Consider the following 533,101-nt stretch of genomic DNA (forward strand, 5'->3'; position numbering starts at 1 on the left):
GAATTCACCTAGAATCTCACTGACAATTTAATTTTAGGAACCAGCAAAGAAAGTAAAATGTATTGTAAAAGTAACTCTTTTAATGCATATACATAATAAATCTTTTTTTTTTTTGAGTAAATGTTTATGTAGCAACTTGTCTGTTATCTATAAACTATTTTAAAATCTTCAAAACATGATGTAGAACAGAAAGCAGTGTTCTGTCTTTTATTACTTGGATTGTAGGAGCATGCAGAGCTGATCAAGGCTAAGGCTGCTTGAGCAAGTGTCATAAGCATGCAGAAACACAATACTAATTCAAAAAGTCTGCAGACTTGGATCTTTTTATATTAGGCAGAACTGTCATATGGAGATCACTGCGGCATTAGGATGCTTAGGTCATGCTCTGCAAAATCTTATGCATGTTGAATAACTTCGTTCATGTGCACAGTTTGATTAAATCTGTAAACCATTTCTTACCATATTCTTAGGGCAGAGTATGCTACCATTTAGAGAAGCTGGAAAAACCAGTTCCTCTGAGAATCAGTTTAATTTTTTTATGTAAATTGCAATATTTCTTAAACTTACTTTCAGTTAAGATCAGCAGTGAAATGTGCAGCAGTAAGACCGAAAATGGTAGATGTGGTATTCACTAAAATATACATGTGATCAACTCAAATTCATTAATGAGTTGTATGTGAATAGTTTAGCTGGAAATATTTTCTTGGGTGGAGGGGCTAGAATCACCAATGGCAATGATGTTTTCTCCCCTTCTGCCCAGAAGTGAGATTGGATTGGAGTTGGGTTCATTTTCCTGCTTTGAGGAGATTTTAACCCTGGAACTCAACTGTCCTTCATGTACCAGATCGTCCCAAACAAGAAGTTAACAGCATCTTCTTGCTCCCAGTATTTAAGTATATCATACACAGTGGGATGGTCCTACCAGAGAGACAGAAGTAGGCGGCTCTCTGAGAAACCTGTGTGCTGGAGTAGAAGGCAAAGCAGCATGCGACACAGTTCTCATGGGAAATCCCAGTTCAGATCCTAGTTTCGAATTGAGCACAGAGAGGGTTTGACGAGTTTTCAAAGCTAAAGTATAAAACTGGTCCTGGTGGTTCCAGTCTGTCTCATGTGTATTTACTCAGAATTTATCAGTATTTATCAGCCTTGTGCTCTGCTGAAGGTGCATTCAAGGTGAGTGTCCTAAGCACAAGGCAATCAGACTGCAACATGGATGACAGGCAGAGACTAAAATTAGAACTTCTTCCTTTCCTTTTCTTCCTGTTGTTTTAAGAGCCCTGAAACCATGTTGCATTTTTGTCACTGCATATCAGAAAAAACATGTTCTTCTATCACCTCTGTGCTTTTGAAGTCCCTCCCACAGCTTGTGAAGTCTATAAATCCCAGCCTGCTCCATTCTAATCACTTTAACTTCAAAGACGGCAGATCAAGTTCAATTTTTTTGAGATTATTTCCAGTTCTGTGTTTATTCCAAGCTTTACGTTCCTTCTGTAAAACTCTTTCAGACATTCTTGTTTTGGCTAATCTGCATAGTACATATGTGCAGCATTTTGGAAAACCTGCCTGTGTGTCTGACGGAAGCTTACAGCTTCCCAGCAAGTGGAGGGGACTTCTGGATGGATCTGTTCAGAGAAGATGGCACCCTCAGAGCTGGCAAGAGTTGCATTTGCTTTGGTTCAACCCCATGCCCCTAGCCAAAACCACCTGTAAACTACAGAGCTATCACAACAGTTGCAGGCACTTAAACCCCCAAGATTTAGGAAGTATTTCTCTTACATGCCTCTCACATTTGTTTTATGTTTAAACTTTGATTACATTAGGAAAAATGCAGTTCTCTTTGTTCTTAATGGTATACAATTAACATGCTAAAGGCTTTGTTCTTAATGGTATACAATTAACATGCTAAAGGCTATAATTAGAGATTTTAGCTTAGCCTATGTTTTAGGTGAAACCATAGTTACTTTTTAAAATACATTAGAATACATTTGCTTAAACATTGCTTGAGATAAGGCCTCAAACTTACAAACACTCCAGGAATTTCCAGGGAAATTTACAATACACCATAGAAGTAACTAAGGCTCAGTTCTAAGTATCTTGTCATGTGTGTAATTTTACTGAGGGTGATAGAAGTTTCCATGGTAAGGATTTTAGGTGGCCTTGTCAATATATAGAACACCTTGGGGAGAAGTTAGCACAAAATAGTTCAAAATAATTCATAGAGGATTTTCCTGTATCCCAGTTGGAGCAGAATGAAAATTAATAAAATGACAAAAGAAAATCTGTCAAAGTTCTTTCTTTCTCTGAATTTCTTGTCATTCAAATGTATGGATGTGTAGTGACCCTAAACACTAAACACTAAACATCAGAGAACGCAGGAAATAAAAGGGTGTCAGCATGGCAGATACATACCGAGTGTATGTATGATACTTGAGAGACACTTGAGATGCTCTTCATACGTGAGAGATGAAATAGGAATAAAATGAAACTAAGTTGGGACACAGTCATGGAATTAAAATCATTAATTTTTAGTAACTTCAAGGCTTAACTAAGTTGCCAAGCATTGGAGAGAGTCATGGGGCTCCCGTATAGGATCTAAGATTCCCTCTCATGGTTTGAAATGGGGTTCAAATCATAAAAACTGGGTAAGTGCAGCTCCCGGGGGTCATCATCATTACCTGCGGTTGACCCTGTGGAGGTGGTTTAATTTTGCAGAAAGGTGGGCAGGGAAAAATTAAGCTTTAGAAGTTTGCTGGGTGTAAGCGTGTTACATTGCAGGTATGCTTATATATAGCAGTTACTCTGTTACCAGGAGGATTGTAATGACCCTGTGTGGCCATAGAAAGGAAAATAAAGACATGATAGTTTGCTTAGTTCAAATGTTTGGTGTATTTGTTAGAATTATTTTTGTGTGTAACGAAGTACAAAGCTGAGATGTAACAGTAGCAGAACCATGAAAATTTCAGTGATGATGAAATTACTTTGATGAAAATTATTTATGTAGCCAATAAAAGTATATCCTAATGTAGTAATTAATGTTAAGAAATGCTCAGAAAAAATGTATGCAATGTACATAAAACAAGAGTCAAAAGGCATGTTTAGAAAGGTGATTCTCCAGAGTTATTCCTCAATTTATTTCTTAAGAAAATTTCTTTTTTTTTTTTCATATGCCTTTGGTGCTTCCAGGCAGGTTTTGAGCAAACATCTAGTTTTGTTTTTAATAATAATGAATTGGATTTCTCCCTCTTCATTTCCACTTAAGTGTAAACTAATACAGTATCTGTAATACTGTAATAACAATTGATCAAAAATGAACCTGGAAAAACTTACAGTTGTCTACAACAGACTTCATTGTGGTTGTAGTTTTTAATGTGGAAAATAACTACAAGGGAAACATCAGGAACTAAGGGGGTTTATTTTGAAAACTTGACCTTTTATTTTTCTTCTATTCCTGAATCAGAACCACAATTCTAGTGATGTAACTAAAGACCGTGTTGTTGCATATCAATCTAAAAGTCTGATTTAAGGTTGTTTTTTTTAAGATGTTGACCAAGTCATTTATAAAATGCAAGAATACTACACAAAGTAGGCCAAGAGTAGTATGCTAACAGAAAATTCTCCAGTATAAATGAAAGACAGTCAGTCATAAGGCTGGTGGTAGGGGAAACAAATCAAGTGGGGAAAAGAGAAAAGGTATATTTTAAAATGAGAATGCTAAATGAGATAGCTAATTGATGTCTGCCTCATAAGCATAGATCTGTTTATTATAGAGAGCATTGATGTCAGATTGCTCAAAGATGAGGCTGTAAATGCAGTGTAACAGGTGATGAGATTTGTGGGAGATCTTGGGTAAGCCATGCAAGGGTAATGGAAATGAAAAGCACTTTTAAATTGGTTGTGATATGAGTGGGGAGCCAGTGGAATTGGTTGAAAGTGAGAGCAGTATGGTGACTTTCTCCTCAAACATGGGAACAAAAGCAGTGATGTTCGCTCCCAGCTGCAGTACAGAAAGTGATCATTTCATGAGAGCTTGGAGAAGAGTTCAAGACCAGATGTACAGAGAATTGCATAGTGTTACTTGTGCTGATCATAGGTGGGGAATATTGTTTATTTTGGTACCATTATCTGGGAAGCTTCCTAAAATTGCTGAAAGCAGCAGACTTCATTTGCCTTCCAGTAAGCAAAAATGCAGCTTACACATGCACGCTGGACTGCTAGATGTCTGCTAAACTAGATGTCTTCCTGAAGATTTTATCACGTTGCTGGTGCTAGCAAATTTGCACATAAGCTCATATGAAAAGAAAACTTGGGATTAAGTGTTTTTCTAAAGTCACAGAAGGAGGGAATTTGTCAAGGAGGGAAATCCTTTTCTTTAAGGAAAGGTAAATGAATGAGAGTGGATTCACAGTATATTTTACTGAGAAGACTAAAGCTATTGCAGCACTAACAACACATGAACAAACAAATGCACAAATGTAATCAGGACTGGTTTAAGATGAGTATCAAGTATAGAAAAGAGCATTGCTAGAATCAAAATGTTGGTACCATTCTACTGTTTTCAGCACTGAAATACATGTTAAGAAATGAGGTGAACACAAACGTGATACCTTGTATTAAAGCTTTTTTTTGCTGGATTTGAGTGGAGTTGTAAATTGCAAATCAATTCTTTTATGAACCGCAAATCCTCCTTTTTCTTTACTTCATACGCTTGTGAACAGCCTCACATATTACCTGATAGGTCTCTATTTTAGTATTATTTCATAATATAGTCAATTTAAAATACTAAGGAAACTTTGAAATAAATCATTATGCATATCTTTACATTCAGTAGGCACCTTCAGTTGGGTATTAACTGGCACAATATGAGACAGATCAGGTAAGGGCATTGACATGTTGAAGTTATATTTTATATTTATATGATTTTGCTGAGCTATGCAGGAAAGAAAGATTTATTTCTTCATCTGAACGTTTGCACTTCTAATAAACAACTTACCTGACTTGTATGTTCATGAAAACAGCAGATCTTTGGAGATTATCGGATGATATTTTTTCAAGGGCAAGGTTTCAGCATGAAACTAAAAACTTAACTTTGAGTGTCGCATTCATTCAGAGAATGGAAATAGGCTTTGTGATTGACATGCCGAAGCAAGGCCAAACAAAGCAGCTCTGATTTTGAATATTGGATAGTTTCTAGTGTTACCAGTAAGGAGAGGAGACTCTATGGAATGTGCTCTTATACAGCTACAGGATGTTTCATACAGGGGAGCTGAACTCTGACCAGTATCTGGAAAGGATGAGGTTTGTGGCACGGCCCTAAGGTAGCACACTGGCCAGCCTTCAGAGTGCGTGGGAATCCCTGTAATGGCGGTGGAGGTTGTCTTCCTTCTTTAAGATGCCACAGGTAAAATGTGATCTGTATTTTTGTAACTGTAATCAGTAAGACATTGGCAATTCCAAGACAACTGCCATCCCTGCCCTTTTTCTTTTCTTTCTTCCACCTTCTTCATCTTTCTCTTGCCTGCCTTCCCTTTCCCTCTGAGCTTTCTTTTCCATAGTGGACTTAATGAAGAAACTGGCAACGCAGAATTAGTATTTGAAGTTGATGGAAAACTCAAGAACATAAGATAGGACTGATTTCATCGTATTTGGTGAGCTATTTCTGCAGAGGAGCTCCTTAGATGAACCTTACTGAAGATGAAGATTATTTGAAGGAAAAGTAGTTAACATCTGGACATCAGTACCCCTAAAATTTTGGAGGCAGGTAGGTAGATTTGTTGTTTTTCTGCTGCTTTTGTTCTTTCTCTAGCTTTTGCATTTTTAAAGAAAATATTTCAATACCATTTATTCTTAAGTCATTGGAAGTTCCATTTTTTCCCTACTTTTAAAGAAATAAAGGTTTTTATGGTTATATTGTGGATGAACGATGTCTGTAACCAGTAGAAATGCTTCAAAGCAGGTTGAAAGTAGTACTCCAGGCTTTCTGAAATGCTCTCTGATTGAATACAAGATATGGGAGCATCCAACTTGTTTTAACAATGAAAACTCTTTTTTTTTTTTTCGCTGTGTAAAAATAGATCACACTGCAGTGACCCCAGAGGGAGAGAAAGAATGAAAAAGATGCGTGTTTCTCTGAAACTCCTGACTATATTGTTACAATCTGTGTCAAAGGATGACAAATCCGAATTGTACTGTTTCCTGTGTTCTTTGAATTAGAGCTTGGTGTGTGCTACACTATTTTGACCTCTTCAAAATTTTGTAATTTAATTAGCATATTTCTTTTTCCCTATCCAGCCCATTTTGAAAGGGAAAAAAGAATAGACATATACCACTGTGATAACACTTCATTCTTTTCCGAGTCTAACTGCATATTTTGAATCCAATTTGTATGCATTCTTGTATAGATTTAAATCAGAAGAATATAAAAACAATAAGCAGTATTAACCAACAGAGATTAAAGACTACCTGAACTGGCTAGAAAAAAATTATTCCCCAGTCACTAATTTACAGACTTGGTGCTTGCCAGGGTATTTGCCCAGCTGCATCTGCCTTATCAACCTGTTCAAATGTGAATTAGTTAGCACAAAAAGTTGGCAGAGGAATAGGGAATTTTTCACCTCAAGGTCAGAATCAAGGCAGGCTGATACTGATTTAATGCTGTTATGGTCTGATAGTTCAGCATGAATGTGTCTGTATATTGCCATCAGTTGACACGTGTCTACATTTGAAGAAACACTCTTTTCTAACTTACATTGTTTTTACAGGAACACTAAGTAGGAGGCACCGGCCTTAGCTGGCTAAGAGTTAGGTGTCCTGGCTAAGCTAGCTGTCGAGGCTTCCTCTGTAAGCTGTGGGGAGAGGGATTTTCAGAGTGATTCATCCTGTTCTAAGATACACGTCTAAAATAGATGAGATGACTCATCCTCTGGAAGTACCTGCCACTCTACTGATGACAGAGGGAGACCTAGATGACTAACTTACCCTAGATAGCTAAATTCTGGACTGGTAAGTAGTATGAGAGTGAGCTCAATACCAATGTCTCTTCATTAAAAAGAGGCTCAAGTATGCAGTCATGAAAAAGTCTTTAAGACCATTGGTCATGCAGTATATGCTGAAAAAGAGATGGGCCTGCATTGCTGTCCTGCTATATGTTTCATAAATATGTTGATTTTATTTTTTGCTAAATTAATCTCTGTCAAGGTGAGGAAAAGAAGATGTTTCTTCACCTTAAAAATCCCACTGAAAAGGGATAAGTGGGCATGATACTTATTCTGCATCAGTTTCCGTTCTTGAAATTGCTTTGTATTGAAATTGCTTTGTATTTATACCAGTGGAAGTGGATGTAAAAGCCATTACGCTTGGTGTTCGTATACTAAGAGGTTGTTAGCACGTATCTGCTTATGTACAGGATGGACTTTGAAGATCTGCAGTCTGCAGGGGAATGTACATGACATTAACTTCACTGTCCACTGGTTACTGCTTCAGATGCACTTTTTTGCAGAACTTAAAAAAAGTAAGCTTTAGACTCATTAATATTCAATTAAACCCTATCACTTGGACAATGTGAAAATTATGGGGTCTCAGTGAATATTCAGGAAGTATTCACAACATCTGATTTTAGATACTGAATTAGGCTTCTAAACAAGGAGTCTAGGCACCTTCTGTAAATCAGCTGGCAGCTCCAGGGAACAATTGGGAGCAGCTAAGGTAAGCAGGAAGTTAGAGCTCTGGTTGCCCTCCGGAGGACTTACGCTGCTGCCAGATTTGAATCTTCTGAAATCATCTCTGAGATACTTACCCCTCGATATTTACTGTGGAGGAAGCCTAGCCTGGCTTTGTAGGCTGTTAGAGTGGGCAATGTGAATACTTCTCTTACTGTTTCCTATCATTATTTTTAGGTCAGTAATTAGTTGTAAACTCAGAGCAGAATATTTTTCTGAATGCATTTAGAATATATTTCTGAATGTCAGGCTTAGCTTGCGTTAAAAGTGGCTGCTGCATGGTCAATGTATGTAGTATGCTCAGTAATGTTCATGGAGTAGTATGTAATGTAATGTAGTATGTACTGTAATGTATGTAGTATGCTCAGTTTTAAACTTTTTTTCTCTTGTAACTTAATTGACTGAGCACCCCCCACATGCCTGAGATACTCGGCAAAATCCATTTGGTTTTCTCAGAAAGTTTGCCTTCATTGTGTTTGCTCTCTGGTTGAATCATAAACAGTTCGAATCTCTCCTGTGTCTGCAAGGCCTTGAGTGCCGAGCTGCTGGCTGGCACAGACACCGTCAGCTCTCTTCATTTACCATTGCATTCAGTGTTAGAATGCAATGCTTTGGGTCAAACACCCGATTAATTTTTATATTCTTCTATTGGTCAACAGCTGCTTTACCTAAAGCATTACACTCCTGCTATATCTTTGAAAGTACAACAACTGGTTATATATATATATATTGCTTTATGCAGATTGTGCAGAGCTTAGAAATTCAGGGAGTTGAACCAATTTGCTGCGGTTTGAAAAATCTTCTGCAGAGTTTAGGAACATATTGATATGGTAAGTTGAGATCCATGGACTTTCCTTTCCTCTAATATGGAAGTCCAAGTTTATAGGCAAAGCACAAAATCAGGGAAGGGTGAAGAGAAGTCACAGAACAAAGACCAGCCTTGATCAATCTTCGTTGCACACAGAGAGGAAACGGCACGATACAGGATATTACATTATCGCCTGGGGGAGGAGGAGTTTCCAGACTCTCAGGGAGAAAAGGAGGCAAGTCACAAAAGACAAACGACACCTCTAAGTGCCGTACACCTGGCGTTGTCTTACAGTGAAGGCGTTTAGAATACAAAATTACTTTAATAGGGTAACCATAAGAAATTGTGAATGCATTCACCAAAGACAATAAACAGCCTTGTATCTGATGGATAAGTTCAAATTCTACTCTTTGGTAATTCTTGTTTTAAAGACGAAGGAAGGTAAAATTGCAAAGGACACAAGGGTGTATCCAGGGGAACAAGAACATCATTTATAGTCACCAGAGTTGTTTGATGAGGCTCACTTGCTAGATACGTGATAACAAGGAGGACCAATCTGTCACTGTATGGTTCCATAAAGAAGATTTGTCTATAATAGGGAGCATTAAACAGGGTAATGGAAATTACTTGAGCAGCTACTGAATTAATTTTCATTTTAAACGTACTCTTATTTAAAGATAACAACTGGCTAGACAGCATGGCAAGTTTTGTATCCGAGTGCATCTGTTACAAAAGGACTGTGAGAAGTTTGCTGGTTTTGAATATAAACGAATCAGTGCTGTCAGCTAACATCTCCCTTACCTGGGGCAAAACTTCAGGTGATGCATAATACAGGTAGGACTCTGATGTAGACTCCTGAAATCATTACCTCATACAAACTGCTGTTATTTAATAGAGAAATGTAATTGTTTCTCCAGAGGGTGATGAATGTGATTCATTATATTTGATCTTTTTTTTGTACCAGAAGTATACTGGTGTTGCTAGCTCAGAAGACTTTTTGGCAAATCAAAAGGAGACGGCTAGTTTGGAGCATTTCTCTGTCAGTTTGAAATCCCCAAGCTATAGCTTCGAGCTCGGCAGTGAGTGCTCTGCAGTAGTACCAAGAGAGCTGAAATAATCAACAATAGAAACCTTTTATCTCATGTCTGAAATCCATAGATAGAGAGAGAATGTATATATAAATATTTCTCTTTAATATTTTACATTGTGCTTCCACTTAAGAAGTTTAAAGTTCTTTCACCGAGAGTGGACATAAGCCAAACCAAGCCACAGGATTAATCATAAATAATTTACATGAAATCCCTCTACTGAGATATCCCGCAATTTCATAAAGAATGAACACATGTTCTGAGAATCCATAAGGATTGCTAAAATTAGCTTGCTTTAACACGCCTGGGAACAACACATGAAGCTGCTGTTGCAGTTTTTCTGACATAGCTGATCATGTTGCTCGCTGTTCACAATTATTAAATGCTCTTTTTCTGGGTTTTTTTTTCTTTCTTTTTCTTGGAACCGCTTCCAGATTAAGAAAAAAAAATCTGCTAAAAATTCTGAACAATGTTGCCTGGTAAAGGCTGTAGAACAACTATTGCTGCAATAAACAGGATTAGTTTTGGATTACTTTCTCTACAAAGACTCTGCAGCAGTGCCTTAGTCCTCCTTGCTGAGAAACGTCAACCCTTTCAGGTCTCCATGGTTATCTCACAGAATGAAAAGTAAAAGCATTCTGGGATGATTATATAAAAACTTGTAAAGGGTAAGTGCAAACTGAAACCCAGTGTTTGAGGACTAAACAGCACATTTTCAGATGGCTGAGTCTGTATGTGTGTGTATGGTTGGAGAGATGAATAGAAGCCGTAAACTGTGTGGCATGGGATGGACTTTGCTTTGGGGAAGATACAGAACAGGCCCTAGTGATTTATTACTGTATCTTTTGGATGTATACCTACCAATTTGAGTAAAGCAACAAGAAATGATAATTAGCTGGATTGTATTTGGAAACTACTGCCACTGGCTTAATTATTAAACATCAGTAAATTACAAAATATTCAATATTCCTAAAACACCTATACAGAAGAGATTTAAGAACGTAGTTAGGACTAGGCTTGCATATGGATGCGCATACCATTAAAGCTGGGGAAGTGTGGATTTCTGCCATGTTCTGTAAATGTAAGATACATAAATTAGAATTGCTTAGGGATAGCGTTGCTTACATGAATCGCTTACATGAATTCTCCACTGTTTTTCACTTATGAATAGCTGTGCTTGGTGTGACTACTCTTGTCTCACAGTCATCTCAAACAGCAGAAAATACCCTGTGTGTAACGGCTTGCAGATATATAATATCCACAAGCTATGTTTCTCGGTATTGATTACAGGTATTTTATGTTTACAGACAATTCAAAGCCGGGAGGACTGAAATACACCCAAAAGAGGTTTAATATTTATGTGGAGAAATAGTCTGAAAAAATCGGGATGCAGTTCAGGGACAAATTCAAAGTACTGCTCTTTTTAGATAGTATTTCTTATCTAAAATGTAATATGAGGAATGGATAGTGGTACTTAGGTTAAGCATGAGTCAACAGTGTTGTGTTACTATAAAAAAGTAAACATGCTGGGGAGATATGACGAATATCAAATATTTAAAAGACTTAAAAGTAGAAAGAGAATAACCTGTCCTGTGGGCTAATGGGAGTAGGAAAATATAAAATGGGCTTAAATCATAGGAAAATTTCAGGCTAAATATTACTGCTACATTATTTTTGCTAGGCATATTGCAAGCACTGGGATTGCGGAGGCTTCTCTGCCTGCTTGTTTATGAGCTGGTCAGACAAATATCTGTCAGATATAATACATACTGCCTCGGGACTAGATACATCTTTTGGTTCCTAACACCTCTGGACTCTATTATTCAATATGATGATAAAACTTCCCAAGTAGTTTCATGCAAATATGCATAAAGATACAATTCAAAGGGAGTATAAAGCCTTCGACACTAAAGGCTGCATGAGATGCAATTTTCCTCCAACATAAAATCTACTTCTGTTTTCAGCGAAGTAAATAGTCAAGCTTCTAATTTAGCTTTGATTTCATATTGTCATCTCAATGTCACTCCTTCTTCACGATATCTCATCCATCCCACAGATCCCTGTATCAGAATAATACCTTTGCCACCTTCCTCCTCCTTGGTAGGTTGGGACAACACAGAAAAGGAAACAGAAACCACCGTGGACAGCAAACTCAATTCAGGTTGACAATATGATGCTGCTGTTGAAAAGGCAAGGCTTATTCTGTGGTGTATTAAGTAAACATCATATGTAAAGCACTGGAGGTAGTTGATCTACCCTACTCGGCATCAGCTAGGCTACTACAGGGCAACACACCATTAGAGAGAATCCAGAGGACAACAACAAATACAAACATTTTAGAAAATATGACCTGTAAGAGACAGCAGAATGCAGTGTAGAAATGGGGAATGGGGAACTCTCCCTCCCATTTAGGTGTTTGACTCACACTTTAGCTGTATGTGTTTAGTGAAGAGTATTTAGTGTTTAATGAGATGTATATATCTATGTATATAAAGAACGCTCTTAAGGGAAGCACATTAACTCTTCCAGTCTGTAAAAGGCTGTTACAAAGGCAGGAGCTGTCACTTGAGCAAGAAGATAGCAATTTCATTCTTTATCAAAACCTATATTCAAGAAGAGTTTCTGTCTAAAGCGAGACAAGCTCTATTATGTTGCTGCTTCTTTAACATTTCTGTGTGAAAATTTTAGAAATAGGTTACCCAAACATTTTTCAGGGCTGGTCTTGATATGGCAAATTTTGTTCTCAACAGGTCCATCCCCATTTTAGGACATTTCCAAACTTAAATTTCTGCAATTTCTATTATTTAATAGGGTTTGCTTTTGGTAAGCAAACCCCCACCCCCAATTTTCATTCTGTCACTGTGTGCAGAAAATTTAAGGCAGTGGAAGAGAAGCCTCCAGAAGGTCAGTGCTAACACTGCTATGTAGTGCTCTTCTACTTGATTGCTATCAGCAAACGTAGCAGAGTACCACACAGACAGGTTTTGTGGAAGAGTTTTCCTGACAGAACACCATATGCTGGTATGATTAGGTCTGGTTGGACACAGGCAGCATTTTCTTCATGTGGGACTTGGTGAAGGGTGGTTACCCCCACTATGCACAAACCAGGAGGTTTCATAAGGCAGTTCATACTTTGCATTCTTTCATTTATGGCCCCAATGTGCCTATGATTCGACTGCAAAATGAGAGTAGGCATAAAATATGTACTTTTACGCTAGCTTACTGATCCAAAATACTTTTACTAATCCACAGTCTAGATGAAAAAGAACCTGAGAGACAATTTAAAGAGAGATTGTTTAAGGAAGATCAAATGTGTTTTATTTTATATTGCTGAATCTTTGATCAGGATAGGCTGCATTTTGCTGGACGTCATACAAGCATGTAAGTCGTAATTTCCACCTCAAAGTGCTTGAGTTTGTCTGAGTCCAGGCTCTACTTATCCGATGATAATGCTGTTTGCTAAAATGAAAGACACTGAGAAATACCTAGTTGATGTGATACACCTACTGAAATACAGAGGTGTCGCAGTGTAGAAGATGTCTCTAAGCAAAAAGGAACAGAACTGATTTCATGTGAAGGCTCTCAGATGCAATGTTTTCAGATACCTCACACCACTAACACTACCTTAATTCACTGGGTAAAGATCTTTCCAGACTGAAATGACTCAGGATTTTGCACAGCTATTCAGTGCAATCAAAGGACTTTTGAGAGCATTGAAAACCACTGCAGAAAGGAAGTTTTAGGTAATTAGCATTATATAGTTTGGGGAGCATCTTTTGAGGCTTGCTTTTTGTGTGTTTTTTCCCTGATAAATAAGCCATATTTCCTAACACCTACTATTTCTTTTTTGAAGTTCATTTTGCCAGCATATATGTTATATAGGCTATTAAGAGGGTTGAAAATTTATTTGAATGTTATTAAGAAAGGATTTTGACTTGCAAACTGTTACCATTTAAGTGACCCCTGTCTATTTTAAGCAGTGCAGAGATTGTTTCTGTTTGCACAGCAGTATTCCAAGTAGCTCTTTCGTACAAGGAATAAATATTTGAATTAAAGGATGAAGTATGTGCAGTCAGTAATGTCTGTGAAACAGTATTGGAAACCTGTCATTAGTAAAAAGTTTTCAAATTTGAGAAATTTAATTGCTTTTCTCAATTTCCTGTGAGACAAAAAGAAAAATCTAAGAGATTTTTCCCATTACATGTAAGTGACAGCAGACTCATCTGTTAAAATAATCATCAATTTCCTCATTGGAAGTTCTTACCTGGATTTTTATAGAATTCTGCTAAAATATCGTTTATCTTCTGTTGAACAGTAGATTCCTCAAAATAATTACATTCTGCTAGAACACATTTGCATCTTCCTTACCTAATCTATCAAGAAGCATCTTTCCATTCTTCTTCTCACTCTCAATTTCATCTGGCTTTTAATTTCAGAATTAAGTAAAAAAAATCACTCTTTTTGTTAACTTTAAGTAACTGTTGTCTCATATCTGATGGTACAACAAAACATCTGCAGATAAATTTGTAAATCTGGTTTCTGGAGCTTATTCCTTTTTATTTTATGGTCCATCAATGGCTGTGTTTCAAAGAACATAAAGAGCATAAATGTGTCAAATATCTATTACAGTCCATTACCTTAATTCAAATTTTAAAATTAACTGGAAAGCTTAGTATGATTAACTATAGGCAAAAGAACATCATGCAATCTCACTAGGATCTGGTTTAAAGCAACTTATTTTGTACAGAATGCTTGTTAGTACTTGAGAGACCAAGTAAGGGAAACTGTAGAGGATCTAGTGATAATCTGTGATTTGTAAACTGTGAAGAAATTAAGCTTTGATTGTGCATAGCTTTATAAACCTCTATTCCAGATGCTTTCCCAAGGAAAATGAGATTTATGTTTTCCCTGTGTCCTCCTTTCTTTTTCTGTTTTCTGCCTCATGCCTACTCCTTCATAAACTTTTGAATCTAGTGCCCCCTTTCCACCAAATTTGAGAAGGGAGAAAACTTTGAAGCATTTTTCTACAAGTTTCATGAATTAAGATGTTCAAGGAGGGGAGATGCCATGAGCAGCTTTGAAGGAAGGGCTGTGTGTGAGAGCATTCTTTATTGAAAACCCATCAGAGAAGCCATATTGGAGCTCAGACCCGAGAGTCATATGTGTAGGATACTGGACTTCATGGATTCCAATAAATTTCATGGTGTGGTTATTTATTTCAGTGGAATTATTCAAATGTTTGAAAGTCAAAACTCCAAATAATATACAAGTGAGAACAGTATAAAATAGTATGAAATGATGGCAATGTCTCTAACAAAGGTCGTGTTGCAACTTGTAAGTCCTCTATCATTTAGGTATTATATTGAACTAGTTTACTAATACTAAAAGGACGGTAGAAATAAATAGGGATAACGCTATCAGTGGCTTACAGAGGTGGAAATTTAATGGAAATGTGAAGTGCTGAGTCATAGTTAAAATTTGTAGAGGTGGAATATGAGATCCTATCATTCTCTCAAATTTTAAGTGGATCTGGTGAGTTTTGAAAGGTATTATAATATTCTCATTAATTCATTTAATAGATAGGAAAAAATATGACAATTATTCTAAATGTGTTCATCTGCAGAGCACTTTTAAATGCCAGATTTTAGGAGTTCCTTATCCATGGCCTGGAGCCACAAACTTTAATGTAAGTATTTTTGCTCTTGGTTTATGAGGATGGGAGTATTGATCCAAAATGGAAATCCTTGGGACATACAGCCAAATTCAGTGAAAGTTGTTGCAGGGACCTGGAAATTACCTGATTTGTATGAGGAAACAACACAGAGCAGCAGAAGAGTTCCATAGGATTGGTGATATAACTGTACCTGTGTGTTTAGGTCTGGGCAGTGTCTTGAAGGCCTTGCCAAGTTGGAGAGTACCCAACAAGTGTAATAAAAATGGCTTAGAAGTGGAAGAGAGAAAGTTGAAGACTGAACTTGTACAGCTTGGCTACATGACAGCCAAAACTCTACAAAGGCATGATAACAATTTATAAATACTTAAATGGTGTGCAGAAAAAGAGGAGAATTACATAGTTCAATGAATGATGAGAATTATGTACGACAATGAAGGATGAAATGAAGAAAAATTAAATTGATCAGTTCTAGGACTCAGTTCCTGTGATGTTAAATTTCCTTCCTGCAACAGTCCCCCTCAAGAGAAGGAAGCCTCCTTTTATGGAAAAACACCAGTAAATAGCCATTAGTGAACAATCCAATACAGATGTAAGGTGTAACTCATAATGAATTCCAAGTTTAACAACATATAACCCTGAAGGAACTAGTATGACCATATTGTTTGAGCTACTCTGTAGTGGATGGGACATTCCTGAAGCAATTCCTGATTGGATTAGATTTCCTTCTTGTCCATTACATATAGTTGCACCCTTGGTGTCCAGGTGATTATGCAATTTCTTTTTTCCAGTTCTTCACCTGAAATATTCTTTAAGCAGTGAACCAAAGCTAGAAGATAGGCAGTTTGAGAGCATGGATGTGAGCCCTGTACTTGTGAGGCAGTGAAGGGAGAGGGAGCAGAAGAATTTAGAAAATGATGTGTTCAGCATATCTTTTCTTTCTGCTTGTTTGCTCTCTCTGTACGGTTTGTTTTGCTGCTGAACACATCATATAAGAAAAATCTATATGTGTTTGTATCTTAGGACTAGTGGAAGATGGGTATTCTCTCACTACTGGAGAGAAAGAGTTTAAAGGAATCCCATACATCTTGATGTATACGTTTTCAGAATGAAAAATTAAAATTAAGGAAAGATTTCTAATTTCCATGTAGTCAAAGGAAAAAAAGGAATTTAATGAGAATTCCCTGTTGATAAATGCTTAGCCCAATAAGTCAAGCAAGTGAATTCCCTAGTAGAATTACCTAGAAAGTGCAATAAGCATTCTGTCCATGTGGTCCTGGGGCACCCAGCTAATGCTAGCAGGTGGTGGGGATGGAGCACTGAATGGTAAGCTGCCTCCTTCCAGTCAGCCTGTTTCTGGTAAACATTTGAAGAATACATGAGTCTCACAGTCTGGCAAATATGAGGTGCAGGACTGTCCCTTCTGTAGGATTATTAGACCATTGCTTGGTATGGAGAAGAGATGCGTTCATAGTCAAGAACATTCCCCTATCCTCTCTGATGGCCTTATCCCACAGAACTGGCCATGGCAGCAGCTGAGTGAGAAGCAAAAGCAGAGTAGACCCTATATGATGTAAAAATCAAATTTCTTCTATGATGTGAATTTTTGGTTAAGTGTGAACTCACAAACAGATTAGTATGTTGTTTTCTCCCCAAATATATTCTCTTCTTCCTCATTGTAATTCACTTTTGTGTCTCAGTAGACCTAATCTGGAGCTGCACCTTGGTGCTCGATTCCATGTATTTGTGATAAGTACATTTTCTTGAACCCAGCCTGTATCTTTCTCTCCTTTCTCTCTGAAGAACATTGCTATAGTACCTATGAAAAATTATCCAAGTGATAACAGCTAACTTGTGTAACAATAGATGCACCTTTTTAAAAACGTCTCAAGCTGTTCACAAACTGTCCACTTGATATACATATATCTTTTTAGCCATTTTCACCCCATGTCAATTTATTGATCACACATACCTGTGGCTCCTGTTTCAAACTAGGCTCCATCATTGAATTTTACACGCATGAAGATGCAGAGCCCTGCAGTAATGCTTACACATAGACTGTGTGAATGCTGAGGCCTGACTGAGAGGCTCTCTGAAGTCCCAGGAGAAATTTGCAAAAAGAGATTTCAGGATTGAAAATAGAGATAATAAATTATTTGAAGCAAAGTCTCCAAGCACCACATATTTGTGGAGCATCCGGCACGATATCGCCTTGATTATGCCCAGAGCTGTTGAGTCCTGTTTCTGTATGTGACAACCCCAGGTTGTATTATTTTATTTATAAACTATAACATTTTCCCCCTTTTTCCTTTCTTGCCTTGAACATTTTTTATCTTCCCTCAACCTAGCTAAAGTTTTTTCTCCCTTTTATGAATATTTATCTTCTTATCTAGCATATATTAATTTGGAAAAGAAAAAAGATAATTTTAAAGAGTTAAATAAACAATAGGCCCTCATTGTAAACCGACAAAAGCCATAATACTCAGTATTCCAGGGCTGAACCCAACAATTCATCCTCTGAGGCTCCCAGGACTTATACCAGCTCTGAAATAAATGGGCACAGTCCCAAATACTGAGGCTGACTTGTTATCTCTATATGTACTTTTCAGATAACAGTCATTAAATAATTCACTATACAAAGTCTTATTTCAATTAAAATGGTAAAACTGATAAAGAAGTTTTCTTTACTTTTGGGAACAGATCTCTGGCTTGTAATTGCATTAATTACAAATACACACAGTTGAAAAGTTATTCAAATGCAAATTTTCTTAATGAGAAGAAAGCAACTGGGAGTATAATTTTTAGTTGTTGCAGTTAATGAAAGTATTTGATTTTGTTTTAATTGTACTTTTAATAAAATAAAGTGCTCTCAGAGTGATGAGGTTTCACTAATACAACATCATCTAACAGCAGTGCTAGAACTTCCAAAGGATGCTGATGGTGGATAGATCAGCCAGCGCTGGGCCCTCAGTGGAGATAAATGAGGCAAACAACACTCCCTCCTGGGCAGAGCTGCACGTGGTGAGGTGCTGGTCTCTGGCTAACAGCAGTGGACTAAAGGATGTCACCAAAGTAAAGCACTGGGCAGACAATTTGTGCCTTAAAAGTCACAAGGGGAGGAGTAAATAAAGTGATGTCTGGGCCCCACTGTTTTCGTAACTTCGAATCATGGGGAAGGGATTTGTGAGAGACATTTGGAGAACATCTGGTCCAGTGTGTCTCTACCACTTTCAGTGCAAGAATTACTAATCATTAGGAAAATACCCACACACGATTCTGTAAGTATACCCAAGTTTTAATTTAAAACCAAATAAAAATGAAGTTTAAATTGGAAAAAAAAATTACCTCATTTTGTTTGCTTGCTTGCTTTGAAATATGTTTGTGCACTGCAAGAAAGTAATTTCACAAAAAGTGGTGTGCTCTCTTATGAGCCAGCTGGTGTTTACAGATCATATATTGAAGAATAGTGACCTCGTCTATCCCTCTGCCCATGAGACAGGGTCAGCTATACATAAGCCATTCCTTACAGAAGTTTGTTCCACCTTATCTTTAGAAACCTTTGGTGATGGTGGCTTTCCAAGCATGGACTGAAGCTCAGTGCACTCTCATTCTCAGTGAAGTTACCAGGATGCAAGAAGCAAGGAAAATGAATGCCTTCTAAAACTCTGTTAAACCTTATGGAAAGAGTTTGCATCTCCTAGGCTATGTTAACCAAAGCTAGGGACTTTTAAATACTCTTTTTTCTTGGAAAAATGTTGGGTTTAATTTTTGTAACCTTCCAATAGTTGATATTCCAAAAGGGTTTGGACTTCCCTAAAGCTTCCCTAATATTTTCTCAAACACTGGTAAGGAATTACACTAATTTCTCTTCAAAAGAATTGATGTTAAAATGGATTTACTTCCTTCCCCAAACTTCCTTCCCTCAATTTGCTTTGTATTCTAAATTATTCTTAAAAACAATGAAATACGTAATAAATATTAGTGGATTACACTTACACATTTCAATTTTATATGTTAGATGGTATGCCTGAGGGAGAGCAATCACCTGGGAAAACAGGAAGCAACAGCCTGGTGGCTCAGAGACAGCGTCCTGCCCCTCTTCACCCTTCAGTCTGGGAAGGTCGAAGGAAAAGAAGTGGTTTGGGTTTGGCAAATCCCATCACTGGAAGAGCCTCCTGGTACCCATGAGGAGCTGTATCTAAACCCCAGTGGGTTACATTTCCTCACCTGTGAATTCAGAATGCCAAGCTTTCAAACTGGCCTACTGTTAAACAGGAGAGGTGAATTAGTTACCAACGATGCTGAAAAGGCAGATTTTCTCAACACTTTCTTCACCTCTCTCTTTGCCAGCACTGTTGGGCCCCCGTCCTTGGGAACAAAAATCCAGGTCAATGCAAACATGGATCCACTGTCAGTGAAGGAAGAATTGGTATGTGAACTATTACAGGAGCTTGACCCTTACAAATCAATGGTCCCTGATAATATCCACCTGACAGTGTTGAGAGAGCTGGCTGACATCGTTGTGAGGCTGCTCTCCATAATCATGGAGATCGAGGGATGTCCCAGAAGACTGGAAGAAGGCCAATGTTACCCCCTTCTGCAAGAAGCACTTAAAGGAGGATCCAGGAAATCAGGCCCATCTGTCTTACTTCAGTCCCTGGGAAAGTTATGGAATGAATTGTCCTGGGGGCTATCATAAGTCAAATGAAGCACATGATTGGGAAAAGCCAGCATGGATTCACCAAGGGCAAATCGTGCTTGCCAAACCTGATTGCCTCCTACAATAAACTAACCAGCTCGGTTGATGTGGGGCGAGCAGTGGACATTGTCTACCTGGAATTCTGCAAGGCTTTCGATATGGTTCTCCACAGCGTCCTCCAAGAGAAACTGATGCGTTATGGTCTAGACAAGTGGTCCATCTGGTGGGTGGGGATCTGGCTGACAGACCACACCCAGAGGGTGGTGGTAAATAGCTCTTTTTCAATCTAGCAACCTGTCACCGGTGGGGTCTTCCAGGGATCAATATTGGGTCCAACACCATTTAATATCTTCATAAGTGATCTGGATGATGGGATCAAGTGCACCCTGATGAAGTTTGTGGATGATACCAAACTGAGTAGGGAAGCAGACACTTCGTAAGGGAGAGCCACCCTGCAGGAAGACCTCGATAGGCTGGTAGAGTGGGCTAACAAGAATCTTATGAATTTCAACAAGGACAAGTGTAAGGTCTTGTACGTGGGAAAACATAACCCAGGAGTGCAGCATGGACTAGGGTCTATGTGACTGGAGAGTAGCTCTGTGAAAAGGGACCTAGGAGTCCTGGTGGACAACAAGCTCAGTATGAGTGAACAGTGTGCTACAGTGGCAAAGCAAGCCAACAGGATGCTGGGTTGCATCAACAAGGGCATCACCAGCAGAGATAAAGAAGTCATTATCCCACTCTGCTCAGCGCTTGTCAGGCCACACCTGGAATACTGTGTTCAGTTTTGGTCCCCACTATACAAAAGAGATGTGGAGAGGGTCCAGAGAAGGGCCACCAGGATGATCGAAGGACTGGGAAGCCTGCCATATGAGGAAGGGCTGAAAGAATTGGGTTTGTTGAGCCTTGAGAAAAGAAGGCTTAAGGGAGACCTCATCACCATGTTCCACTACTTAAAGGGTGGCTACAAAGATGGAGACTCCCTTTTTACAAGGACTCACATGAAAACAATGAAGGGTAACAGGTGCAAGTTACTCCTGGGGAGATTCTGACTGGACTCTAGAGGAAAATTTTTCATAACAAGAACAATCAGCCATTGGAATAATCTCCCCAGGGAAGTGGTGGATTCCCCAACATTGGAAGGTTTTAAGATTTGGCTGGACTGGGTGCTGGGACATCTTATCTAGACATCAAGATGATCCTTGACTTCCCTTCCAACCTGGTATGCTATGATTCTATGAAATTTGTTTTGCATTTTAAAGCAAGAGTGAGTTCCAGAAAGGCTTGGTGTATTTGCAGACAATTTAGGAACAGCAAAAAGGTAAAATGAATCAAATAAATAGAAATGTTTTCATTTAACTCTAATTATAATTAACATGGCTGAAGGTGTGATAAAATGTTCCCATAATAAATCATCTCAGCTGTTTGCACCATATATAATGAAGAAATATAGTTATTTTTAGCATTTTAACAGAATATAATTTGGTATAGAAACAGAGTGTTAATTTTAGGGGTTTTTTTCAAAGCAGCAAGTATTTCAGAGGTACATACATGGCAAATTAATTTTTCATAGATATTATGCATAAATGAAATTTAGAGAAAAAAATATGTGTATCTTAAATTGAATAGATTCACCATAGAATCCTGATAAGCTTTCACCTGCTGTTAATTTTCCTCTGAGATGAAAACACTACCAAGCAACAAAAACAGATGTCTAATCACGTTTTCTCAGGGTGGAAAAGAGGGTTTTAAGATTAAAACTTCTAAAAGATTTTGATGCCAAGCAACAGCCTATAGAAGCACATGGAGATCTCTCAGATAAATTTAACAGAATCCAATATATAAGGCCACTCACATGACAATCTCCATGTTATACAATGGAAAGGTAAGGATTATGAGAGGGAAGTAAAGGGTGAGGTGAGAGCAGGAAGGAAAGGACATAATCCTGGGAAAGGAAAGGCAGTATAGTGAAGTTCAGATCAGAGAGGAATGAAAGGATAGAGCACGAAGAGGGATAGGGGACAGTCGGTGTCAAGTCTGTCTCGGTTTTCTATTTTCTTCCCATGTGTGTGAATAAGGGCTGTCTCCCAGACAACTCTAAGCATTTCAACTTTGTCCCACAGAAGCTCATGGAAAGGGGCTATCTGTGATCTCCTCCACCCACCCTGGGGGACATGGCCAGAGTTGCTTTTTTTCAGGTTGTTTCTGCTCCTGGAGTACCTACACTCATTTGACAGCATTTGGATGAATGACACAGAGAACCTTTTCATGTGCAAAGGATAGCAGGTTTAAGTGCTTTAAAATCTGCATGTTTATACAATTTTGAGTGCACTGTAGTGATGGAGGTCCAGAGATATACTTTGAGGAATTTGTGACCTGAGGTTCTCTAGAGGTAGCCTTTGGACAAGCAAGAGTAAGCTTTTCTTACAACTGTTTTGAATCTTTTTTACCTCTTAAGTACTATTGCTGTAGTGGGAGAAAAAAAGAAACAGGATCTAGATGGCCAGGATGGTGGGAGTAGCTTGTACACTGTGAAATGGGGAAGGAGATAATGACAGAGGGAGACACCAATTTGCTTTTAATTGCTTACTGTTACTGTAACATGTTACTGTTACTGTAACATCATCTTGTCATGAAAGGTCTTTGACATCTTGAGCTATAGAGCCAAGTTTCTTTTCTCTTTTCAAATGCAGTATTTCAGACACAACCATAATCTCTGTTGTGCTATAACAAAGCAGAAGCTTAGGGATGGGAACTGGGCACTTCTAGCAACCTTCCAGCTAGTGGATAGAAGAGTGATGTGGGATCCCTAGAGCCTTGCGGGGACACTTGTGACCATGCCTGTGAGCTGACCCTTTTCCTCCTCTGTACAATATCGACAGTGGTGTTTCCCCCTCCAGTAAGTGCCAGGGAAAAACATTGTCTGGTTTTGCACATCTGAATTGCATCACTATAGCCACATCTTAAATGGATATCTGCAACTGCTTAAACATCCACTCACATGTACAGAAACAAAATGTAAATGCAGTCTCTTCAAGAAAGTAATTCACTGCTGAAAAACTCTGCTAAGGCAGTAAATGCATCCCAGCCTTATCTTGTGCCCTTTCAGAATGGGAAAGTCAACAAATATTAGGCTTCTAGAAAACCATGAAATGAAGAGCTATTTTAAGTTCTCAAATAACCTTAATTCTGCCTTATTTGAACAATGACCCAATAAACGCACAACTTCTCTCTTTCTGTCTTGAAAACTGTACTGAAAGAAAAGCTTCTTATGTTTTCTCTGTGCTCAGACTTGCCCTAGTCCAAAAAAGTACACCCCACTTGCTAAATTTCACAGCTACCTCACCCCTCTCTTCCCACCCCTTTATCCTGATGCACGTGTAATGTAACACTTTTAAAAAATTATTTTTCCATTAGTCTCTACACAAATTGTATTACTCTCTAGCTTCAGTGCTGACAAGCTTTACAACAAAAAGACCCGTAAGGTGTCTATAACCACCTTTCTCCATGAAAGTGCTAAAATGTAGTATAGTGTATCTCCTAAGGCACCAGCACATTTCCCACAGAACATCCCTTGATGCCTCCTCTTATACCCACAGCACACCCTCAGTGTTTTTATCATGTGCTGCAGTTACTCTTGAAAGCAGGACACTGGGACTTTTCCCAGCCTTCCCAAGGCTACTGTCCCCAAGGGGAGAGGAGACAGCATAGAATTCGACTTGTCTGCATTTCCTAAGCTTCCTTCCACATTTGGGTTCTGCTGAATTTTAAATTATACAAAGGTGCTGTCAGGTGGCCATAATTACTTTCAGTAATTTTTTGAGTAAACATGTATTAAATTACTTGTCAGCATACACAAAGTGACTCAGTGGCAGAAGAAGGAATAAAACCTCAGTTTCAGTCTTTTGTACTGTTCATCTAAATATCTCACTTGCATAGCTCAAGTGACTGTTGGTTGTTCATCTTACAGTCTGTAGTAAGTTTGGCTTTACAACACCCTTAGTGGTATCAGGTGGCAGAGGTCCAGGTCTCCCGCAGTGTGAAATTCCAGCTGTAATCAGTGGAAGCGAATTGCCTCAAATGTTGGGGCCAAATCTATGACCCTGAAATGTAAGGGGTAGGAGATACCTCCAGTGATCACACAGTCCATTTTTCTGTTAGGAGGCAAGACTAAATATACGTAGGCCATCATAGCCCATGGCATCAGCAAAAAGGCTCAGTACAGCTGAGTGATCCCATCCAGCCCAGTATCTACTGCTGTCACCTTGCGTGTAAAGGTGAGCAAGGAAAACAGCCATTCCTGGCCACATGTGAAGGTCTGGAGTGACTGGGAAGGATCCTGGCCATCTCCATATGCCCATGCATACGTTCCTGCAATCTGCTGATCTGTTTTCTGGGGAGGAGGGCTCTGATCTCCTGTGACTGTGGGGAGAGGAGCGTTGTATTTCTGTATGAGACCTACACAGCTACCCCAGACTATAATTCAAGCCAAAGACTTGAACAAAAGACGCCATGCTGGCACAGCCAGTCACTGAGGGGTATGTACATGCTTAATATGGTCTTGCACTGGGATGGTGGGGTTTCCACCACCTCCCTGGCTAACCTCTTTTAAGGCTTATAATTAGAAGGCAAACTGTTGATAAACATTCCCTTGAGCATGACTGAAAAAATCATGCTTACTGAAAAGTAATTGTATAGTATTTTCATCTTTTCAATAGAAAGGAGTAATCTTGCCTAAGGGTAAATATCTGAAAGTTGGCTGTCGATGTCTAGACTCATCAACCTAGATTCCCTTTATAGCCAGCTGAAAGAAACAGGCACCTCCAGGGCGTGATTCATCTGTCTGTCTTAGAAGAGATGTTAAGTGGAGAAGGATTGCTTTCTGAAATATATGCCACAAAAATGATTAGACTTGTACAGGAAATAGTATTCGTATTCTGTGGGAAATGGATTTTAAAACTGTGTTTTCTTCAATACTAGAATGAAGAAAAAAATCTTTCAGAATTTCAAGAAAATTACATAATTAAAAATTCCCTCTCATTCAGTAAATTTTTTTCTGATATGTTCTTTTTATTCTATGTTTTATTGTTCATAATGGAAAAAAATACATTTGGAGGTGAAAAGAAGTTTTAATAAGAAAAAATGAAACGTGATGAGGTCAAACTGGAATATTTTGATCTGAGATGCTTTAACTTGGATTGGTTTTGCCTCATGAAATTGGCCCATTCCTACAGAAGGTTTTGATTTCCACGGAATGGCATTTTTATAGAAAAATGTGACAACAGAATTTTTTCAGCCAGCTGTAGAGGTTATGTATGAGTGGACAGATTTTTTAATCTCAAGACCCTCTTTATAAAAACATTTTGCTTTCAATTAACAAAGTTATTTTAACTTTCCTTACGCTAACAAGTAGCTCTCACTTAAGGAAGGGCTAACTGTGGCATAGTTTTGAGATATGTCTTAGAAAGGCAAGCTTCTAATAAAACTAAAATAATTAGGCATATAAGCTTACTTTGTGCTAATTTGTTGTCACAATTTTCTTCAAGGACATGACCAAAAGACTGAAGTATCATATAGTGCCTACTTTCATGTGACTAAGTGTGAACAAAGAAAATAAACAGACTGATGCTGTAATAAGGAAAATTTTTATTGGTCTCCCCTCAAAAAATTAGCCAGGGGTTTGAATTTTGTGTTATAAGTGAATGATGGATATCAAGCTATCTGAGGCTGTGAAGCTAATAGATTGGCCTACAGTATGACAATAATGAGCTGTGACAGTCTAACTGAGTAAGGGAAAGTTTCACAGAACCGGGTGTCTGGAAGGAAGACATCAAAGTTGAGAAATGTCTTCTAGCTAACTTGCTTCCTTCTCCAAGGCATGTTCTAGTGATGCTGACGGACAGCTGTTAAATGGAGCTAGACAGAACTGAACACACTTCAGTAAATATGTTGCTGATAGAATGATTTACACACCAGGAAGAGAGAAGAATTTTTAGGAAAATCTGAACAATATCCTAGACTTTGTTCAGATGTACAACGTGGGATTCACCTCACTTAACGGTGAACTGTCTACTACTCAGCATTTGCACTGGACAGTAGCAAGCACACTTTATAGTCAATGGAGAGAAGTAAATATTTTTAGGGCACATTTTAGATACATGCTTTAGGATGAACACACCTAAGAAGCATTTATTTGTCTTGTCAGATTAAAAAGGAAGTCTAGGGTAACTTAGATGCCATTCCTTACAAAATCTTCAGTGCAGTCTCAGGTTTTGCTAAACTAAACCACTGCTACAGAATATTTTATAATTAATTTTCCATTTTTATCATATTGGGGTTTTTTTTGATCAGCCACTTGGATTTAATTCAGTGCCAGATGTTTTCTATAGACTAATTAGCTAACTGTTTGAGGGAGTAATGAAAGCTGGAATATATACATGATATTCTAGTTAAGAATCTGCCTGCTATGCCTAGACCAATCAGAAGAGGCAACAAATGTTACCTGCTTGTAAGCTCTATTAAATTTTTGCCATGTTAAAACAAATTGAGTTAACAAGAACATACTAATTAAATAAAAAATATTTCGGCTTATAGTTCCTAGCATAATACCATATTATTCTTCCCCTATGGCATCTGCATTCCCATGTATAATACTGCGATATTCAGCGGATAGGAGGTTAACTCAACGCCTGCATTGATCTGTAGGTCCAGGGCCCTGAGTGAACCAACAGGCCTGAGCCTCCCACCTGGCCTCCTGGGGCCTCCCCCAGCCCTGCCCTGGGGCCCAGCACTCCCATTTCAGCCCATCTCGGGGCCACCAGTCCCTGCGCCAGCCATGTTACAGGGGTGTATGTCTCCAGTCCTGTCTCTGGCCCTGTCTACTTTAGCTCCTGAGTGGATCCCCTGAGTGGACCCTGGACCGGGTGCACTGCTTGCTATGCCGGGGGCTGTTGGTGGACACTGCTGCCAGCCCCGGCTCTGTCCGATGCGCTCAGCCCCTGCGGGTGACGGCACAACCTGCGCTGTGGTCACCCTCCCTCAGCTCCATCCCTGAGGGAGCAGCCAGCCCCTCACTGCTCCCCAACGTGTCGTCTTTTTCAGTGTCCTCCAAGAGGCTAAAACATAGAATAGAATCATAGAATCATAGAATGATAGAATGGTTTGGGTTGGAAGGCACATCAACGATCATCTAGTTCCAACCCCCCTGCCATGGGCAGGGACACCCTCCACTAGACCAGGTTGCCCAAAGCCCCATCCAACCTGGTCCAAGTGTACATTGCTGGGTCATGTTGAGCTTCTCATCAATCAGTACCCCCAAGTCCTTCTCCTCAGGGCTGCTTTCAATCCATTCCTCACCGAGCCTGTAGCTGTGCTTGGGATTGTGGCGACCCATGTGCAGGACCTTGCACTTGGCCTTATTGAACTTCATGCGGTTTGCACGGGCCCACCTCTCCAGCCTGTTAAGGTCCCTCTGGATCGCATCCCTTCCCTCCAGTGTGTCAACCAGACCACACAGCTTGGTGTCATCAGCAAACTTGCTGAGGGTGCACTCGATCCCACTGTCCATGTCGCCAACAAAGATGTTAAACAGTGCAGCTCCCAGTACCAACCCCTGAGGAAAGCCACTCGTCACCGTTCTCCACTTGGACATTGAGCCGTTGACCACAACCCTTTGAGTGCGACCATCCAGCCAATTCCTTATCCACCACGTGGTCCGTCCATCGAATCCATGTCTCTCCAATTTAGAGACAAGGATGTCACGTGGGACAGTGCCAAATGCCTTGCACAAGTCCAGGTAGATTACATCAGTTGCCCTTCCCTTATCCACCAACGCTGTCACCCCATCACAGAAGGCCACCAAGTTTGTCAGGCACGATTTGCCCTTAGTGAAGCCGTGTTGGCTGTCACCGGTCACCTTCTTATCTTCTATATGCCTGAGCATAGTCTCCAGGAGGGTCTGCTCCATGATCTTGCCAGACATGGAGGTGAGACTGACCGGCCTGTAGTTCCCTGGGTCTTCCTTTTTACCCTTCTTCAAAACCGGGGTTATGATGTTCCCCCTCTTCCAGTCAGTGGGAACTTCGCTGGACTGCTAATCACTGCTCACTACTGATATATTTTGGCTGTTTGTACAAGTGAGGGCTGGACTTCTTATTTGGAACAAGTAAACAGACTGGTTATTTTCACCTGAAATGGGAAAAGAAGAGCTGTCACAAGTCCAGGCTAGGGCACGCTCTCATCTTCCTCAGATATTCAAAAAAGCTTTTTGCTGAAATGACACTGGAGATGCCGAAAAGTGTGGATGAAGTGATTAGATGAGCAGTGGGTGCTAATACGTACATGAGTTTGGGAAGAGCGGTATGCCAGTAGGCAGCAGCTAGGTCCTGGCCTTAGCCATACCCCCTTGGCTTCCAGAAGGGGACAGAGCTTCAGGCACACTGCCACGCTCTCCATGCTCGGTGTGAATCGGTCACACCAGGTACCACTGAGATTTCAGAGAGGTGTGACTTCCAGCAGGTGTAGATTGTACAGTGAAGATAATAAAGACCTTTGTATATTTTGAAAAAGCTGGGGAATTCATGTTTTGGCAACTGTAATGCAAAAGCAGAGAGGGGGCAACGCTACAGAAACCTCTGTGGCATAACTGCTAGAAACAGCAGTGTTAATGAGCAAGTAACTCAAACGGAAACTACTGAATCAACACCAAAAATGCTGAATAGCTGACATAGAGGACCAGGTGGGACAAGAAATTAATCTGATGGAGTAAGCAAAAAAAAGATATTAGAAAGAACTGTACAAACTGGATTATGTTCTTCAAGATCTGTGACTAGAAGGTTTAAATGATGACAACATATGGTAGCATGCCAATGAGAACTAAGTTTCTCAATTGAGGAGGAAGTACTTAGACTAAAAGAACATAAAAATAGGCATAGTATGACTGACCAAAGCTCACCCTGGCTACATTTCATGTATCCAACATTGGCCATAAGCAAATAGAGAAAAATATAAGAACAAAGCAAATACTTACCCCTGATACTCTACCAGCCTCTAACCATCTTCATCTTGGGGGCTTCCTATGCTCCATTTGTTTTCTGCTTATTGTAACCTTCAGAGGATTTATCTTCAATTAACTTGTATAGGGCCCCTTTGAATTAGTGGAAACATTCAGACCCTTTTGGCAAAGCGTTCCCTACCTGGGGCTGTCTTGCACCAGCCCTCCCCCCTCTCCCTCCCCTCTTGTTTTGAACCAGGTTCTTACTGTCTTCAGCTAAAGTTCTATTCTTGCCTTGGAAGATATATTGAACAGTCCATCAAAGATGAAATGAATGGCTGTAGACATGTTTGATTGTTTAATGAGATAAGCTTGCTTTCTGAACAGTATTCACTGAAAAGCCAACTTTGTAAGCAGTTTAGATATAGCAAGTTTTAAATGTTTGGCCATTTCCATGCTTTGAATGTCAGTCATTGTTGGTCTGCTTTGAAATTACCTCATTACTCAGTGTTTCAGAAAGAGGACACAGTTTTTAGCACACCTTACTCCAGCCTGCATAAATCCTAAGCATCTATGGCAAAAGTTTTCTCAATCACTTCCAGGTTATTTTACCTATTTTTTTTTTCTTTTCCCCTTCGTCTTTTTCTTTCTTTTTAAAGAGAGTCTGGCTTAGACAAACAAAGTAATTCTTTCTGAGGTAACACTGTTATTAAGCAGCACCATTTGGAGTTCAAGCAATGCATTAATTGATTGACATTGCAGAATGGCCAGACACCTCAGATGTCACCCCTAATATTTTCCATCAGTGAACTGGACAGTGCCAAGGAGAAACTAAAGCTGCATTTCCCCTTTCTATGTGCTTTATCTAAAAGACAACATAGTCAGTTTTGAACAGCAGTCCAAGAACATCTAAATTCTTCTTTCCATATATGATGGTAAAATAAATCTAATAATCTAAAAAGTAAACTTGTTTGAATACATCCAACAAGAAAATAATATGAAAATCATGAAAATGAAGTCATATTTGTTTACACAAAGTGTTTTAATATTTATCCTTTCTTACTTTTATATTTAGTGACAAGTTAAAAGCATGAGGTAAAGCAGTCTTTATCACAAAGTTGTCTAAAGAGAACTTGACAACAGACCTCCTCTGTTTAGCATAACTGAAACAAGTAAATGTGCATCTTTTCTTTTGTTGGGCCCAAAATACCCTTCACCAAAGCAACACTTCCAGTTTTGTTTCCATGACAATATGTGTGATTTTTATGAAAGCTGTGGATCTTTTGCCTAAGAGATGTGGCTAAACCAGTAACATTTCATTTGCCTGTAAGTTTGCTTTTTTTTCCTCAGTCATGAGAAGACTTTATTCAATATATTTATTTCCAAGAAGTTCTTAAAGTCTTAAACTTCAGTAATTACAAATATTCCATCTTTTCTTTCTCTTTTACCTAATTCTCAGCATCCTTCCTGTAAGAATGTCCTCTTCATTAATTTTTTCTATTTCTATTTCTGTAGTATTTCCTCTAATCCAGCTCTGTTTTTTTAATCTTAACACTATATACTTTTCCTGCCTTTAGCGAGACTAATTTTCTTCCATTTCAACTCCTTTAGTGCTTCATTGCCTTAATACCATCTACATTGACAATTCCCTTCTCTTCTTATCTGAATTACATAAACATTATAGGAGCTGTTTCTTAACACAGTCTTTTGATACTTGTCTTCACTCTCTGTATTATCATTCTCTAATTAGCCTGTTCTTGATCAGGTAACAAAATTCTTCCTTAATACAGGGTATATCTTCAAGGGTTTTTTTTCATACATAATGTTATTACTTTCATCCCCATCTGCTTTCTTGAGTAATAATTTTGAAAAATATTTACTCTTCCTATAACTTAATATCAAATTTCCATATAAATAGATGTTTGGTCACATGAAGACCAAAGTCACCAAAATGATAATTTCTTTACAAATTATTTTAAGACAATTTATTTTTCTTCTCTTTAGCTTCCTTTCCTTTTCTTTTCTTGTTCCGTGCTTTCCATTCTTCCTTTATTCTATCAATAAAATGTTCTTATTGCTTCAGCAAAACATCTTACCAAAGTCTGTGAAATTATAACTGGTTACAATTTGATATTTGTTAGGGATGACTAGAAGGGGAACCCATTAATGCACTTTCAGATATACATAATTAGCCCACAGAAGTTACTGCTTCAAAACAATGGCTTCAAAATCTCACCAGAATTCAAAAACTCTTGACAACTGAACAGAAATAATTAGACTATGAAGTCTAGAAATCTTCACATTCCAGTGAGAAAACTATCTGACTGCTGTTAAGAAGAAATCCCAAGGGAAGCAGATGGGGTTTTTTTCTTTATATTTGGCTGTCCTAGGAACTTTTTCATCAGCCTCTGAAGCTTTGCCTGTTACTAGTGACTTGTTAGGCCACTGTTCTGACCCAGCAAGGTGAATTTATCTTTGCATTTTTTGCAACTGAATCAAATGACTCCAAAGCTGAGAGGGGAATATTTATATCATAGCTCTTTAAAATGTACGGCCATCACCCATTTTAAACTGAAGACTATAAAATAGGCTAAATTTTGTGTCATTTGGTGCATACTATTTATTTCCGCTTATCTAATTCATCCTTGCATTTTTGAAAAATTAATTAAAATGCATTTTGCATGGCATAAATGAGGTACATATACTTAGGTATTTCTGTATCATTTATGCATTGATTTTTGTATTGCTGCCTGCTCTGTCTCAAAAGGCTAACTTCTTAGAGAGGCATGTACTGGAAAGGATGGAATAAGCATAAAATGGATTGGATGTGGTTCAAGTAGAAATGTCAGCTGTGATATAAATGGTGTATCATGAATCAGCAGCAAGTAACTAGAGCTACTGTGGTGATACAGTGGAGACCAAGAACTGGACCCTTACCTTTTAAAATGATTGACAGACATGAAAATATTTAATCTAGATGTCCCACTATCCTTTCCCACACCTTCTGACGCTGAACACCACGGATGTTCTTCTACAGATGTGTTGATTTGTAGAGATAGGTCTTGTACTGTGAAGGCACTTACAGCCTTCCTCCTTTCCAACAGCCTTTGCAGTGTCTGGCAAAAATATCATCATCGTCTATTAACAGGCAGATGTGATGCCAGGGATTTCAGTTCAAAGTATTTCAGTAAAATAAGGGGAAGTTAATTTTCTTTTTGTGCCATATCCTGCTCCTAACTACTAAGTTTTAGAGTCTTCTGATGCATGTCATGGCCATGGAGTTGGCTTGCTTTAGACTCGGCATTTTCTCCTGTCACAAACATTCAAGTGTTTGACCACCTCAGCATTGGAATTTCTGCAAAGGGGAGCTCTTTTCTCATGGTTAATCAAATCTCTATTCCACACACAAGAAAATAAGTTTTATTTAGCTGCCATTATTATCCTTCATTATTTGCATTTAGTACACACAGTGCAATATCAAAAACCCCTGAGGAGGGCACCAGCAGCAATCACTTGGGATCCAAAGTATATGTAATTGGATGCATTTATAACTTCTGATCTGGCCAATGTGTACTGGACATCATCTGTAACAGCCCCATTTCGTTTTGAAAGCAGGTGTGGCTATTGTATGTATCCTAGATAAAAAGAATATATCCTTCTTGTCTACGTCTTTGGAAAAAATGTCTACCAAATTTGCTTTCTCTGATCTGCAAATATTAATGCAAGTTTAGAATAGTTTGGTGAGTTTTCATGCAGGAAACCATATGCATGAAAAGGTGATCTCAAGCTGGAAAGCATTTTTGAAATGGTTAACAGGACAATTAGGGGAATGGAGAGCCTATGGGATATTGGCTCTCAGTATACTAAATCAAGAGTTGGAAGGAGATATGATCACTGCCCATAAATATAAAGATCAATGTAGGAGGAGAGCTTTTTAAACTAAGGGGCAGCAGTACAGCATAGGTGAAGAGAATTTGGCAGGAATTAATTCTAGGCTTGAAATTCAAAGAAGGGATTTTGTACTCAAAACTTTCAGTTTCTGGAATAATCTAGCAGTAACAAAGCAAAAAGGTGATAGCTTGGTGCTTGATCGAATTATGAAACAGATTGTGTTATATGATTGCTTGAAGCAGTTGCAGTTGGATTTGTTACTTAGGAAGTTCTTTTCAGTTTTATTTCCTGTGTTTCTGGTATGGTATAGGATCTATCGAACCAGGCCTCCCTTAACAGATTCAAAGTGTGAGAAAGCAGCACCCATGACAGCTATGTGACTGCAACATGAACAAAACCATTAATAGGAGGGAGTGTTTATAAGATTCTTGTTCTCCTCCGGGAGAATAAACCAATCCATGGCCTGTTGTACAGTAATAGAAAGACATCACAGACGTGTAATTTGTTTTCTTGGCCAGTACAAAAAGGGATGCTCTTAAACCAAACAAGGAAACAAATTCAAGTCAGTATTTCCAAACACTAAATCTGTGTTGAGTCATAGGTAACATCTCACTTTGAAAAGAGGTTGCTGCTTCACTGCAAACATTCACTGAGCATATAGCTGTCAAGCCGTCAGGTCTCCAAAGGACAATCAATCTCACTTGGTCCTGCTGGAGTCCCAGCAAGTGTAAGAGATGTCAGCTAGCAGAGTTGAAGCATTCTTCTGTGAAGAAAGGTGGGTCTAATCATCTCATCTAACTTCAGAGGTCTGGAGTACAGGCATTTACCACTGGGCTAATCACCCTGAGCTCCCTCTTCATCAGTAGAGAGGAAATAAATATTTATTATATATAAGCCAAAAAAAAAAAAAAAAAAAGCATCAAGGCACAGTACACCCTCTAACTCTGTGGCCTTTATTTTCAAATGGCACTATTCCAAGCATCAGAAATTGGAAAGCACCTTAACTGAGTGGTTTAGAATTCCTTTTTAGTTAGATTATTTTTCAACCTGCTTGAAGCAATGGAGTAGACAGGAAGAGATAAAAGAACTAGTAATGTTATTGCCACTAAGAAACAAATAAGACAATTAAGATACATACCCATGCAGAGTTGCTGTGCTTTATGTGGACAGCATTCTGGAAAGTTTTGCTTCTCTAAAGGTATTTACCAAGGAAATTTCTTGTAAAGCCCTGAGATTTTAGAATTGGAAATTGTGGTTGCCAAGTTCTCAAAGGTGATTTCAACCTGTAAAAAAGAAGCAAGATGATCTGAAAATAACTACCACTGAGAGCCAAATAAACCACTTATTTTCTTTTTAAGTTTGAGCTTTTCTTAGGCATGCAAAGCTAAAACCATCCATGTTATTTTCACATCATGAGATGCCAGTGCAGTGAAGTATTGTTTTAAAGTCAGTTAAGCTAATAATACAGGATGAAGTCTTGTCCCTTTTCTCTGCAGGTCAGAAAAGGTGCTGGTCTACAGCAGAACACCTGCATAGCTTGTTTCTACAGGAATTCTTACCTCTTGTATTTTGGCAGTCTCCGATGGATTTTTATAACTTAGTTTCTCTACTAGAAGAGATAAGGGGCAGAGCAAAAACAAGGATTTTGAACAGGGGGAGAAGGAAGGCTGTTTGCAAACAGAGAGATTTTGATAGCAGAACTGTTGGGCAAAGGACGTCTTAAATCTTGGACGTGTGGCCTTCTGGACTTGCCTATGAAGATCAACAAATGTATAAGACAATGTCTACTGATGAACTGAGAAAAACACCACCACCACCATTAAAAAAAACCCCAACAAACCAAAACAAACCAACACCCCCCCCCCCCCAAAAAAAAACCCCAAAACACAAAAACCAAACAGTACTTATTATGCCATTTTCTCCACTAACTAACCAGACAAGATACCTGCCAGAAGTGTCACTTGTGGTACAAATATTTATGATTCTTTTGGACAGTGAGCATCATGCTGTATACATTTCTATCCCGATCCTGTTCCGTTTGACATCTGTGGAAAACCAGCAGTAACTTCAGAGAGTCCAAGAACATAGAAACCCACCAAATGGAGAGATTCTTGACTGGCATACTGGCTCCTGAGAGAATAGTTTCACATCCTCATGGACCTTCTACCCGATTCCTTCAGTAATATGGTAGACATGGTTGAGATATTGGTGGGCACTGATTAACCAATGAAAGAGAAGGATGAGGAGAGGAATTCTAGGCAACGTAGTGTAACTAGTATGTAGTACATGCAAGACTATTATTACCAGCCTGTGTTTTATGTACATGGCCACAGCACATGATGAAGTGGAGTCACACAACTGTGCAACCACAGTTAACATGCCATAACTTTTGTGAGGGACTTGTGGTCCCCAGAAAAGACTTTATGAAATTCTCCTGATAAATTTTAAGGATGATAAGAATTATTCTAAGAATATCTGCAATCAGCAATGAAGCTCACTTGGAAAAAAAAAAAAAAAGTGTCTCCTTAAAATCCGAGTGCACCCTGACTTTGACATACAGTTTCCACAAAGTCACAGCCGTATGCTTTTCAAAGAATTGAATGCAAAGATACCTTAAAAAAAATACACTTTTTGCCCATTTATATAACTAGTTAGTAGGGGGTTTGCAATGTTTGTCCTTTGATAATGAAAATTTATGTTAAATACCTGGCAGATTTCAAGAATCTGTCTCAGGCTCAATTTTCTAATGAACAAAAAAGCAACCTTATCCAGAGAAGTATTGCATTCAATATGCTTATTAATGTAAAAAAGTTGGTGTGGCACTGTATGAGTAAGCCAGACTGCAGTAGCTGTGTTTGTATACAGTATTGTCTAACTAAATTGCAAAGATAGTAGACAGAGAGGTGTGGTGAGGAACATCTTAAATCAAACAAGTGTCAGCTGGGCCTCATTTCCTGATTTAAACAATTACATAGCTGAATAACCTATACTTAAAAACACAAAACCTAATGAATAAGCAATAAGACTACTTGACCTATATTCAAAGCAATTGCTAGCTTCCATTCTCAGTATTTACGCTGAGGTCTGTCTCATTCAGTATTAGCAGAGGAGGGTGCTTTCTGAAGCAGCCTGCTCTGCTCACAGAGTTGTCTCTCTGTGATAACCCCATTGAGCGGCAGGGGACAGAACATCACCCGTGCTTGCCATTTCTGTTCTGCTAGTTTTGGGGGGATGCATTTAGTAAAAAATTTCCTCTAACTTTGAAAAAATTAAGTAATTTTTTTGCAGCAAAATAATATAAAAAATGCTGTTTGCCTTCTCTATCTCCTGAGGCCTCCTGACTGGGACAGGTTTTGTCCTAAACATGTATGCTGGACCTCCTTTCAACATGGCCAGTGCCCGAGGGAGAAGGAAAACAGACATTCAGATGTGAAATACTTGTTTGCTACAATTTTTCCTTCTCTCCTTTCTATATTTTTTTCCTTCTAAGTGTCATCACCTTGAAACAATAGGCCCATCAGCTGTACAGTACTTTTGGGCAGAATCACAAAAAGGTTGATATAGAATGCAGTCAGCAAGGAATTAAATGAAGGTGTTTAATTAATGCCAATCAGCATGGCTTTGTTGAATGTCTTATCAAACAAATCTGATATTGTTTATAGTTGGATTAAAAGCATAGTTAATACAAGTAATGGGTCTAATATATTTAGATTCATGACATTCTCATCAAAATTAAGAATACACAAATCAATACAACCTACTTCAAGCAAATTAAAAACTAGCCAAGTAATAGATTGCAAAATGTAATTGTATAAGGAAATTGCAAATCATCTATTGGGGTGTTTTTAGCAGGTCTTGCAGAGATCTGCTCTTTGCCTAATGTTGTTCAATGTCTTTATTAAACTGGGAGAAAATATAGTATCAGTCAGTAGGGTGGACTCCATCCCTACAAGACTGAGGGACTGGAGGGATTGAAGGAACCTAAATCTTAAAATATCCCACTAAGTGGAAGACTGTTCAAATAAGTAGGCTATTACAGGTTGGGGGCCATCTTGGTTACAGTGACCATGAGATTGTGGAGTTTAAAATCCTGAGAGAAGTGAGGAAGACAAATAGTAGAATCATAACCCTGGACTTTTGGAGAACAGATTTTTGCTTATTCTGGGATCTTCTTGGCAGAATTCAATGAGAAGCTGCCATGGAGGACATCAGGGCTAAGGAGAGCTGGTTGAACTTCCTCAGAGAATAAAATCAGTCCATTCTGATCTGTGTGAAGGTGAGCAAGTGTGGCAGAAGGTCAGCATGGATGAACAGGGAACTCCTGAGAGAGCTCAAACACCAAGAAGAAATACATGAAATGAGGAAGGAGGAATGGACTTCCCAGGAGGAACACAGAGACAATGCTCAAGCATGCAGGGATGGAGCTGAGAAAGCCAAAGCTCACCTGGAGCTCAGACCAGCAGGGGACATGAAGGGCAAAGTGAAGTGCTTCTCTAAGTACATCAGCAGCAAAATGAAGGCAGAGGAAAATTATTTGTGTGGGGTTTAAGTACATAAATCCCAGCACTGGCGATTTTTAGATGGATCTGGTGATTTTTAGGTGGATCTGGCCCATTTGTTATTATAAATGTTACAGTAATTATAAAGATACAGTTTATGGATATGTTGAGTACTGGAATATTTCTGTCTGTCTTTGGACAAATAAAGAGATCAACAGAAAGTAGACAGTCCTGGTAGCGATTCCTAGGGTACCCAAATATATGGATGAAATCTGCCTACTGATACGTACTTTACATACTTTGAAGCTATACAGTGCTCCATCCCTCAGCAGCGTAACTCACAGGGCCAAACCTAAATTTTTCAGGCATCTTATTCCTCTTGTTATTGATAAAGCCCAACAAACAACCAGAAAACCACAAGTGATTCCACTACGGATAGCAGAATAACTGCAGTCCTCCTCCACCCTCCACATTTTGTAGACACAAATACAAAGCAGTGAAACAAATATCAAACTTTAATAGTAGGATGGATTATATAGAAGAAGTAATAAGAGTTATTAAAACTGTAATAGATTTTGGCAGGAATCTTTTCAGATTTTTTTTTTTTTTAATAAACTAAAAATAAGGAACAATGAACCTTCCAAGTTGCTAGGTCTGGCACAAAAATATTGAAATGCAGTAGCTCCCTCCAAGAGGTTACTGGCAGAGTTTCAGGAAAGAAGATAGGAAAGCCCAAGAAAACAATGAGATGATTTGTCAGGGGTCGCATACTGCCTAGCTATTACTGAATTTCTCTGTAGGCAATCTAACAGGAAACGGGGTTTTGTGGTACTATAATTCGTGCTATCTTCTTTGATTCTTTTTCTACCCTCCTTTCTCCAGAGCTGACAGGAATCCATAGGAGTCAAGCAGTATCCTGTTCAGCTGAAAATTAGGCAAAGAAATACAGATTTAAGCATACAGTATTAGATACCCAACTTAGAAATTTTGACTAAACTTTCCCTTTATGAGATCTAAGGGGTGGTTATTATTATGGGTCAAAATCAGCTAACAGCTAAAATTAGACGATGAGCAAGTAAAAGGCCTGGTTCTAGGGAAGAACAGACTTTTCCTATTTTGGTGGAAATCAGCATGAGAAATTTCTATCCATTGTCCTTTTTCAGTCAGAGCTCTGCTCCTTCAGGAGCAGCAATGGTGAAGAGTGTTCCCTTCCTGCTAGCTCCATGGAGAGTGAAGAGAAGAAATTTCTCTTCCTCTCCCAACAGAAAATATCCCATGAGTGAAGAAGTAAATGTGTGAGTAATAGACCAAAGCAGTTTCAGTGAGATAGAAAAAACAGAAGATTTGAGAAAGGACACAATGGAGGGGGATGGGAGTGGTGAAACTTTTTTTTTTTTTTTTTTTTTTGCAGTACAGAGAAGCTTGTACCAAATTCTGCATTCTAATAATCAATAACATTTCATGGGAACTTGTGAGACAAAACTGAGTGAACAGGAAAGTGCTCAGGGTATCTGGTTTTAGATTGGACCTCTATGCGTGCTGTGCACATGGGACAGCTGGGAGAACATGGTTAGTGATAGTGCATGTGGTTTTGAGTAATGCTTGTTTTTTTATAAAACTTAACTTGCTTATGCTAATTCATAGAAAAATGTCAGAGGAATCTATTTTTCCAGTTCCAGACTTTAAAATTCTCTAAAACGCTAGACGTTACATCAGAAATTTTTCAACATTCTGGAATTTGTAATTTTACTTTGGGGTTTTTTTTTCATTGGCTCAAGTTTATCCTTTTCAGGCGAATGGAAATAATAATCTCTGTGTACCCATTTTGTTTACTCTGCTACCCACAGCACCTTTTATTGTGCATACACCAAGATACCTGCTAACCTGACAAGGGCTTGGTAAGGACAGGTGCTCTTTGTGGAGACCTCCTCTAGACTCTCTTCACTCCTGCTGTTCATATTTCTTTCCGTTTGCTTACAACATGATAATAAAGCAATGTTAAGAGAAATGGCGTAGGTGAGAAACAGAGTAGGTATAAATCTGCTATCTTAATTTTAGACATAGATTAGGATTCAGACCCCAAAAAAATCTATTGAGGCTGTAATGAGCCTTTCTACACTGGGCAGGTCAAGAACTTCAAAGTTTTATTTAATTAGCTTCCAGCTGCCAGTTTCCCACCCTTCATTATTATTGTGTCCCTTCAGTTTGATGCTGTGGTTGAAGCTACTTCATGTCAGTTTTACTGAAAGACTTCAACAGGGGGTGGTGTGAAACCCCATAAGGAATACCATGTAAGGCCCAGAGTGAGAACAGAGGCCTTGCATTTCTGCATATCGTCAAAGTGGCAGGAAAGAGAAAATGAAGACTTCTTTGCTAAAGGGTGAACCTCTTGCTGGAGAAGGAAGCACAGACAATTTTTTAGGACTATGCTATTTGAAGACCTATGATATCTGAAAAGCCCCACCAGTATAAGAATGCAGACTTGGCTATCACAAGATTCAGCTTATTGACTGAAATTGAGGAAATCCAAAGCCTTGTTTTGACAAGTGTCAAAACAACAAAAAGTCAAGAAATATTTTTTATACAATCCAGTTACTTCCTGTATTAGGTACCTAATTTAAGCACAGTTTCATTTAAAATGTAGGCACTTGGAGTGAATGGGCACTCAAATAGGCGCTTTGAGTGAAAGAGAAGGTGATGTCTGCTTAACTGTTTCTATTACTGAAACAGTTAGTAGAGATTTGAACACCTCAGCTAGGAACTCTAGTCATGAACTAGGATTACCGTAAAATAAGTTACTAAAATAATAAAAGCATTATTTTTTTTTTTTTTTTTTTTTTTGCCAAAGCCTTCATTTTCTAAAGAAACAATGGACTGCCTTTGAATGAACCCTTTGACTCTTGAATAGAGGTATGTTTCCACAAGAGCTATGCCAATCATCAAAATTTCCTTGCTATGTCTCTGTCTTTATTGACAATTTAACTATTCGCTCATTAAAATCATGACAGGAAAATCAAAGTTTTGGTAGTCCATTTTAAAATATTTATTTAATATTTTTATTTTTTAATATTTTTTTTTAGAATGAGAAAGGAGAATGAAAGTGGAGCTGAGGGATGAGAGAAGACTAGAAATGTAACTTCATCATTTTCAGGGATGCTACCAGTGTATTTTTATACTTGAACATTTGAAGAACCTGGGCTAAGTTTGCTTTCTCACAGCCTATTCATATCTTGTCTCTTAGAGGGAACACTGAGAAACACTGAAACCTGCATATTTTTGAAAAGCTGCTCCAGAGCAGCTGTTAATGGATGTACTCAATGTTCTGCCATTATTATTATTTTTTTCTCAGCATGTCCACTCCCCAACATTCTTTGCACTAAAACAAATTGCTACTATGAAAATAAGAAAAAAACAATTGCACTCTATAGGAATGTCTGGCAGATGAGTCTTTAGGCACAGATGACTTGTTACATGCTTATTCCTTGTACTCTGCATGGAAAAAGTAACAGAAATTGCTGTTATATAAAGCATTTGGTCCTATTAAGATTTAGTTCTCCTGGTTTGGGCTCAACAGAATCACCCAGAGATAAAGATGTTTAAAAGTGTTTGTTAATGGCAGTAGTGATGGAAATGTGGTGACAATGCCTGATGAAGACATGCCATGTGATTTGACTCCTGCATCTTCTGTGTAGTGGCCAAATTCCATGCAATCTCAAACTTATAACAGAGCCTATAGCTATCTCCATATAACATGTAATATGGCTTTGGTAGAATAAAGCCAGTCTATAATGATGGATTCTACTGTTGTAATGACATATTAGTTTGGTCTCTTTATGACACAAATTCTATTTATGAATACTAAAATGATAGTTAATTACTGTTTAATTCAGCCACTGCAGACTAAAAAACCCCATTAAAATCATAAAATCCACCAGAAGCAGAATTTTTAGAAGAGAGTTGCACTTTTTTTTTTTTTTCCTTCCCCTGTGTCAAAGACACAAGAAACATTGAGGCTCTTTAGTTTGCTTGATGTGATTTCATTTTGTCTGTGAAAAAATAATAGCTGGATATTGATAAGTTATTTTCATTAGTCTGCTTGTTTGGAAGGAAGTTGATTGACTTGTTAGTAGACTATTGTCCATGGATATAATGAAGAATATATGGATGTCATTATAAATATGGCTCTGACATTTATGTTAGTATAAGTCTGGATTTATGCCTCTGAAATTAATGGAGCTGCACTGATATCAGTCCCAGGCAAATTAGGTCAAAGGAATCCAAAATGGTAAACAGTTGCACCAAGCCAGTCTGTGATACATGAAAAGAGTCTAAAAAATGCATAGAATTATAGATGTGGCATTTGCAACTGTGCCAATGCTAGCTTAAGCTAGCCAGCACAAGTAGTAACAGTGAAGATACAGTGGCATGGTCTTCCATGCACTCTACTACCTACAACACAAACTCCCTCCAGATCTTGGGTGCACATTTGAAAGTTTGTGGTGCTGCATGTTCCTTGCAAAAGTTAGTTAGATCGATCTAACAGAGATTTGTTGCCACATGCTGTACTCACATCTGTTATCAAGAATACTCCTTAAGAGGTCTACCTTATCAGTAGTGAAAAAGACCTCATTTCCAAATGCTTTGAGTCTTTATAGTTTTTTATAGGTTTGAAAATTAGTGAAGTAGCACACCACATTATTTTCTTCGCACATCTGCAAGTAATTACCCAATGTACAAAGCAGGGGCAATTCAATCAAAGAGAACAACAAATGAAATTTAGCCCCATTCTCCTTTAACTTCGGGTGCTTTAAATCTGGAATGAGTCCAAGAGGACTGGTGGACCAAAGGCAAATAAAAAGAATGGATTTGGTTTGGTCTCAGACACAGTGAGCCAAATACTCCTTTCTCTAGTCTTTACTGGGCATTTCCTGCCATCTAAAAAGACTACTGAGCCTGTGCCCAATGTATTGATCTCTTCCCAAGCTAGTTTCTTTAGCTCAGATATGACATTATGTGTAGGGTATAAATGGTAAGGTTTTGGTAGTGGGGGGCCTGCAGGGGTGGCCTCTGGTGGAGGAGGTCAGGGACTGCCTTGTGCTAGACATAGCTGGTTCAAGCCAACTCAACAATTGATCCACTGCATACCAAAGCTAAGAAAATCAGAGGAATTTACAGTGCCTCTGTGAGGACATGTTTAAAAAAAGGCAGAAAACACCAATGGGGCAATGGAACAAGTGAACAACAGAGGGAACAACAAGGCCACAGCAGTAGGAGGCACTCCACGGTGGAGCTGGTTACACCCCTGAAGGAATTGTGGTCTATGGATGACCCACACTGGAGCAGGTATTTCCATGAAGGAACTGCAGTTCATGGATAAGTGTGTACTGCAGCAAGTACCCACCCTGTAGGGACTGTGGCCCACAGAGGAGCCCACACTGAAACAGAGGAAAGAGTAAGAAGGAAGGGGCAGTGGAGGAAAAAAGGAACAAAGCAGCAGAAAGAAATAGCTGTGCACTGACCCCAACCTCCTGCACCATCTGTTGCCTCACTGATGGGACTGAGTGTAACTTGCAGTGATAGGATGGGGAGTGGAGATTGGGAAGCTGGCAGGAGAGGTGTCTGGAATGAAGTTGAACCTGGCAGTGGTAGAGAAAAGGTGTCTTCCCTAAGTGATTAAATGTTTATCATATTTTTTCCCAATACCCAAACCAGTAATTAATTTTTTAAATGAAATTCCCCAAGTTGGGTTTGTTTTGCCCACTACAGTAACTGGGGAGTGATTTTCCTGTCTTTGTTTTGATCCACGAGTTGTCTCATTCTTGTTCTTCCTATTTGCTTCCCATTCCCACTGCAGGAGGGGAAGGAAGGGAACAGTGAGCAAATTGCTCTGTGGGTGCTTGGCTGCTAGCTGGGGCCATCCCACCACACATTATACTTGGTAATGCATCCTGTCAGTGGTGGTTACCAGCAGAACAAGGTTTTCACTCGCACCTTGTTTGCAGTTTGATTGCATTTACTGTGCATCTATGCATCTTTAATAACTTCAAAAAACACTTTTCCCATGATTATTCTGAGTTCTCTACAGAAGATAACAAAAAAAATCCACTAAATCTTGCAAATGAAAGTTTTTCGTTCTAACAAGTGTAAGACCTGTAGAAGGTTTGGGATGGAGAACCCAAGCAGGCCAAGAAGCCGAGGAGAAGGCGGGTGCTGGCCGTGGTGCTGAACTGATTCCACGGGTAGCGTGGTCTTGTAGAATGGGGAACAACTTCGATGGGAATAACCAGTAGTTGGAAAAAACAAACAGTTCCCATAAAACTTTAAAAATGTGCCATATACTTAGATGAACAGTGGTGCAAGAACTCTTTTTTTATCATCTATGAATAAATACAATTTTTTTCACTATTTGTACTCAACAATCCATATTAATGCCATTACACATGCATATCAGCATCTGCCCACTCAGCTCAGGGTAATGTAAATATAAACAATTTACACTTAATATTTGCAGATTTTCTATATTAGCTAATTTTTTCCGTTTGACACTGCCACTGTTTTTTTGGAAAGAAATGGGATTAGCACTTACCACAATTAAATCTATTTGTGGAACAACCAAATGGAGCTGGGAGAAAACAAATTCATCTATGTATCATAGATTCATGGTGTTTAGGATCAGAAAGGGTGCTAGATTACTCAGCCTGACACTCTGCCTTTCATAAATCATCACATTTCACCCACTTACCCCTGTCTTGAACTCAGACATTTGTGTGGTTAAAACTTCCTTCTGAAAGGAACATAGGCCTGTATTAAAGAAAACAATTTTTTTTTTTGCCTTCCCCCAGTATTATTGCTTTCTCAATTAGAGAGGAAAACTTGGTATTTTCTTTCTGCAAAACAACATATCCAAGTAATTTCTTAATGCCCTCCTTGCTAAAAATAAGCACTGAGCTCTTTAAGTCTTTCACGATACATTTGCAGTTCTTTCCTGCCCTTTCCTCTAATTTTTCAGCACCAGTTTTAAGATGCATGTACTGCACCTGGAGGTGCCAAAAACAGGTGTCACCAATGCACATGTAGAATAAAAAACATTTCCCTGTTTCTATTCGTTACTTCTGTTTGTATATTCACAGTTTGTGCTACCTGTTTGCGCCATAGCATCACAATGAGAACTCGGATTCTTGTCCACTGTGACTCCACAATTTTTTTTTAAAGTGACTATTTTTCAGTTTAGAATTCAGTATTCTGTAGGGATAGCTGTATCTTGCTGTATTAAATTACAGTTTGTTTCAATAGACAAGTCTACCAGCTGACCCAAATCACACTGACTTATCTATATTCACTGTTAGTTACCACTCTGCCAACCCTCATGTCATCTGCAGCTTTTATTAATGCTGATTTTGTATTTACTTTTAGGTCACTGAGGAGAATGTTGAATACTGTAAAATTTTGTCATAAGGAAATCCATCAGAGACACACTACCCAGGGATGATTCCATATTGACAGATGATGTTGCAGACTATAATTTCTGAGTTGACTTACTATGTGCTTCACAGGTATTGTGTGGTCCTAATTGTTTAATAGAATGACATGAGGTGCTAAGTCATACTCTTTACTAAAGTGTACATTAAATCATCTCAGTTCCTTTAGCAAAGGAATTCTTATGTCAAAGAAGTAAAAGGACCTACTTTTGCCTTAACTGAAATTTGTATCTTCCTGCCTGTTAATTCCCATTAAAGACAGTATATCAAAGAATTCATTGCAAATGTTCTGCTCTCAAACTAAATTGCCATTGTAAAATACTCTTTCAGTCTTATTTTCAGTATATATTCCCATGTTTTAACTTTTCCTTTAAGCAAATATCCTACAATATCCTTTTTATTGTGATGAGCTATCTTCTACATCGTATTATTCAGAGCAGCCAAAGCTGACTCACAAAAGATTCATTATTTGTTGTCTCATAACTGCTGCTATTTACATACATTTCCTATGGGATGTTTCCACTCTTCAAACCACAGAGAACTCACAGAGTGTGTATGTAAACTGGATACTAAAAGATAAGAGGTGAAATGAGGACTGTAGTGCTACAAGTATGAAGAAAGTCACAACTAGAGATGTGTACTGGTAGGGAGTAAAGTAGGAAAAAGATTTAGGCAAGGAGGTTAATAATGCTTAGACTGCAATATCAGAATATAAACCTTTCTTCATAGCTCTTGAGTGTCAAGGAGTTGCTTGTTTTTGTCTGGTAGAAATGAAGCTTGGTATTTCGGGCCAAAATTACACATGCTGTAGCATTTTAAAACTGAGCATGAATATTTACAGTTTAAAAGTTCTAATTTAGATGTAAAACAGTAAATCAAGGACATTTTAAGAAAAAGCAGCCAGTCAATCTTGAATAAGCCCCTGAACCACCAGCGACTTTTGTCAGCACATATGGTTGTCTAACAGGGCGCCTCAGAACAGTGGGTGATATGTGCCATATGTGCTGCTATACCAAAGAATGATTTGGTTTCTGGTAATACTATAAGCAAAGACTAAATTCTAAAATTACCTAGATCTTCTTAATCGATATCAGCATCTTATTATTTCATCTATATTTAATTGCATTCTTAGTGGGCTAAAAGAATGCTTTTTAGCTGTCAGGAGAAAATATGAGGAGTAATGGTTTAACTAAATAAAACAAAACTTTCGAAGTGGATTATTAGCTTGCTATTCATTTGACTATCTGAAACTCATTAGGACAACAATTATACTTTACTGGAACAAAAATATAAAAAGAGTGACTAATAAAGCAAACAACGTGCAGGCTCTGATATTTTGTCTCATAAAATTCATAGAAAGGCATAGAACTTATCTGCAATACCCATAAAGGTGTGATAATATGGTAAGGAATATGTTCCTGACCAGAACTAATTTAATATCTTATACTTAGAAATTCACACATTCATAAAGTTCCACATTCCATCAGATCTCTAAATAATCCTTTGCAACAATGAACTTCATTTCTTGTGATGCACTACATATTTAAAACTTGGCCTAAAGTTTCAGGAAGTCCTTTGCTTTGTGTGCTTAACTCAGAATAACTTCTGGAATATGATTTTCAAATAGCCAGTTTTCATTCACTGTGAAATTTAAACATGTTTGAGGCATCTCAGTTAGAATAGTTCATGGTTGTCCTGGTTTGGGCTGGGATAGAGTTAATTTTCTCCCTAGTAGCTGCTCTAATGCTGTGTTTCGGATTTCGTATTAAAATAATGTTGATAACACACTGATGTTTTAGTAATTACTAAGCAGTCGAGAACTTCTCAGCTTCTCATACTGGCTTCCCAACCAAGAGGCTGGGGGTGCACAAGAAGCTGGGAGGGGACACAGTCAGGACAGCCGACCCAAAATGGCCAAAGGCATACTCCATACCATATGACATCATGCTCAGTATATAAACTGGGGGGAGCTGGCCAGGGGGCACTGCAGCTTGGGAACTAGCTGGGCATCAGTGGTCAGCAAGTGGTGAGCAATTGTGCTGTGCATCACTTGTTTTGTAGATTATTATTATCATCATCTTCATCATCTTCCTTTTCTGTCCTATTAAACTGTCTTTATCTCAACCCAGGAGTTTTACCTTTTTTTTCCCCCGATTCTCTCCCCCTTCCCACGGGGGAAGTGAATGGCTGCGTGGTTGTTTTAGCTGCCAGCCAGGTTAAACCACAACAATGGTGAAATACCTACATCAACAGTCACTTTTGATAATTTAGGTGAGGAAGTCTTTAAAGACTAGACCTAGTACTTCTTAACCCAATACTTGCTATTGCAGGTCTCTTCACTGTAAGCAATTTCAGTTATTTTCACTTATAAAGAAGCATTTGCCCCCGTAGTAATTTTCATTACCTCTCTGTAAATTTCTATTTTTAGGAACTCTCCAGGCAGGTGTGAACTTTAGCTGTCAGAAGCAGACAAAATTCTACTGGAAGCCATAGTTCAGCTAAAGATTTGGCTCTACAGCCAAATAAAGAAATCAATGATATTTCCTGGACTGGGTGCAATTTTCAAAGTAAACACATTAATGTGAGCGTGCCATCATATCTGCACTCTCTCTCCAACCTTTGCTTTAAAAAATAAAATATTCTGTACACAAATGTGCTTTACAGACTAAGCTCTGAGGAGAAGTGGGAAGTCATATAAAAGATTTGAAAATGTAACAAAAGGCTAGCTGTAGCTAGAGAGGTGTTGATAACACACCAGTGTTTTGGCTGTTGCTGAGCAGCATCAAGACTCTCTCCAACATTCCCCCACCACCAGTAGGCTGGGAGTGGGCAAGAGCTTGGGAGGGGACACAGCCAGGACAGCTGACTCCAACTGACCAAATATTCTATAACAAATGACGTCTGCTCAGCAATAAAAGCTAAGACAGAGAAGGAGGAAGGGGAGGCTTTCATTATTTACGACATTTGTCTTCTGGTGCAACCGCAACGTACACTGAAGCCCTGCTTCCCGGGAAGTGGCCGGACATCACCTGGTGATGGGAAGTAGAGAATAAATCTTTTGTTTTCCTTTACCTCAGCATGTTACCTTTGCTTTTGCTTTATTAAACTGCCTTTATCTTGACCCATGAGGTTTTTTCCATGTTATTTTTCTCCCCTCCCTGCCCTGCTGAGGAGGGGAGTGGTAGAGTGGCTTGGTGGGCACCTGGTGCCCAACCAAGGTCAACCCACCACACAACCTCACCCCTTTCAGCTGGCACATCAGAAGACCAAAAGAAGAGCAGTCTGGATGAAGTGGTCTCACGTGAGGAGATAAAATGCTACATTGTCCCTGACTCTCACTCTCTGACAGGTTCTGTCAGATTAGCCTTTCTTTTTTCTAATTCCCATCAGTGGCGGTGTTCGGTTATTCAAATGCACTTATTCAAATCCAGCACAAGTTACAATCACAAGCAAGATAACCTACATCTCTTGCTTTTCTAAAATACCTCATTGCAATGTGCAGGCACTGTCACAGAATTGTCCAACACCAAGGTTAGACAATTTTGTCGTCAGGTAAGATCTCTTTCAGGAGCCACCACCATTCATAGGTTTCCTCTATTGTTTTTCCCGATGCATATTAACTTTCAGGATGTGCTTTTAGTCTGGGAGGTGACCTTGTCAAAAGATTTGTTTTGCTGCTACTTCTGTTGTAAGAAGGATGTTATAACTATAGCATCACATTAATTAAAATTGCAAATAATTACAAAAACATATTAAGGAAGCTCTTGAAACCTTGTAAAAACAAAGTAGTCCATACATTTAATGAAAAACTGTGTCACCTTAAGAAAAGTAACAATAGCAACACTTAAGATTCCTCCTGATAGACATTAGGAACAGAAAATACAGTGTACAGTGCATATGACCTGAGCACACCAATTAGCTTTGATTGCCCTGAGAACATCTGGGACCTTCACCTATATATCCTCCACCTCTGGCCCACTAGCTCCATTTAAGCTCAGGCCCAAGCCCTAGTCCTTGCCTGAGCTAAACTGTAGGTGCCTGTGTTCAGCTCTGTTCCTTGATGATCCTGACTTGCTGACTGGACTTCCTGGATTGACCTCAAACCTAACATGTCACTTTGCATATGTCTGATCACTGGACTGTTGGCTGAGCCTGTTACTGTCATCAACCCTGCTCTGTCTTGCTTGGATACTGTAGGACTGTGTCCTTGTCAGTGTAGTCATTGCTCCTACCTACCTGCATTGCAGTCAGCTCCTCATCTTCTTTCACAAAGTGGCCTCATTCTTGTTGCTTGTTGCCATAGTATATAGTTTACTAACTAAAGCAGAGACCTGGGAATCAAGATTTTTAGTCCATTCACAAGTTTGCCATTGGGTCCCAGTTTTCAAGGCAATCACTTGTGTCTCAGCTTTCTAGTCTCCGGCTGTATAAACAGGTGTTGTAGTTAGCTACTGACATCTTTAACTTCTTTTCAAGGGATGCTGCAGTTTAGGAAGCCTTAACCCATTTTCTTTCTGGATTAGATATCTAAACCACCAAAATATCTTCATCCAACCTTTAACTGATTGAGGTTTAATTCTTCAGTATGATGTAGCATACTCTCAAAATGACTCAGCATTCACACTGGAAAAAAGATACTGGTACTCTTCTGTCGAATCCTATCCACAAGTCAGTTGTTTCCCACCTGAAATGCCAAAGCAAGACACTGCACAAAGCAGGTTGCACTCCTTTTTCAGGTCCCCTTTGGTGAACATTCAATGTGTTGTCCAAATTGAAGAGCAGGCACAATAGCTGTATCTCTAGGTGCTGAAGGCTAATTTAAGACTGGGTAGAGGAGGAATCTGAGTCTTAATTCTGCTCTCACGTCTTGCTTTCACAGTGAAAACTATGAAACCTGGAAACATGGAAGGTCTTTCTAAGCCAGGACATATCATCCAGCAGAGAAAGAAATAGTGCCATTTCAAGACTGGAAAAACCTCTTAAGCCTTGTCAGATCAGACTGGCTTCTGCAGTTAGGAGCTGTGCATTGAGAAGACAAGATGTCACAAGGGTCTCTTTAGCTATTCTTACTCCGTCATGATAGGCTATACAGAAAGACGTTCTGCGTTGGGACTCTGAGGCCAGCCAGAGCAGTTTGGCCCAGTCCATACTTTTAAAACACTTTTAGCCTCCAAAACAGTATGGGATTATTTAAGTTCTTCTTAGGAACTGGCTGGCTGGTGCTGTCTTGAACCAAGAGAGGATTTGGCAGAGCCAATAGCTGGTGTGGGAGAAAACCTTGCTACAAACTAAAAAGTAGAGATGACTGACCTCCAATATCTATGTCCATTCTATGGTACTCTAACTTATTGGTACAGACAAAGCTGTATGCTGGTCAGATACACTTCACGCTTAATTACACTCTTTGGATCTTTCAGTTTAGTGGGTCAGAATGAGCAAAAATATGTCGGGCTAAACAAACAGGTGTTCTCTTCTGGTTACTTCTCTTGCAATACCAAACTGAGGTGCCAACCTTGAGCTTGTGCTGTGACTAGTAATGTGAACTTCCATCTTCTATCTTTCAAAAGCAGTGGAAAGGTCTGTTTTGCCCATAATGGTAATTGGTGAATGATCTCTCCCTGTCCTTATCTCGACCCATGAGCATTTTGTTGTATTTTCTCTCCCCTGTCCAGCTGAGGAGGGGAGTGATCGAGTGGCTTTGGCAGGCACCTGGTGTCCAGCCTGGGTCAACCAACCACATCAATCCGTTCTAATTGGATTAGCACTGTTGATCATCTAAAATAATTCTTATGATATAAACGGGACTGCTCACACCTCTCAGATCTATGTTCTCGGATCTCTGCAAGCAACTCCAAGTATTATCTGGTGTAAGTCTTCTTGTTTATCAACAGCCTATTTCAGGACACTGATAGATGCTTAATACAAACTATTCATTGGCTGGAACAGATAAATTCTTAAAACACAAGATCACCTAAGTAGTTTTGGATAATTATTTTTTGTCACAACTATTGTAATTGAATGTATTCTGCTTGGTCACTAACAGCATGTTTATGTATAAATACTACTGAACAATTTCAGTGATAATGGCTATCTTTATACTTTCATTTAATATTGAAGCATGAATGACAGTAGTTTTACTCACTCAAGACAATGTCAAGCACAGCAAAATCTTGCCAATCTGTGCAAGTTAAAACTGGTATAAAATCAGGCATGCAATCTCCCCTGACAGCAGTTTGTTGTAATGCAGGGGTTTAGTATTAATTTTTCTTATATGTTAGGTCTTCCTGGGTTTGTTGTTTTGTTTTGCTTCCAAATAAGATATTACTAGGAACTGCTTAATGTTTAGAGGACTCCACAGCAGCAAGTTACAGAGGTATTTGACATATAATGTCAAATGCAGTTCCTAACACATAACAGTTAGTGGTTATTGGCTGAGCTGTAGAATTCTACAGCAACTGTATATATGTTTGAAGATCTGGGATTCATAGGCCGATGGGAGGTTAATTCCATTGAAATCACTGACTAAGCTCTTTGGGGCCCAGGCTAGCAATTTCAAAAGCATTTCCATTTAGTTTGATTATTCTTCCCTGCAAACTAAAAGATGTGTTACCCCACATTCGCTGAAGGTTAAAACTGTGCATATTGGTAGTACCTGTTAAGGAGAAATGCTTGAATCATGGCAACTCCACTGTGAGCTACAGACCTACAGACTACAGGCCTTTGAACTGGACTGAGATACTGCTGTGTTAAGTTCCTTTATTTGCAACAGTTAAGATCAGGCTTTTAAAGACATAGACAAGAAGTGATAACAGCACGGTAACTAAAAAGACAGATGCTATTTTGCAAGATATTTGCTAGCAGATTAGAAAAATCAGTCATTAAAATATAATTAACACTATTAAAACCAGATATTTTTTCATCTTTTTTCATTGTTACTGTTCATCCTTGCTAATTGACACTATTCATTAATTTCCACTGGGTCCACCACTTTTGAGTAAGGTAAACTGAGTTTATTTGCTTACATTTAAAGATATTTTTGGATTCACATGCATCACCTTTCTAATTAAGTTTTAAAGTACTGCTTAGGGGATACCAAGTCAAACAGCTCCAGCACTGACCTTGTCATGCTGTTTTGTCTTTGTCCAGTGGGAATGCTGTCACTGCTGTAGAGATCACTAGAAATGGGGCAGGATGTTTCACACATCCGTTCCAAAGAAAGTCTCCTTTGATACAGGTACTAAAAAAAATATTAAATCCCTGATCCCCAACCTGATCAGCTTTTGCTTCCCAACCTCTGTTTCCATGGCATTCTCAGCTGGTAGAGAGAGCTAGTACAGTAAAAGAGGCAGACCAGCTTGTGCAGTACTTTCCTAGCAACACCTACAGCCTGTAGGATCCTGTTGCGTTAACTTTAACAAGAATAGAAACAGAATCTCTTTCTACCTTTTTTCTTTTCCCCTTTCAAGGGTATAAATGGAAGAGAGAGACTGAATAGCCCAGCAATTGCTGACCCTTGCATTTATAGTGCTACAGCACAGCAGTAACCTTCAGCAGCAAGACAGGCTCCTGGTCTAATAAGCTGCATTTGTAATCATAATAAGAAATAAATATCTCATCAGAATGCTAGTCTTTCCTAGTTCTGAGTGAAATTTCGTAACTATCTAGTTTTTGCTTATGTGTTACTCTAAGGTGTGATTCTACCACTTGTTTTTTAAATAATTCCTTTTTTTATGTTTACGAAATTATTTATGCATTATTTTTGTCAGTAACAGTTATAACAGTAAGTTATAGCAATTTTTTTATAATAGTAATCTTGTAACGTTATACTTAAATGATACTTAATTCAGTAGAGCTACTTCAGTTGTAAATCATCACACCAAAAGACTCTGAAATGGACCATACAGATAAATTGTTGCATCTCCATGAGATCCTATGAGATTCATCTTAGTTCCACCCATACAGATCAGACTGTAATACAAAGGACCTAAAATCACAATCTTATCCCACTTCTCAAAATCAAAGTATACTTAAATGCCATCAGGATATTAGGATGCTGAAGCTATGTTCTAAGAACATAGGATGCTGAAGCTATGCTCTATGCGGAGAAACTGGACAGGTATAGTTGTTGTGGGCTGTTTCATTTGCCTATGACTTTCGTGTTCCTTTCAGATGATTCTAAAGAATTGTGTAGCCACTTCCCTCATGATAGCATTAAGAATAAAATTTACGCAGTTTTAGAAAGTAAAGAAGAAAGGAGTCAAGAAAGCTGTTTTCATTCCAAAAGTTTTGTTGTTGTTTGGAAGTCAGAAATTGCCTGGATGGGAACACTGCAGAAGAGAATCCTGAGAAAAGATGTGATAGCAATCTTCAGATCCATTAAAGGCTGCTGCAAAGGGGATGAGAATGTCCCCTGTGTACAAAACAGGAAACAATGGGCTAAAATTGCAGCAGACTTAGTTTTGACATTAGGAGTAGCTTTCTAAGAGAAAAGATAGCTAGTCTCTGGAACAGTTTAGCTCTCCTGAGGAAGAGGGTAGGCAAATGTCTACCAGCAACGATGATTGATCATAAATGAATAATTGATGCTACTTTGGGTGGAAGGATTGACCAAGTGACCTCCTGAAGCCTCTTCTCACCTTTTTTCTGTGATTCTACATACTTAAGATACTGAAGGGACTGATATTTATCACACTTAACACTTGTCATAATCACTTAAAATAGGCAAGACAGAAAACCTATGAGAAATTGTGACATGTTAATTACTCTCTTTAGGTATTTTGTTCCATCCCTACCTCATTTTCATCCTTCTCATCCTTCAGTCACATTTGACACTTTGTCCCCTATAATGAGTTACCATCTTTTCTCCTCTTCTCATACTCTTGCAAGTCCAATACTTCAAGAGAAGACAAGAGGCTTGGCAAAGGAACTTCTGCTTCTCCTCACTGAGTATCAGATTTGACTTGCACCTCCTCTGAGATCTCAGAGGATGACTGACAGACTGTGTGAGTGCAATTCTGATCTTTTGCATGCATCCCAATCCAGAGATTTTCTCTCTCCTCCACTCTTATTCTACCCAATCTCCAGGTGAGTGTAAGTCTACAAAACCAAAAGAGCAACACTTCTGCATTTTGAGCATTTTATAACATAGGAGCTGTGTTTTGAAAACATGGAGGCTGATTATTCAAATAGTTTAAAATATCCAGACTGATTAAGTACTTCATCTTTACCTCAATTTGTTTACTCACAGTTTGGAAGACATCTATGTTTAAGAACATCTAAGGAACAGATTCACATATATGTACTCAAACAAGCCCTACTTATGTCTCATTACTAATAGATACATTCGGAAGGGAGGACATCTTTGCATTAGGTCATTCAGTTCACTGATCATAGGCCCTGTGAATGACTTCTGATAGAATAAGGGTTAAAAGAAAGCTCTGAGGCTTCTTAGCTGCTGGCTGCAAGAGTAGCTTGTAGCCAAAGGTGTGCTGTCTTCACAGCTTGTCTTACGGAAACTTTCACATATAGGAAGATTTACTGGGAAACAAAATAATGCAAATTGATCCTTCTAATATTTTGGGGCATAACAATAATGTTTCATTTCACTTGGTCTTCCATCAAAAGGTACCAGGCTATGTCTTCCAAATAGCAGTGTTAGGACTCAGCTTTTCATTTTTTCTATCCAATCAATTTGCCAGTTTCCACTTTTTATCTATTAAACTAAAAAAAAGAAAACAAACCAAAACACCACCTTTGGTCTCTCTTCTCTCCTACCCTTCACACCAAGGGAAAATTCTGCAAATAGCCACAAAGCTACCTCATTAACTCCTTTTAACTATCTCCTTACACTCTCCTTTGCCACATTGGCAGCAGCCCTTGGCTGGGACTGTCACCTCTCATGCTGGCAGATACTGAACACTGTTTCTTGATATGCCCCCTCTCCCGGTACCCAGCTGTTCCCTCTGGCTTCATGCCTGAAGGAAGGAATTAACTTCTGAATGGTTCATGGGAGATGTGGCAGTAGCCTTGGTTCAATGGCAACGCTCCGTGCTGAAAGTTGGTGTTAAGCTTCAGGTAAAGTAAGCTTCCAAGGTCTGAAAAGATGGACATGAGACAGAAGTAAGGGTCTAAACAAAATCATAGGATCTCTGAGCCTGATGGGATGCATACCAGGGGTATTTCAATTCAAAGAGTGACAACAGAGAAGAGTCAGAATGAAGCATGTTTCTGACCTCTGAGGAAAAAGCACTAGGAAGTCTAGACAGAGATCTTTATAATAGCTTAGTATAGCAATATAATATTCATCCTTTCTTTGGCTTGTAAGTGCAGCTGTTGCTAAACTCTCCAGGGGTTGTGCCACTATCCCTAACAAAGCAGCCCTATCTAGGCCAAGAATGACTTGGCCCACCAGCTGCAAGCCAGTGCATCAGCTGGAGACAGAGTGCCCAGAAAGCAGTGCTACCATGACTGCCTGCCAGCTGCTTCTTCTTAGGGTGGCTTGAAGGGGTTCTGTCCCTGCAATTCCAGCACCATGGCTCTGAGGAAACTATGAGTGCTGCCAGAAATCCACCAAGCTACCGATCAGGAAATTGCCACTTGCACCTCCTGGAGTAAGAGCTCTCACAGAACTTCAGGTTAAATCTGTGCTTCCAGGATTGGCTATCTACAAGAGGTCAGAAGACTTAGCAGTGTGCTCTGAGGACACAAGACAGTGCAAGAACAATGTGAGCTGAATCACTACTAGGCCTGAAGACATTCAGCTGGTGTGCTGCATCTCTGGGGATGCTCCTTTCAGCAGCAGCACCTCTGTAGGAGCTGTTGCCTTTACAGAAACACCTATGCAGAGAACTCCCCTTGCTAGGATGTAGTACTATAGAATGAAAAACCTGTTTCAAAGAAACCCTTATGGTTAAACTGACAGAGTTGCAGCAGTTGCAATTCCTGCCCTTCCCTGAAAGGCAAATACATTGCAGTAATGTGAATTATAACCTAAGCCAGTATGGTGTATGTAAGACTGTAAGCTACAGTGCGCCATGCCCACACATTACATCTCTTCTACAGGTTTGCTCCAGAACAGCTACATAAATTAAGCTACTGTGGTGGGTAGTTATTAATACTGAGACAGCTTCAGTATAATCTCTATGATTTCCTTGGGCATCTCTCCATTATCACCAACACTTTTCTGTTTTGTGATGCGTCTGAGTCTCGGAAGAATTCTCTGAGGACAGCTGATCCTGTCAACTCTCACAACACAAGTGGATATACCTTTGCTTTGACAACTATCTCTGGCCCTCAGAAAGAAGTTATTTTATTTTGAAGTCTAATAGCTTTGACTTCTGGTTTCTTGATTTTTCCTTTGTGGTACAGCCACTAGATTGAAAGCAATGTGGGTTTTTAAATCAAAGTGGAAAAAATATAGATTCCTTAACAGAAGGTGAGAAGGCCGGCAATCATCCTTTCCAAAGAACTGAAATTTGTATTTGCTGTCTCCTTGCTGACCAAAGCTTTTCTCTAATAGAAGTCTCTCATCAGCCTACCTATGTGCTGTAGTACCACCAGTTAAAGGACAAAGATCTATATATGCCTTTTAACCATCTCCCACTGCAAAGTAGAAGGAGCTATTTAGTCTGACATTCATTTTGTTAGTTTCTACCAGCAGCAGCTGGTAGATTTCTCTGGGGTTTTCTTCAGAGCATCTGGCTTGGGTCAGGTCACTATAAAAAATTTAACAAACATCCTTTACAGGACTGGCTTGAGCTTTTTTAAATAAGGAAATCTCATATATCTCCAATCTAACAAAGGTTTTGTTTCTGTTCTGTCAATGCAGAAGACATATTAACCATTGCATTTAATGAGATATTGAACATCACTTTGTTCCTAGTGTATACAGGAGCAGGCTGTGCTTAGAAAACACATCTTTTGGTTTTGTTTTACTCTGTGGTTGGAGTAAAAGTTGGTTTGTTGTGATAAAATATGTATTTCTTCATTTTGGACAGCAATAAAATGGGCTAGACTCTAGGCTGTATCTCAGCTAATATTGGCTGGGCAACTGCGTAGCCCCTAAAATGTGGGGCTAATTTTGAGAACGATTATTTTAAAAAAAAAAAAAAAAAGAAAGAAAAAGAAAAAGGCCAAGTAGTAAGAACATAAGAACTGCCATACTGATTCAAAACAAAGGTCCCTCTAGCCAATGTTCTGTCTCTAACAGTGATCATAAGTTGACATTTAGGGAAGAATAAGAACCGTGTAAGTATAGATGGTTGTTCCCCCTAATGCTCTTCCAGCTTCTTACTGTTTTAAGCTTAGAGGATTTCTCAAGTCTTTTATAGGTTCTTTATTCAGCAGCTCCTCATGAATCATTCTTCCAACTACTTCTCCTTCTGAACTTATATAAACTTCTTCCATTCACAGTGTCTTTTGCAAGGATATTTCCACAGGTCTGGTACCTGATGTGTGAGGAACCACCATCACAAACTTTGATGACTCCTACCCTGGAAGGGACAGTAAATAGTTGATCTCTATCCACTTCTGTCATGCTACTTATGATTTTGTAGATCTCTATTATATCCCTACAAATCACTCTTTTTTTTTTTTTTCAGAATCCCAGCCCACCAAATCATTCATTGTCCAGAAGTCATTCTGTACTATTTGATCATCAAATGTGTCCTTCTCTGAACCTCTTTTAAGCTCTAATGTATCCTTTCTTTAATGAGGAGGCCAGAACTGCAGATAGTATTCAAAGTATAAGAAACATGCATTTATCCAGAGATATAACTGTGTGTTTTGTTTTGTTCTTTACTCCTTTCCTGATAGTTCCTAGCATTTGATTTATTTTTTGACTGCTGCTGAGCAGTGAGATGGTGCTTTCTTGGAACTATTTATCTTAACCCCAAAGTCTCTCTCACTTCTAATAGTCAGGTCACAGTCCACTATTTGATGTATGAAGCTAAGATTGTTTTTCACCACAGCATTTCACAGAACATTTTATTGCTCTGTCATGAAGCCTCAAAAGATCTTTCAGCATTTGTACACTCAACCCTTGTCCTTAGTACGCTGATAACTGTATCATCAGAAAACTGAAATCTCACTGCTCATTCCCTTTTCCAGGTCATTTGTGGCTATGCTAAAGCGTGTGGGTCCCAGCACAGAATTCTGTTAAACTCCTCTTCCTTTACTGAGAATTTTGACTACTAGTTCCTATTGTGTTTTACTTCTAGCTGTGTTTGTTCAGCTTGAAGAGAAGGCTAAAGGAAAATCCAATTGCTTTGTTTGGCTTCTAGAGATTATAGAGAACACAGAGGTAGACTCTCTCATAGGTGCACAATGAAAGAAGAGGCAATGGACATGAGTTGCTGCAAGGGAAATTCTGATTAGAAATAAGAACGACTTTCTTCACACTGCACCAAGACACCCAAAGAGCTTGTGGGATTTCTATCCTTCAGGATATTCAAAGCTTGACTGTTCATGACCCCAAGCCACCTTATCTAAGGTGTAAACTGGCATTACTTTGAGGAAGAGGTTGGACTCTATGACCTCGAGAAGTCCATTCAAACCTAAATTATTAGATGATTCTATGTATTTAAGACAGGATTTTCCTTCTTCTCCCATGGTTGTTCAGTATCCTTTCTTGAGGGATATTGTCAGGTTCTTTTGGAAATCCCAGTAAACTATATCAACGGGATCACACAGAACCACATACTTGTTGACCACTTTAGAGAACTCCAAGAGGTTTACAAGGCAGAACCACGTTTTCTTTTGTCAAGATCATAGTCATCATCAGGTGTGAATACACATTGTCATTAGTAATTCACCTATTTCCTCTTTAAGTTTTAAGGCTTGGCTGTGGTGATTTGTATTTGCTACTTTTCATTCTATTTCCTTGAATCGTAATCCCTTCCAAAGTTGCTTCAATTTTCAGACAGATGGTTCACTGAGTTCCCCTTAAAAAATTATGCTTGTATTGTAATCTCCCATCTTTTCTATATTGAACCTGGATGCCAATAATCTGTTTAGCTTCTCTGCCATGGTCTTGTCCTCTCTGACTGCTCCTTTTCTACTCCAGTTGGGGAAGTGCTACAAAATGCTTGCCAGATATTTTACTCCTGATGTCCAAGAGAAGAATTTAGTACTAATTTTAGTTCCTTTAGAAAGCTACTCCTCCAATTCTTTTTTGGTCTGTTTGATTATATTTTGACATTTCATCTACCCAAATTTATGATACTTTTCATTTTGTTTGAATACAACTTCAGATGTTTAAATGATGCTTTCTTAATTCTAACAACCTGGCTTAGCCATTCCATCTTCCTTTTGCCAGTTTCCAAGCCTCTCCTAATACACAGTACACAATGTTGTTGTGCTTCCACTCTGGTGTCCTTTGGCCTCTACACCATCTGTTACTTACTTCTCTGTCACCCAATTGATGGCACAACTGTGGTGAAATTTTTGGCCTTTTGCTTTTTTTTGTGTCATGGATGCTGGATCTGAGTAACGATTATTGTTACAGAGTTGTGCTTCCAGAAGAAATTTTGAAACGGATCTTTGTCATTAGCTTGTCAAGGGCTGCATTTCCTCTGGTGGGGTTGCTAGCCAGCTGATCCATGAAAGAATCATTGACAATTTCATCGACAGTTTATGACCCTGAGTGAAGTTTCCCTCTTCTACACGGAGGTAATTGAAGTGACCCAATACCTTCCGTCCTTACCAACTCTCTGACTTCTCACACCTTAACTCAGCCTGTCTCAGCCTCTGGTTGTGAGGCTGGTAGCGTTGACCCCATTCCATAGTCTTCCTCTTTGAGTCTGGCATTTCAGTCCAGCTTCTGTACTACTTTTTAAGGTGGTTAATTTGTTAATTCAATTTGATCCCAAGCTCTAACTAAACATGTAATGCTATTGTAGCAGTAACATGGTATATTCTTCTCATCTGTTTATATTTTGTACACTAGTATTACAGCATCTCACTGGCTATCTTTCTTCCAGGAAGAAGAAGAAAGGAGGAAGAAAACCAGCTGTAATTAATAGTTGTTCAATCACATCATCAGTAGTTTTTGATCCAATTCCTTTGCTTTCAGGACTGCAGCAGATCTTATGCTGTTGTGTTTTGACCCTAAAGCCTGCTACTCTGACTCTACTAATATCAACATCTGAGCTCCATCTTCTGTTTCTGTACTACTCTGCTGAGCCCAAATGCTTTCACCTTCATTGCAAATTCATTAATTCTACTCCATTTTCCTCAACCTGAAAATCTTCTATTCTGGCACTTTGATTTTGTCTTTAGCCTAGAGGGCAACAATGTTGACTGTAACCGAAGACATTCTTATACTTGTAAAAATCTTCTCCTCTCTAATTATGCCTTGATCATAAAAAGTGTTCAACAGATATAATTCTGATTCTATTTTTAACACAAAACTACACTTACATAGATACCCCTTTCCAAGTTGAATCTCGGGTACTGACCTGAGACCACAGACCTCTCCTTTAGAAGTACAGTACATAATATCTCATACGCCCTGGCAAGGGGAAAAAAACCTAGGTAGAATTTAATCTTTTCTTTCAGCATTTCAGCTTTTAAAGGTGACTTGCAAAATAATCTGAGAATATAATTTGTTGGCAACAAATTGACTATTGGAGACCACTGGGAAGTAATTTTAGGAACATAATCTCCAAGCATCAGTTAATTATTTACTTCAAACTTCTTCATAAGTTTTTCATTTAGGAAATATGAAACTTTATATAGACTATTATATTGTAGTGTGTTGTATTGTTAGAACATTGAAACAAGATTATTCAGGGCAAAGCTTTTGACTGGAACACACCTATTTAGGTGACACTACTCTGAATTTTCTCCCTCTTTACAGTTTGGTACTTCTTGTCCTGGTTTCGGCTGGGATAGAGTTAATTTTCTTCCTAGTAATGGGTATAGTGCTGTGGTTTGGATTTAGGATGAGAATAATGTTGATAACACGCTGATATTTTGGTTGTTGCTAGGCAATGTTTACACTAAATCAAGGACTTTTCAGCCTCTCATACTGCCCCACCAGTGAGGAGGCTGATGGTGTACAAGAAGCTGGGAGGGGACATGGCCAGGACAGCTGACCCCAACTGGCCAAATGGATACTCCATACCATACGATGTCATGCTCAGTATATAACTTGAGGGAAGCTGGCCAGGAGTGCGACCATGGCTGGGAACTAGATAGGCATTGGTGGTCAGCGGGTGGTGAGCAATTGTGCTGTGCACCACTTGTTTTGTGTATTTGGGGTTGTTGTTGTTATTATTATTATTATTATCCTTTTCTGTCATATTAAACTGTCTTTATCTCAAGCCACGAGTCTTACCTTTTTTTCTGATTCCCCATCTCACTGTGGGGAAGGGAGTGAGCAAACAGCTGTGTGGTTCTTTTAACTGCCAGCTGGGTTAAATGACAACATTTCCTTATGCATAAAAAAGTATGGATGTACCTAAGGACTCAGAACAAATAGAAAGGATTGTATATATAAAAAAGAGAAATTTAACACAAAAATAAGAATATTATGTTGCATCTTTTTTGGTATCAGAAATAACATTTTGAAAGAGAAAAGGAAAGAGCTGGTTTCTGGGTCCATATTGAAACAAGTACTTCAAATCACCTGTTTGAGGTCACCTGTTTTACTCTGTATTGCAGTGGACTACAAGCACTCAGTCTTTATTGTGACTCAGAACACAGCAACTAAGGGAAGACTAAGGGAAGTAACTACTTAGATTATTCATCTGGATTGTAAAAGCACCCTAAGATGTGGGAAGCAGATGAGCAGTTAGACCACATGAGCTGGATGTGACCCTTTACTATTTCCCCCTAATTTCCAGGGACTCACTTGGTGACTTGGGTAATGTCACTTATTGAACCTATGCCCCAGCTTCCCAACATCAACTTGTGCCTCAGCTTCCCCCAATTATAAAGATGATGCAGCTGGTTGAGAACAGGGTTCTCTCTGATGTGTTGTTTGTTTGGTTTTTTTTTCATTTTTTCAGGGTCCTAAATTTGAACAGCAAGAATCCAAATAATTTGCAAAACAAATATTCCCGAAAATGTTGTTTGGGGATTACACAACTTTGTTTTTCATGCTTTCTTTAATAGAGTTGTGCCTCTTATAATGAAGTATTTAACTTCTTAAATGCAATATATATGTCACATTTTTTCATCAGCAGTTGCTCTTTCAAGAATTTGGTATAGTATAAAGTTCAAACAAGATGAATCAAAACAACATTACAAAAATGAAGAGATTCTATACCACAGAAAGAAAACATTTTTTTCTCCTGTTAAACAATGCAGTAGATGCTGACACATGTCTGATGAATGCTTTCATTTTGATGAAACTACATTTCGTTTAAAGTCATTAACTCAGTACACATATTGGTTTTCTGACATCTGGTTGTTCTTGTGTCTCATCTGACATCTTCCTCTTTCACAGGTAATAATTATCTTTCTGTCTATTTCATAGAATCTTCATTATAAAATGGTTTGGGTTGAAAGGGCCCTTGAAGATCATCTAGTTCCAACCCCCCTGCCACGGGCAGGGACACTCTCCACCAGACCAGGTTGCCCAAAGCCCCATCCAACCTGGCCTTGAACACTTCCAGGGAGGGGACATCCACAACTTCTCTGGGCAACCTGTTCCAGTGCCTCACCACTGTAACAGTAAAGAATTTTTTCCTAATATCTAATCTAAATTGACCCTCCTTCAGCTTTCCTTCTATTTCCTTCTCTATTCCACAAATGCATCACTCCTCTTACAAATATCCTCTGCATTCCACATATTTCAAGCACTCTTTTCTCTCAGGTTGTCTAGCTGATTAAAATAATAAAGTTCAAAGCAACTGTTCCCAGGCTGTGCTTAGCTTGAATTTTGCTGTTTCTTTTTGAACCTAAAAGGGCTTGTGTGCCTTCAAGTTTGTTCATCTTTTCTGATTCTATCCATTGGGTAATTAAAGGTATTTTCTCCTACAAACTTTGCCTCACTACTTCTTAAGGCAAACTGTTCCATCAAAACTCTTGTGCCTGCTTTAGTAATAATACTGACTTTTAAAGTATCTTGCAATTTATGAACAGAGATGCATGAGATTGTGATGAGGTTGCAATAGATTTTAAGACAGAACTTGCCATAGCACATCCTCCGCTGTAGGAACAGCTCTGGAGAATGACACCATCCTCCCTGCAGTCCTTTTACCTGCTGCTTCCTTACAGCCTGTCTGGGGAATCAGGTGTTTACTGCCAATTAGGCTTTATAGAACAGGAGGAGGTTTTTTTGCATTCTCTTGACAAGAGTATTTCTGGGCTGCTGGCAGCTCTTGGAGGGCTTCTGGCTACATGGACAACTTTAGACCTCAGTGGACTAAGCACTTTGTTCATTTGGTGATTTAAAAGATTTAGATCTTACCCTTACTGCACTCTCTGCTGCAGTCATAGTGTAAAATATTCAAGAATTTATTGAAGATTTTCTTTTGGAGCAAAAATAATGGTAAGATATTATCATTAGCAGCAAACAGATTTTAAAAACTTTATGTATTATAATGCAAAGTACATATTCATTATATCTATAGGCTACTTTACTAATTATATTAGAACTGCTCAGCAAAACCACTGGAGCAACAATAAAATTCTTATTCCAAAAAATATATGGTCCGTAATTATAGAAAATGTTGTGTTACTTCAATGCTTGAACTGAATCATTGCTTTTCCAACTGCCAGATTGCTGACTAAGAGTATTGGGCTTCAGTTTCTTCTGTCTGAGCCATAACACTTCTCAGCCTCTCTGACAGATGTAAAAAGATATTACAAACTTAGGGTCTGTCTGTGCAACAGCCTTACACAGGGTTCCCCTGAACTGAATGGGGTTGAATCTGCCTGCACTATCAGCTTTAGTTGATAAGTCCAGAGATAAAGAAAAAGTAGACGATGACTTTTTGAGGTGGAGGGTGGTGACAGATCCATCATTTTTACACTTTTTTCTAGTTAAAGGAGAAAAAATGGAAACTGATCTCAGTGCTTTGGAAAATGATGTTGCATTTAAAACCTTGTTAGTATTTCTGGGTTAAAAGATAATTAATAACACATTTAGAAAGTAGTCAGACTGAAATAAGAATCAGCTCATAACAGATTCAAATCAGATAGGAGTTTGCAAATGCACTCTTGCACCTAAAATGGTGTTTGATTTGGAGCTGCACATACAGAAGCATCATGTCCTGGAGGAGGAAGGTGACAGTTCCTGTTTATGCATTTTTGGCAAGTTGCACCTGAAGGATGGGATGATTTTCTGGAAACTGCCATGCCAGAAATACACAGCTAAACAGGAGGGAACTGAGAAGAGCAAAGGGAATAATTAGAGACCTATGGGGGTGGGACAAGGTTTCTAGTCTATTTTTTTGAGGAAACCAAGCTATGCAATCGCACTGTTTTTCTGTCAGTACTCCAGCAATAACATTTGAAACTCTTGACCAATTTCAAAGAAGCCTGACAAAAATGGAGAGGTCTAAAGCCACTGAGCTACTGCAGGTTTTATGAAAATCAGCAGCCAGAAAGAGGAGACTCAGATTTGTGCACCCACTAAAGAACAGGTGTAAGTGTGAACTCAGCTGCATCATTTGACACGAGAATCCAAAGCTGTCATCCAAAACCACGCTCCATAAAGTTTGCTGCTGATGAAACTGCTAGTTTGTTGTTTAGAGGGTTTTTTCCTGTTTTTTTTTTTTTTTTTTTTTTAAACAAAATATATTTAAAAGAAGACCAAGGCTTCTGCCTGACAGCATTTTTTAAGACACTAATCACTGCAGGACGTAGGCACTCATTATAAAATTATGCATAATAACAGATCTTGTCCAGAACAGGCCCTGAAATACCTACCTGAAATGAACTCCCTTTGTGCCGGTTTTTTGACTGCCTTGAAAAGGACTGTTTCCATTTCTTCTCATGCTAGAGCTAGCTGTGACCTTCTTCCCTCTCTTAAAATTCTGCAGTACCACCAAACTTTTTAAAAAATAAAAAAATCATGAGTCAGACGCCAAAACAAAAACTGTTCTTGAAAATAATGATATGTTAATTAAAGATACTTTACTGTGAATTTGGTCTGTCTGGAATTTTTCTTAATTCCTTCAACTTCTTTTTTGAGTGAGAGAGAAGTCACAGTGTCCCACTTTTACTAACGTATTGTGAGAAATTACTTTGAGTCCTTGATGCTACAGGATATTTCATCCTTCATGACTGTCCCTCAAACAGCAAACCACCTCAAACTGAAAAATCCTCCACAGCTTTCACTATTCCTAGTCTCCCATGAGTCTGAGAAAGAGCACCACTCTTCTAGGGAAGGAACCTACAGGAAAACCCTCTGAATTGTTTTGTTTCCAGTTTCTTCCTTCAGTTTGCCTCAAGCAAGGAAACAGGCAATCATGATTGCTCACAGCTAGACTAATGAAAAGAGCTTGAAAAGGACCTATTAGTGGAACTGAGAAATTTAAAATGAGCCTTTGGACAATCTGAAAGGAAGATATGGGGGGAGAAGGAAAGTTCCTAAGATTGAGGGAAGGTCTAGAATCATAAAGAAATATACATCTGTCATCTATGGGGCATATGTGGACACTTGTCATTCTGATCTGAGAAGAAAAGATCACAGATTCCATTACAATGATTGGCTTCTCAAGTTTAAGAAAGTAGTTTTCCTGATATGTTACAATAGCTATATTAATAATTCCATTTCTAGATTTCACAGCGATCTTCCCTAGATAGGACTTCAGAGAAAAGGAGGTAATAGGATGCCTGTCAGTGACAAGACTTTGAATGTCACTAAGCAGGGGGTATTCTTACTAACCAGGCAATGAAATTCTCTTCAATGCTTTCATGTATCATTCCAGCTTCAGGATATAATGTAATGAACTAGACAGGGCTTTCCAAGTATTGTTGGTTGGACGACAGTGTCAGATATTTCATCTTCACAAAGCAAATGTGGGCAAATCAGAAAATGACCACTAAAGGTTTGAAGTACTGACAATAAGAGCTGAGTTTCTTCATGTAGCCCTACGAAAAATGAGATTACTTTTATGGTTTCTTCTATATGTCTCTCTAGTAAATTCTGCTGTCTTTGTGCAAAAAGAATGTAAAATCATTTGTTGTGCCTAAGACTTCATAGGCGTTAGGAAAAGCATTGCCAGAAAGTTGAGAGAGGTGAACCTTCCCACCTACTCGACACTGGTGAAGCCACAACCGGAGTGCTAAGTCTAGTTCATGGCTCCCCAGTACAAGTAAGACATGGACATACTGGAGCAGGTCAAGTGAAGGGCAATGAAGATAGTGAAGGGATTGGAGCACGTCGTATGAGGAAAGGCTGAGAGATGGGACTGTTTAGCCTAGAGAAGAGAAGGCTCAGAGGGATCTTATCAATGTGAGTAAATATCTGATGAAGGGTGTAAGCAAAATGGAGTCAGGCTCTTTTCAGTACTGCCCAGTGATATGGAAAGAGATGATGGGCACAAACTAAAACACAGGAGGTCTTGTCTGAACATGAGGAATCACTTTTACTGTGACGGTGACAGAGCACTGGCACAGGTTGCCCAGAGAGGCTTTGGGGTCTCCATCCTTGGAGATACTCAAAAGCCATCTGGTCCTGGGCAACCTGCTCTAGCTGACCCTGTCTCACCAGGAAGGCTGGACCAGATGGCATCCAGAGGTCCCTTCTAACCTAAATGATTCTGTGCTTTTCAGTAACAGTTTTATTCACAATATCAGCTTGGTGCAAGTCCACACTTCAACTTCCATATTTTTTTAAGCTCTCTGCAAGAGCTTTCAGCTTTCTCTTTTAAGTTATAAGAAACTATATATCAAATCCCCTCATACTCTTTGTAGTCATATAGTATTTCACACAGAGCAGTAAGAATTCATGTGCTTGACCTAGGTTACAGCAATAATACGACAGACATATACATGACTCTGTCAGTAATTAGCAGAAAGGTGAGTAGGAAAACTTAACCTTATGAAATATTTTCTTCATAAAATTGTCTTGGAGACACTTGGGTCTTATGGTCTTAGACCTTTAATATTGTGTTTAGGTTTGGCTTAAAGCAGTGACTCTTCAACACTAGGGCCACTGCTCTAGTGAGTTAGTTCTTGCAGTTACTTGAGCTACATCTTTTCCGTGGCATGTGCAGGCCTAAATTATCTGAAGGAGTGTGGAATACCTATGCATACCTATAACAACATAATCATGGTGTCTAGTATTGCCATTCCAGTCATGTCATGGTTTAGTTGTTTCTGATACTAAACATACGGTGGTACCTCACCTTCTTATCATCATGTTATTCTTTTCAGTCTTGCTTCCTTCAGTTTTGAGGTGGCTGCCATACTTTTGCCTGTTGGTAATGAATGGATAAATTCTTTAGCATCAGTCTGTAACATGAAGGCTATCTTCCCTGCTGGTCGCAGATGGCAGGAAGTGATTTTATTGATTTGTTAGTACTTAGCTAGAAGGATTACATCTAGCAGTAATAACGTGGCCAGGCCCTGGGACAAATCACCACGCCAGTTAGCAGAGGGTCTGTGTCTTTAACTGAGTGTGACATTATGATATTTACCAGCCCTTCATAGTGCTTTGCTTATTAACACCACTTTAATCTCTTCTGAGCCATCTGTCGGTCATTCAAGTTTCAGTTTCCTTCATGTGCTGGAAGAGTTGGGAAACTTCACTTTCTGTGCTGAACTTGGACATTACCACTCAAAAGTTCTGATGGTCACAGTAGTGCTTATTATGTTTTTTTCTTTTTAATTTGTGTTATCAAATTATGTCCTGCAGAAAATCTCTTGGGGGGATACAAGCAGATGGCCACAGTAATTCCTCTCAAATTCAAAGGGTCACGAAGGTTCATGGTGCTCAGAATTTGCGTGAGAGGTATTAGTGTGGCTGACTGAAAGCTGGTCCCTCTCCCTATTCCAAACCTGGCAAGTTTGGCAGCAAGAAGCATTGAACACTGCCAGCATAGATTTTTTTCCTTTGGTTCGTGCCCATCAGACGATCTCTCTAGAAACCAGAGCTGTTTCCATGCTGTGACCTCGGCAGAAGCGTGACTGAGGTCTTAAGTGGCAGCATGTGTTAGTGGCAGTTCACATTTTATTTGAAAGTACAGTTTTGTCTTTATATCAGGTTTGCATTTCTAAGTAGCCTGAACAATTTCATTCACCAACAGGCAAGCATTTGAGCAAGGGACCCTTCAGAGCTATAGGCATGAGTTTCTGGCCAGTGGATTACACGCAGATGACCTCCTGTAGAGGAGGGCTGTTGTGTTCATTACCAGCTCCCCAAAATCAAGTTGCTCAGAGCTGGTAGATCAGAAATTGATAGGGAATCTATCTCCGTCTGGAAGTGATGTTTTGTTTCACTGTGCGCTACCCCCTCAGTTGAACAGTCAGCACTGTGGTGTGTGTCATGGTCAGTTTTGGTGGGTCACAGCAGTGAAAAAAATGGGTCTGATAGATGAGGAGGGCTAAGAGCACTCGCCACCCCCATGGGACATATGGGGGGACGATGACATGGGTGCCACTGACTGGGTGTAAGAAGCATATGAGGAAAGTGCTGAAGCATGAGACCCCAAGGAAGGAACGCTCGAACGGTGACAGTGCTGGCTCAAGGCTGCAGCTAGAGCCCCAGGAGCCGAGGGGTGAGCACGGCTCAGGCCCGAGGGAGCGACGACAGCACCGGGAGCCCAGGGTTTCCCCGGCGCCTCAGGCCAGCCCGCAGGAAGCCCGCAGCGCTGCTCGCCAGCCGCTGTCCCCTTCCCACGGGTGGCCCCTGCCTAGGGCGAGACGGCAGCCCCGGCGGGGGACTCCTGCGGTGCGGAAACCTCGAGGAGGACGTGAGGAGGACGGCAGCGCCGGGGCCACCGCCGTGACCGTGCGGCCGCGGGACGAGCGAGAGGGGCGGCGGGGAGAGGCGCGGCCGGCCCGGATCCCCGGCATGGGCAGAGACGGGGACAGGGGCTGGCAGCGCTGCCGCCCGTGAGGCAGCGGCGGCGCGCCTCGGACTCCGCCTCACCGGCACCGAACTCCCCCTCCCTCCTCCCAGCGCCAGGCTCGCAGCGGCGGAGCATTTCGGCGGCGGCGGCGGCGGCAGCACCCTCCCTTCCCGGCCGGCCCGCGACGCGCACCGCCCCCCCCGCACGCAGCCCGCCAGCGGCGAGCCGGAGCCCTCCGCGCCACGGCACCCCCGCCCCGCACGCCCACCGCCGGGAGGATGGGCTGCGGGCGGCGGCACGGCAGCCCCCGAGCTCCCTGAAGCCGCGGAAACAAAGGGAGCAAGCAGCAGCAGCAGCAGCCGGGCCGGGGTGGATGCAAGCAACCATGAAAGGCTGGGTCTCCGCCTCCTCCGCTGCTACCAGAGAGCTGCCGGCTGCTGCTGCTCGGAGGACTACACTGTGAAGGGGGCGGAGGAGAGGCTGGCTTGGTTTGCCGTGCAAAGGTAGAAGGTGTAAAGGAGAGGCGGAAAGAAAATGTCTTCTTCGGTGGGGCCCCGCGGCCCTCGCCCGCCCACGGTGCCCCCCCCGATGCAGGAGCTGCCCGACCTGAGCCACCTGACAGAGGAGGAGAGGAACATTATCATGGCAGTGATGGACCGGCAGAAAGAAGAGGAAGAGAAAGAAGAGGCCATGCTCAAGTAAGCAGACACCAGTCATTCATTCATTCGGGCACTCATTCATGCGCCGATCGCCGGCGGGCGGGAGCGGGCGCTGCCACAGCGGGAGCCGACCGGTGCCCGGGGCCGGCCGGCTTCGCCCTGCTCGGCGGGCCGCCCCGCAGGGACCCCTCACTGGGGCTGGCGCTGCGGAGCCCCGGTCCCGCTCCGCTCTCGACCCACAACTTCCACCTCCCCGGCCGTCCTCCCCCACCCCAAGCAGCTCCTCCCGAGGCAGAGCTGCCGGGGGAGCCCGGCGCGGCGGGACGGAGCGGGACGGCGGCCCTCCCCGCCCCGAGGGAGCCAGCGGCGGAGGGCGGGCGAAGGGGCGGGCGGAAACCCCGACATGGGGGAGAGGGGCGAGGTGGGATTCCTTTGGGGTCCCCAAAACCCCGCCTCTGCCAGGAGGGGCCGCTGGGTGGGGTTTCCCTGCGTGCGGGAGCCTCCGCCGCTGCCGTGCTGCCCCCGCCTGGCTCGGCCTCCGCTACCGCCCGCCGCGGGGCTGAGGCGGCTGACCCCCACCGCCGCCCTGTCACCCCCCTCCGTCCTCCCTCCTCCCGCCGCCGCCCCGACCCTCCAGCCGCCGTCTCCGGCCCGCCCGTCCCCTGCTCCCCGGAGGGCAGCGGCTGGGAGGCAGCTCGCAGGGCGTTCGTAATTAGGAAATAAATGCGATTAGTCGCACTGCTCGTTATGGAGGGGAAGCGTGCGTGCGTGGTGGCGGGACGGAGGGGGAGTGGGTTTATGCCGCTGCCGGCGGCACAGGGAGGGGTACGGGGAGCACGGGGTGTGGGTAGGTGCCATGTTTGGAAACCAGGTCCCCACAGCCTCTTTTGAACCTTTTCTCTCTCACCCCCCCCCCCCTTGCCCAACAGCGCATGTGACCACATTTTCTAGCCTCCTCCGTCAATAGGAGGCTTCAAACGTAACGTTAACAAATTGCCTGCTGCGAGTGATGAGAATAAACAGATTGAAGCTGTGGCCTGTGGAGGAGAATCAGGGTTTCTCCTTTTCTGACTACCCGTCAGGCCTGTTTGCTCTTGGGGGGGGAAACGGTAGGAGAGGTGACTGGAATAGTGCAAAGCTCTGACGTTACCCAGAGCCTCCCTGCCACGGGAGGTGTATCCTTACCTCACTGTATTCTGGTTGTATACACCTGTGCTTGGAAGGGATGCTCTGAAGGTGTGACGTGATCTGGGTATTTCTTTTGGCAGCATCGGCAATACCCACCTGAGCGATGGGGGTGCCAGCTCTTCCCTGTGGCTTTTCTCTGACTGATGGAGAGACCAAACCCTTGCAGGCTCCTGACGTCGGCCCTGTGCGCTGCGCGTGGTGAAGCTGGGACAGCTTTTCAGTACATTGCTGGCTCTGTCCCTTCCCATCCGTGCTTGGCTCTGAATTTTTACAGGGGCTGCTAGAGGTGATTGCAACGGTGGGTACTGAGGCCCAGCTGCTCGCGTTGCGTATTGCCGAGGAGCCGACCGGGAGCGGGGTGTTTGGATCTCAGTCCAAGACCAAGAGTTCAGTTTGCTGTTGCTGTTCATTGCGCTTGGGGTGTGGCCAGTCTCAGAGGTGGGGTAGTTGAAAGGAGAAATGTGTTGTGAAAATGCATTATATTAGTCCATGTGGGGAAACGTCAGTGAAAGATCCCTCCTCAGTTTGTATTTATCAGAAGAAAATTAAATAAAGGAGTAGCTCAAAGGCTCTAAACTACATTTATCCTTCTCCCATTCCTTGTCCTCCAGCACAGCTACTTCCCTATAAATATTTAGCTTTTATTCTGTGAAGAAGATTCCTGGTTCTGTGATGATGGTGTAGAGCAATACTATAAATCTTACAGTCACTGCAAGAATGAACTTTTGTTGGTAGAGATGGTAATTTCTCAGCTCTGTTTTTGTTAACATGGGGTAGAGGATAAATTTTCCTCCTTCCCCCCCCCCCATTTTTTTTCTTCTGCTCTTCTTTTGTATTGGCATTTCTGAATTGTGGACTGATACTTCCTTTTCTGTGAGATTGTAGGACTCTTCAGCAGTTTTACTAAATGAAGTTAGGACACTTCAAATACAATTTTTAGAAGAGGTCAAAATTGTGCTTTGTGAATTCAACTTGAAATTACTTTATATTACCTTCAAAGGTTTGTGATACCCAAAGTTAAAAGTTTGTTTCCTTACAATAATTCTTTCAAATCATAAGAATAACAGCCTAGGCTCTCAATTGCTCTGAGAAATTGTGATTTTAAATAGATTTTTTTTTTAAACAAAGAGCCAGAAATTAACAGATAATACAGTGTGAAACTTACAAACCTGTATACTCACTTTAGCTATATTGTTGGTTTTCAAAAATCAGGTCACAGCAAATAGTTTTCATATCGATTATGATTTGACTCTTACAGAGTGCCACTAGGTTTTCTGAGATTGTTTGGCTTTTCTGTATACCAAGCACTTCCTTCCTTTTTGGGACAAAAGTTAGACACATCTTTCCAGAGAGTAACCCTTATAAGTTTGGATTTTGAGACAAGAATTTACTTGCATAATTTTGTAGAGGTTTGTTACAAATATACAATGGTGCTACCCAGATGACACAGCTATATTAGAGAAGTCACATATTGCCACCATCCCTTCCTATTATCTTCAATAAAAGTTTTTCTGATTATCCAAATGTCTCAGCAAAATAGCCACCAGTTTTCACTTAAACGCACCTGGCAGAGAAATGTTTCCGTCTGTGACACCCACATGGGAATCTGTAATGTGAAGCTGATCTGTGTTGCAAACTAGGCTGCCTTCAATTCTGGACTGATCGGCGGCCGGATACATGCTGTCTCATGAATCATAAGGGCTAAAAAGAGTGCAGCATTTCTCTCCTGCTCTGGATGTCTTGATAGTTAGCAATAAAAGTTTCTAAAACAGTACTTGTAATTTTCCTTTCTCCTCATGGCAGAAAACTGTAGGAAGATTTATTGCTTAAACTACTATATTCTTCACATGATGATCATAAAATTGTGGATCCAAGGGAATTTGAGGTGTTTCTGTGGGCAGACAATGGATTTCAGGAGAAGTGAAAGAGATTAGGGTCATCGGTAAAGAGACTGTGTACCTCTCCTCTGGGTCTGTGTCCCTTTCCTCTGGGTCTGTACCTCTCCGTCTAAGTGCTGCTTCTGACTCTGAGCTAAGAGCCTTCTTGTAAACCCTCTCTGCCAGTTCATGCTGACATCAGCACGCACTGCAGCGTGCCAGCCTGGGAGCAGGGCGCTGTTACCGGGAGCAGGACCATGGACAATCCACTGCTTTCCCCGCTTGCACTGCAGAACGCCAGAAATGCATGCTTCGGTTTGAAACCACCTGCTTGTCTCTTCCCAGGAACTTGCCCTATCTGTCAGTTTGTAGCCCGCTGACTTTCCTTCAGCAGTCGGGAGCTAACGGAGCTTGTCACACCCTTAGGATAAAGGCATGCAACTTGTACTGGCTAGTGTGACTTTCTTTTTCTAGGTATACCTGGTCAGTGGCAGAGACCTCATCTTCCCCTTACCCTTCCAGTATCAAACTGCTGCATGTGGTGTTTGTGGAAGGGGAACATTCTGCTGTGCTATGACCTGTTGAATACCTTGAAGCAATGTGTTGAGGAGTTAGGGCTTTTTTAAAGGTTCCTCCTTTTTTTATGAACAGGTGTACCTTGGCATGAGGAACACTTTAATGTTAGCCAGTTGCCTTGAAATTGCCTTTACATCAAAGACGGGTTTTGCATTCCTGCTGTAATAGGGGCAGTGTCACTAGGTACTCCTGAGATCACATCCATGCCTTCGTGCAGTGAAGTGTGGTCCCTATCTGGCATATGGCACTGAAGACCCAAATCCACATAAGCACTTCAGTGCTTACCTGGCACTAAGTACAAACTGAGGCACCTTGAGTGCAGTCCATGAGATCTTTCTGTAATGGTGCCCTTGAGAAGCTGCATGTTCCTGTGTGTCCAGGGCATATAGCACCAGAGCACGTGAGTGCCTTAGCTGCTGAATTGCTTGCTGTCTTACACCTAAGCCTGTTTGGGAGTCACAAATTACATGGTCATATGCTTAAGCCCCTGAAAGACCTGACGCTAATGCAGTACCTTTGTAATGCATACTGATAGTGCTGAACTCAAAGTGCTGCTGCCACAGCGATGGCTGCTTTCCTAATGTGTAGGGGACAGGCAGTGTTACTGCTTCCAGCTACCTTAGGTGTAATAGCCTGGTAGTTAGGAAGTAGTTACCTAGCCCAGTACACTTGTCAGCCTGAAGAAAGTGTGTCCTAGACAAGTGCCACTACATTATAATTTAATGGAAATAATTTGGCTCCCCATACAGGAAGAATGCAAAGTTTATGGGCCCAGGAGCCTAACTCAATGTCACGCCCAATAGGAAGAGATCTCCTTGCAGAGAAGCTGTCTTGCTCTCATCCTGCATGCTTCTGGTTACCCAGGGCTGTTAATGGAGCCTCTTTAAAAAGAGTCAGAGAAGTTTAAAATATCGAGAGGTCTGGGAGTAGGAAGCAGGTCCTCCTCCCTCCCAGCTGAATGATCTCATCTTGGGGCTTTAGAGCTTTGCCTTTTTGTTCCTCTGTGGCTGGGAGAGCTTCACCTTCACCTTTGACAGCAGCATGGAGAGCAGTCTATTGAGTAGGTGGGGCTTTACCATGGTAGACTCAACTCATCCGCTCTTGTTTCCCTGTTTCACAACGACTGTGCCAGATTTTGTGGGTATCTCTGAAGACTGGAGTCTCTAGCAACTCTTTTAATTGGAGCTTGGCCTTGCAGACCTAAACTTCTGCGGCTCCTGGATGAATAAATGTTTGCATAGGACAGTGGTAGAATATGCTATGGCTTCCTCTGCAGACTAACTCACATTGGAGGCATTTCTTCCTGCTTTACATGGTAGATACTGTAGCTGAAAGGGACGAGGTTTGTGTTGAGTGGCTGATGTGTCTAGCTTGAGGTCCAGCTGTTGCCCTACAGGTGACTGATGTGACTAACATTGTGAGGAAGCATGAGGGGGAAAGTTTTCAATGAGGCTGAACAGAGAAACAAACCATCATTTGTAAAAATGGGAGGGGGGAACATTTTAAAGGAAAAATAGTTTAAAAGTTTCGAGTGTACATTCAAACACTAGATAGCCTGAGAGAACTGTATTGTTAGTGGCTATAAGGTGCCTTGAAGTGAAAAAACCCCAGTTAATATACGGCAAATTTCAGTCATAGACAAATCACAGAACTATATATATTTATATGTACGTACTTAAGCTGAAGTTTGCTTATATGCATTTGTGTGCCTGATCTCATTGGGTTAGTTAAGTACTAAGTGCAAACCATGGCAGATGTGAACACAGCCAGTTGAGTTCCAGTTCTGTTCTCCTGAGGACTCTCAGAGCCCAACAGGACCATACACTGGGACAGCCAAAGCACTCTTCTCCATCCCTGGTGGAACAGTAGCTTATCAAAAGGGGAACAGCTATAAATCAACCTTAGACTAGGTTCCTAGTAACCATGGCAGTCATTTTCTGGAGCAAATTTAAGAGGGGACAAAAGCTCTTACTACCCTTCTGGTGGTATTTAACAAGACTGTGAAAGAGATTTTGCCAAGGTAGTGGCAATAGTAGGAAACTTAACTCAGAGACATGGTAGGTTCTTTGTAGTTTTGTAACTCTAGTTGAGTAGCTTCAGTAGAGAAGCTAGCAGGTACTTGAAACCCTCCCAGATCTTAAGAGAGTTATTTCAAGATTTGCCATGGGAGTGGCAGTTAATAATTAGGGAGAAGTTGATCCTAACACCCTGTTTTAACCATCATCTAGTGTGGTATTCAAAATTGATTTTAGTGGAATTCAGGTCTCTAGAATCAACAGGGATATTGGAGCTGCTCACTTTTCAGGGCTGCCACATCCTGAAGTCCCTTGCTGTTGGTGAGAATCTCTGTTTCAGAGATCATGAGCCATGATGAGGAAATCTGTCTTTATCCTATCTTTAGGATAAAGGATCTAAAACCTATCTTGAAAAGACAAAGGAGGAATCGAGAGTTCTGGGAACTGGTTGTACTTTTGGCATAAAGGAATTAAAGGACAAAATACATAAACAATACCAAGACTCCCTCCTCTGAGTCAGACTCCCTCTTCCTTATTCTTTCCATGGTACCATGAATCTCACTTTCTGTGCAGTGGAGCAGGAGGAATGGAGGATGCCCTCACCTCTACTGCTTGAAAGCCTTTATTTCTTCCTTTGTACTTAAAGGGGTTTGGAACCACCATGGAGCAGGGAGCAGAGTGCAGGTTGCTTACTGTGTCCTTGGGTGGTTTAAGCCCCTAGAATCACCCAGACTGACTATTCAAATATTGACTTGCAGCTCTACACTCAGGCAGTGCCAACTCTGATCTTGACAAATGAGTGTACAAATCCGTGGTGAAACAATTTTACTCTTGGAGGACTGCAGGAGTCTGGAGATTGTCTAGTCCAACCCCCTACTCAGAGCAGGGCCACCTACAGCCGGTAGCCCAGGACCTTGTGCAGGTGGCTTTTGAATATCTCCAAGCATAGAGACTCCACAACCTCTCTGGACAACCTTTTCCAGTGTTCAGCCACCCTCACAGTAAAAAGTGTTCCCTGATGTTCAGATGGCACCCCTCATGTTTCAGTTTGTGTCTGCTGCCTCTGGTCCTGTCACTGGGCACCACTGAAAAGAGTTTGGCTCTGTCCTCTTTACTCCTCCCCACATTGCTAAGATCTCCCTGAGCCTTCTCTTCTCCAGACTGAACAGTCCCCACTCTTTCAGCCTTTCCTTATGTGATGTGCTCCAGTCCCTTAATCGTTTTTATGGCTCTTTGCTGTAGTCACTCCAGTACGTCCATGTCTTTCTTGTACTGAGGAGCCCAGAACTAGACTTAGCATCCAGATGTGGCTTCACCAGTGCTGAGGCAGAGAGGAAAGATCATCTCTCTCGATCTGCTGGCAATGCTTTTTCAATGCAGCCCGGGATGGTGTTGGCCGCCTTTGGTGCAAGGGCACATTGCTGGCTCATGCTCCACTTAGTGTTGACCAGGAATCCTTAGCTGCTTCTCTGCAGAACTTCTTCCCAGCTGGTTGGCCCCCAGCATGTACTGGTGCATGGGATTATTCCTCTCCTTGTGCGGGACTGGGCATGTCCCTTTACTGAATGTTTTAAAGTTTAAGAGGGAGACCGGTATCTAATGTGTTCTCAAATCAGTCTGAGTCATTCAGGGGAGGATTGCTTGTGGTCACTGCTTCCAGCCCCTCTCTCGTTACTGTCCAAGGCCCTCACTCAGAGAGGGAGAGAGAGAATTGAACAGTGCAGAAACTATTATTGCCTTTTGACCAATGGAAACATTGAAAGAATTTAACAGCATTTGAGGTTTCAAGTTTTCACCACTCTGAGGGGGAAGGTGTGTCCAGAAAAACGTCCTAATCAAAGGAGACAACTGTGGTGACCTCAGAATTGCAAGGAGGATTTTCATGACTTTCAGGGAATTTCAGAGAATTGATAGTGATTTTTAAGCAGGAAGGTGGACTGAGTAGTCCAAGACGACTACTACATACAGTCAAAATGTATTCACAACTGCACACAGTCATGTGGTAAGGCAATTATGACACAGTCATTGGCTATTCTACAGGGGGGCATCTCACCACCATTGCAGGAGCAGGAGACTGTCAGCAGATTCATAGGAATCAGAGACAATAGCAGATTCATAGGAATTTCCTCAAAAGCTATAGAAGAGCAGGAAGTGATAGGGGATGACAGGCAGTAGTAAACATCCCTACCATGTTCTAGACATGGGCTTCAGATCAGCATATGATGAAATTTTGGAAGGTCTGAAGTGCAAGATTTTGTCCAGAGCTCTTTTCTGTCCCCAGTTTCAGTGGTTTCTGAACCACTATTCTATTCTATTCTGTGCATGTGTCTTCCCACATGATTCTCCACTTGATACAAGAAGCCTCCAAAGCTTCATGCCTGGCTTTGTCTGACATTGCACTAATACTTTCTGACTGAGAAGTCTGTGAGTCTATGAATTCATGAGCATTATCTGTGCCCTGCAGAAGGATGAAGACAAAGACTAGGTGAAAGAACGTGATCTCTGGGAAGGAACTTGTCAAAGTATAGAGTTGTTATAAACCCAGATCTTAAAAGGAATTATGCAGAAGAGACTTTTTCTCTAGAGGGGGAGGGTACCCTCCCATTGGTTGTTTTTCTGGAAAATAGCAGAGGGAGAACAACATTAAGAGAGATTTGAAATTTTCAGTCTTGTCAATGCCCTTTTATTTCTAAAGACTCATGTGAAGAATTTTTTGCATCCTTGGATACAGGAAAGCAACTAACAAAGATGTAGCATGCTTCCTTCATCAGATGGTTACTAAGCATTTTAAGACTTAATACCTTAAGAAAAGGCTATTTAAAAATACTGCTGCCCTTGTATCCAGGCTTGTTGGGATGCAGGCGTTATTGAAGGTGGAAAATGACAAAATTGAAATTTTATTTTTGCTTGCCAATAGTTAGAGCCAGTTATAATTTCTAGGCAATTTTACCTTCTCCTTCACTCTACCCACTGGTGCCTGCTGCATTTGTCTTCTCCTTCCCTGGGTCTACCGGTTTTAATTAATAGACGCTTGCGTGCAATTATGTTTTGGGGGAAAAACCTTGAGTGCCTACAGTTTGATTCTAATTCCCAGTGGTGATAAAACATATAAGAAAATCTTATGTAATCAGTTACAAACCAGAGTGGTTTCATTCTGCTTTTTGGAAATATTTGCATGTAATTTACAATTACTGGAATGATTTACTCCTGATCATGGCTGAGTGATTTACCCCCGTCAGATCCATATATTGGATCTGTAAGGATGTGGATAGCGTATCAGATCTCTGCATCTGTCAAGAATTTCAATTCTTTTAGCCCTGCTTTTATATTTCACAGATATGGTAAAATATTATGCAATGTTGATGGTGTTGCCCAGTTTTGGAAACTAGGCAGTAAATGTTAGTCAGAGTTATTTTTGGTTTTCACAACAAACAGCAGAAAAGAATACCACTATCAGTTTGCTTTAATAGTTACTTGGGTAAGACAATTTTCACAATGCGATAGGATAGAATTGTAATTCTTTGTTCTTAAAACTGAAGTAATCATCCTCAAAATTTGATTGCATATCAGATACTTACGTCCAGAGAGAGTTTTAAACAAGAAAGCCGTGTTCCAAATATATTTTCTGGCACTGTTACAAAGGCAAGAAAAGCTAGTTGCAATTTTCAGAATAATGACACACACAAAACCATTCATATTCTTGCCACTTCAGAGGCATGAAGAGACACGGCACGATGAATAGCTGTTTCCAGACAGTTCTAGATTGAATTAGGACATCTATTTTGGCACTCATTTCTGAGTTTGTTCACATCAGGTGTGTCTTATTTTCAGTGTCAGGACTTTGTGCACTTTGCTTATGATACGCATTGTTAATACTACTGAAGAGAGGGGATCGTGTCTGCCTGTGTATGTTATTTTCAGATATCTGTAATAAAAATGGGTAGAAATCACCTAATTTTTGAAATCACCTAATTTTTTGGTTGGGCTTTCCTATATTAAGCCCTCTTGGAATCACTGAAGATCAGTGTATGCCCTGAGAATTGCTTTTTGCTCCGGGGTGAACCTAGCACATGGAGCTACACTTTTTAATGATGACAGCGGTGGATCTAGCAAGTTAACTGTTAAATTGTAAGGATCTGTGGTGTAACCAAAGAATATTTTTTTCTGTATTTTGGGCTTTAGATAAACACTAAATTCTAGTTAAAAATGGTGGTTTAAAATGCCTTGCATCAAAATACAGTTATTTACTTTAAGGTCCTTAATTGAGAGTTATTTTTTTTAAACTTCATTATGTAAAATTTATTAGGACATTACTCATGAATTCAACACAGCCCAACCATGCTATTTAAGTGTAAGTAAGTAGCATTGTATTGCAGAGAAAAAAGTCTACTACTCTTCCAGCAAGAAACAGAGCTCTCTGTTTGTTCTAAGAATTGCTAATGGAAGTCTTCCCATGCTTGAATGACCTAAGCGTGAAGTGTCTTCTCAAGTGTTTCTCTTGACTACCAATACTGCATACTCTGAATTGATCAAACAAAGAAATTACATACCCAAAAGTCTGTCTACGTCTTATATGAGTAGGTCTAATGAAACATACTACATATTTTTACAGACTTAATTTGGCCTATGAGCTTAGCAAGCATTACAAGTTTCATAGCCACTACTCATGAAGATTTTGTCTACATTTTTGTAAAATATATATTAATTCTAAAGTCTTTGAATATACTGTAAAGGCTTCAAAATCATATCAGTAAACTAGGATTTTGTAATATTTATATTGATATGTCATTCTCTTTCCAGACATTTAGCAAGCCTACAGTTGTATACTACACAAACAATCCAAAGATTAAACTATGGGCTATTTGCATCAGTATGTATTAATCATGTGGAAGTATTCTACAGATCAAATGATTAGTAATAGGACTTTTGAGAGAAATGACAATGAAGCAGTTTATGTAACAAAAGGCCATTTTGGAACTGGATATTTGAATATGTTTAGTTGTGTTTTGAGCCGTGATTTGTTAGTATAACTGTTTTCTTTTGACGGTTCCACTGGTTTTGGAAAAAGCATCAAGACCTGTGCAAAATTAGACATAGTAGCTGTCTGAGCTTTCTAATCTTTTTTTTTACACAATTTTTTCAGCACTTGCATGTACTAAGAAAGCAGTCAGGTTAATTTTTCATTTATATTCATTATTCTCTAGGTTTTTAATTAGCCTTCATATGAAGTTATGTTCAAAATAAAGTCATTGCACTTTTGCATATTTACAGTATTAACGTTAGAATCATTTTGACATTTGACATCAGGAGACTAAATTTTGTACTGATTAAATGAAATTTCACAGATGGAGATGAAAACATAATGTGAAAGCTTTGATGGTAAAAGGACAGGAACAATCTATGAGTATTTAAGTTACTTTAGGTCATCAGTCTCCTTGGTACTGTTATTTATTGCAAAGATTTTGACATTGCATGACAAACTTCAGCTATACAGTTTAATGTTCTGCTGGCTATGTGTTTTAGCTGTAGATGTAGAATAGGAAGGCAGCTGGCTGATGGAGTGCATGGTGCATGAGGCTAGGCAGTTGAGAAGAAAGAACAGAATTTATGAGTACTCTAGATCATCCCAGTTTAACTCTATCGATTTTGGCTCTGGATGCCACCTGCAAAGTATCAGGGTAATGGTTTTGCACTTTATGGGTGAGAATTAGAAGAGATTTTGTGCTTGTGCCTAAGAATATGGAACCAGACTGTACGGAAATATGTACAAGTTGTTTTGTGGACTTTAATTGCAACATTATGTTGCTTAGCATCGCTTAAAATATGCAGAGTGCATTGGTGAAATTTGATCAGGAGCTGAAAATTGGGAACAATTTTGCCTGCAGTCATATTATGGGGACAGGTGACACAGTTGAACAAGTTGCTGCCATGGACCAGCAGAATGTTGTACTGCTGTAGTCCTGTGCCTCTGCTGAGTTTGATTAACATCGGTGAATCTCTGCCTTGGAACAAGTGCCACTGGAAGAACATCTGTTAACTGGAGTAAGACTCAAGTGCTGTTGAGCCTGTTTAGATGGGATATGTACTTGTAAGTCTTGTATTTTGCAGAAGGAAGTACAGTTTTCTCAAATGCATTCAGTAACTGTTCAGTTACCCCCCAAGATTTATGTAGAATTACTTTCACTTTTCTGAAGTTTACTACTTCAGAAAAGTAAAACCAAGGCATGGCTACCTACATTTCTGCAAAAAACCCCAAATGATTTATCACTGATCAAAAGTGTGTCTGTATTATTTTAAATTACTTTGTGCTCTGTATACCCCTAATTTCCTGCAGTCTTAATTGCGTATTTTGTTTTCCTTTGTTTTCTCCAAAAAGCTGTTTTTCAATATACTCATAGAAAGGAACTGTATTCACTCAGAGGTGGAGATTGCAGAGTTATATGAATTGATTCTGACAGTGTATATGTAAAAAGTGTGTAAATTCCTTTGAGATTAAATGCACAGTACATTTATCTTATATTTCAGAGCAAAATTAGATATTGATTTTTTAATGAGAAATCTATTCTCAGAATATAGAACCTCACTAACATATTATGATTCTTGTATTTTGTGTTTTTAGATGATTTGATATTGATTGTAGTTTTTAAATTTTAAAAGCTCTCGCATTTATAAGCAAAATCTCTTCATAATTTATTTTGCCTTTTTTAAAAAACAAAACAAAACACTACATTACTTAAAGCAAAACGTCCTCCCTTAAAAAAGTCTTTGTCAAACAATTATAGCACTCACCGTAAAATAACTTTCGGCAGGAACTGTTTGGACTGGACTGACCAGTATGGGGAATCGGCAGTGAATTTATAGGTTTGTTCATCTGTAACATCCCTTTTTCTGGTGGGGATGTTTCAAGTTCTAAGCTTGACCCTGTCTGAACAGGTTTAAATGGTCCATGTGGAAAAGGAGCTGGGGAGTTCTAGTTGCGTGGCAGATGAGACAGTGCTCTCTCTTTCATCCAGCCAAGGTGGTCTGATTCTTTCTTTCCTGGTATTTGTCCTGTGTGGGATCAAAAATAAATAAAAAAGCTCAGGTTTCCTTGAGGTAAAATAAAATTAATTGAAGTTAACAACATGAGGAAAGAATCTTGAGGAGAACAGCAGCAACATTAGTGTTTCCTATCATGGAGGGGGTTTGTCCTCTTATTTTTACGGGGTTTGCAGTTTGGCAATGTTTTCAGCTCTCCCCTTGCAGAATTTATGGTCAACTATGCTTTTTTTCTGTCTGCAATTAAGTGTTTGGCATATTTCTCTGAAATCAAGTCCTTGTCAGAGTGATTCATGGTTTCTGTCACCTTCCATTGGATTACTGCAACATACTGTACATGGGATTACCCTTGAAAACCGTCCTGTTGATCTCATACTGTGCCTTTTCACTTTTCCCTCTGTTTCCTATTGCATGTGTTTCAGCTTAAAGCAGAACTTTCCTTCCTGTGTACTGGCAGATGAATGGAGGTCAACTGAGACCGCAGAGGAAAGCATTCTTGAAATAGAGAAGACAGGGAACTTCCTCATACAGCTTTAATGGAGGGGCCCTAAATTTGAGAGCTTTCTATGAAAGCCAAAGTTTGATGCGAGGGCAACTGGCTCATTATGTGAAAGCTGCAGAGGTGGAAAGGAGCTAATCTTCCTGGCAATTTACTTAACGGTGTAAAATACCAGGTGTTAAATTTTGAAGACAGGCCCTTGCATGTCTGGCATTCATAAATAAACCAAGAAAATCAATAAGTGACTTCGGCAACTGCCACCCTTTTGACTCCCTTGTCAGAGGCCGAGAACTGAATGAACAAGAAAATTAAAAGTGTTTTCCCTGAAGGAAAAGGAAAAGTAGTTTTTCCTCCAGGCTAAAGCTGAGGCCACTGAGAGTACGGGAAAGCTTTTTTTGCTGTGTTACCATAGTTTGTCTGAATCTAGCAGTCTGCAGTATTTAAACTGTGAAGTTGTACCCTTCTTATTTGATAATCAAGATGTTTGTCTCTCAGAGAGCTGCACCCCAGGACTGTCACCCTCCTATTTTTTATTAGTTCCCAAAATATTTTTTGTTACATTTTTAAACCTGAAAAGTACTACTACTGTCTGTTCACTAAAAGACAGTACAAATTATGCCCCGTAATACTGTAGTGCTTCCCAGTTGAATTCTAAACCAATTTTGGGTGTGTGCGTCTTTATCTCATAATATATTTTTCACTAAGGCTTTCAATTTTACTTACCTTCCAGATGTTTAAATCATATATATTACTTATATATCTTACCTATTTTACACAATATATCCAGTACATCAGAATTAGTTCTGTAATATTTTAGGAACACGTGAGTTGGTTTTTTCCTCATTCCAGGCATTATAATCTTGCTTGATAAAAGAAAATCCTAACGAAATCAAGTTGACTTGAAGAGCCATTCTAAATGTATTAAATTGCATTTCTGTTTAAGGTGACGTTCCTGCAAAACTGTAAGGAAACGGCAGTTTTCAGTGCAAATGTCATGCTCAGTTCATAAAATGTGGATGAGAGGATGAACTGTGCTCGGCGTTCAGAGACACAAAACACCGTCCAGCTCTGCCTGTGCTGTCCCTGGGGCTATGGTGACAGCACGGAAGCCGTGCTTATGTCTCCTGGGGGGTGTGGGGGTTCATTGCCTAAACACAGGTGTCTGGTACTATTTGAGATGTCCAGTGGTACGCCTCCTTGTCTTCAGGACGCAGGAAAGGGTGGGAAGCTGGGTGCTGTGTTAAATCAGGTTTTGCAGCAGTGGGCAGCAGGGGACGAAGGGAGCTGGGGAGCAGGCTGTGGTTCCTGTAGCTGACTGGCACGGAGCTCCCTCGGGCACATCATGGATGGGTATTTCCTCAGCTGGAAGCAGTCCCTGGGCCATCCAGGTTTCATTGCTGGACATAGACAGCAATGGCAAAAGCTTCAGCTCAGTCGACGGGTCTGATTGTGTTTTTCAGACCTGTGCCTGCCACTTTCTCTAGATCCCTCCTGTGGGATTTCTGAGATCACTATTTTTCCTTCGGGGATCTCTCATTTCTCAAAATAGTATTATGGCTATTGAGGTAAAAGCATGTTTCCCTCCACCTGAGAAGCAGTACCTTTTGAATGCGAATTATCATTAAAATGCCATCAATGAAAATGAGATACTTTGATAAAATCCTTATTCTATCTTACTGTGTTAATCCTGTGTCTCGTGCTAGCTAAGGTGTTCTAAAAGTCCTCACAAGGTAACAACCAGATTAATGAGAAAAGACTACAAAACGGTCGGCATTTTGCATTGTGCTAGCAGGGCTATTCACCAGAAAAACTATGGTTGCTTAGTTGCCATGTGAGAGGAAAAATGAGGGGAGGAGCAGATGAGAGTGAGGGCTATAGCCTTGTGAGGGACAGCAGGAAAGGGGAAAGTACACGGCAAGTGAGCGGGAAACCATAAAAAAGTGCACATCCCTTAAGGCACAAAAAGTTCGACTCAGGGCATACAGGCGGGTCTGTGGGGATCAGACAGAGGAGGAATATATGATAGGGGAGAGATGTGAGGGAAGGCTGGAATTAGTGGGTATGGGAGCCTGGAAGTAGGCTGTGAGTGATGCAGCTGCCTATTTGTCTACTGCAGAACAAGTGTAAAATAGCACTTCTGCACACTGGGAACTGGGTAATGAAAAGTGATGGATCCTTTGGTAGCAGACCTGGGACTTGTGTATTTATGTGTCTGTTTCACTTTGGGTTTGAACTGGAGATGGTTAAGCACACAAATCAGGAGGAGGTGAACATTTATTTTCCGTGTGAAAATAAATATATTAGAAAGAAAGTAGGAAATACAAAGGTTCAGAAATGCTCAGAGTGTGAGCCAGCCTCATGACTGTGGAGAGAGGGGTCTGAGTCATTAGGTTCAGATGCTTGGGGCTTGGCAGAGGTGCTTTCCCGGATCTCGGCAGGCTCGGATGGTGCAGCGAGAGCATCTGGAAACACAGGGTAGCTTGACCGAAGAAGGAACTGGACACCTCAGTGCATTTGAATTCAATGTTCCCAGAAAATCAGCATTTTATAGTGTGACCTAACTACTCTTGGGCTGCCTCTAAGATTCTCTTTGAAAGGTAGGTCCATGTAAGAGATATGGTCTGATTTAACAAGAAGGAGGGTGGTTAGATCTCCTCCTTGTTTGTAGCAGAGGACTTGGAAACCCATCTCAGCCACATCTTAGAGTTCCTAAACCTGACAGTAGTAATGCAAATTATTATTTTTCAAAACAATTTGCTGTGTTAATTCAGTCTCAGAATTTTTGAGGCCTTTGAATATTTGGAATTTGCTTTAATCTTATTACTTACAAGAAGAGTGCTTCTTCTGGTTAGGATAGAGTCCCTGCTGTCACGGGAGCTGTATGACAGAGGGTTGTGGAAGGACCCCACACCAGTTTGCCTTCCTAACAGAGTAAGCAGTCAAAAGGGAGATGAGCTATAAAGTGCACAAGTAGATGAGCTGTAAGGCAGCACTAAATGTTGTGTTAGTCTCAGGGTTTATAGGCAAGAGTGCCATGTCCCCTGCATCTGTCCAGCCTTGTCTACCTCCAGCCTGACATATTGGAGGTTGTGTGCATGTACATATTAATCTGTGCAGGCTCGGTGCCTGAGGGAATGGTGTGTGTTTGTGTGGTTTTGTTTTTAATTAAAGGTGGCATCTCTGCTTTTTGGGTGGGTGAAGCATGGAGCAAAAAGGAATCAGCTGAACGGAAAGAAAAAGGAATAAAGGATGTTGAAGTTTGAGGTGAGGGTGCGAGTACAGCTGAAAGACTGAACAACTGAGAAGAAAGGAGAACAACTGGGGCAAAGAGATCACTGTCCAGCAGAGACCTTAATCAAAACCATAGAAAGTGCTCTGAATGTGTAAAGGTCTCTGCTTTGCTGAATCAGCAGCTGCTCTTAGCTGGGAAATCTTGCTGGTACTTTTCTCTAGTTTTTCCCCAGTACCACACTCTGGTGTGTAGGGATAGCTCTTCGGTCCCCAGGCAGTGTGTGGAGATCGCTGTGGAGACCTCTGTGGTATGTACGTGTGTGCGTCTGTACACGTGCATATTATATATAGTGGTATTGGAGACAGCATTAGAAAACTTTGCCTCAGTATTTAAGATAAGCCTCATAGGCTGCATAGTGTCAATTGGAATGAGCACACATGGTGGTAGGCAGTTTTATTTTACTCCCTGTGCTCTTTGGTGTTGGGAGCCTGCTTGGCCACTTGTAGCACTGATCCCACCACCTGGAACATCTGGCTGTTCCTCTCTGCATTTCCCCCAGTGGCACAATGGAAGGGGAGGGGAGAGAGGAAACAGCATCTAAATCCTATAGAGGTGGCATAGAAGTCTCTGCCTTGATCCTGCACCATCTGATCCTACATCCTCTGAAACAGCTGGAAAGGGGAAGAGGAGCATTTCCAGCTCTTTATTGCCCTTTTTTTCTCACTGTAGAAGACCTTTTTTGGCTACAGTATGAACCTTATTTTCACATTTAAAGACTGTCACACAGTAATACCTTGGTTAACACCGAAGTAAACCTTGACTCTCCTGGGCTGGTGTAGCTCTTTCTTTTCTAGATGGAGGAAGTAATGAGTTTAGATAAGCAGTAGTGTCATCTTGTGTCTTGGCAGCCAGAAGATGGATATAACAGAGGCAAAGAAGTGTATTAGTGCTACATTTGGGAGGGGTAACTGCAGCAGACAGTCTTTGCACTAAACTTAAGTTTTGGCTGTTTTGGATTGCCTTAAGGATAGAAGGATGTGGACTTCAATATGGAACAGGTGTCTGCCCCAGTGTGCTTGGTGAGGGATGCACAATGAAATCTCAAACTGCAACACATGTAATCATGTCTTCGCAGCTACACAAGCAAACGTTATTGTTCACAGGCTGCTGCTGACCACAAGTGTGCACACAAAGAGGCAGCACCCTCCCCCCACCCCCGAAACCTAAGCTCTTGAATGTGTGATATTCATTAGCCAAAAAAAAAAAAAAAAAAAAAAAAAGAAAAGAAAAAAAGAGAAGGTGGGGGAGATGGGGGAGAGAGAAACAAGTAAGCAGATTTGCCAGGGAAGCAGACTGGGTGAGCTAGGATGTCCTGGGGGTTGTACTGAGGAAAGAGATAGGTATTTCAAATCTGAGATATGTTGTAGCTTGGGACTGACAGTTTTATATTTCTTCCCCAAATTACAGAATAAGCATTCTGATAGAAACAAAATTTTGACATCACCTACTTGGTTTATCAGTGATATCTTGCTTCTGTACCCACATGTGTCTGCTAATTTTGAAATTCAGAGTTTCAAGAAGCCAGGATATGGGAGTGATGCTGTGATACAGTGGTCATCCATTGCAAGAGCAGGGTGATGAATGATACTATTATTCTGAAAACATCAATTTTCCCCTTTCTTTTAAATTAATGTGGAATACCTGAAAGGTTACAGTACTTGATATTGAGTTGTCTAACCACAACTGATAGGCAATACCCAGAGCGTGTGCCGGGATCCAGCAGTTCTGGAGGGGTCACTTTAAGAGGATTTATTTCCCACGTCTTCAGTTCTTTTGGTTGAACTTTCAGGGTAGAGATTTGCCAGAAGTGCTAACTGTGATGGAAGTTTGCTAATTCAGCTGTGTGTTTGCCAGAAATTACAATCAAGAGTATCTGATTTTTTTCAAAGGTGCACTGCGCTGCTGTGATGCTGAGTATAACTGTAGCTGGAAGACTTCTGGCAGCCTGTAACAAATGTCAGGAGCAATTATCAATCATTGTCATCCAGAAAATTTGTCATTGTTCTGCTAGTGCTACTCTGAGATTCCTACTTCTTGATTTCACTTTAAGAAAGAATCAGTCTGGATGTGAAGTTATTGGACGGAGACTTGGGATACAATTAACCTTTATGTGCTGCCACTCTCGAGAAGCTGGAGTCCACCTGTACCTCAGGTCTGCATTCATTAAATTGAGATAATGCTTTTCTCTTCTCTTCAGTTGTCCATCTTCTTTCTTCACATCATTTCTCATCTTGGTGACGCTCCTTTTCTGTATGTTTGGATAGTCTCCAGGCTTTGCTCCCAAGAATCCATGGTCTCAGCAGAGGTCTCAGGACGCAGTGCTGCAAGGCAAAGCAATAATAATAAATCCAAATAACTTGCTTTGTTGATATCTGCAGCTGGGTCTGACTTCACTTTCTGTACCAAAATTGGAACTGTGTTTGTGGTTCTTCTATAAGGACTGCTGCCTCCCGGATAGTGAAGCCTCATCCTTTGTTCAAGGTGATAATTTACTAAGAATCAGACATGAATACAAATAATTTTGGCAAAGGAAGATATAAATCTATTGTATAGGATACACAATACAAGGAATTACTCTTACAATGGTAGTTTAACAGCAGGTCCAACACTTTGTGCTCATGAGAAAGGTTTGTGTCTGCTGCTTTTAAACTCAGATATTTCATGTAGTTAACTCAGCTAGGTAACACATCTTCTACATAGGCACAACTTTGTCATTTGCCACAATGTATTGCTGAGAATACCCTTGAATCTCTCCACTTACTTTTTCTGTCCAAAGTTGGCCATGCAGCTCAGTGATGTACCCAAATACTGTTTTAATAAAGAGGCACAGATCATGTTTTGTGGTTTTGATATGTGTACTCCTTGCACGTTGTGAAGTTATTTGTGACTGCATACAGATTTGAAACACTTAATGACCAGCATTTCTTCGTGTGTTGAAATTTCATGCTTGGTGTTTGATGACAGGGATTTTATTCACTGCATGAACAGGGAGTGATTTAACAAAAGTCTATTTGTATAAAAATGTACTCCATGAGAACATCATAGAATCACAGAATCATTTAGGTTGGACAAGACCTTTAAGATCATCAAGTCCAACCATTAACCTAGCACTGCCAAGTCCACCACTAAACCATGTCCCTAAGCACCACATCTACATGTCTTTTAAATACCTCCGGGGATGGTGACTCAATCCCTTCCCTGGGCAGCCTGTTCCAGTGCTTGATAACCCTTTTGGTGAAGAAATTTTTCCTAAGTTTTCCAATCTAAACATCCCCTGGAATGACTTGAGGCCGTTTCCTCTTGTCCTTTCGCTAGTTACTTGGGAGAAGAGACCAACACCCACCTGGCTACAACCTCCTTTCAGGTTGTTGTAGAGAGTGATAAAGTCTCCCCTCAGCCTACTTTTCTCCACCCAGGTCCCTCAGCTGCTCCTCGTAGGACTTGTGCTCTAGACCCTTTCACCAGCTTTGTTGCCCTTCTTTGGACACGCTCCAGCAGCTCAATGTTTTTCTCGTAGTGAGGGGCTCAAAACTGAACACAGTACTCGAGGTGCGGCCTCACCAGAGCCGAGTACAGGGAAACGATCACTTCCCTCATCCTGCTGGCCACACTAGGTCTGATAGAAAAGCCAGGATGCTGTTGGCCTTCTTGGCCACCTGGGCACACTGCTGGCTCATATTCATCTGGCTGTTGACCAGCACCCCCGGGTCCTTTTCCTCTGGGCAGCTTTCCAGCCACTCTTCCCCAAGCCTGTAGTGTTGCATGGTGTTGTTGTGACCCAAGTGCAGGACCCAGCACTGAGCCTTGTTGAATATCATACAGTTGGCTTTGGCCCATGGATCCAGCCTGTCCAGATCCCTCTGTAAAGCCTTCTTGTCCTCAAGTGGATCAACAGTCCTTCCAAACTTGGTGTTGTCTGCAAACTTACTGAGGGTGTACTTGATCCCCTCATCCAGATCATCGATAACGATACTAAGATGAAAGTGGATAATATGTTCAAAAATCACCTGGTTTTATTTCATTACAAAAGATGGAGGCAAACAATGACCTAGTATCAGAGCTGTTAACCCATGTATTGCTCTTTGGCCATCTTTGCATTGTTTAAACAAGGCAGATTCACACTATATATTGCTGTAAAGGTAAATTTTTATTTCTTACATAACTATACAAGCTTAGTACTCTATGCTATGATGTTTTATTTTCCTCTAAGTCATATTTATAATGTCACTCAAGGCCTAATTGTTAAGAAAAAGTGGAAATACCCGCTGTTTTTTTGAATGGAAATCCCTCTTGCGCTGGTTGAATGATCATGAATTTGCCTTTGGGGGTTCTGCCTTCAGAAAAAACACATCAGAAAAGCTGTTTTCCATGCTGGTCAAGGTGGCCATTCTCTAATAAACAGCTGCTAACCTCAGTGAAAAAAAAGATAAAAACCCCCTACAGCTAGGAAAATGTATTGAGGACCTTAAAGCACATAGGGAAATTAATATTAAAGTAGAGTTTACCTACACATAGCAGCCCACGCTAGCAATACATAGTATAGTTCTTCTGATATAGGAGTCCTTTATTCTAGTCTCCTTTCCAAAATCCTCTCTCTAAGCATGTGTTTTTATATTTTTTGGACATAATTTAATTTTTAAAGTATTTAAAAAAATGCTGAAGGGAGATATTACAAACCCTTTTCGTCAGACCTATATAAACAAATGTAACCAATATACATTAAAGAGCTGATTTTAATATCTTTTTTTTTACCCAGAATAGGATCTGCAGATAACACTAAGAACAAAAGAGATTTTAAAAATCCTATTTACTTCTGTTAATTTTCTCTATTGTTTTAGTTCATTGAAAGCTTGAAACCAAGGCCACACTTCTTCATGAGGCATTTAATATGAAAATCTTTTTTGTCTGCTTATAAAGGAAAACTAAAATAGTTCTTCAAAGGGATCTTCTGATTTTTTTAATATTCTTCTTCTGTGGGCCTTGCTACTTAATGTAAAGCTGTATTCAAATCATATTCTTGCTAATGTAGAATTCAAATTATATTAGAATGAAAAGTTTTACTACTTTCTAGACCTTATTTGGCCCTTAATTAGACACCATAAACCTTGGTTTAGTGTATAATAAATGTGAACTCCAAAATATAATTTTCTTTCCAAGTGCAGCAGTGCCAATCTTCTCTGCCCTGAAGTACAGGATGCTACTGGAAAATTAGTGTCTGTTTTAGAGGCCACAGGTCCTAACTATTAATATGCTTTCAGTAGTTTAACAACTGGCTCCTGCAAAAATTCTTTCCTCTTAGCTAGTCATAATCTTAATATACCATGTGCATGTTCTGCACATACCAAGGGATTTTCTTCACTTATTTTCCTATTTAACCTGAGCGGGGAGGGCATGCTACTGATTAACAAATTTACATTAAGTTGCACTCTGCTGAGAATGTGTGTGTTTGTGTATGTATATATATATATATACCACACTGATGGTATTTTGACGATAATGGCAGCTTGTGGCAAACCATCTCATTCTAAAGGTTAAAAAACTTGAGTTCCTCAGAGCTCCTGTAATATGCCCTGGAACCATGTCAGCTTTTGGAAAGGGTTATTTGGCAATGTCCAGAGAAATTAATGCCCAGAAGAACAGAAAAATGCATGAAAGAGTAATAGAAGTGTTTCTTAGGTGAAATATTTCAGCTGTGAGAAAGATACCAGTTTGTGATTTGGGTAATGGACTTTTACAGGTCTCGGTGAGTTCTCATTGCCTTTAGTCCTTCATTATTGCCTCCAGTGTCGATTTATGCTGCTCACACTTTCCTTTTGCCTCTTGTTTTATTCTGCAGTGAAAATGAAGCATTGGGTATATGTTGATGTGTTGATGGCTTCGTAAGTGGAAAGATTTCAGTAGAAATATAATACCTGGCACATTAGATAATACTAGAAATTTATTTCATTTTATTTATTTCTTTTAAAGCACAGTGTGGTGATAGAGCAGAACCTTATGATTGTAATTATTGATCTCTTAGTCTTGAATGGTGTATATGGTGGTGTATATTTGTGTGTGTTTAGAGGTGCAAGTTTGTCTTTTAAAATACAATTTGTAGCAGCTAACACGTGGGATTTCCTGCGGTGAGTAAGATAGCATAGGTGGGTGTTTTGGTGTATTGGAAATTTGTACTAGGAGCAGGAAAATTGGATTTTGTAATCTCCTAGTCACTTGTTCCATTACTGTTTGCATACATTTTTACAAGCGTAAGAGGCAGAGATAAGGCAGGTTGATGTGGTAGTGAGGGGATGAAGAACGTTATGGAAATGGGAACACTTTGGCCCTTTTAATAGTTCCTTTCCAGATTTTTTCTTCTTACATAGGGCTATTTTAAATTTAAGATTTATATAAAAATACAGCATTTGAAGAAGTGCTAGATGGAGTCTTCTGAAAGTCCTTCACAATTTGCGCTATATTTTAGTGTGCTGTTCAGAAATTCCGCCTGCCTTCTAATTCAGCACCAAATTTTCCTTTAGACAAGCATACCAAATATGCATAGGAGTGTCCAGTTTCTTTAAGTCTGGAAGGCACAGCAAGGAGAGAGCTTGCTGCTGCCGATTTCAAGTGAACATGCTGAGGTGGAAGCTTGCTTCAGTCACATATCTTGGTAATGTGGCTGAGGGAAGAGAGGGATGGGGAAAACTTTATCTATGTATTGTTTAAATGTCTTATAAAGCATTTTTCTGAGTGTATTTGTGTGTATATATAATATATCATATATAAAATATACATATATATTATTTTATAGCCAGAAACATTGTATTCTTAGTGGTTTCTGGGACAGATAAAAGCCATGCTGTACGCCTGCTTCCCATCTGTTGTCTAACCTCATCTTGCATTCCATGTCCACTGTGCGCTCTTGTTCTTCCCCATTCACTTCACTTCCAACTTCATGTCTTCTCTTCTTCAAGACCTCAGCATGCCTCAGGTCCTGACAATTTCTGCTTTTTGTTTGTATGGTCCCAGCTCCTCTGAGGAACTGTCCATTAAAGACTGAGAAAGCTGTTGTGTGTGAGACTCCCACCCTTATTCCATTCACACGCCACCTTTGGCTGAGGCAAGTAGCTGCTCATGTAGCACCATACACATTTTAATAGCATGGCTATTTCTGTTTTAACTGCGTGCAAATGAAACAGCTGTGTCTTTGCATTCCTCAAAAAAGCCCCTTTCCAAAGACACTGAAAAGTATTTTGTTTCTAGTGAAACAAATATGGAATTTGTAGGCCAATCTTTCATGAAGACAAAAACCAAAAAACTTAGAAATAGTTTTGAAAAGTCATGTCAGGGTAACGTGAGATCTATTTAGATCAGATTTTTATGTTTGGCCAAGCTGTGCTCAGAACAGGACCCAAAATGTTGTGGGTTTTTTTTTCCCTGGGGAATGTTAGAGTAACCTGTGGCTCATGACAGACCCATGAACTTTTTCACTGCTGGGGAATCGACAGTTAAAATTCAATGGCTGCAGTTTCTCTCAATCACTTTATGTTACTTGCTATATAGGAGAGGTTGGATATAACTGAATATTTCCATTCTGTAGGACAGTCTGAGCTTTTTAAAGTCTGCTCTTATAACTTTGAAGTTGGATTGGTTTTTTTAATTCCTGAATTTTACACAAAACGAATAATGAATAATGTATTTTTAAATAATTTAGTGGAATTAATCCCAACAATGTCTGTTTGACAGAAGAAAATTGAGAGGGGAAGTAGATGAAGAGTATCCAATACACAGTTCTAGAAATAATCTTGTGTATTTATGTAGACCTTACATGCAATGATCAATTAGACATGACCTGGGGAGGAGAGATGTCCTTGAAGTCTCTCAGTACACAGTCCCAGACGTGGTCATCAGAAGTGACTGCATTTAATTCCCAGACATACCTCCCAAGGAACATAGTTAAGATAGTACGAATTATGTCTTTCAAGATGCTGATTGCACTGAAGACATGTAATGACATGTTGCTGCGAACTCCTATGCTATTGCTCTAGCATCCAGAATACATGTTGGAGTTCTGGGGAGGACTAAATACATAGACAAATATCTGCATAGGTGCATATAAGCTAGTTAGAAGTTACAAAGAAAACAAAATCTGTTTTAAAGGGTATATTTTTTTATCTTCTCAACTATAACCCTTTCTTTTTTACTTTTTACTTTTTGTTTTTAGTTTAAACTGAAGACTGTGTCTTATGTTAAGGCAGAATGGGAACCCTTGGTAAAAATTGTCCATGTAGGGAATACTCCTTCTCCAAAGCTAGTAAGTCAATATAACATAACCCAGGAGTGCAGCCCAGACTGGGATCCACCTGGCTGGAGAGCAGCTCTGTGGAAAGGGACCTAGGAGTCCTGGTGGACAACAAGCTCAATATGAGTGAACAGTGTGCTGCAGTGGCAAAGCAAGCCAACAGGATGCTGGGTTGCATCAACAAGGGCATCACCAGCAGAGATAAAGAAGTCATTATCCCACTCTGCTCAGCACTTGTCAGGCCACACCTGGAATACTGTGTTCAGTTTTGATCCCCACTATACAAAAGAGATGTGGACAGACTGGAGAGGGTCCAGAGAAGGGCCACCAGGATGATCAAAGGACGGGGAAGCCTGCCATATGAGGAAAGGCTGAAAGAATTGGGTTTGTTGAGCCTTGAGAAAAGAAGGCTTAAGGGAGACCTCATCACCATGTTCCACTACTTAAAGGGTGGCTACAAAGATGGAGACTCCCTTTTTACAAGGATTCACATGGAAACAATGAAAGCTAATGTGTGCAAGTTACTCCTGGGGAGATTCTGACTGGACTCTAGAGGAAAATTTTTCATAATGAGAACAATCAGCCATTGGAATAATCTCCTCAGGGAAGCACTGAATCCCCCAACACTGGATAGTTTTAGTATCTGGCTGGACGGGGTGCTGGGCCATCTTGTCTAGACAGTGCTTTTGTCTAGATGAAGCTTTGGCCAAGAGAAGTTGGACCAGATGATCTGTGAGTTCCCTTCCAACCTGGTATTCTATGATTCTGTGATAATAGTAGGGAATGCAGGCTTATTTAGAATAAGGTGAAAGAATTAGGGAGTAACCACTGCAAAAGTATTGCATGAGGAAGGAATTTGAGGAGGCAAATTTTGAGGAGGGAATTGTTGTAGTGCATTGATGAGTGCTTTGCTTACAAGATGGAAACAGTGATGTCCTCATGTTCCTTGGGTACAAGTGTGAGTCATTGGAATAATGTAGGCACATATGTTTTCTGTAGAATCATTCATTTAAGATTTGGTTCATTGGGACCTAGCTCTCTTTCCCTAGGAAGGAAGCTGTTTTCTTCACAAGTAAAGATGATAAAAATAATATTGATTTAAGCTGTCTCTGAAATACTTGTATGCTGTAGTCTACATTTAATGACATATTGGCATGTTAGTAACTGCTAAGAAATAGTTTTATTATGCACTGTGTATTCAACCAAGCAACCATTCAATCCTATACAATACTACAGGCATGGGGAAGAGTGCCTAGAAAGCTGCCTGGCAGAAAAGGACTTGAATATGAGCCAGCAGTGTGCCCAGGTGGCCAAGAAGGCCAACAGCATCCTGGCTTGTATCAGGAGTAGTGTGGCCAGCAGGACTAGGAAAGTGATCGTCCCCCTGGTGAGGGGGACGATCACCTCCCACTGGTGAGGCCGCACCTCGAGTACTGTGTTCAGTTTTGAGCCCCTCACTACAAGAAGGACATTGAGCTGCTGGAGCTTGTCCAAAGAAGGGCAACAAAGCTGGTGAAAGGGTCTAGAGCACAAGTCCTATGAGGAGCAGCTGAGGGACCTGGGTGGAGAAAAGTAGGCTGAGGGGAGACTTTATCACTCTCTACAACAACCTGAAAGGAGGTTGTAGCCAGGTGGGTGTTGGTCTCTTCTCCCAAGTAACTAGCGAAAGGACAAGAGGAAACGGCCTCAAGTCATTCCAGGGGATGTTTAGATTGGAAAACTTAGGAAAAATTTCTTCACCAAAAGGGTTATCAAGCACTGGAACAGGCTGCCCAGGGAAGGGATTGAGTCACCATCCCCGGAGGTATTTAAAAGACATGTAGATGTGGTGCTTAGGGACATGGTTTAGTGGTGGACTTGGCAGTGCTAGGTTAATGGTTGGACTTGATGATCTTAAAGGTCTTGTCCAACCTAAATGATTCTGTGATTCTAAGAGAAGAGTTTCAAAGCTTTTCACTAAAATTTTCCAAAGAAATCCACTCAAACATTTTGAGTGGTCAACTGTATTAGTGTAACTATGGGAATTCACAAATGACTAAAAATACATACAATTAAATGTCAGTTAGTTTCAAATCAAGGTATTTCATAGAGTTTTATCTTAAAATATCACTGTACTACAGCAAAGTTTTTGATGATTTAGGAATGGATTGCAGACAGAGCTGAAAAGTTAAGTTTATCCTTCTGATATACTTATCAACATATATGGAGATCCTTGAGTCTTCCACTCTAATGAAAATTGGTGGAGACTGAAATGAATCAAGAGCTCATGGAACATAGTGTTGTGGAAGGAAAGAAAGTTTAATAAGACCTCAAATTACTAACAGGTGATATTTGTTTAGGCTTGTTTCTGTTGGATTTCAGTTATTAACTGTATTTTCTGTCTCTGAAAAATCTAATCCTGAATAAATGGTGGAAGTTTACCTTGTAATATATCACAACAAATATGACAAGTGTGGTGTGTTTAGTGTGATACTCTCTATAGAGTCTGATGGTGAAGTCCTTGCCCCACTGAAATAAATAGGCATTGTCCCTGTTGACTTCGGTGCAGATGTGATGTTTGTGAAAGAGAGCTGAAATGCTGAATATATTGAATGCCTCTGCTGCTACTGGTATGGTGATACGGTATCTAACCACTTACTTTAGTTTTGATGCATCTATCATCATGCTGAGTTGCAGGTGAGAGCTAAAGCATAGAGGCTGCTGTGCTTTGCAAACACATAGGTATGGCTATCTTTTCTTGTCTTCACTTTTTCCAGAACTTAGTGCCAATGCTCATCCAGCAACTCTTGTGAAATCAGGAGATTTTTGTTGAAAAAAACAACAAAAGATTGTGCCTGAAAGATTGCTGAATACTTCTGAATGTTTGCCCTACTGTGTTATATAGTCCATGTGGACTAAAAGGAGTAGGAGACACTCTGGTCAGTACTGCTGTGCATATGCTGAGTACTATTTTTTGGAACATAGCCTCAAAGTGGAAAGAAAAAAAAATTGGGTTAGACAGTGACCAAAAATGCTATCTTTTAAAATTGTGCTTAACTAGAAAATTCTCCCTCCTTTTCCTCTCTGGGAAGTGAAACCCCACAACCAAAGTCAAAGAACAAAACCCCAAAATTATTCTGTGTATTTAAAAATTTTCATTGGATTAGGGAGTGGATCTTACCCAGTCAGATTCCTAAGCATATGTCTAAACTAGTAGCTGGGAAGGCAGTTTGGTAATTTCAAATACACTGAGTTAGGAAATAGTTCAGTATTTTTATATCAGCTGCATCAGCTGTGGGAGAGAATATATCCAAATACTGTGGATCCTGATGGCTAAGACTCTTTCATGAAGAACGGAAATTTGAATCCTAAAAAAGGTTTTTGAAGCAAGATGTATCACATCTCAGGTGAGGTTCTTGACTACTCCTTACTGACAATTTATGCAGTCTTTCTGTGGTGTGTTTAAATGAGTTTTATATAATGTGTGTATATGTATATGTATTTGTGTGAGTACACTCTGGTGTATTTGTTCTAAACCAGTTCAGAAATGTGCATGAAATTAGGTCATCGGATGAGATTCTGTGATCCACAGAAGACAATTTGCATATAAAAGGGAAGGGAATTAGTAAAGCTTTACATCAACATTGTACCTGTGCGGTTCTGGGCTACTGCAGACATTGCAAGTCAACCCCACAGAAGTGGCACGGACAGTCAGAACTACAGAGATTTGTCCTCAGCTGCCACCATCCTGAGTCTTCTGCAGTGCCATGCCCTGAGGATTTCACCTCTTACCAAGGGAGCTGTGTGTTGGAAATGAAATACCGGTAGTTAAAAGTGTGCAAAATAAAATCCTCTGCCCGCAGTTCCCTGCCTTCGCTTCTTGGAGGAGTAATACTTCTCTTCATGGGACTATGGCTTTAAATTTCTGAAGCCCCATCTGTCACACGGTGGTGGAGACTGCTGTTTTGATTCCCTAGTGGGCATACCATCTTAGCAAATGTGCTTTGTCTTTCTTATATATTTATTTTCTTAATTTTGAATTATATCTTCTTGCAGTATACTGTGGAAGGGAAAGAACAAAATTCTTTACAGGAAATGAGAAGGGATAGAGTATTCCAAAGATGTGTGTTTCCGGATGAGGGAAGTGTAATGGGTGGTGTATCTGCCTTTTCCAAAAGAGTCATCTCAAATGCAGCCATCTGCAGAGAGTGTGCTCTCTGCTTTTCCTGTCAAGTGCCGTAAGACCTATGCAAGCATACCTAGAGACGTGGTGATGGGAACGCCCTGCTTGTACACTTTGGGTCTGGTGTGCCTCCAAGTGCACCTTCCAGCTATGCATGAACCTGTGCCTGCAGCTGTGCTCTTTTCAGACTTTCAGACTTCTGTTGTGAATGCAGCCTTGGACTGGATCTCAAAAGGCCTCGCAGATACCTTCAGTGAACGGCAGACACAAATCTGTGTAAGTGGTAACCTCTGAGCAGACAAAGTTGGGATTCATCTTTAGAAGATTTTGGCCTCTGAATGCTCTGAGATCCTTGGATGAAAGATGCTAAGGCAATGTGAAGTATTGCAACCAGGGATCAGATAATGGTTTACTCGCGTGCAATTTTGTTAATTCCTTTGTTTCATGCAAGGAAAATTCCTCCATGTGTCATCAAGCAATCTTAATTTAATGCGGTAATGACTTTGAGTGATAGAAGAACTCATCAACTCCAGCCGCCACTTCTCATCCTCTAGCTTAAGAATGATGAGCCTGTAGGTGCCTTTCTCCCCATCCCTCCTCGCACCACAGCTCCCAGGAACATGGACCCTCAAAACATAATCACAATGCTTGTATTCACACATCCAAAGGCCTCAGGTAGAGGTAGGAAACAGTGTAGTATTTGGGGTTTTTTTTTAATTCATGCAGGAAGGAATGAATCAGAGCAGGTTGTTTAGTAAGAAATACAACAAGCTCCAGATGTTTTTGTTTGGGTTAGGGCTTGAGTGACATTAACCCATAACAGCAAAACTTGGAAAGGATCTAGAAAAGTTGAATGATCTGACCTTTCCAAGCAGAGATCTCAAGAACTTAGGAATTACATCTGTGTAAGTTATTTTGTTCCCAAACATAAGCTTGTTTTATCCATTAGCATTAATATGTACCTACTTACACATCTTCCCACTCTGCCACATGCATGCATTCACACACACAAGCATGTCTTTCATACTTACATCTGCTTAAACTTTTTATATGGTCATTTGAGTATGTTAGAGTTTCTTTCAAAAAACTTGTCTCAGTCAGATGAGCAACAGTTTTATTTCAAGCCATCCTATGTTTTGGGGTTTTTTTAATCTTGAGAATCTTTTCATGTCTTCTTGGCATAGAAGAAAACGAAATGCATACTTGCAAATTCCATCACTGCTTACTGAGCATTTAGGAGCTACATTTCTGTAATTTATCCCCTGATGTAGTTAATGACAAAAGAATAGAAATTTGAAATACAAGCATGGAAGGCCTAAATAGCTTTTTCTGAGCAAAAGAAAACCAAACTGTGGCAAAATTTGCGTAAAATTGGCTGTGTGCATCCAAGTCAAAATTGAAAATCTCCTATCTGTGTTTTATATTTCTTCAATGATGTATGCTACAGTTTTTAAAAAGAAAAAAATACGTGGGGGGGAATTTTTTTATTTAACTGAATTAGTTGATTAAATGAGATTTTAGGAATACTGTCCAAAAGTTTCAATTCTGGTCTCAAATTTTAAATATATCCTAGCTGATATGAAGTGTATATATAGCTAAAAATGTAAAACTCCTGTATGTTTATTCTATGTGATCTTAAAGGTCTTTTTCAACCTAAATGATTCTTTGATTCTATGTGACCTATCCTGTGTCTACATTAGACCTGTCCTGTACAGTGATTACTACACATAAACCAGTGTAATTTTTTTTTTTTTTTTTTTTTTACTTGTTATACACTTTCTGAGAGTCTTTGTTATCTTCTTTTGCATTTGTTAAAGAGACAGAGGAACATGAGATGAATGTATGCTTTAACGAGAGACAGCAGTGTTAGCCCATAACAAAGATCTGCTGGTAAGTATATGGTTAGCAGCAGGCAAGGCGTTTTACACCACAGAGTTTGGAGGCTTTCACAGCAAATGAGTTGGATATTTTAATTTGCTGGCATATTCTCTCCTTGCCCCTCCAAGCTCTGTCAGTGGCTCAGGTCACTGTGAACAGTGGAAATACCAAAGCTGATGTGCTGGGTTCTGATGTGCCCTCACCAGTGCAGCCTACTGGAGGATGAGATGTTCTGATCACGGTGGCAATTCGACAATCTCTGAATATTATTTTTTGACAAATATTATAAGTGTTATAGAAATATTTTCATGCAATATTAACATTATTGTAACACCAGTATAGAAGCATAAATTACCAGATGAGTCAGAATTATGGCCCTTTTCCTGCTGTGTGTGGGCAGACCCCTGCATCTGTGCTCATTACAGGTTTGTGACCTAAATGCATTAGATGCGTACTGGAAGAAAATGAGTCTGCAAAGTATTTTAATCAAAGAAATACGTTGCTCTTGGTTGTGAAGAAAGTAAATCCTTTAAAGATGGAAATTTCCTCGTGCTTCACTTTTAAAAGACAAGTATGTTAACATGGAAATGTCTCTGGAAATTCTTGTAAGATTAATGACAAAACTTAAAAAAAAAAAAAAGTAAAGCAGCTCAAATCAATGTCTTGAAAGAAAAGAGAAGGTGTATTATCTTCAGCAGATTCCAGAAAGGATTTGTGTAAGTGAACTGTAGTGGTGGCCCAGTACTTCTGTAAAGTATCTTTATGGGCAATGTACTAATATCTAATACAGTGTTGTAATATTATTAACTCTTTGTGACAGCAGTTCTCCCAAAGTCATAAACTGTAATTTCATTGTCTGCCTCTTCTCAGGGGACTACTTAAAATACTCACTAACAGGGATCTCTCCTTTCATCTGACACCTTTCCTCAAACAGAAGCTTGCAGGTTGTTGTGGAAGACATCCCGTTGCTTGGGATCCTGAGATTCATCTTTGTTTTTAAGCACTTCAAAGATTTCTGTGTGCAGCACTGCTTTATTTGGATTTTCTGCCTCTGTGAAAGTAGTATGTTCAGTGTCCATCATCTGGGTTGACTTTGTACACTAGACTGAGCAACAACAGTACATATTTTAGAAAAGCAAGTAGTTGTGCTTTTGCTCAGAAAAGTGGAAATTACAAGAGAAAAGCATCAAAGTCAGAAGAGGCAAATGAGGGAGTAGGAGGGAAATTTCATTTCTTGTAGCTGAAGGTGCTCAAGTGGACCCTGCCTGTACTTCTAGAGTGACCACTTTCTGGGTAGCAGGATTAGAAATTTCTTTTCCCCACTATAAATAAAAATCTGACGATTCCCAAGTTCCACTGAATTGCCTCATGCTCTTTCTTTTCCTCACACAATCACCTCGTGCTATTTCTTCTGCCCATCTCTGGGTCTCTCTGGGTGAAGGGAAGAGTGGCTCCTCTGTTTCTTCCCCCTTCGCTGCTGCCTCCACGGAAGATTAAAAAATCCCACCTGTTGCTTTCCAAAACCACTGAAAATTCAGCCTTACTAATCCTGAGGGTCATCTGGACACTACAGTTTTCAAATTAATATTCAGAGCAGTTACAGGGACCCCTGCTTCTTCCTTTGTTTTTAGTAATCAATTTAGGAAAAATTGGTTAGCTGTGGTTGGTTGTGAGAATACAAATCAACTCCCTTTTTCTTTTCAGATTGCTTGAATCTAGGTTGTCCTCTGAGATGCCCAGACCTTGTGACATACTGATTTCATTCCCTTGAACCAATTTTCATCTAGTCAATTGAATTATTGTTTCATCTAACTCATTCCTTCCCTGAAAGTGTGATATTCATTGTGAGCTTTTTCTTGGCTTTGTAATAACTTTCAACTTGAGTAACAGAAAAAAGTAGTACTTGGAAAATATTTTGATAGTCTTACAATTCAAGGTATGTTGTCAGATCTCTCTAGCGACCACACACAATATAAGAGCAACATATATAATTAACTTGGCACAGGTGAGGGGAGGGATTGGGAAATTGTCTCCATTACCTCCCTTCTTCAGCTTTGAAATCTCATGCTCTTGCATGATATGCTCGGGAAATTACAGACTGTGAGTAGGATTCATATGGCAAAATGTAGACGTCTACATCTGAGTTAGTCACCCAAGGCTCCCTGTGTGGGGAATGGAGAGATGAAACAGGACAGATGAATCACACCCTTGAAGAACCTATTTTTTTTTACCTTTATGCTAAGATGAAATGACTCATAGCCTGAAAGTGCCCATTTGGCTAGTAAGGGAGGCTGGGGTAACAACTGTGATGCGATGGCTGCATTCTGCACCCCAAAAACTAGATGAGATGAACATGGTGCTTTGTGGCTCCGGTGCGTGCCTGTGTGCTTGCGTGTATGTGTTTATTTGTTGTACTGTGCGAGCGTTGAGTTCCTAGGAAAATAAAATCGATGTTTTCCACATAGAAATTCCTTGAAAAACTAAAGACAACTTTAGGTTTCCATGTGTGATAACTCAGAAATTAAGAAATACATAAGCTCAATTAGCATGTTTCTCCTGCATGTGTGTTTCTCAATATGTGTCAGCAAATTAAAACAAATCCCTAATATGTAAGTTTTCAAAACTTGGGAGTCATGTGAATTTAGTAGCTGAGAGGTAGCTTAAATGATGCCGCTTTTTGTTTAGTCACCTTTGGAAACTGTATGTCCTCTGCAGTTAGGGAGACATGCAGGTGCTCTCCAGATAGCGTAGGGAGCTGCGAGCTCTTTGTGCTACACCAGAGGTAGTCTCTTCTCTCTGTGTGTAAAACACATAATATGTCTCCCTCAAATTCTGCAGTAAGTGAATATATGAAGACCTTGCATCACTACTTGCATAAAGGGAATCTGTCTTCCCGTGTTTGCTTCTTCAGTACGTCGTCGGCAAGAGCGTGCGGGGCGTGAGCCAGGGTGGGCTCGTAGGAGCAAGTTGTATCCACAGTGGTGCTAGTGCCACTAAACATCTGTGTGGGGTCCCCTCAGCTGAAAACGCCAGTGAGATACATACCATCTTCCCACAAAGAAGTGAACAGTATTAAAATAGAGGTGGCCAGTGAATCAAGACAAATAACAGTAGCCCTGTAACATTGCATATCCAGTTTCTTTTAATCTTCTCTTTTGTCTATGCCCTGGCATGCAGGGTTTATTGAAAGAAATTAAACTAAGGAACTTCTATTTGAGCTTAAAAAGGAGGAATAAAGTTGTTTGGCTTAGACCTGTAGTTAGAGTATGTCCACAAAGATGGCTTTTGGTAGAAACTGAGCTTATGCAGCCCATAACTCTAGGCACCTGGCCTGAGGAGCATGATCCAGCAAGTAGATTGCAGCTCACCAGTTTCCTATGTCATGAGTGTACGTAGACACCCTGAAAGGGGTAACATGATATGAGGGTCAAAGCTCCTTCTGCTTTGGAGCTCAGAGCTGCAAACTAGAACCTACTCAAGATCCAGACCCTGAAGATATATTCTGGGTAGCTGTGTAAATCACAGCTGATTTTTATGCATGAATGAAGCCATGGTGTAACAGAAGCAAGACATCTGGATTTTTCTCTGTCAGATTCACAGATCACAGATCCTAATTCCCTGAAAGTCTTTCCCTGCCAGGTCACACTAGGTTTAGGAGGCACGTTGCCTTGTTGGTCCTTTTGAAACCAGGAAGTTTTGAAGCCATATGTGCAAGATTCAAGTCAGTGCAAAATAAGTAGGATATGGCTTGACTGTAGGCTGACAGTGACACACAACGTTGGACACCCACTGGATTCAACACCCTCCAGACAAAACCAACATTCCTGTCCTCTCCCTGGCAAAAAAGAAGAAGAAGAAAGAAGCCCACAGAAAAGAGCAATGGCTGTGTCATGAAACCATTATGAAATGTAAGTTTGAGGTACCCAATGTACCTTTCCGAATCGAGCAACAGAGTTCAGTTAAAGTGATGCCTCCACTGGCTTTTGATCTGCCTAGAGCACTTCAAAACTATGCTGTAGGTTGAATTAGTGAAACAGTGGAGGTAGCAGAGGGCTGCCTACAGTGCTGAATTTCTCCCAACTGGTAGTGTTTTGTCAGCACTGGTCAATGCTTTGTGCGCAAAGTGATTTCAGCAGAATCATCACCAGTGGGCAAGCACGCTCTTTTTTGCTTTTTACCTTACCTTTCAGCCAAAGGCAGGCAGATCTACAACAGCAGCTTTACGTGGAAGCTGCCTTGGAGAGGCGTGTGCTGGCTTGCAGAGTCAAATGTCTCAAGCTGATGAGTCGACATCTGCCTATGAGAGCATTTCACCTGTAAAGCCAGTGTACCTCTTCCAGGTGAGAACCGGTATGCTAAATGTCAAGTGGTCAGTGTGGATGCTGCCTGCTTCTGTCTGTGCTAGTTTGAGGAAAGACTTTTTTGTATGCTGTACTGACAATGGTCTTCCTAGATTAGCTGCCACTGTGTAGCAGTTGGATTACTTGCTGGTCCATCAAATCTGTATTTGAAGGAAAACCATATGTATGTGTATACATGCACATATACACAAATAAATTTAATTTTTGTTATGAAAGATACTTGTCAAATAATGATTCCTGGATAAAATTCTTACTTTTATATATTAGTGGGTCATAATTTGGATTATAGCTACTTCAGAATACTGTTTTTATGGGATAAAATGGCTCTTAGTAGCAACTTCCCTTATAATTCAGGTGTCATGATGGTACTAAATAATTCAGATAACTGATAAAAATATCTCCTCATGATTTTATGTGTGTTTGCACTTCAAAGGACCAGCAATGAAAAGATGATCGTACATCTGAATCAGAAGGATGATATTTGTATCTAAATTGAGTAACCATGTAATTTTACCATGTTTCCCATGCTCTGTCTGCCTTCCTCCTCTTGCATGCTATGCCCTGATTCAGATCTTCTGTGCAGTGTTTATTACCTGACCTGAAAAGCTCAATCTAAATATTTGGTGAGTTCAGTGATGTACCCAGTGTACTTATGGCTGCACATGTACTTATGGATGAGTAAAATATAAGAGGCTGGCCATTCAATAGCTCTGTAACTTTGATTTTTGATATTCACAGGATGCTTTTAGAAACTGGTTAAAAATTACATTTTCCAGTATTCAGCTGCAGAGGAGGACTTGGTATTTTCAGATGTGTTAGGAGAAGTGATGCTTTTTGTATGCATACATGTAGCTATTCAAATCTCTGCAAAAGGGTTCCTCAGTCACAAGGCCTCCAGATGCCAGCTAGAAGAAGTCAATCCTCAGATCTAGCTGATAATTAGATATTATAAATTCCAGGCTGAATTTATTTCCTAACCAATGTATATGCATTGCCTACTGTTCAGCTCTTTTCCTCTGTACTTCTTACACTGAAATAGCTAAAGATAGTGTTACGTTCTTGTAAGGTTGTTTGGATGACGCAGTGAAATCTTTGCTCAGGCAGGCTCCATTCCCAGGTCATCCTGGTGGCCTTTTTCTCCAGCAGAGTATTCCAGGATGTTTTTCTCTCTCCCCTCTTCCTACAAACAGAGAGAGAGGAAGGCTGGCCAGAGCCATAATTTCTTCTTAAAATTAAAGAATTTTCAGTGGGCAGCTGAGCTAGACTGAAATAGTTGCTGCAGTTGAGGAGGGTCTCTGGGAGGTAGGAAAGTTCATTCCTCTTACACTTTTCTTCTGGTCATTCCAGTGGTGCCTTTCATTTCTCTTCATTCCAGATTTATATTTTTCCCTTTACACATTTACCTGATATAATTTTAATACATTACATTTTTAAGTCCATAAATCCTTGCATTCTTAAGGACTGACCAAAAGTAATTGTTGCTAATTACTAATTGTTACTCGTTATTGGCATGTGGAACCTAACAAAGTGAGGGGAACCTTCCTGTACCACTTTTACAGTAAAACATCGCAGGCACTGTTTCCCACTCTCTCATTAATTAATTTCTTGTCTTTGTTTAATATACCTTGCATTAATGAGGGTTTAGAAGGCCTTTAGGTGGAACTTTAATATGTACGTAATTAAAATACATACAGCATATGAATTAAGGTATACAACAATATATACATTACAATATATATTATATAAGGTATACAATATATGCAACGTTGCCAAAATGCTTTAACAAGAGGTCCAATATAGTTTTGTAGGGTGTCGTGGTTTGACCCCAGCCGGCAACTAAGCCCCATACAGCTGCTTGGTCACTCTCCCCTGGTGGGATGGGGGAGAGAATCAGAAGGGTAAAAGTGAGAAAGCTCATGGGTTGAGATGAAGACAGTTTCACAGGTAAAGCAAAAGCCAAATGCACAAGTAAAGCAAGACAAGGGATTCATTCACCACTTCGCATGGGCAGGCAGGTGTTCAGCCATCTCCAGGAATGCAGGGATCCATCATGCGTAACCGTTACTTGGGAAGACTAATGCCATTACTCTGAATGTCCTCCCCTTCCCTCTTCTTCCCCCATCTTTATATGCTGAGCATGATGTCATATGGTGTGGGATATCCCTTTGGTCAGTTGGGGTCAGCTGTCCCGGCTGTGTCCCCTCCCAGCTCCTTGTGCACCCCCAGCCTCCTCGCTGGTGGGGTGGGGTGAGAAGCATCAAAGGCCTTGGCTCTGTGTAAGCACTGCTCAGCAGTAACGAAAACATCCCTGTGTTATCAACACTGTTTTCAGCACAAATCCAAAACACAGCCCCATACTAGCTACTTTGAAGAAAATTAACTCTATCCCAGCCAAAACCAGCAGATGGGCTATCCTTGGCTGCCTGTTTCTATAACAGTGTTAGAAAAAATGCACATTTTAAGCTGGGTATATCATGAGGCTTTCACTGGGCTGTCCACAGCTTTTCTCATAAAGTTAAGAAATACACTATATTTACCATATTTTGGGATTGTAGTTCTTGTTCACAGCCATGTTGTGATGAACGAGCAGACTTGGGCCAGTTGGTCTCTTTCCTCACTTGTTTCCAGGTAATGAACTTGTAGCTTTTAATAGATGTTATCAATCTGTAGCTGCCTGACATTACATTTTGTACTACTGAGTGTAATCTTATTGTGTTAGTCAAGATCATTTGACTTTGTGTACAATTCAATCTTTCTCTTAATTGACCTTGCCTCCTGAATTTGTATCGCAAGAAAAATTCTTCATCACAATTACACTTCTTGTGCAAAGACAGTTGAGATAAATGATAAATACTGGCAATCCTAATCCCAGTTCTGTGAAACTTGATTAGTCATCCTCCTTTTGACTGGTAGTACCCCTCTCAGATAAATGTTTTCCTGCCTTTTCTTCAGCTTGGCTGCTGAAGAAACCTTCTCCAGTTTAACCCGTGATTTCCCATTTGACTCTATATCAAATGCTTTTTTGAGATTTAGATCAACTATGGCTCCCTCTGTTTAGAAAGAACATTCAACTCATCAAAGAAGGCTCTTGCCACTGGTTTGGTGTGGCCCGTATTTTCTTAAATTCTTTTTTCTTCTCAATTTTCTTAAATTTACCTCTGTCTTTGATAGTCATTTCCTTCAAAAGCATACTTCCGAGGTCTGGCTGAAGCCATGTGTACTGTGTAGATCAGAGTAAAACATTGCATGCCCAGGCTAATGAGTGCTTTAATCACCCCTCTGAAAATGGTTACGAGTTTTGCTCTTCCTTGTTATGCGACTGTCCCCCGGTGGGCCTGCAGTTATACCTGGGACTTTATATGCCAGCTCTTTTGACACACGGACCAATATTGAGTCATTCTTTCCTTCTGCTCTCCCATCTGTCGGTGTCTGTGTGTTGTGGCGTGCCCTGAACTTGGATAATCAGCTGTCAGGGGCTGTGCTTTTGTGACTGCACAAGACCTAGAGCACCCAGCATCCGGGGCATCCACAGCTCTGGCTAAAGTGGTATGGTCAATAAGATTTGTCACATTTTGACTTTCTTGGTTTTTTGGCTTCTGGTTGGAGAGCTATTACTTCCTTTAGTAGCTCCTTCTAAAGCTGGCAGAAGTTTGTCTTGTGTGTTTGATGTCATCTATCTGTCTTAGGAGATGAATGTATGGAGTTGTGCTCTTTCTCCTTTCAAGCACTCATTGTCTTTGAGCTCCACAAACAGAGGAAGGGGATAACCTTCAATATCCAGAAGCTTCATGGTCTTCCCTTGAGTAAGTTTGTTCTGGATGAAAGAAAAAACACTTATTCCAGGGGTGGTAACAAAAGGTACATCAGCGCGAATAAACTGTACTGAAGAAGTTTTTTCCCATGTTCCCTGAAACACACATTCTCTGCACAACAAATGAGACTCGTACAAAATCTGAATGCTTTTGAAAGTGCAGAGTCAGCAAGGAGGTCTGTCCCATAGTCATACAGATTCACTAGCCAGGAAGTTCCCTTAATCATTTTGTAAACCTGTATTTGAGAATGTGCCAGTCTCTGCCAACTGCGACTTTTTTAGATGGTGGTTTTTGCTGAATTCTGCGCAGCCAATAGCACTCATCTCAGTATAGAAAATCTGGTAAGTGGGAGTTAGGTGTAAGGACAAAATGTGTGTTTACTTAAAATTAGAAGACGCATAGTGTTAAAAAGTTTTGTAATGTCTTAACCTAACTGTGCATCTCTTTATCAGCTCAGTGTTTGAAACTCCTGTGCCATACTAGTATGTCATTAATCAGTGAGTTGAAAACCACTGGTTTAGAATTTAAAATAAGTTAAAGCAGGACGTAAGTTAGGATGAATCATCTTTGCTCATCTTTTTAAGTGTAACTGTCATTTACCTACTGTAAATGCAATTCAGTATCATGGTTACATTGTATGTTACCTGATTTTCCTGTTTACCATTAGCTGTTTTAAATATGATGTTACTGTGTTTGTTCTCAGTCAAAACATGCCTCGGTTTTTAGCATGATAGGTTTAATCTTCATGTGGTTAATTTCACCACATACTTGCAACATCTATTCAAGATAATTGGTTTTAATGTTTCTTCACATTCCTTTAGAACTTTCCAGACGAGAATATCATAGTTGTTCATCAGTATTGAAAAAATTGTGCCTATTAAGTGTGGTGGTCTTGATTTTAAAAACCGCCATTGAAATATAACAGTTGTTAGATGAAACACCTTAGAGGATTTTCAAGGTGGGCACTGTTTGGAAACCTGTTCCTTTTTAAAAGACTGTAATTGAGTACCCCGATTCCTTAGTTACATTAAAAGAAAAAATTATAAATAAGCCTATCCATTTTGCTTCACTACTGGGAAATAGGATTAAATAGATAATAATTTTGGCCTGTGATTCAAATAACAATAAAATCCAAATATTTACTAACACTGAAATGACAAATCTACTGTTACTTTACCTGCTAGTTAGTATGCACTTATGGAGTCTGAAGTATAGCTGGGGAGTTCTTTTTAAGTGGTTGGGAAGCACCTATTTAATTTACCTTTCTGCATTAAAAAAATTATTAGGGTTTTTTTTTCATAATCAGGTAAGGAGGGAAAAATCGGTCTGCCTTTCTGTTTTGCTTTTGTTTTTACAACAGCATACCCCATCCATTAAATCACGTAAGCCCTGCAAGCCAACCTCAACCGCATGTAGACTGGCATCTCAGCTTGTCATGCATGCTGGTCCTGACTGCCATCAGTAATCCTGAGTTTCAAAACTCTGGAGTTGTGAAGTGACTTACAGGAGTGAATATTAAAGAAAGAATCAGCTCAATTACATTAAACTCCTGCTGCTTCCCTGTTCGCTTTTCGGTCCTCTGTTCTTCATTTCAGTGTCCCGTGCAAAGGATGGTGCTGTACCTGAGGCCTTCTTTGCTGTGTAAGAAGCATAAGCAAAGTGCTTCTGGTGAGCTTCATGGTTGTGATGTTGCTCTGGGTGCAGGTCCAAAGCCTTGAACAAACTGTCTGAAGACAGAGCTTTGGGTTTCCTCTCAGTAACAACCATTGAACTGCTTGGTAAGGGCCAGTTTCTGTGCACTGACCTGTGCTTGGCAAGTGTTAAGAGCCAGTGACTGCCATGACATTTCACCCTTTGTTTTCACCTGCAGTGCTGAGGCAACATGCTTTTGGCTTCCTGACTAATGAATAGAAAACCCTGTGGCAACCAGGTTATTTACAAATAAGTAATGTAAATATGTGTTAAAATTTAGTAACTTAATTCTTCAGTGAACCTCCTTGCTTTGCCCTCACTTTATTTCAGTCCAATTAAAAAAGAAAACAAACTCCCTAAAATAGTAAACTTATTGACTCTGTTAGCAACAATAAAATATATAATTGCATTGACATATCTTTTCCTGGCTGCATATTTTATACAACATCTGAAATCATGATCTGCAGAGACTTTGTAAGATGATAGACTAATGGCTATGAGTTTAAGCCCACTCAGGAGAGGAGTATGTTGGTACCCTCAGGAGAAAAAGGGGAGTATGAGCTTAGTTTATGTGGTAATGAATAACATTGAATTCAAAATTATTTCTAAATAATATTTTCAAAGAACTTTCATGTATTCATTTGAAGAATCTATTTCTACAGAACATTGAGTTAAATGAAAAGATTGAGAGTGTTATTCATTACCAATGCAGTTAGTATGGATGGGTTATGATACAGGTCACTGAATCAAACCAGTAAATTACTTATGTATTTCTAATCAGTCTAGAAAAAACAAATTGATACTGTTTTCTGTAGATTTTTCTCCACTTTTTCTCCACAGTTGCAGTTGTGTTAAATTGAACAAAAGAGTATTAAAACCTCAAGTACACGTTACATGATCTGTCCTACTTGCCACGTCTACCAAAAGATCCAGCTGATTTCAGTGGAATTTGGATCACAAATTGAAGACAGAGCCTCCCTCAAATTTGATACACTACCTAAATCTCTTTAAGTTTCAGCTCTTACTTGAGGGTAATTTGTCTGCAACAGAGACTGTTGTTCACAAAAGTGCTCACTGCAGAACTGCATGTAAAATTACTTGGTAGAAAGTCACTTGACATTTGGACAACAAATGCAAAAACACCCCACCAAGCCAATCATAGCGTCAAATATAACTTTTTACGAATAGTCGCCTTTAAGAAAATATTTCAGTGTGATTGTTCATGCCTAATTAATCTCATTAATTGCTACTGGTTTTGAAAATACTTTCTTCTATTAGTGCTTTAAAGCTAGATATCTTCTTGTTATTTTTCAGTGATATAAACAATATAATTCAGTGATATAAACAATAAAACCAAAACACACATAGACTATTATAATGCAATTTACATTAGCCAGTTTTTTAAGAAAGCAGTTGAAAAGTTAAAAGCATGTCAGGAGACTGATCAGATTAATGCACTCAGTTTTGATGTACTGTAGTTATCACAGAAATATTAATGACTTAACTCTAATGAAAGGAAATAAGGTTTTACCTACCACTGTGTCTGAAATTATTAGGTTTCAGACACAGTTGGACAGTTCTGAAGTAAGTTTTTATGGTATACTATAATTGGGAATTTAAAATTTAGTTATACTCTGCTATTGCCATCTAGTCCATAGGATGCAAAACTGAATTTCTTGACCAGTTGTGGTCAAATTGTGGTCTTCTGGCATTTTTTGCAAGTGCACAAAGTTATAGCCAAAAAGGAACTTGAAGTCATTGTTCAAATCACTTAAATTTTGATGTGGGCACAGTATTGCCCACAGAATGCTGCCTGTGTTCCAAATGCAGAATCTTATGGTTGCTTTTGACTTTTAAGGTAAATATTCCTTTAAAGTCAGTGTTAGCATCTGTAGGTACAGAATGCAGGAATTTACAGAAGAAGGAATATCTATGTAGCTCATAACCCTTTTGCAGTTTTCCACTTGGAATACCGAAAAAGTGTTACATTCCTTCCTATTTCAAATGCATTTCTGAATGGTTGCTGAATGCCCTGAGACCTAGAAAAAGAGAGAAACATCTTCAGCACACTTTCATTGTCATTTAAAACCAAATTAAATTTTCATTGTATTTATAAACATTTTATTTTTGCTTTCCATGCACCTTTACTTACAGGATTCTTTGGGCAGACCTCATATTTAAAGAAATACCTACAAATATTTGATACAAAGATTTAATGTGAATTTATCACAATTGTTCACACTGCAGCCCTGCCTTACAGATTTACAATCATTCAGTGAGGGAGCAGAAGTATATCATGCATGCTAATCATCCACATAACTCAGATTTAAGATAATTAGTATTTTGAAAGCTTTGTTTGAAGTGAAAATTACTTGCAGATCTTTCAATGTGAATAATTTTTAATAACAAAAGGTTTTAAAAGAGAGTTTTGATATTTTGGTGAGAGTTTGCGAAGAGCAAAAATAGAGGAATGTATTCAAGCAGTTCTATACAGAGTTCTTCAGGTGTGTCAAATATAATCTTTGCTTTTTAGCATTACCAAGTACTAGTTCTTATAACTTGTCTTATGATTCTTCAGTAGTGCTTTGAATGATTGGTTAATACTTTTTAGGTTTGAGGTAATTTTAAAAGGATCTTTCCGTTATGTGAGTAAGTCCACACAAATAACAAATCTGCTGTTAAAGCAGTGGCAGGGTTCAGTTACTTCTGCAGCTGTAGGTTGGTATTATATTCAGTTTTAAACCACCCACATTACCGCAGCATCCACTCAGTCATGCATTAAGTGGCACGATTAACATCTGTCGTGTGCACTTCATCGTCAGCCTTAGAAAGCTGGGTACGTTGGATAGTAATTTATTTTACTAGAGTTCATTTTAAGTGTATTTCTGTATGCTTGTATTAGAAAAGGCAGATCTGAAAATGGGTACTTGAAATAGAAGGCAGTGATGTTGTATATATCTTGAGAGACTTAAAGTCTTTATTTCAGCTGGTCTATGAGAAAGCTAGCTCTTGCCAAGTGAGGTTTTCCTTTTGAAGTGGAAGATTCCTCGTGATCTCCAGAAAGCTCCATGGTTGGAAACTGTGGCCAGCAATCAAGGGTGGTTGTTGGCTACCATTTTCAACCATGGAGCTTTCTGAAGGTCCTGGACCTGGTTGTTGACAACCATTTTGAATCATGGAACTTTCTGGAGATCTTGGACCTTTAAAGACCTAGGAGATGAGGTGTGGGTGAGAGGATGACACAGGTGATGACTGGATAGGTGCTTCATTAGGTTCAGTTTCCCGCCTGAATTGGGACTCTGTACTTACAAAATGTCTGATGCTGGCATCTCTACATTTCAATTCCAAGTCATGGGAAATTCACAAGATCAGTTGTTTTTCTCAAATGTTGCCATCTTGGCCTGAACTCAAAATGACAGCAGCTGTTCTCATGAGATTTCAATTGCAGCCAACTGAAAAAACAGCCTTTTCCTTTTCAGATGTAACCAGCTAGTGACAGTGGCAGTGCCTTCAGTTCACAACATTAGGAATCCATGTATCCCCTCCCTCATGCTATGTACTCATGAAGAATAAAATGGAACTGGATGCCAGTGTGCTATGTATTTATTGTTTTCACTGAATGGAGTTGTGTATTTTGTATGTGGAAAACATGGTATAGTCCTCCAGTGTCCAGCATTTATGTTTAGTATGCGATGTATTCACTAAGGATTTACATGTAAAGATCTTTAAAAGGAGAAACTTTCCTCTAGGGAAGAGCTGACTGGGAATGACTTCTATCTTCAGCCACATGCGATGGCACTGAAATACCAACTACTCCTGCTTGATCTCTGCCAGCATTCGCTTGCCCTTCTTCCTCTCCAGCTTTCAGCAGCATATGGAGCATCAACAGACTTGTGGGCAGCTTGGCTTGACCTGAAAAAATCAGAAAGCAGTACTGATTTTAAAAATAGGGTGCGGAAGCTAAATGCAACTTGGTGCCTCTGTCTCACAGGAACAGGAGAAGTGGTGGAGGTCAAAGAGGACTCGGGGTGTGTGTTGAGAGGGTTAGGAGGAAGTAAGCAGGGCAGAAAATACAGTTGTAGTTCTCCTCTCCTCTCTTACACATGGGTGTGTTCCCCGAGTGAGGTACGGGACCGTATCCTCCACGGTCCCTGCCGGAAGGGAAAGGCGCTGCTTTCCCCTGGGGTGCCAGCACTGCTTCCACACTGTCTTGGTGTTTCTAACCAGTGGGCTTTCAGTTCCTGGTGTCTGTGCTGGGGTACCCTGGTAACAGGCACCTTTTTCCTCACCTTCATCCAGGGTGGACAGCCTGTGAGCCTGATGACTGGGGAGACATGACAAGTATGTGTCTTCACTGCCTCAAAGCAGAAGATGCTGGTTTGGAAAAATGCAGATTTGGTTTGCTTTAGGCAGTATGAAAGGGAGAAACCACTGAGCACCTGCAATACCAGTGAATAACCACTTAAGTGAGAGGTTTTGTTTTTCTCAGTCTTTCTTCCATCTGAATCCATAGCAGAACTACTGATGGAGCTGTTTCTTCATCAGGCTTCCTCTCAGTGTTGGAGGAAAGGTCTACAACTTTGTGTCTAAGAGATTATTTAATCCAGGGATATGTAATTCCCAACCAAATTGAGAGAAGGTTCAAATCCTGATTGGGGGCTGTAAAAGCCGAGTGACTTGAAACTTGATCCTGGATGTGAAGTGTGAAAAGGAGACTCTTTCAGGCTGGCACAGCGCTGGTTGTCTTTATTAAGCCTCATGGTGCTGAGAGGAGTAGCTGATCACTGTTACCATATGCAATGTTAAAGATCAAGCTCTCTGGTGTGTATACAGCATTCCCCTGGCTGTTCAGACACCATAGAAGAAGCAAATCTGGCCGCAAATATTTCAGGTATCTTATCTGTGCCAGATCCAAATCCAAATCTGTGCTAGTATGTGCTCGCTTAAAAACCATCGATGGGATTCAGCTTAACAAATCTAAGTGTATATCTGTATCTGAAATCTTCATAGCAACTAGTCATCCTGAATTCTCCTTGATAATCATTGGAGAAGAATGAGTACTTGTGGGGTGCTGTTCAGCTCATCCTAAGGTCCCTGTTTCTCTACACTGAAAGGAGCCTAGAGTGAGTAGCTCAGACAGAGATACAGGGTTTTTTTTGTAGATGTGTGAAGATAGGAAAGGTGAATCCCACTCCTTGTGTCAGTGGTGCAACATGGAGCTGCTCGGCAGCAGTTGTGTGTCAGAGCAGTCTCCTTTCTCAGGATCAAGAAGCTGGAAGCAGTTCCTGGAAGCCTGTCCTGTGCAACACAGAGCTATAGCACAGGAGATCTTGCTCCAAAATCTGTGTTAACAAACACTTGAAGAAAATATAAAAATAACCCTCGGGAACTTTCGCATTTTCAGTCAGGTCAGTGGATACAGACCTGGCAAAGACTGCCTAGAGTTGGATGTGCTGTTACAATGAAGAGAAACGTAACTGTCAGTAAATGCTCAAAGTAACCAGTGCCTCCTACTAATGGGTTGGTGACTGGGAATACTCTCCAGTATCTTACTGGGTGACCTAGAAAATGTTTTTCTTCTCTCTACAGCTCTAGTTCCCAGTAAGTGTAGCATGGACAAAACATTGATTTCTTGCAAAGCTCTTTGTAAGGCTGAATGATGAAGTGTTGTGTAAGAGCTGAAGTGTTTTTTCCAGTAACTGGAGTATTTTGGAGCTCCAAAAAGTACTGTAGAGATGCCATTTAATTTTAATTAAGACAGCATTAGTAATATTATAAAAATAGATGCAGCAACTTAACCAAATACAAGTAAAAAGGGTATAGGTAGTGTGTGTCTCACATGACTTTAATTGTGCCTTCAGGAGATGTGGTGACTTGACGTAGTAATAAATAATGCATGCTTTCAATATGCAGAAGTCCAAAAGCAACCATGATCACAAACAGGAAATAGACATGCTCATCTTTCATAGGACAAGATGATTTTATAAAATTAACATATATCTTGATCCAGATAAAAATAAATACAATGTAGTGATAATGATACACAAGTGCTTTCTAAAGAAGGTAGTTTTATGTTAGTGATAAAATAATTAAAAAACCACATGCCTTTGGAACTGAATCTGTGTTCCTGCTCAGGTTCTTACCTGGCAGAACCCAAGAAACCTTCCCTGATTTTAAGTAATTATGGTAAGATTTCTTCTATTTGCCATCTATGAATTCTCTTTAAAACATTAAACTTGAGTTTTTAATTTAAACGCTTGTTCTTCTACATTTTATGTTTTCCCATTTTTTGTTTTTTTAATCTCCAGAAGAACATCATGCATTCTGTATCAGTGTCACGGATGAATTCTCCAGGTCTAAGCTATACTGAAATAGTGTTTTCTCCACTCTGTTGCTGTGACCACAGTGTTGCAGGGTGTACAAGGTGTTTTCAGGACACCGGATTGCATTGCCTTGCCAATGAGATAGAGGGACGGATGTCTACTGTGGAATCCTGCTAAAGCTTGGGAGCAGAGGAGCACTGGTAGGACCTGCGTATTGCAGTCATTTCCCATGTTAACTGATCTAAAGCAGCACTGGTGATTTTTTCATTGAGAGAGTCTAGGAGCAGTCATGGTATCCACAATGATGTTTGGAGGCAGAAATGAATACAGTTAGAAGATGGTGAAGTAAACTGCTGTGATGAGGTCTGCAAAAAAAGTATGTTGTGTCTGCAGTCTCAGTCAAGGCAAGTGAATTATCTAAGACAGTCTTGAGCAGAATGACTGTAAGGAGCAGGACTTGTTTCTTTACTGAGTCCAACTGACATGGGTTGTTACAAAATTGGCAAGAACACCAGTTAAGTTCACCATAGCTGCCTTGAATTTAATTGCATTTTTTGACTTTTGAAACATTCAGTTGTAAATGGTTTTCAACAAATCAGATGGAACATGCAGAAAAAAAATAGTTCAATAGTTCAATAATAAGTTTTTTTAGCATATGCTTTTCTCAAAGTGGTTTTATTTTTATTGTCAGACTGATTTTAGTTCTTTTTCAGTAACAACAATGAAAAGAAACTTTAAGTTTTGGGTTTTTTTATTCATATAACACTTTTTTGCCATTCTAATATTAAATATAATTTATGTGCAGTATAATTACTCAAAGGATTTGTGCCTAATTTATATATTAACAATACTTTGGATTTTCATTGCATTTTTGAAAATATGTGCTAACTTGGGTGTCTAGCCACACAGCTACAGCAATTTACCCTTCATCAAGCTTACAAGGATGTAAGTCCACACACAGAGTATTTGTTACACAAATTTACTTTATATTTCTCCTTTATGAAATCCAATACCTGTAGCTGGCCTAGTTTAAAACATTACTTCTCACTAGCTGTTCACTACCAGCAGGTCACAGTTGGCCGCTGAGCTGCCATAGTAGATCGTGGTTCCACTTGTCTGCTTCATTACAAAGTCAGCTGGGTTAGCTTGTACCTTGGCTGTCGGTACGTGCGGTTGTACAGTCTCTCATGCAGAACAGCTGTAGGAACTTGCTCGTAAACTGTTCTAGCTGTTTCCAAACTCTGGCCAACTCTGCAGGGCTCTGGTACAACGTTGTGTACAGACAAGGGCTTTTAAATGTTGAAAGAATAGCAAGCCGTCTTAACAACAGTGAGGAATCTTTTAGAACCATTTTTGTCCAAATTTTATGTTAGGAAGAGAGGCATTTCCTTGCAAAAACAGGGCCTTGTATTAGTGAATTTATAAGAATAAAACTTGTAAAGTGTATTTGACAGTATTTAGCAGCTGCAGAATCCCGTCATTTGTTCTATGATTTCATGCTGTCAAATTTGACAACATGAACTAGTGCCAGTCTTCACTTTGGAAGACAATTTCCTTTTTATAAAAATTCTAATTATTAAAGCTAAATTTGGATTTCATTAAAAGGAAGTTGTTAGTCTTTTTTATTTGTCAAATAGCTTTCAAAAACTAAGTTGGTTCTACCTTTGACAATTTGTCACAATGATATTTACTGAGAACCATAAATTATATGTTGTTTCCGCCTTCTGCTACCAATGGATGAAGCTGGTGTCAGCGGCAAGGAAGACACTGGTATTTTTGATAGACCTAAACCCATGATTTATCAGTTGTGTAGAAGCCTGGATTTATTGCCCATTTTCAGACACGCTTAGCTGGGCACACTTAGACCTTCTTCAGCTTGAGATCCTGTTGAGCACCCACTACATGCAGAGGAGATGGTGTTCAGTGGGACTCATCACTGTGGAGTTATCTCAGATAGATTGCCATAGTTTGCATCCTAACAATACACAGCCCTTTTGTCTTTAAAATGATGGTGCTTTTAACTCCCTCTTGATTGAATTTTCAGGTAGTATAGGGAAAAGTTTGAATTAATGCAGTTTAGCAACTGCTGCCATAATGAATGCTCCGGATGCAGGTAGCTCAGCTCAGATGCTACTGGCCTTCTGAACTGTTCTCTGCTTTCTCCAGTTTTTCTGCCACTACCCAAAAAGCACAGTCCAGTTATCCCACCATTTACCAGAAAATAATATACAGGACAGTTTATTGTTTGGATGCCACATGCACATTCATCAACCACAGCAGCAAGCTAGTCTCCTGACCTGTTCCCCTGGGATACACCAAGCTCCTGGATGCAGAACTGGTGTAAATGTGCAATTAGCTGGTAATGAGGGATTTGATCCCTTTTCCCTCCTTCCCCCCCCCAGGAGCTGAGTGTAGAGGCAATGACAAGCATTACAGTAAGTACATTGCCAAACGAGGAGGAAACTTTGATGGTGGTATTCTGGGGCTTCCTGGCTATGTTTTCATAAGTATAAGCAATTGAGACATAACCACTGAAGAAGTACTAGTGAAACATGAATTTTCTTCACCATCTGAAGGTACAGCCATGTTCAGCTTCTGTAACAGTTTTCCTGAATGAACACAGTTTGGAACTTATTGTGCTGTCCTGCTATAGTTCTGGCTTGATTCTGTAAGTGAAAATGGGGCATATACATTAAAAATAAAAAGAAAAATCTTAGTGTGGTGCAAACTATTGTGGAATGGATACTTACAAGGCACCACGGTGCCCACAAACTCACAGAATAGTTAAGATTGGAAGGAACCTCCGGAGATCATCTAGTCCAGCAGGATCGGTTAAAGCAGGTTGCTCCAGGGCCATGTTCAGTCAGGTTTTGAGTATGTCCAAGGACGGAGACTCCACAACCTCTGTGGGGAACTTGTGTTTGATCAGCCTCACAATAAAAAAAAAAGCTTTTTATTATGTTTAAAAGGAATTTCCTGTGTTTCAGTTTGTGACAATTTGCTCTTGCCCATTCACTGAATACCACAGAGAAGAGCCTGGCTCTATCTTCTTTGCACCCCCCCATCAGGTATTTATACACATTGATGAGATCCCTCCTGAGCCTTCTCTTCTCCAGGCTGAACAGTCCCAGCTCTCTTGGCCTCCCCTTGTATGACAGACATTCCAGACCCTCAGTTGTCTTTGTGGTCCTTCGCTGAACCCGCTCCAGTATGTCCATGTCTCTCTCATACTGGAGAGCCCAGAACTGGACCCAGCACTCCAGGTGTGTCTCACCAGTGCTGAGCAGAGGGGAAGGATCGCCTTCCTTGACCTGCTGGCAGTGCCCGCACCTCATGCAGGTCAGGATGGTGTTGGCCTTCTTTGTGAAGCTTATATGGTCCAGTATAGCATGGCAGGTTTTGCTAGAGAGAAATTAAATTTTAGGAGAAGTCAACTAGCTTGAATTAAATTTTCAAGTGGCAAAATATGGCCTCAGTGAAGTGAGCAATGTATGCTAGTAAACTATGAGACAGATACTGGCATTCTGGGAATGAGACAACTACCTGCAGAGGCTGCAAACATCAATGAAAGCAACCTAACGAGCCAGCAGAATAGGGTGTATTTACTGGGAAATCTCTTGGCCTGGGAATAAGCCTTGGGTTGGCACTGGGCAAGGGGCTGGGGCATCTGATAGGCTAGAAAGCTACCAAATAATACCCTGCAGTCTGCTCCATTTCTATGTAATTATCTTCTTTTTAGAGTTAGGTTCGGTTACATATCTAAAACGCCCCTGCTGCTGACTTTGCATAAAGCCAGCTGTAAGGAATACTTAGGGGTGAGCCTTTGTGTTTCCACCCTCCATGGCTCCCAGTTAATCAGTCATGAGAATATGATCGGGAATTGTTTTGATGTTTTTTCCCCCATGCTGGGTGATTAAGGACCTGAGTGCTCACGACCCACTTTCCCTTTCCTTAAGCATCATTTTCTCTTCCACCCAATCTGCAATATGGTCTTTAGGCCCTGCTGGAGCTCATAAAACATTTATACCCATGGTTACGCGGTACAAATATTACATTTTGTAGCACTTGTACCCTGGTATTACTGTGTCTGTAGCCACCATATCTGACATGCTGTTAACATGAATGATGGACCTAAATGTTTTGCTTGAAGACTTGCATGAGAACAAGTTTTCCTCTGCTTCCTTCCTCACCCAGCATCATACCTGTTCATAACCATATGTCGTCAGAAGTTTGTGTCTGGCCTTAGTTAATGGCCTTTCGTTTCATGGTGGTCTTATTTCTTGTCCCAGACCTTCAGTACTGGTTCTGCACCTGGAGGCACATTCTAATCTGCTAAAAGCAAAGAAATGAGTATCCATAAACATTGTGGAACTGGACAGAATGGCTGCTCCAATTTTGTTCTTCTTCAATTATATTGCAGTCTGATTTTGGTTCTAAATTGAAATATTGCTGATAAAATGAAAAGGAAACCCTGTAATGTTTGTAAAATCTCTCAGATGAGGAGTCTTGTCAGCTAGTTTAAAAAAAAGTTCTGCTTGAAATGTGTTGTCTGTGAGCCCCAGTTCCTCCATGGCTGCCGCTGCTGTGAAGGAGCTGTTCCTTGTGCAGCACCTGACCGAAAATTGCTTCAGGTTCTCATCCATGTGCTCCAGGAGAGTAAGAGTGGTTAAAAAGGTATTTACTTTTTGATTGTGCTGAAATTTTCAGTCTTGGAGAATGCTGAAAAACATCTCTCAAGTTCTCAGGTTAGCTGGATTAATTTTCAAACTGTTTTGTGAAACATCGTATCTGAAGGAGGTTTTTGCATCTCGGTGGGTAGGGACAGCCCAGGGAAGCAGTCCAGTGGTAGGAGAGCCCCTGTGGAAGGACCCAGCTTGTGTTAGCCTCAGGGGCAGCAGGGATTTACAGCTCCTCCTCATTGCTGGGAAGAAGGATGGTCCAGTGAGTTTTCTCTGTTTCTAAGGAGGATTTTAGCCCCCAGTCCATGACTGATGGCTTCCCGTGAGTTGGCTAGGAGCCTCAGCCTGGGCACCCATCACTGGGAGGCAGTGGTGGCATGCAGGAACTCGGGTGGCTGGAGGCATTTGGGCAGGATGGTGATCCCGCAGAGGGGAGGGCAGAGGAGGTGGGGAGCTTTGGGAGGTGCCTCAAGTGAAGGGACCTGGTGGTGCAGGGACCAGGAGAGCATTCCCTGGGAGTGTGCCGGTGCCTCTGCCAGGCCTCTGTCTGCTCATCAAGCGGCCCTTGGGGACCACAGCTGGGCATGTGCCAGGGTCCCTGCTCCAGCTGCTACTCGTGGATGGCATTTGGAGTTTGTGGTTTGGTTTCTGGATGTTTGGGGACTTTTTATGGCATCATCAGATCCAGGCTGCTGCTGGGAAAGGTCAACCCCTCGTTAGGGTGGATCAAGCGCATGTTCAGGTAGTGCTGGGGATACAGCTGTGTAGCTGCCAGAGTGCGGGTAGCAGGGTGCACTTCCTAAAAGCTAGAGATGAGCAGGCTACATGGTATCAGGGAAGTCAGACAGTTGTGATACAAGTGGAGGCTCCTCTAATGGGGAAGGCTGGAGGCTTATGACTTCTGTCAACAGATGTCCTTGAAGAGCTGCTGTCTGTCATGTTGAAAAGGTCCGGAGATCAGGTGAGTTCTTTCTTGACTGGGGAAAGGCAAATATTGTATCCACTTGCAAAAAGGCCTAAGTGTAAATCTGGGGAACTACAAGCCAGTCAGCCTTACTTCAGTCCCTGGGAAAATCAGGGAGTGAGTACTTTTGGACTGTGTTTCTGGGCAAACTGGTGATTTATTGAGGGTAAATCATGCCCAACCAACCCAGTTGCCAGCTATGATGAATTGACTAGCTTTGTGGATGAGAGTGCAGTGTGTCATTGATCTTGGCTTTAACAGGAATTTCTACACAGTCTCCCACAATATTCTCATGTCCAAATTAGGACCTTACTGTCTGGACAGGTTAACAACAAAATAGGTGTAAACCTGGTTGGCTATTTAGGCTCAGAGGGTAGTGGTTAATGGTTCATACTTTGCCTGGGTACCATTGGCAAGTGCAGTGCCACAGGTGTCTCTACCATTTAGTGACTTGGAGAAGGCATCAGAATGCATTGTGGTCAAGTTTGCAGATGATGCCATGCTGGGGGGACCAGTAGATAGGCTCGAGGAGAGGGCTGCCATCCAGAGTGACCTTGCTAGACTGGAGGAATGAGCTGACAGGAACCCGATGAAATTCACTAGGGCAGGTGAAAACTCCTGCATCTGGGAAGAAATAACTCCTTGTCACAGTGTGAGCTGGGAATGGACTGACTGGCGCAGTTCAGCAGAAGAGGACTTGGGGGTCCTAATAGACAGCAAGTTGAATATAAGCCAGCAGCATGCTGTGTCAGGAAAGAAGGTCAACAGCACCCAGCTGCCAGGAGATCAAGTGGAGGGATTATCCTCCTCTACTCAGCACTCATTAGGCATCATCTAGAATATTGCATCTGGGTTTGGACCCCACAGTACAGGAAAGATATTGATGAACTGGAGCAAGTTCAGCAGAGACCACCAGCGTGGTCAGTGATCTGGAGCGCTTGCCCTGGAAGAGGCTGAGGGACCTGGGCTTGTTCAGCATGGAGAAGAGATGGCTTTGGGGGGGACCTGTTAGTGGCCTTCTAGTACCTATGAGGACTATATTCAGAAGATGGACCCAGGCTATTCCAAGCATTGTGTTGTAAGGACGATGAGAGATACTGGACATAAACTGAAATGAGAGATTCAAAGTGGATATAAGGAAAAGCTTTTTTACCATAAGGACAGTCAAGCAGTGAGCAGTTGCTCGGAGAGGTTGTGCAGTCTCCATCCTTGGAGGTTTCAAGACTGACTGAATACAGCTCTGAGCAACCTGATCTGATGTCAGAGCTGACTCATCTTTGAGCAGTGGGTTGGACCAGACCATCCATTCCAACCTCAAACATCCTGTGATCCTGTGTGTGTAGGAGTGTGCAAGTATGGATTAAGTACAGAATGAGTTCTGTGGAGATCATATATGGAATGTGTCTTCACAGAGGATATAGAGGCCACAAAAGTGGTTCACTATTGACAAGTAATATATAGGGTTTTTTTTAACAAGGAACACTTGGATTTCAATGGAGGAAAAGAAAAAAAACCAAATCCACTGTATCTGCTTTTCTCCGCCTCCCCAGTGCTTCACAGATCTTATTTTAGTCCAGAACTAGCAAGGTCTGAAATGCTGTCACCATAGTTATGCACGTATCCCTTGCCTGGATTCATGTTAAATGCATCTCTCTCACGGATTTAGTAAGTGGCTTCCATTTACATCATTTATGTAGAGAAGAGGGCATGAGAAGTGGAAAAAACAGCTTTCAAAATACCAGTGTAGCTGTCGTATTTGGAGACAACCTTTCAAATAGCTGAATTATTACATGTCTATTACAGTGAAGACATGGAGTAAGGGTGATACATATATTCTAGGTAAACATAACGCTGGTATCTGACAGTTTGCAAATAATTAATTCATACAATAAATGTCCCCTACTGAAGTCTAAACGCATCTCTCAGCTATTTCCAGCTGGGCAGCATAGATGTAATCAAGAATAATTGAAGAGCTGATTTTGTGCTATCTGAACATAATTGTCTGTCTTCCTGAGTATGTTACGATGCCTAACATGTTGGCTTTCTCCATGATGATATAACAAAAGTTGTTTCAATTGGATGTGAAAGAATGGTTAGTACTGTTTAGTCATGATCTGTCATAAGAATCTTAAATAGCTTAGAAAAAAATCCATAATTATGTCCCTAAGACTGATGGTATTTCAGATCTTGCAGTGATAAAAGTTTTTTGGTCTTGCCTCAGAATTACTTTCAGACAAAGACATATGCTCTCAGCCTAATCATGTCAGCATCGGAACACCTGCAAAAATAGATCAAAAGAAAAAGTAGAATTACTGAAATTTTCTTGCTATGAATAGCATTAGTGTGAATGTATTAAGCAATCATGTTGACTGTCTTGAAAATGCAAAATATCCAGGGGAACAACTACAAATGTAAACACATTTGGGGACATTGGCTGTTTCAGATAGCAGCTTTGGTTGGTGTAATCCCCTGCCCTTTTGTTTGCTCCCTTCTGTGGGGTAGTGAGTGAAAAACCTGGGCCAACTGAGGATCATCAGACTTGCCTCAAGCTGGAGGATGGCCATGAGAGGTGCAAATCTAAGTAATGCAGTTCTTGTGTTGAAAAGGTTTGTTGGGTTTTGTTGTATCGGAAGCAAAAATGATGGTAGAATACACATAATGAAAATCATATTGGACTACTAGAATCTTAATGGTTGACTGTCTCCCTTGGGTACTTGGCCTAGAAACCAGCCAGTACAAACTGATTAGCTCTCTCAAAAACTGCACGTGGCAAACATCTAGGTGGAGGACATGCTTTGCTTACAGATGGACATCAGTGTAGTGGGATGGAAAAGGTAGCAAGCTGTAACAGGGTTAGAGAGGTTCAAAGGCTGTGTCAGCCACTGTCACCTTCTGCTTTTCTAATGGTAGTTTTGTGGTACCTTGTGATGGTGTAAGGATATAAGTAAGCAAGGCAAAATTCATAGTAAGAGATGATTATCTTTTATAAGACTATCTAATACTGCTGGAGATGGAAAGCAAGCTAATTGCATATGAATGAGCTCATCTTCAAGCCTCCTTAACTGCATCTTCCTTAACTGCATCTTCAAGCAGTTTTTGAGAGAGCTAATCAGTTTGTACTGGCTGGTTTCTAGGCCAAGTACCCAAGGGAGACAGTCAACCATTAAGATTCTAGTAGTCCAATATGATTTTCATTATGTGTATTCTACCATCATTTTTGCTTCCGATACAACAAAACCCAACAAACCTTTTCAACACAAGAACTGCATTACTTAGATTTGCACCTCTCATGGCCATCCTCCATTCCTTTGTAGCCATTTGACCTTCCTTAAGTAGAGAGACAATTATTCTCTTTCTTTGTCCTTGCATTTTTGTTTTGCAAGAAGGCTTAAAAACTAAAACCCCTCAAAAAACCAAAACCACAACAAAATAAATTGCTGCTAAGTGTTTGTTTTAATACTGTTTCTAAAGACGAAAAGGAAATGTTGGCCTATCATCCATTTCACACCACTTAAAGTGTCCTGTGTGTATCAGTATTTGCTGGGAATTGGAGAAGAGGAAACAGTCTGCTTCAGGCCATAACACCTGAGGAGGAGTTCGCTAAAACTTTTTGATATATTTTGTGATGATTTCATGGGTCTCAGCTGAAGTCAAGCCCTTGACATGAAGATAAAGATGTTGAAATACTTCTGTCACTATATACATTAATACTTGTATTTTGTTCCTCATGCTCAGATGAGCAGAGCATGAATAGAAGCTTCATTTAGCCCGGTTCAACTAGAAAAAGTGTATAGAGAATGGGATTTGCAACCCGTGTACTATTGTCTGGTTATCAATGCATTTACATTAAAAATACTTAGTGCATTAAATGACTTAAATTTGCTGATATTTTAAAGACACTGACAAGGTCCCTTTAGGTCCTGTGTTGTGTCGCGTGTCGTGTGTCGTGTCCCCTCCCCCCCAACTTTTACCTGTGTTATTCATGATCATTATTTAGCCATAATTGTGCTGAAACATAGTGTATAAGTTTCCAATGTGTTATATTAATTCTTCAAGTCTATTCTTGAAACTTGTTAGGCATTAGGACATGAGATTAAACTTCAGTATCAACTGCTTCTGAAAGTATCTCATTTTCCATTTTTTACATACACTCAAAATGATGACTTGTATTCTAGGTGGTAATTTATTGCGCTCAGATCTCTTCAATCCCTCATTGTTTTATAGAATTATAGAATCATAGAATCGTTTAGGTTGAAAAAGACCTTTAAGATCATCAAGTCCAACCGTTGACCTAGCACTGCCAAGTCCACCACTAAACCATGTCCCTAAGCACCACATCTACACATCTTTTAAATACCTCCAGGGATGGTGACTCAACCACTTCCCTGGGCAGCCTGTTCCAGTGCTTGATAACACTTTTGGTAAAGCAATTTTTCTTAACATCCAATCTAAACCTCCCCTCACACAACTTGAGGCGATTTCCTCTTGTCCTTTCACTAGTTACTTGAGAGAAGAGACCAACATCTACCTGGCTACAACCACCTTTCAGGTAGTGGTAGAGAGTGATAAGGTCTCTCCTCAGCCTACTTTTCTCCCTCCCCACTCCGTTGCCCTTCTTTGGACACGCTGCAGCAGCTCAATGTTTTTCTCGTAGTGAGGGCCCAAAACTGAACACAGTACTCGAGGTGTGGCCTCATCAGAGCCGAGTACAGGGGGACGATCACTTCCCTCATCCTGCTGGCCACACTAGGTCTGATAGAAAAGCCAGGATGCTGTTGGCCTTCTTGGCCACCTGGGCACACTGCTGGCTCATATTCATCTGGCTGTTGATCAGCACCCCCGGGTCCTTTTCCTCTGGGCAGCTTTCCAGCCACTCTTCCCCAAGCCTGTAGTGTTGCATGGGGTTGTTGTGACCCAAGTGCAGGACCCAGCACTGAGCCTTGTTGAATATCATACAGTTGGCCTTGGCCCATGGATCCAGCCTGTCCAGATCCCTCTGTAGAGCCTTCGTGCCCTCAAGCGGATCAACAGTCCTTCCAAACTTGGTGTTGTCTGCAAACTTACTGAGGGTGCACTTGATCCCCTCGTCCAGATTATCGATAAAGACATTAAACACAACTAGTCCCAGTACTGAGCTCTGGGGAACACCACTTGTGACCGGCTGCCAACTGGGTTTAACTCCATTCACCACAGCTTTTTGGGCCCAGTCATCCAGTTTTTTACCCAGTGAAGTGTACACCCATCCAAGCCATGAGCAGCCAGTTTCTCCAGGAGAATGCTGTGGGAAACAGTGTCAAAGGCTTTCTAAAGCCCAGGTAGACAACATCCACAGCCTTTCCCCAATCCACTAAACAGGTCATTGTCATAGAAGGAGATCAGGTTAGTCAAGCAGGACCTGCCTTTCGTAAACCCATGCTGACTGGGCCTGATCACCTGGTTGTCCTGTATGTGCTGTGTGGTAGCACTCAAGAGGATCTGCTCCATAACCTTCCCAGCGTCGAGGTCAGACTGACAGGCCTGTAGTTCCTCAGATCCTCCTTCTGATCCTTTTTGTAGATGGGCGTCACATTTGCTAAGGCATACAAAAGACATATAACACTGCCTTTTTTGATAACTTTTTCTATGTTTCTGTTCTAGATCCTTTGTATTTTTTCTGACTGAATCATGCTCAGTGAAGGCACTCCTGCATCTGTGCTGGTTTCATATCTCTGAACGTGCTAACTGCAGGTTGTTCAGGTTCACTCTTCGCACGTCCCAAACACCTCCCTTTTTCTTTCTAGATAGCAGGAGATGCAAAGCTTTGTTAATTGCTGTTACAGCTAAACCAAGTGAAACAAAGCTGAAGACAGGCCAAGGGAAGTTCAGACAAAGCAGGGCTGACAACCCTCCATCCTGAGCCCTTGCAAACTCATTGCAAAGCCTGTGGCTTGTTCCTAGCAGTAGCAATACTGGGCTGTGGGGTTGCAAGAACTGAAAACGCATCTTAAACAGTAAGAGAGCATACCTTGCTTTTTATTTCATTTTCTATAATAACAGAGTAATATCAGAGCATGCAGTGAGCTACTTCTTCATTTCCATTTGGCCTTAGTAACTAATCTGTAGTACAAATGTTTCTCCTATGTGGGTTTTTTACCCTCTGCTTAAAGTCACAAATTTAGATTGATGGCTCTATGATGGTAACTACTGTGGCATTTAACGTTCTTTATAGGCCATTCTCATTGTAATAAACAAGCAAAATTGTACTGATTGTTTTCATGTATCCATTAAATTAAGAAATTAGTGGTATAGAAGTAACTGCCTTCTGGATAGAAAGTATCTTTTATGTTGAAACATTATCAATATAGTATTGCAAAATAACTGACAGATCTTATGTTTTGGTTCCAGATAAATCTCAGTTTGCTGGAGGTAGGTGAGGGCTCTTTAATTCCAGTTTTCCTGTTTGTTGCTGAAGCAGTGAAGCATTCAGAAAAAGACAATTTCACTTTGATTAAATGCCTAAAAAGTTATCTGGTTGGAAAAAAAAAAAAAAGAAGAAAGAAAAAGGATGTTGCATAAGCTTTTAATATTTAATTTCTATACTCTAAGTATCCGGAAGAACATTTAGTTCCTGTTTTGAAAGATGAATGCCATACATTGGAAAGTGTACTGAAGGCTCATTTGCAGTCGCGGAGCTTGTTCGCTTCTCTAGTATGTACGTGCAGGGAAGAGTAGAAAGGGTTGAGTGGGCAGTTGGCAGTCATTCATTGTCAGTGATTGCTAGTCATTCATAAAAACTGCAGAGCTGAGAGGTGGAGCCAGCAGCAGCAGCCGCCTTTCAGGCTCTTGCAGAAGACACGTTTGTGCAATCACCAGTGATTCGAGAAGCTGCTCAAATACGGCGTGATGAATGTAATGAGGAGATGTGTGCTAAATGCATCTAATTAAAGGGAGTTGCTTAGAATAAAGTCAAATGTTTTAATTCTTTTCTCCTCAAGCCCACCGCAGTTTGTGAACGTGGAGATCTAAGGGTTCTGTGTTCAGCTAAAGGCAATAAATTACTTTCAAGGAGTGCCCTCTAGTTTGTGATACCATCTGGAGTATGTCTTTAGCCTTTAAAATAAGTAGTTTTAGAAAATTAATGGGTCTCAATCCACTGATAAAAGGGAAATTTTGAGGTGAGTAGGGAATATATTCTTGGACTGCATATTTTTAAGGCATAAATGACAGTGGAAGTTTAATTTCAAGAAGAGAAAGTGTCAGAAGCAGCAAACCATTCTGTATGTTCTTGCTTTTAAAATTGCTGCACCTATATTTTTTCCCCTCATTGCAATGACTGCCAATCTAATAGATGGTCTTGACAAGATTTTACTTCATCTTTGTGTCCAAAGTGGGGAAGTTACATTGGGTCGATAGACTTCCATTTTTAATTTATAAATCTGATTTATTTGAAAGTGTGTGTGAGTAAATGCTATTGTATCAGCTCTTCCATCTCTTGTAGTTTGGCCCATGCAGTTCGGTCATTCTCAGAGAGCTACAGAGCTGTCACTGCAGGCTGATCTAGTGCTGGCTGGGACACAGTATTTAAGGCCAGGTTTATGTGCAGGCTGCCACTGCATTTAAATTGAAGGACAAATGGCAGGTTCTTTGTTGTAAGTCAGAGCTTAGGATGTTAAATTACAAAATACTGTCCCCTTACAGAACCAGAACTGTCCATTGAGAAGTGGAATAATCGATCTTGACTTCCCTGTATTTGACCTGTTTGCAGGTGGACTCCTGGGTCTGATCCTGCCCTAAGCACAGTCTGGAAGAACGTAATGCTGGGCTAGAAGATTTCATTTTAAATGAAGATCTGGAGCACTGTCTGTGTATGATTTACATAGCACCTCGGACTGAATGTGCTTGTTCCTTATCAGATGGCAGAATTTCAAAGTGACCCTGGTCTCTCTCTAACAAATAGCTAATTAAATTGTACACTGTAGGCTCTTTGAAGCTTTTTCTGAAGCTCTGATTAAAATATATATAAGCCAAACTTCACTCTGGCAATGTTCCAATGAAAGTGCATGTATGCTTCATCTCCTTTTCAGGAGGTTTTGTGTTGTAGCTCAGGCAGCTCAAACTATGGCAGTCCCTGCTTTCACTAGGAGTGAGCGCATACCCCTTGGGGCCTTGGTTTCCCTTTGTTCTCAAGAGTTTCTCAGTGGTCTCATTAGTACTAACAAGTGTAATATACGTACATCAGAGGAAAATACACACTTAAAGAGAGAAAACTATACGTGACCTGCTGAGAGATTGGTGCATGCGAGATTGGTCTGGAGGTACGACTTTCCCAGATGTGTTGCTTTTTCTCCTGGAGCTGGACCAGCAGAGTCTTATGTACCAATAGATATCCCTTCCCACAGCAGACTGATTTCTCTTTTGAGATGGACAAGTGACCAGGTGCTCGAGTCCAGCAGCATGCACAGGATTTGAAGCCTGTTTTATCCATATGTAAATTTGCAGTTAGTTGACAGTATGCAAGGGAGGTGATTTGCAGGTGCCTAGAAAATATCTGTTCATAAGTTATGTGAATGTTGAATGAGTGGACTTGGTTCCTTGCATTTTGAAGAATGAAGTGCTGTACAAATACAATTTTTAAAACCAGCTCTCTTCCTTTTGAAGGCACATTTCACAGCAGAAGGAAGAAATCAGATGTATTGAACTTGCTTTCCACCGTAGTGATATTTCATCTTTCTGATGTTTCAGGTAATGTGTTGTCTGTTTATTTTAAGGCCATTCAGGTGGGTCATTTTTGGAGGCTGGGTAGAAGTCCTCGTCTACTACTGGAGAGCAGCTGATTTTAGAGATGAGTGGTATGATTTATTGGGTTACGCTGTATATATATCTGTCTATATACAGCTCTAAACATAATATAGGGGAATATGATGCCCTGAAAACAGACTCAAACCCATGCAGACCAGTCCCGCCTTAGTAACTCTGAGCATCCATGAAGAACAGCTGTCAAAGATACCTTTTTAGGTTTCTAACCATCCCTTTTACTACCACAGTCAGAAACTAGAAAAGCACCAGCAGCAGCAGATTCATCACAGTGCTTTCTGCTGACCTACTACTGATGAGAACATGTATTGCAATATACTGGGTTGCTTTTAATTTCTGTCCACAGTCAGCACTGCAGGTTTTTGGTGTTCTGAAATAGGTAACATTTTACAATGCTAGTTTTTTTTTAAGGGATTCATCCTTTTAAATAAAATATAAAATGGATAAAAGCCAGCCCATCAGTGAAATGCATCTCACAGCTGTAATCAGAATGGCAGTTTCTATTTTTAACTTGGCAACTTCCCCATGTAACGGGCTACAGCTTTCAGTGACATTTCAGATATAGCTGATATCCTCTCAATTTTTTTGGGGAGCCCATCTTACTTTGCATCCCCCAAACAACAGCAGTGGATGCTTGTGGAGGATGAGGGGAAAGGGCTACACAAAGTGGTCTAGCTCATGTGTCTCCCTACCTCATGTGCCTCTTCTACCATCTTTTAGTGGAGCCAAAATACAGCACTGGATGGACCATTGATCTGACCCAGATGGATGAGTGACATACCCGCAGAAACATTTCTCCACGTTTTATTGGCAATTGTTTCTTCTCCCTCCTCTGGTTTTCTGCTTGCTTCTGTGTCAGCAAAAGAAAACGGGAAAGTATTGGCTAACTGACTAGTACTCAGCTGCTATCCAGACAACTAAAATAGGATGCATCAGGCTACATGTAAACATCTGCAGCATCACTGGCTTCTTCTATTTATTTCTTGTCTTTGCTTGTAGCCTAGATGCAAGGACAAAAGGCTGGACATTGTTTAACAACTTAAAAATGCAGGTAGACTGTTTACTGAAATCTCCCAGATGCCTAATGAGACTTTATCAGCCCACTCAAAAATCTCCTCTCAAGCCTGAACATTTTGGAAAATCGTTCCCAAAGGACGTGTTTCAGTGTGAAGACAGGACGTATTTAAGCACGCTTCTCATTGTAGTTCTGTCTTGTATAAGTGAAATGGAGACTTCCAGGAAAAATGTGTCTGTCTGCCTTCAGGAGACCCTAAGGAAACCTTCCATATTACGGGTTCTTAGCATTAGTCTGTTGGAACTGCCATGCAGTCTGGTTCAGGATCATTTCTTCCTGGGAAACTGACCCTTTCTTCTTGTGTAGGGCAGGTGGAATTTGAGGCAGCTAGTATCTCCCTGTGTGGTTTTATGAAGGGTATTGGACCTTTTTGCAGTAAGCTAACTAGTTGCTTCTTTTTGATTTGGAGAGTCTTCATCTCGTTGACCCTAGAAGATGCTGCAGAATTGTCATATTTCCACGTTTTGAAGACTTAATTCAAGCACAGAGGTTGTAAGAGCTCCTGGTCTCAGCAGAACTGGGAATGGGTAGGAATTTCTGACACAGAGGCAGGAGACCACCTGAATTTGCTGGGAGAGAGCAGCACCGCATGTGCTACCGCAGAGTTCTCTAGCCTGCTTCTAGCACTCAGCCCTCTCTGATGGTGCAGAGGAAGGAAAGTGAAGATGTTGCCCTCTGTGAGATTCAGAACTTAAAGCCTGACACTATATGCACCCTATAAGCACCTTCCCCATTTTGAGTTCATGTGAAGTAGTGTCAGACAGAATAAATCTTGCATTTTTTGGAAGTTCCTTCTGTTTATATTTACTATTATAATAAGTTCTGACAAGTGTAGAGCTTTTAGTAGTGTGTGGGTTTTGGGAAACCTGTATCTGCTTTTCTGCAAATGTACAGGGCTGGAGAGTGACAGCCTGGCTTTCTTCTTAGTGCGAGTGACATAAGCATAAGCCACAGTCCTGTCAGGTGATGGAGGGGAAGATGATAATACTGTCTGATCCAAGAGAACTTTGATAAACATCAAGTGCAAAAAATGTCTATTCTGTTCATGTACTCCTCTAAGTCAATGTTGAAGACTAGGCTTGTTGTAGCAAGTATTGCAGTCTCCATAGTTCTTCACTACAGAAAAATAAAAAAAAAAAAGCAAAATAAAAGCTGATTTAGATGCACAAAAAATGTATTTGCTGCATCGTAAAGAATAATTTTGAAGGCCCGGGGGGCATATGAGAAAATTGAAAGAGGATGTAAAGGAAAGGGAGTAGGAAGAATGAAGGCATATTCTGTGCGAATGGAAGTATGTGTGTTTTTTAACTCCCTGAACCATAGGAAACATGGAACTAGTGTTCTTGATTAGGAAGTGTGAATCTAGCAATCCGTGAAAAATCTGCAAAAATAATGTTCAACTCAGTGTTGTGATTAGAAATGGCTACCTTTTAATTCTACATTGTGTGTGTGTTAGGGAAGGGGAAAGGTGTAATCAATACAAATGCATTTATTATATAATTTTCCTATCAATTTATAGATCAAATATTTTCAAGTTTTGGAGAAAATCATGTTTACTTTAGACTCCTAGCAGCATAAATCATGTATAAATATGGGACCTTGTGCTTCTGAAAATACTGTTTTGTAATCCTTCTGTCTACTGGGAGTAAAGTGAATTTGCTTGAACTTACCAGTTTAGTAACCAAGACTGAGCCAATGGGTTCCTGAACCGATGGGTTCACCTGTAAGTGAAGGCTCTGTGCATCTGTAGCCCAATAATTTAGAGATATATTTTATTGTCATTATACTGTGATTCAGGGTCTAAAGCTTGTTGTGGTAGGGGTTATACTAAGGCTTAGACTCTTCCAGACCTGAACAATTTTAAATGTAACCTGTGGGTTTAAATCCTGCATTACCAGATGTTTCCTTATGGCAGCTATGGGCTTTGTTGGGACAACTCCCTTTGATGTGAAAGGGTTTAAAAGACAAAACAAAACAAAACACCTTTTTCCTCCTAGTTGTACCCTTCCTAGTAAACAGAAACCATCATTTTTTTTCAGTCGATTGCTTAGGTGTAATATTACAAAGCTTCATCCAGGTTGAGGTTTAGATGGGGAAGGAAGGAATTGGCAGTTTTCCCAAGGATGTCTGTGGGACTTTGCTCTTCTTGCTGGACTGCTGGATGCTTTGGTATGCTTCTGTTAGACACCTGGAAATCCCAGAAAAATAACCACTATCATCTGTTAGTATTCAGCCAGATGTCCACTTAGACTGTAGGGACATCTCATACTTCCAGTGAAGTCAGTGGAGAGCCTGCAGCAGAGTGCGCATGTGTGCACCATACGTATGCAATGAAGTCATCTGATGCGACTTGCCATGCGTGCTCTGGCCATCTGAGGCACATGGACTTGGTGGTCATATTTCACATGTTGTTTGAGGCACACATCTTTATTTCTACATGGATTTCGTAGATAGAAAAATGAAGCCGTTGCTCCTCCTCAGGGAGATGAGGAGGGGAAGACCTCTGCTGTAGTTATAGGTAAGGTTGCCCAAAGAATATCTGGCTGTCATCACTGAGACCAAAAACACCGAAGTAAAAGAACACTGGATTTGCTGTATTTAGCATCAAAAATCTTGCTTCAGTGATGTCTGCATTGGAAAACTGCAGCTGCTGGGTAAAAACCTAGTGTAGCTTTGATCCCAGCCTCTGGGACACAAAATATCATTTTGTTTATGTGTGCATGTGTGTATATGTATATTTTTGTATAAAATATAGTACATATAAAATAATAATAAAAAATAATAAGAAAGAGTAGTTAATGTCTCTTTGGTCCCTGTGATTGTTTGTTTAATGAGTTAAACGAAAGTAAAGTGATTGCAGTATCCTCTTATTTTTGATAGCTCTTCAATTTTGGAGATATCAGTCACCAATTCATGCAACAAATCCTCTTAGAAGAGCCCATATCCTAGAGCCTTTTATTTCTAATGGCTTGTGACAAAATGAACCTGAGTATACTGAGATGTAAAACTTAAGGCTAGGATAAATTTAGAGCAGTTGAGTTCAGATAAAACGTGGTACCTTGCAACCTAAGTAATTTTTCTGAACAGCCAGTTACTGACCCACTCAGAATTGGGTAGCATGTTAGCACATTTTTAAAACAAGGCTTTTGTTCTAGTTCTTTCATAGAACAATAAGAGCATCTGCCATCCAGACAGATTTCTAAATGTGTCTCTTCTAAATGCACCAAAATACAGTATTTCAATCAATGGTAGTTTTCTCTTGCTTTTAAATTACTAAGTTTATCCATGGAGTCTATGCCCAAAACACTTCTTCTCCTGTCACATTTATCTCCATCTCACTGTGTGTATGGTGAAGGAGGTGGTGGGAGAGATCTGTTTTTTAGTTCTTCTATATAATACACTTTAATTTTTTTTTCCTGATTTAAGGTAAGTCTTTGGAATATGCAAGACCTTGAGGAAAAACACTCCTCACTTTATCCTGCATACCTGTTCAATCCAGTTCAAGGTTTGAGGGTATCCCCATTTCTGTACCTTGTTGTTTTCCTCTTTTCTTTGACTTCACATTTTTTCTAGAATAAATTTATTCAGTATTAAGTTATTAGTACAAAGAAATTAAAAGGAAGAGTATTAAATTACTAATACAAGCAACAACAAAAGAAGGAAGAATAAAGTCTCAAAAAGGACAAATAATAGTGAATTAATACTCCACAGTTAAGGTTGGTGGGAATCAGGCTTCTACATCGTTCCTGTTGGGATATCAGCTGCTGGTTTTCCCATGGTCTGGCAACCATTTCAATCACTCGTGCTTCAATCCTCCGTGCTTCGGTTTTTGTTCTTTTTGCTCGTGGCTCTAGCACTCAAGACCTATCCCAAAGGCCTCTTTATAGAAAGCAGTCCAAAGCCTAGCCTTGCATGTTGCATCAGCTGGTGGGAAATGAGCAGATGACCTAAGAAGTCATCCAGGCACACAAAGGGAGGGCACTGTCAGCGATACACTTAGGGCTCTCGGGCCCGTCAGGAGCTGGAGTTGATAGACGATTCTGAGGTGGAGGAGCCCAGGGTGCTGCACGGGCTGCTGCTCTGCCAGACCAAAACAGAGATGTGGATGGGAAGATTGTATTCCACCAAAATGACTGGGAAAATGCCCTCAACTGCTCTTTATTCTTCCCAGTTTCCATCTCTGTTAATTCTGGCTGGTGGTGAAACACTGGAACAGGTGGCCCAGAAAAGCTGTGGATGCCCCCTCCCTGTTCAAGGTCAGGTTGGATGGGTCTTTGGGCAACCTAGTCTAGTGGAGGGCGTGCCTGCCCATGGCAGGGGGGTTGGAACTAGATGATTTTTAAGTCCCTTCTGACCCAAACCATTCTATGATTCTGTGATTCTATAATTTTTCAATCAGGCCAGGGTAGGAGTGGTTTGGGTTCCTCTTTTTGCCCCTGTAACGTTGTCTGAAGAATAGACTAGGTCATGCTTTGGTGGGGGCCTCAAGAGGAATGCTCCCGGCCATGCCTCACTGGATGGTAACTTCTGACTTCCTTCGTGGTAGCTAATGCACTCTTTGAGTCTGGGTTGTGTGGAGACGGTGGTGTGTGAAGGTTTTGACTACGGCACTGGAAGGTGGAAAGAACAGTCAAGCATCTCTGAACTATGCAAACATAGGTTTGCCTTTTCTCTTGTCTACAGACAGCTGTACTCTTTAGAAGGTTGCATGTGTCCAACTGGCCTAGAGAACAGACTAGAGACCAGTCTGGACACACAGGGTGTGTCTGGGATGTGCTGATCCACACATGGCATTACTCTTCTGTACTAAGTAGATATATCTGTTGATTTCCAGGATACCAAAAAGCCCAAAGAAAGACCCTACTGCAAATCTACCAAATTTTTTGGGAACTGTACAGTTGAATACAGTAATTGTGAGGAACGTAGACAGGAGAATGGAAAGGTGCTTACAAGTTTTCTGGAGAGCTTCCTCCTGTGTTCAGGATGAAGGACCATAATTCTGAGGAGGCCTTTCTGTGGACTTCCCTACAGGGATTTCCTATTTTCCATCCCTGATCTGGATGGATCTACAGTGTGATGTAGGGGCAGCTGGCTTCTCATTTACATCCTTCATGCACTAGAAAGCTCCCTCTTAAAAGAGTTTGTTTGTCTTTTACAGTAGATTTTTGTGAAGTTCTGTAGACATTGTTTACCGTGGAAGTGCTTCTGCATCTCCTAAATTCTGAAAATAATTCATTTCCTGGAGTAATTTTTTTGGTCATATGAGGCTGGTAAAAGATAGTTTATGTTGATGATTAGCAACAAAAATAAGCCATGCCACATGGTTCTCCAGGACATAGTTGTCTGATTAAAAGTTTGTCATGTTGAAAGAAAATCAAATAGGAACAATACTAACCTTATGCTCTGGTCTAAAAGATGTACTGGCTTATAAGCAATTTATTTTTCTCTTGTTTTTTCAGCTTGGATACCTGTGGAATTAGTGACCCTTCTAGACATGATTTCAATACCACTTCAAAGGAGAAAACTGCTTTCAGTTGGTCAGACGGTTCTGTCTTAAAACAATGGTGATATGTTAAAATGTCTTGTTATTGGGTTTTAAATTATTTTGCTTTTTAAGTCTTTGAAACTTTGCTGCAGATGACGATGATGATAACTTGCTTTTTAAATATATACAAGTTGTCCATCTACATGAAGCAGACCTTTAAGGCCAGGGGTCAGCAGCACTAAATATGTGCACAGAAAATCTCCATCCATCAGTTAGAGTAGCTGGGGAGGCACAAATGAGAGAAAATATTTCACATAAAATATTCATGCTATTGTGAATATTTTTAAGTCTTAGTACACTAGCACCCAAAACTACATTTCTGTTAGTATTTAAAGTGTAGGAATTTGCTGATTTAGAAGATCAATGAAACGAAAAGATAAGCTGCAGTGAAGTGACAGGCTTGGAACAGTCTGCCAACACTTGTTCACAGAAAGGGAAAACAACTTAAAATACAAAATTTCACCAAAAGAAATAGTTAACGCCAGAAGGTTTGGAAATGTATCTTTTTTTTTAAATTGTAGGAGTATTCAAATGAAGTTTTGTGGTATTTGAGCTGTGATGCATAGAGGACTTCTAAATCTTTTAATTTCAGTAGCAACCACGTTTTCATTTCACGCGTGTCTTCAGACAGAACACATTTGAATTTTGAACGAGAAAGCACTTTAAAATGTACCTTGAGTCTAAGAGTAGACTCTCTTGTGTGAAAGCATCTTGCCAATGATGAGGTCTGTTACTGTGAAGGTTTTAGGGCTGATGGATGAGGAACAGCCTTCAGATACCATAGGGATCTGTACAAAGTAAGGACCTAAACAGATAAGCACACCATTTGTTTGGGGTTATCTGGAATTGAAGCTGTGTTGGGATATGCTGTGTTGTTCTGTAATTTTCCTTCTGTGTGCTTACAAGGCACTTATCATCATGGCATTTTGCTTAGATTTAAAAATAGAAACAGTGATAGCAATTTGTGGGGCTTTTTTATTATTATCATTGGGAGAAACAGGTTGCTTAGTTCATAGGGGTGGTTATATACAAGAGAGACAGAGGAAAAAAAAGTGTGCTGTATAGGGTTACTCTCAAATATTTCCTTAGTTTGGTTTTTTTTTTTTTTTTGAAAGAATTTTTGATTTTTCAGCCAAGCAAATCTGTTAATGAATACCATCTGATATTCAGGGATTTTTAAAATTATTTATTTTTAAGTTCAGCCAAAGGAGGTATGGAATGCCCACAAACCAAACTATTTTAGAAGTCAGGCAGAAGAAATGACTGAGGTTGGCTATGATGTCTTAGACCACATTTTGGTTTTGCATTTGTGTACGTGGAGTCCTTGATGAAGTAAGCTCTATAGGCAGATACATCTGACAGGACTTATCACGGCCAAGGAGTACATGTCCACGGTGTACCAGCCCCCTTTAGAAAGGTGATGTTGGAAAACATTATTTGGTAACAGAACTTGTGCTCAGAGGAAGGCCATGCTCCCACTACATGTACGTCCATCAGGAAGGCTGTTCGAGAAGGTTCCTCCATGAATCTTTCCTGTGGGAGGAGGTGGTGCCTTCAGTGAATGAACAGAGGCAGCCTGGCTTGATGGAGTGATTTGTAGTACAGAAAAATCCTCTCAAGTGTGACTTTACTACTTCTCCAGCAGAGGAATAATGACCTCTCCTTCTTAATTTCCAGGGCAGTAAAGTAGATTAGAAGGTGTTCTGTGTGTTTGATACTGTCTGCATCTGATAATGTTTTCTAGGACCACAATATTTTCTTCCTATTATCTGAGAAAGCCAGGAGATCTGTCTAGGTAGCAGAATGGGAGAGAATGCTTCAGTAATTGCTCTACTTCTTAGTGTCTAGGGGATTTTTTTAGGTTGCCTTTATCACCACCTTTCTGCCATGTCTTGATGTAATTTGATATTTTTAAATTGTTTTTTTAACTTGAACCTTGTGATTTCAGAGTGATATTTCAGTGAGTTTGCCATGTTGTGATAGAAGCCAGGAGAGATGCTTTTTTTTAAAAAAAAAAAATCCAGTTATTTTTTTTCTCAGACTACAAATACGATAAATGACTTTTAATCACATGATTGTCACCTATTGTCTTCAGTGGGCAGAGTTAATGCTATTCTGGGTGCCCTGACAGTGCATTTCAGTCCATAACATGTAATGAGTTATTTTTAAATTAACCATTATGTCATTGTTTTTTCATGCTAGGAACAGTTAAAGGGAGGCCTGCAATGTCACTGAAATGTATTTTTTATTATATAATTGAAATGTGCTTCATTCTGAACTGTTTTAACATAATTTTTGTAGCGGAATTTACACAGCATGTAATTTTATCCTTATACTGCATTATCTATATTCTAGCTACTCACCCAATTAAGAAAAGCAGGAAAGAATACTGAGTCAATTAAATGAGCAAATTGACCATTCTGGGAGCCTATTTAACAAGCTATTTTACATCAAAACCTACAGATATTAATCTGACGGAGAATTTCTTTGGTTCTGATAAAAATGACAGCCTGTTACACATCTGTGCCGGAAACATACATTGCTTCATCAAAATACTGTTGCTGTCAATCAACTAAATATTCCAGTCCTCTATCAACAAAAGAGCTAAGATATGTACAAAAATATCTTTATAAGCCACAATTATCTCTTTGGAATGCAAGATAACTATTATTTGATTTGAAGGTTTACAGTATTTGGGGGAGAGAGCAGTTCAAAAGTGTTAAACCACTTTACCACCACCCTGTGGTAAAGAAAGCAGCCGGTGTATAAGAAAAAAAAATAAAATCTGTAGAAGATTAGCATTTGTATTGCATTAAAAACATTAGGCAATATTTTATCAGTGTGTGACCAGTATCACAGAAACGACTCGTTGATTAACTCTGTTCTGGGTAAGTAAGCACACTTAAAAATTTTGCATCTCAGTGTTAAATGCACATACAACTTTAAAATATGATTGTAGTTTAGACCCCTGCCTCCATATTACTAGCATTTAAACAAAAAAACCTAATTAATAATTCAAGTTCATTTACAGACGGTTTAATCGGATTCAGTCACAAAAAGATAAGTGATTTATCATCTGTCATAAATATAAAGCATTGGAAGGGCAAATAATCATTTAAACAATTATGTCTATTTTTACCCCATTGGTTGTGTAACTTGATATGCCTTTTATGAACATCCTGAGTAAACAGTAGGTGGGTGAGAAATTAATTTCCTAAAATTCTGTCTTTTCTCATGGAGGTACTAGGAAGTCAATATTTTAAACAGGCAAAGGTTCATAGGTAAGTGTGTACTGTTGCATGGAGGACATTAAAATAATTCCAAAGTGGCAGTGTAAATAGTTATTATAAATATATTTATTAAAGTAAACTTCAGAAAAGTCAGACAGGAAGAATGAAGTCTGTAATAGGCTGTCACTTTGCATCGCATGATAAAATAAAGCAAAAGTGAAACTGAATCAGTAAAATACATCAGTGAAACTAAATATGCCCATTAATGTATAAATACATTTTTGCAAACAAGATCTGAATCTATGCTTTAAATTATAAGTAAACTCAGCCTTCATATAGGAAAGGGAAATGCTCTGTAATGTAGTGATAATTTAATAAATTTCATTAGAAATTAAATAAAATTTTGTGCTTTCAAAGTTTTTCCTATTAGTGTGTTCCACATACTTGTGTAGTACAAGCACAGAACTCGTGCAGAAGCAAGAGGGCAGATCTGGAAAAGAAGTAAGATGAAGGAGGTGTTCGCTATATAAGGCTTGCAAATGTCAGTAATTTTGCTTCCAACATGTCTTTGCAATATGTCTTCCTGCATTTCTGTTTTGTTATTTAGAAATCTCTTAAAATCATTGTACAAGCAAAAAGCTCAAGCTACGTTGAGTTCAGCTTGCTTTATTGAATTGGAGTATTCAATTCACCAACCAGACACATCATAAAACATGGCTGGAGAAAAAATCCTGCATCATTCCTGCATCCATTTTAGAAAAAGGATGATAATTAAGTTGTTCAGAACAGCTGAAAGGCAAGAATCAAAATATTGCTTGACTACCTCTTGAGGATGAATGATTACATTACATTACATATTGTGATTTAAAGTGGGAGATTGCTACTTTCCCTTCATATGGAAGTTTTCGGTTTGGATTCTGGAGGTTTTGTGCTGGCATGTCTCTGATTTTTTCTACTTTGGTAATCCTGGATTGATTCCTGTCTTCCAGCTACGAGGAACCAGGTGGGACTCCTGTCCGCATTTGCCTTCGTTACCATAAGCTAGTAGAGAAGGGTGATAGGTTAAATATCGACAGTCCTTTCCTTTTTCAAGTGCTGTTTCCTAGCTATAGGCTGCAATTCAAAGTGTATGTGAGTGTGCTGTTCATCTCTTTGATTTGGGAACCTGCTGTTCTGGAGTTGAGGGGAAGCAGTCATTTTGTCACCCTTTTCCTTATACTGATGTTTCTTGACAGGATTTGCTAGAATTAACTCTGCAGCTGCTTTGGGACTTCTGCCCAGACGGGGAATGTGCAGGAATGGCATCCAGCGTGTGTGGGACTGGCTAAAAAATGTAGAGAACAGTGTCCTCCTTAGAGATTACAGAGTAAGAAATTACACCATCCATTTTTCTTTGAGAGAGGTAACCTATGTACTCATCATCAAACCAATCCGAGATATCAACCAGCAGATTTTAGTGCTAGCCTAGAGAGTGGGGTTCCATAGGCACTCTAAGGCAAGAAGCAAGATTTTCCTTTATTTTACTCTGTTGTACTCTGATTATGTAAACTTTGTATTTTCATGATTGCTTCTTCATTAGATGAAAAACCCTGCTACACAGAAGAACAAAATAGTTTCTGTTGGTTCTGAATTTAGCATAGCCTTAAGCCAAAGCTGTTTCCTATCATACGTTGTTAAAAAGTATACCTTTTGAGCTGTTAATTAATATATTTTGTTTGAGACCGTCAGTATTTGGAATAAATGCTTTGAGAATTTCTGGCTTTTGCCTGTTATAATTTCAAGAATGTTTTAAAAATGTCAGCTGCAGTAGCAACCTATTGATATGTACCTCACTCTTTTGCTTATGCTCTTCAGAGTGGTATACTGTAATAGACATATTTCATAATACCATACCATATAAATATTCAGAAAAGTAAAATATTTAAAATTGCATAATTAAAATTTAATCTGAAAGTAATATTCTTTTAAGTCATTGGCATAGTTTTTTGCAAGAAGTGGAGAGTGTTTCAGCAGCTAAAACCAGCAACCTACCCCAAGCCATTTATTTTATCTGCCAGTTTATGAGGTCATGTTGCATTCAACATCAGTTCAGCTCTTTGGCTACCAATGCCATAGGAGGTTTAAACTAATTGTCCTGTTCTTCAGAAAGCCACACAACTTCACATTACTGTGCTGTACATGTGATCTGATTTCATGCTGTGCTTGCTTTTGTCTGCTGTGGTCTTCCAGTGAAGCAAGCAGCAGCATCTCAGATGAGAGGAAGAGAACTCCCATCAATGGTGTCTGTGCGTAGAGCACTCTTCCCATTTCCTGATGTGTTAACTGGTTTTTGGATAACATTGCTCTTCATTTTTCGATTGGCCACCCGCACACACTGAGTTATTTTTACTCCTGTGGACTGTAGCACCCTTATCAAAAAAATGGAGATCATTCTACTTTTTTTTAAATTTAAATAAAACATATTGAAGTCTGTTGACTGAAATAAGAGCTATTTGCAATAGTGAATAGCAATACAAATGCAATAGCAATGACTTTGAATAGTCCATCCTTCCTTCTTTCCTTCCTTCCTTCCTTCCTTCCTTCCTTCCTTCCTTCCTTCCTTCCTTCCATCTATCCTTTCTTTGGGATTTCTCAGTATGTTAAATTATCTATAATTATCTTGTAGTATATGGTCTATGTGAGTCTTTGTCTTGCCTTTGAGCACCTTGATAAATCTTGAAAGGAGTAATTTAAACTCTTTACAGCTGCTGAATTTTTTAATAAGATTACTTGATCTGATAATATACTTCTCTCTCCCATTAGAATATATATTTCAGGTAAATTTAATTGCCTTTTTAAGCTATGTGCATCTTGATAAATTATCTTAAAATAATTTGGATTTATTTTGCACTGCCATAAGTCAAATGATTTTTTTTTTTTAAGCCTTAAGCATAGCATGTGGAAGCACAAACTACAAGCTTTGGTGGTAGCTTTTTTTTTTTTTTTTTTTGGTGTAGGTAGTTTTGAACCTCATGGACTGATTCTGATGGCAAAAATTGTGGTTAGAGCAGGATATTTTTGTTGCTGTTTAAGTTAAAAACATGAAGATGCTGAACACAAAAACTATTTTCAATGAAGCAATAATGGCAAAATAGAAAAGCAGTAAAAGATACTTTTTTTTTTCCCCTGGATCACTTTCCCACCTTCCTGTCTGTGCAAAGTGAGGACTTGCCAGCCTTCCAGCTCACTGTGGGCTCTTTAGTGCTGAGCAGCGTTTCTCTCCCATGTTGGTAACTGCATGGTGTATGGTGCATGTTTTTTTGAGGACAGCTGGTTGTCTCAGCTACCAAAGAATGAAAAAGTCTCTCAGATAAATACAGCCCATCAGACCAAATGCCTGTTAAGTTCATGCCACATGAAGTTCATGGAGTGTCCATCCACGGAGGTATTCAAGATCTGACCGGACATGGTCCCAGGCAACCTGCTGTAGCTGACCCAGCTTGAGCAGGGTGGTATTGGACTGGGGACCACAAGTTGTTCTTCTGAAGGTCAATAATGCCATGAGTCTATAAAATTAAATTCAGCAGAAAAATGAAATCCAAATCAGGGCATGCTGGTATGTGTTATATTTCATAGGTCTCTGTCCTCTTAAATGAGGAATTCATCATGAAATTGTCAAAATAATTCCTGGATTTTTATTTTTATTGAGCTTTTATATCATCAGGATAACAATATTTAAGTTGTTATAGTTCTGTGTAGATGTTTTGACATCCTCATAATTGTAATGCTTCAGTATAATGTATAATGAATGCTTTGTTTCTTGGGAACTTCCATTAGTATCTCTTACAACCATGTTAAATAAGTATTATACTTTGAATTCCATAATGCATAATCATTTTACTCAACCAGCTTCACACTCAGCCAGAAGTTCATAAACTACTTCACTGTTGACTGAACGTTACAGTCAACAGTGGCAAAAATGACAGACACCACCATTAGCAGCCGTGTTGACGGCAAGTTATACTGTTGGCATGGGACGCGATCATCTCTGTGTCGGGCTGCTTGCCAGTTTGAAGTCATTAGTGGTACTTGTACTCAGAGCGGCTACTCTAATGGCCTTTTCTTAGGGTCTGCATTATGGTAAGTCCTATTGCTGTAATTCCAGGCCTCCTACCAGACCTCCTGACTGGCAGAACTTGGAACATAGTACAAAGATAAGTTTTGGCTTCAAATGTTAGTTTCTTTTTAAGATAAATGCTTTAATAATGCAAAACATTTTTACTTTCATTATTACTGTCATAGTTTTTATTAGATGAACCAAGCATATTTTAGGGGGACCTTAACTGCCCTTAGGAGCTTTCATCTTTTTGAAGTTACAGCAAATAAAGCACTTTTACCACTTTTGAAACCACATGTACAGCTAGATCTCTGTTTCTTCTTCTAGTATAACATGACAGGCAATGCAAGGAAAGCTCAGTGTCTGAGAACCCTTAACTCTGCAGGTGGTTGGGGGTGAGGTTTTACTCATCTATTTTTCCTTGTCATCTGAACTTTTTACTTGTTAGTGCTGTCAAAAAGTACTTTCAGAGGGTGCGTATGCTGAGGAAAACATCTGTAATAAGTTGAATGGTAATCCTTTGTATCTTCTTTTTTTCACCATTAACTGTGAAGTTGGGAGACTGTAGGTCACTAGTTCCTTCTCTTTAGAAAACAAAATTATTTCAGAAGAATTTAATCACAATTTGTCCCCCAAACCACAGGGCTTTAAGAGACTTACTCCTGCATTGATAGCTCATGTATTTATGTAGCTCGTTCACTTGCTTCTTTATCGCTTATCTCAAGAGCTATTGAAATATCATTAGAAGTAAAGAATCTCCACCAATGGACTCAACTCAGAGTTGTGCCTCGTTGTCTCAGTCGGAGTTGAATCAGGGGATGGAGGATCTCCACTTCTTTCTTCAAGCTGCACAAACCAGGTGATAGCAGAAACCTCCCAGTAGCTGAATTTGTGTCTTACTAGAGCACACTCTGATAATCTAAAACAAATAGCTGTTTAACTAGGGGAAATTCTGGTCTGCTAGGTGAATCTCATCATTTGAGTCTCTTGAAAAGGAGACATTGGTCCAACTCCAGAGTTTTCCCAAGTCATGCAAACTCCATGCAGTTCCCTCTGGTCTCCAGAATGGTGCTTTTCCTTGCCGTCCGTCAGTGGTTTGCTTTGAAAGTCTCCCTGGCAGCTTTTCAAGTCTAAGTTTCTTCAGTACCCCCCCTTTCTGCTGGTTCATGGTGGGAGCTCACGTGCCAAGGAGCTCTGAGGAGCTCAGCAGGCTTTCCTCCTGCCCCAGGGAAGTTACCAAGGCACTGCAATGGGGTGACCTTCCTCCTGTTCTTCACTTGCGTCCGTTCTGGGTTAAACATATATATAAGGTAGGTAATGCAGTAAACTAAAAACAAACTAAATAATTCTACCATCTGTTATGAGCCATCAAAACAGAAGTAGGATAAAATAAGAATTCATAATAGCTTTAAAAATGTAGTTCAATTTGGAGAGAAAGCAGGTGAATGTTTATGTAACACATCTTACCATGGAAAAAACTAAATTGTACATTTTTGATGTGTTAGTGATTTTAAAGCTTCTTAAATATAATTGGTAAAATTTATCCAGATACCATATCAAAGAGTCACTGTCACCATAAAACTAGGTAGAGCTCTGTGGGTGCCTTCCTTCCTGAATAGATGGACAAATACAACTTACATAATTTGCAGCATATAGTTATTGCTGCCCTCTTGTCTTTCATAAATTAGTGGGTTTAATTAATCTTTTTGTTTATGGTTGAGTTGCTTCTCTTTTGGCTGACTTCACCTCCTGTAGGAGCCATTCTGTCCAGTGGTGCAGAAAACCATGTCTATGATAAAGAGCTTGATAAATCACGAACAGGCATAATATATACAGAGGATTGTTCTTGTATTATACAGTATATGCAAATAAAATGGCCATGGACAAGAATTTTTGTAATGGGACATAGTACAGACTCACCTATGAGATGGGGATCAAACGTGATGTACAGTGGTGATGGAATACCTCTTGGGTTTTCAGTTAAGTGCTTAGTTATGATAGGCTTGTTTATCTTTTAGAAGGCTTCAAAGAAACTAAACATATTTATGAGCAATGTAGTAACCAAAGAGCTGGCTATTCACCAAACTCTTCTACATTCCTTTTTTTTTAATAGAACAATGTGGGGTTTTTTTGGTTTGGTGGGGTTTGTGTGTGTGTGTGTGTGTGTGTGTGTGTAAAGGCATATTACAGAACTCTGAGGTTCTTTGAATTGCTTCTGAACAAAACACAAATTTTAGGAAAGGACAACTTCTAGAAGCTTTCCTTAGCAAAAGTGTTTTAGATAAATAGCGTTGATCCAGAGAGCATGACAAAAAAACGTGTTCTTCAGGAGTGAAAGCTGTTCTTCACAACACAGAAGTTTTCTGTGAGCTTCAGCTTTCAAGTGTGAGATTTTTCTGGAATTCAGGCCATGGTTTCACAGTAGGCAAGAACAGGATGAGGAGAATTCTTGATCTTAAGGCATTGCATTAATACAAATTAATGTGGAAATTGGTTCCTTTGTATTGCGGCATAACTTCAAAATCAGTAGCTTATGGAATGTACTTACTAAATCATGTCTGTCTAGTTGAATAGATTTAATTGTGCTTCACTGAGGAGGATGTAACACCCTTTGAGGATTTCTTTCTTATCAATAACATTTGTATTTAGAAATATATATATGTGCTAAAAAATGTAAAGTAATATCCCAAACTACTACCCTAAAATTAAGAGTACAAATGTGGAAAAAATTATTCATACAGTACATCAGATGGGCTATTTATTTCATTGTGATAATGAAGCACATATTTTTAATGAATTAAAAAACCATTTTGAGAAAAACAGGTGGTGCTAAAGTTGGGACTGAGTCAAGAGGCATCATACTTGCAAATGAGGCAAGTGGTGATAAGTAACACAATGTGCTGTTGGTAAAAATTGTTGACCCAATCTGCTCTGTGCTTTTCAAATCATCCGCCAGATCTTCAAACAATGGCACATGTCTCTTATAAAGCATAAACTGTTTCTTGCTTGTTAAATCTCCAGTAATAAAGAATTAAGAATTTCATTGACAGCAAAGTGATCAAAAAAAAAAAAAACCCAACCAAACTACATCCGAATTATGCCCTTTCTCATGATTTCAAGGAGAGCCTTTTTTAGTCCACCCAAACTGAAGGAATTTCTTTCTTGTTCTGGATAGAGTTGGTTTGTGCTGCATCGGTGGCTTGTTCTGGATAGAGGTGGTTACAGATGTGCCAAAGTTGGCCTTCAGTGTTACCAATTTCAGCAGTCAACAGGAAAGACGAACACAAAATTTATGCACTAAGGAAGATATGGCAGGAACATAGCGTTTTAGCTGTGCGTGGCCCTCCTTTGGTTTTTGTTGCACATCAGTGTACTTCCTGCTGCAGCATAGGGCAGAGTTCAGTCTTTTGAGCTGTTTTACAAAGAAAATGCCAGCCTATTATGCAGTTGCATTACAAAGTGCAGTATGGAAAACTGTCAGTGTTAATAAGTGTTGCCTCTCAGCCTCAGCAGTCCTGTACTGTCAATTTTCTAGTAAACAGGTGCTCAATGTGAATGATATTTAGATTATTTTTTGATAACTTACTCAGCAAAGCTAGTGAGCACTTAACCTCATGGTATTTTTCCAAAAAGTCCCTCCCAGGGACTTGTTGCATGTATCATAGAATCGCAGAAGGGTTTGGGTTGGAAGGGACCTCAAAGACCATCTAGTTCCAACCCCCCTGCCATGGGCAGGGACACCCTCCACTAGACCACGTTGCCCAAAGCCCCATCCAACCTGGCCTTCAGGAACACTTCCAGGGATGGGGCCTCCACAATCTCTCTGGGCAACCTGTTCCAGTGTCTCACCACTCTCACAGTAAAGAATTTCTTTCTAACATCTGATCTAAATCTACCCTCCTTCAGGTTAAAGCCATTACCCCTTGTCCTGTCACTACATGCCCTTGTAAACAGTCCCTCTCCAGCTTTCTTTGTGTTCAGTGCTGCCTTTCAGTGCACCAGAATGAACTTCATGCTGTGATGCACATTTAACCAGCTATGTAGTTGCTGCATGAGTCTTTCATGTGTATGTATGCTCTATGAATTCTTCAGAGTTGGAGGTGAATAGTACCATCTCATTTCCTTTCTGGATGCTTCCAATTCTCCTTAACCAACACATTCAAAGATCATGTCAGGAGGAATTTTAGTGTTGAAATAACTTAAAAAACAAAATAAAAAACTCCAAATAAACATATTTCTCAGATCGGGACATAAATTAAGTCTCCCAATTGCCGAGGGAGCTGGCTGATGTCATTGCAAGACTACTCTCAATTTTCTTTCAAAGAAAGCAAATGCCACTCTTGTATTTGAGAATGGCAAGAAGGAAGATCCAGGGAACTACAGGCCAGTCATTTTATCCTCCAACCCTGCAAAGTTATGGAGCAATTAATCCTGGAAACAATTTCCAAACAAATGAAGGAAAAGAAGGTGATCATGAGTAGTCACCAGGCATTTACAAATGCTTAACCAACCTTATAGCATTCTACAATGGAGTGACTTGCTTGGTGGGTAAGGGGAGAGCAGTGGGTGTTGTTTACCTTGACTTCAGTAAGGCTTTTCAAGCTGTCTTCCATAACATCCTCATAGACAAGCTGACAAGGTACAGGTTAGATAAGTAGACAGTGAGGTGGATTAAAAACAAGCTGAATGATGGGGTGCAGAAGGTGGTGGTCAGTGGCACAAAGTCCAGTCGGAGGCAAGTCACTAGTGGTGTACCTCAGGGATCAATACTGGGTCCAGTACTATTTAACCTCTTCATTAAGGTTACAGTTACAGATGACAGAAAACTGGGAGGAGTGGCTCATGCAGCAGGTAGGTGTGCTGCCATTCAGAAGGACCTGGAATGCTAGAGAACTGGACAGAGAGGAATCTGATGAAGTTCAACAAAGGGATATGTGAAGTCCTGCATCTGGGAAGGGATAACCACAGGCATGAGTACAGGCTAGAGACGGAGCATCTGGAAAGCAAATTTGTTGAAAGGGACCTCAGGGTCCTGGTGGACAACAAGCTGACCAGCAATGCACTCTCAAGGCAAAGAAGGCCAACAACATCCTGGAGCATTAGAATGGAGCATAAGGAGGACTCTTGCTAGCAGGTTGAGGGAGGTGATCCTTTGCCTCTATTCAGCACTGGAATGCTGTGTCTAGTTTCTGGGCCCCTCGCTACAAGAGAGATACAAATACACTGGAGAGAGTCCAGTGAAAGACCATAAAGATGATGAAGGGACTGGGCATCTGTAATGAAAAGAGACTGAGAGAGCTGGGACTTTTCAGCCTGGAGAAGTGAAGGCTCAGGGGGCATTTCATCAATGTGTATAAATACCTGATGGCAGGGAATGAAGACGATGGAATCAAACTCTTCTCAGTGGTGACCAGTGACAGGACAAGAGGCAACAGGCACAAATTAAGAACAATGAAACTCCATCTGAAGACAAGAAAACACTTTTTTTTTTTTTTTTTTTACTGTGTGAGAGTAGTCGAACACTGAAACAGATTGCTCAGGGAGATGGTGGAGTCTTGATGCTTGGAGATACTTCAAACCTGAGTGAACATGGTCCTGGGAAACCTGCTGTAGCTGACCCTGCTTGAGCAGCAAGGTTGGACAAGATTATCTCCAGAGGTTCCTACAAACCTAGATGATTCTGTCATTCTGTGAACCAGACTTACTACTCATCTTGCATCTGTACCTTCAATAGATAGGGGAATGACAGAGAATGAAAAAGAAGCATTTGGGATTTTATCTCCATAAGCATTTAAGATTTCCCATTTTGTAAAATGGAAGCTTTGAAGCTGACTTTCTTTCCTCCCACCCACTTGTGAAGTCTTCTACCTGTTCTTGCTTGTATTTTCTCTGTTCTGGGTTTTCTTGCAACTGCCGGTGCAGCTGCCCTTTCTCTGGACCTAAGCATTAACTTTTCTTTGGCAGACAGTTTCTTCTCTTCTTATGAAATCAGACTTACTTGGCTTTTGGATTTTGACTGGAGTTTCTAGATATTATTTATTTATTACATGCTTTTTGGTTCTAAACAGCCAAAGTTACTGTAATAATCTGGAAGGGGCAGTTGCGACTCTCTCCTGCCCTTCTTATTCAATGCTTTTTTCTTTCCTGGTCTTGACTCTTTTCCCACTCTGTGGTGGGGGGCCTGGCAGGATAGAAGGAAGATATCTCTGGGGTGGTGGAGGGAAGAGCGAAGAAACTGAGACTGGGACACAGTGACTTGAAAAACAAATGGACTTAGAAGAAGGGGAAATGAAATGTTAGCAGAATACAGAAGAGAGAGGAAGACATGTTAGTCTAGTCAGTAGGCTTAGGGGAGATATAGCAAGGTAGAACTGTGGGACATTTGTATTTGCATAAGTTTTCTCTCAGACTTTGCAATGCTTTTCTAAAAGTGGGTGCATCCTGCAGCCCTACTAAGAATAAGCAGGGAATCTTAAGAAGATAATGGTTTAAAAAAAAATAAGTGGGAAGGAAAGTGGAAAAATTAAATAGAAAGTGGAAAAGCGTAGCAGAAGAAGTGATAGGGAAGAAATAGCACAACTGAAAATCAAAGGGATAATTAACGGAGGAAGAAGATGGCAGTAGTTGTATAAAATGTGGGAAAGAACTAGAAACATGCATCTGCCGTCTCTGTCTGTGAGGGAATCATGTTGAAAACTGCTCAACTGTGTGCCAGTTATGATTGCTGTTCCTCAGTGGAGACACTTTCTGGAGACAATTTGCCACTCCAAACGTTTTAGAAAGTGTTATGGAAGGCTGTTATGTTTTGAAAAAAGAATTTAAAAAATAGTGGCAAAGTTTCCTGATTTATCTCAGTTGGCAAAGATTAGTCAGCTTTGAATGTGTGATCTAGGTGTACTTAATACCTGCAAAAATAATACAGTCATTCACAACAAGTTCTTTTTAGACATTTATTTGCACAAATAAAGTTCTTTCCCACTTGGGTGCTGGAACATGCTGATTTTCCCTGGGGGGAGACTGCCCCAATGAGGTGAGAAATTGGCCTTTTATATTAAAAAAGAAAAGAAAAGAATTTAAGTCTGTAAGCCTGTCTCTTTTAACAGTTTTCTGTTTGTAACAATCTCAATAGCAAGAAGCTGGTGTTTAACCCTTTAATACATGAAGTTACCTGGATAAAGAGTAATATTGCTTTTCCCAGAGAAACCACATTTAAGTTCAGTGCACTTTTTCTTTAAAAATACTCTTAATAATTGATCATGCATATGCTGATCAATGTGAAGAGCAGTGTGTTGATGTTAACCTCAAATGAGATTTTTCCGTTTATTTTTCTTGCTTTTAGATATGACAAATTGCCAAACTGTGTTATCATGAGTGTATTGATGTAATGAATATTTTTCTAGGTTCCATAGGGTTTTGGTGGTGAGCTGATGTAGATCTTTGTTTACAGGAAAACATTTAAATCCTTGAGGACAGTTTAGTCTCTTAAAACAACCATCTAAGTTTAGTGTGACCTAGTGCCACTGTTGGTATCCACTTGTATTTTCTCGTCATCAGTTTATCTCATCATCATGTATTTTCTCATCATTGATACAGTTGATGCACTGTGTGACCTGTAGTAGGGCGCTAAATTCTTCTGTGGAGAGTTGAGAAAAGTGAAAAATGAGTGGAACACTTGCGCTTTTGGCTGGTATTATTGCTGAAAATATTTTGATGCCTTCAGAGAGAAGATGCTCGAGAAAAGCAGAACATAAGTGGTGTAATATTTATTTCCACTAGCATCACTTTTATTTTTGGAAGCACTGCAGGTCTCATGGAACTCATTTTACAGGGGAAAAACATAAATTAGTTACCCACTTCTGGTCACTGCTTCTTTGTCATTTTTTCATCTCTTCCCATCCTGCTTTTAAAATTAGACTTCTAAGAAGTCTTTTAAAAAGCAACCACTGTGGGACGTGTTCATTAGATCTGCTCTTCTTGCTCATTGAGCCTTAAGTTAGAGTATTGAAGTTGGGACAGCAGTTGCAAGCAATTGAATTGATGACTTGGAAGAAAAGCTAGCAGATGAATTCAGCAGGGTGTCCTTTTTACTATGTAGTTCCTTGATTACCAAGAAAAGAGTGCATCGCATTTCCGCAGATCGTTGATCCAGGTAGTAACACGATCTCCATCTCTAGCTCATCAACAAATAATAAATCTAGAGCTGCAAGTGGATGGGGAGTGGAAATGGGTGGATGATGCTGTGCTCCTCAGGAATGTGGTTTACAAGCTAGGAAGGTGATAAGGAGGTGATGTTGGTAGTTTGATGATGTCTATGGTATCAGCTATTCAGTCAGTAGTCTTCAGAAAATTATCAATTGTGTAATACTTGGAAAATAAAATCCAAAAGAACCTGTTGTCTTCCAGCCTGCTTTTTGACCCATCATCCCACATAAATAATTCTGGATAGAATTAATAATGTAGATGTTTGGTGTTTGAAAGCAGGAGATGTATGCTATGAATTAAAAAATCTTAAGGTAGTTTTATCAAAATAAGATGTTCATACAAGGGAAATTTTTGATTCTTTTCAGACAAAAGAGGATTTATTTGTGTTTTATAAATAATAAAAGGTTCTGCTTGCTAGAAATAGTCGTATGTAAGTAGGCATAGCTATTCTGTGTATAGAATCAGATATATTTTTTTCTTTTTAGTTTCACCATTATTAGCAAATGTGACTTCATGTCTTTCCAGTACAGTTTGTTTAGTGTTATAACATAAGACTCTAGGCATTTCTATTTATGTATTTTTGCTCTGTGTATACTTTTGTAGATCCAATTCTGTTTACACACGCAGTGAAATGAAGAAGCGATGGATGTATACAAGTAGCATCAGGGCTGTGATGAAGTGCTCTTAAAATAAATATGCACAAGTAGAAGTGTCTGGAGATATAAAATATTCAAGGGGTTGAATTAATGACCGGGAAAGATGGTTTGATGTTTTGAAAGTTTCTTTTTAAAAAATTAATCAATTGCGGATTAATATAAAGCTGTTTGATGAGCTGGCGGCAGCGGGTGTTGTCTCTGCGACGGTAAGGGAGTCGGCCGTACGACCTACGGGCAGCACGGCTGGGCCAGCTTAGCTCGGGGCTGGGGCACGCAGCCTACATCTCCTTGCGGGGGCCAGTCGGTCGGAGGAGTAAGGAGAGCATCTCCTGCTGCACTGCAGCCCCGGGGGCTCTCCTGGGAACGGGGCGCAGGCAGCCCTGACGTGGCCGCTGCTGGGATTTCTTTGGGCTGACTGCAAGGAGGTACTTTCCTGTTAGCCTAACGCTAGCGAAGCCGCTCGCTGCTCCTCCGCAGTGACTTCTGAAATGCGCTGCGCGCCTAAAGACAGAGTTGCGTGTTGTGATTTGGAAGTGGCTTCTATTAGGTAGAATTTTTAAAAATAGATTTTGGAGAAAGTAAAAGTCATTACCTATAAAAAATTATCTGTAATATAAGATGTTCTGATATTCATTTCGTAATGCTTTTTAAGGACTCCTCCTGCAACTTCATGTGAAACCCTAGCTCTCCCCAAGTTGACTGCATAATACTTCCTTAGCCGAAAGAAAGATTCCATGTGTTTCTCTGCGTGTGTGTGTATATATAGCTAGTTAATGGGCTATATAAATAAGGATTGTGCTTCTTGTCTAAATGATCCTTTTTGCTGATACTGCTGTGGAGCGTATCCATTGTTATCAGAACTGAGCTCTGCAGGCTGGATGCTCATTTTGGTGAAATCTCAGCTGCTGCTTTTTTTTTTTAAAATTTTATTTTTTTTTCTCCTTGTGGCAGAACTCAAATCACACTTATGGTTTCAGTCAAAAAATAACAAAGTCAGTGTTAATGTGGGTTTCTCACACATGGATCTGAAAATGGTTTCCCTTTTCTTTGGTTTCTGTGTTTAAGACCAGTCCCAGAGAATGTTCTAAATATAAGACTAAGGATCACAGAGCTCTGCATTAGCAGTGTCACTTGAAGCACCTCTCAAGTTCTGATCTTTCTAGGATGTACATGTAAAATTAAAGCGTGAATTTTCTGGATAAGGTTTTTTAAAACTGGAAAGGGGTTGTTTCTTTAATTTTAATTCTCTCCACAGGAGCTGCCATTTTATTGATGCTATTTAGCAGAGGGCCCAGTTTACAGCAGAGTGCTGAGAAGTTGTTTGTTAGAGAACATTGGAAGTCAGAACATTTCCAAGTTGTGAAACATCCTGCTAAGTTTATGTTCTAATTAAATGTTTAAAGGTTTCTGTATTAACCAAAATAGATATAAAGTTTATATCACAGGTTTTCAGTCTTTCAGCTTTTTAATAAAACTGTACACATGCCAGTATACAGAGATTGTTCAAAGTTAGCAGGATAGTTTTGACCAACCACCACTTCAAATCAGTGTTTTTTGGCACTGGCTTTTATATGACATGATAGTATCAGTGAATAATCTGAAGAAATATCTTTGGAGTATATCTGGTATCTACTTCTTTTATTTGCATAGCAGCTACTCAGCCTAGTGAAAAAACACAGGGTTTAGGGCTTACCTTTCTTTTCTCTAACACGTATCATGGCATTTCTGTGTTAGCTTGGTTTTTTTACTACTGCTGTCCCACAGACGGTGCAAGCACTGCCCAGATGCTTCTCCAGTTTTTTCACCATTAGGTTAAATTTTTCACCATTTTTCATTAAGCAGATGAAATACATTGAAATGTGTTTAGTATTCTGTAGTGGCTACGTATTGTCCTGCTGACCTTAAGCTATCCTTCAGAAGTGTGGTCTTGACGTCAAGAGCCAAGTACATAAAATTCAGGACAGAACTGCTCTCTTCAATGTGTTGGAGGAAAATGGGGAAAATGGTGTGTGCTGTAAAGACTGGTTGCAGATGGATATTTGCAAGTCCTTCCTAAAAGTGAGGGAAGATACAGAGTCATACCTTGAGGTTTTCCAGCAGTACTGGTTACTTCTTTCTTGGTTCAACCCATTTTCCATGCTTTCTTCTTCCCTTTCCCCTCAAATTTATAATCAAATCAGATGTTTTCAGCAGTCCCAACTTAAAAGCTTTTGGCTCTTTGATTGATACATACCAGCCTGGCATTTCTTTTTAGTTGAACATCTGCATCTGCCAGACATCCAAGGGTACTCAGTTTGTGTTTTCCCAGAACAACTCAGGGAAAGATGCTTTCCTTGAAATTCTGGCATGCTGTAGTGAAGAGGAAATGTCACTCTAAACATGCCCCTTAGGTGTGTCTCAGCAACTGTCAAAAGACAATAAAGAATCAATTCCACTTAGTTGTTAGGGCAGTTATGAATCTGAGTTTTAAGCTAAATAAAAGTAATATGATTATCAAATAATGTATATAATTATATGTTAGATTGAATTTGTAAAAATTAGGTAGTATGATTTATTTCTTTGCTAAATGTCAATGACGGTAGTGGATAGGGAAAAAAAAAGATGCCTTGTGTAATAATCACGTGCATGTTACCTGAGCTATGTTTTGGTTAAATTCTGTAAAAACATGAGTAGCTGCTGAGAGGAAAAGTAAGTGGGAACCTTAGCACAGAACAAGAATATTGTATGCTTCTTGGTTATTCATTTTCAAGATTCAGTCCACAGTTCTGATTCAGGAGGGAGATGTGGGGAAAAATGGGGAGTAGGGAAATGACAAAAATTTTAGTGGTATCTTCAGGAAATGGACTGTGGGAAGCAATCTAATGATTATTCTCTGAGCTTTTTGATCATTTTTGATTTCTTAAAATTGACATTATAGGGTGTATAATGCTTTTAGTCAGTCTAGTAAAAATATTTCTCAGTTTGGGAAAGAGAAAGCTCTCTTCAAGTATTGTGTTTCTTTGGCTCGTTTCCTAGCTGCTAAATGCTTCCTCTCATGATACAACCTTTCAAAGATCAGCAAAGGAAGTACTAATAAGCCGTGAGACTGTTGCTGCCAGTCTAATGTAATTCCCTTTGTAGTGAAGGTAGAGCAGAAGCAGAAAACTGCAGCCAGTTCCCCATGGGATGGAGAGAATGCCTATATGCTAGCTGCAGTAAAATGGAAAAAAATTATGGCAGAGAAAGGAATTAACTGATTATCTGACAAAAGTACCATATCTTACTGAAATTCCATTATGTGAACGTAGACAGAAACTTGATCACAGTGGAGAAACCAGACATGGAACATTTCTCATGAATACACAAAAGATGTTCATTGCAAGTGGATAAGTAAGCCAGAAAGTGCATGTATGGGTGAAGAGCATTCTGCACACACAGACATGGATTAACCACAGCTGAGCCACTAGAAGATGACTTTCTGCTACGTGGTAATAGAAAACATCTTTAAAGCCAGCTGAACCGACTTCGCGTGGATAGCTTTGGCATTGGGGAAAACTTGTTTGCCAACAAATATCGTTTATCAAACTGAAAGAGATCTTGTTTAGATGAGGGGAAGAATCCTTTTCCTGGCTCCAAGTGGGCTTTTCAAATGCTGTTCGTAGATCAAATATTAATCTATATGCTAGTTTTATCAATAGTATTTTAAAGACTAAGGATATGTGAAGATGTCAGTTGCTGGAGCCCAAGTCAGATACAGTATGTGCAAAATGGGCTTGATCTGAAATTTTGTTAGATATAGAACATATTTTAGAAAGCATCTAAGGAAATTCTTGCAGTGGTTCCTACAAATCTTGGTAGAGATGCATCTAAGGTTGTGGAGGAATCCTGCAGATGTAACAAGACTGCTTTTGACCATTGTTGAAAGGTCATGGCAAGCAGGAGAGATCCCTGATGACTGGAAAAATGCAAATGTTGCATCCATCTTGAAGAATAGCTACACTTGCTGGGTTGTTGGCCTTTCCACAGCACCTGGGAAGATTCTGGAGCAAATCCTTCTGGAATCCATTCCTGAGGCAAGAAGGTGATTGAGAACAGCTAGCATGGCATTACTAATGACAAATCATGCCTGACCAACCTAATTGCCTTCTACAAATGAGTGGCTCTGTAAACAAGAGAAGTGTGGTGAATGTTGCTTGAAATGAACTTCAACAACTTCTCCAAAAAAATTCTTTCATAGTATCCTAGTAGACAAATTAGGGATTGATGAGTTGGTGGAAAGCTGGTTCAATTGACACATTCCAAGGCTGATGATCAGCATCCAAAATGCAACTGGCAGCTGGCTGCTAGTGGTGTCTCTCTGGAACTGGTGGTGGGGGACGGTGCTGTTTGATGGGATTTCATTACTACAGACTTGCCTGGCAGTCACTGGACTTTTGGCAGATCTTGGCTACCATCACTGTACCCCTTCTGCTCTCCATGTTTGGTACTCTGGGACTGACTGGCTTGTCAGTGAGGCTGCTGACTCTGCCTGCCTGGTTACCATGCTCCCATTGCTTTGCAAGAGGTGCTCTCGCTGCTCCCAGACAGCAGTGCATCTTCGAAAACCATGCTGCTCTGAGCAGTCCGTTGCACTAGATGAAGTCCAGAGATCCCTTCCAGCCTTCATAGTTTTGTTACTCTGTGAAACGTGGCTGTGCTCCAGCTCACCGTGCTTACAGCGCTCATGGAGCTTTAAATCATATTGATTGCCTTGTGAGCCCTTAGTTGTTGGTATTTGGTTATTTTTGGTAAAATAGATATGGAATCTCAGGCAGCCATTTGTTGAGATAAATGTGATAATGGTGAACTTCATTCCACTTTCTCTCATCATGAGATGTAGACAAAGAGTGGGGGCAGAGGCTGAGGCTCTTCAGCAGATTTCAAGGGAATTGCCTCAAGAGGACTGCAGAAGGGACAGCTTCCCACTCTTCCAGAGCTGCAAGGACAAAAGTCTGCAAACTATGCTAAACTGGTATCTCTATCATGATCTCAGCTTGTCTCAGTACAGCTTCGTTTCCACACCACCTGTCTTCTGGTGTGGCAGAGGAACAAGTGAGGTTTGCTCTATGTGGTCTTCCACCTTGTGATGTGGTGGTGGTTGCAGGCTGGCTGCGGCTGTCCTGAGGGACTAACTACGAACAGGGGGAGTCTCAGTGTGTTTCTGTTCGGCTGTTGGCTGTGCTCACAGTGGGAGGGTGTGAGGCAGAGGGTGTGCTGCCTAACCTGCTTCCAACAGCTTGAACTCCATTCCAGGAGCTCAGAGAAAAGGTGCCTGCAGCCAGTTAGGTGTTTCCCCTAATGTCAAATCCATATGTTATTTGTGCACCGTGCAGCAGGTCTGCTGTTGCTCCTGGAAGTCCGTACTGCTAGGCATGCTCATACCCGGCGTGGAAGTGACCGTGCCACCTTTGCACCCTGTGGCGGTGGGACTAAGGTGACACTGTCTACTTTCTCCTCCTGGAGCCGCTTCCACTGGCTTGTGCTGGAAATGAAAGCACACGTGGCAAAGAGAAAATAAGCAGACACTATTAGCTATTTTACTGCTGGCACTAGCCGTGCCAGGCAGGATAGAATTGTTCTGCATTTTGCTATGTTACCTTAACTCTGCTCCTACACAGCGCTAATTATAATCCTGATATGATCTAATTAAAAACCACTCTCAATACTGCCTGATTGATTCTATAGTCATGGAACAGTGAAAGCTGGGCAAGCTTAGCAACTCAGGAGTGTCCCTGCCACAAACTCGGACTCATACTTCATGAATGCTGGGGGGATAATGTCTATGAGTAAATGGGGCTGGTAATTATGGGTATTATCAGTAAAATCTCAAGATTAAAAAATAGGCTTCCCAGATAACATGTCTGAATAAGTAGCTGTTGTGCATGTGGCGGTCTGTACACAAATAAGCAGCTGTAGGTAGTTTTGAGGGAAGACGACTGTGCAGCCATTTTTGTATTTGAAACTGTTCTGAGTGAGGAATCGCTCCATTTGTACTACAATTTCTAATTCCGACTCTGCCGCTAAAACCCAGTGTGATTTTAATGGTTTTTAATCTACATTTGGATATTGCATGCTTATTTGTTTTCACCAGAGATTTGCTATTGATTGAATTCTTAAATGGTGTCCCTGCTGGCAGAATTGCTTCCTACCAGTTAGCATCTGTCTGCTGGATCGGGGGCTCTGGGTTCATATCCTTGCTTTCACTGACACAAATAGGATGGCTTAGCACATCTTTCTTTTTTTGTCTCTCCCTTTTTATTTGTAGTTCTCCACCTCCGTAAATCCTTCTGTCTTTTCTCTTTCTTCTTTTCCACTTAACTTCTCACATAGTGAAGCTAACAGAGGAGGGTGTGTGGGATGAGGAGTAGAAAAGGGGGGAGAAAGTGAGAGGGAGACAAAAGGGAGAATGTAAGAGGTGAGGAGGAGGTGGTAATGAAGGTGGAAAATAGAACAAAGAAGGAGGGGGAGCGGGTGAGTGGAAGGGGGGATTAAATAAGGAGGGCATGAGAGGGGGAGAGACTCTGCTCCTAGACTTGCAACTGGAGATAGGGCAGTCATTTTTTTCCAGCTCACAGGAGGAATAATTAGAGCAAATGTTGGTCCTGAACCTCTTCTGCCAGGCTGTTAATTTTCCAAAGCCATGAATGCATCAGCTTTATTTTATTCTTAACTGTAGATGTATGAATAACCTGTAGTTATTAAATGTGTCAAGTAAGTCTGCCTGCTGGTCAGTGTGGGAAAGTATCTCCAGGGACTTTTACTTTTTCTGTTGATGTATGGGCAACTTTTTGGATATGACGATCCAGTTCTGGCAAAATGAACCTAAAATGAAAAAAGGAAAAAAAAAAAAAAAGGAATCTGTTTGTGTTGTATTTACCTGACTATGTATCTGCTCTTATTAGGTGGGATTTTACTTCTGGAGACTTTCTAAATCATTGCCTGCTGGAAGCAAGCCTTGTGGCAGACGCAGAATAAATGAGAACATGACTTCCCTGCCTCTCCACAGTCTCATGTAGTCCACCTTCTCCTTCTCTTTGTGTCTCCCACACTATCCCTTTCTCTAGTATGGAAAAGTTGAAGAAAATCAGTGTTTCTCCCACTGATAGACTACAGCTTTTGGGTGGCTGTTCACAGACTGTCCTTCCTCTGTTTCAGACCATACCTTTTTGGCCTTTTAGGAAGGCTTAGCACTGATAAGTGTGGTTGTGCAAAAGGATAGAGATGGCAGGCTCTATGGGGATGGGGAATGGCTCTGCCCATCACTGCTGAGCCATCTTCCGTGCATTTTCCTTTCTTTGTTCTGTGTTGTGCAGCAACAGGGATATCCAGCTCATCATTTACTGCTGTTATTCTGTCCTTTAATACAGACTGTTGATTTAATCTGCGTATTGTCAGGATTTCTTTGAATACGTGCACCAACCAGTTATTCACCAACCCTCCTGAAGCAACTTTATGGTGCTGAGCAATTACAAATTAAAATGGAAAGTGTGCTTTGGTGCTTCGCTTTTCTGTAGTTGAAGTGATGTCTGGGGAAATACTGCAACGGAGAAATTCTGTGTTGAGGTAATTCTAGAAATCATGTTCACATTAGAAATCCCCAACCTGTACTTTATTTAAAAATGTTTTAATGAGCTGCCATATTCAGTGCATTAATCTGTCAAAGAGAAGTGCATGGGAGTACATTTCAAATCCCAGAGAGGAATTGAGGGACCGTGTTAGAGGTGACATGCTGTTTTCATGGTGGAAGGTATGGGGTTGTGCCCTCATACCTTTCCCAATATTAACTCATGGTGGGAAGCCATTGCAGACTCTCTTGTGGTATAATAAGAATGAAAGAAAATCCTATTTAGGATTAGGGAGTAATTGTGATATTCTTTAGTAATCATAGAAACGTCTTTATTTTATACTTTTTTGGAAGATACTGCTGCAAAAGAGACTTGTGGACAACTTCTGGTATTTTCCCTTCATGAACAGAAGAACAGAACTGGGAAACTGAGATTTCCTGGTGAGTTGTGCTTGGCTGAAGATTATATTTTCCTTTGTGAGAAATGTCTGTGAGAACATTTCTGTTGTTACTGTCACTTGGATTGCTCTAGCATGTAGGAGCCGTAGACCTGGGGTGGCATCCTCGTTGGAGCTGTACACAAAGAATGCCACAGAAAAGACATTGTCTGAAAGAGTTTGTAGTCAGACAGACAGTAACATGTAAGGAAAGAGGTGAATATCCTGCTTAGCATAATAGATGCTGATCTCAAAATTTACACTATAACCATTGTCAGATCATTGTGGTGTACAGGCATCGTGGCACAACAATTTAAAAAAAGGATTTGAATAAAATGCGTGTCCCTCATTTAGCCTGTTGTTATGTCTTCAAGCCAACCTAGTCTCATCCTCCTTCCTTTTAATGTTCTTATCCTCTTCCTCAGAGACACTTGTCACAGTGATTTTCTGTACTGTAGTAAATCATAAGTTATCAACTCTAGGTTCTCTCAGGGTATGGACTTTGTGAGGGTGATGACATCTTCTTGGTTTCTGATCTTATATTCCTTGGTAGTAGCTTGTAACATTGCAATCCTGTGGTGTGTTCAGAACTGAATTTCAGTTGCTTTCAAAATACTACACGCTAGATACTACACAATGATGAATAGGTGAAAAAGTAATCTCTGAATATTTGCAATGAAGAGGAGCAAGAAAAAGGATCAAAGATCTGTTTTGAAGTTACAATTTTAGGCAATAATATTAAGGAGAGCTAAATTAAGGAAGAATACGGTAAAAGCACTGTTAGAAAATGATTGAGCGAAATCCAAATGTTGCTCTTTTAAACTTTGGTTAATTTTAAGTTCCATATTAAAAGGAGTTAGGGAATGGCAGTTTGGGTGAGGCAGGTGATTTGCCTGGTTTCTATGATTCTGGGCAGTATGAAGATGAGAAATAAATGACCAAGGAAAACAGCAAGACCCCCCAAAAAGAGAGAATGAATGCATATGTAAGAAACATGCAATCAGGAGAAACAGAAATGGAATTTAGGGTGTTCAGGTTCCTTAGTTCAGCTTTTACTAAGTAGGCACTGCTTCACCAAAATTTTCTTGGAATTCCACCTATATCCATATATGTGATATATCCAGGTAAATTCCTCATATAATGAATGGAGAAGAGAATTTCAGAAGATGATCCAGTCTTTTAATTAACTATTAACTTTTTTTAATTAACTCTAAAGGAAGGTAGGCATTTCTAGGTTTGTATATTCTTGTATGGTAGAAGAAATGAAATCCTGTCATATTTAGCTGAAACAAATCTGAGGCAAGTCTATGCATTGTCAGTCTCCCAGTAGAAAGAAGTAACACGTTACCTAAAAAATCAAAATAAAATTAGTGACTTCATAGAAATGACATATAGAATTATATTTAATTGATTAATGCAGCATAAAAAAAAGAAAGGATAGCTAAGTAGGAAACCCTGAAGATTATTTTGATTTTGATTTTAGATTTTTTTACACATTTTTGCTAGTATGGGTATGAACTCTATGTAGTCTGATATACAATTATCTAAAATAATCATGTAGATTGTGGCAATAGTGACATGTAGTTGGAAGAAAAAAACCTTTCAAAGACTGTTACAAATGTTGCTTTGTTAAACAGCGAAGAAGTTATGTGGCTTTTCTTTTCTGTGAGACGTTAATACCACATGTAATACTGGAGACAAGAAAAGCAATTTCTATACCAATGTCTTCCCCCTCCTCGCCTATATTTCTAAGTTTTGGCACCTTGCCCATTGCATAACTGATCCACTCTGCTGCAGGAGTTACCTCCTTTTCAACTCCATCCAGGCCATCACGTGCAGCTTTTTGCCTCATCCTAGAAGAGTCTCCTACATACATTTGTATTTGGGGCAGTCTTTTTGGCTTTGAAATTATTTAAACATTTTCACTGCAAAGTAAGTTTTAGTGAATAAAACCTCACTCATTAACTCTCCTGTGTCCACCTTTTGCCCTCCTCCTCTATCCAGTGCAACAGTCTTGTAGGTACTTTTTGTTCTTCTTGTACCTCCAAGACACAACTTGTATTATGTGTGACTCAGCAGCAAGCTAAAAACCTGCTATTCTTACCATCCTCCCCTTGACTGTGAACAGACCTGCCACCTCTTCACCTCCAGCTTTTAATATGCTCAGCTGTATTGTTAAGAACAAATATGGCTGTGGATTCCTTGATCTAGTTGTGCCAGAGAAATAGTTAAGAGTGGTGGTAAAGCCCATCCTTTCTCAAGTGCTATTCTTGATCTTGGCTCTAGTTCCTTTATGAACATGAGGAAACTACTGTAATTTTAAATCTTCAGCATGTGCTACCATAGTGAAAATGCATAGGACAAAAGATCTTGAAGAACAAAACACCTGGGTTTTGTAGTTCAAGAGTTAGTGAGAACCCTGTCTTCCTTCTCATCTGAATCAGGTATCTTGTTAGTTTTTATGTCTTGACTTACTGTTACTTTTCTGGTATCCCAAAAAGACAATTTGTTCATCTGCAAAGCATTTCTGTTATTGAGGATGTACATGTATGTAAGACCTTAAATGAGGGAACAGTAAAGCATTTACACTGGGAGGGGACTGTGTAATTGGCTGGTTCGTACAAGAATAGCCATATCTGATCAGAATGTTTTTACTCATGTATATGATTAAGTGCTTGAAATGTGTTGAAACTGTTACTATAGTTCTGTACATAAGTTGCATGAAATTTTCGCATACAACATCCTAAAAGACAGTGTAAGCACATGGAATTTATAAAGTTGAAAGCAGTAGAAATCTTTTCATTAACTCAATGTACTAAACATATTAGACTGAAGAATTATTTCAACATGGATAAAGGACACTCCTTTATTATTAAAAGTTACTATCAAAAGGTTTATTTCTTTCAATTTGAATGATTGCATGATATATGATTGTTATTAAAGCATAACCAGAAAGATCATATTTAGATTGAATGTGGTTTTGTGGCTTATAAATGTGAATTCAAATTATTTCAGAAAAATAGCACAAATTTGATAACAGAAACTGTGATTAGGTTACAGTTGCACAAATGTTATTACTGTTCTTTTTTTCTGAAGAGTAGAAAAGATTTTTTAAAAAGTGCTGACACAATTTAAGTGTCTAAACATCCTGCCGTGCTCTTCCCTTTCAAAAGAGGAGATCTCTCCCTGAAGGCACTTCCATAATATTGTCCATCAGGACTGGAACTGGAGACTTTTATCTGTTGCTATGCTCACCCTTCCAGTGTTTCCCAGGGTCCTACTTGTGGCAGCTTTGTGTTTTCCTGAGCAGAATGGGTGCAGGGAGGTTATGATAAACTGTCAGCACCTTGAGGTCTTCACTAGGAGCAGCTGATGCTCATGAGGGGGACTTCTTACCCCTGTTTGCTGGGAGGAAGCATGCTGCTGATGCTCTCTCATCCTAGGTGTTTTGGTTAGCATGGATTAATTTTTGTATGTTTGTTTTTTTTTTTTTAACTCAGTCTTGCTCACTGGTTTTTTTATTGGTCCTCAATTACTCTGTTTTTCCATCCTCTTTGTTATCTTTATTGCTGTTTTTTCCTGAATCATGAGATTGCACTCCTGCGGTGGCCACTGATTGACCACTGTCACTCCTGTGTACAGTCTGTGACCTTTGGTATCATCCTGTGTCTGCACTCTCCCACACCACATACATAGGCAGTTTAATCCATACAGGATAGCTACTTAGTACTACTATAAACTAACGCGGAACAAAACAACCTTAAGCAATAGTTATTTTGACTGCTAGACAATTGCTTTCAGAGCTAAAACTAAATCAGCTCAGGCAGGGCCAAGACAAACACAAGTGCAAATTAGTAAATTAAATATTTAAACATTATCACATCTGCAGAGCATTCTTTTTAGCTAAATATGTAGCTTTTTTAAAAAAAAAGGACATTGAAGTAATTGGAATCTTGACTGCTTTCATTCCACATCAAAAAGGCTAAATACACATGTACTGGACTTTCATTTATATGCAACTGACATGTAGAATGAACTATTCTATACCTGTCCGGATTTTATATGGAGTCATGGTTTACTTTTAATATAGTATAGTATTTTTTCTAGCTTACAAAAGCAAGTTTTAGTAAATTAACCTTTTCATCTTAGTATTTTCCAAAGTGAGAATGGGAATTCTGCTATTAACACAGAGAGTTGAGCACTTTATCTGTGGCTTTGAGCTATGGAATTTGGGTTTCTTGAAAACATCAACATTTATTTCATTCTCCACATCCTGTCATGTAAATTCAACAAGAGAAGATCAACAGTGTTATTGCCTAGACTCTTATTTTCATTTTCAGAAGAGAAGTAAGTTCACATTGGGTAGGACTTTCCTTAATGTGTTTAAAATAGGTTTCTAAGTTTGGGATACTAACCCAAAGAAGTTGCTTTGTCAGTGGAGTCCAGTTAAGGTTATTACTGAAATAAGTTCTGGAAATCTATCTCAGTTCTAGTGAGACAATTTTCTACTCCAATATTATAAAAGCTTATCTTTTATATTGCAATCAAGCAGACCCCCTCAGTTTCTTCCCCTTTATGTGATGCTACGTTGAGGCTATTAAACATATGGTGTGATTGAGCCAACTTTTGGAGCATCTCTTCTTCTAGCCTTACAAACTCTTCAGCCACCTGTGCATGCTCTGAAGTTCAAAGGAACCCAACAAAGCACCGGTCTGAAGTGGGAGCAGAAGAGATGAGGACAGAGATCATGTTGGATTAGAGATAGGCATCTGAGCTCGCTCGTAGACCCTGTTGTGGTTTAACCTGGCAGGCAGCTAAAACAACCACACAGCCGTTCACTCACTCACCCCCAGTGGGATGGGGGAGAGAATTGAAAAGCAAAAGGTAAAACTTGTGGGTGGAGATAAAGACAGTTTAATAGGACAGAAAAGAAAGACAATAATGATAATAATAATAATGGTAATAGTAATAATAGTGATAATAATAATGGTAATAATAATAATAAATGTATAAAACAAGTGATGTACAGCATAATTGCTCACCACCCAGAACTGATGCTCAGCTAGTTCCTGAGTTGTGCTGCCTCCTGGCCAACCCCTAGTTACATACTGAGCATGACACCATATGGTACAGAATATCCCTTTGGCCAGTTTGGGTCAGCTGTCCTGGCCGTGTCCCCTCCCAGCTTCTTGTGCACACCCAACCTTCTCATTGGCAGGGCAGCGTGAGAAGCTGAGAAGTCCTTGACTGCTTGGCAACAACTAAAACATCAGTGTGTTATCAACATTATTCTCATCCTAAATACAAAACAGAGCACTATGCCAGCTGCTAGGAAGAATATTTAACTCTATCCCAGCTGAAACCAGGACAGACCTTTCATTAGAATTTTCTAACTTGTGTCATTCTACTGAATAGTATTAAAAATTTAGTCATGTATTTATGTTTTAAATATTCTAGTGAAACTATCAACAGATATGGTCCTACTCCTGCTCTGCAAGTGAAAATGAGAGTCCATGCAATTCAAAAGCTGAACATTATGCTGCCCTTTTAAAATGATATGCCATTAAGGAAGAAGTACTACTTTACAGTTGTCTGGGAGCCAAACCTCCATTAGGTGAGACCACCAATGAAATAGTACCACCTGTTTCTTTTTGAGTCAGTAGCAAAAATTTCCATTGACTTCAGCTGAAAGATAACTGGGCCCAAAAGTCTAATTACTAGAAGTGGGTTAATGTGTTAAGGCACTCTTTAAAAAAAAATTAATTCTAGAGAAATTAGATTAGATTAGAAATCTGATTACCAAATGAATTAAGATTTTGTTATAATTTTTCAAATATATTTACAGAATGAACAACTGTTTATTATCTCAAAATAAAAAATAAAGAAGGAAATGTAGACCAAACAGGGAGCTATTCAGGCAATAAAAAGCAGATTTCTACTTTAGTATGAGGTGATCACACTGTAGACTCCATTGACTGTATCTAGGGCCAGGATTCAGTTGCCTGACTGTGGGCATCTAGTGCATCTATTTGAGATGCTCTTTGGGACTTCTTATTTGAGAACATCTCTGTGTATGGGGCTCACAGTTTTAAGATGCAGACTTAAGCAGGTATTATTTTGTTTGTTTATACGGTTCCTAATCTCAAAAAACAAATTTTAAATGACTGTGTCTCTGAAGGATCTAATACATTATAGACTTTGCTGCACTGTGCAATCTAGAAACAGAAAATTTCTTACTTATTAATCCTCTTGACTTAATCATTTCAGCTAATGAATAAGGAAGGAAGTAAACTAAATAGAGCAATATTGGCTTGCCGTAGTGGAAGCCTGCTAATGCATTTAATATTTTCCAAATAGAGAAGAAGAAGATTAAACAGTAAAGCAGTATATTTGCAACATTCTGAAAGTGCTAAAAATGAATATGTGACAAAAGTTGTCTGACACTGTACTTTAATTTTTTTTGCTTTTTTCCTAGAGCAGCATTTGTATTGTCATCTCCTATTCCCTTTTTGTTTTCAGCACCTGCAAAGATTTAAGCTGGAAATTTTATCTTTTGTCTCTCAACTCTTGTCACTCCAAATGTCTCTTGTTGTGCGACTCCATCTTTGCTGTCCTTACAAATAAAATGCAAATCGTGTCCTTGCCAGAGCTAAACACTTATCTAAGTGAAATCAGAATAAATACTTGAAGGTTAAAACTGAGATTCACTTTCTATTTGAGAAAATCACAGAATGCTATGTTACTTTTTGGCTCTAAAAATGTATATTAAAATGTCAGAATTTCAGCTCAAAGAAATATCCTTTTTCTGAATTGGGCTTTTTAGATGTTTTTAGTAGCGGTCATTTCAGGTCACAGAGGGTGACGAGAATAATTGAACAGCAGATAACTCAGGATTTTTTTTTTTTTATGGTAACATGTTGCAATTTGTAGGAGTTGAGTATTTGTGATTTAAGATGAAGGCTCTAAACTGGTGGAGAACATCCACAGAGGCAGGGTGAGCTCTGCGAGGCGTGTGGAAAGTTTGCCAGTGATGCCAGTCGTGATAGCAGAGTTGACAAGAGGACGCGATGCCTTGCCGCTGCTGAAGAGCACGCACAAGGAGAAGCAGGAGAGCTATTCATAGTGTCGGCAGCGATGACACCATGAGCAATAAACAAGAGTGTTCCACTTCAGTCAAGAATTCAAAAGCCTTTTCATGAATTTAATTAAGAAACTTTTCTGACAGCAGGGACATCCTAATTGTCTGTTGCATCCTCGAAGAAGGAAATCAAAGGAGTGCTGCTGAAATTCAGGATTTGCAAGCAATCAACTTTCCTACCTGCCAACATATGAAAGCTAAAAATAGGAAGCAGAATGAAGATGGGATTTCAGAATTGTTTCTAAGGAATTTCCCCTGACTAAAGACTTTGGGATTTAGCTAAGGGACATTAGTAGGAGAAAATAAGGGTACGACACTCAGAAGCATTTTGCTGCAATTAATGGATTTTTTTTTTGTTTGTTTGGTGAAAGTATGATAAGGCTTAGTATTTTAAATTCTATTATGATTCACGTTCAGGAAGGGTGGAGAAAATGGCATTGTGTTAGAATAGTGAGAACATTCTTTCATAAGGAGAGATAGCTGACTTATTTTTCATGACAAGAAGCTATTTTCTATGAATTTGAAAAGTTTTCAGTAGTACAAATCATCAAGGGAAAAACATACACCTGAATGGCCAAGAGAATTTTTTTTTCCTTAGAAACTGATTGCCATTTTTCATTCTGATTAATCCTAAATGCTTATGTAGGACTCTTCATCTGTAAATCCTGGGTGTCGTAAAAATGCAAGTTCATTTTTTTACTTTTAAAAATTCCAAATGTACTTACCAAAACTGCTAGAAAGATTTTAAGTAATTCTGTGTAGACACTACAAAGAAGAAAATAGGGCAATATTTTTAGTATTTTTCAGAGATAAAAACCCTAATGTAATACTTTGAAACTTTCATTTGCCTACATTCAACAGTAGCCTGTCAAGTTTAATATGGAGTATCTTCCGGGGAAGGTGATACTTTACATGGCTAATCTACCTGAATAATGTGATGATGCAGCTCCAGTTTCCTTTACTCATCAGTATTGATTCATTATAAACACAGATAGAAAGTTTGGAATGACAAGCTATGAAGTACAGAGAATTGGTAAGGGATGCTAGAGAAATGAGGAAAAAATCCAGAGCTGCAGGGAGTAAGAGGTTGTTCAGGAAGTGTATTTTAGACAGAAGATACCCTAAGGAAGATACTGTCCCATTTTCAGTGGACAGACTAGCACTGCTAATATGTACAAAAGGTGAGAACATTAGATAAATATGCCTGTTTGTACATGGAAAATGGAGAAGTATATTTACATCCTATGAGGACAAAGTAGTTGTTTCCCACTTTGACAGTAACCAAAGAAAACTCGAGACAACACCTACTTTGGGTAAATAATTAAAAATAAGTAGGCCTTAGCTCCTTGTGCAAAAGAAGACCGAAAGAATTGGCTGCAGAAGCCTCTTGTCGACTGATATTCTTTTTTTCTTTGTTAAATTTGGGAGCATTAGGAACTTATATTATAGTGAATTTATATGACTTCTGACATAAAGCTGGTATCAAAAGGGGCACTCATATGGCCAAAGAGGCTGTTGGGCCATTAAGCCTGACATTCATCCTCGGCATTTCATAGAATTAGAGAATCAGAATGCATTAAGTTGGAAGGGACCCATAAGGATCATCGAGTTCAACTCCCTATTTGTAATACAGCATTTGGAAAACAAAAACAAATAAAGGAAGGATACAATTCTTAGGGTGTTATGCTTTTAAAGCTTGTTGAAAGGTCACAAAAGGTTCGTTTAAGAGGTACAATAATGTTTCAGGTGCTGGAGAAACTACTTTGCAGTGGAGGATTTAGAAATCTCAATCTGTTTAGTTTATCAGATAGGAGATCAAGAGGTGACTTGATTATAAAATATAAACACTTCCATACACACACAGTGTCCACCACTAAAAGCTTTTTAATCTAGCTGTGAGAGGTAGAACAAGCACTGCGGGACGGGAGTTGAAGTGACTGTCCTTGGAAGCAGGGCATGCATTTTTAATGGTGAGGGTGATTCACCTAGGAGGTGCTGATCTTCTCTCAGTATTCTCAGAACAAGACTTGCTTCTTGTCTTAAAGTTAATGCATTACACAGCTTCAGATCCCATCAACACAATGTTACATACTTCCTGAACTTCAGGACTTAGATAATTTGGTTTTTCTTTTATTTTTCTTGTCTTTTTTTACTTCCCCCCCCCAATGAGAGACAGAAGAGTTTGGGGCCATTTTCAAATCTGTTTACTAGAGTTAGAACTGAAAATTTTGATGTCAACATGTTGCAAGGATGTTAATGGGCTCATAGTGTACAAATCTTCCTCAGTGAGGAGCGGGTTTCCCAAAGGAACTAATTGACATGCTTTATGGTGCAGTAAAGACAACTTACCTAGAATTACTGCTTTAATATATTTCATTGTACATGCTGATAATATTTCCAATAAAATGGTTGCAACCAGTCTGCTGCTTCTCACTCATCAATTGCACATACCACCAATCATAATTCCCTGGTAATCAACTAGGTACTGATACAAAGTATGTAAAGCCATGCTTCCACACTCCTCCAGGCTAAAATAGTAATCTTTCCAGTCTCCAAACAGTGTAACGGTTTGGCTGAAGAATCTATATGAAACATCAAATTATCCCCCAGCTGACATACAAAATGACATACAATAGGATACATAGTAGATTTCAGGTCAGACTTCCTATCTAGGGACACTGTCATTTGAGTTCCTAACACTCTGCTGCCTTCCAGTCTTCCTCACATCTATTTTTGGTCTTCTAATGACCTGCGATATAATTAAATTACAGTAGCAATGGCAGTGAGCACAGGCAGATAATTCAGGACAAACAAAAATCTCCTACATCTCAGCCCTCATCACTGAAGAGAAAAAATTTCTGTTTGTCCTGCAGTGTACCATATCCGAAGTCAAGCCCTCCAAAAGTGTAAGAGACAGTGTTTTACACTAGCGTAATCTTAGCAAGATGTTTTCTCTCTCCTGTTTTTTTGAATATACACATAATATTGCACATACCAGGATTTTATTTTGATAATCTTGGCAATTTATTGAGAGGAAGAAAAGGTGAGAGTTCCTGCCACCCAGAGATACTTACTCCTTGTCTGTTTTCAGTTAGGAAAAGTACTACCTTTCATCAAGCAAGCCAGATTTGTTGTGCACCATCATTCAACATGACAAATTTGTCTGGCAAATTGTACCTAACTTCCTGCTTTTTAGGAAGCTGGCAGATATGAGGCCACATCAGTGACATGGTTGGATGATGTCAGTGTTCTGGGCCCGGCTCACCTCTTTGCTGTTCTGGCTTTAGACCAAGGCGTGGTGCAACACACGGATGCCTTGGTAGGTGATTTTCTTTGAAGCATAGAAAGTCTCGGTATTTGTGCTGTTGGCCAGCTCCAGGAATTTTCTAGAAGCCTCCAGATTTTCAGTTCTACTTCAGAAATGGTGGCTGTTTGGATTATAGCTGACGGAAAGAAATTTTTAGTTGTTGAACTGGTAAGAAATCATCATCTTCTGTTTTTTAGGATCTCACTCTAGGTAGCCATACAGCTTCACTCTTTGTTCTTCTGTTCAGCTTTTAGAGAATATCGTACAATGTGCTGGATAAATATGTCACTTAAACACTCTTGACATGCAGCTTTGTGTTTTACATCATGTACCCCAAGGAAAGGGAGTGAGTGCCTTTTAAAAAACATGGCACAGAACAAGACTACAAAATAGCAGTCCCATTCTACGACTGTTCCGTGTGGTTGTGAAAAATCTGTGAATTTGGCAGAAGGACAAGTCAGTGATCATCAAAACCACAAGAACTCTGCTTAGATTAGCAGAGGCTGCTGGCTCAAGCAATAAGAAATCCTGATGTAAAAGAATGATATTCTTCCTTTACATCTAGCTCCATCTGGAAATCCATTTTTACGTTAAGAAAATACTGAGCTATGACAGGAGCTAAATCCTTACAGCTTTTGGCTCTCTAAAGGTCTAGCCAAGACAAATGAAATACCTTTTTTCTGCTAGAGAATAGGTAGGAGACTAATGCTATGGTTAGATCCAAGTATTCTGGAACAAATACTGACTTGGTCACTTGAAAAATTATCAGTGCTTTTTCTGTGGAGAGACCTACACTGGAGTACTGCGTCCAGCTCTGGGGGCCCCAGTACAGGAGAGACATGGAACTGTTGGAGCGAGTCCAGAGGAGGGCCACGAAGCTGATCAGAGGGCTGGAGCACCTCTCCTGTGAGGACAGGCTGAGAGAGTTGGGGTTGTTCAGCCTGGAGAAAAGGCAGCTCCGGGGAGATCTAATTGCGGCTTACCAGTACCTGAAGGGGCCTACAAGAAAGATGGTGAGGGACTGTTTATCAGGGAGTGTAGTGACAGGACAAGGGGTAATGGGTTTAAGCTGAAGGAGGGTCGATTTAGATTAGATGTTAGAAAGAAATTCTTTACTGTGAGAGTGGTGAGATACTGGAACAGGTTGCCCAGAGAAGTTTCTGGATGCCCCCTCCCTGGAAGTGTTTAAGGCCAGGTTGGATGAGGCTTTGGGCAATGTGGTCTAGTGGAGGGTGTCCCTGCCCATGGCAGGGGGGTTGGAACTAGATGATCTTTGAGGTCCTTTCCAACCCAAACCATTCTATGATTCTATGATCGTACCTGGAGCCTTTTGTGGCACTGGACCAAATTTTCTGGAGGGTTGACCTTATTGCACGTGGTGGCTCACCAACCTGTGGATCCCTATGGTGGTCAAAAATGATCAGGGAGCCTGACGCTCTGTGAATGCACCTTGCTTAATGGGCTGTTGTGAGAACCACTGTAGAATAGAAGAAAAATATTAACCAAGGAAAACCTTTGAGGGAAATGTCTCTCTGCCAAATTTGTGGGTATTTCAGAGTAGCAGGCAGAATCATAAAACAGGTTAGTAGACTTTGTGCAGTGTTTCCCAAAGGACACTCACTTCTGTTATTTAAGACATTATTGGTTTAAAATCGGCCCTAGGGGTTTTCTGTCAGGACTTAAATGGGAAGTGGGTTGGCAGAAGCTTTCCTCCTCTAAAAATCATACCTATGACTAGTATGGCTCCTCAGGAGAGAACCCCAGTGGTTCTACTAGATGTGATTAATGAGCACGTGGTTACTGAAGCATCCCTCTTGGTGTCCTTCAGCTGTGTGTCCGTATGACAATTTTCCAATATGTGTTATTACAGGAATAAAATCAATATTTTGATATATTAGCAGTACTGAACTGTGTGGACTAAATTTCTTTATGGTAATGTCTTTTCAGAAGAGTTTGGGCATAAATAGTAAGCTTGGGAATTAATCAAACTGTTGATAGAAAACAGGAAGGAAAGGAGAAGAAAACCTGAAATTGCATGTCATGGTTTTCTATAGGCCTTATGGTAAAGGTTTAGATCAAAGGAAAAATACTAATTTGGGGCTCTTACTTTCTACTCAACAACTTCATCAGATAAGAGAGTTTTGCAGAAAAAATCTTTGTTAACACTGATTTAATTTTTAGCTTGTATAGTCTCAGTGAGCATCAGGAAGCAAGGATGCTTACCACAAAAGAGACTCCATTTTTCTACTGAGAATAATTTCAAGCTCAGGACAATTTTCTTAAAACAGTTATGAACAGTGATATTTTGGGGAAAAAATTAGGTAATAAAAATGTGGAGAGCACACTATGGGTTTTCTTTCACAAATAATATTCATGAGAACATTTAACTTCAGTAGAGAGTACATTAAAAGAAGGAATTAAAATAAATCACAAATATAAAAAGCCTTGAAATTTTTAATTTTACCATGTGCCATGCTTAAATCATAAAATAAAACCAGTTAACGTTCTCCTTTTCTAATTTTCTAATTCACTAAAATGCCATATGCTTTTAATTTGTGTTTACTTTGGCATCCAGAAGAATGAAGAGAATTAAATAATGCTGGAGACAAGCATAATCATTATCTTGTGTTCAAGCACTTTGATGGTATATTTAAAATAGATGTGTGAGCCTTTTTTCTTCCTTGTAATATGGATATCATAAAGGAAGGTGAACAGGATGATAAATTAGAGATGCTCTCAGCGAGGCTGTTAAATTATTTTTAGGTAGAAGACATACTGTACACACTGAGCCTCAGCTGAATGTAATTAATTTGAAATGTTATCACTGTTGTGCTTGCAGTCCTATTGTAATTTTTTTTTCAGTTCTGCATCTTGCTGGCTCCTATCACACCCCTCACTGTGAGATCTTTTCCTGTTTTGCACGTGTCCTGTTTTTTACCACCATATGGTAGTTAGAATTTCAGTAGCTTTGCTCTGTTTACAGACCACTGTGCTTTGTCATATTTTTGCTGCTCACCCTGTATTGCCATCTGATACCTATCATCTGTTTAACACATTGGATGCCAAAAATACGCAGGTTTGTTTTTTTTTTTTTTTCAAATGCATGTGTGAGAAAGACTGTTTCAGAAAGCTGTTTTAATAAACATTGCTCCAAAGTAATTTCCTGTTATGTTGAACCAGTACCCACACCTCTCAACTTTCCAAACTTTTTAACAGGTGCCAGATGACTGAAGTGATATACTGCAGCAGTGGGGATTTTTTTTTTTTTCCCCGCTCGTATGCATTGCACTGTTAGTAGCAGACCATAATGTGTTTAAGCATCTTTTCCCACTGCGTGATTATAACAAAACCGATATTCTCAGAGTATAGCAGGGTCTATTCTTAACCTGGTTGCTAATTGCAACTTTATTAGGGTTGCACTAAGTAACTCTTTTTGAAACTGGTTTGACAGATAAAATACATACAAGTGTTGGCATTAGTGATGGCTGATGCCATTTTAATCCAGCATTTCAATCTCTTGTGATATTGACACCAAAAAAATCACTTCACCAACTGTCACGACGTAATTAAATTTTGGGGGCGGGGGAACAGATAGTACGAAAAATGATTGTATCACTGAATTAGAGTTAGAGAAACCTGTGGCAGCACTTGGGGTATTAGACATGATGAATTTTTCATTCAGTTGTATTTTAAGATGCAATAATCTTGACTTGCTGGGTGTTCATAAGCTTAAATTTTAGAAGAGGTGCTCATAAGCCTCTGTTTCCTGTGGCTTCTTGATGGGGACAAAGAACAACAGCAGTTCACAGTTATGGACCCATAGCGAAGCCATGTAATTCTGTGGTCATCTTCTGCTAGCTTCCCTGGGTATCACTGTGCGTGGGGTTTTCCAGACTGACTCAACAGCTTAGGAGTGCAAGTCCATACGTGACCAACTGCCTATGAATGGTAGCTGATCTCTGAAGACTTTGGGTGGTCCCATCTGATGGGCAGTTGTTCTGCTCTCCACTGACTTGGACTGTCTCTGTTGTAGGTAGCTTGGTTGATCAGAACAAATTCTGCCTGGGTTATGTGATTCATCCAGCTGAACTTAGCGATGCTACTAATTAATACTGTTCGGTTAGATAAATCAACTTCTTTTTTATTTTCGCTCTCTCTCATGCACTGCTTCATTAATATGTCTAGTGGTTAGTAGCTCTGTATTCAGAGTAAAAGTGAGCTAAGTACTGGTACCTGTGTTTGTGATTTTGTGTAAGTGCAAATTTGTGCCTTACTTTTAAAACCTCTTCCTTAAGATTTTAATTAATCTTCCCCCCCCCCCTTCAATCCTTAAATTGAACTTTTCTACTGTAAACACCCCCCATCCCCTTTCAGGCTTTTTGCACTTTGTTTTATGTGACTTTCAGTCATTCGCCATTTTATGGCTGGTTGGTTATGATGTGATGACCATCATTTGGAAAAAACATACCCACAGTAGCATATTACATGATTCAATAAATTAATTCAATAAATGGAAGAGAACACCATTTAATTCTCTTTTCCTTCACTCTGAAACAGATTAGGTTTTGTTTGTTCACAAAAATATGATTTTGGTGAAGTTTAGCTTCAATAAATGATATTTGTATTCCATAATAAAATGAAGCTGATGTTTTTGAAGAGACAATAAGTCAAGTTATTCTTTACTTACTGATTTAATGTATTTTAAGGGACATGTGCTGGCAGAGCCACTTCACGCAACAGTATTTTACTGGAGAAATTTCCTATGGGACTCAGAGACTACTGCTCCAAGGATCGTTTTGTGCTTCTTTCAGTGAAGTAGTGGCATTAAAGCAGCGTTATGCCATCACGAGCTGACACAGGTTAGCTCATTCAGGAGACACACTTTGCGTGTCTTTTATACTACATGTGGAAGAGAATGTGGTGCTGGGTTAGATTCAGTAATATTTAGGCAAATGAGGAAAATGAAGACATCGCTTAGGCAGTTGATAAGGAAAACTATGATCCAGTACCTGAAATATTCCACTTTTTACAGCCTGTTATAAAACTTCTTGCTTATTAGCCAGCAAAAGAGCAATAAAGAAAAAAGCTAAAACCCATCCAGGATTAGGTAGCACAGTTTTTATACCTGTTTTTAAACTGGTTATATTCTATTGGTACTTCCAGTTATTCTTTCCCCACTTTTTTACAGTTGTTGGTTGAGTGGGACTCAGTATCAGTGACAAAACATTCATGGAGTGATTTGGTACTCATTCTCTACGTTAGAGGTCTTCAGCTGCTAATCAGTGTTGTTGATTCTCGGGCATGTTGAAGCACACTTATTTTACGAATGGTGGTGTTTCATGTTGCTCCGAGAAAATCCAGAGCTGTTGATTTGGCTGGGGAAGATGGTTATTAGTTTCCCTCGGCATCTTGATGAAACTTTCTTTAAGGAACTTTCCAGTAGCCCTTTTTAGGTTTTATAAGAGAAGCTTGTGTCTAACATATTTAAGGCTTGGTTTTTTTTATAAGCAACCGTGTATGAAAATGACTTGTATCTGCAAATGCAGTAATGTAAGAGGACATGCCCTATAATCTTGCAAATGGCACTAGCATGGCTAGGTGTCTTTGGGATCTTTGATTTCTGCCATACACCTGTACTAAAACAGTTCATCTGTTGCGCTATATAAAGAAAGCAGAGAAAATGAAAATACTTCAGTGAAAGAAAAAGGCAAATTAACCTCAGTTAATTGCCTTCAATATTTTTGTAATTCTTCTCTAGGTGTCAGAGTAAGCCCTGATTTCATATATTTAAGTAAGCCTTGCATAAAGCTTATTTAAATACTTTTTAATAATATGTATGAATAGATGTTTCTCTCTGAAATAACTGGGGAAAGAAGAGACGACTCTTATCTTCACAGTTTTTTTTAAACTTCCCTGTTTAGCAGGGACTATATTGTAAGGGTGTTGGGAATTGCAGAGATGCTGGAAGATGGTCTCCCTGTTGTGGTTTGATAATGCGAGTGGGCAGCAGGTAGGAGAAAAATTCTCAGGTCTCTTTTTACAGTGGATCTTATGGAAATTGTTGGTCTGACAAATTTTAGAGAACTGAAATTCACTTTTAAAACAAGCTCTGTGGCAAATCTTGTTATTTTGATTTTCAGTCAGAAAAGCCTTTTATCCAAGAGGCACATATCTCAGTTAAAGTCACATACAAACAATATTAAATTTGCACCTTGAAAAATGCTAGGACTTTATCTGTTACAATGGTTGGTTTTGACAGTGCAGTTTCAAGAGCAGCTCAAGCTAGCATTTCTGCTGGAGTAAATGGCTTTACCACCTTCTTCCTCAGCTTCTGATTCTGCTGCTTTTTTTTTCCCCCCTCTAATCCATAAGCATTAATGCAACTGTGTGGGCTCAGATTTTTTTTCCCCCTTCATTCATGTCTAACCCCATTCAGGTTCCTGGACTCGTTCACTGTGTTTGCGTAAGTGTTGCTGTCCCTTGGTTATTATGGCTGGTTTTCCTGCAACAGGTAGTGTGTGAATGCTGCAAGTAAAATAATATATTAATTTACTTGTGCAGTCTTGATACATACGTGGTTAGAGCAACTTTTAAAAAGATGAATATCTATATAGGTCCTGTGTTTATTAGGTAGATAATGCTTGGCCCTGAATGCTTGTTTTAACAATTCAGTAAGAGAGGGACTGTAACACAGGGACATTTCCATGATTTAAGTGGTTGCAGGGTAAACTTCAGGCTGCTAACAGCATCACAGGTATGAACTTAGGAAACTTTTTGAACTCTGTCACTTGGAGCTGGTAGCAACTCTTCAGAGCAAACCAGCTGCTCTCCTGCTGCACCGTCTGTGTTAGGAGACCTGGGTGGTGAAGAAACTAAATGAGAAACTGCAGCAGAGCTGTGATGGTTCCATGAGGTGACTGATATTGGTGAGGTTGTCCATGGCAGTAAGAGGTGTATAAAAATGCCTGTATTGGTTAAGACCAAAGGACAAGGCATCGACACACTGTGGGGTGTTCTCACCACTCTTCTGGCTCTGGCCAAACTGTCTGTGTACAGCACTGGGAAGAGGAAGCCTGACAGAGAGGATCCTGGTGACTTTGGGGCCTCCAACATCCTACCGTGTCTCTGGACAGAATACTATTTGAGTAGCCTGCCGACTCTGTGGAGGTCTTTGCGATGCTGTGCTCAGCGTTCCCTGCAATTAACTATTTTTACAGTTGAGGCTTTTTCTCTTACCCCGCTATATCTGGTGGAGTTTTTTTGTGTTTGTTTTTCTTTTTAATTCTTTGAGTCCCACGACTGTTTTCCCAGTTTCGTAATGATGGTGACAGTGTTTAGCTCCATCCCCCTTCCTTAGGTCATGTTAGGGGTGTAGAACCAAAAGTGACCTATTGGGGCTGCCCACCGAAGCATAAAAGTATAACGCAAGTGAGTGGAGATATGTCTCCTCTCTGGATGATACCACTTCATGTACCTTTATATATCTGTTACGTGTTGTTCTAGCAAAGCGCTGAGTTGACTGTATTAGGACACAGGAGTCTGCTTGCCTGGGAAGCTGGCAGTGGTGGGATGAGAGAGGTGTCTCACCCGTGGGACTGATGATGAGTAAGTGAAGTTCAAACAATAGCTGGAAGGGCAGATGCTATAGTTAAAATAGGATGGTAAAAGAAGTAGAAGGTTGAACATTTAGCAAATACAGCGTGGTTTCTGCAGTGCAGTAGCAAGTCAGTTGCTGCCCTAAGGTACAGAGGGTCTGCATGTTAGAGTTGTGCTGGACTCTGTTCCAGGACACCAAAGATAATGTGTGTTGCACCACAACTTGTCATTTCCTTGTTTCCAAATAAGGAAGTTTGTTGAATTTGATGTTCAGATGTGAGTGAAGAAACCATTGAGGATGATGGTTGTTGCTAGCAGTTTTTAAAACAGCTGTTTCCAATGGGCTTATGGATAAATGTTTATGAATATTATTTTGGTGCAGAACTATGTGCAAGCTCACTCACCTGATGAGATCATATTATATTAAGCCTTGTGTCAGCAAATTTGGGCAGTGTAATGGTCAGTGTAATTACACATTTTACTTGGATAATACTAAAAAATTGTTAGATTAGTGGAGCTATATCCTTTTCCTGTCCATGGAAGACAGGGGAGTGGGTAGCTCCTTGCCACCATTTCCCATTTGCCATCCTATTTCTATTATTTTAACTCAGTAACATTTTCAAAGTCACTAATATTAACTCCTTTGCTTGTACTTACATCACAACCTTACTTGAGGTGCTTTATGTGAAACCTGGTCTCATGGCTGGTCTAAAATGTTGGACTTCTGTTGCCATGACCTCTTCTGACAAGGCTCTTGTTCTCTGAGACAGTCAGCTGGAGCCTCTCCTACCCTGGTGTAATCTCCATCACTTACAGTTCCCTCTCCACGTCAGAGGGATGGATCATATCTTTCATCTGTTTTTCTTGTATTCTGGATTTGTGTTGCCCTTTCAGTGTTTTCCATGCTCGTGCTGTGACCTAGAGGTCTTCCTCCTTGTTTTTGTGCGAGCCAGCACATGAATAAGGCATGTCCTGCCCTAGGAGAATGCGTTTCCACATCCCAGCTCATAACAGCAATTGGGTGGAAGGGCTTATACCTCCTTAAAAAGGCCAAGGAAGAGGGCACAGTGGTTCCCAAAAGTGTAAGGGCTCTAGGTTCTGAGATGTAGTTGGGACAGAGCAGTACTGGGTGGAAAGGTGCTGTCTCCCTCCTCAGTCTTGTTTCCATTTTTTTTGCCTGTTAAAACATTCAAATTCCAAGTAATTCTTCACTGTTGAAACATAACAATTTTCACTCCAAAAAACCCCTGAAGCCCCTCCTAATGCTACTGAAACACTTTTAATGAAAAATAAGAGTTTACATTCTGGAACATAAGCTTTTCTGCACACAGTTACCATAAAGCATAGGAGCTGTATTCTTACTTGAGGTAGCGGAAATAGTCATGTGAGGAGAATGGAATACGTCTTTAGCAATGGTATTGGTTTCCATATTTTTATGAACTTGGAATAAAAACAAATAATGAAAAAAACAGTTGAATTAAATTTAAACAGTTGATTTAAACATTTTTCATAAAAGCCATGACATAAGAATGTATGTTTTTAAACAAAGAAGGGATAATTATTAATTATTTTTTCCACAGACGGCATTGATTCCTTCAATACTAAATATATCTCAGTGTATAAGTGCTTTTTAATATGACATAGACAGTTTCTTTCTGAATTCCTCAGCTAGGCCTTTTATAGCACTGTTATGTGTTGTTTGCTTAGTTATCCGGTTTCTCTTTTATACCTCAGAAAGGGTAACGGTCATTTGGGAGGAACTGTGGGAAGCTGGAAAGTAAATTCCTTATTGTAGATATGGCACATTTCTGACTCACAGTTCTTAAGCTGTGTAAGGAGGAGGAAGCCTGCTTGTGGGCTGCGGTTATTTTAAAAAAAAACAAATAGAAGTATACGAAAATAAAGTTTTCCAGTAACCTACATTAGGAAACTTCCAGGAAACTGAAAAACGACATTTTATGCAGGTTATTTAATGAGCTCGTTTATATGCTTGCAGAAAACCTGCCCTTAGTAAAATGTTAGCTTGCAAAGGACTGTTACCACTGGTGAAAAAGAACCAGATAAGTGCCCCGTGAATACAGCCGCGGTCCACGCCGCTTTGCTGGTGTGCCTCTGCTCCCATGTGATGAGGAGGGGGGGCTTTCTCACCAAGGTGAGGGACTTTTTTGCCTCAGCCTGTACAGTGTTGTTAGGATGCTGACAGGTAGTATGCACTTGATAAGAGATGATATAAGGGGATTGGAATTAAGATAACTTGTATAGGGGGCATACGTATCTGTTACATGTGAACAACTTTTAATTCCAGTGGTGGTGGCCGAGTCTAAACTCCTGTATGAGATCTGTAAATGAAAATATTCATCTTGGCCAAGTCTAAACTTTATCATGAGTCTCATCATGAAATGCTTTATGGTTGTGGTGCTCCTCGTTCCTAGCATCATGGGCGTATAGGAAAATACCAACATTCATTAAAAATACTTTGTCCCTCATGGACATGGGAAAAAAGGATGAGCATATTGCCTGAGGGTCAGAAACCAGAAAGTAAATTACTAGAATCATAAATGATTAAAAAATTTAAAAAGTATCAAATTATTAAAAAGAAATTAAACAAGTAACTACATGAATTTCTGAATAATGTTGAGAGTTTTGTATTACCATATTGCCTGGAAGCACTTGTCATGGACTATAACCCTTCCGAGTGAGGGTTTTTACAGACATAGAAAAGAGGCAGTCTTTGCCACAGGGACAGCCTGCATTGTAAATACTAAGCAAATAATAAAATAATGGGAGTAGACAGGGGAGTCTGTATTGTCTGGCCTGATAAGTAAAAGTTTTAGCATGCCAGTAACCTAATTTTTGTCTAGATCTTTGTAGGCATCAAGGCAAAGGAGAGTTTGAAGGAGGATAATGGGATGGTGGTGTTACTGATACTCCCATGTTAGGGGCAACAAGGGGAAAATCACAAAGGCTTTTGCTTGAAAGTTTAACTCGAGCAGAAGCATCTCAGTACTGAATGAGAAATGATAAGTAAGGTGGAAACAGGCTGTGGAAGTCTTTGAAGGTGAAGATAAGCCAGTTATGTTTTATGCAGTAGAAAAGGGGGCTCATCAGAGGAATACAAAGAGAAAGGTAAAATAAATGAAATTATATTTGTTGCAGGCGTCTGATTAGACTATCAGCAGGACAGGCTTGCACTGGCGAGAAAAGGAATCGAGGGATGAGCTGATGATAGCTGAATGTTTTAAGCTGGACGGATATGAAATTAGCTAAGCTTTGGTGTGGTTTTTTAAATTTGCAAAATTAATGTCAAAGGTTTAAAGAACATTTTGAGGTGAAGATCTAAATAGGTCTGAGTCCAGTGTAACAACATTTATCGATCCTGAGTGGCAGGCAGAGCGGCGGTGGTGGTTAAGGTTTGCTGGGGGTATGCAGAGATCTCTAGTTCTGTTTATGGAGTTTGATGTACAGGTCACCCATGATGGGAGTCGGAAATCTATGTCAAACACTTTGGTTGGGACAGAAGGAGACAAATGTGAGGTAGAGAAACAGACCTATGAGTTACAAGCAAATTTGTGTTTGCACCAATAAAACAGGCAGGAAGAAGAGGCCTTGGCATGTGGAGGAGAAAGGGCTGGTGCCCAGCAGGATCCAGGTGGTGAATCCTGCACTGGTGAGGTGTTGGCAAGGTGAAAAATGTCACAGGCGGCAGGTGAAGACCAAGTTGAAAGAATAATAGAGTTGAACCATAATGGTGTGTTGAATGAACGGGGAGCACGAAGAAACCTTCTGGACAGGTAAAATCTGAGATTTTGAGGAAAACGGAATATTTGTTGTTATAGGATACAGAACATGCTATAATGTATGTAGTATATAATTATTATTGTGATATATTTATTTAAAAAATGTGTGGGAGGGAGAGACAAGACCTACAGGAAATGTGAATAGGGAAAGGTCAGATGGGCGGTAGGGTAAAGTGGGAAGACAGCAGGTAACAGCAAAGGGGCTAGAAGTAACCAGTTAATGGAGGGGAAAACCCAACACCTTCAAGATATGGAAGCCTTTAACTCTTCAATTTGCAGCCCTTTGATAAATGCTTGTATTACTTTTACACAAACATGGCTTTTTTTGCTCTAAAGATTAGTTGATTAAATGGGTTCCTACCTGTTTCACAATTTGGCAAGTGTTTTTTACAGTCAAATTCTATACTCTGCTCTTAAAATGGCAGTTCACACTAACTAAAAAAATTACAGCAATAGCCATAATAAAGGAATATTAACACAACATCCAAATTCACTCAGAAGTACAATATTTTGCAATATGAGTACCTTCAGCAGTTATTTGATCTTCGCAAAACAACCAAACCAGGATATCATTGTGCTAAAAAGCAGCACACCCCAAACATTCCAAAATACCCGGGAATTCAAATATGCTAATGCATTAACATTGCTATGTCAAGCACTCGGGAGCTAGAAGACTTTGATATGTTTATTTACTATTTAACCTTAATTTGTCCTACTTGTGCAGAGGGTATAAATTTTAATAACAGATTTATATGTGACGTGAGGATGCATAAAGTAACCAGTACATCTAGACTTCTTCACTGAACTTCAGCTCTTCTAGTCAACACGTGCTAGATTCCTACTAAGCTCCCTATTTCTTTTTACACAGACAAAACTATCCATAGCATCTTGCTTGTCTTGGCTTTGTTGTTTAAAGCGTGTATTCCCCAAACCCATCACAAGTTGACAGCTTTTCCTGGCTAAGATGCTAGCGGGGCTGAGGCAAAAGCTAAGTGCCGCACTGCTCCCTCTGGGAAGATCTGCATGAGATGAGTACCCACAGCTCTGGCAGAGCAGCGAGGAACCCGGTGAGACTGAGGTATTCCAGCTTTACGGAGCTGCTGAACAGTGGGTTTCAGATCACAGCTTCCACATAGCCTCTTAAAGTTTGTCTACAGGTTTTTAGATGTAGCCGTTGCCTTCATGGGCACATTAAATATCCAGAAGTCCTAGAAGTCTTGCTGTTTTGTCCAAATATGTTACCCTACCAACATGTTAATGAAATGTTAGCCTTTTGTACATCTCCTCCAGCAGAAGAAAATGTGTGGAAACAAATCTGAGTTTGCATTCTTGAACTATTTTTTTTGTTTGTTTTATTTGCCATAAAGAAGAATGCTAAGAACAGAAATTGGTTAAAGTCCCACTGATTTTATGAAAAAAACCCCATAACCCAAACGAAACAAGTCTACGCTCTGTGTGATTATGTGTTTGCGTGGCATGGGTGAAAAGGGGAAAGTACTGCATTTTGCTTAGAGCTTTTTTCATAGATGCGATAGCCGCTGGTGGATAGTTACGTAAGGCTATGTCACTTAGAAGGTGGCACTTTTTCTACCAGCTTGAACTCATGATGGGGCGTAATATTTTTATAATGTTAAATCAGGTATTAAAGATTGCGAGCTTGAATAATTTGAGTTGAACTGGCAGAGTGAAAATGCAATCTGTAGTGCCATCTGCTGGATTTTTAAGTAAGTAAAAAAAATATAGTCTCCTACTACATTTAAAAATAATTTAAAATGTAACTGTGCATAAAGGTGACCCAAATCTTTGGCATTTTTAGAAAATCTGTGCAGACAGAGCATACATAGGCAAGTGCATCATTTTGTCACTTTTTAATCTTCAGTGTATATGTGCAAATATTTCAGATAAGTATACACTATAGGAATTTAAACCAGCAAAGAAGTGATAACATAGTCAAATGTTAATAAAAAATTACATTTTTGGATCATAATTGTAATATCTGCTTAATGGAGATAATTGCATCAGTATAAATATACATCTTGGGCCAGCTCAAAAAAAACCCAACAGCATAAATGATAATTTCTGTGCAGTTTGATACACCACTTTCTGATCAGTCAATATTACAGATTACCTCAATGTCCATTGCCTCTCCTACTAATTATATCAGTGAGCTGTCTGAAATGTTTGAGGTGTGTAAGATGTTTATGACATGAGTGTTCTCCAAGGCTTACAGTTTTTAGTAAGTACATGAAGGCACGAGTAAAGCTTTGCAGAATAGACCACCAGTAATTTTTTTACTAGTTTACACTGTCAAAGTAAAATATTGCATAAATTCAAATGCAAATGTGGTACATGTATGACACACAGCTGAAGTATTTTTTTGTGAAATGCCTTTGAAGAAGAAGGGTAGAGGAACCCACCATGTTTTCTTGGGAAAAAAACACCTAGAAACCTCAGTATATGTTGTACTGTCCTACTGAAAAAGTGAATGGGTTAAGTCTTTCAGTGTATGCATGAAAATTGTGGATTGGTTCGTGTCTTGCGCTGCCAGTGACGGTGCCAACCTCTCATGTACATGTGGTACAGCACTGAGGCTGATGCTTAAGTCCAGAAATGGAGCCGTAGGTGTGATGCTATGACGTTCCTCTCCAAGCGGCTCAGTCTCTTCCAGAATTTTAACAACAGAAGATTTTTTTTTTTTTAGTCTTATGAGATCTGATGAGCCCAGAGATTCACCCATTTTATGATCTTTTTTTCATCACACACATACGTGCTGCCTGTGTGAATATGAAATACCAGGCACCCCCACCAGCAGAGCGAGCTTATGCAGATGCTGTTTTACTGAGTGGTGTGAGGTCTGCGCAAGTGAAGTATGCCAGTAACATTGTTGGAGGGAGCTTATCTTTCAAGTTTCTTGACTTCTCTGTGCTATGTTCTCAAATGTATTGTTGCATTTGTAGAAATTTTTCCTATTGTTTCTCCATGAAGGGAGGAATGTTTTTAATCCTATGTGTGGAAATATATTTTCACATATAAGTGGAAATTATATGTAAGTTTAAAAGTTTACTACATAATAAAAGGTGGAGCAGTACTGAAGTCTTGGGCTTCAGCAATATTAAAATGTAAATAGGTAAATACTAAAAAAATTAACAATACATTATTAAATATGTAAATACGTAAACTTAGGAGAATTTTAATGTTTTCTTACATCTACACGTGGAGGGAAGTTTTTCTAATGAATTCAAATTGTATTTGTCCCTAATAGTTCTTACTTAGTGTCTTAGGCAACACCTGCTGATAGATTTTGTGGATTAAAGGATCGAATCTTAAGGAATAGATAAATAAATACATTTTCTTTCAGGTGGGATCAAAGATTTGCAGGTTCAAGTCAAGTCAAATGACATTTAAACTGAGTAACAACAATGGTCATCAACTTCTATGTCCTTTCTGCTAAAGTCACCTCTGCAAACACTCCCCCTAAACAACCAACCAACCACCAACAAAAAGCTTTTACAAAATAGTATTATTGGATGATATTTTTTTGCACTTCAGGAATTCTTTTTCTATTGTAAAATATATGTTCAATGAAATCTGTTGAAGATACCAATTTCAAACATAAAGACTAATTTTTAATAAGAAGAACATTTGGTAGATTTTTTTTCTGGTCAACATTTTAAAACTAAATATAAAATTTTACTGTATTTGTTACTGTATTGTTACAGAACACATCCGGAAGGTGATGTTAACAATTATTTATTAATAGGTAGTAGAAAATCTGAATGAATTAGATTTCATACTTGTTTCCTGATGCCCATGGAGACTGTAAGAAAAGGACACGGGTAGTGTGTTGCTCCCTCTGGCCATCGTCTGCCTCCTGTATTTCTCACTTTTGAAGGAAAATTTCTATCAAACTTCTTCAGTCTGACTTATATATGTCCAGTGTTGAGTCCTGGAATAGTTTCCTCTGTTTTTTTGTTCTAATTTTTTTTTTTTCTTTTTTTTTTTTTTCCTTTCAGCTGTGGAGGCTGTGTGGGTGAGGAAACTTCCCATTTTTGGCTATGCCATTGACCTCAGTAGTAGAACTAGCTGAATGTTGGGGTGCGTGATGAAAAATGGTGTGGACATATGCATATATTCCTCTTACGTAGTAGCCTGGCTACTCTCTCTGTCGGAGGGGATTGAACTGATACTTGCCTCAAGGGTCCCCCAAGCTGTTATATCGTATGCTGTTATTAAGTCTTTAACCTAACCTTTAGCTGCTTATCTACATTATGGAATATTTAATAGACTTAAATTTTCCTTGCAGCTGATGAAAATGTGCTCTATAGCCAGGAAGTTAAGGAGCAAACCTGAAAAATATCCATCTCTCTTTTAGTTCTTGATGCAGAGAATACTTAATATACTTTTGTATAAGGCAAATAATACTTCTGTATAAGGCAAAACTGTTGAGAGGGATTTGCTGCTGCTGTTAGAGAATAGCCAGAGATACAGAGATCCTGTCATTCCTCAAAAAAGTGGGAACGGTGGTTCAAACCTTGCAAAAGAACTAATTGAACCAGACTGCAATGGGCTGGGTAAGATTCTTTCTGCTCTGTGAATTCTGCAACCGTTTTCTTCAATTCCATTCCTGCTGTAGATAAAATGTGAGGATTTCTCCAGTAATGTGGAGTACAACATGCAAGATAAGCACTTGGTTTTGAACCCCTCGTGGTAAAAGGCCAGTCTTACACTGATGCAGAAAATAAAAAAATCTATAAATAAGTGCAACATATTTATAAATATATTAAATCTTCTCTCACTTAAGTTTTGCTTAGTTGCTAGTACGTTCATCTACCTTTTGGTGCACACAGAAGGGCAAAACATCCTTGTATTCATATACTTTGTAAGCTTCATATCTGATCAAAAAAATTCAGATGTAAACTTTCTAATTGGAAAAGAACAGTAAGAGGTGCAGTGCTTGCTGTTATCTTCCCTTTCCACATTAGTAAAGATCCAGAGCTTTAAGTCTTGCTGTAGTGAAGGAGAATTGAATTTAGTTTCCATGGTTCCATTTTTTAATAGAATATTTGATGTAATAAGAAATTTACCTACAGACCTCTCCATTATTTAATTGCATTATTTAAGCTGGTTATTATAGAAATTCCTAAATGTCTTCAGTTGTTTCTATGCATTATACGTGAGGAGCTGTGTAAGATAAGTTAAATCATACACGTAATCTAATATTGTGGCCAAAAGTATTATGTTTCCCCAGTACTTTGCCTAATTCCTTTGACCCACTTTTCTCATCCACAAAGTTTTTTTAAGTAGGTTAGTAAAAAATAAAAATAAAAATAAACAACCCCCCCCCCATTTGCTACTTCTGCCAAGTTTTTCATTAGGATAAAGCATTAAGTATTATGCATCATGTTTGTAGTCAGGGAGAATAGATTATTTGGCTTCTTAGCTTTTGCTCTTGCTGCATCCTCACTAGAATTTTCCTGTATGAAGTCACTGTTTTTAGTGTGGGAGTTGGTTGATTTATAAAGTTACAAGCAGTGATATTTCTGTCCAAATAGAATATGTGTATTATTTTACCATGATTCCTGTTAGTCAAGTTGAATTATCATTTTATAGGCTTGAATATCATCTGAAAGTAAAAATATCCACTTCACTAAAACAGTATTTCATACAAATAACACTGATTACTTATATCTTAAAAGTCAAAACAAGTTCACCACACACACACAAAATCTCACAGAAATACAGAATTGTCTCACTAGAAATGCTTTGGTTAAATGGTGTGAGTCTCAATGCTAATCAAACAATTAGGTAGCTCAAAGCAGGTGGAGATGAAGGATATCATGAAGATCTCTACAGAAAACACACCTACTGTTATAATTTATTGAACTCAGGATTCCCTGTTTCCATTAATAATCTATTTATCTGTTCATGATTTTTTTAATGTTATCTATGGAGATGTAGATTTGAAGCAACATCTGAAAATGTGGGTGAAGAGCCTGTAGGTCCCACACAGCATGGTGAAAAGACTGAGTTGTCAAATGTGCCCTACTGGGCTCTCCCACTTAGATTGTCGGGTCTTTGCTCAAGCTCATGAAAATGCAGGTCAGAAGTTGCAGTGCTGTCCTGGTGCACCTACAGAAATTTTTCTTTCTTGTATGATGTGATGAATAGTAAGATAGTTAAAACAGAGCTGAAATATGATCCTTTTAATTAAGCTTTGGAGTGGGGTTTCACATGACAGCTGAGCTGGTTACTTGTTGCTGCAAAAAGGGTGATCCTGCTGTTCAGTGGTCCTTCTGATTTCTGGCTTCAGGAGATCGTGTCCTACCTTCCTCACAGGCCAGTGCCCTGCTCAGAGCAGAGTGATTCAGAGAGCAAAATGATGGGAAAACTTTTATTTTTTTTTTTTTTAATGTAGGAGAATTAATTTTCTGTTGGTTGAGGTCCATGGGGTAGCTCACTGAGCAGGAGTTGGTGAATGTCAAAATCAGTGTCTAAGGAGCAGTAACAGCTTGCAGCCAGGAGCAGGAGAAAAGAAAAATTGCCCCTTTTAGAAGTGCCTGGACCTTTAGCTGGTTCCCCTCTGAAATGTTGTTCTTGCCAACAAAATCTCATACAAACCAACAGGAGAACATCTTTTTCCTCAGAGATAATATCAAAATAGTAAGAAAGATTTATCACTAAATATTTAATTTTTATTATTGCTCACTTATAGAAGGGGAAGTGAAGGCTAGAGGGCTGAGTGCTCTTCCCTGAGCTCGTGATTAGAAGCTGGGTCTTTTGAGTAGCAGGGTGCTTAGCAGCTGGTGGGCATAGTGTCAGGCTGTTTGCTATCATCTGAGGCACTTGGAGGAGAAGTGCTACTTCTCTGAACACCAGTCTTCACCTTAGGAATCTATATACCTGCTAATACTCCTATATACTCCTACAGCTACGTTGGAAGAAACGTCTGTAATGAGGGACAGCAAACCTTACATAGTCTCTCGTACTTAGCAAGAGGGAATACTACAGATTGTTAATATATAGATTTGACATAGAAAATTGTTCTCAGATAGTTGGACGGCCAGTGTGATTGTGGAGTGCTTGTTGAAATCTTTAAGTTATATGTTGCAGTAATTTAGATTTTGAAAACAAATGTGACATTGTAACTGGATTGATTTATAATTTTTTATATTACACCTGCTGTATAAATAACGTTGAGTAAAAAGCAATGAAAATTTGCTCAAGCAATTATATTTCTGCTTTTATTCTGTATATGGTAGATACTTCTGTTTAAGACTATGCATTTTTTTGCCATTTTTTTATATTTGGATCAATTTCTGGTCAAGTGAAATGGTTCACTCATGAGCTTTGAAGTAAACCTAATAGGAATACATATGTCTGTTATTTTTTCCTTTAGATTGTCCTATACAGTCTTCCATGTGCAGTGTGTATTTGATATGAGGTCCATTTATTATTGTGAACATGCCAAGAATATTAGGTAGAGTTATAAACTGAAAGAAAGAAATACACAGTAGTAGTATTTCCTCCTATTCTTGCTATATAAACTTTTTTCTCATCTATGCAGGAGGTTGCATCAACAATTTGAAAGCTATAAAGAGCAAGTAAGAAAGATAGGGGAAGAAGCCCGCCGTTACCAGGGAGAGCACAAGGATGATGCTCCAACATGTGGAATCTGTCATAAAACAAAGTTTGCAGATGGTTGTGGCCATTTATGCTCTTATTGCCGGACCAAGTTTTGTGCTCGATGTGGAGGTCGTGTCTCTCTGCGATCAAACAATGTAAGTTTTCTGATGCGTACTCTTAAGAAAAAGCATCCTTGACATTGTCACACTGCAGATCGTTTACCTTAAGTTTGGCATTTCATGCTTCATTTTACTTAAGTGTTTCATTCATCACTTCGTTATGAGGTGTGTATAAAGTAGAATAATGTATTTAATGATTGTGGAGATACTAAGTTTTCACAGAGTTAATTTAAAAAAATAAAAGAATTCATAGTTTATAGTTCTGCTGAGTGATGGATTGAAGAAAACATACTTGTTTTTCATTGAATGAAAGAAGAAACCCTTGTGCTCAGGTACAACTCTACGTTGATAAATTTTTATTGAACTAAATGATCTCATTTTAGATTTCTTTTTTACAGAGCTTTTCTTATACATTTATAGATCTCTCTTACATAAAATCAGTCAATTTTTTTGGTTAGAAAAAAAACCCCACCCACTTCTCACCACAGGGAGAGTGCTATGTCAATGATGTAATGTATTTTAAATTTGTTTAAAAAGTATAACCTAATCTAGATTAGGTATCTTACTTTCAGGCGGGTGAGATAAATCTTTCTCCCTCTGATCCGCATACAGTTAGCTGCAGTGGCTCTCCACAAAACCGAAGGGTGCCCAAGAATACCCTCTGTTCAGTCAGTCCCTCACAAGGAACTGGCTACTCACTTGTACACGAGTGGTAGGATCTATATTTGGAAGACCATTATCTGGTGATTATTTTTGGCTGATCATCTAGTTCTATGATGTGTTATAAAATGTTTTACAAATATCCTTTTACTGCCTGAATAGTTTTGTTATCTATCATGAGATAACAACTTTCTCACATGGCTTTAAGGTTTCAGTCTTTTGTAGGGTAAATCTTTCAATGGTCTTTGTATCAATATAGATTCAGTTAAAAGTGTTCACAGATTTTATGGCAGATAATCATGTTCACAACGGAACTAGTTTATGGCCTTTTCACTGTCTTTTAGCTAAATGTCAACTGAATAGGGCTTCTGAAATTTCATATAAAACAAACAAACAAAATCCTCAGAAAAACACCCATTTCATCTTTATTTTGGAAGTTTTCCGTAGCCCTGATGTACTTGTAAGTCCATTAAATTAAATTCACATTCTGAAAAAAAAATGTAGGTGTATTGGACAAAAATTCTCATATATTCATATTTTAATATAAATAGATGCATTACATTGCATCACCTGCAGGTGGTGTCATTACAGCAAGTCTATGAAAATATACTTTGATATGTTATACTATTGATTAGCGTGCATATAATACAGCTTATCTTTACTCAGAAAAAAAGGAATATATTTTAATTATTTTTCACCTATTGTTTTAAGTCACAGAAATGGAAAAGTGTCCATTCATTCGTAACTTGCCTTTTGTTCATTATATTGTTTATGCTTCTGTGGGTTAGGGTGGGAAAATATGTTTTCTACATATGCAGTAATGTAATCTTTTTATTTAAAGCTCTTTTTTCCTTTGGAAATTTTATGCTTTTATCTCTTTGTAGAGAGTAATTAGAATTGCATTTCTTTGAAATCTGTCTATTAATACTTGCCTATTTTATTCTTTTTCTCTTCTTTTTTTCTTTTCTCTTTTTATTCTGCTTCCTTGGATGCTTTCCCAAAGGAGGACAAAGTGGTTAGAATCCATGCTTTTTATCATTTATTATTATAATGTTGTTAGTTAACTGGGAAACATATTAATGTCAAAAACGGAAATGAAATTTTGAAGTCATCCAAAGGGGAGGGGGGGCAAACAGGAATCCTAACACCCAGGCCCTGCCCATCCCCTAGCTGAACGTACAATTCCAGGATAGCCCAGCAAGGAAAGCCAAGACTGTTGTCAAAATTAGGACAATAAAATAAATTAATTAAGAACTGAGAATTGTTAATAGGCTAAAAAGTAGAGGAGGTTATAAAGTTCATTTCATAAAAATGTCTTACATTAAGAATTGGACTTTTTGCATGCAAAGTCCTTCCATCAGCTTCAGGAATTCTAATTTAGTATTTTAATTGTGATTTTACATTGATTTATATGGTTTGCTGTGTTTCACTTCTGGCTGCAGCAGAAATTCAGGGAATTCTTGTGAAATCAGCTTTTTGATTTTTACATTTGAAATAATTTGCATAGGCTAAAGATAACCTCTTAAAACTGGACCTAAGTATAGCGAGCAAGATGGAGTGAGTCCTTTGTGAAGGCATAGTTACCATTTCAAAAATCTGCAAAATTTTTAGGATCAAGTATTGGCAATATTCACAACTAATGCCTATGCCTCATCTCAAATTAGGTGAGGGTAGTTCCCTGTTCATCTCTGCGCCCTGCACACAGAGGAAGGGGTGGCAGTACTTGAGCAGAACGGTGCGTGTCCACTTCCAGCCTATGCTCAGGGAGGTCTGTGAAAGCTGGTATTCCAGACTCTAACCTGGAGATTTAGGGAGCAGGAATTAGCCAGCTTCACTGGCACTTCAGCCTAAATGACTGTAAAGTCATTACAATCCAATGTAGGTTTTGATGTGTGAATGATGGTGCTATGCTTGTAGTATGAAGTGGTGGTACACCCCAACTTATATCATCGCACACCTGTAACCAGTAATTTAGTACTGTGCCACACCCAGAGAAAATTATTTCTATCACACCTGCATATTGTAGTAGGTTTTTTCTAAGGCAGTTGTGTTGTGAGAGCATGGTTGTTTTTCTAATGGCTATGACATATAACTTGCTACAGCTTCATTCCACTGTTTTCTGTGTGGTACTCTGAAGAAAGCGCTGGAATAATCCAGGACTTCCAAATTGTTTCCATTCTATTAATCTAAACCTCTTAGGATAGCGTGAGAGAAGTTTCAGCCTGATATTGATTTGTTACTAAAGCAGTGCATCACTGATGCACCCACTGGGGTGTATTCAAAGGCTAACATGCTTGCAACAGATTCTTCTTGAGGGCCAGGGACAGCAATGCTCTTAAGTGCTGAAAGTGCCGTGTAGGTACAATTTAGCCAGGTTTTGGAGAGCAATCCAGGTGAACTTCACCTGCTGATATGCTTAAGGCATCCCTTACACTTCAGTTGGGAACTAAATAGCATCCACACGCAGTAGAGATGGTGTCTTTGATGAGGTGACAGCTTAAGTGTTCATCTTTGAATAATGTCTTATGGGATCCAGAAAATAGACTCCACTGCACTAAATTCCTCTGAAGACACATGTGCTGAAGACATACCTGACTCATTTGGATTGTCCTAAGTTCCACTGAATATATCCTTGTCGTTTCCACTTGCCTTGGCTTAGGTTTTGTTGTGTTGAACTCCAAGCTTCCACATGCCAAGGAAATGCCCTAATAACATACGTGAAAATACCCTTTTTACCATGTGGTGAAGCTGAGCTACATCTCTGTAACAGCTGAAAAGTTATGGGAGTCAGAGGGAGAGTATCCAGTACTTAGTCCTGACTGCATGAGGAACACATGGAATTTTTTATAAAGTACAATTGCTTTCACAGTGCCTGTCTCTGAAAGCTAATGGAATATATAGAATGAATTAATTCCAAAATATGACTACATACCTAGCAAATAACATCTTTTATAAGCAGAACAAGTGGTATAATTTATATAAAGCAACACTGGAAAATGTTGTTAATTATTTTCAGTGTGTCAACATTCCTGACTAATTTTTACATAGGGAGAAACCCTTCTTTATCTGGTGAATTTAATATTAGTATGTTCAGATGAGCCTTGTTCTCTCCACATGAATTTTTACAACAATAAATTATATTAATATTAAAGCCCATGCACCCAGTTCCTACGAGCTAGGGGCGCATCAGTTGGAAAAGATAGCAAAGTGTGAATTACCAAAGTGCCAAGCCCAGGAAAAGTCAAGCATGATCCTAGATTCAAGATATTTCCTGTAGAGTTGGAAAATTTAATGATCATTGGTAGTATTAATGAGACCTCACCTGGGATGTTGTGTACTGTGTGTTACCCACCTTTGATAAATTCAAGCTGTGACAGGCACAAAGTCATACAGAGGATGATAACAAATTGAGAGCTCATCACAGAAGACTAGAGAGAGTAGAGGGACAAAAGCTGGAGAAATTATAATTGATACTTAGAAATAGAGTAAGTTTAAACAATAAGAATAGCCTTTAAACTAGAGAACAGTGAATATAAGACTGAACAGAATAAGAAGATGGTGAATAAGACTGAATGGGTATAACTTGGCTATATATGCTCTTGGCTTGGAAAAAGATTTTTGCAATCGGTACAGTAAAGCTTTTGGAAATTTTTTCATGTGACTTATTGGAAGGAAAAATAACCCAATAAAAATTTAAAGGTTAAATTTGATAATTTTAAGAAAGGATTTGTGATGTAGTTGCTTGTGGCTGTAGAGGAATGTATCAGGTCCTTACTAGGACTATGTAATAATGCGGGCAAAGCCTTTGAAGCTGTTCTTGACCTTTTCAAGTAAGTACCAAATATATTTTAAGGACTGTTTCAAAAATATATAGCAGAATTTAATATATTCTCTCATTGTTTAAAATAAAAAAGGACATCCCAAAACATTAATTCCTTGTAATGGGAGTTAGGAAGCGTCCTAGGTTTATCATGAGAATTCTCCAGTGCACTTAAAAAAATACTTGGCAGTAACTGGTACATCCATTAAAAGGCACATACTTTTTAATTATTTTTATTCTAATATGTCAAAATGCATACCTAAATATATATCTTAAGTTCTTCCATGTTCTGTGAGTCTTGGATAGCTCTTCATACTTCTCACCTGAGCCTGCTCTCCTTTCATATGGTTGCAGGGAGATTGCATTTAATGGGAGCGTTGTCAGATAAGAGGACTGTTAGCTAGTTCGGTTATTCAAACCAGGCTTAAATGTAGTTGTGCAGTGAGAGTATTCACTGCATTAATAATGTTGGTAATAATACCAGCAATGGCTGGGTTTGAAAACCATTGGCTGTTGTATGGCATACAGAAAAAGTACAAGTGTTTTCTCTTCTTTCATATTTCCTTAGTATTCAGAAACAATGTTATGTGACTGTGGCAACCTGTCCACTGTGAGCACTGAGCATTTGCCTATACTTTTAGAGAAGGAAGAACATTATTAGTACAGGATTTTAAGTGAGATGGCATTTTAGAAGGAAGTCATGTAGGTGCTTAGAGAAAAGCTGGCAGGAGTGACCACTTGCTTTTAATTTCGCACAATGTTTCCTAGATGTCAGTTCTGTATAGAGTGTCTACACGTTTGCTCTGGATCCTTCTAGTTCTGCTCCGTGCACCAGCGTTTTAATTGCCAAAGTGGTAATGGGTTTAAGTTACTTCTCTCCATTCCATTCACTCTCCCCTCTGATGTGAACTATGGGGGTGGTTAGGGCAGTGGGGAAGCCAGCAAAACGTCTGGCTAGTGCTTCTCCATGGTTTGGCAAGGAGTGGGCAAAGCCCTGGCTCAGTCCTCCCGATGGCCTGGCTGCCACTGCTTGCTCTGTTCTTACTCCAGTGGTACCATGGCCTTGTAGAGCAAAAAATACCCAAACCCACGATTTTTTTCCTTGCATCATTCCTGTAAAACTTTTTCCTAACATTTGGTTAGGTAGTGCAAAAAGATGCATTTCTTTTGTAAACACCTGATATACGAAGTCATACAGCTCTGTTTCTTTCTCCTTATAGAAAAGGAGATACATTTTAGTGTACAAAAGTAGTCTTGAATGAGTGAATGCAGTTTCTTTCAATCAAAATTATTTTGTGAGATGCTGTGGGTGTATTAAACTATTTCTCCCTAGCGATCAGTCTAGCATTCTATAGATTTCATTAGGGTAACAATTTTTGATCAAATTTAAAGTGAAAAGGATTGGAGAAAATTATGAAAAACAGTTTTGCCACCATTTCCCCGTGTTTTTTAGAAATGTTAGTTGTGCAGAATAGAGCAGTTTGCTTACCCATTTTTCTGCTTACATACATAAAGGATGACTGGGAGGAAATCAGGATGGAAAATACTTTGTACATAAATAAGAATTGATTTAACTGAACTTAGTAGTATGGGATTGTGGAAGGTAATGATGTTGATTATCAGTGCTGAAATACTAGAGATTCACATTTCTGATCTGGGTTTCACTGAAATTATTTTCATTTAGTATAATGTCAGTGGTTTATACTTGGAAAGAAAGACAACTTGGAAACATTTCCCTAATTGTATGTCAGGTGTTTTTACCGAGTGTTTGTCATTTAGTTCTTTTAAATTATGCTTAAAATTTGCTTACATAATGTCTTGCTAATTTAAGCCTTAACAACTTCAGCGCATATGCCGTGCAATTCAGCTGTGTACTAATGGTTTTAACAGAAGTTGTTAATATTGTCAGAACAAAATGTCTGGATTGTCAGGAGTGTTTTTACATGCCTTTCACAGAACTCTTATGTCAAATTGTCCATTAAAAGACTAATTTATGTAAGTTATGACTAATACAGCTGTAGAATGAAAAAAAATCATCAGAAGGAGGTAAAATTACATAGCAAATTGTAAAGTGATAGCAGATAAATTCTCTCTCTGTAGCATTCAGCATAATTTGTTTCCTAAAAGATTTGGGGTTTGTATGCACCAGGGAAGAAGCACCGCTTTTCGGTAATCGCTTCCTCATACTGCTGCTTCCAGCAGATAAAAGAGGAAAAAGAAAAAAAAAAAAAAAAAGGTCAGCAGGAAACTGAGGAATTCCAGCTCAAGTAAGATGTAGAGCATTTTCCTCTGCTTTCTGGGAAGTTAGTTCACTGTCAAAGAAATCTAAGTGTTAATTTTTTTTAATTAAAAAATAAGCTTGCTCTTCACCTGTTGCTGAAGCAACATGTTTGACTTTAACACTTATTTTTCAGTGTCCAGCTAGCAAAAATGATTGGTTACTTCTTGTACACACACACAAAAAAAAGCTGATGCTTATGGACTGAAGTTATCCAGATTAGAGCTTCTTCATTTAATGGCTGGACCGTAGAAGAGTCACTAGATAGCTGGGGGTTTTTTAGGTTTGGTTTTTTTTTTTCCCCCTACAGCTTTAGATCAGCATTAAATCAGTAACCACTCACTTCTGCTCCTTGGTTTATCCAGGTTTAGTTTCCCTGTTAGCCAAACACTTGAACTGTCTACTTCTCATGTTACTCTACAGTTGATGACCAAGAAAATATATTGCTACTGCAGCCTTCTTTCTTAGCCCGTGATAAAGGGCTCCTGAACCCTTCATGGCTGCTTTTGCTGTTAGCATGCAAGCTGCATAACAGTGTTTTGCAGAGACTCTACGTAAACAATATTGGAAACTCCATGTAGTATAATGGAGCCTAAATAAAAAAAAAACCACAAACTTTTCATCCCCTGCAGTGTTACTACTGGACACATTATCCTATTTTTAGACTTGTATTTTCAGTACTTTTGTTTAAATTTAACTGATTCAAGATAAAGAATATGGAAATTATTTAGATTTCTTTTTAGTTAAGAAAATTTCAGCAATATCTTTGAGTGTAATAATTCATTCCCTTGCAAAAACTTCTGTTAAAAAAATTAAATATTGGTAAGATCTCAAAGCACAATAAGGCTTTTCAAAAAGAGCTTTATTCCTCCTCCTCTTGCCTAATCTCATGTACTGGAGATATATATATATATGTATGGTATGTGTATATGTAAGCATATATTGCATAGATTTTTTGTAAGTGAATATACATGCATATTATATACATGCATCCTACTTAGAGTCTAATACAGGAAGCACGGGGCAGAGTAAAGCTTTTATGAACCACCTTTTTGACCTTTGAAATCTATAAATTATTCAAGGTATTTAAATCAGTTGAGGAATTATTATTTATATGCCCATTTATCTTGACAAAAAATATGGTACGCCATAGCGGTCACAGAATCCCAGAATGGTTGCGGTTGGAGGGAGCCTCTGGAGGTCATCTGACCCAACTCCTCTGCTCAAGTAGGGCCACCAAGAGGAACTTGCTCCTCAGAGCTTGGCATAACCATGTGTCTTATGACTTACATGGTGAATAGAGTCAAGGATCTTTCATGCCATTTTTGTTACTTGTTTCTGCATTGTAACTGCATACATTATAAGCTTACACAAAATCTCCTTAAGTTCTGCTAGGGAATAATTCTGTGACTTACAACTTTGGACAAATGAATTCCAGAATTTCACAAAATCTTTTGGAAAGAGCACTAACAAGTACTATGCTTTTTTTTTTTTCCCCCCAGCACAGTGTTCAAAAAGAGAGAATAAAAAAAAAAAAAAAAGCTACCAGATTAACTTTAAGCTTTTTGTTTCCTTCAGTATAGTATTTCTATCATTTCTATCACAGCCTCACATACTGTTTGGTCCAGTGAAGTTGGTGGTATAAAGCCGAAGAGCAGGAACAGGAGAACCTTAGAGTCATTCTCCCAGCAATGCTATGTATCCTACTGGCTCAGATATTGTCTGAGGTGTGAGAGATCAGTGTTGAACTCCATGGTGATTAAAGCTTGCTTTCCCAGATGGGAATACAGTGCTGTAAGGACTGAAGAGGAACATCTTCCTACCTGACTTGGATCAGTCTCGCTAAAAAGTTAGAATGGAAAATGTTGAAATCTTTTTGTCCAAAAGTACACATTGAGTTAGTATTTAGATTTGCCTTTGCTGGAAAGGTTTTTATTGCATTTTTCTGATAAAAGTGACTGTTTTGCTTTTAAAGGTGTGCCTTCACAGTAGAAGCAAATTTAGTTCTGACATTTCACCTTATAAGCTAGATCTGCTTAAATGGATGTTTTAAAAATAATGGGAAAGAACTAATTTTTTTCCAGTCAGTGAAGGCCGTGTGATTTTTTTCATTGTTATTTAAAACAAAATCACATATGCTGAATACATAAGAAAAGTTCAGTCGGTTAAAAGAAAAAAAATCCGGCACAAAACCAGCTATCGACTTCTTCATTGCATTAAACTGAACTGCTACAGATACCTGATCACAGTGGCTGCTCCACTGTGTTGCATGATAGTTGTCTTATGATTATGTTCTGTAGGAACTTGTTCTACAATGTTAACATTATCTCCTATGTTTCCTGGGAGAAGACTTTCAGTTCTTTTAATTATTCAATGTCTGTTTTATAAGGTGTTTTCAGTTGAACAAGTGAACACCTGTTCCCAGGCCGATGTTATTTTCCCCAGGTATGTGTTATTTCATAGTAATAAAGTGTTAAAGGAATGCTTTCAAAAAAGTATTCTTAAGTATTACATTAAAAAAGTATCCTGCGATAGTATGCACTTCTGTTTTTTGAATACTTTCCCTGAAGAATTTTTTGATTCCTCATCCTGGAATTAAAATAAGATTTGTAGCTTCTTGATTTTTTTAAACTTCTCGTTGCTTGTATGTCAGCAGGTCTTGCCCTTTTTTTCCTTTTTTTATGTTATTAAGTAATAAACAGTGTTGACTTGGGTCTTAGATCTGTTGATCTATGAAAATTTGAAAGTTCTAGGGACACATGATATTAGGGATTTGAGAAATAATTCTGGTGTCAGAAAATGCAACAATATAGAAATATATTTTTTGACTTTTCTGTCAAAAATATATTCATCTGTGCCCTAAATTTCTGTAAGTAAGGAAGTGGCATAAGAGTCTTGTGTAAAGGAAAGTATTTTTAGTTAATTAGTTTCAACTGCATATACATATCGAAAAGAAGAGTAAAGAAAATAAGTTCTAACAATTGAAATCTGAGATTTCTTGTATGCATTGCACCTTAAGATGAAAGAGGATAATAAAGAAAGAAAATACTAGCAGCGCAACACAATATTAAGAAGCCATGAGAAGGATCTGTTTTCTGTTTGATGTGTTCATATACCTTAATATAGTCAACATGATCCTATAAACTCTAACTTTATAGTAGATTCTGATCCCTGTCTATTCAGTGCACTACAGTTTGCAAATGAACAAGTATGACCTTATAGATTTCATATGATAATGTATGCATATCTAGTGTAAGGTAAAACGAAACAACATGAACAGCTTGAATCAGACACAATTTTGATCATTCCTGAGTAGTCAAAATATGTATATAATTTTATAAAATTAGGAGAAAAGCATCAGCCAATTAAAAAAAATTGCTGAAATATGTTCATATGCATGAAATAAAATTTTCTTTCTACATTTGATCGCTTATACTTATTAATTATGATAGATTGGAAATACATTAATAGTATTTGATCAGCCTTTTGCTTGTGATTGTGCCATTAAAAAGATCTGTAGATAGCTATAATAATAGTGATACATATAATTAAAATCCTAATTTTAAATAGAGCATTTCTTTAATGAAGGTTTTCTCCTATAACAGAAAACTTTTAGAAAAAAATAAATGAAAAATGCTGACTCATATAGAAAAATGCTGACTCATTATTAACACTCTTGGTAAATACTAAGGCTTATACCTAGAATAAATATTTAAGGCTTATAAGTAAATACTTCAGGCTTATATCTCTTCCAGATGTATTTGGCTGTAGGGCTGGTTAGTTACTGGTAAGATACCTATGTAGATCGGTCTGTACAGTGAGTCTGATCACTGGAAATTAATTAATGTTGTGCAATGCTTTGAAAATAGAAATTAAGTAAAAGTGTCATTACTACTGTTGACACACATGTAATGTGTATACTTGTGTTGCGTCAGATGGCTAATATACTTATCCAGCTATTGCTCATGTCAGAGGTAGCCTATCAATCAAGGAGACATCTGGCAGCCAGAATCCTAGATATTTGTCATTTTGAGCTATTTCTTAAGTGCTTCACATAAATGTATCCCAAACTCACACATGTATTTCTGAATGGAGCGCCACCTAAGCAACGTGCCATCTGTTGGCAAACCAAGGGAGGTTGTTTTGTGTTCTGTCATCCACAGCTTCAGTCGGGGTGAAAAAACCCTAATCTCTCAGTGTAAATTGAAGGGGAGACTGAGTCCACCCAGGCAGGGGCTGTCCAGGAGCATGCGGTGGAACTGGCAGGATTCCTCAGGGAAGCCTCAGCGTAATTAGGAAGTGAGGAGGTACAGCCAAGCCACAGCTTGGGGGACTCTGCAGAAGTGTTTTCATGGAAGCCATGGCTGAAGGGAAAGAATTACTTTACAAAGATATACTGGGCAGGCAAACATTTCAAACCATCTGAACTTTCATCTAATTCACCCAGAAGACACAAACCTTGATATCTCTTCTGGTTAATATTCTAATGAAAGCTTAGCCCTAAAGACTGGAGACACTTTTAGTCCTTCTTTTTTTTTTTTCTTTTTTTCTTCCCCCTCCCTCAACAAAGTGAATAGCAAATGTGCAGGAGACCTCCAGGGAAATGCCTGGCCTTTCCTCAGGCTCAGGAGGCTTGAGGGGATTATGGTATATTCCATATATCATCAGTGGGATGCCTGAGAGGATATGGTATATACACGCAGAGCTGACTGCTGATGTCCAAACAAAGAGCTCAATCAGAGCTATTGGGCCTGTGGCAGTGCAGGATAGAAGTGATTTTTATATGAGCAATGCACCTTCAGTTTTTCCAGCAGTGGTCTGTGTTCTAGATATACTTGGTTTTTATTGCTATGCAACAATCTAGCCTGTCCCTTAGTTCAAATTGTGCCCAGCTGTGGTATCTGTGAACAGTTCTCCTTTAAAAGTATTCACTAAAGTGAAGATTTCTTCTGGTCACGCACCATCCTTCTGTAAAAGACTTTAGGTTTTGGTAACTGAACGGAATCCCCTAGTTCAGCCTCTGGCTACCTCTGTTCTTGAATCATTATGGCCCTCATTCATGTAAGATCCTTTCATGTGACGGGATTTTTAATGTGATATGCAGGGTTGTGGACTAAATATGACTTTTGATATTCATTTAAAATGTCCATAGTTAAGTATACTGCTGAGGCACAATTCTTCGTTTTTAGTAGTTACAAAATAATGTGGAGATGCTAAATAGAACTAAATTTAGAAAACTGAATTCTGGGGCTATTTTGTCACCCCCAAAACAGAGAGATTTTAACTAAAAGGAGTTCTTGCTGCAAAAAGAGATTCAATGAGATTTATGACCTATTAAGAATTATGAGAAACTGACAAGTAGCAGAAAAAATATCTAGAGAACAAAGTAATTATGAAGACTAGATGTAATCTGTGCTCTCTCTCTCGCTCTCTTTTTCTCTTTTTATTATAAATAACCTTAATCCTCATCCAGGATTAAAATTCAATGTATTTTTAGCAATGCAATGTCCTAGATAAAAGATACTTCCCTATGTTTTTATATCTTTTGCATTCTGGAGCATTTTGTGATTTTACTTAACAGTAAAACATTTATATATCTCCAGTGCCTCAATTAGTGAAGGTTTAGGATAGGTTGTCATAGATGGACCTGAGGTACATGATTTTGTTAAATATAATATGTGAGTTTGAGGATAGAACAGTGTATGTCAAGCAAGCAAATCTATAGACAAAGTTTCTGTAATGATTTGTGGGGGTTTTTTTGATTCTATTAAGATAGGGACCCAATTGCAACTCAGCCTTCCTATGGAGATAAATTAACCCCATCCCCAAAACTGTGATTATAAAATGGTATAAAATATGGTTGTTTAATGACTGGTAAGAGATTAAGTGAAAATCTGCACAAAATGTAATCTGCATTTCCTTAAGGAGCAGATAAAACCTAATAATTTTTTAAATCTAGATTGAGATTTCCAAAGACCTGCAAGTTATTTAGGCTGAAGTTTAATCACTTAGTGTGCATTTTCAGTATTCCAGCTAAAACAGCTCTCAACTAACTTACATGCAACAGGTTTACAGAAAATTTGGAATTAAATGTTATCTTCTTAATGATCTATTAGGTTTGTAATTAACTTGCCCATAAAAAGCAGACTCCCATAGCAAAACCTTTGTATTGGTGACTTTCGTGAAAACGATCAAGGATATTACATTGTAAAAAGTTGACTATTACTGAGAAATACAGATTAATCGTAGAGATGAGCAGATTTTCCTGGGACACTCTATGAATAGATGAGCATGCACATAATGGGTGTGGTGTCATGACTGGAGGATATTTTTGTATGTTAGTGAGATGTTATTAATGGTAGTGTAACTTGCATCTCTGCAACATGTGGTAAGGGAGCAAAACTCATGTATTCTATTACTGATGTATGCATGCATCGGCAATGTTAATTTTTCTCTGGCCAAATAGCTTCTACAAATGAGGACAGGGCAGTTGAAGGTCCATCCAGCAAACTGCTTTCAAGACCTTTGTCAGCCTGACGGCTTTACCCTTTAGGATTATTTGGATTGGTCCTTTCAGTTGTAGAGAAACCTGCTTTCCTAGCCTATTTCAGGGACTGATCTGACTACCTATGTGGGCGGGTTAAAGAGCCCACAGAGACAACTTCTTGCCCATGTAAGTGCAATGCAGCAGGAAAAGCAGTAAGGTGGAGTAGGGAATTAAATGGAGGAAGATTTCATCTGCTTGCTTTTCCTGTATTATTCTGGTTTTTACCCCTATGCGTTCAGCATAGGGGTAACCTTACTCTTGTGTAGCTGTGAATATCCTATGTGCAGGTTATACCCTTTTGCTGTGTACACCTAAGTTTATGTTTTCCTCATCAACCAGCAAGTGAGTGTTTAATGTTGTTCATGTTAGAGGAGCTGCCCTCTTGGTCACTTCTATAGACTATTAAAGAGGAAGCTGGTGAGATGTCCAAAAGAGACATTTACCTATCAGACTGAGTAGGAATGAGTTCCAGATGAGAACCCCTACATTATATGTGAGCTGTGTTTATGCTTTCGTGATAATTAACTGGAGGAGATCAGTGTGCCTCAGAATGGTTCAGCTTGCTCTGAACTAAACTAAATCTGCTCTGAATCTTTCTCAACTGTAGTGCCTGTTTAGGGAAGCAGAGCTCCTAGTCATCTAGTGTCATATAAGGTACTGCAGAGTTTTACTGTAGCTTCCAGCAGCTACCCCAGATGAGAGTGGCTCGCAGGTAATTCCCATGTCATATCTAACAGCTCTTCACTTGTATTTTGGAAATGTTAGGGCATTGCAAGTAGAACTGAATGCCAGTGTTGAGGCGGTTGAATCCTGTTATAGATTTTCATTAGTTACAGACAGCAGTGATGGGCTGTAGACACATTTAGAAACCTATATTTAGTCTTATCTCAAATGAAATTCTACACACTTGGTCTGAATCTTCTGTACAAACCTACGCCTACTCCCCCCTACAGGCAACCTGACAATTCATACAGCAGCAGATATTTTTTTTAGCCTTTTGTCTCCTACATAAACTGACCCTCTTCAAAGAGGGTATCTATGGTCTAATGCAGTCGGTGATGTGTGGAAAGTCGTGAATATATTTCACTATAGAGTTCAATTTGGTTCTTTTCCCACGTTAAAGACAAACACTGACAAGAAATGTTGTGTGTTACTGAAAATTGTACTAACCCACAGTTCAATTTGCAATATTTTATTTAGGATATAAATTATTAGTGTTAGAAAATTATTTTTCCATTTCTTGAGTATAATTCATAGACCTTGTGAAAAACAAAATCTGTTTTTAACTCTATGGCCATGCAATTAGACACTCAAAAACTCTTGCTGAAAATTTGCTATACACAATCTTCTGGTAATGAGAATGGAATAGTTCAACTGACTGTGAGTATTCAGCTTCAAAAGGATCAGTAGTCAGCTAAGGTAAGAGTTTACTTAAATAGATTAATCTAAGCTAAAATGTTTTAGCCTTCTTGAGGTAATTGGAGAAAACCCAAAGTGGTCTGGTTGATTGAGAAGAAACCGCTTGTTTTTGTAAAAAGCTGACTGACATTTGGGATACAAAAGAGAGGTGCTGTAAGCCATGCAGTCTGTTTCTCCCAAGTCAAAACTAAGGAGTAAGCTTAATGCTTCAAGCTACAGAAGATTCAGCCAGGTTTAGCTAATATATGATGTGTTGCTCAGAAACTGAACTCTTTCTGTAATGCCAGAGATACACACTATCAAAAGTTACTGTAGGAAAAGCTTTATGGAGTGTCAACATCTGTTGCAAACTGTTATGTACAGTTTTCTCCAGACTCCCCGCCTAAATTCCCAAGTTATCCATTGGGAAGAGAGCTGAAAGCTTGACGGATCTGGGGCTCTGTTAGTGAGACCCAATGATAAATAGAAATGAATATTTAGTGACTGTAATTACATGAAAATTGACTTGTTTAAATCCCTTGATATGGAAGTTCATGACTGAGCTAAGTTTGATTAAGGAGGCTGTTAGATCCCTCCAAGCTGCACCTGAAATGCATGCAGATATTTTTTTTCTCCCATTGAAGACTATGGGGAGGGACTGTTAAGACTCCAAAGACCATAGATGGGTGTCCAGTCATTTGTAAAACTGTTACGCAGTTGGTTTCACAAAGACAAGACTTAAGCCAGTCAGCTGTATTTCTTAATTTTGAAGGTCTTGTTAGAGAAATGTCTGTGGTGGGTTGACCTTGGCTGGCTGCTAGATGCCTCAGTATGGCAGGGGGAGAAAATAAGATCGAAAAGGTCATGGGTTGACATAAAAACAGGAAGTTGGTTCACCAGTTACCATCATGGGCAAAACAGACTCAACTTGGGGAAGATTAATTTAATTTATTGCCAACTAAAATAGAGGTGGATGGTAAGAAACAAAATCGAAACCTGAACCACCTCCCCCCTCCTCCCTTCTTCCCAGGCTCAACTTCGCTCCTCCATTCCCAACTCATCTGCTTCATCCTGCTGAGGGCACAGGGGGATGGGGAATGGAGGTTGAGGTCAGCCCCTAACAGGTCCTCTCTGCTGCTCCTTCCTCCTCACACTGCTTCCCTGCTCCAGCTTGGCTTCCTCCTTCAGGAAAAAGTTCTGCTCCTGTGTGGATTCTCCAGGGGCTGCAGTTCATGTCAGGAAAACCTGCTCCAGCATGGTCTTCTCCACAGGCTGAAGGGGAATCTCTGCTCGGGAGCATCTCATTCCATCCTTCTTCTCTTGCCTTGGTGCTTGCAGTGCTATTTCTCACACTTTTTTCCTCACTCCTCACTGCCTGTGTCATGTTTTTGTCCTTTCTCATACAAACAATTTTCCTGAGGCACCCCCACCTTGGCTGCGGGCTTTGGCTGTGCCCTGTAGTGGGTGGGTCGGCGCCGGCTGGAACCGGCTGTGTCCAGCACGGGGCAGCCCTGGCCTCTCCTCACAGGGGCTGCCCTGCAGCCCCGCTGCCAGCGCCTGGGAGGGAGACTGGCCTGTATGGTCTGTCCGTTTTAGTCCTCATAGTATTTTCTCTTTCTTTCTCAGCCACTTTTTGTCACTCCGACTGTCATGGGATCAGCTCACTATGTTCTGCTTAATTACTTTGTTTTCTTTGGCCATAGATATCTGTAGTTACTGCTCTCTTCAGTGAACTGACTGGATTTAATCCTTTGATTAGATGTATGAAACAATAGCTTGTTTTCAGTGCAAAGCATGTAGATTTTTGAAACTTTACTTTGGAAGGGTTTCCTTTTTTCTCTCCTTTGTAAAAGGTAGAAGATCATTTTTACAGTCAGTGGCACACAGGTTTTCAACATAGTTATTAGGTTGCTTTCATTTTTCATTTTGTTCTCAATTTTTGATTATTTTTCTGATTACCTGCAAATTTTGAAACTATATCATGGCAAGTTTTGAGGCAGTGCTTCTTACAGACTTTATTTCTATTAGAAGCTAATTTATAATTAAATAATAACAATTTAATAAATAATAATATTGCACTTAGCATCCCACTGTTACATTATACATTGTGTAATAAATTAGAATCATACAAAAACAACTTTGTGTACACCAAGTGGATGATGACGAGTTAAATGATGATCACAGAGCTAATTCTAAACTACCATCAATATGAAATGTCTGTCTTCCTATTTTGGCCCCAGAAGGATCAGATTTGGGGTTTAACTGTTTTAATATTTGTTTTGAAAAGCCGCTCTTTTGGAAGTGCTAAATTATAGCAAGAAGAGCATCCTGATGTACAACTCTTTATATTGCTTGTAAGTTGGCTGTTTTCTCAAAACCGATCTCACATACTGTGCTGTCTACCCTTTCACTTGGTTAAGGCCTTCAATTTATTTGATAGCAATCTGCATTTCAGTGTTTTATTTTAAAGCTGTTCATAGGCGACTAAGAACTCTATTTTTTGGCCATATCTATGTTATAAATTTAACTACTACAATGTTTATGGGCTGACAAATTACCTTTTCCTCCTTGCATCTATTCTTGGCTTTATTTTTCTGTCCTTTTAAGTACATAACCTACCAAGCATATATTTTAACCGTAATAAATATTTCTTAGCAATTTATCTTACTGAATAGCTGAAAGGTATGTACTCTCTTAATCTTTTTTCCTTCTTTATGTCCAACAGCTTTCTGGATGGCTTGCTTTAGCTGCCCAGTAATTTCCTTTTCCAATTTAAATGTCACACAGTATTGTATTAAACAAGTGCAAAGAACATGATTCCTGTGCTTCAAACAGCAGGGAAAGAGAGCAGTGTTCAAGATTAATGTAGTATACAGCAACTTTCAGGCTTCTGCCTTGTAAATTCTTTGGGTGACTAAGTATAGCAAATACCATACATGTTTCAAAAAGAAAAGTTTCTTGTGCTTGCACACCAAGTGTCATGGCATAGTCTCAGCCACTCTTTCAAACAAAATTCTTGAATCCCTATGTATAGTAATATTTATTATGGAAGATAAGTAAATGTATGTAGATTTAGAAACTAAAGAGTCCCTTCTGCTTTGATTTAATTTGAAAGACAGCCATTTAGATCATACAAAAAACTTGGTACTGTAGTCTGACTTATGTAGACTGTGACATTCGGTATGGATCCTAAACCTTTCAGCTCTGTCATATTCTGCAAGCAGCAAATGTTTATAAGGCTAACAATACTCTTATCACCAGTGCTTAGGGAAAAATAAAAAAGTTTATTCTAGTGATTGAATGTTAAACTTCAGAATAGTTCTTGTTTCTTTAAAATAGGCAGTACAAAAAAAAAAAGTGAAGGATTTGCAAATAAAAGATTGCAATGTCACATGATTATTACAAAAGCGGCTGGACGTACTTTATTTCCATTTAGAGCTTTAGTTTCTCATGTTCAATCTGCCACTGTTTTCTGCTGTGTACTAAGAATCCCAGTAATCTCATTTGTTAGGTGGTTTGTCATAGTGCACATGAGTGTATGTAGGCTTGTTAATGTCTTATGCTGATTTAGCCTGAAAAGATGTAAAGCTTGCAGAAAGCATTTTTCTTAAAAGAGAAAGATAACCCTGAATCCCCAAATGCCTTCTTTCTTTTCTGAAGAAAATCCCCCAAATCTGAAGAAAAAATCCCAAATCCAAAGAAAACAAAACAAAACAAAACAAAAACCCAAGGAAAAGAAGTAGAGTTTCCTCTGAAGTAAGTTTTATTTGTGCATCATCTCTGTTCCAAATGGAATAACCTTTGATATGTAACAACAAGACAGCCCAATTTTGTTGCTTTTCCAGCACATTTGTTTTGTCTTGATTCCTGATATTTGTCCTACTTTCTCCCTATTGCCTCTCTCTGAAATTTTCTCCTCCACTTGTTGTTGCCTCTTTAACTTTTCTTTTCACCCTACCTTGAACCTTTCTACCTGTTTGTCCATGTCCTCTTGGACATACTTTCTTCTTGGCCACCTCATCCCACAAGCCTTCCCTCTTACCCTGTATTCTTTTGTCTAGAGACAATAGAGAGCTGAAATGGTAAAGAGAAAGTTATTAAAGACAACAGGGCCAGAAGAGTCGACCTCCAGTAAACCAGTCGTATTTAAGCTAGTATAAACCGCTGGTTTTAGTATAATCACCTAAAACTTACAGAGACAACCAGAGTAGAACAGTGCTAACCTTATTAATATGTAGTCTACTCACCCGATTAAAGTATTTCAGTACAGGGTTAAAATTAATTATAAACTAGGGAGAAATACAAATGAATGTTTAAACTCACGTTCTAGAAGCAACAGGTATTACTGGAATAAAATCTTCTAGAAAACCTTTCATGAAACTCTGTGGGTATGGATGAGGGTGGAATTGTCTGATTTGTCTATTATGTCTGGTTTGGATTTAAATAACCAAAGTTTATTTGTTTGGCTGGGATGATTCTGGTGGCTAATATTACATGATCTGAACTTAAAAAAAAAAGTTCAAGGGTGTATTCTTGAGAACATGCAGGGATCAAATCAAAACTGAGAGGAACGGTAATGTGCACAGAAATATTATCAGATGGGCTGGTCAAAATAATCTTTTCAGTTCAAAAGCTGGTCAAGCTTTTTGACCCAGAAAAAAGCTGATATATCTGAAAGTTATCTTTTTTTCCAGAGGTACCACGTGATCAGAAATACTCCTGCTTCCTGCAAACTTTGTGGTTGTGTTTAGTGTTCATCCACTTCAAATATGGCTGAAACATTAAATACAACTAACATCTCTATGCAGGAAAGGTGATCCAAGTTTAGGCAACAGTAGACGGACCCCACAGGCTCTGGAAGCTGTTGCTATGGGAAGGCTACCTTCTACCAAGCAGGGAATAAAGAAGTTCTCTCCTTAGTTGCCGACATGATTCTCTTTCCTCTATCTAAAGTGCAAGTGCCCGGGGAGCTAGCGTTTAAGAGGGATCTAGCTGGCCATTACATTTCTTCTAGCTCCTGATAACACACAGAAACCTGCGACATACAAATCAGTTACCTGACTAAAAAGATTGCTTGCTTCTGTTGAACAGACTGTATATGTGAGCACAAAACTCTTCACCAATGTATAAATGTGGGCTGAGGGCTCATAGTCCCTATATTTGTACCGCCATGGAGTATGCAACCCTCTATTTCTGATAATAAAGAGGCAGGATATCCTTAACTGTTGCCTCTTCCCCTCATACCCTTAAGTCGTCTATGCGCTATATGCCTTTTATTTGTTTAGGAAATACAAAGCCTCATTAGATATCTGTGAATATACAGGTAAGTCCAGAAGATCAGAATGATTGTGTCATCATCTAGCAAAGTTCTGATCTCAATTTTTGAACCTGTTTTTGTACCGGTAGCTTCATCGGATAATGAAATATCATTACTGTTTGAATTTCCCAACTGTAATGTTCCACACTGCTTTACATCTTCTTTCCTTATTGAAACTCTCCTCTTTCCCTGTGTGGTCTGCCAGTAGTATTGTAAATTCAGGACAGTAAACTTCTGAAATTGATACCGGGGATGGTCTGTGAATCAGCTGTCAACAGCACGCTGTTTAGATCAGTTAAAAAATTTATAATTTTCTTACGCTGGCACAAAACTCCTACTGCATTTTCCTGCCCTATTGTCCTTTTCCTTATCTTTTAAATCTTCCATATTCAAAACCACAGTTGTTTATCCCTTTCTCAGTTACCCTGTAGTCTTTACTCTCCTAAAAATCTACACTTTTCCTTACCAAAAATACATTGTTATCCCCAGTTTTGGTTTTTCTTTTAAATCTTAGATATCCACTCAAATTTGTTGTAGAACACTGATATTCTCTCTTCCCCTTCCTCAAATCTTCCATCCCAGATTTACTGAGATACCTTTGTGCTCGAGCTTGATAGCACAGATAGCACAGACTTAACCAACTTAGCCTCAGACTCTGCACCTGGAGCAAGAGGTGGGAGAATTAAGAGAAAGGACCATGGACATCTCAGAAGGTAGGATCAACAAAGGTGAAATGTAAAAAAAACAAAAAGCCAAAAAACTTTGTCATCCTTTCGGTAAGGGAGTAACTGCACAAAAGATGTTGAGCCAACTCATATGGTATGTTGTGGTTTCTCAGGATAGTCCGGTAGCTTTTTCAGAAGAGGAGGTCAGGTTGCTGATCTGTGTAAGGCCGAATGTTGTACAATGAAAGTATATGTTTGTATTAAAAATAGCTGTTATAATCATTTAGGAAGTTGCAGTGATGATATCCAAGTGGGAAGAATATGCCTTCTGTAATTATAAGCATTCCATGCATTTACATGCATAACAAAAAATCAAGCTTAAGTATTTTTAATTATGTGAAGAAAGCTACAAACTTAAGGGTGCATCTGGAATAGATTGTGAATCATGAATATGTATAACATGTATAGGGCGTAGTCCTACTTGGTGCTTTGTCAAAACCCTTACTGAGCAATACTAACTGTTGCAAAATACAAATTTATAAGTAGGCACCATATGATACCTAACATCCCCCAAGTGTGAAAAGTTCTGTCTAGCTATATCTCCACCATGGTTTTTTTTTTTTAAATTCTGAAAACTAAATATTAATAATATGAAAATAATGTGCAATCATATAATACGAATTTTACTCTTTCACTGAGAATGTTTGCTCTTGCTTGCTTAGGAAAAGTTAGAACATTAAGGATCGAACTGATAGAGGTTTGTCATAATTTCATTTATTTAAGCTTACATTTCCAGGTTTATCCAGATTGTGTTTAGTATTGTATCTGTATGTGCTATAATAAAAGTATCTGTAACAGATCAATCAGAGACCATTTCCCATCTTTGCTCTCAGCCTCAGAAGGATGGTGGCAAGGGCACTGGCCGTCCCTGGAAGTGGTGGTGAGCCTGGGCTGTGTACAGGGCTGTCCAGGTGTGGGAGGAAGCATACCTTTTGTGCCACACTCTCTCTTACTGACTCACTTGCAAATTAGATGCTTAATTTCACAGTCTGGTTATAAGGCTCTGACAGCCTTATTCTATCGAGGCTTTGTGTGGACTTGAGGGCATGGGAGATCCAAGCAAAACTCAGCAGCCAGAACTTCCCAGCATAGGAGTTGGCGGGGAACAGAGGGAAATTCTGGGTAAGCAGAGCTGATAGTCATCCAGTGTCATTCTTTGCGAGTGGAGAGGTGATCAAAGTGGTCGAGAGGCCTCTGTCAAGCTGCACAGCAGAGATCACTGCAGTGAGATTATCCTGCAATATGTCAAAAATATGCTTTCTCTCCTCTCAACCAGAGTGGTTTTGGGCATTTGTTTGAACTGACAGATCCTAATGTGCTGCACAATGCTCCCTTATGTTCCCTGAGCAGGTAGCTGTGTCATCCATAAAAATCTTTGTCATAACATGATTGTCACTCTGCTGCATATTCAGCTCATTCCCACTGGGAATACTGGTGAAGTGGCAGCCATCCTCAGTTGCCTTCTATCCCTGTTTACACAGCCAGTAATTATCCTCTTCTTCCTCACAGCCCCTGGAGGAAGTGTCTGCAGAGCGCTCTGTTAGTCTCAGCTCCACTGTCTCTTCCAATAGATCCAAGCAGTCTCTAAGCTTTGCTTATCTCCTGTGTCCATTGTTCTTTCCCCTGAATTGTCCCTGCACAGAAGCACCCAGAACAGATCTCCTGGTCATCCCATGCTCCTAGTGGCTGTCAAGGCCAGTATGTTCTCCTGAGTAATTCAACAGTGACATGTATTTCACAGGTTGGGAACCCCAAATGCATGTTTTAGGCAGACAATCACTTTCAAATCTGGAGAGAATGCCATCAGCTGCTAAGACCTTACTTAAACACAAGATAGACAGACTTAATCTCTCAAATGTCTGGATATGCATATATATATATATATGATAAATATAAGACAATTTGGTTCTAACTCACTCATATTGGAAGCTTTCAAGCACGCAGTTTAAGATTGGTAATCTTAAGCTCTCAGGTAGCAGAGGGAAGTGGCTATGTTTATAGACTATTGTATGCTCCTGAAAGAAAGCAGGTCAATAGGCTGTGGTCTTTGCATAGTCCCTTGTGTGAGGACAGTGCCTCTCCAACTCAGAACTTTTCATTTTTTATGTACTGTTTGCTTTAGAGCAGAAACCTATGCAGAGGCAGACCTTCTAGCAGTAACATATTGCAAGCATCGTAATGCTTAACGTAGCTGAAGAACCGTTGGGCCAAGATATTTAAATTTCTCAGTGCTTTATTCCATATAGAATCACAGAATGGTTGAGGTTTGAAGGGGCCTCTGGAGATCCTCTAGTCTGAATCCCTACTCAAAACAGAACCAAGTATATCAGGTTGCCAGGGCCGTGTCCTGTTGGGTTTTGAATGTCTCCAAGGATGGAGAGTCCATAACATTATTTTTAATGTTTTTTGTGTTTGAGAATACAAAATTAGAAGTAGTTCATGCCCATCAAGTCCCCTATGACCTCCATCAGTTGACCCACTCAGTTTTCCTTCCATGAGGTTTTTTTTTACTTCAAGAATTCAACTTTGCAGTTTAACTGTTTCATTTTGACTAATCTTCTTTACGATTTCTCTACAGCTACACATTTCCAATTTCTTTTGTCATAAATTATTTTCCATTCTATAACAAAAAAAATCTCTTGCCTCTTTACTACATTTGTTTTGATACAGTTTATGTAGAAGAATATTTATATAAAACAATAGTATAGAAATGTAAATAATAGTTTTGTAGTGCAAGCTCCCGCAGAGATGATGTACTCACTCATACACTATAAAAGACAGTCTTGTTCTGAGTGTTTGTATGTTTTTACTACAGTTTGTAAATATATAAGTGGATAAATGGAGTGAAAAATCTTCTGGTGAGTTGTCTCTGGTTTTTGAATGATAACTAAAATTTTATATCAGTCCTGACTGTAAGCTGTTTCATGCCATTTACCTTATTTTGTTAGACTTCTGTCATTTTTTAAAAATTATTTCTATGTTCCATGTATATCTGTAACTATGGAAACCATGAAGTGATTAAAAGAAGTACATTTGATGCTTCTGTCGCTCATCAAGACAGCCAAATGTTCAAATAGTTAGACAAAACTTTTTGTTGTTTTTAAGAAGCTTAGAAGAATATACAAAAATGATCTGTGAGATAACGATTTCTAGTGTAGCTTAATGGTCTATGAAAAATGGAGATTGATGTTACAGAAAATGTGACTAGCAATTCATGGTTACTACATTACCAGAAATATATTAAGAAATTGAAGGAAATTCAGGCAAGAGAAATAAAGTTGAAAAAGAAACTGATCTATGAGGAAAGAGTGAGAACAAAGCAAAGATTTCTGAAGCTGTGATTGTTGCTGAGGCTTAGAATTCTCCCACTGCTGAGGAAGTAAAAATACTGAGGGTGAAACTGGATAGTGTGAACAAGATGAGTGAGGAGAGAGCGTGCGTAGCAATATGAAAAATGGCTTTAAATAGGGTAAGCTTAAATACAGGGCCTGTTGAGGAATCAAACCATTGGGATATATGGGATTGCTCAGTTTAAAAAAAAGTGGTCTATGCCTCATGATGACCTGTGAATAAATAAAGCCTGTACTGTCTGATGATCCATAAACTTTTTATGAGGGTTTGTTTTATTTTTCCAAAAATGAAATTCTCAAGCCCAGACAAATCAGCCCAAACAATTTATGGAATCATGGAATTGTTTAGGTTGGAAAAGACCTTTAATATCATCAAGTCCAACTGTTAATTAATACTTGCTGTGTCTCTTTGATTTTTTAAACCCTCTTTTCTCTTGATACAATTGTCTCTTCTGTCTCCCTCCAAATTGTAAGTTTGTGAATTTTGATCATTTTACTTAGAAGTAGACCTAAAACCAGAGCTACAAGCAAGTTCAGGTGCAAGGTTTCACAGATTTATCCAAGCTATAGTCCTGCTTTAGGAGGCCACAACTGTAACTGCGACAAGCAATACAATTTTTTTTAGTGTGTTTTTAGTGATGTGTATTAATTAATTTACTTGTGTGGTAAATTTAGGAAAAAAACCCAAACTTACAGGGGGAGAATATTTCAAATTACTGTATTTAAATATGCCGGTGTGAATTTTTACACAAAACCGAAGACTTCTCCACTAGCAATTTTGGTTTCTTCCTTGGACTCCAAAGGCATTCTCAGAGAAGTACATTGTGATAGTGACTGGAACCTGGCTGTGTGCTGGTTTAGAGATATTATTTCATATAATAACCTTATAGTTGCCTGAATGTATCACTTCCAACACTCAGTTTGCTGCAGGATTATTCTAGAGAGTCTTTCATTTTTGTGGAAGTTGTCAGGAGCTTTCAGAATGATTGGCAGCTGTAGCTGAGAGATTTTGGCAGAAGGGCTTGTGAAGAAAGTCAGTGGTTTTTTGTTTTATTTTTATCTTAAAATGACTAGTAAAGCTGTTGCTAGCAGCAGTGTCAACAAAACTGGCATTAAAATCCCTTTTGATGTTAACTCTTGAAACATTGCTCCACTGCACCTTTTCTTCATTTTTCTATTGGCAGTTTGTAATTGTGGCTTTAAAAACTTAGGCCAGGAATAAGATTAGGATCAAACTGTGAACTGTGTGTTCAGTTGCCTAAAAGTGGGCATCTGATGCCATTTTTTTATGCCTTACAGTATGTAAGACACATAGCAGATGTGACGTATCTCCTGTGACAGTCTTGTACCCTCTTAAGTGGCACGTGGCAGCCAGGGGGGATATGCTGACTTATCTCTAATGGCACTCACCTAACATTGGGCACAGGATTTGATTTAATTTTATTTTGTTGTGTCTACTTGAGAGTGAATGGCTTCTCTTTGGATGGAAACTTAAATACTTGCCATGCCCGTCGGCATTTCTGTGAGGACAGAAAAAACTTAAGCATCTTACTCTGATCCTTATTCGTACACTTAGGATCTGATCTGGAAAGTTAACATCTCAAGGCAAGCAGGAAGAGTATGAAGTGCAGCCTCTAGTGCAAATGGAAACTTCTGATAAGGTGGACTTTTGAACATCCCTCCTGGATGCTCTTAGTCAAACATGTAAATGGCACCGCAGACTTTAAGGTGACATGTAGTTCTGTGAGCAGCAGGGCCTCGTTCCCTATGAACATGTCTTGCGGTTGAATTGATATGTAGACTGTGATGCCAATAACAGATTGCACTAAGGAAATATTTATAGGGCTTTTCTAGAACTGCCTTTTTCATGAAACTCTTGAGAATATAATCCCTTGAAAACTTCCATGCCTGTGCAAAATTTTATTACATTTGTCCAGTGGGTTAAAACATTATTGGAGTGTGTGGGGAGAAAACGGGAAGAAACCAATCATCTGTCAGCATAAACCTCTTTTTCTTGCCAAACTGGGATAAAAATATGAAGGTGAAAACCTAAGTTACAAAGAAAATCTGCTCTGCACAGGAATGGAAGAACAGAGAGTGCTAAAATTACTTTATATCACAGTCCTGAAATGGCTGAACCCTGTATGTCTGATGAACATCAGTGTGGGCAAAGCAGTCCTCTCCGTGCTTGGAGGGGAGAATGGTAGAGAATGAATTGTACTCTCCTTTTAAACCCTTTAATCTAGCGGAGAGGCTTCAGCAAAAAAAAAAGCAGAACTTAGACTCCTAGGCTACTTCTTTACTAACAAATGAAACCTGGTCTGGGACTGTTCCTAGGCATTAGAGTATCTTTAGTAAACCAACAGAAGGCTGCTTTGCACGGTCTTGGTCTTCTGCCCACCAGCACTTTCTTGTCAATTTTTCCTGGTGGTTTGGGAGTTTGGGTTGCTCCAAGGCTTATCTCCAGGAGGCAGTTTGTATGCAGCCATCCTAGAGATCCTAGTAGAGATGCAAGTTACTTCATGTCATTTGGCACGGGTGCTCAAAATTATTTCTGTGCAAGTTTAATGTACTAGTATGGGTGTCATTTCAAGATGTAGTTTAACAGAAGATGGCGACCCACTGCCATAGAGAAAACATCCTCTTCACCCCTCTCTTTCTGGCCACATGATTTCACTACTCATCATACCCCTCCATGAGAAATATAGATGTGACAAAAAATCAAGCCAATTTAACAATACAGATAAATTTCTACTTTTTTTTAAATGCAAGTGGCTCCTGGGAGGACCTGACAGTCAAGAGTGAGCGTACAAGGGAGCATGCAGTATGGTGAAGCTGGGAACGAAGGGAGAGGACAAAGCTGGATAGGGAGAAAAAAGCAAGAGAGGAGGGAGGTGGGGAGAAGACCTTCCCTTTTGATGACCAGGAGCCATTGGATGAACTCAGCTGTCTGTACAGTTTTGAAAAATATGTGAAATAAAAGCTTGGATTCACAAGCACATTTTCATTAGAAAGGTAGAGTTGTTTACTTATTTAGATTTTGGACTAATGTAAGGATTCAAGTAGATTTTCAGCTTAATTTATTTATATTTTAATGGAGTGAAGCCGTCATGACACTTAAACTAGGATTTTAATACAGAATTCATTTTGATATAGCAAAAGAGATTAATGCAATACTGTATACTAATTTCATGGTTTGCTGCATGTTTTATGTTATCCCAGAAACATTAAGTGATACACAGTCTAACTTAATTCTGTGAATGAATAGTTTCATAATAGCAAATTGATACCATTTCTTCCCTCTGACTTTCACGAGATGACTTGTAGGATGGTGGCAGAGCTCTGCTGAAGTTAATGGTGCCTCAGGCAGAGGAGAGGGTCTGCCTAATTAGATCTGTCTGAAATAACGAGTGTCTTCTAGAAATGCATAGAAGAAGGTGGCTGAAGGAACATTAACAAAAGGAATAAACTGAAAAGATGTTGTGTATACACCCTTCAGAAGGGAAATAGTTAAGGTAGCATGAAGGTTCATTAAGGAATAGCTTGTGGTCTGTTATTTTAGCACACTTGCTACCTATTTTGTTGTACGGAGATGAAGCAGGATGCATACAAGTCAGTGTAACTGTGGGCTTGCCATTTCTAAACTCATGAAGCATGAAGGAACATGCTCCTTATGGAGTCTCCTCAGAATCCGGGCTTGGGTGAAGGATTTGGGGACCTTCCTCTGATATTAGCCTGAGTTTTGCCTGCATGTGTCACACAAATGTTGTATAAAGTTTGTGTACCCCCTAATGTGTCTTTAGGCTCCCAGTGCATGTTTGGAAGTCTCCAAATCTGAATTCGAAAAAAGTCTTTTTCTGCATTCTAAAATGCAGTTTTGAAATACGTAATCATGAAGAAGTTTTTTAACGGAAAATGCTCTTTTTCTTTGTGTGTATAGTTGTATATATTGTTTACTATGGGCTCTTTCAAGTTGGAATTTCATGTTGTGTTAGTACAGGAATACTGTTCCTACTCATTGTGGATCACATTCAGCAGTACCCGTAAGAGTAAGTTTGAGGAATATTTTTTCTGTGAATGAAATACCCCATATTCCACGTGAAGGCAAGCATGGGATCCTTCTAGCATGTTTTCACGCAGCCTGTAAAGTTTCCACGTGAATCTGTGTGGGAACTGTTGACCCACCTCTGCTGAGTCCTGTATGTGCCACTTTGGTTTTGTTATGTAGCAGTAAAGCCCAGAACCCTTTGCTATGCTGTGAAAATGCACATTTTTCCAGAGCCATGTGTATGAACCCTTTGAATGAGGAGCACCCCTTTACTGGTTCTCTTTAACAGCTTCATGTGTGGACATGCATTGACCTGTGCAACTATGCAATAAACCAGAACCAAACCCAACAACAAACACCAGACTCTGAATGTCTTGAATGACTTACTGTAGCACTGCATCAGAGCTCACCATCCAGAAAAGAGTAAACAGAAACTATTTTTGAAGTGACAGGCCAGAGTAAAATTGTCTAACACTCTTCATTTTACTGATGCATCGCGTGGAGGTCCAGAAGCCACATTAGAGAACTGTAATCCTTCATCAGAGCATTTGTTTGGTTGCCTAACATCTGTGGATTGTTAAGATAAGTTATTACACAGACCTGCTTTAGTTTAGATTAGTTTGGACCACATCCCAGTATATTCAATCAGGATATAATTCCTGCATGCTGCTAAATCGCTTGCTCCACATACTTCTCTAAAAATGTTTTTCAGTATACAGTTTTGTCACTGAAACTGTTCTGTCACCTCAAGTTTTGTTTGGTTTGGTTTTTTTGTTTTTTTCTTCTTAAAGAAAAACTTTTATTATTTTTCCTTTTGGACTGAATATATCTCAAGGCAAACATAGCATTTACTAAGTCCTGAAGAGATTCCTAAACAGAGATGGTAGTGTAGCTTCTATGTGAGTATAATGCAGCTTTCCTACATGTGTAATCTGTGGTGATTGGTATGTATTGTGTCCAAACTGCAGTGTTTAAAGACAGCTGTAAGAAAACGGGTTTGTATTTACATGTCTAGTATTTCTTCTTTCTGTATTCTGTGTTTATTTGTGCATTAGCTATTACTATTTGTTTGGATCTCATAATATTTTGGATAAAATAAATTATAACATCAAAGGTAATTATGTAAATTAATGGTAATTTATGGAAGTTTATTACCTACTTTAGACATATTTTAAATAATCAAATACATTAAATAGTAAATGAAGTCTGTTACTATCTTTACACATTTAAATGTGCTTGCATACATACACACATATGTAATTTAATTAGAATATTTAGATTTTACTTTAGTATTCCTTCCTTTAAACAAACTCTAGTTGATTTATTTTTTTATTAACACTTTTTTCAACCTTCCCTGTAAACTGATAAAATACAGGCAATGACATATTTTTCATTAATTACTTTAGTTTGTAGCACTGATATAGATTTTATACACATGTGTATGCACACTCTTGCTGTCTAATGAGCTAACAGTTGTGTCATTAAAGCCATTTAAAAATCTGGGGTTTTTTTCCTGTTAGTCTTGCTGGTTTTTTTAAATACTTGTAGTAATAATAATACTAGATAGACTAAAAATTTATTCTACAAGAGATAATCTGATAAGATGAATCTCTGTTTTGTGAGGTGTACTAGATGAAGGAAATAAGACATTTTGGAATCAAGGGGTTTTTTTTGTTAAAGGACTAGCATTTATTTTGTTGAAGTTGCTATTCCTATTATCCTACTGAGGGGTATCTGTTTTTATCATAATACGTGTTTGTGCTGCTCTTGGAATAACTGTAGCTTTTGATTAACGGGGTTTTTTTAACTAAATCAAGTTTTAGTAGGTATTTTATTATCCTTCTGAAATAGAAGAAATGTAAGAGTGATCTTTTGATAAAGGCACAATCCAGATACAGGGAAAAGAGTCTCAGTGTGGTTTGGTCAAACAGTGGAGAAATGGTATTGGAAGTTCTCATGTAATCTTCAGACCTAAACTTATAGTCTATTTTATGGTGTTTTAAATAAATCTTAATTACGATAAATATGTAAAATGCCTGACATTTTCATCATGCCATGTAAGCCATGCACTTCCTCCCCAGGCCAGAGAGTAAGAGAGCTCAGTACCAGAGATCCTGTTGCAATTTCTTCGCTGAAGTGATTGTTTTATCTGTTCCTTTTAATTTTAAGTGTTGTATAATTTTGTGACTGTTGCATCATTCCTGTTTTTACACAAAATAATTTAAGCATATTTTTCATTCCAATTTTTATGATCCTTCTTACCCTCTTTACAATTTTACCCTTTCTTTTACTTCTTCCTGAAACTGAAAGATTTTCTTTACTGTTTTCCTTATTAGCTGTCAGCTTTGTTTCCTCTCATCTCTTTTTTTTATTTCTGACAAAATTCCTACCTCTTGTGTATTCTTCGTGCCTTTTGCCTTTTTTCTTCTTCTGCCTCAAAACTCCTTTTGTCTTTGTCTCAATTTTTTTTCTTAAATATTCACACACTTTAGAGTCCTGATTAACCTTTTATTTTTCTCTAGTGATTTACTCCTTTACATAAGACTGTCTTGTATTGTATATAGACTTGAAACATAGGGTCTTGTTTTACGGTGTGCTCCTGTTTATCTGTGTATGTGGAATTTAAAAAAAAAAAAAAAAAAGTCCTAAGAAGCTCCGTTTATGTACACAGCTTGGTTTTGATTGCCAGGGACACATATTTAATTTAATTTGTTTATTATTTACAGCTATAACTCAAAGAGATGGTAAATGATCATTTTCAAGTAGTACAAAATGTGGTACTTTTGCATTCTTTTCATCGGTGCGTTTAGTTCTCTATTAGTAGGTTTCTTTAGGTCTTACCTTACATCACTGGTAAGTAGTTATTGTGGATGTAGCTAAAACCATGCACAGTAAATGCTGAATTTATTTGCAGGATAATGTTGAGTTATGTTATGTGAGAAAAATTAAAGGGAAATACTGTGCCAATTTTCTGTGATGGCGGAGGTTGGGAGTTAGCTGGGTAGGACTCTTCCACTTGAGGTGCAAGTCCCATTTACAGTCTGGTAGGCTTGTCCTGACAGCCATCCACACCAATGAAACCAACCCAACAACCCATCCCCACAACTGCATTAACACCAGCAACAAGTGTTGGCTGTGTTGGTGGTGTTTATTCAGAAGCAAGCTAGGGCTGGGCTGAGGGGGGGATTGCTACAGGTAGGACTGACGTATATTGACAGCACATTTTGGAGAAGCTCGCGTAGCATGTGCCTGTAGGATGCTTGGCTCTAGCCAGTGTAGTCAGTGCTTGGAGAAGCATGTTCTGGCTCCTGTCATGAGCACCAACCTCACCGGTTTAGCGGACAGTGAGAGATCGTACCTGCTCTGTGATAGTGAGCATGTATTTCAGGGTCTGAGGGGTAGCTGCACTGACTTTTCTTGTTGTCTTCAACTAGGTTATGTGGGTATGCAATTTATGTCGAAAGCAACAAGAAATCCTAACGAAATCTGGAGCCTGGTTTTTTGGAAGTGGACCACAGCCCTCACCCAGCCAGGACGGAGCATTGAGTGATACAGCGACTGGTGGAAGCTCGGATGCACCGAGAGAAAAGAAAGCAAGACTTCAAGAGCGATCAAGATCACAGACTCCCTTAAGTACAGCAACTGCCTCATCACAGGAAATCTCTTCTTCCAGTGTGCAGTCTGACCGTAGGAAAGGAGCAGAAGTATCACAGCCGGCTATGGGCCCGGACCAAAAGCAAGTTTCATCAAGGTCTAGAAGTGAACCTCCAAGAGAGAGGTAATGCTTTCTGTCTTGATAGAACCTCACAATTACAAATGCTACATCTGTAATATTACACAAGGCTGTCAGCTGGCTTTGTGTGTGTTTAGAACTGTGTAAAAACAAAGAATAAATTGATTTACCAACAGGGGAAGAATACGTGTTCATTGGCAAATACATTGTCCAATTTGGACTTTGCAACAGAAATGAGGGAAAAAAGTAATAGTTATTTTTAGGGATATTCCCATGTACTTCAGTGCATTTTGGTGTACACTTTTAATACAGAATTGTAGGTTACTTTTCAATTTTAAATTTTGTAGGTATTTTAAAGTTATTAAACAAAGAGCAAGCCTTTAACTTAATGAATTAATGTACTAGAATTAAAAAAAACAACACCCAAACAACACCCCCCAAAAAAACCCCAAACAAACAAAAGCCCACTCTGTGGAGTTCTGTCAGATATCCGTATGTGTTATCTTTTTATCAATGATTGTATTATTTTTAATAATAAGCCAGGAACTATTAAAAGAGCTCATTTACACCTGCAAATAAATATTCATGAAGAACAGTAGTAGTACCATCTTGAATTCAGAGCAAGTTGTATGCAAGAATAAAGCCAACTGGAAGCAAGCTATTATATTTAAAGTGAGTAAATGAGTAAATTCCTGAGCTGCAGTCAGTGTAATGAACGGGTTGAGGACTAGCAAATCAAGAGAGGATAATGTGATGAAGCAGTTGATGTTCTTTTGGCTGCTGCCTGGCAGATGGTAGAGCAGTTGAGGAGGGAGCCTGTGGCAGCAAAACAAGTCTTCCATAGAAGATTCTCCCTTGGCCAGAATGGTTGATGAAAATGGATGAGAAACAGTGGCTGGTAACTTACTGTGTGAGTGAGGTCTGTCTGGGTTTAACTGTACCAAAACTCAGGTTAGTGTTACGTATATGTAAGATGTAAATGAACACATGGTGCTCTCCCCTGATTCTGTTGACATTTTTCCCCCCAGCACTTGGAAGACCCCCAGAGCAGTTATCACTCAGCTGAAGGACAATTTTAGGGCAGCAAAATGCTTTCTATTTCTGCGTTGCTGTCCAAAAGTGAGATGGTTATATCAATTACACAGTAGTAATGTTCTGAATGGAGCGCATCTATGGTATCTCAGGTCCCATTTATCACCAAAAACTCAGGAGGAGCAGGAGATGGAGAAAGAGGAGAGAGGAGCTTAACTTGGAACTTGCTTGTCCTGTCGGATGCATCTGTAAAAATCTGTGATATGTAATGTGAAGATGTATCAGTTGTGGAAGGGAAGATTAAGTGCCACAAAACAAAGTCCTGGTGACTTTGTCCTGGTGCAGGTTCATCTAAAACAGAGTGTATCGCTGTCTTCAGCCTTCTTCAAAATGGATGGATTCATATGTGAACTGGTAAACAAAAGGAGAATTGGAATGATGAGAGAAATAAAAATACCCAGTGTAAGGGGATTTTATGATTCTTCAGCTTGCTTATTCTCCCAAAGCAGAAGATGAGAGAGGAGAGACCAGAATTTTCAGGCAGCTTCATTATTCATTGTTTTGTACTTTGGCTGTATAGAGAAATAAATTACATTTTTCATTTTCTTTTATTAACAGAGAAAGGAATGCCATTAATTTATCTGAAGGGGTCAATTTGCTTTTCTTTATATGCTTATGAAATGGGCACTTCTTTTTAGACTTTTAGTAAGATAAAGCAAACAAGGTCAAATATTATTGTTTCTGGAAATACTCTTTTGCTTTTTTTTTATAGTCATATTAATTCTTTCTGTAATGTCATTGTGGGAAATACTCCATTTGGTGGTGTTTATATTTATACTGTCAGAGTGTTTGAAGTGAATTGTGTATATGTGGTTAGTCTGTAACCCTCATGACTGCTGCCAGAAAAATGGAGAACATACACCAATACTCTGTCATAGGGCTGCAGTTACTACCAAGATGATTTTGAGTCTTCCTACTTACGTGGGTAAAATATTTTTATCTGCATTTATCCACGTTAATATTCTTTGTGATTTTACTCTTTAATTGGACCATCTGTAATTTATGTTTTTGTGGACTCTGGAAGTTGTTTGCTATTGGAAAATAAAAGTACTGCTGGAAGGATTAATAGATTTAAGTCATGTTAATGGATCCAGTACCTTTCTATATGTTTTGCCATAGCTTATCCTGGTTTATAATCTATTTACCATAACAGTGTAGACAAGTATTTTTACTTTGCATTCAACTCCTCAAATTATTATACTCCTTTTCATTGTAGGAAGAAGACAATACTGGTTTCAGACCAGAATGGCAAAGGTTTAAAGGGTGAGCGTAAGCGCGTGCCAAAATCCTCACTTCAAAAAGAAGGACCAGCAGAGCGTAAAGAACGGCACGAAGGTAGAAGGCTGGAGAAAGGCAAGTCACAGGACTACCCAGACTTGCAAGAGAAACTCGAGGAAGGCAAAGTGCCTGATGATGAAAAACAAAGGAAGGAAGATGAATATCATACCCGTTACAGGAGTGACCCCAATCTGGCAAGATATCCTGTAAAACCACATCCTGAAGAACAGCAGATGCGCATGCATGCAAAAGTTTCTAAAGCACGGCATGAGAGAAGACACAGTGATGTAGCTTTGCCACATACAGAAATGGAGGAAGCGGAGGTACCTGAGAATAAATTAGGAAAACGCTCACAATTACAGGGAACTCAGGACAGAAAATCTCTTGTGGAAACTCAGAGGTCGTACTCTATAGACAGAACAGGTGATGTAAGAATTTCTGTTTCTAAACAATTAACTAATCATAGCCCACCAACTCCCAGGCATAGTCCAGTTCCTATAGAACACGTAGAGTACAAGAACCACGATTCCTTTAAAAAACAGAGCCGCCTTGATCCTAGCTCTGCTATTCTCATGCGAAAAGCAAAGCGGGAGAAAATGGAGACCATGCTAAGGAATGATTCCCTTAGCTCTGACCAGTCGGAATCAGTGCGGCCATCCCCTCCAAAGCCTCATAGAGCAAAAAGAGGCGGAAAGAAAAGGCAGATGTCAGTTAGTAGCTCAGAGGAAGAAGGGGCATCAACACCAGAATATACTAGCTGTGAAGATGTGGAGATAGAAAGTGAAAGTGTCAGTGAAAAAGGTAAGGACCTTTATGTATATTATGCACATGGCCATGGTTTGGGGAAAAAAATATCTGTATTTTTCTCTCTCTTTTGCCTCTTTTTTTTAAACATACACCTTTGTTTTTCCCCTTACCTTTCTTTTTTTTTTTTCCAGTTGAGAAGTATCTTATACCTGTTTACATTTGGTTTGTAATGTTTCCTTTTGCATTCTTAGATGAGGTGGTTACAGGTAGCATCAGCTGATGAGTTTCTTTCTCATTCTCTTTCCTCTTTCACCTAGAACTGACAGAATTTAAGGGTTCTAGTTTATTCTCTCAGTAGTATCTGTACTCCTTTGGTCATTGCTTCATCCTTTTGTCTGTATGCAGTATAATTTTCTGTGAATTGATTGAAATGGAAAGTGAGTTTTGTAACAATTTGAGAAGACCATTGTAAAGCATCATAATATTACTGACACCTCAGCCTTAAGATATGCAAAATTTTACTACATTTAATAAAATATCAAGGATCTGCCAAAGTTCATTGTTAACAAGGGCATGACATGGGGCAAGGGAAGTGTTACATTGTAAAGAAATGAGAATTGCCTAACATGTTTTCTAGATGAATTTGCTCTCAAGCTTACAAGTATGTTTAAAATCTGTTATTTCAGTTTGCCTTCATCTGTTGATGGTAACATTCAGCAGTGAGGAATAAGTGTAGTACACTGTGTGCTTTTAAACAAAGTCTTTCTTCTGGCTGAAGAAGTTAATCAAATTCATGAATGGTGAACAGATAAAATAAGCATCATCAGAAAAGACTGTGGTAGAACCTACCAACTGTCTTATAACCCTAATTTGTCTTTAAGTGACACTACAGTGAGCTGAAGGCTTTTTGTATCTTTGGAAGTAGCTTTTAGCTCTTTAGTTTAATTATCTGCGTTTGTAACTTGAAAGTTTTCTGCTGGTATTCATACTCAAAATGTCAACGGCTTGTCTGCATTGCCTTTTAGTTCCTGGCACTGTTTCCTGACATGTTTTGATTCATATATGCTAACCTGTCTGTCTGTATCTGATGTTGTGGTCTCCTGACATGCCCTAAAGCTCCAGGTATATATATAAAAAAAGACAACATTTCTCTCCTATCCCATTTGAATAGCTGCTTGTTTTAGCTTCCTGAGCACAAACTTTGCTATTCAAAATATGGAAGCTTGCTTTTCTGCTCATTTCTAAGGACGAATGATGATCATGCCTCTGAAATCTTAATCCAAATTCCACTTAGACATAAAACCCCCTCACTTTTCTGACTGGGGGGGTTGTCAAACACTAGAACATACGGCACAGAGATGTTGTACAGTCTCCATCCTTGGAGATGCTAAAAACCCAAATGGAGAAGGCTCTGAGCAATCTGCTCTAGCTGACCCTGCTTTTGAGCAAGGGGGTTTGAACTAGGGACCTACACAGGTCCCTTCCAGTCTCAGCTATTCTGTCTTTCTAAGAGAACACATCTCTTTCCCTTATTTTGTGGCAATGTTTTAGGCTGACATTTGGATTTGTGTAATTTTCCTTGACATCCTCTGTTGGTAGTAGCAGTCTAATACAGCATTTCCTTTCCGTCTTTGTTTTTTGCTTTAATTTATTTGCATCAATTTGAGGTTGCTTATGAAGTAGAAAGGTTTTTTCCATATTCAGAGAAGGGTGTCATTATAAACTGGAAGGACAGTGATGTGGAAGTCAAGTCCAGGCTGAAAGTCATTGATATTGATATCACTATGTTGATATAGTTTGCTCTATAATGGTCCTTTGTAAATAAAACCTTTTGATGGTTGCTTTCAGGCTCATGACACTGATCTCAGCTTTTGACCAATTTCCTAGTGTATTGTTAAACCATTAAGGGTTGGACTTTTTTCTTCGGTGTTAGGAATCCTAGAGGATTTCAAATGTCACCTAATGCTTATGTTCTCAATCACTGAATCAAGTTCTTGGTTACCTCCAAGGCAGATATTTAGGCTTCCCTTTTAGACAGTGGAGGCTTTAGTCTGTATCATATCAAAGTGCTACCTCACTGTGTTTGAAATAAAAATTGTATGTTAGGGACCTGTCCAACCAGTGCCAACTCAATACTTGGTTAACATTGCTGAGCATTCTTTGAGACCTTATCTCTACTTGTCAGTAAGCTAGCACCGTTATTAGTCAGAATATATATATACGCACACACATATATATGTGTGTATATATATGTTTGTATGTGAGTATGCAATACATTCATTACAGAAATTTATTTATTAATATAATAGCTGTGAGATGTAGCTGTTAATGGGGTTTTTTTTGCCTGATCTTGATATGACTTTTACAATCCTTGTCATGGGAAAAGAAGTGGAAAGCCTTTGAAGCGAGGGGTATAGTACAGAAAAAGAGCTAGGAAATTGTGAATAAAAATGAGAAAGCAGAAGCATTTTTGGTAGTAAAATATCCAAATTTTTTAGAATTAAATTTTCATCGGTACTTGAAAAAATCTGCAGTATTTTGTGAGAATAGATGGAAAGGCAGGAAATTTTATTACTTAAGAAAATATTTTAGAAATCCTTCGATATTTTAAAAGAAAAAATCCACAGTAAAAGGGTGTAGTGTTAAAACAGTTATACTAATAATTAAAAAATGCCCCTATTGTAACTGAGGTCAGAATCCCATTCTTTGCAATTTAGCAGCATCATTACAAAAAGGATTTCACCCATCATTCCTTCAGAGCTTTGCTTGTAATTTGGGAGAGATACTGCACAGGTCTGTAGTTGTAGCACTTTAGTTTATAAGCCCAGGAGGTCTGGAATCCATCCTCTCTTATCTAAATATCAGCTCAGTCAGAAATCTGGTTTCAAAGTAATAAAAATGGAGCTAGAAAGATAGAATTATTACAAATAAAATTTTTAACTTTGAACAGCCTTACCAGGAAAAACCAAGATCTTAAAATTAATGTTCACATTTGATGAGTGCCAATATAAAGCAATCAGAAACAGTAATAAATATTCAGTTCTATATTGAACAACTAAAACAGAAGTTTTCTGTGGAAAACTGCTTACAGAGATGTTTAAAAGAAAATGATGCCCCATAGAAATATAAGGTATTAGTAGAGTGGATAAGACTGTATTGAAAATAAATAGCCAAAAATTACATATAAAGTAGATACTATGCAAAAGTTATTTCTTCACATTTGCATTTCCTAGACACACTGTCTTCTGAGCACAAAAAAACCCCCTTCTAAAAGTGATATTCTTAAATACAAAGCAAGCTAACTTAGCTAGTGCATCCCCTGCTATTTACTGTAACCATTTAATATGTATTTCTTCAAAATTATTAACAAAATAATTCACAAGCACTGGAGATGATACTTTCCAAAAAATAAATGTCTTTTGCAATCCACTGGGATTGCAGAGGATCCAAAGATTGATATCCAGTTGTTTCCATGCTGGAGTAAATCTAGAGAAAGAACTGTTTAGCGATGTCCAAAAAGGTAATCTCAAATTTCTTTTTAAAAACATCTGCAGTATTAATGATTGCTGATAATTGTTTTCATCCTGTTATTAATGCAAGCTGTAGGACTCCTTATTCTGAAATTCATAATAGTTGAACATTATGTGAACTGAGTTTCCGCTGACAACACTGTCCTTGCAAGGCAAAAGGAGTCCTCTTAGAAGGCATAAATTGCATTCATACTCGCTTCAAAGACTTGCTAGAATAACGTAAACCAGACTATTACAAATGAAATCCAGACCTCATTTTAAAACTGACAACAGCTTCTGCCTACTGCCATCCAATGAAGAATGCAGATTAATTTGGAGTAAGTTTGAGAAAAAATATTTTCTTTAAAGTTTAAAACCAAGAATTTGCATAGAAGTAGTAGATTTTTGTCCAGATGAGGTTGTATGTAACTTCTTTTATCCCGTGATAGATACAAGAGATATTTTAGGCTTCTGTCCTGCAGTCTTTGAAACTGGAAGATAAAATAGTGTTGGAAATTGGAACAATGTGAGGAGGTACTGAAAGCTGCTCATGTACTTTTATGTAAATAGATGTGCTAAGGGTTTTACATTTTGCATACTCATTGTTCATATTTGCCTAAATGTGTATGTTGTTCACATCGTTTAGGCTTGGAAATATGCCTAATATGTGCATATTGTCAGCAAAATGGTAAAAAGCTAAAAGTAAAACTCACTTTGTATACTTGCTAATGGATTTAATTGTGAGTAAGGAGAGCGTGATAGACTTCGAGTCTTGTTTGGAAAAAATCCTCCTGTGATGACATTGCAGTAACTTTCAGTGAAGATGTGATTGTTTCATTCACACTGCCTTTCTTATGGTACCGGGAGGAACAGAGCGACCTGGTTTCCATTTGTTCTTATGACATTACCCTTCTGATTAGAAAGTGTCAGGGGCAGGATCTTACTGAGATCTTGTGTATGCACAGGTGTGAAGCAGGGAGGTTGTGACCAGGAGGAGTGGACCTGAAGGTCAGAAGGAGAAAGGGATGCTGTGGTTTGCAGATGAATGAGTCAGTGCTGGCTCAGCTCCAGGAGGAGAGGATCTGACCCCTTCCTCCATCCTCCTCTGGTGTTTTGAATGTTGGTTTGGGTGCTCATGCTTGGGGGTGCTCCTGCAGGAAGGACAGCATAAGTTAAATCCCTGCCCTAGTGATTTATTCCAAGTGCTGTAGCACTGTTGGCAAGGAAGGTGGCTTGTGGGCTAAGAGAGAAACCACACACATGCGGCAGGGTGTATAAATGGACTTTAAGAAAACATCAGGAAAAGGCTATAGAGAAGAGGAGGCTTGTTTTAGATGTTTTTAGCTAAGCTTTTTCACTGAGGTATTTTAAATCTGGAGTGTAGGCAAGTCAAGTTGTACTGTAACATCTGTTAGCATATTTTAACATCTGTTCGCGTGGAGAGTTGGGCATGGAATTTTAAAAAGTGCTGAATTTGTTTAAAAATGTGACTGAGCTTTAGCTTAGAGTAAAATAAAATACCTTTGATAGGAAGATTTTTAGTTCTTAGAAATTAGTTCCGATTTATCTTCTAGTCCTTTTGCAATAATTTAGATCTACATCTGATTCAGATTTTAATGAAAATATAATCTAAAATGGCTCTAGTTTTGGAATTTTGGTCAGTGCTAACATTCAATGCTGTCAATATTCAATGCTTTTGAGTAGCTGAAATTATTTACAGTGCTTATGGAGTTGTAAATAAATGCTTGTTAAATTAGTGTTGGGCAGTAAGAAATCTGTTTTGTGTATATAGAACTATGTAAAGTACATACATGCATATGCAAATGAAATAAGCTGAGCATGAGTGGGAAAAAAGTCATACTGTTGCCAAGAAATCCAACACGTCACTGAGATACATAACAATATAAATAGGCACGTCACAGAAAATATGTAGCGGAGTTCTCCTTTAAAATCCTAATAACGCCCTTTCTCCAGTTTACCTTAAGTAGGTTGTGAACATGCTGGAGGGAGTTTGCAGAAGAGCAGCAAGATTGACTGAGGTCTATGAAACATGATATGTAAGGAAAGGTGGGATGGATTGGGGTTGAATAGTCTAGGAGAGGGAGGAAGGAAGGAAGTGGTAGGAAGGAAGGAAGTGGTAGGAAGGAAGGACTGGTCTTAAATGGGAAAGAAGAAGCTGAAGTGCTTCTCTCTTCCCCTGAAGGGTTAAGTTACAGCTAGGGAGATTGAAGCTTAGTGCCAGAAACTGTGTCAACTCTGAGGACGGATAAGCAAAGTTAAGGATAACTGTAATCATAATTTCTTATTCGGTTGAAACAGAGGATTCCTGGAAATAAAAATCAATTTCTTCTAGCCTGCACTGAAACTGCTCTATGTTAGAAATACTGCTGTTGTTCCTGTGGCAGGCTCTGGGCGAAGGTCGGGAAATCTGGGGCTAAATCCACAGTACTCCTGACTGCAGCTTATCCTCTTTTGTCACCCTTTAAGTAAAGATATTTGATAGCCCTTTCCAGTAGAAATTTATGTAATAACAATCTGATTTTTGAAAAAGAAAAAAGAAATGTCCATTTTGACTTTTGGCAGGCAGCTAAAACAACCACACAGCCGTTTGCTAACCACCACCACCCCCCCGCCCCACCGCAGTGGGATGGGGGAGAAAATTGAAAAGGAAAAAAAAGGTAAAACTCATGGCTTGAGATAAAGACAGTTTAATAGGACAGAAAAGGAAGAAGATGATGATGATAATAATAATATATACAAAACAAGTGATACATAGCACAATTGCTCAGCACCCGAAGTCAAGCCAATGCTTAGCTAGTTCCTGAGCCGTGACGCCTCCCAGCCAGTCTCTAGTTATATACAGAACATGACGTCATATGGTGTGGAATATCCCTTTGGCTGACCCTAGTTTGGGTCAGCTGTCCTGGCTGGGTCCCCTCCCAGCTTGTGCACCCCCACTTTCTCGTTGGCTGGCCAGTATGAGAACCTGAAAAGTCCTTGATTGCCTGGCAACAACTAAAACCATCAGTGTGTTATCATCAACATTATTCTCATCCTCAATCCAAAATAGAGCGCTGTACTAGCTGCTAGGAAGAAAATTAACTCTATCCCTGCCAAAACCAGGACAACTTATCAAGAGACATGGAAGAAAATGATGTCATAAACTGTTAAATCCTGAGTTCTTTCTTAATCTCTGGCAGTTGGCAAAGCATTATGTTTCATTACTATTAACGTGCTCCATCTTCTGCATTGCTTGTTTTTTTGTTTGTTCTTTGTCGTTTACCTTTCTCCCGCACATCTAATTCATAAAATGGCAATGAATTTGTCCTAATAATAATTTATCCAGTAGTAAGACGAGTGTTCTAATTACAAAAAGAAGGATAATAAAGCTTGGAGGAATTAGGATCATATGTTCAAAGAGACTTAACACCTGACAAGCAGGGTAGCTTTCATTTCAGGAGTTGTGAGAGTGTTTGGACCTGTAGAGAAACCCAGGACTTCTCTAGGTTTTTCTATGAAAGACCAGTTCTCAAGAACATTCAGCAGTTTTCTTCCATACAGAAACCACTGGAGGTAGCAGGTGCAAGAAGAGCAGTGGGAGCTGCGGGTCATGGAGTACTTTTTAAGGGTCTAAGAAGGAGCTGAGAGATTTTGAAAAACTTGCCCTAATTTTAGCTGCTGAGCACTTTTTAAAGTGCAGCTCTGCAGTGAACTGGAGTTAAAACTCAGCCAGTCTGAAACATGGCATGGTGTTATACCCAGAGGATGATCCTTTCCCCCACTCTGTCTACTACTGACTATTTTTTATATGCATATATTTTTTGTATACCATAACTTTTATGTGAACTGCTACTCAGGATTTGCTATTATTCTTTTGATCTGAGAGCTTAGAGGAAAAGGTGAACTGTGAAGGATGAACCAAACTATGCTTGGTAAAGCTGCGTAACTGTGGGTGGTCTGTGCAGCATATTGAAGGACGAGTTTAGGTCTTGGGACTGAAATCCAAACCTTTTGCTTTTTTCCACCTGTATGGGGAAGCTGCCTCTCTTTGGGTGAAAAATGAAAGTCTGTGAAAGAAAAAGGTAAATAATTTTTGGCTTATTTTAGAATAATACATAGACTTTTATTAATTTCAGAGTTAATTTTAGTTAATGATAGATTTAACTAGGAACAATCAATCATCTGATTCTGTTATTTTCTGACAAAGTTAATTCTGTTTCCTCCTCTTAGTTAGAAGGATTCAGTGTATTCATTCTGATCATGGTAAATCAGATTGAGTCCAAACACAGGGGTTATAACGTATGATACTGAGTATTATTAGAATTTTGTGTTAATATTTCTCTGATACCTTTGATATATTTTTTTGCTTATAATAATGCACTTAATTACTGTAATACACAGGAACTATTCCAGTTTCTTTCTTTCATTACAACTTTGAGTAGATAGACTGAAAAACTTGATTGTGTCAGAAAGGTTAATAATTATGAAATGTCTGTGTTTCCTTTGACTAAATAGGCATGGTTTCATCCTGTTCCTTTCCATTCTGAATGTCTGCCTGAAAACTGTTTTCCCATCTTTGCTCATGTTTTTGCATTGCTCTAACCCTTCTTTCCTTCTTTCTCCTTCTGTACAATATATGAATTTCACAATCAGGGACTCCCCACCTGCACTTTGGAACCACTTAAGTTGATTCTTTTCTCCATTTTACCCATGATACCAAGCACAGGAATTGTATTTTCAAATGTGCACATCTCATAGTGTCTCATTGGCTATATTTACTGTACTAGTAAATGAAAGAGCCATTCTTTGACATCTTTGGCCAAGTAATGAAACATGGTGCATTATGATGAAATTCTTACATTCCTCAAGAGAAAGGGTACATGGGAGCTGTCTATTAGGATTTATTCTTGGCCTGTCTCCTGCCTAGAAATAAATGAGAAAGTGCTAACTGACCCAGAGCACAACTGTTCCAGGGGTTACTCTAATGATAGAGCAAGACAGACAATCTACTTGGCACTAATACACCGATATAAATGTAGTCACTGCTTCTTAATTGTTCATCTGCCTGTTTTCTTGTCTTGCATTTAAATTGCAAGTTCAGTGGAGTCTGGGGTTACATTTTGTGTTTGTACAGAGCCTAACTTGGTGAGATTTCAGTCTGTGAGTGAGACTGCAACTTGCCTTGATGATAATAAAATATTATGCTTATTTAATGCAAGGACATATTATTACTAGGTACCTTTTTCTTCCATTTATCAGCATCCAGCAGAATTTCAGATTACTGTCAAGCGTCCTCTGTCACGCTTGCATTCTCTTGTGGCTAACCGCAGGTTGCCTACCACAAGGGATTCAACTGAGCCTAGATTCCTGTTCTCACTACCTATTAATATGCTGTTAATCAGTTAAATTACCATTTTGTTTGCCTGCTTGCTTTTCCTATCAGGTAACAAAGTGATTCGTGTATGTATACTGTTACTGCTTATAAAGACATTGTGGAGCTATTTCTTTCACATAAAACCCCCTAGATTTCCATACCTTACAGCCTTTTTCAGCTGTTGGGTTGGGCTTTTTTCAGTTTGTTTTTTTTAATGTTTTTTGTTTGTTTCTTTTGACTGATGGAGTCACCACTAAAGGATATGACAGCTTGATGGTTGTGTGCATGGGACCTTGCTGCTCTAATCATTTTTCATTAGTTACTGCCCCCCCTCCCCCCCAAGTTTTTAACACCTTAATATAATGGTTCTGATATAACTGATCATGTTGCTTTTCTGATCCAGGTAGAGGACTCTTCCAAGGTTTTAGTTCAAAGAGAGACAGGGGTTTTGTTTTGGCTTGCCCTCAGCTTGAAGATATGTAAGGACAGGGCAGTTTTATAGTTTCATGTTCAGTTTGATAGTTGTTTTTGGTTTTTTTGCATAAGTTCACTGTGAGAATAGAAAGTCTGCAAGCAGGGTACACAAAATGTAGGGCAACAGTGATTATTTGTTGGCTAATGCATGTAGTAGACAGCTAGGACCTGCATGCTGCTAGCTTAACTGTTAATAAGTTCACCGCCTCCTTCTGCAGATATTTAGATTGCTCTAAATATTAAGAGAGTTGAATTAGTTACTTTTTGAGGTGCTCCAACACTTGCAATCTCTGCATTTGTACATGTTTAGCTTCTTAAAAATATCTCTCTCTCATGCATGAGTCTCTTAGCTCATTCCCTTGACTGACTGTAAAAGTAGTGTATGAAGAGCTTTCTAATTGTTAAACACGTTCAACCTTTGAAGTATTTTGTCTCAGAAATGCTGTAATGCCATGCAGTAAATGCATACCTACAGCAATACTTTTTTAGACCCTCAGTATTAAATATTTTCTTACACTTTTCAGCCATGAAGCACCTTCTAATAGTACATTTTATTTAGAATATTTTCTTTTCACATCTGCTTCCTGTCTGTAAACATAACCTTTTCTATTTTAGAAAAGCAAATATCAGCATTCTTTACTTTGTGACCTGTGGCTTTGGTGTACCTTATATGCAAATTGGACCAAGTCTAATTTGGTCTGTTGATCAAGTTGAGAAATGTGCAGGGTCAGCATGGCTCATCTAAACTTCCCAAATCCAAATAATGCCTTTGAAGGGAAGGTGGGCTGGTATTGGAACATTAGACTGAAAAGGGTCTTTGACTTAATGTATATTGTACATCTCACTTGGGCTGCAGCTAGCATGGGATTATTTTGCAATTCTAAAAGCAGGTCTGTAAGGAATTTAAGAATATGTTTAACTTTCATTACATAGAGGTTTTGATTGCACATAGGGTCCAAACTTAATATCTCTTTGGCGTTAGTTGTGGGAGCTATGCGTGAGAAATAAGGAAAATGGTTATATTCCTTGGGTACCTCTCAGCTGTATGTGTAATTTAAGACAAAATGTTTTCAGACATGTAGCAAGGAGAAATGAAGCACATCACATGTTTATCTGATTTTAATTTGCATGTATTTTATGATTTAATTGTATACATTAATTTCTAGAATTTAAAGTTTCATTTTTTGAAACCTAGTCCTGAATTTGGTAATTCTTTCCTCTGCAATATGAGCTTCAATTCTAAGTAGTTATCCTCAAAATGATTGTTGGAAAAATGTTCTGTTTAAAGCAACTTGGTCATGTTATTATACCAGTTTTATAAAGAATCTGAGTTCTCGGTATATTTTAAAATTGCCATGGAATAGCCTTGAGGGCACTTCTCTTTCCCTCTAAAAATCAATGGTGCTCTAGATTTGTTTAGGAGTTGTCCTTCACGGAGTAGAAGTGGCTTTCTGAATCAGACCTGAGCCTCAAAATTTACTTCTTATAGGTAAGAGTATGTTTTAGTGGTTGGCTTTTTATTAATTTGATTTTTTTAACTAAAAATGTAAGATATCTTTTCACTGGGAATGTAAACTCAAATATGAATGTAACTTCAACTGTAAATTCAAGTCAAATAAGCTATTTCTAAAACTTTACTGTTCTTATTAAAGTTTATTAACTAAATAGAATAAATAATAATTAAAAATGTAAAAATATTTGTCTACTTTTAGAGACCTAACTGTATTAAACTTTCATGAAATTTTGTTTTTCAGAGATTATTTTTATGTTATGCTATTAAAAGAGCTTAGTACTATGAATTTGTTTTATCGTGTTGCTCAGAGAAGAAGCAAGCACCACACGTGGCTCTTTTTAACCCATTAGGCCACATATTCTTAACCATTAAAGTTATGCTTAATGAGCCGCTAGATGGAGCAGTCAAATCTAATTTGTACCTATCACACTCTGTTTATGCAAGACAGTTTCTCCGTTAGCAAAGAGAGAGTCTGGAAATGCTGGCACGCCTTCCTACTCGAACTGGTAATTTAAAAGCCTTTTTCAGATCTTATCTCCATGTGCATTTTTCCATAGGCAGATTTACTTTGTCCCGTAGGTTCGGTGTCGGAAGACAGTGTATGGAATGTATTCTGGGTATGGAAATTACACCGATAAGTATAGCTCTACAGAAGCAGTTAGTCATTACATGCGTCCTATCCTCAGAAAAAATAAACATAGCAAGAAAAAGGTACTCTGTTTTGAGGATCATGAGCCAGATTTTCAAGAATTTTGGGAAGCTTAGAGATACACATTTACAGAGAACTCTGTATGTTTGTGCTCAGGAACTCTTGCTGATACTTCTGGTGAAGCTACATATTTTCTTCCTACTTACCCAAAGCACATTTCCTTCCAATGTAATTTTTTCTGTGACTTAATGCATAAGAAACACCTGTTTAATGAGAGCACACTGTGTTATCTGCTTCAGGAACACTGCAGTAAAGTAGGTTCAGGAGCAGAAAGAAATGATACAATAATGTATGTGAATGCTTTCATATTCTTTGTTTTGTTGTAATTTCATAAGATTAGTAAGACGAGATATTTTTGCGGGGCACACATGCATGTGAGTATATACATAGATATTTATATGAATTAGAATGTGTGCGTGCTATTAGAAGGCACGTGTGCATTCCAGTACATCTGTTCCATTTAAATACCTCAGGTGTCATAATGTGTGCTTTTAGGGCACTGATCCAGAGTGGTGTAAGAGGTGGTGCATGAACATAAAATGTCTGTGGATTTTTCTTTTATTCTTTGACTTTGTAAAGTATTTGAAAGTCAGACTGTTATGCATTAAAGATTATCAGCAGGTGCCACAAGAGAAGAAATGCTGTTCTGAAGCAGCTGGATACAGTCTTTGGAGTGCGTCAGCCCCGCTCCCACATCTCAGGTGGGAACTGCAAATCCTGGCACCAGGTTCCTGTGAGTTCTGGGTAGGAGTGACAGATAGCTTTGCAGAGCGGGGAGCTCATGCTGTGCAAAGACACACTCCCCAGCTGACTTCCTTTAACTCATGTGCAATTTATTCATACAGTTCTCACCTGAATTGTGAGATGAGCAAAAACCTCTGCTCAGGCGGTGAATGCTAATCAGTGCCATAAGCTGAGGGCTACTGAACAGCCAGGTTTTTTTCCAGCTCTCCAAAATCTTGGGTCACTCAGACATACAATGCTGGTTCTTGCCTGTTGTGCTCCAGAGCTCTACCACAGCAAGTTGGTGTAAGTTTACATCAAAACACATGGAATGTCAGGTGATTTGGTATTCTGTACAGGCTCAGATTTTACTTAAAATATAGTATAAAAGTGACTTGCACTTACAGATAAAACTGAATCTCACAAAAGCAACTCACAAATACAATTTTAAATGGAGGTAGATTCTCAAAATTTTCTGGTGTTTGCTGTTTCTGCCAAATTTTATGTAACACACTGAACCTTGTCAGCCTTCCCAGGTAGGTTCAATTATCTCCCATGGGGCAGGTGTTACGGATTTGCCACTAGTGGAGTCATCATTCTCTTTAAGCAGAGATTGTCTGTGGGAGGGCAAAACAGCTCCTGGGAATGGGAATTGAACTGAACGTTTAGGAATAAATCCAGTTGTGCTGCTGTGGGATCTTTTCCACTGACAAATTGCTCTGAAATCAGTTATACAAAAAGTTGATTAATCTGTTCCTGTTACCTAGTTTTAAATCTCACTGCCAAGGAAGTCTTAGGGAATGGCTACAAGCCACTGAAACACTTAGGAAGACATCAATTTTTGCCAGTGAGCAGGGATTTTTTTAACAAACAAATGTACCATTTATGGTTTGACTTCTCTTCATGTGTTTCCTTTAAAATTCTAATCTATTGGGATCCTTTTCCTTTAAAAAAAAAGCCACGAGAGCAATTAATGTTATCTTAAGGCACGTTGTCTGACATCAGTTATCTGTGCTATGGTGGACCTAATCTTACTTTGACCTAGAAAATTATTAAAAGGATTAGGAAAGAATTTTCTGGCAATGCTTAAAAAAACAACATGGTTACCGTTAAACCCTGCATTTGGATGCGTGGTGGGTTTTTTTTTTTTTTGATGCGTGGATGGCATTTTAACATTTTTAAAGAAATAGAAATGCTATTTAATAGAGGTTGACCTTTTGAAATGGTCAGTACGTATGGTATTGCTGCTCTAATTTCTAGGTTTAAATCTGAAATTTTTAGAATTAAAGAATCTGGGAGCAATCTGACTTGTAGGAGGAACTGGAAATTAAACCATGTCTATGCAGACTTAAGGCGGTAAGGAAAAGCAAAGGAGGGGATGTGAATTAAGTTGTCAAAAGTGTCCTGAAATAGAGAAATAGAATGAACCAGTGACAAGTAGATATCTATCACCCTTGGCTGTCTAACCTTTCAACCACAGCCTGTATGTGAATCAGTTCAGGACATGCATTGTCTTTTGTTTTCTTATGTTTTGTAATGGGGAAGAAAAAGAGTTTTGGAAGGAAAAAAAAGAATTATTTTAAGGAATTTTGGTATGGTGATGTGGCTGAATTAAATAACAAGCTGTAATGACATTGTCACTCTAGGTTGAATCTCCTAGTTTTGCTGTAGGCCAGGTTTGAGATGACACTTGTTGCTTGGCTTCTCTTTTAGCATGAAAATTCAGGTTCTGGTTAGATGCCTGCAGTCTCTTCCTACAGGTAGTAACATTGAATTGATTCAAGCAATTTAGGTCTGTGAGTTCCAGCCTGTAGCACGGCTATCAAAGGTAGTGCTGCCATACCACCACTTCATCCCAGCTTACCCTGCATCAAGCAGGGAAGAGACTTTGAATATGGGTATTCACCACATCCACCATGCTGTAGGGTATAAGAGTTGGGAGAAATCTGTCTTTATGGAGACAGTAGCACAACAACTAGAAATAATAGTTAAAGTTGGGAACAAAAAGGATATTTTGATACTATTGGTCAGTAAATTGAAAAGTCAGTATGTGTATTTCAATCACCATTTCACTGAAAGCATCTGGCTTTGGTTAGCAATTGAATGGCTGAGCAAATTGTTTGAATTAGGGTTTGGTTAAGACCAAAAAAGGTCTGAAAAAGGTCTAAAAAGGCTATCCAGCAGATCTTTTATAGGTATAGTAAGTTAATTTGTTAAGTACTGCCCTTGTCACAAAGAAAAGTACTCCACAAAATCTCTTTTCATACAGAGTCAGTTCATCATCCTGTGATGTCATATGAAGTCCAGAAATCATCTGTAAATCTGACAGTGCAGCACTGATGGTCTCTGTCTTGATGCCAGTAGCTCCTCCCTGGTCAAGGCCAGTTATCAAAATGATCATCCTGAGGAGATGTTCTCTTTTTTAATAGATGAAGTAATTAAGATAAACGCATTGCAAAATTACTGGATCATGAAGGTGGGATAGCAAAGATCTCGGCCACTGCGTCTATGGGACGGTAGATTTTCTAGTGTGAGCGTTCTTGTGTCTTTCCAATTTCGCTGTCATTATCATCTTCCTCAGATGAGTCAAGAACAGTCAAGTCAGTCAGGAGTGGAGGATGGAGAAATGGAATATTGGTGGCAGCACAGTACTAAACAATTGGCAATGGAACTTGGAAACAATAGGTACAGGAGCAATAGATAACAGGGTTTTCTTTACTGGCTCTCACATACCTGTGTGCTTGAAGGGGTTCCTGTCATTTGGTTGTGCAGCAATGCCCTTCCATCTTCCAGCAGTCTTCCAGCCTGCTGCAAAATGATGTGTGATGTTCTGTAAAACTCCCCTTAAGGACCTTTAGGAACAACGTGGAAAGCCACTTGTCTGGGATGTAAGTGGGAGGCACGCTGTAGCCTGCTCTGATATGTGCATTTACATTGTGTTTTTCAGACAGATGCCAAGTTACTTCCACTTTGAAATGGTTGGCTCAGATTGAGGTTTAGACCAAAAGCTGTGGAGTAATGACAGCATGACATTGATTTAGGCCAAGCTAAATGAAAGGCCAAACTCATTAGCTCCAGCATGTCCCCCTGTTGATGTGACTACATCATTTCTGCTTTGGTGCTTTTGGTTTTTGCCAGCTGGCCAAGAATATAAAAAGAATATGCTTATGCCTGAATGGAAAGGAACATTGATGAGCTCTAACAAGTTTGATTGGTGTTTGAGTGCAGACATTCCTTTTAGGAGCTATGTATCTTTTTCACCACAGTCATCTCAGTTCTTAACCTCTGATTTTTCTCAGTAATTATAAGAAATGTCAGGCCGAGCTATGTCAATCTGTTGAAAAGAAAACCACTTCTGTATGTATGGATATATGTATTTGTATATTTATATATAAAAGTATTTCTCTTGTAAATGATAAATGGTCAACAATTGTCTTTCTTTGCAAAATCATAACTAGTTTGGCAAAGAATCTGAAAAATACTCAGTCCTCTTCACTGGGCAATACTTTATGGACGAGAAGATGCACTTATGTTGCACAAGTGCACAGGGAACAGAAGTGTTTTAATTAGCCCGGTGTCAGCCAAACTCTGCACTTAAGCCTATCAGAAGCAAGTATGTTTTCTCTACTGAGTTTAATTCTGGGTGCATAGTCAAAGGCTGCATCCAAGTTTTCTATGATCCCAAGAGAGTGTTTTGTGGTCTGAAGTGCTGCTAGCTGAGCAAAGGAAAGCCTTGATGCATCCCCATAAATCTTTGTTCTGATACCTTTTTTATATAGGTAACATTTCTCCACCACTTGAACTTCAGTCCTTTGACTACTGCTTGAGTCAAGTGGTTATGTCATTTTTCCACCCACCTTGTAGTTTACCAGTCAATCCATAGATGTCTAATTTGACTACAAGGATATTGTGGGAGACTTGGTTGAAAGCCAGGGCTGCAGTATAAAATGTCACATACAATACCTAATGTTGTATCTAAGGCTCCTGCAATTGTATTAGAATCTTTTCTCCATTGTAACTTGCCTTTGAGGTCTGGAGATCATAACATGGATCTTTTCTGTTGTTTCTCTCATTTCCTAAGGTAAATTCCAACTTAAAGCATACGTTTTTTCCTTGAATTGCTCTTTCTGTGCTTAATGCTTGGAACTATTCTCTGGCTTTCTTCTTTCAAAAAAAGGGTTGTAAAACTTCTAGTTTAGGGGAAAGCTGCATTTTCATCCAGGCATGAAACAGAATAGTACATTTAATGCTTGGAATTTGACCTCTTAAAACTTGACAACTGGTAGGGTTGGATTTCTGTGTGAGATTGTTCAATCTCATTCTTTTCTAATGATCTTAGAAAGTTTTATAAATGCAGGAGTCTCATACATAGATTAAGATCTAGAGCAATTATTAGCAGGAAGATTATGAAGAAGCTAAAATATGATGGTCAAAATCGAAGTATCAGATGCACAGCGTAGTGTGCCTCAGAGGATAGTGGCAGTAAAATAATTTGCGAGGGTAAAAATCTTCAGAGATTACATAGGCAATGTTATCCAAAGCAAAGGTTGAAAGTGTGCTATAACTTACGTATTTTTTCTAGGACAGCGGAATGGTAACCAGATTTTGTTACTTTCCAGCAGCCTTGCTGCTATTAATGGATGTAAAAGTAAATAAAACAACTATCAGTGTTTGATTCTCAAGCTGTCAGTTGGCCCCTTAGGGCAGCCAGAAAGGCTCTATTTGACTAGAGCTGGGAGGAATGAAAAACACCCTTGGGGATGTGCAGTGCACACTGGGGTTGATGGCACTGTCCTTTTCTGCAAAATGCCCTTTCTGACCTCAGAACACTCTTCTGTTGCTCCTCTCTGCCATTACTTTTCAGCGAATACTGGCAAACACCTCTGCCATCTAAAGCTGAAGCTTTTAGACGGGGCTGCTTAGGCAGGGCTTGAGCAGATCTCATGGCTAGAGCGAGCTGTGGGTAAAACTGGTGTTGAGAACTGCCTGATGCAGGAACGGAGGAGCAGGAGGAGGTTGTGTGTGTCTGGCTCATAGGGCAATGGGAGGCAGTGGGGAGCTTCAACAACACTGTGGGGCACAACCAACCTTTCTAAATACATTTGGGAGAACAGGGGTTTGTTTGGTTTTGTTGGTTTTTTTTTTTTTTTTCCCACAAACATACGCATGCTATGGGAATGACAGGAATATTTAAAAAAAGTCAGAAAACAACCCCCGTACAGTGTAGTCTCATTTAGAAGTGCTGAGGTTGTAGGGAGCAAATATATTTCGTTGTTGGGTTGTGGGAAAATCCCCTGCCTTGTTTAGTAGTGCTGCAAGGGGAGGAGAGCATTTAGGATCCAGGTGAGATATGTTCTGAAAATGAAGCAACGCCCTAAACAGCAGCCCTGGCAGAACAGGAGGAGGTCCTTCAAGGAGAAGTGCAGAAGTGGGAGAGCAGATGTGCTCTGAAAGCACTGGGCACTTGGCATAGTCTATCTTTTGTTCCTTTTGCAAGAAATGTTGTCCAGCTTTAGGAGAAAGCTGTGTGTATGTTCCCTGGTCAGTAGATGTCCAGATGATCACTATCTTTTGGAGTATATGATGCCTGAACACTGTCCTCCCCCAAAGAATCATCTCCTAAGGAGGACATGTCAGTGAAAAAAACAGATGTAGAAAGTTGTGTTGTCTTTCTGCTAATACTGTGTTACTGGGGACACTGAAAGTTAGCAGTGACCTGGTATGTCAGCCATGGCTTTTGCTGTTGACTGACAGGCGAGATAGATAGATAGTGTATGAAAGGCAGCATTCAGTACCTTGGTTTTGATCATGTGATGCAGAATTACAGGGAAACAACTTGATTAAAAGTGTATTTTCATTATTACTAATAGGTCTATATATTATTAAAGATGAAAGAACTGTAAGCTCTCATTAGCTTAATTATTTACATTTTAGCCCTTATAAGCTTCTCTTTGAATGGAAATTTAAATAGGTAGTTCATCACTCTTTCTTTTCTCACATTTTAATTTCTGAACAGGAAGGGTTTTTTGTATTCTGAAGTCCTGCAGTATCTAGATATGCTGCAGAGAAACATATTTTTACAGAGGATGATTGTCTCTGCCAAAGAAGTAGTTTTATTGTTGTATGGTTTAGATATGATTAAATTAGATTAAATTCTTTAGAAAATTTTATTAGCTGTAATTTTCTAATCATCTGGCTTTCCCAAATATGCTGGTGTACAGGTTCTGCTTTTCTCTTTAATATATAGTTTGGAATACAAAATATTTCCTCCAGTTTTTTATTTAGAATATATTTTTCTTATGTAAAATTACATTTCCATGCACACATCTATTATGTAAGAGAAGTATTAAAATATGTCATTAATTTAAAAAAAAGGGTAAATTTTTTCAAGGGCCATGGTGTTTTCAGTGTGCTAAAAGTAATTCTACAGCTTGGGAAGTTTTACATAACTTCAGCCACATATGCTTTACAGGATTGCTTCATTTACGCAGTTCATTAAAACTTGTTCAGCGCACCACTGCTGAATATAAATAATAACTGCAGCAGTAGTATTGATCACTTGGGTACCCGAGCTTGTGTCTACTGTTGGCTTTAAAGCACTAGGAAACTTCTTTCCTGTTCTATCCGGAGAGGAAGGAGCTTTTTTTCTCCCCCCTTCCCATCTTGTTTCCTGAGGATTGTTAATTCTGGATTTCTAAAATCATTAACCCCTTCTAGAGACTGAAACTCCTTGTCATTGCAGCAAGCGTGTATGAACTAATGCAGTAATCGATGCTTGCACTACACTGCAGAGATTTGTTTTGATGACAAGAGCTCTTGTAGCCCTGTTTGGTGTCACCGATGTTGAATGTTTGATGCTGCAGAATAATTTGGCTTAGAATCAGGACGCAAGGACCTTAGGGACTTCTTTTATATCGTCTCCTTCACACTGAAGTGGATTTTTGCTTGCATTACGGTTTTGCTACAGTTGCAGGCTGGAATTCAGCAACCTACTAGATGCCAGTTGTGCTTTTTTAACCATTCTTTTGCTGATGCTGCTATGTTTGCTGGGTTTCTTCAGTTTCTGCTCCATACGTTGCATTCAGGGACAGGTAAACAAGTGGCTATACAGTGCTGAGGTTTTAGATGTATTTTTATACTTTAGATTTTAAAAATATATATCTTTTTATAAACAGATTTCTTTAACTGTATGGTTTGAGTGGAGATGCTGTGTCCTCTGAATGTAAAGTATTAATTGTAGCAAATATTCAGTTTAAGCAGGGAATGAGGAACCATTTTGCTTGTAAGTCTGTTGAAGTTATGTTTATACTTTGAAAGCTCATGTGTCAAATATAATTTGACATTAGTGATGTTATGTGGCATGAGTTTTTAAACAAAGATCGGTATTTTGAAAGCACACATCAAAATGTAAATGTGTTTCTGAAAAGTAATAAAAATATTCTGATTGCATTATGACTATTTTGCATTTTGGAGAAGTCATGGATAAAGAATTTAGCAATTTACTTCAGGAAACAAATAATCATTCCTGTGTATTAGTTCTCTTTGGCGGAAGACAATTGATGTGTCCTCAGTCTCCTGAATTGTGCTATTGCCCATAGCTTTAACAAGTTCAGAATGGAATAAGATTCTGTTTTATTTTTGCATATTATTTTGGGGGAAAAAATCATTAAATCCATGTACATAGAACAAGGATATGTTTGTTTAGCATAATATGCAGTTATGGTTATAATAATAATAATATATGGGTTATAATAAATATACAGTTGTGATTATTTTGTATGTTGTCTCTGCATCATCATATTGATGCATTGCACTCTCTGAATCGGGGAAGGACATCAGCCCTCTCCTTAGGAGGGGAAAAAAATCTGTATTTGGAATAAGGTCCTCAGCTAAATCACTAAAGGATCGCAGGGGAAAGTGAGAGGAAGGATTGGCAATTGCAAGTTCCTTGGGGGTTATGCAGTGTGTTGAGAATAGCAAAGATCTTTAAAATCTTCTATATAAGCAGTTGATAATACTGTCTCTAGAAGTCAATTTTGAAAAACAGGGGGTTTTACTAGAAAAATTAATCCTAAGGATTATATGATAGAATAAGTCATGAAAGAGGTTTTATCCTGTCAAATATTACAGCTGTTTAGTTAACATATTTTAAGAAATCCATGTGTGAAACTAACTCCTTTTAGCAGAGTTTAGAGGAGAATAAAAGTATACTGAGGGCAGAATCTGAAGAGATGTGATGCAGAAAATGGGGTTGAGCAGCAATAAGAACAGAGATAGAATTGAAAGAGCAGCAGAAATATCAGGAAAACAAGATGCTGCTAAGATTGGGAAGAGACAATGGTTAGCCTTAGCTGTGCGTGGAGTTTAAAGCAAAAGACTGGAGAAAACCTTTGGTTAAGGTCAGAGTCTTGCACTTTCTCTCACACTTAAGTTGTTTATAGCTACGTAAAGAAGGTAAAGCCCTGTTTCTTCTTCAGGATACTCATTGTGGTAGACAGTCATAAACTGCCTTCCAGAGACCTCTTGCACAGTTGGGGTTGTTCAGCCTGGAGAAGAGAAGGCTCTGGGAGACCTTATTGCAGCCTTCCAGTACCTGAAGGGGGCCTACAGGAAAGCTCGAGAGGGACATTGTACAAGGGCATGTAGTGACAGGACCGAGGGGTAGTGGCTTTAAGCTGAAGGAGGGTAGATTTAGATTAGATGTTAGAAAGGAATTCTTTACTGTGAGAGTGGTGAGGCATTGGAACAGGTTGCCCAGAGAGGTTGTAGATGCCCCATCCCTGGAAGTGTTCAAGGCCAGGTTGGACGGGGCTTTGGGCAACCTGGTCTAGTGGAGGGTGTCCCTGCCCGTGGCAGGGGGGTTGGAACTAGATGATCTTCAAGGGCCCTTTCAACCCAAACCATTCTATGATTCTATCATCTTGGCATAAGTAGATGAAGAAGGTGAAGTAGGGTTGAGAAGTACAAAGGTGTGACACCTTGCGGAGATTCCAGGCTCTGCTGTGGGCAATGGCATGCAGCAAATCATCTCCAGTCTTTCGACTAGCATGGAATTGGGACAAATAAAAGATATTTTAAAATCAGACTAGCCCCATATCCCCCGATCCAATATTGGTCTCTCTTGAGAGCGTTTGACTTTTTTGTGTAGTAGACTGTAGAATTATAAAGGACTATTAAACCAGACCATCTATATCTCTCTGGCCATTAAATTTAACTCATCTTTCCCCCATAACTACACTTCAGTTAAGCTAAATAATCTACTCTGAAAATTAAGCTGTGTGCTGTAAAGAGACAACCTGAGAGACTGACCTGTCATCAAGGTCACTGTCATCTTAGGGTGTTGGTTAGGTGCCAAGGTGCCCAGAAGACAAACCATGTTACAGAGTAAAGTAAAACCAAAAAACAACAACAAAACCTTGAGTTCTTCACCAGTTTGACCTGTGGAGGTATTTGGTATTTGGTGGCAAGTAGTATGCAAGGCACCTGAGCAGCCCTGTTAACTCCTGAAGTGCAAGGATAATGGTTTCCAGACAGCAGCCAGACAGCAAGCCAGAGGATTGTATGCCATCCTCTCCTGTTACCACTATGATAGATTATATCCACCACGTTGTTTTCTGCACAGCTAGTCCTTAACTGGTTGACTTCCTTTCCCTGTTTCTACATGTTTATCCTGGTCTGAGTGTGGAGCTATTTCCTTGTCCACTCTGAACTGGGTCCTCTTTTTTCCAGGTCATTTTACTAGTTTGTCAGGATAGCTTTGAAGTCCAGTCCTGGTCTCCTATAACTAGCCATTCCTTTCTCCTTGTGGTTAAGTCACCTCCAAATCTAGAATGTTTGTTGTATTATCTAGAACAGTAGTGTCAGTGTTGACTATTACTATATCCCAGACAAACACGACAGACTCTGCGTAATGAATACTTCTGGGTTTTTGTTAGCACTTTTAGCTGTTTAGAATATGCTTTTCTGAATCACTTTTCACCTTATGCTAGTTTTATTTAGACACTTTTTCTGGTGTGACTCTTAACATGGCAGGCTCACAAACAAAACTCCTGCTCAACTGAAGATATTTGACATCTGCTGATTGTTACCTATCTTACTACTGTGGTACGAAATGAAATTGGGTTAATTTATTATTGACCCCTTATTTTTTAGGTCTCATATGTTCTCTTTCTATCTTGAAAGTGATTTGTGTTAGCATTTTTTCAAGAATTGATACTAACCTGACTGGTCTATCATTTCTAGCCCCTCTTCCCCTCCCCTATTCTTTAAAAATATGTGCTGTGTTTGCCCTTTCCCAGTTTTGTGGAACTTCATCCATACTTTACTAATTCTCAAGAAATAATTATTTCTGGCAATGAAATAGCTGGAGACAGATTTATAAGTACTTCCTGCTTTGGCATAACATCTAATTTTTGTGCTACAGACATTGTTAACTTGTTGCTATGAGTTTTTCTTGAGTTGTTGGTTGGGGGTTTTGGGGTTTTTTTGAGGAGAACTTATTTTTAATAACAAACTTAGCCACCTTGGTATCATTTGCTGGTAGAGCCAAATGGTAGCAGACTCGTTCTATAGTGTTCTAGAATGGCAAGTACTTGGTACTAGATACTAAGTACTAGGGACTAAATATTTGCAGAATGATCTCAATTGTTTTTGCATACTTTGCTGTTTGCATTAAATTTTGTGTGTTTCTAGTTTTGTCTTGTATGCTTCCTGGTACTCTGTCACTCTAAGTTACTCACTTATAGGCAACTTTCCATAGATTGCTCACCTTCTAGAAAATGAAACATTTATGACTTAGCTGGTCAGTACCTTTGCATTTCTCCTTCCTCTATATCGGGCTGGTTCTGCTTCTGATGTTGGCATTATTTCTTCAAATGCTTCCATGACTGCTGGACTCCTTTTGCTCTCATGGCTGCTTCCTTATGTTCTCTAATGTTGATGTATTTTGGTTTTGTTTTGGTTTTTGGTGGTTAGGTGGGTTTTTGGGGATTTTTTCTGAGGTGGTGTTTTTGTATAAAAGTTTTGGATTTTTCTTCTGCTCAGCTTCCTTTCCTTTCTTTCTTCCTTCACTTTCACATATTTGACTATTTCCTCTCTACTGGTGGGATGCAAAGCTCCAAAGGCATTTGATGGTTGGTTTCCTAGTGTCAGTGATCTCTCACTGTTTGCTTCAAGGATTCTTCCTGCAGTATTCCCCTCTGAACTGGAGAAATGAAAGCCTTTAAAACCTCTCATTATCTTCAAATGCAGCATAGTGGAGGATTCTGATGAATGCTTATCAAAAAAAAAAAAAAAGAAAAAACAAAAAACCTCACCAGGCTCATCTTCCTAATTTAGTGCTCTGGAGTAAGTCCCCATCGTGGTACTGCTAAAGTCCTTTTCTCTTTAATCATGATCCAGAGAATTTCATCTGCTGTATTTCCATATACAGTCCTGAAGCTCAGGACAACCAAGAGCTTTTTTTTCCTCCTCAGACTTTCCTTTTCACTGTAATATTTGAGATTGTCTCCCTCAGTTTTAATGAAAATTAAATCATAACTTTGATTATGCAATATAATCTTACTGTTATTTCTCAAGTGACTTGTGCAGGTCTGCATGATTGACACTGTGCGTATGCTGGACAAGCAACAGAAAGGCTTGCTACCTTTCTCGCTTCCCGTTCTTGTGGTCCTGTGGATAATGAGAAACCCTGCTCCCACTTGCTGTTGTTTCTGTCAGCATGTTTATAAACACTGTGTCTTACCTTCTATATCTGAGCAGAAATGCTTTTCTTCTTTCCCCACAATAGGAGGGGAAATAGTATGTTTAAACAAGCCTCTCTGAGCATAGCTCATTTTGGTCACCTTATTTGCAGCAGTTGCTACCAGGGCACTGATACCTCACTGTATCCGTGGGACTTCTAAGGCATGGGCTGCTGTTTCACTGCCTTACTTTTTTTTCTGGTATGCTTATCCTTGTGAAAATGCCTGTCTACTGGCAGTGTACAAACACTCTAGGGTCTGAGAATTTATTTTGAGCTTTGATTTCAAATTATGATTTGTTCATAAATCAGTCTTTAACAAATACTGAGATAAAATATATTCAACTGAATCTTTTTTTTAGAATTGTCAGGGGGAAAATACCAAAAGAGACAAAAATCAAAATAGTACCTTCTTTTGCAATTAACACCTACTCAATTGGTTTAAATGTTCACAGGAAAAAAAACCCCAACCACAATCAATCAAACAAAAAACCCAACACACACAACAGCTGAAAGGTATTTTGCTTATGTGGGCTTTTTAAAATACCTTCTCCCACCTCTCCGTAAAAGGCAATCAAACCAAACAAAAAAAAAAAACCAACAAAAAACAAACCACCACAGAAAAGAAAAAATGTGTTAGGCTGGAGAGCAGCATGGCATACTTGAAGTGCTGGGAATTCCTTCAGAACAGCACAAAGGTTATTAAGATCTGGTCCGGCTTTTAGTGTATAGGATAGCTTTGTATGCATATCTCCAAAATTATGAGCCCATGTGACTTTTTGAGATAACTTGTTATACATTTTTCAAATATCATTTGCTGAACAAAAATATTGTCAAGAGATCATGCCAAAAATAAAAGTGTTAATTATAAGAAATAGGAACTCAAATAAAACTGTTAAAACAAATTAATGTCACTATAGAATTGGAATTAAATAACAATAATAAATATATTTAAAGAAGGTCTAAATTTCAAAAAGGAGATCTCCATCCATCCATCCATCTATGGAATTAGCTTTCACTCGAGAGGGTAATCAAAATCAGCAAAATCAGCACTTGGAGCTAGCCCTGAGGTGACAACATTTTTCTTAAATCTTTAGATACCATAGTATCAAAAATCAATTAAAATGTTTGCCTGCTAATTTGAAGTTCTTGCTAGTGCTAACTACTTTTTCTGGTGTCCTCAAAAAATATTTTTAATAAGGCTTTTAAAGGAACTTTTCAAATTAATGCAGATTCATGCATCTTACTTAGTATTTTACATCTGTAAGTCTCTCCAGGTTCTTTAGCACTCAAAAAACACTTTCTGAAGACCTTACAGAACATGTTTCTGAGGGCCATCCCTTTGTGAGCTTTGTGGATCATATATATTCTGGGACTCACATGCTTACAGTAAGACTTGCGCATCCTCAGAATAGCATTTTAGACAGTTTCTGAGATAAAAATAAGCATCTAGATGGAAAGGGTTGATGAACTCTTCAACACTCAGTGTTTGAGTGAAGGAGCTAATAATGTTGGCTTAGGAAGTCTCGTGAGCAGACTCCCTAGAGATTCAGGAAACTTAGAACAGCTTCCTTGTTACATTCCCTGCGTTCCTATTAAAAGTTTTTAGAAACATTCACAAATCCTGAGTTTGTAACTTGACTGGATAGGGTGTGATTATTGGCTTCAAGCTTCCATTGGCAAGATTAGTAATCTTTGCTTTCAGTAGTTTATAAAGCCTTCTAACAACACGGAGATAATTCAGGTAGGAAGTCCACCTTGTGAACATACAAATGGGCACAGTTGTTTTTGTGTTGGAAGGTCTTTTGCAAGTATACCTTATGAGAAACCTTCCTGAGCCATCAATGAACACAAGTGCAGTACTTTCTTATAAAAGACTGTATGCGTAAACTATTTTGTACTCCTCATTAACAAAAAATATTCACAATCCATAAAATAAGTCTTTGCTAAATAAATATCTGGATAAGAAACTTATGTTATATTTCAAACAGTCCACAGAAAATTCACCTTGTACCCAGATAAAAAGAATATATTGAAAGAATTTTTAGTAATCAGCCACTGACAAATCATTCCTTTGCAAAAATCAAAAATAATTGTGAATTTGCAAACACTTGTAAGGAAACAACTTTGCAATAGTAACCAAGGGAGAAGTCAAATGGATTTTCCTTTTCTCTAGATTTAGTTTAATATTAGTATCCTTAACAATCAAAATAGTATTTCATGAGTTAACTACTTCCTTGCCTAATTATTTCTGGATTTCTGGTTTGCAAATATTAATTAGCATTTCAACCTGCGCTATGCTCACAATGTAACTACCATTTTAAAAAAGATTTTTAAACTAATTTTATTTCACAATAAAATGCCAAAGTGTTCATTTTGTGTGAGAAAGAGTATGGAATGTCTTTATCTTCTAAACACAAAAGTAATGAATAAACATTTATTTTCACTGTGTGCTGGATAAGCCCAGGTTGTCAGTTATCTAGATCTGAAAGCCTAATGCTTGGTAAAGCTCCATAGACCCTTTTCCAATGATTTTTTTATTACTCAGAAATTTAATAAAGATGTAGAAAAGCAATTTTGTATCTCATCATTACGTTAAAATGCCTAAATAAATATTGAATTGAGGGAACAATTTAGGAGGCTGGCTCTGGCTTTGGGAGCTATAGGGGTCACAGGCATGTGTGCCAAGTCTGTACTCCAAATATTATGTATTATACGTATGTATTACATATACATATGATATATACGTAAATTGTCACTTGTATGGAATACTAGTCTTTATTTGAACTTTGGAGTCTTACAGTATGTTTGCATGCAGTGTTTAGGACATGTGCCAGCAGGGAACTCAAATCCAATGCAATTATATATTTTCTGTACAAAATAAAACCTAAACTTCACAGTCATGTGATGCATTCTTCCCACATACTGCATGAGCCAGCCTGTCCTTGAACTGCGTAAATGGTAAAACACAGACGTCGTTCTGCAAGGATTTAAGTTCTTAACTGTAGGCATCTGAAGTGGGTTAATTCGAGAGCAAGGAGATAATGAGCATTTTTGTGAAGGTTCCTGTATAAATAGGCAATAGGTAGCTTTTGAATTCTCTGCTTGCCACTTAGATGTGAGGGCTGTCTGTCAAGCCAGGGTGCTCATGTGTTTTCTCTTTATGTGGTTAGTTAGCAGCTTGACTATAATGATTTAATCATACATCGTTTATCTGACATGATAAAATGATTAGCATCTTTTTTTTTTTTCTTCTTGGGCATAGGAGTACTTTCTTGCTTGACAGTATGACCTATCACATCTGTTACAGTAGCCAGATGTTTTCGATGGCAGTAACAGCGTGCTGAGGACATTTACCAATAGCATGTAGAGTGGTCTTCTAACTCATGAAAACTCAGGCTATGAAGGAGGATGGCAATCAAGTTGATACATGGAGTTTCTGTACATTTGTTGTAACTTTCTGTAGGTTGATATAAGGCTTCTATTGATTTTTACTTTGGGAAACGATTGATCATTTCCATGAGATACTGATCCCAATCCATGGGAACTGTGGAAGACAGAGCATGTTCCAGATCTTTGATAAGCTTTATTGTCTGTTTAATGCAGGTTATATTTCACCCTAAATATTAACAAAGGTAAATACATAAATGGCTGTTGCATGTGTTAATTAGAGACATCTAGTCTGACTGTACAGGAAGCTGGTTTGCACCTTCATTTTAGATTCAGCCTCTGAAAATAATTGTCTAAGTTTCCTAGTTACGTGATAAAACTGCTTTATTAATTAGCAGTTACATGTTAGGCTCAATTAAGTGCCAAACATGGCTGACTGACTCTTATCATTAGACTGTCTGTTTCTTGTCTTAAGTAACTGCTGCAAATCTAGTGCATCTGGATTTGAGCAAAACACCAGAAGCGTGTTCTCTGCTGAGTATCAGTAGTCTCCAAATACAGTCTGGATGGATTTGGGGAAACATCTTGGGGTATTTTATCTCCGGTATTCACGACTCTTTGGAAATCAGCATGACTGGTCATACACGATAACGGACTTTCTCATATTTTGTGCTTGTTTTGGCTTTGCAAGAGGGACAAGACTGTCATTTCCAGCACTTCCCAGCTTTGCAGGATTTCACTTGAATCGCAGTATCCCAGCAGTAGCTTTCGGTATGGGTAGTGCTGCTGAAGATGAAGTATTTTAGAGAAATGTTTTTTTTTGTGGTGTGAATTTTGCTTTCCCTTTATTTTGAAGGCACGCATCTTATGGATAAAAACAACGGCAATTTTTTAGAGTTTTACTCCCCATCTTAAAATTTGATTGAAGACTGCAAAAGACTTCTCACGGAAAAAAAGCCTCACACATGTGTGTCTTGTAAAGTAGATTTATTATTATATCCATCTTGTGTGTCCAGGAGTAAAGTAACTGAACAGCAGCATGTTAATAGCAAAAATATTTCATTGCTGGCAGGATTCAACTTTTGAATTATTACCTCAGGAAAAAAAGGTTTTATAAATATATACTTGTTTCATTCCATTGGTCTTAAGTAAATCATGCATTAACACTGCAAATGTATTCTTAATATGCTTTAAGCTGAAATACAATTTTTATGTTTTAGAAATATATAAGTAAAGTACAAAAATAATGGTACAGTATATGTATATTTTCATAGGGACTTATTATTTTTAAGTTTTTCACATTTTTAAATTTAAAGTATTGTTTAAAAAGTGTTTAAAAGCAGTTTAACCCTGTAAGTCAATTATTTACTCCTTAGAAAAGTTGTTTCTTCCTCTCCATAATGTCTTAAATTTGTCTTATTTTACTAGTTACTTTTAAAGACTTTTACCAGTGGAGAGAGTACTCTGTGTACAGTATTTTTTGTTTTGAGTTTTGGTGGGCCTTTTTTGGAGAAAATCTGGAATTCTGAAACTATGCTTTTAGACTGTAAGGTTTTGCATGTTATTCCTGAATCTCTCTAATACTAGTTCACTGAAATTATTTTATGTAATTAATTAAACAAATAGTTCTGAGGTGTGGCAGTGCAAGAATGGCATAAAGAGATATCAAGTAAAGCAGCAGCAATAACATAGGATGATCAAGGAGAAATTGTTTTTAAAAGCATAGCTGTAACGGAGTACTTAACTGCAGATGTCATGACCATAGTGTCAGTATGGCTGGCATAAAATACTTCTTAAGCTCATTTGGGGATTTTGTTCCTTTATGTTTTAATCTATATGTTCTATTCTATGAGTGTTTATGAATGTGGATTAACTGGCACTTTCCATTATAAAACCCTTTTCACAGTTGTAGATTCAACCAAAAGTTTGCATGCCAGTGGTCTATTTCATACTGAATTTTAATGGGAATATAAAATTCAGTCATTTTTGAAGAACGTGGCCTTTTTTCTTTTTTCTCCCCAATTCGCACATTTTTGCAGCTTTTAAAAAATTCACCAAATTGTAGACCTATCACTTTCAGTCAAGAATTTTGATTTGAAAGCTACCTTTATGCATTCCTGGCATATCGTCTATGCTCCAGCTCAGTACAGCTGCATTTGCAGTGCAGTTCCTGCTCAGCTCCTGAGAGCAGAGGACAAAAGGACCATGGTTGTGGCCAGCTGAGGTGGACATAGCTGGTGGCTTGGAACTTACTGAAGCGCAGAACAGACAGGAAGGGTGAAAGGGACAGAAAGCTAAAGATTTCAGTGTGGGGAGGAGAGGGTTGTGAGGATGTAGCTTAGTATCAAGGAGTGTGAGAGGAAGGAGGGATTAAAATAACAACCTACAGAGAAGATACGAAAGCCAGAAGCAGAAGAAGACAGAAGATCACAGAATCGCAGAATCACGGAATGGTAGGGGTTGGAAGGGACCTCTGGAGATCACCTAGTCCAACCCCCCTGCTAAAGCAGGATCGCCTAGAGCGGGTTGCACAGGATCACATCCAGGTGAGTTCTGAATATCTCCAGAGAAGGAGACTCCACAACCTCTCTGGGCAGCCTGTTCCAGTGCCCTGTGACCCTCAAGTTCTTCCTCATGTGATGGATGATGGCAACAAAATGGATAGGGAAGAAAGGCAGCAAAGGCTAGGTAGTTGATGGGGAGGGAAGATTAGCAGGTAGGAGGCAAGGCAGAAGCTGTATGAGAGGATCTTGCTACAGCAGGAACTTGGTGGGGATGCATCAATCAGGTGGGCCCGGGTATGCAATAACCAGGAGGAAGAGCAGCAAAAAACCTTGGACCCAGAAGCTGAGACAGGGGAAGAAAGAAAGAAAAAGAGAGCAGGGAGCAATGGGGACAAGAGCAGAAAAGTCTTTGAGTGCTTGGACACACACCTCTGCGTGCTGGAGCTGACACTTATTCCTGCCTAAACGTTTCTCTATTGCTGAGCAAATAGCTGTGAAACATGGCGGCAAAGTGTGTTTTGTTTTGCCTGGGGCAGGCCAGCTCACACAGGAGAGAGTTGCTTTTTGGTGTTGCTGTTGAGTTCATTACTGAAAACGGAAGAGCTCTGTGCCACAAGTTGCAGCTTACTGCCAGCATTTGGGGTGGCAGTCAAGTTCGTGAATTTGTTGTTGTTTTTGTTGCAATTTTGAAGTCTGTAAAGGTGCAGGGAACGATGCTAAAAATAAAACTGAAACATCTTTAATGTGAAGTTAAGCTCTCCAAAATTGCAGACCTGCAGTAGCTAATGCAACCACAAACTGCCTCATATTATGATAATAATAAGCTGATTAAAAATAAGCTTGTGCATCTGATTATGTAGATGGTAAGCTTTTAAAGATTTTATGAATTATAGAGTGGCACAACTTGTATTTCATAATCAGCGTCTAAATATTTGGAGAAAGAGTGTAAAAAATAATAAACTGTTCATGTAAATGTATATTTTTTTTCCTTGCTAGAAGCCTGCTTTGTTTGGGGTTCTATTGGATGCCTGTGTGTTAATAAGAGTAGTGATCTAACAGTAGTATTGGAGAGATGCATTTTCCAAAATAAGATAGTGAAGATGTATTGCCTAAAGTGTACATAATAAATAAAATACGTTTTCTGAAGACATAAAGCGTATCAAGAGTGCAGAGGCTATCAGCAATAAATATCTGACTTTAATGATAAAGTTGGTTTTTTACTAGATGGCTTTTAAATGATCAGTAAAGAGTTTGTAGGAATGTTGTCAGGAAAGCCTGTGAAGAATTGTTCCATAACAAAACCTAACTCTTGCACATAATAATTTAAACACTTGAAAGACAAATCATTTGTAAATACAAAAAGCAGTATAATTAAACTGTTCCACTAACATATTTTAAATGACCAAGACTCTCTGCCAAAGTGAGGGTGAAAAATGCCTGGAGTGCAGGTATGGATATAAACCTCAGTGAGAGGTGACTGTATTTCCTTCAGGGTCTAAAACTAACCTCTGAAGTGATAGTTTAGATTTTTGTTTGGTGGGGATTTTGTTTGTTCGTTTATTTAAAGGCATTTTAAGCTAAATGGCAGAATCAATAAGATGAGCATAACAGCTTCTCAGATAAAATTCAAAAAATCTCATGGTTATTTCAGATTAAGCTTTTATTTACTACTATTATTGCAAGAGAGCATTAGAAATAATTGTTGTTCTCATTTCTAATTACACTATTGCATTTTTGTTAATACACTGTGGCAATGCCCAAAGGGATGAAATAACACCGAGGTTCAGAGCTCACAGGTATATTCTGTTTAAAAATAGCGCTGGCACAGAAACAGTTCAGACTTTTTCCTGCTGTATCAGTCTCACATTTACCCTTTTGTTAGATCTATTCTAGTCTGCATGATTCTCCTATGTCCTTCCCAATATCACCTGCACCCTTCTTCTTTGTAAAGAAAATTGCGCTCTGAGTTGCACTGTCCAATGTTCTTCCTCTTGCAATTCCTGCCTTGTCCCTTTCCTTCTTGGAGTGCATGGTTACATCAGTCCTCTATCACAGACAACTGCCAGTGAAGTTGGTAGGTTTTTTGCTACCAACTCAGCCTTCTGCCGCTGTAATATATTAAGTCAAATTGTGGTTTCCTTAGCTTTCCATAAATTCGTATATACTCTCCGTGGTGTTATGCTCTGCTGCCTTTTCTCCCACACCCTACCCACAGTTCCCATCCTTGGCCCGATGGGCTCATGGCTTCCAGACCACTGTAATTCATGGGTTTATTCTTGATGTACATAGTATATAAGTTTGTCCCAAGCGAAATGAAAGACTGCAACCTCCTATCTGTTGTTGGCACTATTGGCTCTGTTTGTCTGGCTGTTTTGCCTGGTCCTCTATTACCCTACCAGCTCCTGTACCTCTCCGTCTGTGCAGTACTGTTTGTCACAGTATTGATCAACTACTTTGCAGATTCTTGAGTGTGGTTGACTGTTCTGTCCTTAACTATAGCTAAGTGCCTATTTTGTGGAGTATACTCTCTCGTATCATCATTAGCTGTAGTGCTGTGTGTTTGTTATGGAGACGGGGGGGAGAAGAAGGAGGACAGTGAATGCGATGCATTGGAATCTGTTCTTGGAAGATGACTGGGCAAAGTCAAAAACAGCCAGAATGCACAACTGATTCTGAGGTGCAATTCATGAAAGAGAAGGTCCAAATAAATGCATTATTATGTAGTTTTGGTTTTATATTATTAGGCTTATTGTTTTCAATTTGATATGTTAATTTGAATCATAATACAGGTTTTCTATTTTCTTCCTCAAACTGTTGCACAATAAAAGTCATGCATGCAGAAGTAATGATTCATACATGTTTCCCTGTTTGAGAGATTACACATTTCTTTCTATTCATATTCTTCCAGGTGACTTGGATTATTACTGGCTGGATCCTGCCACGTGGCACAGCAGGGAAACATCCCCAATTAGTTCGGTAAGAAATAGGGAAAGAGAGGTTCATAAGTATGAATTAAAATGTAGATATTTTGTTGTAAAAGTTATTCCTACAAATATTCCTACAAATTTTGTTGTAAAAGTTATTCCTACAAATTATATGAAAAATTGTTTATATTTAGTGGATCATGGAAATTGAAATCAGAAAGAAATTTTCATCAAAATGTCTACTAATAAAATTGCCTGAACTTTAACTTGAATTTAATTCTTTCATAGGCATGATACTGGATTTCACTATACACTACAAAAGCAGCTGTGAGTGTGATGCTGCTCTGGGAGAGATTAGTGACTTCTTCTATTGACTTGGAGTGGGAAAGGATCATTTGGATTTTTATTGTGTAGTGAACCCATATGGTAGAGCTGTATGACATGTGTATTATTCTAAAGAACAGAATTTATGAATGTACTTTTCAGGATCATGGAATTTAAAAGTAAATGTTTAGTTTTATTGCCTAAGGTATGTTTAAAATGTTTAATTGTATTGAACTTTGAATTATATTATAATTCTACCTGCAGACTTAGTGCTGAGATTTTTTTAAAGTGGGCATAAATATTTAATGAGTCCAATAGATAGAATAATAGAAAGCTCGGGTGCAATATGTAACACATAGAATCATAGAATCGTAGAATATCCTGAGTTGGAAGGGACCCATAAGGATCATTGAGTCCAACTCCTGGCTCCACACAGACCAGCTGAATCAGAGCATATGACAGAGCGTTATCCAGACGCTTCTTGAACTCAGTCAAGCTCGGTGCTGTGACCACTTCCCTGGGGAGCCTGTTCCTTTGCCTGACCACCCTCTTGGTGAAGAACTTTTTCCTGATATCCAACCTAAGCTCCTCCCCCGTCGCAGCTTCATGCTGTTCCCTCAGGCCCTATCACTGATCACCGGAGGGAGGAGATCAGCGCCTGCCCCTTCGCTCCCCCTCGTGAGGAAGCTGTAGGCCGTGATGAGGCCTCCCCTCAGTCTCCTCTTCTCTAGGCTGAACAAACCAAGGGACTTCAGCCTCTCCTCATATGTCTTCCCCTCTAGACCCTTCACCATCTTTTTTGCCCTCCTTTGGACACTCTCCAATAGTTTTATGTCCTTTTTGTACTGTGGTGCCCAAAAATGCATGCAGTACTCGAGGTGAGGCCGCACCAGCGCAGTGTAGAGCGGGACAATCGCTTCCCTAGACCGGCTAGCAATGCCGTGCTGGATGCACCCCAGGATACCATTGAAGAAACATCTGAAGGATGTTTGTGTCTACCGTGACATAATGATCCAGAAACTTTATTGGTTTATAAATTGGTTTATAGATGTGCATCTAAATACAGGAAGATGATTGCACTTCTTTAATTCCACTGCTTATTTTTTTAACAGCATCCAGTAACGTGGCAGCCTTCTAAAGAGGGAGATCGCTTAATTGGGCGTGTTATTCTTAACAAGAGAACAACCATGCCAAAAGAATCAGGTGCATTACTGGGGCTAAAAGTAAGTATTATATGGTTTATGTGGTAAATGAAAGAGGCTTCCACTGACCTTAGACCTAGAGGTCTAACACATTAAATCAGAGGACTTTCCAATTAGATGGTCATTTGACAAAAATATATTCCTCATTTTTAGTAAATTTTGGGAGTTATACAGATAAATTATGAATGTAAATGTATTTAATCCTTCTGTGCAGTCTTCCACTCATCCATGGCAGAGGACCTGAACCACTTTGATTATAAAGTGTGGTTGTTCAGTTTCCTGTCTGCAAGACATATATATACTGCACATTGCAATGCACTAATGGAGTTGTGCCTTTTCTAGCTCTACTGTTTGCATTTCAGTCAGGCATATATCTGTATTAAAGCCCTTACTAGTTACTGTGATTGCAAGATGGGGAAATAATCCTTAATGGTCCAGGGTTCCACTGTTTTGTTTTATTATAAAACTCCTCCCCAGATAGTCCTGACAAAAAACCCTAACTGAAGAGAGTAAGATAGCTAAAGAGAATAGAAAGTCAGCAAGCCTACATTTTCTTGTTTTATATTTCATCAAAAATCTAATCTCTTGGGGGCACCTTGTTTTTCTGATTTTCCTGATGTCTGTATCATACAGTTATCTTCAAAAATAGCTCTCTTAGTTCTGTTTAACAAAAGCCAGAAGTTGCTGTTTTGTCCTGTCATGTGCTTGGATGAGAGGCCCTAGGTTTTAGCAATAGCATTGTTTTTGTGAACTGTTTGCCCATGTTTCATATTAGTGTATTTGCTAAGTTTTTAATTGTTGTACCAATTGCATTTGGTGATTTTCATACATTTGGTTTATGTAATTTAAACTTAAGAACACGACAGACATCTATTTGCAAAAAGTACATTTTCTTGTTTATTTATTGAGAAACGTTCTTTCTGCAACAAATTTAGATGATTAGAAAACTGTATAAGATTGATTAGTCAAGCACATTAAAAGGAATATCAATTTTATTCATTCTGTGTCAGCTTTACTTCTTTTCAAGTAGATTTGGCCTTTTTGTATCCTTAACTGTCTTTAAGCTTCTGTAAAGCCCAATTTGCGAATAGATTTGCTTATGAGTATTTTAGGTTTAATTTTAAAAATAATGTTAAAACTGATCTGTCTATATATTTCTGTTTCATATGATTACTGATCTGTGGCTTGGAAACTCACAAATTTATGATTAACCAGGTTGTTGGAGGAAAAATGACAGAGTTAGGACGACTCGGTGCCTTCATTACCAAAGTGAAGAAAGGTAGCTTGGCTGATGTGGTGGGGCATCTCAGAGCAGGTAAATCAATCAGTTGCATATGAAATACATTGTCTTTTAATTAAGGCTTTTTGTAATGCAGCTGTTAATTTATATTAACATTGATTATGTGATATGCTAATATTTTTAAAATACAGGACAATTCTGTAAACTTATTATGAAATACCACAGTTGCCTACATTTCTAATTTATTATTAACTCAAATTGCTTGGATGTATGAGCAAAATAACAGACACTTCTGATCAATGTGGCTGTCAGGACTGAGTGTCACTGGGAAATTTTTGCTTGCTAGCTCAGGAGCTGCTTGTTACACTCTATAGAAGCAATGCAAATATTTTTTAAAACTGTTTCATTGTGGCAAACAAAACTCACTACAGCTACTTTACTTGCACTATAGTGTCACCTGCACTGTGAACACAATGGACTTTATTAGTGCTTCTTTCAATGCGAATTGTTACAAATAAAAATGGAAAGCAACCGAAGAAAAGGAGCATAAAATATTTCATTTATATAAGATATATATACCACACTTACTTACAAATAAGTGGCTGTGCTGTTGGCACTTTTCAAGCTTCTAAATGAAGTGAGAACTGTGCACAGCGGTTGGTTTTCAAAATTACTTCTTAGTGGTTTATATTTTTACCATGGCTCTAAGCAACTATTTTCCCAGTGTTGTCTTAGCAAACCGAAGTCTATGCAGTGCCTTCTTAGGAATCCAGAAGCTCCAATGACAACTTTTATGAATTTAGGATAATTGTATGAAGCAAATAGTAATAAAGAAGTATAATAGATAATGAGTCTCTAAAAATATCCTATTTTGGTTTGGCATTTGTTAATTTTTATTTTTAATTTTTTTTACCAAGTCAATATACATGGGGTTGAGAGCACCAATTAACGTAGTTGTTTATAGGTTTTAACTGCAGATTATAATTACAGAAAATAAGTTTCTCTCCACTAGTCTTGAACTATTTGGGCTGAAATACTACACTTCTAATGTCTGGTCCAGGTTGTTTTTTAAGTCAAAGCTATTTTTAATTTCTAAAAATATTTTTAGAGCCAAAGTAATTTCACAGAAAAAATACATTGTTTTGCACAGGTTTTCAATGAATGAAAGTCTATTCATCCTATTGTATGGGACTAAAGCACTAAAAAAAAAGGCATGGATGACTCCTTGCTGTTAGGAAAACACACTTGCTTTTTCGTCTTTATGAAAAACCTCCAAAATTTGGCTAGTTGATAAATCTTTGAGTATAACCTCATAAATTTTAATAAAGGCAAATATGAAGTCTTGCATGAGGAACAGAATAACCCAGTGTATCAGTAAGCACTAGGAGTCAGTCAGCTAGAAAGCAGCTTGGCAGCAAAGCATCTGGAGGTGCTGGAGGACAGTAAATTGAACATGAGTGAGCAAAGTGCCCTTGCAGCAAACGCCAGTCATGTACAGGACTGTAATGGCAGGATTGTCACCAGCAGGTTGAAAGAGGTGGTTGTTGCTCTCTGTTCAGTGCTTATGAGGCGGTATCTGGAGGACTGTATCCAGTTTGAGTTCCTCTAATACAAGAGAGATACTGACAAACTGGATTAGGTTGGGCAGAGGGACACAAAGTTGATTAGGGGTCTGGAGCATATGGGATACGAGAAGCTGAGACAACTGGACTTGTTCAAACTGGCAAAGAAGAGATTATGGGAGGGTCTAATTCTTGTTTTTACTTGGCTAATGGAGGCTGTAGAGAACCCAGAGCCGGACTGTTTTTGGCAGTACACACCGATCATGCAAGAAGCAACACGTACAAGCTGGAATGAGGGAGATCCTGTTTGTGAATTTTTTTTTTTCTTGTATCTAGAGAGGATAGTTAAGGCTTGAAACAGGTTGCCCAGAGGAGATGTTGCATATCCTTCCTTTGAGATACCCAGATCTCATCTGGTCAAATCCCTGAGCAACCTGGTCTATCCTTTGATGTTGGCCCTACTTTGACCAACGTTTGGAACTAGCTGACACCCAGAGGTATCTCCCAATCCAAATTACTATTTTAAAAAACAATATGAAAAAATCCAGAGATCTGCAGCATAAGTCTGAAAACTTTCTATCTCTGCTGAACATGCGTCTTAGATATCCTGGGATATATGCCTCACCAGCAGAAGTGGCTCTGTAAAGGTGCAGGTGTCCTGTAGGTTCTGCCAGCCAGCTTTGAGCAGAATGTAAGCCTTACAGACAGCATCTTAGATGAAAGAGACAAAGTAAAAGGGCTTGACTGGTCAAAAAGATCAAACTGAGCGAAAGATGGATGGTGGTGATCTGGTTAGAACTAGCAGAAGTGCCTTTTCACTCAAATCTTCATTTGGATCTAGTCTTCAGTAAGAATAATTGGAGTCACTTCTGTTAATTTAGCATTCTGACTACGATGATCTTATATTTAATCATCTTGGCAACTCCTTATTTTTTTTAGTTGTTTGATCTCCTACTGACTCTCAAAAAGCTGCTTAAGTCCTCTAAAATAGCAATACAGAGACCTTACATGTTCCTCTTCAGGATTCTCTAACATGTTGCACCTATTTTCTCTTCTTCAAAATGTGATAGATTCACTGCTGTGTAAATTAGGTTTAAATCGTGATTTTAGCGTTACAAATTTAGCATATGTCCCTGTCAGGTTTTGCTATTAAGTTCTAACTATTGCAAAGCTGGCCACATCTTGTTCCTTTTGATGCCTGGGATGCTTTTGTACATTAAGTGAATTATCTCTAAAGAAGTCAGATTTTATTTTAGGGAAAAACATGTTAGTTTATAACAGTTGTTAGCTTTAAAATACAGACAGAATTACAGGAGAAACTGCATGTGTTTTTACTGAGTTGTATAAATTTTAAATGAAGTTCCTAGGCAATATCTAATTTCTGTTCCCCTCTGATATAAGATTATGTAATAAATACACGAAATATTTTAACCTGTTTCAACCAAACAGTATGGTAGAAAATTAAACTTATGTCAGCCAGCTTTGATCAAGTCTGTCATTAGCAAGCAGCCCTTATGCTTTAAAGAATCCCAAAATGCTTTGAAAGCCAGTGGAATACACGGTGGATTCCTTCCTTAAAATCCCCAAATATAGGCTGTTTGGGAAAAAGGACTGACAATCACTGAACACAAAAAGAAAGTGAAGCCATGCGTTTTGGTAGATAGGACTTCAGTTAGGATGGTTTTCCTTGGCTTATTAACAAGCACAAGTTTGATCATTTGGCTTAGATCTTCTCAGAAAGGAGCAAAGCCAGCAACTGGAGGGTTGTTCCTGGCTGAATCTGATCATTGTCAATGAAGAGTTATTTGTGGCATTAAATAATGGTTGTGAAGTTTTGACTGCTGCATATGATGGAGTATAAGAATGTAAATTCACGCTGTGGTTCTTGCAGTTTAATTGTATATACTGAACTTTCTTTAGAAACTATACTTCAAGATTTTTACCTTTTTATAATAAGGCCAAAATACAGTGTAATCTACATACTATTTAAATTCCAGAAATGGCAAGCTGAAAAAAGAAAGTTACCTAAATAACTTTCACATCATGTTTTCCTTTCTGTCCCCCTAACATCCTCAGGAGATAGTGACTCACTCCTTGCTTTTATTTTTGGTTCATTTGACACAGACAGTGAAGATTGTCCTTTTTGTAGAGAAATTGAAATGCACAGTATATAAATTGTAATAAAATATCATGATTTTTAAAGGCTTAAGAGTAGGTATTTATATTTTTCATTTTTGAAGACTAACCTATTTTCCAAGTTTGTTACCACTAGTTAATAAAGGATCTTTTAAAAAGACTTTCATTTCGTAGCACAATAACAGGTGCTGTATTATTTTGGAAATATTTAATATGTTTGCACAAGTGATTTCTTTAATATGTTCTGTGTGTACAAATTGTTGCAGTGTTCTGAGAAAGGAGCCTTGGTAGTGTCTCAAAAACCTTTTTTGCAATGTTACTTGGTTATATAGATTTCATAAATGCTTTGCACTTCTTTGTAAAAGAATATGAAAATGAGATAAACTTCTCTTTAAATTCAAGGGGATGAAGTTCTAGAATGGAATGGTAAACCATTGCCTGGAGCTACAAATGAAGAAGTTTACAACATTATTTTAGAATCAAAATCGGAACCTCAAGTTGAAATTATTGTTTCAAGGCCGATTGGGTAAGGTTAAAGACTTGCTTCTTAAGCACAGGTATTACTTCTACTAATAGGACTTTTAAAGGGACTATTTGTGAGTTCATTTTTTTAATCTCTTAATAATGGAATATGATTCACTTTCTATTATTGACATTCTATATATTCCATTTTCTTCGCTGCCATTTACAGTCTTGGATCTTTGCGTTGATATCTATAAGTATAAATGTTGTTTTCTGTATGGTCAAAGTACTTACAAGGTTTTTGCTGACTGGCAAAGGAAAAATTGTGGGATCTAGTGGATGTGTGCATGAGAAAAATCTGGTTGTCAGGCTTTTAGCTTCATTAAAACAGAATAACTTACACGAGAATTCAAGAATAGAAGGAAGCATCAGCAAACATTGAGCATTGCAGGATTTTAAAAGTCAATGCTAGTAAGATTTTAGACAGACCTTCTTTAAAGAGCTAAAAAAAGGAAAACCAAAACTCTTAATTGAAAAGACCATATTTAGCCTTAAATGATACTGTCATCAAAATCAAAAGTGGAAACAAAAGTACCTTCATATTTATGAAGGTAATTTGTTTCATCAAAATTTAGCATTAACGTGTTATGTTTATAATCTTATTTTTTATTTATTGTATGTCCAGGTTTGGGGGTTTGTTCTTATTTATTCTTGATTTCCCATGTAAAGCTTTAGAAAGATCATAAAATCTATTAGAATTGATAAGATTAGTGAGGTTGGCCCTGCATTTGTCACAATTGTTTCAGTGATATACTACACTCCTCCGAACACAACTCTGTTGGGACCATTTTGAGCTAAGTCTTACAGGATTGAATATGAATCATATATTGTAAATTCACATTTATATTGCAGAACAGTCACATGATTAACAATAAAAAGTGACTCTTGGCTAGTTTAAAAAAAAATAAAAATTGAATGGATTTAAATCTCTCTGTAGTTTGTCACATTCCCAGAGTTCATGTACACTCAAAGTCCCTAAATACCAGTATCCTGTAGGTAGATGATAAACTGTTTCTTCCTTTTGAATGCATGATTATTTCATTTTGAATTTGCTCGATGTCATTCTAAGTATAATTTTTATCTGTCTAATATATGATGTTTTCATTTTTAGAAACAAAAAAACGCTCTTAATTTTCCTTCCGACTAAAACTTTCTTTTACATTTATTTCATGTCAGTTTTTGATGTTTGGTTTTGTCTATACTGTGCAAGTGTAGCTATATTTTGCATGAGTTCTACCTCTTCAATGGCAATCACTATTAAAAGTACTTAAATAAAATTAACATTTCTTGCTAATTCCAGTTATGAGTTTGACCTTCTAATGGAAAACGAAAGCTTGATGCAATAATAGTGGTTGTTAAAGACTAAAATTACCATCCACATGGAGACTGAGGGAGTAGAAACCTTATTTTACATTCTTTAGTTGCATAAATTAGGAGACATTCCTGACTGAAAATTGCAAATTCAGTCCTACATCTTTATAATTAAAAATAAAATGCCATAAGGAGATTTTTGGAAGTCTATTTTTTTACTTTAAATCACCAGAAAAGAAATATGTTGATAGTGGACCTGATTTGAACTCCATGTCACAGTTGAAGAAGACCTGAAAATTGATTTGTACAACTGTTATAAAAGGAAGGTGCTAGATTAGTATTTTAAATAATGAGCTTAAGATACATTCATTGCTATCAGTATATTTGCCAATGTCTTGGGTCCTTAAACTTTTGAGATAACTTCATTATTAAACCAATTTAATTATTTTTGTTTATGAATTTGATAAATCTAATAGCCTCGAAAACTGAAGTACAAGATTACCACATTCCAGTGGCATACTCTTGAAGAAAAATCAAAAGAAAATACCACAACTTTTGAACTCAGGCATAGAACATGAAGTGCATTCACAATCAGAGAATGTTTCTGAATCTAAGCGGTGAATTTTACACTAAAAAAGGGCACTCAGAGATAGTACCAATAAAATGTAAAGTTTTGCTTTGGATGACCCCTGCATATTTTTTCAAGACATAGGCAAAAATAGAGCACATCAGATTGTGCTTTTGAGATAAACGGAGTCTTGACATGGAGGTTTTTACATGCTATATTAACACTATTCTTGTAGACTTGTGTCTTGATAAATTTTTTTTGTTTGTTTAAGGTTTTTTTTGGGTGGGTTTGTTTGGGTTTGGTTTTTTTTTTTTTTTTTTTTTGAGAAGAGCAAATGAATATCCCAAAGCGACCAAAGGATATAATTTGAAATTTAAAGAGATTTCCTTTCTTCAGCAGCAATGACTCAAAATCCTCATTTTATATCATATTGGGCTTTATCTTTCTGTCATCTTAAAAGAACAAAAATTATCTTGCATTGTACAATGAAGGAAATCCTGATATAAGTTAACAAAAAAAAGAACACACGGCACAAGCCTTTTTATTTTTTAATTAATTATAATCCATGTAAATTGTGTTACGTAATGGAAAATGGTTTGCTTGCATTAACAGCTTACTTCCCTGACACCCTGCCCTCCCACCCCCTTGTCTTGTTATCCAAACTTTGTGATTGTTTCAGATTCATGACACGGAATTTTATTTAATCCAATAAATCTAGTATATCAAAGTTTTGTGTCTACTTTAGGAGCTGACTCAGTAAAACTGAAGCTGCTTGATACAGCATTAAGTGGTCATCCATTACACCGAAAATTCCTGTGAGGAAATAAGTTCCCGAAAGACCTGAAAAATGATATTTTGTCTGCATAATTTAAGTGTTTTCATTGCTCAGTATTAATAATGCAAATAATGTACCAGCACTCTTAATGGTCTCTATTTAAAAACTCCTAGCATATTAGGTCTAAAAAGCCCAAATATGACACAGTTTGGCTTAAGTGAATAATGGGAGGACTGTAAGCCCACAAATTAGATGATTGCCAGTTACAGAATTGATGTCTAAATAATTTGCTCAGTCTTGTAAGTTTGGGTTTCTGCATCTACCAGCAAACGTAATTATGAGTAATGGATAATTGTAGGATGTTTATTAGAGAAAAATGTGAAACATGTAACACTATTAGCAGATGAAGGCGTAACAATAAACAGTATAACCACAATAGTACCATAAAAACTCCATAGAAACTAATTGACGCTAATGCTAATGATTGCAACACATGGTAGATAAGAAACCTAAAAAAGGTAGAATTAATGGGTTGGCTATCTGAATATGAGGGGAAGAATCACCTATGAATATGCATACAACGTGAGAGGCGGTTAACATAGGACAGCATAGAAAATCCTCTGACAGTGTGCTTTTTGGAGAGGAAACCTGGCATGGTAACTAACTTACCGTCTGTTGTGTGCTTGGGTGAGCTCTATGGGATAGTGCAGGTAAACTGAATATTTTTTCATTTGTCTCTCTTTTCTGTGTCAGATATCTTTGTTTGGATTTCCACAGATAATATTGCCAAAATTGTTGTTTTTCTGGTGTGATTCAGCTCCTCTGTGCAGGGACTGTTACTGTGCTCTAGGTGCTTGCAAGTAGTTTGAACCTCCATAATCAGGCAGTACTGAATTCCAGAGACTTGCTCCAGTAATGTAGTTAGTGCAAACTGCAAATTGATCTACGGGTTTTGAGGAGGGAACGGTTTGGGAAATAGGAGGATGAGCATCAGGGACAGATATTCAGAAACTCTGAAGACTCTGTAGGGCATAGAGGAAGACACTTCTATCCCTAGAGCAACCTAAAAAAGCGTGGATTACAGCCACATTTGAATTTGGTTTGTCTTCAGTGATCGAACTTGACTATTGCCCTCAGAGAAATTATAGCTGTTCCTGTGTGTTACAAAATAGTGATCCCCACAGACCAAATATCTGCACAGAGTAATCTTAACCTAAGGTATAGTTTGGTTTAATTTATGTATTCATAGAGATGTGGAAGGATCAGACATAAAACAGTCATATGTAACATTACATAAGATTGCACAAAGCCTTTGCCTTTCAGGGTAGAGATAGAAAGACAAAGCTCGATGTCAGCAGCTCTGACAGTCTGGAATGTGTCTGACCTGACTTTTGTGACGTTCACATTGCTCTGAAAGCAGAGCAAAATTTTGTTCTTAATTTAAAGAAGTGGGTATGCTACTTCTTTCTTTGCTTTTACCATTTGCTTTGACTAGTCTAGTTTTGAATATGTTAAGTCATGGGGTTTCTACTACATAAGACTAATTTTCTTATCTAACAAGCTTTAGATTATAGTTTCTTTTCAGAATTTTCATTCTGTAATTAAAATGCCATTATTTAAAAAAATACCACTCATACATATGATAAAGTCACTAGATATATAACATCAGTTATTTACTTGTGGGCATGTAATATTTAAGAAATGATTATGTAAAGTGGATTATTGAATTTGTAAGAAGTTTAAATATGGACAGAAGCATAGCCTTGACTTATTTAATGTCCATTTTGAAATCAGTAGCAGAAAGCAGTACTGTTACAGAGCTTGTTGGGATACTCTGCCATGAGTTTGGTGATCGGTACTGTATTGCACACTCAATTTATTCATTTCTTTGCTTTTTGTGTCTTGCAGTTCTGTGTGGAGCTGTGCTTGAACAAGATAAATATATTAGGGAAGAGATTTCCTAGCAATACTTTTATACACACGCACACACACACATGTATATAAACTATCCATTGTACTATAAAGTTTTAGAGATTTCCTGAGGCTGAAGGAGCTCTAGTATGGTGGGGATGAATGAGGTGGGTGGGAAAGCTGCCAAATAACATTTCTATTGTGAGCCATGCATTTTTATGGAAGTTGAAATTTATGTTCTAGCTTCCATTGTTCCCATCAGGTTTTTTGTAAGAATTACAAGGGGTTTAGAAAAATACATTACAAAAAAATTGTACTTTCCATTCTTTTCTGTCTGATGAGTAAAGTCTTAAGAAAGATCTGATTATTTTTGTCATTTACTTTTACCTGGCAAGGACTATCAACTTGACCATTTTTCCACCTACCCAGGGATTATGAAACTTGGCACAGTAGGTTGCACTTTCCATGTTGAAACACTCCTTGCACATGCGACCCCTATTTTAGATACCCTAAATGGGATATTATTACAAACAATGCTATACTGCAGACAAAATTGTTCATATTCTAGCACAAGAAAACATTGAAAACTTAATGTTCTATTGAACAGAAAAATCAATTTCAATATGCTAAGTAAATATTTCAGCCTGATGAGAATTGCCCTGGAAATTGGAGGGAGAAAATGTTAAGAGGAGGAAGTCTGCACAGCAGCCCTGCTGTGCAACACATCTTTAATCTGTTTATATGCTTGTGAAGCAGTACTATGCCATGTCAAGAATAAGTAATGCAGTTATATTTCTATGAGCTTGAGGAAACCACATTACTCTTGAATTCAAAGTCAAAGCAAAGAGAAGCACATTCTTGTGGAGTGATAGGGATGTAAGTTCATGTGAGACACTAACTGGGAGCTGAAATAGTTTTTTTTTAAAACACATGCACCAGAAGTTTAAATTGCAGGACATGAAAAGCAAATTTAAACCAATTGATTTGGCACTGTTACATTCTTTTTCTGACTTAAAGTGTCTGTTTCTTTTTCATAAGTGACTTTTATATACCTAGGAGTCTGAATTTTATTGACTCCCAAGTCAGTGAGATACTATTTTACTGAACAGAGAAATGCCTGAATACATTTAAAATGCTCAGTTTTAAACTTAAAATCTTGTAAATGTTCTTCAGAAATGTTATTATGGTTCCAATTTTGGGTTATTTTGTGTAGATGAAAATATTTTCACGTAATTCACTGAAGTGCTTCGTTTCCATTTTCCTGCTCTGCTGCTTTGCTAACATTTGTACAATAACAGTCATTTCTTGCTCTGGCAATGTATTTTCAATGATTGCTGAGAACAAAAGAGAGTCAAGAGCTAGCATCATCCAGATTTTGGTGGAAGAGTAAATTTGTTGATGACAAAATTTTGATAGATATGTGTGGACTTAACCAGTTTGATTTTCCTTATACTTGTATGTGTGCTACGTAGGTGTATGTCAAAAAATATCCATATGTAGTCGTAATATGGTTTGATTTTTTTTTTAAGCCCTTAAAGAAATGCATTATTCTTTTGTTTGTTTAACATTGCTAATGTTATTTACTTTTTATTATTATAAGACATTTCCATCAGTTTCATTCTGTGAACTCCTTGAGGCGTTTATATAAAAATTACTAGTGAGTTAATCTATGTCTTTTTTTTTTCCATTTTTTTCCTCCCCAAAACAGTTGAATGTCTGTAGCTATACTACCTTTTGCCACCTTTCTCATCCTAAAAGCCCTCTTACTTTATTGTTCTGGTTGTAAAAATATCATGGAATCCATCCACAATATTAACATCGTAGTGCTCATGTTGTTACATCTGCTGGTTCCTTAACTTGAAAGAAGTAGTTTGTATCTGTAACATTCATTTTCATGAATGTTAGTGGGAAATATGTCTTTAAATATTTCCCCTTTCTTTCCTTGTAACCCATTAGAACGGAAACAGATCCCTATTTCTAAAAAAGTGTCCTAGAAATGTGTTTGTTACAGCAGAGGTCATCTCCGTTGTTTCTAATTACTATGTGTATATTCACGTTTTAGTGATATTCCACGGATTCCTGAGACTTCTCACCCCCCGTTAGAGTCTAGTGAGTACATGCCTCATTCTTTTCACTAGGCATGGTCTTGTACCCAGCACAGTCGTTTTAGCTATGAATTTTCTTAAAGGTGAACACTGGGAGACTGCATTGGCTCCAAAGTTTTTGTATGACAAAATTCAATGGGTTTTGGTCTTGTTTGTTAAAGTCGAAACAATATAGATTTCATTAAAAAATTTATAGATTTCAAATGTTAGCAGGATTTTATTGTTTTCTTCTAGATCTTAGTGCCATGCTGGTATACATGCTGTGGCCCAAAACAGTCATTTACTTGCCCTAAGACAGAAAACACATGTAAGGGATTGCCAAAGTTACAAATGGTGTCAGGATTTCACCTCCTGCACCATCTAGCTTCAAAAGGTAGCTAGATGGTGCTAGCTTCAAAGTTTTGTTTTTAACTATCCCATTTGAACAGTGTCAGCTAGAGCGTAAGGGCTATGGCTCCCAGTCCTTTCTTATCTGAGCCATGTCTGAGATGCAACCAGAAACCTTCCCTGGGACAGGGTCCCATGGGGCCACTGAGTGCTGTTACACCTGTCATGAACTCATCTCATTAATGAGGGCTCTGCTTCGTTGCTGGAGAACTGCTGATGTCCAGCTGGCACTGGAGCATCCTCCATGCCAGACACATGTCCTGCGTACCTTCCTGTCTGCCAGTTCCTTGGGAGATAAAATTTCAGAGGCTACTGGGAGTATAATCCATACAACAGATGTAGGTTTATTCGTCAAAGACTTGAGATCATAGAATAGTTTGGGTTGGAAGAGAGATGTGTAATCCTGTCAGAGGACAATATTTTATTTACAACACTTGGTATGGTTTGTAACTGCTATATGAGGAGCACTTTTTATATGTTATTTCAAATTAAACAAAAACTGGCATGTTTAATCTGGGGTAAGGATATCCAGACAGTCTTTTTCACAATGCTATCTACTCAGTGTAAAATATTTCTGTGTATTATGCAGTTACATTGTGTATAAATATAAATTTTATAAAATTCAAAGAAAAGCAATTCATAAATTATCCAAATTTGCTTCAAAATTTTGGATGGAAAGCTCATGTGTTTCTCCTGTGTTTTTAGGTTCAAGTTCTTTTGAATCCCAGAAGATGGAAAGGCCTTCTATTTCTGTTATATCTCCGACCAGCCCTGGAGCCCTGCGGGATGCACCACAAGTCCTACCAGGGCAGCTTTCTGTGAGCATGTTTTGTTTTTCCTGACTTGTTAATGAAAATCTATGAAGTGCTGGTCCCTCAGCCCTTCACATTCCCAAGGTCTATTGGGAGGTCAAGAGAAATGTCTGTTGTTGGTAAAGACTGACATCTTTCAAATGTTTTTTAAGACCCTGTGTACAAACTCACAAACCGTCACTGTAATCACAGCAGAGGTAAAGAATTGTTGTCTTTACACACCAAAGAGCACAGGAATTTACATTGAGAGGAGCCCATAAAAATGCCTTGCAACTTGTCATCCTGTACCATCTGCACTGAAAATGGTGACTCTTCTGTACATGCCCAGTAATCCGCAGATAACAAGCATAGCATCACTTTATCTTCTTTAGGGGAGCATTTAAAGAGCTGTGTATTTGTTAAGAGTTACACTGTTCAGTAATGCATTTTAATTTAGATACACACTACATCCTGGAACTGTCTGTAATACTAATTGAAGCTGTGGTTATTAAATATACTGTGAGCACTTTGACTTTGTTTTGTACATACATAATGTTATACTCTTTAGAAATTATTTAGCTCTATATTATACTTCTCATAAGAACATTTACAAAGTGATAAATCAGAGTAGATAGATAGATTTCAACTATGCCTCGAATTTAGCTGCGGTCAGGGCTTCCTATTGAAATGTACCTTTTAAGGTGCAGAGCTAAGACATATGCTGATTTAAATGCACTCACAGATACCAGATTATGCAGTGACTACGATAAAAAATGTAAGTATAATTAGGGACCTCCATTTTATTCAACTGTGGTAAATACAAAAATCTTTGGTATATACCATCATCTTTTCCATCTAACTTAGTTAAATATTAAGGGGTTTGAAATAAGATATATCTCATTGTCTCTTGGAAAAAACAATGGTTACTTTTACATTGTGGTTAATGTGATGCAGTCTTAAAATTCTGTTTTTTCTCCTTTTTCAGTAATGTTTTCTGGTAATTTAATTCTTGTAGGTTAAACTGTGGTACGACAAAGTGGGACATCAGTTAATAGTAAATGTTCTGCAAGCAACAGATTTGCCACCAAGAGTAGATGGACGCCCCAGGAATCCCTATGTAAAAATGTATTTTCTTCCAGACAGAAGGTAGTAGCTCAGTTTAAAAAATTATGTTGTAATTTACCATGTATTGAATCAACTTTTCAATCAATGCTTACGAAGTAAAGAATTCCTTTTTATAATTCGTTATAGTTAGATTAGTTATAACAAAAAACTGCACTTGAATCATGCAAGTCAGTGTCAAATTAACTTTGTGAACTTTTGGATGAATGTGATCCATTGTACCACAAATACTTTTCTTTTTTAGGCATTATCAGATCAGAAAGAATGAAAACTGATGAGTGCTGATGAGTAGATGGCATTTTGTGATTTATCTCTACAAACAATTTACAACAAATATTTATGTTTCAGTGATAAGAGTAAAAGGAGGACCAAAACAGTAAAGAAAAGTCTAGAGCCAAAATGGAACCAAACTTTTCTCTACTCACATGTACATCGTAGAGATTTTAGAGAGCGAATGCTTGAAATAACCGTATGGGATCAGCCAAGAGTACAAGAAGAAGAGAGTGAATTTCTTGGAGAGGTGATACATACAATCACATTTCCCCTGAGTTCATTGTTTGGTTTTGAATACATATGCATATATATTTTATATATGTGTTTGTGTGTGTGTGTGCCTTTAAAGAAAAATTAAATCCTGATAATTTTTCTAAAAGATTCTTATAGAGCTGGAGACAGCACTTTTAGATGATGAACCACATTGGTATAAGCTACAGACACATGATGAATCTTCACTACCTCTGCCTCAGCCATCACCTTTCATGCCAAGAAGACATGTTCATGGTGGAGAAAGCACTAGCAAAAAATTACAAAGTAAGTCTAAATTCCATTCATCTCTTTTAAATTAGAAATGCTGGATATGGTGTAATGGTATTTAACTTTAATATACAGGATAAAAATACTATTTCATAGTCTTCAAACATAATGAGAATGTGTGGCAGAAAAGAGATGCAAATTATGACATTATGACATTGCAGCCTTTCACCTGTGACACATAACTTTTAACTATGTGAAACCTGTTGGAATTGGTATGGTTTTCACTAGCAAAAGAAAATTGTTCAAACATTTATTTGCATAAATTTCCTTTTAAATAGGAAGATGAAGTTCATAATTATTGGATACTTTTTTTTAATAATTTAAAAAGAGAAATTCCTTAAAGACTTATGAGACTTACACCACTTTTCATTGTAAAGTTAGTCTCAAACTCCAATATGCTCATAGATCAGATGAGAAATATACTTTTGCAGCAAAGAGAAATATTATGCGTGTATTTGGGAGGTACAGTTTTTTGAGGAGTCTGATTTCAGGTTTCTATGAGGCATATTAAAATAATGAATGTATTTAAATATTTAATTATCATAGCCTCTCTGTTAATTTACATCAATTTAAGATTTATTTAGAAATACAAAGGACATAGGGGATTATTTTAAAATAAGTTTCCAAACCATTTTTCTGATTTTTCTTAAACATGGAAGTCATTCATTCCAGCCAATACGTAGGAAATTGGTGCACATTCAGAAATGAATTATAAAAATGTGATACTGCTGTAATTGCCACATGAGGATATGTATAGAGAGAGTAAATTAAAGGTTAGTTTTCATGAGATATTTGAACTTTTCTAAAAGCTGGCAGTGCTATTTCCTCTTCCCCTCTCTCACCATATGCTGCCACCTCTCCTTTCCTGTTCAGCAAGCTGATTCAGCTTACTCACTGAAATAGCACAAAAGTATATGTTGTTTTTTTTTTTAATTTGAGTTAACTTTTTGCTGATTTAGTGAGATAAACTATCCTAGTAGAGGATTCCTGAGGACTTGAGGGAAGGAGAAGAGGAAAGGAGGCTGCAGCAGCTGTAAGATCTTAAATTGACTCAGCTGTCTTGTGAAACGTCACTGTCAGTCACTGCAGTTTAGTTCTCCTCCTCTATTGTTTACATTTAAAATCATCTTTTTAATTTCAGTTGTACGTTAAATGAACATATTTTTACATTTTATAACACGACCAGATGTTCAGGTATTTGTTTACCTTACTGTTGTGCAGGATCTCGGCCAATCAGTGATAGTGACATCTCAGATTATGATGTTGATGATGGTATTGGAGTTGTTCCTCCAGGTGCGTGGGTGAACAGCATGGTCCTGCTTTCTTCTTCTTCTTTTTCGCTTGTTTGTTTTTTTCTTTATAACATTTCGGAATATTGAGGATACTGGTTTCGGAGAGTGCATTGTGAAAAAACAGTTTTCCTGATTATTCCATGGTACCTGTCCTAAATCATGATGAATTAAAAGATTCTACTATTCATTCATTGATATTTCTTTTACATATCATTCTTCATATGTGAACCACTGGATGGTTCAAATTGTTTACTGCGTAATGTTCCAAGCATTATTTAAAATATAAATTAAATTGAAAAAATAATTTTAAATTAGTAATTAAGATTTCAGTGTTTATTGCAAGCATTTTTTTTTGTTTTGCTTTTTGCTTGAAACTTAGATATAATGCAGTCTCCCATGGACTTTATTGAGAATGCATGGCTGTAGATTAAGATGCATGTAGCATGGCTATATCTTTTATAGTTTTCATAAGCCTCCATGAACTATCATTACCCTAAATGTTCATAAATATATACTTGTAGAGACTATCGTGGTTTGACTTCTAGTTCAACATTTCTTACATACTGAAAATCTTGAGGATCATTTTGGATACCACATTTTTCTACTTCTATTTGACTTGCCACAAGTCAGATGAATATGTTTCCCAATTGTCCCAAAGTAACTGAAGAATCATTATGTCATTGCCAGCACAAAATCAGTTTTTCTGTGAATCTTCCTGATGAAAATTGCTGAATTAAATCATGACGGGGTTTGGAAAGCTCTCTATCTTCCTAATCTGTGTTTAAAATAGTCTGACAATTTATTCATTCACTATATAACCACACAAATAAGTCATGTATTTTATTAATGCAGTATCATTTTGATGTTTACTGAGCCAAATTCTCCTTCCTTTGACGCTGATTGTGTTCTTTCCTTACTTTAATACATTTCTATCTGAGTCACTAAGAGGGAAATTTGTTCAGGTCTGTCTAGTAATGATATTAATGGCTTTAAGCTGAAGGAGGGTAGATTTAGATTAGATATAAGGAAGAAATTCTTTACTCTGAGGATGGTGAGGTACTGGAACAGGTTGCCCAGAGGAGCTGTGGATGCCCCCTCCCTGGAAGTGTTCAAGGCCAGGTTGGATGAGGCTTTGGGCAGCCTGGTCTAGTGGAGGGTGTCCCTGCCCGTGGCAGGGGATTGGAACTACCTGACCTTTAAGGTCCTTTCCAACCCAAACCATTCTATGATTCTATGATTTTTTTAGTTGACAATGTAGATACTGGCATATCTGTGTAGACTTACTTACATTTAAGGTTTCAGTATACTGTATTAAGAATTGGGGCTTTTTTTAGCTGGCAGTTCTTCAAGGTATCCATTTGCCATTTGAAATAAACCATTTTCCATCTGACAGGAAACATTCAAAAATGTTCAGCTGAATGCATTGGACTCTATTCACTGGGTCTGCACCTGAGTAACTGATTCTTACGGAAATTTATTGGGAATGTGCACGCTCAGGTGTGCCCTTGAAGAATGCATGGCGCCAAACTTTCTCAGAGATCACTGTAGATTGCAAGATTTAATCTGTAGTGATAGGATTTACGATGAATTGAGAGTCTCTAAACTGAAACTCGAAGGGCCTGGTGAGGAAACTCCTTCTGAAGTCCATCTAATGAGAAAAATCGGGCAGCTGACCTGACCAAGCACAAATTTTTCTATTTTGAGTTTGTTTAATACATTTGTTTATCAATTGTAAGTGGAGATCTTCTGTTTGTGATTCCTATGTGAAGCTGATATACATATAAGCGTGTGGAGGATTGTTTGCATGTGCAACCTGAATTTCTAAATGGGGGTTGGGTTAGACTTCAGGCATACAGGGGCAAATAAAATTTCAGTCATCAGCCATGAATGTGTGACAGCCTAGACAGCATATGAAAATGTGTTTTGCAGTGAGATCCGGAAAAGGTTGCCAGTCCCACTGTCTACTGAATTGCTCGAGAATCTCAGGCACAGATTCACAAACTGCTAAATCCTCTAAGACTTTGGACTGCTGCCTTCATTTGCACTGAATGAATAGGACAGGATCTTCTCCATCTAACCGCCTCCTCTGTTAAAACTAAGTTGCATGAACGTTCCTTGTTGTGCTGTAGGGTCTTTACCCCTTCCTTCCTCCTGCTCCCCAATACCATGAACCTCACCAGAGTGCACTGCAGCTCTTGTCTGGTCCAGATTTCCCACACATTCTCCTGCAAGTTATGCATGCAGGGAAGGAACGATGAATATCATTATTTCCCCATAATGTAGGATGATGATGCAACTCAGGTTCACTCTTAGATCATTTTGGCATAGTGTCTATTGGCTTCAACTAGATTAGTCTAGGATTAAGATACTGCTTCTCAACAGAAGTAAGAATATAAAAATTGAGTTTAAAACATGGGACGCAAAAGAAAATGTTTCCCTTTAAAGCCCCTTTTCCTTCCTTTATCACTTAGTTGCCAATGTTACCCACTGTGGTGCTTATATGTGATAAATAATCTCTGTCTTTGTTAAAGGTATATTCTTAAAGTTGTTATTTTATTCTTTTTCTTGAAATATTCAGAGGAGAAGGAAGTTGTTTTACCTTCTTAATATCTCAAGATTTTCACAAAGGATATTGCTCATTTTCTAAAAAACAGACATATAACCGCAAAATATAGAAGCACAAAGTTTGACTGATCACCACCATAAGTTGAAAAAGGGATGATGAAAATATTTTGACTAACTTAACTAACATTAGAAATCCTTAAAACTATAATTTCAAATGTTTTAACAATTGCTAAGGCAAATGCAGTATTAGCATTTAGTAACAACAGAGAAAACTCTTTTCTGAGAGGTTTCAACAGCTGCTAAGAATCACTGCTTGTCAATGGAGGTAAAGACTGCTGCATCAAAAATGGCACTTTGATAACTTCAAGAATATTTTAAGAAATGTATTTTTCCCTTGTCATATCACAAATGTGTCTTATTTTTCATATAATTGTGCTGTCCTCATTTAGTAGTAGTATCTTGCAGTGATATATAGGTATTTTAAAATCAGCTCATAGAACTGTTCTTAAAGCAGTTTATATCAAAAGCTGAAAGTAACTTTAATTTGAAGCTCAGCTTTAACAGAACTGAATTTGGCAGGTTTTTGTGGTATACTCACATCTATTTACATGAAGAAAATATTTTTTTAAATCTCTTAACCTCTCCTCGTATGAGAGCTGTTCCAGTTTCTTAATTGTCTTTGTGATCCTGAGCTGGACTCACACCATTAACTCCATGTCCATCTTATACTGGGGAGTCCAGTACTCCAGATGTGGCCTCACCATTGTGAAGTATATAGGAAGGGTCGTTAAAGGATCAGTAAAGGATTTAATAACAGCCAAACATGTTTTGAGGCCTATCTTTTTAAACAAAACTTCAGTAACTTTCTTAATTAAAAAGAAAAAAAGCTCATACACAGTTGGTAATACCTCAAAGGGTTTTTTTAATGAGCTGTATTGCTTATGCTATGGGTATGTCTTCAGAGCAATTGATTTTTCTATCATACATAATCTGTAAAAATGGTTAATTGTACTTACTTTCCTCCTGTAGTAGTAGGGTGACATCAACATACCTTGTCATTGTCTGTATTCTCTTAAAAAAAAAAAAAAAAAGTTCTAATATCAAACATTTGCTAGAACCATTTTCATCATCCATACAGCTTCCATTTCATGTCACACCTGACAGTTTCCCATGAGCAACTGAGAAACTTCTTCTGCATAAACCACCATAAGCTTGATTGCTGCTATCATGCTGGTCCATGCAAATAATTTCTCTGCTCACTCTGGAGAGCACAGAGCCTTTGTATTTGAGGATATGAGGAAATGTTACTGTTGCTGTCACTGTCATGGTCACTATGGAAGTACGGATGCGATTGTACCAGCCTGACAATATTTGAGTTAATACTTAGTATAAATGTGAATTGCTGTTGTTCTGTCTGTTCTGTATTCTTTGTGTACACACAATGCACAAGTTTTGTTCCCTGGGTAGCTTGGCTGTGAAGAATATATAGAAGAAAATCATCTTTCTATACCAAATTTTTAAGTGTCCAAGATAATCCTAGTTGTATTTTTTATAGGCAGACTAGAGATACTCTAGAAATATATTTTAAACTGCAATTTACATTTTTTTAAAAATATTTTAATTATATGTATTTTGGTACAGTTGCCTAAAGCTTGGAAAGAAGTTTTGGATTTCTTTGATTTTAGTGTTGAATAAATGTAAGATAGTGTTCCTCCTGATGGGGATGACAGGATTTTATCTAAAACAAGCTTGTTTGGAAAATGAAGTATCTTTTAGCACATACAGCTTAGATGTAGTTATCCTGGGAAAAGGAACACATCTAGCTTTTGTCATGTATAGTTTTTCTTCTTCATCATCTGACAAAACTCAGACATTTTCTGCAGCAACCTTAGTACATGAAATGAGGGAATCTCCATTGACTTATTGAGGGAGTCCATTTTTTGCTTCAAAATTTGCACTCAGTCCTTGTACTGAGATCAAGGAGATCCTCACATTTCTTTCTAATTTTGTTACACAACTCTGGAACACTTCTTCAGCAGGTGAGGTACTCCAGCATCACAGTACATCAAAACCTGAGAAACATTGGAGTCCTCCTTCATTAAGAGGTTGGTAAACCTTGGTGGATACTTTCATGCATGCTATCAACATTTACAGGCAGTCGGTACAGCTTTGCTGTTAAAAATGCTCTTTAAGTGGCAAGCATTTGCTACTTTTGTAGCTACTAGTGAGCTCTCTGTTGTAGCTACAAGTGAGCTCCCCCAAGAGTTTTTTCCTCCATGTTTTCTCTCATTTTCAAACAATATCCCCCACCCTCCCCAAACTTCAGTATTGTCACATTTTAAATATGAAATTATGTACATTATTTTTATTTGACACGTCTAACTCAGTGTTGTTTGAGAACAGCGCACACACGCACTCAAGATTATGGTCCGTGATGTTTGTCTCAGCATAGAATCATCATAGAATCATCATCATAAAATGGTTTGGGTTGGAAGGGACCTTAAAGGTCAGGTAGTTCCAACCCCCCTGCCATGGGCAGGGACACCCTCCACTAGACCAGATTGCTCAAAGTCTCATCCAACCTGGCCTTGAACACTTCCAGGCATGGGGCATCCATAACCTCTCTGGGCAACCCGTTCCGGTGCCTCACCATCCTCAGAGTAAAGAATTTCTTCCTTATATCTAATCTAAATCTACCCTCCTTAAGTTTAAAGCCATTACCCCTTGCCCTATCACTACATGCCCTTGTAAAAAGAAGTCCCTCTCAAGCTTTCTTGTAGAACCTCTTGAGGTCCAGGTCTCTCTGGAGCCTTCTCTTCTCCAGGCTGAACAACCCCAACTCTCTCAATCTGTCTCCATAGGAGAGGTGCTTCAGCACTCTGATCAGCTTCGTGACCCTCCTCCGGACTTGCTCCAACAGCTCCATGTCTCTCTTTTTCTGGGGCCCCCAGAGGTGGACACACTACTCCAGGTGGGATCTCATGAGAGTGGAGTAGAGGGACCTCCCTCAACCTGCTGATCATGCTTCTTTTAATGCAGCCCAGGATACAGTTGGCTTTCTGGGCTGCAAGTGCACGTTGCCAGCTCATGTTGAGCTTCTTGTCCATGAACACCTCCAAGTCCTCAGGGCTGCTTTCAATCCATTCTCTACCCAGCCTATATTTGTGCTTAGGATTGCCCTGACCTATGTGCAGGACCTTGCACTTGGCCTTGCTGAACTTCATGAGGATCACACAGGCCCACCTCTCAAGCCTGTCAAGGTCCCTCTGGATGGCATCCCTTCCCTCCAGTGTGTCGACCGCACCACACAGCTTGGTGTCGTTGGCAAACTTGCGGAGGGTGCGTTCAATCCCACTGTCCATGTTGCCAACAAAGATGTTGAACAGCACCAGTCCCAATGCCGACCCCTGAGGAATGCCAGTTGTCACTAGTCTCCACTTGGACATCAAGCTCATTGACTGCAACTCTTTGAGTGCGACCATCCAGCCAATTCCTTATCCACCGAGTGGTCCATCCATCGAATCCATGTTTCTCCAGTTTAGAGACAAGGTGGTCATGCGGGACAGTGTCAAATGCTTTGCACAAGTCTAGGTAGATGAAGTCTGTTGCTCTTCCCTTATCCACCAATGCTGTAACCCCGTCGTAGCAGGCCACCAAATTTGTCAGGCACAATTTGCCCTTAGTAAAGCCATTTGCCTTCTGTGACTTGGGCAGTGTGGCTAGAGCCCTTGCTGGTGAAGACTGAGGCAAAAAAGTCATTGAGTACCTCAGCCTTTTCCATGTCCCGGGTAACTAGGTCTCCCGTTTCCTTCTGGAGATGGCCCACGTTTTCCCTAGTCTTCCTTTTATCACTGTCGTACCTATAGAAGCTTTTCTTGTTGCCCTTGATGCCCCTGGCCATATTTCATTCTCTCAGGGCTTTAGCTTCTCTAACCTGATCCCTGTCTGCTTGGACAATTTCTCTGTATTCCTCCCAGGCTACTTGCCCTTGCTTCCACCCTCTGTAGGCTTCCTTTTTTGTTTTTTTTTTTTTTTCTGAGTTTGTCCAGGAGCTCCTTGTTCATCCATATATGCCTCCGGACATTTTTGCCTGACTTCCTCATTGTTGGGATGCATCCCTCCTGAGCTTGGAGGAGGTGACCCTTGAATACTAGCCAGCTCTCTTGGGCCCTTCTTTCCTCCAGGGCTTTGTTCCATGGTACTCTACCAAGCAGATCCCTGAAGAGGCCAAAGTCTGCTTTCCTGAAATCCAGGGTAGTGAGCTTACTATGCACCCTCCTTGCTACATTCAGGATCTTGAACTCCACCATTTCGTGATCACTGCAGCCACCAAGGCTACCCTTGAGCTTCACATTCCTCACCACCTCTTGTTGGTGAGAACAAGCTCCAGCATGGCACCTCTCCTCATTGGCTCCTTTATCACTTGGAGGAGGAAGTTATCATCAGTGCGTTCCAGGAACCTCCTGGATTGCTTGTGCCCTGCTGTGTTGTCCCTCCAACAGATATTGAGGTGTTTGAAGTCCCCCACAAGGACCAGGGCTTGTGAACATGAGGCTGTTCCTATCTGTCTATAGAGGGCCTCATCCACCTGGTCTTCCTGGTCAGGTAGCCTGTAGCGCAGTGTTACCTGTTCCTGCTCTCCCTTTAATTCTGGCCCATAAGCTCTCAGTCGTCTCCTCATCTGTCTCCCAGGTGGAGCTCCATGCACTCCAGCCTGTCATTAAAGTGAAGGGTGACACCCCTTCCTCTTCTCCCCTGCCTGTCCTTCCTAAAGAGATTGTATCCTTCTATTCCAACACTCCAGTCATAGGAGCCGTTTCACCATGTCTGCATGATGTGCACGTCTCCAACGCCTCTTGTTTATTCCCCATGCTGCATGCATTTGCATAGAGGCATTTAGGTTGGGCACCTGATGAAGCTGACTTACTGGCTGGAGCGGCTGGAATTCCTTTGCGCTGCACTTCAGATCTTCTTCTGCTGACCTGTGATCCTTTTCCTGGCTCTGGGCATCTATTGCTGGCACTGACATCAAACTGGTAGGAGTGGAATGGATTGATGTTTCCCTCCCCCGGCAACTTTAGTTTAAAGCCTTCTTCACCAGCTTGGCAAGCCTATAGTTGAGCTACGTGATATGTTCTTACTACGAGTGCTTTTCTTTTGGCCCTATCCTACCCTCTAAGATCTATCAATACTCATAGTGCTTCTTGTTTCTTTGATCTATTAACCTCATCCCACCCCTCTGCTTCAGGAAATGGAAGAAAAGAGGTTTCCCATATTCTCACACCAGCCACTATACTATGAAGTCGAAGACACAAAAGTTGGACAAAATGATAGCAGAACTTACAAAGGTCTTTCTGCATATGTTTTCCAGCTGACAGTAACCAGAAAGTCTGTACCGAAACTGTCTAATCATGTTTTTGTCAACACTGTCTCCTTCCTATCTGACTTCCCTATCATATTGGTAGTGGTAAATACATTAAAGGCAACAAGAACTTATTGAAGCCAATCTTTTTTTATTTACTGAAGTTGCTGTAAAGCTGATGTTAACGCAAAAGCTACTGTAGGATGCTACAGCACGTAGGTGCTCTACTGTTATCTTTGGATAACTTATGCTAATTTGTTCAATACTGTATAAAAGGTGGACACAGTTCTGGAGGCTGTGATATTATAAACTGTATAATGAGGGAAAAGAGTCTTAGAGTTCCTTGGATGATAAAATGCATCATCTAGTGTAGGTCCCTGTTCTCAGTGTCATGTTACTAAGATGAATCTGTTCTATGGTGGAAGATACTCTTATTTTAGGGTTACTTATCACTTTTAACAAAGTGTTTTCTCCAGGTCTAATAGTGAGGTAATGCATTCAGATAAGTTACGTGTCCGTTTTAGAATATGTTTGTAAACTGATGCACAATTTGGGAAAAAAAGCATGAATGCTTCCTTGTTTGTGATCAGGGTTCAGACTTGCAGCTAAACAGGTTATTGAGTGTCATTGAAAACATGACCAAGCCTAATACAGACTCTGTATATGGGCTATAATAACTTGGTAGAAGATCAGAGAACTACAAGGATTATACTAATTATACAAAATATGAAAAAAAAGCCCCAAACTTGAAGCTATATAACAAGATCCTTAAAAAGTGCAACGTACTTAATTTATCCAATTGACAAATGAGTGACTAAATTATAGTCTTTTCCTGCATGGAAAGAAGATTTCTGATATAGGCCGGTTTTTTAGCTGAACAAAATAACACATTACAGGAACTTAATGCTAGACAAGTTCAGAGAAGCAGTACAATTATTAGTTTGGAATTAAACAATAATTTGTGAAGTCACTAAGGGATGACTTAAGGGATGACCCTTTCTGTCATCGAGGGATTTTCTATCAAGGCATTCTTGTAATCTAATTGAAATGTCTAGAAGTGAGCAACTAAATTCTAAGCAAATCTCCTTAGGCTCTTTTGGAAAGATAGCAGGCACCTTTTGAAAGCTGTTCATCTCACTGAGCTTCGTTGTCTGTTTTAGAATGGGGTTCAAAGTGTTTAACAAGGCAAACAGTGTGCTACATGGACGAAAGCATAGAAATATCAATGCTTTAAAATGTACTGCTGATTTTTTTTTAATCCTATGTAAAAATGAACTATGAGAAACTTGGCAGCTCATTCATAGTATTTGGAAAAAATGTTCTACAGAGTATACAATACCCAATATTCTATACAATAGACTCTAAATGCTTGTAATTTTTGAAAGTAGGTGGCTTTGGCCAAGTTCAGTAGAACATCTTTGTATTTAACTGAAATAAGAGTCAGAAGGATGCTTTATATATGACCCAGATGAGTCTGCGCTGTTGTACACAAGCACCCCTTCTCCATTTGTTGGATGAGGTAAACCTACATTGCTTGGATTCCTTTCAAATATTTGCTACTGTTTGACAATTTTGAAATACAAGTTACTATGGGTTCTCTTCCCCACGTCAGAAAACTAATTCAGTCCTCTCCTCCACATCTTCCAGTACATAATGAAAATCTCCTCAGTTTCTCTGTCTCTGTACATGTAGACATTTAAAGGTAATGCTAGTAATTTATCCTGGCTGCATGATACATCGGGATGTACAAAAATTGAATGACGACTTGAAAGGTGTGTAAGCATTTAGATGTGTGTTCCTGGAAGGACTAACCATCTGAATTCTTTCCAAAGCCAGACTTTTATTCTCTAATTTCGTTTTGTTGCCCTCTTGCCAGTAGGTTATAGATCTAGCACTAGAGAAAGTAAATCTACGACGCTAACTGTGCCAGAACAGCAAAGAACAACACATCATCGTTCACGATCTGTATCTCCTCACCGTGGCGACGATCAGGGCAGGACCCGTTCACGTTTACCAAATGTGCCATTACAGAGGTAGGCATCACAAGTCAGTGAAACACTTGGTGGTTTCAAGTTTGTATAATCTCTCATTATTTACTTTTTTCTTGTTCAGCAATTTTTTACAATTTTAAAACTTTTTTTCTATCTGAATTTAATAGTGTAGTATTTGAACTTGATGTATACATTTATTAATCATTCAAGAGCACTCATGGGATGAATCATAACTTTGTAAGACTTGCCTCTTTTACTGATATTTTCTCTGTGATTCATTATCTGTGTACCATAACTAATATGTAGGTTTGGAAATGTTTTTTCAGTCAGTCAGTGGCTGAATCTTGTGTGAAGCCACTTAAGCATATTTGTAGGATAATAAATAGTGGCATGTACTAATTGTATAATAGCTATGAATTGAACTAACAGTTCAATCTGAAGTAGCAGCAAGCTGAAATTATCAATTGTATTTATAATGTGACATTTTTAATGGAAGAAGTAAAAAATACTTTGCAGAATCAGATAGTGATTTATAAACCTCTATCTTCTGCATTTACTGCTTTTAATAGACAACGGGTTCATAGGAGAATCCTTTTTGAGCTTTTTTTTGAATAGTGGTATACAGACTGTTTAAGCACAAAAAGCGACCCACTCGATTTTGCTTGTTTTATTGTGCAGGGCAATAAACCTCTCTTGCAACCTCTCATGGAACCCTAAAAATCATCCAGTTTTTACCAGTTTTTCTTTCCTCTAATTTCTAGGAAACTGATCTTGAATTACAGCAAGAGCTTGAAGTGTTGCACTAACAATATTATTGCCCACTAGCTGTGGTAGTTTACTGAGAATCTACCCTTCTTAGCTGAATTTTGTGTATAAAATTCTGTGTTACGGTAGTGTCCTTATCCATCATTTCTGGGGTTTTTGTGAGTTCCATCACTGGTCATTTAATACCAGACATCTGTGATGTTTCAAAATGATGATACATTCTGGAAAACCAGCTTCTCCTCCCAGTTGAGAATCCTGATGATCTTACTTCTTCCTTTCCATCCTCCATGCCATATATACTGTTTTTGCACATTGAAATTTTGTGTGCTTCTTAAGTCCCTGCATGCATCCCCCTCTGTTACATTAGTTCTTACAGATGAAGCTATTTCACTACCCACCAAATCACTTGCTGTTGCATTTCTCAGTAATACATCCTTAACAGATAGAAGAGTATGGCTGTATGTAAAACAGACTGTGGCACTGATTTTTTTAATGGTAGAGAGAATGACAGCTCCTCGTTCTGCTTTTGCAAACAATTATATATCCTCTTGTTGTATCTTTCTATCTACAAGCACAATGCACAAATGAAATATTTCATAGTCAATTCCGCCTATCCTTTTTATACTTTGAAAAACTAATGCCTCTTGTTCCAATGGCAGTTATAAAACTAAAGGAAGAATATTCCTTCAAGTAGTAGTTTCTTTTCTTGTTCTATTCCATGTGAAGAGAGCTTTAAATTACTGTCACGGAGGTCAGAGCTTACCTGCATTTGTACAAACTCATACCCCTTTTGTACACTTAGTTTGAGATAGATTGATAAAATCTGCTGCAAGTTCCCATATCCTATCCCAGAATTTCTTAAAGAATATTTGGTGATACCTGCAAAAAGCTGATGGCCCAAAATCAGCCCTTTAGAAATCCGGCTATGCATCTAGAAATGCGTAAAACTTAATTTCGTGTGAGGCATTATCAGTTCTTGTGTTATCTCAGTTATTCTTTAAGTACAGGCTTTGAAAATGCCATTACTGAAACAATCAGTGTACACAGAAACAAATGTGTACTTCTAAATATGGTAGAAATAGCTGCTTTCTATTACTTACAGGTTGGGGGTTTTTTAATCTTAGGATCCAATATTTTTTTAGAAGTCGTATGTTAACAATGTAATGATTAAAAACTCCTTTCAACCAACTTGTACTGTAATCCTTTAAGCTGTGTTATTTATGAGAAAACAAGATTATCAAACGTATTTCTGCCTTTCAGGAGTTTAGATGAAATTCATCAAATGAGAAGATCACGTTCTCCAACTAGACACCATGATGCCTCCAGAACTCCAGTTGATTACAGATCCAGAGACATGGATAGTCAGTATTTGTCTGATCAAGAAAGGTACATTGTCAGCCTGAACTTGGAAAAAAGTTTAGAAATGTCTTTGTCAATTTGCCTAATGTTCAAGTGTTCAGTAGAAACATGACTGATAGTAATGGAGAAGAGAGAGAAATCATCCTGACTGATGAATCTAGTGTCATGGTTAAATTATCTATACCTCTTTTTTGGTAAAACTGTGCACTGGTTTGCCAGTTATAGCAGGTATCTAGACTAACAGTTCTTGGGTGCTTGTCCTGGAGTATTCTGCTGTTTATCGTGTGAATGAAGCCCAGAGATTTTTGCCAGAAAACCATAAATCTACATGTATGCCCAAGCTATTCTTGTAACTCAGACTTTATCTGTTTCGGTAGCCAGCAAAATACCAGGCATGCATTCCTACTAGTTGGGAGTCGCGTATGCTATGATTTGCATTCCTGTGCTTATAGATTTTTTGGACATTTATATATGCAGTCTCACAGTATCTTATGTAACATTCTGGTGAACTTGGTACAGTGCTCAAGCATAGCAAGGATAGTTGTGGTGCTTGTAATTAGCAAAAATCTCCAATCTTAGATGTGTGACACATACATACCTCTCCCTGGAATACATGCAGTGGTTACACTCCCCAGAGAACGCTTGATCTCTCCCAGTAGGCATTGTTTTCAGGTATCTAGGAATATATTCTAATAAAATGGAAGAAAATGAGAATTTATCTTCAATTTATAGCTGAAAAAGGTTGAAAAAGGTATTTCAGTTCAATATTTGGAAAACATTGATGACAGTTACACAGATTATTGATGTTTGTGAGTTGTTTGTTTACTTAAAAAAAAAATCATATAGCTAAACTATAGTGGCAAACTTTTACCGTTCATATAAGATCAATTATCTTAGGTAATGTCTTTGGATATTTTTTTTGGTTTTGCAGTAAGTTACTATTTTATGAGGAAGGATGAGAGAACCTTTCCAAGTGATCCAGTAAATTCAATACAGAACATAGATTTCATAGTGATGTGAAAACATGTAAAGAACAAAGCATAAAAATCTCTGGAACTCTTTGTCTAGTTTTGAAGCAACATAGAAATAGAATAACAGATGGCTTTTGCAGTTAAACTAGTACAATTTTGTATATGATCTTGCCTGTTTTGCTTTTTTTAATGTGATAACATACAGATGGGAATGAATGAGTTATTTGGAACATTTTAAAAATCAACTTTATAGGCAAGAAGTATGCACAGAATTGTCTAAGGTCTATTGTTGTAATTTCCACTTGTTGCAAATGTTTCATGTTATTATTTATTATAAGTAGTGAGATATTCAAAAGATTCCTGAAGACATTTGTTGAACAGATTTCTTATTCAGCACATCTGAAAAGGAAGAGACATTAAAAAGTAGCTTTTGTCAGTAGAAATAAATATAGACAGTTAACTGCCTAGAAAATGTTCTTCCAGTAAAGCCTCAAACCATGACATAAATGATAATACAAGCGTGGATTATGCTTGGAGACCAGGGCTTGCATTGAGGCTTTCTTGGAGATGAGCCATCAGACCAGAGCCACAGCAGCAATGGGCTGCTGGATTTGTTCAGAGGAGTAAGACAAGATCTTCACTCCTTTTCCATGTTCAGAAGAAGCTTTTCAGAAGTTTAAAGATCGGACATGAAGGATGCACGTGGCTTATTTGCACAATTTAAAGATGTGGGTCCATGTACTTACTCTCCTTGAGTAATAATCTTGTCTGAAGTGGTCTCTTTTTTCCTGTTTTCCTTTTCATCTTTCCCCCAGATTTCTTCAATTGTGGAGACTATTTAACAACTCTTGCAGGTTTCACTGTCTTTCAGTACATAAGAGCAGCATCATAGGGAACATCAAAACCAGCTTTGTTGAGGAAGATTCTCTGTCACATCCAAGGATTTCAAAAAAATCTTATGTATTAGTATTAATAGTAGTATAAGTATTATGTTTTGTTCATTTACTGAACCTTTCATCTAAACAAGTACATTCATGTAGATACCTAACCTAAACTTAGCTTGAAAAGTGAGTAATTACCTGATAGTTACATGTCAGAAATTACAGTTGCTGATTACTTTTGATCATTTGCTCAATGATCTGTTATTGGTTCCAAAGGAATATTGAGTATTCTGAATAGATTTTTGTAAAAATAGTTATTATAGCCTCTTACTAAAGTATCTGGTGTGATAAATTTCCAGTGGAACAGATTTGTCCACTTTATCTTTTTTATGTATATTTATATACATATATACACACCTGTATGTGTGTGTGTATATATAAATCTGTTAGGAAAAGCTTTTTATTAAGAAATCTAGCTATACTTTGCTCTGAATTTAGGGTCATAATCCAATTTTCAAGGGCATAGCCTTTTAAATTTTTTTTAGTATTTTTTTCCTAAATAAAATCTGTAAATGTGAGTATTAAAATACTCACATTAGAAAACACTTGTTTTAAAACAATAATCTTTATTTCAAACGTCTCCAAACTAGACTTAATTTATTATAGAACTATGAATATCTTCTTATATTATCGGTAATCTACTGTGATGGATCTTTTGCTTTGTTTTCTTAACTTGAAGATTTCATGGTGGATTTTCTATTTTATATCCCTTTTCTGGATTAATTTTATATTATTGTTTGCCATGGGCCAATTACAATACACACTGTTTGGCTTAGCAAAGGTAGAGTAAATATTAACGAGGTATCCTATGATTTAATGTGGACTGTGCATCTACTTCGCAATTCTTAAAATGGTAACTTTTTTCCTAAAATGCATGTTTATTTGTAATTTGGAAGCCTGCATATAAATTCTGTCAGTCTTCTGAGCTTATGAATGGAAATTTTGCTTTAAAAAATCCAAAAATTTAATACATTTTGTTGCATCAACATCAGGCTAGTGGTTCCAGATGCAAAGTTAAATCTCACACGTGACTCACAAGCCATTATTTCAAGCTGCCCAGTTTAGAATTTTAGATAAATATTACCTATACTGCATAAATTAAATGGGTCCTTTTATAATGTCATGAAGCACAAAACACGTTGAACAACTGCTGCTTTATCTATTTTGTAATCTTTTCTCTCTTTGTCACCATAGTACTTCATATGATTCCCTGCTTCTTTTAAAAGAACATGTTTCCATGAAGTTTAGCTTTAATTTCATATTTACAATAATTAGGAGGTTTGGAGCTTGGTCTTTCTGATTGTATTGAAGTGCATAAAACTTCAAGATTAATTCAAAGGATATTTCATATCATAGTCACATTTACCATAAGCATAAATATGTATTAATTTTACCATCTTGCTGGCTGTAGCATGTGTTTGGTTACAGTAAATGAAAAATAGAATAGATGGCTGATTTTCTCAATTGGAAACAATAAGAAACAAAAAGTCTGATGGCTGATTAGCAATATTTTGTTTCTTTAGGATTGCATTACAAAATACTGTCAAGATCTATGAGTAAGAATTTATATTTGGCCAAACATAATATTTCCAAAGAATGTATATTTTTGTTTTTCCCAAAAGGGTGACTGGTTACTCTTCCCATAAACTGATCTGCAGTAATGAGTAGCAAACCCTCCCTGCTTTTTCATGTATATGTGGCTTAGGAAGAAAAAAAACCTACCAACAAACAAGCATAATTTTTTTTTTGAAAGTATTTCATCAATTAATTAATGAGAAAGGAGGATATTAGAGAAATGTAGCTGGTTTATGGATTCCTTTTGTCATGAAGAGCTCTGAAACAATACTTCTAAATTTTAAAAGGAGAAATCCCACAAAATTAGGTGCCACACTAAAAGGAATTTCTTGAAAATGTAGTTATCACGGGCATTTTTTGGCTTATATTCTGTGAGAAGTGCAGTCTGGGTTTGAACATTATCAGACTATCTATCTGGGTGGAAGCTTCTTGTTTCTTTTTATGTTTTCATTTGCGTATCATTGGCATAACCCATGTCATCTAATGCTTCATAATTATATCTGTTTCACTCACCACCCATCCTGTCCGTGCAGTGAGCTTCTTATGCTGCCCAGAGCAAAACGAGGAAGAAGTGCAGAGTGCCTACATACCATCAGGTAAATACAGGAATTTGGTAATCATGAACACGTCTGGTTAGTTGTCTATACTTTGTGTGCCCGACTTTTTTCCATAGCGGTATTTAGTCCCAGTAAGTAAAGAACTTCACATTCTGAAGTTGAACAGTCAGTTGTTCTCCTTTGTTCATTTTAATTCAGATTGAGATGTGTATATATGTTTGTGAACTTCAGTAGTAAGGATTAAAGCAGTTGAAGAAATTCTGTGTATTTTGTGGTAGATTTTCTGTCTAGTCACAGAAGTCCTGATCTCCCAATGCATGACGGTGTTGTTATAATTTCAAACATTCCTTTTTAGTTGTTTTTATGTTTTCTTTTATTTGCATTTTTATGTTTATGTCACAGCCACACAAAAGCCAACAGTCTTTAGTTGTTGTGAAACCTAATCTGATGCTGATTTTGGTCACTTTTAGAGGAAAGACCAGTGATTAACGAGGGCTCTCTGGGAACCCCAGATTTGAGGGGTCTCATATTACTTGTTTTTGTGTCTACAAATTGTGCTATAAATTAGGTCCAGGCATAAACTTTGTAGTTTGGGCTCGTCTTTAATCTCATTAATCTCTCGTTCCAAAGCTTGGAGCTCCCTGTCTCAAGTCTTCCCAATTTTGTGAAACTAAATGGGACTGAAATATCTTTATCTAACAAATTTAATTCTGCCCCCCCCCCTTTTCTTTTTCACTGTGTCTGTTAACCTTGTTAAAAATACATGTAAGATTATGTAGAAAAACTTCCATTTAGAATCAGTAAAAATGTAGGTTGAAGTAGTTAACCATTCAATTACTTCAACCAAGTACTTAACCATTTTTCTGTTTGGGATCTGAGTGTTTCTAAGAGTTTTACTTCAGTGCTATATGTTTAAAACCATCAAACTTTTAAAACCATGTTGTCTAATGTACTTATTCATTTACTTGGTGTAGGATTTTCCCCCACAGAGTAGTGGGGTTTTTAATATGCCTTGAGTTGCTTTAATTCTCTTCATCAAATTTGAAACAGCGTGGAAGATGCTGTGAAAGGGTTCTGTTACATGGCACAGTAGTATAAAGGTAAAATAATAAATATGAAAACTTTCCAAAAAATCTGTGCATCAGTGAAGCTGTTAAATTAAAATGTAAGTTTTTATTATCAGTAGAAGGACTTTCATTCTCATACTTTAGCTAAAAAAGCTTTTACCACAACATTTTAGGTTTTAACGGTTAATTGTTTATTTCATTCTCTGTTATTTTATGTCCATTTATTGTCATATAACAATTTTTCCTGCCTCCTTCCTATGGCCTTGCTCTTTCTGCTGCATCTTCTATAGTGTCACCCCCCCTACTTGCCTCCAGCTCCATGATTTTTCCTTTCCCTCTTAAAGATTATAATTTTCATTACAATTCTTCAATGACAGTGCTTAAATTCTCACTTAATTCACAAAGTAAATATTGTATTATGAACTTTTGATGCACTTCACCCAGTCACTATAGATTTTCAGTAATTTTACAAATCTGCTAACCAATCTGGCCAGTTAACCAGCTAAAAATTGTGCATGGGCAGCAATAGCATTAGGTAAGAGCTATACTGAATTCAGAGAGTACAGCCCTTTCTTGCCTTTTTCTTATTCTAATTATTGCTGTTGTTTTTTTATGATCAAGTAAAGTAACAAATTTACCTCTTTAAGGTAATAGTAATGGTACACTATAAAACAGAATCCTACTTTTAACAATGTATTGAAGGTGAATATAAGGCAATAGAAGACAATAGATTGATTTTTAAATTTAACTCTGAGGCTTATGCAGCCTAATCCAAGTTTGAGTAATACCCAGAAAATTGCTAGTATCCGTCCTGAGCTGAATAGTCTTAAAAACCCTTTCAACAAAAATTTGATGTGTGTATTGGTTGCCATCTTTTGTCCTTTCTCATTGCCTGGCTTTATTCATGTTAGAAACATTTCAAGGCTTTATCCTTGTTTTCTAGACAGCTTGCTGAATAATGTTTTAATTGATTGTTGAGACAGCTTCAGCTTAAAATAGGAAAGAAATGTTAAGAGTTTCATGTTAAATGTAAGAAATATTAATATGAGATATTCCAAGTTACTAAGTTAAGATACATGGTTAGTTTAATACAGCAGTTTAGAATAACTAGTCCTAGCTGTCCATCCTGTCCATCTGTATGTAATTATTGACAAATAGCTGAAACAGTGGAAGGACATGTGTACCTGTGCCGCAGACCATGAGTTTTCACATTCCATGTCTTAGGTCACATCCACTTTGGTAATAACTACTAGTATGCCAGGATTGACCTGATGGACAACCATACCTTTATTCCAACTTTACAATGTCGCGGTTGGCTCTGGTAGAGATGTCAGCAGTGATGACCGCTAAACCTGTACACAAAGGGTCAAAGCTCCTCTGTTAAATCCTTCAGGGTTTTACAAACACCAGGACTTCCAGGCAGAGAGTTGTTTCATCTGTTGTCTGTGGCACAGCCGGGTTGATCTGCTGTGCCTAGGTCCAAGCCTTAACAGGAATCAGTATGTCCTGTCAGGACAGACTGTTCTTGAAGCTGCAAAATCCCTAAGGCTGCTGGTCCTAGTAGCACTGGAGCTGTGTCCTGGTGTATATGGAAGATTGTTAGAACTTGGTTATTAACCCTTAACCATTCAATAGCCGTGATTTGGCCACTGTCTGCCTTTAAATTTCTGCCTTGTTCATTGGGTAGAGCTGGATGATAAAGCAAACATTTCCTGTTCTAAAATCTTATGTACTGTAAGTGATGTTAGACAGTTGTCATGTAACATCTCAGGGTACTGCTGTGCTGGCTGATGCAGTAGATCTAGGTTTTTTTAATTAGCTTATTCTTAATAGCATTTAATTACTGTTAGATTTTGAAGCTGATACACTGCTTCCAAAAGACTTCCACATTCAAAAATGCCAGATGCTAATACATCTATAATTCGGTTGTGATACTATGTATCACTGTTTTAGCAAGCTTTTCATGCTTAGCTACTGAAGAGGTTAAAGTCTAGCAAGTCTAAGTAAGGCATCACTAAGAGAAATAAAGAGCAAGTTTAATATCAACCTAATCCTTTACAACAGCTTGTATATTTTATTTAAAAATATCTTTAAATGGAATTTAGATTACTTTTATTACAGGGAAAAAAATTGAGCTGTACTAGTATTATCATGAGTATTAACAACAGTGTAAATAAAAAAATTTATCCCCCAGATAGCTGTCACAGTTGTTGAGAAAAACATATATTGAGAAATCTACTCATGCAGCTATTGAATGTAGCAGAATATTATGCATTTATTTTACATTCTGGTCGGTCTTGGCTTACCTTTACCTGTCTTTTTATTGCTGGCATGTTTTTGTGTTGTTCTCTTTTCTTTTCTGTTCCATCACATTCAAGAAGTTCTGTTAGGCACTATAAAACATTACCACCTAAGATGCCTTTACTAGAAAATGGTACTCATTGGAACCTATACAGGTAAGAAGTGTTGAGAGTCCCCTTTAAGTAGTTAGTTCCTTTTTAGAAAAATAAGTAGTCTTGCCTTGTTTTATGGGGGAAAAAAAAAAGTTTCATGCAGTTTTTATAACTGAGAGATAAGGGATATAATCCTAAAATTACTTCATATAATGTTTAAATTAACCCCTACATAACAAAAAACCCCAAACCAAACCACTTTGTATTATCTAGAGTTGTCTTCACTGTTAAAATTATATGTTGCATGTTTTTGTTACATTCTTTTGTTTAAGTATAATATTTTGGTTACATGTCAAATTTATTTTCATTTTGTTTAAATTATTTTAATTTACAAAGCTCAACTCTTCCTGCATGTGCTAAGACCAAATCCATGCTTAGACAGGATATTTCACTCCTTCGTGATTGCCTTAATTCACGAATACCGAAATTTGGAGATGATCTACTGGTTAGGTAAGAAACTGAGGATTAATCCCCCCTCCTGTTTGGCAGCTAATATGGAATTGCAAAATAAATGAGCTTCATTGTGAAGTGATTTCACGTATTATATAGTGTATCACATCCTTTTATGTTGGCTTAAGATTTACTGCTGTTAATAAGGATTTAAATCTATTGTTTGATATTTCTCATTCCACTTTGTTACAAGTGGATGTTGTTTTGTCTCATTCAGTTTTAAACATTTCAAGGATCTTAGCAAAAAAAATCTAGCAGTCTTTTGTTTGCTTTTATTTTCTAAACAAATCTTGGCACTGTCATCCAGTCAGCTCTTTTACGTTTTCCTTAATTAAATCATTGTGATTCTACATTTTCTGTAAAGAGAGCATTATTTTATGAGTTAATATCTAACATTGTATTCCTTTCTTTGTTTTCTTTTTCTTTCTCTTCTACCATTGGATGCAATGCACTGGCACTAGTGAACTACAGCCCTCCCTTGACAGGGCTAGGAGTGCTAGTACCAACTGCTTGAGACCAGATACTAGTTTGCATTCACCAGAACGAGAAAGGTATAAAATAAAAACTTCTGAATTTCTTGTCATCTGTGCTGGTGATCTTTATCAGTTTTGTTTTTCTTCATATGAGTACTCTACATTCTTGTACATTCATGTCTGCTTTGGTATCTGTAGACATTTTTGCTCCTATATTCATGTATGTCATGTAAATTGCGTGTTGGCGTTTATAACTGCTTCTGGCTTCTTTGCTTGTTTTAGTTCAAGCTGATGTCATTGTTTACAAAAGTCCTCAGTATGCTGATAATAGCATTGCAGTGTTAATCTTCATCATCATTTGCTAAAAAGTATTACGTCTGTTTCTTGCCTGTTCTGTGGACTGCTAATAAGGCGGTGACATAATTTATAAATTATGACAAAACTCTCATATTTCAAACTAGAACTGTAGTTTGTGTAGTGATGTATTTTCTACAAAACAGCCAAACTTCATTGCTTTCTTAATCTAATCTGCTGCATCTGCTTTTGCAATTACAAGGCAAATCACTGCATTAAGGTTTTTTTCACTCTGTGACGTTATATTAAGGCTCACATAAGTCTTCTTAAGACATGTTTGCAATTTAAATGAAATATCGTTGTGTCACATACATTGTGCAGGCATTTTATGGATGCTTTCTGAATTTTTAATATTACAGTCGCTTGGTTCAAAATCTCAGGTGAACCAAATACTACTGGTGTGTTTGACAAATGGGATAAATTCCCTTGTGGAACATTCATCACCACCTGTGTTTTTGCCTCAGAACTATATAATTTGAGAGTGAAATCTTAGCTTCACTAAAGGCAATAATAGGCTCCCATTGAGTGGGAATAAGGTGGAATTACAATTTCATCTGTGCAATACATATTTAACTAGTGTGGCAGTTAATAATGCAAAGTTGCTTTGTCAGTCAAACCGCATTGTGGTGGTTATAACAGTTGCATCATTTTCATTATTGTGGCAGAGGACCTGTGAAGAAAGGCAATAAGAACATATTTTTCTCTTTGAGATAAGGTTTCTCATAAGTTTTTTGGTGAAATTTCTCTTTCCCTCCTCCTCATTTCCCATTGCTCCTTGATTGGAACTTTGCTCTTTTCAAGTTGTGCCCTTGTTGCAGAGAAGTGACTAATGTTCTGCTGAAGTATCTATCTCAGATGGATCTGCACTAGTTCATCCCTTCTTAAGACTGATCTCAAGATGTTGTAGATAATATATACATAGTTATTAAAAAAATGAAAAAAACCCCACCCTATGTCAGAAATAAGGCCACTCAGAATGAAATACTGGATATAATTCTAGATTTTTTAAAAAAATATATTGTAGCATCATATTTATAACTGTGTAATTAATTAGTATTAATTAATAAGTCTGGCAATTGTAAACTATCTAGTTAAAATATTATATTCAAAACTACACTTGTCACTGATGTTAACTAGTTCTATGATGTCTTTATAATTCATGTCCAGCAATTTCTGCCCAATAGGCACTGCACAGAACCTGCAGCATTTTTCATGAGCTCTTCATAAAGAAGAGTGTTTAGTCTGTGTTAATGGCCTCTACTGCTACTTAACACGTGGTTTTGCCAAATCATCTGTGGGTCTGATGCAGTAAAATTGTCCATCGCTATGAAACTTTTACTTCTTTGCTTTTAGAAGTCCTAAATAGGTGCTTTTGACTTGGGATCCTTCATGGGTGTGTAGTAAAGCTCTTTTTTAGGAAATTCACATTAAAATTTTCCATGATGGTTTTGTTGAAAATAATAAGATCTGTGTGGCTCTGACAGAGGATTTAGGACATACTAGTTTCTTTTCTTCTGACACAGATGATGGTTTTCCACTACAGCCCAGTTTTTGAAGGAAGATGTTATATTTTATGTATAAACCCCGCCAAATAAATCATTTTGGTTTGGAGGAAGCTAATTTTAGAAGATTCAGTTCCCCACTGTTGAATGTAACTTTAATGTGAACTTAGTGATCAGTTGCGTGCAATGATAGAGGAGAGTTTGAAGAACACAGAATTCAGAATGTGGAAAACATTTTGTTTCCTTGCTGGAGAAGATGAGACTAAGGGACTTAACACAGAGTAAGATAGGTTCATCTTAAACCGTAGGAAAGCTTTTTTGAAAGCAAGTATAATGCAACATTGTAATAGACAATATGGAAAATGTCTTGACTTCATTACTGGAGACTGCCTAAGAAGAGATTAGACAAACATCTGTCAGGTGTAGAGTTGGGCCTGCTTGTAGCAAAGAGAAACACTATATGGTTTTCTGAAGTCCAATCTATACAGGACCACTTTATTATCATTATATTTGAGGGACCTGTGTTGAAGGCATTGTTAGTGGCTTTCATGGTGTTTCCTCTCCTCCCCTCCCACAAATGGAACTGTAGATTTTATTTAGAAGTTTAGACTTTTAGTCCTCAAATAAAAAAGATAGACTTGTAAATGTGGCATCCTATATTTTCTTCAACAAAATTAAGAGTATACTCACCTATGGAAAATTATTTCTACTTATTCCCCCCAACCTTTTGCTCAGAGGGTATGAATTAGATTGTATTTGAGATCAAGTTAAAATGGTCCATTTGAGCTTTTTTAAACAAAATGGTATTGGCTGTATGTAACTGATGGACAGTAGAGCCCTATTTCCCTGTGTCAATGATTTGTTGGAAATGGTTTTAATCCTTAAACTCTATACAACATCATTTATATCATTTGGAATGGTCAGAGTAGTCACTGATTTTTAAGATGCTGCTTTGCCAGTAGAAGTCATTTTGTTGACCCGCATATACCAGCAGAAAAATACTGTCAGCAGTATATGTGAATTTGGGATATATAAATCTTGTTAATTGCATTAAAACATAAACAAAACAACAACAACAAAGACATTCCTTTTCTCCTGCTATAAGCTTTGTCCTTTGAGCAAGGAAAGTCCGTATAACTTGACTGGCAAACTACCTTGCCCTGACACAGGCCTGCCAAAGTTTTTTGGTAAATGGAATGGTTTGGTACAGAACTTAACCCTTCATGTATTTCTGTTTGGCACAGTATACATTAGGGTATTCAAAAATATCCAGCCCCTACTAATACATCTATACAGTTGCACCATACCTGCCTTTTTTTTTCTCTCTCTCTTTCCCCCCCCTAATTATTCCAAGCTGTTGATTTTTATTTTTTTTTCAAAATGATTGTGTTGTTGAAGTTCCTGTGATGATCTATGAGTCATATGTTAGTTTATAATATAGTCATAAATATCCTCTAATGCCATTGAAAATGTTTTTACTGCTGCCACTTCCTTTATTATGATGATTTTATTGTCCTTTTCATTGTGTCTCAAATTTCTGCTTTTTTTCCTTGTAAATTGGGTACCAGTCCTTTAGAATGGAGAATTTGGGGAGTTTGCAAATCCCAGCCTCCAGTCAGGAAAGCACGTAGGCATGAGATTTAAATGCAGTATCTGACCTGATTCACCAGTGGGTTCTCATCATAATAGCATCTTCCCCAGATTAATTTAAGATTGCAACCAGTGATAGCTACTTAATAATACATAGTGTTATTTTACCTATACATTGGTTTTATTTACCTTCTAAGTTTCTTATGTTGCAAGCAATTGTTGCGTATGTTAGCAGTTAGCACAAGAGCAATTGTACAGATTGGTACTGCTTGTACACTTTGGTCCTGAGAGGTTAGTTAGCGGAGATCTGAGCAAATAAAACCGAGGAGCACACCCCATGAATTAGTTCCATGTACAACAGGGTCAGCATATCTGCAAACTGCAGCCCAGCAGCTGTGTTAGATTTGTTCTGATGCGCTTCGCTGCAATACGAATCAAAACATTTCAAAGATCTTCACGGTATTTGCTATCAGCTGGTCACTACCACCTAAACAAGGTACAAAGCTGAACAGTTACCTGTTATCTACTGGTAAATAGATAACAGAGAAGTTGGAGCTGTCACCTGATCCAATTAAGACCTGTCCTGATTTCATTTTGAATTTTCTAAGGTTTTTTTAATAAGTCTGAAGTATTAGGTGTTTATATTGCATGCCTTTAACAGCTATGTTGAATATCACCATCTACATTTAAAATAATTTATGGTAAAATAACTGTTTGCATTAGCTATGCAACGTATTGTGTTTCCAGTTCTTTTCTACCATGTAAAGGAATAAGTTATTGCATGTTTGTCTGCGTTGTACTGTGGCTCATAGTCATTCAACATTCAGTGTAAGAGAGCATGCTCTCAAAGTTCATACTGCATGACCTAGTTAATTCTATCAAATGCTGTTTAATATTTGTAGTGGATATCAGCATATTAAGGGCTTTGAGTGCACTGATGCATTAACATTTTCATTAACTCTTGCTTTGGAGAGAAAAAGAAACTAACTACTAACAACCTATTTCCTCTTGAAACTTCTGAAAGATCTACCTAACTGTTCAAATGATGCTAATCTCCTTGAAACCTTTGTTATTTGCATGTTCCATAAATCAAACCCTTTTCCTTATTACATGGACTGGAAGGATGCCTCAGAAAGTGAAATATTAGATAGTCGTGCAGAGTTTATGTAAACATTTTGCTCTTTGTAAATTAATCAGTGTCTTTTGATTTTGTAAATTGTTATAGATACACTTGTACTATTACAACCACATAACATCCCAACAAAATAAGCAACACCAGTCTATAGTATAGTATATATCATTCTGAATTAAATTAGCTTTTTCAAGAAAAGAATGATATAAGACACCAGTTTTCATTCACAATTCAAGTCCTTTTTGTTAAATTGAATTATACAACATAATCTGTTGACATACACTGCAGGGGTACAGAGAAATGAACAGAAGAGGAGGCTGGCTGCACACACTTCCAATATATATTTTTAAATAAAAAAAAGTAAAAAATTGCCCAGTACTTGTACACAAATGTGTGTAGCTTAGTTGTAGCTAATTAATTTACCTTTACTCTCTCACTGTGTTCCAGAAAAGGGTCACTTTATGCCTTAGAATTTTTCTTATCATTCATAGTCCTGCATTTTTACTGAGAATACATTTTTCAGTGCAAAGAGCTAGGAGAGATGGGCTTAACAAAACACCAGCCAGTAATCAGCAGAAAATGACCATCATATGGTCTTTGAAAAGCTCTTCTAGTTTGGGGTTATGACTTCCTATGCAAATGACAGGCTTTTAGATAGTCTAGCATTTTGGAATGTTTGAAAACTTAATGGTACACTATATAAAACATTTATATCTGTCTACATTCTGCATCTTTGAGCGTACATTCTCTTTGTTTCAGCTGTAATGTTTCTGCAGTAAGCAGCCATAAGAATAGTATACTTGGGGATTAGAAAACTGCTAGAAAAAATAATTAAATGACACACTTTCATTACTTTTTGGGGTATTTTTCCAGTCACAAATCCCATATATTTAATTTTATCACAAACTAAATATCCTGTTTTTTTCCTGTTTTATTGAACGGGCAAACAGGGGTAGATGGTCCCCCTCCCTAGAGAGGAGACGACCTACTAGTCCCAGGATTCATATCCAGCATGCATCTCCGGAGGATGACAGGTACTAGTCAACTCCTCCCAGTTGAAAAGTGGCTTACTGCATCTTGCACTCTCAGAGAACTATAGAGAAATTGGAAAGTATGCATATAGGTAGAGAGAGAGACTTACTTAGAACCTCCAGAAGCCCAAAATAAAACACCAGCTTAGATACCATCTCTGCATATTGTTGAACTGTTATAAAGCACCGAGCAATTAATGTCTTTTCAAGTTTTCTGTTTGCCTGAATGGTCACAAGACATGAAATAAGATGTCTAATACAACAGAACATCATCTGTGTTAATGTTCTTTAGTCTGCTTTTACCTGCTTCTGCAAATGTTCGTGGTGGTTTCACTGTGGTGCTTTATAATATGATAAATACCTGTTGTAGAGCCTGTTCTTGTCTAGGTGTTAATTTTTATTTTTATTTTTTCCTTTTTTTAACAAACTCTTCCTAAGGGGCGGGCGGGAACCCACAAACTGATGTGTTAGAAGTCTTGGTAACACTTGGTAGTTGATGTATGTAAAAATTGGCACTGTTTGTAAATTCTGTCCAAAATCAGGATGGTCTCCATGGAGCAGGTTTTCCTAACAAGGTAGGTTTTGGTTAAAAACACCAGTGCTTTAAATACTTTTTTGTGCTGAATACCACCTGTGATTAATAAAAGCACCTTTGTTTTTTTCTTGTCACAAACCTTCCACTCAAATGAATTTTGGTATTCTGTTGCCTTGGCAGTAGCAATTTTTTTTTTAATTTTTTTTTTTTCCAGATAGATCTGGGGTTTTTTTAAGCAGACATTATAATTACTATTGAGATGCAAATTCAAAATTTTCCCTTCAAATTTTTTGTCATACAGTAAATGACAAGATACAGATGGTTCATATAAATAATCCATACATGTGTAAACTCTTATGAAGTTGCACTTAATACTGTAAGACTGGTATATGGATAAAATTCAGTTACTGTAGTGCTAGTGCTTACCTTCTGCTAAAGTCTATCTGCAGTATTTATACTGTAATTTTCTTGTTTGTTTGATGCTGGATGTATTCCACTAATACAAGGTATGAAGAGTGTAATTGTGTTTGGATAGCATTTCTTTTTTTATTTGAGTAAGGCAGCATATAAATTATAAAATTAAATTTGTGAAACATTATTTCAGAATTGTCCTTCCTTACAGATACTGCATTTCTAGAAATTTTGCCAATACATCCCTTTGATGGGACAGTTATTAATAGTTTACAAATGTACTTTGTATCTTTTTGGCATTTTTAAGTAATTTTGCTTCCCATTTTTCAAGTTGATGGAAAGACTGTCTTTGACTTCAGTGGGTCAGACTTGATAAAATCTTGTCCTTGAAGTGATTAGAATTAAATCATAATCATATCACATATCAGTGAAATGAGGCTTTCATCTAAATATTGCCATTCTTAATGCAGAATTGTAAGCCTTTTGATGTTAGCTGAAGATTTGTGGAGAAAGACTGAAATCATCTAATATCTAGTAGCAATCATATTACAGTAAAGCATCTGTAGGTTACAGAATCTGTTATGGGAAAAATTTTGAGTCGGAGAAACAGCAGTCTAATTGTCTTAGTGAAACCAGCGCCTTCTTGTGCTTGGAAGTCTTGCAGGTAATCTGGTCACCAAGTCCCAGTGATGCAGTCAGTGATGAACCTAGAAGGAGCTTAGGCTAACCCCAATCCTGATGACTGGTTGCAGTCTCCCACTTCCAGGATCTGTCTCCTAGATTAAGAGAAGTTCAGAGAACACTGGGCTCTTTGCATTCTGTGCCCAATACTAAATAATAGCCCACCTTGTTTGTAGAGAGAGTATCAGTGAGGGAATCAAATGTGCTTTACCTTTGCTTTCTACTCTTTAAGTTTATATTCATTCTGATTATTTCCCATAGCTTTGACAGTTGGCCAACACCACTCAGTTCTATAATTTATGGGTTTTTTAGATGTATTTGTATCAATTTGACATCTGATGCAGTGGGTGTTGGAGAATGAGTGTGTGATGGATCAGCAGGGGTAACTAACTGCTTATCACTGCTTTCAAATTGTATTTTCACAGATTAATTGACTTTGACAGATGTCATCTTACTCTTTATTTGAGTACATTCCAGATTTATCTTACAAATTGGCCCAATTTGCATATAAGGTGCAATCAGTCAAGAAGATCTATTTCTGAATACATTTCTTAAACATATAACTTATGCATTATTTCTAATTTTGATCATTTAAATTAAGTTTTTGCAACATTATATTTATTGTCAATGATTCATAATATAAATTTTAGTAAAGGTCTTGGCAAGATTGTTGTTATTCTGGAATTCGTTCACTTGCCATATCAGAAAAAGTGACTTTTTGGTATACCTTGACAAGGTGAAGACATGGGTTATATGTTATTTCAGTGTTAAGAATTGACAATTGTTTGGTTAGTGTCATGTATTTCTTTAAGGCATTTTAAAGAATAGTTTTTGGTTTGATTTTGATAGCATCATTGCTGGGAGGTTTTTTGATTTTTATGTTAGAAATTAGAATTAGAAAGTCTGTCTAAATGAAAGACTTTCTGGTAACTGGAGAACTACAAATTGTGAAATTGTAATTAATGATAAAAACAAGGAGAACAAAACTTGAATATTTAGTGGTAGATGGGAATTTTATTCAGACTGTTATTTTTGAGAAGTTTGCATATAATTTCATCATATAACCAAGACTGAATAAAATAAGCCTTTAAAAAATTAATTCTCATATACTTTCAGTTAAGAGAAATAGCTTTTGATGGTCATACATGCATCTATAAGAATGCTTGTCCAAGAGCCATCCTGAAGCCAGCTGTGGAGCAAGTACCCTTCTGGTACTTTCACTTGAGGTGTGCCACGCACTGCTAGTGGCAGACTGATTTGGTCTGGACGATCCCTTCCCATCTTTCCAGCAACACTATGTGACTTGATCAGGAACACAATTTCACAAGACATAAACTGAAGTGCTAGGAATGAGTGTGAGGCGCTACCAAGCCTTTGGAATAGTTGTGACCTCCCAGCTCACATACCGTGTAGATCTAACCTTTCAGAAATCTTCAGGAAAAATCAGGAAGTATTGAACATGACATTCTTGATGACTTTAAGGCTACATAGATGAACACACTTACTGCAAACCACTGAGGTCTCCTGTACAAGTCAGTAATAAATAATTTTAAATGTTAGACACTGAATTTTATAAAAAAAATTTTTTTGTCACTTTAGGAATAGTAATTTTTAATTTTCATAGGAATATTATGATATTTCTGTGTGTAGATTTTGTTTACGCTCAACAGTGATAAATATTTTGAGGCACATAGGTCTTTGGAACATGAACTGTGAATAGCTTGTCTGTACATAAAATTATATATAAAAAGTGCATGTCTGTATACATTAAAAGGCCTTATTGATCAGTGATTTGGTGTGACAGTTGGTAGATTTATGGCATTAAGAGAAATTTTAGCATTTCCTCACCATAATGGAGATATAGACGCAAATTTATTACATATCCTAGATCATTAGTGGACTGCTAATTTTGCTGAGTTTTCTCATTAAAAGCTGAGTTCTGTATTTGAAAAAAAATCTTACATTGATACACTTATCAAGAAAAAAATATTGTTTTACCATATATTCCATAAAAAACTAATGATAAACCAACAAGCAAATAATATTTATGCCAAATTGAAAGCTGTAAATGAATTCTGAACTTTTTAAACAGCTTCAGCAGAAATGAAAATGCTATAGAAATTAATAAATATTCTGAACTTTCTTTGAATTTTTAAAAGAAGCTGTGTCAGTTTTTCTATTTTGCTATTGAATTGTTGTTAATTATTACTGTAGCAGACTGGCAACAGAATATGAAGTTTTTGTCAAAATATGTGAAATTATAAAATTTACTTGCATTTTCAGGGGAATTTCACAATAGAATGACAAAATATGCATTTTTCAAATTCCTAAGGGAAGATGTTCTGTATAGGTTTATATATTAATCTAATGAATAATACTGTAGATTAATTCTCAAGAAGGATAATGACAACTATTAAGCCACAGTGCTGCCATTCAGCATGTAAAGTATAAAGGGTTTTAAAAGAAATTGTTGTGGCTTTCATTCTTTACTTTATTGCATCTTAGATTGTTGCCATTATGACTAAAAATTTTATTACTTCCTTAAAGTGTATGGATTAAATCAACAGAAGGGGAAATGAGAAATACAGCCTTTCTCAGCAGATAGTGCCTTAATGCTTTTGGTTTATATATTTGACTGCATGTCTTCACCTTCACTGCATGTGACCATCTCTCTGTTTCTGCTCATTCTGTCCAAATTCACAACCATGTTTCCCAATTTTGTGAAGAACAAGGACGCTGGAGTCTTGCATTCCAAAACAGGACAGTGTAGACCACCTAAGTGCTAAACCTGGAGCAGCACAGAGGTATCCTTATTTACTCAAATCGTAGTTCCAAGTAAATGAGCTATCGGTTGTAGTATATTCTTCATATGCTCTGCGTAATACTTTCACATATTTAGGGTTTTTTCTCTTTTTATGTATAAGTACATGTATGCATGTATTGTTCATAGATAGTATTTAATCCCCCATAAAGTACATTTAAGAGGTAAATTTGAGTATGACATGAATGTTTTTATCCCCAGTGCACTCTTCATACGCTGTATGTGGGCATGAAAGGATGCCTGCTTGTAAAAATGCACCTGCTAATGCCCACAGTGTGCTCGAGCTGAGCCAGGACTGCGAGCGCAGTAGTAGGCTGTATGAGCTCTATGGAATTGTATACAGCATCACTTTGGCAAGAGGAAGGAAACTGAAAGGAAATTGTGATTTTAAACATATTTCTAATGTGTGCTGCTCGCAAAGAGGGCAGAGAAATAAGTATATTCAGCTCACTAGTGCTATATAGTACTTTGTCACTTTTCATGGGAAAGCATTTCATACTCTCAGCTTTTCCGTCCTACAAAGAGTAGTGACTATGTGCTCTTTTTCTCCGTGGCACGTAATGTCACAGTCTAAGAAAGTGACATAAGGAGTAAGAGGAAAATAAGCCCCATAACTGACCAAACAGAAAATGAAGAGGTTGACATCATTTCAGTGATAATGCTGCTGCATTCAGTGGGTCTAACCATAATTTTAAATACTTTGCCAGCCTTGGGTCTTAAGTAAAGCTGCAGCATTTAATACGTGTTTACCTGTGTATCCACCTTGTATTTGTCCTGGTAAAGAAAAAAATTAAAAAGTAATGAGAATATACAAAAAATAAATCTGGAGAAAATAGTTTGAGGGCACAGGGGATTTTAATTTTTAATCTCAGATATTATTTTTTGGTAAGAAAATACATTCTTTTAAAACCCGGAAAGCATCAGGTGATGACGTCTGCTCAAGCAAAAAACATTTTGTATTTTGCTGCAGTATTTTATTTGTTGTGGAGCATACTGCATCACAATATAATGCTCATCAAATATTGCAGTGGGTACAAATCATGAAAATCCTCTGTGATTATATTCTTTGGGTATAATTTGGTTTTACAGCTGCTTAGGTATCTTCCCGTGCAGACACAGGATTCTTCTTTATAACCACAAAGGTTTAAAAGGAAAAAATATTTTTTTAAATATTATTTTTATCTATTTGTTTTGCCCACAGTAATTCTTTTATAGCTTAATGTATGACATTGATTATATTGTTACAAGTTCCTATATGTGTTTCTTGCACTGGTATAAGATGCAAGTTAGGGTTTGTGGAAATTTCTGGTCTATCTCTGAATAATCATCACTCCCTGTTTTTGACCACTCCCAAAATACTCTATGCACTTTTTGTCCTAAAAAACCTAATATATATTGATGATTATCAGAGGTTTAAAATAATAAATCCTAATTTGTAAATGCTTACATTAATGGATATTTTGGAACACACAGGACTTGCAGAGATTTTCATAGTATATTTATAGTCCTGGGCCATAATAGTGAAACATGCTTTACTTTTGTTCTTACATTTATTGACTCATGTTACTGTTCGTTGTTCTTATTTACTGTCAAAGTAAATGCTTAGACTGTCAGAGGTAACTAGTGCTTCACTATCCAAATATCAGATGAATTCTAGAAAAAAATTATGTAGGAAAGGAGTGAAGGAATGAAATAAACTTCTAATTTATATTGACTAGAAAAAATAGAATTGTTTTAAAAGGTTTCTCAAAAACTTTAATAAGTATCAATACAGTGAGATTTTTGAAAAACCAAGTTTTTATTAGTATAGTGACACCATTATGATGCAGTATTTATTTTGCTTTTGAAATTTAGATTTAAAAGCAATTTTTAAAGTTTACATTTGAATAGTATATTCTGGTCCTTTCTGCAACACTTTTTTTTCCTGCTGTCTACTCTGCGTTTGTTTTTCATGCTGCCAAGAGAGGACTAAAGGGCCTCTGAGGAGGCATTGTTTCTAATCAAATACAGACTGTGAAATGGGAACTAGCTGCACGTTCAGTCAGGATTAATGTTATCATCTCCCCTGTTTTGGTACCTCATAACTTTCACACCATCAGCCTCAGTCGAACCTGATCAGGGCCATGTGTCTTAAACCTCGAGTTCACCAGCCTGTTTGTGAAGATAGTTGTCACTTATTCATCTGTCAACCATTTCTGTTGTTACCTTTACAATACATTAATAAATATATAATCGTCATTTTTTTGTATTCTTTTTCTTCTTTGTTTATTTCTTTTCTGACATGTCATTTCACAGGCAGTCCAGAAAAGTGGAAAGATATAGCAGCCAAAAACAAACTAGGAAAGGCTCCGCAACTGAAACGGAAAGGTAGGATTGCTGATCAATGAGTAAACATCTCAATCAATCTGATTCCAGTGTTTGGAATATACCTCCAATATGACTTCTTTTAAAGTAGAAAATCTGTGACAGTACCAAAAGCTGCATTGTCGTAATTTACGGTCTTAGTTACTTTGTATCTATATTATTAGCATTGCTTGCTGTGTTGCATACATTTGAAATTTTTCTGGCATTCTTCATCATTCCAGATAAACTTAATGGTAAAGACCATTTTATGAGCCAAAACCTGAGACCCATTGACACTATCTTTGTCTCTGTAAAATGAAATTTGGAGATGCGTAGCATATTTCATTAGTACGGGGCTAAACCTTTTCTGAGCTTTACAACTGATCTTTTTTCAAAAAATCTCATCTAGTTTACCATAACTTTGAGGATGAGAAAAATATATTAACAGATTAATAATTCAAGAGATCTCTGATCAAATTAATTTCACTTTATATTACAAAAATGTTAAATTACACATTTAAATATGTATAGAAAATTTTATCATCTATCATGATATAACGGTAATGTAAACACTGGGACTTTAACCTTCATTGAATTTTCCTGTACTTCTATTATTGTTGTAAATTTTAGCTTTGATGCTACAGTAGTATAGGGTTATGTATTCAAATTCTTAAGAAAAAGTGAAAGCAAAAGATATATACTAAATCATAAGTATATTTAGTTAAGTTTTAAACCCTGCGTATTGGCTGAAATAAGAGCAGTGAGGAGGGATGAGATCCTGCCTTTGTCAGAGACAGATTTATGTTATCTTGATTAACAGAGGAGCAGTGTACATCTGTTTACATTGTGTTTAAAACCTTCTCTGAACAACATGGATACATTTTTATTTTCAATGAAAATGCACATTATATAGCAAAAGTTCAGAGCTTTTATTTTATTTTACTGCTTCAAGCCCCAGATTATGGCTCCTGATCCAAAAGCAATGGTTACATTTTACTTGATTTTGATGATTCTATTGTCACAACAGCCCAGTTGCTTTTTCAGTTTAGACCAGATAAACTACTTAAATGATGGCTGAAATCCTTGCTGTGGTTAAACCAGGGACAGTTTTCCCATTGAGATCACTCAAGTCATTTTCTCCCCTTTTTTTTATAACTTCTGAAGACTAAGGGGAGCCACTGGGATTGAGGTCCAAGGAGCTCATAGTTCTTGATAACTATTCAGACTATACAGTTAGAAAGCTTGGCATGAAGCTGAGAAGATTGATAAGGTGGGAAAGAGAAATGAAGTAAATGGGAGGGGAAAAAAATGGGAACATAATATAACTAGAAAGTATGGCAACAGAAAGGATAAGGAAGGAAAAGAAAATATAAGAGATTCTGATGGCAGAAGGGCAGAGCAGAGAGTGAGAGACACTGGCAGAGTATAAAAGGAAACCTCACAACACTTGCAATTGGATAAAGCAATGTCTCCATAGATGCATTTACATTTCAAACCTGGTATTTCAGTGAGTGAACTGGGGGCATCTTTCTTCTACAGATGTTAAGATCACTGCATAGATCAAAAATATATACGTCAATAAATCCTGTTTACACTAATTAGTGTTTTACATCTATGGAAGGTGTAAATCAAAATCTTAAAATTTCAGGTATTGCCGGTGATACAGGAACTGATTTGCAGAGACTGGTTATGAGGTGTTACGCTGAATACATCAGCAACACATGGGCTCCATCTGTAAGGATAAGCATGTAGTTATATTTATGAAGAAGAGGCCTTTATGAGGCTTGGGCCATGTGTTTCTCTGCTTCAAATGACCAGCCCAGGTCTGAAATGTCAAGATTTTTTTTCCTGGACATTTCAAAGCTTCTCATAATTATGACACAAGATTGGGGATTTATTCATGTATATGAGAAAGTGTGAGTCTGGAGATCACTGTGAAATATTGCTATAGTGTCTATATACAGAATTTTTATGAGATTTAATTTTAAAAGTTGATACTTTAGTCATTGCTGTGCTGAGATCAATTTGGCATTGATACATTCCCGTGTAATGGTTGTAGTCACTACCTAGTACTAGTGTTTGGAGGGAGGTGAGGTTGTTGTTGCTTTGGGGATTTTGGAGGGGGGTTGGTTGTTTTTGTTTTTTTTAAAGAAATGTGAAATTGCTTTTCACAAGTGATTAGGAAAACTAAAAAAAAAAAAAAAAAAAAAAAAATCTGGTGGATTTTTTTCCCCTGAAAAGCAAAGTTACCAAAAGTGTGAATCGCCATAGCTACATTTTTACTTTCCAGAAGAGAAAAGTCAGCTCTGATTTCTAATGATCTTAAGAGTGGTGAACCCAGTGCAACAAGAGCGTAGGGAAACATGAATTGTGCTGCTTCTTTTTACATCTCTATGGCACATGGTGTAGGTGTCTGTTTCCATAAAATGATTCATTGCTATTAGATGTGAGATACAAATGTCTAAATAAGTACCAGTGCAGTAGTTTAGTATTTCATCATAGATATGATGTTGCACTAGTGCCAGAAAGTTTTGGTCATAGGACAGGCAATTAATTTTCTTGTCAAATGACAAGTATCTCTCAAGACTATTTCTTCCTCAAATATCCATTTCTGCCTTGGATTTGGTCTTTATTTTGCAATTTGCAGATCTTGTCTACTATTAGCTAAGCAGATTACTGAAATAAGATATCAGCATGCTATCATCTTCTCTATCAAGCCTTTCAACATGCTATGTAAGATTAAATTCTCTATGTATTGTGATAGCTTAGAAAATGTACATAAAAGGGAAACAGAACAGTTTACAGAGCCTAAGGGTTCTCTTAATTTAATGGGATAAGCCTTCAGGATGGGATTCGGTAAACTCTTCTGAAGGAGTAAAACTGATTACATGAAAATCAAACATTTTCTGTGCTTGTATGAATGAGCAAAACTGTGGTAAAAATTGGTTCATCCCAATCCAAAAATATTTTCTTTCAGCTCAGAAATGCCAGAGGTTACCTGTCATATATGTCATACATTCTACAGTTGGGGTGGTTCAGCCTGGAGAAGAGAAGGCTCCAAGGAGACCTTATTGCAGCCATCTAATTCCTAAAGGGGGCCTACAAGAAAGCTGGAGAGGGACTGTTTACAAGGCCATGTAGGGTAATGGCCTTAAGCTGAAGGAGGGTAGATTTAGATTAGATGTTAGGAAAAAGTTCTTTATTGTGAGGGTGGTGAGGCACTGGAACAGGTTGCCCAGAGCAGCTGTGGATGCCCCATCACTGGAAGTGTTCCTGAAGGCCAGGTTGGATGGGGCTTTGGGCAACCTGGTCTAGTGGAGGGTGTCCCTGCCCATGGCAGGGGGGTTGGAACTAGGTGGTCTTTGAGGTGCCTTCCAACCCAAATCATTCTATGATTCTACATAGGACCCTGTGCCAGGAGTGCACTGGATTGGCAATGCTCTCTTATTCTTAGTTTTTCTTTATAGTTCCGTAAGTGGCAGCATGTTTTATTTAGTACATGGCACTGAGACATCAGTCTGAAGGAAAAGGAATTTGAGTTCTTGTGTGCAGGCAGAACTGGAACCTGTAGAATTCTCCTGTAGACCATTGCCAGTTGAATTAATAGGTTTGTTGCTTGCAGTGTTACCTTCCTCTGTGGGGAACCAGATTAGATACACATGTACATGCTTGTTGTAGTCTCATTGCTCACCAGGTATTATTTCTCTCCCAAATTCCTCTCCTCTCCACACTTATCTCACTTCTGTCTCGTTTCCTCAGTCATACACTAGCTTTTGTCTCCCATTCTTGTTCCTTTTTGTCTCATTCTTGTGATTATCCATTCGCAGACTTCCCTTCAGCAACCGATCTTTCTCCTAGGCCAGCAAGTCCTTAACTCCTTTCTAGTTTTTCTCCTGTTCCCTTTTATCTCTATTTTCATTTGCACTCCAAGTAATATATTTGTCTCAATGCAATACCCCAGCTAATGCAAGTCGTAAGTCTAATTTGTCTTCATTTTAGTTAAGCAGATCCTCTGTCTTTCTCTCGTGGAAGGGGACAGGTCTGTAAAAAAGAGTATTACTGAAAGAGCAGGAGGTAAGTTTCTGAGTCTCAGGTAAAGTGTCTGTTCTGTAATGGCAGGACAGACTCTCCTAGTGCTTCACTAGGCTCTCAGATATATTCCAGGATATTTAACCTCTAAAATGAGAAAAATCAGAAGTGAGAACACAATGACTTTGTTAGATGGGAGCATTCATAGTAAAAGCAAGCAAGCACTTTATGGCACAGAGTGGGATCCATATTTACCTTATGGATGTTATGATGTTTAAACATCTGATAAACCAAATGCTTAAAAACTGGTTGCTTGCAATAGTTGCCATGGGTTGCTTTTACAGTCAGCACAGAGAAACAGGCATTTTCCAAACTCAGCTCATCTTTCTTATTATAAACATTTCTTAGAATCAGAGGAATCAGTCTCTGCAAGAATGTTACGGTTGTCACCAGGGCAAGCCAGGAGTTAAGCTAAAGAAGCATCAGGGTTTAAGACAGAGAATGTAGCAAGGGCAGCAGAGTCCTGGTTTTGTTGCATTGTGACTGGACTTCCACGTAAACTGTTACTGATGACTTCCCTAGTCCTGCTGGCCACACTGTTTCTGATAGAAGCCAGGATGCTGTTGGCCTTCTTGGCCACCTGGGCACACTGCTGGCTCATGTTCAGCTGGCTGGCGACCAGCACCCCCAGGTCCTTTTCCTCTGGGCAGCTTTCCAGCCACTCTTCCCCAAGCCTGCCGTGTTGCATGGGGTTGTTGTGACCCAAGTGCAGGACCCAGCACTGCACCTTGTTGAACCTCATACAGTTGGCTTCGGCCCATGGATCCAGCCTGTCCAGATCCCTCTGTTGAGCCTTCCTACCCTCAAGCAGATCAGTGGTGGACTTGGCAGTGCTAGGTTAACGATTAGACTTTATGATCTTAAAGGTCTTTTCCAGCCAAAACGATTCTATGATTCTATGATGAAATGGCTTTGAAACCAAACCTGTCTGTTGTTCTTGCTTGGCATCTGCATGTTTTCTCATATATACTTTTCTTTTTTAGGATGACTTTTCAGTGTGTGATAGTCAAATGAACTAGATATAGTCCCTTGGTTACTTTGACTTTATCTTGTGGGAAAGTGGTGCTGGGTGTGTGAAGGGAGACTTCATAAGTTTGCAGAAATTAAAAAAAACAACCCACTAAACCAAAAAACCCACAATGAAATGATGTCACAGGAATTTGAAATTTCTGAAATTACAGCAGATACAGTAGTACCATTTACAAAATGCTGCACTGTTGGGAAACCAAGGAAGAGTAAAAAGGCACAGTTAGAATACTTCGTCACTCTCCAAACTTGAAAGGTTTCAAATTTTCTTATACTTGCAGTGTATGCAATTTTTAAACTACTACTAATTATGCTTTCTTATGCTAACACCATTAATCATTTTACTTCATGTTTTAATTGTCTTTTCATTGGAGTTCCTTCAGAACTGTATTTCTGTTATAGGGGTTACAGCAGAAAGATACTTAAATAGATTCCTTACTTCAGACTCCCAAGGAAGCCAAGGGAATTACATATGTGCTTACATATTGTCCTTTTTTAGGACCCTAATTGAAATCCAGTTAATATTTTTAATAAAGGTAAAAGGTATGTTCTAGAAACGGAAATGCTTTGTGGTAAAACAAGGTATTCATAGCCTACTCTGTGCTAGTACTTACATTACAGGTGGTGTCAGCTTGTGTTTGCTGCGTTTAAGATACAGCTAGAGTTTTTGGCCAGGTCTCCACTACATGCAGTGCAGTTCAACAGTTCCGTAATTAGGGTCATGTGTGTATCTGCACTGGTGAGTGTTCTGCAGTTTGTCATTTTGAGAATGGATTTGCATTCAGAACCGATAACTTTGATCTGAAATGTCACCCCTGGTCCTGCAGCCAGGATTTGCAATGTTCTTTGGTGGAGGGGGGCATGGGAAGGTGTGCCTGAAGCTAACAACTGAACAGTTTCTTTTTGGCCCTGATGTTTTAGGGGTCTGCTACCATGTCTTTCTAGAAGGGGACTTCCAACCCCACGAACAACTGAACAGCCAGTCATTAGGGGAAAACATCACGCTCGCTCGAGGTCGAGCGAGCACTCTAGTATCAGACCCTTATGCTCTGTACATCACCTAGTGCCCGGAGGGTCGGCGCCACCTTCTCCACTTCTGACAAGGTTGCTATTATGTGTACAGCACAGCTTTCATGTTCTGCCTCCCAGGTGTCAGTGTGGTGTTGTACTTTCCTGAGCATACCTGGCACGTTCACTCATTCTGGCACTGTAGATTATCCTCTCTTCATGGTATTTACACTTCTCCATTATCCTTTACGCTGCCTATCTTCACCATCCAAATGGTACTTCTTGCTGTTGAACTTAAATAGTTATGCAATGTAAGAGTAAAAACTTGGCTGTGTTTTGTCCTTCCATTGTTGTGTTTTGTTCTGTATCCATATGAAAATTATCAAAGTATTTTGCTTAAACAGTGTGCAGGAAATCATGTGCTGTTCACAGAGCTAACTCTGATCTTACTAACTCACAGAGCTAACTCTGATCTAAGAGAAAGTCAGCTGATCTATGTAGTGTGAAAGCCAAAAGTATTTTGAACTTGCAGAAATGTGTTACTTAAAATTGCAGATTATCTACTTGCAACCTTAGTGTAGTGCTTACCCAGTACAGTGAGTGTGATATTACTGTAACTGGCAAGGGCATTTAACAGTAAGCTCTCCCTCCCAGTGGTCTGCTTCTTCTCATCTTTGTTTTACTTACTTAAACTTTTTCCCTTGTTATTAAGGTGGCCCTACTTATTTTAAATGCAAACTTACCAGTGTTACAAAGGTGTTTGCAATGTTACACTCAGATGCTGTATCTATGTATAAGAAATCAAGTAGCCAAGGTGCTCTGAAATAGTGCTAGCTAGAATTCAGCCAAAGGGGTTTAGGATCTTAACTTAGGTAAGAATATTAACAATCTTGTACATTCTTCACATGCGCACACACACACACACGCATCCTGCTGATACCAAGGTTAAAAGTCTTTTTCCTTCTTTGAATTCAGGGAAAACCAACCTATTAGCCCATGGGAACAGATACTTGCTGTCCAGTTCTCTGTGGCCTTGTGCAATTATTCATTAGCAAAAATGGAATACAAAAGTTAAAAAAATATAGAGGTGGCATTTTGTATTGCCCTTCTACCAGTGCAGGAGACCATACATAAATTGTGAGTCATCATCATAAATGGTTCTTAGAAAACTGCTTTTCTTTCAGTGTTTTTTGACTAGTAGTTTATTAAAAAAAAAAGCAACCACAAACCAAACAAAAAACCCAACCAACCAAACAACAAAACAAAGGAAAATATTGCTCCTTAGTTGAAGGTAGTTAGAGAAATTAAACATAAAGCCTTACAAGCTTAGTAGGTATCCAGACCTGAGTATATGCGTATGGCATACACCAAATACAGACTTCTTAAAACTCATCTTCAGTATATGCAATTTAATATGTGTTTAAAATTCAGAATAGAAAAATTCTCTTCATTTGGGTTATTTTACTTTTATCTTCATTTCATTTGCAGAATACATCAACAAGGAAGTCCCACACAGTCTCCTCCTGCAGACACATCCTTCAGCAGTCGCAGGGGAAGACAGCTACCGCAAGTTCCAGTAAGAAGTGGCAGTATAGAGCAAGGTATCAAATAATGAGCTTATAATAGCTCAAACTCTTTGATTTCTTACCTTTCTTTACTTAAAGTCTACTTTCATAACTACACGTTCAACGCTATAATTCTACCAATAAAGCAATAGAAGAGAATGAAAGCATATTTGTAGTCTGGGAAGTCCAGTAGAGTTTGACCAGTGGATTATTACACATGGTTTAATTGCCTTAATTTTCTAGTGCCCTTTTATGTTTGTCTACTTTAAAATTTCTATTAATTAGAGTCGTGGTAGTTTCCAACACATATCTATTTGTATTCAGCTAAAGAAATCAGGGCCAAATATTTTGACAACATTTTGACAGTCTTACTCATTTCTCATTTCATGGTTTATATTAATTGTTGAGCATTGTTAACATAGATTAATAATAAATATCACAAATCTGTTTTTCTTCTGGAGTTCATAGTTCAGTGAGTAAAGAAGGAAAATAATCATCATGAGAAATGTGGAAGCACAGGTCATCAGCTCTTTCTTAAAAATAAACTGATCAGGCAAAGAGTGCTGCTCTTTTCTGAAAAAGACAGTGTAGACCTAATGGTTGTGGAAGATGTTTTTTACATATTAATATCAAATAAGTATGAATATTGCTGTTTCCTTTTCTAGCAACATACTACACGCAGAGTATGAGTTATTATGGTAAAATGAAATGGCACAATGGATAACATACAGGTTTTCTTCTGTGTTTCAAAAGTCTATTTTCTCATTTACTACAAGCAACAACTAAGATTGCCATGTACTGCAAGGCTTTCTTCTATGTGGAATTTAAACAAATGCTTCTAATAATGAAATATTGTGGTGCGTTGTAGAACTGTTGGCAGACTGCTTTCTTGAATAGCTAATGTTGCTGACTATGACCACCTTCTTGTCATGATAGATTACCATAGGAGGTTTTTTGTGTGATGGCTTACATTAACATGCAATCATCTTACATTAATTTTATGGCTTTGAGCTGTGATGGCATACTACACCCTCAATTAACACATATAAAAATGTATTCTTGTTTTATACATGTGTTTATTCTGAATGAGTAATATACTAATACAAGTGGGTTTTATTAATTTTAAACTTGACATTTGAGTCCTCTCATTTTGTTTTGTAGTGAATCTAGGACTGTCTGGATTATAAACTAGTTACAAACTACATTTAAAGCTTCTATTTCTGCATATTAGTAAGTTGGGAGCTTTTTAGGGAAATGAAATAAGTAATGAATTTCAAATATCTTTCGTGTTTTTTCCTGCAATTTCGGAACTTGGTTCAATATATAATGATGAATCAGCTTTTAATTTAAGTTGACTTTCCTTTGGGTATTCATCTATTATCTTTCTGCTGTTCTTGGTAACTGGTGTGTTGAGATTAAAATACTAGTTTGTGTTCTGTTTAAGACATTGGAAATGAATGTAGAACTGACAATGCAAATGAGTAGAGATGGGATGTATACAAACAAGGAAAGAAAAAATGAAAGTTGAGCAGAAGGCTAAAGCTAATCTAGTTTTAGAAAGTTGTTGATACCGTGAACATCTGTAAAGTAATGCTGTTTCACTGAACTCTGATTTGCACTTGTGCTTGATATGCTTGCGTCTTATGTATAAAATGTACAAGTAGGATTATATATATGTTGTATATCATACCGCCTATGTCAATATGCCTGTATTATGGCACATGGAATCGAAGTCTAAAGAAATTTCCTTCTCTACATAGTACTTTGGTTTTGTCTGAGTGACCGGCTTGTCCTTTTGAAGGGGAGGTTTTCTGATTTTACCCATGTTTAACATTTTGTTCAAGACAACAATATATTTGCAGAGAAGTACTAAATTGAATATATTTCATAAAGTATTTTAAATGGTTTTGTCAGTATCTTATGAAATAAATGATAGTATGTATAAACTTTATACTACTGTAAGAAATTAATTAAATTTATGGAGGCTATAAGACCATAGTATTTGCTCTGATTTGCAGTATCAAATTTTTATATCAGTTTCACCTCTTTAATCCCTGTCAAATGAGTATCAGAGTCAAATGGAGTGGCTAGAAGTGATCTGACCCTGATGTAGGATTGAATCCAAAGCAACTGAGGTCTGTAAAAAAGACATTAACTGTACTTGGAACTGAATTGTGTCCTTAATGATTTCAATTCTACAGTCACCATGGATATAGATGATGTCAAAAACTAGTGTAATATGCAAATGTTATAGGGAGCATTTTAAAAATATTTGCATTATCTTCATTTTTTGGTGGTCAGTATTGACATCCTGTGTTTCAAGAAGATCCTGTATGATATACCATAAGGTATCATTTTTACAGTAAAGTACTTCTTTACACTCTATACAAATTCTGTTGTGTCAGGAGGGTTGAATACATATCTAAATATATACATCTATGAATCTGTATCTGCTTTACAAATCATAGTAATTGCTGTAAAAAGACTGAATGTCTGTATATCAAGAGTGGGGTTTTTTTATTTGCTGTTTGCATGTTCAGGAGGCATAGAAGAATCCATTACAGTAATTTTATTACTCTTTAAAGCTCTCATTATTGAACAAATGAGAGTTAATGAAGGTGCAAGAGACTGGTAGTAGTTTTCATCTCGAGAAACAGAGTGATATTTTAACTCTTAATCTTAGATGAGAATTTAACTCTCACTCTTTAATCTTTATCTCTCAATTGTAAGTGATCATATCCATGCTCATAAGGCTTCTTCTAGGACTAACATTGCATCTCGGACATTCCATTTTGTCATTGTCAAGTTTAGAACTAAAAGAATGGTTGTTTCTTGTCTCTTCCAGATGATGTTGTCTTAGCTACTGCTCTGGTCAGCAGTTTGAGAATCATAAAAAGTCAATTTGTGAGAAAATAAGGTAGTTTAAAAAGATCCTTATTAGTAGATGCACTTTATTAAAAAAAAAAAAAATCTCATAGAAGTAATTCTTACAGAGAGGACCAAAGTAGTGGTCCCTATTTCATTACAGGAATGATGTAGTTACTACTGATTAGGAACAGAGAAAAAAAATCTGAAATGTAGAGGAAAAAGTCAACTTTAAGGACTAAAACCTCAGAACAGAATAATTATGCACACTAGCAGAAAAAAAAAAAATACTTCTTGGTGATTATGTTCTAAAGGGGATAGCAGCTTTGTCTAGTTTTGGAGTGGGGAAGGGAGGTAATTATTTTCACTTGGAACAGTTGTCACTAAATAATATTTTTAGCAACTCCAGTACATGCAGACTTTTTAAAGCGTTTACAGTTAAGATTGTAGCTTCTGTAATTTTTAGGCAATGTGATTTTTGTTTTAACCTCAGTAATATTCAAGGAAGACATGGCTGTATTTCTTTCCCTTGCAACTCCATCAGCAGTATTTCCTAGAGTGCAAGACAGACTGGGATGTTATTGCAACTAAAGGTCTCGAAATGCCTGAATATTGAAAGTTAGTCTGGTATAGGTGTGTCTGTGTTTTCAAAAAGTCACAATTTAGTAGTCATTACCCTAACTTACGCTACTTAAGAAATGTTTTTTATTTCTTTGTTTTAACTGATAATTTTATAAAAGGACCTAATAATATGAAGATGTTTTGTCTCAGTGACTAAAGCAGTGAAATTCTAAGCCATGGTAAGGCAATGCTGTGTTCTCAATACGTCATCCTGTACCAAGATGTAAGAGATTTGCATTGGTGGGTTTTTTATTTGCACCATGATTGAGTGAAACTGTGCAAACCGTTAAAAAGGGGCGGGATTCTGCATTGTTCTAGAACAACTTTGTTACGTAGTTGCATGGTTTTTAAATGATACTTTTGCATAAAGCATATTTCTGCGATCTCTACTCAGTCTGTCCTCTGTCATTGCAACTATCAAACGTCACAGGAATTCTTGCTTGAATAGGATTTGAGTGTGGGTCTCTTCACTTTTGTATAATGGTTAATCATTGTATTTATCATGGAAATGAATACAGCCTGAAGATCTGTAGCATTCCTCTATGTTCCTTTTTAGCTGCAGTAGATAATATTAGAGATAATATTAGGAAATCTAGCAAGTGAATAAGAAAAAACATAGTATGTACTATTGAAATTTGTGAACCAGCACGATAAATATACAATGATTGTTTGTAGTATAGAAACAATCTTTAAGAGCTAATTCATGCAGAACAAATCTTTCTCCCTGTGTCTACTTCTATTTGGCTCTTGAAAGCACGATTTCTTTTTCATAGCCTCAACAATGTGGTTTCATGTTTCAGAATTCCTATAACAAGAGTAAGATTTGTGATAATCAGCGGCCTATTTACATGTACAGAGCATCTGTAGACACAACGGAACTAGTGTGGTTGTATGTGTTTCCAGTGGCATCTGTTTATGGCAATAGGCCTTATGCAGTGACCTTTAGTAGAGCAAAAGCGTGACTAGCGTGAAGTATTGCTGTATCTTAGGTCATGTTAGAAAAATCTGCATAAGCTTTGCGCAGAGCTTGTATGCAGGGTGAAGTGCATGCGTGCGTGTGTGCTGCTGTTTTATGAGGGAAAGCTACGTGGAAGACACTACTGGTACTGAATGGTGATTACTTGTATAAAGTTCATGCATATAATACATGTACAAGTCTTTAGTGGTAGTCACATCATAGAGGAATGAAGTATTTTGATGTCCAGTGTTTCCTTCTAACAAATAAGTGTCAGAATTTCGTACAGAAAATCAGTGTGTTGTCAAATAATATATTCGAGTCGCAAATATCTTTTTATATTTAACCAACTGCAGATCCTAAAAAAAAAAAAAAAGAATAGCTAATGAAAACAATTCTGTGTATATGTAGTTATCATTGAAATGTCATTGCAGAGAGAGTATGGCTTGAGGAATGGTAAAAAATCAAACCCTTTCAGTAAAAGATCAAACCTTTTTACAGATCCATCAGTATAAAAGTTGAGCGGCAAAAGAAAAAGAATGTCATTTCAATTTTAGATTTTAGTCTTTTAGCGTTGTTTGTTTTGTCTTCATATTTCTAATTTTATTTTGAAATTATTAGGTGGCACTGCATATTTTGAGGCAGCTTGTGGAATCTTTACTCACGCTGGAGAGTATTTTTTCTCAGCATTGCTAGCTCTTGCAAATGAGTTCAAGCCTCATAATCTTTTGTGTTTTCCTTAAAGACCGATTTTCAATACTCCAGTGGTTATTGAGTGTAATAGATTTCAGTTAACAGAAAATAAATTTGTAAAACTCATTATTGCAGAAAAGGCTTCAGAATCTAAAACAGGGCTACGTGGTTCAGGAGTGAGAGTGATACTTAAAGCAATTTTAACATTTTTATGTCATGCATAAATTTGGGTATGACAATACTGCTCGAGCGCAATACTTAAAGAGTCCACAATCTGGTCTCAGTAACTTCATTGTTCCTGTTAATTTTGAAGAAAAAGTCATAGGCTTTATTATTTGTCATGGTTTATCATTTTAATTTTCTACATTACTTCTACATATGCTCGAGAACTGCCTACTGTACATGCCATTGTCACATGTAACACATTTCTTTATCTAACATGAAATTTGCTGATTTCTTTTTCTGTTTCCATCATTCCGTGCATTTAATTCATTGAAGAGCAAGAGACTTTTAACTCTTCCACAAAAGGTAAATATTTATGTAATTTTTTACAAATGTTTGGCAACTGTTAATACTGGCTTTTCCTCAGTCTATACCATGTCAGTATATAGTATTTAGTTAACAGTGCTTAACAGGCGAGAAGGTTGTTTTTCAAATATCTGTATGCTATCTAATGCCCCTCTTTAGAATCTGAAAATGGTTTCTCTTGTGATTTCTAATTTCCTATTGAAATGCAATATACTTAAGAGTAGAAGTCACAGTATTTTAAACAGCTCAGAAGCTGCTTGATTGAGTTTAAAGGTCACGCAAAGACTAAGATTTTACCTAAGTTCTTCCTGAGCTCTGCACAGCATCTGCTTCTTATGATGCACCCATGGCTCTTGGCATCTGTGAAGGATGTTTCGTAGGTCTGGGCTTAGGAATAGTTAAAGGTGATGATGGCCAGAAACTATCCTTCATATGCAGAGAGATTCTGAAGAATAAGCTGAATTTTATTTGCATGAGAAGCCCTTGACACCCAGAAAGTTGGTCCTGTTGTGGGGTGCGTTTCTAGGGGTAGACATACAGTGCTCACCTCCTGTGAATTTGACCTCCTATGAATTCTCCACGTCTGTGCTGAAACCAGGGAATCAGTGAGCTCAAACAATAGGTACCTAAGACTGTCCCACCAGGGAAATGTGTAGTCTCTCATGTCCCTATCAAGGCAACATTGCAGAGAAGTCCTTTTTTTTTTTTTTTTTCCTTTTTGCTGAAAGTAGGCGTTGTCTCAAAATCAGAGTTAAGCTTGGAGAGAAAAAAATGAAAAAAAAAATTAAAATTAATCCCTTTTAATGTTAACAGCAAAATACTATGCTGCATTAACATTAACCTTTTCTGACCTTTAGTCCCGAGTCCTGCAGATCTTGGGAAATTCTGGTCTGAATATAGGCTTTGGTGTGTCAAAGGAGTTGAATCAGAATATCTCCTACGACGTCTTTACTTTCTGAAGGAGTGAATCCCACTGACATATTCATACTTGCTTAGGTAAAAATACAGCAGCTGTTCCATTAGCTACAAACTCCAACACTCACACCAATACTCAGGAGTATGTTTTCATGATAATGTTAAAAAAAAACAGATGAAAAAGAATAATATTTAACTTAGGTATTAGCAGTTACAGGTTATTTTGCAGTGTTAATAATGTACTATGAAATGTCTTGAGAAAGTGCTAAGAATGGTTGATTTTACAAAGTATTTCTGTCATTTTTCCTTTCTGCAGTATTTATATTTCAAACAGAACAATACAAATCAATCATGCCAGTTTCTCTATGCCTCTTTCAAGTTCATCAGCCTTGCCCTGTGATTTGGACTGCATGTTTCTTTGCTTAAAATTTTGTGCAGACAAACTAGACCATGCCTCTGACAGGCTTGTATAAGAGCTTATTTCCATAAGATTTGGATGGATCTGGCCCAAGATTTGGGAGTGCGTAGAAGATGGTGGGATCTTTATGCACACAGATTCCTCTGGCTCAAGGAAGCTGAATGGAGATGAAGCCGAGAGGCAGAAAAGAGCTGGGCAAAAGAAGAGGACTGGGAAGAAGCGGAGTCCTGGCAGTTCTGGGGGAACCATGAGTAACTTAGTTTGAGCTGACTTACGCTAGTAGCCCACTGTCATCTCTGACTTTCCCCAGTGCAGAATAGGAGGTAAAAAGAACAGACAGTAGGTGAATGGAAGATGGGGATGAGGAAGGGTTAAAGGATATTATGTGGCAAGAGGGGTAGGGTTGAAGGAAAGCATATACTACAGATGCGGACAACATTGACCAGATAAATCTACAACGAACAAATCAAGCGTTGGTTCCACTTAATCAGTGGGGAGGGTTGCAATAAGGTCTTCAGCAGATTACAAAAATGCTGACTTGGATTGCTGCCAAAACCAGTGGTTTACTTTTTTCAAATTTTAAGAAGTATGTTTGTTTTCTTCTTGTTTTCTTTTAAATAGAAGCTTCTGTTTGGATCATCCTTGAAACTCTTTGAGGAAGAACTGAGTGTTACATCAACCAGTTCAGATTTTTATATTGGCTTATCTTCCTTCTGGAGTAAGTTATTAAACTCAAGATGGCCACCATGCCTCTGTGGGTACTGGGAAATCCAAGCTCATTTTCCAGCTTGGCAGTCTGACTATGTGCTTTGGTCATGCCTCAGTTCTGATTTGGGAGGAGGTCCAGAGTGGTATCAGCTCCCATGGAAAGGAAACCCATGCACGTACGCTTACAGGAGCCACAGCACGTTCTGGTCCAGGACAGGGAGCAGGGCTGCAGAGCAGGCTTCAGAGCCCATCTCCTTCACTATCTGCACGTTGCCGATAAGTACTTTTTGAAGTCGTATATGCAGAGAAGTGGTAACAAGTTATTTATTTGATTGATTTTTTGGTGTTACTAACCTTATATTTCAAAATGTTCATCTGCTTATGATTTCAAAATTTTGTGTGGTTTTTAAATTTTGCAGTAGAGGTTACTGTGAATTTTTAGTGTCATGAAACCTACCACAGGGATACTTTGTGCGTGCATATTGCAAAACTCATCCTGTAGGCTGAATAGAAATAACCTGGAGACTGTATTGTTTCTGAAATGCTCCATCCTGGTCCAACACCAGCGTGAGTTCTCTCTGCTGTGCTGCACAGCCTGCTCGCCAGTGAATGCTCCCCTCCCTCCTCGCTTCCCTTGCCCACTGCAGTGGGGGATTCCTCCATCCAAATCTCACTGCCTTTGTTCTGGACATTGGTTCTGTCTAGTTTCTTCTTCAGCTTCCACTTCTCACTTCCTCAAACCAGATACTGTTTTTTTCCCCTTGATTCCCATCCACAGAGCATCTAAGCAGCACAGACAGATGAAGCTCCTGGCTTTTGCAGTGGGGAAAGGCTAAGTGTACATGCCTCTAGACTGCATTGTAGCTGTAGCTGTTTGTCATGGTTCAACTTTTCTTCTTAGTATGAAGACTGAGAGTGAAGAATAGGTCAGATCTCTGTTGGCTTCTGGGATAAGTGCAATTCCCTGTTGACCTGCCAGAACCTGCTGTTTGTTTTGACCCTGAAACACTCTTACTGTAAAACAGTTTTTATGAGATAAATTTTCACTTCAACTTACTTTTCAGTAGCTTCCTTGTGTAAGCAAGTCTTTCTGTTGTTTAGACTTCTAGACTTTTTCCCTTAAAGTTTGCATCATAAGGCTGTCTGCTGCTAAGGGTTACAGCTATCTCAAATCTCGATGCTGATTTCTTCTTGTCACATACCTTACTCGAACATTTAATAGTGAAGGTAAGACTTGGAGGATTTCTAAATTGTACTGTTTGCCTACACCTCCTTTCTGCGTTGGCCATCTTGAACAGAAGCATGAAGTGCCTCAAAAGCAAATTCTGTTGCGTACTTTACCATTACAGAAAATGCTATAGCCAGTGCTAAGACATTCACAGGTTTTCTGTAGCCTAGGAAAAATCAATATGGTTATCAGTTTTAATCACAGAACAGGTATTGTCACCAGTCATTCTAGCATTAAGCCCATACTTCGGTTTGAGCAAGAATGTCCTTTTAGAAAGGTATATTCACTTAATGACAGCAAGCGATGGAAAATTGTTCCTGTGCTTAACCACCTGACTTTTGAAACCTATGTCTTACTACTTGTCTGGCTTTACCTAACTTCATTGTTACTGGGCATTATTGTACCTATATCTGCTAAATTGAAGAGCCTTCTATTGGTAGAAGTCTTCCCACATGTAAATGATTACGGACCGCAATCAAGCCATATATCTCCTTTCTTTTTAATAATTTCCTAAATCTGTTTCTGCAAGGCCTTGTCCTGGATTTCCTATCATTCTCATGACTTCTCTTTGAATCTTTTTCACACACAGTATGCTTGGAATGATAGTCTTCCTAAAAATATCATAATCCATTGACCTTAGCTAAATTGAGTATCTTCCATTTTCCATGTTTATTTTTGATGTCCTAAACCTCCCTATCTCTGTATGGCATTTAATAATTTCTGGTTCTTTCTGTAGGCATAAAGGCTCATTTTCATATGCCTTGCCAAAATTTCCCTTCTGCTTTCTTGCTTTGTTATTTGTTAGATGATAGCAACAAGTGTCTGCTTCAGAGATAGTGATATTTTGCTGGAGATACATGTGTAGCATATACAGCAGTTCAATTTTGAGTGTAACGTGGCTTTTCTTGGAATTTGGTGATGGTCACACTGCTACACAGGAGGTAAAACTATTTAATCCATTTTTTCAGCTGTATGAGTGGGTTCTTTTAGATGTTATTTATCGTCAAGATTGACAGCTTTCCAAAGTCTACAGAATATAGACTCTCTTTGATGATTGCTGTAATGTGAAAGAGGGGGATACCTAAACAGTTAAGCTCAGGAATTAGAAACTAAATCTAGAAAGGCAGCTACAGCATATTTGCTGTTCCTTGCTAGTTCAGTATTGCTGCCTGTGGTACAATCCTTATTTAAATGAGCCCATGTATGTTTCATACATTATGCTATCAGCTTAACAGATAGGTGTTTATAACATTGTGCCATTTAAGAAATTTTGCAAATAATATAGAGTTTAAGTCCCCCTTTCAAACCTTAAATAGAGGACCTAAAACATTAAAATTACTTCAGTTTCTGTTGCACTGATCACTACTGTTAGTGCAGTTTTTGTAGGATTTTGCAGATTTTCATAGGATTGGTGTGTTGTTGATACCAATGCAGGTTGAATTTATTTTAAAGTAACATTTCATGCACTGTTACGATTCGCATTCTTTGGATAACAGAAATATGCCATATGATAAATTCTGTCTATCTACTAAAGTCTTTAAAATAAAAAAAGAGAAAACTTTATCTGCCCTACTATATTTGATATGTTAGTGTAGTATATTGCTTATGGTTCTGTTACTCTGTACATAATTAAAAAGGTAGCATATATTCTGAACAGTTATGACTCTAGCCAGGTCTAACTTCTCTATCAGTGAAATAGCAGATAAGGGTTGAAATGTGCCCATACTAGTTTTCTGAGGATAGAAATAAAGATGAGGGCTGTCAACTAGTTAATGCCATCAGGTGTAGTTCTATAAACCTTACCGTAGTGTTGACATATTAAAGGAGTATGACTCATACATAAATTCTTAGTAAACAGCTAATGTCCTAGAAAAATTAAGAAATTGTCATCTCCTTTCAGAAAAAACCCCAACTCTTAGCCTGTCCTAATTTTCTTTTAGGGTAGGTTTCAGGCTGAAAATGAGATCTGTAGCTATTTTCTTTAGCATATTATGAACTTGCATATTTTTGACAATCGAAGGACAGCATGTATTTTATAGTCTGTTAATAAAAAAAAATCCTCCAACACTTTCCTTATGATGGACACATGTACCAAGAACTGCCTTTAGTGTTAATCAAAACTTCTTTTATCACAAGCAAGTTTTTGAATTACTTTATGAACAAAAACCCCAACTCTCCATTAAGTGCATATGTTAAATTCTTTTTTTTTTTTTTTTTCCTAATACCATGATCACCTCTGCAAAGACTGGAAATCCAGATGTTTAGTTGTACTTCCAGCATGTAGCATATTTAGAATACTATAAGATCTGTTATGAATTACAGTACAGGGTGCCCAGTCTTCACAAGGATGTTTCTTTAAAGACCTGTGAGGAAGAAACCCAGGAGGAGCCGATGGACCTGCTAGCCTATGGGATGAGAGATGATCTTAATCTTTGTAGACCATGTCTTCTTCCTTTGAATCTCATTCACAGTGGAAGCCAGATGGGACTTAGCAGTGAGTTGAATAATAAACAGAGTAATAGCTAAGGGAACTTTTGTTTGTTTGACAGAAGACCATTCAGAACTACGTCAGGCAGTTAATTCTGCATAGCTTGGTGTGGTGAGTTAAGCCAAGCCAGCAAATAAGCACCAACAGCTGTCCGCTTACTCCAACCTCCATGATGAGATGGGAGAGAGAATTGGAAGAGCAATAGTGAGTAAAAACTCATGGGCCAAGATAAAGACAGTTTAATAAGTGAAGGGAAAAAAAATGAAGAAAAAGAAAAAACCCACAAACCCCACCACCAAGTGATGCAAAGGCACTCACTCACTCACCACCTCCCACCAGCAGACAAATGCTTAGCCGGTCTCTGAGCAACAGCTACCTTGGAAAGACAAACCTCAATTTTATCGCTGAGGATGATGCCATATGGTATGGAACATCCCTTTGGTCAGTTGGGGTCAGCTGTCCTGGCTGTGTCCCCTCCCAATCTCCAGCCTACTTGCTGGGAGGGCAGGGGTGGGCAGCATGAGAAACAGAGAGGGCCTTGGTGCTGTGCAAGCACTGCTCAGCAATTACTAAAACATGGGTCTGTTGTCAACACTGGTTTAGTCACAAATCTAAAACAAATCTAAAACTCGGCACCATACAGGCTTCTGTGAAGAAAACCACCTCCATCCCTGCCAGACCCAGTACACCTGGGATTACAGGAGTCAGACTGGTTTATAAATATATTAATGGAATTGAAGTATAACATTTTGATTCCATTCGTATGTCTGTCTTTTCTCTCCTGCATGGCTTGATTGTTCATGTACATCATTGTTGTACAACTTTTACATGGTTTAGTAGTAGTAAAAGCTTTAGCTCTAAACTTGCACCCCTTATCTAAGCAGTCTGCTTGATGAGTTCTCTTCTTTCAATTACTTCTTATACTGATTGGTCTCACATCTGAATCAGCAGCTCTTGAAGAAACGACAGTTACAGCTCTTTGAAATGTGACTTCTGACACCAAAAAGAGTAACATATTGACACAACTGATACTGGTGGTAGTTGTACCACCAATAAAATCTCCACATTTTGAATTCTAGAGCCACTGTAGAATTTAGAAGTCTTGGGATTCCAGTGCTTCAGTCTATAAATTACTGTGTAGTCCTGCCTCTCAAGAGCTCCAGGAAAAGCACTCTGTAAATACTGATGTCCTAAAAGGAAGTAGATCCATATTTTTCTAAGAGGCAGGTTAAGTTCTTGAAGTATTGTTTATGTCAAATTTTCGTTACCTGTGGTAACCAGCTGTGTTCCAAGAAAGTAATGTGATCGTGTGGTGGTGTTACCTATGGTTGTTCAGCTTCTGCTAATGTGCTTTTGCTCCCGTGTTAGATTTTTTTCTGCTTCTTGTGATTAACATGTGAAGAGTATACCAGGCTACTCATCAGGCAGATGAAATTTTCCATCACAGAATTGAGCTAGGTGATACAACATACGCTCAGATGTGCATGGTAAACAAAGCTGGAAAGAACGTGGTTGTATTTTCTAGAACAGACTTACATTTCACACAGTTCCTTGCTTAGAAATACATTAACAGCTAACTGGTGCTAAATTACATTTTACTCCATGCACAAAACCAAATTTCTCCATTAGAGAATTTAGATTTACTTCACAGTCCTCAGTAATTGTTCTTATGTTATTTTATATAATGATATTTAATAATGAAAACCAGAACATAAACATGTTGTTAAGGTTAAGGATTTGAACATAAGCATTTTGTTAAGGTTAAGGATTTAAACATAACAAAAATCAAGAATTACAGAGTTAAGGTTGAATATTTGCCCAACCTTGACTGCAGTAATTTTCATGTATTGTCACCGAAATAGCATCTCACTACATAATAGAATATTCTTTCTCAGGTATTGTGAGTAGTACAAAGTAATACTATTTCATACAAATTATTTAATGTAACATACAGTTGACAGGGCAAAGCACCTTAAAGTCACACAATGAAAGGGTTATTTTTTAGAGTAACTGTAATCTGTGCACCATACACACATAGGGCTAAATTTTTAAAGCGGTCTCAATTTTCCCTCTGATTTTATATCCTATGTCTATTTCATGCATGTATGATAGGATTAAGATATCTGAGTTTTTGACTGAAGTCGCTAATTGATATATCTTAATCCTTTCATATCTGTCCTTAAAATAAGAGGCCATCTTTAAAAATTTCACCTAAAGTGCTCGATTTTGCCTTCAGATACCTCCATGCAACTTCCATTGAAGTAATTGGAGCTGTGCCTGCATATCTGATGGTGGAACTGGACTCATTGCAATTAAGGTACACATTTACCGACATAATTAGTCATCTGGAATAATCGCTGGGCCCAGTGTGATGTTCTGCATGTGCAGAACTTCCTAGATTGGACCCTCTGTGTGTGGGAGATTGAAGATTACAATAACTTTATTTCGTGCCTTAAATTTGTAGCTGTAGCAGAATTTTAATGTAATCTGCGGTATTTAATTTTCCTATTTTTAAATAAGAAATGCGGAAGGAGGACATGAAAACAACCTGATTTTTAACAGTGATGTCTCTGTATATTTTTTCATACCCAAGCAGCGCACAGACATTCCATCATTTCCACAAGCATATTACGGATGGTACGTGCATGCACAATTGTGATTTGTGCAATAGCACATTGTTTAAAATATCCAGCCCTGAGTGTACTGCTTTTTTTTTTTTTTCGTTTTTTTAATCTGTGCTTGCAAAGATGCCATGAAAAGAATCCCACAGTTAACTAACAGCATAAAATGCACATATGAGAACTTTGGTACATCTTAATTCCCAATACAGATCTTTAAACAAAATGATAGAGTACTTATTTTCCACTAATTAAAAATTCTTTGTGCTTTGTGATTGAAAATTGACTCCATGCAGCTTTTAAATTGGTGTCTCTGTCCTGTCACTGGTCTGAGAAGGGGCTGTTTACAAAAATCTTGACTTTTAAAACTAATAATTTTGGAGAGAGTCCTATAAATATATGGTTGACACAAAAGCAGAAGAAGATTTTTGCAGAGATTTTCCCAAATAAACCATCAGTTATGAATTTCTGACTACACAAAAAAGTCCAACTAAAAGTTGTTGTTCTTCGGGGATGTTATAACCTGTAAAAAAATGATGAACATAGTGAGTACTCCCATGATTTAGAATAGTTAGTAATGAATATTTGGGTCTAGTTCTAGAACTGTTACAAAGTGCCAGTTTTCAGGGTTTTGGTTTTATTGGTATTCCTTTGCATGTATAGCGCTACCAAGTTTAAGAATGGCAGAATATATAGTTCCCTCTGAAAATTATGCACTACCACAAAGGTTAACTTATATTAAGGAAGTTTTAGCCCAGGGGCTTTCACACCACTCTTTCCGTCAGTGCACGGTCATCTTTCTGTGGCAAGCACAACCCATAGCGATTGCTGTAACTTGTTCAAATTGAAGATGTTCTTTATAGCACCACAGCTTCTTGAAGGTTTGAGATTAGATTTCTTTCTTTAAACAAACATTGGCATAGAGAAATTGAAAACCCAAGAACACATAATTTTTTGAAATAGAAGAGAACATTAGAGACCAATGTAGTGCTTTTAAAGGACTTTTTGTAAAAAAAAAAAAAAGGCTTGAAAGTTACTGTATTTTTTACTGTGACTGCTTGAATGGAGAAATTATTCCTCTCAAATAATCTTTAGCTGTGGTAAGCACTTATGTTTTAAAATAGTACTAGGAGTTAATTACTTTAAAAATAAATTTTGATACCTGTTTAATGCATTATTTCCTAGAATGCTACTGTAATATTTTCTACATTTAAGCAAATACATGATTAGAGGATCATGGATTTGTGTCCCCTGCATCCAGAATATTTAACAGGTTTATAATGCAGCCTATCACCTAAATTCTTTCACTCTTTTCATATCTGTTGCACCAGCTTGATTATGTATAGGAAATTGGGATGTCTGCCCCTTTTCAGGTAAAGACTCTCACAATGGAAGTGGTTGATTTCTTGACATTAGTGTTCCTTTGTTCTGTGTTTACACCCTGCTTGTTCTACATGTTTGTACATTTCTTTGTTTTGTTGAGATGGAAATAAATTAAAATTGTTGCTAAACCATTTGTTTTTCCAGAAGGTTTTCACTATTTTTAATTGATTTTCATTGTGTGTTTTTGCAGCAAGCTTAGTAGTGGAGGAGCGAACGAGACAGATGAAAATGAAAGTGCACCGTTATAATCAGACATCAGGGTCTGGTTCTAGCCAAGAACATGAGCGTGAGCAATATACCAAGGTAAAGTCAGCAGTACTGAAATGATACTTTGGCTTGAAAATTGAAGGCATAAACCTGTTTATTTAAAATATTACATGACCCTCAAGAACACTGTGTTATAAAGCCTGACAGAAATGTATTCGAGTAATAGCTTTTTAACATTGTTTATATCCCCATCTGATGTGCATTAGTCTTTGATGTCACCTAAAATGAATCTGCAAAGAACAGAACACTTCAAAACTAAATCAGGGAAGAAAGATCCTTCAACAGCTGTTAAACAAAGCCATGTCACCTCTAGCTTAGCAAGACCCTGGCCTGCAAATCCCTGGAGGCTGGAAAAACGGACCATTGAAGTATCATTATATGTTGGCCCTACGCTTTTATTCTTCTCTAGGTCCTTGTTGTGTAGAGAACTAGGCAGAATTGGGTCCAATCCCATGCAGCTATTCTCATATTTGTATAATATTTTTGCATCCTAATAATGTCATAGATAAAATACTTCCTTTCTGGAAATGCATACTGATTACTTTGATCCCCTTTTTGTAATAAAAATGTAAAGATTTCCTCTGACAATTAAGTGTACATGAAATTACATTAATGAAGTTAGATGGAGAGACCATACTTTTTTTTTTTTTTTTTTTTTTGCTTGGCAATGCTGAAATGATATCCAACAACCTTGTGAGTTTAAAACTGTTTAGGCTTTTGAGCGAACTGAAAGCATCTCACAGGTCTGCACTGTCACTTGCAAATTAAGGTGTGGAGGGCTGGAGCTAAAGATGTTTTCCCTTGTGATGCCTAACCGAGGGGAACATTTGCAGAAGTCGGGAGAGGAAACGGGTAGTTATAGTCTGTGTTTCCCTTTTGGACATACAGCACACTGTTGGTATAGGGAAAGTAAAGGGCAGAGACAAAACCAGCGGTAACATTCCTGCAATTCTCTCCCTCCAGTGCCATTGAGAGTGACGTGCTTTCAACGAGTCACCACGGGATGGCAGTATGATTGTAAAAGTCCACTGTAAAAAAGTCAGGCACATATAGCGACTGTGTGCATTAAAAATAAGGTCTCAGAACAGCACTGGTTGGAAGAAAATCACAGCTTTTATTAATTTAGACTTTTGTGCTTCAAGGGCCACATTTCAAGGACTTTTTTCACATCAGTAAGAACTAAATGCTTGTGTTTTTATTTTCACGTTTTAAGAGATGAACTCTCCATTTGTGAACCGGTGCCATACAGAAAACAGTAAACATTGTCGAACTCTCAACAGCTACAGACACAAGAATGCTGCTGGCATTTATTGCTGTAGCACAGACACCGGATTTCTGTCCCTGCCCCTCAAGGGTCGTTTCCCTCTGTTTCACTGAATTAATGCATGCTCCTGGAGGCACAGGTTAAAATAACGAATAAGTGAGGCAAAATCAGAAATTTATTTAGGAATGGGATATCAGTGCTATTAATAAAAAAAAAAATAAAAAAAAAAAACAATTATGATGGAAATTTCCAATGAGATCATTTGTCAGAAGCCAGAATTTGTATAATAATTACAATTCATTTGATATTGGGTTTGCTGTTACCTTCCCAAGGGGTCAACTCAGGGCAGGACAGTGAGATGCACTGTGTCTCTGTGGTCCTTCCCAACCAGTTAACATGTTAAAAAAGTAGTAAAAATGCATTTGATAAAGTTTGCAGGAGAGAAAGGAAATGTGCGATCTGAGGACTTTGGCCAGCATAACCATATATGTACCTTTATTCATAGTCAAATGCCAGTTTTCTGATTTGAATTAACTGTTCTTACAGTTTGATACATATATTTGCATTTTTTTTCATTATGAAACGTCCTTTTTAATCCTGACTCTCTTTATTATTTATCATAAGCATTATTTTTGATCCTTAATATATTTTTCTTATTGGATTAATGTAGATCTGTATAGCTAAATAATTGTTGGAAAACATCAACCCACAATGTTGTGAATGTCTCTTATCCTCTAGTACCTAGAGTTTTCTAGTATCATCTTTAGTTTTTAAATATATGTGGAAATGAAATCAAAATTGAAATCACAGCATGATGAATACTAGATAGAAAGAACTCTGTTGAAAATTGGGGGTTTGGGGAATTTTTTTTTAAAAAGTGTGACCACAACTTTGAGGAAACAAATTCTCTGTCCGCTGTTATAAGACAAATATTTTTGGAGTACCCAGTGTTCTGATAGGCATGTACTCCTTTGCATGCTAAAACTGTAGTAAGGAGAGTGAATTAGTTGTCCTAGACTTTAAAACCAAAAATCTTTAACTTTTCATGTATTTTCTACACAATAATGGTGTAGTCCTAGATAGGATGGTCTAACCTATAAAAAATCTTTAAGTGCTGAGAACAAATTATATTAGCACATTCTAAGACATTGTACTATTTTCAGTGATCTAGCTGTTTGCTTCATATCACTATGGTGACAGTCATCACTTCTTTAAAAATGTTTCTAAAGCAAACCTTGTACTGCTGTCTTTCTTTACCCTTAAAAGATGCTGAAAGCATCAAGAAAATAAACCATACAGATGAAGTTTTAGACAGGTCTAATGAAAATGTAGTAAGTCATATCAGGTGGTGCCGTAAAGCTGATGACAGAGACTTCTAAGGACTTCAAACTATACCTAATTTCTCCTGCCAAAATCTGTAAAAAGTCTGAAAGCTACAGGAGCAAAACTTACTTTAAATAAAAAAGAAAAAAATTTTGCAGTGGTCTAATAGACATTTTTGAATAGTGAGAAAGAACTATTAAACAACTATTAACGAAATGGCAGCTGAAGCAGAATTTTTCCCTCTTCAACGGAAATGCTTCTTTCTTTCCCGTGTAGTGATGTTTGCCCACTGTTTATTAGAGAAATTATGCTGTGCTGCACGTTGAGAAAATATTCCCTTTGGCTTTTCAGAGCAATCAGCTTGCATGGGTTTGATTTCTTCCGCTAATTTAACATTTGCAAATGTGCTTCTTTTATTACACATAAAATTCTCTAAACCTTTCAAAAATTTTCCTTCAGTATGCACTGGATCTGCTTTCCAATAGTTAATTATGTGTATGCAAAATTAAGTCCTTAAATTTAATTATGATTTCTCTTATATTGAAACAAGCCTTTTTTTCAGGGGTATGGTAACATGGCCTGTGCAATTTCCAGTCCATTTCTGATGTATTTCTTCCATTTTTGTAATTTCTCCCACTCAGTTTGTCAATCTTCTAGTCTCAGTAAGCAAGCACTAGTTTTTCAAGCATACATGATGCAGTTAGTATGTAAACATTTTTAAACATCTGTGTTGTAAATATCCATTAATGGATTTTAAATATGTAACTGTCTACTCTGCATTTGTATAGGTCTTGATGGCTGTTCCACTCACTCTGTTTTGAGACGCTCACAGAGCTCACATGCCTATTTCCTTCTGTTCCAGTGGAAAGACTCCATAATTTATGTTAAACAGTTAAATTATAAAAAGCTATATTAAAAAACCCCCAGGAAACAAAACAACAACAAACCCTCTGTGGGTCTGGCAAAAGGGTTTAAAGATCTTTAAACATCTGTCTGCCTTTTTTGTTGTATATTGGTAAGGCTGTAATGGCTAATATGCACATATTTGTGCTGTTTCAGTGTCTGAGAGAATCAAAACGCTTTGGTAGCATAATTCTGGATTTTCGTAGATATAAATGACAGTATATCTTAGTTAGATTTGTAATTCAAAATACAGTAAGGTTTTATTCCAGATGCCACACACAGAACTCAAACACCACACTGCAGCTGTTCTGGCTTTCCAGAGAATGTGCAACACTTTTTTTTGGTTTTGTTTTTGAAGGTCTCTTTATTCAAGAGAGTTACTGATCAGAGCATGGTAGTACATACTTAAAAGAACATTGCTGTATGTTTAGATGCACTGCCAACTCAGTTAACACTGTATGTGATTGATTGGAAAACATTTAACATGAATGGCATTAGTTCATTGGCACTCTGTGGATTTAACTTGACAGTTAATGTTTACAAGGAAGGGCCGGATAGGAGGCTCAGGACGATATGGGGCTGATTATGTTACTTTTATGTGATGATAGGCAAGGCACTTCGGGCTCTGTATAGAAAATGCTCTTGGACATTGATTTGATGAATATCATCTTTTGATCCCCCTTCGTCCACCTTTTAAGAAAAAAATATTTACTATGTATCATATTGATATGATAGTCACCCCAGTACTGGTAGGGTTTCACAAAATTCAATGAGGTTCGCATTCATTTGGTGGCCTTCACTGCAGTTTTCCCATGGTTTTACTTGCTCATTTTTACTGTTTCATGTTAGGAAGTTGAGTGGTGTTCACAGTAGTTGAGTTGGATACAATTATGGGAAGAGTTACTCAGAATCACTGGTGCTTACTGAGCTCTGGACCATCATGTGAGCTGCTCCTAAGACACAGACCCAGATGCCGGTAGGAGTCAGAGATGGGGCCTGGATGCACAAAGGTGCTGGCTGCGGGGCCGTGAACCCCAGCAGCATTTGGAGGAACCGTGCGTGTTTGAGCAGTCATAAAACACAAGGTGCTGTGCGCATGATTGAGCATTTCCTGACAAAATTCCTTGGTAGAGTAAGGTGCCTCAAAAGATAGCTGTGATCTCAAGACCTGCGTAAGTCCTTGGATGAATCTAGCCCTTAATGTTTCTGATCTGGATTTCTCTTTCCTCATTTTAATTTTCACATTTTAATCCCCATTTAATGTTCTCATTTAATTTCTTCATTTAAGCACTTAATGAGGCACATATTTTCAGAGGTCACCCGAGACGTCTTTTTTTGTAGTCAAAGGAGGGGGACACTCCTTCAATGTTCACTTATTAATATGGAAGATAATATAATTATTATGGACTATTAAATGATTTCTAAAGTGTGTCTTATAACCAGTAAAATTGCTAACATTGTTAGTCATTGAGGAACTGTAAAAATATTCATGAAGTACGCTTTTTTGGTTTACGTCTGTGTCCTTTCCATTGACGTTAACACATCTGCAGTTCATCATACCCCTTTTTTCTCCTTTTGCTAGCATAGAAGAAGCAGCAACTCCACAGGTGGTAAAGTGAATGGAAAAACTGCATTTCAGCTGTTTATGTTTCAGATGGTTACATTGAAAAAACTTCTGTCTTTGTAATGCAGACGCAGACAGTGCAGATAGTTCGGGCATTTGAAACTAGCTGCTATTGATGTTTAAAAAACTAGACCTACGCTTTAGTAATTGCTATTAGAGTTGCCGCAAACTTCAGCAACTCTCCTAATGTCATAGATAGTGCACCTCGGAATAGAAATGTTACCTAAACTTTAACTCTGTGAGACATAGAGTTGAAAGAGTAGCGATTGCACTGCAAAGTCACTTTATTTTGAAGCCTCAAAAGTATGTAATATCTAAATATAACATGACAGGGAAATTTATCACAAATACATACAGAGTTGTGAGGAGCGGTAGTGTTCTAGATAAGCAGGACCCTATGATACTACTTTTGAGCCCAGCTGAAAACCTGCAGGCATTACTTTAGTGCAGATACCAAATAAGTGGATCTTAGCCCATGACATTTTTCTTTTGAATTGTAAGTTCAGGTGTATTGCAACACTAAAATATTCTTCTTGTAATGACCACTAATTTGTGGAAGAGTACTATTTACTTCTGTATATATTTAAGGGAAAAAAAGGTTAACTTCAAAATTGCTTTCATTTTGTTCATCTGTTAGCTGAGATGATTGATTATCAGGTTATACTGCAAAGATGTAGGTAGGGAAGAAGTAGGAAAAGTTGTATGCTTCCTGTAGAGGACAGCGAATTCACGGTAGAAGCAGCAGCTAGGGGAAGGAAGAACTAAATCTGGAAGCAGAAGTAGTAAAATGTAAACGCTGCAGCAGTCAGCATTAACTTTCAGCATCATCACTTTTGTGCTAATCTCTGTTTCTGTGAAGGGAAGGGTTTTCAGTTTCTTGGGAATCACAGCCCTGGCACACAGTATAAAGGGGTAGCAAAAGCTCAACCATGCCATGAAAATCTCATTTAGGAAGGGAAGCTCCATGTCTTATGCAGTAGCTCTGTGACTGGAATGCCAAGGCAAGTAGAAGGCATGGATTCAGGTTTTTTCTTTATCTCCCATCTCACTGTAAAGTTCTGTTTACCAACATATGAAAGACTGGCTGTTAAGCCAATCTGATGCTTACAAAACAATTCCATTTTGTACAGACTGATGGACTAGAGGGAGCAAGACAGTGAGGGTATCTACGTAGACCCCACTTGTGGGGGATGATACCTGGGCTGAAGACCCTGCGGCAATAAATGGTTTCATATTGATACTGTTTAGTCATTCAATGAAGCTGAGTCCCTAAACAGTCACTGATACACAAGCTGGAACTTGTGACTTCTCTCCCAGTATCCTAACTGGACAACCATACTTGAGGCTTTCTCTCTCTCTTCTCCCTGTCTTTCCCAGCTCATGTAGGTAGCACATGAAAGGTGCAGCAAATTCAGTATGAGTGAAACAGAGGGTCTTCTGTTGCCCCACATGGCATATATAGTCCACTCTGTTCAACTTTGTTATTCTGCAATTGAATAATTAATTGAGTGCTAAACAAACAGCCAGATTCAGGTGTGCCTTGGGACAAAGCCCAGCAGCCTGTGCCTCCCTCAACACTTAAGAAGAAGAAAGGCTTCCAGCAGGAGGAGGGAAATCACTGCATCTGACCTTAATGGTTTTCTTGATGAGAGAGCTGAGATTGTGTCAGCCTTCTCCAGCAGCATGTCATACTTGCTCAGGGACCACATGAACCTTCATCTACCATTCCAGATTTGCTGTATGCACTCTCAAACCAAGGTCCACAAAACTTTTATTCTTCCTTTGATTTTTTTTTAGACATTAGAAGAAAAATATGTCATTAATGAAATTTAAATGTTCCATTATTATGAAATGGAGCTGTTAAGAATTACTGTGCTTTGTATTTCCATTTCAGAGAGGTTTATTTTGCAGTCTGAAAGAGGGCATGCAGCAAAATTATTTAACTGATTCTGCAAGCCATTTCCAAAAAGTGATCTGAATAAACATATCAGCATAGTCTCACCTTAACCCCACTGGTCATTTATATTCAGATAAGTCACACCAAGTCACTTGGAAAGAGAATCTCCAAATAAACCCTTGCTGTAGTTGAAAATATTTTTAAATATTGGAGTTCCTGAGTCCTCTGTGTTACCTACTTTATTAAATCAGAGTTCTGCTACATCTGTTTCTATGTCAATGCCTGTTAAACATGTTATTTGAGCTCCATGTCATCATGCTTCAAGCTATTCTGAAATCATCTGCAGAGTTTCATTTAGTATTTGAAGCTGAAAATTTATCTTCAGTAAACCAGAGCTTTCTCTCCCGCAGATGTTTTTATTCAGTCACCCAGTGCAAGCCCCTCACAGGGTATTGCTAAGTTTCCTCAGTGCACGCTCCTCAGGTCAAATCCCCAGGTTTTTATTCATAAATTGGTTTGTGTTGTTAATCTTGGTATACACCATCCAGGAGCTGTGAGTAACCCTGAAACACATGCTGAGACACTGAATTTTATAACCTCCATTTCTCTATAGATTTCCATATTTACCGTCAGTGCTTAGTATCCTCTTTATTCCCTCCCCTTCTCTGTTCCAGTTAGCTTCCTCATCTTATCTTTGATGTTTTCCCAAGAGGTTTCCAAGTGTGCTGTGGAGACCTCAAACATAGTTGCTGAAAGGCACCGGAGCAAGACAAGATAAACCTGGCTTGAGCACAGGAGGCCTGATACATTTGTCTGCACAGACCTGAGCTTGTGTTTGCCAGGCTTTTATAGTTGAGTCATGACATTCATCCACTGATTCAGCCTGCAACCCAGTGCCTAGTTGGGCTGAGGATATTCACAGACTGTCACAGCTTTGTGTATAACTCATAAACAAACTTTTACGACTTGCAATTTTACAGAGCGCAGATCCGGAAAATGAACTCCCTAGAGTGTCATGTCTTCCCACGTGTTAATAGTTTTCCTATAATATGCCCTGGGAAGTATACCACCAGCTTAGTTGCTTCCGAGCCAAGGGTACCTTGCTCTCTAATGATAGTGGGGTTTAGTTTTGGGAACCTGACAATGGTTTGGTCTTCGTATGTGTGTGACCAAAGATTTAGGTAAGTAAGTGTGACATACATGCTAGGATTGAAGCTTCCTTTTATGTATGTCTAACTGATGATGAAATACGAGCACTATGTACTAGGCAGTGTGGTGTTGCAGTTGGTTTTAACTAATCAATCAAAGCTTCTGCTGTTAGCAAAAGGGTAATAACTTCTACCCCTGTCCACATATTTGTCCTGCTGGGTCCTCTGCTAGTTCTCACATGTGTGCACATGTAAAAGCAACTGGATCAGGGAACTGATCTGCCTGAAAACAAATACTGTTTTGGCTGATTTAGCTTTCTCAGGCTGAGTTAGCCTGACTAGTCCTATAGAATCATGATATAGAGATATTGTGAGGTAGAAAATGTACTTTTTTGCTTTTCTGACAGAACTTAGCTATTGAAATCAATCCCCAATGTCAGCTTCATGTAGCATTGCATTTCATTGAGACTCAACTGCAGTTCTCCTGTTTCAAACTGACTGTATAAGTACTTCATAGCATATTTTTCGATATTGAAAAATTGAAAAAAGGACTATAGCCAAATAGATGGCATGCATGTGCTTGAGAAGATGTCTGTTCACTGCATAAATATTTCATTATTGTAGTTCCAGTCTACTAAAGAACCAGCAGCCTATTTCAATTCGAACGCTGTAATTTATTTCAAGTGTCTTATTTAGTCCATAAATATCATGTTTGATTTCTTCACTAGACATAAAGACATTATTTAATATAGGCGTTTCTCTGAATTTCATACAATTTTGTTAGATCTAAAAGCAGTTACAGAGAATATATGCGTTATATTTTGATGAGACTCCTCACCCTCTCTTTTCTTGATCTCTAGTATAATATACAAACAGATCAGTACAGAAGTTGTGATAACGTCTCTGCCAAATCATCAGATAGTGATGTCAGTGATGTGTCAGCCATTTCCCGAACCAGCAGTGCCTCACGCCTCAGCAGCACAAGTTTTATGTCAGAGCAATCTGAACGCCCTCGGGGCAGAATCAGGTGAGTTCTCAGTGCAGCTTCGATTGTATCACACCCCCTCTTTCATTTAGTGCCAAAATACAACCAGAAATTATTGAAATTAGGTGACCACAACATAAGAATTTATGACAAATGTCTGTGCACATATAAACTGTCTTCCATTGCTAGCCTAAGGTGACAATATTTATGCAATTGTGCATCTAAAACAGAAAGCAAACTTCCCATGAGGAGATGACAGATTAATGTATTTGTGGCAATTGGAACTTGAACACACACTATCATCTCATTGCTGGCTATCAGTCAGTGTAATCTATATGCCAACAAAGTATTACAGCAGAAATATTACTAGATTTTTCATCTAAAGAATTTTCTTTCATAAAAGCTCTGGTTTTCTTTCTTTCAATCTATGTATTTATTTCCCTACCTACCTGCTTTTATTTTGCTGTTTTCCTGTATGTGATAAATTACTAGCTTTGAAACAACTATTTGTATACTAATTTTGATATCTCTGGTTCAAAAGTAGTTTAATTCATTTGCGTTATCAATAATCAAATATCTGTTTCATCCTTGATAATAACCTATTCTTGGTTTAGTGCTTTTTTAGATACACAGATGGGTTTCTGTCTTCATTTAACTTGCTGACAAAACTCCCACCAGCTATAATAGCTGTAGGATTGCCTTGATAATCTATGATTACACCTATCAATGTCTGAACTCTCAAAAGTTTTACTCTAAGTGTTATAAGACATGAGAAGTTAGGAACTGTAAAAAAAAATATCCCTATGGAGAAAATCAGTCTGATAAAAGTCCAGATGGCATCATTTAGTACTTCAGAACATTTCTAGGCAGACTTACTATCTGAGAAGCTCAGCTGCAGGCTTTTTGATCTGTTCATGCAATGGGAATGGATGCTAGGGAAACTCAGAAACTGGCCTCTGTGTATGAACTAGCTCCACCTCAGTTTTTTGTTAAGGAACGTTAAGGAACATTAATGAGTTAATTAAATTAAATGGAGAAATGTGACTGGAGAGTGCTCCAGGGTGCAGATTAGTAACCTGAAATGAAACTGTGCTCCTGTAACATTTCTACATGAGCTAAAAAACCCACTGGTTAGTTATTCATATTGAGAGTTGTGTCAAATTTCTGAATGTGAAGTGTGGCAGCTTAAGACAGCAGTAGTTTTAGTTAATGTTGTTAGTCAATATCACCCTATCATCCCTCATATTAATGCATCTGTGAAAAGCGATATAAATTAAGCTTCTAGACATATGACAATGCAAGATACTATCCTTTTTGGGGCTGTCATTAAGAAAGCAAAATTTTGCTGTAATTTTCTACAAAATATCATTACTTTTAAATGTCAGAAGGACTGATGTTTCAGATCATAGTGAGTGTGGTTTGTATTCACTAACTTCACCACCAGTTCTGCCAGCACAAACACCTTCCTGACCTTTCCTCCCAAATCCTAATGGAGGAAAGATCCTTAAAAAAGCTAGCTAATGCCTTTTCCCCAGCAATCCAGGCAGAATCGATTTTTCTCTCTTCTCCCTCAGTTTTGAAGATTTGAGATTCTATCATTTCAGACAATGTATTCTATATTACCCTACGTTTAGAAACAGTTACTTCTTTATTCAAGCAGTAAAGATTTTAAAACCTGGAAGCACATCTCTTTTTCTTGTGGGGGGTTTTCAGCAATTTTTGATTCAGTTACATTACTCAAACTACATTGTGCTTTTAATAATGTACAGCATTTATAGAATGAAACACTATCTGAACAGCAAGGATAAAACTAGTTGATGCAGAACAACACAGAAATACTGTGCATCTTATTTGAATAGCTAGGTAACACCCTAGCTATGCTTTGAGTCAGAACTGCCAAATTTAAAGTTTTGTAGTATTAGGAAACTTGAGCACGTTGAAGAAGTTAGTAACATAGAGAGAATGAAAACAGATCTTCCCTTTCATTTAATTAATGACAAGACTATATCTAAGCCTTTTAAGGTAGAAGACTCTTTTCATTCCTACAGTATATTTGTAATTGAAGTGCCTGTCAGAAAGCTGTGACATAGCATGCAGGGAAAATACCATTAGTTACTCTTCAGTCCGGAGATTTTGTTGATTAACACTTCTGATGATAGGTTCCAAGAGGGAATTATGATTGATGCAAGTTCTAAATATAAGTATATAAAATAGCTTCTTAATTTTTAATTTGTTTAGTGTTTTCAGGTGGATGTTATAACAAATGGCTATGTGTGGATAAACTAGTCTGCATATGAAATTATTCCAAACATCTTGCTTGTTACCATCCTGGGAAGTCTGGCTGATTGTCACGCTCTCTAGGGGAAGTGCAGGCAAATATCAGGAATTTTTGTTCTGAGAACAAAATGTTCTGGGTCTTTTGACTTGAATCAGACTTGTGAATTTGGCTTGCCATAGCATTTCGAGTTGGTTTGTATTTCATAACTGAAGCCAGATTACTAGTCCTTCTTTTTTTGGAGATTTGTTTTCATCAGTCATGGTCTTTATGCATTTATAATACAGTCACACAATACTTTGTGCCTGTGTATGCTACAGATGTTAGTGTATATGATTCAGGAATATGTCTCACATCCTAATAAAGCAGAAGGAAAATTTTCATGGTTTAATGCAAATGATTGATAAGTTAGAATCCATATTAAATACATGATGATTAATCAGCATCATATGGGCTTGAGCAGATAAAGAAGGACATTTGCTCACTTCATTAAAAATTATGCCAAATGATGTCATTGCATCATTTTTCATTAGGGGCCTGCTTATGCAGAGATACCTGGACATCTTGGTAATGTCAAGTAGGGAACTGTCATGCATGGTAAAGGTGAGCTGGAGGCTTCTGTTTTGGAAGATTTAGCAAGTTGTCTACCATAAATTGTTTCACTTAAATCTGATTGAACAAAATCTGCTAAATATATGAAAGACTAAATAACTACTTTTAAGGTGAATTTGTCTCAGTGTATCTGGATTTCAGACTTTAGGAATATCACTGTTATTCCTCATTTTAAATTTGAAAACCACATCTTTATTAAGAATTAAATTTAGCATCTTAATAAATGTGTGATAGAATATAATTATGTATGTGCCATATTTTAATCTGATTTTACATGCTTTGCTTAATTGAATGCTTAAGTTTAATTAAAATATTTTAAATGAGCTTATCAAAGAAAGAGAATAATATAATAGGTTGTAACAGTGGAATGGCTTGTATCACAAACTCATATATGCTTCTTGGGAGTCAGGTATGTTCTCAATACATTACTGAAGGAAAAGAACTTTTTTTGTTTCATAGTTATGAACCAAATTTTCTGACAAATTTTTTCGTTCCCAATTTCCAGAACAGCATATATAATTTGCATGTATCTGTTATTCTTTCAGTACACTAGAACTTTAGCATTAGTACACTTGAGCTTTGAAACAGGAACTATGGAGAAGGGAAATGGCAACACATCATCAAGTGAGGAAGTGCTTGATGGGTTGGTAAGCAAAGGGCGCAAGGTGGTGGAGACAGTCAGGACCTCATAATCAACAAAACAGGGCAGGAAGGAGCCCACCACAAGTGTATGAACGTGAATAAGGACATGCTTGAGAGAAGAGCATTTGGGGGAAGCTTTCATGCTTTTTCTGGGAGACTGGCACAAGTAGGTGGCTCTCTGAATGGCCTGTGCTCTCATGCATGGGAAACAAACAAGACGAATTAGAGGTGTGTTGTGCAGCTGCAGGGCTATGATCTCATCATGATCACAGGGACATGGTGCGATAGCTTACATGACTGGACTGCTGCAATCCATGGAAGCACAGGGCAGAACAGCATGGAAGGGGTGTTGCTCTTTATGTTAGAGAGCAGGGTATGCAGGGAGCTCTGCCTAGAGATGGGTGATGAAAGCTGAGAGTTTATGGGTCAGGATTAGAGGGCCAACCAATGTCATGATGTTGTGGGTGTCTGCTATGGACTTCCTGGAAGTCTACTTTAGGAAGAAGTAGATGAAACCTTCTTCCAACAACTGGAAGATTCACATTCACAGGCTCTGGTTTTCATGAGGAACTTTAAGCATCCTGATGTCTGCTGGTTGAGCAATGCAGTAGGGCACAAGCAATCCAGGAGGTTTCTGTAGTGCATTAATGACCAGAGGGAAAGTCTGGAGCAAGGACGCAGCAGAGGATGGTCAGGTCAAACCAGACATGTGCAAGTTGTTGGCACATGAGAAGATGCACCCATGAGTACTAAATGAACTGGTGCTGACTGATGTCATTGCAAGGCTACTCAATAATCTTTGGAACATCATGGCAATCTGAGGATGTTCTTGAAGACTGGAAGAAAGAAATTGTCACTACTATCTTCAAGAAGGGCAAGGGGAATCTAGGGAACCGTAGGCCAGTCAGCCTCAGCTCAACCCCTGGGAAGGTGATGGAGCAAATAATCCTGGAAACCATTTCCAAACATACAGACAAGAGGGTGATTGTGAATATTCAGCATGAATTTATAAAGGAGAAATCATGCCTGACCAGCCTGATAGCCTTCTTTCATTAGTTGACTGGCTTGGTGAATGAGGGAACAGCAAAAATTCTGTATCTTGTTGTTAGTAAGGCTTTCAGCACTCTCTTCCGAAACATCCTCATACATAAACTGAGGTAGTACAGCCTAGGTAAGTGAACAGTAAGCAGATTGAAAACTGGCTGAACACAAGGCTAAGAAGGTTGTGATCTGTGATACAAAATACAACTGGAGACAAGTCATTATTAGTATATGTCTGGGGTCAATATTGTGGCAGTATTGTTTAACATCTTCATTAGTGACTGGGATGCTGGGACACAGTGCACCCTCAGCAGGTTTGCTGATAACAGAAAGCTGATAGGAATGACTGATATATTAGGTGGGCGTGACACTATTCAGAGGGACCTCAACAGGATGAAGAAATGTGCCAATGGAAAGCTCATGAAGTTCAACAACGGAAATGCAAAATCCTGCATCTGGGGAGGAATGACTCCATGTATCATTACACATGTGGGGCTCACAGCTGGAAAGCAGCTTTGCAGCTGGAAAGCAGCTTTGCAAAAAAGACCCTAGGATCCTTGTGGACACTAAGTTGAATGTGACCCAGCAATGTCGCCTTGCAGCAAAGAAGGCCAACACCATCCTGAGCTGCATTAGGAAGAGTGTTGCCAGCAGGTGGAGGAACATTATCCTTTCCCTCTGCTCAGCTCTAGTGACACACATCTGAAGTTGAGTCCAGTTCTGGGCTCCCCAGTACAAGAGACATGAAGCAAAGAGCCATGAAGATGGTGAAGGGATTGCAGCATCTGTCATAAAAGGAGAGGCCAAGAGAGTTGGGACTGTTCAGCGAGGAGAGGAGAGGAGAGGAGAGGAGAGGAGAGGAGAGGAGAGGAGAGGAGAGGAGAGGAGAGGAGAGGAGAGGAGAGGAGAGGAGAGGAGGGGAGGGGAGGGGAGGGGAGGGGAGGGGAGGGGAGGGGAGGGGAGGGGAGGGGAGGGGAGGGGAGGGGAGGGGAGAGAGGAGGAGAGGAGAGGAGGCAAGGGTCAGGGAGATCTTTCAATGTGCGTAAATGCCTGATGAGAGAGAGTAAAGAAGACAGAGCCAGACTCTTCTCAGTGAAAGGGTAAGAGGAAATGGGTGCAAACTGAAATAAAGGAAATTAAACATAAGAATTTTTTTTTTTCTGCAAAATTAATTGAACACTGGGACAAGTGGCTCAGAGATGTTGTGCAGTCTCAATACCTAGCGATATCCAAAACCCAACTGGATATGGCCCTGAGCAACCTGCTCTCATTGACCCTGCAGTGCGCAGGAGAGTTGGACTAAACAGTCTCCAAAGGTGTCCTCCAACCTCAACTATTCTGTGATTTTGTGAATAATGTATCATGTAGGTGAGTGTGCTGTATCTGGAAATGATTTCTAATTCAAGTCAGATTGGGGTTGAAGCTAAATGGAAGTAAAATATTTAGTTATAGAATGCAAAGTAGATTACACTTAAGAAGTATGAATCAACATAGGTGACAGGAATGAAAAAATGTTTCATCTGTATTTAACTCCTGAATTCTTTCTCCCCTTTTCAGATCACCTGTTGTAGATGCTGACCCTTTGCCTCACTCATATGCATACTTTACAACTAAAGTTGCATTCGTCGGAGGCAATCCTCTGTAATCATAGATTTTATCATCCGTCCTTTCCTCAGGGCTTCCGTACAGTTTCTTTCAGGTTCACATCTTACTCCACACATGCACACACACGCATGCACAACGCTATTGATTCTTAACCAATTTAGGAGGCTGCTCCTCAACCCTCTGATTTTTATTTTACTTCTCTGGGTGTGCATGCACACACTGTAATATGCATGTACTTTGGAAATGCATATGCAAATGACCCTTTGGCAGGTTAGGTTATCTCCTGCCTTCTACTCTGCTGCTATCAAATCATTATCACACTTAGAGAAGCAATATTGGCTTTTCTACCTGTTGAGGCAATATGTAAATGTTACTAGGAAGCTTCTCCTTGTGATCAAATCATCCTTTCTATATCAAGCTCTAAAATTCACCACACTACTTGGTGTCATGTGAGTAGAATTAAAAGGTACGGCTTCTGGCTCATTGTGACCACCTGGCAAGATAGTAACCAACCACTTTGAGCTGATAAATGAGCTTGTGATGACCAATCCTCAGGCTTGTCTTTAACAGATGCCTAAACAGACTAGACGTAAGCAGATATTCAGGAATATTTCATGAAACCTCAGCTTTAAGTGACATATATGGAAGCATTTGGTCATCATTCAGTCCTGTTTTGTAGTAGGTGCTGTCTGTAAGGCAATTCTGCCTACATCTGTTCTGTGTATATATATATAGAATATATATAAGAACATGGGACTGGAAGGGACCTCTCTGGGGTCGCTGGATGTAGCCTCTGCTGTAACAAAGAACTGAATCACACTGATGTATTTTCAGGATCCATCTTCAACTTAGTTGGTTGCTTTTACTCTCAGCCACTTATTTTAGAAAGTTTTCCAAATCTAATTTCTTTGATGCTCTGTACATTTCTTTCAGTTACAGGATAAAATTACTCACAGGGAGTTTAAACACATTGTTCACCTTTGTCCCTGTCCCAATATTGGCATTTTACTTAGACAGGTGTTTCCTCCCTTCTATTTACTCCCTCGGGTATCATAGCAAGCAATTGTAGCTCAGTGGTCTAACTAGCTGCTTTACTCAGTTACATATTACATCCATTCTATTTTGTTGGTCATTCTACCAGCTCTTTTCTACCAGTTTCCAGTTTGAATGAAACCTTCTGGAATTCACGTGATCAGTAGTGTAGATGAGGTCTCTTGCACAGTGTCTTTAATTCTGCCCTAACCAACACATGGAATAATCCATTTGCTTTTTTCATAACCATAATACTTGGTTGTGCCAGTTGTGTAGCAATTGGCCAAAACAGTTAAAAACTCTAACAATGTCAGAAGCTGTGCCTTTGCAGGCATAGTTACAGAGGGGTTGTTTCCTCAGTTCCTTGCATCTCCTTCAGAGTCCTTTCTCCTCAGATATTGAGCATGCATGAAGAGCTGATACCAGTGTGGACCTTGGCACAGTGTTCTCTTCAGCACCCTGCTCCTTGCTTTCCTCTGCAGCCTCTCCTTACCATTTCAACAAGGAGGAAATCTGAGAAAGTTAGGTCTTTCTTCTATCCCCTCTCAGTTTTGATTAGCAATACTTACTGAGAGGGAAGATCCAGTGAATCCAAATTAGCTTTCAGATAGAAATGTAGTTTCCAAATATCCTTAATTTTTTGTACTGAAAAGGAACTGCCTGTTAATTAATGAATCTGTTGTTCATTGCTTTCTTTTAAAAGGAATGAACTTATTGAAGGTGGGTTTAACCATGACTGAGGATTCACACTAAAAGTCTGAATGTCACTGTGAAACTGAAGATAATGCAGCTAGCATATCATGCAACATTAACTTCTTAGATCCACAGTTTTTGCCCAACTTCAAAAATTCTTCCAGTTTGTCATCACTACTATGTCTATGTCAGTCTCTGAGAAAATAAACTAATGTTCCTTCTGCTGATAGTAGTCACATGCAAGGAGCTAACTAGAAATGAGGCCATTTAAATATTTTCTTTTCAAAGCATTTGGGAACTTTCGTAGTTATCATGACAGTTGTAGAAACTCACCCTTCTGGAGGGGGAGTCTGCTGGCTTTATGTAAGTGTAGGAGACTCTCTAACACAGTATAGAGTTCCCATCCTTATGCTGTTGTACTTTTTTGTCCCATTAGTTACTGTGGAGCTAGTTTCTTCAAGCTCTTAAGGTGATGAGCTTGCAATCTCTAAGCCAGGCAAAGGCTCCCAGTGACTCAGTTAAGACCTCTCCCTTCCCCGCTTCTAGACCTGCCCAGAAACATTCTGCTTGGAGTTCATTGGGAAATGGTGAGTGCTGACTGGCTTCTTTTCTGTGCTTGTAGCTCCCTCTTATTTAGTAGATCGTTCTTTCTTTTCAGAGTTTCATTTCATGCTACTTATTATGCTGTTCTTTTACATAAAATGCTCCGTGTCTTTAGTGTGGAGCCAGATGAACTAACTGGAGGTTTGCCATCTCACTGAGGACAAACAGCAGTGTTGACTTGCAGAATATCTCTCAAGGAGATGTAGCCAGACAGCATTCTCTGGATTGGAAGTAGATTTTCTCCCGTTGGTTTTCCATCCTCCCACATAGTACATTGGAGCTAGTTTAATACAATTTATGGTGATGAGGGAGAATGGAGTAGAGAGAGTCTGAAGGGTCTGACCTGTTGTCAGCCTTCCCAATAGTGCTGCCTGTAACCATCATAAATGTATGTGATGTGACCTGTGCAATAAAGTTGTTAAGTCCTTCCCCCACCCTCTGTTTAGACTAGGGCTGCATCCATCCGTGTCAGCTCACTAATTCACTTGAAATGCAACAGTACTGCACCACAGAGACAGCTGAACAAAGTTTAACTTCATGTCATAGCAATCAAGGAAAACATAATACACCAAGGCTTTTCATGCATTTCTGTTGATGAGACCGAGATCTGCGTTGAAGTAAAGAAAACCATTCATTTCATGTTAATTACAAAAGTAATTAAAATCTGTATATTGAATTTGTGCTACGGTTTGGAGGATGTAGTTAAGATTCTTCACTCATAGAAAAAAAAAAGTAAAATCTTTTAATAGTGGAGGCAAAAGAAGAACACTGCAGTTTATTTATCAATAAAAACAAATCACCTGAAAAATGGGGACAAATTCACAGGTAGTTTCAAACTAACTTTGTGTGGGATATTCACTGTGCTGCACTCATCATCTAAACCTAGAAGAAGATCCTGAAAATGTGTTGAATATTACAGATTTTTTGTAACTTGCATATGTTTGATCCCATGTTCCTTAAAAAAAGCCTGTGTGAGGGCAAGTTCATGTTATATAAAGAAAGGATTGAGCCATATAAATTTGCAGTGAACTATGCAGTACTATGGCTTAGCATCAGAGGGATCCATTTGGGTATACTAGGCCAAATTGGACGTTTGTGATTTTTATAGCTCTCACTACCAGTATTCTGTATAAAAATAAATATTATTCTAATTGTGAAACATGCTGTCAACCCAGAGCCTTGTCTGGCATGACATTGTCATGCACTTGGAAGCATGGTGGTTTCTCATTTAGGATTGTGAGGACCTTCAGGGTGTGATACTAAAAGAGATAGTAGATTCATCTTGTTTACTGTATATGCAGCAGCACTGCCAAACGTATATAAAAAAAAAATCTTATTATTTGTATACCTCCTGCATGCCTCACTTTGTGCCATCAGGTGTTAATGATCACAGTGTTCTAGCAGTGTGCTCATCTGTGTCTCTTTCACAATAGAACTAAATGTTAGCGATATATGAATGGCTAGATCCCAGCGACTACAAATCTCTACGGCTCCGCAAACAGCGGTGTGGAGCTGTATCAGTCTGCATCACGTTGAAAATCTGGTCCTTAACTGGCATTTTCAAAAGGGTGATTCTTGCTTTTGAGGTTAAATTCTGCCACATGCAGCATTTCAAAACATCACCGCGGAAGGTCTGTTAGACATTTCTCAGGCCTAAAGCACCACTCAGTCATTTACATACCTGTAGCAGTACCAGAAATGAATTCTGGTGCATATATATTCACATATGAATTATATCAACCTTCCTTTTCAGAAATTTTAATTCCAGATTATTACAGGTTGTCACATTTCTAAAGAATCTTGGACAAAGTTCTTATTTGCTATTCATCTTCCATATTATATCTGCTTCAAAGCCTGCATAGCTAAGCACTTGCAAATTTATAGATGGCTGCAGTTGTAATTTATCAGCTGGACTGTGGATCATCAGAATCTATGCTTCAATATGATTTTTTTAATTGACTGTCAAAGCCCCAGTGCAAAGGCGCTCATTGAAACAATACTAATTTCTGTTCATAATGTGAACTGGCATGGCTTTGAGGAGATAATACTGAAGTTGTCCTCTTTTCTGAAGTTTTCATTTTTATGATTTTAATAGTCAAAAATATGAGATAGTTCCCAATTTATTTTTTAAATTATGTCTCTTCAAATTTAGATTGACTGAAGAGCATTTCTTGACCTGAGTATTTCTTTCTCATGAGAACTTGTACATCCTGCAATTTTCAGGTACAGATTCTTTTTTAAGGTGACTAGGCTGTACTTCACGTAAGTGTGAAATCCTTCATCTTCTAGTTAAACAGGAATCCTTCCTTTCTAAGAAATATATGATACTAGAACTAGGCTACACTGATTAAAGTAATTCATATATTTATAATGCAATAATATATTTCTTTTGTGCTTAAATATACAAATAACAGAAAAATTATCTGAAACAAGTGGTTCTTCCTCCTAATTTGAATAATTAAATCATACTGATTTTTATAGCTATTACAGTTCCAAATCAAATTTCAAGCCTCACGCTTTAACCTACAAGGTGAACTTTTAGGTTTTGAGTTGCAGTTCAGTAAGCTGTAACTAAAAAACTGTGTAACATTTGCAAGTATATAAAGTCTGTCAAATTCCTAGGAAGAAATATCTGTTTTCTTACGTCACTGTGTAGCAACTGCATTTTATTATACTGTCTGTTACATTATAGTCCTCTAGTACTAGATGGCTTCCAAAGGCCAAATTTTTTTAACCTATGTATTGAGTGGAACTGAACTCTTTAAAGTCAGGTAAAAATTTACTTGCTTCTTTTGTTGGCCCTTCTTCAAACGTGTCTCCTGCTAGTGGGGACAATGCACAGTGTTCCCCAGGATTAAATTTATTGAACGACTTTCTGTTTCCAGAAACAGAAATGTTTCTGGAAACAGAATGTGGTCCATTTTTTCAGCTTAGCCCGGTGAGGGGATTTTTGGTGCTTCTAAGCGGCAGAAAAAATTACCTTAAACTGTTTCACGTTAAGGAAAAATCTATTGCTAATTTTTATTCTCCTGTGGAAACATTGAGCCAGTCTCTCCACCATATGCCCAAGATATAAAACAATGCAAGTAATACAAGAAAGACTTCACTCTAGTTTGATTCTTCTCTTTTACCTAGCTAACTTCCACAGAAATTCGGGGTCATCCTCTGTGTGTGACCCAGAGACTCTAATAGAGCAGAAAAACCTAGACATTTTTTTCTTACACATTCTTTCGGGTTTAACTTCACAGGCCCTTAGAATTTAGAGTAAGGAATGAGAGGCAGATCAGACATCCGGCTCAGAGTCATCAAAACAGAAACAGTGTGATTTAAAGGCCCAGTTTGACCTAGCATTGAGGCCAGCTTCTTCTTCATGGAAAGAAAGGAGTTTGTGGTTTGAGGCAGTATTACAGAGCTCACATTACTGGGATTCCCTGGTGAACTGGGATCTCAAAATATTTAAATAGTCACTCTATATATTGACAGTGAACATCACCAAGGGATAGGCAGCAAAGCACAATGATCTGATTCTTTGTGGGAAGGTCTCTCTTCATGCTGTTTGCTTTTTTCCTGTTGGTGTTTGTACTAAGATGGATATTTGTACTAAGATGGATATTTGGTGGGAATTTGCAGGGAACTGACCATTTGAAGCGTATCTTCATATTAGCAAGCTTAGCTGTGTGTGGGGAGGGGAGAATAAACGGGGAGATGATTAATAGCTTTTTCTGTTGCGCAACAGTAACAAGCAGCAGTGAGTGATCATCAGCAGTAAGGGGAAGGGAAGGGTAGTGAGCTACAGACTACGTGTGCAAGAAGAACCAGATGGTTTCAATGAAGGATGAATGAGTGCTCCCCACAACCGATGAAGGGTTGTGGTTAGTGATTTATACTCGGGTTCAGTGAAGGACGTAGCCTGTGCTGTGCCACACGTGCTTGGCTGGAAAGAAGAAAATTCAAGTCCGTGGCAGCACTTTGCTGAATCAGGATGTTAAGCACTTGTTTGTATGTTTTATTCTGGCTGGCTGGACTTCTGCATTGCATTGAGCGCTTGCATTGAACTGTCAAGCACTTTTCCATTCCCATTAGCTTCAGAAATTAGACTCTCTCAGCGCTTGTATTAACAAGCTAATTAAGCACATGGCAATAGTGACCATCTGCTTTGATTTTCCAAATATTTTTTAACAATTATTTATTTGCAGTTTTTAAATACAAACTATTAAATTCAGTATTAGAACTAAGATATACTGCTTTAGCTTTTGTTCAGCATGACTGTAATGGAATTCCAGTTTGATATAAAAAAAGCCTGTTATAAATACCAGAAGACAATTTCTAAATTTATAACCCATATTATATTGCTGATAATTTGCCCGTGTATGACTGTTTCTTTGTAGTCAAGGTTTCTGCTGTAAACAAGACATTTAGGGTCACTAAGTAGAGACTGATTTTCTTATATAATGTAATAAGCAACTTCTTTTATTGTGCAGTGGCTTCAGTGGTTTATAGTTCTGTGTTTAAACACTGAGTGAGATTTATTAGTTGATATTGCAGTGGAGAACATCTTCCCTCCGATAGCTAGAATGGGAGCATCCATAACTTAGCCAGTGCTGCTGATAGACTGAAGACTTTCCATGGATCTTACTACTGAAAATAAACAATAAAAGCCCTCATTGGATTCATAGCCATATATCTGCCATGTTTTCAAAAAAATTCTTTTCATCTTGGAATTTTCCATTGCAAAGTCTTGATTTTAAAATACAATGTTTAAATTAACATTTTACTATGTGACTGGTGTTAGTCTTTATTCAATCCAAAGAGCATCTCAATATTAATGATGCAGAAAATGGCATATGGGGTAGCATTGTAAGAAGCAGTATTTTTCAAAGCACTGGGTGCATTGAAATCATCAAAGTTATCCACCCCACAGCTGCTAATCAGACTCCTACTGCAAGAATAAAATGAAGTGAAATCAAGAATGTCAACAGGTGTAATAAATTCAGTCATTTTTTTTGAGGTAGGCTTTCCATATTTAGGATGCTCATTTGCACTGGGTGTTGCATCCATAAATACATGTGTGTGTCCCTGGTACGTGTTTGCATTAGTGCTGCACTCACAAAAGATATACAAGTATTAACTAAAACATGGAGGGTTGATAAAAAAAAAAAAAGAATTAAACTCAATTCAACTTGAATATTTATCTCAGTGACAAGATGTTTTGGAACAACTCAGTTAGTGGGGTGTCACAACCTAGCAGCCCACACTGCAGTCACCTCCCTCCTCCGCTGTATCTATATCCGCTCTTCCCCTACCCAGAGAGTCCAGCTGGCAGACCAAAGAGAATTGATAAGTACTGACATCATATAGCAGCCTTTCTTCAACAGGGCATCTTATTTAATGTATCTCTTATCTGCTTAGTTATCAGACTTCACAAAACTTCTAAAACCTTGGTATATTCAACTCCTTCCCAATGGATCAGTTCTGATTGAAATTCACCACTATGAGCCAGTAGGGGAATGTGTGATAGAAGCTGTAGGGATTGCATAAGGAACACAGGAAAAAAAGGCTAAAAGCTCAGAAATTTCATACCTGAGTTCAAAAATGAAGTTCGCTAATCTTTGTCTTTTTTCTGAATTGGAAGTTTATAAGCCAAAAAATAATCTGACTTTCAGAGAAGAGTGTGATAAATAGCACTCGAAACTCTTTTAAGTCTGTACTGAAGACAGTGATACATTTTTACAAGCATTAGTAAATTATTTTTTATTATATAGAACAGTATGCTCTGGAAAACATTAGCATAATGGTAACATTTTAAATCTAGGTTTAAAAAGCACACTAGTTCATCTTCTTATTTATAAGCTGGGAGTTTGGCTATTTTGTGTGCTTAAGAAACTGATACCTTTATTCAGCTTCCCCCCATCCCCGAGGGGTAACTGATACTTGTCAATACAGAGACATCTTTTAAACAATTACACTACTCTTCAATTTTTTACACACACCCAAAGTTCAAGCCGGTGGAACACTTGTCAGTCTTCAGTGTAACTGTGTTGAGTAGTAGTGGTATGGCTGCTGCTTTGCTTAAAATGCAACAATGTAAAATTGAGAAATGTGGATGCAAGACCAAACAATCCAAGACAAATTGTCTTGAAAGGTAATACAATTTTAATATAGTACAAAATGCAACCTGTGGCTAATGCAAATTACCTGGCAGGGTTAGCAAAGACTAAGAGCTTCACAGATGTGGACAATTATATTCTAGCTGTCATCAGATCTGAGAAATGAAGGAACATCTTTTTAAAACTTCAGGATGGTAATAGTGAGCATTCTTGCAAAGAAAGAGTGTTTATGCAGCAAAAAGCCTGATCAAGACTTTTAGGCAAACCTATAGGGACAAAACCTCTCTAGGAACCTTTTCAGCATTGGGCAGCTTTGACTTGGTTTTCTCACCTGCATTCCCAGCTGTCTGAGAAGTAGGGAGAATGGTTGTAAAATTCTTCCTGATCTAAATGATCTTCTATTGGCAATAGGAAAAATTGTCACATTGTGAGTTGGTCAGAGTTGGTTAAGAAAGCTGAAAGTATATAGCTGAGGACAGGTTACCCAAACCATAACACAGCATAAGAAACTCACAAATGGACACTGGGAAGAAAAGAAAGGGATCTTTCCACCAACTCTGGCACTGGAGGACTGTCAGACTGCCTATCCTGGACATATCCCTGCTTCTGGATATTCCCTGCCATAGTATCTGAAAGTATTTGTATTTTGCAGTTTGATTCCCTATTTGGAGTGCCTGGTTTAATCACGTAGTGCACACACAGCAATTAATATACAACAGCTTTATCTCAAGTCAGCAACTTGCTATGCCTGAACCAGGAGTCCTACCTTTCAGGGCTTATGAGCTTGGATGCAGTGCCACTAAGTGCAGCTCTGTGGCTTCTCACTCCAGAGGTAGTTTGTTTAGAGGAAGCTTTTGGTCCCTGTGTTATTTCATGTCTCTGTGTTGTCACTGAATGGTACCCATATGGGCTGTTTTCTTTTGAACAAATGCTGGAGTGATCTTTTGCGTTAGTCCATGATTTTATGTTTAGTCTTCATGGCTCCAAATAACATAACTTACAAGTAGTTGGATGAGAAATTCAAGCACAATGAAGTATAAGAGTTCAGCGAGAATTGTGAAGGCATGTCTCAGTTTGTCAATAAAAATTACTCAAACGTAGAAAGTCAGAAAACTACAATTTTAACAAAGTTTGGCTGGCTAAGCAATTCACTGAATTGACTGAATTTGGTTAAGCAGTTCACTGAATTTCACTCACTGAAATTGATAATGACCAGAAATGGAATAATGACCAGAAAATTGGCTTGAAAAGCTGTCAGAATAAATTTAAAATCACCAAAATCCCTCAGTCTACAGTACTTCAACTGAAAACAGAAAGGAAAAACTTAACAGTTCTGATTTATTAAATCTATGGCTGTTCACTCTTCAGTTCTTGATATATTAGAATAAAATGTGTTTTTATAAAAATTCACCTGATTAAAAATGTAGCCTAAAATGGAAAGAAAAAAACATTATGGCTCTTGGATTGATGTATATGTTTGTAAAAAATCAGGAGAAAGTTACTGAAGAATAACAGGTTTATTGCTTGCACATATGAATAAAATACTACTAAAGCCAATTCTACTGCTTACAACTTTGTAATGGACATAAATCAGTAAATTCAAACTTATGTAATAAAAAGAATACTTACTAAAGAAAACTTACACAAAATTTATATGAAAAGAATATGAAGAGTGTGAAGCTAAGTGCTGAAAGATAGGAAATACTAGAACTGAGCCTGCCTATGTAAGCCTGGCCTTTTTGTCTGTAGGCATACTCATTTAATTAGTCTCAACTTTCCCTCTGCTGAAACTGCCTCAGTCAGTGCATGGTATGGGATGAAGACAGTGCACATAAAGAGTCAGATAATGAGTGTTTTGTTGCTACAGAAGATTAACTGACAATCTCATGGGAGGGTCATAATATAATAAATAGTTGTGATGGTATGTTGGAAAGGCTTGCATTCAGTTTCAGGAATTTTTAGGAAACATTTTGTCTTCAGAAAGAGCGATGAAAAGAATTTATTCCCCAAGTTTTCTTATTCTCTTCCTACTTCAGTACCAATATGAACCAGTCTCTTTCCTTCCAGGAATTATTGTCCATCTCACTTCTCTTTTGCACTCCAATCACATGACTTTGTCTTGGGTCGTGCCTGATGGCCAACAGAGAAAATGCAGCCTCGCTGCATCCTGGACAGTCCAGCTGACTTTCCCAAATCCAGAGTAGCAAAGAGAAGCAATTCCTGGGAAACACTGACTTTCTACCTCTAGCCTTGAGGCAAAATAGTAATATTCAGGATATGTACAATAGGAAATAGCAGTAGGAGCTGTGCATGAGTGCAACACCTCTTTGTAATAGAAAGTCTCCTGATATTTTAATTGTTGATCTCTTCAAAGTCTCTTAACATAAGAGTTACTACTTACAGATGTTGTTTTACCAAATTTACAGATATTCAAAGGAACAGAAAGCAGTTTGTGCCGAATAGAAAGATCACCTCATTGGCATCTTTCAGTGAGGCACCAGCTATAAGTACTTCTCAAAGCAAAGTGAATTTATTTATTTGTTTATTACATGACAATACAATATGGGGTTTTTTTTCTGTTTAATTCCTTTAAAAGGACCAGAAAATCTATCGTGGTATTTTAGCTGGAACTTAGAATAAATAAAAGAAGAAATTCAGCCTTGGGCAGAAATCAGGCATGGAAAATTCCTACCTAAATTTTTAATGTTTGACAAATTTGAAGAATAGATGTAACTAACAGGCAAGCCAGTAACATTATAAGTATCTGGCATTTTGCATCTACAATCTCCCCAGTGTAAGCATCCACCAAAATACTAGAAGTAAATAAGCAATCCTGCTTAGTTTCTGATTATCTGAACCATTGCAGCTCAAAACCGAACGCCGAAACTGTTTCATGAGCTAGTGCACTTCTCAGTTGCATTATAGAGAAAAACATTTTGAACATGTATGGCCATTAACTGGTGTTGCTTCTTAGGTGATCTCTCTTGGGGCAAGGGTAAGCATACTGTTGTAACCCAAGTCACAACTCTTGTGTTTTGAGGGGCAAATAGAGGCCAATAGCCTCCAAATTATTGTCATGGAGGCAAGATATATGAAAGCAGTTCAGCTAAGCTGCTTAAAAAACATAATGTATCTTTTTTACCCCCAAACAGTATATTACAGATGGAAACTTCTGGTTCTGAGGTCATTTATGTATAAAACCAAGGTGAAGCCAGAGTAATTAATGTTATAATTATTCATTATCTAAAGATAAAGATTTTTTTCAAATCCGTCATTATAAACTGCTTTATGTGTCTGTCAGAGAAGGAGGGAGATGAAGTCTTTAATCCCTTCAGAACATCTGTACATGAAAAATGGACTGTGGAGCACTGATTGTGCATTTTTCATTATCTAATTATGCTTCCTCTTTCAAAGAAACTGTCACGTTACCAGCAGCCTTTCTTAATGATTTGAAAAAGACTGAAAAATAATTTTAATTGGTCTTTCATTCAATTATTGCAGTTGATTAAGATGAAATGTAATTAATAAACTTTTAATATAAGAACAGTAACATTTTTAACAGGGAGTACATGTTATTTTTAGAATGAAGAAATGTAGGGAAATAGATTTAGCCATGGCTCAGACCTCAGAGTAGCTCTCACTTACTTTATCTTCATCTCAACTTATCTTTCTTAAAATGTTTTCTGTATTTTCTTTGTTAGTCCTGTCCTTCCACTGTTCCATTTAGCCTTTTGGATTTTCCTCCTCCATTTCCTGTTGCTATTATTTACTTTTGTAAAGGAGCAGTGAGCAATCTATTTCATATCAACAACATAAACTTTTTACACAAAGGTGTAAAAGATCACAGGTACTTCAGTACCTCATGCTTTCGAGAGAAGAAAGCAATATAGCATGTTGTAATACGGAGAATAATATGTTATTGCTGAATGTTATGCAAAGAAAAAGCAGCTGGTCAATTCAGCTTTCTTACTACTGAAGAAAGTTTCCTCCATTCAATGGTGAGCATTAAAAATGTATTTTTGTACCTGTCATACACATACCACCCAATACCTATTTTCTTGATACAGATTTAACATGCTTGCTAGGTTTGGTAGACTTGAACTTAATATATCCATGGCTCTTTGCAGTCAAGTTTGGGTCAGTTGAGCTATTTGCCCTTTGATTCCATGAGCCTGTCCACATCAGTGATACTTAACGCAGAGCAGCGTCCCTGCAGTAGGTAACTACATTCGTGTTTTCTTATTCCTGCGATCGGTTGGCTTCAGGCCGATAGTGCCATGGGGATGCAGGGGCAGACACCGGGGCTTCCGCATACTGAGACAATTGCTGTGCTTGTTTCAGAGAATGTAAATTAACTTGCTGAAATGTTCTTGGAAAATAGTTCATTGTTTATAATGTTCGGACCTACTTTCTGAATGATTATTCTCTCATTTCATGGAGAAATGCTAGTCTTACAAGTTTAAAAAATAGAGATCTGTCAGAGCTGTGAAACTTGCACAGTTCACTGGTTAGTGTGTTACTGAGAAAGGCATTTTCACAAAACAGATTCTGATACTATATTCCAACATGGAAATTTCCTGATCTTCCAAAGTAGGATATTAACCAGTCAAACCCCCAGAGGAGACTTACCTGTACTGGAATCTTCCCCAGCCCTTAACGTCAGTGAGCTTTTACACACTGAACGCAGCGGTGCTGGGACTGTCGTTCCAGTGGCAGTGTTCATGTCACTGAGAAGCACTTTTTGACAATACAGGAATATTGTCAAGAACTGATATGATTTACAAGAGTTACTGAATTTCAACACCAATAGGACTGTAATATGGCGACTTTACAGGAGAAGCAAGTTTTTTTCCCAATTCTAATAGATATTTCATGGATTTAATATATGATCAATGTGCCTGTTAGATCGATATGTAGTTCCAGTTGGTACAGACTGTACAAAATAATTATTTCATTGAATCAACTAACTTCTTTATGGTCTAAAAAAGTCTCTTGACTTACTAGAGAGAACTTAAATATGGGATATGTGTTTGTCCTTTGGTTTGTAAAGCACCATGTTTGAATTAATTTATGAAATACCATAAATTGTACAGTAATTAATCTTGCAGCAAATGTTATGTATTATATATAAATATAGCTATATATTCTAAGACTGACAGAGCAATTTGTGGATAGGTAATTTAGAGTTTGGATTTATTAATTATATATCATATAATACTAATAACAAGACAGTTTATTTTTAGAAATGTAATGTTCCTTATTATAAAGGGGTGCTCGTCTTCCCTTTGGTCCACAACTATTACCTGTTTAGGAGGTTATTAGTATTCATGAGCTACCTCATTGCAAAAGGGTGCCGTGGAGGCTATGAATTAGTACATGATTCTACATTCAGCAGAAGAGAAAGGAAGCTTACTAGCTCGTGCTGGTGAGGGCCAGGGATTCTGCCGAAAGATTCAAGTTACTGCAACTGTGTGGAAAGAACTTCTATTAAAATATCATCTATTCAGCAGGAAATACAGGGGATTATTTGTGTACTCATGGCTTGCATTATTGGAAAAATGGATGGACTGAAAATAAGTGATCATGAAAATAAACGTCTAAAGTATTTTTTTATAAATCATCAGTAAGTCTAAGAGAATTAAGGAAATACTGTCATTTTAGCAATGGCTAATTACTTAAGATCTTTTCCCTAAAAGGATATACTTCCAGGTATTATATAGGTGAGTTTATGGGTAAAGTTTGTTCTGGCTTCCTGTGTCTTACTATCTTTCTTTTTCCACTGATATGTACTATTGGCAGCTATTTTATGTAGTTACTGAGAAATACTGAGTGTATATATATGTACTGATTTTCTCAATACAAATAATTTGTCCGGTATAATTTTCTGCATCTTGAATATATGTATTAGATATCTGTATGTAGAAAGATATACAATGATTTAATACATGTAATTGGCTTTGTTTCAGTTCTATATAGTTGTGTGTGCCATAGTTTAATATAAGCAAGTATAATCCACAGTGTCCTTGTACAGTGTTCATTTTATACAATTTACTCCAGGGCTAATTTTTATAGCAGCTTGTAACTCAAACTACTCTTTGAATAAGTTTTTAATGTTAATAGTTCATTCGTTGTTTGCACAGATACAAGTACAACTTTCAGGTAGCGGCAGCTTGCAAAAGGGAAAGTGCTCCTTTCTTTCACAGCTCAGATGGCTGGCATGTCAGTAGAGTATTGATTTTGCCTTGTGCAGTACAGATACCACTTTAGCTAGGATCCATCTCAACTGCCTGAGTTTCGGCAGGAAAACATAAGTGGTTTTTCCCTTGGTAGAGGGAGCGGTGACTTCCCAGCTGATGGGGAGCCTGGGGGCAGTGGGTGAGCCCACTGGTGAAGGACAGCTCTGGGGACCCCGGCCCGGGGGCGATGCAGCTCCTGCCAGGGTCAATGGGGTTCTGCCCTTTGTGGTTCCCTTCAGGCTAAAAAAACCCCAATACTAATACTAATACTAATACTAAAGTGACTCTTTTTCCATGCTAAAGATCTGTCTGTAACTACTATTAGTATGCACATCAATGATGTTGTTACACCAAGAATTAGAAATAGCATAAGATTTTTGCTGAACTAGCCATTGGAAGAATTGCTAAAGGTGGTAAAATAATTTTAAGTAAAAATGTAGTGGATTATTTCATTTAGAAATAAAAGGAGTATACTGATAAATATGTTACTTGGTTATCCTGCTGCTTAAAACTGTATTTATTTATTTATTGTGTTATGATAACTAGGTTTGAATCAACAATATAGCTTAATAATTTATGAATTTTAGCCACAGGCCTGCAAAAACTTGTGTCTGCATTGAAATGAATGTATCAATAATCCCAGCAAGTCCAGTAAAGGAAAATAAAATTTTAAGTATGTTATTATCAGAAGGGTTAAGTGTAAATTCATGCAGGTCTTTTGCTTGTTTGTGCTTCATAAATTAAACTCTAAACATACTGATGAGAGTAACAGTATTAGCTAGGAGCTATTTTTCCAAGTGATAGTCAGTAATGGAATGGAAAAATATGGTGTTCTAAGGGTACTCAGTTAGATGGTATAAGAAGACTGAATTTTAAATGTCTGTTCTTTTGATACTGTTCTAATTAATGTCAAATAATAACTAGCCCAGGGATTGGATGAACGCAAAGGAATCTTAATCTGTTTGTTTGTTTATGACAAGAGGAAGTATTGGACAGCTGTAGGATTTGATCCTTGGTCCTATCCCATGAAGCCTGTTTCTAGCACACTAACAGCTATTTTATACTAGAAGTATACAAGAACATATTTCCTAGGAAAAGCAAGACTTGATATTTGCAAGGTAAAAAAAGATTTATCTGAATTCCAAATATCTCAATCTTTTTTTATATTAAGGTGAATCTTCTAGGTCCCTCTACCTGTCACAAAGATTGAAAATTGAAATTTATGTGAGTCTTTTAAAAAAGCATTTTATCTATTATTCAGAAAGTATTCACAATCCTTGAATTAGAGAATTAATATGTCAAAAACAGGATTTTCCTAAAGTTACGATACTATCAATTCTTATTTCTTAGTTGATGGAAATCATTGTCTCCTAAACTCTCATTAAACAATGTGAGATTAGAGTATTTCAACTCCCTTGTACAAAAAGTGAAGACTGGCAAAAAATATCATCAGATTAGTATTTATTATATTTATAAACACTTGAAATTCAGTAGAGCAAAGTCAATAGTATGATAAACAATTATTTCTTTAATTGCATGGCATATTTTATAGTCCATTAAACTTTATTGCTGTAAATGATACATTTCTAGATTAGTATGTCAGCAAAGTACATGTCAGTATAGCTCAAATGTCAACAGATGCTCTCAAAAGAAGTATTTTCAGTTTCTTCTCTATCTCTTACTAAAGTATTGATGCATAAACTCAAGAGTTCCAGAACTGACAACAACTCCAAGGCTCGAAATGGAAATAAAATGACTACAGAAAGCTTTGAGTAGGGGGCATCGTCAGCATCATAGACATAGCCACTGAAATCCAATTCTAAGCACTGGTGGAAAGGAATTATCCATGTCTAATCAAAGTAGAAATTAGGACCCCTGAAAATGAGGCCTGTGTGATTCTGTCCCACCCAAGTATCAGACAGTACTTTTGGTTTACCCTCTGCTTGAGATGGCAAAGTGTCTCCTCCTCCAGAGGTGGTGAGGAGTCAATGGTGTTGCCATCCAGCACCCTATGGGCATGAGTGTGGGGCCTTGTTTCCTCAGTGGAGGAAAAGGGACTTGGCTTCAGAAAATGGCTGATGCAGGCCCTGACACACTGAATTTTACTGTTTGAATACGAGGATTGCATAGCAGCACTCCAAGCTATTGATGCAGTTTGATTGCATATTCAGCCAGTATTATCACGCTGTACATTTGATCTCCAGTTTTGAGGTTTTCTTGATAAGTATACGAGTTAGTAACATCACTTCTTAAAGAGAAAACATTTCCTAAGATTCTCTGTCCTAGAGCTATGGACCAATATCCAGCCCCAAAATTAAGAAAGATAAACTTCACTAAATCTTGTCAAATTGTAGAAAAATATTTTTATTAGAAATTTCAGCACAAATTTTGTGATGATCATCACAAACTTTTTTAAGTTTATTTGCTATCTGAAGAGTAATGACTCCTGTGTTCTTAGAGCATGGGCAATCCCGATTCATTTTTTTTTCATGTTACAGTGTTTGTGGAGAGGTAAAGAAAGAAATCTGTGTTACTTGAAACAAATATAGCTGCTAGGTTAGATATTTTGTAAAGTTGAATTTATTGCATTCTATGAACAACAATAAAAAAATCATTATTTAGTGATCCTTGCAACTTTTAAAAGCAGCAGTATATGAAGTAAAACACCTCTACTATATTAGGGACATGATTTATATTAAAGCTGAAACATTAATATTTATCTGCTTCAAGAAAATCAGTCTCTGTTTTAAGAATGGGAAATATTTTAGGGCATTTTTTTCTTAATTTGATATTATTTTTAAGTTAACAGAACTAGTTTGCCTTACATAAAACCTTTTCCTTGATACTTGCGTATTTATGGAAGATGGTCTTTTTGTGAGTTTTTTTTTTAAATGCCCAAAAAGTGCACTTAAAATTCTTCCTAGAATGATTGAAAATATATATATGGGTACGGGTATGTGTGTGTGCTTGAATACATGTGAGGGAGCATATGCTAGGGGAGACCTACAATAAATACAAAGGAATTTTACATAGAAACATCAAAATACATATGTCCTTCCATGCAAACCCAAAAGCAAGTCACTAAAGACACAGTGGGATAGGAGGGAACAAGAGAACCTATTTTAAGCTCAGCGTGCCTCAGGTGGTCCACTAAAATGTGTTCTTGAGTACTTCAGTACATCACAGCACCTTGTTTTGTGTGAAGGTGGTAGCTGGTTCTTTATCTGAACATAATAGGAGGCGATCCTAAGTGCTGCAGATAGTTGAATGCCTACGTGGACATTGATAATGACCTTTCTCTTAAGTGTTGTCTGTTCGAGGACTTTAGTTTTCCAGTTTCTTCTTCAAAAAAAATATTGTTTATTTTTATCTGCTCTTACATATGGTCATACATTAGTAAATCTTGGTAACTGTCAGTAAAACATAATTTAGGTATTCATCATTTAATGCTTTCCTGGGTCTGTCTTTGGACAGGACTGATTTAACCTTTAGCAGGGCCTAGATCCATAATAGTCACCGAATGTCAGTTCTTCTCCCATAGACCCCTTCATTTCTCTCTGGTGAGATTTCCTATCTGTCTGAAACTTGCCATGAGATAAAGAAGCCTGCGCCTCTAACCCCTCTCTTTCTGATTTTGGGGGAGGGGGGAGCAGTCCATCACATCTGCTAGAAAAGGAACCTTCTGGGAGGGACAGCAGGACTGTCCCTCAACAAGTAAATTCAACATTTGACATTAAAATACAGAATTACTGAAAAAACAATCCCTAAAATTAGGATGTTGCAAGTAGGTCTGTTAATCAGCAATACAATATCAAGGAATATTCCACGTACTAGGCTGATTTAACAAAGCATCTGAAGTGAGTCAGGCTGCAGCTTAAATTTCTGGGTGTCTGCAGAGTGATAACTATGTATTGGCATAAGACCTAGGACATTGCTTGGTCATAGCAGTGTTAGGACTGTGCATTAGTATGTCCTGTGTGTATTTGAGATTGTTCTCTGCAGTGCGTATCTGAATACTTTATCGAGCCTCTGTGTACAAGAGCAAAAAAAAAGGATTCATATAAAAACATTCAAATACAATATGATAGCTAAAGAAAAATCAAACAGAACTGACAGAGTGATTTATCTTTCTGTCAATCAATGAAAGTTCTAGTGGGTTATTAGGTTGTTTTGCCTCAAAATTATTTTGCCTTCATACTCTGATTATTGCATTTACCTTTAAAGAAGTGAGAGACCAAAGAACTAAAAAATATTACATATTATATTATCTCTTTCTGTGAAGTATGAAAGTATAGAAGATGATATCTTCAAATCTATTAGGTTTCAAGGCTCTGGTGAAAAGTGCCAATAAGATATGTGTATTATTAACCTACCTATATTCTCTTGGCCCATATTCATTTTCTTTGGTCATAAAATTGCTGATTTATTGCTTTCTGTATTCTGGGGGTATAGACAGGAAAGCTCCACATGACTTTTAAATGTTGCGTGTCTCTTTTTCTGTCATTCTGAAAAATATGGGAAAGTGTTCATTTTATTTCCCTCGAAGAAGTGAAGAACAAATTAGAATACTGGCAATATACACTCTGAGGAGCATCAAATTAACCTTTTATTTGTGAACCAAACAAATGAAAACATATCAAGACTGAAAATTAATTTACTAATACAAAAAAAAGGCTTTCAGAAATGCTGTTACACAGACAAATTAACGTGTTTGTTTTTACTTTGTAACTGTAGTACATTTACTCCTAAAATGCAAGGCAGACGGATGGGGACTTCAGGGAGAATCACTAAGAGCACAAGTGTGAGCGGAGAGATGTATAAGCTGGAGCACAATGATGGGAGTCAGTCGGACACGGCTGTCGGCATGGTTGGAACAGGTGGGAAGAAAAGGCGTTCAAGCCTTAGTGCCAAAGTGGTTGCCATAGTGTCTCGAAGGAGCAGAAGCACATCTCAACTTAGCCAAACAGGTGAGTGAGATGCACGCTCTTTGGAAACAGGACTCTCACCAAATGTAGTTTACCATTATTTCATCTGTGGCATCTGTGTTACATGTATTTGGATATAGACCACTCAAGAGAGAAGATTTTCCAGCTGTGAATAAATTTCTGAGATATTAATTTTCTTTCATTCTTAGGCATCTGCAAGAAACAATATTTAAATGCCTTGTAGAATATGTACCATAACCACTTTCTCTCCTGATCAATGAAAAATGTTTTTATCTCTTTAGAAGCCTTGTTTACAGGTAGGCAAGAAAATGCAAAGAGATATACGTGGGTATCAACAGTCAATAATGGTTTGGCTAAGAGCAGCTTTTTATGTATAGGAAATTTCTTTTAGCAGAAGAGTTGAGTACGAATGGGGGAAATGAAATCTCAGCAAATGAATGGCAGTTACATAACTCGGATAAAAGCTTGTACCTAGAGTGGAAAAAAATACATTTTTTAAAACTACCTTTGATTTCTTAGTCAAGAGTAAATCCAGTGTTTTTTCTTTAAAAACAACACTGGCAAATTGGGGTCAGTGAATTCAGATAGATTATATGACAGCATGATGCTTCATTAGGAACACGACTTCCAATGCTTTATTGCTACTTCAGAAATCTTAAAAGCTTCATATCTGCATAGCCTGAAGGAACAAAAGCTTATCCAGAAAGATACAAAAGAAAAAAAATATGTTTTAAAATCCCTGTCCTGCTCCTATTGAACCCTAGTGAAGACTTTTGCTCTTGTCTTCGGTGGGAGCAGGACCTGACCCTAAGGGTTCTTTCTTACTAAAAGAAGGAAAAGAAAGAGGAAAAGCTTCAGTCTAGCACAGAATGCATGCATATTGCAGCACTCCTCTCACATAGTCAGGGTAATCTAAACTAAGGTAAGTAACAATATTTATTTCTATCATCAAATCTCTCACCCTTTTTTCTTGGTTTTCTTTTATTGCTACATGAGCAGAAGTGATTCCTTCAAAATGTAAAGTTTGGTCAGCTTTAACAAAAAGATTGTAATACTCTTCTACGCTATTCATTTATTAATTTTAAGCCAGAAAGTCTATAATCATGCAGTTGGACCAAATGATAGGTGTAGTGTACATATTTGAAGCCCAGAATTGTAATTTTTGCACAAGAAAAATGCACAAAAATTAACTCTACCTGAATGTTAGACTAGAATATAGATAGTTTCATACAGTAAGATGTTATTTTAGATGCAACAGAATCAATGACAAGCTCTTAAGTAATAAAAAATGCTGTTGTATTAGAGAAAGGTTTTTAGGTTGATGTTTACTCCACTTATAAAAGAACAAAATATTTTAACTATTTTACAGAATGTTTTGTGGTTTGATCTGGCATTCCTTTCTAACTCCTAAATCCCATTGAATTAGGAATTTCTATGACAGAGCAAATCTTGTCTCCGTCTTACTCAGTAGTCCAGCTCTGACCAGGAACCAGGGCTGTATGAGTAAGAGGAAGGCACAGGGGGCTACCAAACTTAGGATGATTTGCCTTGCCTGAACCCTTGCTCTTCTCGATGGAGTTAGTAATTAACATAAAATCTAAACTGTGACTTCCAAACACTTTTTAGTATTATCTATTTGAAGCTAAGATGCTCCCATTCTTCACAGAAAGATACTATAGCTGTCCAAATTTTCCTTGGTGTAAATTTCAAACCAATAGGAATTTTGCAAGGAATGGAGCACCTAAAGTTATAATGAAACTCAAACAGCAAATCAAATATGAAAATTACAATTATGTATTATTCATGATTTTTGTAAAAGAGGGTTGAGAATGATATTTATTTTGCCTTACTGTGGCTCAGGCAAACAGTACTATCTGTGGTATAAGCAGAGCAAATAAAATGTGGCATGTTTTATCCGTCACTACTTCTTTAGTTCGATTGTCAGAAATCAGTGAGTTGAATTAATGCGTTTTTTTAGAACAATATACAGATAAAACATGATAGGTTTTCCAAAGACAGTTGGAGGCTAAGTACTCATGCTCTAAATCAGGGACACGTTTTCCTTCCTTCCTGTAATGTAATGTACAGGAGGGGAGGAGAAATCTAGAAACGTCTAATTCACTTTATGATGTTATGCCTTGGTAACTTAATAATGTCTCCACTATTCAGAATAAAAACAAAAATTGGTTTGACACTATAATATAAACTAAGTCCTTAAAATCAATTATGTGAAAATTAGTTCTAATAGCCAAATTCTGAAGTTTTAAAACTGGGGTAGAAGTGTATGGACCTCCACAAAAGTGGTGCCAGGTATGAACTTCTGCTACAGATCTTCAGTAACTGAAGGTGTGCTGTTGACGTACAGCAGGTATTTTAAAGGAAGTATAAAAAATACAGAAATGTATGTGTAGCCTCTATAGATTTTCCTTTGTTTAAATTTTATTTTCCTATGACTTGCATGATTGTAAGTCAGGGATGCACGACATACAGAGTTATTTGTATCTGAAAACTCAAACTGCAAGATCAGAAATAAAACAAAAGGTCAGATATTTCTTGAAAAATCAGAGGTTGCATATTTTTGTGGAACATGTAGACCTGAGATTCTATTTTACTTTTGTCTTCAAAACCAGTAAAATTAAGTGCTGTCTTTTTTTTTTTTTTTTCATTTGAAGAAATAGTCAATAAGGGCTTAATTTCACTTTTTGTCAATAATTCTTACTTTTAGCATACCGTACAGGTTTAGTCTTAGATAAAAATAGAAATGGTGTGTATGAAACTGCTGCTAGGTACCTATTATTGCTAAGAGTTGATTTTCTTTTCGATTAAAAAAGGAATGTGTGTGCACGAGCCTGTGCATGCATGTATGTGTCTACGTATGCACACATGGACCTCTTTGCATATATGGGGCAGATCCACTTGCATGTTAGATTTAGAAGGACCAATAATCACATTATTTTGTGCACCCTTGTTTCAGTGCTTTTGGAAAATATTTATTCTGAATATGTCCCTTATAAGATTGTCAGTGAAAGAATCAGTTTTTATTTTTATGTAAATCTGCAAGGAAAAGTATATATTTCTGCTGCACTTTCCTTTCAACTATGTTTAAGATTTCATAATACTTTTAGTAACTGTTGAAATAACTATTGAAATAACCATTGAAATAACGAAATCCTTACTTACTTTGGTTTGTTCATTGTGCCCACAAATTGGATAGATTTTGTAGTTCATCTAAAAAAGATTGCAATCTGCTGGCAGTATTCCTAAAGAAAATCCAGCTCTGCTTATGCTAGCACAGTTAAAAAGAAGAAAAGAGGAGAAAAAAAGGGGGGGGGGGGGGGGGGGGGCGAGCAAAACACCCAGAAAGACCACAGAAGAATGAAAATAGCTCCAGGCATATTCTGTACAATTTTAGTTATAATCCCACTCTTCTAGCTTTTTTTACCAGCCTAATTTTTGTAAATAAAAGTATATGTATATACAAAAAAAAAAAATAGAACTGCAAATTTTCTAAATAATTACAACAACTAAATTGAAATCATAGGGAAATGATGGGAAAATAGATTATGATAACAAATAATAATCTATTGTCTGGATTTTATGATACAAGAATCTATTCCCCTACAGATATTCTTATATTATAGTTTCCTGATCAAAGAGTGACTGAGGACAGTATTGATCATACTGCATTTTGATTTGGGGTTCTGGGTTTGTTTTGAAGCAGATAAAAACTGCTGCCATAGGAAGAAAGAATTTTATTACAGAATTTATAATTTATACCACAAATAGAGACATAATAATGCTTTTCAAATTGGATGGAGGTAATGGTAGGTATATTACCAATAGGATGAGTTCTGGAGAAATGGAAAAGCTCTATCTCAGATAAACAGAAGTATTCCCATCCCTGGATCCCTCTCATCTCATCTACCTTACCCGGGTAGATGCAAAGGCGTGCTTTAAAAATTGGATTGAGAGCAGCCCTGAGGAGAAGGACTTGGAGGTGTTCATGGACAAGAAGCTCAACATGAGCTGGCAGTGTACGCTTGCAGCCCAGAATGCCAAACATATCCTGAGCTGCATCAAAAGGTGTGACCAGCAGGTCGAGGGAGGTGATTCTCCCCCTCTACTCCTCTCTTGTGAGACCCCACCTGGAGTACTGCATCCGGCTCTGGGGACCCCAGAACAAGAGAGACATGGAGCTGTTGGAGTGAGTCCAGAGGAGGGCCACGAAGCTGATGAGAGGGCTGGAGCACCTCTCCTGTGAGGACAGGCTGAGAGAGTAGGGATTGTTCAGCCTGGAGAAGAGAAGGCTCCGGGGAGATCTAATTGTAGTCTTCCAGTACCTGAAGGTACAAGAAATCTGGAGAGGGACTGTTTACAAGGGCATATGGGGTTTCTTGGACCATACCCCATGTTTACAGGACAAGGAGTAATGGCTTTAAGCTGAAAGAGGGTAGATTTAGATTAGATATTAGGAAGAAATTCTTTACTGTGAGAGTGGTGAGGCACTGGAACAGGTTGCCCAGAGAGGTTGTGGAGGCCCCATCCCTGGAAGTGTTCAAGGCCAGGTTGGATGGAGCTTTGGGCACCCTGGTCTAGTGGAGGGTGTCCCTGCCCATGGCAGGGGGGTTGGAACTAGATCTTTATGGTCCCTTCCAGCCAAAACCATTTTATGATTCTATGATTAAGAAGGCTAAAGGATTCCTCCCTTTTGCTTTCTAAACCCTGGTCAGCAGATAGGGGTTCAGAAAGGTCATCTGCTGATAGGAACACACTGTTTTTATTCTTTTTTAGTGCTAATAGTGCTTTGCAACCATTCTGACACCATATCATCACCATCTTTATATCAGAGATTTGGTAGTGTCACATCTCTATGATGTATTCAGCCTGATGCAGACGCCTGCTGGGTCAGCAAGACAGATTTTTCTCGTGGACAGGATGGATGGCTGTGGTTTTGTTTGTTTTGTTGAAGGACTTAGAGGATTTTTATTCTTTAACTGCTTACAATGAGGGCCAACTTTTCTGTCAAAAACATTGAGAGTAAGTGTTTAAAAAGAATTACAAAATAATTTGGGAGTGGTTATTATTTTAGGATATGCAAAACTTCCTAGAAACTACAAACCAGTACAGATAGAAAGACTGAAAATACCAACTTTGAGATAAATATGAACAAAACCCCCAGAGTTGCAACTGGTGACCCTTTTGATACATGGGCTCCATTTTTTTCCCCTATAGGAGTTCTTTGAAACTACTTTTATTTTCCAAAGTGCTCGACACCATTAATTTCAGTATTCTGACTAGTTTTCCATGGATATTGCTTGAGAAGTATTAGTGATCTCATATAAGACATAGAGGAGACTTTGCCTGGGATACTGTATATTGTTCCCATTACTGCATCGAAACAGATGAGAGCGGAAGAGATGCAAAGAAGGAGAGCTAAGGGACCTTGGAAGAACATGGAGTTTTTCCAGTCTCATGTTACATTGATAACGGGTCATTTTTGTAAATTGAAATACCTTGTCATGTTTATGGTATGAACCACAATGAGATATTTCTACATAAGAACCAAAGTTATTAGCTGTCCGTCTCCTGTTTGTGAAGTTTAACACCAACAACCTGAAATGAAATCATAGGCATTAATGTTTCAGAGAGAGGTTACATGCCATGAAGTGCAGCTGAAATCAGGTATTGTCACAAGGTGAAAGCAGAGTGAAAAAAGTCTCTGTTCACTTATGTGCATCTGTGAACTGGATGCTTGAAAGGAATCTTTACGTGTCTGACTGCTTCACTCAGAAAGTAACTGGCAACCTGAGTAAAACCACGTGAGAATCTTCTAACATATTTTCCTGTGTAAAAATTGCACATGTCCTCACATGGAATTCCCTGCTACAGTATATTTTCTGTAATTTTATGTAATTTTCTCATTAAAGAAGTGTCTTTCTGTATGGTCTTTTGAATTGAATTCCAAATTCCCAATTTCAGAAAATATACTGTCATCTATGTGAGGAAATTGTCACTGAGCCGTGAAGTCTTGATAATCTTGTACTCCACAGTGTAGCTGTGCTCCTTTTGTGTGCTCGCTGTAGCTTTAAGAACACTTCTTCATCTGGTCGACTGCCCCACATTTCACCTTCTAAGACTGATCTTAAGAAGGCTTTCTCTCATGGTTTTGTTGGAGGACCAAAGTTTAGGTAAAAGTTTAAAAAAGACAACCCCAGCCATTACACAAAATGTCCTCTAGTGGTGGAGAATATGATGGTTCACTGGAGGTACTTAGTGACTGTTAGCAAGCATCACCATACTGTAGTAAAAATAACACTGCCTGGGAAACATGGAGATTAAGAAGAATAACGCAATCTACCAGGCTCAGGGCTACATCATTTTAGAGTAGACATTACTAGGAAAAAAAAATAAATCTGTTTTTCATTTTTGCAGTCTTTGTTTGGTAATGCCAGCAGGGATAATTTTCTGCCCATCCTTGTAGTAATTTTGTGATGCAACAGGAGATTTCATGCAGGTCTGGATAGTATGCACAGATAAAGCAGATACTAAATCAGCAATAAAATACGCTGGAGGGTGGAGGCTTTGCAGATAAGGAGGGGTTGTTTGTTGTCTTTCTTGAGTAAGCCATTGCTTCTTTCCATAAGCTTGGGGAAATAATTTTGTTACTTTTTTACAAGGGTTGTGACAAACTTTTCTTGCAGTGGTCAGGTTTTTGGGATGTTTTTTTCCGCATTTAATTTTTGATTGGTTGAGTCTCAGTTATAAAAAATGACAATGATGCATTTCCAAGCATGTTTCTTTTTCCTCATAACTTCTGAGTTTATTTTTTTATTACTGTAGTGAAAGAAATTGTGCTTATTTTTAAAATTACATTTATTTGATAAGAGAGCTGATTGCTAGACAAAAGTTCAAAAGACTTATTTTGTCTAGACTTCAGTAAATCATCCATTATTATTAGATTGGATGGAAAGCATAGAGATTAGTAAGGAATACTGGATGTCAGGAAACCGGTTAGGACAGAGGCATCAGCTGGTTATTAAAATAAGAGTCAAAGAATGCTTACTGGTTGAGTTTCTAAGCCAAAACTCACAGTTTCTAAAACAGAAACTGTATTTCCCTCATGGGATAGTGTGTATGCTGCTAGAATATGCTGATAATATTGACTTGGAAAGTATGTCTCACTTCCAGGTGATATAGAGGAAGGACTGATGAACTTGAGGACCATAACAATAGAACTTGGATAAAATGTGATAATGTAGATTGCAAGATCATTCCTTTCAGAATGACTAATGAAGATTTCCAGATGCGATCTGGAAGCTGTCATATAGAAAAAAACAGGAGGAGGAAGAAGACATGGGTATAATAAAAATCACAGGATGAATGTAAGCTATGTATAAGATCTGGCCAGGGAAAAGGCAAATGCTATCCTGGGTGTATCAGGCAAGGTGTTTCCTTGGAGAGCTAAGAAAATGTTAAAATCATTGAACGAGGCACAGCTGACAGCTCATCTGGAATAGTGGTCACTCAGCATTCAAGAAAATGAATGCTGGGTGTTTGTGGGAATCAAGACCTTGAAGGATGATTTGTTGCCCAATTTGTTCAGCCTATAAAAATGAAGGTTGAACAGGGATATGATTGTTCTCTAAGAATGCAATGAGAGTAAACATCAAAAAGGCGGAAAAGTTTTTGAAGCTAAAGGGCAACACCATCAGAAACAGTGGTATAAGAACAAATGGGTATAAATTAGTTATGAATAAATTTTGTATTTGTCTCAAAATTACAATAAAGTTTCTAACAGTCAGAACAGAGAGAGAGCATTTAGCAGGCTAGGGATGAAACAGCCCTTTTTTTGTTTCTTATCTAGCATAATATCCCACTGCTATTTTCATAGGATTTCTTTTCTGATGATGTTCTTTTGTATTGCCATCTCCTGTTCATCCAGATGAAATGCTGCAAGATCTCAAGTTTTCTAATGGTAGATTCAGAAAATTATCTTGGAAGTCAGAATTACCATGAGTCTTACAGCTATACAGTTACCCCACAGGTTTAGTTTATTCTTCCGTAATTCACCTGTCCTTCACTGTGTTGTACAGGAGCATTACCAGGTATTTGCTTGCATTGGGGATTTATCTCTTCCTCACCAACATATACCTCCATTTTGTTATCTTAAGTCTGCTGCACACTTTGCAAATCCTTGACGTTGCACTGTGTGTACTTGAAAAGCAACTTTCTGCAGTCTAGCAGAAGTGTGGTGGTCTGTCCTGCAACTCGCTCATCAGCCTTGTTTGGCTGTTCAGATTATCTCCGTGCGAGTCTTTCCTACCCAGGCTGTTATTTTTCCCAGAGCAGGCCATTAGAGCTTGCTTTGCATAGTTGTGGTGATCTATGAGGACAATGGCTCTGTTGCACAAAAAGAGAATGGAGGGAGACTGACATTAAGATGGATTTCTCTTTTCAGCCAATCTAAAAAAGAGTCTGTAGTGCAATAGCAGGGATGGTAATGGTGCCTTGGGGACGGTGACAGGATCTGGGCTCTAAACCCAACACCCTGGCAGCAAAGAGCACCCCCCCGAACCCAGCAAAAGCTTCATACCGATCCCACATACATCTAAAAGTGTCTGCAGCAGGAGAGGGGAAACAAACAGATGGATGAAGAATAATATTAAAAACAAAGACAAACATCTGATTATTTTTGTAAGAGGAACTCTTTGTTCTAGTAATGATACTTAATTCTTTGAAACTATTGAGTGAATGTAAGCATGTTCTCTTGTATTTACTGTTGCCGTCTAGCTGAGGAATTCTCTACCCTTAATAGAAACATAGTTCAGTTCCAGTTACTCATCTTCCAAAAGATTTCCTAATAAGGGCTAGTATTTTCAAACAAAGTCCCGCTGCTTTGTTGAATTAGTGTTACATGTGGCTCTCTTCCTTTTTCCTGAAATATAAATTTTGACTTTGTCTCCTGTTATGTAGTTGGTTGACTTGTACTCAAAAGTATTCATTTGCTTTTCTGTCTGCTTGCACTTGCTCCCTAGATTTTTTAACAGATTACTGCAGTAATAACTGTACTTTGGGCTATTTCCAGTATGTAAGTAGCGTGAGTTTTAGGAGAATTTATTTCTTTCCAAAAGTATAATCTTGATTTTAGCTAAGCTATGACATACATGTCTTGTAGAACTATAGTTTTAAAATGTCAAATGTAGTAAGTGTAGCTTCACCATTATGTTTCTATTGTATTTTTTTATAAAATGTTTCATAGAAAGACCTACTGAAAATTCTGAATGTATTTAACTGAACTTTGTTTAAAGAGAAATTTTATTTGCTTTTTCATCTGATTCACACTGCCTTCACAAGTTTTACTTGGTGCAAGTATAAAAACTGAGTTGAAATAATATCAAAATTATGTCAGAAAAAAGGAAATAGAACAATTCCAAAGTACTATCAAGAGGGGAAAAAAGTCTACTATTTTCACATTAAACATTTCTACATAAACGCCTATCTGTAAGAGAATGTCAGCCTTAAACTTTAATTTTATTACCCTTCATATTCTTCTTGCCTGATCAGGTCCACAGTTTGTGGCTTTCTGGAACTTGTGGGATTTTGTAGAAAGGTTTAGAGTACCTGCAGTTATCCAGAGGAAAAATAGTCACACTGTGTGGCACAGGAACTAACTCCTGTCTCACAGAAGAATAAAGCCCCCTTTGTTTAGAGTCAGATGATCTAGCTTAATTTTTATAGACATGAAATGATTTTTTTTTCTTTCCAAAGCAGTCCTTTTCTTAAGTAACATAAACTTTGATTTTGGTTTGAATGAGATAGCCTGTTCAGCATGAAACAACTCATTTAATTTTAAGTATTGATTTAGCACCTCAGTCTATCTGTTGTAAAACTGGGAGGAATAGAAATAGCTGGATCTGCAGTATTTCCTTCACATGTTTTTTCCAAGTGTCTAGATGAAGTTTGGGGCAGAACTGACTTGTCATATACAATCATCTGTTCAGATGGCTGCTCAAGACTCTGTTAATGTCACCATTTTCATTGGCTGGATGGTTGCACTCAAAGAGTTGTGGTCAATGGGTCAATCTCCAAGTGGAGATGAATGACAACTGGCATACCTCAGGGGACAGTATTGGGACCGGTGCTATTTAATATCTTTGTCAGTGACATGGACAGTGAGATCGAGTGCACCCTCAGCAAATTTGCCCATGACTCCAAGCTGTGTGGTGTGGTTGACATGCTGGACGGAAAGGATGCCATCCAGAGGGATCTTGACAGGCTGGAGAGGTGGGCCCATGAGAACCTCATGAAGTTCAGCAAGGCCAAGTGCAAGGTCCTGCATGTGGGTCAGGACAATCCCAAGCATGACTATAGGCATGGATTGAAAGCAGCCCTGAGGACTTGGAGGTGTTCATGGACAAGAAGCTCAACATGAGCTGGCAATGTGTGCTTGCAGCCCAGAAAGCCAACCGTGTCCTGGGCTGCATCAAAAGAGGTGTGACCAGCAGGTCAAGGGAGGTGATCCTGCCCCTCTACTCCGCTCTTGTGAGACCCCACCTGGAGTACTGTGTCCAGCTCTGGGGGCCCCAAAATAAGAAGGACATGGAGCTGTTGGAGTGAGTCCAGAGGAGAGCCATGAAGCTGATCGGAGGGCTGGAGCACCTCTCCTGTGAGGACAGGCTGAGAGAGTTGGGGTTGTTCAGCCTGGAGAAAAGAAGGCTCTGGGGAGATCTAATTGCGGCCTTCCAGTACCTGAAGGGGCCTACAGGAAAGATGGTGAGGGACTGTTTATCAGGGAGTGTAGTGACAGGACAAGGGGTAATGGCTTTAAGCTGAAGGAGGGTCGATTTAGATTAGATGTTAGAAAGAAATTCTTTACTGTGAGAGTGGTGAGGCACTGGAACAGGTTGCCCAGAGAGGTTGTGGATGCCCCCTCCCTGGAAGCGTTCAAGGCCAGGTTGGATGGGGCTTTGGGCAACATGGTCTAGTGGAGGGTGTCCCTGCCCATGGCAGGGGGGTTGGAACTAGATGACCTTTAAGGTCCCTTCCAACCCAAACCATTCTATGATTCTATGATTCTGCAATGAATTTTGCAGAGTCTCACACTGTGGCCTTTTCCCTGATACTTTCAGTAAATGTAACACAGAGTTCTAGAGACCAGATCAAAATATTTCGTAGAAAGAGAAATTTTGAAATCTGGCCAGTACATTATAGTGTTTCTTCCAAACCATTTCTGGTATTATTTTTCTCATGTAACTGAAGACTTTGCAATAATTTTAAAAATGTTTTTTAAAATATTCTTAATTCTTCCCTGCAAATACACAACTGAAATTTTCTTTGCGCTCTTCTTTTACAGATCACCTTTAATATTTTGCTTGCTGGCCTGTAGCTTCAGTGTAGCTACAGTCAAGGACAAATTGGGTCTTTGCATCTAAATATGGGCGGAGATTTGTCTTTGATTCCAGCACAGTATTTCAAATATCAGTATCATATCTCTAAATCAAATAGGGGCAAGAAATTATTTAATTTTTATTCTTTTAGAAAATAAAATGGACTTTTAAAAAAATTTATTTTTTTTAATAAAACATTTGTAAAAAGGCGTAGTAATCATACATTCAATGAAAAGATATCAATGGGATTGGTTAAAGTGCATATAGCTGAATGCAAAGAAGCATTAGATTCATAGACACTATTTTAATCGTATTTAGCACTTATATATGTGAATGTGAAGATGAGCTTTAAGGGATTTTTTAGGTTTTGGGTTTTTTTTTTGGCTAGGAATAGAACTGTTGTTAGAACAGAATCCAAATGAAAACCAGTAAACCAAACCTAAGACTAAAAGTAGGATCAACAGTGCTTTTAAGGACTTTTCAAGGATGATGATGATGATGATGATGATTCTTGCTGCTTTTATTGCAGCTGCTGATGTTAATGTATTATAAAAAAATCTGTATAGATATCTATAGTGTAACTAATAGAGTCTGCAACACAGGTAATCATAGAATCATGGAATCATAGAATGGTTTGGGTTGGAAGGGACCTCAAAGATCATCTAGTTCCAACTCCCCTACCATGGGCAGGGACACCCTCCACTAGACCAGGTTGCCCAAAGTCCCATCATGGCCCTTTAGATACTTTGAATTGTATATCATAAGTAGTGAAATATGCAGCACTCAGTAAAATTCTGAAAAGATATTCATAGGATTATTTAAAAAATAATTTTAAAGTTTTTTAGCAAGGCATTAAGTTGAATGAAAAATTATTTCAAATCTAACAGCTTATGATGTCCATCCTGAAGAGATTCATTTCAGCTTGAGTATTTCCTTAAACATGAATAAATATGAATGACATTTTAAAACAAAATGTTGACAGCATTAGACAGAACAGGTATTGGTTCACAAAACATTTCAGTGTTACTGAATCTCCTTTTTTTCTTTAGTCTTTTTTTTTTCCTGAAAAAAAATTAATCTGAAAAATTTCAGCCAGCTTTGCAGAGCCGAGTTGGTACATTGTTTCCCCATGTAGCATCTCTGCTTATGAATAGGAAAGAGGTGGGCAACAGCCACCTTGCACAGCATTTCTTCTCTCTGAGCACACCTAATGTACAGTCCTAAAAGCAACTCTGTCCTCCAAGACTTTTTACAGATCACGAAGGGAGGTTAGGTTCAGCTGGCTGAGACCCAGATAACAGCAGCATTTCAGGACAGGAGAGGACAGATGATAAACAAGGACAGTCACTGGCCTTGTTCCCGCATGCATCAGTCTGGCAGTGTATCTGCTAGCCAGGGCTATTGGCCAGTCCAATGTTGACTTTGTTTCCAAGAAGAGAAGGAGCAGCAGTCTAATGTAAACTGTGTGACAAAGGAATTTGATCTCTGATTGTATAACATTTATTGCCCAGAGTCCTCTCCATACTTTAGATGGCATATAAATTAAATTAACATAAGTAATAAGCACTTTGGCAAGTTTTAAAATAGAACAAAGATAGAAGAGATGAAAATGAGCACATCGTATTACTTGCTGGTCCTGACGTGCTTCCTGCAAACCAATCTGATACACAAAGAGAAGGGAAAAAAGGGACTGAGCCACCCAATGAATTTCTGCTTCTTCAGAACAAAGCTTGGCTCTTCAGTGGCATCCGCTTGAGCTTCATCTGTGAAAGTTGCTCATGAGCAACATTTGGGGTTTATCCCATGGAAATGACTGCTCTCTATGCATATGAATGACTTTCATCATAACATACCAGGTGTGATTTCTTTTTAAAGAAATCAGTCAGAGACTAGTGAGAATTTAACAGAGGTTTATATTTGAATGTGTGAGGGGGTTAATTTTATTTTTACACCATATTTTTCTTTTCTTTTGTACACGTACTGGTACTTCAAGTGTTTAAAGTGATTTTTAGCCACTCGATTTGACTAGCCAGTCTGTTGCATTGACTAAATTTTCTTCAAATTGCCAAGAAAAGACAAAGAAATTAAAAAAAAAACCAAGCCAGCCCAGGAAGTTAGAGATGTTGGGATCTTTAAGTCATTGGTATGTTGTCAAAGTGCAAATATTTTTATCAGCTGTGGCATATATTTAAAGTTTCATCAGCGTTTTGAATGTTGTGCCAGATTTTCTTTAGTTTGATAAGTGTGGAATTTTTAGAATATGATGGTCATATAACTTCCAAAAGGGACCAGTAGTCTAAAATGTTCTTTGTTTAAATCTGTATTGATTTCCATTGTGTTGTTAGGTGCTAGGTATATCAATTATTTTGTATAACTTACTCTAAGTAAGGCATGAAAATACTGTGAATTACTGCTTCTTGTTGTACAGACTTCAATATAGTTAGTTACTTAGACCTCAGTAAACAGTACGTGTTGCCTTTATATATCCTCAGGTCTCTGTTGGAAGGTTCACCCCTGAACTTCCTTGAATTTACTGAAATTTGACAATCTGTTTAGATTTTCAAACCGAAGTCTGCGAATATTTAACTGCAGTGCCATAGACTTGAGGCATTCAAAGAACTGAAAGAGTAAACTACAGTATTTTTTTGATGATCTGTTGTGTGTTTATCCTCACAAGTTACCTGAGAATTGCTTTGAAATTACTTAGTATTTATAAAAGTCCTTGATGCTCACAGACAGACACTCATATATAGTTTATTTCATTTACCCATATAGTCATCTTTTATATTGCAAAAATTCGGTTTCTGGTGCCTGATAGCTTCAAAAGCATTGCTTTACAAGAAATCATAGACATGACATGTTTTTCTTCTGGGAAGCTCTAAATGTCTGGCAATCCCAGCAGAAATTCCCTGTGTGGTGGAAGTTTGACCAGTCAGAATTGCCCACCCATTCCTGCTAGACTCTGAAAAACGCAAGATTTGAAATTACTGAAGAAAGAAACCAAGGCAGAGGAGTCTGCATGAGAAGGCAGTGTGCGATACTGCCTCTTTGCACTGGCAGTACAGAGGAGAAACCTGCTTGACTCTCCTTTGGGCACTCTTGCTGCCACCTCTCCGGTTTCCTCACGGCTTGCAGCTCCTGAGTACGGTCGGACAATAAGCATCCAAGGCGGTTAATGCTAAGCCTGGAGGAAGCAGTTTTTTGTGCTTTGCTTTGCTTCTGTGATTTGTGAAGCACAGAAGTTTTGCGGTTAGATAAGATAGGGTGGCTGCCCAAAACAGACTCCCGACTTCTGGTTTTGAAGCTTGGGTTAACTGGGTAATTCACTTTGATTTTAAATGGTGCTTGTAAAATGTCAGTGTGAAACAGTATTGAAAGTTGGTTTGGTTTTTTTTTTTTTTTTGATAGGAGCTTTTGTGTCTTTGGGATAAAAATCAGTATCTTGGGAATCCATTTATTTGTAATGATTTCTCTGGTCTCAGAACAGAACTTGTCAGATTGAGAAGTTATCTTAATGCGGGTCCATGCAAATGGATTTTCTGTTTATAAAGTAGGTTAAAATATCTGAAAAGCTCTTCCAGAGAGGAATCTCAGGGCTACTCTTTTGATTAGTTTTGCTTTTACAAGGCTGTTGATGGCGTTATTTGTAGCTCTGCCATTTGATTAGATTTGATGGTGAAAAGTGTTCTCTCAGAGGGTGGCCAGACTGAAACACTGAATTAGGTATAGATGTGACCTAGGATTTATGTATAAAAGTAAATCCATTTTACCCATCACTCCTCCTTTGAAAGTTATCCTACTAACCATCTTTCTCCTGCCTGAGCAGTTCTTTTCTAGAGTTCATGGTCAGGGCAGAGTGGGGAGGATTTCTTTGACAAGACTCATCTACTTTCTTCAGTCTGGACTCCAAAGTGACTAAAATATTAATAGGGGAAGACATTCAAGGGACTTTGAAAACAAACTCCAGGGTATATACACAGTAGGGTTGGCTTCTTTTTACATACTAAAAGTACTTAGTTGAAGTTTAGTATTTATTGATAGGAAAGGTATAATTTACCAGGAAAACATCCTGAGGGAGTCAGTTGTCTTTACCTTAGAGGCATACCATGTTAAGAACCAGGTTTTTCTGCCTAGGCAGAGGTACTCCACAGCACTGTGAAGTGGTCACTTAAGAAAGGTCACACACAGGATCCGATTAATCTAGTAACCAAAGAGCCTCACAAGGTTATCACTTATGAGGCACAACCACTCCAAGAGCTGGGTGACAGAAGTGACTTGCATTTGTATTGCACTTATTTTTCGTCTGATGTGAAAAAACTTGCAGCTGGCAATAGGCTCATATCGCAGCAAGAAGAGAGTTCTCCTCTCTAGCATGTGTTGGAACGGGCAACTTTGTTATATTTATGCAGGGATTATAGAGCCAGGTCAGGACCTAGCTCTTAACAGATGAACCATTGTCATTGGGGAATCCAGGAGAACAAGTGAATGAGAAGGTGACATAGGAACTGTGGTGTGTTTGACTAGCAGTTCACTGTTTTATTTTAACAGCACTTACATAGTTGCAAATACAGTTTATTTGTTTTTGTTCAGGCAGTATTTTTATGCTCCATGCCTGGGTGCAGGCCTTTGCCCTATACTCTGCTTCAAGGGGGTAGATATGTTTATGGCCAACTTGGGAACAATGACAAAAAATTTGATGGGATCCTAAAGTTCCCCTTTTAGCCAAGGTTCAGGCTCTCCCAGTCTGCCTCATAGTAGTTTCTGGTCCAAAGTTTGCCCGTGGCCAAAATTGCAGATCCTCTAAATTGTCTTGCATTTATTTTGGAGCATGTGTTTTTAAACATCTGACCATGCTCCCCAAATATTCAGAAGAGTGACTTTTCCCACTAACCACCTCCAGATTGTAACAGGCTACTGCAATACCTCTTAAAGTTTACTAACGTGGGCAGGGGAATCTCTGAAGAGGGCAAAACGCCCCTCTCCATTCCTAGTCGTCGTGACCCAGAGACAAGTCTTCCTGTGCGAATGCTGGTGACTGAGTATCTGATGTCATGGATTGCTTCATTTACATGGCACCATTCTGTTGCACGTAGCAACTGCTTTCATTGCTTTACTTGCTCTGGATAAAAAAAAATAAATATCTGAGGCTGCATCTAGAAAGAGTTGAGTACAAACCTTCCAGCCACTAATTCCCATTGTGGCTTATCTCTTCAAGGAATCCCATGTGTCCATGTCTTTCACATCATGCTTTTTCAGTACATCTATACGGTATGAGCTGTACTTCAGGAGCTGGAGGGGGACTGTGGGATAGAGAGCAGGAACCCTGCAATGATAACTAGAGAGGCACTGTTTTTCAAAGCAGCAGACCAGGAGCTGTTAATCACAAAGAGTGGGATTAGTCTGAGCAAGTGTAGGTGTCCACAAGGTAGATGTCAGTTCATCACTTCAGGCTTGCTTTCCAGCCAGCAGAACGAAATGTACACTTCTGTGCATGGCTTAGGCATCCTCAAGTGAAATATCTGAGATAGTAAAAATGAACTGCACTCTAAAATGTCTGTGTCTCTCTAACTGCTCTGAAAGGAGTCTGGCACAACCAGCTCCAGTACAGAATCTACAGACACATAAAGTTCAGTGACCTGAGTCCTACCTAGCCTGTGCACAGACCTTGTTTTTTCTATTACTAGCCCTTTCCTTGGTTTCCCCTCAAAGGCCATCAGAAGAGCTTCAGCTCCCTGATCCTTCATCTTCTGTAGTGGAATCCTGCAAGGATTCTTGTTGCCCCTCTTGCACAGAGGAGAGACACATGGCAGAGTTGCTTGGATAGAAGGGGTCTTAAGAAATGACCCAACTGCTGAGCTACACAAAATAGACACTTGTTCTTGCAGCTTGGCATGCAATAGGCAAACTGTGTCACAGCACCAGGTTGGATCCTCATCTTGCTGCATGATAGTGAAGTTCAAATTACAAATTCAAGAGTACCTTTGGCACACTTACAATGAAATTGCCACTTTTTAAGTCGGGGGTGCTTTTTCCATTGGTATGACTGATGCTATTTTTGTAGGATATCAGATAATCTTACTGACAAGGAGTAATTCTCTACCTCGTAAGTGGTTTCTCTCATTTGCTCTGCTGATTGCTCAGCATCCATAACAGTGGCAGCATTTGGCTGCAGATATAATGTCAGAGTTTTCTAAGTCTCTGTGTGAATGTTAATCAAGACTTACATATATGTGTGTGCCTATTTTACATTTTTGTATTAATTGTTTGCATGAAGAGAGCCATTAATATGTTTATATAAAGGACAGTGAGATTGTCAGCCTCAGAAGAAAAGTTCTGCCATGAAAAGCCTTTAAGAAGTCCATTGGTTATTGGTTTTAAATGTCATCAATCAGAAGAAATAAGGGAAGGCAATTTTATGTCTGATGATCTCCTTAAATATCTTAGCCTTTTTGATAAGCAAATGTCATCATCAAAACTAACATTATGTAATTGGTATAAATCTTTCCAGTCAAACAAAAAATTGAGTAACTGTGTAGATGGAAACAATACAGTGAATTGTAATTTTATTATAACTCTGGTTAGTTGTGCTCTCAGATCAGCTGTCATCCAAGCCTTTCATACATTGTCATCAATCAAGCAGACTATGTAATAATAGCATTGTTCTGTGATACCTTGTTTATGATGAAAATGTGAGTACTTTCACTAATAATATGCTTTTTTTTTTTTTAAGTGTACCATTAACAAAAACATTACTTTTTTCTATTATGTGACACTGCCAGTTTCTAAGAGCTGGGAATATGATCATGCTTTTAGTCTTCAGAGGGTGATCGGAGAGCACAGCAAGCGGCACTGTGCTGTTATTCATCTAGTGCCGCCATGTGTTTGGTGCTGGTATAATGAGCAATGAATATGCTATTTTAGTTTTACTGGGGGGGGGGGTTACATTTACATGTTAATGTATTTATTCATACTATGCTATTTTTACTATTGTGTTAATATTACTTTTCACATATAATTGCAAATAGTCTGTTGCTGAAAGAGAAAACATATTTGGACAACATGAATTTCAGTTGAGTTAAAAGTGAGGAAAAGAAACAATGAGGCAAATCAAATCATCAGTGGATCAGTGATTGGTCCCAAAAGGAGGGCTGAATGATGTCAGTTTAGGGTGACAGATATGACATCTCCTGGCTTTCTTCTCATCTTTTACTCTTTGTCCGTGTTCATGTGGTACCCATCACTACAATATTGGCAGTGCCTACGACAGGAGCTGTGTGCCATAGAGAAGTAGGATCATCAGTATTTTGTAAAAGAACTGTGAATGGAATGAAATGAAGTTGCAAAATTGGGAAGCGAATGCATTACAGCATGCTTCTTTCACTTAAAGACTTTCCTTCTTCCCACAGGCAATGCTAGTCAGCATGTTACACAAGTAGCTTCTCTTTATGCATAAAAAGTTCTTGTTGGTGGTGGGATATGTGTATTTTTAAGAAATCAATTGCTCTTGAGAGCTTGGTGCTAAAAAATCCCATTAATTTCAAGGCTTAAGTATTTGGTAACCTGATAAGACTGTTCTGTAGAATAAATGGACAACTTTTTGCAGATTGTTTTTTTCTGTTTGTTGTCCAAAGTTTTCTATCCTGTTCAGACTTGCAGTAGCAGTGTAGCAATCATTTTGCAGTCCCAACTGGAGCACGAACTGCTATGGATACTATGTAAATATGTACTGTTGAACTTTCCTTTGTAGTGCAATGTATTTTATGCGCCTTAATTTATGTTCTGACTTTTATAGTTCATCGCAGACCTCTTTCGTAGTAGCAATGGTTCTCTGCTCTTTGTATTCTTGGCAGTCATAGACCTTAAAGCATTTTACGAAGGAATGGTAAGTGCCATCGTCACATTTTACTGAGGAGCAAACTCCAGGACTGGAAGTGACCCATTGAAAAATCTCACAGTCTGCAGAAGAGCCAAGACTTCCTAAAAACTTATGCCTTGTAATTACCAGATTAAAAATATTTGTTACTCTTTAAAGTACCTAGGAGCACATTATAAGAGGTGTAGTAGTGTCATTGAAATGGTGCTGGAAAAGAAACAACCCAAAGTGCCCACAGAGTGTGCGTGTATGTGTGTGAGCACATGTGTGTAAACTTTAGTTAGGGGCATTGTTTTAAGCAAAGATTCCTTGGGACCTTAAATGTCGATACATTAAATCATGTTTAAGTATCACTTGCATATTAAACATGTTTAATAACGTTTACAGTACAAACTAGGACAGTGTTCAATGTTAGCTTTCTTGACGTGGGAATCTATGGCTGCAAGGAATATAATGTTTGACCCCCACAACATGTTACAGTAGGACTCAGCTCTGTGCTGCTGGGATGTAATGTGGGTCATGCATACAGTCATCCCATGGCTTCATTTAGCATCTTCAGTTCTTGTATCCTCCTAGTAAGGATGTTTCTATTTGGGGGATTTCAATTAAATACTCTCTGATGAAGGACTTGCTTTAAAGGTTAATACAACAGATTATTCTCTGCAGTGTAAGATTAGCAAAATGAGCAATTTAGCTGAGTGGTACCTGATTACTTGACATATTTTAGTGACATTATTATTAAAAATATGTTGACCACGAGCTGAGTCAGGATTTCACTGTAAGAAGATCCCTAAAATATTTTAATCTAGTGAACTCAGTTGAAGAAATGGATAAGATAATGTGAGCAGCTCATGAACTAAAATAAAGTAATTACAACTAGATTCATCCATCACTCGATAGCCTTGAAAATGTGTATGTTTATACTCACATCCTGTTGACCATTCTTTCAGCTCCTGTTATGTACTTCGGAACATAGCATGGTGACATTTGTTATCTTACTTGACGACATAGTGCTGAACTCTCTGCAACAAGATCTTTTTATTCAGATTGCTAGTTTTTCTGTCAATGTAATAGCTTATCACTGTCATAAGTTATCTTTACAAAATACCTGAAAATACTGTGGTTACCTGCCTTGCTGAATAGGAAGATGGCGTGCTAAGAGATCACTTAAGCGTACACCAGATGTTCTTCTTTCCCTTTGCAATTCTGAAGAAAAGCAGACCAGAATTTCACCCTGAATCTGGGTTGGTGCTTTATTTGTTCTTGTGTCGTTGGGATGAACAGAACAGAACATACTATCAACTCATGGATTGTGAGTTATATTAAAAACATAATGTTATTTTATATAAGTCATATCCTAATAGCTAGGTAATTGTAATTATTTCAAATTTTCAGGCACCATTGTGCTGGAATAGGATTTTATGGGAAGGTTGACTTTGGTTTCTAAAGTGCATTATTTTCCTCCCTGTTGAAATACAATATTGTCACATTACAAACATATTGCAAGTTTTATTTAAGTATGATGCATTCAGTGTCCAGAGGAGGGTAAGGTCCAGTCCTATCTATGTTTCACAGGGAATAGTCCCATGGAGATCTTCATGTGATGAACTTGGATCTTGGTGAAAATTCTGCATGTTTTTGTGAATAAGTATGTAAGACATAAATGTAAATGTGCATGTAGGACATAAAAACCCACTTCTTCCAGATATAGAGGAAAAGGAAATATTCTATATGACCATGCACTTTGGATTTGTTTTAAATTACTCATGGTTTTATGTTTAGTTTGATATAGTCAATGAGCCTGTGTAGCCCAGAGTTCCTCTGAAGATAACAGAAAGATGTATAGAAAAGTTAAGGTCTTTGAAAAGCTTTGTTCTTCATTGTGCAACTTCCTCTTTCCCAGCTTGGCATACCCATAATGCAGTCTTCAGAGAAAGACCACCACTGGACAATGGTGTCCATTCAAGGGTTAGAAATTTCTGTGGAAGAAAACATAGATTATTCTAAGAACTTTTCTGCCTACGTACTGGATGTTCTTGACTTGAGAGAAATACCTTCAATTTTCCTCTAGAATATGTTCTTTTTGTTAAAAATTAAACAAGTGTATTTAATGCCAAGGAAAAAAAGGAGATATTGTGAATATATATTCTTTTGGAAGCTGTATGCAATCAGGCACATTGTATGAAAGAATTATAAAGTAAAATAATTTTTAGATTTGAATCATCTTTGGGTGACATTAGGTCCTGTTGCCACTGAAATGCGCATCAAAACTCACTTCAGAAGAAACTGGAGATTGTCGTCATTACATAGCTTCAGTGCTGCATCACTGATGGGTAGGGTGAATCCTGTGATTGCAGTCTCCATGTAAAAAAATATCCTCTTTCTAATAACTGACATGCTAGTTTTGATATTTTTCATCATCTATATATGGTATATTTAATAACATATAGTCATTATTTAAAGGCTCTGAAATAGTTATTATACTAACTATGTATGTTTACTTAAGCTTATTGAAAGTCACTTATATATTGTTCCTTATTCTGGCAGTAGCTATATCACTGAACTTATCAAGGACCTTCCCAAACTTTTTCTTTTGTGATATTTGCATGCTCTTGATTTCATCTTTCATTATGATTTTATTGGAAGTTACCTGCCAATTAGCTAGTTTTATTATGTCCATCCAGTCTTTACTTATTCATGAGGGTAGTAATATCAGGTTTATATAAATAAGCCAGAGTTTATGCACTTTTTTTTTTTTCTTTTCTCTCCAATTTTCCATCACGTTAGATTCTGTTGTGGAATTTTAAAATCTAATATATTATAGAGGCTATAATAATCAAATTGCACATTTCCTTAAAGAGTATTTCATAATGACAGAGCAAGATCATATTTTGATCTTAATTTTTACCTTATGTGATTTTGATTCATATTGTATTTGGCAATCTTTTTTTCTGTGCAAATATTGTGTTTAATCCTTATTCTGATGATGTCTTACCTGCAGAGAATTTACCTGTCTTATTTTTGACTACTATTTAACTGTCCATTGCTATTTTGATAGAAGCCTGTGCTCAATCACAGCTAACCTCCCACAGTGTGAATGCACCCTCAAAGCAGCACTCTCATTAATGACCGTAGTAATCCTGAGCAGCAAACAGAGCTTTATCTGTCAGTTCCAAGAAAAAATACTATCTATCTGAAATAATTTGTGTAATATACAGATAATAAGAGATTAGTGCATCTGTTCCAAAGAGCCTGACCTTCAAACCATTAGCTCTGCAAGATTCAAGCACCATGCTGTAATCCTGCTATGAAAGGCAAGTTTGTTTTACTTTTGTATTTTATGATCTTGATCCATGAGCTAATATGTATTGAAATCCCTGGAAAGATGTAGTGCTGCTTGGCTTGAGTTATTCTATGCTAAGATAGAGACAAAAGTTACTGTAAAAGGCAAGTTTCTGTTTAACCAATAGTAAGCCTAGGAACATGCAAATAAGGTTTGTTTATTATAATTCAATTTTGTGCCGTGTACTCTGGGGAGCCATCTTTCTATCTGCTATCTGCAGGTTAATTCGGATTTTGAAATCTGTGGTTCAGACTGGCTGACTGATTATTGTAGATTTTCCTGTTTGTTTATGTGATGTGGATTTGAAAGTTTCCCTTCATACCGAGCTGTTCAATTTTCTGCTACCCTTTCTCATTTTCTTTGGTGCCGATGTTCATATGCACTTTTTGTTTTCCAGTTTATTTTTAAATGATTGTCATCTCTTCATCTACGCTAGGTTTGTCACTGCCCTCTGTATGAAAACAGCAAGAAAAATTAATGCTAAATCTTAGCCTCTGCTTTTGGATAATATAGAAAGAGGAAAATGGCCTGTTGAATAGTTTGAAAGTATTGGAATTCACGTCATATTGTACTGTAACGTCCATTATTAGCATACAACGTTTGCAGATGTTGTATTATTTCCAGAAAAGTGCATTCGATCATTGAACATATTAATATACCTGCCCCGTTGCATTAAAAATGGTAGTTCAAGTAACCCTATGTTTTAGTTGGCATAGCAGTTTGGAAGTGTTTTCACGACAGAAATAGCTAGAAGTTGGGGGGGGGGGGGCAGGGAGGAGTTGTTTTTTTCTGTAGAAATAGGCAGTATTAGCACCGTTTCATTTTCTTTTTCCATCTCATTCTGCCTTGTGTTTGAAAGCGCTTTAAAATTTGGTAAACACTTACCATCTGCTTAAATATATTGGCTGTAATTCAGATGCTCTCAAATATTAATTTATGATATATGGCTAATTCTCCTTGTGCTTATATTTTTTCTACTTTTTAATCACGTTTTTAACATTAATTATATGAGAAATCTATTATCACTCAAGCGAACAGTCGCAATAAAGAAATTTTACTTTATAATTAAAAGTTAGCATAATTTACCAGACAAAACACAGAACGACTCTTCCTGCATTGGTACCCTTTCTGCCTGGTGTCTGTTGACTATCATCTCATCTCCTTTGCTTTTCTAAGCAAAGTTTGCAACCCAGAAAGGAGAGCTGAGGAGAGTGAGAAATGGACAGCCATGCTGACCGGTAAAAATAACCTGTAGTCCTCTTTAATGGCAAAAGTCAAGGTGTTACAGAAAAATCCTGCTCTCAGATCTCTCCCTCCCTTGCCCGGTAATCAAAGCAATACTGATGCTGTGGCAAGCGTTTGTACTGGTGTCTGTAGGAGGCACAGTTGAACCTTTACGTCTTGTCTGCAGAGTTTTCTTCAGTGCGTATTTGATAATGGACATAAACCAGCAATATTGGATGCAAACCTTATGATTGCGTAGCAGAGTTATTAATTTGGGAAGTTTTGGCTGAACGATCTGTCTCTAAACTGAGTCTTTGTGTACAGTTGTCCACTTTCAATAATATATACACAAAGGGAACGATTATATCTTACAGTTATGCAGTGTTTATCTAGCACAGATCCACCACCCAAGTCCGTAGGTGTTTTTACATACCCACTGCCGTAACTAATGTAAAACAGTTGGATCGCAATGCCACGAACAGCCGTTTTAAAATGGAAACATTCAGTGACTATCATCTCATTCACTACTTACCTGTCATAACTACTACTGTGAATACAAAGCTTATTAAAAAGATAAATTTTGCACCAGGGCCGTCACTAAGCAGATTTGAACTCTAGGTGACCAGAAGAAGGAGCCTCTCCTGAGTTTTTAGCCTCCTTTCTGGCAGCTGTTACTTGGGCTGACCTCAAATGGGAGAGGTAGATCTGTAGGGCGTCACAGTGTAGCTAGCTTGGGACTTTTTGTAGTCACATTTAAAAAGAAAATTCAAAAGCAAAGTAAACCTTAGCGTAGGTACTTTGGCTGAAGAAGGGCATGGCTGTATTTTACTGTAGCTGAAACTTCAGTGGAATCACTGACGGTAATACAATGTACAGCAGTGCAAACAAGATTGCAAAAGCAACATGCAAACTTGTGTTTAGGAATGTGGAAAGTTTAAACGAAAGTTTGTTTTAGGGTGTGGTACTTTGGAGGCTGCCCAGAAAAATTCACTCTGTGGAAAGTCTGAGGCTAATATTTCAGGAGGCAGATGAGCTCAAATTCATTCTTTCTGCAGTGGTGGAGAAACAAGCCAAGCTTTTGGTCAGCCTTTCTGTTACAGATCCAGAAGAGCAGGTCAAACAGTTATAATCCTGGAAAGGGGTTTTGATAATACAAATAAAAAATACAAGGAATGATTTTTCCTGGGACTAGGAGAAGGAAGGTGAAGGAGGAAAGGCTGTGACCAAAGTGGGGCCTTTCTGGCAGCCTATGGTGTGAAAGCCTTCCCTCCGCGGGTTTTTTATTTAAACCTCTGCTGAGTTTGCTCTGGGCTTGCTGGATTCGAGCAAGAGCCTGAGTGAGAGGGAACTTCTGCACACTTGACATAAGTGAAGCGCTTTGTGTAGGACCGCTCGACAAGGGGTGGCACGGGTGGCAGCCTGCTCTCAGGGCCTTTCCCGTGCACATGAAGGCACGTCTCAGGAGGGTGGTATGCACGCCTTAGCAGCTAGCAACGCCAGCATTTCATTCCCACCGTGGCATTGTACTGATCTTTGGAAGATAACTCTCCATTTAATTGCATTTTGCGTTTAAAATTTTTTTTAACATACGTCATGAGAGACTTGCATACCATATGACTACATAGTTTTGAAAAAGGTAGTAGGCCACCCGCTCTGTGGTGTTCTGAACATCATTTCTAAAGGTGTACTGCAGAGCAAAACGATATAAATTATTTTAACCGTTGCATTCTGTAGGAAATCCGCACCTATGCAATGAAAATAGGTGGATGTTTCTGCATAGGTGTGGCATGAGATACACTGTGTCCCTACCGCATAGTATTTTGAATCTGTTAGTCACCTATACGCTATTTGCAATCAGAAGTCCTGTTATATGCTTGTTAGCTTAATTGCGTAATGTCATTTGTGGCATTTTCCTCGTTAATCATTTTACGATACTTTAAATAATCAGAACTTCACCATAAGTTGAAGATCCGCTGGAGAGAAATTTACTGCATGCATGTTTTCATTTTTTTTCCCATTATAATTCTTTCTGAAACAGTTTTCTTCTTTTTGCTTGACAAATGCAGAGTCATTTCCTTTCTCCTTTCTATCTTTAATCAATCTGATATCCTAATTCACTATGTACTTCAGATCAGATACCTCCTTTCTTTGTAAAAGGGAGTGAGAGCAAGCACATCAGTCCCTACAGTGCTTGAATGCCAAGTTGATAAAGGTGTGTTAAATTACTTGATTCTTAACCAATTGCAAGAGGAAAGCAATAGTACATTTTTGGAATGGAGTATCAGAAAAATTGAACAATTTGACATGGAAACAACCATATGGCCAAGTCTGTTTCCTCAAAGTGAAGCTTAAAGATGAAAGGAGTAAGTCAATAGCGAAGTTCTGTTCTCAACATACACATGAGCACTTAGGAGGCAGTGGAACTTCACTCTGGAGTGTTCGAGTCCTTCTTAACAGAAGGACAGAAGACGGAAACATCATTAAGACTTTTCTGTAGTGTAACTGTAATTTAGTATTTAATGCTAATTTCATGCTTTCTGAGCTTTGCAGTCTTTCAGGTGGTTTTGCAGCAAAATTCATGCAGAATGAGTCAAAATCATCAGGATAGAGAAATGTGGGTTTATCTGATTCTCCTCATCCAGTTCTGAACAGCAGCGTTAAAAAAATGCATCGACCAAGATTGCCAAGAATATTTTGTGCTCTTCTCTACTTGCACATCACCAGAAAATACACTGCTGACTGAATTTTTTAACCTTTCGGCAATATATTATGAAGTGCTAGCTGGCAGGTAGCTCGGTACTTTTTTCACTGCAAGGCCCTATAATGTAATCACAGTTGTAAAAGGAACTTGTGAGTGAAGCAACTTGATCATTCCTCGCAGCGCTGCGGTGCCAAGTTGTTACAGGAGAACGAGGGAGAGGCGACGCCAGGACCCCAGAGATTTATTCTACCCGGAAACAGCACAAGATATTTAAACAAAGGTGAAGCTGCTTTAGGTGCTGGCTGCTTGCTAAGGATTATATCATAGCCGATGTTTAATTTTGCTTAAACCGGAGGTAAGCCTGTATTTTCTGTGTGTTACTGTGATGAGCCTATGTATTAGTGTAATTTAACAGTGTACATTAGTTTGGGGTTCTAACTTTGCAATGCTAGTCACTAAGGAAAAACCTGTGTCAGTGCGATACTCCCCTCGTCTGATACGCTGGCAATGATCTCTAAAGGCAGGTTAGTAGTATTTTTAAAGGAAACTGTAATACCCACCTGGGAGGTGCTGGTAGTGGTAAAATAAAACTGGAGTGGCTTGGAAGTTGAAGTCTGAACAAATGAAACTACAGAAAAGGTACAGAATATTCGGATCGATTAACAGGATGCTAATTGTTGTGAGAAAAGGGAGAGGACTATTTCTGAAGCTGTAACGTCTCCTGATTAACATGCTGTGCCGTTAAATTAGGGCTGAGTTCTTATTCAGAAACTTTTCAACTGTACAAAAAGTCATGTAACATCTTTTTCCTAGAAGATGCTTTGGCACTAGTGGTTTTGATAGTGTTTTAATTTACAGTTTTTATGGAAATTATTAAAACAATTAGACTTTGGGTTGCCATTATGTACAACACATAGTTCTCAGGAAATTTTCTGAAGACATACAGCAATAGTAAGTTTTTTTATTACTGATGTCTTACAAATTGTCATATTGGCGATATCTTGTAAAACATTTTCTTTTAGTAATCAAACTGTCATTTTATGCTTTTAATAATAAATACTGAAGTATTTGTATTTGTGAAGACTCTTATTTAAAAAAGGCTCAAATTTACTAAAATTGTAATGGCTACCTATAACCAAAAAAGACTTCATGCAGTTACTTAAACATGTTTAAATTAAAAGAAAAAAGAAATAAAATGTTTGTTTAGTTTATCTGAAGAATCTCTTCTGCTTTCTTCCGCATTACCATTTGGTTTTGCCCTCCTGTATTAAATGGCAGCTGCGTCCCAGCACCCTTTCAGTGGACAAATGTCTCTATACCATATGCCAGTTCTCTTCTAAGGGTTGGCTGGTAATAAATGAGGTTGTAATATAATGCTGTGTTTTGCTGTAAAAATGTTACTGTTGAAGTGCAAACAGCTCTTCTGAGCTTCTTATTTCATTCCATCTCGCTTTCTCCTCTGGTCTAAAAAAGCCAAGTGTATGTGAGAAAATGAGTGCTTGAAATTTTATAAACTGTTTATATAGTAAATAATTTGTTGGAAACATGACTTTGTTGTGTTACTAATTAAATTTCACTGAAATAGGCTTTAAGAGTTGAAGAACTAGGCATGTGTACCTATTATCAGTTTCATTGGCATATTCTGCTTTTATATAGCTCTTTGCATATATGTGAACAAGGTAATTAAGATGCTGTTATTTCTGTGTGTTTATAAAGAGCGTTTAGTGCAATCCCAGCAGTAAAAACTCGTTACCATATATCATCACTGATTGCCCCATTTTGGCTGACAGATAGTGGCTCATTTCACTTCATTGCAAGCTTGCGGACAAAACTATTAATGTAAAAATCTTTGGAAAAAAACTACTAGTAATTTCAGAAGACGTAACTGAACTTCTTCGGACCAGCTACTCTTGCTTTTCCTTAGATAAATGTGTCCTGGTTAGATGCTTCCCTGACATGGGAAAATCACATGCATCAGGATAATCGTACAAAACCACATACTTCTTTTTACTACTTTTTTTTTTCCCCAATAAGTATGCCTAAGACCATCTTTTCTTAAGGAGATAAGATTTGTAAAAGTAGTTGGTCAAAGTTTTGAGGCCATTGTCAGGCAGTAAATAATGACCTAATTTTCAAGTTCTTGTTTACTTTTGTTTTGAGCACGGACCTTAAGCAGTTCTTGTCATTTGTTCTCAAAGTACTACTTCAGCTTCGCAGAAGTCAGTAAAAGCTGTGGGATAAGTAAAGTTACTCTCCTTTGAAATCTAAATGCAAACTGATAAGAGTCTGAGTTTGCAAGTTTGCTTTTCAATGAATAACAGAGTCAAAAGCTGAGATTCTGCAGTACACTGGTGCAAATGCCATCAAAGCATTAATATAACCGTTAACAGCATTTCAGTGAAGTCTCCTTTTGTTAGGATTGGTGCTTTTTGTTCCTATGTCTCTAAATATGTAAGAAAAAAATACTGTGTATATTAATGGACTAATTGCACTTTCTGTTTTGTATTATCTGAAAATATTTATTGGGCATGAATTTGGTTTGCTAGCTGAATGTGTGAATTTATAAATATAGTTATAAGTTCCTTCCAAACTCCTGCAAAAAAAAATACATCTTGGTAAATTATCCCAGCTGAAAAGGTGAATATTCTTTCTAGAAAGTTTTGTTGCTTATAATAATATAAATGGTTTTTATGGATTTGTTTTAATAAATAGAAATGGGAATAAGTACATGATATTTTATATTTGGATTTTAAACCTTGGGATCTAACACCACAGAATATAAACAGCATTCTCCTTTATTTGAATATATTATGTGATAGTTGGAGGAAACATTTAAAAGACCATTGCTGCAATATTTCAGATGTCGTTTTATAAACAGCATTATATATTCAGGAGAGTATAGCAGAACACACAGAATGGAAAATACAGTGGAGTATTGCAGGATATAAAGTCTAGGAAACATTTGTATTTAAATGACATATTTTTTACTATTTATCTTCTGTCCATGGTCACTATGCACTTTCTATCTTTGAGATCAATCTACTGCTGAGTTAATCTGAGAGATTTACACATGTAAAAGAACAAATGCTGTTTGAATTATTTATTGCTCTGGTTTAGGACTATAAGCCAAGGGGCACTTTGTCAATTCATGTGTAAATATGTTTTGTTGTTATTTAAAAGTGCTACATGCAGAGTGAGTGGGATGCTGCAGAACTTGTCACTCAGCAGGTCTCCAAGCAGCCAAATTTGAGGCTGTAAAATCAGTAGCACATCAGAAAAGACCAGAAGGAAATGTGCCCCTTGGCTTTTCTTTTTATAGATATTTGGATTGAGGATGACCCTTGCTATTCCAGCTGGTATAATCTTGTTGGTGTCTGGCACAGTCCGGGTGCAAACCAACAATATGGTCGCAGTCCTGCCAGGTTTCAGTCAGAGCTGGCTTGGAGCAGTAGTCCTTTTAGGCTTTCTTTGGATGCATGAGCATGCTTGAGACCATGAATAATTTGCCCTTGAGTCATGTGACAACACTGAGTATTAGGACCCTTCTTATTGTCCCTGTCATTAGTGGGTTTAGCAGTGGTGTATGCTTTATTCTCTGGAGTGTTCTTTTGAACCAGTCACAAATTTTCCATGCCACTTACCCAGGTGCTGCACATGTGTAAATTTGCTTTTTTTTTTTTTTTTTCCTGGTGCTAACAAGTTGCCCTCAGGTATGATTCTGGGCAATGCTCACTCAAGGCACCTCTCCTTGAGGCAGAAGACCATGTCAGAGTTGTTGTCTGCTGCCCTAGAGAGGTCTCTAACACTGCCCTCTTGCCTAAGTCACCAAGCTTGTGTCCTTGCATATTCCCATATGTCCCCTAGCCTTGTCCCATGGCACGTCATACACACCTTGGCATCACAGGATAAAAGCATTGCTCCCGCAGGCCGCGGCACAGCCCCTCCTGTTATTTCAGACTTACTGTACTGAAACAAGAGCAAAATGTAGTAGTTCTGTCTCTGGGCACCACATGGAGCCCAGAGGGAAGCCAGGCCAATGGTGATGCTGTGTGCAGTCATACCTTTGCCACGGGTCATCATGGATACAAGTCATTTTGGGCCCTTTGTCATGGTATTGTCCTCTCTGAATTGGACGCCTTTAGCAATCTAAAGCTAGCCTTGAGGTGTCTCTAGTAGACACCTTAATTCTATAGATATTATCGTTGACCCTTTGTCCTCGCTAATATAATTCTGTTGTCAATAGTCTTTTGCTCCTGGCTGCTATACTTGGAGATGATCAAGAAGTACAGAAATTGGGGACACATCAATTGCACTGATATTCTGCGCAAATGTAAGAAAGCGCATACACTGAGAAGCTTCCCTTTTGCTCTTCATCATTACTTAGACCAGGATCCATTAATTCGCTTTTGTCTGAGGAAACCAAAATCAGGGGCTGGTTTCTTGTTGGACCAAAAAGGAATCACTATAGGCTATGTTTATAATAGGTAGACTGAAATAGCACATTGCACACACTCATCAGTGTGTCGTAGCAGGGGTGCTACAGCAAGGCTGTTGATGAATTGCAAAACGCTTACAAGCTGTGTATCTTTTGTAGCTGCAGATGGCTGCTTTATGATCCTTTTGCATCAGTTATTAAATCTGCAAAAATGTTCATCACAGTTGCTCTGTAATAGTTTTTCTCTAGCTTGTACCTGTTAAACTCTGTGTTTAGATGCAATTTATGCACATCAATCTGCATTTCTGCACGCAGAAAGCCTTACACAGTTGACGCAGCAGACAGAAGCATACAGACCATTTTGGAATAAATTTTGCCCCTAAATGGTATTCAGTATAGAGACAGTTTATCTTCAGTCTGCACAATGAATATACTGTGATTTACACAGTGCAGGCAAATAAGTGTGACATATTATAAAATTTAATTGTACATAGCAAACTAATAAAAATCAGGAGCAGGACCAAGCATTCTCCAATAGATATCCAGACAAGAGTAGAAAATCTTCTCAGTATATTATAGCATAGATATTGAACTTAAATATTTTATGAACGTGTACTGTTTGTATAAAGACAGCATTCCAAAGATATATGCAGAACTGGTAGACTAAAAGTAATACAAATGAAAATGAAAGTTTAAAAAAACCCAACATTATCAAGAGCAAGAGAAACCCTCGTAGTTGTTGGGATCTTGTATTTCATGGTGCAGTCAAGGCAGGACTGGAAGCTGTATCCCAGAGTGACTTCACATTACTGGGCGCCTTTAGAAACAGCAGCACTTCCCAACTCAGCTGCATGCTAACCACCTCCCTCCCATCCAGAGCTAGGTTTTGCTGAGAAGTTTACAGGTGTACACCAACAAGATAAACTGTTCTCATTACTTTTTGTGTTATAAGTGGACAAAAAAAAATACAATATGCATAACTGACCAAGGTTAAAACTTCCAAAACCTGTGCAGCTGTGTTTCAGTTCTTAGTCACGGGCAAAAGCAATTCCGTTTATGCCATAAAACTCTTGATGTATTTTACCATTCTGTCTTGGGTTACTTTTATGTTATATTTCTGATTGTACCGCAGAATATTAAGATTAAGGTTATAAAATGAAATATGCAGGAAGACTCTAGTTTTCTGAGGAAACATTGTGGATATTAGTAGCAGTTACAAGAGGAGGCAAAACAATTTTTTTTTTAATCTTCAACCTGAAAAAAAAAGTTGATGAAAAAAAAAAAAGAAGTGGAATCCAGCACAGACAGAGAGCAGTGACTCAAAAGCATTCAGAAAAAAGGCAGTCTGGTATTTGCAGCACAGTGAGACAAGGTTGTGGACTTGCCTGTGGCCATGCACGAGGATTCCTACTTCTTGGTCTGTGCATTTAAAATCTGTGGAGCAAAGACGTGTGTTCAATCAGCAACATGGATGTTATCCATGGTAATATAAAATTACACTTTCAAAACAAAACACTTGCTATTTTCAATCTCTACTGTGGCTCAAAGCTAAAATATACATTTTTTGTAATTGAGTCAATGGATATTTGTTACAGTGATGATTTCTACGAATATATTCTTCATAATTTTTTCCCAACACCTGGCTGTAATCCCTCAGTTTCAGCACCCACTGTGTTGCCCAGGTGGTCCAGAGCAGCACCTCTTTCCTCCATTTGTGCCAAGGTCACGATGATCTTGTGGCTACCTTTAGTGCCTCATCAGTCCCATTTCCTGAGCCGTGAATACTCACAGGCAACCCCATTCAGCTGCCCACATTTCAGCCTCTACCATATTATGTCCTTTCAGTCATGCTGCCTGATCTGGCTGGCTCCACAAAAGAAGGCAGGAGGTATACCACATCATCTCACTCGCTTTGTGGGAGCAGATGGAAACAGAGGCCCTTTCAAACAGGTCCCAGCAAGAGAGAGAAGCACAAAACAACAGGGGTGGCACATACATAGCTACTAAAAATGTGAGAATCCTGCTTTGGTGTAGAGCTCTGCATGTGGGTGATACTTCCTGGGCTGCCTTTTGATTCATTTTTGATGGTCAGCATTGATATGCTGGACACGCCATCTATTTTTAAAGATAAAGGTCAGGTCCAAAATGCAGCATTGGATTTTCTACACACAGAGCCACTGAGGTTCCAGCAAATACCTTCCACAGCCACCTGCACTGTCTAAGAGTGGAGCCTGGTCTGCCTGGTGTACCTCATCTAGCCTAGACTGCCTCACGTTTAGCGGCACTGAATAATGCTTTTTCAGCTGACCAAGGACCGGGAATTTGCATGAGTTGCAGTGGCCCACAGCAAAACCTCAGAGCTGTTGGCCTCAGAATGGAGTGAAGGATCTGTGGAAGTAGCTGGTTTCTTCCACTCGGAGGCTCTGCTCATGGGTGGCCATAGATAAACAACCCCAGGCCCAGGAGGCTTAAGAGGAAAACTACAGCCCCTTTTGCTGTGGTGCTATGTCTTCCTAGCCCAATATACGAATTATTTCTTTTTCGCTTTGGCCATGTTTGCTGTCTGTCTGCTAACTCCAAAGCGGTTACTGTGATGACTCAGGGGGAGGGGGAGCTGCTCTCCTGTGTGATTTCTCCCTGCCCTCCACCAGCTCTGCAGACACAAAGAGCAAGGGCCAGCTATTCTCCACAGCACGTCTAATCACCCTGAGCAATGGGCAGGCTGTGCGAGGGCTACCCAAGCCATAACTTTCATGCAAGGAAAGATCAAGGTCTGTCAGCGTCAAACATCAATGATGTCCGTGTGAAACAGGAAAGTGAAAATTTTTTTCAGAGCAATTCAGCCTCCACAGCAGGTGGAGGTGGAAGAAACATTTATTTTTTCAGATGCTCCCCTGAGGAGGCTGTGAAAAGGAAGCAGAGACTTCACAGGCAGCAAATGAAAGGGCACTGAAATGAAGAGGTGAATGCAGGAGAATGTTTTTTGCATGCACTTATGTGAAACTTCATCACATCTACTACTTCCCAAGAGAAAGTAATGTTACCAATTGAATGACAGGCTGAACTAAATGAAAACAAACAGGACACTGAGTTTGAAGTCAACACGCACTATTACATCACCCAGAGACTTTGGTGGAAGTATTTCAATTAAAGGTCTTTGAGAACGAGTATCGTCTTTAGAAGCGTAATTTCTGCCGCTTGACAGCAGAATTCATTGTAGATTGGCTGTTGCACTTTGAGCCCCTGTAAAGGACTGGAAGCTCTCCTTGCTCAAGGGTAACATGAAACCTTCCAGGTGGAACTCGAATTGCATTTTAAAGAATATGTAATGGAAGCTTTTCCAAATGGATGAAGTCTTTAAACAATTTCACATGATTTACATTACTCTCTAGTGTTCAGTTGCAAGCCTAGACTCTGGAAGTCCATCATCTTCCACATGGAATCTCCAAAGAGTTAATTCTACTTAGGAAGTGATGAGATCAGAAGTTATGTAAAGCTCATTGTTTACTTTAAAGAATTTCTGTGGTAAAAAATAAGATTTTTCTGGGTCAAAACACATATTGTATTTTTGATATTAAGTATTTTAGTACTTAACATTTTTCTGTTGAATCATGAAGGGTTTTTTTCCCCTCTTTTTTCCTGGGAGAGCTGTAACTTCTTTTGTAGTCACTCAATCTAACAAACAAGGTGACTAGAGACAGACACCTTACCAAGTATATGGTTAGCAGACACTATCATCACAGTCATTCTGTCCACATTCCAACTGTGTAAAGGTTATTAATAAGACACCTAATTCCTAACACTTTGCCTTAACAAGGATCTTCAGGCTGCAGCCCTTTTAAAGAGAAGCCGCCGCCAGTTTGCAACTGAAGAAGAGAGATTCCTTCTTCGATTGGAATAGTCTTCTTGCATTATTAAATAGTAATGGTCGAGTCAGATCACTGTTGTTGAGGGAAAAGTACAAGGAAAGGCTTTGCCCTGAGTTGTCGTTCTAACTATTGCTTCTTTTTCTCTGTTTTCAGAGGCTGGCAACAAGAAGCTGAAGAGCACGATACAGAGAAGCACAGAGACAGGAATGGCAGCAGAGATGAGAAGTCGTATGGTTCGACAGCCAAGCCGGGAATCCACTGACGGCAGCATAAATAGTTATAGCTCCGAGGGCAAGTAAGTGGCATTAAAAACATCAGTAATATAAGAGAAGTTTCTTGTCTTTGTAAGAAAACTTGGGATGTGAACAGACGGTCCAGCTCTGGCTGAAGGGGATGGCTCTGTGTACAGATTCTTCTTCTTGAAATGTTTGCAAAACTGAACAATTTTAGGCACATAACACAAATTTCTTGAAAATTAAAATTGAGAGAGGACCTCCTAGGGATTCACATTTTCCCTGTCATCCAGTGAGGCATTTTGATCATCAAAAGACAACTAAATTCAGAGCACATTATTCAAAACAAAACATAGGTGTACTTTTTCTTTATGTTTGGATTAAGTCAGAGTTCAACTTCCGATGTTGTATGTAAATCCTTGTGATATGAAACTCAGTTCAGTAATATTGTATACAAAGAAAGTTTAGGTTGGAGTTGGTCCAAGTACCTTATTGAGAACTGTAAACCCAGAGTGCAGCTTCCCCATCAGCTGAAATCCGGCAGACAACTGTGGGGAATGCGGCAGCTGTTTTCATTCACTGCTCAATGACTCAGTAGGTTGGAAAGGAAAACAAAGGCAGATTCGACACAAAAGTGTGCATGAATACTCCAGCCCCCTCTCAGCTCTCAGTGGGACTTGACCTCGTGTGCCAGGGCACAGTGCTCACTAGGGAATTCTAATAAGATACCTCCCCACAAAAGTGGAAACTGGGGGTAGGCAAATCCACCTTATAGACCAGAAAAAAAATGAGAGATTGGGACTTCTATGGCTTCATCTTTTTATATGTTTACCGTGTTACCACAATTGCTAATGTACATTATATGAGGCATGAAGAACCAGGGTAGCCATGGTGATGTCAAGGAGCTGTGTAAAGGTAGAATTTCTCCATGAACAGATGATCCCACCACTCTCATTTTTTTACAGTGAGGATGGTGAGACACTGGAACAGGTTGCCCAGAGAAGTGGCGGATGCCCTCTCCCTGGAGGCATTCAAGGCCGGGTTAGATGGGGCTTTGGGCAACCTGGTCTAGTGGAGGATGTCCCTGCCCATGGCAGGGGGGTTGGAACTAGATGATGTCTAAGGTCGCTTCCAACTCAAACCATTTTATATTCTATGATTACACTAAAAATTGCAGGAGGCATGTAAGAAAAAAGGCTTCATCATGAATAACTCAAAACCAAAGTAGTTAAGCAAGTAGTTAAGAGCAAGGGACAAAAGTAAAACACCCCAGTATTTTTTCCAGTGTGATCCTATGATAGGGCATTACCTTTACCCTTCAGCACTTCATCCTGCCATCCTCGATCCTCTCTCTAGGCTGGAGGGTCAGCCAGTAAGGGACCAGTCACTCACCATGGTGACAAAGGGCCCAATAAACTGGACCCTGCAAAGGAGGAGCTGGGGGAGCCTGTTTTCCTGGTTAGCAACACAAGAGAGGTGAGAACCCAGCACTGACAGTGAGGACCTTTTCAGGGGAACAGCCTAATCTTTTTGCTCCACCTTCAGAGTGTGTAAACAGATTTGGCAAGGCTGGGGTGGCCAGGTTCTGGATCTGGAGATCACAGCAGGCATCTGGAGGAGAGAAACTGCAGGTAGAGGCTTAAACTGTTGACTTGAGAACCAGCTTCTGAGCAAAGCAGTGAAGAGAATAAGCCTGGGAAGTAAACAGGGTGCTTGCTTCTTATTGGGATGTATACCAGGCTGGGTCTGTATAATGGGACTTAGTTTGAAAATTATCCTTTAGAAGTAGGTCAGTCTTCAAGGCAAAGTGAGCTATCATAAACTGGTAGTCATGCTATCTGCATCTTATGTCTTGTTTCTGCCTCCTTAGTGCCTGTGTCTGCTCCCCATCTCTTGCTGCCCCAGCACCAGCTCTGCCTCTGACAAGTCTCCTTACCTCTCTCAGCTCTCTCATACAATAGATTTCTTCACATCTGACTGCGTTTGTCCTGCTTTTCTGATCCATGCTTTTGGCACCAGCTCCCTAACTTTTCACTATGTTGCTGTCCCAGACTTTTGGTTTGATAGAATAACCAGCTCTTCTGGTTGATTTGTGATCCTCAGTATACCTCAACTTCATTTCCTGACTCCAAACCCACTTCACACTTGACCTTAGCCTTAAACAATGTCCCAGATCTCCACATCCCTATTCCAATCCCTGGCAAGACTAAAGAAACAATGTCAGTGAAGTGAGAACACCATCAATATCTAACAGAGACTCTGAAAGGAAGCCCAGGAGAATGGGCCAAAGGAGGCAGGTAACAATACTCAGGTGAAACAGTTAAATCATAGAATCATAGAATCATAGAATGGTTTGGGTTGGAAGGGACCTTAGAGCTCATCTAGTTCCACCCTAGGGGACACCCCTAGGGACACCCTCCACTAGACCAGGTTGCCCAAAGCCCCATCCCACCTGGCCTTGGACACTTCCAGGCATGGGGCATCCACAACTCCTCTGGGCAACCAGTTCCAGTGTCACTCCACCCTCATCGTGAAGAATTACTTCCTAATATCTAATCTAAATCTACCCTCTTTTAGTTTAAACCCATTACCCCTTGTCCTATCACTACACTCCCTGATAAACAGTCCCTCTTCAGCTTTCCTGCAGGCCTCCTTTAGGTACTGGAAGGCCACAAGTAGGTCTCCCTGCAACCTTCTCTTCTCCAGGCTGAACAACCCCAAGTCTCTCAGCCTGTCTTCACAGGAGAGGTGCTCCAGCCTTCTGATCATCTTCGTGGCCCTCCTCCGGACTTGCTCCAACAGCTCCGTGTCTCTCTTTTTCTGGGGTCCCCAGAGTTGGATGCAGTACTCCAGGTGGGGTCTTATGAGAGCGGAGTAGAGGGGGAGAATCACCTCCCTCGACCTGCCGGTCACACTTCTTTTGATGCAGCCCAGGATACGGTTGGCTTTCTGGGCTACAGGTGCACATTGCCAGCTCATGTTGAGCTTCTTGTCCATGAACACCCCCAAGTCCTTCTCAGGGCTGCTTTCAATCCTTTCTCCGCCCAGCCTGTATTTGTGCTTGAGATTGTCTTGACCTATGTGCAGGACCTTGCACTTGGCCTTGTTGAACTTCATTTGGTTCGCATGGGCATCTTGCTGCAATGAAGGCAGAGAAATATTCTTTAAACAGGACACAATGCCATAGGTAAAAGGGATACCAGAGGGCTCTGTTCAGTGTGGTGCTATACTTTGTGGGTTAGAAACTGTCTCTGAAGTCTTCTGTTCTTCTGTGATTCTGTGATTTAGGTATAGATCAAATCCTCAGATGCTCTGCAAAGTTGCTTGAGTTTGATAGAATAATGTTAGTTCACAGCAGCTCTGGGGTTAGATCACAGTGAATGAAGAATGTTAAATGCAGAGATTCTTTTAAGAAAGATGACCAATAAATCAATTTTTCTAGTGTTTAATCACTTCCCCCACATGCCTCACTGGCTTATTTCTAGAACATGAGTTGGACACAACTGCAAGGTGGAGGGCCAGCCGCACAACTGCATCACATAATCGGGAGTACATGCGCTGTGCCAGCTGTTCCTAAAATCCTCTCCCTCTCTACCTCCTTCTTCTGGGCCTTTTTTGAACATTAGCAGTGTCACCTTTAACTTGAGATGGTATTTCTAGCATAAGCATGAATCAGGTTTTGGTAGCACTTTGTATTCAGACTTCCCCTACGCTTGAATAGGGAAGCTGTTTGCTAGGTTTTTGCTGTCTTCTGTGAGATTCCCAACAAAATCAGCAAGAGCTTGACTTTGGTTGCTTGAGCAGTATTTTGCCTGCAGTTCACTCTTGACATTAATGTAGGAAGGTAATGATGACAATTAGGAAATGCTTACGTTAAGTTTGCAGGGGCTACTTTTCCTTCCTTGTGTGTGCGTACATTACGATACTGACTTTACTTCCAGGATTACATAGTTTATTGGCAGTCTCATGCCTCATCCTGCATTTTATAAGACTGATCAGAAGCGTAGCTCAGCTGAGAATGCAGATTCCTACAGTAGGTACCCCAGATACCACATTATGTTCTTCTGCTTGACCCATAACTGGAGTTTAATGAATTAGAATTAATACACATTAAGGTGAACGTGCACTTCACAGCCTTTATTATTACCTGTATAGCTAGAGATGTCTGAAAAGTGAGAAGGCTCTCAAGTGAACGTTTTCAATGTTGCTAGTCATTCCATAGCAATATGTAACAGGTTTTGGGGAAAAAGGCCAAAGAAATGAGCAAGAAACATTTCATAGCAGGGACAAGAGTGAATGGGTAGTGCCACTGAGGAGAGAAGCAGATTGTGTGTCCTGTCAGGAAGGGTGGGCTTGAAGCTGCGTCTCGAGGTTAGGTGAATGCTATAACTGGTGGGCTAATGGTTGAACTGGAGACCTTGAGGTTCTTTTCCTCCTCCAACTAAAGAAACCTTATTTAAAAAAGAGATTTCTTTAAACTAAATTTCTGTGAAAAGTTTGCCTTTTGGTAAATCAGAGTTTTCTAATGAAAAGCGCTGTGCTGATATTTTCTGGCCAGCTTTAGTTACAGGCAGTCTGTATGTTTATGCAGGCATAGTAAGAGCAGTTAGTCTTGAAGAGAGAATTGGGCTTTTTCTAGCAAGCTAACTGGGGTTTGCAAAGAGTTTTCAATGTGAATTGAATGATGAGGACATAAGCCTGATATGTGGAAATCAAACTAGATTTGTTTGTTTTGTTACTGTTCGGAGACTGTGTATCTATTAAAAAGAAAGTTGGGATTTTGGAATACAAGAAAGCAGCTTAAAAAAGCACATACATTCTGTGTCGATGTATTACAGTTCAGTTTGTGTCCTGAAAAGGGGGTGGGTACCAACTGTAGATCCAGATGTGGCTAACAGAATATTTTGGCTAAGGAGTGGCATTAGGTTTAGCTCAAATAAACACTAGTACTACCTGCCAGTTTACTGCTTCATTAAACAGCTGCAGAAATTAGATGTAGTTTATACATCTGTTTTCTCTGTTTGTTCTAACTGATGCAGATAGGGTTTGGATGTATGTATAAATATAAAGCAGTGTTACAAGGTAAGTCAAGCGTTTGAGAATGAAGAATAATAGGCTATTACATTTCATGAGGCTTTTTATGTTTCTTCATACAAGGTCACTCACAGTTTATTCACCTGTCAGGCTCTTTTCTGCTCCTGGAGAACTCCTTAGCAAGAACTGTTTTATGGACTACTTTGGGTCCATGTGCAGAATTTCACTACACTTCTTTGAGGTCCACAGGAGACAGCTCATTCCTGATGCCGCAGAACAATTTGTTCTTGCACACTCTGAGCTACTTGCTCTGTATCAGTACTACTTTTGAGGTAAATACTGTAGGACAATAGAAATTAATCCTGTTCTTATGCTTAACCAGCTTTTATTTTGCTTCAGCTTAATATTTCCTGGAGTACGGCTGGGAGCTGACAGTCAGTTTAGTGATTTCCTCGATGGACTTGGACCTGCACAGTTAGTAGGCCGGCAAACCCTTGCAACTCCTGCCATGGGTAAGAATAGCATGTTCTCCTCTGTTAAATAATAAACCAGTTAACTAATGCACACTGCCAGTCTACAGCACCTTTTACAGGGTGGCTTCCTTCACAGTAAACATGAAGATCCTATACGCAGTCCCTGGTATTCCTAGCACGCTAGCATGCAAAATGGGGTGAGAAAGAGTATTTGCTCCATATGTGAGGTGCCTGCTAATCTCATTTACAATTGGAAGTTGCACTTTTCTTCCCACTCCAAATTATTGTGGCTTCTCCAGTTGTAGCTCATTGCAAATTCTCAGCCACTCAGAGTTTATATTTACTCTCCACAGATTGTATTGGATGTGACAGTTAGTTTCTGGCCAAACTCTGCACTTGTCCAAGCTTAGTTCATCCAGTCCCAGAATCTGAAACCTCTGCCCACATTGCAGTGCCCAATAATCAGTTGCTGATAAAGCCAACGTTTGTCATGAAAGAGGCAAAATCCTTTTCTACAGCAGCTGCCTGGGGCTATCAGAGATCTTGTCTGTATTCCAAACCAGTGTGGGTTTCCCTTTAGTAGCCTTAGCTGTATCTTGGTTATGAGTATCAGTATATAAGGTGTGCAACAGCACAGTACTGTGGAAGTATCTTTGGAAAGGTTTGATTTCTTTTTTTTTTTTTTTTTTTTTGCTTATGTATGAGAAATTTTTAGACATGCTTTAGGATGCTAAGTGAGGAGTCCTTGATCCACTACTCTAACCATACTTCTCCTCCTGGAAAGTATAACTGGCTTCAGTACAGAAATTATATATGCTTCAGTACAGCTGTCTTGGGAGAATCAGCTTCAGGAAGGGCCACTGAGCCCCTTCTGAAAAAGGAGAGAGAGAAACAGAAAGAAAAATTGCAGAAGAGAGTGTTCCCCTCCCGACTCATGAGTAGGAGGAGACAGAAACTTTCTTGAGAATGCTACCCCCCTAAGTATCCCCTGAGGTGAGGGTTGCTGTGTAACTCCAAATAGCTGCTACTTTTCTAATGCATTGATAAGCACCAAACTTATTAGATACATGGTTTCGTTTTTTTTATTTTGAAAGAGAAGATATTTCTGAGATAATTTGGCCAATAAAAATCTAAGACGCTCTATTGGTAGGAATATAAGGGTCTAGATTTCTTCTGTCTTTTTAATCTTGTTTTCCAACTAAATATTTTTCTGCATATTACTTGCATGATATGTTTATTTTTACTCCTTAGAGCTTCTTTATTTACTAAAGGTTCAGGTTTTGGCCCCCCAAAAAAGCACTCAGTTGTGCTTTTTAACAATTTTCAGAAGACCTTCTATGTTGCACCCTTTCACTAGCAACCATTTGAAAATGTTTGTATTACCGCTCCCCCTTCTGGTTCCCTGTCGCATGTTTTATTTTGGATATGTGATACAGAGACGTGCTCTTAAAATCCCGTGTTGGAATTTTCCTCTGAACTATTTGTAGCGCAACACAGAGCTCTGTTTATTCAAGCAAAGTTTGATTGATAAAAAATCTTCCCTGCTGCTCTGTCATACCTCAAGTACCAAGGTAGAAACACTGCTTTAATACACTGCTAGACAAGCAGGTGAAAATGCTGTCTTTCTAAATCTAGACCCCAATTTCTATAGTTCAGGACTGTCTATTTTTGGGTGTGCTTTTTAGACAATCAGAGTTTACATGTCAAATATATCCGTACTCAAGTGTTTCATGGATATACGTATAGTTCATTTCATTGCACAAGTGTCACATAGCTGCCCATGTCATACTATGCATTTGTTATTCTAAGTGGCCTGTTAGATTTCTACCCAGCGGATTCCATGACAGATGAAACCACCGAGATCTAACACTTTGAGCATGAGCCCATAGTTGAGTTCCCTTGCATTTTATTGATCTAGATCAGAACAGTGCTTGGTCTTGGACTAAGCAGTTTCTGTTTCCTGCAGGAAATGTCATCTGTCAGAAGTCAGGCAGGGAAACAAATTTAACTATTTAGTAGCAAAAGCAGCCCCTTATTTTAACAAGTTGCATCATTTTATTTACACCAAAAATGGGTGTGGAAGATAGATAAAAACAGGAAAATTGTCACCCCTGTAGTTGTTGGAGACTTTTGCAGAGAGAAAGACCTCTTTTGATCTCCTGTGGGACAGGGCATCATTCTCTGAAGATGCGCTACGACTGTGTGTCTCGTCTGGTTGGTGTCTCTACCTTATGCTGAGGATCCAGTCAGACAATTGTAGTTACAGAGGGAGGTTTCAACGTTAGCCTCTACCAGCAGTTCTCCTTCCTGCTACATCAGACAAGGAGCCTTCACACTGCCAGCTCTTGCGTCTCAGCTTGGAGGCAAAAACATCCAGCCGAGGGGATTTCTGAACATGAGTTTGGGTTTTAGTACGGGACCACTGCCCGGGCAGCACGTGTCAGTGACTGGCACACTGGGGCAACAGTCCTAGGTAGGAAGGCTCTAGATAATTCACCAGCGCAAAAATAAAGGTGTGGTGCTTATACCATAGTGTTGCTGTAAATTTGCCTGCCTCCATGGATCAGAAATACTGAGCTCTGGTATAAACCATACACCAAGAGAGGGCACCGTGCTCCCAAATATGTATCTTTTAGTCCTGGTTTAATTGGAGAAATTAAAGGGATCAGGAGGAGAGGTGACAAGCACACTAACACAGCAGACTAGTAGCAAACTAGTTTTTCTGTTTCTCACTCTTATACCCTATCTTATCCGGTCTGTACTGCTTCTCTAAAATGTGGGCTTCTTTCTTCTCCCTCTCAGGTGACATCCAGATTGGAATGGTGGATAAAAAGGGCCAGTTAGAGGTAGAAGTCATTAGAGCCCGTGGCCTCACACAAAAACCTGGCTCCAAATCTACCCCAGGTAAGGAAAAAAATATGAACAGAAAACAAGAATATCAAATATACCGATGAACTGGGGATCAGAGACTTTTGAGTTCCTCCTTAGCTGTCACTACATTTGCATTTGTTTGATTTGCTTTTCAACAAGGAATGTGTGCGTGGATATATCCTTGCTACCACTGTCCACTTCTTACCATCGGCCAGTTGCGTACCACCTTTCAAGGAATGATTTTTAGCAACTCAACATCCGTTCTGGAAGGAACATTTGCAGAAATATTTCTGCATATCTTGGCCAAGTCACGTATCGTAGAGGGGCTTTGTCGGCGTAGATGAAGTCCTTTGTGTTTGTTCCACCTCAAAACAAGAGATGGAGAACAGATGAAAGTGCTTTGAGCAAACAGCTTAACAGACTCACATGCCAGGATCTTCTGTCCACCACAGTGCTTCAAGAAGACAGCAGGTTACGCTAGTGCCAGTGTCCGTAATTTGTATAATGAATGAGATTTAATATTGTATCATTTTAAAAGGACATTTTTTGAAGTTCTAGTTATTTATAGAGATCTTTATTAGAGGAGATTTGTAACCGCTACCACAACCACTGCTTACCGTGACAACTGGAACAGCTGTTTTAGATAACATTTTGCGAAAATGGTACTTTACAACCTTCTTAGGAGCTGAAGATGAAAGGGCAATTAACATCTGTGTTATCGGAGTGACTTAGTTTTAAATACTCCTTTCAATGGAACATCAAAGTCTTTTGTTTTGCAATATCTCTGACCCCTAAACATACATAGAGACTCCAGAGTAGCTATCAGTGACAGTTAATTCCTGGCAAAAGAAAGTGTTTTTGAAATGACAGACATGAAACGTCATTGTTGTTAGTAACATCTTAGATCATTGCATTCAAAGTTTATAAAAATCAAATTGATTTCTTATGGGCTGTTTCATTTATTTTATTAATACAATTGTATTAAGATCATGCAGTGAAGATAACATGCGTTATTTTCTTTCCACTCGGCTTCCTTTTAAGGCATTTGTCCTCCAGCTCAGATGTGCAATGTAGAAGTTTTTAAGTCCAAACATAAAATTCATGATGTTCTGTTTGCAGCTCCATATGTCAAAGTGTATTTATTGGAAAATGGAGCTTGTATAGCTAAGAAGAAGACAAGAATTGCAAGGAAGACCCTTGATCCTTTGTACCAACAGACACTGGTTTTTGATGAAAGTCCACAGGGTAAAGTCCTTCAGGTCAGTTCCTTCGTAATCCCATTTTAGGCTATCATTTGGAGAAGCACTTGCATGTTTACTTAAGTTTAAGCAATATGCGTAAACCCATTCCAACTCACTAAGCATTTAATTTTATGAATACCAGCAAACACGCCCTTGTGGCTTGTGTTTTCAGACCTGCAAAATGTCTGGCTGTATTAAACATTTCTCTTTTGTTGACTCTCGCTCCTGTTCTGCCATTAGGTTTTCCCACAAGAGGGAGCAATCATTCACCCTTAAGAATAACATTTTCCTTACACTACGCATAACGAAACACAGCAGGAGTGAACACGTAAGCATGGGTTTGAGGACAATGCTGAACCTGTGTTTTATGTTCTTCCAGGTAATAGTTTGGGGAGACTACGGCCGAATGGACCACAAATGCTTCATGGGAGTTGCCCAGATCCTTCTGGAGGAACTGGATCTGTCCAGTGTGGTAATAGGCTGGTATAAATTATTTCCACCTTCATCGCTAGTGGATCCAACCTTGACTCCCCTGACACGCAGGGCTTCCCAGTCATCTCTGGAAAGTTCAACCGGGCCTCCCTGCATTAGATCATAGTAGCAGGTGCTGTCTAATAAAAACATCACCCCGGATAACAATTGGAACCAGATATCACATGATCAAAAAGCACTGTTGGAGAGAGACAATCACTTCTGTTTTTGCTTGTAGTAGTTATCCAAAAATATGTCTGAGTTGTTTGTTGAGAGATGGCTTAAACTGACAGAACAAAGGTATATCACATACGGCCAATCTATTAGTGGCTATCACCGATGCTTATAATGATTTGGAAAAAAAAAAAAAAAGAGAGAGGGACCTTTAGATTCGACCTAAGTCAAAGATGAGCCAAACTGGAAGCTCTCACTCTGTTAACAATGTTGTATTTCTCACATTTTGACAGAGCCCTCAAGCAGTGTTACCTTCCTGGTGTTTCAGCAGTTTTTCTGTACTTGTCACTTCCACTAGTTTTTTGCCATGTGATTCTGCTAGTTTTGTAGAAGTCCTCACATCGCCAACAGAGACCCTTCCTTTCTTTTTCGAAACCAAACAAAAAAGGGCTGAAACATATCTCTGTGAGCATTGTTAAAGTGTTCAACAGCCACAGTTACGATTCCAGCGAGTTCAAATCGTTTCTCAGTTCTGGTACTTCCAAGTCTCTCCTGTGGGAACCCAGAACAAATGACCAATCTAAGTTATATTCTTAAAAATAAATACTCATCACAGTGCCACTTTTTTCTTTGTAAAAAGCAGATATGTTTGCATTATATATAATAACTTTTATGTTTATGATGTTTTGCATGGAAGAATTTTGAAGAATTCTGCAACTACTGCTGGGGACTGGTATAAAGCAGCTTTAGTCTTAATTTTGACATTGAATATGTTACTGGTAATGCATTTTTCCTCCTAGAAATGGAGAGGAAATATTTACGTTTCTGTGTATAAATGTATATTTGACTTCCCAAAATGTTGACCAGGAATGGATTAAGCATATGACACTTTCAGCTGTACCCAGGCTTCTCTGATGTGTGTCGCTCCAGACGCACCTGTCTGCCCTGGATAGAGCATGGTGTGAGTTGTTCAGTGTTTCACTGGAAATTCCAGTTGAAATATTCTGCACTTACTAATGTTTTTATCAAATTTTAGTTTACATTTCTTTGAGATTGATGCAAGCACAAGGCTTGATTTTTTAACGCAAGATATCTTACTTTTTGGAGAAAAAAAAAGTCAAATTTCAATTTGCTTTTTATTCATTTGAGTTCTTCTTGGCCTTGAAATCCCTTGTGATATTCTGTAAATGTGCAAACAACTGCAGATTCCTGCAGGTGCATCGATATGTTTCCCCTCCTTTTACAGGCCATTCGATTTTGTGATCACACAAAATAGAGCAGCATGACTTGGAACTGTTCAAAGCTGCATGCACGTTTTGTAAAAAGAGATGAAAAAGGTTATTTAATAATGTATGTTAGTTCCACATAGGCCAGCTTGTATGTTGCATGTACTTGTACAGTTTGCTCGTAATTACTATACTGAAGTAACCAAGAAATCTAAGCCATCCATTTTTCTTATAGACATTTTGCAGGTTTTAGCCAGGCTAGGTCTGTGAGTCTGGTGCTAAATGTCTATAGATGGACTTTATTTTTTACCCTATGGAAAACGTGATGTAGTACGGACCAAATTCCTTCTAATAACTATTTTGGTGTAGATTCCTACTGTGGGGCTGTAACACATGTAGAAACTGTGTACACACTAGGTTTTAACTCATAGACATACTGCCTGCACCAAGTGAACTATTTATTATTACTCAACACGTGGGAATTACTCTGCCCATCTTTCCGTAGGGCGCAGATTGGTTACTGCTCGACCTGCTGAGCAGGAAGAACTCAAGCATTGGTGCACTATTACTAGATCCTGTTCTGTCTTAGTGGCCAAAAACCAACTAGTTATAATTCGATAGTATCTTTCTATTTTGACCACTTGTCTTAACACTCCCCTGTGCTTTTAAATGAACTTCCAACTCATGTTATGTAAACATGTTTAATAAAATTTCCTTTTCATGTCCAGTGTAGTAGTTGTGCTCTCTGTATGTTCTGAGGTTCATCTGTGATTCTGCTCGCTGCAGGACTGTGTGAAATGTGTTAAGGAACAGTAAAATGATAAGTAATTTCTATGGTTCTTTTGATCGCTGTAATAGTGTATGTTGAAATCTGGGGCCAAAAACTGAGGCCTGGTGAAAGTCGTGTTTGGTCGGCTTCCTTTTCCCCGGGAAAGGAGCCAAATTGTGCTCTCATTCATAGAAGCAGGCAAATTGAAGTCAAAACCCAAATGTAGCCAAATTACAATCTGGTGAAATCAAATCAGCTTATTGGAACCAAGTGACGCTGCATCTGCTTGCAGGAGGTCAGCGGGGCGATGTGCGTTGGAGCCAGACACCAGCTCTCCGTTTGGTGTGCGCTGAGCCTGTAAGGCGTGAGAACAACTCCCAATCTTTTGCACTCCTTAAACCCAGAGATATGCCCTCGTATTGCAATGCCCTTACAGAAAATGCATTCTAGAAATTTACCTGAGAGCAGAATTTGGCTTAAAAATTTATTAGAGAAGCAAAGTTTATGTACTTTTGTTTGATTTTTAGTTTTCCATGTCCCACAGATACCTGATCACAATTTTAAAATAACATAAATACAATATTGCCTCACTTTGAACACTTTTGTTTATTACTTTATTTATCTGAATACATGGTTAAGCTACTGAAAAAAATGAATAATTAAACATGGTAAATCTCTGAACAAAAGGCATGTTATATTTCTCCTTCTGTGTGGTGGGAGTGATCTGTTTAAATAGAGAATTTGTCATACTGTTGCAAAAAGCCCTCAATTTCATGAATCGCATGGCTTTGAATATTGTGTCCAATACTAGGATATCCTTTCCTTTCTGATACTGAGCAATAAATAAAGTTTAGCATTTCTGATCCCCTCCTAGAGCACAGAAAATATGGCAGCAAAAGAACACGCTGAACCGTATCATTCATGGTGTTTCTGATGAACGGGGATCACATATGCAAAGAATTCAGGAAAGAAGCAGTAGACTGTGCTAGGACAGATAAGTCGTGTGTTGGTCTCCTTTCCCAGGGAGTGTTGCCTTTTAAAACCTCATTGCTGAGTGTTGGGATTATAAGACACAGATAAATCAGCTTTAGTTCCCTCCTGGTTTTCCCTTGAGAATGCAATACTGCCTTATACGTCACACACAGGGGAAGAGCAAAGATACTAAACTTGTAATCCCTGTCATATAATCAGACAGTTATTTTCCTTGTGATGAGTAAATGTTCTAAATTTTGTCTTGAAATGCAAATTTAGTGTCCCTCTTTGTGGGTGGAGAAAAAGCTTTTGGCCTTGACCTTTGTGCTAGAGAGACATCAGAACTGCTGTGAGTGGGTAGGACAAACCAGAGCTTCATGATCCCATTCCTTCGTAATTCCCAGAGAAATGATATGTGCACTTTTGTTGCCTGTTTTCACTAACAAATGACAGTCCCAAAAGTCGAGTGCAGCCCAGGTATGATACACTCCACATACAGGAAAAATCCAGAGTGGATCTTCAGTGGCTGTTCTTCGTACTCCAAGATTTTACTTAGAGCCTGTGACTTGTCATCTGTGAAGTCAGCTGTTCTACCTGTGGCCGTTTGCTGCTCCCACATAGTCACTACTCTACTGTCCACGGCCCATTTAACTCCAGGAAAAACAATTATGGGCTTCATACTCTTCTTTTGCCTTAATTGAAGAAAGTCATGGCAGACAGCAGTGTGGCACTTTCTTTCAAGCTCCAAATGCTCACCCCATGTTACCCTACTATAATTCTGCAAACGTAGAAGAAAGCAATCTGCAAGAAAGCAGATTGTTGTTGAAGGATGTGGTTTCTCCACTCAGGCAATGGGTATTCTGGTCATCTTGAGTGATTAAGAACTCTGCTAACATCTACCAAGAATAATGAGTCTCAATTAATACCTCGCTCCCAGCCTGAAAAAGAAAGTACATCGGTCATGTCTTTTCTTGGTGTCTGCATGGATGACCATCTATGCTGGTAGTTAAATACCATGGTTATGAAAGAGGTTGTGCGTGGCAGGTATGTCACAAAGACCAAATGCTCTTCCGAGTTTTGTGATCCAAATTCGTCCCACCTGAGGTGTCACAGATAGGAGGGGAAGCTGCCTTCGCTCCTTCTAGAGTCTAGCTGCTGATGACGATTCAGCTCCTGAGCACACAGCCTGGTGTCTAATGAAATGCCCCTTGGTTAGGTACTTTCCAGTTGTTGTTGGTATGATTTGAAGCCATAGTTGTGCATCAGGACATAAAACTGTAGATGTTTTGCCTTGTTGAGTCAATGTCTAACACTCAGCGCTGATAGTAACTGAAGGAAAGGATAAAAAGTTGACAAAATCTATAGATGACAGCGTATCAATGCAGCAATTCAGGTAAGGCAAATATTATGGAGCTGTATATATGTCTCAGCTAGTACAAGAAAGGCATCCTTGAGAGCTCAGTCTTCTGGAGGTGTCAGCTGCTGGCTGCTAGAAGCTTGTTGCCTAAGGGTTTCACAGAATCCCTCTGAAAAAAGTGACCTTCAGAAAGTGATGAGCAGCAGTTCGTTATTCTCATGTTCCTTGGACTACTCAGAATTATTCATTCTGATCACCATTCTTTAACATATCTACAGTTTCAAGAGTCCTGCTAAAATGCAATTACAAATCAGTAGTGGCCCACTTGATAAAGCACTGGGTCCATAGTGACAGGCTGTGTGATACCACCATCTGTGGATTTTCACTATGTCTGCAACAATTCATTTATGTGAAGATTTAGGGTCTTTTTTCACATTTCCTTCTCATTTATATCAGTGGGACATAGCCTTCTGGGTGACTTTTTGAGAACCTAGGTATCAGTCTCTGTGCCTGGATTTTGTGATGAATAAAGTGGGGGGTAGGTGCAATCCCCTGTTTCAGAGACATCGTATAGATAGGGAAAGAGCAGAGCATAAATGTGGAAAAAGCAGTTGTGAGGTCCTCAGAGACTGAGATGCCATAATAAGATCCTATCTTCTAGTCCTGGCTCCCAAGGTCTTTTTTTACACTGGCAAGTATCAGGAAGCAGTATCTTCTGTACTAAACCTTGTCATGACATTTCAGCTACAGCCAAGTAAAAATTCCTGAGCCACATACATAAACAGGACATTGTTGTTTTCTTCAGTTTATACCATCCCCTACATGAAGAGTCTTTTATACAGAAGACATCTCCTGTCCCAGCCTCCTACCCTTCGGGAAGTACAGCAGCACTATTGCCTCTGCATTTCCAGTACCATCACTTTGTCTGTAGTCACTGTTGTCTGGTCTGACAGCAGGTCTCCACAGAAGCAAGCTGCCCATTTACGTGCTACAGCACTGATTATAGAACACAGAACAAGCTTGTACAAGGGTTGATAAGACAGTTCTAGATAGTTTAAGAAATCTTGTCATGCAGTTTAACCCCAAAAGCTAAGATTTGTAAATCCTGCAAATATTGTAAAACAGAACTTCAATTAAATGTTACAGTGTGTACTCAGAAAAGGAATCAGTTCCGCATACTGGAGAAACAGTGTCCACATGCAATGCACACGTGGCAGTATTATACTAGCACACAGGAGAAAAAAGAGCAATTATTTTCAGTAATGCAGAGGGTGAGGGATGGTCAGGAGGGAAATGTTTTCTAAATATTTAGTTACTAAGCAAAGTCTGTTAGAGGCCTGGAGCAGCAATATCCTTGAGCTGCTGCTAGTTAAAGCTGCGGCAGAAAGAACCAAGGTAGAGCCCAAGAACTTCATCCTCCAGTTTTAGAAAGCGCAGTATTTCTTCCAGTCTGAGGCTGTGCGAGCAACTGAATGAGAAGTGCTCAGGAATGAAAAGGCAACCCAAAAGAAAATAATGACAATTGCAATAAAGAGACAGAGCTTCAAAGCCATGTGGAAGACTGTCTTATGATTGTGAAGGACTGAGAGTGCAGCTGCCCCTGGACCGATACAGAGCAAGAGTCTGGATTTGGAGTGAGTCCCCAGATGTCCCTCTCGTACTACAGGTTAGAAGGGCTGGATGCCTGTTAGCAGCCAGTGCTACAAAGCTTCTGAGCACGAGTCAGCTTCTAAGGGAGCAGTTTGTATGTACAGCTCAGCCACGCTTTTCTCTTCAGAGATGGTCTGACACATGCCTTGAGTGTGAGCTTAAGGGGATGTAAAGGATATATTTAATTTTAAGCTCAAAAAACTGTATTATAGAAGACGGATCTTGCATCAGCCCTCAAAAAGCACTGGCTGGGATTGTAAAGAAGTCTGGTGCTCTGTAATGGGTAAACCAATGAGTGAGAAACAGGTCCCCATGGAAGACAGGGCAGGCTTGGGGAGCACAAAGAGGGAGGAGAGAAAGGAAGGACATGGCACCTCTGTTCCCGTGGGTGGACAAAAGAGAGAGACTCAGGAAAAAACCTAAGGCGTAACTGTTTAGTTCCTGTCTTTTTGACTGAAAGGTCAAAAAAGAAGAGTGGCAGTGGATTTTTTCCTGAAGGGTTGAAGAATTTGGCCCAACTTCATTACTTCAGTATCAGAAACAGACTGTCTGGTGGCAGCAGGGCTTGATAAAAAAGATACGATGCACTGTTTTACTTTCTGATGGGTGACTCCCTAGGAGTTAACCAGGAGAGGAAAAGTAAGTTGATGGCACAAATAATCTTTGAGTTGCTCTGTACATAGTCTCGAAAGGCACGTAAAGGCTGTAATTGCTGGGAATAGGGAGTATCAACAAGCTTCTCACAAGCAGCTTGAGTGGCTTGTTGACCTCTTTTGCTTCTTTTTACCTGGTAGGAAAAAAGCCCTGAGATTTGGGAGGCAGCTGAAGTACAGTATCTGCTCTCCTACAACATGTAAGAAATGCCAATTCCCTCCTCTGTCCCTTCCCCCGGTCATTGTTCCTGCAAACTATGAAGCAAAATTTACTGTAGTTTGGTGCCTGGACCCAGCTCTGTTGCTGTGCTCCGGTGCTCCAGCAGCTCACTTGATTCCCAAGCCTGTTAGTGGGAAAGACCAGCGTTCCTAAACCATTCATGTTAAAATACAAAAAAAACCCCAACCCTCAGGCCTTTTTCATCCACTATGTGCATGAAAAGACAGAGGGAAGAAAGCCATCGCATTTTCTTTTGTTGGAAAGCTTGAAACAGAATTAAATTACAGCCTCATCAGAAGTCACTGCTGTGCTATCTATATAATCCTTCAGCTCCACTATACATGCGGGCTTCTTTGTTAGATTTCTGTTATACCATTCAAATATTCCCTAAAACAAATCCCAAAATGTAAAGGAGAAGGAGATAGGTTGCCATGGCAGTGAGCCACTCTGCAGGGCTTAACCTTCTTCTCCCTTTGTTCTTTAGGCCGGTATCTCCCCATAGCACTAATCTTAGCCTTGTTCTCCCATCACTTGTTTGCCTGATACCAGCTCAGAGCTGTATCTGTTGTCTGCAGAGCATACCTGTTGGATTTGATAACATTTACATTTCTTCAGCGAGTGAGAGCGAATGGAGGAAAGCAGAGCAGGGTTGTTCCATACCTCACCTCTCTGGGGCTGCTCTTCAATTTGCACGTCGATGGTTGAAGACCACTATTTTCTCCTCTTGTACTTACATATCTCATGTATACTGTGCTTTTTTTTTTTTTTTATGGACTCGAGATTTGCTTCATCTGCCCTGAAGAATGCGGGAGTTTTGCAATCGATTTCAATGAGACCAAACTCAAGGTGCTTTTGTGACAGAAGGTGGCTGATGCGCACAACACGGCGAGGCTCTTTCGGTGACAACAAATCCCAGAGCAAGCAGGAGGCCAGCCAGCAATTCCAGCTGCGCAAAGTGCAGAGCTTCATTTTCTCTGTAAGGAGGCAGAGATCCGCACAGCGACGGTGGAGGTGACAGCCAGCGGCGGCACGTCCAGCTGAGGCGCTGCATCTGTGACAAGAGCACGTAGCTTGGCCCGTAGATAAGCCTCTTTTTTTTTTTTTTTTTTTTATTTTTGTAATGCGTATGCCCTAACAAATACGACCAAAAGCTGGTATTTTTATGGAAAGCCGCCCACTTCAGAAAAGGAGCCTCGGAGCACGGCTCTGGGCTGTGTGACAGATGAGGCGGCACTGGACGGCGCCTGGCCCAGCGTGACGATGCCGGGGGCAGCTGAGGGGTAGTGAGATGGAAAACCTGCGGCTCTGGGCCATCGGTAGTCAGCCAACCCTTGCAAGTAACATTATTTATTTAGATAAATAAATCTACCTGGGGACATTTATTTAGCAGAAAGGACTCCGCTGCTTGCAGGCTGCTTGCACATAGTAGAAAAGGACAAAAAGTCTTCAAATATGTTATTCAGCTGAGCGGGCCACCCCGCGGAAGGGCGGGAGGCCGCCGCCCCCCGGGCCGCCGGCACCTTACAGGGCCGCCGGTGCCTCACAGGGCCGCCGGTGCCACACGGGGCCGCCGGTACCTCACGGCCGGCCGGCGGGCGCCCCGCCCCGCCGCTCCCCCTGCGGCCGCCGGAGGGCGCCTCAGCACCGCGGGCCGCGGGCAGCCCTGCAGCAGCGTGGCGGGCCCGTTGGCGGGGGCGGCCCATCGCCCCTCAGCGGTTTCATGCCCGGCTGGGCTCGGCTTCGCCCAGCTCCCGAGCTCGTCCCGGCTCTAGGGCTAAGGCTAAGTTTTAGGCCCGCCTGGCCGGCCTTTCACATGGTCGCCAGGTTATCTTGTGTGCCCGGCCTGTCAGCTGAGGCCGAGGAGGCTTGCGGGGAGCGGGAGCGGAGCTTGCCGCGGCCAGCGCGACGGCTGCTGCCGCCCGCCTCGGAGCCGGGGGTCGCGAAGTTTTCCGCTGTAATGTGCTTTATTTGGCACTTTTATATGAGATTTAAAAAAAAAAAAAAAAGCTGTAGTGTTTTTTTCCAAGTTGGATGTATACCTGTGGATGCAGTGAAACCGGGTGTGATCGCTGTCTGTGCTTGTATACTGGTTCCACATAAGAGCCCTCGAAACAGTCAAAACTGAACAGCTTTGAAGGAGAATTCATAAAGCATAAAAAGAAATAATACTTATATTTAACAGCCTACCCTTTTGTCTGATTCAGTAGTGACTATGAACTCACTCAAATCAATGCAGTTCCACTAAGGAGTGTTAAAAAAAGCTCATTTGTCCCTATTTCAGCGTTATTTGCAGTGGCTGCTCTGACAGATTAATGTCAGGCTACTGTGTGGTTAAGCGACAAGCCTAATTTTGTTTTCTGAGTACTACTTTTATTGTTAGACTGTGCTGTACCCTCACTACACCTTTGTTACTTTTGTATTAAGCTGCAAGTCAGATACATCAGGAGAATTTCTTGTGACCAGTGAAAGCTCATGCTGGAGGATTATTAAACTTTGATGATAACCTGTTTAAGGAGGAAAAGGAAGGTATCACTGCTGACAGCCAAAATGGTCTGATAACTCAGGTACTGCTCATGTAGACACTATCTGAGGAAGGTCAGCCAACAAGGGCATGAAGGAAAGGTATTGCTTAGTTAAGAAAGAAGGCTGGATTTGGGGGAGCAAGGTCTAATTTGGTACCTGAGCCATAAAATAATTCAATGTCATGAAGGAACTGAAGCAGGGAACTGAAACAGGACTGTTTTGTGTAGCCCCATATAGCTACTGTGGCATTAAAATTGCCAAACGAATGGATTAAATTCTTTGTGCCTTCAATCACCAACATCCTCAAAGAGTAAAACTAAAGTTTGCTGGGATCTGGGCTCAGACTGACCTGGCATGGATAATCTCACAGCCCAACTATAGGCTGTGATACCATGTACATGCAAGGGCTGAGCTCTGAGGCAACTGCCAGAGCTTCTCTACCCAAATCACAGGGGGCCAGAAACACACTGCCCTGCTTTAGGACTCTAACCCAACTGCTGGGAATCTAAAAAGGGAGCACAGCCGGAAGAATGACACTCACCTTGGTATAGCTCTGAGGGTCAGTAGGGGACAACATGCTTTGCTACCCCCTGCTACTGACAGCTGCACTTCAGCAATAGGCTTCTGCTAGATGGCAATGAGGGAAGTGCTCACTTGCTATCAAGTGCTTTGGAAGATTGTTAGCATGAAAGTCTGCCACTGTAAAAACTGCCAGTTCTCAAATTAACTAGTGTGGCAGGGCAGCTGCACTCTGTGGCAGCTTCACACTAGGTCATAGCAGAAAAGTTCCTACATTTAACCCTGCATTCCAGTTCTTGAAGATCCCATCTCCTGTACAAGACACAGGAGGTCAACAGAGGTGTCCCTGGCATTTCCCCCCAAGCTCCCAGAGAGCAGGCTGTTCCAGGGGCCCTGACTAGTGTATCTATGTCCTGACGATGCTTGGTTGCCAGAAAAGCTTCTCGAGTTGGTGGTTGGCAGAGCTTACAGCAGCCTTTAACCTGCTATAACATGCTCCGAAGTGAGGACAGCTGCAGGCAACACTTACTTCTTTTGAACTATGCTCCAGTCCGATGTGCACATGCTGCCCTTCAGCAAAGTAGCACAATTGTAGGCAGAGAAGGGAGGGCCTTGCCTGCAAGCTACAGCCTCCAGTTGTGAAGCCCTCTCACTTCCTCGTGAACAGGGCTGGCGAAGGCCTGCCGAATTGGCTTCACCTGGGTATGCGAGCAAGATTCAGCAGGACTTGTTCACAGAAGCTGACACGGGACCAAGCCCTTCAGATGCACATTCCTGATCCCACTCCCCCCCTTTAGGGCATTTTATGCCAGCCACTCCCAGGTTTCCCCCTCGCCTTAATTACCTTTTTGTAGGGATCAGCTCTGTGTGTGTGTGTGCATGCTAATGCTAAGAAGGGCTGTCAGTGTAGCTTTGCAGCCCAATCTCTTCTAATATGATCCTGGCTTCAGGCTGCGGCTTTTTTCCCAGTGCCTAAATGCAATGTGTGTGGATATTAGGCGAGGGCAAGAATTTGCTTTTTTCTTGCATGCAAAACAAGGAAATGCATTCTGCCTCGCCACAGCTGCCACAACGACAAGCGTGCCGCTGAACCAGCTACGCTCACTGGCCCACACCAAGGCAGAGGAGCAAATTCAGGAGTCACCCTGCCCCTTGCCTCATCGCTGTTCCTCCACCAGAGTCCTCTAGACACCAGAGGGGACTACAGAGTCTCTCTCTTGAGAGGAATATAGGAACCTTTAGTAAGTGAGCTGCAGCCATGTGTGGAACACTAGAAACGAGGGCTAGTGCGATCCCACAGTAGTGACCACAAGTCTGCAGCCAAGCAATGAAAGAGGGAATACTGAACAGGACGGTGTTACAAGGCAACCTGAGGAAATACCTCCTCAGAAGTCCACTAACAGGCTGGAGATAGTGATCCTTACACTGCAGCCCTGGTAAAGCTCCACTAGAGCCTGTCTACAGTAAGAGAGGCTGGGAGAGTAGTGACTCAAATTATTAGCTCCCAGCATGATTCAGAAATATCTGTCCACACTATATTCATGACTCAGAGCCCAGAAAGGTGTTTGGGATCTATGAAGATAACCCAAAGAGGTCCAATCCTTGAGAAATGGTCTAAGACCTTGGATTGGTCTTGTCTCCAGATCTGAGCTAGTTTTTGGCAGATGCAGAATTTCCTGGATGAAAGTTAAACAGAGCGGCTGAACGTACCTTGCTATTGGCTTTCTTGTTGTTGGTTGGTTTGGGTTTGGGTTTTTTTTTTTAATGTTTCTGTGGTGGTTCCTTGTATCTTTGCATATTTCAAAGGGATTGAAAAGGAGTGGAAATGCTAACGGGCGTTTTGGCTCATTCTGCTGTTCTGCTGTGCAGAGGCTTTCTGTGCTAAAGCGCTAGTTACCTAGGAAACTGCTGTAGGATTGAATTTGGATAGATGTGTTGTCAACTGCAAATGAGTAGAGTGGCTTTTCAAGAGGCGGGGAAGAGTGTAAAATGCGCTGAAAATATAACTGCCTGTAATGTGATTTCTAGGTAGGATGGTGGTCCTCTGTTTTTGACTGGCATTTTGTAGGCACCCTGACAACTGCTCAAAGGGATCGCAAGCAGAACGTATGACCGTGCTTCAGCACCTGAGCTCGAATGCCCTTGTGTTTGCAAGCTGAGTGAGCATTTGTCTAAATGTCAAACCACGACTATCTGCAAAGAATAGTACTAAGGTTGCCCTTAAGTATTTTGCTCGTTTTATTACAACAGAGTTATGACAATCCAAGGAAACTGCAGCCTTTCTAGGGATTTGAACTGCAGCACTGCATGGCCATTTGAAAAAAGAAAAAAAAACAACAAAGACTGATGAAACATGTTTAATGAGTGAGATACATCTAAGGGCTTATGCAATGAAGAAAAATGTGATTGCAGAGCTTTTCCTGGAAATCATCAATAATGGGACTTTTTTTAATACAGCAGCAAAAACATGAGAAAGCAAATAAATGCTTCAGTCTGGGGGAGTTATACTGATGTCTACCAGTTCTGCCACGATGGCTAAATCTGCAAGTGGTTACTTAACCCAGAGGAGTCAACACTTATGGTCCATGGCTCAAAAAATTGAGCAAAGTGGTGGAGTTTACTTGGTTAGAATAGATCTCCCACAATTCCTCCTATTCCCTCCCCCGCACCAAAACACGTGCAGGATTAGCATTTGGGCTTACACTGAGCACCAATTTCCTTGTATTTCACCTACAAAATGCACTTGAAGTGGCAAATGCAAACTCTTAGTAGTTTATTCATGTTATGACAGGTGTCACCAGTTGGCACAGCTAGATGTAATCTTCAAAGGTTTGGATTTTTTTCCCCCCCAAGCAGGTGAGTAAGTTTCCAGCCTTGAAAGGGCAGGTTGTGCTACTTGTTTTGGGTTAGGCAAGTGCACCAGGTGAGGAGAAGGCTGAGGTAAAGCACTGCCCTTATTCCTCTGGCTGAAGCTCTGAGGCAGGACCTGCTTCCAGAGCCACTTCTGAGGCCAGCTGGTCCCTGCTCCCGGCTGCTGTGCACCACCAGAGTGCTCACATCCCCTGCATTTCTCTCTGCAGGTGCTTCTCTCCTCCTAGGGGTCTAAAATAAATGCTGAAGTCACCAATCCTAATGTCTGGCCTGACCGCGGGGCCATACAGGCTTCCTGCAGGGAGAAGACATGCATCTTGCTTTTCCTTTTCCAGAGTTGGTCCCTCAGAGCTGAGGGCCAGATGAGGGTCCCACCAACCGTTTGATCAGCTCATGTCAGGCTGCCACATCTACACGACTGAGACAAACAACGCTGTGGACGTGTCCGGACTCTGCCCCTGCCTGCTTTGCTGCCAGGAGGCCAGGCTGTGTGGGTCCAGGCAGCTGCGCTGGAGATAGACACCAAAAAGAAGCTGTGATATCTTGGATCTCTTATCCATCGCTTATAAGAATACAGACACCACTGATCACTGTTCTTTGTCTTTAACAACATTTCTGTTGGACATCAACCAAAACCTGTAAAACTCCAGTCTGCCAGGCCTGGAGGTGGCTGCAATACAGTCCATTGCATCTGAACTTTCTCTTTGCCTTTGGAGAGGGGCTGAAGTGACATCCAGAGCCGGACACCCTTCCTCCCCGCTCGAGCCTGTGTGCACCGGCAGATGTGCACACAAACCTAAGCAGACTCCTCTGTTTCAGGCCCATCTGTAACCTGCATAATGAATAATGTACAAGGAATTTGTGGTCTACATGTTTATTAAGTGACTCAGTATTTCCAGTGGAGATTTTGTGCTCATGTTTTACTCACATCGCAAAACCCACTCACTTTTATTATCCCCAGCAGCGGTAGGCGATAATAAATTATACAACTGCAGATGATGGTAACTATATCAACAAACAAATTGTATCAATTTTCAGTGTGAGTTTAAAGGTCCTTTTACTGGTTGTGCAAACTCTGAAAAAGGAATTTGGGAACGCTGCTGCTGTTATTAAGCGTTCTTACCGGGCTGTAATCCAAGCCTTCCACAACGCAGCTCTAAAGATTTTTGCCTACTATGTACCACTGCTTTTACATATGGGATTAGGCATTTACATACGTAAGAGCAGAGAGAGAAATGTAACTTACGCAACAGTGACAGCTCCTATTCGTTACTGCATGAAGGGACTGAAAGATAAAAGGTGCCTCAGTGGTGGAATTCAGAGCTAATCCCCCTCCACTGCATTTGCAGAAACACATTTGTACCCTCCAAAAAACAAAGGCTTGTAGCAAAACGTCAATCAACCAACAGTGCAGCTACATCCTGTGTATTGAAATGAGCTAACACGCTCTCTAAATTACTCTGGATCCTGTTTTAAGCTTAATAAGCTACTCAATAATTTGTATGGCTGTGGAAAGATGTGAGCTTATGCCACAGCAGCCATTTTGAAACAGCCAACACACATATGGCCAGGGATCGACGTTTTGGGGAAGCAGGTGTAGCAGCATTTGGAAAGTTACAGTGTCCTTTCCAGCAGAGACTCTGTTTATAGAGAAACTCATTTCTATATGATAAAGGTACATGTCAGTCACAAGACAGAACACTTGGGCAAATGTAAGTGTGGCTCACTTACTTACCACACCACATGCAGTGTTCTTGTTTTAATTTAATTTAATTTTTTTCCATTCTTAGCTGTTTATGCTTGGTGGCTACGTGGAAAAATGGGTCTGGAGCTGTGTCACTCAAGTGACCTTCACCGCCTAGGCGCTGGATGGGGCATACAGGTGAGGGAATAAATATGGCTGAAACTTTCAGTGAGAGGAGACCATCCCACAGGCTGGCTGGTAGTCAGATTTTGCTCTGAATTTCCCCACATAGTGATCCTAATCCCTCTGGGTCTGGGACAGGCTGAAGCGATGCAGACCTGACTAAGCTGCTGCGTGACTAAGCCTCCTGGACCTCACCAGGCTCAATAACTAATACTTTGAACTGAGCTGCTGATCACCGTCCTGACACGCCAGCTGGGTTTTGCACGTTTTGTTGCCCGTAAATACGGTCCGCTCCTTCTGTCTGCTCCTTTTGTGGTTCCTTGCTCTCAGGGGCTCCAAAGGAGCCCTCTGCCAGTGGAGCCAGGGAGGTTTCAGCCCAGAAGGCTCTTGGAAAAATCTGTCGGAGAGACTGACCTCAACCCCCTCCCTTGTAATTGCTATTGGGACCTGGCAGAAGAAGTACATATTTGCAATTAGGGATGGCTGTTTAGGTGTTCTTGGAGCTCGACACCATGAACTTTGACACCGAGAGCTTGAGGCTAGACCTTTGAGCATTTCCTCCTGCAACATCGCCAATCTTTGCTTGAATAAATAAGACCAATTACAGACGTAAGTTGGTTCTTGTTACTCAGATGTCTCTTATCCACAGTCTATACACTCCTCAGCATCTTTTTAAAACAGCAACCTGTCACTATAAAGCCAGCAGTCAGTCAGGACATATGGGTTGTTGCTGTTGGGCTTTTCTAAGGATTTAGCTGTGTTACACAAATTGCCAATTAAACTGGAAAGTTAAAATGAAGAAAATAGTCAGGTAGTGTCATTAACTTAGCTTCAGACCGCAAGAACCTGTTCTCCAAATAAACACAGCATGCCTGGAAATCCAAGCACATTCAGAATGGATCCCATTTTAGCATCTGTTGACTGGCCATTTTTAAGTTTGGATAGTTAATTATTCATTTGAACAGGCTGCAATATTCTGTTTATTTTGTTGTGCGAGCATCAGTCTTCCCTTCTGGAGGACACAGAGGTAACCTTTACCTAGGCAAAGCAACTCACTTTATTTTGATGGGAGGGATATTAGATTTTGCTTCTTTTGTGTTCCCATTGGCTTGCTGTGGTGGGTTTTAATTTTTTCTTTTCTCTGAGCACTTGTCATCTTGCAAACACCTCTGCGTTCTCAAAATGACAAGATTTACATTGTGTACAGCTAGTGACTTTTAAACCTACCTGATATTCATGGAGATAATGAAATGTTTTATTGGACTCTTTCACAAGAGCAAGGTGCCCCAGGCCTCTGCAAGGGATGTATCTTCTGACAATGACAAGGCACCGCTGCTGCCGTCCCCCTTGCTGGCAGCACTCAGCTCCCCCAGCCAACCCTCCTGCCTTGCACCAGCTCCGTGCTCCCCTTGCTTCCCAGCAGCTTCCAGCTGAGGAGCAGTGCTTACATTACTTGCTGTCTCCCTCTCCAGCAAGAACAGCCTTTCAGAGGAGATTGCTTTGTGCTTAGTTTAAATTATTTTGGATTGTGGGAGGTGTATCTACAGCCAGGCCTGGACCAATATTGATTTTTTTCCTTATATCTGATTCCCTTATGGTGAGAAACTCCAGAAGTTAACATTTGAGTAAATTACCCTACAGTGTGTGAATAAACATAAGGATGATCAACAGGAATAATGTAACGTGTTCGCCTTAATTTCATAACAACATCTCTGCTAGGAACATAATATACCAACAAATGGAACTGTTACAATTACAAAAGTAATTTAAAATAAGCTTTTTTATGGCTACCCCTGGGTTTTTGGTTGTATCTTGCCTTCTGTTTGTATGTCCTTTACACCAAACCTTCTTTCCTGACAGGCTCCCCGTTTGCTGTGTCCCTTCTTCACAGCCTCTAGAAGCAAGAGAAGCACTCGGAGACATGGAAAGTTACTCTTCCTTATTACAATAATGATATGTAAATGTATGCCACATTCTCAGCCTCTTCTGTAAATAGAGCCGGGCGTGTTATCTTTACTTTCCAGGGGTGCTGTTATTAAAACATCTCACACAAACGTACACTTAGTTTGCACAGAAATGGCCTTGCTTGCTTGCTTTTGGGTGGAAAAAGAACCAGCTGGTGTTAAGTACATGAGAGCCTGGGCAAGACCCCAATGCCAAAACAAGCTGACAAAGTGAGAGAGCATCTTTGGGAGTTTGCTTTTACTAGTATAGGAAAAAAGTTATCTTCTTAATCTAGGTTCACTAACCTGATTTCAAAGACCTGTGAATAGCAGGTTGTTCAGTTTTAACTTGGGTCAGCAGCTCAAGTTCAAACGTTGTCCTGAACCTGATACTTTAACCTGGGCGAGCATACTAGGCGCTGGAGGAGACAGGGCAGGTTCTGCAGGTGGGACAGTCAGTTAACAAAGAGCAAAGCATCCCATGTGCTGGTCTGGGCCAGTGTGCTTTACCCACAGCCAAGCTCGGTGCCTTAGCCGGTATAAACTCTCTTTAGGACACCAGTGAAGGCAACCAAGCTCTACCATGTCCATCACTGTGGAGAGCACCATCGTGAAACATCACTGGACACAGCCCACCTGGGGCGAGGAGGATTTCTCTGAGAGTTCAGAAATACTCAATGTCTCTCTTCCCAGAGAAGTGGTAACATCCCTATTAGGTCACGGGGAAGAGCTTTTGGAAACCTCACCCTAAACTTTCCTGGAGTTCAGCCTTTCTTTACCTAGTATTTACTCTCTTGCTTCTTTGTCAGCTTTCAACTGGGAATGCGGAATTTAAATGGTTCAGGTATGAGACAATAGTCTTTCTTTGTAGTAAAATTTAGGGGATTCATTTAACTACATTTAGTTAAATGGCAGCTGTTTGGTAGTCAACTAATTCTGTTTATCAATCTCTCTCTGAAGTATTAAGAAATTAGGGCCGGAATGATTTATGGATTCTTATTTGACCTCTCTGGTTGGTCAAGCACTGAGCAGGCAGGTTGATAACGTCGCTGGCAAGCTGATCTGTCTTGCAAATTCACCCTTGCTTGCTCTCCTGCAAAAACACTCGGATCCCTCTTAAAATAAAAGGGTTAAAAATTATAACAAACTGCGAAATCGAGAGAGTGAAGACGTACTGTACCACCCGCAAGGACTAAACAATGACCGTGCCACAACAATATGCTTTAATCTCAACATATCGTGTTGAAAATCCGAAGATTAGCTCCACCGCTATACATCTTTTACTAAGAAAGTTTCCATTTCCTTCTTGACAAGTATGAATGTCTGTTACTGGCACTGTATGTGCCTTTTTTTCAAGCCAAGATTGTTTGTAAAATTTCTTTTAAAAAAATTACTTAAAGCAGGAGTTTACCCCTTGTTAACTTGAACTGACAGACTCTTGGTTCAAATCACTTCTCTACCACATTCCTTTCTCCAACTGATTTTTCTCTTCAGCAGCTTACATTTCAGTGACATATTTTCTGACGTCTGTGCCGTATCTTGCATGTATTCCTGCCTAATGTGCCCTTCAGCCTGTAAGCAAATCATATTTGTTTTCTCCTATATCCATCCATCCTCTGGAAAATCTGGTTTTACAGCCAAGGTTTTACAGACTTAGGTACCCTATTTCATTGTAATGTGGCTGTGCTAGTGCCAAGATACATCAATTGCCTGAAAATATTGGTGTCTGAAGGGTTTGATTTTCTCCCTTTGCCTTAATTAAATACTGTGCAGATGGAGTTAAGGATTTATTTATAATAATTATTGAATTTTTTCTTCATCTTTCTCACTATTTTTTTCCCTCACTGTGGAGTTTTATGCTTATTTTAGCTTCCTATTTTTGTTAGGCTGCTTGTGGTCAACAAACAATATTATGCAGTTGTGGGTCATTGGCTGAGGAATGCTAGAAAAAAATCTCTGTGAAGGCACCTGTAGAGTTGCTATCCATTTAAAATCTTTTTTGAAGTCTGTGGTAATAGATTTCAAACTAGTCTGGAATTAAAAAAAATAATTAAGAATATTTTTGTGTAATTTTTTTTCTTTAAATGGATAACTTTGAACTTCAAAGAGTTTCATTTCATCAAGTATTTTGATGAAGAATTTCTTGTTCTCTAAGTAGCAGGACCGTGCATGTCCCAGGATGTGCTAAGAGATGGGTTGTGCTGCGGGAGCGGGGCTTGTTAGGTTTCTGCTGCAAGACCCAGTAGCTTTGGTAATAAATGAGAGTAATCTCAGGAAACTACCCAGGCAAAAGACTTTCTGTGGCTCTGATGCTGCCACTGAATGGAAGGGGAATGTTTATTTAATGACCAAGCTGGCTTGTCCTCAAATGTGCCATTTTGTCTTCATAAATTTTGGGAAGAATCTGGAGAATGTTGCCAAGGGCAACCACTGCATCTTGAGGAATTGGAAACAAAATACAGGAAGAAAATAGAACAAAGATTCCTTAAAGGAGTTTACCCTGCTGTATTCAGTGCCTTGTAAGTGAGCACATGTTAGAACTACCCTGGTTATCCCTCAGCAGGTAACAGCGTTGGGGCGTTAAACGTCAAGAAAAGTTAAACTGCAGGCTGTTTGTCCCTTCCAACATCAGCCGGTGCTAACGGGCTCCAGCTGACACTGTTAAGGGGCAGGGTGCCTCCACAGCGCACTGCCCTCACTTGTTCCTTCTCCTGCACTCCCTCAGACCACCGAGGGGATTTTCCTAGCCTTCCTACATCTGCAGTCCCCTTCCCAAAGTGACAGTGCGTTTCCCTTCTTTCTCCTCCCACCGCAGCCATACAGCTGGCGTTGCGTAGTGACGGGTGAGAGGAGGTTCCTGTAATCACAGCTCACTGGCGTATTCTACAAATGTCATTGCTTTGGTCAAATGTAGCCAAGTGTCCTTGACACAAAATGCTGTGATATGATCTGCAGTCCTGTGAAACTGGTCTAAATTTCACTGAGGACCTGAAAGAGTCATCAAACATGGAGGAAAACTCATTCACATGTTGAAGTGGGAGAGATGGATGAAGGGTCATCCAGATGAGAGTTCGAACAGCTACCAGTCCACTCTGCTGACCCCTGTAGCCTTCTGAGTCAGTAAGAGCAATGCAAAAGAGAAGCATCTGGCAGAGTGCTGGCAAATATTTTAATGAATGACCTTATTGGGGCTGAAAAACCGAGAGATGGCTCCTACCCAGTATTATGACTGGACCCTCCTGACTGTCCTTCTAGAAGATGGATGACTGTTTCTCTATGAAGAAATCAATTTATAACTCAGTTTCAAGCTCCACTACATTTGGGATGGCTTGGCTCTATGGTTTGTTGTTCAGGCTCATCCCTATTTAAAAAAAATATTCCAGAATTATTTTCCCATACTTGGACAGCTATATGGGCTGACACTTCCAGACTCTCTCCCCAGAGCAAATTCTCTGAATTCATACAGCTCGAGTGACCTTTCCAGTTCACAGCACTGGCTAAGATTCCCATCATTTGTGCAAGATTTGTAGTTAGATATACATATGTACATGTATACATACACAGATCTATACATATAATACACATATGCACACAAATAGACAGACAGAGAGAGTATGTATGGGTGTATGTATAAAAAGACTGCTTAGAATTTCAGCTCTCGCGTTCCCGAGCTCTGTGTCTATACAAGTTACGGAAAATCTGGCAAAAACCAGAAAGCGACAAGCATATTTTATATTCACACAGTTCATCTGTTGAAGCATGATTTTAAGAGCCTCTAGCTATTTAAACACTTACTGTAAAGCAAGTGAGTAAATGGTTTTCTGGATTAGGATTTTAGTCAGGTTGTAAATTTTTAGAGATTGGGTCTGCTGTGTTTGCCTGATTTTGTACAGAGGCAATAGATTTTGGTCCCTAGGAGCTGTCTCTGAAGGAATAATTAGAACTGCTCCAAGAACTGAGAAAATGCACTGAAAATGGCTGCACTATTTAGTTTCCAGTTTAATTCGGTGAAATTTTCCAGACAGCTCCTCAAATAATAAAAGCAACAACAAATACTGTTGTTTTGTTTTTTTTTTTAAATTATATTTCTCCTTTGCTAGGCTGCTTTGACAAATACTTGAAATAAACCCTCTGATGTCTCAGGGCAGAGAAAGGTACAGGGTCTGTTACAGTTTCAATTGTTACTGGGTTTTTTTTCACATAGGCTGCTTGCTGGCAAGAAATGTTTCAAGACAAAAACCTATCCAATCCAGTCAATATAATCTTCCTCAAACTGTTGATAAAATTTGATAAAACTCTCTTTTCTCTTGGGTGGATATGAGTAGGTCTAAGGAGTCTTCAGCCTATGCATCTGGTTAGGTAAACACTTGGGATACTGTTCAGTTCAAGAATGAGAACCTTGGAGCGGAATGTCTATCTGTCTGTAGGTCTTTAAGCTCTTAGCGTAACAGAGTGCAGGTCAATGCAGTCAGGAGAGCCTAAAGCTAACAGCCATGGAGGATGAAATCCAGATGCTGTGTAGTTTGAGACACCAGGGGCACCACAAACACCCAGGAGCTGCACAGGGCTGGCGGATCTGACGTGGGATGTGTGAGAGGCCACCTGGGATATACCACAGTGCCTAAACCAACATAACGGAGATGCCTATGTTTAGCCAACTTGACTGAGGTCCAGCTGCATTCCAATGGCAGCCTGAACCATGCTTTATGCTCCACCACTCTGCTGATTAAGAGCTTCATTCAGTTGCCTGCACCAGGCATCTCAAGCCATTTGAAAAGCTGTAAGGTAGCCCAGGCATTGGTAAGAGGCCGGCAGACGTGACCTGTGCCTTTCTGGAAGAGCAGCTGGAGGAGCCAGCTCAGATTACAAGGGCCCATCAGTCGGAGTTACCTGTCAGTGACCTGTTGAACTGCTCCCTAAATCTCAGTGACAGTAATGGGAGCTGAGACCCCAGTACACCGATAGAAGCCTTCAAGTATCTAAGTGGCCTCACAGCCCTTTCTGTACCAGTCTGAAGTTTTCCAGTAATGTTTGTGCAGCTACTTCATTCTTCTACTGTTTATCCACCCGCTGCCCTGCATTCTCTCTTCTGCGTATATGTACTTTGGCTTGCATATTTTGCCTGGACATTTTTAGACTTACCCAGCGTCTTCTCTGCTGGCTCACACACTCGATCCATAAACTTTCCTTGCTGCCAACCAGCTTCCCACCAGAAACTCTCCACATGGCTCCCAGACGAGGCATGAGAAGCATTCATCCTCCCACCCCACTTCTCGTCCTTAGGGGGAGAGCAGAGGCTGGAAAGCAGCAGCGGCTGGAGCTGGAGACACCACCTCATTCCTCTGACAGCCGTCCTTTGCTGGGCCAAGGACATCACAAGGGCTGCAACTGTCTTTCTGGCAATACTCTCATGCAACGCATGGCTTTGTTTTTGGTTTTGTTTCCGTGGAAGACCATAGATACGGTTTCTTGTAAAATATAATATATATTGTATTTAAAGAGACCGTTACAATTAAACGATTCTTGGCCTTTCCTTCCTGGGAAATTTACAAGCCATTAATCTGGTGTTAGTGGCCAGGCATACCAGGTCAAGCTGGGCTAAAAATTATTTAAGTGAGTAAAATATACTTATAAAATTCTGTCATTTTACAGCTGCATGTCTATATGTTTATTCAAACGTCTGTCACCTTGCCATCAAGGCAGCAGTCGGTAGAACTTCCTGGAGAGATTAATGCCAGCAGTAACCCAAAGAGGAAATGGAGGCAGCAGCAGCTGTGGCTAGAACGAAAGAAAGAAAAAAATAGAAACAAAGAGTACTGTTTATAGAATTCCAGTGTCCTCTGTGCTTTCAGACTGAGATGAACATGTCACAGCATTATAAATTTGTCTGTAGGCTAAACAGTACTGTCCAGGTAGCACAGCTAAGAAAAACGGTACAGTCTAGAAGGACCCCGGTCCCTGAGCAGCCTTCCCCGACCCCCCCTGCCGAGTCCTCCTCCAGAATATTCACCTTTCACCACAACACAAACATTATTAATGTTTCATCTCTCTCTTGGTTTGCTTCTACTTGAATTCACAGCTCATGTCTTCACCTGTCCATTCCAACAAGTCCAGATTCTCTTCCATACTTTTTAATAGATTCCTGCCACATATATATTAGTGAGCCCTGAATGTTTTGTTAGCATATTTTCTTTTTCTAAAAATAAGGTGATACTGGTTCCACCCTGACTGATCTTCAGCCAGGCCATAGTCATCTCAGATTCCAATTTAAAAGTATCCTCCTGGTGTTAAAGGTTCCCCAGGGACTCATGAGATCTGCAACAGCTATTTGACCTAACCAATGAGCTTCTAAACAGTGGTAACTTTTAAATTTATCCTTACCAAGGGTGATGATATCAGCATTAAACAAAAAAAAAAAAAAAAAAAAAAAAGGAGAAGAAAGGTAAAAAGCAAGGTGAGAACAAACTGTGGGTCCAAGGAATGACATTTACAGCAATCATAATGAATTCACCAGGCACACTACATTAATTATCATAATGAAACATCTTATTTCTTTTGATTGTCACAGTACCGTGGCATCCTCTGAGCAGGAAATAAGACCAAGATTTTTTTTAAATAAGAGCCTAATGTGTTTAACACAATTGAAGGTAGTTAGAGGAGAGTATGTCACCCTAACTGTCTGAGCTTGGGATGTGTTTACACAGTAGTCGCTTCAGGTTTTGGACAGGTAAATAAACTCACACCAAGTTTCTTGTTGGTGTGACAGGTCTGCCGCTGATCTCCATGGCAGCTAATGTAAAGGTAGTTTAGGTGCTCTAGCATTAAAGCCACTACTGCTGCAGCATGGAGACGTGCTCTTCCAGTCAAACACAGAGTCCAAAAGCTCCAGGCTCTTCATATTGGAATTTGACTTCAAAAAGTGGTTTGTAAGATGCTTAAGGCTTTGGTTAGAGAAAATTTCCATTAGCGGTATTCTGGCACTAGTACCTCAGCAATTTTCCTTTTCCTGTTTGTTTTACTGTGGTATTTTTATTATCTGTTTTACTCGTGACCCTCCATTTCAGTGTGGCTGCTGTTGTGCGTGTCTGCAGATTGGTGACACAGGGCCACAATACAGCATGCAACTGCTAGTCCCAGATTAGCAGCAACCTGCAGTCTGACTTCAATTAGCTGGAAGGATGATGTTTCTTGACTGTCTGGTGTTTAAATGAACTGAAAATCAAAACCCTGTTTTTCTTGGTTCTCTTCCAAATCCCACACTAAGGTACAGTTTGCCTCATTAAAGATTAAAACAGATGTAGGTAAAAGAAGGTAAGTCTGAATCGAATTTGAGATCCAAACAGTCCTGAGCTTGTGGTTTGGGCTCTTCTCTTCCAAAACATAGGAGGAAGCATTCAGATCCATGGGATGGAGGTAAGAGGGGCTGCGGGGACTTAGCAAGATCCTTCCTTCATTTTGGCAGCTCTGTGAACTGTTCCTGCCTGTGGTGAGCTGCGGGTGAGGTGCCTGCTCTAAGTAAGCAAAGACACCCAAGAAGGCGTGGGGAGATAAGATCCTGCAGAAACACCTTTCCACCGTTGCCTTTGAAGAGCTGACCCAGAGTGACCTGCACCCCATGTCCCAGACGCAGGGTGTAGGTGCTTTTCTCTCCCTGCGGTGGACCGTGAACCGGTCAGAATGCTGTTGCTGCCTCTGCAGTTTAGCATCTGAATTGAAAAGAAGAGGAGGAAAAGGCCGGGGAGAACACACAGTTACAATGAAATCATTACAGCTAATCTAATATATAGTCGCAACAGCATCTAGGTGCCTACTTACTGTGTGGAATATAGGTATAATAATGAGGAAAACTGTTGGGGTTTTGTTTCTTGGGAGAATCATCCTGCTTCACTGTGACCTTCTCACTTAATAAGCCAAGTATCTTTGTATAAAAACAGCTTCTTAGTTTCCACACTAGAGAATACACTGCCTTATCGCTTACTGTAATTTCAATTATGAAACAGTTGTTTTCATAAGCCTCACTTTTCTATTGCTTGGAGCTATCCGAAATCTTTTTTCAGGCTACCACTTCCTCATGCTTCCAGTCCACCTTGTGCAGGTGAGGGTTATATTTTAAAGAAAACCTCTTTGATCATATTGTAATGATAGTGTTTCAAATCCTTGTCATATATGTATATGATGTTAGCTGCAGAGGTTGGACATGTAGTTTGTAAATATATAGGTCGATGCAGGTGCCTCATTTGGCCTAACATTTGTTCTTCAGCGTAGCCTTTGCTACTGGTCATAAAGTCTTACAGTGCAGCTTCAAGGGAGACAGATACCTCAGGCACAGAGGAGTGCTAGTGAAGCCCAGAACTGTTGTAGGTTTGTGAACCTTGATGTTTTTTCCTGCAGTGGAAACAAACACCTTTGGCCATGGGGAGTAAACCCTTTGAAAAAGAGTCTTTTACGTTGCCCATGAGTCTTCTTTTCATTTGTATTCACCAACTTTTTTTTTTATTTCAAAGCTGCTAGGCTCATCATGCACCCCAAAGGGTGCATCACCCCTCAGGTCCCTCCGAGGGTCGGGCTCCCGCCTCCCTGCTCTGCCTACGCTCTCCACATGGGCTGGCTGTTCCCTCCACCACTCCATAACTCCTTGATGGCACCAGCACCCTGTGAAAAAGCCACCAAGCTGTAGGTCTGATTTCACTCTGGAGCTCAGTAGGTGATGCTGATCTTGTGAGCGAGTAGGAGGCACATCAAGCTGAGGATGCAGCTGATCAGAAAATGTTTGACATTTTGTTTTGGTCCAAATGTTCTCTTATTAAGAACATGCTTCCCTTTTGACTAGTAATTGAGATTTCTCCTCTTTAATATTAATCATTTGGCAAAGAATTTGCACAATTCATTTTCTTAACCACGTTTTTAAAAACACAGTTAGAGCCAGCTATGCTTTCATCCCGTATCACAGAGGGCTGTGATGAGGAGGTTTCAGGTGTTGCTTAGAGGTGAGTGCTGCTGAGTGCTTTCATACTGTACTTAAAAAGGAGGTGTTTATAAAGTCCCGGTGAAAGGACTGAATGTCCCTCCTCCAGATTCTGTGAAAAAATAATTAGATAATATCATAGATGTCAAGTTGATAGCCACGACTGTCTGCACTGCCTCCAGGCCATCTAACGTGGCAATTTTCTCTGCCAGTACCTGATACATCTGATACATCAGGGGTACCTTGCCTTCCTCTGGGTGCTGTCACCCCCATCCCGCATCAGCCAATGTCTACAAAGGATAGCTGGGATGAAATGGGTTTTCTAGAATAAGGGTTGTATAGTTGTCTTTTTCTCAAAAAATCCAATTTGCACAATCCTAAATTCTCTCACTGTCTACTGAGATGTCAATGCCAGCCTGAACTCTCAGCCTCTCTAAGACAGGAGGACAAGAAATTTCACGTCCGAATCATAGCATTTTGTTAAAAATACATTAACATTAAAAGTTGCTATTCTGACATCATATTAAAAAACTATACAGTACTTGAGCTTTCTCTATATTTTTGCTTCTGCTCCAATGCAGAAGCCATCCTTTCCTAAAGAATCAGGAGCAAAGCTTGAGGCCAGGAGGAGGTTAGGAAGGTAGGTGCAGCAGCTTTGCAACCAGCGAGCCACTTGAAGAGCTTATTAGTGTTTTGATTGAAAGGATGCAGTGTTTGGTGTTCAAAAGATAAACTTAAGGTTAAAGAAAAAAGGATATTAAAGAAATTCTGCATAGCAATGAATCTGAGTAATTAATCACTACATTTACCTCGACGCTCAATAACTACTTGTGCCCATAGAAGTTGTAGGGTGTATGTAAAACCTCCAGAGGCACACAGGTCATTCCAAAGTGGCATTTCATGGGTGACGCTTGTACGTTTGATTACTGCAATTACGAGGCAGCAGGGAGCGGAGGGAAACAGGGTGGGTGCCACCCAGCCCCTGTCCTGTGGATGAGTGTCCCCAGTGCGGTGCCACCACCGCACAGGTGCAGCTCACCCGGTGGCGGTCAAGCTGGCACTGTGGTGTGAAGGTGAGCTGGGGGTTACATCCCTCATCTCCTGGGGTGCTCCCTGTTGTTTTGCTGGAGGCAGGTCCCAAAACCCATCCAGGTCTCCTCTGGTCTCCTGAGCCCAGGGGAGCTACAGCTGTGGTGGTGTTTGTGGCTTCCTTCCCCCTCCAGCTCCTGCTTCTGTGTGATTGAGAAATTCTTTTTCTCTTCCCACAGGAACAGCCGTGGGTGAAAAGGGAGGCCAAAGGGGTGATGTCTGCCCTGCCGCAACCTGTGGACCCCAGTTGGACCTCAGCCATCATGGCCACACATGCCTGGCCACCCTGGGTTGCAGCTGGCCAGACTGACAAGCTATGTCATAAAAAACAAGTAATTTAAAATAACTTTAAAGGAAATAATTACAATTCTGTAAGACTTTCAAAACTCTGTACTACTTATGAAAGACCCTACGTTTCCCTTTATGCTCTTTTGTATCCTTGGGTTGTGCTTGTCCAGCCTGCCCTAAGCCATTTCGTCTGCCCGACGGTGGTGCCACTCTGGGCTGTAGCACCCACAAAAACAACAGCAGAAACCTCAGTGTCGCTTGTAAAAAACACCCTGCTGTCACCAGATCTGAAAATCAGAAGTATTTTGAAAATGGTGAGTATTATGAGACTTGTAAGTAATCACCTTGGAGCTTAGATAGTATTTCTCTAATTCAACTACCATTTTCCTCATTGCAAAATGAATGTAATTTAAGTTATGCCATTTTATCTAATGTTAAGAATACAACATTCATTAGAAAGTACATTATAAAGTATGTTTTGCTAGAAACATCTCCAATATTACAGTGAATAATCCTGTTACATCCTTTTATGATTTATAGTGCTTTATTTTTCTTGTCTTTAACTTTAAACATTTGCCAGTAATAGATGGTAGTGTCAGCCTAAGAAGGTCCGTAAAGGTTTATGCACCTGGATAAAGAGGACCCCTTTCATATTTGCTGGTTTGACTTACATATATATATATATATTACTTTTTTCTGGAATTCTATGCAATTTGGCTCAAGTTTCTTGAAGAACATGAAAGCAGCACTGCAAAAAAAATAGTCCTCCAAATGGAAGATATGAGAATGAAGAGATCCCTGAATTGAGGGGGAAAAAAGACTGTAGCAACAGTGGATTATAGGTGTTGGTTCTCAGCTCTTCTTTCTAATTCTGGTTTGACTCACTGTATAGCTTTAAGTCAAGTTAAATAATCCTCTTTCACTCCCTGATTCAGGATCTACAAGGATAATAGTCTTTTCCTGCTTTGCAGGGCTTTTGAAAGAGAGACATGAAAAGACTAATGCTGAAGTACAAGGCCAAATTAGTAAAAGTATAATATGCAGCAGCTAATATTTTACTAGTAGGGAAAACACTTTACCTCATTGCATATAATTTGGACTGTGATGGTGTTGTGATTATTTTCCCTTTTAAATCTCTCACTGGAAACTGCAGAAGACAGCATAGGAACAGGGCATTAAAAATGTGATGGAGATCTTAGCTCTTCATTCAGTATGAATAAGGAAGAAAGGTATAATAGAAGAACTAACAATGAAGGGAAACTTCTTTTTTCTAATTGCAACATTCCATGCATTCAGCATTTCCTGTTGTGTAAAGATATAAGCAGACGGATTTATTAAATAAAAAGTCATTGCAACTGCATAAGTCTTCTCCACTTTAAGACCAGCACTGTAAGGGAGGATACGATCTGCATACTCTGACAATTTACTTTAATTCTTTAGCTTCACCATACACAAATGTTTAAATCATTGGTAGTCTGTAAAAGATATACTTTCCCTGATAATATAAATCAGCAGAAGCTAAAAGCCTTTACTGGGATTAAAGTAGAGTTCACCAGCTTTTTCACTGAGATGCAGCTTAATAAAAAACAATTCTGGAGGACATACCTCCTTGTCTTTGCAGACACGTACACAGGACTGCTTCTCCCATTCCCCAGCACAGCCCTCTCCCTCTCTGGTCCAAGAAAATGGAGAAATAATGTTATTCTATTTTTAGATTCTTTTAATGAGATTTATCAGTTAGACGTGAGATGGGCAGTATCAAAGCTCTAAGTATGCTGGTGCTGTGTTGAGGCCCCTCAAGGTCTATAGCTCTCATGTTCAGAGCTGCTGAATTGTCCCGAGGAGGAGTGGGATGGCTTCGGGGCAGTAGCTCCAGCAAGATACCTGAACTTTTCTTAGTGGTGCATTTAGGTGACAGCTAACATACTTAGTGAGCTCTTGTATTTTGTCAAGCTCGCCACTTGTGCTGCCTTATGTACTCAAAGGTTTTTTCCATACTCTTCTCGATGCTGAGGTTTGGTCATTACATGGTGACAAATGCAATGAATCTCTGGAAAAATCTGGGTTAAGGATCCTGTAGATCTTCCTGGCCTTCACCAACCAAGCGCTCCCCATTGGGGAGTGACCACAGGCTCCCCAGCAGAACTGGAGACCTGGGGCGGCGCTGCCAGCAGCAAGCTCTCCTCCTAATTAATTGTAGCTATACTGCAATCTGTTAAGGAGCTGTGTGATGGCAACTGAACAATGATAACTGGCACCTGATGATGCCAGATCATAAAAAGCTGAGTTACGTGTTTGGTTGTCCCAGTATTGAGGGGGGGAAAGGGAAAAATACCATATGTTGTTTTTAATCTTTTTAGAGTTGTTTAATGTTCCTCTAGCACAGAAATGTTTTTTTTAGGAGTACTTTCCTTTGTAGAATTTCTTTGTGATAAATTATTTCCCTTTCAGCCTGAATGCATACTATGCAGTACCACATTAGATACTGTTTTCTTTTTCTAAGAATTGTTGTTTACTAAGTTTCAGAATTCAGAAAAAAGAAGTCAAAGAAATTATATTTTACATAATACCTAGGAAACTTACAAAAGGAGCTCAATCTTCCTTTAGAAACATTTAAGAGAGTTAAAAGTATTGCCTTGAGAAGGAGTGTTCCAAATCTGCCTAGGGAAGGACCATGAGGAGAGGCTGTTTGGCCACTAAAATTATCTCCAAAAGAGATCCAGTGCCAAGATTTTGCAGTGTGAGTGCACCTGGATGGTTACATGGGCACAGAGACAGATACTGGGGGGCCTTGTGAGTTACTTCCACATAATAAAAAAAGAAAAAAAAAAAACAGTTTTTTTTTAAATTGAGGTTTTATTGGCCATTATGTACAAATATGGTGGCCAGCTGATAGTCATAATCAGATCTTGCTCACAATTAGTTTTATTAGGAGAGCATGGGGGCAGGGGGGGCACCCCAGGAGGCCATGCAGCTGGTAATTATTATGTATCCTTCTTATCTGGATTTAAGAAACAGTGCCTGCTTATTTCTCATGTTAATGCACATGAAAGCAAGAAGACAAGACCAAGATGTTGCAGATATTAAAGTGGGGAAAAAAAATGCTGAGCAGCCACAGTTTTTGCAAGCGGTGCACACTGGAAAAGCAATAAAACAACCAACATGGGCATATATCACTGCTGCAGAGGTTTCCTTCTTAGCGAGGGCAAGTTTGTCCATAAATTGCAGTGGGCAGAATATTGCTGCTGAATAGGAACCACAGAAAGAAAGAAAACACACAGGAAAGGTGAGAATAAATGATTTGAACGCCAACATTTTATTTTTCAGGAGGAAACCCCCGACCAGCAGGGTCCCTCTTAGTTCTCCAGCTGTCAGGCACCAAAGAGGGGGCCTTCAATTTCTTTGCAGAGGCCCTTTAGCGAGCAGGGCCCTGTGAGAGCTGCACGGCCTCCACAGCAAAGTGGGCCAGGCCCCCACGAGTTATGCTGGGGAGCTGGAGGCATTTCCAGGGACCTCCACACACTCTCCCACTTAACTGTCAGGGCAGGAGGGGACACTGTTCATGGGAGCATCCATCTCTGCACCCTCTATTCTACCAGGCAACTGGTTAGAAAATATCTGTCAAAACTCTTTTGAAGTTAAATTTCAAGTTTTCTTTTCACAAAACAGCATTTGATTTTGATGGAAATTTTTTTTTTCTTCTCTCTGAAGACTGAACAGTACAAGCCAAAACATTTTGGCCAGATGTGTGGAAAAAATTTATTTGGCACTGTTGCCAATGGCTTGTGGGAGTCACTGTTTGGCTGTCTCACGCCTCTGCTCTCCTCACCAAGCCTCCGGATGACGGTATCTCCTGAAATGCACTGTGGCCACGTGCTGCTCCGGCATGTCTGCAAAGGAGAGAGAGCGCATGGGGGAAGAGCCTGGCCCCAAGAGCAAACAGCAGAGAGCCCCTCCGCAGCAACACCTTTGAGCCATATGAGCACCTTTGGTACAAGCAAATGTCAAAGTTTCAGTTTCAAGTTTTTCTTTAAAAAGATAAAAAGTGTATTTAGGAAAAACAAAGCCACTTTCCAAGCAGCTCTAGTTAAAATCTTTTTTTACCTTTGCTGGGAGGAGGAGAACAGTGAAAGAATCATCTTATCTCCATCAGCTCATAGCAATGTTCTTGCTCGGATGCCCTAAAGCTCATTCTGTCCTATCTCCCACACTTGCCTTTGCTATAGACCTTCAAAGGCAGCAGCAAGGTAGCAGACTTTTCATTTTTCACATGCTGAGATGAAGACAATTAATTTTCTATTCTCTAGCAGCTGCCTATATAAACAACTACCAGACAAACAGTAAAACTAGGTTTGAGAACTACAAGCAAATTGACATTGTAAATAAATTGTTTTTGTACCTGAAGTGGTGTAAGAAAAGCAAAAGGAGAGTTAAATCCAAGTGGAGATTTTTTTTTTTCCTTTCATGAAATGCCCATACAGAGCGGAGTAGAGCACTAAGTCCAAACATCTTTTTCCAGCAGCACTCTCCAATATTCCCAGTCCCAGCTTCTTCACATTGCCATTTCCCAAAGCTTTTCCTGCAAAATTAAACAAGCTTAGGTATTTCACAAATGCAGAAACACTGCAGATTTTGATTGATTCTAATTTGCTTATAGTTGCTCCCATCGTGTGTGTGCTCTCACTTTCCACATTTGCTTCTCAGCTCACTGAGGTCACCTCTTGGCCATGGCACCACCGATGCCGACCTTGCAAACACTTCCACTCCTCTGGCTCAGAGCTCTTTGGGGAAATTGTCTTTTCTGTCATGTCATGACCTGAAGGGCTACACAGCCTGCGGGTGCGTAGAGATCACAACCGTGGGTTTGCAGGATTCTGTAATACACAAGAACATGGAGGCTTTTTCCTCTAAATTTCTCTGCTGTATTACAGGTTAGCACAAATACCACAAAAATCATTACTAGCAAGTATACCTATGATTAATAAAAGGAATATATATATTGAGATATCAAGATATTACAAATTCCTATCAGAAATTAATAGCATGGCAGCAATTAATAATAGTAACAATCAATAGTATAGCAGCTATCAATAGTCTAGCAAAAATAGTATTATAGCAACAACCAAGTACGTATACTATTACAAGTTACTACAAAGTTATCATTAGTGAAGCAACCTATGAACACTGTAACAGCAGATATACTTATGATAGATTACTTATATGAATATATAATATCACCATTAGCAAATTAGACAGATCTCAGAAAGGGTCAAACCATCCCAAAAGTGGGAGGACAAACCAAATCAAACCAACCCCAGAAGGGCACCCAACAGGTACCAATAACGTAACAGAGAGAGTCTTACTTCAGAGATGTTCTGTGTCACGGAGGCTGGAGTCAGCCAGGCATCCCCAGGAGGGTCCAAGACATCATAGAAAGTTCGTGTGGAGAATTCAATCTATTTAGGAAATAAAAATTACGTGCAGCAGAGGAAGTTCTCAGAGAGAGAGCATCTCCAGTTTGGTTAAAAAATAAGTAATTTTTATATCACAGAGACATAAGAGGACATAGGACACCACCACTTTGAGCAGCCAATAGATGCTGTTAATTTCTGGTTTTCACCTGGGGCAGCCAACAGATGATGATGTTTTCTGTTCTTTCAGACCAATTTTTATTTTTCCAGACTGTTTTCCTCTTCTTGAAGTTAGAACAGCCAATGGCAGCTATCAATTCATACTTTCTCAGGATGTTTTCCTCTTTTTTCCAGACTATTTTTCACCTTTTCAGATGATAAGTTGCTGTTACAGTTCCTTGGTTGTGCAGTTATCGATGGTATCTCTGGATGTCTCCGGTTTCTAGGTACCCAGCTGTACTTCAAAGATGCCAGCTGTGCACTTCTCAAGGATGCTTCTGGTTCACAGGCCTGGTTCCCAGGCTCACAGTTCCCAGGCTGGCAGGCATTTCCTCTGTCAGTATTTTTCCAGCAGATATTTTCTTCTGCTTAGTAATTTTCCCTTTCAAACTAGGCCGCCTTTATGGCTGCTCCCATCACCTCACTAACCAGCGTCACTGCTCGGTGGCTACCATGTAAAGTCTGCAAGCTGCCAGACTTGTCAACAGAAGGGAAAATAGTTATTTTGGCAGTCGGCTTGTCTACAAGGGTGAAGGGATGTTATTTGTCAACATCTTTTTTGTTCTAAGCCCCCCAAAAAATTAAACAGGAGCTAGCTTGAATGAGAAGAAAATGCTGTGAGGGTTTCTGGGAGGGTCTGAATGCTAAATTCTGTCTGTGCACAGGTTGCAGAAACAGATGAGCTGAGATTTGTTGTTTGTGGGGTTTTTTCCTCCATCAGAATGTATGTTCTGAAATTCTTTTGCTTTATATACTAGCCAAAATGGTGCATAGGAAGAAAATTACAGAAAATATGGTTTTGGCCACATTTTCCAGTTATCCCTTTCCAAAAAGAAGCTGCTTTTTTTTTCTCTGACTTTTAGTGGGGAAAAAAAAAGAATAAAAATTAAAATCCCTAAAAGTAGAAGCCCCAGGCTAGACTTTTGCATGATATGAAAATGGAGAGTAAGACTGCTCGCTCAGGCCTGCTTCAGTCTCCCAAAGGGAAGGAGGTGGTACTGTGTATCTGGTGCTCTTCATTTTGCCATCACAGAAGATCTGGACACAAGCAGAAATGGCACAGGTTTTTTAAGATATTTAGACCTCGCTCCTATCTAAAAGGTGCAAAGCATTTAGAAGGCCCTTACAAAAAGGGATACAGATGCTAGGTTCTCACTGACAGTCCACGGGTGTTTTAAAATCTCTTAGGACCAAAAATGAGCATTGCAACATGAGAGAAGTGATACTTAAAATACTTAGGTTGAATCTTGTGAGGTTCGAAGCAATTGAGGTCTTTGAGATCTTGTTGCAGCAAAATCAAATGTAACCAAGACTATTGCTGCTAAAGGTGACCATTGTATAGTCCTATCCCTGTGTTAGTCAATGTATATCTAAACAATGTATTAATTAAGAAATGATTGTCAAGAAATAGAAGTGTAACTGATAAATTGTTAGTTTGACCAACAAGACTTGAAGAATCTTTGAGGATTGCCAAAGAAGAAGGAAATTAGGGGAAAAGTAATTCCAACAGGGGGAGATTACGACCACCCACAGACCACCTACCCCAATTACACCACCTACTCAAAAGATAAAGGCAGAGAAAAGAACTGAGCACGCGTTCTACTTTGCACGCTAGACGAAGAAATTTAAACCAATCATTTAATAGAATAACTGCATATGTATTAGAAAGATGAATATGTTAATGTTGTATGTATAAATAACCACTGATTTGAAGCTTTGGTGTGCTGTTTTGGGACAGACACCCATATCTGCGCAAATATGCAATAAAATACTTCTGCTTTGTGTGTATATTGGTGTGTTGCACACTGGGTAAATGAACCCCCAGGATTGTTTGGGACAACAATCTTGCTCATGTATCTCTGGGCGAGATCTGGGGCCCTGCAGAAACACAGGGCACAAAGAAGCAGAAGGACAAATTATGGTGTAGACGAGAGGTTCTACTGTTACCTTAGAAGAGAAATTCGGACATAAGATTGAATCTCTGATCGGTATTGTCAAAAATATAGCTTTTACCTAGTCTGTTAGGTAGGCATTTGTATTTATGAATCTTTATTGTGTTTATACCATTTTCATCTCCTTCACTCATTTATCTGTTCTCTGCCAGATTTTCTCTTTTCTTCAACAGCAGTTGACTAGATGCCCTATAATGAGAGAAAAGTGTGAGGAAATATTAGTTTAACAAAACTGAATCTAAAATATGTGGTTTATGATTGTTCTTACTTTACAGTACAGTTTAATTGTATCTCAGTTGTTCCTAAATCTGGCTTTCCTAACAGATAGAGTTAGCAATAGCTGCATATTTCTTTGAGACAATTCTGCTGAAATCAGTGCAGTTTGCAGATGCAGGTCTGAAATCCATGGCTTAGTTTCTTCTGTTATCTCAGTAGCAGTCTTGTATGTTTGACAGCATGCTTTTTCCAACTGCATATCCAGAAAGTGACAAAAAGGTAGGATCTGGAAAGTTAATAGGAAAAAAATATCACTATCTTAAAAAAGCCCATGTTGCATTCCCACTAAACAGCTTGTTAGAGTAAGATGAGATGACAAATGAGCAACATGGAGGTAGGAAGGCCAGGCTGTGCAATGGTCAGCTAAATCCCTCCTTGTGTCAAACATCTGAGAAAAAAAACTGCAGCATGAAGAAATTGTAAATCTACATCTGCTTCTCATTCAGAAAATATACTCCATGCTTCCCTTCTGATGGTTGTCAGCTGGATAATGCTACTGGATAATTGAATTTATAGCTTTGGAAAAAAATCAAATCTATTTAGGGACAGTAGGATTCCTTTTCACAAGGCAAACAAACAATCCAACATTTATACAAGCAGCAGGATGCCTCCTAAGAGTCCTTTCAGTGACAATCCTCTGGTCTGAGGTCAGGCTGAGAGTGGATCTGTGTGCATGGGGTAATAGGCATCAGGCCAGGAGTGAAGCAGGATTTTGTCCTGCAGAACTGTCTCACTCCCGACACCGCTCCTTCCAGCTCACTTTCTGAAACACCCTACATGTGCCAGGTGTGATGCCAGCCAGAGTCATAGTAACCTGCAGCAAACTGTTATCTTTCTTTCTTACAAAAAACATTCGGGCAGCGTGCAGGCAGCTTACCTTCCTGTAGTTCCGTTGGTACAGGAGAGGTTTACTCCTCTTGCAGCTTTGAACTCTTCAGCAATTATCTTAAAATGTGAATTAGCTAACTGGATTATTCTCTTTCCTATTGTGACTGGGACTTGGATCATGTGTCCTCCAAACAAATTCCTCTTTACCTTTAGGGGCATATGTTTAGGATCTTGGTTTGGACTGATGAAGTTTGCTGATTTGCACTAAGCGGCCAATAATGTCCTTAGGTAGGTATGTATATATTACAGATATTAAATAATAGCAAGATCACCTGAATTTTAGATAAGGGATATAAAGTGATTGTAGGTGGAGTACAGCCTGGATGTCTGAAGGAATTGGCTGAATACAGTGGGGACCCAAATGTCATATTCCTGTTACCCATCAAGCATTGTACCCCTTTGGGGGGACAGAAATCTCAAATTCCAATCTGTAAAGAATAAACTGCATGAGCCACATCCCACTTCAGTATTAGGAATCGTACTAATGAAAATGTTGTACTACATCTGAGTTGTAGTCATATGAGTGTAAGAACATTGTCACAAAATAGGTACGTCAAAGTATCCATGGCATAAAGAACAACTAGCTTAGGAAACATGCTGTATAAAGCATCAAGATTTTAGCAGAGCACTTGCCTTTTTCCATGATGGTATGTCACACTGGGAACATGGTCCACCAAGGAAATGAAATTCTAAATATATTTAAAGAGTGATGTTGATGACAAAGACGGCACTGTGCTGATGAAATCTCAGAGGTAAGCACAGGAAAGGATGCTTTCTGGTCACAGCATAAAAGAATCTACACAGCTGAGGCCCAGGCTAGGCTTAAATTGAAGGAAATAATTACCACAGTGCAGATATAGGTTATAAAATGCATTATGTACAAATCATTTCCAAAAAGCCAAGAATAGGCACAAGGCGACAGAACTGAGCATGGCTCCCTAAGCGATGCTGGCATTAGTAAGATCCTGCTGTAGCTCTGACATATCAACACGTATAGGGAAATGAGATACAGAATAGCTCCATTATTTTCTGGTTAATTGAATATTGTGAATTTTTCCTTTGGTGAACATGAAGCATGAGCAAGAGAAGCTACTGGCCAGTTTAACCGTAAGAGGGTGAGCCCTGAAACCTTCTGTCCCTCTGATCCTCACCATCCCACCTGGTGCTTGGCACATCCCGTGGTGGTGGCCAATGGGCTGCTCCTGCTTACAGCACTCCTCAGCCAGAGCTCACCCCAGCGTAGCCTCCCCTGGGGGGCTACAAGGAAGTGTCTGCTGGCTTGATACCAGGAAGAATGCCAGAAGGCTTACAGAGGTGGCTTTGCACCTCTAGAGAACATGCAGGCAAGAGGACTGCTCTTTCCCATGCCTGCATTCAGTGTCACGATAAGCCCACACTGTCACATCAGTGAGCCTAATGGGGTGTTTCACAGCATCCCCAGCACCTTTGCACTTGATGCCAGAAGACAGAAGTACTGTCAGAGGAAGAATAAATATTCAGGGATCAGTAGATGGGGCAGAAACAAGGTGCAGCAGGACAGAAGATGAAGTAGATGAACCTTAAGAAAATCTGAAAAAGAAAAATGGGGAAAAGGTGGAGATTATTATTGATTTATACTCTGTCAGTAAAGCTACTTTGAGGATGATGCTGTGCATGCCCCTAAAAAAAGCGCATACATTATACACCAATATTTATATGCAGTGACTTTCCCTAAAATTTTAGTAGAAAGTAGAGTAACAAATATGACAGGGAACTGTAATTTATTTTTTTCCCAAAGTTACTCTGTCCAGAAGATAAAAGCTGTAGATCCTAAGGATGGAGAAGAAACATTGAAAATAAAAGTCAGCATTAACTCAGGACCTGAAAGCTGTAGTTTCATGATGTACTGCAGTAGATGGGTTTTAATCATCAGAGAAACAACATATATGAGCCCTCATGCAGCAAAGTCAGCTTGTGGGGCTGATGGGTGTTAAGCTAGTAGATTTGGGGAAAAAAATAAAAATTGACAGTTTGTGAGCAGCAGAAATTTAGCAAATAGTTTCAAAGAAACTTCAAAAGGTGTCCTTATGGGTGATACCTGTGGGGCCAGGACATGCCGGTAACCTGGGACAGAAGTTCACCCTTATTCCTGATTAGAGACAGAGATCTGAAGTGGATCTTTGTCCTCCCAGCAGAATCATCCCAGTAATCCATGTGCTATGGAGTCTCTCTTCTGCGAGAACAGTCCCATTTTAGAGGAAATGGGAAACACTTGTGTCTGTGGTTGGCCAGAGAGCTAATCAGCAGGTCACGGCCCACAGAGGCCCAGCTTCCAGTCCCTGCTCTGGTCAATAGTAAATGTTTTATACAAATTGAAAACATGTTGACCAGTTGATACTGAAATGAACTTCCTTTAGACAATCTTACCCGTAATCTGTTCTGGAGGAGGTGATAGGAGGGATTTGAAACAGGTTTCCCAAGTTTGGATGGAAGTTTTAAAGGAAGGGAAGAGTAGTTTTTTCTTCTCTTTGGACTACTTCTCTCATTTTGGCCAAACATAGTCAACACAATCATCTCATATTTGGAAATCGGATTGATTCTAATTAAATCAAATTTTCAGCAAACAAGGTATTCCATAAATACTATAAACTTTTCACGCAAAAGTGAAAAGTTCACGTTCTCAGTGAACCTTTTTTGCTCTGGCCTACAGAAGTATGACTACCTACCTGAACTACATGTGGGATTTAGATACTCCAGTCGGGGTCTCCACAGGCTGTCAGACGTTTTACACTGGAACTGTGCCGCTGTGCTGTTCCCAGACCCCTGCCCTGCCTGGGAAGCGAAGTCAGGCAACTCCCAACTGAGTTTGTTTGCTGCGTGCTCCCACGGAGTATCGTTCTCTGAGCCTGGCCTGGCAGAGAAGAAAGAAGAACAATAAAACCTTGTACAACTGCTGCGCGATGGAATTGTTTGATTTTAAGACAGGTATCACCTTTAATGTGTTGCTCCTCTAACAAGTCTACAGGGAAGCAGTCAATAGCAGCATTTTCTTTTGGTCTTCCTTTACCAATTTTCTCTTGTGTTTGCAGTCTCCAAGAGCTAATGAAAGGACGTACCAGGATCTCTAATAAAGTGCTAACAAATGAGTCTTTCTAATGTTTTTCAATGTCTCAGATAATAAGGACCAACCAGAGGTCTCACTTGAGTTATTTACCAGTCATTGGGTACAGCAAGGACTCCTGGGCTAGTGGGAACCAAGTGCCCACTGTGACCGAGTGCCCATCACGAAGCACAGCATGGTCCCCCCACGGGCCACCACAGTTGTTGCACAATTTTCTTTTTTTTTTTGCCATATGCCCCTGTGAAAGGAAAGTTAAATAGAGACCTTTTTGCTATAATTCTCACTGAATTTTGCTGGTTTATATAAGGCAAAATAAGATTCTGTAATATGTCGACCCTTTTGGCATAACAACATATGACCTGGTTATCTTTTTCTGTTGACAGTTCAAGGTCTGACTATATTGGGAAGACATGGCAATTATTGGGAAGACATGGCAATCTGTAGTGGACTGGGAATTTAGGGTCTAGGCAACTGTGCTTATTTCTGCCTGAACTCTGTTTCAGTTTTGCACGTGTAAGAAAACTGGTGCCCATTTGGCTGCCTTGCAGGAGGACTGTTTAGGGTTGGGTGGCAAGGCTGAAAGGCACCTTTCATCCCCCTGTGAGAGAAGCAGCAGAGAGGATACGTGAGTGTAATTTACTGAGGGACACTGTGTTCCTCTTCCAGCTTCCAGCAGACCCAAAATCCAGAGGAAGTCTGAAATGAAGCCCGGGAACTTGGCTAAAATGATTTTTTTGAAAGTGCCTGCAATGTTAGGAACTTCCACAGCAATCTTAAGAAATCTGTTGAGTTTTGTCATAATACTGCAGGCCCACATAGGACTTACAAAGGAAAAGTAGCCCTGTGGCCACAGGTCTGTTCTGGGTCCTGGGCTGCTTTGGCTGATCATGGCCACGAGCTTGTAAGCCAGTTGCTGCCCTGCCTCTGTCCTCCATTTCCCCACTTGATTGCAACTTAAAATACTAATTCACCTTCCTTCCTTTTTATGGTACCTTTATTTTACATCACTTCTAAAGAAATGATGGTGGCCTTTCCTTTTGCCATTAAGGAAACCTGGAGTTTCTTTCTCTTTCCTTAACTAAAATTCTTTTGAAACCTCTCTGACTTCTCTTCCAGCTTTCTCTTACTATTAACATAATGTATGTCCTTCCATCGCAACTGCCATTTTCGTCTGAAAAGTGACTGTGAAATTGCTTTTATCTCTAATGTGCTCCCCACAAGAGTTTGGTTGGATCTTATTTTAGTGACAAAAACAAGCTCCTCCTGCTATAGCTGCCAAATTGACATGGCTAAGAAAAAAACCAAAGTAAAGTCTGTTTCTTCATTGGTATCTTAAAAAGAAACCTATTTATATAAGACCTGTCTATTTTGTTCAGACTTATGTGATTCCAGAGCCTGCTTATGTAAATAAGAAATGATGCAGGTCCTAGTTTTCAGTTGTCTACAGCTCTGAAAGCTGTCAACAGATCTGGATGGACAAAATTTGTCATCTTATGAGACAAAGCTTATGAGCTTGCAGAAGAAAACTAGTTTTCGGATCACAGATTGAATCTGCAATCAGTTTAATGCCTGAAGGCAACAAAGAACAAGCTGCTTATTTGTATGCTGGGCAGGCTCAATTCCGAAGCATCGAAATCTTCAATGTCATTTTGCTAATAGTTTTCCATTAAGACACGAACATTTTTAAAAGTCTGGGAAGTTAATTCCATAGCTTTTTATTAACTTAGGCCAGGCCTTCAGTTTTCCAGCATGATGCAGAAAAGGACCCCTTAAGCCTCATGTGGTATTAATGAAGGCAGGGCTGCTGCAGGGTGGTGGGGGTCACGGAGCCCCTGTGTGCACCACGTATCTCCCACCCGCTATCCTCTGAAAAGGGATCCTCCCTTGCATTGTCAGATGTATAACTGATGGTCTTTATTGAGATGAATATACAACGGGATAAAATTGGGCACTGTCTTGTCCTTACACAACTGTCTCTGTAAGTGCATTTGATAGGTTTTTCCTATTTCCCTTTTTTTTTTCATGTCCCCAGCTTTGCAAGGTACATGTCACATTATCTTGCAATGAGTAAAAGAAATTATTCCATTTTTATTTGTTAAATTTAACATAAAATGTATTTTAGATACATGTTTTAGTTTTGAAATTCCTTTTAATGATTGAATAATAGACAGTACTGCATCTTTTTATTTTTTTAAATCATTCACTCCTGATTCAAGTCATTAAGATTTATAGTTAGTATGCTGTCTGTTGATTTTCTTACTTTACTGTCTCTTTGTAGCAGGGATCCAACTTTTAAACTTAATTTGTGTTCTCAGTTTTCACCGTAAGCAGTGATATTCCACAGTGTGTTTTTAGTGATGTGGCAGAAGACTGAATCATAGAAAAAGGGGTTCAGAAGGATCTCAAAAGATCAATCACCCCTACTTTGAGGAAGAATCAACTGTATTTCTGTCCTGATTCACAGATACTTGCCAAAAATATTTGGTTTTGAAGGTGTCAAGTAGTGGATCTCCTAGGGCTTATCTGATAATAAAGCCAGTGCTTCACTATATTTTAGGGTTTCTCATTAGGGTTTTCCTCTTATATACAGTCTGAATTCCCTTTTTACAATGAAGCCCACCCATTCTTGCCTTTGCTGCTGTATGCATACAGAGAAAATCTTTTTTTCCTTCCTTTGAAACATTTTTTTTTCAACATGCTTGAATACTGCGTCATTCCCTCAGACTCTTTCTCTGTACACTGAACATCTTCTCTTCATTCAGCTTTTCTCAGAGATCATCTTTTCTGGTCCTCTGATCATTCTTACAGCTCCCCTCTGCAATCTCTGTGCTTGCTTACTGGCTCTCCTGAAGCAGAGTGCTCTGAGCTTTATTTGTAATAGAGCTGAGCTAGCACAGTTCTGTTTTAAATCATTTTAGGGAGACAGCAGTACCAGAAGGAAACTCAGTAATATCTTCTTAAAAAAGGCAAGTAAAGAATAAGAGGATATGTTTTGTGGTAGAAGCTAAACAAGCAATGAACCAAAGAAATTGTTAAGTTTTCCAAATTAATTCAATATTAAAAAAAAAAAAAAAAAAAAAAAGAAAAATCCCATATAGAATGCAAATGCAGTGAATAAAATATAGCTAATATTTCTAGACTATGAGGCAGCTTCTATAAACTTGGCTGAAAAAAAAATCTGCAGTAAGGAGTTTTAATGATATGAGCAAAATAAAGTGTGTAAGCAATTTAAACAAAACCGAAATCCCCTAGGTGGGGGAATGAAGCCTGTGCTGCATTGGGGGTGGGGGAGTGTTGTACTTCCATGAGAGAGAGAGAAATTGCATTTCTGTTGGTAAGTCTTAATGAAATTGAACTATTTGTAGCAAGACAGTTGCTATAACAGTTCAGTTGCCAAAATTTTAAGGAAAGACCCTAGGTCATAATAAATGACAGCACAACTAGCATCTGAAATAAAGAATTTACTTTGCAGGAGAGAAGAGCAAAGAATGTGTTAATTCACACAGCATATGCCTACTGTCATTTGTACAGATGGAGAATAAGGATATGTTTATATGGAATTTTTCTTTTTTTTTTTTTTTTTCTTAGATACATTTATATTAATGAGTGCTTGCTTTCAGCAAGATGAAATGTGCATCACCAGGGTGGTTCATCTAGCCTGGACAGCACATGATACTGCCAGTACTGGGATTTCCTGGCAAGGTGCTGAGTGCCCAAGGGTGGTGGGAATCCAGTCTGGGGTGCCAGGCTCCCTGCTGCTCTCCCTGGCTCCAGCCTGGAGAGCCTCATGCAACATCTCTTGCCTGTTTCTCCTTGTATAAAATGAGAAGAACGTATTTTGAGTCTGTGTCATGCGTTGGGTTCTCTGGATGACAACACTTTCTCCAACAGGGAGTTTTTAGTTCTGAAACTATTTCTCAATGGATCTACTAGGCACACCATTTCTAACACAAAGATTACATATGCTTTTGTCCTGAAGCTGCAGTGAAAGTGTACCGTAACTAATCCATTCCACACCCTGCCCTCCAAACACTAAAAGATCCTGTGAAGAGACAGTAAAGTCCTCAAAAGTTGAAGTTCAGTCTGTGGCCTTGCAGGGATTCATCTCCTTCACCACCATTCAGGTTACTGAGGCTCAGAGGATTTCTTGTATTTGTTGCTCTCTTTGACTTATCCTTCCCTTTGAATTATCCTACTGTTATTCTACAAGCCTCTTCTGGCCTCTGGTATCTCAAGAGTAATTTGGGCAATTAGTTGCTGTCTTACAGAGCTAACTGCTGATGCAAACCAGGTACCATCCATGGAGAAGGCGAGAGAAGTACTAAAAAGAAAAATGCTGAAGCGTAAAACTTATATAAAATGAATGAGAAAAGGCAGGACTGGACAAGGCTGTCTTTACTCCCCTATTTGTGCTTTACTCCCCCATATGTTGCTTATGCAACATATAACATTCCTTGCTGCCAGCAACAGTCTAACCCGTCATACATAACTCACTGTCTGGCCATCACATCTGTAACTTGTGTCATATGATGTTATGTAAAAAGCAGGCGAAGCAAAAAGGATTGTTACTGCAGTCTAATACCAAACCATTATTTCTATGGAATCTAGTGCAGCAGGGTAGATGTGTTTCAAGAAGCCACAGAAGAGGAGATAAATTGTTTTCAGGGTGTTAATCAAATATATGAAACTCTAATTTTGCCATCCTGAACCTCAGGGTAAAAGACATTCAGGTTTGAATATTTCTTTCAAAAATCTGTTGCCAGGAAGATGGGATCAATTCCAGGACTTTGCAGGGGAAATGAATGGCAGCATTCCTGCTGGCTTTGGTAGCACGAGAGTCTGGCTCCTGCTTAGGATGCAGCAAGGGGCGCTGGTTCGCTTCCCTGGAAGATGGAAATGCCTTCCCTAGTCCCAATCAGAGGAAGTGCATTGGAGCTTATGTGGGGTGAATTAATAGTTCTTAGTGTTTCTGGAGACATTTGGACCGCATTTGTTCATGCTTCAGTGGGCAGCTGGATTAGTTTTGGGGTTTTGCCAATAATAGCTGGTCTTTCGCCATTAACGTCTCAGACTAATATATTGGATTTTCATATTTCTGATTCTCAGCCCTTTATGTGTAAAATGAGTTTTTGGATAATGTGTCTCATCACATAAATCTGCAAGATTTAATGAGTGAAGTTATAGGGAAAAGCAAGCAGGGGTAGGGGACAGGCTGTGTGAGAAGGTTAGTGACAAGGGGCTCCTTGGAGAGAAGGAAAAGGATGAAGGGGAAGGAAGGCAGAGGGCTGGCCAGATGGAGGATGCTCAGGGTAAGTTCCCTGAGGCCCGGACTCCTGCTGAATCACAGCTTTTGATTTTTGGTCTAGGCATAACCTCTGAAAAATTATTAGTAACTGGGGCATTACTATCAGATAGAAAAAGATCCAGTTCACTTAAAAGACCAGAAGCGCTGCTGTGGTAACGCAGGAGTTAATCATCAGTTACACAAATCCTCAGCAACTGAAACAAATAAACAGACCAATAGATAGAACTATCTGGCTCTGCTGGGTCCAGGAAACCATTATTTTGGCACAAAGAATGAGAGAGGGCAGATAATGGAATTGCTCATGCTCTAGGGTGCAAACACACAAATCCTCACACATTGATTCGTGCAACAATCTCTCTGATACAGTTTGTTGGCTTGTTCAAAGTGAAGTTCATCCAGATAAAGACATACACATATCACAAATGCAGTTGGTGCTATGGACAGGATTTAATGGCCTAATTTAATTTTACTTTCTTCCTTTAGGTAAGATGCAAAATAATCATAAATTCCTGGTCCATTTGCATTTTCTGGGTCACACTGGAGGAGCCCCTTGGGCTGGGCAGCCTGATCCAGGTTCTCCCTCTCATAGTAACACCTCTTTTCTTTTTTTCTTGGGAGACTGTATGAGCATTTTTCCCTTCTTTTCTGCTGTGACAGGGTTTCCAGAAGAGCTAAGCACAATTCCTTAACATCGTGAGCTGAGGCTGTCCTTCATCACTGGAAGATATGCAGACAAGATGCTCTGGCAGGATGCTCTTCATGCCCTAGAGACCCCTAGAGCAGTCTAGGTCCCCGGGGGCCAGCAGCAAGCAGGCAGCCCTCTAATACCCCACACCTGAACCACAGGAGCCCTGCTTCAATTTGAAATTAACTTGAGCAACTTCAGAGGACCTTGTATATTAACAGAGTATCAGCGGATCACGAGTTGGAGGTAATTTATCTAGGGGCTGAAAGGCTGCCTTCAGAGGGAGCAATGCAGCCAGGCTGTTGGGAAGCCTTTGGTTCATGCTATACATTTGTTGACTCCTCTATATTTGTATGTGAGAGAAACTGTTTTTAACTCTTGTGGGAGCGTTGCCTCAAACATGGTAAAAACCCATGAATATAGCAGAGAACACAACTACTTCTTAAAATGTAGATTGATCAGTGCACGGAAGAGCTCATAATTGTGGGGGCCTGGACTGTGGTGCAGGCAGTTCTTCCATCTTTGTTTTCATAACAACCAGCACAGTTACACAGTGAACGGCCTCACTCAGCCACTCAGCTAGAGGGGAAAAGCCTTTGAAGTATCCTCATCTGATCTCTGCAGGAGAACTGGGGGGGGAACTCTGAGAGCTCAGTCCCAGAGACACCCTTTGGGCTCAGGCTGTTCTTTCCTTAAAAAGGAGCATACCCTAATACCTGTACAGCTAAAGATCCCTGTTAAAAATATTGACGAGTTACATGCTGCAATCGTTATATGGGAGAAATTGAACTCAATGTTTTACCCAGAGATCCTCGAAGTATCCCTAGATCATAAAGCAAACACTCAATTGATATGTATTGGTTTTTCCCCCTGTATTGCTTTGCTATTTCAGGTGTGCTGGCATACTCTAATTTCACCTCTCCCCTCATGACTAATCTATGATGAAGATGTATTTGCAAGGACAGAAGCAGTTCCATTATGAAAAAGGCCTTGCCAAGTGAGGCAGGAGGGAAAACAATACCTCAACACTTCTTGTCTATCATTCACCTGCCCTCCTACAATGTAAGCAATTCAATGAATATTGATTGGTATCATTCCTATTAAAACTTTCCAGCTTAAAGGGCTAAGTTCTTTCCCCTACTGAGATTTCTCTTTTATGGGAAGTTTGAAGTCAAGGTCTAATGCTGTTTCTGCCTCAGACTCAACCTCAAACCCAAAGCCACTTAAAGTTGCCAGATAACTTCAGATCCAACCACTGGCTGAAGATCTTCATAGGACTCTAATAATTTTTCTCCCCACAGAATACCACTGCAATCACTAAAGATTTTGATGAATAAATAGAGAAAGAAAAGTTACAGCTGCTTAGCATACATTAAGTCTAGGCTTTACAATGAAGAGCATAATAAAACTCAAGGTAAAGGGTAAGAAAAACAGATGGTTGAAACCTAGCAAGCAATGGAGCTTCAAGTCAGAAGTTACGCTGATGTGGAAATTTAAGCAGGATTAGCATCAGGCTTAATCATTATTAATGCAATACTTAGTCTTCATTTTCCATTCCTGTCCAGACTTGCATTTAGTAAAATACTCTTGAGAAATAAGCACTGTTATCATTATTTTGTAGTGAGATTAAGCTTTTAAGCCTTTCCTACAAAAGCTGTTGCAATGGCTGAGGCTAGAAACTTTAGACTGCCATGTTTACCTCTTCACCATTGAATTACTCTCGTTTTGCAGATGTCCTTGGAAATCTACAATCCTTCCAGTCAGTGGCCTCTTGTGTAGGAGGTGGACAACTGGTGAGGCAGATGAAGACACCAGAATGGTGCCACAGACCTGAACGCGCACTGTGAGCCTGTGAAAGCTTTGTCCTCTGCTCTCCAGCCAACTCCCAGCCCTACTTGCAGGGCCTGACTGAAAACATACTACCAGCCAGCCTCGTGCCGCTCCGCCTCCCGCATCGCAAGAGGACTGAATCAAACAAGTAAGGTCTACAGTTAATATTTTTATCAAATAGATGAACAATGTATGCTCTGTATATCCACAAGTTGCACATCATGAAAGAGTCACTACCAAGGTCCCAAAATATACATATCTCTTGGCAGCTCTCCTCTACCAGGCAAGGCCACTTAAAGGCTGCTTTCAGTGCTTACACTAACACGTCTCTGTGGGTGGCAGGAGCAACATGCCAGCTCAGCAGTTGCTGCTTGTCCCAACTTTCAGGACACCTCTAATCATTTTGGTGCTGTAGCTGAAAATCTGAAAGCTATCTTCCAGTTCCATTTTCACAGCCCACAACCCGCATTGTGAAAATCTTTGAATCCCAAGCAACATTAAAAAACTTTCACCTTTTCTAATAGAAGAACAAAATACAGAGTGAGATGCCCCCATTTTTTTTTTTTATATTCTAGCTTTTTGAATACTGATTAGCAGTCAGAAATGAAATTACTACCTTGGCTTCATCATCAAGGCCATAGTGTAGTTCTGCCCTCACAATCAGATGCTTGTGGAGTGCTAGTTGCATCAGCAGTTCATGACCATGTTGCACAGTTTTGTGTTCCCCTGGGCTACTTCAGTAAACATAATCTGTGTCTGTAAGCCACATTCTGTGTCTTTTTAGTGCTGCATACCAATACCAGTCCCTGAATTTAAAGCAGGACATTTGAAGTTGGATTTTACAGGGAATCAGGTTTTCCTTTGGTACCTGGAAACTACTCTGGGGAAATAACTATTGTCACTCCAAAGGTACCCTGAAGTCAACCAAATTGAAAGCAGGGTGACAGTGGAATGTCAGACTGCAGGTTACTATGTGAACTGCTAGTGATTCGATTAATTTTCCTTCCATAGGAGCATTCATATAAGAAAAATTGTAAAAGGAACATTTATATTCATACAAGGAGGACATTTCTGTTATGCTTTACAACCTTGGGTTATTTCAAAAATATGCTACTTTACATGAAATTATTTAGATTTTCTTACTCTTCAAGCTTCAAAGCTTTTGGTCTTATTTGATTATTGCAACATCTTTACAATTGCAACTCACAGTTGCTCAAAGACTCCCTCTTTCTCTGCTGCATCTGACATTTTAGACTTGCCTTCAGATTTATATGCTTCATACCCTATAATTACTCTATGTCTTCCCTGTCTTTTAACATTGAAAGCCAGTTGCCACCACTAATTGATTTCTTCAAATGCCCCCTGCTAAAATTTTCAAATACCAGCTTGTGTGATCTTCTTCATCTCGGCCCTCATGTTTGGAGGAGCTCTCTAAAATCACCTGCAATGTGGCAATGTTGAGTCTTTCAAGCTCCTGATGCAACCCATCTTTGTAGGAAGGCCTGCAAAAACCTATGTGAACTGTAAACTGTGATCATGGGACCTCTGCCAGGAGTATTTACTCATAATGTGTTTGTTTTCCCTGTATCTGTTTTCCATCTGCTTCACTTCTCTGAGTAGAGCCCAGCATTTCCACCTCTATGTATAGTCCTTAACACAGTGGGGTTTCAGTTCATGACTAGAGGAGCTACATGGCTATGAGCTGCACTACTACAAATAGCAAATGATACTTGTTATTTAGACATCTTGGCGAGCAAGACTGAAAATTTCTCAGGCCAGGATCTGTCTTTTGTGCAGCACCTAAAATCACTTGCTTTTGAAAGCTGATCAGAAACCTCTGAGTAAATATTTTGTCTATCATTAATATCTATGCAGCAGTTTAAATGATCAATATCTGTATTAGTTTACCTCAAACAGTAAAGTTTCTGCTCTATTTTTTTTGTCACTCTTGGGTCATTTTTCTTCTGCCTCCTCCATCCCATCCATGCTTTCTGAGCACCTTCTGTATAAAATTGCAATGGGAGGGACAGTCTGGAGTAGCTGCTAGCTGGTTTCACAGAGCTCCTGCCAGTTTTCCTTCTCAGAGTTAGAAATTTGCTTTGGTTACTGCATTGGTTTTGTTTTCTTTGGGGGGATATTTTGAGATACAATATTTTTTTCTTGCTTTCCTGCATGGGAAAAACTGCTTGGATCCAAACTGGAGCAATCTGTAGTGTGTATGGGAGAAGAAGAAAAGGGGAAGGAAACAACGGGCATAAATCCAGCTCTTTTCTGCTGACCTCGAGGGGAGTGGAGAGGCTTCACTGGACATGAAGGTAGTGTCTCTCCTTCCTAAGCACCCACTAGCCCTCAGCAAGCTCACAGTTCAGCAGCTATAACTCACTGTAGCAGCTTCTCTCATTGGCAGATGCAGATCATTGCTAATGAGATGGCTGGCAATATTTGGCAGCTGATGATGGCGGTGGTTCCAGAGGCAGCTTGCTAGATTTGGCATGCCTGCAGCATTGGCAAAATCACAATCAGTCCCGTTGCATTCCCACAGATATTCTGAACACACATTTCTGTGTTTTTCTACTGGGATGTGGCATGCTATCCTACTTCAAGCATGGAGTGTTTCTATCATTGTTCTTAATTTTTCTTGATATCGTATTGCATCCAGAGATGAGCCCAGTCCTCTAAGGTGCTGCTAAGCACACCCACCCTGCTATGTACGTTCCCAAGGGGAGGACAAAAGTTCAATTGTTTTCTGAGTGAGGCCCAAGCTCAACACTGGCTGATGTACCAGGCTCTCAAAACATGTGACACTAAGACCTGAAGTGGATAAGGTCTGCTTTTGTCTTTGCTTGGATATTTGTTCAAGAGCAATGATTTATGGCAGTGAGCTGAAACATGAACCTGACTGGCAGAGAAATTAAAATATGGGTAGGTTGGTTCAGCAAAATCATATCTCCTCTGTGTCAGTGTAACTAGACTGGCTTGAGGTTGTGGGCATTAGCTCTAGGTCCTTTTGGCCCAGGAAATAGCTTTGTTTTGGCATTTGTTTGTGAACTCTCTGTCTGAACAATAAAACTGTGCTCTAAAGGGTTGGGATGATGACACTTTGTTGAGCAAGGGAGGTGGGGAGAGATTTTATAAACATGCACACTTACTTTCTACCTTCCCCTGCTGTCACAGTCCCTGATCAGCTTTGGCTGGGAGGTAGCTGACCAGCCAGAGGTGAAGCTGGGTCACTTTGAGACTCAGCTTCCCATGGCGGGATGCCACATTTAGCAAGCTTGGAATTCGGTGCATGGAGGGAAGTCCACACCTTCTTTGGACCATCTGGAGCATGGGGCCTTTGCTGCGATAATTTAGACGAGAAATTTTGCTGCAGCAAAGGGAGTTTACATCACTTGGTCCTAGAATGGCCACGTGTTCTGTTCCCAAAGTGCTGGATGGTGGCTGTACATACACACGTGTTACCAATGTGCTTGGCATCCTTCAATATGGACAAAGTGTTGCAGAGTGTGGTACTTTCCGGGCTTTGTACTTCCTAGGTTGAAAATGCTCTGGGCTGCTCTCCATGGCTGGGAAAGACACAAAATATGGTCATTCCACCTGGAGTTTGTATTTGCTAAGTTTTGGAGTATGTTTTATTCATTTGTGTATAAATGGCAGAATGCCCATGTTCCACTGAAAAGCTTTGGAAATCACTTATGATTTTGTCCCTCCAGAAGCCGGTAAAGGTAAGATGCAGTTTAGGGAAATATTTTGTCAGGTTCCCATAGTAGATAAGCAATTACATTTTTTGATTGTTTTCTTCAGACACTAAGTTCTCAAGGCGATCTGAGTGAAGAGAGCTTGATCTTATTCAGCTCTTCAGGAGTTGTTAAAACTCCTTTAAATCTGTAGATGACAGTGCAGCAGTGTGTGTGTGGGAGGAATGAAAAGAGAAGCTAGCAATAGAAACCTTCTGCCCTTGCTTTGCTCCAAAGTCTGAATCTGCTTTCCCAACCTGATAATGTGTAGCTACCACATAGCACAAACCCCACAATCCAGACATTTCTCATGGCATTTCCACTGCAGTTTCAGCTCTGCAGGTCAAGGAGGGCCACAACATTCTGTACAGCACAGCCCTGCCAGCATCAGCTGTGTCTTTCAACTACGAACTGGCCCTTCACATCTTTACAGCAGGGCGATGCTGCGAGGGGCTGTGGCAGCGGTAGCGCATGGGAGCCGTGGACTGCACCTCTGCTCTATTCCGCGCAGGAAGAGCGCTGCCTTTCCTGGAGCTCTTACCTGGCTGCCCAACCGCAGGATGGGTAAGATGTCCATTGCCACACACAAGGCAATTGAGCCCTGCACTCATCATCTTCTCCTGGTTCTCACTGTTATTACCATATCCTGTGTTTGCTGATTCCGTTCAGAATTCATCTTGTTCCTAGCACCAAAATGGCTCTGTGGAAAAAATAGGTGAAGAGATAATTAGCAAGACTTAACATCAGGCTTTTAGAGACAGTTTTGGACAAAAGTTGCAAATAAGATAAATATAAAAGTGTATTTTTTATTTGTACTTAACACTGACATTAATTTTTAGCTATTTTTTATACCTGTCACCTACATTGTTCTGGCATGTCCTAGCTGCAAAAACTGGGGCTTCAGACATTTCCTAGGGCTTCCAGATGGCTCCCTAAGTTTTATATGACTCTACATACCCCCTCTGACATTTCTTTCTAGTTAAGATTTGAGTACAAATGGAAATATTCCAGATGGCTTTAGCTGGAGCCAAGTGCCTTCAGTACTTCAGAGCTGCCTAGACAGCCCACTAACTAATTGTCCCTTCTCATTCTGTTCATGTTAAATTCCTCAGACTTCTTTTGGGGTTACAAAAATGTTCTTCTGTGATATACAATATCAGTATGTTATACTTTGTTTATTGACATCTATATCCCCAGTTTCTTTAAAAGACTACATACAACCCATTTAATAATAGCATGAATAGCAGACCCAGCAAGAGATTTGCTTTGCCCAGACATGTCTGGCAGTTTCCTCCTCCTCCCCTCAAAAAACCCGTGGTTCTTGTGTGGCATGGTATACCTTGTAGTTTTATAAGAATTATAGATAGTGCTCATGTAAACCAAGGCATATTTTCAAGATTTCCAGGTCTGGCTTCTCATAGTGAATAATGATGTAATCTGAATATGATTGATTATTGGAAAAGCATATCTGGAGATACGGATTTAGAGTAATTTACATTGAGGGCTGCCTAAGATTTTTAGAGTTTAATTCTCTTTACTTTTGTTATTAGTTGCAGCAGTGTTTCCTGTCTCTTTTCATGTGCTTTTTCATGCAGTTCTTAAGTATGAACATAATGAAATGAGCACAATGGTCTGCTAAATCCTAAAACTAACGTCTTCGTAGCAAAAAAGAAGCTAATTCCCAAGCAAGGGAAGAAACCGAACACTTCAAATCCTTTGTTCCACACTGCTACCTAAGGAGTCCAGAGCAGCTTGCCTCATTAGACTTCAAAGCATGACACAGATTATAGGAGATAAAAATATCAGCAAGACAAGCTTTGCTAATGGCATGTTTTTCATGTTTAAAAAACAATTTTGTACTCTACAAGAGATTTAATCAAGAGAGTACCAAGGTTCATGCAACTAGAAATTAGCATTCAATTTGTCTGTTATAAGCAAAAGACCTCTGTCTAGTCAGGGCTTTAAGAGTTGCCATCCCACAGAACAACACAGAAAAGAGAGAAAACTCTTTTAAGGCTTAGACCTGAGGGGGCATAAAGCAGAAACCACTGCTGAAATGACAGATGACAGAAATCAAAGTCTCTTAGAATCTTTTAGGTGAAGTTGACATATGCCTTTTTTACCCTACATAAAAAAGCTAGCATAATTAATTCTGTCTATGGAGTTTGAATGCATGCTATCAGAGATAAAACATTCATCAGCTGCTTTTATTAAAGATACTGTTAGTATTTTGCTAATTAGATGTATTATTACATGAAGCTGATTATACAACTTCATATTCTTGGAGAAAAATATTGAGATGGGTGTGAGAAGCTATACACTGGCGGGCGAAAGAGAATGAGCATGGGATGAAGCCAAAGGTGAGAAAAAATGAAGCTGATGAAAAAGACTCAGGAAAATCATGTTCCCTAGTTCATGCTGGCTTCCACAGGCATATAATCTGTGATTCCTCCTAAATTCTTCCATTCCCTGTGAACAGATTTCTATACTATTATATCTCTGCCCCTACTAGAGCTGGATTTCTGAGTAAGTAACAAGTTAATGCTGCTAGCTGGTACTCCATTGCATTCTTGTGCAGCTCAAGTGGCAGATCTCTGTGTGGTGGACTGAAAATTTCCAGCCCTGGTGATGACCTTCCTAAGTATCGACACAATTCCACTTGAGAGAGCTTCTGTTTCGAATTTACTCTTTCTTCAGTTCATTATACTGATATTCATAGGAATATACAAACGCTACTAAAAAGCAATGTTAAGAATGGCACTAAGCTGGCAAAGTCCACTACTTAAAGGTTAAGAAATGTTGAGAAATTAAGAAGCACAGTGGCACTGTATTACAGCTCACACCACATTACAAATGTATCTGGCAGCAGTGAAACTTAAAAGCTCTTTCACGTGAGTCCCAACACAACAAGATCTACACTCCCAAGGAAATTTTCCTAAAGGCTTGTGAAGCTGTCCAGCACCCTAATTCTCCTACTGACCTCTGGAATTGGACTGGTAGACTGTTTCCCAAACCTGGTGTCACAGCACCTTTTATTGTACCAGGGACTTTTACTGTAAAGTGGAAGAAAAATTACTAAATAAATAAAGGGAATCTACTGTATTAATGGAAAAGAGAGAGTCTACCAGCACAGCTCTGTGGAGCTTGATGTAAAAGCCTTGCAAGTGAACTAGAAGTCAGACTGAACTGTGTCTCTGGCAATGGGAGCAGAGCGAAAAACAATTCTTGACCTGATTTTCTCTCCCTCTCCTGTTACCTTCTAGCTGTGCAGAAGCCAGGTAGACTGTGAGTGTGTGCAGATTAGGCGGGAAAAGAGTACTCATTGTGAGCCAAATGTTCTCAAAGCTTGACAACAGACTTTGCCAGAAATTTTGCTTTTCTTATACAGGAACCAGGTGTGGCTTTTGATACAGTGATAAAATCTTTGATTAGACAAAATGTGACGAAAGTTCTGCATACACTAGAATAAAGCTGAATAATCTCTGCCTCTGAAACAACCTAGTTTGCTGCCTAGGAGATAGGGAAAAGAGGAAGGGCTGTTATAGAAGGCAGCAGATGTTTTTCTTATCTATGTATCCTTTAGATGGCCTCATTACAGTAGTGTCTGGGTATATTGTTCTTCTTCCTGAAGACTCTCAGGAGGTAAGGAAGCGATATTTTACCCATTTTCAAGGAGAATTAAGGCACAGGGTATAAACAACATCTGTAAGAGGCTGACCCCAGCTGCTCAGTTTCTATTAATCTATCTATGGACCTTCCCTCAGTTCTGTTTTTGCTTCTTGTATGTGCAGCTCCATGCATATTTTTAAGTGTCTGCAGGAGGTTGCCTTCTTTATGCATATAACTACATTTATCTAAAATACAAGATTCTTCAGTAAAAACAATCAAAAGGGAGGAAACAGAAGAATGTAGTACTACAATCTTATTTTGACTTCTCTGGGCACATAATTATGAAAGTCCAATTGCATAAACACAAATTATTTCTTCTTCTCCAGATCCAGCATTAGTCAAGCAGTAAATGATAGATGGTGATTGTTGTACTGGAATGTGCTGTGTTTCTATTCACTCCTAACTTTAAATTTTATAACCCATCTTCCAGTTTCTCCACTAAGCACAAACTATTACATTCTTTGTGGAATTTACTGTGCTTTCATCACTAGAGTGGTTCACCACAACTGAGGAAGATCGACCCAGATTCCCAAAAGTGCCCACTAGGTTTCAGTGCCTGATCATGAGTAACTTGTGGCAGATCTCTCATAGACTTCATCTCCTCTCTCCAACTTCCATGTCATACCTTTGGGGTCTCAAGCAAGCAACCAGAAAATGAAACACATGATTCGTGGTTGTGGGCTACCAGCCCAAGTGGTAGCAATTTAAAATTATCTATTACCATTTTTCAGACCTACTGTATACAGGGTAGTGGACTTGGTGTCCTGGGGGTGTGGGATGGTAGGAATGTCTCTGAGGTTATGGGTTAGCCTTAATAGTTTCCAACCTCTTGTGTCATCTGAGCAGTCACCTCCATTGTGGGTTGCTGTTTCTTGCTGCCTTGAATACATGAGCAAACAAGGTCAGATGACAGCAAGTGTCCAAATACTTATGTATTCCCCTGCTCCCAAAAAATTGTGGATGTGAAATTGAAAAAAAAGTAAGGGCACAAAGGTAATCAGCCTGAAACCTTGCCTGTGTTTTGAGAAAAATGTTTGAGCTCTGACTTGGCCAGCTTTAATTTAATTAGAGGGAGGATGCTGCTCCTGTTGTCTTTGGATGCCTTTTATAGCTGAGGTTGGGGTGAAGGAAGGTTAAAACTACAGTAGTGTAAATAATGTAACAGTATTTCATCTTCACTTGGGATCTTAAAAAAAATATTATTAGATGACCATCCTTCTGTGATAAGAATCTGTTCAAACAGTACTATTTGTTGAAATAATTTTTGTCTATTTTCACTGGGTGTGCTTTCTGAAGTAAGAATTTCAGAAAGCTTTAATATGAAGCACATAAAGAGCAAAGAGTTGAGCTGTTGTCTTTGGTATAATCCCAGATTTTATTTGTTTATACATTAGCATTGAAAAAATTGGAAACCCAAGTTCCATCCAGGAAAGCATCCACTTATAATTCTATTCATAAATATTCAAAACATCACTTTATATTAAATATTTAAAGTGTCTAAAGTGTAGCCACTGGAAGGGTTTCAGCACCATTTTTTGTAAGTCTCACTTCGTGATAGAACTTCATAACTACTGGCAACTTGGACTGAGATGAAGCTACAACACCCAGAGCCATTGTATTTCACATCTAGTACTCCTGGGAGTGGCCACGTGCGTGTCTGCAGGGCAGCAAGTGCTGGATTTCCCCATTCTGGCCCAACTCTGGTTTTTTGTTATTTGCTACAAATCAAAGTTGAGAGAGAGAGTGTGTGTTAAGATGGTAAATGCTTGATGGCATCCTTCTCCCTAAGCTAAATTAATATTGAACAACATGAAACTCATTGAATGAGTCAGCCAATGAGTCAGCAGAGTAGTTAGTGGCAAAAGTGCAAGCCTACGGCAGATAGACGTGATTTAGATTCTAAAATCCACAATCTGTTTTCTTTATGAAACTTTAGAGATCTCAGGAAAACAACTTAACATGATTGCCCAGGCTAGCAAGAAACCTTCTTCTTTATCACATAAACACTCCTCTGTGTGAATTGAACCATAAAAGCATATCCACAGAGAGCTCATCTACTGCTAGAAAAAGTTTAGACAAGCTTCATTTCATTATATTTTTTTCTATGAGATAAGAATATCTAGACTTGAGTGAAATGATCACACTGACACCAGCTAACACAATTCTTACTGCTTGGCTTCTATTCAATATGAAATCCCTAAAGGAACACAAAACAAAGAGAGGATGACTGTGTAGTCAATGAATTTTTTATTTTTTTTTTAAAGGAAAGAGTAAAACACTCTTTGAAAACTATGATCAGTTGTCTTTAAAATGTGCCCTGTTAGCAGTGCTCAGATAGGTAGTGCCAAATGTATCTCATTAAAGTCTAATTTTAAACACTGACAATACAAAGGTATAGTAGTTAAATAATGAAAACCATAAAAAAAATTAAAATCAGTATTTTTTTAAGGGATTTTTAAACAAAGGGATACTTGTCCTAGGCTGTAATTTGTAGGATCTTACGCTGTTTGGACTTTTGGAGTTTAAAACTGAAACTTCACACATGATGGAAAAAGTTTTCAACCAAAGACAGAGTTCAGAAGTCCTCACCAGTGTTGGGCCAAAATTAATTCTATAATTAATCACTGTCTAAAAGGAAAACCTCAAACTCAAAAATGTTTTATCTGTGTAGTGTGTGTGTGTAGGTAGGCAGGCATTGAGAAGAGGAAAGGAAAGATCTCTATGTTCTGTTTTCTTTTCCTCATAAAATATTTTTTCTACCAAAATTTGGACAAATGTTTTATAAAATTTGTCACAGAAATACTCCTCAATAAGGACAAGTGTCACTGAACAGTCTAAAGAAAAATCAGCTCTCTTGAATAGCCAGGGAAGTTTGCATTACATGTCCAGCTCCTTTGTGAACAGGTTTTCTTACTTAGATTGTGAATCTGTCTTGATCCGTTTGCTGAAGCCTCACATGGCTGTTGAGCTGATGTGTCTGGCATCAGTGATGCCTTGCTTTGTCCTCTGTGGTAATGCTCTGTTTCAGGTTTGTCATAAGTAGCAGTTCATACATATCACTGGTGCTGCTGGACCTTACAAGGGGGAAGTTGGTGCATATATGGGACTGTTGGGGCAGTTGCACTGGACCAGCTCAGTAGCATTAAAATGTTTTGAGATTTCACCCTCTCTGGAGAAAGTGCAAGAAGTCTCCCCCAGTGGAGCTGGTTGTAAGCTAAAAGCACAGTTGGTTCAGGAGCTCAGGGGTGCATTTGTCTGTCCTTGTTCTCTCTTTCCTTTTCTGCATACTATCAAGATGCTGCCTGAGCAGTTGTCAGCCTAGAGCTCTATGATAATTAATTTGGGAGCAGTTCTTATTGTGAGGGTGACAGAACACTGGAGCAGGTTGCCCAGGGAAGTTGTAGAGTCTCCTGTCCTGACTGGACAAGATCCTGAGCAACCTGCTGTAGCTGACCCTACTCTGAGCACAGTGGCTAGACTAGACAGTCTCCAGAGGACCTGACCGATCTTAGCTGCTCTGTGTTTCTATATCGAGTACTAATGGTCCTGGGTAATGGTTCCTACATTCAGCAGGGTGGTAGGCCTATTTCAAGGCCTTGCTGTCTCACTATGCACTGTATAAACTAGAGTGTCCCAAGAGACACAGTAGAGTTAAATATCAGACCTTCAATCTCTGCTAAAGCTAAAGTTCCATGGATTTTAATTTAACAGAAAACTAATTCTCGGTTTATGTTTGTGGAGCTCTCAGGATATCATCATCATGATCTAGTCATGACAGACATGTTCACACACAGAGCCAAAAGGGACTGCCTACCTCTCAGAATGTGCAGCTCAAGCATAAACCAGAGAAAGATAGATGAGAAATGCATGGATAAAACCAGCAGATATTAGTTAGCAGCATTAGGAATCTAACCATTACCAAATTTCTGTAAGCATTTTGGGTATTTAGGGGACATTTCCTAAGCATGAGGGAAAAAGATCAGCATGGAAGAAAGCACAGTAGTTCTCTGAAAATGTAAAAAATTAGTGTTGGTGGCCAGGAGATGGTCAATAATTTAACAATGCAAAAGTGAATGACTGGATGAGTATATGAGAAGGTCAGTGCAAGAATAAGGCAAATACCAAGGACAAAGAAGCAAACAATGTTGGATATGAAATTAATATGAAATATGGGTTTATGCCAAAGGGTGGGAAATAATACATAGATGAAGAGCAAAATGGTGGTCATAGCTGAGGAGGGGTGGTAGTGACTGAAAATGGGAGATTGAGACAGCTGTGAAAAAAAGGAGGAGAAAAGAGATACAGAAAAACCTTTTCTTCTTAAGTTTAAAAACCCATGTGGTAGCTGTGCTCTCAGAAGCATCCCTCCTTCAGCTGGAGAGCACTGTCCCAGCTTGCCAGATGTGAGAGTGTGTAGCCACATCCCTGAGGGCTGTGCAGACCTCCCAGGTTGGGAAAGGGAAAGATGTGCTCCTAGCCCTGCAGGCACGTGGCATATGGCTTTGGGTCTTTGTCTTTTCAATTCAAAACAAGGCAAATATTTTACTAGCTAAATGTCATAGTGGTTAACTTATTTTCCCACTTATATTGTTAAGCATTGGCTAGAAAATATCCCATACCCATGGCCACTTAGCGAGCAGATGGGCAAAAGATGAAGCATATGGGAAGGATGCTTGAGATATGAGCAAGCGTAAGACATCTTCTTGAAGAAAAGCACTGGTTCTGTTCATGTTAATAGGTGGGCTGTTTAAAAAGAACCAAGGAAGTAGATTATACATGTATGTAAAATACGCTCTATGTCAAAGATTGTTGTTGAGAGTATTTGTATTAATATTACGGTGCTTCCTAAAATAATAGAGTTCCTGAGATGTTAGCACTGGTGGTAGGATAAGTGGGGTCACTGTATGAACTGGTCTGTATGGCTGCCGTTTTCCAAACTTACCACAGACGACGTTGCCTGTGTCCTGTGCTGCTCTGTTGCTGTCCTCATTGTCCAGCTGGAGTGCCCGGATTTGCCTGAAAGCAGAGGAGGAATGAGGCAGCTGGGAGAGACACAACTCCTTTCTGCTTCCCTGACCCAGAGCTCTGATGCTGGGTCCATGCATCACTTCAGCTGCAGCAGCAGGTCCTGAAACCTGGCTTTAAAGGTGACCGAAATGTTATCCCATTAATCAGAGTCCTTGCTTTCCTTCCCATCTCCTCATTTCGTTAACATTTTCCAGTAAAAGCTGTGGTATTTGCCGGCTCCTGCACATGGTGGTGAGCGTGTAGATCAAGCTTTATTTGGTTTTGGAGCAATTAGATCTCGTCACCATTCTTTTTTCGGTGGGATGTTGTCTCCTCCAGTGCTCCCCAGGCAGCATGTGTGATGGAAGTGCTATGGGTTTATGTCTTCGCAGCGTCTGTGACGAACTTCAATAAAAGCATTGATGCTGTGTGGGGCTGTTATGGCAACGGCAGGGGAGCTGCGGGCCGGCGGCACTGGGGAAGGCGCGGTGGAGGTCTGCGGTTGCTATGGAAACACACAGCCCCTAACCCCCTCAGGGAGGCCTATCTATGGCATCCTCGCTCCTCCGTCTCGAAACACCTGGACAGAAGTGAGTGCATGAGCTGACCGTGCCTATAGGATGCACCGGCAGGTGCTCACCAGCCCGGGAAATTGAGGATTGGACACCTGCGCCCTGTGGGGCCCTTCTTGAGGGAGCCCTTTGTCCTGTGATGTTGGCCCACGGGGCCATGTCCCGGGCTGTCCTGGGTGAGGATGTGGTGAGATGGGAGCACCTCCATTGCCCTCACCTATAAGCACATCTGCAGCCGCTGCAAAATCCTGTTTCTACCAGGCAGGATCCCATGAAGCTATTGTTTCGGCCTTTCCTCCTGCCTTCATGCCACGTAGCATGTCTCCCCACACTTAGCACAGCCAGCAGCACTGCCCCTTGCAGCCTCTGAAACTCTGCTGTTCCATGAAAAATATCTTCTGCTGGAATACTACACTATTAGTCTCCAGAGGAAACTTGTGACTTTTATCAAAAAAATATTTCTAGAACTTCTCTGTGTGACTTTAAAAAAAAAAAAAGAAACCACAAAACCAACAAACCAAAACTAGCAAGAACTAATTAAGAATAGTTAGAATTTGCTAGCTCCAGCACTACACTGGAGAAGATGGAGAAGGCCAGTTCACTGAAACCAGAGTCAGCACCATGCTCTCCAGGCCTTTGGAGTCTAATGGGATTTTTTTTCACTCTTAACAGTTAGAGAAGACAATGAGCAAACAAGGGAAATACACAGATTTCTCTTAGTTTAGATTTAATTAAAAGATCTTGCATTCTTGCTTTAGCTGTTTCATGTTTTGTAATGTTTTAAAAGTCCCTCAAAATTGTCTCCATGTCTGTGCAGGCATTAATGTGCTTTTCGGAACAGTCTTGCACATTTCTACAACATCTATTAAAGATGTCAGTTTAAGCACTCCTCAAAGTGATGACAAAATCTTCATGGGGAAGTTAAAGCTGAATATTTTAGATTCTTACAAGGGTGTGGATTGCAATAGACTTCTGCTCTGATGTGCATTAATTCTCCATGATAAGGCTTTTGATCCTTCTAACACCTTATACGCTAGTGAACGCATGCATATGAGTAGCATCTTTGACTTATGCAGTGGTACTTGTGTAGGAATGAGTTTGAAGCTCCAGATAATACCTTTCTGTGGTGACATTTGGCTTTATTATCTTCATCAATTATGAAATACTTTTAAGACCATCCCAGGAATGATGGATTTCCCTAGAGGATCCAAATCTGACATAAACTTTAGTCTTCTCCAGGTGCAAGGTACTTGTGTCCAGACTCAGTTTTGCTCCCACCCCGCCAAGTAGTCCACTATTTTTAATTGCATGTGTTTTATATTCTTTTAGTTTTAAGTCACATGCCATTTTCTCCCATGGTATAGAAAGGGAAACAGAGAGAGGTAATATTTATGAGTTATACCACAGAGTGAACTCAAGAAAGAATCCCATCACTGCACTAAAGTACAGCAGAGGATGGCACAGGATGGGACAGCAAAGTGGAGAAGCAAAGCATAGAACAAATAAAATAGAATAATCCTATCCTGTATACAATGGCCTGGAACCCACAGTGAGAAGACGCTGATGCCAGAGGAGTTCTGGATTACAAATAATCTTAATTCGCTGGGCAGTAAGATCTGACAGAAAGCTAGATGTCTGGAAGATATTAAATTCTGATAGATTTTATAGAAAGTGGTGGGTGGTTAGTGAAGAATGGTCCCCATTGCTGTCCCATTTAAGGTAAAGGTTGCTGAGTAAACTCAACACTTACCCTCTGTATTTGGTCTCCTGGCTGGCAGTCAAAAACATGTACTTTCAAGCCAGTTACTGTTCGTACTGCCCCTTACTCTTTTGGAAATTATGTGACATGCAAAGTGGATAGAAAGTGCTTGAGGGAATATGAGAATAAACATAGGAGTCCTGGGAGGAGGGGAGCATATGTGGGAGAAACTGGAGGTATGAGAGGATGAACCTGGGACCAAGGACAGAGGGACAAGGAGTGCATTGGAGATCTGCAGAGAATGAGAACTCTGCTGGAGTCAGGTTCCAAGTGTCTGCTCATCCCGTAGTGTGTATGTCTTTGAATATAAGGGGGGAAGAGGAGGTGGAGGGAGAAATGTTACTTTTGTATATTTAATGGCTGTACAAAACAGTTGGAGCTTCCAAAAAGATACTGCTTTTTGGAAGATTGAATAATGAGTTCAAAGCTTTTTGTAATATTAAGAATCTTTCCAACAGGTTCAGCTGACTCAGATTTGTTAGATTTTTAACATAATTTCTTCGATCCTGTTTCAGAGGTCCCTGCTCTTAGGAGCTCATGACTGAAAGGACAAATGTTGACCTAAGATACAATGAGACAGTTAGATAAAACAAACGATACGGATTTCTTTTTTGTTTCATTGTTTGCCAAGTATGTAAAATCAATGTTCTTTGTAAGTCACTTGGAATGGTAAGTTTTAACGGTAAGATGTAAGCTTGTTGAACTTCAAACCCTACTTCCCTCACAGATTAAAGTTCCCCCACCATTTAAAAATGAGCATACATGTTTCCATGTATATTCTTAAAACCAGCTAAAGACCAGAGTACTTAAGACCTTTGCTTTCTCTTTGTGCTGTCTGCAAACAGCACTAGAAAGTTAAATGAGGCTGTTGGGTCTTCACCAGTTTTAAAGGTCACCGTTGTACCATATATTCTTTCGATGAATCATGAAATTCATTGTAACTGTCTCTTTCTTCCTTTGTGTTTTCCAAAGCATTGCTGAACCTGAGCCACATCATTCAATTCCCTAAACCAATATAATTGTGTTTTGGCTGTATATTCTTCTCTATAGCAGATTGATTTTGTACAGCTCTGTTCAACAAAATTTATCTTACCCATTTCAATACAGTCCAGTCTGGAAGAACTGTTTAACAGTAAAAGGATGACACACAAGGTAACCATCTTCTGCCAAGTTGGAAGTATCAAAAGAAAATATGCCTGTACTGAATTCTGCTCTCTTACAGCTAATTACTGATATTTAGTTACTTATGGGGAAAAAGACACTGGGATTTTACGGGATTTGTGAAGTCACTTATTCAGCATATTTGAAAGTCAGAGCATGTGTTTAGTACTAAAAGATATTTTAAAATCTTCAGCCTGAGGTCTCCATGTGTAAAAATATTGGCCAATATACACATAATCTCATAGGGATGGAAAGAATGCATTCTAGCAAATCTTTAATCTGTGCAAAAAACAATAGTGCCAAAAAGATTTCTATGATGTAATCCAAATTCAGTTTGTTCTTGAAAAGCTGTCTGGAAGGAGGGAATATGAGACACAGTTCACACTCACATCTCAGGCTTAAATAATCAGTTCTGATTGAAAGGTCTTATGTTAATTTGCTTCCAAAGTCTTTGACATATAGCAGTTTTCAACTGATGATGTGCTTATAATAAAGCAAGGAGGTAAAGAACATGCATGGATATGTTGTTTTGGGGGATTCAAGTCATCTATATCTAGATCCCTGGGACCTTGAAGCGTATGTTTCCCATGTGTGTCTGCCTGCGACAAAGGCAATGAACCATGTTTCCAGTTCTCAAACTCATTTTGTGAGGGGAAAATGCAAACAAATGAGAGCTCTATTAAGTATGTGGGTGCAGCACCAAAAGAGTTCTGGAGGTTTGCTCAGTGTCAGAGGAATGGCCTAAACTTTTTAACGGTCTGTAAAGTCTGTAAAGGTACAGACTCCTGAGGTTTGGTGATACAAAGCTTGGTGCTACAGTCAGCCCCTGATCAGCAAGATGTTTTCAGCTGCTTGCTTCTCTTTCAGGTTTTCTCCATGCATCAGAAAAGTTGGCAGAGAGAACGAACTTATTCGAGAATAAATATGAAAGAGGCTTTATACTCCTCTTTCCATCTCTCCACCGTAAGTGTACTTTATGACCTTATGTTTCAGACCATTAACAATGAAAGATTTCAAATATGACACAGTCACATCGTCCAGAAGATTAACTAAGTGTCCTTCAGAAGTGTTCAGGTAAAGGTCGGGATTTTCTACATGTTTCAAATTTTTTCAAGGAATTGATTTCCTTCATGGCAGTTATTAGTTTTTCTGCCATATGCCAAGGCAAATATGGATACACAAGATAATGACAGTGTAGTAGATACTTTCAGTGGTGTGAGCTGCTCTCTGTCCCTTTCTCTCCCAAAAGTGTTGAATAAACCTTTTTCAGTCAGGGCATCTCAGCCCTGTGAAAATCATTCCAAAACTTATATTTGGGTACCTAAGTACAAGTTTAAGAGCTTAACTTTAATTCTTTATTCTGGCTTCCAACAGTATTACTCAAATACCAGTCTGTTTCTCTTGGAGTGTATCTTTGAAATGCAGAGTTATCAGCACGCATTGTTAAAGTCATCATAAGGTAACAAACAGAACAAAGCCATAACTGTAGTCCCAAGGAGAGAAATCTGATCTTTTCTCATAAAAGAAACTTACAGGAAACCTGCAAGAAAATTTTCCATAACTGAATATGTGAAGAAAAGAAATAAGAAATCAAAAGAGAGGTGATGAAAAGACAGGACAAAAAGCTAACCAGCTCACACTAGTTGTCCCTTTTTGGAGGTGTGAATTTGCAGAGCAAAAGTGGATCACTGTTGCAAAACTCCTTTTTGAACTATTGAATATAAAATACAGTAAAGAAGGTGTGGAAAAATTTACAAATGACAAAGCTGGGAAGTCAGATTTAGAATCTTAAAAAAATAGTAGTCCAAACAAGATATTTGTGGTTCATCATCAGGTAATTTTGCCAGTGGGAATGGAAAATCTTTTATCTTAAAAATGATGACTTAGGAAGTTCTGCAGCTCCAAAACACCCAACTTAATGAATATTATAGGCCTTTCTTGAAAAACAAATATTTTATTTCTAATTAACAAAGAAAAAAATGTTGAGACACTCTTGCTTACAAGTGCAGTTTTGTTCTCTAGTTAACGTCTACGATGAAATCAGAATGTGCCCATTCTGTCACATCTTTATTTCCAAAAGAAAAAATAAGATATTCAATCAGTACCAGACATCCAGATTAACAATTAAGTACTTTATTTAACTACATGCCAAGTACTGTGTACTGTCTGTAAAAATACCTAGGTAGTAGGTGTAGCAGACTTTGATAAAGTCCTGGTTATCAAATAAGCAGTGAAAAGGTATAATCCCAAATGTGAAAAATATTTTAAAATTCCAGGGCAAAAAGATTTATGTGAACAGTTTAATATAAAAATATCCTCAAGATAAATACTAAATGAAATGTGCAGATCAAATTTGGGATGCAGAAATTGTTTCCTTTCATTTTGCAATAACAAGATATGGTCTAGAGAATCTCTTCCTTCCCTTCCAGCTAATCTATGGCTGTGCACTGGTTCAATGAGATAAATAAGCACATGCCCAATTTTGAACACTTGAGTATTTCCTATTTCAGAGGGACTGTTCTCCTGAGAAGGTTAAGCAGGAGCCAAGTGTCTTACTGAACTGATCCTTTTGGGCTTTCTGCCCTGTCCATTGGGGTCACTGGAAATCTAAACCCATGCTTTTTTCCTTTTCTTCTTCTCCTAGGAGCTTGAAGCAAGATTTGGGTAGCCTTTAGGCTCACAAATTCAAACTTGCAGTGCAAAAAAACCCTGGTGCAGCAGCAGCTTTTTCTGGGGAATCAGCTAACCTCTATGATTTTTTCCATTTCTGCCCCTAGACTTTCACTGATGCCCAGATTTGCAGGTGTGGGTATGCTCAGGTCAGGTGATGCCTGGACAGGTAGTTCCCACCCAAATGCTAGCCAGATACAAGACCAAGGTCAGTCTGCAGCTTCATCTCCCAGAGGGTCTGGCACTGTAGGAGTGCTCACTGCCCCCTGATCCAACCTGATCCCTGGCAAAAAGGTAAAAAAAAATCTTTTCTTTTTGAAATGTGGAAGTAGTAAACCCCTTTCATCTGAGAGGTTATAGCTGGAAATAGTAGGTCTCCTAGCAACCTGAGAGCAAGCAACCCACATCCTTTGCCCCTCTGGGAAGCTCAGTCTATGGGCTCCAACGAATACTGCAGGCGATGTGAGTGGCAGCTGGCACTGGCATGAAAGATGAGCCACCGAGCAGGGAGAAGCACAGGGGCAGGGGAGGAGAAGGCAGAGGCAGCACCTGCCCGTGTCCCGGCTGCATGGCTGCCTTGCGGTGCGTACCTGCTGGGTACAAGGGGAACTAGTTATGTATGCTGGAGAATGCTTCTAACCTGAACTTTATACTGAATTTTGCTCAGCTGATTTGTTAGAGACCTGCCAACGTTGCCTGAGTTACTCCTGCAGACAGAGACGTGCTGCTCCTTCACTCAGGGTCCTGCTGGGGTCTCGTGGAGCCACAGGCGTCGAGTTTCACATCCACCTGCTGAGATCATGGAAGTACAGAACAAAAATGCAAATACAACCAAGCTTTCTGTTCACTGGATACTGCTTGAAATTTTTTCAGTTATTTATTCCTAAAATTATCTGGAATAATTGAGGTGGGGTTTTTTGGAGAGGGGATGACAGAGGTATGCTTTATAGGAATAAATCCTCATAGCCAAAACTAACTCCTTCAAGGGAAGGATTAGTTCTTCTTTCAAACACTGCTCCGTCACCTTCTGCAGCTCTCTGCCAAAAATAATTCTGGAAGCAGTATCCTAAATGACCATACATGCAGTACAAGCAATTTTGGATCTCAGCTGGCATCAGACCTGGAGGCTGGGAGATGTGCAAAGTAGATTTGTAGCTTTCGTGTTTTGTATATATATATATGTTCATGCCTCCAGGTGGGTCCTGGTGGTATATCGGGTTGGTTTGCACTCCATCATTACGTTGGCTGCCACAGAGGAGAGGGTGAAGGTTGCTGGGACCTGCTAGGGGAGTGAGACCAGCTCCTGCCCACAGCCCACAACCCCAGAGGTGGCTGTAGAGAAGCCAGTAGAGGAGCTGGAGTGGCACCACATCAAACAGGACACCCTCTGCTTTGGGGCTGCGGGAGGAGCAGGCAGCCGGCATGCAGCCAGCATCGACAGAGGTGGGAGGGAAGGAATCCTGGGGAGCTGAGAGGAACGGGCACAGTATGATCCCAAGCAGAAAGCTTTAGAGTTGGCCAAAACCACTCCAGAAAGCAAGGGTACAATGGGCGGAAGAGCGATTTGTTTATAAACCCTTTTACTTCTGTTCCATCTCACCCAGTCACTTTGAGTGCTTCTCTATTTATGATGTATTTATATCCTAATAAGACCTGTCTCTTTGAGTTTAGAAGCCTTTTGATCTTTCTGGGAAATTACTATAGCAAAAAGTAAATCCATTTGAAAGTGCTGGCTGGGTCCCATTGCATTCCACTATCCCAAATTTTCGAATAATTTAATTTGGATGTTAACATTAAAACTTTGAATTTTGAATATATTTCTGTAGGAAATATTTATACTGTTTTGGTGCTAGTTTTGATGTTTCTTTTTATAGCATTCAGAAAGAAAATGAATTCTGATTTTTTTAAAGAGACTGGAAATAATATACAGACTCTGAATGCTCTCACTTTTCTGTGATCCTTACTATTTTGAAAATCTTAAGAGATCTTGGGACTACAGAAGAGAGAAGCTTATAGCAGCCTTCAAGTACCTGAAAGGGGCCTACGGAAAAGCTGGGGAGGGACTGTTTATCAGGGAGTGTAGTGACAGGACAAGGGGTAATGGGTTTAAGCTGAAGGAGGGTTGATATAGATTAGATATTAGAAAGAAATTCTTTACTGTGAGAGTGGTGAGATACTGGAACAGGTTGCTCAGAGAAGTTGTGGATGCCCCCTCCCTGGAAGCGTTCAAGGCCAGGTTGGATGGGGCTTTGGGCAACATGGTCTAGTGGAGGGTGTCCCTGCCCATGGCAGGGGGGTTGGAACTAGATGACCTTTAAGGTCCCTTCCAACCCAAACCATTCTATGATTCTATGATTCTATAATCTACTCAAGGCTGAAGATGATTGTGGTTAGATTGCTGATGGAAGATGTGAATCAAGACATCCCAGTGATAATGCCTGACACCAGTTCTGAGTAAAGAAAGAAATGTTCCTGCTGTGTCTTTCAGGTAACTTTGGGCAAGTAAGGAACCTGAAAGTTAGCCTTGACTATTTATTTAAGAAAGATTGACATATTTCCTAATCATTCCTGCTAAGCAACTGGTTTTCTTGACAATCTCCAAGACAGAAATTATACAACATCTCTGTAGACTCAATTACAGCAAACCCAGCTACTGGGTGGCATTTAGTCTTAACTACATTTGTTGTTATTACAGCATTACTATAAAACCTGTGAGAGTTGGTCCTGGATGAGGGGGCCCAGAAGCCAGATGCTGTACAGAAAGAGAACAAAGAGATGGTCCCTGATACCAAGCATGGCGATATCTTGAGAAAACTCTATAAAGCTCTGAAAGATCTGGATGAAAAGGTAGCTTGTGGCAGAGAGCATCACGCTGTGCCTGTAGCTAACACGGCTGCAGCTATTTTGTTACTCAGCTGCAGGAGGGCAGAAGGGTGAGGATGCCATTTTCTGTATTCTGGGACTGAAAAAAGACCAATGATGATCAGTTACCGAGCTTCAAACCAAGATGAACACTTAATGAGAAACCTAATGCAGAGCCTGAAATGAACATTTGTGTTACTTACCTTAAACAGAGCAAGAGGCTATCAAAGATAAAGGAAGAATTAATGAACTATTTTGGGCTGAACCAGCCTCGCTGCTTCTGCAACAGCATCTTAGTTTAAAAAAATAGCAGTCAGGAGGAGAGAGAAACACCTTTGCTGCCACCAGCTAGAATAGAGCAGGTTTTTCTTTGCTTTTTGAAGGAATATCTGGCTACATACAAGAGGGTCCCCAAGGAGAGGCAGCCTGATAGCGACCTGTTGTTTCTTTCTGTTTCCTGCATCTACTGTGCTCTCTTTCTGACTTGATTCAGTGTTTCCTGTCCTACCTGGGAAAGCTTGGGAGATGTTACTACAGTTAATAAATCTTTCCCTCTGTAAACTGGCAAGCTGTTGCCTATCACAATCCATTGTTAGGAGCTGCAGCACATCAGGTCCCATCATCTCAGAGAATTAGGAAACCTAAAAAGACAGTTTTGCTTTTCTTCCTAAGTTACCATGGAGAAACATTTTTCCCACGGGGATAAAGCAATATTTTCTTAGATCCTTTAATATTTGTTCCTTTGTGAGCATAATAAGGATTTTTTAAGACATAGATAAAAGCTCCTGTTGACTTTGGAGAAAAGGAGCACATGTTGTGCCAGAATTACTAAGAACCAAACTTATAAAATTATTTAGCCCTCTAAGTGTAGTTGTGATTCTTAGGTGGGATCTGCTTTTTCTGGTGAAAAGTCATCTCTCTCAAATTCCTAATCTTCTTCTTGCGTTCCTGCATTGCTCTTTGCACAGCCAAGTACAATAACCTAATGAATTCTACAGAATCCTTTCTCATGCTAGCAGGAACACAATAAAAATATTTGCAGAGAAGAGGTGAAATACAATAACGATGACTAGCCTAAGCAAATGGGGCCAAACTCACTTCTAGTTTCATGGAAAACAATTGAATATAATAATAACCAGGATAATTCAGGTGCACACAGCTTCCAAAATTTCCTTTAATGGAATGTTACTTAAGAAAAGCAAATTTACGCCAGATGCCAGTTAGAGCTAAGGAGAAGAAAATAATACAGTGGAGAAACATTAAGCGCATAGGTTGGTGGCATGTAACAACTGTATGTTAAAATGTTTTCTCATTTATGTCATATTAAAACCACGTATAATCACAACAATTTGCTGCCCAGAGAACTTCTGATAAGATTCTGTCAGAGCTGCTAAGAAGTGTGAGCAGCCTAAAGCAATTCAACCTAGGGCCTGAAACAGCTCTTAGGGACCCTGCTCCCTCTAACTTTTATTTGGAGAGTGAATGGCAGGCACTGAATTGCCGGAAGAACTCCCAACTCTTCCACCAAGCACTGTTTCTGATCTTCAAAACCAGAAACAAAATCATTACTGGCCTCATGCCCAGTGCACCAGTATAAGGGACAAGAGAGGAACAAAGTTGGAAATCAGGGTGTAGAGGGTTACTGAAATAACCCAGCAGAGTCATGAAGGGTGGGGAACAGTGTAAACCTTCTGAGGAAAAGAATACCTTGTTCTGGAGTAGAGGTCTCAAAACCCATCCAAACTGGCAGATCCAGCGGTATTTTTGCCATCCCTGCTCCAGATATGCATCCCCATAGCAGAACTAGGCTTACGCATGCACTGGTCCCCTGTCTTCTTACATCTTTGTGCTGAGGGCAAATGCAGGAGCTCTGAGCAGTGCCAAGATCTGGCAAGGTCCCTGTCCTGATTGAGGGTGGACCCACTCTGCAATGCAACAGGGACTTGTTGCTCAGCATGCCGCAATCATCTCTAAATCACCTATGCAAATATTTAGGGGATATAATTCTTGATATAAGCTCTCTGCATATCCAAACATATACCACAGCATAGGTTGTGCTTGAGACTCATCAGACTTAGCTTCACTGTGCAATAATGGTGACTAGAAGTATGTAAAAAGTGTGCCATCATCATACAATGACTGCAAGAAATGGGGCCAGACATATATACCTGCCGTTACCTTGGGCTTTCATAGTCTATCGCCTATTGTGACTCATTCTGCCAAAGTGTACTGTTGAGTTGCTCTGCCATTCCATCTAAGTGTGAAATCAAGTCTTACTAGAAATACTCTCTGACAGATTTAGTACTAGTTCTGCTACTGACTATAATATCTCAGTTTGTCATATGGTCTACTTTTTACTCATTACTTTCTTTTTCTCAGGTATATTAAAACATGCTTAGAAGTGTGTTATATTAGATTATCACTGAAAATACCATTTATTTTCATCCCATGATCACAGACTGAGAACATGAAGTAGCACAGCCAGGTTGTGGAGTCTTCCTCCTTGAAGACATTCAAAAGCCATCTGGACCCTGTCCTGGGCAACCTGCTCTAGGTGACCCTGCTTGAGCAGGGAGGGTTGGACCAGATGACATCCAGAGGTTCCTTATAACCTCAACCATTCTGTCATTCTATTCTAAAATTCAGATTCCCTTTAGGCGATATCTTTAGGAATACTTTGGTATGTCTTCTTGACACCTGTTTAGTAGTAGCACCAGTGAGACAGAAAATAGTTGATTTTCAGCAAGGGAAGGGAGTTACATTCTACAGATGCATTGCTTTCCATTTTCTGTGCCTAGTTCTTGTTTTAACGAGTGAATGAGTACAATGTGTTCAGCATGATTTTCAGTGAAGAACTGAATAATTTTATTTTAGAAAATCTTTTCCAAATGCACTTATCTGCCTAAGCGTCTAATTTATTCTGATGTACTTTATCAGTCGTCTTTTTCTCTTTACATAATGACCATTCTAAAGCATTTCATGTTTTTTCTCAATAGACTAAAATGTGCCAGTCCTGCCTAGAGTTTATACATCAACTATTTTTTATGGTTCTGTTTGTGTGTATGGTTTTTTGCCTTTAAAATGTGAGTTATTGTTTTTGTCAATCTGTTCTTCCAGTTCCAGACATGGATTTTTAGAAGGATAATGTAAATTGGCATAAACTTATTTTGTTCTACAGACTACCTCCAAACAGGAAAAGAAATGGTACTTACTTTTTTTCTGTTTACCACAACTTTTAATTTTAAAAATTGTTTAATTTTCATAACTGTGTGTACAAATATTGTTATGTGTGTGCATCATACTGACATATATCAGTATGTATTCATACTGATGTTTACATGTACATATTTGCATATAATTATTATATGACTTAAGCATTTCATGTCAAGGATTTAGAGCTAATTTTGCTATGTGTATTGAACAGCTGACTACAGATAAGGTGAAAGTCTATGAAATCTGGTGTATGTGATTTCATGTTAATGATGTGTTCTTATTTTGATCACAGAATCATAGAATCATAGAATGGTTTGGGTTGGAAGGGACCTTAAAGGTCATCTAGTTCCAACCCCCCTGCCATGGGCAGGGACACCCTCCACTAGACCATGTTGCCCAAAGCCCCATCCAACCTGGCCTTGAACGCTTCCAGGGAGGGGGCATCCAGAAACTTCTCTGGGCAACCTGTTCCAGTGCCTCACCACTCTCACAGTAAAGAATTTCTTTCTAACATCTAATCTAAATCGAACCTGATTCAGCTTAAACCCATTACCCCTTGTCCTGTCACTACACTCCCTGATAAACAGTCCCTCCCCATCTTTCCTGTAGGCCCCTTCAGGTACTGGAAGGCCGCAATTAGATCTCCCCAGAGCCACCTTTTCTCCAGGCTGAACAACCCCAACTCTCTCAGCCTGTCCTCACAGAAGACGTGCTCCAGCCCTCCGATCAGCTTCGTGGCCCTCCTCTGGACTCTCTCCAACAGCTCCATGTCTCTCCTGTACTCAGGCCCCCAGAGCTGGACGCAGTACTCCAGGTGGGATCTCACAAGAGCAGAGTAGAGGGGCAGAATCACCTCCCTCGACCTGCTGGTCACGCCTCTTTTGATGCAGCCCAGGACACAGTTGGCTTTCTGGGCTGCACATGCACACTGCCGGCTCATGTTGAGCTTCTCATCAATCAATACCCCCAAGTCCTTCTCTTTAGGGCTACTCTCAATCCATTCCTCACCCAGCCTGTAGTCGTGCTTGGGATTGCGCCGACCCACGTGCAGGACCTTGCACTTGGCCTTGTTGAACTTCATGCGCTTCACAGAGGCCCACCTCTGAAGCCTGTCAAGGTCCCTCTGGATGGCATCCCTTCCCTCCAGCATGTCGACCACACCACACAGCTTGGTGTTGCCAGCAAACTTGCGGAGGATGCACTCTATCCCACTGTCCATGTCACCGACAAAGATGTTGAACAGTGCCAGTCCCAATACCGACCCCTGAGGAAAGCCACTCATCACCATTCTCCGCTTGGACATTGAGCCGTTGACCACAACTCTTTGAGTGCGACCATCCAGCCAATTCCTTATCCACCGCGTGGTCCATCCATCGAATCCATGTCTCCAATTTAGAGACAAGGATGTCGTGTGGGACAGTGTCAAATGCCTTGCACAAGTCCAGGTAGATTACATCAGTTGCCCTTCCCTTATCCAGCAATGTCGTAACCCCATCATAGAAGGCCACTAAGTTTGTCAGGCATGATTTGCCCTTAGTGAAGCTGTGTTGGCTGTCACCATTCACCTCCTTGTTTTCCATGTGCCTGAGCATAGTGTCCAGGAGGGTCTGCTCCATAATCTTGCCAGGCACAGAGGTGAGACTGACCGGCCTGGAGTTCCCTGGGTCTTCCTTTTTACCCTTGTTCAAAATGGGGGTTATGTTTTCCCTCTTCCAGTTGGTGGGAACTTCACCAGGCTGCCAGGAGTTCTCAAACATGATGGCGAGTGGCCTGGCCACTACATCCGCCACTTCCCTCAAGACCCATGGATGCAACTCATCAGGTCCCATGGACTTGTACACCTTCAGGTTCCTTAGATATTCTTGAACCTGATCTTCTCCTACAGTGGGTGGTTCTGCATTCTTCCAGTCTCTGCCTTCTGTGACCTTGGCAGTGTGGCTCAAGCATTTGTCAGTGAAGACTGAGGCAAAGAAGTCATTGAGTACCTCAGCCTTCTCCATATCCGGGGCGACCAGGTCACCCATTTCATTCCAGAGGGGACCCACATTTTCCCTCGTCCTCCCCTTATCACTGACATACCTATAGCAGCTTTTCTTGTTGTCCTTGACATCCCTGGCCAGACTAATTTCTATCAGGGCTTTGGCTTTCCTAACCTGATCCCTGGCTGCTCGGACAGTTTCTCTGTGTTCCTCCCAGGCTACCTTGCTTCCACCCTCTGTAGGCTTCCTTTTTTTTGTTTGACTTTGCCCAGGAGCTCCTTGTTCATCCATGGGGGCTGCCTCTTGGTGTCTTTGCTTGACTTCCTCTTTGCCGGGACACATTGCTCCTGAGCTTGGAGGAGGTGACCCTTGAATATTAGCCAGCTGTCTTGGGCCCCTCTTCCTTCCAGGGCTTTGTCCCATGGTATTCTACCAAGCAGATCCCTGAAGAGGCCAAAGTCTGCTCTCCTGAAGCCCAGGGTAGTGAGCTGTCTAGTTCCTCATTAGAGGAATGTGAATTTATAAAACTGTCTTTGATTCTCTTCTGCTTTTTATTCTTGTCTATTTTCTGTGCAAATCTCAATGGCAAATGGGAGGATATAAGGGCATTTGCTGGTTTCAACAAAGAATAAAATTAATTTTGAAAAATGAAAACTCACTTAATTTTCAACAAAGTAGAATGAACCCATAGACAGAAAGAGTCTTTGGGGATAGAGCCCATATGACCACATACAGTTGTCTATTTGTGAGTTAGTTACCCTCTGCACTGTTTATAGTTGATGGAGATAAATAGGCACTTATAACTGGGGTTCAATTCAGCATGAAGAAGTAGTTTAAAATAGATTGGATGAATCACATCCCAAAAATTCCTGTTTAATTCCACTAACTATAAAATGGCCCTTGGATTCTTAGTGTAGATGTAGATATTTCCCTTGTAGGCATATAAAGCTGGTTGAGATAGATCAACCTAAACACAAGTGATAAAGAAGCCAATGAGGAGAGGTGCTCTGCTGGACCTCATAGTCATGAACAAGGCAGCCTTGGCTGCAGTGACCATAAAATGGTGGAGTTGAGGATCATCAGAGAAGGGAGCAGGGCAAAAAGCAAGATCACAAGCCTGGATTTCAGGAGAGGAGACTTTGGCCTCTTCAAGGACCTTCTTGAAAGAGTCGTAGTGAGATAAAGCCCTAGAAGGAAGAGAAGTCCATGAAAGCTGGTTGATATTCAAGGATCACCACCTCCAAGCTCAAGGACAGTCCATCCCAACAGGCAGGAAGTCAGGCAAACATGTGAGGAGACCTGCATGAATGAACAAGGAGCTCCTGGCAAAACTCAAACACAAAAAGTAAGCATACAGAAGGTGGAAACAGAGAGAGATAACCCAGGAGGAATATAGAAACACTGTCTGAGCATGCAGGCATGAGCATTAGGAAAGCCAAAGCCCAACTGGAGTGGAATCTGGTGAGGGATGTCAAAAGCAACAGAAGGGCTTCTTATAAGTACATAGGTGACAAAAGGAAGATAAGGAAGTTGCGGGCCTGGTACTGAATGGGGCAGGGGCCCTGGTGACATGGAACATCAAAAAGACTGAGGTACCGAATGGCTTCTTTGCCTAAGTCTTTACTAGCAAGACCACCCTTCAGAAATGCCAGGCCCTGAAGACCAGGGGAAAGCCTGGAGTAAGGAAGATGTGCCCTTGGAAAATCTGGTCAGGGAATACTTTGACAAATCAGACTTATATAAGTCCATGGACCTTGATGGGATGTGCTCACAAGTGCTGAGAGAGCTGGCCGATGTCTTTACGAGGTCATTCTTGATAATCTTTGCATGATCGTGGTGACTGGGAGAGGTGCCTGATAACTGGAGGAAAGCAAATGTCAATCCTTCCTTCAAGAAGGATCAGAAAGAGGACTCAGGGAACTACAGGCCAGTCAGCCTCACCTCAAGCCCTGCACAACTAATGCTGTGAACAGTTTCCAGGCACATGAAGGGCAAGAAAGTGATTGGAAGTAGTCAACATAGTTTCACAAAGTGAAAGTTATGTTTGATCAACCTGATAAACATCTATGATGAGATGACTGACATGGTAGGTGAGAGAAAAGCAGTGGATATTGTCTAGCTTGCCTTCAGGAAGGCTTTTGACACCATCTCCTATAGCACCCTCATAAAGAACCTGATGAAGTATGTGCCAGATGAGCAGACGGTGAGGTAGACTGAAATCGGCTGAACGGCCCAAAGGGTGCTGATCAGTGGTACAAAGTGTCGTTGGAGGACAGTCTCTGGTGGTGTACCCCAGGGGTCAACACTGGGTCCAATCCTGCTCTGCATCTTCATTAATGATCTGAATGATATAGCAGAGTGTACCCTCAGCAAGTTTTCAGGTGACACAAAAATGGGATGAGTGTCATACACCAGCAGGTCATGCTGCCATCCAGAGGCATGTGGACAGACTGGAGAAATAGGCAGACAGGAACCTCATACAGTTCAAAAACCAAAAAAGTCAAGTCCTGTGCCTGGGAAGGAATAATATCATATACATGTAAGGCATCAACTGTCTGTAAAGCAGCTTTGCAGAAAAGGACCTGGGGGGTCCTGGTGGACACCAAGTTGAACAGGAGCTAGCAAAGGGCTACTAAGATGATTAAGGGACTGGAAGATCTCTCCTACGAGGAAGGACTGAGACAGCTGTGACTTCAGCCTAGAGAAGAGAAGGCTCAGGTGGCATCTCATCAGTGTGTATAAATACCTGAAAGAAGAGTGCAAAGATGGAGACAGGCTCTTTTCAGTGGTGACAGGACCAGAGGCAATGAGCACAAACTGAAGCACAGGAGGCTCTGACTGAACATCAGGAAGCACTTTTTTACTGTGAGGGTAACTTAGCAGGGGCACAAGTTGCTCGGAAAGGTTGTGGGGTCTCCCTCCTTGGAGATATTCAAAAGCCATATGGGCATGGTCCTGGGCAGCCTGCTGTAGGTGAGCCTACTTGAGCAGGGAGCATTGGACAAGGTGATCTCCAGAGGTCCCTTCTAACCTCAACCATCCTGTGATTCTGTGGTCCTGTGAACCAACCCTTCATTGTTGTGATTCCCAACTTCTTGCCTACTGGGGCTACATATCAGGAACACTTCACTGGGGATACATACCAGGAACATTTCAGTTCTTCCAGATCCCCAAATCACAGTGGAAAGGCGGGATACTCACAAACTCCTAGGCTGAGAAGCTGCGTCATTGTACCCTGGGAGAGAAGCAATTAGAGCAGACTACACAAGAGAGTAAAATATTTGGCAACAATTAAAGCACATGCAGAAAGGAAAATGTTGTTTTTATGAGCCTGTGCAAATGATTCAGGCTGTTGTCATATGAAAAACAGGAACTCTGGGGAAGAAGAAGGTCTGGTGAGATTAAATTCCCACTTCTTCACACGTGCTATTGAAGGGACTGCCTCACTGGTACTCTTTCCCTCGTTAAAAATCACGTTTTCTGTTCTCTGTGCCACCAAGTAGCAACAGTATTTCTTCTCTATCATACTGCTTACCTGTAACTAAAGTGTGAAATGAGGTGTTTTGAATGGCGGGTGGTGAAAATCTCCAGCTAAGAGATGGAGGCAGTGTCCTCACTTTATGAACACTGTGCAGTTTGTGAGAGGAAAGAGCTGACTCCCGACAATCTGTGTCCTTATCTGCTTGAGAAGCTTTCATCTCTCTGTGCCTTTCATGTCCAACACTGAAAGTTGTAGGCTAAATTGCTGAAAAAGCTGGTATCCAATTAGAAAGATTTCTGCATTGATGAATCTCTTATAGGTCAACAAAATCAAATACTGGGCTGGTGTTGGACTAGTCATGTTGCTACCTGGTCTATGAGCATTTTGGGGATGTTAATGGAGCATGAGATCAACCAGCCCTTAATGCAAGATGGAGCGGGAAAGCCAGAATGAAAAGAGAGAAAAAGGGCTGGTGGACCCTGTCTTGTGCATCTGGTGATAAAGTGGATGATTGTTCTTGAAGGCCTGCAAGCGAAAAAAGCATTAGTCTTCTAGCCACAAAAAAGATTGTTTCATGGCAAAATGGTTAATATTGTAAAAAAAACCCCGTGGAAAGTAAATCGTGAGCTTTTGAAGAGCTGTGACTTAAATTCAGAAGGTGAATAAAATACAAAAGTCAGGAAGTGAATCCTGTTCCTAAGCATAACTCTCAACATACGCTCACTGAAAAGCAATATTCCCCACCTCCACAGAACTGCAGCGATATCTGTGTGAACAGCCTGCTAGCAGGTAATCATCCCATACCAAGAGACCCAAAAGGTAGTACTGCATGTCTGTGTATAAATGCAGAGTACAGTTCCCTTCAAGATATGTTTCACCTTACTCCAATGTGAGACACGTGCCAAGGATATAGCAACAGAAGGCCCTCCAGACACTTTGCAGCCAGTCAATGCTGCCCCTTGTATGCCCTTTTCTAAAATTTACCCTGACAGCCAGCTTTTGGAGAATGGGAGACGGGCACAATCATGTGCATGATGCACTTTCACTGCCAGATAGCAGATGATGAACAGGATCACAATGGTGGGTTTGCACCAAGCTGCTTCTGGTATAAATGTTAGGATGAATCAGTGATGCTAAAAGGTCAAGCTCAGGCTTCAAATAGTTTTACTATGTTTGCATGCTTGTTTTTTTCCTTAGTTATGCAAGTAATTTTCCAGATTTCTCACATATGTTTGCAAGTGTCCACTGATTTAATGTCAAAGACGTACATCTTAAATCTGATGGTTGGCATGATGAAATCATGTAAAAAAGATCACTTCTGCCAATTCATTTAACTGTCCTTTTGGGTGTGATTATATATTCTTTTTAAACAGCTTCTTTTTTGCTTTTTTTTTTTTTTCTTTCCTCTTTGCACTCTTTAAGCTGTGTTTGTCGAAAGCTCCTATTTGGCCTCTTCTTACCTTACATTCATTATTCTAAACTTAGGTGTACGGAAGACAGCACAGGTTTTTTGGTCTTTAAGTAAATCTGTGAGACATTTGCAGTGAAAGCGTACATCATCCTTTAGGGTGGCATATGAAAAAATAATTTGTTTTTATACAAATGGTAGCAGGAGACAATATTTTGTATTACCGGAATGGTAGTTTTCAGTAGTGTCTCTCATGAGTCTGCAATAATTTAGATCGATGCCTTCAGGCTTTAAGTTTGACCTGTACCTTCAGTCTTGATCTATATGCTAGCTTGGAATTCAGGACTGTGCTTGAATTGTCCCCGGTGCTTATAAATTAGCACTCACATTATGGAGAGCAAAGGGCTGCCTGGGCAGGGGGCTGAGGCACAGGCTGCTGCGGGGAGACCAGCCCACAATCAGGGTCGACCCCAAAGCAGGGAGGGGTTATTCCCCCTTCAGACTGCTCAGCTTTGATAGCTGAAGTCCATAATCATACACAGATATTTAAAAAAGGCAGTGTGCATCCTGGTACTCATATTTTCCCCTCCTTAAGTGAACAGTTTTCTTTTTGCAACTCAGAAAGCATACCATTTATTTATTCTTCTTTTTTGCTACCTACTTAGTGTTGGAGCTTAACTAAGGATGGTCATCTCAGCTTACAAGTCCAATTTTTCTTAAGGATGTTTGTTTGTTTGTTTGTTTGTTTTCAGGCTGTTTCCCTCAGTCCCTGCACACATTCTGCCATCAAACAGACAGAAATCAATACTGTGTTTTGGAGTCTGAAGTGCAAAAACAGTAGCAGAACAATCAGACTTTGCTATGTGGAATGCAGGCTAGGGAAAAGAGTTAAGTATTCAGGCAGCCAAAGTGTCTTGCTGGTCTTTAAAATGAACAAGTAAGGTGTGCTGGTTTTGGCTGGGGTAGAATTAATTTTCTTCATAGTAGCTAGTATAAGGCTACGTTTTGGATTTGTGCTGGAAAGTGTTGAAAATATAGAGATGTTTTCATTACTGCTGAGCAGCGCTTATACAGAGCCAAGGCCTTTGCTGCTTCTCACCCCACCCCACCAGCGAGGAGGCTGGGGGTGCACAAGGAGCTGGGAGGGGACACAGCTGGGACAGCTGACCCCAACTGACCAAAGAGATATCCCAGACCATATGACGTCATGCTCAACATATAAAGCTGGGGGAAGAAGAAGGAAGGGGGGGGACACGTTCAGAGTGATGGCATTTGTCTTCCCAAGTCACCGTTACATGTGATGGAGCCCTGCTTTCCTGGAGATAGCTGCCTGCTGATGGGAAGTTGGGAATTAATTCCTTGTTTTGCTTTGCTCATGCATGTGGCTTTTGCTTTACTGTGAAATTGTCTTTATCTCAACCCACACGTTTTCTCACTTTTACTCTTCCGATTCTCTCCCCTATCCCACTGCTGGGAGTGAGCGAGTGGCTGCGTGGCACTTAGTTGCTGGCTGGGGTTAAACCATGACATAAAGTTTTCCTAGAGAGAGTATTATTTATTAATTGGACAGAAGGTGTCTCTGAAAAGTTTACGGTTGCTATCCTACTTCACTGATTTTATTTTTTTTTTTTTCATTTAAAAAGAAAAGTTCATCATCCTGGAATTTACAGAGCCTTATAGTCGTAGTAAATGGTATCTTTCTGCAGCATCAATTCAGGAGACTAGGGGTGACAATTTGAGCAGGATCCATTTCTGCACTTTTTCTCTGTCAACAGACTGTCATATGCAATTAAGACAAAAAGAGAAAAGAAAAAATAGACTGTTCTTCCAGGCCTAATGCTGCAGCCAGCAGAGTGAACAAGAGCAGAATAAAAATCACATATCCTTACTTCTTTTTTGGAGCGAATGATGGACATTTGAGAGTTACTTCCTGCATTATGTTTATTACTTGGTTGAGCTTTTGATGAAGAAGCATTAAGAAACTTGGCACTGATTTCTTTTGGTATCTCAAGTGCTGAATCCAGCCAGAACAAGTATTCATGAATGGCAGTTTTAGACAAGGACTTGCATATTATTTCTTCAAAGACCAATGCAATGAAAAGAACATCTTGGGCGAGGACAGGAGATTATTTTAAGTGGGAAGGTGACAACTGCCTAATCCTTTAAACAGCAAATTGTCAAGAAATGTTCTGTAGAAGGATCTGGCAAAGACTCTGGTTCACTATCTCCTTCCTGCAAGTGTAGTTTATGTCAACAGATACCTGCATTTTGCTTTTTCCTCAAAGGACGTATGAAGAAGAGTTCAGGAAAAGGTCATTATATCCACTTTCTAGAGAGGAGTTACAAGCATAATTAATAGTGTCCAACTGATTATAGCTTTTAAGAAGAGGAGTGGTGCTGCCTGTCATGTAGGAATGTAGCATAAATCATAGAACACACAGAAATGTTAGTAGTAGGTGGCCTTAGTTCTAGGTATTGCTTAACTTTTGTGGACTCAAATCCATCTTTACCACCTTCCAAAATTCATAGACTGACATTTAGGTACAACACTTTACCTAAATAGGAGCTTAGGCAGAAATAACACTATGTGGTCCTACACAAAAAGTCAAAAATCACTTTAGAAAATGAGAGTTGGGATTCTAAGACATTAAGAAACTCCCAAAAAGTTTATGCCAAGCTTAGCACCACCCAACTTCAAAGTCACTGAGCTTTATATCAAAAATACTTAAATACTTTTGACCTATCAGCTTTGCAACAAGAATGCTACAGTCTTGCTGCTGAAAAATAAAACTTTCACCAATGTACGGTGAATCCAGTCCAGTTGCATGTGTCTTCCATGTCTTCTCACTATCTGAATTTTCAGTAGTATATATTTTGAGATTATTATAATCCCCATGGGGAAAATTATGAAAACTGTGAGCCTGGGATATTTTTGAGAGAGACTAACAGCTTTCTTTGTGTTTAGATTGGAGCATTTAATAAACAATGGGCTTGTAGGATAGGAGTTCTTGAGCATTAAAATGATTGTGACTGATAGTTTAAAAATTACAGAGAAGATCTTAGAATCTTTATTTGCCAATGAGACTCAATGCTAGCTGGATAGCTAATACTGAAACCCAAAGGTTTCTTTGAAGATTCCTGTTTGCCTCTAGTGACATGTGTTCCACCCATAAATAAATGTTTTCCTTTTGAGCACTTTTGCTGTCAGAGCCTAAAGCTGCAAGTGACCCCTGAGAATACCATTTCTTTTTTACAGAGGTGTTGTATTTTAGTGGGATTGTCTCTGCAGGAGGGCTTGAAGGGAAGGCTCCAGCAACTGCGAGTACTGGCTGTCCTCTAAAACCCACCTGATGCAGAAGTCCTTACCAGAGCACACAGGGTTTGAAGCTGGATTCTGAGGGAAGGAAGTATCGGGGTCCTTGTTTCTTTGGAGCCTTGCTCCAAGACTGACGAGCACAGTTGTTATAGGAAGGGGTTAGAACTTTGTTATTTTAAATTCAGAAATCTTTGTGCAGCAGAATGTTAACTTCGAGACTGAAGAAAATTATATCACAAGGAAGAGAAGTCTGTGGTGCTTTGAAAAGCACAGATGACAACATAGGAAGAAAATATCTGCTAAGGTTAATAGAAGAAAAAAAATATACTTGATCCTAATATGATTTATAATTTTAAAATACTAGTAGTAAAAATGCTAACAAAGATGTTACTGAGACATAGCATTAGGGTCTTTTATCCTATGGACACCATCTCTAATGGCAGTCTCAGTATCCTCAAAGAGACCAGAGTGCAGAATATGTGCTTTTTTCCCCTCAGATCTACACAACTGATATTCTCGTTATGGCGTGTCAAGAAAAAGAAATGATAAATATTATGAGAGAAGAAAGAAAAGACACAGAATTTGTCTCCTCTTTTTCTCTGTCTTTTCATTCTTTCCTCCTTTACTTCTGTCACTCCTTTAGAGGGAGGAACAAAATCACTCAGTTGTAAACATACATATGTGGGCAATATTTTCATTTCTTTGGTAGAAAAGATGTGCAAATAAAGAAAACTCACATGAGACTGTGAGTGTGAGACCAGGGTTAAAGGCACTAGGGTTAAAGGGGCAGTCCTTTGGCCTCTGCTGGGATTGGGCTTCCTGAAGCAAAAGAAGGCCAACAACTCACAGTCGATGTAAGCAGAAGAGGCCAATTCAATTTCCATTGCAGAAGTAAGAAGGTGGATGGATGCATTCTACTAAACTGCCAAAGAGGTAGGGTTTTATTAGAAGCAGAGTATGGAAAGTTAGAGACAGGAAAAGTACCAAAGCACCAGTGGGGCTGCAAGTTCAAGAATGAAAATCCTAAGCAAGAAAAGCAACATTTGTAAAGTCAAGCAGAAAGTGTCTAGTTACAAGAATAGTTGAGAGACAGACAAATAACAGGATATGGCTGGTAGAATAAATAGACAAGGAGTCTACAGGCATTTCCATGAGTCACTGCTGGGCTACATACAGTAACCAAAACGGCACAGAGAAGTGATTCAAGGGGATGCAAGGGAAGTGGATGCAGAAGAAATAAAAAGGATAAAAGCGCTGTAAGGCTGAGGAGACAGGGAAATGGATGAGGTGGAATGATGTCATGGAGAAGATACCTTTCTTGGCCAGACATGTGGAAAATTGAGGTACATAGATTATAGTTCTGTTTATGACCCGCTGCCAGCAACTTCTTGTTTACAGCACTGAGGGTTAAGATGACAGCTGTACCTTAGTATGACAGGAAACCTTATTTCACTGTAAGTCTAATTGGTCTGGCAAGGGATCACGTCTGGTAGCAATGGAGATCTGAAGAGACTTTTTAAATCTAGTACACATCTGAAAAGAACCAAAGTGGAAAAGGAAGAATATATCTTTCTTTTTCAGATTTATGGTACTGAAAAAGAAAGATCATTTTTTCCAAGAATCATTGCTAGATGCTGGTGGAAGCAAACAAAATCAAATGGGCAACTTGGAAAACAAAGCGTATTTTAAAATGAAGGATTTGCTTTTATCCTCACCAGGAGTAAAAGCTGGAATTAACCTAAGCCTACTGTTACCATGTAAGTGTCTGAAATGAAATAAACAGTTTTCTGACTGAATGGCTATCCCCATGGCAATAGGAGAGGATCTTGCACATTAAAGACTGAAAGGAATGAATAGATGAGAAGGAAGCACGGTAGATCCTGACGCAGCCCAAGGTACAGTATGTATCCTTAGAACTGAGCTGTGAAGGATACATGCAGTCCCTGTATTTCCAGGGTTTATCAGTGATATGAGATAGGACTACACTGCAAGTCAGGCAAGACAGAAAGAACCCTTATTAATTTTAGAAGCACTGGGATTATTGTGTCTGGAGCATTAAAGGTGCACTATTTAATGGGTGTCTAAAACTTTTATTAATGCCTCTTCAGTCACATTTATTTTCTATTCCATGGCTCAAACACAGCCCTGGATAGTTACCAGGATAAACTTTAAAGCCAACAGGAGCTGTGCCTATTTATTTCAGGGTTGGAAGGAGTTCTCTAGGTCCAGCTCTAAACTGAATAACCCTTGCGAACCTACAGCAGAGTTCTATATGAATTACTGGTTTATTTTTTTTTTAGTTCTGCTGTAAAACAGGAAATGAGAAATAAAAATGTCATTGGCAACAACCAAATTCTAAGTTCTTATTTTGGCAAGAACAAAAAAAAAAGATGTTCTGACACAGAATGTTCCCATTTGGCACAAACAAAACCATTAAGGTATTTGAAAGAGAAGCCAAAGAAATAAAACATTAGGTTCACAAAATATGATGTGGCAATTTCATGCCTTTTCTTCATAGGTTCAGGGTTCAGATTTCTCACCCAAGCCATGACCGGCTGATTCCTCTCCTACATGCCCCATATTCTCACAGAGCACCCCACTCTTCAGACAGGACAACTCTACGTTGAGCTTTCTCTCTAATCTGTGCTGATATTCTTACCTTCCATTAGAAAAAGGATATATATATTTTTTATATCACAGAGTATAAGTGAGAGCAACTTGTTCAGTTGGTTTACACCAGGAAGGTAAGAGACCCTTAATTTCAGTTCCCTCAAGCAGAAAATTGAACTTAATTTGTGTTTTTAGTATCCTGCATATTCCTGAAAAGTCCTGAAAAGGTCTGGTTCTTGAGCCCTTGTGTGACTGGGGAACATTATTCCTTTTTCTTTTGTTCTGGTTTTTTGTGTCTGGTTCTTAAAGCAAACAACCCAAACCACCTAAAACCCTTCAATACAGCTAGACTGAATTTATTATTTACATTCAGGTGGATTGAAATTCTAGTTTTACCAATTATTATTCACTAGAAAAAACTCTGCTCAGCTAGTGTTGAGAAGGAGTAAAGTCTCCCCAGATGATCTGTATACATGTATCCAAGCTCATATTCAGTGGCAAACACCCTGGCCTTGACCTCTCCTTCCCCTGCAAGGTCTCTCACACAATAAAGAAAGGAAAGAGGAGATGATGGATTTTCTTCTCCATAACAAAAGTCTCCTCCGGAGTAATTTATTTTCCCTGATCCTTTTAGCCCTTTCACTGTTAGTGAAGCTGAAGTATGCTACCCTTCCATGGGGTCAGAGGAGGGTTGTGATAAGATGTCTTATCTTTCAAAAGATCTCTGGACCATCCTAAATTTACATACATTGATAAAAATAAAAAGCTGAAGCAATAATTGGCCTGGTCCTAATTTCCTCCACAGTTAGCAGTTAGTTGCACAGTCAGTTTTAAAGGCAGAGGCTGGAAATAAAATAATCAATTTTGGTAGCGCTATATGACATCTTTGGAAACTTCAGTGGAAAGAGCCATTCCCCAGTAATCCATAGATGCAGGGATCAGTATGAACATTTATTTTAAATTGCCATGTGGGATCTGAAACAAGAACTTAGAAATCCGAGTGATCAATTTATTTCAGATGGCCTTTGGCTTGTGAAGGTTTTTCACTGAAAGCAGTTTAGCTACAGGAAAAAGCACAAATAGCTACCTTTGCAAGCTTTCTGTGACAATGCATAAATATGATGCATAAAGAATAATAAGGTTACAAAGTCAAGCAGTCTAATGGAAGAAAAAAGCAAATTCATAGAATCATAGGATGATCCAGGTGGGAAGAGACCCCAGGAGGTCACTAGTCCAACCTCCTGTTCAAAGCAGGGTCAGCTAGGGGGCCACACCAGGTTGCTCCTGGTTTTATTCAGATGGGTCCTGAAAATGTGCAGTCCCCAGGAACTCCACTGCTGGGCTGTCCTCTCAATGTAAATGTTTGCCTTTCCATGCAATCTGAACTTTACTTGTTGCCGTTTAGATTCGTTCTCTCTCATCCTGCCTGTCTCTGTCTTCTGGATGACCTCATCATAGAATCATAGAATCATAGAATCTTTAAGGCTGGAAAAGACCTCCAAGATCATCAAGTCCAACCGTCAACCCAGCACCACCATGTCTACTAGACCATGCCCCGAAGTGCCACATCTACACGCTTTTTGAACACCTCCAGGGACGGTCCTAGAAGGCTGCTTGTAGGACCTACTTAAGATTTTCTTTAATTAATGTTAGGAATCTTAATTAAAGTTTCCTCCTCAACTTTATTTTAGATTCCTCGTGTATATGCATATGGCATGTGCTGTGATAGAGTCTTTAATTACCTGAACAAATGCTACTGCTTTCTCAAGATTTCATCCTCGTTTACTGAGAAGGATGGATGGCATCTTGTTTAAAAGATAGCAACTTATTAAATTTTTATTCTGCATTGTTCAGCATGTGGTCTCATTCCTTCTTAACAGCACACTTTTAAAATTAACCCCCTAAGGAGGCTTTTCTCATTATCATTAATTCCCTCACAAGTTTCTAATAGTATTGACTGTGAGGCTTGTGTGGGAATTGGAATTTGCATTGCATGAAATTACATAGAATAGTCTTGTATTTTTAATTTCTGGTTTAGAAAACAAAGAAAAATGTTCCTACAAAACATTTTTAAATTGAAAATTGACCCATTTATGTGGAATAGCTCAGACTGGACAAAGTTATAATTGTTAAATTACATGATTTGTTTTCACAATTTCATAATTTCAAATACCAGGTGGCCTGAAGGTGTATTATGCTTATTTTACAAGTAGGAAATTGAAGCACAGAATAGGAAAGTTCTAGGACAACTATATATTTTGCATGTCTAAAGCGAAACACCTGAGAACGTGGTTAAACAGAGAGCTGAGAGAATTTTATGGAGTCCTGAGCCCTTGTGCACTTCCAAATGAAGAGATGAACACTTGTGAATCTTAAGGAGATTATGATGCTCTAGAAAGAGAATGGAAGGCATTTGAGCCTTCTCTGTTATTCTGTGAGGGTCTACACAGGGACAAGCATCTTGACTTAATTACATTTCCAGCTGTTTTGGAGGACAGAGTGCAGCTCATACATCTGCTGGGAAGGAGAACTGCTAAAAGTTGATGCTCTGCTTACAAGTCCAGTGCAAAACTAAAAAAACCATGATTTTCTGGTTTGGCTAGTTTGCTCCCAGACACAGCAGGTTTTGGAGGACAACACAGAGAGGGGGCCAGTATCTCTGCTCAGAATGGCACCCACATCCTCTGCAGTGGTGGTCAAGTGTAGTGGGGCATGGTCCCCAGCTCCCCAGGACCATCTATCGCTTGCATATCAGAGGCCTTGACCAGAGGCCCCTTGATCAGAGCTTTGTGGCCAGGGGCTGTGGAGACACCAGAGGCCTCTCACCAGGAGTCCAGGTTAGACATGCTCCTCGCCTGCAGCACATGGGTACTGGGGATGGTCCGTGATGCCAACTGAGGGAGCTGCAGGAGGGGGTCCACAGGCTGCACAGCATCAGAGATGGCAAACAAGAGATTGACCGGAGCTTCTCCAAAACCCTGAAAGTACCAGACCCTGAACCAGCAGCTGCATCAACATAGGGGGAGGCAGAGTCCATGCTTGTGGCACAGGGAAATGGAAACTGCTGTGATGGTGAAGGCTGGAAGCTGGTGATTTCAGGAACCAGGAGAATGACTCCAACCCCATGTTCAGATCTGCTGCTCCAGAAAGGGGTCAGTACCCTAGTAGCAAAGGAGAGGCTGGGTGCTGTGTCCATGAAGCCTCTGAGCTGGCAGTATAAGATGGTGAAATTCAGGATCCTGAGAAAAAAGAGCAAGGCAAACAGCAGGAGCACAACCCTAGACTTCAGGAGCACAGATGTTGGGCTGTTCAGGGATCTTCTTTGAAGCATCCCATGGGATACATTTCTAGAGAGAAGAGTCCAGGAAATCTGGTCAGTTCTAAAGGATCCACCTCCTTCAATCTTAAGACCGGTCCATCTCCATATGTAAATAGTCAAGAAAAGGTAGCAGGTCTGCATGGATGAACAAGGAGCTCCTGACAAATTGGGAACTTAAAAAGGAAGTGTACATAAGGGGAAGCAGGGACAGGTGACACTGGAGGAATATATGAAGAGACACTGAGTGAGCAGGTGTGCGGTTAGGAAAGCCAAAATCCATACGGAGTTGAATCTATACAGGGATATAAAGGGAAATAAAAGAGACTTCAGCAGGTACAGCAGCAGCAAAAGGAAGACAAGTGAAAATGTGGGCCCACTGCTGAATGGGGCAGGTAGCCTGGTGACAAAGGACATGGAAAAGGCTGAAGTACTCAATGACGCTTGTCCTCTGTCTTTAGTGGTAAGAACAGCCTTCAAGTATCCCAGGCTCCTGAGATGCTGAGATGAGTGGGAAATTCTGGAGCGACGGAGACTTACCTATGGTGAAGGATGACCACATTAGGAGGTATTTAAACAAACTGGACATGCATAAGTCCATGGAACCTGACAGGATGTGCCCATAAGTGCTGAAGGAGCTGGCTGGTGTCATTGTGAGGCCACTCTAGATTATCTTTGAAAGATCATGGTGATCATGGGACGTTCCTGACAAATGCCACTCTTGTTTTCAAGTGCAAGAAGGAGAATCTCAGGAACTACAGGCCTGCCAGCCTCAGCTTGACCTCTGGGAATATTCTGGAGCAACTAATCCTGGAAATCATATCTAAGCATCCAAGGCAAGACGGTGATTGGCAACAGTCAGCGTGAATTTACGAAGGGGAAATCATTCCTGACCAACCTGATAGCCTGCTATGATGAGATGACTGGCTCAGCAGATGAAGGGAGAGCAGTGGGTGTTATCTTGCTTCTTGTAAGGCTTTTGACACTACCTCTCATTACATCCTGATAGACAAACTGAGGAAGTATAGATTAGATAGGTGGATAGTGAGGTAAGTCAAAAAAACTGGTTGAAGTGCTGGGCTGAAAAGGTTATGATCTGTCTGTAGCATAAAGCCCAGCTGGAGGGCCATCACTGATGATGCACCTCAAGGGTCAATAACCAAGGCCAGTGCTGTTTAACATCTTCATTAATGATCTGGATGATGGAGCACAGTACATCCTCAGCAAGTCTGCAGATGATACAAAACTGGGAGTATTGACTGGTATATCAAATGACTGTGTCACCATTCAGAAGGACCTTGGCAGGCCTGAAAAGAGAGCCAGTGGTTATGTCATGATGCAAAGGGAAATGTCAAGTCCTGCCCCTGGGGAGAAATAACCCCATGTGCCAGTGGGGATGTACCTTCATGCTGGGGGCCGATGGGTTGGAAAGCAGTTTGGCAGAAAAGGCACTGGGAGTCTTGGTGGACATCAAGTTGAACATGAGCCAGCAATGTGCCCTTGCAGCAAAGAAGACCAAAACCCTCCTGGGCTGCATGGTGGGGAGCACTGCTATCAGGTTAATGGAGGTGATCCTTCCCCTCTGTTCAGCTCTGGTGAGATACAGAGTGCTGGATTGAAGTCTGGGCTTCCCTGTACAACAGAGACACGGACATACTGGAGGAAGTCCAGCGAAAGGCCACAGAGGCAAAGGGATTGAGACATGTATGAGGAGATGCTGAGAGAGCTGGAACTGTTCAGCTTGGAGAAGAGAAAGCTCAGGGGGATCTTACCAATGCATATAAATACCTGATGGGGGTGGTAAAGATGCACCCAGCTCTTAGTGGTATTCACTGACAGGACAAGATGCAATAAGCACAAAAGGAAATAAGGGAAATTCCATGTAAACATAAGAAAAAAATGCTTTACTGTGAGTGTTATTGAGCACTGGCACAGGTTGTCTGGAGAGATTGTAAGGTCTTCATCTGTGGAGATGTTCAAAACTGAACTGGACAACGGACTGTAGCAGGGACTAGATGATTTCCAGAGGTGCCATCCAGCCTCAGATGGTCTGTGATTCTGATTCAATTACTTTTTGTCTCTTAATCTGACATTTCAGTAAAGTCTCTAGAAACAACAAGATGAGCGGAGCTGGCTTTCATTACAGCTCTTTCTTTCTGTTTCCCCTTAAAATATTCTCAGAAACCTCTTTCTTGTGGTCTTTCGGATCTTCATGGATTTTGTGGAGTTTTCTCCATATATTCTAGCTTAGGTCCTGGACACTACCTCAACTCAGGACCTGCACGGAGTTATGCTCAGGCCAAAGTAAAGTGTATATACAGTCGATAGTCCTGTCTGTGTTCTCTGTAACAGATGGTGAGAAAAGGGTATCATAAGGTCATGCTTCCCTTGCCATACCTTTGCTATCCCAATTTCCTGCAACCTGGCAGTTGGCAGTGCTTTTACCTGTGTCTTTAATGGTTCTCAATGGTCTTTTCACCCATGTATTTATCAAAGTAAATTTGAACCAATTTATCTTTCTGGATTCCCTAATGCCCTGCAGCAATAATTCCACAACACTTACATTTTTTACTACCTCTGTTTGCTTTAAAATTGCTGCTTAGATTCATTTCTTTATTCCTGTATTGTGACTAGTGAAAAATCACTGCCTCTTCATGTTCTCCATGGTGCTAATGATTTCATACACTCTTAAAATATTCACCTAAGGCATCTTTTTCTGGGCTAAGGAGTGCTAATCTATCTACTTATAAAGGAGTTGGTTCATACTCCTACTCATCCTTGCCACCTTCCTCTGTCACCTTCCACTGTCCTTATTCTATTAGACAGGTCCCTGGGCTGGGAGGACAGGACAGTATGTAATGTTCAACTTGTGGACAGACAGTAACATCGTATTTTTTTATTTTTTTATTTTTCTTTTCTTTGATTCTTTCCCTTTTCTAATAATTTGTATTGTTTTGAGTACCAAGCAGGCATCTTCCTAGAATGATCCACAACACTTCCACGATCCATTTCCTGAGGTGTAATAACTGATTTAGAGCCTTTCAGTGAGTATGTCTAGTAAGATTTATTTTTCTCCATGTGTTTTACACTCATCTACATTAAAACTTACCTGTGATTTACAATTTTGCCAGAGACCTTTGGCTCTCCCTCAGCAATACCCCGGTTTTGTTAAGCAGTGGTACATTCATTCCACCTGGCTTTGCTGTGCTTTGGTTCAGCTATCTCATTCTGCTGTATTTGTGGCCTACCTGCAGCTGCCTTCTCCACAGTAGATAAATTGTGGCCATTCTTTTGGTGGTAAATTGAGGTGCTTTATCTGTTCCTTTATGGTATTTACCATCCGGAGTAACCATCTCATCAAAAGATAGAGCTAGATCTTGCTACTCCAATGCTATTGCAATGCCATTGGAAGGAATTTGGGTGCCACAGTACAAGAAGGACATAAAACTATTGGAGAGTGTCCAAAGGAGGGCAAAAAAGATGGTGAAGGATCTAGAGGGGAAGACATATGAGGAGAGGCTGAAGTCCCTTGGTTTGTTCAGCCTAGAGAAGAGGAGACTGAGGGGAGGCCTCATCACGGCCTACAGCTTCCTCACGAGGGGGCAGGCGCTGATCTCCTCCCTCCGGTGATCAGTGATAGAGCCTGAGGGAACAGCATGAAGCTGCGACGGGGGAGGAGCTTAGGTTGGATATCAGGAAAAAGTTCTTCACCAAGAGGGTGGTCAGGCAAAGGAACAGGCTCCCCAGGGAAGTGGTCACAGCACCGAGCTTGACTGAGTTCAAGAGGCGTCTGGATAACGCTCTGTCATATGCTCTGATTCAGCTGGTCTGTGTGGAGCCAGGAGTTGGACTCAATGATCCTTATGGGTCCCTTCCAACTCAGGATATTCTATGATTCTATGATTCTATGAATTGCATTCCAAGCCATATGAAATTTTATATTGGTGTTTTTGCTTGTTTCCAAAAATTTCCATGCCTGATATCAATGTACAGCAGTGAAGGTATCTTGTTTCTGCAGGAGAAAAAAAAAAAGTCTTATACTTCCTTAATGATAGTCTTACTTTAACTGAATAGTATTAAATTCAGATGCATGTCAATCTCAGTATCTTTTTTGGTAGGTACTATATTTTTGGCAGTAACTTATTCCAGCTACTTAGGCTAGAGGTAATTTGAGATAGTTAATTATATTTTTTAAATTCAAATTTCACTGCAAACTTATGCCAACTGAAAAGCATGCTGTAGTCAGACCAGGAATACTATATTCCACAAAAAGAAATGTATACGATCATTTGTTTAAGCATGGTTACTGTCTAGTATTGTAATCTCAGGGAAGGCAGAACAACTATAAAAAATGCCTCATCGTAAACAAATATATATAATGTAAAAAAATCTTTACTTGTAATTCCTTAATGAACCAAGTCCCCATATATCACAAACATTGGCTCTTTCAGATGACTTGCCATATATATTCCTTGTGCTTTTTGTAAGCCAAACAACCTTAGTGAAAGCAATTGTTCTTTCTAGGTCAACATTAAAGTCTTGCCCTACTCTTAGGTTTTTTGATTCTGTAAATCATCCTTATACCTGTCCTTTGAAGCAAGTTTTTTTCTGTAATAGCTTGGTAATCATTATCTTGATGCTTTCAAATAAAATCTCAACAGTACTGAAAGCCTTCCCTTACAATGGGGTCTAGGAATACACTGTACTGGTTCTCCAGGGCTATTTTTTGTAGGGTCTTGTTCCTAACAATAGTGCCAGGAATAATAGTCCTCATTTTCACCTGAAACTAGACCACATTTTTAATCAGATTCACAGTACATAACATACCTCTTGACTTAGCTCCATTGCACTGTCAAAATGCTCTGAGTGCATCTGCAACCACTAATTCTTTCCCCACTTGGTGTTCAATTTGCAAATCATACATTTGTAGCTGAAAAAACAAGCTCTATTCTTAGCGGCAGCAGAACGGTTTGCCAGGCCCCTTTTGGCACTGTCAACAAGTGGTTTATGGTCAGTGTCAGCTAATAGTGGCCTCCCATAAATAACAACATGAAATATTTTTCACCCATGGACTGAGACCAAAGCCACATTCTTTATTTGAGTTTATTGAAAGCTTAGGTTTTGTTCATTCCTATGATGATTATTCTGTTGGGTTTTTTTTAAGTTTTGACCACACCATTGTGAAGGATTGTGCAATGCTTTCTTAGATCCATCACTGAACAAACTTGTTTTGCATTTATCATCATAGCAACTCACGACTGAAATCTCATTGACCCCTTTAATCTTTTCCTTTTTTTTGAGGGCCAGAACGACTGTTTTGTCTTTATCGGGATACTGATTTACTACAGCCTCCTGGTTCATTAAGCATGGAAAAAATCACTTGTATTTACCATTTTTAAAAATATTCCTCTCCTTTCTAGGTAATAGAAAATGTTCCATTTTAGTGTGACTATTCAGCTTCTTGGAGTTGACATCTAAACAAAGGGTTCTTTGTGCTGAATTGCGCATGCTAGACGTCTGTTGGTTCTCCTCATTGCTGCATGGTTCTGAGGCAAAGAGCCTACTTCCCTATCTTCTTGCCCCCAGACTTAGGGCTTTCTGTGAGATCACTGGTATTTTTCAAGCATAGTACTTAGCTCATAGGTGTGAACTTCTTTTTCCTCTGAATATAACTTTGGAACATGTTTGACACAGCTGGTTTCCCTGCCATCTCCAGCAAATGCATCTGCTTGATGAAACCAAGGGTTTTGGCGCATTTCTAATGTGGTGTTTTTCCTTGGTACTATTACAGAGAATACCTTTTCCATACTCTGTATAATGGAGTGTAAACACCTCACATGGGAAAAACCTGGAAAAAGTTAATGAAAAGATATTACTACCCTAACCTTCCTTTTGCTTTTTCACACACACATATACACAAAGTTGAGACCAGAGAAGCTGGACCAGGAAATCTGTGCAAAGGCATGGTGAAGGGGCAGTTGCTGAGTGGGCTGCAGAGTTGCAGAGGAAGAGCAGCCCTTGGCAAGAGGAAGTGAGCAGTGAAGCTGAGAAGCTGCAGCCCACCGCTGGCTGGTGAGCAAGCTCAGCGGGAAGCAGAACGGACTGTTCCCAGGGAAGGGCAGTGATGCCCAGCAGCAACAGGCCCCGTGGGCAAGAGCCCCTCACACAAGGGAAGCTGGAGCTCAAGGGGACCATGCTTAGGGGTGCGCATCGGGCTAGGCGGCCACCCATCAGGGGCTTTTCTGGCTCATGGGTCCTTGCCCCAAGGCAAACAAGGGATGCCACCACTGAGCTCTATGACGACGCTTCCCTGACTATAAGCATTGGATTATGGGAGTCTGCTTTGTTCTGCCCATAAGGTTATTGTGGGTTTTTTCCCTCAGAGCAAATAAGTTTGCTTTTGGCACCATTTTGGCTTCTGCTCCTCTGACTGTGTTGAGTAATGTGTCCCATTAGCTCTCAGGCTGACTAGCCTTTTGTCATCTGCTGCATCATTGCCCTATGAGGTTTGTTTGAGCTAGCAATACGGTGGCGTTCATTGTTCTTCCTGTGCACACACACCACAAAAGTCTGCATCCAAGGTTTTGTATCTTTTTACATATGCTTGGCATTGGCAGTGCTGTTTGGAAAAGGATACACAGCTTTTTGTGCTATTTACTTGTTGAATTTTATTTGGAGCTCTCGTATACTTTTCCTGAGTCACTCTTTTTGCATGTCATACTGGACAGGCAGGCTCCTTTCCTTGAGAAAATATGACACCTTTCTCCAAAGGTCAGTTTTGTGAACTCCAGAATAGTCTTCAGGTCCTTTGTCTGGCATCTACATAAAAAATTTATCATTTAATATGTGATTTGGTTAGTGCTACATACCTTCTAAACTGCAGCCTTCAGCTGTCAATCTTTGTTCAGTCTTTTTTGCTTCTTTTTATTTCTTAGTGTGTTGAAACCTGTTTCTCCAAAGCTTCACCCTGATGTGGAGATACAGACAAGATAAGAAACAGCATAGGACAAACTCAGGGTGAAATTATCCAAATTATGCAAAATCAATAGCTACACTGTACTACACTACTATTTACTGACTGTAAAAAAAATAGCTTTCCTGATTTTTTCAGTTACTATTGCTCAGACTTTCCTAAAATTGTCACTTTCAGAAAGTTCAAAACATGAGTAATTTCAGCCCACAGACTCTGACATCTATGAAGAAACACGTTTATAAAGAAAGGGCTGATTTTTAGTGGAAATTGTTTTAGTCTCTTAGCTGTTTAAGCATTGACAGGAATCTATTGCCTCTTTGTACTATCCCTTAAAAATAATATTTCGATAAACTTCCTTGCCTAACACAGCAAAATGGGAAAAAAATTAAATTTTGAGCTACCAAATTATGTTGTTCAAAGAATATGTTCCCAGTGTATGAACAGGAAAAGAATATATTTGTTGCTTGCTTGCTTGCTTCTCCAGTTCTCACCTGAATGACCGACTCCTCCTGCCTTAGCATCTTAGCAGAGAATATGAACCAGCTCCTACTTCTGAAGGACAGTCATGTAATTTCCATCACTCAGCATCACAGTTTGTCTCTCCATAAAGCTTTCCTTGATGGAGAGCTAAGCATGCTGAATTGAGATACGAAGTCAGAGAATGGTTTGGGTTGGATGGGACCTTAATGACCATCTAGTCCAACGCCCCTGCCATAAGCAGGGACATCTTTCACTAGATCAGGTTGCTCAAAGCCCCATCCAATGTGACCTTGAACATTTCCAATGATGGGGCATCCATAACTTCTCTGGGCAAACTATGTGATTCAGTTCTTACCCTAAAGACATCCATATTTAATTTTATTTAATGTTTTATCCATATTTAATTATATTTAACCCTTCTTCTTCTTCAGGTTGAGAGTGTTTCTTCAGAGGAGTGCTCACTTGTAGGTTGGTCCTCTCATGTTGACTCACTGTTGCTCCTATACCACCCTCTACTGCGACCAAAATCCTCCTCTGGCTTTTGCAGAATAACAGGCATTGAACAACATGAGGAGCAGGAGCTATTCTACCTCTCCACACCACTTATTAGTAGAGAAAAACCTTCCTGCCATAAGCCTAACCACTAAATAACAACTTTCCAACCCTTTACCACCATTTCGTGGTCTGCAAGCACCCTCCCAACTTCCTCAGCAGTGATGTTCAGTGATTACAGCACCCACCGATGTCCTCCAAGGTCCCTCAGGCCCGAGCCCTCCCTGGCACCTGCAGGTCCGGGGCTGTCGCTGCGCTGCGGGGCTGCCGCAAGGGCTGGGGCTGTGCACTGGGTTGCTCCGTAGGCAGTGCCAGCTGGGAGCCCCAGGCACAGATGGATCCCAGACACTGTGTCCTATGCGCTGGTACGGCTGCCTGGGCTGGATCTGCTCACAGTTAGAGAGGGTTTGATTCTCTCTGTATATCTCCCTTGGAAGTTAACTGTTTCTGTTTCATGTATCAGCCACTTTTCTAAATTAGAGGTACAAAGTTAGTGGCTGATTGTGCGCTGCCATGGCCTCCTGTTGATGTATTATTGTTTGAACATCTGTCTGTTTAAAAAAACCCTGCTTGCTCTAATTACAGCTTTGGTCAGCATCTTGGCACAATGCACTTTTGAGGTTTGATTGATTATTTTGTCTGTTTTCATCTTCTGTGGAATGATTTTGCTCCTTTACAACAGGCATGGTCTTCTCCGGAAACATCTAAAATTATGGCCATACAAATTACTACAAAGACCAGAGGATGAGACATTCTCACCTCCCAACATTTCTGAGTGCACGTGTTGGCTGGTCAAGTGCAATGCTCTTGCATGCCGTGGAGCTGGGCCAGCTGACACCACTTGTGAATCTGGCACTTTTTGCTTTTAGACAAAACTACTGTTTCATGCAGACTCTATTTTTTTCCTCTAAGGAAGGAGTCCTGGAACTGCAATCACAAAGGGGTTTACAAATAAGCCTACAGTTTAGATCCTCAAAACTGCTTTTCAGCTACTGTCTTGTCCTGGATTAGAGATCACAGGTTCCTGGAAGCCCTCTGCCCCAAAGTGTCAAACAGCTAATGCCATCTTCTTAACTCCACCCCACTGGACCTCTGCATGAGGTGCACTACGGGTGAGCAAGGTTGCCTGGGGAATGCTTGACTGACTGGGCTCCACAAAAAAATGGAGCAAGGGAAGATAGTGGATGCAGACACTTCAGTTGCCATCGCCTTCACTTGTTCAGCACTTTGGTGATTACCCTTGGTATTGGACATCTGCAAGAGAAATTTGATTCACATCTGAGGCCACCACAGTCAACTGCACAAGACAGGGTGGAAATATTCATGTTCCCTCTGGGTCTTGTTCCACTTGCCTGCAAGAATTCAATATGCAGTAGTTCAGAGAGAGAATCAGGATGAAATCTTTGTGCCTGATGGAATTAGGGCATCCCACCAGAAAAAGGCATACAAGGCTGCCAGGTTTGATGAATATTAAGTATACTGAAGTAAAACTACAGCAGGATTTAGGCTCTCACCTAGGTAGGTAACTGTATTGATCACCAATCTATAAAATGTTTTTCACTGTCCCAGTGAAAATAGGAACTTACCTATGAAGCCTGGGTACCATTCCTGGATTGAGGCATAAGTTTGTATTCTTTATTAGTAATTACAAAAAGACAAATTTTTTTTCTTTTTTTCTTTTTTTCTTTTTTTTTTTTTAACCATTACTAGAGTTGTATACATATATGAAAATTTACCTCAACTGATAGGGAGCTAGAAATTAACCGTGATATGATTTTAAATGAGTAAGATATCTTGTATGGATCTACAATAGTTTTCAACTGCCTTTTTCATGTATGATTTTGAGTTCCGTAACTCACCAAGAATTCTTTTTCCCAGAATTTAAATCCATTTTTCTTTGTTTACACTGAAAATATTCTACATTCCCCAAGTACAGAAAACTACTCCGACTATAAAGCCGTGCAGTTGCAGTTTTTTCTTTTCTGTCACTTCTAGCAGTTAGAGAGTCTTATTTATGACTTTAATATAAATTTCTTCCCCAGTGTATTTGTCATTGTGATCTTGTCGAAACTTTTGCTTTAAGTTGTAAAAGTTCTTTATCCCTGGAGGCATTATTTTGTATCAGAATTTTGTCTTTTCTCACCCCTAAAAGTGAAACTTAAGGTTTTCTTGGTACTGAGTGTAAATTCTCTCCATCTTTACAATTTTTGTCAGTAACCGTGATCCCTCTTAGATTTTACACATGTGCTTTATTTTAAACTTGTGATGAACTCAAAGAGACTGCAGTTTGTCTGAAAAACTGGTGGGGTGGACAAGAAAGGATTTGTGCCCCTCATTTCTCAGACTTTGGGCTGGACATAGCAAATGATACTTAAATATAAGCAGCTAATGTAATTTGAGATATCAGATGGCTCAGATGGCTCAAATGTCCTAGGGCATTTCAAGTCTATGGCCCTTGAAATGGTACTGAATATCTGTGCTGAGGTAACTGATTCCCACCCCAAGGAGATGGGATTAAGACACCTGAAGTTAGGTAGCTAAATGTAGGTGTTCACATGTGAGCCAGGTACCAAGCTTGCATTACAGTCAACAGGGCTCAGTTCAAACTGGCAGCTGGAAGCACGCTGTCTGACGCTGCATGTCACTCCACATTTATTTTTAACTTTCATAAAAAGTACACAATGCAGCTCATATGTTGTGCTGTGTTGATAAGAAATCGCTCCTCAGTCAGAGGTGTGCCAAAGGCACAGCGCGATTGCCCTCTTTTCAAACAAAATGGGCACGCACGTGCTGGGTGGCAGGGGGGCTGTAAAAGTAGCCTGCCGGGTACAAAGGCTTTGCACCCACAGCCCATGATGCTGTGAGAATATGCAGCAGCTTCAAGCAACACTTGGAGAGCACAGGTGGACAATGAAGCATCCATCTTTCTTTCATAAAGCTGAAACTTCTCTAAGCCTTTAGTCAAAAAAACCCCCGAGATTCCCTGCACAAATGTTCTTTCAATATAGTTTTGTGATTGAAAATACTGTCCTGATATTACTTTTTGGGTAATAAATCATGCTAGCTACTGCAGTGAGATTATAGGACTGGGATACCTAATCCTGCCAAGATATGTATGCTAACTGGCCAATATTGAAGACTGAAATTTCAAATAACACTTTTCACTGAAACCTGAATTTTGGTACAATTAAAAAAAACTGGTAAAGCATGGTGAAGCTCACACAAATCTTTAATTTAAGGTATCTGTTCTACACCTAAATAATTATAAAAGAGTTGGCATCACATCTGAACTTTTTTTGTCATGCATTCTCTCTTAAAATGGGGAATACTTAGGGTCAGAAACATATGAACTACTTGGAGGCCCTAAAATATGTGAACATTTTAGGGGTTATAAGCCAAAGCCTTTATCTGACTATATATAGCTCAGATACTTGTTTTAAGGATATAATTATGACTAAGACAATGAAGATAATGTCTCAACAACACATTTTCATTCCCAAAGATCTAAACAATTTCTCCTATTTCCATAGCAAATGTCTTATGGAAAGAGAACAGACTAAATAATTTCTAACAATAGCTTCATTTTTTTCCAGGGGAATCTTGAAAAGGGCTTTTAAAAATCACCCACATCTATTCAATATGCAACACGTTACAAGAATGTCAAGTTATCACCACATTAGCAATGGAAAGATGTTTTTCAGTAGAAATTTATGCAGCAGAACAAACTGAAAAGCGTTTGCCTTGCCTTTTCTGCATTGTGGATTTATTTTCTGGAAAGGTGTGAATGGCCTCCTAACATTGAATCCCAGCTAACAAAAGTATTTGCAGAGTCAGACTTTGATGATGTTTTCCCTTAAAGCACATTGTACAGGGAGAGAGGGGGTTGTAGGAAAGGGATTCCTTCACAGTCTTGCTAAGGTGAAACCTGTTTGTGCTGGGCATGTAAATGTATGTCTTGATGACTAGCCGAAACCACTGGCCTTGGCAGAGTTGAAGTCCCTTCCCTGTGGCTGCCCACAAAAAGTATGGCAATCAGCATCCACTCTTGTTTGGTGTTGTGATAGTGTTGTTTTGATTTTGGTGTGGGGAATTCTTTTTTTTTCTTTTTCTTTGTTTATATGATTACTGTTTGTGAAGTTTTGTGTTGAATGTATATTTTAATGATAATTCTTCTGCAACTGATGTTGCAGAAGTCAAGAGGTTTTGGCAGTGCAACCTGAAGTGCGAAGACAATGATTTATCTAGCATCCTTTGCAAAAATCACATTGATATGTGACTGTGTTGTGACCTTTATTTGATTTTTTTTTTTTTGGTCAGCTGATAATATTTGGAAATAGATGAAAGAAACACAGGATGATGTGGGTATGAAGAGCAAGGCAGGAGAAAGGAGAGTTACAGAAAAAGGCAAAAGAGAAATATTAACATTTTGTTGAAAAGCTTCCAAAGTAGGTTTCTCCCCAAAATTCTAAGAACAAAATCAGACTGGTTTTAGACTCTTTTTTAATAAGCAGTTTGGACAGTTCACTATTACTGGTGGGACAAATCAGGTCCTTAAACTGCTGATGTTTGGAGATAGGTGAAATTTATTTACGTTGTAAGACCAGCTTTACATCAGCCCCTGTCTGTACTCTTGAAGGTACCAAACGACGTCTTTCAAAGTAATTTTCAGAATTACTAAAACCAGTGTGCCTATGTGTACAGCTATGAGAAGAAATTATAAAGCTCAATATTAAATAGAAATGTTGATTGTTTATTGTACCTGCTGATCTGGATGCAATACAAGTACTATGTGTTGAGCAATAACCCAACATTTACCTTCTGAAGAGGCTGCAGAAATAAGTATCATAACTCTATTCCTCATCCTAGGAGGAATGATTACCTCCTTCAGGTTGTTCAGTGGCAGCAAAACTTCTAAACACTGAGATTTCCTTTCTAAATGTTAGGATGAAACTGCCAGCCAGTTCATCTGCAATTCCACTCTATGAAAAGACCTATAATATCACCTAGGTCAGGAAAAACACTCTAAACACTCTTAAATTTAATACATTACTAAGCTACAGACTTTCTCCTGGGAGAAGAAACATGTACACCAGTTTCTAGCCATTTAATTTGTGGCGAGTGTCATAGTGGAAAACAAGCAAGTAATTGTGGTGAACCAGCTTTAGCTTTAGATATTTTTTTTTTTTTTTACCCAGCAGCAGAATATTTTGGTGAAAACACTTGAATAGAAATCTTTGAAGATTGCTATCTCCTCTTTATGGCTTCTAAAAGATCTCTCATATCATTCTCCTTTTTTTTTAACAGCACTCAATTACATTTTAAAAGGCTTCTATCAACCTCTCTTTTTGTGTTAGACTCAAACCGTTCCCAGCAAAAAAAAAAAAAAAAAAAAAATTAAAAAAACTTTAAAGTCTGATAACTTCCCCTCAAACACAGAAGAGAGGAACCCTCTGTTACACCTACAGAAAAATGCTATAGGTAGTGTAGTAGTAACATCCAGAGGACACTTTAAAGACCCACAAACAGAAATTCCGTAGGTAAATCTTTTTCCTTCAGAGCATACATTGTAGGTTTATTTTGAAACCACTTAGATAATGTTATTACTTTCTATAGAAAAGCTGTAAAAATATATTTTGTATAAGCAAGAATCCATAAAATATTCCCAGCACTAGTTTATTTCTAAATGCCTTCAAAGAAGGGGGGGGGGGGGGGGTGGGGGGGGGGGAGAAAAAAGTCATCTATATCATGTAGTACCCAGTAAATATTGCGAGGTTAGATTCCTCAATCTACTGTAGTCATCCTGCTCCAAAGCTGTGTGTGTCACGGATCCTGCAAAGTTTCCCATTTCTGCTGATGCGGGCGCTGACATTTTTGCTGCCATGAGAGCTGGACGGAAGCTCTGGCAAGCACAAGACATAATTTCTTTAGAGAAGGGACACATCCCACTCAAAAAAATTGTATCAAGTTATCGCTTACAGTGATTCCCAATTTTCTGCTTTTAGTAAAATTTTAGTTTTCCTTCATAAGAAGTCACCAGGATATGATTTAGGTAATTGAACACTTTAAATCTTTTCACTTGAACTATCTTCTTATATCTTAGCACCAGAATATCATACTCTTTTGTCAATGAAATCCCACCTCTTGAAATAGATGGATATTTTGCTGTTCATTTCAGGAGAATGCAAAAATTCCATACTGAGCATTTCTTTATTCAAAAAATATTGAAATAGTCCATGAGATAAGGATTTACTCATCATAAATGAAGACTACCACAGTCTAGTCATTAATTACTGAAGCTGTACCTTCATGATGTAAAAATTAGAAAGTTTTCATAATGAAAATAAGCTCCGACAAGCAGAGGTTCAAAGTCCAGGAGAAAGCAGTAAAATGCATTGTGTGATTAAGCTGTTGAAGACTGACATCTGATATTTTCTGAGTATCCATTACAAAAAAAAGTTTAAATTGCAGATTGGGGTGTGGTGGGTTGACCCTGGCTGGGGGCCAGGTGCCCACCAGAGCCGGTCTATCACTCCCCTCGTTCACTAAACAGGGGAGAAAAAGTATAATGAAAAGCTTGTGGGTCAAGATAAGGACAGGGAGAGATCATTCACTAATTGTTGTCACAAGCAAAACAGACTGAACTTAGAGAGGGAATTCATCTAATTTATTACTGAGCAAAACTGAGTAGAGGAATGAGAAATAAAATCAAATCTTAAAACACCTCCCCCCACCCCTCCCATCTTCCCGGGCTCAACTTCACTTCTGGCTTCAACCTCTGACCCCCCTCAGCGGCACCGGGGGACGGGGAATGGGGGTTACAGTCAGTTCATCACACGGTGTTTCTGCCGCTTCTTCATCCTCAGGGGGAGGACTCCTCTCATCGTTCCCCTGCTCCAGCATGGGGTCCCTCTCATGGGAGACAGTCCTTCACGAACTTCTCCAACGTGAGTCTCTCCCACGGGCTACAGTCCTTCACGAACTGCTCCAGTGTGGTCTGTTCCACGGGGTGCAGACCTTCAGGAGCAAACTGCTCCAGCGTGGGTCCCCCACGGGGTCACAAGTCCTGCCAGCAAACCTGCTCTGGTGTGGGCTCCTCTCTCCACGGGGCCACAGGTCCTGCCAGGAGCTTGCTCCAGCGTGGGCTTCCCACGGGGTCACAGCCTCCTTCAGGTGTCTCCACCTGCTCCGGCGTGGGGTCCTCCACGGGCTGCAGGTGGAATCTCTACACCCCCTCATCCTCCCTCCATGGGCTGCAGGGGGACAGCCTGCTTCACCATGGTCTTCACCACGGGCTGCAGGGGGATCTCTGCTCCGGCGCCTGGAGCACCTCCTCCTCCCCCTCCTTCTTCACTGACCTTGGTGTCTGCAGTTTCTTACATCTTCTCACTCCTCTCTCTGGCTGCAAAAGCGCTCCCTAACTGTTTTTTCCTTCTTAAATATGTTATCACAGAGGCGCTGATTGGCTTGGCCTTGGCCAGCGGCGGGTCCGTCTTGGAGCCGGCTGGCATTGGCTCTGTCAGACACAGGGGAAGCTTCTAGCAGCTTCTCACAGAAGCCACCCCTGTAGACCCCCCCCCGCTACCAAAACCTTGCCACGCAAACCCAACACAGGGGTAATGTATTCCAGATACTTTATTGGTCAAAACAGAAAATATAAATCCAGCACGCAATTTTTTTCCATAAGTGTCCTGTTCCTGCAGCAAGGGCAGGAGAATGCCCAAGACATTCACACAGGCTTCTACTTGGAAGAAGGAGCTACACCCAACTGGTGGTGGCCTCTCAACAGAAAAGAGACCAATAAAAGAGTTGATTAGGCATGTGAGGAGGTGAGGGAGCCCTCTTGGGCTTGGCATCCCGATTCAAAGCTAGCCTGGCAGCTGGAGCTAATTCAAGAGAAACACAAAAAGCTTGGAGGAAAACTCAGCTTCAAGCTGGCTGCTGTTTCTGGAGAAGACAGTGCCTTCATTTGCTAGCCAGCTCACCAGGTTGATGTGCAAGTGGGCTGACTGAGTCCACAGGGGCTGTCTGTTATTAAGCCTTGCTAACAATTCTAAACAAAAGATTTGCAATGCAAAAAAACAACAGAAGTACTGTGTGTTGGAGACTCTGAACTTCAAGTAAGAAATTCAAAATCCGTATTAAATTCCTTCCCTAGGAAAGAAAGTCTTGAATTGCACAGTCAGTTTTATAAGTCATCTGGCACAGAACGGAGATCGTGGATTACACAGCATTCCCTCGTCACGTGGGTTTTTCAGGGTCTGACATTTGATTATACTCTCCATCTTTTTTAAATAAAAAGGTTGGACATATTTTTAACAAGAGTACTAAATGTGTATGTGTGCATATACTATATAGATAATAATGTGTACATACACTAAAATATAAAATATAATGTATATATCTACAATATATATAAGATATAAAAGGCATTACAGAATTCCAGGTAACTGTCAAAACCAGCCTCTGAATCACTGCTGATTATTGTTCAATGATTTACAAAGGTGAGTGATGCATCCCAAACTGTCATTTTTCTAATGTGTTTTGTAGCTAGGCGCTGTCCCCAGGCAAGGCATCTGCAGGACACCACTGTTTCCAGGCAGGTGGCCCATTCCCTCGCATGCACAGTAACAGGCACGCAAATCTCTAAGCAGAAGCTGGAAAGGGGCAGCAGAAGCCGGAGAGGGGCAGCCTTCCCCAGCCCATTGCTACGTGGAGGCTGCGTTACCTCTGCGAAGTGGTGGCAGGTCATGCACAGACCTGCACACTCGCTCTCTCGTGTCCCTCACCTCTTTCCAGTCATGCATCCATTTGCACTTGTTCATTAAATAGTTGACATTCTCTGCAAAAAGATCTGGGAGGCTCACCGTGCTTCCCAGCACCTGCCAACCGGTGTCAGCTCTGGAAAGAGCAGGGACAGTCCATGTGGACAGAAAGGTTTAAGGAACTGCCTTTGCCCTCAGAGCTCTTTCACCAAAGGCCTGACTGAGGACATGCTGCCAACAAATTACCTCTCCAGCAATCTCTATCCCTAGGGCCGGTTTTCAGCACATTGGCAGCAAGCAAAGGACGCTGTTCCCAGCCGGAGATGACACAGAGGCTCTCTCAGATGACACAACCCCTTTTCACTTTCCCTCTTTCCTTCTGCAGAAGGACAGGGAAAACACAGCTGCCAGCTCCTGGTGCACAGCCAGGTCCCAAGCCAGGTCCTCCCCCACCTCCAGCACGATGCGGCTGGCAGTCAGGATCTAACATGAACAAGTCCAGACCATTGTATTTCCCCTCTCCCTATCAAAGCAGGGAGTATGTCCACATATTCAACCACTCCTGGGTCACCAGGCTCCTCAGCAGTGAGATGCCTTCTTGCTAGAGATGGAAATAGGAGAAAAGGAGAAGAAGGGAGGAGGATAGGCTTCCGTAATAGTCTCTCCTTTCCTCCGTGCTTGGAAATAACTACTGTTTCCACTGAATCAGAGGTGGTGCAGGCAGGGAGCCCAGCCCACAGCCTCCAGTCCTCTGTGGTCAGCAGTGGGGCTTTTCTGCTGGGGGATGGAAGGGGTGGTTGCCAGCAAGTCAGTGGGTGTGCTTGGGGAAAGACGTGGATATTTAGGAAGCAGAAATGGCATTGCGGTGGATAAACACATCTTTCACTAATATTTAAATATTTTCAGAATTCAGTAGTTGTTCAGTGCGGAAAAGCTGCGGAGAACTAGTGCTGGATTTGGCTTCAGCAGGGATTTGGATGGGAATCTCTGACAGAAAGTTACACTGCTTTTTAAAATAAACTTGGCACCAGACCCAACAAAGTTTACCATCACTGCTGTAGAAAAAAGATTAGTGGAAGTATGAGAAAATATTGGAAACGAATATTTTATATGCAGGAAAATTAGCAGGGAGGCCTAAGAAAAAAATTACAGTGTTGCCCCCATCTTAACTTATTATTCCATGTCTTCGATTTTCATGTAAAAAATTAGACAGAGTTTTTGTATTTTGGCCTAAGTTGGAGATGATCTCAGAACATTTTAAATGAAGTACTCCTTTACTTGTAATTTAGTCTTGCTTGTATCTCACACCTAGGTGAGAGTGAACATTTTCTTTGATTGAATAGTCATGAAAGACCACTCATGACGTAGAAGAAACTATGCTGATATTTTTTCTGCGCCCTTTAAAACCTGCTCACTTAATACCTATTAAAAGCAGAAAAAACACTGGAATTGGCAAAAAAAAGGTTTTATTTTTTTTCCTGTTTTTTATTAACCTTTCAATAGATGACTAGTTTGATTTTTTTCCACAAATATCTGGTTTAGAGTTAAACCTCTTTTTTGTTTGTTTAACTGTGTGGGATGAACTAGGCTTCAATTTGAAGAACATTTTTACTTTCTGAAGAAATTATATTAATATCTGCCTCTGCTGAATATTAATTAACAGGAGTTTCCAGAAGTTGGCTTTTGAGCACTGTGTATTTTTTTCATTTTGCTTCTCATTGATAAGAAAATTGATATATAGAAAAAAGCCTACATAATAAGACTAATCATTAAGACACATTTTGATGCAGTGAGATCCCTATAATTATAGTAGCCTAATGTGCTGTTTAACGTCAATTACGTTAGCGAGGTGTCATGCATTCAATGAGATGTTTCATGGCATGGGAAAACAGATTTTTTTTTCCTGTTGTTTATTTTCACAATTGGGCAAGTGGGGCCTATAGCTGATCTTCATGTCCTTCATGCTTCCAAATCAAATTTGAAAATCAGACCTAATAAGATAAAGCAGATTACTTAATATAGGGTGATGCTAACTTTGCCAATTAGTTGTGTTTCTAAATCACTATATGAGAAGGTGGCTATTACCAGGGAGTTGTTTTTATCTCTAACTGGAAAACAGTTTTAATGAAGAATAATTGCCTGCTAGAGCAAATGCATTGAAGTCCTTCAATCATTAAAATCCCTGTCCTTCAAATATGCAGGCAACTCTCATAGTCCCATCAAATTCAGTGGAAAAAGCTATATGCATTACTATAAATAGATTGCAAAATTCCAGTAAAATCAACTGGGGGAAAAAAAAAACCAAACCTATAGTGAAGTATCTAATCTCAGCAGTAGAAAATTTTTCTTATTAAAAAATTTCATTAAAAATTCAGACTAACATTTGTTTGCTGCCTACCAGAGCTGAAGAATGTCAAGAGGATTTACCTTTTGTATGTGGAAATTCAGTGACTGATGGATAATATAAATGACTGTTTGAGAACTAAATTCTGAAGTAGATGCTATTATACAGTCTATGCCAGTTAACTGAGTGCTGCAGTATCTTATTATTACCTAAGAGTCTCATTTTTTTTATTTTAACAAAAACAAACCTTCTATTATTTTGATTACAGTTGATAATCAAACCACTAGCAGAACATGTTTTCATTAAAATAGTGTAGCTCTCTTGAAATGCTTTGTGAAGTCTTGTCTTTTTACTGAAATTTCATTTATGTGAGGAAAAACTAGGATGAAAGGCTCTGGCAATGTCAAAATAGCTCATTTTGACATCTTTAAATGAAAGTCTTATACTTTCCATTTTGAAATGGCTTTTTACTTTGATTTTTGTGTTTCATACAAACATATGTGAGATGTGTTAAAAATCTAAATTGGAAAGAATCGATCCATCTGAAACTAGATATTTTTCATTTTGCAGAACACTTTAATATTGAAGTTTTCTTGAACTGGAATAAAAATGTTTCTAGAAAATTCAAAGTTCTGGAAGCATTTTCATTCTCCATATAGTTCTACCTTTCCTTTAAGTTATGGAACAGACACGTTACCAGAGTTACAAGTAAAATGGCCTATAATAACTCTCTACACTGATGTCTACCCTGCAAGTGTGAACAAACATGAAAGCTTTAGGAGAAGCAGCTATCCAAGCACTTTTGGAGTGTTAATTGGAAATTCAGAGACAAGCTCTTCTCTCTAGCGACTCCATTTTGCAAATTTTTGAAGAGTAGAGCTGAGACAGAGGAACTGCATCCTCTGAGTATTTTCTTCAAACAACCAGCATCCACCGTTGTATGATGGAGATGTTCTTTTGAAGACAAGGAAAATTAAGCCTTTGAAACCTGAGAAAGGTTCAAGCCTTGCTTTTCCCTTTCAAGACTTCCTGCAAACCATGCAGTGGTCCTTGGCTTGTGCAAAATGAGACTTAGCTATCTCAGAGTGGTTCTCCATGGTTCTCCCCCAAGTTGTCCTTGAGACAGCAAAGAAATGGAAGCAGAAATAGGTGAAATTTAAGGATGTCATTCTAAAAATGGAAGCAAAATAAACAGATGTCTTAAGCTTTGGGATGGCAAGATTACATTTTTGAGAGGTGTAACAGTGGATTTGCCAGGGACCAGACTTCCCAAAGAGACCCAGGTCCCCTGGCTCCTTATCCATGGTAATGGCAGGTTGTGGTACAAGCTGCCACCCAGCCTGGTTCTGGTTTGCAGCTGGTTTCAGCTGATTACGTGGGCCTTGTACTGCCCAGACAAGTGCCCAGACATGGTCTGATGCCGGCCAGGAGGAAGGGACATGAAAAGCTGCCAGCTTAGCTGCTGGTGCAACCTGCTACCTCGCCTCTCCCACACAACAGCAAGGAAGAGTAAGATAGAGGCGGTGACAGAGCAGCTCTGAGAACAGTTTTAAGTACCAATGCAATTGCCTACAGTGTAGCTGGGAAGTGCACTTAGTGCCTCCATCCTGAGCCTTTTCAGGGATGCTTCTGTGGAAGCACTTCTGAGTCAGCTCAGTCCAGCACAGACCACGGCCAACAACATGAGACAAACAGGGTGTAGATGTTCTGCTTGATGATGTAGTTTTGCCCTCCTACACCTATGCCTACAGCCAGCAATGGATAGTCCTATGTGCAGCATCTAAAAATGAGAAGCAGACTTGCATGTTTCCCAGCTGTTAAAAAGTTGACAGCCCGTGCTGTGCCTCTTGCTCCAGCAGCTGCTTACATTCACAGTGAATGGGCAAGGGGAGGGGATGGCATGCCAAGGCAGGACGAGCGGCAGGGCTTTTGGAAGTGATGAATGACTGACAATGCTATCACTGGGACATTTTTCACAGGAAAGAGAATAGCTCGAGTGAGTTCGCTTGCCCAAAGTAGGCTCCTGCTCAGGGGAAATAGACGTTGCTGATGTGCTGAGCATCTCAGCACCAACTGCAAGGTTTCCAAAAGTGAGCCGTGGTTGTGCAAACTTCTGTGCCCTTCTGTCTTCACAGAATAAGCAGATACTCAGGACTTGCTGAAAATCCCTAAAGACTGGGAGGTGGGATAAATCCAGGCTTGCACGGTGCTGGTTTGTAATGTGAGTTTTCCCAGTTCTGTCCCCAGAATAGTTTATCCTCAGGCTGAGTATCAGCTTACCAGTGGGAAAACTAGAATGATTTAAAATGTGTTATGTAAAACCAAATATATAAACAAATTGAGATAATCTCTATATTTTCCTTGGTTTCTGCTCATTATGAAGTATATGGCAAATTTCTTTCCTTTCACTATTTTTCCCAATAATCTAGTTAAGTAAACACAGTTCTGACAGCATTTATAATATAATAATACTTGCACATAAGGTCTTGTATCAATAATTCAAGCAGCCTTTATAAAACACAATAAAAAAACTACATAGTAAGTGAAATGTCTATCTTTTTCTATTTTTTCTTTTTCTTTTTTTTTTTTTTTTTTGGTGAGTGGAATTCATACCATTTGTGTGGTGCAGTTAAATTCCACTTTAGAAGAAGTTTATAGTACTGTAGTGAAGACTATCAGGAGAACCAATTGCAAACTTTTATATGACTTGCTGTTTATAGTGGTCCTGCTATATTATAATAATAACACTCAGGTATTGGAAAGATTTCCCACATGATGCTGTAAATGTAGTTGAATTCTGATTTTCAGTAATCTTTCTCTAGCATCAAGCCCTACTGGAGCACATGTGGGAAGAGGCTACAAGCTCTGTCTATACATAACTTATTCCAGGTTTTGCTTTGATTTTTAATACTACGCAGTTCTACCAGAACAATACAAAGTGCAGTACAGGTGATTATATGGACTACATTTAGAGCTACATCTCCAGAGATGAAAAGGTGGAGAAATATCCCATTGGATTGACAGGTTTGTGCTCAGAAAACTCCAAATGCACCTGTTTCTCATAAATATAACTATCAACTTAGTAAAGAATACTAAGTCACTGGAAAAATAAACACGAAACAAGATATTTTAAGATATAGGTACTACATAATTTATATTAAATATACATGAACTGTGGTTTGAGGTTTGGAACAAAAGCAATGGCTCAATAATATCTCCATAATAATAATGAGCTTATATCCTGCCAACAAACCGTGGCCAGAAACAAGTCCCCAGGTCCATATTCTCAGCTGGCTGAATGGTCAGAGGTGCTGCATAGCCAATAGTTCCTACTGACTTGTTGAAAGTTAACATTCCCTTGTTGTTCATAAGAATGTGGATTTAATATAAAACTTAAGGCAGTCAAAGCAGAAGGAAGTTTCTAAGCATCCAAGGCACAGTAAGCTAACAGGGCCAGCTGCTCACCAAAACCCTGACCCAAAAGCACATTCTACTGCATCTCTTGACACCCCGCGTAATCTACATGAGGATTTTATCTTACATCCCCAAAACAGTGAGACGGGCGGATCCCCCTGCCTCTTACTGCTCCAGCCATGTGGCTTAAGCCATCTCATCAGGTGAGTGATGGGAAAAGAGAAAAACAGAGAAAAAAAAGCGGTGGAGGAATCTTGGTTTGTTCACCTATCAACAAGGTGCTTGTAGGCTTTCAAATATTATATTAAACAAGTCAATAAGTAGATAAATTACTTTGGTGGAGAGGGGAAGGGAATGTCAACATCCACTGGAGGAGAGAGAAATATCACACAAGTGAGCACACACTCAGAAGATTGTACTTCAGACTGTAAAATTTCACAATAAAACAGCATCATAACTTGGTTTCAATACGGGTTTAATCCACTCCTTGTCATCTTGCTATTTCCACTTGTATGCTTCAATTCAGGGTTGTTGGTTTTTTTAAAAGTGGCGCTCGAGTGCTTCGTGATTAAAATTTTTAAGGCCTTTTAAAATTATCTACAGGGTAACTGAGTCAGATTTTGATTGGTTGTGTATAACAACAGATGTTTGTTAGTACTGTAGAGCAATATAACAAGATGCTACAAAATGTTCCATTAGAAATGCATACTTGTTATAAGAATAAGAACATTTAATTGATTTACCCTGTGGTAATAATTTTTTTACTCTTAGTCATGCATTAAAATAGATGTATTTTACACAATGACAAATGTACAAAACATCTCACTGACTAAGCAACATCCGCTGGTGTCAGAGTTACCCTGACTGTGAGCACAGTCCTCTCCATCTGTGGTAGATGACTGAAGAGATAAGCAAACTGTGCTGTTTTTTAATATGAAGGAAGAGTAGATGTATTTAACCACGGGCTTTCAAACAATCTTAAGGATGATAGCAGCAACTTTCCAAAAATTGTTAGATTGAGTCCAGAGGAGGGCCACGAAAATGGTCAGAGCACCTCTCCTATGAGGACAGGCTGAGAGAGTTGGGGTTGGTCAGCCTGGAGAAAAGAAGGCTCCAGGGAGACCTTAGAGCAGCCTTCCAGTACCTAAAGGGGGCCTACAGGAAAGGTGGAGAGGGACTGTTTACAAGGACGTGTAGTGACAGGATGAGGAGTAATGGTTTTAAACTGAAGGAGGGTAGATTTAGATTAGATATAAGGAAAAAAATTCTTTACTGTGAGGGTGGTGAGGCACTGGAACAGGTTGCCCAGAGAAGTTGTGGATGCCCTGTGCCTGGAAGTGTTCAAGGCCAGGTTGGATGGGGCTTTGGGCAACCTGGTCTAGTGGAGGGTGTCCCTGCCCATGGCAGGTGGGTTGGAACTAGATGATCTTTAAGGTCCTTTCCAACCAAACCACTCTATGATTCTATGAAATTAAGGGGGATAGTCTCATAACACCATCTGAAGTAACAAATTATTACTGCAATTTTACAGTTGGGAAACTGAGGCATAGACATGCCATGTAATTTTCCCAAATCTGCTCAGGGTGACTGCTGGCTGTGCTGATAAAAGAACACTGGGCTCCTGGCAAACTAATGGATTTGCTGTAATATCCTCCATACATGACACATCCAAGATAAATCATCAGCAGTTAAATTAGAAAACAATCTTCCTTCTGATGCTTTCTCATGAGATCTTCCCTTTTTCTAAACCGAGAATTAATTCTTCCTCTCACTTCATTCCATAAAAGTACTTTAATCTGAAAGTTGAGACCCTAACACAACTCTGACCAAGATCTGACTTGCTTCTATGTCCTGTCCTCCAGCTAGCTTAGGAGCAGGATGTTGTACATTTTGGGGGTCTTTCCTGAAATGCATTATAGTGCTTGTGTAACTCCCAACTGAGCAATTAATTAGAGAACTTAAAATAAAGAGTTTTCAAAAAAGCTGAAACAAAAATCCCTAAGACTCCATTCCTCTGCATGCTAAATAACTAGCTCAGACAAATGCTTTTCTGATAAAAGTACTGAAGGTTTACATCACCCGTATAAAAATTATTTAATATCAATATAATTTTTTCCCTTGTTTATTAAAATTTTGTAAAACCTACATCCTAAATTGTTCTTAAAATACTACAGAGAAAAGCTTTTCTCAGGCAGGTATCTCTATTGATCCTGCCATAAACTCGATGCTCTCATGTCATCATAAAATTGCCTAGTCAAGTCCCTTTCTCCATGCCTCTAATAATGTCTAAAGTGAGTAGCAGATCCCAACTTTACTCGCCTGAAGTTGTCTGGAACAAAATGAGCAGAAAAAACTGAAAGTACTAAATGGCAACATGACAGATGCTGAACCCCTTTAGTAACACACTTACTGAAAATTGGGGAACTTGGTAAGACACTTCTTGTTGGGCTCCCTTCCAGGTATTTCCTGAAGGTGTGATCTTTGCCTTTCTGTCTCCTTAGGAAGAGTTTGTGCCTTCTGAACAAATAAGCAAAGTTAAGGATAGGAAGTGGAAGCTTTTGGGGGCTTCTTTCTTCTGCAGAAGGACAATTTAGGGCTCAGTAATCGGCATGAAGTTCTCTATCTAACTTTAAAACAACTGCTATTCAATACCATAATATAACTTGGGAGTAGTACAACTTTTCAGGATGTAAAGCAAGAAGAAAATGAATTTAAAGGTGTTACAGTGTGGTAGAGCCATCACTTGTAGCAAGCATAAGAAGTAATGAGGGAATATTTATTTTATGTCAAAAAAGGAATATATGATGCATGCTTCTGGTGATTGGGGTAAGTAATATAGGTACCCAGTTACATGGATGATTGAAAGCCAGAATCTAGGAGGAGTGTATTTCCTATATGCCACTGGTATAAGTGCATAAGGTAAGGCTACATTTGAAATAATAAATAGATGAGGATAGTCTTCTTTATACTATTTCGGCAGAAGAAAGAGGCCTGCATGTAAATATTAGCTTCATAATTCAAAATAGTTCATTTACCTGCAATTACATGTGTTTCAAGAAATCTGTAAGCTGCAGATTTCATCTTAAGTAACTGCAAGCATCTGATCTAGTGCAATAGTTTGACAGCTGAATAGCATAGCACGGAAAATCTGTAGGATTTTGTGTTTCCACAGCCTAACACCAGTCAGATTTCCACTACTCTGCTGCCTTTGTACCAGCCTTTTCCATCAGAGCATGCATTTTAATGAAAAAAAAAAAAAACATTGCTGTAATCAGTTTGAGAAGACTTAGAGGCAGGGGTGGAACCCGGCTTCAAAAAAACCAGAAGCCTGGGAATGTTCTCCAATGGGAAACAATTAGAACAAACCAGAAAAGTTAGGTGTTATTGAATGCTACAGGAGGTAAACAGAGCAGCGCAGCCATGGAAACCACCGCACCAGCAGGTCTCCTCTGATGGAACGCGCAGAACCTCAGAGGGACGCACAGAACTACCCAGCCTGCACCTCCTTCCTTTCTCTGCTTCCCGCTTACTTCCTCTTCTGTCTCGAGATGAATCATCACCAGTGGGCAGGTGAAGAGGATCTGTCAATAAATATGCCTCTCCAGGCTCCCGAGATAGGCTTTTGAAGCTCTTGTCAATAAAGATAAACATACTGTCCCCCCCCTCCCTGCCCCCCCGAAAATTTATTATTTCCTCATTGCCCGAAGTCCCAAATCACAAGACCTATAGTTTCTTTTAAAAAATTTGAGTCCCACTTGACATCATTCACTAACTAGTACATGACTGCACCAAATTGCCACAGTTTTAAATAGTGAATACACAGCTTCTGGAAAAAATAAAACAACAACAAACCAACAAACAAACCCCACAAAGAGAAAAGCTGTCAGATAATATATGCAAATGAGCCAAATATATGTATTTTCATAATTTATGATTTATAAACGGGTACTAGCAAATAAATAGGACATAAAATACAATACTCCATTACTCTTGCCTTATTCTCTCTTTAACTAGAGAACCACATGTGCTGTACAAAAACCTAAAATAACCAAAAATAACAAGCGGTATTAATTACTGATGTCATTCCACCAGAGTTAGCACAGACACAATGGGGAAGGGAGTCTGGATCAGCATCTTAACTACCCTTATTTAGAGGAGTACTAATTAAACAAACTCCATTCAACAATTCTTCCTGCAAACCCTAATCCACTTAATATGTAATCACTTATGGTAGTCACTAAAAAAAAAGATATATTTAACTTAAGGCTATTTTAAAACACAACATATAATAAAAAATGGTATTACATGAACATGTAAAATACATCAAAAAGAAACAGAAAATAAACACAGACACCATTTACCATGGCTGCCTGTATAAACTCGACGCATGCACATGATTAATATTTTGGAAATTCAAATAAAGAGGGATCGCGCTGTCTGAAATTTGATTATTTCACCATACTTTTACATGGATACTTCTTTACGTATCTGCTCCCTTCAGGGAATAGCTCAAGACTGGCAATATTTATGAAGCATTGTGTAAGCAGTCACAGAAGTATTTAATCATAACAACATTAAATTCACATTGACCAAATTTACCGAAAAGGTGTAATTTTTACCATGATGTTTCTACCAGCATTTACGTGCACGTCCAGTCACAGCCGTGATGGTGGCGGGACTGCATGCGTAGGGGATCAATACTTCTGATTTATTTTTTGGCGGGTTGTAGAGTTTTTTGGAGGCGGGTTGGGGTTGGTTTTGGTTTTTTTGTTTTGTTTTGTTTTGTTTTTCTCTGATTGCATTTTTTTTTTTTCTCTGAATTTCAGGAACTTGAGGAATGACTTAACATTTATTACAAAAGCCACACTGAGTGCGGGGAGGGTGGGGAGAAGGACAAGTCCTGCCATCCGCCTGCGATGCCGCTCCACCGTACCCGCTGCAGCCTCTCCGCGGAGCCCCGCGGAGCGGCCGCCTCCCCGCGGGCAGGTGATGGGGGGGCTCCGCGCACCCCTCCCCGCTGCGGGCCGCCACTGCCACCTGCTGAGGGCACCGAGCTACTGACGGTCCCGGCCCCCGGCGGCCTCCCGGTCCCCCCCCGGCGGCCGCCGGGGGGGGACCGGGAGGCCGCCGGGGACCGGGTGGTGCGGAGGATGCAGAAGATGCGGAGTGCGCGATCAACCCCGCACGTCGGTGTTGGTGTTCACCAGCAGCATCACAGCGCTAAGGACGGTGTCAGATAAAGATAAATCTAGGACCGTCGGTTTTCTTCCTGTTCCTCCGCAGCTGGTCGGTCTACCAGCTCCAGCCTCCTAAAACAGTCGGTTAGTAGGTTTAAAGTGAGAAGAAATGAGGTTTAGTGGCTTTGTGATTGTAGGGCATTTCCACAGCGTGCATTTTGCTGTAAATACTTCCCTTTTATAAAGTATATTGTTTGATTTCAGAGGTGTGCTTTAGGAAGAGAATGTACCGGTTCAGTGGGCAGCAAATAATTATGCAAGAGGAGGTAAGGTTACACGGTGGAAATTATTACTCCTAACTAATGCGGTGCATGAAACCAAAATGCCTTTAATAGGGCTCATCAGCCAAAGGCAATGTACAAAAGAGATTGTCATATACTATATTAAAGAACGAAAACCTTTGTTTTGTAATGGGGAATAATATCCTAATTGATATTACTTGGGGTCTAAAGCAACACTGCTCTTCTGAAATTATCATCAGCATTGCAAATGCTCCCTTCTTTAGAAAATAAAGTTAGTAATTCTTCATCAGTTGTATAGAAGTAAACAATAAAATGTTTGTTACCATCTGGGGCTCATTTGTTTCCGCAGGAAACTGCCTCTGCTGTTACGCTACTCAAGTGTACAGATTCGCTTTGGTAACAGAGAGGTATCCTTATCTGTATGGATTTAAATATGGAAAGAGACAGTGAATGGAAAGAACAACTTCAATCAGATATTTTAAGTTACAACTGAATTGTGTGTTTATGGGCCCAGACAGCGTGCTCTGCAAAATGTTCCAAAACACTCATCTCCAAGCTTTCAACCATTTCTCACTTCTGCTCCAGTGAACATTTTGAGAAAAAAAAAAAAAAAAAAAAATAAAATTAAAAAAAAAAAAAAAAAAGAAAAAAAAAAAGTTTTTCTTACAGGATCTAACATAAAGAAGATGGAATCATAGTGATAACCATTTCCAACTGAGTTATGAAGGTAGTTTGTTGCTTTTATTTATCATCCATCATTATCACCTAGGTCATTATTCCTTTTTGAAATATGTAAGTTTTTCTTCCAGTACATGATCTTTACACTATAAAAATCATTTTAGAACCATAGTTTTATAGTGCACCTTTTAGAAGATAATGGTTTAAATTTCTAGTTTCTCTCTTTATTGCAGTGATAGGATAGCTGCTTCTATAAACCAGTCTAGATAATATGTCATATCTCTCTTCAGCAGCTACTGCACACATGATATAGGAAACTCTCCTGCTACTGGTTACTCATTAAAGTTAAGTGATAGGGATCCACATGGCAAGGTTACATTTCAACACTTTAAACCCTGCTGAAAGTTGCTAATAATAATGTTTAATTTTCATTTCAAGCATTTATGGTATCATCAAGTTGAGCCAGTTATTTTCTTCTTCTCATTAGTTGGAAACAATGAAAGTCCCTGCAGAATAACAATCTTCAGGCAGAACAACAAAATAGAGGCAGAATTTGACCCTTGCTTAAATTAAACAACTTAAATGGTTTTAATGTGAATGTCCTATTAACCAGAGGCAAAGTCTGATAAAGATTTTCAAAAAGGACTAGAGATTTCGACATCATAGTAGGAAAATGCTAACAGAAACATGATTTTCAAACCAGGAGCACTCAACATTTTCTTAAAATGTTCTGTTACGTAGGGCAACTAAAATTACTCCTCCCTTTTAAAAAATAAAAAATTTGAAATGCTGACTGTTTATTTCGGGAAAATAAGGTTTGCAACTAATCACTCATAATCTCTTGATACTGAAAAGTCTTGCTGAAAAAAAATCAGCCGACTTCAAACCATCTCACAGGGAAAGAAAGAGATGAGAAAAGGAAGGATGTTTGCTCTGGCAGAAAGGGTGGAGAAAGAAAGGGGAAGTCAATGGGCCGCAGAGTGGTGGGACTCACTGCAGAGATAGGGCAGGCACCTGGTCCTGCGCTGCTCCTCACCGTTATGCTTGTATGAGACTGTGCTATGATGTCTCTCTTTGCTCAGTCTCCCATCCCCCCCTTTTTAGAGAAGCAATTGGAGGAGCTATTACATCCAAGGCAAAAACACCTTTCTGCTGTCCTTTCAACCCTCTGCCCCCTGCACATAAGGTTTGTGATTTTGCTGTGGGGGCAGGATATCAGCAGTGACAGATGCTTCTGTGTCCTTATAGTATTGACCAGGTCAAACTTATCAATGGGTTTTTATTTCACAGGGTAAGTCATAAAGTATTTATTGCCCAAGGTCATCCAGACTCATGGAATAATTTAGCTTGGAAGGCACTTCTAAAGGTCATTCACTCCAACCTGCCCAACGCATGGCTCTCGTCAAACTTATGTCATGTTGCTTGAGGCCTGCTAAGCTTTGAAAAACTTGAAGGACAGAGATTTCACAACCTATATGGGCACCTGTGCCAGTGTCTGACCACCCTCATGGTAAAAGGTTGTGGGTTTTGCCTTATATCTATATTTGTACATTGCTTCTCATGTAAATAATCCCCTAGTAAATCTAGCCTATGGCATTTAATCATCCTCTCCCCAACCCTACAAGGATATTAAAAATCACATTTGGCTCATACGTTTTCTTGCAGACAATGATATATGTGGAGACATAAAACACGCTGGCTTTAGATACATCACAGCTTCTGTTTCATTCCTCTTCTGAAATTAAATTAACTACCTCCAGCCTTTCTCTAGGAATACAGCTGTTAGACCACTCCTTTAAGCTGTGTGGGGAAAAGCCCTGTTCTCTAGTACCTTCTTAATCCCCATGTTTATGATTCCTGCTTACCTGTTTTTGTAAACTTTGTCTCGTTATTGTTGTTGTCTGAAAGTCTCACTATACCACCTATATTCTTCTTAACCTTTGCTTTCTTGTTTTTCATCTTTCTCCTGATGGAGGTTTTTGAAGTACACACTTTAAGATGAGATGGGTAAGTCAAGTGCCTAACCACCCCTGTAGAAGCCTAAGGAACTCCTGATGTGCTACAGTTCCAACAGCTCCAACTGAATCTCATTACTCATCCAACAGGAGCTCTTGAGAGTCTTACTGACCTTAGACACCCTCCCCTCCGCCTTTACGGTTTACCTAATGATGGGAATAAATCTCACTGAAGTCAACAGGAATGGAGTAGCAGAAAGGAGGAGCCTTAAGCATACAATTCCTACAAAAGGTTTCCAACAACTAGTTGTCCTCTGATACACTGATGGAAACACATGCTGTCAGAGTTCGTATCTATTCCAGCTTTCTAGCCTGGTGGTGCCTCTAGTTTATGAGTAAGTTTTCGCTATGTCACTTGGGTAACTCAGAGGGCACATCTTATTCAAATTCTTTGAGGATCACAGATGCTGTCAAATTATTTGAACAGGCACATCGAAAAGGCCTGTGAAATGGCCTGTGAAAATGGCAGTAAATTAATTTTTATTTTAAAATATACCTGCAGAATATATTAGGTTGGTGATTAACCATCTAATTTAGAAAGAATGTTACTCCAGTTATAATGAATTACAGTCAATTTTGAGTCCTGTATTTATGCTATGAATAAAACCTAAGACACAAGAGCATTTGGATGCAAGATGAACAGCTGCTAATCTTTTGAGAATATTAAATCACTCCTAAATATCTGCAGAGACTTTAGATGCCAGGAAGCTCTGTGCTTTAGCCTCTAAAATTTTAAGTCCTATTCCAAGAGCAGAAGCCAGACTCCTATGTTAAGTCTAGGCCATCTCCATACTGCATGAAGCATACAGGCACCTCATAGGAGGGTCACAGAAGCCAGGGCACCAAACCAGGAACCTTTTAAACTGGCCAGAAACATGCAAAGGGTGTCTCATCTTGTGTCCTGTACCTGAGATTAGTGATGTCGCCAACCTGTCCTAGTGGTCAGTCATCAGAGTACTCTCTCCAGCCTCAGCATGGCTCTGCTGCCCAGGAGCAACACCTAGAGATGTTCAGCATTTCTGAAGTACAAGCACCCTGAGCAAGAGCACCTGAAGCAGTTGCCTCTTTCCATGCTACTCTGCATAGATTTTCTTATTTGGGCCAGAAAGAGCAAAGGTGAGCACATCTCCTGTATCTACAAGTCAGTCTCTGGAAACAAACAGCATAAATTCAAATTATGTTCCAGTTGACTCAAGTGAAGGTTGACAGGCTTCTAGGTATTTCCAGAAAAAAATATTAGGTGATTCTGAACTATTAATGTCAAAAATTTCAGTGCTTCAAAGA

The 533,101-nt window shown here is 39.2% G+C and overlaps 1 protein-coding gene and 1 long non-coding RNA gene across 51 annotated transcripts; one reads left to right on the plus strand and one right to left on the minus strand.

Annotated features, from left to right (window-relative positions):
- Positions 1 to 68,756: 68,756 nt before the first annotated feature.
- RIMS1 (regulating synaptic membrane exocytosis 1) lies at positions 68,757 to 415,733 on the plus strand. Of its 50 annotated transcripts, XM_075747504.1 has the most exons (34): positions 68,758 to 69,508; positions 191,122 to 191,335; positions 192,963 to 192,974; positions 222,877 to 223,220; positions 225,484 to 226,346; positions 259,137 to 259,204; positions 260,589 to 260,699; positions 261,894 to 261,993; positions 266,019 to 266,142; positions 272,766 to 272,812; positions 273,901 to 274,013; positions 275,002 to 275,132; positions 275,457 to 275,628; positions 275,762 to 275,918; positions 277,143 to 277,214; positions 287,017 to 287,173; positions 289,157 to 289,282; positions 293,276 to 293,338; positions 296,745 to 296,822; positions 297,156 to 297,269; positions 297,731 to 297,820; positions 303,271 to 303,354; positions 310,095 to 310,166; positions 316,179 to 316,361; positions 317,754 to 317,866; positions 323,463 to 323,492; positions 333,441 to 333,553; positions 342,537 to 342,703; positions 368,242 to 368,474; positions 403,439 to 403,580; positions 408,952 to 409,064; positions 411,828 to 411,929; positions 413,016 to 413,155; positions 413,517 to 415,733. In XM_075747504.1, the coding sequence occupies exons 1-34, from the start codon at positions 69,345 to 69,347 to the stop codon at positions 413,733 to 413,735; spliced, it is 5,031 nt and encodes a 1,676-aa protein (XP_075603619.1). In that variant the 5' UTR covers positions 68,758 to 69,344; the 3' UTR covers positions 413,736 to 415,733. The 50 variants fall into 50 exon arrangements, with proteins under 50 accessions (XP_075603569.1, XP_075603619.1, XP_075603567.1 ...); XM_075747452.1 differs by lacking the exons at positions 296,745 to 296,822; positions 297,156 to 297,269 and adding an exon at positions 137,431 to 137,535; XM_075747453.1 differs by lacking the exons at positions 296,745 to 296,822; positions 297,156 to 297,269 and adding an exon at positions 137,431 to 137,535 and having other exon boundaries at positions 68,759 to 69,508; positions 287,020 to 287,173.
- A 19,385-nt stretch (positions 415,734 to 435,118) lies between these two features.
- Positions 435,119 to 446,122, minus strand: LOC142601256 (uncharacterized). The gene is made up of 4 exons (XR_012834858.1): positions 446,058 to 446,122; positions 445,379 to 445,568; positions 445,094 to 445,273; positions 435,119 to 436,130 (listed from the first exon to the last, which is right to left on the minus strand). It is a non-coding gene; the product is annotated as an uncharacterized LOC142601256 (long non-coding RNA).
- Between the last annotated feature and the right edge of the window lie 86,979 nt (positions 446,123 to 533,101).

This window comes from Balearica regulorum, chromosome 3, assembly GCF_011004875.1.
Source record: "Balearica regulorum gibbericeps isolate bBalReg1 chromosome 3, bBalReg1.pri, whole genome shotgun sequence".
Taxonomy (NCBI): Eukaryota; Metazoa; Chordata; class Aves; order Gruiformes; family Gruidae; genus Balearica; species Balearica regulorum.

Excerpts from the sequence above, each read along its gene's own strand:
- RIMS1 (XM_075747504.1), top strand. The coding sequence starts at position 69,345 with ATGTCTTCTTCGGTGGGGCCCCGCGGCCCTCGCCCGCCCACGGTGCCC. Across the intron at positions 297,270-297,730 it reads GGAGATGATCTACTGGTTAG|TGAACTACAGCCCTCCCTTG; the intron begins GTAAGAAACTGA and ends CACTGGCACTAG. Across the intron at positions 342,704-368,241 it reads CGCCCTCGGGGCAGAATCAG|TACATTTACTCCTAAAATGC; the intron begins GTGAGTTCTCAG and ends TTGTAACTGTAG.